At 55.2% G+C, this 554,273-nt stretch overlaps 20 protein-coding genes, 1 long non-coding RNA gene and 1 pseudogene across 46 annotated transcripts; 9 read left to right on the top strand and 13 right to left on the bottom strand.

Annotated features, from left to right (window-relative positions):
* Positions 1 to 9,034: 9,034 nt before the first annotated feature.
* FAM240A (family with sequence similarity 240 member A) lies at positions 9,035 to 10,657 on the top strand. The gene is made up of 2 exons (XM_045857469.1): positions 9,035 to 9,183; positions 10,455 to 10,657. The coding sequence occupies exons 1-2, from the start codon at positions 9,041 to 9,043 to the stop codon at positions 10,588 to 10,590; spliced, it is 279 nt and encodes a 92-aa protein (XP_045713425.1). The 5' UTR covers positions 9,035 to 9,040; the 3' UTR covers positions 10,591 to 10,657.
* An 11,303-nt stretch (positions 10,658 to 21,960) lies between these two features.
* On the bottom strand, positions 21,961 to 43,440 carry ALS2CL (ALS2 C-terminal like). 5 transcript variants are annotated; one of them, XM_045857367.1, is made up of 27 exons: positions 41,178 to 41,262; positions 40,677 to 40,747; positions 39,555 to 39,679; positions 38,618 to 38,810; positions 38,147 to 38,212; positions 37,541 to 37,706; positions 36,943 to 37,074; positions 36,195 to 36,314; positions 34,803 to 34,861; positions 34,593 to 34,659; positions 33,961 to 34,157; positions 32,635 to 32,700; positions 32,148 to 32,246; positions 31,877 to 32,038; positions 31,060 to 31,171; positions 29,855 to 29,932; positions 28,687 to 28,817; positions 27,397 to 27,570; positions 27,185 to 27,281; positions 26,822 to 26,979; positions 26,360 to 26,428; positions 25,319 to 25,492; positions 24,274 to 24,316; positions 23,464 to 23,525; positions 23,201 to 23,350; positions 22,814 to 22,910; positions 22,221 to 22,430 (listed from the first exon to the last, which is right to left on the bottom strand). In XM_045857367.1, exons 3-27 carry the CDS (start codon positions 39,655 to 39,657, stop codon positions 22,356 to 22,358), a joined length of 2,850 nt encoding a protein of 949 aa, XP_045713323.1. In that variant the 5' UTR covers positions 39,658 to 39,679; positions 40,677 to 40,747; positions 41,178 to 41,262; the 3' UTR covers positions 22,221 to 22,355. The 5 variants fall into 5 exon arrangements, 4 of the variants coding, with proteins under 4 accessions (XP_045713322.1, XP_045713321.1, XP_045713324.1 ...); XR_006787814.1 differs by having other exon boundaries at positions 22,406 to 22,430; positions 23,186 to 23,350; XM_045857366.1 differs by lacking the exons at positions 22,814 to 22,910; positions 41,178 to 41,262 and adding an exon at positions 43,371 to 43,440 and having other exon boundaries at positions 21,961 to 22,430.
* Positions 43,441 to 48,655: 5,215 nt separating this feature from the next.
* On the top strand, positions 48,656 to 55,760 carry TMIE (transmembrane inner ear). Its single transcript, XM_045857260.1, has 4 exons — positions 48,656 to 48,754; positions 51,709 to 51,826; positions 54,931 to 55,080; positions 55,362 to 55,760. Exons 1-4 carry the CDS (start codon positions 48,656 to 48,658, stop codon positions 55,451 to 55,453), a joined length of 459 nt encoding a protein of 152 aa, XP_045713216.1. The 3' UTR covers positions 55,454 to 55,760.
* Positions 55,761 to 57,746: 1,986 nt separating this feature from the next.
* On the bottom strand, positions 57,747 to 62,578 carry PRSS50 (serine protease 50). Its single transcript, XM_045857359.1, has 5 exons — positions 62,318 to 62,578; positions 60,992 to 61,154; positions 59,764 to 60,047; positions 58,424 to 58,590; positions 57,747 to 58,055 (listed from the first exon to the last, which is right to left on the bottom strand). The coding sequence occupies exons 1-5, from the start codon at positions 62,553 to 62,555 to the stop codon at positions 57,825 to 57,827; spliced, it is 1,083 nt and encodes a 360-aa protein (XP_045713315.1). The 5' UTR covers positions 62,556 to 62,578; the 3' UTR covers positions 57,747 to 57,824.
* A 131-nt stretch (positions 62,579 to 62,709) lies between these two features.
* LOC123830730 (serine protease 46-like) lies at positions 62,710 to 70,257 on the bottom strand. Its single transcript, XM_045857257.1, has 7 exons — positions 70,176 to 70,257; positions 69,329 to 69,506; positions 69,023 to 69,200; positions 68,037 to 68,252; positions 63,553 to 64,824; positions 63,107 to 63,184; positions 62,710 to 62,979 (listed from the first exon to the last, which is right to left on the bottom strand). The coding sequence occupies exons 1-5, from the start codon at positions 70,255 to 70,257 to the stop codon at positions 64,570 to 64,572; spliced, it is 909 nt and encodes a 302-aa protein (XP_045713213.1). The 3' UTR covers positions 62,710 to 62,979; positions 63,107 to 63,184; positions 63,553 to 64,569.
* An 8,461-nt stretch (positions 70,258 to 78,718) lies between these two features.
* Positions 78,719 to 88,347, bottom strand: LOC123830796 (putative serine protease 45). Its single transcript, XM_045857370.1, has 6 exons — positions 88,078 to 88,347; positions 85,060 to 85,086; positions 81,139 to 81,286; positions 80,458 to 80,732; positions 79,473 to 79,636; positions 78,719 to 79,137 (listed from the first exon to the last, which is right to left on the bottom strand). Exons 1-6 carry the CDS (start codon positions 88,163 to 88,165, stop codon positions 78,904 to 78,906), a joined length of 936 nt encoding a protein of 311 aa, XP_045713326.1. The 5' UTR covers positions 88,166 to 88,347; the 3' UTR covers positions 78,719 to 78,903.
* Positions 88,348 to 91,319: 2,972 nt separating this feature from the next.
* Positions 91,320 to 95,316, bottom strand: LOC123830729 (serine protease 44-like). Its single transcript, XM_045857256.1, has 5 exons — positions 94,983 to 95,316; positions 94,515 to 94,671; positions 93,603 to 93,868; positions 92,330 to 92,484; positions 91,320 to 91,556 (listed from the first exon to the last, which is right to left on the bottom strand). Exons 1-5 carry the CDS (start codon positions 95,314 to 95,316, stop codon positions 91,320 to 91,322), a joined length of 1,149 nt encoding a protein of 382 aa, XP_045713212.1.
* A 5,706-nt stretch (positions 95,317 to 101,022) lies between these two features.
* Positions 101,023 to 104,891, bottom strand: LOC123830728 (putative serine protease 42). The gene is made up of 5 exons (XM_045857255.1): positions 104,636 to 104,891; positions 104,177 to 104,333; positions 103,503 to 103,765; positions 102,518 to 102,678; positions 101,023 to 101,259 (listed from the first exon to the last, which is right to left on the bottom strand). Exons 1-5 carry the CDS (start codon positions 104,889 to 104,891, stop codon positions 101,023 to 101,025), a joined length of 1,074 nt encoding a protein of 357 aa, XP_045713211.1.
* Positions 104,892 to 121,346: 16,455 nt separating this feature from the next.
* MYL3 (myosin light chain 3) lies at positions 121,347 to 126,628 on the bottom strand. Its single transcript, XM_045856993.1, has 7 exons — positions 126,438 to 126,628; positions 124,073 to 124,100; positions 123,796 to 123,945; positions 122,939 to 123,112; positions 121,911 to 121,988; positions 121,761 to 121,802; positions 121,347 to 121,563 (listed from the first exon to the last, which is right to left on the bottom strand). Exons 1-6 carry the CDS (start codon positions 126,546 to 126,548, stop codon positions 121,774 to 121,776), a joined length of 570 nt encoding a protein of 189 aa, XP_045712949.1. The 5' UTR covers positions 126,549 to 126,628; the 3' UTR covers positions 121,347 to 121,563; positions 121,761 to 121,773.
* An 11,937-nt stretch (positions 126,629 to 138,565) lies between these two features.
* Positions 138,566 to 164,675, top strand: PTH1R (parathyroid hormone 1 receptor). Of its 6 annotated transcripts, XM_045857180.1 has the most exons (16): positions 138,566 to 138,715; positions 140,257 to 140,377; positions 142,447 to 142,615; positions 155,059 to 155,161; positions 157,117 to 157,251; positions 158,850 to 158,960; positions 159,075 to 159,193; positions 159,331 to 159,425; positions 159,624 to 159,819; positions 160,291 to 160,444; positions 161,881 to 161,941; positions 162,277 to 162,343; positions 162,629 to 162,723; positions 163,352 to 163,493; positions 163,633 to 163,674; positions 164,172 to 164,675. In XM_045857180.1, the coding sequence occupies exons 3-16, from the start codon at positions 142,559 to 142,561 to the stop codon at positions 164,544 to 164,546; spliced, it is 1,752 nt and encodes a 583-aa protein (XP_045713136.1). In that variant the 5' UTR covers positions 138,566 to 138,715; positions 140,257 to 140,377; positions 142,447 to 142,558; the 3' UTR covers positions 164,547 to 164,675. The 6 variants fall into 6 exon arrangements, with proteins under 6 accessions (XP_045713136.1, XP_045713135.1, XP_045713133.1 ...); XM_045857179.1 differs by lacking the exon at positions 138,566 to 138,715 and having other exon boundaries at positions 140,222 to 140,377; XM_045857177.1 differs by lacking the exons at positions 138,566 to 138,715; positions 140,257 to 140,377 and adding an exon at positions 144,943 to 145,065 and having other exon boundaries at positions 142,459 to 142,615.
* Positions 164,676 to 173,441: 8,766 nt separating this feature from the next.
* On the bottom strand, positions 173,442 to 207,661 carry CCDC12 (coiled-coil domain containing 12). The gene is made up of 7 exons (XM_045856848.1): positions 207,511 to 207,661; positions 185,547 to 185,620; positions 177,290 to 177,369; positions 175,917 to 175,978; positions 175,640 to 175,674; positions 174,729 to 174,805; positions 173,442 to 174,623 (listed from the first exon to the last, which is right to left on the bottom strand). The coding sequence occupies exons 1-7, from the start codon at positions 207,604 to 207,606 to the stop codon at positions 174,541 to 174,543; spliced, it is 507 nt and encodes a 168-aa protein (XP_045712804.1). The 5' UTR covers positions 207,607 to 207,661; the 3' UTR covers positions 173,442 to 174,540.
* A 2,093-nt stretch (positions 207,662 to 209,754) lies between these two features.
* On the top strand, positions 209,755 to 236,309 carry NBEAL2 (neurobeachin like 2). 3 transcript variants are annotated; one of them, XM_045856832.1, is made up of 54 exons: positions 209,755 to 210,008; positions 215,732 to 215,820; positions 215,904 to 216,032; positions 216,139 to 216,220; positions 216,312 to 216,436; positions 216,627 to 216,709; positions 218,192 to 218,277; positions 218,375 to 218,657; positions 218,821 to 218,927; positions 219,369 to 219,449; positions 220,859 to 220,942; positions 221,313 to 221,411; positions 221,895 to 222,496; positions 222,574 to 222,706; positions 222,793 to 222,912; positions 223,106 to 223,427; positions 223,631 to 223,713; positions 223,834 to 223,926; positions 224,332 to 224,506; positions 224,619 to 224,752; positions 225,071 to 225,230; positions 225,444 to 225,546; positions 225,721 to 225,874; positions 225,971 to 226,129; positions 226,319 to 226,478; positions 226,650 to 226,735; positions 226,908 to 227,441; positions 227,982 to 228,157; positions 228,251 to 228,410; positions 228,638 to 228,775; positions 228,864 to 229,217; positions 229,306 to 229,455; positions 229,553 to 229,710; positions 229,821 to 229,945; positions 230,031 to 230,166; positions 230,615 to 230,775; positions 230,875 to 231,191; positions 231,297 to 231,392; positions 231,696 to 231,820; positions 231,913 to 232,053; positions 232,240 to 232,370; positions 232,449 to 232,558; positions 232,649 to 232,766; positions 232,866 to 232,963; positions 233,038 to 233,154; positions 233,934 to 234,014; positions 234,095 to 234,192; positions 234,310 to 234,482; positions 234,592 to 234,686; positions 234,941 to 235,057; positions 235,155 to 235,313; positions 235,390 to 235,538; positions 235,849 to 235,984; positions 236,078 to 236,309. In XM_045856832.1, exons 1-54 carry the CDS (start codon positions 209,958 to 209,960, stop codon positions 236,177 to 236,179), a joined length of 8,238 nt encoding a protein of 2,745 aa, XP_045712788.1. In that variant the 5' UTR covers positions 209,755 to 209,957; the 3' UTR covers positions 236,180 to 236,309. The 3 variants fall into 3 exon arrangements, with proteins under 3 accessions (XP_045712788.1, XP_045712787.1, XP_045712789.1); XM_045856831.1 differs by having other exon boundaries at positions 227,979 to 228,157; XM_045856833.1 differs by lacking the exon at positions 219,369 to 219,449 and having other exon boundaries at positions 227,979 to 228,157.
* Positions 236,310 to 236,911: 602 nt separating this feature from the next.
* On the top strand, positions 236,912 to 240,640 carry LOC123830513 (death domain-containing membrane protein NRADD-like). Its single transcript, XM_045856845.1, has 5 exons — positions 236,912 to 237,018; positions 238,337 to 238,417; positions 239,490 to 239,679; positions 239,797 to 239,939; positions 240,036 to 240,640. Exons 2-5 carry the CDS (start codon positions 238,339 to 238,341, stop codon positions 240,353 to 240,355), a joined length of 732 nt encoding a protein of 243 aa, XP_045712801.1. The 5' UTR covers positions 236,912 to 237,018; positions 238,337 to 238,338; the 3' UTR covers positions 240,356 to 240,640.
* Positions 240,641 to 243,553: 2,913 nt separating this feature from the next.
* On the bottom strand, positions 243,554 to 339,807 carry SETD2 (SET domain containing 2, histone lysine methyltransferase). 4 transcript variants are annotated; one of them, XM_045856834.1, is made up of 21 exons: positions 339,539 to 339,807; positions 312,941 to 312,956; positions 307,490 to 311,841; positions 305,059 to 305,190; positions 302,906 to 303,034; positions 297,547 to 297,670; positions 296,347 to 296,424; positions 294,113 to 294,210; positions 292,142 to 292,268; positions 283,867 to 284,001; positions 282,911 to 283,030; positions 280,535 to 281,197; positions 263,695 to 263,743; positions 262,492 to 262,675; positions 258,336 to 259,005; positions 254,765 to 254,899; positions 253,342 to 253,481; positions 250,096 to 250,207; positions 246,396 to 246,476; positions 244,688 to 244,789; positions 243,554 to 244,362 (listed from the first exon to the last, which is right to left on the bottom strand). In XM_045856834.1, the coding sequence occupies exons 1-21, from the start codon at positions 339,805 to 339,807 to the stop codon at positions 244,201 to 244,203; spliced, it is 7,878 nt and encodes a 2,625-aa protein (XP_045712790.1). In that variant the 3' UTR covers positions 243,554 to 244,200. The 4 variants fall into 4 exon arrangements, 1 of the variants encoding a protein (XP_045712790.1); XR_006787781.1 differs by lacking the exons at positions 243,554 to 244,362; positions 244,688 to 244,789; positions 246,396 to 246,476; ... (2 more) ...; positions 254,765 to 254,899; positions 258,336 to 259,005 and adding an exon at positions 277,545 to 277,827 and having other exon boundaries at positions 262,590 to 262,675; XR_006787782.1 differs by lacking the exons at positions 243,554 to 244,362; positions 244,688 to 244,789; positions 246,396 to 246,476; ... (2 more) ...; positions 254,765 to 254,899; positions 258,336 to 259,005 and adding an exon at positions 277,660 to 277,827 and having other exon boundaries at positions 262,599 to 262,675.
* A 305-nt stretch (positions 339,808 to 340,112) lies between these two features.
* Positions 340,113 to 355,004, top strand: LOC123830518. 6 transcript variants are annotated; one of them, XR_006787788.1, is made up of 7 exons: positions 340,115 to 340,254; positions 340,632 to 340,733; positions 346,947 to 347,030; positions 347,111 to 347,372; positions 350,196 to 350,346; positions 352,927 to 353,121; positions 354,020 to 355,004. It is a non-coding gene; the product is annotated as an uncharacterized LOC123830518 (long non-coding RNA). The 6 variants fall into 6 exon arrangements; XR_006787789.1 differs by lacking the exon at positions 347,111 to 347,372 and having other exon boundaries at positions 340,113 to 340,254; positions 340,636 to 340,733; XR_006787785.1 differs by lacking the exon at positions 347,111 to 347,372.
* A 931-nt stretch (positions 355,005 to 355,935) lies between these two features.
* Positions 355,936 to 398,586, bottom strand: KIF9 (kinesin family member 9). 3 transcript variants are annotated; one of them, XM_045856839.1, is made up of 22 exons: positions 398,432 to 398,586; positions 397,199 to 397,441; positions 393,132 to 393,229; positions 391,081 to 391,246; positions 388,978 to 389,084; positions 386,659 to 386,883; positions 381,398 to 381,481; positions 381,190 to 381,282; positions 379,946 to 380,093; positions 378,843 to 378,907; positions 376,348 to 376,425; positions 370,075 to 370,143; positions 369,176 to 369,280; positions 367,946 to 368,001; positions 367,094 to 367,184; positions 366,473 to 366,606; positions 364,524 to 364,715; positions 362,958 to 363,172; positions 358,780 to 358,956; positions 358,362 to 358,477; positions 357,866 to 357,970; positions 355,936 to 356,613 (listed from the first exon to the last, which is right to left on the bottom strand). In XM_045856839.1, the coding sequence occupies exons 2-22, from the start codon at positions 397,383 to 397,385 to the stop codon at positions 356,563 to 356,565; spliced, it is 2,562 nt and encodes an 853-aa protein (XP_045712795.1). In that variant the 5' UTR covers positions 397,386 to 397,441; positions 398,432 to 398,586; the 3' UTR covers positions 355,936 to 356,562. The 3 variants fall into 3 exon arrangements, with proteins under 3 accessions (XP_045712795.1, XP_045712796.1, XP_045712797.1); XM_045856840.1 differs by lacking the exon at positions 397,199 to 397,441 and having other exon boundaries at positions 398,432 to 398,534; XM_045856841.1 differs by lacking the exons at positions 393,132 to 393,229; positions 398,432 to 398,586 and having other exon boundaries at positions 397,199 to 397,248.
* Positions 398,587 to 398,889: 303 nt separating this feature from the next.
* Positions 398,890 to 447,042, top strand: KLHL18 (kelch like family member 18). 3 transcript variants are annotated; one of them, XM_045856843.1, is made up of 10 exons: positions 398,890 to 399,030; positions 426,123 to 426,253; positions 429,291 to 429,431; positions 431,769 to 431,967; positions 434,243 to 434,403; positions 435,632 to 435,768; positions 438,219 to 438,441; positions 441,383 to 441,487; positions 443,083 to 443,194; positions 443,904 to 447,042. In XM_045856843.1, the coding sequence occupies exons 1-10, from the start codon at positions 398,902 to 398,904 to the stop codon at positions 444,288 to 444,290; spliced, it is 1,725 nt and encodes a 574-aa protein (XP_045712799.1). In that variant the 5' UTR covers positions 398,890 to 398,901; the 3' UTR covers positions 444,291 to 447,042. The 3 variants fall into 3 exon arrangements, with proteins under 3 accessions (XP_045712799.1, XP_045712798.1, XP_045712800.1); XM_045856842.1 differs by having other exon boundaries at positions 438,204 to 438,441; XM_045856844.1 differs by lacking the exon at positions 398,890 to 399,030 and adding an exon at positions 408,547 to 408,727 and having other exon boundaries at positions 438,204 to 438,441.
* Positions 423,257 to 423,915, top strand: LOC123830691 (annotated as a pseudogene).
* A 4,660-nt stretch (positions 447,043 to 451,702) lies between the features above and the next one.
* On the bottom strand, positions 451,703 to 454,651 carry LOC123830514 (15 kDa protein B-like). The gene is made up of 4 exons (XM_045856847.1): positions 454,478 to 454,651; positions 453,694 to 453,801; positions 452,935 to 453,027; positions 451,703 to 452,393 (listed from the first exon to the last, which is right to left on the bottom strand). The coding sequence occupies exons 1-4, from the start codon at positions 454,649 to 454,651 to the stop codon at positions 452,253 to 452,255; spliced, it is 516 nt and encodes a 171-aa protein (XP_045712803.1). The 3' UTR covers positions 451,703 to 452,252.
* Positions 454,652 to 466,354: 11,703 nt separating this feature from the next.
* On the top strand, positions 466,355 to 486,695 carry PTPN23 (protein tyrosine phosphatase non-receptor type 23). The gene is made up of 25 exons (XM_045856835.1): positions 466,355 to 466,523; positions 475,209 to 475,283; positions 478,126 to 478,253; positions 478,494 to 478,570; positions 479,171 to 479,220; positions 479,344 to 479,475; positions 479,749 to 479,829; positions 479,909 to 480,040; positions 480,131 to 480,178; positions 480,497 to 480,553; positions 480,679 to 480,737; positions 480,912 to 480,991; positions 481,104 to 481,218; positions 481,314 to 481,379; positions 481,733 to 481,878; positions 482,144 to 482,455; positions 482,535 to 482,689; positions 482,790 to 482,941; positions 483,029 to 483,208; positions 483,304 to 485,038; positions 485,114 to 485,298; positions 485,403 to 485,507; positions 485,587 to 485,725; positions 485,809 to 485,919; positions 485,991 to 486,695. Exons 1-25 carry the CDS (start codon positions 466,440 to 466,442, stop codon positions 486,474 to 486,476), a joined length of 4,890 nt encoding a protein of 1,629 aa, XP_045712791.1. The 5' UTR covers positions 466,355 to 466,439; the 3' UTR covers positions 486,477 to 486,695.
* A 277-nt stretch (positions 486,696 to 486,972) lies between these two features.
* On the bottom strand, positions 486,973 to 522,021 carry LOC123830510 (SREBF chaperone). 2 transcript variants are annotated; one of them, XM_045856838.1, is made up of 23 exons: positions 521,894 to 522,021; positions 507,610 to 507,828; positions 502,333 to 502,462; positions 499,153 to 499,310; positions 498,313 to 498,533; positions 498,041 to 498,146; positions 497,367 to 497,539; positions 496,871 to 496,997; positions 495,640 to 495,752; positions 494,577 to 494,671; positions 493,263 to 493,361; positions 492,876 to 493,094; positions 491,735 to 492,111; positions 491,179 to 491,367; positions 490,909 to 491,110; positions 490,685 to 490,800; positions 490,066 to 490,588; positions 489,885 to 489,970; positions 488,433 to 488,515; positions 488,191 to 488,348; positions 487,933 to 488,013; positions 487,388 to 487,594; positions 486,973 to 487,304 (listed from the first exon to the last, which is right to left on the bottom strand). In XM_045856838.1, exons 2-23 carry the CDS (start codon positions 507,729 to 507,731, stop codon positions 487,059 to 487,061), a joined length of 3,831 nt encoding a protein of 1,276 aa, XP_045712794.1. In that variant the 5' UTR covers positions 507,732 to 507,828; positions 521,894 to 522,021; the 3' UTR covers positions 486,973 to 487,058. The 2 variants fall into 2 exon arrangements, with proteins under 2 accessions (XP_045712794.1, XP_045712792.1); XM_045856836.1 differs by lacking the exon at positions 521,894 to 522,021 and adding an exon at positions 520,867 to 521,027.
* Positions 522,022 to 527,592: 5,571 nt separating this feature from the next.
* ELP6 (elongator acetyltransferase complex subunit 6) lies at positions 527,593 to 539,223 on the bottom strand. 2 transcript variants are annotated; one of them, XM_045857436.1, is made up of 7 exons: positions 539,036 to 539,223; positions 537,461 to 537,539; positions 536,343 to 536,413; positions 534,229 to 534,347; positions 532,638 to 532,839; positions 531,125 to 531,287; positions 527,593 to 529,949 (listed from the first exon to the last, which is right to left on the bottom strand). In XM_045857436.1, exons 1-7 carry the CDS (start codon positions 539,087 to 539,089, stop codon positions 529,555 to 529,557), a joined length of 1,083 nt encoding a protein of 360 aa, XP_045713392.1. In that variant the 5' UTR covers positions 539,090 to 539,223; the 3' UTR covers positions 527,593 to 529,554. The 2 variants fall into 2 exon arrangements, with proteins under 2 accessions (XP_045713392.1, XP_045713393.1); XM_045857437.1 differs by having other exon boundaries at positions 529,672 to 529,949; positions 531,141 to 531,287.
* Between the last annotated feature and the right edge of the window lie 15,050 nt (positions 539,224 to 554,273).

The raw sequence follows: 554,273 nt of genomic DNA, 5'->3' as shown, positions 1-554,273 counted from the left end.
AACACTGATCAGTACCCTCCTGCAGGTGCCCCAACTGGGGATTGAACCTGCAACCCAGGTATGTGCCCTGACCAGGACTTGAGCTCACAGCCTCTTGGTGTGCGGGACAATGCTCCAACCAACTGGGCCATCTAGCAAGGGCTGGCCATCGCTATTTCCTATGTAAACAGCAAAGATTTAACTTTGAATCCCCTGCTTCTTCCTTATTAAAATCATGGCCAGGGATGAGGACATCTCCGAGTCAAGGGTGGCTCAAATCACGCCATGTTCACCGTGGTTTATATGGATGTCTGCGGTTTACATTTCCTGTGCCTAACATGTGACGTCAAGAGCACTTGCCTGCTCTGAGTTCAGACTGACGTAAGTCCGAGCCTCAGCTCTGCCACTGGCAGCGCTGGGGCCGTGGGCGTGTCCTTGGGCCTTTTTCAGCCAGTTTTCTTTTTTTTTTTTTCAGCCACAGTTTTCGTATCACACAATAAACCCAGGCTACGGCTCTCAGTGAAGAACCACGATACGCCCTGGCTGGCGTAGCTCAGTGGATTGAGCTCAGGCTGCTTACCAAAGTGTCGCAAGTTCGATTCCCAGTCAGGGTACATGCCTAGGTTGCAGTCCATGACCCCCAGCAATCGCACATTGATGTTTCTCTCTCTCTCTCTTTCTCCCTCCCTTCCCTCTCTAAAAAATAAATAAATAAAATCGTTTTTAAAAAAAAGAACCACAATACAACACAAAATGCTTCACAATATAGCACACACAAATATTAATTTTATCTTCCCCTTCCCCCATCGGGTAGAAAACTAGTCTCCTATGCTTAAATTTAAACATTTTACCTTGTGACTAGGGGAATTTCCCACTCCTTCTGACCAGGAAGCAAAGGGATAGATAACTAGCATGTCCTGCGTATGCGAAACGTGGTGAGCTCTTGGAGGGAATGGAGCTCGTTGTTGGAAGGGAAGATTATCTTGCTAGTAGGAAGGCCCTGTGCTCCCGGCCCTGGGAAGACCTTCCCTGGACCAATCAGCTTTTCCCAGAAGAGCATCCAAGTGAAGGCTAGAAACGCTGTGAGACCTGCGTAAACACTCCAGGTGTCGCAAAACCAGCATCAGTAAGAGGCTGGAATGGGCTCCAGAAGCCCGTGGGCTCCCGGATTTCTGCCTCAAAGGAACCTGGAATTGCTTTTAAAAGGCCTAACATTGTTCGGGGTGGGGGGCAGTACTTGCCTTCTCAGCGGAGGAGCTGATTGAGAAGACCCCCCCCCAGGCATCCCTGCCTGTTCAATAAATTGTACACACAGAATGAAAATTTGGAAATTCAGAAGGTTGCTGATTCAAAATTCAGTCGTAATGGAAAAAGTCATAAATGTTTGTCCTCTGAAGTAACAGATTATGGAGCCTGTGAAATTCCACGCTAGGGGATTAGGGAGGGTTTTTTTTTTTTATCTCTCCTGAGCCCAGGGGAGAGTAGCCACACTTAAGAAGCTTAAGCTGGTAAGTTTTTCTTAAAGGACTTGCTAATAGCTTCGGGAAAGTTGGAGGACTCTCCTGTAACCAGAAGTCTTTCTCAACGTTTAGCATGTCAGTGAAAAAAAAAAAATCCTTCAAGATCACCTTTCACCTATTAAATATTCAATTCCCCTACGAATTTCTTTTCAAGAGGGAAACAGTATTTTCAAAACTTTTACGGCCGTTTTATCCTGTCCTCTCCGTTTGCATATTGCGTCAGCTAGAAAGACACTAAAGCAAAATGGGTGTTTTTACCTGAAAATATACTCCGGAGATAATCAGTGTTGCTCTGGGTATCGTTTCAAGCAGGTGGTGCGTGAGGGGCGGCCCCCAGCTCCGCCTCCCGGTCCTCCCCGTGAAAAAACCCTCCACTGCACAAGCCGCCTCTGCTCTCTCATAAGACGTGCACATTGGGAGGGAAAAGGCTTATTTTTAAAAGATTTTATTTATTTACTTTTAGAGAGGGAAAGGGAGGGGAAGGAGAGGGAGAGAAACATCAATGTGTGAGAGAAACATCTATCAGCTGCCTCCTGTACACGCCCCAGCCTGGGACCCCAATGCAACCCAAGCATTTGCTTTGACCAGGAATCGAACTGGTGACCCTTTGCTGTGCAGGGTGATGCTCCACCAACTGAACCCCATCGGTCAGGGCGGAAAAGGGCTTATTAAAACACCCCACCCAACCAAAATCAGCTATTGCACCTGCTCCATAGCCCTAGGCTTCCACAGGGGAGGTCTGAGCATTGGTAACCAGGGGTCGTGGCCCCGCAGGGTTTGGTGAAGAGCTGATGGTCCCAAGGGGCCATTCCAGTGTTAACCCAAGAGCATGGTGTGCGCGTGGGAATGGCTTGGATGCTGCTTTCAGCCCAGAAGCCCTTCTGGGTTTGAGGCCATTCCCTGGGAGACAGTCCCCAAGGCCAGTTCCCGCTCCTGCTGGGCAGCACCGCGCAGACTGTGAAAGTCTTCACCGCCCTACCCTCCAGGCAGGGATTAGCGGCTCCAGAGGACAACAGGCTTCTCTAAGTCATCCTGTAAAGTGACTCCGAAGTGTGACTTGTCACACCATCCCAGGCTCCTTTACCCCCAGGGGCAGGGGGTGGCTTTGCCTGAGGCACAGCAGGTTCGTGCTCCCCGATAATCCAGGGCCTGTTCCGCCCAATAACTGGTTCCAGCCAAGTCATGGCCCCTGCGGGGTCTGCCAGAGCAGAGCTCTCCGGCCCGGGGTGGGCAGGGGAGCACTCGGGCATGGGGGCTATTTTTCACCAGGAAGGAGGCCACCATGTCCCTGGAATGAGACCTCTGTGATCCCAATCCTAATTCTGTGCATGGAACCTTGAAAGCCTGGGGCGTTTCTGTAACCCCTCCACTCCGGATATAAAGGGCTGAGAGACCCTGCACCTCAGGACCGGCCCAGAGCTGTGGCTCCCGCGCCCCTTCACACCACCCAGACGGCAGCCGATTCATCTGTAAGGTAAAGGGGGTGTGCACTTGAGTGTGCCGGGGATGGAAGCTCACCTTGCACTTCTCGGGGGAAGTGAAGTGGACGCGGTCCTTGCAGACCTGTCTTTCCCAGCCCCTGAAACCCATCCTCGCCTCTGAACACCTTCCCTTTCGTCTGCTTGGGAGTGGGTTAGAAATCTCACAGGGCGGGGGGGGGGGGGGTCCTATCTAATGTATACATTTAGACGACGCCTTTCAGATGAGCTAAACTCGGTGCAGAAGCCAGAAGTCAGGGCCTGTGCTCACTTAACAAGGCTCCAGGGAGGTGAAGATTCTGTGAAGAAAAGCAGTGCGGTTTTGAGGGAAAGCTGCTAGCTCCCCCGAACCGGCGGCCTCAAGGAACTTTAAACAGGGGAGCGCCCCAGCAGGGGGCTGCGCAGAACACTGAGGCTTCAGAGGGTGAGCTAGGCGTGGGTCTGCCACTCCCGAGCAGGGCACCTTCACCTTGAACACGCCCGTGAGTCATCTGGGGATTAGTTTAAACGCAGGTTTTGACCCAGGCGTTGGTCCTGACGACTCCAGTGCTGCTGGTTTCGGGGGGCAATCGGCAGCAGGGTCCCGTGATACTTCCAGGACGGTGAATAACCTCTAGACTTTTCAGTGGTTGAATCTGACCAAATCAGCAAAAAGTCAAAATGGCCCTGATGGGTGTGGCTCACTGGGTCGGGCGGTGTCTCGCAAACCAAAGGGTTGCCAGTTCGATTCCCGGTCAGGGCACAGGCCTGGCTTGGGGGCTTTGTGCCCAGTGGGGGGCGTGAGACAGGCAATGTTTCTCTCCCTCTCTTTCTCCATCTCTTCTCCCTCTCTCCAAAAATAAATAAATAAATAAATAAAGCCTTTTTTAAAGAAAGTCAAAATACTGCTAAAAACGTTTCTGTTCTATTTTTAAATGTTTATTTTTGCATGCACACATGCATTATTATGTTTAAAAAACAGCTCGTGTGTGTGTGTGTGCTAAGCTTTATGAATTTATCACACTGACAACCCCGTGTAACCATGGCCACAGTCAGGAAACAGGACAGCTCCGTGGCGCCCCCCAACTCCCTCGTTCTCTGCCTTTGTAGCAAACTCTGCCCCACCTCTCACCCCAGGCACTTGGTAGGGTCCCTCTTTCCCAGGCTGTCCTATGAATGGAACGGTAGAGAGTGTGTGATCTATTGAGACCGGCTTCTTCCTCTCAGCTTGATGCCTTTGGGGTCCATCCAAGTTCCCGGATGTGTCAGGGGTGTGTTCTTCTTTATCGCCGCACGGCACTGCATCGTGTGGCTGCCGGATGGCTGGTCACCCGTCCACTCACTGAAGGACTATCAGGTTGTTTTCGCCCACTGGCCAGCACAGCTAGAGCTGCGTGAGGGGTACCGGCCTCTGTATATCTCTGGGCCACACACCTAGCAGCGGGGTGGCCGGGCTCTGCGGTGGGCGTATGTGTGATTCATGAGAAACTGCCGAACCGTTTTCTGGACTGATGCCTGCACCGTGCTGCATCTGCAGCAGCAACGTACAAGAGTTCCTCTCTCGCACTTGACATTGTGTGTGTGTGTGTGTGTGTGTGTGTGTGTGTGTGTGTGTACACACATATATGCACTTCTCACAGGAGCGGAGTGGCGTCTCTGGGTGGCTGTGTATCCTCTGGGGTGAAGAAGCGCTCTGCCCATCTCGTAGTTGGGTTGCTTGTTTGCTCTCACATTGTTGACTTTTGAGAGTTCTTCATACCCTCTGGGTGCAAATCCTCTGTCACGTATGTGGTTGGCAAATATTTTTCTAAGTTTGTTTCTTGTCTTTCATTCTAACAGTGTCTTTGCAGGGCACCCTTTTTCATTTGGACGTAGCCCAATGCGTTATTTTTATTCTTTTATGAACTGTGCTTTCGCTGTCACTTCTAAGAACTCTGCCTAACTCCCAAGCCACAGAAGTTTCTCCTGCGTGTTCTCCTGAAGGTTTTATGGTTCTACATTTTGAATTAGACCTGTGATCCATTCTGAGTTAATTTTTGTATAAGGTGTAGGGTTCGAGTCAGGGTCTTATGTATATGGGTGTGTGTGTGTGTGTGTGTCTTGGTGTCCTGTTGTTATAACACCATTTGTTGAGAATCAGCCTCCTTTCTCTATAAAAACATCCACCTTGGGTTTTAATTAGAGTTGCAGCAAATCTACAAATTAATTCTGGGGAAGCTGGTATCTCTGCTGTGCTGAGTCTTCCGACCATTAATACGATCGTGTCTCTCCATTTGTTGATCTTGTCGCTCACTTCATTCATCAGCATTTTGCAGTTTTCAGCACATTCTGCACAAAAGATTTATACTTAAGTATTTCATTTGGATAGTTATTGTAGATGGCAATCTGGTTTTTTTTCTTGATCCTCACCCGAGGATATGTTTATTGACTTTAGAGAGGAAGGGAGGGAGAGAGAAATATCGATCAGCTGCCTCCCCTGTACTCCCTGACCAGAGATGGGACCCACAACCTAGGTGTGTGCCCTGAGTGGGGATCGAACCTGCCACCTTTCAGTGCATGGGGCAATGCTCCAACCACCTGAGCCGCCCGGCCAGGGCAGTAGCATGTTTTTAATTTCAGTTTCCACTTGCTCGTGGCCAGCATATACTAATGTGTATTGATCTCATATCCTGCATCTTTGCTGAACTCACTTATTAGTCCTAGGAATTTCTTTGTGGTTTCCTTCACGTGCACGTGAAAGGAACCCGTGTTCTGCCACCGCTGGGTGGAGAGACCCGTAAGTTACACTTCAGTCTGGCTGGCCGAGGGTGTTGCTCGGGTGTTCTGTGCCTGTGAACATCCTCTCTCCACCAGTTTCACTGTTTGGGTCAGAACCACACCCTTGCAGCCCGCCCGGAAGCCAGCCTAGGCGCTCAGAAGCAATGTTCAAGGAGTTCCTTTCCAGAGGCCCACCCTCCTCTGTGGTCTCCCCGGTGATTTCCAATTCCCCGAACTCCCCTTGGCCGGCCCTTCGGCCAGAAACCTGGGGCTTGGGTGACCTGTTCTGCCATGCACCGTGCACTTCGGGTGGCCGCACTCATACCTGGGGTCACATGCCCAGGGGACTGAGAGAGGGACAGGGCAGCGTGGGTCCACTTCACAGGACCGGACACAGCTCCTCCTGCTGGAGCGAGGTTTACTGCCCTCGGGAGTCTCTGTCTGCAGGCCCTGCCACTCACTGGTCCGTCACTCCCACTGCCGCTGCCGAGCCTCCCTCGCCTTGGAATCTCCTGGAGACCCACCTGAGAGCCTGGGGAAAAGAACAGCGAGTGATTGCCCCCTCCTCCCCTGAGCAGTAGGAGTCTCCTTTCTCCCTAGAATTGGAGGGCTTCTTGGCGCTCCCTCTGCCCCTGTTCCTACTTGTGGGTTGCTGTGAGTCTAAACTGGGGAGAGCAGAGTAAGAAACAAAGAGAGAGAAAAAATTTAGCTCCATTCAGTAATAACTGGAATTCTGGTCTTCGATGCACCTGCTTCTGTCTGCATCCCGAGTCCCCGGTCGGCTGCCGCGCCCAGTCTGTCCGGGCTTCGGAGCTGCAGTGGGAGGAGACAAACCGTGTGACCTATTTCAAGCTGTCATGTTTCTGAGGCCTTTTACAATGCTGTGAAAAATAGCCGCAAAAGAGCTGCTCTTAAAAGGTGTCAGATATACGAGAAATATTACGGTGGCACGCACGGTCAGCTGGCGCCAAACGAGCTGCTCTAGAACGAGTGGCTCCTAAGAATGAGCAGTACAATCCAAATTCTTTAAAAAACAAAACAAACACCTTTTGCATTCCTCATTCTGACTGTAATACTCCCAGTAACCCGAGACGTGGAAAATCACGTGTTTGGCACAGCGTGAGGCCGCACGACGGACAAGTGTGCCTTTGTTTTACTCAGTGGCTTCGCCGAACACTGCGGGCCCCTGGGCTGCGGAGCTGCCTCACAGGAGCTGCAAGTTTAACCAAACTGACAGGAAGGGGTCACATGCTGCTGCTCTCTGCAGGCAAAACTGAACCCTGTCAAGTGCATGATGGTCCTTGAGGTGACTGCTTTCCCACGGCGGTGCTGATTGGCTGGGAGCCGCGGTCCCACCTCTTTCCGTGGACAGGTAGTCTGGCGGCTGCACTCCTGGCCGAGGAGCTACGGGTGAATCGAGCCATTTATGTATCAAGGACAATCCCCTGTGTTTCCAGAGGGCTCTCCGGTGATCGGCGATAGACGTTTCCCTCCTCACATCTCTGCAAAGTGGACTAGTGGCCTCATGTTAAAAGCCCGGAAACCAACACACGAATGCTCACAGAAACAGTGTTACACGCAAAGGAACGGGCTGAGACGACCCCTAACAACGAGGCCCTGCCCACACGGCCTCCCAGGAGCTTAGCTAGGGACCTGGGGGGAGCTGTAGTCCAAACACAGAGGAGGTTGTTTCTCTTACTGAGGCACAGCTGATGGGTAAGAGAATTCGCCCATTGCCCTGGCTGGTGTAGCTCAGTGGATTGAGCATGGGCCTGTGAACCAAAGGGTCGCTGGTTCAATTCCCAGTCAGGGCACATGCCTGGGTTGTGGGCCAGGTCCCCAATTGGAAACACTCAAGGGATAACCACACAATGATGTTTCTCTCCCTCTCTTTAAAAAAGAGAGAGAGAGGGAGAGAATTCGCCCATTTGATGAGTTTTGGCAATTGCATAATGCAGCTGTATCACCATCACTAGAAACAAGGTATAGGTTATTTTCATAACCTAAGGTCCCCTCCCCCATCCTAACCCCCGGGGCACCCCACCCGCTGCTTCCCTCTGCTCCACGGGGCTGTCACCGAGGCCTCGGCACAGCCTGCCTCCGCAGCTGGGTGCTCCTTCCCGCTCGTCCCCACTGTCCCCTCTCCTAGGAAGCACCCTGCACCCCTCAGGCCAAGTGGGTGACTCTCCGGTGCCCTCACCCCATCCGGCCTCCTGTCCCAGGAAATCCCGGTGCCTGTGACAGCTGCGGCCGGCTTACTCCCTGTTGCACCTGAAGTCCCCTTCATGGTCAAAGTTGACCTTCAAAGGCATTTTAAAGCCGAGACACTGAGGCTGGGAGGACGGACTGATAAGCAGAGGGGCATCGAGTCAACGCACGAACGGGGCAGAGTCGCCAGTGGGCTTCGAGCCCCGCTCCTCCCGGCAGCCCCACGGCCCCCCTCAGTCCCTGGAGGGGGCTGTGGTCCAGACCCCCACGTGTCTCCAAGCCCCTTCCCAAGTCCTTTCCCTTGGAGGTCAGGCTCCCAGGCAACTCACACTGTCCAGCAGCAGCTGGACGCTGCTCCCCAGGAGCCAGGCTCCGGTGTCCCCGCATCTTTGCACAGGCGCGGCCGCCGGAGGCTCCACCCCGCACCTTCCTTCACCACCGCACTGGCACCCCCAGAATACACTGTGACCCCGTCCACTTTTCATCATCCGTGCCGCTCCCACCCCAGGCACTGCTGTCCAGGGCGCTCTAACTCTGTCTCTCGCCCCCCAGTCCCCGCTTCTGACCCGTGCGCGGACCCACCGAGGTCTGGGAGTCGGGCAGAGGTTCTTCACGTAAAAGAACTGCGCGCTCTCCAGTGTCTGACGCGTATCAGTCCGCAGCGTGCGCCAGGCACTGGGGCCGTGTGCTGCGTCCGCCCCTGCAGCAAACGGCTCGGAAACCTCCCCAAGTCCAAGTCTGCGGTCCGCCTCCCGCCGGTTATGGCCGTGGGAGCACAGGCAAGCTCTGTGACCCGCAGGCGTCCCACCTGTGCGTGGGAACGCTGGGGTGGGTAGTTGTGCACACTGCCTGCACGCCCTGCTGTGGATGAAGAGCCGAGACGCCGTGCTCGGTGGGCGGGGGGAAGGAAGGACGGAGGTATCTGCCGCGAGCCCGGGACCTGCCAGACTTCTGCGTTCGGAGCACTGGATCCCGTGACTGTCGTTCCTCCCGCTGCCAAGGGCTGTCACCCCCCCCCCCCGGGGCCAGGGTGTCCCTCGGGCCAACGACGTGGGCGCCCTCCAGAGTCCGGGGGCGGGGGGTCCGCGCGGGTTCCGCTGACACTTTCTCTTCCAGGGGATGAACAATCAGTACGTGCGCCGGGAGGTCTTCTGCCGGAACACCTGTCACGAGCTCAAGCGCTTCTGGGAGCGGGAGATCGGCAAGCAGACCTACTACCGCGAGTCGGAGGAGCACCGCCTGGGGAGAAGCGCGCTGCGGAAGTACGTGCGTGGCTCGTCTGTCTCTTATTAGTTAGCTTTCAGAAAGGGACTTTATTTCTTAGGGCAGGTTCACAGCAAAATCCATGTGTGTCTATTTCTTTATGCATAATTGATTTTCCCAGAAGAATGCCAGATGGGCATCTCAGAGTATGAAATTATTTACATTTTCCACGTATATGTAGCTGCCACCACCTGTAGTTAACAACTGCGTACATATTTATCTTTACAAATGGGGGGAAAATCTCTCCTGTCGCTGGTTCTAGTGCATGAGGGGTACACCAAATTTGGGAGCATATATTTGGATATCGCTTTTTTTTTATTCCATTTGACAATCTTTGCACTTTAATTGGATTGTTTACATCATTGACATCCATTGGTTTGATTGGGTTTCAATCTACCACTTTGCCAGGCTTGCTATTTCTCTCGTCTCTTCTTTATTTCCTTTCTTTCCCTGGCTTCCTTCGGATCAAATGTTTTTATGATTCCATCTTATCTCCTTGATTGGCTTTTTCACGATATCTTTTTGTGCTACTTTAGTGGCTGGTGTAGGATTCAGACGCGCGCCCTGAACTCGCCACGCCGGCCTTCAAGGCCGCGTCGCGCCCCACGCGGTGTCAGAGCCCCGGGCGCTGCAGCCCCATTCCCCGCCCCCACCCCGCCCTGCCCCGCCTCCGCCTTCGTGCTATGGCACCCGGCGCATTTAGACTTCCACCTGTGCTACAAGCTCATGTTACAGTTAATAGTTTCGCTTTCAACCACCGATTATCTTTAAGAGAGGTTTAAATAGTAAGGAAAAGCTACTAATGTGCACCCACGCAGCCGCCTGGTCAGATGCTTTCATCCCGTGGGGACCCCACTTCCACGGGGTGCCACTGCCCTCTGCTTGAAGGGACGGCCTTGCACATGCGCCGTGGCAGTCTGCCGGTGATGAAGTCCCTGTTTTTACACACCTGAAGCCCTGTTTGTCAAAGACGGTCTTGTTGGGTAAACAATTCTAGATTGACAGAGTTTCCCCCCCACCCAATATGTTAAAAATATTGCACTTTCAAAGAAAAATTAAGAGGATTAAGATTAGAATACTTTGAACAGATATGAGAATTCAAATATGGATATAGTTTAAGTGGCAGGTCCTCTGCATTCCCTTTGCAACCTGCAAACACATACACACACACACCACCCCCCCTTCAAGGAAAAAAAGGAAGGCGGCTTCCCCCGAACCAACGGTCAGGGAGTGGGCCCGCCCTCTCTGTGGGTTCCGTTCCTTCTTTCAGGCTCAGAGAAGAATGGAAGCAGAGGCTGGAAACCAAGCTGAGGCTGCGGAACAATCAAGACGAGACCGAAAAGCAGGCGAACGTTGGCCGCGAGCTCCTGGCTTCGCTGACGCCGCCGGAGGGCGCCAAGCCCTGAGCCCGCGCTGCGGGGAGCAGGCAGCCCGCACGCACGGCCGAGTCCCTCCGCCGTGCCGCCGCACAGATCTCACGCCCCTGTCTCCCCCGCCCGGGAGGGCTGTGCCTGCAGCCCCTTCCCCAGTGCTCCGTGGAATTGTCAGCCAAATCAGCCCTCTCTGCCTGTCTCCAAAGATGAGCTTGTGCAGTGCCGAAGCTCCGTGTCTAGTATTGAAATCCAAATGTTTTCACTTCTAAGCGCACCGGGGGGGAGGAGCTTCGTGGCCACACCTGAGGCATTGCACGGTAGTGCCGCTCCACGTTTTTCTTCTAGGAAACAGTTTCCTGTCATCCTTTCTCTCGCTTCCTTTTTATGAGAAGAAAAATGCATCTGTCTGCAGAAATAAAAATGCTGTAAATAGTCGTCACAGTAAGGTTTTCAAACCAATCGATCTAATGCCAGTTTTTTCTTCATATGAAATTCATTTTGGCTTATTCAAAAACATGATTCTCTAGACCTATTCAATAAGATCAGGGTAATTTTAATAAAACTCGGTTGCCTGATGCCTCCCGGTGTGTGTTTTATTGCTTTATTTAAAATCGCCACTTGCACCCTGGCTGGCGTAGCTCAGTGGATTGAGCGCAGGCTGCGAATCAAAGCATCGCAGGTTCGATTCCCAGTCAGGGCACATGCCTAGGTGGCAGGCAACCAGCAACCGCACATCGATGTTTCTCTCTCTCTCTCCCTTCCTTCCCTCTCTAAAAAAAATAAATAAATAAGTAAAATCTTAAAGAAATAACAATAAAATTATTTTTTAAAAAATCGCCACTTGCTTGCACTGGTTAGTTCCCTGTCAGCTCAGCTAGTCTGTCCGGCCACCCCGACCCCATGTCTGCCACACAGATTCTGAACCATGCATTGTCAGCGCCATTCCCCATGACCTCCCTCGGGTCCCCAGTACAGGGATGCTGATTCCAACAGTGTAAACCGGAGCTGGGCCTGGGGCATCAGTTTCCAGCCAGGCCAAGGGAGCCAAGAGGTGCCTGCAGGAAAGCACGTGACGGCTGTAAGTCACACCTTCCACACACAGGGGCGATGTGACCGGGAGACACAGGCCAGGGGCAATTCGGGACAGTAGCAAGTGTGGCGTTCCAGTCCTCACAACGCCCTGACGTGCCACCAGCTGCTCCACCCACATCCCCAGGGAGCCAAGACAGCCTCCTCAAGGCAGCGGGAGCCAGCAGGAGGCCAGACGCTCTGGGGGAGCATTTGCCCAGGCCCCCCCCACGCCTGCAAACCGGGGCGCACGGGGCTCGGAGCCCTCCCACCTCACAGGGTCCCTCTTGCAGCCTGGGATTCAATTCAGCTAATAAACTGTGAATTCCAGCCAGGTTCACTTGGGGCCATTTTGATGAAAGAGCTTCTGTTGGGTGTAGGAGAAAAAAAATAGGAATGAAATAGAGGGTGAAGAGAAGACACGGCTTGTGGGCTGGAAGGATCTCTGAAGCAAAGGCCAGCCATCGTGAACGGCAAGACGCCGCTGCTGGAACCTCACGCAGAACAGTGAGGCAGGAAATGCGGATAAAGATTCTCTGTGTGTTTCCTGGTTCACTGCAGGCCAGGCACTGTGCCATAAACAACCAGAATCCAGCAGGGAAAACCAGAAGCACTGGCTCTGGGGGCCACAGTCTGGGGAAGGCGACAGCAAAGTCAAGGTCGTTAGCGGAGGGGACTTCAGCGCTGGGAGCCGCAGCAGGTAGCGGGTGCCCTGGCCTCTGGAGGCTCCGTAAGGACAGGCTGGTTAAGGTGAGGCTGGTGAAGCCCAAGTAGCTGCCATGCAGGTGAAGGTGAGCCGCAGGGCCCCCGGGGCCTGGGAGCTTTGAGAGGACGCAGTCAGAAAAGCTGAATGGGAGTGAGAAGAAGTGGTAGCGAGAGCGGAATCTGCAGAAACCTTCATGCACAGCTTGTTGGCACAAGAAGGTACTGTGGGGTGCTGGCCAGGGGGGTGCCACACGGCCATGGTCCTGGAGGGGTGTCCAGCACCAACAGGTGGGAGGACCGAGGTGGGAAGGCCCGCTGGGGGCGTCCGCAGATGCCTCCCTGGAGAGGGAAGAAGGCCCACACTCGGGCACTCGTGCGGCCCAGACGGGGAAGGAAAGGGAGAGAAGCGTGAGGGCCATCTTCTCACAGCACTGGAGGCCGGGAGTTCAAGGTCAAGTGCCAGCATGCTCCGCTTCCTGTCTTGTAGACGGCCACCTTCTCTCACCGTGTCCTGGCATGGCACAGGGGCGTGAGTGCTATCTGATGTCCCTTCTTGTAAAGGCGTGATTCCCACCACGTGGGTCCCGCCCCCTTGCCCTCACCTAAACCCAGCTGCCTCTCAAAGGCTTCAGTCTCCAAATACTATCATGTTGGGGGTTAGGGCATCAACCTGCGAATTTAGATGGCGGGGAGGGGGGGAGTACACAATTCAATCCAAAGCAGAATGGGAGACTTGAAATCTGTGTATCAAGTCCTGGACGCATCACATTTATAAAACCGACCAGGATCAACACAGCAAACCCTGCAATTCGTGGAACGCGGCCCAGGTTTCACACTGGCCTCTGGGCAGCCCACAGCAGCGCTGCCAAGGCTTTGACAAGTAATCAACACGTAAGACATAGCCCCCAAACACGGGCCAGGGCATGGCCTCTTCACATAAATAGATTGCCTGCCTGCTAAAATAGATATGTAAGACGGAGACAGAGTCTCATAACCTTGTACTCAAAATGTCCAGGGGACAGTCAACAATTTCCTATACTACCAGCCAAGGCGATCCCGACTCAAAGGAGAAAGGATAAGGAACAGACCGAGATGCTGGAATTAGCCACGAGGATATTCAAGCAGTTATACCGAAGCTCTGACAAGCAATCATAAGCACTCCTTAAGCAAGTTTAAAAAGCAAGAAAAGACCTCCAGCCAAGATGGAAGCGAGAGGAGGCAATACACTTTGCCTCCTCACACAACCAAAAGAACAACAAATTTAAAATAATAAAAACAACCAGAACTGCCAGAAAATCAAACTGTGTGGAAGCCCGACAACCAAGGAGTGCAAGAAGAAACATTCATCCAGACCGGTAGGAGGGGCGGGCACGGGCAGCTGGGGTGGAGGGGACTCACCGCAAGGCAGCTCCTGGAGGACGTAGAGGACTGGGGCGGGCAAGACAGTGGCTGGTGGACTGGGCGGTCCCACATTTGTTTGTGGGTAAAACAGGAGAAACAACTGGGGAGTGAGACAGACTCACTCTGGGAGTGAGTGAACCCAGGGTTCCAGCACTGGGAAATAAAGCCTCAAAATCTCTAAGTGAAGAAACCCATGGGGGTTGCAGCAGCCAGAGAAACTCCCAGCCTCATAGGAGACTTCACTGAAGAGATCCACAGGGTCCTAGAACGTACACAAACCCACCCACCCAGGAATCAGCACCAGAAGGGCCCAATTTGCTTGTGGGTAGCAGGGGAAGTGACTGAAAACTGGCCCAGAGCCCAGCAAGTGGCATGGTTCCCTCTCGGACCCCGTCCCCACAGACGGTGCCACGATGCATGGATGTGGGTTGCCCCTCCCTGGCAAATACCTAAGGCCCCGCCCCTTACTACATAACAGGCACACTGTGGGGGGAGGGCATATATATATATGGCCCAAATGAAAGAACAGATCAAAGCTCCAGAAAAAATACAACTAAGCAATGAAGAGATAGCCAACCTACTAGATGCACAGTTCAAAACACTGGTAATCAGGAGGCTCACAGAATTGGTTGAGTATGGTTGCAAAATAGAGAAAAAAGTGAAGGCTATGAAAAATGAAATAAAGTAAAATGCACAGGGAACCAACAGTGACAGGAAGGAAACCGGGACTCAAATCAATGGAGTGGACCAGAAGGAAGAAAGAAACATTCAACCAAAACAGAATGAAGAAACAAGAATTCAAAAATATGAGGAGAGGCTTAGGAACCTCCAGGACATCTTTAAACATTCCAACATCCGAATCATAGGGGTGCCAGAAGGAGAAGAGAAGAGCAAGACATTGAAAACTTATTTGAAAAAATAATGTACAACTTCCCCAATCCGGCAAAGGATATAAACTTCAGGAAGCTCAGAGAGTCCCAAAGAAATTGGACCCAAGGAAGAACACACCAAGGCACATCATAATTACATTACCCAAGATGAAAGATAAGGAGAGAATGTTAAAAGCAGAAAGAGAAAAAGGAGACGTTACCTACAAAGGAGTTCCCATAAGACCATCAGCTGATTTCTCCAAAGAAACCTTGCAGGCAAGAAGGGGCTGGAAAGAAGTATTCCAACTCATGAAAGGCAAGGACCTACATCCAAGATTGCTCTATCCAGCAAAGCTTTCATTTAGAATGGAAGGGCAGATAAAGTGCTTCTGAGATAAGGTCAAGTTCAAGGAGTTCATCATCACCAAGCCCTTACTATACGAAATGTTAAAGGGACTTATCTAAGGAAAAGAAGAAGATCAAAAACTATGAACAGTAAAACGACAACAAACTCACAACTACCAACAACCAAACCTAAAACAAAAACAAAAACAAACCAAGCAAACAACTAGAACAGGAACTGAATCAGAGAAATGGACATCACATGGAGGGTTATCAGCGGGGAGAGGGTGGGGGGAGACGGGTGAAAAGGTACAGAGAATAAGCAGCATAAATGGCAGGTACAAAATAGACAGGCAGAGATTAAGAATAGTATAGGAAACACAGAAGCCAAAGAACTTACATGTACGACCCACGGACGTGAACTAAGGGTGGGGAATGAGGGTGGGGGCGGGCGTGCAGGGTAAAGGGGAATAAAGGCGGGGGGAATGCGACAACGGTAATAGCATAATCAACAAAATATATTTTTAAAAAATTCAGCAGAGGCCCTGGCTGGCATAGCTCAGTGGATTGAGCTCGGGCTGTGAACCAAAGCATTGCAGGTTCGATTCCCAGTCAGGGCACATGCCTGGGTTGCAGGCCATGGCCCCCAGCAATCGCACATTGATGTTTCTCTCTCTTTCTCCCTCCCTTCCTTCTCTAAAAATAAATAAGTAAAATCTTTAAAAAAAATTCAGCAGAGAAATAAAAGTTATAAAGAACCAAATGGAAAGTTTAGAAAGATATAATAACCAAAGTAAACAAACCACAAAAATAACACTGGCTGAGCTCCACAGTAGACTGGGGAATACAGAGAAGGAACACCAGTGAACTTGCACAGAGGTAATAAAATCATCTAATGTGAACACCAGAGAGAAAACAGTTTTCTTTTTAAAGAAGGAACAGAGTGTCCGATCCATGGCAGGGTCGCCAAGCAGTGGCAGCCAGTGGGGTGGAGGCCAGCTTGCAGTGGGAGGGGGCGGAGGGAAGGTTCCAGCCGTGCGGGCCAGCGGTGGGCCGGGGAAGCTAAGATCCGGCAGGGCCAGGAAGACCCAGGCCCTGCGACCGACCAGGGCCCAGAGGCTGAACGTGAAGGCGGAACCCTCAGCTGCCGCAGCATCCAGTACAGCCCCGAGGCCTGGACCAGCATCCATAACAAGTCAGGAGACACAGAGCTTGTCTGTTGGGCGAATGAATGGGGGGTTTGCCGAGCACACAGGCGCACTGCTTTCCGAGGAACCCCGACATAATACCCCTTTGAAAGCAGGGCCCAGGACACTGAACGAGCGTCTGTCGAGGCTACTTCCTCCCGCTCCTGGCGGGGACCCTGCCCAGCCCGTCTGAGTCAGCCAACAGGAAACAGAATGATGTCACCTGCTATGCCTCAGAGGCTTCTCCTTTTTCCAAGGCCACTTCCTGACCAGGGGACTCTCGGTGTTTCACAGTCGTCCCGGCCTTTCCGTCCGGCCTAGGAAATGAAGGCCCCAGCAGGGTGTGGCGTTTCTGGAACCTCCCCAACAGCGTGCGCACTGCAGCCGTGTGCGCCGCGGCTTCTGTGCTTGCAGACTCCCCCCCCACCCCACCCCCCGCCAACACACACAGTTGTCCCTGGGCACGCTGGGAGGCTTTAGTGGCGATGGGCGGTCCCCGCCCCACGGTCAGCATCCTCCCAGCCCCAGCAGCTGTCTCGGAGGACAACTCCCAAGTCAACAAAGGACTTGAGACGGGAAGAGGGAGGGACACAAAACTGAGGGGAGTCACACCCACGGAGGAGAGGGGGGGCACCGTCTTCTGGAAAACTCCTTGCCCACAGCGCAGAAAAGCTCCCTCTTGGACTGCCCCACCCTGGCAGAGGCTAGCCAAAGCCTTGTGGTTGGTTCTCACAGCATCAAGCCAGCCGCAGAGGAGGCCGGCCTGCAGTGCAGACCTTAGCCACATCGCCCAGGCTCCCGGGCCCAACCAGCTGAGCGAGCCCCATCAACCCACCACCAGCGACTTCCGCCTTAGAAACCCAGGCCGCTTTCTCTTGGCCTGAAGGGTTGACCCAGGTGCGGCGGGAGGTCCTAGAAATTGCAGACCCCACCCTGGCGGACAAGGAGGAAGTCGGGGAGGCTGTGTCATCCTTAATAGCCCTGGCCAGCAAGCTGAGGCTGCTCCAAACGTCACCCAGAGCCCAGGGGGTGTCACTGATCACTTCTGCTAAAATCAGGGACAAGTTTCACACCATTTTTTTGTGGTTGCATGACTCCCATTACAGGGAAAATGCCCTCAGGGTCACATGGGTCTTCTGGGTAAACAAAGGCAGCCTCGTTTTGAGATCTTCGAAGTGTCTGAGGACCACAGGATCCACTGGCGGTCCCTATGACAACCACCCTCAGGTACAAGTCACCTACAGGCTTGATAGGATGCAGCCAGGTGTGTGAGGGGGAGGGCGGCGGTCTTGTGGGACTGAGCCCTTAATCTGTGGGACCCGACCCTATCTCCAGGTAGACAGCGCCAGAGCTGAGTTAAATTGTGGGACACCCAGCTGGTGTCTGAGAATTGCTTGGTGGTATCGTGGGGGACAGGGAGGGGATGTATCAGAATCGGTGACCAGAGCCTTAAGGAGAACCCACTCGTGTGTCTTTCCCAGCTTCCAGGGGCCTGACATTCCTGGGCTCCTGCCCCTCCCCCACCCTCAAGGTCAACAGCAGCCCTCCTCTCTGGCCAGTTCTCTGCAGTCCCCTCCCCCCCACCCTACTGTCTCCCTCTCCCACCCTCTCCCACTCTGACTGGGCCCGCCCAGGTAATCCAGGATACTGTGCCCACCACAGGGTCCCTAACTTCATCACACCTGCAAAGTCCCTTTGCCATGCAAGGTGACCCAGTCACGGGTCCTGCGGATTAGGCCATGGACACCTTAGGGGGACAATTATTCTGCCTTTGACCCCCAGCAACTTAAGACTGAAAAGGCAAAGCAAGACTTAAATAATCATAGGAAGCAGCTTCCTGTCCCTGGGGCTGAGGGGAGAAATTGGAAGAGGACAAAAATACTGAAACCCGACACTTGAAAGATGGGTCCCGCGGGGCAGGCCCAGAACCCTGAGAAAGGGGTGCATCTCGGCTGCCCACGAGGCTTGCGGGGGGAGGGGGCTCAGTGATGAGCAGGGTCTGCAAACGGGAGCTCGGGCAGGGCGCTCCTGAAGAGCCTTTGCGATACCAGCGTCGGGCGTCAGTGGCCAGCACTCACGCAGGCTGGAGCCGGTGGCAGGAGGGCGGCTGACACTCAGCCAAGGTGACGGCCGGTGTTTCGATTACAGCGATGGCCTGGCAGGCACCACTCGGCACACCCCAGCGGAGGGCCGCTTACCGGCCTGCAACTGGGCACTGGTGGACAGTGGGAGACCAGTTCCCCGGGTCTTGTCCCTCCCGGGGATCTCCATGGTGGATAAAGTGGGCCCTGCCCAGCAAGCCCATTGTTACATGGAAATGGCCCCAGAAAGGAGGAAACCAGCCATAGACGGACCATCCCACCTGCACGGAAGGGGGCCGGTCGCCCCCAGATGCAGCTATCCCAGAGGTGGGGGGCTGGGCCAGCACCCCCGGCTCCTCGTGAGCTGCAGTACGCTTTAGCCCACCAGGGTCCCGCTGCAGCTGGCCAGGCATGGGAAGGACTGGTTAAAGCCGTGTGTGAAGAAAAGACCCTGCCCCACGGACGGAGATGCGGACCGTGGCGCTTGTCCTGGGAAGCACCCCCAGAATGCACCTTGTTGCATTTCCCACGCTTGGAGCTGCTGGCCGATGCACTGTTGATGTCGTCCAGCACCTGCCAGTGGAACTGGATGATCGAGTCCCAACCCCTGCGGGCACAAACCCTGGGGCAGCAGCCTGCAGGGCCCCACACCCTCTGCTCATGATACCCACAGGGGCCCGTGGAAAAGGACACTCTGGCCGTGAGCATCAGTGGGACCAACAGGCTGGCTGGTTCTGCATCACCCAGGTAGGACCCCAGCCACCTGGAGGCGCCATCTCACGGGGCGTCAAGACGAAAATCAAAGCCAGGCGACGTCAGCACGTGGTGCCAAGGAAGCCGGGCTAATCCACCTGACTTCCCCACCATCGGTGACAAAGAGAACCCCAGGAGCCGGAGTCCAGTGCGCTGACCCTGCCGGTCCCGGCAAACGGACCCTACAAACCCCCTCCCAGGGTGGCACTGGGGGTTGACTACAGTGGGTGCCTTTTCTGGGTAGGACAGAGCTCCCACTTGCAGAGTGAACACCGGCCACGCCATCCAAGGACTCCTCACTGTCCAGCTACATGGTGAACTCCCTGGCCTCCCAGACAATGCCGCCACCCTGGTGGCCAAGAGCACCAGCAGTGGACAGCGATGTGGGCGTTCACGAGACATGTCAGGCCCCACAGCACCCACAGGCACAGGTGCCGTTAGAGATCAAAGGGCCCTGACCTGTGTGGCTCAGCGGGTTGGGTGTCGTTCCCGCCAACTGAAGGGTCGCTGGTTGGATTCCCGGTGGGGGCCCCTGGTTGAGGGTGTGCGAGAGGCAACTGATGGTTGTCTCTCTCCCTTTCTCCCTCCCTTTCCCTCTCTCTGAAAATAAAATCTTTTAAAAAGATAAAAGATAAAATGAACTCTTAAAAAAACTGGGGGGAAAAAAGTGGACCCAAATTGTGGTCATTTTGTGGTCAAATTGTGGCCCAGAAGTGCACCACCTGTTTAAACATGCTTCTTCATCACGTGACTGCAGCCACGTAAGGAGCCCTTCAGGAAACAGGCCCGGGGGACCCGTGGGGCAGTTACAGACGCCGGCGACCGTGATTGTGAGCGTGAGGTGCGAGATGCTCTAAAACGACACGTCATGATCACCTGGGCACAAGCCTAGGCGGTGGGTGTGTGCAGCAGGGCTGGGTCCTGCTGCCCGCGGCCGAGAGAGCGGAGCCGTCCGGCTGGCGGGGGAGGAGCGCCTCGGACTCTGGGGGGTCAGAGACGGCACCGTCAGCGTCTTCTGGCTTCCACGCGGGACGCCCGGCCCAGCCTGTCGTCTCAGAATGCCGTGATGCCTTGTCCCCGACAGTCGCCACTGCCCTCGCTCTGACTCCTGGTCCCCGGTCCTCTCAGACTCTCAGCGGAGGACCTGACTTGGGAGGCAGGATGGCGACCCGGGAGGAATTTCCTAGATCGGACTGCTCTCCTCCGGCCTCCCGGTATTGCTGCCCATGCCGGGGTCTCTCCCTGCCACCACAGCTACTGCTCTCCGCTGACTGCTGGGCCGCCGCCCCTCCGTGCCCCTCCCCTGCTCTCGGCCAGCTGTCCTTGGATTAATCCTAATCCCTAACTCAAGCCCTAACACTGACCTTGACCCTGACCTAACCTTAAGACATCCCTGTCCAAGGGGCAGTCCAGCCCCTCGATGACCCCACGGTGGGCAGCCATCCCTGCTGGAGAGGCGACCATGGAGGCCGTGCGGCCCTCACTTAGGTCCCTGCTCAGAGAACGTTCACCGTGGGCAAGGGCTGCGCTGCCCAGCACGGGCTCCCAGCACCCTTGGGGGCGATCTGGATAGACAGAGGCTTGGTCAGGACCAGGCCCCCCAAGACGCCGCCAGCTCCCGCTTACAGGAGCTACAGACCCATTTCTCCAGCCTCCTTCCTCTCTGCCCAGCAGGCGCCAGGGGTCTGCTGGCGCCTCTGGGGGCGAGGAAGCCAGCCCTTCTCACCTGGAGGGAGCTGGGACCTCGTTTGCTGTGTTCCAGACTGTCACCCATGCATGGCCCGGGGATGGCACCCAGCGGTTTGGACAGAGGCACCCTGGCCAGTCTGCTGAGGCTTGGTGACCGAGGGACGGAGGCAATCCCTGCAGGGGACCTCATGGGGCCGCCCTGTGCCCCTGCCCCTGTGAGGACACAGTCCCCACCAACCACAACTGGGTCGAAGGCTGTCACCTGGTCACCACGGGGCGTTTCCTCCAGCAGGAGCTCAGTGCCCTGCAGCACACCGGGGCCCGCAGATGTCACACCAGACCCGCATCGTGCGGTCAGCTGCGGGCAGGGCCCCGCACCCAGGCGAGGTCAACCTGGGCCCTGGAGCAGACAGGGAGGGCGGCTGCCTTGTTTCTCTCTCCTGGGGCTGGGACATCAACTTCCTGTGTATTTGCAGCCCAAGGCCGGCCCAGCCTCCGTCTCCCTGTGGGTCCCTGCCTGTCCCAGCTGTGCGCGAGGGGCTTCTGCTTGCACAGATGCGCCCTGGCCGGTCTTAAACACAGACCCGCCCGGGGGTCCAGGGCCCTTCACAGTCCGACCTTCCCCGAGTCGACCTGCTTCCACCCTCGTCTCCCACTGCTGAGGACACGGGCCCAGGGAGAGGCCGGGGAGCAGGCTCCCACCTGCCACGTATCAGTAACATGATGGGGATGCCACAAGGGTTTCTGGCAAAACCAGGGCCCACGACCCTTTGTTCTGGCTGCCACACAGGGGGACACCGGTTGGAGAAAGCTTCACCCCTCCCTTCCCGACGGTGGCAGCGCAGGGGGGCAGCCGGGTCTCTGGCCCACTGCCCCCCATCATCTCTGAGGGTCCGTGGGTGCCCGCCAGGTACCCCCAGCCCTGAGGCTCCCGGTGGGGACCCGGCCTTCAGCTCAGGTGTTTCTCGGAGCCTCCCTCAGCCCTCCCTCGCAGGCTGAGGTGTGTTCTTTGTTCACGAGAGGCGCACCTGGAGCCGGAGGTGGTGACCGCCTTGCTTCAGGATGAGGCGGAGCGGCGGGCTGGGCCGGCAGCTGCGTACACGCACCTCTCCCCACTCCTCGCCCCGGAGCAGGAGCGGGGTGGAAGGAGACAGGTCCCCAGGAGCTGCTCCCGGGGAGAAGGCTGGTAGGCCGAGGGGTCACTAGCAGCCTGGCGCCTCTGAGCAGGAATGCAGAAATGGAAACAGACATCAACAGCGACAGGAGAATCTCAGTGACAGCCCAGAAGGACTTCCAGGACTCCAGCAAGACGGTGAACGATCCTTTACAAACTGTCGAGCCCATTTTACAGACTGCCCCACTGAGGCTCAGAGACGTGGGAGCCAGGCTCCGGCAAGGGGAAGCCAGCGGCTCCTCGCCCCCAGCTCCAGAGCTGTTGCAGGTCAAGGTCATCTGAGACTGGTCCGGTGGCAGGGGAAGGAAAACCACCAGCTCTGGGGCCATCCCTGCCACCCCTCACCCTCACCCCGGTCGGGTCTGCCGCAGCATCTCCCTGCGAGAAACTCGTCTCCTCTGAGACCCGCCTGCGGGAGCCCGTCCCGCCTCGGCTGTTGGGCCGGGAGGGCCAGGTGGGGCCACACGTGCTGCACGGGACGTCCACGGCGGCCGCTCTCAGCTCCACGGTTCGTCCCGGAGAAGCCGAGCTACCAGGGCTCCCTGGAGTCCCAGCGGCTGGGCAGCCGATGCATGTCATCCCGCTGCAGGTGCTCGTAACAGGACTGGAGGGAGAGAGGCGGGCTGATGCCACGGCCCCGCCCGCTCCCGCCACCTGCACGGGCTTCTGGGGAGCGCCCCCAGCCCGGCCCAGACCCCCGTAACTGAGCTCCCACCACAGTCTGCAAGGCAACAAACAGGGCCTCCCCTCTCCCGCCGAGCTCAGGAGCAGGCTGGAGCACCCTCGGGGCCCCGCGGTCCCATCCCCAGGGCCGGCGGGCACTGCGGCGGTCCTCCAGCCCCTTCGACGAGGGCAGGGCCGGGGCGCAGTGGGGACCCCTCCCGTGGAGGCACACACATTGTGAACGTGAGTGAGCTCATCCCCACGACGGTGGCTGGTGGGGGGGGAGGTGTCTGTGCCAGTGGCCGGGACACTTCCGTCCCTCACCTCCAGGGCCGTGAGCAGGAAGTCGTACAGGCCCCCCGTGTGGACAGGGTCCATCATGTCACGGATCAGGTGGATCTCGGCTCCCAGGTGCTGGATGCTGGGGAGCAAGCGCCCCCGTGAGAGGAGAGTGGGGCCCTCGGGGCCAGGTACCGGGCGGCGGGGGAAGCAGCCCCAGCCTGGGGGGCTGGGCCTCTGCGGCTAGGTCCCCGCTCTGCTCCTGACACACCGCAGACCCTGGGGGGGCCTGGGAGCCCTCCACCCCGGGCCTTAGTGACCCCACCTGCACCGCAGAAAGCAGTGCCTGTGGGCAGGGGCCAGGCGGGCGCGGCTCCAGGTCCCAGCCCGGCGTCAGCTCACCGGGCACCAGCTCACCGGGCACCAGCTCACCGGGCACGCGACACCACGTAGATGAGCAGCGGCAGCAGGTCGTCCATGGGCAGCTTGTGCTCCCGGCCCAGCACCCGGGACACGGTGGCCTCGATCTCCCCGTACGTCCTCTCCAGCACCTCCAGCTTCTCCCGGGGGTCCACCGTGGTGCTGCAGCGGGGCGGCTGGCTCACATCAGTGCCCTCGGGCTGGGTCCCAGTGGTGGGGGAGGGGGCCCCAGCGCTCCTGCCCCCCGCCCCACCCCGCCCGGGCCGCGGACTCACATGACCTTCTGCAGACACTCGGTGGCTGACAGGAAGCACTTGTCCTTGACCAGGGAGTGCCTCTGTGCGGCAGGGGGGCAGGCGGGAGGGTGAGGCCACGGCCCCCCCAGCTCTGTCACGTTCTCCTCCTTCACCGCCCACCCCGTCCCCGTCAGCGGCCTCAGCTCAGCCCTGCCCGGCGGGGGAGTGGCCCAGGGCGTCCCAGCTGCACTGCAAGTCTCAGTTTACGCAGCTGTCAAGTGGGGCAAATGGTCGGCGGGAGGCTGGGGGCTTCATCAAAATGAACACAGAGGAGTCGTAACGGCCAAGGGCCCCTGGGTGCCCCCAGGTCTGACTGCCAACGTCAACGGCTCCCGAGCCAGAGAACGGGGCGAGACACCAGTCCCCAGTTGTCCTCGAGTTTCTGCCTCAGGAGGCCTGGGGTGGGTCCGAGAATCTGCTTCCCCGTCAGCCTCCTGGGGCCGCTGAGGCTGCTGGTGCGGCAGTGCCCCGGGGAGGGCCGCCCGCCCCCCCCAGCGGCCGTCCTGTGAGGGGCTCTTTCACAGATAAGGAAACTGAGGCATAGAGGCCAACCACCAGGCCCACTGTGGCAGGGCCAGTAAAGGGGTGGGGCCCGGGTTCGAGCCCGGTCACCTCGGGCCACCAGCTACACCCTTGGAAGCCTGGCGTCCCCTCTCTCACGCACCGCCACCCCTCCCTGGTCCTCTGCGGCCCCTGACCCACAACATGGAAGCTTGGGCGAACCTGGAGGTCCAGCTCAGGGCCCAGGCCTCCCCCTCCCTGGGGCAAGGGAAGAGCCCACCCTCTCACCTGATTGGTTGTCAGCGTGAGGTCCTTGAGGGGCCACAGGTGCCTGAAATTTAAAAAACAAGACAGGAAGCCTTGCCAAGAGGAAGGGACAGGGTCTGAGGTCAGAGGGCAAACCCCTTGTGCCACCATGCTCCCCAGAAGGGCTGAGCACAGGAAATGGGTCCATAATGGCACCCCAGGGTACGTGCGTGGAGCCCAAGGCAAAAGGGGCCGAGAGGGATTGCTGGAGGGGGTAGACCTCCATCCGACCCAAAGACATGGAGGCAACTTGTCAGCCAGAGGAGAGACACCTGGGAAGCCACCGGCCACCAGATCTCTAGGCTGGCGACTGGGCAGATGCAGAGAACAGTCATCACGATGGGAGGGGAAACGGGGTGCTGGGGGGCAGGTGGGAGGCACCATCGCTGACTGACAATGACCAGCTGTGGGAGCAGAGCATCCAGGTCACCCGCAGTATTAACAGAGCAGAGAGCCGCTGAGGAGCAACACTACTGCGGCAACTGCACGCAGACTGGAGGCCTGCCCTGCCCCGGGAACAGGCCTCGGTTTCCCCCCGGGGATCTCCCCTCCTCCACTCCCAGTCCAACAGCCAGGAACGGGTGACCTTGGCCCAGCCCCAGCGGCAGATACCGAGGCAGGCCTGGCCAGTCTGGGCAGCAGCCAGCAGTCAGGGCGCACTTAAACCCAAGCCAGGGAGGGACTTCGGGGCTGTGCTGGAGCTGCTGGGAAGGAGACACCAGCTCCCTGTGGAGACAGGGGGGCACTGAGCTGGGAGAATATAGACCTTGAGTGGCTGGTACCATGCTTGCCATCATGAGGGGGAGCTACAGACAGACCAACAGAGAGAAAGTTGCTTCCCTTTATCATGCCATTGAGCACCTAGATCCAGCCACACCTGAATGCAGCCACCAGCATAACCCTAGAACTTCATGAGTGCACGGCCAATTAATGCCCTCCTCTTTTGTTTGCTAAAGGACAACTTGAGTTGAGCTTTTATCCTCTGCTACAGAGCCCCGGTAAACACGGCAGTCGGGGGAAGGCTTACTTTTGCACGTCCAAGAACTCCAGAAGCTTGGTGTCAGGAAACAGGCTCAGGTTGGTGAGGCCCTGGCTGTAGAGACTGTCCTCTCTCTCGTGAAGAAGCAGGTAGAGAGTGAAGAGCTCCGAGTAGAAGCTGGGCAGTATGAGCGGCAGCACCAGTCCGTACACCCGCAGGTCCCTGCAAGACGGCAGCCAGGACAGGTTGGGGTCCGCAGGGAGGCGGGCTGGGGGTGGGGATCACTCCAAGGAGCCCCCATTGCTCCCTGCCCCACAGCGGTGTCCCCGCCTCCGGCCTCCTCTGCTCCCAAGAAAACCCTCCCAAGCCTGTTCTCGGTCCCGGCACAGCTGATGGCTCCTTGTGGCCACCTCCTTGTCTCACTTGACCTGGAGACCCCACCTGGCAGGTGGGGCAGGATTTTGATCCCAATGTGACTGAAAGCAAAACCAGGGCCCCGGATGGATGGACTCGGGACTGGCAGCGAAGCCCTCTCGGGGCAGTCCAACCGTGCATCTCAGTTTTCCGTGCTGCCTGGGGCTCAGGGGTGGGGGGAGTTCTCCCTAATGTCTGAGCCCCTCCTCAGGCTCCCTGCAGTGCGGTGACAGCAAGGTCTCTCTGGCCTTCGGTCTCCAGGCCCTGGCCACCCTGACAGCACCTCTAGGCCCGGAACCTGAAGGCAGCTATGCAGGTCTGATCCCGGGGGACCCGGGGCGAGAGTCAGTGACCAGTGTACGTCCTGCTGGGTGACCTCCGAGTCAGCCCCTGCCAGGCTCGCCCCTGGGCATGCAGACAAGGCTGCGCTAGCACGTTCCGAACAAAGAGACACATGATGCACCACTCCCCTCCCGCCCGCACCCCGGGAGCAGAGGTCGAGGATCATCCTGACCCTCGGATGCTCCAAAGACAAAGCTGGGCCAACAGCCTTAACTCCTAGCACTTCCCCAGAGGCGCCCCCCGCCCCCACCCCCTGAGGGGGGCCCAGGGAGCCAAGGTGCCCCGGGTGGAGGGGGAGGACCCCGCCGACCCCATGGGGCCCGGGGCAGCCACCTCGTCTCTGTGTCTTCCTCTTCCTCCAGGGCCTGGCCCTTCCGCTGCAAAGCAACCCGCAGCAGACCCCTGTAAGCCAAGCAGAAGGGGACAGTGTGGCCACCACCTCCCACAGAACTAGAGCCCCAGCTGCCTGTCACCAAGGGCAGGTGGCCCCACCCCCAGAACCGTGGGGACTGGAGATGCAGCCTGCGTCCAGGGTCAGGCTCAGCCTGTGCTGGGGTTCAAGCTCCCTTGGGGCCAGGGGTCCACCCAGGGCCAGGCTGCGTCTTGCCATCATCTCCCCACGCTCTGCTCCCTGGCTGCACGCTGACCAACCCACCCCCCACCAACACCCCCACCCTCTTCTTGGGAGGAGCACCATGCCTGCCCCGGGCTCCTGGGACGCAGATGCTGGGAAAGGGCGGAGCCCGCTCCCCGGGTCACAGGGCAGCGGCTGTTCCCGCGTGCCTCCCAGCTCACCGGTAGGCGGCCCAGAGCTCCCGGGCGTGCTGCTTCACCTCCTCCTGGGCCAGCCCCTGCAGGTGCTTGTTGGCCCCGATGCCCGCGTACGTGGCCTGGAAGGTCTGCATCAGCGTCCGGAGCAGCATCCCCAGGGGGTGCAGCGAGCTGCTCAGAGCCTGGCCGGCGCACAGGCAAGGAAGGGGCGATGCTCAGGGCAGGGGCTGGAGCCTGGCGGGCCCAGACGAGGCCCCCAGGACTGCTCCCACGGCACACACGGGAACCCCACCGCCCCCTGAGGAGAAGGGGCCCACGGCCTGTCCCCTGGGTCAGCGACAGGGGCAGTGAGGAGGACCCCCACAGGCGCCGCCCCAGGGCCCTCACCTTCGTGAGGTACGGCTGCAGGGCTGCAGGCTCCCGGTGCCGCAGCACCTCCTCCAGGATGTCCTCCATCCTGCCCGCACTGTCATCTGGTGGGGTCCTAAGGCAGCACGCACACACGTCTGTCAGCCACACCTGAGCCCAGGTCCGCCAGCTCCAGGAAGCCTTCTGGGTGTCCTCGTGGACACATGGGCACACACACCCCCACGCCTCACCTCTCGCAGCACAGGTACTCCTGCGACCTGCGCAGCTCCCTCGAGCTCTGCACGTGGAAGCCCAGCAGAGCCTCCTGCAGGTCCCCGGGGCAGCCGGCGCGCACGAAGTCTCGGAAGGGGCCGTAGACGCCCTGCCAGCGGCTCTCCACAGGGAAGGCGCCCAGGCCCAGCTGCCTGTGATGGAGGCGGTGGGGGAGAGGGGGTAGAAATGGGACCGTCCGGGGCAGGACCCTGCCCAGGCCCGCCCCGGGAGAGGTGGGGGTAGCCAGCATGGCCCAGAGTCAGGGCCCGGGGAGGGTGGATGGACTGGGGGTGTAGGTGGGGCTACCTCCCACACTCCAGGAAGAGAAAGGAGAGGCCGGGAAGGGACAGAGAGAATTCACCCTTTGGTGGAGAGTAAAGAGAGGGCGCACAGAGCCCTGGAAAGGTGACAGAAAGATCTGGAGAGTGGGAGGCGCAGCCCAGACAGTGCGGTTTGGGCCTAAGAGAGGCCAGTGCCCACAAGTCTGGAATTCCCCATCTGCGAAACCCTGCTCTCCCTCCCACCCCACCTGGGGCCTCACTGAGCTTGACCCCAGCAGGTCTGGGGGTCTGACTGTGTGTGTGTGTCCAATAGAGCACTGCCCTCCCCCGTCACACTCACAGATTTCCCCACCCCACACCCCACCGGGCTGGGCACCGCCCCTGAGGTATGCCACGGCACTCAGTCCCTCCTGCCGAGACCAGCAGTGTGCAGGGACCACGGGTCAGGCAGTCACCTGCACCCTTCCCCACGTCTGACGTGCTGGCCGGTTCTGCGCCCCGTTAGAAGCCCCACCCACAGAGATGCTCTCATCACTGCAAAACCAAGTCTTCCTCTTCCACTTAGCAAGTTTCCTTCTTCACCTGGCCTGCCAGGGAACTCAGAGCCAGACTAATGCTCAATCACACTCCTTATAAGGCCTATCTGCACCTCCTTTTTTTCTAAGCTCCACTCACATTTTTATTTTCTATTTTATTTTTGTTTGTTTTGGTTTTTTTAAGCTGTCTTGTACCCTTCCTAGGAAAAATGCAGGGTCTAAGCAAAGCCTACTAGGAATATTTCCCTCCAGTTTGTGGCATGCGGCATTATTGTCCCGTGGCCCTTGATTCCAAGAGTCTCCTGGGTGCCCGGCTCTCGGAACTCTCCCAAGAGCCAAGCGGACGCACAGGAAAGCCTCCCTGATGAGACCCGAGTCCTCGGGGTGGAAACGGACACGAAGACGCCCCAGGCGAGCTCCAGAAACCCTGGCCAGACCCCAGGGCTCTCACCTCTTGCAGGTGCTGCTTGGGTCGGGCGGGGGGGCAGCCGTGTCCAGCAGGCCCTGGGTGTGCAGTCCGCTCCCGGCCCCGCTGCCGAAGGAGCCCTCCAGGGTGAAGCCGTTGGGGAAGGTGACCTTGCCCTGGAGGCCGGGAGGAGGGCACAGGGATGTCTGTCTGTCCAGGTGCCCTTCCGTCCAATCGTGGCAGGTCTCATGCCTTTCCATCCCGGGTGACACGGGCTAGGGACAGGTGGGTGGCCTTCCCTCCTCCCATTTAATCTTCCCAACCCCGAGAGGGCTCCCCAAGCTCCCCCCACTGCAGGAGCTCCGCCCCCTGCACAAGCTCCCCCAGAAAGAGCTGTGCCCATCTCCCAGGGGATCATCCCTGAGGGAGGAGCCAGGGACAAAAATGGAGATTAAGCCCTGGCTGGCGTAGCTCAGTGGATTGAGCGCAGGCTGCGAACCAGGCATCGCAGGTTCAATTCCCAGTCAGAGCACATGCCTGGGTTGCAGGCCACGGCCTCCAGCAACCAACCACACATTGATGTCTCTCTCTCTCTCTTTCTCTCCCCCTTCCCTCTAAAAATAAATAAATCTTTTTTTTTCTTTTAAAGGAGATTAAGGGACTGGAAGCCCAGAGTGGGAGAACCACCACTGCACGGCTGGGGCGGGCACATCCAGAGGTAGGCAGGGCCCTGGCGAGGGCACAGGGCACTACCGGCCCCGGGGAAGGGATATTATTTGCTGCACGGGGCTGCCCCATTCCCAGCACTCCCGGTCTCCACCCAACCAATGCCAGTCATAACGGAACCAAAACAGCCCCCACATTTCCAAAGGCCCCACAGGGACTTGACCACCTGCTGCTGGGTCAGCCCAGGCAGAAAAGACACCTGCCCAAGGCACTGACGATGCGGGTGGAGCCCCAACGAGGGAACCTGTGGGGGGACACGGTCAGGGGGCCAACAGCACCCGCTGTGCCCAAAGTGAGCCCATCCCCTCTTCTCAACTCCCCCCAGGATCAAATCACACCTCTGCAGAGGGAGGGCCCTTGGGATGCGTGGAGATAGGGGAGGCCCTCCCTGCCTCCTCACCCGCTGCCCGCACCCTCGGCCCTGGGCCCCAGGGGCAGGCTACGGACGCCGGCCCCGGCCTTGGCAGGGGGCGGGGCTGGCCCTCACCTTCCCCAGGAGGACCAGGTCCCTGGTGAAGGTGCCCTCGTACAAGGAGTCGTCTTCAGAGAGGAGGACCCCTGGGCCCTAGGGAAGGAAGGCGGGCAGAGAAGTGGGTTCTGAAGGGCCAGGAGATGTGGGGGGAGGTGGGAGGGGGCGGGGGGAGAGGGGAGGGGGGCACTGACTCACAGGGAACAGGGTTCTGGGCCCCGTTGCACCTCCCAGGACTGTGCCAGGTGGCAGGCCAGTCCTTGGCCTGCTGCGCACCGAGCATGCGCCCCCAAGGACCTCATCCCTGGTCACCCTGAACGGCGCCCTGGAGCCCTGGCTCCTCCTCCCCAGGGGCCTCTCTCAGAAGCCCTCCCTTGGCCCCTGTGGCTCTGGAGGCACTGTGCTTCTCCTGAACCACCCGCACGGCCCCGTCACACCCCGGGAGGGGACAGCGGGGTGGATCCCACGCCCTTGCTGCGCTGGCTGGCAGGAAGCTCAGAGCCAAACAGGACATGATCTCTGTCCCACTTATTTCTGAATCTATTTTACGTGCCCGTCCTTGTCTTTCCTTCCCCCTTCAGTCCCTCCCAGAGCCCAGTGCAGGGCAGACAGACAGACAGACAGACAGGCCACCGCAGCAGGGACAGCCATCGGGCCAGGGCGCCACGAGGTTCTAAGGCCCCAGCAGGGTGCCGGCGGGGCAGGGGCTGAGGGCCCGGTGCCCGGGCTTGGGGGACCTGGGGCGGAGTCTCAGCTCGGCTGCCCATGAGAAGGTGACAGAGGACAGGCCGTCTGACCTCCCTGAGTCTCACACGTGTCATTCGTACATGAGGGACAATGACATGACCCGCAGGGCTACGGGGGCGACCCCACCAGGTCGAGCTGGGAGGCTGAGACCAGAGCTGGGCCTCCGGTGGGGGGTCCCCACGCACGGGCTGTGCCGGCTGCGGGGTCCCCACCACCGCACGCCTTGTCCCTGCCTGCAACCTCACTGAGTCCTTCCCACTGGTTGTCGGCCGGAGCTGCCGATGGCGCCGGGACTCGGCCGAGGCCAGGGTAGGCGGGCAGCAGAAGGTCCTGGCTCCGTCCAGCACCCAGGAACCCAGCCTCCCACCTCATCCACCCCTGGCCGGCCTCTGGAGTCCCTGGAGGGGCGGGCTCCGGAGTCCAGCCGGCGTGCAGGGACAGGGCAGCTCGGGACATGTGCGGGTCGCCCCACTCACCACCATCTTGTCTGCCTGGAAGTTCCCCTGGTAGCAGACTCCCGCCTGGGTGACCATGACCCCCGGGCCGTGGCGCTGGTCGGCCTGCCACATGCCAATGTAGCGCTCGCCCCTGGGCAGGAGGGAGAGCGGCCGGAGCTGAGTCAGAATTGTCCCCTTGCCCCTTCCGTGTGCTCTGCTGTCGTGTGTGTGCGTGTACGTGTGTGTGATGGGGGGCGAGCAGATAAGGACCAATGACATCACCTGACCCTACTTGACTCAGACAAGGGGCAGGTGAAGTCGGGACCCCCAAGAGAATGGAGGAGGGAGGGCGCGTGCCTGGGGGAGGACATCCTGGCAGGCTTCCTGGGGGAGGTGGCAGGAAGGACGGAGGGAGTGGGAGCGCCATTCACACCGTGCGGAGCCCCGGAGGCAGGAGTGTCCGACAGAGAGGCGGGGTTGTCAGTGGTCTAGAAGGCCGGAGGGGCGCACGGGCGTTCTGGCAGGAGCGGGGTCCAAGGAGCTGGCGAGGCCAACATCGCCAGACCAGGGCCCTGAGCTCCTCTCGTAGCCCAGAGTGCCCAGGAGGGCTGGCCCTCAGACGGGACCGGCTCAGGGGCCAGAAACGCCTCTCGGGCGGCATGAGGAGGAGTGGGGGGGGGGGCTGCCTGAGCCCGGACACAGCCAAGGGCAGCAAACAGGCTGGGCGGGGGGGGCGGGGACAAACGGAACGGGCTCCTGCCCACAGGGAGCCTGTGCTTCGGGGCTGTTGGGTCTGGAGGGTCTCCTCTGCCCCCTGCACCGACCCCGGGGGAGGGGGGTGCCGCGGGCTGCTCACCTGTCCCTGTCCTCCTGGACACCGTAGCCGCTCCTCTGGCCCCTCTCCCAGTGGCCCGTGTACTTGCAGGGCCCAGGGAGCTGCGGGGCACTCTCGAGGACCCCGAAGCCGTGCCGCAGGCCATCCCGGAAGTGGCCCTTGTACACCTGGTCGGTGCCGTGCCTGGGGAGAGTCGCCAGCGGCTGGCCCTGCCTCCCGGAGCTCGGCCCGGGGGACACGCCTGCACCCGGAGCCTCCCCCACCCCCCACCGCCAGGCCCAGGGTCACTTACTCACAGATGCCGTAGCCACACATGCTGCCTTCCCGCCAGTGGCACTTGTAACAGTCAAACTTGTCCTCAGAGGCCTGGGGCACCAGGCAGATGCCAAAGCTGTCCACGTGGGTGGGCGGGGAGGGGAGTCAGCAGCGGCCCCGGCGCTGGCCCGGGGGTGTCCCTGCCCCTGGGGGCTTTCTCAGACGGCGGGGAGAGACCCCCAGGTGCTCAACCCAGCTCTTCTCTCCGAGCGCCCCTCTCAGCACAGCCCCCTCCATCTCGCCCCCAAGCACCCTGGGAGCGCCTTCTGGCCCCGGACCACTCCCTCCATGGCCCGTCCTCTGCAGGGCCTCGGTTTCCCTTTTGTCCAAAGACAGGAGCTAGACCAGATGGCCTCTGAGTTCTGCTTGGGTTTGGGGATTGGGATGGGGCCAGGCTGGGGACGTTGGCAGGGATGAAACCACTCTCCTGCCCACACCCCCCGCCCCCATGGGCCCAGCCTTACCCATGCTCCAGGCCCTGGCAAAAACTGCCCACGTGATTCCGCCCATCCGGCCACTTCAGCGTCCCCCTGGAATACAGGTGAGGTCACGGGCATCAGGCCCACCAGACCCATCTTTACACGCAGGGGACCCCCGCCAGCATCTGCCACTGAGTCTCTCAGAGGCCAGGGCTCCCCTCAGGCTGGTCTCTGCCCACCAGCCCTCTTCCTGGCTCTAGGACCCCGAGGGGCTCTCAGCCCTCTGCCCTGACACGCGGGCCTGGCCGCCTTGAGGGGCCTGGTCCTCACACCCCATAGGGAGAGCTCTGGAAACATCTGGGTTCCTTTTTTTTAAGATTTTATTTATTTATTTTTAGAGAGAGAGGAGGGGAGGGAGAAAGAGAGGGGAGAAACATTAATGCATTTTTGCTTCTCACACACCCCCAACTGGGGACCTGGCCCGCAACCCAGGCATATGTCCTGACTGGGAATTGAACCAGTGACCTTCGGTTCACAGGCCGGCACTCAATCCACTGAGCCACACCAGCCAGGGCCAGGTTCCCTTTTTCGCTTGATGGACAGGAAGCTCAGCGCTAAACTTCAAGCCCAAGCCAGATGCTAATCACTGGGGCTCCTACCGCCCCCCTCTCTCCTTCTGACACGCCATTGTCTTATCTTCTTGTTCCTAAGCATCCTCACGCCCTTTCCGAAAGCAAGGAATCGGGACGTCAGAACCACTGGCGTGCTTGTGAGCGTAACCCTGGCGAGTCCCTTTTGCTTCCTGGGCCTCACGGTCTCGCCAGCTGGAGCGCAGGGTGGGGTCACGTGCTCTCCAGAAGCCCGCCTGCCTGTGGGGTCAGGGGGACCTGGAATTGCAGCCAGGCTCACCCCATACTCCGCCCCAAAGGCCTCGGGCATGTCACGCCAGTCTCAGGCCTGTCTCCGCACCGACAAAGCGGGGGACACGGTCTCCCCAGAGCATCCTCGCAAGGACCAGTGGAGGCAGGATGTCTGCAAACCCCTCCTCTGCTGCCGCGCGGTGCTGGGCAGACGTGAGGACGGCTCTGCCCCCTCCTGGGAACAGCCCGCGGGCCCTGCCCTGCGGGCCGGCCACCTGGCCCCGCCCCACGCCCCTGTGTCACGACATCGGGACTTTATCCGGCACACCCCTGCCGCAGGGCAGGCCTTGTCCCCGAGAACTGAAGAGAAACTCTGGGGGACACACGGAAGTGACCGAGTGACCACAGGAATGAGCGCCTTTGGCTCACACCCCGAGGCCCCGAGGCCCCGAGGCCCCCCGTGGGTCCTGCCTGGCCCCCGCCCCCCCCGGGGGGAGCCCCGGTCACTCACTTGCCATGGGGCCTGCCGCGGCACCACTCGCCCTCGTAGGTGGCCTGGCAGAGCCGACCCTCCGCCAGGAAGGTGTACGCCACGGAGCGGCAGGTGGGGGTCTCGGAGGGCTCCGGGCCTGCCCCCAGCACCGGGAAGTCTTTCTTCCCGCGGAGGGCCTGGCACACGGCCTGGGTGACCTTCCACCGCCAGACCGCCTGCCGGGGACAGGGCAAACACGGGACAGGTCACCGCTACGCCCCTCCAGGACGCCTTCTGGGGTGAGTCCAGATGACCCCCTCCACACCCCACCTCCAGCCCCACCCTGCCACTCGGAGGAAGCGCCACCCACTCCACACTGCTCCCCGGGGCCCTCCACCCACCCACACCTGAGCCCCTGGTCGCCGGTCGGGGGAGGGTGGCTGGCACCCCAGGCAGGGGCCACCACAGGCCCCAGGGCCGGCTCCGCAGAGAGAACCGCCTGCCTCCCTGTCGCTCTCACTCATGGCCTCAGGTTCCCTGACTCGCCCCAACCACGGTCCTGGAGGCCTGGCAGCCCCGTGGCGCCCCCGGAGTGGTACCCTGGAGCCCTCCCCTCCCTGCTCGCCCCCACCTTGGCCCCACACCCCAATTCCCAGTTCGCCCACACTCACCTGGTCCTGGGAGTTCTTGGAGGAGAAGAAGAACTCTTCCTCGGGCGTGAGGAGGTGGAGCGCGCACCTAGACAGACGGAAGTGACGAGTAGGCCCCCGCTCTGTCCAGGAGGGTGCTGAGGAGGGCCCGGGTCGAAGCCTTGGGGTGCGGGCGGTTTCGTGGGATCGAGGGAGGAGAGGCCCGGGGTGTCTCTGGAGGAGGTGGCTCACCCGTCCTGCTCGGGATCCACCCACACCAGCTTCAGGTCGAAGGTGTGGACGCTGTGGCCCTAGAGGACAACAGGGCACACGTGTCGCCCAGAGCCCAGACCGTCTAGACGCTCGCCGACTCTCCGGGCCGGGCAAGGTGTCCCCAGACTGCGCGGTCCGGCCTCCCCCCATCCTGCTCCATCACGGCCACCAGAGGGCTCTTCTGGAAACACAGCCAGGGTGTCAGCCCCTGCTGGAAACCCCTCTAGGGGCCCTGCTGCCCCAGGGCACAAAGGCCTCCCTGCAGAGCCCCCCACTGGAGGCCACAGAGCCTGCCCAGCTGACATGCCCCGCCCACCCGCCCTCCCCACGCTGCCACCTCACGGCCAGTCCACGCTGGCACCTGCTTGCACGTGCCCCACCCTCTCCTCCACCTGATGTTCCTTCTGCCTGGAATGCCACCCCTGCTCTGACAGCCAGCCTGCACGTCCCTTCCCCCCAAGACCTCCCACCCGGGCCGCCCAGGCCAGCCGACCCCTGCCCTGCCTCCACACGGGGGGAGAAGGGGCCAGGCCCGGGGCCGGGGGAGATAGGTGCGCCAGACACAGGCCAGGGACAAGAGGGGTCCGGCGGAGATGAGGGGACGTGCAAAGGTCCGGAGGCGGGGAAGGGCTCCGCGCACGTGAGTGACGGAACCTCTTCGGTGTACCTGGGGCTCCGAGTGTGCGGTCAGGAGCGGAGGGGAATCAGAGCAAACCCCCCAACCAGGCTCCGCCGGGGCGCGCAGGTTTGGGCGGGCCCAGTGGCATCTCCCCCTGTCTGCAGGAGAGTTCCAGACTGACCTTCCGGGGGGGCACAGAAGACAGTGCTGTGGCCGTCACACGGGCAATATGAGGTCAAGGGGACAGGGCACAGGCAGGTCACTGGCCACGTCGCAACCCCAAGTCCGGGCTTGGCTCTCCCCGGCGTCAGCACGCCGAGGGCCCGGGCCCTGCTGCTGCATGAGAGCCCTCTCTGGAAGCCTGCCCACACCCTGGGGGGGGGGGGTCCTCCAGCCCTCCTCAGCCTCCACGGACCACCCAGGACCCGCCGCCTGCGGCCCCTCTCCTGTCTGAGGAAGAGAACCAAGCTGTCTGGCACCTGGCCACAGTGACCCCATTTTCCAGATGAGAACCGGAGGGGACGACATTCGCAGGGGCCCCAGCAGCCCTTCCACACCACCCGGGCTCCGTCAGGGACACCCCCTCCCGCCCGCCCGCTGCCCCAACCAGCCCGGCCCTCTGCCCTCCCGCCGCGGCACCTCCCCCACGAGCCCAGGTGCTCACTCCCACCTGCGCGTCCCTTTCCCACCTTTCTCAGCCAGACCCCGGGCCCCCACCGCGGCCCCCAGACCTCCGGTCCGCCCCACCCAACCTGCAGAAGGACGAGGACGTCATCGAAGAGCAGCACGCGCTCTGCCCGCAGCGGGGCAACCGTCACGGGGATGTCCTGGCTGTCTTGCAAGAGCCGGCGAGCAGGGGTGCAGAGAGCATCCTGGTGAGGGGGTCGGGGGGGGGTGCGCGGGGCTCAGGCAGCTGTCCTGGGTGCAGCCCGCCGCCCCCCTGCCCGCCTCTGCCCCCGATGCGTGCCCCCAGGGCAGCGACGGACACCAATGGACGGGGCTGGGGCCCCAGGGTCTGGGGGGTCTCGGGGTGGCTGGGGTGGCCCCAGCCACCCCGACGGGGCACCATCACTGCGTCCTCCCCCACCCACCTCGAGCCTCGGCCCCACCCAAGGGCTCGACCCCTGTTAGCCGTCGCCTGCGGTTCCGCAATGCCCACCTCCCTCCGGCAATTCTTGTCCACGCCCGCCCCCCAACCTGTTCTCCCGATCCTCCACCCCGGGCCTGGAGCCTGTCATACCCCCTCAGGGCACAGGGATCTGTCTCCCCACCCCCTGCTGCAGGGACAGCAGGTGCCATGGCGGGCAGGGGCGCGGGGATGCAGCCACGTGGTGACATCCCAGGAGACAGGGCCAGTTCTGCTGACCGCTCCTGCCCAGGGCCAGCTCAGGAGGTGCTCAGCAAGTGGGCAAAGACGGCCAGACAGAGGGACCGTGTGGCCACCTGGTTCGGCGGCCACCCCGCTTCCAGACAAGGACCCTGCGGCCCGGCGGCACTCACCCGAGGCCGGCTGCTCAGGGTGCGCCAGAGGGCCTGCGTGGCCGTGGCCTGGTCCAGCGCCTGCCTCAGGAAGGACTGCAGGCCCCCGAAGAGCGAGGCTGTGCGCACCACCAGCTCCCGGGCGGGGTGGTGCTGTGGGGGGGCAGAGCAGCCAGGGCAGGGGGCTTATCAGGGCCTCCCCCCTACTCCATGAGGGCTGCCCCAGCTGTGTCTAAGCCCAAGTTCACCTGTTCTCCCCACCAGCTCCCCCCTTCAGGAAGCGGCCAGCATGCAGGTGCTTGCTGGGGAGTCGGGACCGTTCCACGGCCCCCCAGCTGGGCCTGTGCCCTGGACCCTCACACCCAGTATACGGTTCCCCATCAGCTCCCTGGGTCTCTGCCAGCCCCCCAGGGCCGGGCCAAGAGCCTTAGAACTCTCCGGGGCAAATACGTGTCCCTTAAAACCCCCCAGAACAGAGCCAGGTCCCCAAAGCCTGGCTAGATCCTTCTCAAACCAGGGTTCCTGAGGGCGGCAGGCATCCTGAGCCGGGGCCCTGTGTGCCCCCACCCCTGGCTTCCCCGCAGGCGACACGCCTGGCCAGCAGCGCCCGGCCACTCACATCTCCGACGGTGTCGCCCAGGCTCAGCAGGAGGAGCACGTACTGCTGCACGTGATGGGTGAGGGGCTGGCGCAGGGCCTGGACCAGCGCGGGGCCCACTGCGCGCTCGGAGCCCAGGCCCCACAGGAGCTGCCGCAGCGCCTTCCGCTGGGCCCGCCAGTACTCACTGAGCGGAGGAAGGGCCACACGCCGCCGTCACTCCCCCTCCTGCGTCCCTCCCCCTCCTGCGTCCCCGCGCCCACCGCCACCCTGCCCTGCCAGAGCCCAGACCTCACCCCCCCCTCGGGCCTGCGCACAGCCTGAGCGGCCCTCTTGGAGACTTGGTGGCAAGGCCTCAGGGTTTCCGTGGGTCAGTGACTACCACCGCCCGCCCCAAGCGGGAGTGCCGCCTCCCCCGCCCCAGGGTCACCCCGGGCTGGTGGATTCCGGGAGTGTGCTCTCAGCAGGTTTGCCGCCCTTTCCGGTGTGGATCAGGGAGGGATCCAGAGACGGGAAAGCTCAGGGTGAGTCACCCACGGGGCTGTGGCACTCAGGGCTCTGAGGCGGGCCTCCCCAGCCCCGCCCTACCAGACACCCCACCCACCCGGAGGCCCACCCCTCGCTCACCTCCTCCACTTCGCTGCCTTCTGAAAGGCCTGCACCACCACGCAGCTGGTGTAGGACTCGATGTACCTGCAGGCAACACAGGGGGCGCCCTGCAGGCCCAGCGCCCCACTCCGGACTCCGCCCTTGCCCTTCTAGGGTGCCCAGACCCCACTCATCGAGTGGCGCCAGCCCTGGCTTGTGGTACAGGTGCCCTCGGTCCTGCCTGACCCAGTGAGGCAGCTCTCACTCATGGACTCTTCCTTCCCTGCGGGACCCCGAGGCTCAGGCCTGGGGCGTCCCACCCGACACCAGGCTGACGCCCAAGCCCACGGAGGCCAAGCCCAGATGGGTCCCCTGCAAGGTGAGGCTGACCCCAGGTGAGCCCCACCCCAGGTGAGCCTCACCCCCAGCTCAGCCCAAAGCCCTGCCCAGCCCTGGCCCACGTGAGCCCGGTGCCGGGTGGCACTCTGACCGCCCTCCTTGCCGTCTTACTCCACGTGGACCCGCAGGACGTGGTCGGCGCAACACAGCAGCTGCACGGACTCCAGGCCGACGGTGTCCGGGTGGCGCAGCCGCTCCCGCAGCGAGTGCAGGCTCTTCTGCGTCGCCTCCCAGAGCTGCTGGGAGCTGCTCTGCAGCTGGAGCAGGAGTCGTCGGCACTCTTTGCCCTGGGGGTCCGAGGGCTCTGGGGCAGGGCCACAACCACACTGTGAGGGGCGCAGGGCTGCCCCACCTTCCAGGGAGCGCACACGGGCCCCAGGCGGTCACCTCAGGGCCAGCAGCACCCCACAGCCCGGAGCTGCAGGCAGGGTCCCGCATCCCTGGGGTCCTTGGGACGAGACTGGGAGCCCGTGTGCCCCCTGAGCGGGCAGGCCGGGGCGGTGAGCAGCCCCCTGAGGCATAAATACACACACTGTCCGCCTCCTACGGAACTGGGACAGCCCCAGTGACCTCGGGGCACCCAGCTCATTAGTGGCCCAAGTCGGCTTCCTGGGACCCAGAATGTGGAGTCCACGGGGCCCTGCAGTCCCTGCCACTCACAGGTGCGGGGCTCAGTGCCCTCCCCCCAACCCCAGAGGAAGGCACCTGCCCCGGGACTCTTCACAAGTGAGACCCAAGCTGGAGGTGACACGTGCCTTCCTGCCCTGCCCCGGGGGTCAGCAAGATAAGCACTTGGCCAGAGAACCCAGGCCTGTGCCTGGGAAGAGGTAGAATTTCATCTCCGGGCACAGCTAGGTCTGGACTAGGATGGGGTTCACGGCCTGGCCCCTCAGGGACCCCGGAGAAAGGAGCAGCCAGCCACTGGGGCCAGGACTGCAGTGGCGTCAGAAGCTGCAGCTCCGAGGGCCCAACAAGGTAAAAATCAGGCCCCTGGGACCATTCCCGAGCCCCCCTCCCCCGTTCTCGCCATCGGAGGCCCGAGACTCACCGGCCTCGAGCAGGGGCTGGAGGACCTGCCCGTTGATTCGGTCGAGGGTGGCCAAGAAGACCTCCTCCAGCTGCAGCAGGGCCTCCTCCTCGGGGCTGCACATGGCCGGGGGCCGGCCTCAGGGCCTGGGAACGCGCCCGGGTTGCAGCGAGACGGCACCGGGCTGCAGGCCCAGGGCCCGGCCTCTCGGGCACGTGCCAGAGTGAGGCCCGTGACCGCCCCCCGTCAGAACAGAGCAGTGAAGCCGGGTCACCTCAGAGAGGAGTCCCCACACTGGCCACTGCCCCCTGCCCACCCTCCGCCTGGGCCCGGCCGCAGGCAGCCCCAAGGAGTGGGGGGCAGGACTCAGAACCGCCCGCGAAGCACCCCTGGCCTGCTCGCTCCCGGGCTCAACCACCCGCCCTGGCTCCAGGGCTCAGAGCGACATCCGGAGGGGCTCTGAGCGAGCCCTCTCTCCGCTGAGTCTCTGGAAACCAGGACACGCTGTCCGCAGAGCCCAGCCTCTCTCCAGGCCGTGGTGCAGGCCCCCCTGTCCCCCAATAGGGCAGGGTAAGCAAGGCGATGTCTGGGGGGCTGGGGAGTTCCACTGGAGCCGTGGGGGGTAGGCAAGAAATAAAAAGGCAGAGAGGAGGACAAGGCATGTGGGGCGGGGGGACCATGAGAGCAGAGGCTCATGGGCATGAGGGCCCCAGCTCTGCAGGTGGCCCACCAAAAGCATCCTAAGTGGCCGACAGAGGAGCCATGGAGGACCTCAGAGCAAGGGACTAGTGTCAGTCAGACGTGAGGACAGCTGCACAGGAGACAGTGCTAAGCAGCGAGGGGGTGAGGTCAGGGTGTGTGGGGGCCCGACCCTCCATGCCCTCCAACCTGCCCGACCCTGCTGGCTGGGTTCTACTCAAGACGTGGGCACAGGCAGGTGGGCTCGAGCCTTTGCACTTCCTGCCCTGGAATGAGGGATCTTCCAAGCGGGCAGGGGGGTGACCTGACTGGTGACCCACCTGAATGCAGCCTCCCGACTGCAGGGAGGGACAGTGCGGGGCCTGGGCTCAAACTGGGCCCCACAGCCAGGCCACAGCCTGCCAGTGGACACAGCCCTCTCTCCCCAGACAATGGTGCCCTCACCTGGCCAAGGTCATCTGCCCAGCTCTGCCCTTCCCTGGCGCTGACGCTCTGAAGCTCTGGACTTAGATGACCTGGGTGGAGCAAGAGACACAATGCAGGCAGCCAGTGATGAGCAGGAGGAACGGAGTCCTGTCCCTCCGCATCCAGCCCCAAGGAGCCTACAACTCCCAGGACACTGATCTTAGGGCAGAGTGCGGCAGGCGCCTGGGAACTGTGGCGAAGGGGCGGGGCGGGGGGGGGGGCAGGCATTCCCACCCGCCGCTTTCCTGCTCCTGCTGCTTCGGGAGGGCGAGGCCTGGTGGGGAGGGGCAGGAAGAGGAAGTGGCTGGACGCCCAGCTGCAGGCTTCTCTCTCCGCAGGTCCCTGAAGCAGCCCCAAGAACCCCCACCCAGTCCCCAGAGGAGGGAGGCAGGTTGCTCCAGGTCAGCTCAGGCAGGCCAGCAGAGCCCAGCCAAGGGTCAGGGGTGCGGCAAATAGGGCCCAGGCCCAAGTGATCCTCACCCGTATCTCCAGAAACTGCTGGAATGGAAAGATCCTTTGGGTGGTGACCTGCCCGCCCTCAGCTGGCAGGTAGCTGGGGTCTGGGCTGAGAGATAAGGGCAGTGGCTAAAGGTGGCGGAAGGAGGGCGCAACCCGGATGGGGATGCGGACCGGGGACCAGATCAGGGTGAGCCGGGGACCTGCAGTAAACACCTCGCTGCTGGGAGCCTCGAACACCAGCACCCCCACGCTCACCTGGGGCCTGGCAGCAATCCCCCCACCCGCCCACCAATGCCACACTCAGGACACAGAGCCCTCTGCCCCCCTCGCTGTAGCTGGCAGCTGCCCCCCTACCCTGCAGCTGTGGCCCGTACCTCAGCTGCTCCCACAGGGCCGCCGGGCCCCTCCCCAGCAGTCCAGCCCAGCCATGCCCTCTCATCCGGGGCCCTGCTCCTCTCTGGCCCTCAGGCACCTCCTCTACAAAACGGGGGTCTGACTAGGTCAGAGCTCCTCGAATACTCAGATCTCCCTAAAAAGGATACACAGGGGAGGGGAGTGGCTCTGGGTTTGGGGACCTGGTCCTCAGCCTCCCTCACCTCTCAGAGCTGCCCGGGGCCCTTCAGGATGAGTCTCCCAGACCCGGTTTGCACACGCTACTCTGGGGCCCGTCCAGGTCTGTGTCCCGAAGGGGTCTCTAACCCTAGGGAACTGAGTCACACAGACCAGAGGAAAGGCCAGAGGTTAGGCATGGGTGGGGGCAGGCTGCCGTTGAGGCCGAGGGCCTGGGCCGGTGGCTCCCGGGTTAGCGAGCTTTGGGCTTCATCCCAGAGGTGAGGAGGGTGTGAGGCAGGGGTGAGGCCCCGCAGGAGTACTACGTATGAGCCTGTGAGTGTCTGCAGGGGAGGAGGAGGGGAGGTGCTGACCTTTAACAGGAGAGGGACCCAGCAGGAGTTGCCCCCTCTCTCACCCAGCCCCACTCCGATGGCCGGCTCACCCTCTCCCTCCATCCAGGTCTAAAGTTCCTTAGTGGCAGGCTGCCCGTGATGTACGTATGGGGAAACTGAGGCCCAGAAAGGAACAGGAGAGCCCAGAAACACCAGCTGTAGGCCTCTGGCTCCCAGTCCCACCAAGCTCACCTGAGCTAGGTAGTTCTGAGAAGCTGAGCAACTCACCTGAGGGCCCACAGCAAGGTCCTGGCGGAGCCCTGACTCCTACCTCCCCAGGCGGCCCTAGCACTCCCCAGGGGTGGAGTAAGCACAGAGCTGGCCAGTCCAGGCATGCCCAGGTGTGTCAGGCACCCGTCCCAGGTCAGTCTAACCAGCAGCGAGGTCTGCCCTCTCCCCTGCATTCCTGGCTTCTGGCCATAATGGGTCCCTCTCAGGCAAGGTCACTGGGGCCTCCCCTGCCCACTCGGAAGCCTGGCTCCTCTGACCCCTCAGCCACACCCTGTCAAGGCACCCATTCTGGTATTTCCTGGTCTGGACAGGCAAGGAAGTTCTGCTTGCTGTGGAGAATTTCTCCTGGGCTGCCCTGGGGTCCCCTTGATGAACCAGCAAGCCCAGCGGTAGACAGCTAGGCAGGGGCTGACCAAGGGGGTGGGGGCCTGGACACCCCCCCTACCATCCTCCCTCTCCCGCAGAACCCCTGCTCTGCCCCTTCGTGCTTCCCAGCTTCTAGTCCTAGAGGCTGTTCCACTCCCAGTCGGGTCACATACTTCACCACTTCCCCTCCTCTCCCGCCCAGGCACACGCAGACACTGGAGTTTCCCAAACATGGGCTCCTGTTCAGCTCCCGGGCACGAGCCCACGCGGTTCTCACCGCAGGCGACACCAGCCAGCGTCCCCTCCTCCGGGCAGTCTCTCGGGCTGGGAGAGGCAGAGCCCCTGCACCGCGGCCCAGGCCAAGCCCCAGGGCGACGCGCCCCCGTGCGGGGCCGGGCCCCGGGAGTGGGGGGCGGGCGGGAAGGGAAAGGGCTGCCCCTGCGCTGCACCTAAACCCGGCCAAGCCGGGTGACCACAGGGCAGGGAGGACGAAGCTTGAACTCCGCGGGGTCGGAGGGGACCTGCGGACAAACTCGTGTCGCCGGGACCGACGAGTCGTAGAGGGACTGCGACACCTCGGCCCGAGGGGGCGCAGAGGCGAAAGTCCCACTAGAGAGAGGAGAGCGCGGAGCAGAGGAGCCCGCCTACAGGCGCGCGCCTCCGCCGCTCTTACCTGCGTGGCGCCGTGACCGGTGCGGGGTGAGCCGGGCCGCGGTACGCTCGCCGCCGCCCGCACGCCGCGCCCGCCACGCCCCTCCGCGCCACGCCCTCGCCACGCCCCCTCCGCCATTCGCCACGCCCCCAGGAGTTCCTCTCACCCCCGGGAACAGCTCTGCATGCCGCGCCCACCTAGGAGGAGGTGGGAAGTGGCTTCCGTCTGCTGTGCGTCCTAGGTCTCTCTTGAGGTCTCCCTCCGGTGTCCTTCTGGGTCCGAAGGTTCCTGGGACCCAACGAGAGGGACAGAGAAAGGGAGGGGGTGAACTTGACCCTTCCGCCCCCCCCATACATGGCCACTGAAGCCACTCAAGCCCAAGCTCGCCTCACTTCCCGGGGCCAGGGCTCCGAGTAGAGCCGGAAGGGGCCTCGGTTTTCTCCTCCTAGCAGGGCCTTCCCGGTCCCCCCTCAGCCCCCTCCCCATCCTGATGCTCTGCTGGCCTAGGGTGCAGCCCATGGCCTTGACTCTCGCTGAGTCACAGAGGCCAGCACAAGCGGAGCACTGGGTGGGTTTTGTGAAACCTGTGGCCGTGAGTGGGGTAAACTGAGGCTGCCCCGCCACCCCTTGGACCAGGCGGCCATGGCCAGCCGCCACTCTTGTCTGTGACCTTGGGGAGTCCTCCTCCCCCTACTCCTGGGTCTCAACCTAGCCTGGTAGAGCATGAAGCCAGTGGTTGTCCACACCAGGGCCTGCGACCTTGAAAACGGTGGCGTAAGCCTAGTCCCGTGGACCTCCAGGAGGGGGAGGGACCAGGGTTGATGCCTGTAACAAAGGAGCCTGCTGTCTGACCCAGTCCCCCTCTGGCTGCTAGGCCAGCTTCCCATCACTTCCTGTAGCTTGCAGTTTCCAGGAGGTGACCAGACACACTGGGCCACCTCTGCCTCTTTCACTGCTGAGAACACCGAGGCGAAAAGGGCTGTCCAGAAGCAGGCAGTGCAAAAGGAAAAAGGGTGGCCCGCCAACCCGCTACTGAGGTCTGAGGCGGTGGCAGGCATGTCCCATCCCGCCGGGCTGAAGAGAGACCCTGGTGGAGGGGGTGCATGTCCAGTTCCGCGGGTTCCTTAGCAGATGGGCAGGGGCTCGGGAGGTCTGTGGGTCCCCTGGCACATGAGAGTAGACAGGCAAGGGGGTCTTTTGGGCTTGGGAGGAAGGGCCAAGGGCTGGAAAGTGTCCATGGCCACGTGGGGAGAGAGCAAGGTCATCCAGGAACCTGTGTTTGCACCACTGGCGACACACGGGGTAGGCAGGGCCCTAAGCAGGAGGAATCTCATCCTGTGCTGGGTGTCTCTGGGCCGGCCCGTCCCCTCTCTGGGCCTCAGTTTCCTCATCTGCACCTGTAGCCGAGGGAAGGCAGTGCCGCCGGGACTCGAGCAGGAAGGGAAGGGCCCCGGCGGCTTCCTCCCCAGAGCTCAGGCTTCCTGTTCGGCCACATCTGAGGGAATTGCAAGACTGGGGGCCAGTCTCCGCTCACCCGCTCCCCACTCACTGGGTGACCCCATGGGCATTGCCAAGTCCAGCTTTATTGTCTGCCAAATGGGTTATGACCGGCCCAGCCTCTCTCCCAGCTCATCCTCGGCTTGGGGCCAGGTAATTTGTAGTGGCCCGGGCAGTGCCCAAACGGCAAGCTCCTCTGGGTCCACCTACACTGGGCCACCTGCAGCACGGCCAATCCCACTCCAGCCCCACCCCCACCCCCACCCCCGCTTGCACGTCCTACACCACAGTAATGTGGTGGCGTGTGCACTCACTTGTGCCACACAGACCCATCTGCTATGGGACTCACTGGCAGGGCCTCAATGTTGCACAAGTCAGGGGCAGCCCTGCACACGGGCACAAGTGTGCAGACCATGTACACGTCCACGCGGACGCAGACGTACACACTGCTCCATGAAATGCATGCTGAGACTCACTCCCAGACACACAGAAGCAAGTGCACTTGAACTCCTGTGCACGCAAATGCCTTGGAACACAGGCTCGTGCTTATGCACACACACAGGTACCAGCCAGGCCCGGCCCAGCCCCAGAGCTATTCTGAGCCGGGCGTGGGGCCAGCAAGGTCAGAGATTGCCAGCTCCCAGCAGGCCCCGGCCGCTTGTCACAGGCCCAGGCTGCCCAGCCCCCACGCCCAGCCCAGGCTGAGTTCAAGATGCCCCAGAGCCCACCCTGACTCTGATGGGGGGGGGGGAGTCTTTGCTTCCTCTTCCTGTTCCCTCAGAGCCAAAGCTTAAGCCCTGGGGTTTCAGGCCCCAGGAGAGAACTCTCCACGGCGTCCCCTGCCCCTGCCCCTGCCGACTGACTCTGCTCATGGCTTCCAACCCAGAGGCGCTGGAAGCTGGACTGGGCTCCTGCAGGAAACCCACAAGAGCTAAAAATAGCACACGAGGGACAAGCAGGGTTCCGCAGGCCGGCTCTCATGCGACCATGCACAGAGGGGACACTGTCTTCCAGGGAAGCTAGGCTGGGGGGCTTGGGCGTCCAGAGCTCCACCACCCCGGACCTGTCGGGCCCAACTGGGGGCAGGGTGCAAGGGGACAGAGGAGCTCCGTGAGAAGTAGGAATAGTAGCGGACAGTGGGCTGAGCCGGGGCTTAGGGGCTGAGGACGAGTTTGGAGCCCCAGTTCCTGAGCGGCCGGAGGCGGGACACAACCCCCGCTCCGGGCCTCAATGTGTCGTGCGTGAACAGGGGAGAGGAGTAAAAGGATGAACAAGGCTTGAGCGTCCAGGGTGCTCCTCTCAGCACGGTGTTCGCTCTGGGAGAACCGGAAACAATGCAGAGGTTCGACAACGGGGTGGGGGGGGGGGTCTTCAGTGTCGTACGCCGTTGTGTTCAGTGGCAATGACAGCGAGGACCACAATGACTAGCATTTGCGGAAGGCCTGTGGTGTGCAGGTGCCATGATACCGCAGCCACACCCATTGTTACAGGTGACAGCTGAAGCTCCAGGAGGCGACGTAGCCCCCCAAGGACTCACAGCCGTCAATGGGAGTGTGCCCCAGAAGTCTTAGTTCTGAGCGTTAAAGCATCAGAGCCTTTAGAGGTTGTATAGCATGAAGCTACCGATTTACAAGAAACGTAATTTCCAAGTTTAATTACTTACATTCTCTGTTCATCTAGTGAATTTTGGATAATAACTTTTTTTTTCTTACCCGACGTTTGCCAAAGACATTTAAATAATGCAGCTTTCAAATGGTGTTTCTTGTAAATGTGTAGCTTTATACTTTGGAGGTTATTAAAGCTTAAAACTGCACCGAGACTGTCAGGACAGCCTGTGACTTTAAGTCAGTGTGACTTCACAGCCTGTGTGACAGTGTTTGACAGTGTTTGGGGTGCGGGTGGTGGGGGTGGGGGGGGAGCTAGGGTCCTTGTGCCGGGTACAAAGCCCCGGGGAAGTGTACGTGGTAAACAGCGCACAGTGAGGCCTCAGCTGTGTTCAGGAGCCTGCGGAGAAGTGGAGCCCCCTGGGAGCAGTGGCCGTTTCAGAGGACAGTGGGGACGTATGTGACTGTATTCCCCTTCAGGTTTCTTCACGGGGCTTGCCCTGCCTCTTGGAAGGAAAGATGGTGAACTTTATGAAGAAAGTGACAGCCCGCCCCTCCCAGGCTGAGCCATCCTGTCAAGGAGAGCCGGCACGCCCCGTAAAGGTGGCTCATACAACCCTCCCTCAGCCCTGGGAGGACAGTCCTGCCCTTGTCACCCCACAGGTGAGGACATGAAGTGCAGAGGAGTGATGTTATGCCCAAGGGCACTGTTAGTTAGGTCCACTAACCCCAGCCCAGTGCAGCCAGGTCTTCTCTGACCCTGTACCCCAAGGTGACCCCATGTCCCTGGCTGGTCAGTGTGGCCTTCCCTAGCCTGGCCCGTAACAGGGGGCGTGGGGAAGTGGGGCACGAGTGGAGAGCTGCAGCAAGTGGCTGGGGCTCCGGGGGACCCCTGTGTGCCTGGCAGCCTGGGGAGGATGGGATGGCCCGGCCCGCCCGGTCCCCTGGACGCAGCCACCTACTGGGGAGAGTCTCCTTGAGGGGGTCCCCTGGGCCGGCCGTGTCTGCCAGTGGCTCTCTCCTTTCCCTGCCTGCCCGTCATCTCCCAGTCGTGACACCTGCGCGTGTCTCAGGCTGGCCTGCCGCCCTCTGCTGCATCCGCCTTGGTCCTTGCCCATCTATGGCACCTCCCGGCAAGAGCCCCACGAGCCTCTGCATCCGTAGAGTACCCAGTTCTGAGGGTGGGGCCAAGGCCCAAAGCACCCCAGCCTGCTGGAGTTCAACACCTGAGCTGCCCCTCCAGCAAATGGCAGGCGGGAGATGAATGATATTGGGAGGAAGGAAGGAAGGAAAGGAGGGAGGGAGGGAGGGAGGAAGAGCGGGTGGGGAGAGGAAGGAAGATAAAGCAGAAGGGTCTCCCCACCCAGGCTGCCCACTCCTCTCCCACAGGCCTTTCCGGGTCCCACAGCCCTCAGGGCCTCCCTCCCTCCCCCCCTGCAACCCTGGGTTGTCAGGGCGCACCCTGGGCTCAGGACCACAGTGAGATGTGGGCCAGGTTCAGTGTGGGGTCAGGGTCAGGGCTCAGCTTTGGCAGAGGCTGAGGGTCAGCCGGAGTCCACTTTTCCCGGGGAGCCTACCCTGTCCTCCTAGCTGCAGATGCCGGCTCCCTCAGGAACCTTCCACAGCACCCACAGCCCGCAGCTCTGCCCGCGCTATGCCCTGCTCCCCATCCCCCACCCCAGCTCTGGTGTCCAGGGTGACCAGAGCCGCCTCTGGGCAGGAAGCCAGCCCAGAAAGCCCAGGACATCCCTGAGCGCCTGTCACCATGGCAACATGCCTGCCGTGCCCCCCTCCACCTAGGTCCAGGACAGTGTTTCAAATCCAGAACGTCAAAATGGGAAGGGCCTCCTAGATCAAGAGATTCCAGCCCCTCCCTTTACCCCAGATGAAGAAACTGAGGCCCACTGAGTGGGGAAGCGAGGGTGGGCCCTCCTCCGTCCAGGTGGTGGTGGGGGGGGTGGGTCTGGAGTCCAATCCTCCCGGCGGGGGCGGGGGCGGGCCCTTCCGCGGCTCCGCCGCTGTGGGGGCAGGCTGTAGGGGCAGACGGCACAGCAACCAGACACCAGCGATGAATAAATGATGCTCACTCGCAGCCTGCGACCACACCGCCACCGTCGAGCGCCAGCTGGCCAGGGGACCGTCTCCGGGCCTCCAAGCATCGCTGGGCTCCCGGACCTGCGGCCCTGATCAGCGGGCGGCGCGAAGATGGTGGCCGGGAGGCGGCCGGGCGCGGGGCCCCTCTGGGCGCTGGGAGGCGCTGCGCTGGGGGTGTGCCTCGCGGGGGTCGCCGGGCAACTGGTGGAGGTGAGACCTGGCGGGGGGCGGGGGCAGCTGGGCCGGGGGGCGGGGAGGGAGGCCGTCACCGTCCAGGCGGAGGATGGGGTGGAGGGCCTTTCTGACCGGGAGCTGCGTTTTCCTTCCCTCTCGCCCTGGGAGACCACCTGGCTTAGTGCAGTGACCTGCCCCAAACGCTTGCGGGCTGTGGGAAGACAGCCGCGAACCTGAGGGCCCCGGTGTGAGGGGAGGAGGGTTCAAGGACAAGCGTCTGATAGAGGACACTCACCCTGACCTGACCCTAAGCGTTCCCTGTCTGACTGGGGGGTGCGGCGTGCCGGCCTGATGGGGTCGCTCAGCACCTCTCCTCTAGCCTCAGGGTCTGACGAGGGCCCTGGGGAGAGGGGTGCACAGTCCTGTGGTCTGACAGGAAGACCTAGTTCCCGATCGGAGTGTCTGCTGAGGAAACCGCTTCTGCCCCCGAAGACTCTGCAGGGTCCCCATCCAGTGGGGCCGCCACAGCCTTGGGACGCCGGTGGGAGCACCCAGGCTGGAGGCCGGGGACGGGGGCCAGGAGACCCCTTGCAGAGCAGTCACCTGGTTTGAGTCGGACTGCTTGCCCAGCATTCTGCCCCCCAGGGGAGGGACAGGCAGGGCAGGACGCAGGGCCTTGGGCTCTGTCTTGGCCCTGATGATAACAGGGAGCTAGCAGAAGTTTCCGGAAGGGCAGAATCATGATGAGTCCCGGTTTGGACGGGAGAGAATGAATCAGAAAAGGGCACGTTGTTGGAAGAACAGGGAGAAGCTCCGAGAGCGCCCAGGAAGAGGGGAGGAAGATGGCTGGGCGGTTGGCGGGGAGCCTGGCTGGGGCCAGGAAGGGCTGAGAGGGGTGGGCTGGGGACCATCTGCAGCCTCCCTGGTCCCTCTGTACCCCATTGCTGCTGAGCCAGGAAGGGGGGCCGAAGAGGCAGACCAGACCCTGAATTGTGGAGAGTGAGGCCGAGGCAGGGCCAGGGAGGAGTGAGGGATGGAGCCCGGGGGGGTGGGGGAGGGTGCAGGGAGAGTGGGGAGGACTCAGGAGGGCCTGACGGGCGGGTGAGGGAGGCAGGATGGGAGCCTTATCTTGGGGGCCCGGGGGAACATAGCCCTGAACCCAAGGGTCCAAGGGACATGGGTGGGGACAGAGCCCTGTAGCTGGATGTGAGGCTACTGCTGCCATCGACCAGGGGGTGTGACCAGAGGGCTGGGCCAGAGTCAGATGTCAGCTCCAGTGTCCCTGTAAGGGGAGCCCGGCTGGCTTGAGCCCCATGGCATGTATTTGGGTCCCTCACTGGCTGCCCTGAGGCCTCAGGTGCAGAAGCCGAGCTGGCCTGGGTGCAGGAGGGCTGGGGGATGGGCAGGGGCTGAGTCAGTTCTGAGCCAAGGATTCTTCCCCAGCCCCCAGAAGCATGTCTTCTCCCAGCTCATTAAGGGAAATTGCATTGGGGGTCCACCTGCCTGCCATCATCCTACAGCCTGTGCCAGGGCCTGGCCCAGCCCAGGGGATCCAGGGAGGCACCAGAAAGATGGGCAGGGCTGGGGTCCGTGGCACCGCCCACCCCGGCCCTCCAGGCTTCAGCCCTCCAGGCTGTGAGGCGGCTCTGATGGAGGCCGGGACCTCCAAGCTCCAGAGTTCAGACCTCCAGCAGTGCCTGCCACAAGGAGATGCCAGCCTGCTACCCATTACCCTCTGCCCAAGCCCCTGCCACCACCCAGACGCTACTGACGCGTGCTGACCACACCCACAAACCTGTGCCTGACTGTGTGTGCCCCGCCCCCCATATGCACCTTAAACCACAGGTGTGCCTGACCCTGCATACTTGTGGTACCCGCCCCAGTTCACACTGGTTAAGAAAAAAGAGCCGGGAATCACGTACCAATCCTGGCACAAAGATCCTCTGGGTTACCAGGGACCGATCATCTCCAAGTGTCCCCAGCACATGCTGAAGGGTGTTTATTCAATGAGGAGGTGCCTGGCTTGTGGGAGGCACCCGGGCCTTGCTAACGGCCCAGGGGACACCCTGTGGGCTGCCTTTCCTTCCCAGAGAGCTGGAGAGACTCCCAGGTGTGTCCTAGTCTGCTTAACCAGGGGGCCTGTTGCAGAGATGTCTCAGGTTCCTCTCTCCTTCTAAGCACTAATTCCCATCCACGACCCCCTCAGCCAAACTTGGTGACAGAGGTCGTATCCCTGTCAGTCCCACGGATCAGGGACCACAGTCTCGATCAGACCCCTTCACCCGAACCCAGGGCAGGGCGTGTCCCACTGGGAAGGCAGAGGTGACTGGCACTGCTCTGCTCAGACTTGCTCCAGCCGTGCTTACATCTTCTGGCCTCCAGGTGTCGCTGCCGTACCGTGAACAAAAGATATGGTCATGCCTGGTAAAGACTGTGCTAGCCTTTGGTCAGAGGAAGTGACTCTGGCAGGGGAGGCAACTGTTGAGGTCACCTGCTGGGGGGCCTAGCCAGGTGGCAGAGTCCCAGGCCCGGACTGCAGCTCCACACCACGCCCCACACTGAGGGTACCTGACAGCAAAGTCCAGAGGGCAGCACAGGCCTTGAGTTGTCCCTGGCCTTGGTCCTGAGTCCCCATCTGCCTGTTGCCCCCCCACCCCCCCCGACTGCAGCAGCAGGAGAGACCCACAGGCTGCCTGAAAGGGCCTCGGACCTGGTGGGGGACAGGCTGTTCCCTTCTGTCCCCTTGGGCCTTGGTTTCCCCAAGCACCAACCACCCCTGCAGTCCAAGTCCTGGCTCCAGGGGGCTCTGCTCCCTTCTCTGGCTTTAAATTGGGACCTCCTCAAGGTCTAGGGCATTGGCCATGATTCCAGGAGGTTCTGAAATGCTTGCGCTGGGTCCTTGCTGAGACCCGGGTCTCTCCCAGCCCAGTCCCAGCCCAGTCCCGCCCCCGGCCTCTGCCCGGCTCACTGCCCTCTCTCCCTGTCCACAGCCCAGCACGGCTCCGCCCAAGCCCAAGCCGCCCCCGTTGACCAAGGAGACGGTGGTGTTCTGGGACATGCGCCTGTGGCACGTGGTGGGCATCTTCTCGCTCTTCGTGCTGTCCATCAGTGAGTAGCTGCCCCCCGCCCTCCCGACACACGCAGTGAGAGCTCAGCACCCCCGCCGCCAGCACCCCCCGCCCCCCCCGCCCCCCCACCAGGGGCTCAGGGCAGCAATTCCGGGCAGCGCGAGCAGGCCAGGCGCCCACAGGAGGCCTGCTGCGGCTTCTGGCACCTCCTGCTCCACACAAAGTCCCTGTGGAGGGCTGACAGGCCCGTGGTGACCCGAAGCATTCTCCCCAGCCGGGGATGCAGCCACATGGCAATTACGGTAATTACAGGGGACTCCAGGAACCAGGGCGAGGACGTGTCATTTTTCCCTATAGTGGGCCTCCTGATGCTTTTCCTGCCGTTTGGCCAGCTTAAAGGGCCCACACCCAGGGGCCCCAGCAAGGCCACCCTGGCCGCAGCTCAGCCCAGAGGCTCCCCAGATGCCCGGCAGCTGTGTCCCCCAGGCTGCAGACCCTGCCTTATCACATGCCACTGCCCCAAATGACTCACGCCCACCTCGGTTGACAGCAGGAGACCCCCTTGTCTCTCGGGACTGGGCACCCTGCTTTCAGTCCTCCTCCAGCCAGAGTCTGGATTTGGGCGGAGGGGGCAGAGAGATGCCAACTGCTGGGGCGGGGGGTGCACCATGGGACTGAGTCTGAGGAGTTTCCTACAGGCCAGAGGCAGTGGGGAGCAGCCCCAACAAGGGCTGCAGAGAGGAGGCGCCCCGGAGCTGCCTGTGGGGGAGTGTGGGAGGGGCTTCTGGGGGGCTGCCGGAAAGGTGCTCTGGACGGAAGGGATGGCGTGGGCATGGGTCTCGGCTAGCCCCTGCAGGATGGTGACAGGGGGCGCCCTAGGTCGGGGCTAAGGGCATTTCAGTCCCAGCGGAGCGGTCCTGGATGAGGTCCCCCGAGGGCAAGGCCCCCGCGGATGCAGGTGCAGGGCCCCAAGGGTGATGGGACACCTGATTTGCATGTGCTTCTCTTGGCACCAGAGGTGCCCTCCCTGTGAGAGAACGTCCACCCCCCCCAGCCCCCGCCACTGCTTCCCAGCCGGGTGGGACCAGGACCTGAGTGGGAGGCTGTGCTGTGCTCCCAGCCAAGGCTGAGGCCCGGTCAGGCTGCTGTGCAGGAGGGCCCCAGACAGACAGGCACAGTTCCGGTGTCAGGGCGGGGGCAGCATCTGCCCTGCTGGGCCCCGGGAGCAGTCGAGGGGGCAGGGGCAGGGGCTGCCCTGGGACGCCCCAGGGAGCAGGGGCGAGTGCACAGTGGGGCCTCGGAACACACAACGGCCTCTCTGGGGCTCTGCTCGGCCCCGCGTGGTGGAGGTGCCTGGGGCCCAGAGCGGCACTGGGACTTTAGTCACACAGGCCGCCCCGCATTTCCTAGAAAGGGTAAGGACGGCCCCGTAGGCCCCCAAGGCCCTCACTGGGTACCTGCTCGCAGGGCCCGAGGGAGCCGGGATGGCACAGCCTGTCTCCGGAGGAGGGGACAGCTTTCCTGCTCCCTGGTCCACTCCAGCCTGGGAGGTGCAGCTGCTGGAGGAGCGTCACCCCCAGGCCCGTGTGAAGAGGGGCTGGGCCTGGGTGGGGTGCCTCTGGGGGTCTCCTCAGCCTGGGGCCTTGTATCACAAGCCCCTGCCTGGCCCTGGAACTCAGTCCAAGGCGCTGCCCAGAGAGGGGCCAGGTTTGAGCCCTGTCTGCCCTGGCCTCCTGGGGCTGCCCTGGGACTCCCTGGACGCCCAGGCCTGCCGGGTCTGGAAGCCATGCTGGGGAGAGCCCCCGAGCCTGCGTGGGCCCGAGGAGGTGCCCCGTGGGTGGCTGGAAGAGGCGGCCCAAGCCAGTGGGGTTGGGGTTGGGAGAGCCACCTTGGGCATCGGGCATGCACACCGGGGTCTGGAGAAGGCCAGGACCCAGGGCTTCGGGTCAGAAAGGCCCGCTGTCTGCCCAGGTCTCCCCGCAGAGAGCAGAGTCCCCTCAGACCTGCTTGGGGGCTCACACAGCCCCTCTCCAGAGTGGTCCCGGATGCTACTGCCCACTCCAGACATCCATTCATTTGGGCGTCCGGTCTTGTCCTCAACAGCAAAGGCTTTGAGATGATCTTTCTCACCCATTCATTCATTTTTCCTCTTTCATGCTGTGAGTCTGGGTGAGACTCGGTGGGGCCGTAACGTGTGGCCAAAGTTGCACAAGATGCCTCCAGACGGTGCTCCAGCCCCAGCCACGTAGGTCTGACCCACCTTCCCCAAAACACGCCCGGCTTATCCTGCCTGGCCTTCCTGTCCCCAGGAGTCTGCCAAAAAGTCACGTCTGGTCATCTGATTTAGAATAGGAAGTAGCTCCGGCCCCTCTCCTGAGGCTGGGGTCAAGGTGGTCAGACTCAGAGTTGGGGGGTGGGGCTCAGAAAAATAAACTCGGTCCGACCAGGTCCTGGCAGCCCTCCCCTGCCCTGCCGTGCCCTTCACCAGACCGGCCAGCTCCTTGCCCTGGCCCAGCTAGCGTGGGCGCAGCCGCCCTCGGCAGGAAAACCGCTTCTGGAATAACTGTCTGAGGTGAACGCCCCAGGGCAGGACTGAGCCCGCTCCGCTGTCACAGCCAGGCGGAGCCCAGGCTGGGCCTCTGGGAAGCTGAGGAGGGTGCAGCTGTGTCCCCCGGGGTCTGAGGCCGCGCTGGCTCTGCTCTCAGGGGCCTGGGGAGGACAAACTGGGACGCACACGGAGCCCCCGGGCCCGGGCTGGAGGCACAGCGCAGCTGTCTGCCCTGCTCTCTGGGAGCTCTCAGTCCTGAGGGTCCAGGATCAGGGACGGGGCCGCGCCACACGGAAACGTGAGACCCCTGTTCAAGACTGGTGAGGATTTCACAACAGTGAGAGCAGAGCACTCACCCAAGCACCAGGCCCTCCTCAGCGTGGGCACTGCGTGAGTGCATGGAGCCAGCCCCGCTCAGGAGAGAGCTTTGCAATCCCGGGGACCACGGGGGGTTTGTCACAATGCAGAGCCTCCTGACCCGGCCTCTTGGGTGGGACACACCTAGCTAGATGAAGAGACGCGCCTGAAGCCTGGGGACCGTCCTGGGTGTCTGAGCTCCGGCCCCGGCCAAGCCCACTCTGTGCCCACCCCCCCAGTTATCACCCTGTGCTGCGTTTTCAACTGCCGCGTGCCGCGGACCCGGAAGGAGATCGAGGCCCGGTACCTGCAGCGCAAGGCAGCCAAGATGTACACCGACAAGCTGGAGACGGTGCCGCCCCTTGACGAGCTCACAGAAGTCCCTGGAGGTGAGCAGGCCAGGGCCCCTGCCCCCGCCTGACCCTGGCGAGCCAGCTGGTTCCTCAGACCTGCCGCCCAGTGGATTCAGGGAGGGGACCCAGCTCTGCCCCTGGACACCAGGGGATAGAAGCTGGTCAGAGGGAGGCAGGTAAAACGAGGAGGTACTGTGCAGTGAGGGAGAGGCATGAAAGAGAGAAGGAACCTTCCTATCTGTGGAGGGTTGGATGTGGGAGGCCGTGGCGCGGGCCTCAGGATGCCGACTCCGGCCACACGTCTCTTTGCCCCACAGGTGATAAGAAGAAAAAGAAAAAGGACACTGTGGACACAGTGGCCATCAAGGTAGAGGAGGACGAGAAGAACGAAGCCAAGAGCAAAGGATAGAAATGGGGACGGCCTCCTGGAGGCGGCAGCCGGGCCTGGCAGGCAGGCCTGGGGCTCGGGGCCTGGCCGGGGCCCGGGTGTCTTGGACCTGAGAGCTCATCCACAGGCCACAGAGGTTGTAGACCATCCTCTCTCTGCTCAGAGGGAGTTGCTGAGGCCCGTGGCCACGTCCTGATGGCCCATCAGGGGCAGGGACAAGACCGCAGGTGTCCTGCCCCCCAGCCTGGACTCCACTGCTTTCACACCATCCTCCTGGCCATGCGGCAACGTCGGTCTAGGGTCACCGCGCCTCTGCAGGTCCAGAGCAGCCTCCCAGTCACCGCCTCTCCCCTCTGGCAGAGGGGCAGAGCAGCTCCCTTTGGAGCCCCCGCCCCCAGACATGGCTCCGTCCCACCCTTTGGCCAGAAGCAGCAGTGGCTCCAAAGGGGCGATGGGAGGTGGGTTCGCTCCGGGAAAGACGGCTGGACCGGATGCACGCCGGAAGCTGTGGCAGCAGGAGGTTCTCAGACTTGGCTGGATAGCAGCCCTGGGGCTGAGGGGTCTGGCCCGAGCCTGGTGGGGGTCCTGGCCTGGTGGGGTGGGCAGAGGTGGCCAGAAGCAGGAGCACCCCCAGCCCAGCCAGCTGAGCTCCCGGCAAAGACAAGCACTTACTCTACACGTTGTCATGGAGCTGAGGCTGCTGGGAGGCCGAGAGGAGGGGCCGGGGCTGCCGGGTCGGGGGGCAGTCACGGACACAGAAGGCCGAGGCCAGCGGGGCAGGGGGAGACGGGAAGAAAGCTGGCACCTGGGCCCCATCCTAGGAATCCAGGGAACATTTGAGCAGTCTGGGGCGGGGGTGGCCCTCGGGCTGCTTGGGGACCCTTTCTCTGCTCAGCTGTGGCAGAAGGGCTCAGGGCCCTGCAGGACCCCCGAAGAGGGCAGCTAGGGGTGCAGGCGCCTCCTTCTTCTGTGGAGCATTCTCAGCAACAGTGCCTAGAAGGGGCACTGCTGACCGGAAGGCGCGAGGGCCCCGGGAGACTGGCCCCCCGGGAGGAGAGGTGCACAGAGGGGCTGCCAGGGCGGGGAGCAGTCGCTGCGGCCTCCCCAGACCTGGGACTGGAAACTGAGGAGAGACCAGGGGTTTCTGAGCCAGGGGAGCTGCTGGAAAAGCCCCCGCTGCCCTGCACCACCCCCCACAGGTTTGTAAATAAAGCTCAGTGCCTTTTCATACCCGAATGACCGGGCGTGACCCCTCAGGACACCCCATCCTGGGGCATGCATGTGAGGGCCGACGCATCTACTGGTGCCGGGTGCCAGAGGCGGGTCGAAAGTTCCCTCCCCTGACTTCCCTCCGAGCCAGAATTAGGATGAGCTGCAGGGAGAGGCGGTGACGGAGAGGCGGAGGGGCGGAGGGGCACCTCCCGCCAGCTGGGCCCAGCCGAGGTGGGGCCTCAGGGCCCCGGGGAGCAGCCGGCTCTCCCCTCCCCTCCCCTCCCCTTCTCCCCTTGGCTCCCAATGGGCCTCGGATGGCCTGAGCCCAGTGCCGGGGACACCCAAGAGTCAAACCAGGACCCTGACCAGGAGCAGTGAGGGGGCAGAGGGTTGTGGCAAAGGTCATTCTGTCCCTACAGACCAGAGCCCTCCTGAGTGTCTGGGCAGCAGATGCCCAGAGGGGCAGGGGCCACTTGAAGTCAGAGGAGCAGCTGGTAAAGCCTGGGGGGTCCAGGCCCAGGCTTCCTGACCTCTGACCTGGGCCCCTAGGAGCCCTTTACGGACGGGCAGGGCTGCGGATGGCCGGGGATAATTTCCGACCCCAGGGGGCGCCTGCCCGGTCTCCAGGGAGAGGGTGGCCCTGGAAGGTCCGAGTCCACTACGGGGCTTCAAGGCAACGACAGGGTGTGTTCTAGCCACCGGCCAGGAGCCGGGCTGAAGTCAAGCAGAGCCCGACTCCTACTAGAGTGTTCCCGACCGAACACGCTCAGCTCCCCGGCCCTCTCAGAGCGACGCCCTCGCCCAGCCTCACGCTGTGTTCTGGCAGCTCCATGCTCGGCCCGGGCAGCGTCACCGACCCCGACGTCACCCCTGCACGCACGCTCCCTCCCTCCGCCTTCCGCAGGAGCCGCCCCGACCTCAGGACAGAGGCGGTCCGGAGCCTGGGCACTCTGCAGTGCTGGAGCCCCCGCCCCCGCCCCGCCCCGTCTGGTCCAGCCAGCTCCCTCTGGAGCGGGCCCAGGGAGTGAGGGGCCTCCGAGGCCCAAGGAGGAGGAGGCGTGGGAAAGAGGACTGTTTAATTGAGCATCGAGCCCCTGCCCTGCCTTGTGGGGGATGGGAGAGCGGCGCCCGAGGCATTCTGGGTACAGAGGCGAAGGGGCCCCAGGGCCAGCCGAGCGGGTCAGCGGGCAGCCAGGAGGCTCAGGGGCAGCGGCAGTGCCAGGAGCAGGACCCCGGACGGGGCCGGCAGAGCCTGCCCGTTCATGCGCTCCCAGATCCAGTGTTTGTAGGAGGAGATTCGCAGGTAGATGGGCGGGGCCTCCTTCTGGCCGCAGCCTGGGCCCCAGCTCACCATTCCCGTCAAGTACCACGTGTTCTCCACAGGACAGGCCAGGGGCTCCCCGCTTATCTCCTGTGGGAGGGGCGAGAGGGTCGGGGAGGCGAGCTGTGGCCTGAGGGAGACGTGTCCCAGCTCCGGGGCCAGCAGGTGTCCCCACACCAGACCTGCCCCACAGTCCCCAAGTGTCACATGGCTGAGAGGGGCCCGGGAGAGCTTCCACAGAGGGCTCCGTCCCCTTCTTTAGCCCACCCTCCTCCATCTTCCACCGCCACACTACCCCCTCTCCCCCTAGACCCCCGTCTCCTCCCCCCACCCCCTCTCCTCTTCCCCATCTGCCTGCTTGTCACCCGGCTTGTCCCCTCCTCCCCCTCCTCCCCCACGCCCCAGCCCCCCCCCCCCCCAGGCGCCCCAGAGTCCGCGAGTGGAGGCGCAGGGCTCACGTAGCAGAAGTGCTCCCGGTCGGTGTCCTCCGCACACAGCATCTGGGTGTTGATGATGCGGACCACCAAGGAGATCCCGGAGAACTTGTGGTAGAAGCCATCACACTGGTTGCTGCTCAGGATGGTGACTTCCTTCTCCTGAATGGTCCGGGACTGGGGCCACTTGCCTGTGGGACAGGGGCCCCGCTCAGGCTCGGTGACCCCGCCGCTGCCCACCGCTGCCGGCCTTGTCGCCGGCCTCCCTCGGCCCCTCGTCACTCCCCCAGCCTCTTCCGCCTGCCACCCAGCAGCCCTGGAGGTCTCTCCAGGTTCAGCCCACCTGCCGTGCCCGCTGACTTTTCCCGAGCACCCCTGGGGATAGAGACCGCGGGGCGGGCCGCCCGCCATCCGGCCTTGCTGGGCCTCACCCCCTACAGAGCCCATTCCGGCCTCAGCATCTCAGCTTCGCCTTTCCTTCCACCCTGAGTGCCTGCCAAGCCCCCCCACCCCCGGTTCAAATCCCTTTCCTGCACACCCTCCTCACAGGCCTCTCCCCCCAGGGAGCTTGCCAGACGCCCCCGCCCCTCCCCCTGTCTGGGCCCCTAGCCTGAGCTAGGAGACAGGAGCCTTCCAGCCCCCCCCAAGCCATTCCCCGGACAGGCCATGACAGGCGAGACCAAAGAGCCGCCCTCTCCTCTGGGCTGGGACCCCTGTGGGGCGTTTTTAGGTGCGTTGGCTACGTGAACCTACAGGGAAGGGCGGCTTTCTAGGGGGGACAGACAGGGGGGTCCTGGAAGGGAGTCGACGCTGCTGGGGCTTGTGAGGAAACGGGCCCCGGATGACCGGGGACAACGCTCCCACTCCCTGGGCCTTGCTCCTCGGGTGGGGTCACAGGGGGCTGAGGGCCACTGGGGGCACCCAGAGGGACTCCCAACCTCTGGGTGCAGGCTGTGCTGGGCCGGCCATGGGGGCCCCCTCTGGGGAGCTTTTCACAGACACAGAACCCCGCCCCTCGCACTTCGGAGGACCTGCCTTGAGCCACAGCCGCCCCGGGACGGCGCGGGCAGCACAGCCTCCTCTGGGCCCCTTCCGCCCCAAGGACGTCCCGTTTCCAAGCCACAGCCCGGGCCCCCGTGTCCGCTGAGACCCCCTACGGCCTGAGTGACCGTGGCGTGCTCACGATGGGAACCCTCCAGGGGGAGGAGACGCTGGGTGCCAGGGCCCAAAGGAAGGGCAGGGCAGGGGGCTGGCGGGAGCCGCGTCTCGGACAGGTCTGTCCCTGCAGACCCCCCAGCCTGTGCCCGGGCCCTCTCCCGCACCCCCACCCCACCCACCACCGGTGCGGGGAAGCTGCGACTCACCGTTCACCCTAGGGAGTCCCCAGCCCGTCACAGTGCAGAGGGAGTTGGTCTTCACTATGTGCTCCATCTCGGGCAGGCAGATGGGCCAGACGTACTTGCTGAACGGGAGTTCCCACTGCAGCTGGAGGAGGGCGATGTTGTGGGCCTGGCCAACCCAGGACCACAGGCGATGGGTCCGGTAGCGGCTGTGCACGATGACCTGGTGCACGGGGACTTCGGTGGTGGTGGGAGCCACCTGGTCCATCTCGGGGCTCCCCACGAGGACTGAGTAGTTAACATCTTTCCTACGGAGACCACCCAGGGAGTCCGCCATCAGCTCCAGGCACCCCCGCCCGGCCTCCACCCCACTGCCGCCCTCTGGGAAGATCCAGGCAGGCCGCCCACCGGCTGCAAGCCCAGAGCCTCTCCTCACAGCGGGCGGGTCAGGGCCCTGCACGCACGGTGTGGTCATGTCCTCAGAACCACCCTTCATCTTGATGGAGGGGGAAACCGAGGCTCAGAGAAGCCCAGTGACCAGCTCAAAACCACACGCGGCTAGGAAGTGAGGGAGGCGGGAAGCGGACCCAGCTTCCTCTGGTTCCAAACTCGGGGTTCTGTCCAGTGGCCCCGGGCTGGGCCCCGAAAGTGACAGGGGCCCCATGCAAGCAGCCCAGGCTTCCCTTCCTAGGGTGCCCCTGCAGTCTCGGTGTCAACTGTTAGGCTTGGACGCTTTGGCCCCGATCAGTCCCCAAGGCCACTCCCCCGGCACCGGAGCGGTGCGTGCCTCCTCTCCTTTCCTGTCTGTCTCCCCAGCAACCCCGGGAGAAGCGACCTGTCCCCTCTCGGCCCCCCAGTGCCCAGGCCAGGGCCTGGCTCCCAGGGCGTGCCAGAGGCTGTTGGTTGAATGAAGGACGGAATGTGTAAGCGAAGCAAAGGGTGTGGGATGAAAGAGCTAGGCCCTTCTCCCTCTGGACCGAAGGGAGGAGGCCCAGACCACGGCTTCCAAGCCCCCATTTCCTGTCGGGAAGACTGCGCAGGACCGAGGGGCTGGGGGAAGGGGGCGAGCTCCTGCTCCCAGGAAAGCATCTGTAGAGCTCAGCCCCCTCCTGCTTGGACCTGGGGCGAGGCTGGGCTAGGGCTGCGGGGCTCTGCCAAGGGCACCGCTGTCACTGAGGGGCCAGCTGGAGGGAAGGCCGGGCCCCACGTGGCTCCAAATGCTGCTCCGCCCGCCCACCCGGCCCCGACTCACTGCATCATGCAGTGGGCCACGGTCAGCACCCACTGGGAGGCAATGAGGGTGCCCGCGCAGATGTGTGTGTCGTTGGCCCGCAAGCTGACCATCCACGGCCACCGCCGAGCCATGGCCTCTGGGTCCCTGAGGGTGGGGTCCTTCTCCTGGGACATGCCGCAGGCTGAGGAGGAAGGGGAGAGCTTGGTGAGGGAGAGGACCTCCCAGCCACATGCCACGGCACCCTCTCTTCCCCTGCCCTCGGCCCCACCCTCCGCCTCTCAGCCTCTGGCCGGAAACTGTCCCATGACTCTCCTTTCTACTGGGCATCACGAGACGGTGCGGTCTGTCCCCGTGTGCCCTGGGGTAACTGACCTCAGAATGGCCTCAGTGCTCCCCAGGTGTCCCTCTCCCTGTCCCCACTGCACCGGCCCCAGAGCATTCCCACTGGCCCCTCAGTCCTGGCCAGAGCCTTCACACACTCATCCCGGTTTCCACCTGGCCCCCCCTGCTTCAGCCAAGGAAGACCCCTCTCCCTCGCTGGACTCCCCGGAGCCCACTCCAGTCATTGGGAGAAAGGCAGGCAGATGACCTAACAGGAAAACCAGCGGGGTGCATGAACAGACACAGCCCAGGAGCACACCCCCGCAGCCACGGCCAACAGGGAGCCCCAGCAGCCCTCGGGAAGGGCGGGGCCGAATCACAGTGAGGCTCCTCCCACTCCACACGCCTGCTGGGCCAGACGAAAACGCCCCCGCTCCCGGTTGGTGATGGGGACTCTCGCCTCAGACCGCCCACTCTGCTGGAGGGGTGTCGGTGGGTGCAGACTCTTTGGAAAGGATTTTGAACCGCAAATACACACAGCCAACATCACGGAAGCCCCACTGCCAGGTGTGCTCCAAACGGAGCAGTGGCTTGTGGCACCGGGGTAGAGGGGCCACGAGCGGCGTTTGTAAATGCTAACCCAGGAGAACACCGGCAGAGCGAGCGCGGCTGCGTCCTGCGTGTGAGGCCGGGGGTGGCGGTTAAATGGTGTGAGCTGAGTTCCAGGACAAGGAGCGTTTCCCTCTGGGTCTCCGTTGCACACGCTTGAAAGCCACTGCTCAAGACAACGCTGGCGTGTGCGCCCAGGACACCCGCAGGAAGGCTCCCTGGGAGCTACGCTGGAGACCCTCCACCCCCGCAGTGCGTGTCTGGGAGCCAGGGGCACTTCCTGTGCCTTCTGCCTCACCGGATGGGAGGCCGGGCCCGTACGGATGCTCACTCAACACTTGTCCCCCGGGATCAAAGGTTCGGAAGACTCCTCCAAGCCCCCGCCCGGATGGAGTGAGTCCACACAGTACTCACTGAGTGGTACGACTTGAGAAACTTGAGAAACAGGGCTCTCCGTGGTCGGCAGGGTCATGGTCGGCAGGGTCGTGGTCGGCAGGGTGGTGGTTGGCGGGGTCAAGGTCGGCGGAGTCAAGGTCGGCGGGGTCAAGGGTGGCGACAGAGTGGTAGGGACCTGCCGTGGGAGGCGAGGCCCGCCTGAGGGACAGGTGGCACTGCGGGCACAGGGGGCGCCAGAGTCGCGGGGAACAGCCATGGACCCTGACCCCAGGGCTTCGCCTGTGCCCAAGCAACCTGTGGAAGGGTGTGCAGAGGGTCAGAAGTGGACAGCGACGCCCTGAAGTGAGCAAGGGGAGGGGGAGGGCGGGCTCACCCTCCGGCCTGAGCAGCAGCAGCAGCAACAGCAGCAGCAGCAGCAGCCCAGCCTGGGCCAGGGAGGGCGCAGATGTCTTGCGCCAGGGCTCCATCCCGGGTCTGCAGCAACTGCGCCTGCCCCGGAGTTCCTCTTGTGATGGCGCCCGCGCACTGGCCGCCGTCCACGGCTCCGGGTGTGTGGTGGATCCCGGCGTCCCTGGTCCTGGTGCACGCGGCGCCCCCCTGCGGCCTTCCGCGATGGTGCTCCCGGGGTTCCGCCCGCAAGGGCGCCCCCTAGTGACTGTCCTCCATCATACCTGCCAGACCTGGAGGGCGCGCCAGTTGCCTGGTTTCTGGTCCTGCCTGCCCCCCCCCCCCACCCGTTTCCTCGTACCACTTGGCCAAATAGTTTTCTGGAGCCCCTCAACTCCCCTCGCCAGTTCCTGTACTCACCGGCTCCTGCGGCCCACTGCCCTGGGCTAGTTTCGTGTCTCCATCCCTCCCCTGGAGAGATGGCCCAACCCCTGGTTACTGAAATTAAGCAGATTGAAAGTTTTCAGTAAAGATTTTTAAAGACTGCACAATTTTGCCCTGACCGGTATGCCTCAGTGGGCTGGGCATCATCCAGCAAAGTGAAAGGTGGCCGGTTTGATTCCCGGTCAGGGCCCATGTCTGGGCTGCAGTTTGGTGCCAGCACATGCAAGAGACAACCAACCGATGTTTCTCTCACACACTGATGTTTCTCTCCCTCTCTTTCTCCCTCCCTTCCCCTCTCTCTAAAAATAAATCCATAGATAAGTAAATGCATCTTTTTTAAAAAGATGACATACTTTTAAGCAGCGCACCACCCTCCCCAATCCAACCTCCATTCAGCAAAGACCCTTCCCTGACAAACCCACCCACGTGGGGACGGTGGCACGGGTGAGGCTCCTGTCCCCAGAGGAAGAGTGGCGGTGACCGTCAAGCCCTCCTGGGAGCGGAAGGCCACTGTGTGTGTTGGAATTCGGGGACCACTTTGATGGCGCAGGGACATAGATGGGTAATACAGTTAAAACGCCGTGTGGGAGAGAGCCTATGAGAAGCTTTGGTTCAAAGGCGTTGGAAAATTCTAGCCTGATAAAAAAATAAGGTCAAAGTTCAATCACACCAGGGCAGCCTAACTTTTGCCAGGGCCTGCTGTCCTGGGAGACACCCGGGCCAGCCATTCAGCGCTCCCGTCTCCGAGAAGACAGCGAACCTCACTCACTACCTCTCTGGGGCGCACGGGGCAAGGGCAGCCGCCCGCTCGGAACCCGAGGCCCGCCAGGTCTGAGGGACCCCATGCCCCCTCCACGTACACAGGGGCAGGACTCTGGCACCTCAGCCTGGCAGGCTTGGGCCAGCCTGTCCTCGCTCTCCAGCGTCCGATGGAGGTCCCCGAGGCAGCCCAGGGGCTCAGGGGGCAGTCGCCTCACGCGGCTCACTCAAGTGCGTGCTCTGCCTTGCCTTCCCCACCCGCACCAATGCCCATCCCTGCCAGGGAAGGAAGAGAAACCGGTTAGGGTCTGTAGACCCTTCGGGGGATATGAGGGGTCGGGAGAGGCCGCAAGTGCAGGTGTGGTCTTCGTGTCTTCATGAAGCAGGAATTCCTGAGGGCAGCTGTTGGTCAGAGACCCAGGGGTGGGTCCTGGGGGCCTGCGAGCGGGGCCATCTCTGTAGGGGCCCAGACAGAGTCAAGGAGAAAGACGATGCCTTCGGTGGCAAAAAGTACAAAAGCATCTTCATTGAACAACTGAAAAACCAGTGGCTCGGGGACCCTCCCCCAAGGGCACTCTGCCCCTTCGTCCCATCCCCGCACACCACCGCCAGCCTCCGCTTCTCCTGCGGGGGGAGGGGAGGGAGAAGCGGCCTCCAGAGCGGCCGCCTGGACACAGCGCTCACAGGAGCCACAGGGAGCCCAAGGAGACCAGCAGGAGGTAGCTGGTGCGGAAGACCGGGCTCGGCAGGGCAGAGCAGGCGCTGCTGATGAACCTCACGTCGGAGATCTGCCCCTGGATCCACTGGGTGAAGTGGGCGGTGCTGGTGTACACGTCGGGGAACTGGTGCCGCTTGCAGCTGAAGCTCCAGCTCTCCACCCCCACCTGAATCCAGGTCTTGTTCAACTGGCAGACCATGGAGCTGCCGGAGTTGCTCTGTGGGTGGGTGGGAGGAGGGCGCCATAAGGGAGGGAGCAGGAGGGTCGCACCCCAGCCCCTGGAGGAACTTGCCCCTTCCCGGGCGCAGCCTGAGCATGAGCTGCGCTCACCCTAACCATGATGATGCGAGCTGGCTATGAACAGGCTCTGGGACACAAGGACGCTGCCCTGGACGGTCCCCAAGCTGGGGACCATGCTGGCCCTTCCCTTTACCCTCTCTGACCTTCACTCCCCGGCCCCACCTGTGCCCTCCCCTTATATAAATAAGGTGGTGCCCTTGACTGTTTTCTTTCGGGCAATCCTGCTTGCAGAGTGAGCGATCTGAAATGCGATCCAGCCCCTGCTCTTTTTGTGCAACGCTGGTGCAAAGATAAGGATGATGCTCACCACGGCATAGCTCAGTCAAAAGGCAATTCTAAAGAAAAGGTGATGGCTATTCTTTCTGCTGATGGTGGGTTTATGGTCTTTTAAACACTGTCTTTATACTTTTCTGTATGGTTGGGGAGTAATAAACTAGAACACCAGAAAAATAGTTCTCTCTCTGTAGATAGAGGCACAGATGATATCGATTTTTTAAGGTAATGCAAACCAAGACTTACAGGACAGAATCTAATGAGCACGCATAAGACACTTAAGGGGGGAAATGACAAAACTAGACCTGAAGGCGCAAACAAAGACCTACGTGAACGCCCTAATACGCCCCTATCCGGGGGTGAGTCGGCTGAAAACAGCCTGCTGGTACCAACTCTCGGCACTGGGCTTCCCACAGTATGGAGGCCCCGCCCAACCTCGAGAAGGTAACTAAACATTTGCGAGGATCGTTTTAAATGCATAAGTGAGCTGGCAGGAAAAGAAAGATTCCTTGGAGTCCAAAACCCAAGAGAGGGCTGAAACACGGAGCCCCTGTTCTGTCTAAAACCAACTAGAGGTCGCCACTTAGCGCACCTAAGGAAACCCTGAATATTAAGCACAGAAAGAGAGTTGAGGGGAATCTAAGGGTTTCCTAGTCTGCATCACCCAGTTGCCAGCTCCCTGATAGTCTGGGGGTACAGGGACCCCATCCCCCAGGTGCACCAGAGGAAGGAGATTGGTGGGGCGCAGTGAGGTTTAAATCAAGTCCATTTTCAGACTGAGACTTACAATAGGACAGGGTGTTTCATGATTGACAGTGACTGGCAGTTATGGGCTCTGCCCATGATGATTTTTAAAAAATTTTTATTTATTTATTTTTAGAGAGGGAAGGGAGGGAAAAAGAGAGAGAGAAAAAAAAACATCAATGTGCAGTTGCTGGGGGCTGTGGCCTGCAACCCAGGCATGTGCCCTGACTGGGAATCAAACCTGCAACACTTTGGTTCGCAGCCTACGCTCAATCCACTGAGCTACGCCAGCCAGGGCTTCCCATGATGATTTGACATAGGGCCCATGTGGGCAATAACTTGAAAGAATGAGACCTCTTAGCATGGACTCCCTAACACACTGAGACATCTCAGCAAACAAACGCAGGAAAAGGAGACAGAGCACAGTATCATTTATGCCAATTGAAACACACAGATAGCAACACTACGTATTTCTCAAAGACATAAGCATCTTTAAAAACATGTATCAAACAGATTGGCGTGGAAGCCTTTCGCAGGGAGAAAAAAATGTAAGGTGAGGGGGAAACCAAGCTGGCGATGATCGTGTTGGGGGTGTTTCCCTGAGAGACAGAGTCGGCGGAGCCCAGCGAACTCAGAGAGAGAATGGGGGTAGAGGGCAGCGAGAGAGATTCTTCTTTGTGGGCATCCTCTCATCAAAGTAACATACAGCCAGGACCCAATAACAAAATGTGAACCACTGCGTCACAGGAAGACAGAAATAAACATTCAAAATGTTAAAGTAAAAACAAAATTAAAGTCCACCGTTAGGGTGTAGAAAGGTAAGAACACACTGTACCCTGGAGCCCATGGGCCGTGGGCCTGAGGTACACACGAGAGTCCTGGTCTAAATACTCTGAAGATCAAATGAGAGAGTTAATTATTTATCATCATCAATTCTTCATCACTGCACAGTCAGCGCAGGCCACTTGAAAAGGAACTCGTAAAGGCAAGAGGAAGACACTCACGCGCTGGAAAGCGGAACAGTCAGAGGCCTAAGAAATGAAACCGGTAGCTTGTCCTTAAAAAACAACAGAAGAGATAAGCACCTTGTACGTCTTACCAAGAAAAACAAAGAGAAGGAAAATGCAAGTAACATGTGGTGTGAGGAGAAGAGAGATGAGAACCACCTCCAGGGGGAATACATTTTTGCAGAATCTGAAGACTGTTTATAACTTCCTCTGTATGGGCTTAAATTCTGGAGTTCTGAGAAAGCGCAGACCCGAAAGTCCAACCCGCACAGGCGGGCGGCCCGAAACACGGCCCAGGAACTGCCCCGCAGAGGGAGGCGGGCCTGTGTGATTTCACCGGTGACTTCCGCGCAGAGTTCAAGGAGCAGATGGTTTACTTCAAACGTTCCAGAATGCGGTGCATTGGTGCGCCACAGGAAGCAGCAATCGTAATTCTGTGACTTAACAAAGGGCGCCTTCCTTCCTCAACACACCTGAAGATGGAGCCCAGCCTCACCAGGGGAGGAAACGGGACAGAGCACGAGGGCTGAGTGGACCGTGCTAAGTGGACTGTGCTGAGTGGACTGTGCTATGTGGACCATGTTGAGTTGATTGTGCTGTGTGGACCATACTGAGTGGACTGTGCTGAGTGGACCGTGCTAAGTGGACTGTGCTGAGTGGACTGTGCTGAGTAGACCATGTTGAGTTGATTGTGCTGAGTGGACCATGCTGAGTGGACCGTGCTGGATGGACCGTGCTGTGTGGACCATGCAGCGTGGACTGTGTTGAGTTGATTGTGCTGCCTGGACTGTGCCATGTGGACCTGCTGAGTGGACTCAAGAAGCAGAAGCATGTTTACTGAACGAGGCCATTTATGCAAAACGGGCTCTGCCAGCACCGGCTCAGACCCAGGCACGTGACGGACCACTGCTCAGACGTGTTCGAATGACCCGGGGAGCAGTGCCACTGTGACTGTCACTGTGGACAGGAGCAGAGGGTGGTGTCACCTCAGGATCGCAGCCCTGGGAGAAGCAGATTGGCACTCGGCCTCCCAGGACCCTGTGAAAAGAAAGGCATGGCCCCTCCCCGCCGGGCCCCTCCCCGCCCTGGGACCCTCCCTCCGCACCTGACACGAGTCCACACCCAGCTCTGAGCTGGCACACAGCATGTCCTTCCCCACGAACATCTTCTGGTCCTTCAGGAAGAGGAAATGGTACCGATCGTTGCAGATCCGGTTGCTGATGATCCTGACGGCCACCTCCTGAAGGCTGTAGGGGGCCGTCTGGTTCACTACAGAGAGAGAAGTCCTGCGTCGGCATCCCTTCAACGGTGTGGCACAGCTCTACCTCGGGGGGACCCACATTCCCGGATGGGGGGCGCAGGGCCATTTCCCCTGGGCGGTGACTTATAAAGGCCTGGCCCACGGCCTGACTTTGGAAAAAGTCCGAGCTCATTAACAAGACTAAGCAAAAGTCTCTCAAGAGGCTTAAGCGAGCGATGACCTGACCAGGCACTAAAATGAGGTCAAGGAGAGATTACCCCGGGAATTCAGGGTCCACAGTCACTGCTCCGTGGCTGCCTGGCAAGGGGACAAGACCCTGGAGCCCAGCGTGTGCTGCCCTCCACAGAGGCTCCTAGATTCTAGGACCCCAGAGTGACACCAGCAGGCGGCAGATCTCCAGAAATTGTTGGCGTCTCGAGGTAATCCGTGTTCGGCTGCCCAATGCCTCAGTGCCCCCGGGACGGGAACCCCCCTGCCCCCTGCAGACAGGGAAACCCATTACTAGGGGTTAATTTTCTACTGTGCTTCAAGGCAACAGCTTGGCATTGGATTTAACTTTGGGAGCCGAGGTCCACGAAGGTCAAGTGTCGGTGGGAAGGTCGGTGGGAAGACTCCCACCGACAGAGGTCAGGGGAGCGCGCGGCAAGGGCAGGGGCTCGGGGAATGTGTGTGGCGGAGGGAGCCAGGAACGGAAAAAAGGGGCGGAGCTGCATTCCCAAGACACAGGCGCCAGCCCGCCTCCACGCACCTAGCGTACTAGAGCGCCCCCACACGATCATCCAGCACAAGGTTCCCTTCGATAGCGTGAGTTTGGTGCTAGGTAGGCAGACAGGCTGGACCAGGGGCGACCAGACAATGGGGCTCTTGAGCTTCAGGAGGGCAATGTCATTGGATATGAAGTTCCTGAAATTCTCGTGAATCACAATGTGAGAGAGCGGAAGAAGAGTGCCGTTTTCCGGGAGGTGCTGGACCCCCACCATCACGGAGTACTGGCTAGGCTCCAAGGACCTGCAGAGCCACGGGTAGGCAGTGGGTCACCAGCAGGAAAGCCACTGCTTCCAGAACCCCAGGTTCACCAGGACCCCCAGGCCAGAAAGCAAACTCCCCGGGCCCGGCTGCCACCTGCCTGGACTGACCTCTGTAAGCAGTGCCCGGCCGTGAGGATCCACTGCTGGTGGATGAGGGAGCCGCTGCAGACATACACGCCCAGGAACAGGATGCTCACCTGCCAGGGCCACTTGCCCACGTCCACCACCTTCCCATTCACCACCCTGCAGGACACGTTGGTCTGACCACAGCCCCAGAACCAGGGCTCTGAGGAAAAAGAGAGAGAAGGGGCCAGGCCAGCCCCGTGCAGACTCTCAGGCGACAAAGCAGCCCTCAGAGCCCTGCCCACAGCAGACCGTGGAGGCGGAGGGCCGCCTTGCAGCCGACACAAGCAGCCGCTGCTGCACGCAGCGGACAGGTGACCCGAGCCAGGACTGCCCCACAAGAATACGTGGGGTCGCCCAGAGGCCTTCTGTCACCTGGGGCCCCAAACTTTTCACCCCCAAAGAGTCTACTGAAACCTGGTATTGGATCCTGGCTGCACGGGGCACTTATGTTCTCGGGCTTCTGATGGTGAGGTGGGGTGTCGCTAAAGCCCACCTCCCGGGCGTTGGGATGTGAGCCGTCTGAAGAGTGCTTTACGGAGGGTCGGCCGTCACCCACGCAGCACACGGCCACCGCCGGCCCCGGCTCTCCTGGGGCGAGCCTCGAAGCAGACGGGCTCAGCTGCTCCGTGGAGGTCAGCCTGTCCCTACGTTTCTAATGAGGCTCTTCCCTCGTGTTCACGTCGCCCCGCGCGCTGGCACAGCCCCGACACCGTCCGGGTCCCCAGGCTTCGCACGCCATGAGGTCCGGTGAGGAGGTGCCCGTCAGGCTCGAGGACAGCTGACACTGACCCCTCCTGCTCCTGTCCGTCCCGCGTCCCCAGAGCCCTACCTTGCACCAAGAGGGGATTCCCGAGTCTGCCGGGAGACAACGGCAGCGAGAGGCCCTGAAGATCTCCTGACCCGCACGCCATGGCAAGCTGCAGCTCGGCCACCCCGGGCCTCCTTCTGGGATGTGGGGCCGGGGCAGTGGCAGGGTGTCTCCAGTGTTCTAGAGCATTCTAGAACCCAGGGTTTGTTTATTCAGGGTAGCCGGGGGTGGGGGGGGGCTCACAGCTGGAACGGCATCAGGGTGCGACCTGGACAGGAGACAGTGTGGCCACGGTGAGGCCCCATCGGGGCACAATGTGAGGCTGCCACGGGGCACCTGCCTGGGATGGTGCTCCTGGGCTCAGCCTGGGTCTCAAAGGTATCGTGTTATGCCCAATCCCGGGGCTGTGACAGCACCAGGTGTCTGGCTTGGGACAGTCCCCAGTGCTGGGCCCAGGAGGCGCTCCTCGTGCCCAGCCTGAGCTCCTTTACGACACTTCTCCGAAGACCCCTGGAAGGATGGCGCCTGAGCAGCGCAAGGCTGGTTCTGGAGGTGGAGACTGAGCTGCAACCAGACTTTTCCTTTTTCCCCAATGGGCTTTGCCATTTCAGGGAACAGCTCTCAGGTAGAGGGAGGTCAGGAGCTCCGGGCCTGGGGAGGCAGTTTCCTGAACGGAAGCAGATCGCAGGCCTGGGTCTCCAAGAATCAGCAGAATACATGACATCTGGGACCCCTCCCCACCACTCCGCTGAGGTCCCCTCCCAAGGATCCCGTGCTCCTGATACTGTCCACGAGGACAGCAGGCGCCTGCCCCGCCCCATCACCGGTGTCGGCGAGGACGTGGGGTGATGAGGTGGTTCGCACACTGCCAGGGACACGGGCTGTGGCCACCGCTGTGGAGAGAGAGCTTCGGGATGGTGAGGAAAGCAGAAGCCGTGCCCGCCCCGGTCCCTCCGGCAGCTCCACTGCAGGCTGCACACCCCACACGCGGCCCGGGTGAGCCTCGGGGAGACACGGGGCGCTGCGGGGCAGGGCCCCAGCGGGAGCCACACGATCGCCATCAGGGACAGGGCGGGAGCCCAGAGTCCCCAACAGCAGTGACCACGGACACGTGAGCACACGGAGACTCTCATCGACATATTTCCCGGTGAGAGCAGCCAGACACACAAGGACGCGTATTGTAAGAAATTCAAAAACAGGCAAAACAAACTATTTTTAGGGATACATGGTAGAAAATCAAGGAAATGATTATCCCTACAATCGAATTTCCTCTAGGAGGGAGGGGGAGAAAGAAAATACTTTGTGGGGAACAAGCAATAAACCGAAGGCAGACAACTGAATAAAGACGCATCTCCATTATTATCACCAAGGTGAATACCAAAAAAAAAACCCTACTTTAAAAGCCAAAGATTCCTCTTACAGGTTTTGGGTAGAAAAAGAAATCTACTCACCTGCTACTTATTAAAGGCCCACCCAGAACAAAGGGACATTAGCAGCCAAAAGTAAAAAGATGGGCAAAAAATATTGAGTACATGTAAGCAAAGACAGAAATGACAATGTTAATCTCTAACAACGTGATTCAGCACGAAAGCTTTAAACAGAGAACGTTAATTTATGTTGGAAACAGATAAAAATTAACGACGACTGTGCAACATCATGAAGTTCTGCTCATAAATAACATCAAACGTGCAAAGCAAAATCAGCCAGTGATTCACGAGTGACTGGGAACCCTCCCTTGCAGTGGGAGAGTCTTCCACTCTGTGTCTTTGAGGAATGCAATATCTATAAAAATCAACCACACGCTAGACTACTAAGGAAACCACAATAACTTCCCTAAAAGTTGACCTAGTTTGGCCCATATTTTTTACCATGATGCAATGAAACAAGGATTTAATAATAAAAGAGTAAGCTAAATCAAGTTATTTGAAAAATTTTAAATAAACTTTCTTAACTTTTGAGGAAATAAAAATACCCTATAAACGATTTAGAAAATACCAATAATTAGAGTAATGAATAAAAAAAAACTTATTGGGGACTTCTGGCAAGATGGAGGCATAGGTGGACACACCATACCTCCATGTACAACCAAGATTGGAACAACAACAATTTAGAGGTAGAATAACACCCAGAACTGATAGAAAATTTATCTGAATGGAAGCCGGACAGCCAAGAAGTTGAAGTAGACCCGTTCATCCAGACCAGTAGGAGGGGCAGAGATAAGCAGCAGGGCGCGGGGCACAGCACAGGTTGTGGCACAGAGAACGGGGAGAGTTGGGTGCATAAGGCAACCGGGGGCGCGTAAGGCATCTGGGGCGCGCAAGATTGCAGCGGGTGGACCCTGAGTATGCAAGTGGCAGCTGGCGGACCCAGTGAGGCCACGATTGTGGATCAGGGCAGAGCGCGCAACCCAGGATCCCAGAGAAGGGACTGAGGTCCCACAGAAAAGGGAGCTACCGCCATTGTTCCCTCTCAACCCTGCCCTCACATACGTCACAATCTAGCGACTGGGGTGCCCAGCCCCAGTGAACACCTAAGGCTCCGCCCCTCACCATAACAGGAGTGACCAGACCCCCCAAAAAAAGAGAGAGAGAGAGAGAGAGAGAGATGGCTCAAGCAGAAGAACAAATCAGTGCCCCAAAACTTATCCTTTTGAGTGACCAAGAGATAGCTAACCTATCAGATGCACAGGTCAAAACACTGGTGATCAGGAAGCTCACAGAATTGGTTGATTTTGGCCACAAATTAGATGAACAAATGCAGGTTACCATAAAAGAAATGAAGGAAAATGCACAGGGAACCAATAGTGATGGGAAGGAAACTGGGACTCAAAACAGTAGAGTGGACCAGAAGGAAGAAAGAAACAACCAAACAGGAGAGAATGGAGAAATAAGAATTCAAAAAAACAAGGAGAAGCTTAGGAACCTCCAGGACATCTTTAAACATTCCAACATCCGAATTATAGGGATGCCAGAAGGGGAAGAGGTAGAGCAACATACTGAAAACGTATATGAACAAATAATAAAGGAGAACTTCCCTATTCTGGCAAAGGAAATAGACTTCCAGGAAGTCCAGAAAGCTCAGAGAGTCCCAAAGAAGTTGGACCCAAGAAGAAACACACCAAGGCACATCATAATTACATTAGCCAAGGTAAAAATGAAGGAGAGAATCCTAGAAGCAGCAAGAGATAAGGGGACAGTAACCTACAAAGGAGTTCCCATCAGACTGTCAGCTGATTTCTCAAAAGAGACCTTACAGGCAAGAAAGGGTTGGAAAGAAATATTCCAAGTCATGAAAGACAAGGACCTATATCCAAGATTACTCTATCCAGCAAAGCTTTCATTTAGAATGGAAGGGCAGATAAAGTGCTTCTCAGATAAGGTCAAGTTAAAGGAGTTCATCATCACCAAGCCCTTATTTTATGAAATGTTAAAGGGACTTATCTAAGAAAAGAAGATTTAAAAAAAAACATGTATAGTAAAAGGACAGCAAACTCACAATTATTAACAACCACACCTAAAGCAAAACCAAAATAAATTAAGCAAACAACTAGACCAGGAACAGAACCACAGAAATGGAGATCACATGGAGGGATAGCAATAGGGGAGTGGGAGGAGGAGAGAGGGGGAAAGGTACAGGGAATAAGTAGCATAGAATGTAGGTTGAAAATAGATAGGGGGAGGGTAAGAATAGTATGGGAAATGTAGAAGCTGAAGAACTTATAAGCATGACACATGGACATGAACTAAAGGAGGGGGAATGTGGGTGGAAGAGGGTGCACAGGGTGGAGGGGAGTGAAGGGGGAAATGGGACAACTGTAATAGCATAATCAATAAAATATATATTAAAAAAACTTATTGGATGTGTTCAAAGCAAATCCATAACCTTGAAGGTATTTATTATTGAATATCAAAAATGAAAGTCAATGAATGAAATGCTCAAATCAAGGAACTATAAAAGGTACAGAATAAACCCAGGAAAAATCTGCAGGAAACATGTACAAAATATAAAATTATACCCTAATCCATTTGAACAGCAGAACTAGAAATGAACTCTGAGATGAGCCAGATCTTTGAAAAAACATGTATTAAATAGGACAAAGGCATACGGTATGTTGATAGGGCATACCCCCCCCCAAGATGGTGCAGCAGGCATAAACTCTGCTCTCCTGATGGCACAGCTTTGAAACATAAAGCAAGAATTATTATCACTGCAAGAAGAAATAGACAAAGTTTTAATTCCTGTGGTAAACCTCGCAGAAGCCAGCGGATTACACAGACATAAAATATTGGAAGTGTTGAGAGGGTTCGGGTAACACAACCGACATGCCTGATCCTATCAGCTTGTAGCTAGGACTCCGTTTCACAACATGCAACACTTTTGTCTCAAACGCCCAGGTAATAGGCACAAATTAAACCTCAGTCAGCTCCAAAATGCAAAAATAATTAAGTCCATATTGTGATATGATCTTTAATAGAGAAAAAGGAGAAGCTTCTACCCTTCCCCCAAATTATCCATCAGGAAATTAAATAATACCCCTCTATTTAACTCTTGGGTTAAATAAGAAATATAGTATGGAATTAAAAAATATAAAAATGAAAGACAATGAGGTCAGTACACATCAAATCCTATGAAATATGGCCAAAGTAAGACTCAGAGGGAATTTTATGGGATTAAGTGAAAATATTAGAAACCAAAGAAGTCTATAATAATGAACTAAGCATACTCAAGAAGTTAGAAAAAGAACAATAAAATAAATCTCTCAAAAGTAAAAGCTTAGGCCCTGGCTGGTGTAGCTCGGTGGATTGAGCACAGGCCTGCAAAGGGTCACAGGTTCAATTCCCAGTCAGGGCTCATGCTCGGGGTGCAGGCCAGGTCTCCAGTAGGGGGTGCGAGAGGCAATCACACATTGATATGTCGCTCCCTCTCTTTCTCCTTCCCTTCCCCTCTCTCTAAAAATATATAAGTAAAATCTTTTTAAAAATATTTTTTAATAACCATTTCTTTTTTTTAAAGGTTTTATTTATTTATTTTTAGAGAGGGAAGGGAGGGGGAGAGAGAGAGAGAGAAACATCAATGTGCGGTTGCTGGGGGTCATGGCCTGCAACCCAGGCATGTACCCTGGCTGGGAATCGAAACTGGGACACTTTTTTTAAAGTATTTTTTAAAAATTAAAAGCTTGGAATTACTAAATCTAAATGATCTTTAATGAAATAAAATGAACAAACAGGAGCAGGTTTGATCACTAAAACCAGAAGTTAGTTTGTACCATTCAGGAGCGCCTAAGCAAGAGAAACTTCCACTCAAACAGGCCTCACTTTCTGTCTCTTCTCTTCAGTGGCGGCAGCTGCACTCTGACTTGGTCCCCTTGTTGAAAAATGTCTGCCAACAGCCCACCTGCTTCTGCCGCCTCCTTCACGTGCAGAGGGAGGGCCTGTGGCTCTGCTGCAGCCGTGCCTGACGCTGACTGGGACAACCCGCTGAGGTCAGGTGGCTGGGGGCTGGACCACGCCCTCTGCAGGAAGCCCGTGCACCGCCCCTCCCGGGAGCAGCCGTGCGATCGCTTCCGCTGCAGCACAGGAGCAGCACGGCAGCGGCGGCGGGCTGCTCACCAGAACCTGGGGTAACATGAGGGCAGGGTGGATGCCGAAAAGGTGACCGACAAAAGCACACCGGACGGTTTTTTGAAAACACCTGTGAAATAGACCAAAATCCGCTGATTCTGTCTTTAAGAAAAAAGAGCCCTAACCAGAGTGGCTCAGTCGGTTGGGTGTCATCTCACAACCCAAAGGGTCTCGGCCTCGATTCCCAGTCAAGGCCCAGGCCTGGACTACGGGTTCGGTTTCTGGTCGGGGCACATGCGAGAGACAGACGATAGATGTTCCTCTCTCACATCGATGTTTCTCTCCCTCTCTTTCTCCCTCCCTTCCCTTTTTCTCTGGAATCAATAAAAAAGAGGGAGAGAGTACACATAAAAATAATATTAGAAATAATAAAGGGGCCACAGGTTCAAATCTTATACTTCAGTTTGAAATTTTAAAATCTAAGAAAAATGAAGTGATTTTCTAGACTGAAATTAATGCAAAAAGAGGTAGGAGAACCCAGCTGGCCAATAACCATAGAAGATTTTTTTAAAAGATTTTATTTATTTATTTTTAGAGAGGGAAGGGAGGGAGATAGAGAGAGAGAAACATCAATGTGTGGTTGCTGGGGGTCATGGCCTGCAACCCAGGCATGTGCCCTGACTGGGAATCGAGCTTGCAACACTTTGGTTCGCAGCCCGTGCTCAATCCACTGAGCTACGCCAGCCAGGGCTGAAGATTTCTTTTTAACAGTCATAGGTTTTCAGAAAAGGCACTAGGCCCAGTGAGTTTTATGTGCACAACCTATCAAACCTAAAGTACCAACAATGCTGGTGTCATAGGCACTGCTCTAGGCCGTAGGAAGATACTAGAAGACATCTCAACATGTTTTAAGAGGCTAGCACGGCAATGACACCAAACCTGAACAAAGGGTGGAACAAAATGGAAAACTGTAGGCCAACCCAACACTGGGGCAAAAATTCTAAACAAAACGCCACAAACTGAATCCACAGCGTACCACAGGATTCTCCTGAGAAATCCGCTGAGATCCAGTAATGTATTATACTATGTGAATAAATAAGAAAAACCATATAATCATCTTAATAGTTCACTATTGAGTCACCAGGGCCCCAGACAGTGTCTGGCCCAGAGAAGACTCCCAGTAAATATCCGTGGGGTAAATGAAAGAATGAAGTCAGGACCCGCACACGAACTCCCAGAGTCATGGCCACCACTTCCCAGTGTGCCGGGTGTCTCCGGCGATGGGGTAACAAGTGAAATAGAAATGATATGCTTCCAAAAAGGACAAGATGTAGCAGTCACCATTTTAGGTAACTTGGTTACCCAGAAAACAAGCCAAGACAGTCCAGTGAAGAACTAATGCATGAAATAGGACAGTTTTGCAAGATGGCAGGAATCAAGATGACTATTTTTTTAAATCCATCAATGTTTTTTTAAAAACTTCACATGTAGAATTAGAAAAAAATGTATGGGGCCCTGGCTGGCGTAGCTCAGTGGATTGAGCACGGGCTGCAAACCAAAGTGTCGCAGGTTTGATTCCCAATCAGGGTACATGCCTGGGTTGCAGGCCACGGCCCCCAGCAACCGCATGTTGATGTTTCTCTCTCTCTCTCTTTCTTTCTCCCTCTCTTCCCTCTCTAAAAATAAAATAAATAAAATCTTTTTTTAAAAAAGAGAGAAAAGACTAATGTGACCAAAGACTCATGTGACTCTGCAATAATTTTTAAAGTCTTTATGGAAAAATTACCCATCCATTCCACGTATTTCTAAAAGACCAGTGGCTCACTGGAGAAAATATTCGTAAAATTGACAAAGGCTTAAGATTCAGAAAAGCTGAAGACCTCCCATCAAAAAGATAAGCAATCCAAATTTTAAAACGGGTAAAATATATGAAACAGAGGATTCACTGGAGAAAAGATACACGTGTTTTTCAATACACACGTGAGAAAACACTTTTCCAATCAAGAAAATGCAAACTCCAACAGCAATGGCATAACTCTCGGCCATTGGGTGGGCGTGAGCTTTAAAGATCAGTGACATGCACTTTTAGCAACAGGGGAAACTCATTCTCGTATACGATGGGTGTGAAGGTAAAGGGGTTCCGTGCTGGGGACACGTGAACTTGATAGTGTTCATCCGAAGTGATGAACTGTGTGTCTCCCTGGACTGCCCCCCTCCGCACCGTGCGCAGGCGGGAGAGAGTTCCGATGGCCGCTGTGCTGACAAGTCAGAAGCGGCCTGAGAGCGTGCAGGTTAAGTGACCTCTGACCCCTGGCACAGAACACAGGCAGTCGGCTCCAACTACGCACCACCTTCGGTACTGACGCAGGTTTTCAAGGCGTCTAATTTCCTTAAATGTGGGTCATTAATAAGACATACGTATAAACTCATTTACCTAAAATCATAAGGATAGGTTATTTAAGGATGCTTCCCATGATTACTTCTGGTCAGGGAACAGCATTGTGGTGGGGTGGGTAAGGGGAGGAAATCTTTACCTGTATGTCTGATTTTTTTTAAGTAAATCGCAGGAATGTATTCAGATATTGCTTATAATTTTTTTTAATGTAAAGAAAAAACTGTAGCCGTGAACACGTAATACTTTTGTAATCGGTATTTTTAAATGCCGTTGAAAAAGTCGAAGCTGAGCGGAGCACTGTACGTGGGTCCTCCCTGCTGTCCGCTGACAGCGAGTTTTCCGACGGCCTCCGCACAGCACGCCCACGCCACAGGTGGGGGGACTGAGGCCTCGAACCCTCCCCCTGCGCCCCAGCGCTGGTGATGGAGCAAAACCATCAGCCGCCGCTCTGGGGGACCACCTGGTAGAATTAATTTTCAGGAGGCCCTGCCCTCCCAGCCACCCCCAATCACCAGGGCCATCCAGAAAAGAGAACAGAACAAGCTCGCATTTGCACAAATTTAATCCCTGCTGCTCTGGGCCCCAGAGCCAGAGCCGTTCTGGGCCACGCCTCCCTTCTCCGGGCCTGCCAAGGCCTGGTCGTGCACCGCATCCCCCCCTGCTGGGACCGGGTGTCCCAGGGGTGGCTCTGTCCCCACCGTGACTCCTGTTGAATACCGACACGTGGCCTTGGTCTGACCTTGATCTGGCTCCACTCAGCAGAGGCAGAGCAGGAGGAAGGAGGGCGGGGAGGTCAGGGGCCCGTGGGGGGCTGCAGCAGCCAGGGCAGGAGGAGGAGCCCGACAGAGGTGCAGGGGCCCAAGGGAGCCCTGCTGCTCATGTGATTCCTGATCCATCTGCTGTATTTGGTGACGCGTGTGTACACCCCCGGATTCTGTGCTTTGGCGCAGGCCTTTTCCCAGGACAACACCCCGGCCAGAATCCATCGGTCCTCGACTTCGCAAGCCAGCGGGCCTCCCACGTCCCCCTAGGCAAAGACAGAGGAGTGATCGGGAGGCTGTGGGCCCCGCCGGGACCCAGGGGGCCCAGAATGCCCATGCTCTCCATTCCGCTTGGAAGACTGTTTCACCCCTTCAGGCTCTTGCTACCTGGGGTCCTCCTTCAGCTCCGTGGTTGGGGGCCCCACTGCAGAATACTAGGAACATCCAGGTCACAGGGGAGGGAAGACAGGAGCAGAGCACTCACTGCCCAGCGGTGGTGACAAGGAGCGAGGCCAGGCAGACCCCCCACCCCCGGGAACTTCCCCCCGCTTGGGCGTGGCTCCCAGCGGAAGGAGAGCTCCCGAACCTCCCTGAAACTCACATAGCACAGGTTTTCTCCGTAATTGGTGGCACAGATCATGTCCCCCAAGACAAGGGGGACAACGCGGGGGATGACGGACTTCTTGCGGTAAATCTGGTCACACCTCTTGTTGTCCATGATGAACACCTCGGCCTCCTGCAGCTCTGGGGTCAGCGTGGAGTTGGCTGTGGAGGAGCCCAGCGGGGTGGGAACTGGCCCTTCGCTCCGCTCAGCCCCGGCCTTTCCCCGTGTCCTGACGCCTGGACCCTGGAGACCCGGCCAGGCCCCGCCCCTTCACGCCTCCTTGCTCTCCTTCCTGGGCCCCTCCCACTGCCGCGAGAACCAGCTCTGACCAGCCCCTCACCCCCCAAGGCTGCGTTTCAGGGTCCCTTTCTCTGGGAAGCTTGGGCTTCTGAACCACGCAGGCCGCAATCCGACTGCCACTCCACTGCGGGCGCACCGGGATCCCGGCACACATCGCTGCGGCCCGGCCTGAGCGCCGCACTGGCCGTGCCCCGCGCCACCTGAACCAAACTCGCTGTCCCCACGGGCATCGCAGGCAGACCCTCTCTACCCAGAGCGCATCCCAGATCCCTCTCGGCTGCAGCCCAAGGTCGCCTGGTCAGAGCGTCTTTCCCTGCCAGCCTGTGCCCCCCACACACACACTCAGGGACGAGCTCCCGACAGGCAGGGCCTGTGTCCCCAGCGCCGAGGGTTCAGCCTGGGGCAGGTGCTGGAAGTTCAAGTGAGCACACGGGTGAGCGGGTCAATGTGTGGCTCCTTGGCTGTGAGCTCCCGTGAGGCGAACGACCCTGCCCAGCCCAGGCACGGCTGAGCCCGATGAGGTGCCCGCAGCCACGGACCGTGGTCCCCACGTGAGGGGTGGTCCTAACCCATCCCAGAACCAGGAGCCCCTCGAGCTTCCAAAGACGCACCGCGGTGGGAGGGGGCGTCCCTCAGGCAAGGCCCCAGAGGAACGAACCGCCCCCGCCCCCGCCCCGCTCACCTGAGAAGCGCTGCTTAGCCTGGCTCCAGCCGGTCACCCAGCACTGCGTCCCGATCTTCAGGTCGTAGGTGGGCTCGGGGAGACAGATGGGCTGCACGTGCTCGCTGAAGGCGGCGGGAGCGCGCAGCCGGAGAAGGGCAAGGTCGCCCATGGTGAAGGTCCGGCCCCAGTACTTGGGGTGCATGATGATGTCCCTCACGGGGATGGAGACGGCCTTCCAGGGACCCGGGGGGTTCAGCTGAGAGGTGCCGAGGACCACCGAGTACTCTTTGGTGCTACAGGGGACACAGAGCCCCACCTGGTAGATGCGGGGCCCCGAGCGGCACCACGCCCCAACCTCTGCCCAGGACCCTCTCCCTTAGGGACGACTGCCTGCCCGTTCATCACTCGAGTTGGTGCAAGGTGGTCTGTGTGTGGTGTATGTGGGTGCTGGTCTACACATATGCTCTCACGTGTGAGGGGTTAGAGGTTCTGTACTGAGTTTGTCTGTCGCCCTGTTTAGGATACGGGCTTTGTTGCTGGGAGCTCCCGGCCCCCTGTATCTCAAGAGCCCGCCTCCCCTGTTCTGAGCACCCCTTTCCACTCCCCACTCCCACGTTGCCTCACAGAGGAAACGAGGAAGCTGGGCGGGGCCCGTCGCAGCCCTGGGTCCCGGGCCCTGGAGACTCGGGCCCCACTCACCCTTGGATGCAGTGGGCTGCAGTCACCACCCACTCGCGGCCAATGAGGGCCCCTCCACACACGTGCTGACTTTCCAGCCGGAGACTCGCTTCCCAGGGCCAATGGCGGGTCACGGCCAAGTCCTTCGACCACCAGGGTTTGCCACAAGCTTCAGGGACAAGCGCACCAAGGAGACATAGTGACCGCACAGGAGGATGAGAATGACGAGACCAAGGTGCCCCTGGGGCAGCCTGCACGCGGCTGTGAACTGGGGCCTGTTCGCAGGTCAGTGATGGGGGAGAAGGGCAGGGGCCTTCTGCCAAAGGCACTGAGCTCGGCAGAAAATGACAGTGGAGGAGACAAGATGCATCAAGACAGAGACATCAAAGGAGGGAAGGAAAAGAGATACACCAGGCACAATCAGCACGGAACCTCAAAACAGACGAGACGCAGAGAAGCCCCAGGATGAGAAACGCCTTTTCTTGCGTCTAGTGCGAGCTCTCAGGCCACACTCCTGAACAGCTCTGATGCTGCTGCATCGCTCAGGTGCCCGCGCTGCTCAGACCGAAGACAAGCTCCAGAGAAGACAAGCTCCAGACTGTGATCCTACCCAGACCATTCAAGAAAGAACCCAGCCCGGGCCCCGGGCCCCGCCCACCCCCACAGCTCACACTCTCCGTGTGCACGCGGTTCCAACAGTCAAGTCGTACGACTCCATGAATGGATGCAGATGCACGTATTGTAAATAAAATACTAACCAACATCACATTTTTATAAAATCATGCACTATGATAGTGCAGAGATTGTCCCGGGAGTGCAAGGGGGGACCCGCAGTGGGGGAGCTCTCAGTGGATTCTCTGCAGAAAGATCCTGGGCTTTCCTCAATACACACAGAAAAGGGCACTGGAAAAGTTCAACACGTATTTACAACTAAACACACACACACACACCCCAACCTCTTACCTAGCAAACTAGGAAGAGAAAAGAAGTCACTAACTTGATAAAAGTTATGTGCCACAAAGCTGCCTCAGACATCACGTAACCCTGAGGCGGAAAGAACCTGCTTACACGCCGGACGCCGGGAACAATGGGACTCCTTGCGGGGAGGGCGCCGGGGGCCTCTGGGTGCTGCTCCTGCTCCGCTCACATGGCCGCCCAGGGCACAGGTGTGTGCGCTGTGTGACTACTTCTTGAGCTGGACACTTACACCGCGTGCGCTTTTGTGTGTGTGTGTGTATGTGTATATATATGTATATACATATATATTATATAATATATATTATAATAATATAATATAATGTAATGTAATGTAATAATATATAATTATATATAATTATATATAATATATAATTATATAATAATATGATATGATATGATATGATATATATTATATATTATATATGTGTGTATATATTATATATATACATATATTATATATATATATATATATAATACTTCCACAATGTGCTTTTCAAGTCAGTAATATTTCCTTAACCCGGCACAACCAACAGAAAAAAATATTCAAAATCGGGAAACATTTTCAATAGCAAAGATGTACAAAGCACCAAGGAATTAACTCACCTAACACAACGTGATATTTCTGCGGCAACACGTTTATAACTCGAATAAAAGGCTCTGAAAACGACTGGCATAAATGCAGAGACATCCATTGCTCTTAAACAGAACAACTAAATATTTCAGATGTAATATTGAGACAAGCTGAGCCTCTCTTAAGATGGATGGGGATGTTCTTCAGTTACCCTTTAAGCCTCTCCTAGATAAGATTAGTTTCTCGGCAGGCCCTCGCCAAACCAGGGTGCCTGCGCCTTCGCCGGTCTGCGCAGGCGCACACTGGGAACCATGCTGGGAGCCTGGAGAACAAAGAGGCCCGCTGTGCGCCTGCGTGAAGAAACGCAGCGCTGGGTCAGCCCAACCCCAGCAGCGATTCCGGTTCCGGAGCCGTGCTCCCTGTTGGAGGGCGGGGGGGGCCCTTGGTGCAAGGAGTTCCCGCCCTTCTTCCCTTCCCCTTGTTTCCGGTAAACCTCCTTTCAAATTGTTTTCATCTCTGCTCTTGATTTCTATCTTGGGGGAAAGGGCAAGACCCCCTTCACTGGTGACAATTTTCCCCAAATCAATTCTATAAAGTCACTTTCCAAGTTAGAATTGTTAAGAAATTGGATAAGCTTATTCGAAAATGGAAATAGAAAAGCAAGGTTTCCTGAGCAGCTCAGACTTTGAAAAAATAGATCCAAGAAGGGACACTTCTCCTAGGAGCTATTAAGACATCCATCAGAGCCATGCTTGCAAAAACAGCGTGGCACTGACCAGGACAGACTAATGCGCCAAAGGAAGAGAATAGGGAGCGTGAGAGATTGTTCTATGGACCACAGGGACTCATTATAAAGATAGGAGTCGCCGCCATTGGTGGGTGGAGGATGGCTCCCCGAGGATATGGTCCCAGGAAATCGGCTCACTCTAGAAGAAATAAGAAAAGCAAGACTGGATTCCTCCTCTCTACTGGCACTGGAAGGCCTCATCACAATCGGCCAAACTGGAGAGTTCACAGCAGCCCACGCCGCATGGGGCAGGGAGAGGACTCCTGAAACAAAACCTCGCAGCACACACCATAAAGCATTCAACTGAGGGTGACACAGAATAAAGGCTTTCTGACCCCACGAACGAGGTCAGCAGACAGGTGACAGGTGAGAAGGCAGCATTTGCGACGACCAAAATCAGCACGAGACTGTCATTAGGAATATACATGAAAATCGACAAGGAAAAAGAACAGACGAAATGAAAAACATAAAGACCAGCAATCTATTGCAGGAAGAAACTCGGTAGGCCAATAATGGCACATTGAGACGTGCTCACACTCATCAGCAGTGAGAAAAATGTCCATTAAATCAAGAAGTCCTTTTTTTTAAAACCTATTAGACTAGCAGAAAAGGGCACATGTGGACTGGATCAAAGGTCGGCAGACCCGCAGCAACACACACCCCCACAACCTGCTGGTGGGCGTGTGGGGGCGGACCATGCTGAAATTCGCACAGCAAACCAAAGTGTGGCACCAATGCCACTTTCTGAAGTTGCTCAGTGCACTGTGGCTACTTGAGAGAATATTCTCAGAAAATACCAACGTATTTAGAGAGAGAGAACCATGTTGTAGGTTCCCCGTAACTGATCCTGAAAAAATGTCTTGTGTATGTGTGTTCTTTGTACTGTTTGTATTTTCAGTGTTTTGTGAGCTTAAAATTATTGCCAAATAAACCGTTTTTATTTTTTAAACGGGGCTGAATGAAAAGAGTGGGAAACAGAAAGAGACCCAGAGCACACGCCATCTGTGTCTGTTAGAAACACATGCCCACAAAACTGTGGTATTTTTACAAAAACATACCAAGAGAAAGAGACTCACTGCGCATGTGAGAAAGGCTGGAGAGAGGGCAAAGAGAGGGACTGGCGGTGGGGTGGGGACATAAGCAGGGAGGACCAACTTAGACAATTCACAGCAAATCAGGGTGCACCCGTGACCACGTGACCATGGAGGCCCCTGAACAAGCAACACAAAGCCACCCTCCACCCTTGCGGTCTAAGGATAAAGACAGGAAGACCCAGAAGTGCCGGGCTCTGCAGGTGCTCCGTTTGCAAAGAAACAGTTTGGAGCCCAAAGGTCTCTGTGCAGAAAAGGGTCAGACCCCCTGATGGGACACAGCCTGGACTGAGTTCAAAGAGGCTGCACATCCCACGGGCGGCCCAGCTGCCCTCTCCCCCACGCTGCCGGGTCTGCACATCCTGGCAGCCACGGGCTGTCCTTCAGAAAGCAGACGCTTTACATGAAACCCCTGCTACCTGCAGACCCAGGAGCACCACCACCCAGGGGACCCTCTTCAGAGCACACCCTCCCAGGAACCGAGGGGACCTGCAGCAGGGACTCACCCTACCCACCTGGCTTGGCGTCCTCTTCTTCGTAACCTGGAGGAGAAAAGGGGGACCAGGATGAAGCGAGAGGTCACAACAGGATGACAGTGAAGAGGTGCACTGTCATCGATTAGCTCATTTATTCATTCACCAAATGTTTTCTTTTTTAATTTTTTAAAATTTATTTATTTATTTTTAGAGAGAGGGATGGGAGGGAGAAAGAGAGGGAGAGAAACATTAATGTGCGGTTGCCTCTTGCACACCCCTACTGGGGACCTGGTCTGCAACCCAGGCCTGTGCCCTGACTGGGAATTGAACCTGTGACCCTTTGGTTCAAAGGCTGGCGCTCAATCCACTGAGCCACACCAGCCAGGGCATCATTCACCGAATACTTTCTAATCTCCAGCTCCGTGCCCAGCCTGGAGCCCAGAGCTGGCGAGGACAGAGGTACCGGGCAGATGCATGCTGTGTGTGCCCTGGAGGAACGTGCGGGCCAGCAGGGGACACCGAAGCCAACGCAATCACCGGCATGAGATCAGTGCAGGGACGAGGCCACAGGGGTCAGGGGAGCAAAGAAGACACAGTGGAAATAGGGGTTATTGCGCCAGATCTACAAGGTGAGACGGCACAACAAAAACGAGATGTGACAGTGACATTCCTTACAAAAGAAACACCTCGGCGTCTGCCTGAGGCTTGCAGGATCAAGGGCAAGGCCTGTGATGGCGAGGAATGAAGCCAGGACAGCAGAGTCAGGGAGAGGGGCGGCCAGGGGACAGGGGACACGGTCAGGCTCGTGTCGTGAAGGCAGCAAGGAGAATAGACAGGAAGGTGACAAGACTGAGGACGGGGAGATCCCACAGGAGGCTCTGCAGACACCAGGCGAGAAACTCGGAGGTCTGCACGAGAAGCGGCAGGGAGACCAGACACAGCGAGCTGGCGGTGGGGCTTGGGGAGACAGCTAAGCCGAGGGTGTCCCTCCTCCCCATTTTCTTTTAACCCTCACCCAAGGACCTGTTTCCATTGCTTTTAGAGAGAAAGGAAGGGAGAGGGAGAAACATCCATGCAAGAGAGAAGCATCGATTGATTGCCTCCCGGATGCGCCTGGACCAAAGACAGAACCCACAACCTAGGAATGTGCCTGACCAGGAATCACACCCACAATCCTTTGGTCCTAGGACGGTGCTCTAACTAACCAACTAACCGAGCCACACAGGCCAGGCCCCGCCTCCCTGTTTCCGACCTTAGAGACAAGTGGCTGCTATCCACCGAGTCAGAGAACAGAGTGAGAAAACCAGTCTGTAGGGAGATGAGGGTCTCCCAAGCAGCTGAGATGCTTCTAGGTTGTCTGGGTGATGCCCGGTAGTGGATGCACATCCAGACCCATGGGGCAGCATCGTGTCAACGGCAGCTCACCCACCGCCCAGGGCATGTGAGCTCGCCCGGGGAGCAATGAGGAGGGAGCCCCAGTACGTCACAGGAGGGAGCACCAGTGCGTCAGGGAGGCACAGAGCTCGGCAGCTGGGAGGGCACAGGGGGGCAGGGGGGTTACCCTGCGGGAGAGGAGAACCGAGACAGGCGGAGCCTCTCTTAGGTGGATGACGGCAAGTTCCTTCCGTTACTTTTTGAGCCTCTCCTAGAAAAGATTCGAGTTTCTCTTTGGTGAAAAAGATGATGGGATTAAGAAGTAAAAATTGGCAGCTACAGAATAGTCACAGTGATGTGAAGCGCGGCATAGGGAAGACAGCCAATAATATCGTGATAACTAGCTCTAGGGCCAGGTGGGCACTGGACATACTGGGGGCGGGGGAACCACTCTGAAAAGGACCGGATTGTCTAACCACGTCTGAAACAAATACAGAATAATATTGAATGGAGACTGCAAATGAGAAATTAAAATTAGACTTTCTCTTCAGGCCCTCCCCAAACCGAGGTGTCTGCACCTGCGCCCGTCCATGCCAGTCCACAGCAGGAACCTGGAGAACAGAGAGACCCACTCTGCGCCTGCCCGGAGGGACCCAGCGCTGTGCCAGCCCGGCCCCAGAGCAGCTGGAACTGGCTGTTCGTGGGGCTCCCCTGGTGCACGGGGCTCCCCTGGTGTCAGAGCTCCCCCCCTCCCTCCTTTCCCTCCCTCCTGTTTTCAGTACACCTCCTTCTGAATCGGTTTCACCTCGCCCAGGAGGAAGTCCTAGAAAGGTCGGGACAGTAAGACAAGGCGCCTGCCAGGAATGGGGCTGAGGATCCGGTGAGGAGGCACCGGGAGGAAGCACGAAGCGAACACTGTAACGGCGAGAACTCCCGCAGTGAGGGAGAGAGACAGGGGACACACAGAGCAAACACCAAGGGAGCCGATAAAGGTCGGTAAGCGCCGCAGATGGAGGGAGCATGCGCAGGAGGGCCCACCTTGAGCAGGAGCCTGGTCTCTGGCTCCTAAAGAAACGGGTGAGGGTGGGGTTGAGTAGTCAGGGGCCCCTGGGGGCAGGCGGGTATTGGGGAGACAGCGACCGAAGGCCTGCGTCCACTGGTGAACCAGGCTGCGCTGGTGAGGCGCACCGGGCTGGAACGGAGGGGCTCGGTAGGAGATGCACTGTGGAATGGTCCTTAAGTAGATGGACACCACGAGCCCGTGCGGGCCAGACCGCGGGCCCGAGTGGGGTCTGCAGGGGAGCCCAGCTGCCTAGAAGATCTAGTCTGGGGAGGAGGGGTAGCATCCGAGGGGCCCAGGATGCTGTGAGGAGGTGGTTGGGGTCTTAGCCCCGGTGCCCATGCTGATAGCGGAAGAGGTGGCTGACTGGCTCGAAGAAAAATCAGGGGTCCCCGGGGGGCCACGGGGCTGAGGGAGGAGGCTAGAGAGGGCAGGAGCTCGGCGTTCCTGGAATCTTCCAGCGATGGTAGAGGAGAGAGGACTCTGGGGTAGGTCGGCCCCTGTTCCCGCCTCCACTGCGGGGGGGGAGGGGAGGGGGGGCGGAGGAGAGAGTGGAGTGGGGAGGGGAGGGAGGGGGGCGGAGGCTTGGGGAAGAAGGAGGGAAACAGCTGCTCTGGCCTCACCCAAGTTCAGCAGCGGCAGCAGCAGCAGCAGCAGCAGCAGGAAGAGGCTGCGGGTCAGGCCTCCAGGCCCGCACAGCGAGGACGCCATGAGGCCCAGGAGGCGCCACCCGGCAACCTCAAAGACGCGAAGGCGCTTGGATGCGTGAGGGCGCCACTAGCCACTAGCGCAGGATGGCGGCTCCAGCACGTCACCTACGGGTCTCCCGGCGCGAGACCGCCCGCCCGACTGGCCCGCCGTGTATAATGACGACGTGCGACGGCGCCCTGGAGCCCTGCAGGGGCCGTGAACTCTGCCCTGCGCCCCCTCCTTACGCTGGTTCCTGGAAGTTGATTGACCTCAGAGCCCTGGATCTGGGAGTGCCTCCCTGGCTCCGCTCCCCGTGAAAGCACCCCAAGCGCCTTAAACTGGTGACAGTGCCCCCAGAACCTAGACAGTGAGGGCACACGGAAATCCCTGGGCCGGTGATGGTGCCTCGGCACCCAGGCTCTGACCGCACCCTTGATGCTCTGGAGTTTTACAGTTTATACTGATTTGAAAATCTGGAAATCTGTGGGAAGCACAAGAGAACAGTAAGGCTAGGGCGTCAGGGACGATGTGTTTGAAAAAACACCATTTGAGCTGGACCTAAGATTGGGGCAGAGTCTTGGTGGGGGCGGGGGGCAATATTCCTCCTCTCCCACCGAACAGAGGGTGCAACTTAAAGACACGAAGGCCTTGGGCTTTCACAGGGTGATCTGTGAAGGGACGAGGTCTTGGAATCCGCTGGTGAGGCAGGGGTTGGGAGGTGACCACGGAGATTCCTGTCCTGTGCCTCTTGTCCAGCGTGAAGGGTCCAGCTCTGGGGACCACTTTCCCCAGCCTGGCATCTAAGGGGGTCGTGTGCATTCCCACCAGGAGGAGGTGCATGCAGGTGGTGTGTGCCACTTCTACACCGAGATGGCCGAGAGGAGGTGGCCTTCTGTGCCGTGTGACTGCAGGGCAGTGGTTCTCAGAGCATTGTCCTTGGAGGAGCAGCAGCAGCGGCAGTAACACTTGGCAACTCGTCAGACGTGAACCCTCTCAGGTCCCACGCACACCTCCGGGACTGGACACTCTGGGAGTGGAACTGGTGGTCTGCATTTTAACGAGCCCTCCAGGGACTGCCGATGCAGGCAAAGCATGCACACGGGGCTCAGTGGAGCCATAAGAAAGAGCAAAGCTACCTGCGGACCAAGTTATAGGAACAAGAATTGACTTTGTAAGCCCTGGCTGGCGTCGCTCAGTGGACTGAGTGCGGGCTGCAAACCAAAGTGTCGCAGGTTCTATTCCCAGTCAGGGTACATGCCTGGGTTGCAGGCCATAACCCCCAGCAGCCGCACATTGATGTCTCTCTCTCTCTCTCTTTCTCCCTCCCTTCCCTCTCTAAAAATAAATAAATAAAATCTTTAAAAAATAATAAAAAAAAAGAATTGACTTTTTTAACCCATGAATATTCAGCGGCTTCTTCAAGCAGCTGGTTGGATGCACATTAAGAGACTGGGTTCGATGCAAGCTCTCGGTCTCTCGACCCCAGCCTTCCTCGGGCAACAGGTGGGGCTGACACGGACTACCCTCTGAAGCCCCCAGATATCTGGGGGAAACCTTGACCCCCTGGGAGAGCACGGGACTGATGATTGGGGGGGCGGGGGGGAGTTGATCAGCAGCTAGACAGAGAGACTCTGGGACCCTGGGCCTGGGATGAGGATGAAGAACCGCATCCTACCACAGTGCCTCTCTTGCCCGGCTCCCCAGGGGAATGAATGCTGATCTTGGTAACAAAGTCGGGGGTGAGAAGAAAGTAGAAGCAGTGGGAAAGAAAGAATATTCCTGAGCCCTGGCTGGCGTAGCTCAGTGGATTGAGCGCGGGCTGGGAACCAAAGTGTCCCAGGTTCGATTCCCAGCTAGGGTACATTCCTGGGTTGCAGGCCATAACCCCCAGCAACCGCACATTGATGTTTCTCTCTCTCTATCTCTATCTCCCTCCCTTCCCTCTCTAAAAATAAATAAAATCTTAAAAAAAAAAAAATTCTAAAAAAAAAAGAAAGAATATTCCTCATGCCCCAGCGTTGCCCTTTACCCCAGGTCCAGTTTCTCTGGATGCTCTATTCTGAGCTGCAGAAGCTGTTAAATCAGGCTACAAAGCCCCCTGCAGACCCACGGATGACGACCACAGGGGCACAGGGAGCGTGGCCCAGCTGCCTGAAACCGTCCCTGGGACTCACATCTGAGCTGCCAGGGACTCACTGCTCCCTCTCATCGTGGGTGTCCAACCCGTGGCCCACGGGCCACACGCAGCCCAGGCTGGCTGTGAATGCACCCAGTACGAAGTCGTACCTTTACTTAAAACATTATGAGATGTTTTTGTGTGATGATTATGTCTTGCCATTTATTTAATGTGTGACCCAAGATGACAATTCTTCTTCCAGTGTGGTGCAGAGACACCAAAAGGTTGGACACTCCTGGGGCTTAAAAAGAACCCTATACGGTTCCTATGCTACATGGAAAACGGCCCACCACAGGCAACGTTATGTGCAACCCCACCACGTCCAGGGCAGCAGAGCTTCAGAACAGCCAAGCCAGTCTCCAAACATTTATTCAACTGACATCAGAAATCTCCGCGCTCCTTCACGCCTCAACACAACTCGGGCTGAGCCTACATGTGGCCGCCAGGACACTGAGGAACGGGGTTCCGGGGAAGGGGCTAACCCAGAAAGGCTGGCGTGGCAGAGCCTGGCCACTCACAGATGGATCTGCACTGGGGTGCAGGGAGCTTCCCCCCACCCCAGACACCCGAGTCCTGCAGAAACCACAGCACAGCAGGGACAGGGTGACACCTCCTTCACTCCCTCTGGACAGTCAGCAAGCCGACAGGCTGGACAAAGTGTCAGGTCTAAGGTGTCCACCGTGGATGACGTCTCTTCCTCGGCAGACGTGCTCCGAGACTCCTTGCAGCGCCTGCTCTGCCTGGCAGGTCAGCTGGCCCCGGAGCTGGGTGGGTTCACCCCTCCCTCCTGGCAGGGTGGGGGCGGGGCGGAGGCAGGGGCCTGGGGACCAGGCAGGGACGCTTTCAGGACCCCAGTCTTGCCCCTGCTCTCTGTTGTGTGGCTCTCCGCAGGGTCAGTGGGTCCCAACAGGGAAGTGAGGGGAGGGCGCTGAGGAGCGGGAGGAGAGGCCCCGGAGGAGCCTGGGAAACAGGAGGGGAGCGAGTGGCAGTGATGGGTGATCACGGGGTCGCCAGGAGGCCCAGGGGCAGCCCCAGACACAGGGGCAGGATGAGGAGTCCTGCTGAGTGAAGAGCAAAAGCCGGACTCATCTGATGAATGACCCAGTCCTTGTAGAAACTAACGTCTGTGTAAACTCCAGGGTATTTCTTGCGACCACAGCCGAAGCCCCAGCTCACGATCCCCACCTGGACCCACGAGTCTTTGAATTCACAGACCAGGGGGCCCCCGGAGTCTCCCTGGAGAAAGAGAAAGACACGGAGCAGTGGAAGAGGACCGACAACCAGAACAGGCTGAGTGTCCTGCGAGGCCCCGGGCAGACGGGCATGCGCAGGCCTTCCCCAGGCACCCACCTGGCCCAGGCTTCTGAGAAAGATTTAAAAGTTGAAAAAAAAAATGTTTTAAAAAGTTGACATTTTTTAACAAACAAAATTTGTATGTATACTCAAAAAGCTGCACAGCCCTGGCTGGTGTGGCTCAGTGGATTGAGCGCCAGCCTGTGAATCAAAGGGTCGCCGGTTCGATTCCCAGTCAGGGCAACATGCCCAGGCTGTGGGCCGGGTCCCCAGTAGGGGGCACACGAGAGGCAACCACACATGGATGTTTCTCTCCCTCTCTTTCTCCCTCCCTTCCCTTCTCTAAAAAATAAATAAAACCTCTTTAAAAAACTGCACAGAAAATATTGACTATAAGCAGAGAAAATGTACGCATTCTGTGATAACAATAATGAATAATGTTCTCTCGGTACATTCGGTACATTGCTAACCACAAAGGCGGGGTTCAAAGCATGTGACTCCATCACCGGTGTTTCCCGCCTGAACCTCCCCTCCACCCTGTCCCCTCCAGGCAACATCGGCTCCTCCCTCCTGAAAACGGGCCCCACTGAGTCCCCTTAATTTGAATGAAGGGTGAAGGGAGGGGCTGGCAGGTGATGCAGGCGCTTCTGCCTGTGGACGGAGAAGCTTTTCGGGGACAACCAAAATTCCGAGGCAGCAAAGGGCCAGGAACTGACCTGGCAGGAGTCCTTTCCTAGGTCGCTGTATGCACAGATGACCCCTTTCTTCAGTATGTCCGTCGACGTCTGTAACTGTTTCTTTAAAATTTCATTACATTCCTTATAGTGAATGATGCTTATCTCGGCCTCCTGCAGCAGTTCCGGAGCGTCCTCTTTGGAATCTGTGCAGGTGATGCAGGAGTAGGTAGATGTGTTCAGCGAGCCGGGACAGGAAGCCCTGGCCCCACCCTCGTGCGGTGTGTTCACATGCAGATACCCTATGAAGGCAGTGGGTATGGTCCCCACTTGACATTGGAGGAAATGAGACCCTGAGCTGACCTGGGGAGAGGAGGAGGTAAGAATCCAAACCAAGACGAGAGAAGGAAGAACCAATCAGGACAGGAAGAGGCGGGGCCTTATGAGCCTGGGAAATCAGAACTGAGGATCTGTCACTCTGAGTACCGTTAGTAATGGTGACAGGTGTCCTATATCAGTGAGTCATCTTTACTTTGGGGCACGATCACAGACTCTCAGACAGGAAGTGCCCTAAGGGCACGAAGTCCAGCCTCTCCCCAGGGATAGGAGGCCCTGCAGGTTCATCGTGAGGCATTCTCTGCTCGCTCGCTCTCTCTCTTTCTCTTTTTTTCCTCTTTTTTTTAAAGATTCTATTTATTTTTTTTTTTTAGAGAGGGAAGGGAAGGAGAAAGAGAGAGAGAGAGAAACATCAATGTGCAGTTGCTGGGGGTCATGGCCTGCAACCCAGGCATGTGCCCTGGCTGGGAATCGAACCTGTGACACTTTGGTTCGCAGCCTGCGCTCAATCCACTGAGCTACGCCAGCCAGGGCTTCTCTCTCTTTTTTTTGTTGGCCTCCAAACTTCTTATTTTTACTTTATTTTATTTTTTTTAAATGATGTTATTATTATTCGATTACAGTTGTCAGCATGGATGGAACTGGAGAGCATTATGCTAAGTGAAAGGGCCTCTTCTCACTCACAGAAAACTCCCTAAACACCAAGCCAAGGACTTCCAGTCTGAAGCAGCTCAGAGGAGCAGACAAATCAACACCACTGAGCTAAACCCCCCTTGCTCGTCACCTGAGCCCTGAGGTCCTGACATACTGATAGAGATCTGCAGCACCGTCAAACCACCCCCTCGCAGCATCTTCTCCACCCACCCCCACCTTGGCCACTTGCTAGAAGATGGCCTCCCTGTGTCTCCCTTTAGCTCGTAGGCTGAGCCCAGGGCACCAGGCAGCGCCTTCCCAGCCAGGCTCTGCATCCCAGTCTCACCTTTTTCGCGCAGCTTCCCCCATCCAGTCACCCAGCACTCCGTGCCAGTCTGCACCAGGAAAGCCATTTCGGGAAAGCACACGGGCTGGATGTACGAGGAGTAATTCACAGGGAACTCGAGCAGGGCCAGAGCAATGTCATTTTCGACTACTCCAAGGGAATTATAATCGTGGTGGATAACGATGTCTTGAACGGGGACCTCGACTGCCGTCGTGGAGGTTTCCCTCAGGTGTGTGTCTCCTATCTTCACCGTGTACTCCACATGGCTGCAGAGAGAGCCTGGAGGGTCTGCATCCCCCTTCCGCGTGTTCTAGGTCCTTCCCAGCCTGGTCCTACCTCCGCCGGTGCCGGCCATCAGCCGCTTCCCTCCGAACCACACCCCTTCCCCACACCCCGGGCCGCTCCACCCACTGGCTCCCCAAGTCTGGTTCTCAGATGAGCATCAGTATCCCATGGGAACTTGTCAGAAATGCCAATTCTCAGGACCCCTCCCGAGCTACTGAGTCAGAAACCCTAGGGGTTGGGGACAGGCACTCCGTGTTGTAACGAGCTCTGCGGGTGTTGTTAGAGTCTGAGACCACCGATCCAGCCAAACTGGTCTCCTACAGCCCACTCCCCTTGCGAGTCTCTACGCTCTCACTGTCCCCCACCGGCTTTGTCCCCACACTGTCGCTCCCCCTGCTTGCCACTTGGTGAAGGCTAGCCCACACTGGCTTCAAAGAAGTGGCTTTGAACCTGATTTCGGATCTTTCCAGCCTACCAAGGGCCGGAACATTACCTACAACCTGAAGAGGAGGGGCTGTGATCCCCCTTTTCAGACGAGAGAGAGAGAGCTCAGGGCAGAGGACGGGACTGGCCCCAGGGCCCACACAGCCGGACCCGGGGCCCAAGCCCGGGGACTGGAACACTCACCCGAACACGCAGTGGGCCGCGGTGAGCACCCACCGACTGCCGATGAGGGAGCCCCCGCACACGTGCTGGTGGTTGATGCGCAGGCTCACCTGCCAGGGCCACTTCTTCTCGGAAGCCGGCCTCCCGCCGATTATCCGCATAGTGCGCTGGCCACACACTGCCACCGGCCAAGGGAGAGAGGGGAGGGAGAAAGGAAAGCCACCGACGCGACCACCACCGGGGCCAGATAACCCCCAGAAATGTCAGAGCAAGGCCATGGCCCCTCCCACCCCAAGGCTGGTCTGTTTTTCCCCCCCGAGACCCTCCCGGAATGGCGCGGGCCGCTCAGGACTCGAGGGCAGGGTTGGGTCCACGCCAAACCTCGAGGGGAAAATCGTGGGCCCTGAGACCCTCCTCCCCGAAGGGCAGGGCCCATGGCCCTCGGACCTGGCCAGCTCCCCGTGGCCGGGCGGGGCCCAGGCACCTTACCTGTAGAAATGGTCAGTTTTCTTGCCGCTCCTGTGGCTGGGGGTGATGTCTGCGGAGCTGCCACAGCCACGTGGGAACCAGAGCTCCCCGGAGTAAACGCCACCCAATCGGGGGACTCTGAAGCCACAGGGGATTCCGGGGCCTCCGAGGGCCCCTGAACCCCTACGGGTGGCAGCTTCCACAGGCTCGCCCCGGGGTCCTGGCGGCTGCCCGAGGGGGTGGGAGAGCGTGAGGGCGGCGCAGTCCCGCCCTGCGCCCCCTCCCCAACCGCGCGGGCCTCCCAGAGCAGGGGCTGAAGGAGCAGGAGCCAGACCCGGAGGCCCAGGGATGCCATGGCACCGCCGGTGGCCTCGGCCCTCTTTGGTGGCGCCCCCTCGCGGCTGCTGCAGCCCCTGCCTGGGTGTTGGCGGGAAGCCGGGGTCTGTGCGCAATCAGGACCGCTGTCCCCCCACCCCCAGCGCCGCGAGGTCGTCCGGGGGTCAGGGCCTGGGCCGGCTGCGGAGTAGTGCGAGACTCAGGTGAGTCTTCTCTCTCTCCAGCTCGGCACGGACTCAGTAACGGGGTGCTTCCCCTGGCCCAGGTCCCTGGCCGCAGAGAGCGGCAGCCACCCCAGTGCCTGATGTTCACACGGATCCATCCGCAAGGCCCCGCTGAGCTTGGATTAGGCCCTTCTCAGCAGGTCCCTCTCCTACTTGTTACAATGAAAAATTTGAACTCAACAGAAACGTTGCCCTTGACTAACCACTGCGTTAGAAATAATAGTGCTCCCTTTTAAAAAAAATCAACACCCACATGAAAAGAGCCATCAGCAAAATGCACATCAAAACCCCAATGAGATATTATTGCACACCTAACAGACTGGCTAAAATTAAAAATAGTGACAATGCCGCACACTGACAAGGATACCGAGATATTGGATAATTCATACATTGTGGTAGGAATGTAAAATATTACAGCTTCTCTGGAAAACAGATTGGCGGTTTCTTAAAAAATAAAATATGCAATTACCATACGACCCAGTAATTGCACTCCTGGGCATTTATCCCAGAGAAATAAAGATTTATGTTCACACACAAAAATAACTGTTCAAATGTTTATAGTAGCTAAATTCATAATACAGTAGTTCCCCCTTATCCACGGTTTCACTTTCTGTGGTTTCAGTTACCCCTGGTCAACTGCAGTCCAAAAATATTAAATGGAAAATTCCAGAAATAAACAATTCGTAAGTTTTAAAGGTCCCTCCGTTCTGAGCAGGGTGATGAAATCTCACGCTGCCCCGCTCTGTGCTGCCAGGAACGTGGGTCATCCCTTTGTGCGGCACCTCCACGCTCTGTCCCCTGCCCACCCGCTAGTTACTCAGTGGCCGTCTGCGTCAGCGGGTTGGCTGTCTCGGTATCACAGTGCTTGTGTTCAAGGCACCCTTATTTTACCTAATAATGGCCTCGAAGCGCAAGAGCAGTGATAGAGACTGGCGATTTAGACGTGCCAACAAGAAACTGTACAGTGTTTCCCTTCAGTGAAAAGGTGAGCACACTATTAAGATATTTGGAGACCACATTCACATAACTTTTATTACATTATCTTGTTATAGTTGTTCTTTTTTATTACTAGTTATTGTTGTTTCTTGCTGGGCTTCATTTATAAATTGAACTTATTATAGGTATGTATGTATAGGAGAAAACACAGCACAATTTACCCTTGAACAACATGGGGGTTAGGGGTGCCAACACCCCTTGTGGTTGAAAAATTCACATATAGCCCTGGCTGGTGTGGCTCAGCGGATTAAGCACTGGGCTACAAACAGAAGGGTCACTGGTTCAATTCCCAGTCGGGGCATGTGCCTGGGTGGCAGGCGAGGTCTCCACTTCGGGGGGGGCGGTTAGGGTTAGGGTTAGGGCGAGGTCTCCACTTGGGGCGGCAGTGAGAAGCAACCAATCGATGTATCTCTCACACATTGATGTTTCTCTCCCTCTCTTTCTCCTTCCCTTCCCCTCTCTCTAAAAATAGCCCTTAAAATAGTACATGAATAGCCCTTGCTGGTGTGGCTCAGTGTGTAGCTCAGTGGAATGAGCACTGGACTGTGAACCAAAGAGTCACAGGTTCAGTTCCCAGTCAGGGCACATACCTGGGTTGCAGGCCAGGTCCCCAGTAGGAGGTGCATGAGAGGCAACCACACACTGACGTTTTTCTCCCTTTCTTTCTCCCTCCCTTCCCCTCTCTCTAAACGTAAATAAATAAAAAATCTTTAAAAAATAAATAAAAGAACATAAATAAAATCTTTCAAAATAAATAACAAAATTGAGAATTTTAAAAAAGAAAAATCCACATATAACTTTTGGATCCCCTAAAACTTAGCTACTAATAGCCCAGTGCTGACAGGTAGCCTTACCAATAACATAAGCAGTTGATTAACACATATTTTGTATATTGTATGTATTATAGGATGTATTCTTACAATAAACTAGAGGGAAGAAAACATTTTTTAAAAATTATAAGAGAAAATACATGTACTCTACTGCACACATTTATTGGAAAAAATCTGTAAGTGGACCTGTGCCATGCAAAGCCATGCTGTTCAAGGGTCAGCTGCATGTATGGGGTTCAGTGCTGTTCAAGGTTTTGGCATCCCCTGGGGGTCCTGAAATATATTCCCCGCAGATAAGGGGGGACTACTGTAGCCAGCATCTGGAAACAACCCTGTAGTAGACAGGATAATGGCCCCCCAAAGACATCCACGTTCTAATCCCTGGATCCTGTGAACATATTGCTTCACATGGCAAAAGGAATGTGATGAAATAAAACATCTCGAGGGGCGAGGTTGACCTGGATGACGTGCACAAAAGCGGCCCCAGTGCTTTGCAGCTCCCCCCATCAAGCGATGGAGTCGGGCGGTGGGACAAGCAGCCTTGTCACTTGGGGTATGTGACCTAACAAACCCTATGGTGCTCGAGTTTGCTGTGGGGAACGAAAATGCTGTCAGGTGTCTCTGCTATGTCCTGTTCAGAGAGTCACATTACAGTCGCCTATAGTTCTGGAGCAAGACCATGCTGTCTGCAGTGAAGAAACTGTGCCTTCTTTGGAAAGCAAGTCCTGACACACTACTGAACTAAATGCCAGACCGTGGGAACTCGAGTGGCTAAGAGATCAGGGCCTCCGATCATAAGGTGGATATTGAACCATGCGTCTATTCTGTGACCCACCAGTTCCTCTCCGAGGTCTATTCCTAAAGACGTGGGAGCAGATAGACACCCAAAGTCTTGTGCTGAAATGTTTGTTAGCCCCAAACTGGAAACAACCCACTGTCTGACAGGAGCAAAAACAAACTGTGGAAAAGTTCGTGCAATGATTATTATTCAACAATTAAAAGGAATGAACTAATGGTACATAACCACATGGGTGAATCTCAAAAACAGCCCTGGCTACTGTGGCTCAGTGGATTGAGTGCTGGCAGGCAAACCAGAAGGTCGCCAGTTCGATTCCCAGTCAGGGAACACATCTGGGTTGCTGGCCAGGTCCCCCTGTATTGGAGGCATGCCAGTTTGGGGCTTGCAAGAGGAAACTGGTCAATGTATCTCTTGCATAGATGTTTCTCTCCCTTCTCCTCTCTCTAAAAAGACATAAATAAAATCTTTAAAAAAAAAACAGTATGTGGAAGGTAAGCCAGACACAAAAGAGCAATTACTGTATAATTGCATTAATATGTGATTCAATTACATGCAATCTGATAGTGATCAGACCAGTGTGTGTCTCTGGGAGGGGATGGTTAAATAGGGACACAAGGGAATGTCCTGGATTGATGGAAATAGTATCTATTATAATTTGTGTGACATTAACGTGGAGGATACATTTGTTAAAACTCGTAAAATTATGCATTACAATGCGCATGTTCTACTAAATATAAATTACACCTTGATAAAGAAAATAATATAAAAATTCACTAAGAGATAATAGTCGTTCATTGACACTAAGCTTTTAACCTTCAATTTTTACAAAGTGAACACAGAAGAAAGCAATGGCATATAGTGAAGTAGAAATAAAAGGAATTTAGTCTTAATAATAAATGACTTTAAATGCTTATATTCAAAGCCACCCAGAAATAAACCCCAGAGAATACCAATTCAATCAGTCAGGATGAGGTTTTTCTAGGAATAACTGAGACTGATGATGACAGGGTCTTAATTAAAAGAGGTCGTAGCCCTGGCTGGCGTAGCTCAATGGATTGAGCGTGGGCTGCGAACCAGTGTCCCAGGTTTGATTCCCAGCCAGGGTACATGCCTGGGTTGCAGGCCATGACCCCCAGCAACCGCACATTGATGTTTCTCTCTCTCTATCTCTCTCTATCTCCCTCCCTTCCCTCTCTAAAAATAAAATAAAATCTTTAAAAATATAAAATAAAATAAAAGAGGTCATTTCTCTCTTGCATCAAGAGCTGTAATGGCAGCCCTACCAATTCCGGGGAGCCAACTTTCTCCTAAATTCCTGTCCCTTGCCCTAAGCGTGTCCCTCATATCCCAAGATGGCTGCTCAAGCTCCATCACCAAGTGCACATTCCAGCCAGGAGAGAAGAAAGTGATGAAGAAGGGCTTTTCCTCCCTCTAAGGATATTTCCCAAAATCCATACCCAACATTTGTTTGTGTTTCATTAGCCAGGACTTTAGTGCCACATGTAGATACATGGGAGGCTCGGAACAGCAGTCGTGACCCTGGGCGACACAAGCACCGATGGGGGAGGAAGGGTGCCAGGGGAGCCGGTCAGCAATCTCTGCCCCACCCACTTCTTCATCCACCTAAACATTCACATGCATCTTCCTCTCGTATGCAAAACTCACAGCATCCCCTGAAAGAAGGTGACCTCAAACTTGCAGGAACAGGAAAGGAAATGGGGGTGGTGAGGTGCTCTGCACCAGGACAAAGAGCTCCACTGGGGCCAAAGGGAGGGAGGGGAATGAGTCAGCACGGAGCCAGTGACCCGACCGATCCTCTCCCCGGGCTGCAGCCGTGTCTTGCGCAGCTTGCTCGAGGTGCTCTGGCGTTCAGGGCTCCGTACACCTCGACGGGGAGCTGCTGGGCCAGGCAGAGAACAGCGGCTGCAGACTGGATGTGCTGCCCGACTCCTCTTGCTCCCAGGCTCTCACTTCCTCCTCCCCAGATGCAACGGTAACTCGGCAACAGAGCTCCCTGCAGACACGCTGACAGCCGTGGAGCACCAGCGGGACTCACCTGTACACCCACCCGTAGACCTGCCTGTGGAGCACCCGTCAGGGTGGGCCAGGGCCTCCCCTCTCACTGCAGGGCTTAAAGAGCATCATAAACTTCTTCCCACAATGAATGTGAGCTAAGTTCACCCCAGGGCCCTCGAGCCCCAGACCAGCAAAGATGCAGAACACACGAGCCAGCCTCCAAACATTTATTCAACTGACATCAGAAGTCTCCGCGCTCCTTCACGCCTCAACACAACTCGGGCTGAGCCTACATGTGGCCGCCAGGACACTGAGGAAGGGGGTTCCGGGGAAGGGGCTGACCCAGAAAGGCTGGCGTGGCAGAGCCTGGCCACTCACAGATGGATCTGCACTGGGGTGCAGGGAGCTTCCCCCCGCCCCAGACACCCGAGTCCTGCAGAAACCACAGCACAGCAGGGACAGGGTGACACCTCCTTCACTCCCTCTGGACAGTCAGCAAGCCGACTGGCTGGGCGAAGTGTCAGGTCTAAGGTGTCCACTGTGGACGACGTCTCTTCCTCGGCAGACGTGCTCCGAGACGTCCTTGCAGCGCCTGCTCTGCCTGGCAGGTCAGTTGGCCCCGGAGCTGGGTGGGTTCACCCCTCCCTCCTGGCAGGGTGGGGGCGGGGCGGAGGCAGGGGCCTGGGGACCAGGCAGGGACGCTTTCAGGACCCCAGTCTTGCCCCTGCTCTCTGTTGTGTGGCTCTCCGCAGGGTCAGTGGGTCCCAACAGGGAAGTGAGGGGAGGGAACTGAGGAGCGGGAGGAGAGGCCCCGGAGGAGCCTGGGAAACAGGAGGGGAGCGAGTGGCAGTGATGGGTGATCACGGGGTCGCCAGGAGGCCCAGGGGCAGCCCCAGACACAGGGGCAGGATGAGGAGCACCACTGGGTACAAAACGGCAGCCTGGTTCACCACTGCGACGATCCACTTAGCATAGAATGCAACGTCTGTGTAAACTCCAGGCACGTCTTGACGACCACAGCCGAAGCCCCAGCTCACGATCCCCATCTGGACCCACGTGTCATTATATTCACAGACCAGGGGGCCCCCAGAATCTCCCTGGAGAAAGAGAAAGAAGCAAACTGCAGGCCTGGGAGGGCACCCGGGGCCGAGCAAACTGGTCGCACTGCGCGGCGGGCCTTCCCCAGGCTCCCGCCAGGCCGGGTCCCACGCACGTGAGAACTAAGAATTGAAAAGTTAATGGGAAAACTTTAATATCCTCCAAGGCTATTATGACTGGTTATTTCCCAAACCGCAGTGGTTGTAAAACACTCTGCCACCTCTGATGAGAGCCCCCAGATCCTTTCATCCGGCCCGGACTTTCTCTAGAGGTCCTAACCCAGAGAGCCCGCTGCCTCCACAGTGTGAGCTCCACTCCCAGGCGCCGGGTACACATGCCCCCCGGCTCCGGCAGAGCTCTTGGCCTTCCCCGAAGCTACCCTGGTGGCGCCCCCACTCACCTGCTCGGCCAGACACACTCAGCCTCCCCTCCCCCCCATCCTCACACGCAGGCAGTCAGGCAGGCACCAAGAATGACTAAACACACCTCTGTCCCTGCCCGCCCCCACTGACCCGGGCCCTGCTCAGGACTCGGCGTCTCTCCCTAGCCTACAGTCCTGCCTGGGCGGCATCTGGAAACTCGGTACGGCATTCCAGGCCACACCCATTCTCGTTCTAACCCCCTTCTCTGGCCACAGCTGCTACCTCACTGCTCCAGACCTGTAAAATGTTCCCTAAACGTGACATGTCCCTTCGGACCTCTGAGCCATTGTCTGTACTCTTCCCTCTCCCTAAAATGCTGTTCCCTTTACCAGAAATCCAAATACTCATCCTCTAAGACCTGGCTCAAACAGCCCCTCCCCAGGAGGGCAGCTTGGTGCACAGGGCAGACTATGGGCCGGGGGGGGGGTGGGGGGGGCTTGCAGGCTCTCGCGGGGTGGGGGGGACCTTGAACTAATGTCCTCGACCCTCATCACACCTGTAGGATAGGGATGAGCCCTACGGCTCCATGTGGTTGCCTGAGCCACCTACTGCAGGTAACGCTCACACCAGCACGGGAAGTGCCGCCTAGGAGGGGCTCAACGAAGGGAAGTCGCATTTTAGCATTCCCTGTCCCCATCCTCCCCACACCCCGGAGGGCCCCCAGGCAGTGGGGCAGCTCAGGGGGGGGGGGACCACCAGGGGGTTCTCCCCCTGCATCTCCTTAAGTAAGGGTGCGAGGAGGAGGGAGTAACTAGCCCAGGCCCCGCCACTCGGGAGCAAGGAAGCTCCGTGGTGACTGCCTGCATGCCGAGGCGGGAAAGGGTCCGGCGCTCACCTGGCAAGAATCCTTCCCCACGTCTTTGTAGCCGCAGATCATCCCCGGCAGCACCACGTCCCTGGTCTTCCACATGGCCTTCTTCACCATCTTGTTACACTTATCATAGTAGATGATGTACTGGTCGACCTTCTGGAGAGTAAATGAAGCCAGTTCGCCACCTACAAGTTAAGACACGCAGCAGTGGGAGGACCTGCGCAGGGGACAGCAAGCCCCCAAGCGCCCAAGACTCCACCCCGAAGAAGGCAGGCACAGTAGGCACTGTCCCCATGTGACACCAGAGGAAACTGAGGCCCCAAGTTGACACGGAGAGAAGAGAAGAAGGTGAGAGCCAAAACCCAGACAGGAGAAGGACAGGTCAGGACAGAAAAAGGCACAGCCTTACTGGTTGAGAAATGACAACCAAGTGCCTGTCACTCTGAGTGTCAGCGGTCAGAGAGACAGGTGTCCTGTGCACTAGGGAAGTGACTTTGCTGGGGAGCGGGATCACAGACTCCGGCGGAAAGTGGCCCAAGGGCACTAAATGCAGCCTCACCGCAGAGACAGGAGGCCCTGCAGCTTCCCCTGGCTCTGCCCAGACCGGCCGCCAGGAGCCCACCAGGACAGGCACTTCCCGGGAGGTTACAGGTCTGACCTGCAGACAGCGCGCCGCACCCCAGCGGAAATCCGCCCTGCACAGAACGCCACAGCCCCTGGCTCTGTCTCCAGGCAACCTAAAAGTGCCCCCAAAGCGGCCAAGCAGCACCATTTCCCCACAAATCTGCAGAAGGGAACTTCCCCCGGGGTATTTTTTCTCCTGAAAGCCACTCGGGTTCCCAGGACGGGTGCTTTTTCCAAGCGGCCCAATTTCTGGGCTCCAGGCGATCGGGAACCACATCCCCCGTGGCCCTCCGTGGCCCTGGCCCTCCCTGCGGCCTCCTGGCCTAGTCCACGGAAAAGGCTGCCTCTCCCCCGCCCCAGCTGGCACGCTGCCGCCCAGTCTCACCGATTTCTTGTTTTCTGCCCCATCCGGTCACCCAGCACCTGGTCCCAGCTGCCACTTTGAAAGTCACGTCAGGGATGCAAATGGGGAAGATGGTGAAGGTGAAATTCACTGGGTAGTTAAGCTGGAGAAGGGCCAGATCATGGTGAATGGTTCCAACCGTGGTGAACCGCGGGTGGACAGTGATGCTTTTGACCGGGACCACCACGCTGGTGATTTCCTGGAAGACACTCCGATCGCCCATCTTGACGCTGTAATCGCGTCGCCTGCGGGAGAGAGGGCAGGCCCCTCGCGGAGACCCTAGGACACACGCCCTTCCCGCCCGCCCGCGCCCCCACCTCCTCCCCTGGCCTCCCCCCGAGTTTCGGAGGTTTCCCAGGGCGGCCGCAGCCCCCCTCCCCTCGCCCCCCACCGCCCTCTCCCCAGGCCCCGCCTAATGACTCTCCAAGCTGGTCGGCTCGCCCAAATCTCCGCTTTGTCCGCAAAACTAGCGCCCCAAAGCACAAGGCCGCCGACGCAGAAGCCCTCCGGTCCCCCCACGTGGGCTTCTTCGGCTTCCGGCTCGGGCTTCACTTCCACTTCCGGTTGCCCCGCGCCGCCTCCCCTGGGCCGCAGACCCGGGTGGGCGGCGGGTGCCTGCGGAGGGCGGGCCCGGCGCCTCCGCCTACGCGCCTCACCTGAAGATGCAGTGGCCGGCCGTCAGCACCCACTGCTCTGTGATGAGGGTGCCCCCGCACACGTGCCTGCCGCTGATCCGCAGGCTCACCTGCCACGGCCACTCGCCTTCCTCCACCTCCTCGCCGCCCACGATCTTCGAGAGCACTTGGCCGCACGCTGCTGCGGCGAAGACAGTGTGGGCAGAAGGACCCCAGTAAACAGGGCCTGTCTCCCCGGGGCGCCCCCTCCCGCTGCACCCACGAAGGCCGCGTCCTCCGAGGCTCCGGGGACGTGCTTCGGAGTCCCCAGGCCGTGTCCCTCTGACCTCCCAAGGCCCAGCCGTGTCCCGCGCGGACTCCGCAGGCAGGACTGCGGTCACTCGGACCCCGAGGGCGGAGCCTGGTCCCCCGCCCCCAAGGAGCCCCGCGTCCCAGCCCCAGCCTCAGCCCTCGCTCGTGACTCCCAACACGAAGAGTCACCTGAGGTGAACTCCACCACCTTCAAGGGTCCCGCGGCCGCTTGGGAGGTGGGGGCCACCGAGGGTTGGGGAACCCCTGTGGGTGGCAGCTTCCCCGGGCTCGCCCCTGGGTCCTGGCGGCTGCCCCCCGAGGGCGAGGGTGTGGGAGAGCGTGAGGGCAGCGCAGTCCCGCCCTGCGCCCCCTCCCCACCCGCGGGGGCCTTCCAGAGCCAGGGCTGAAGGAGCAGAAGCCAGACCAGGAGGCCCAAGGACGCCATGGCACCGCCGATGGCCTCGGCCCTCCAGGAGCGCCCCCTCGTGGCCTGGCGGCAAACGGGGGGCCGCGGGGCCGTCCAAGGGGCAGAAACCACGAGGCCTCGCATCGCAAGATTCCTAGCGCGAGCAGGAAATGTCACACTCTGTTTCCCTGAGATCCGCGCTCCAGAGGGTGTCCAGCCGGAGCCCTGCCCAGTACCGAGGGGCTCGGGTACCTCTGGGAGAAACTGCCCTCCCAGTTTGGGGGGACACTTCCAAGGCGGGTGTCCCCTGACACCCCTGCCCTCTCCAGTGTGGTACCCGGCCTGGCGCTGGTGAGGAGAGGCCATCTGGGAATGAGATGAGGAACACCCAGCTCTCCAGTGTCCCGACTTGCTCCAACATGTGATCTAAGATGTCTGCTTTTCCGTGAAAAATTTGCAAGTCATGCAAAGAAACGGGAAAGCTGGACCAGCGCAGAGCAACAGAAGCTGTCTTTGAGGGGCCCCGTGTGCTGGACAGACTACACAAGCACGTCAAAAACAGCTATTTTAAATATAATATGTTCAAGAAAGTGAAAGGAATTATGCTCATAATCTATATGGCATACATATGTGTGCATCTACACATATATCTCAATTGATGAAAGAAAGCATTTGACAAGATTTAACACCCTTTCATGATAAAAAAAAATCAGTGAACTAGGAATAGAAATTTTCTCAATATCTTAAAGGCCATATATGAAAACCCACAGTGTACGTCATACTCACATGAAAGACTAAAAGCTTTTCCCTAAGAGCGGGAACAAAATAAAGATGCCTGTTTTCACCGCTTCTATGCAACATCTTACTGAAAGTTCTAGCCAGAGCAATTCGGCAGGAAAAAGAAATAAAGTCACCCAAATTGAAAAGGAAGAAGTCAGATTATCTCTGTTCACAGATAGCATGATCTTATATATAGAAAACCCTAAAGATTATACCAAAAAACCCTATTACAGATAATAACTTTTAAAAAGTTGCAAGATATAAAGACAACATGCAAATATCTGTTGTATTTCTGTACACTAACAGTGAACAATCAAAAAGGAAATTAATAAAAATCTCATTTACAATAGCATCAAAAAGAATAAAATACTTAGGAATAAATTTAACCAAGTTGGTGAAAGACCCATACATTAAAAACTATAAAACATTGCTTAAGTAAATTGAAGTAGACAAATAAATGGGAAAATGCCATATATTCATGGACTAGAAGGCTTTAATCTTGTTAAAATAATATTATCCAAGCAATCTGTAGATTCAATGCAATCCCTATCAAAATCTCACTGACTTCTTCTGCAGAAATCGAAAAGACCATTCTAAAATTCATATGGAATCTCAAGGATCTGAAATAGCCAAAATAGTCTTGAAAAAGAGAATAAAGTTGGAGGACTCATACTTTCTGATTCCAGAACTTACTACAAAGCCACAGTAATCAAAACATTGTGGTACTGGCATTATGACAGACATATAGACCAATGGAATAGAATAGAGAAACCAGGAAAAATCCTCATATATATGGTCAAATGATTTTAAACAAGAGTATCAAGAACATTCAATGAGGGCAGAACAGTATTTGCAACAAAGTGTGCCAGGAAGACTGGATATCCACATGCAAAAGAATAAAGTTGTACCCTTACCTTATACAATATACGAAAATTAACTCAAAATGGATCAAATACCTCAATGTAAAACATAAAACTATAAAACTCTTAGAAGAAAACAAAGCAGAATATAGGATTTGGCAGTGATTTCTTGGATATCACCCCAAAGTACAGACAAAAGAGAAAAAAATAGATAATCTGGACTTCACCAAAATTAATAACTCTTGTACTATAAAGGACATTATCCATAGAGTGAAAGAAAACCCACAGAATGGGAAACAATATTTGCAAATCTTACATCGAATGAAGGATTCATACCCGTAATATGTAAAGAACTCCCACAACTCAACAATAACAAAAAAATTTTAATGGACAAAGAAATTGAATAGACACCAAAGAAGATTCACTAATGGCCAATAAACACATGAAAAGATGACCAACATTTCTAATCATTAGGGAATACAAATCAAAATCACAATAAGATACCACTGCACACCAATTATGTTAGCCAAAAAACAAACAAAAACTCAACACTATAGAAAATAACAAATATTGGTGAAAAGGAGAAAAATTGGAACCCTGTGCATTGCTGGTGAGAATTTAAAATGGTACAACCACTGTGGAAAGCAGTGTGGCAATTCCTCAAGAAGTTAAACATAGAATTGCCGTATGATCCAGAAATTCCACTCCTTAGGTATGTACCCAAAAGAATTGAAAGCAGGGATTCAAACATATTTGTACACCCATGTCCGTATCCTCAAAACCTGCAAATATGTTACCTTACTTGGTAAAAGGGACTTTGCAGATGTAACTAACCTTAAGGACTTTGAATGGAGATATAATCCTGAACTATCTGGGTGAGGCCAGTATAATCACACGAATCCTTACAAGTGGAGAACTTTCCTCGACTGCAGTCAGAGAGATGCAACCGTGCTAACTTTGAAGGTGGGGAAAGAGGGGCCACAAGCCAAGGAATGAAGGTAACATCCAAAAGCTAGAAAATACAAGAAAACAGATTCCTCTCTAGGCCTTCAGAAGGAATGGGTGCTGCTGATACCGTGATTTTAGCCATCCATCTTCCTTCAGACTTCTGGAAAGCATACCATTAAGTGGACCATGCAAAATAAAAACCGATGTACATAGTATCATCCCATTTGGATAGCGGCAGATAGTTCCTGCTACGTTCATAGCTGTGTATCTACAAGTGGGAGCCAAATAAATGACAGCTGTCTTAAGGTGGTTGCTGCTCCAACAAAGATTCCCCTTCCCGGTAATTACCCATCATCACTGGGTACCCACAGGTCTCTGAGAGGTGAAATCACCCCATTGCCCAAACATAGAGCTCTTCACCATTATGCCATCTAAGGTCGTAACTGTTGGGTCCCGAATGGCAGGCGACCTGATGCCCGCCAGTAAGTTTCAGGAAAAGTTTTTGGGAACCTCAGACAAGGCCTCCTCATTCTTCTCAAGAATCTTCCACCAGCAACCCTGCTCCCATCCCCTGACAGTGAATGAAAACAGGTGGGCTCACTGGGCTGGTGCAGAGTGCCCTGCGAGGCCACGGGCATCAGCCTCTGAAAGCACTTGTCCTGAGGATGGCAGAGCACAGAGGAGAGACATAGAGACCGTGGGTGCACGCACTGAAGCCACCCGACCTGTGCATTCTCAAGGGACAGCCATCTGCTCGTCTTCTTCATGTTCAGAGCTGCTCAACGTCAGTGTTCTCTTCCTAGAGCACCATCTAACCAGCGCAGGCGTTCATTCGACTTCCCCTTTTGGGGTCTGTGTCTGCCCCTCCTGCTCTGCACATGCGCATCCAGGCCCAGTAGAGGATCAAGCCTTCTGCCCCTGCCCCATGGAGGTCAGCAAAAATTACACAGCAGAGACACTTCTCACTGAGACTCGTGAAAACTTAAACTCTCATCTTTATGAGGGGTTGGAAGGAAAGGGGAAAGAGAGAAGGGAGGGAAGGAGGGAGGGAGGGAGGGAAGGAAGAAACTGAGTTATATATGGGCAGGAAGATCTGCAATGCATCATTTGTGAAAGATGTAACTGCCTTTTAAAACAAATCCAAATGAACCAATTGAAAAATGAATAACACAATAAGAGAAAAAAAACTAAGAAGGCTGGGGAAAGGTCAATGCATAAAATCAATAGCTTTCTATTCCTTAGCCATAACAAATTTGAACATATAATAGGGAAAAAAGATATTCTATGAATGATAGCCACTCACATTTATACAAACACCTAGGAATTGGCACGGGACGTCATACCATGTGCCCAGGTTCCTGTGGCCCTTTCTCATTACTGTCCTCCTGACTCCCAGGGCCCCAGCCACATGAGCCTTCTGGATGTGCCTCACTGGCTGTCCCTCTGCCCCCAAATACCCACACGGCTCATTGCCTCCCCTCCTGGGTCTACACCAGGGTCAGCAGGCTTTTCCCGTAAAGGCCAGAGAGTAAATATCTCAGGTGGGCTGAGAGACAAAATCAGGACTATTATGCAGGTACTTATTATATATAATAAGAGAGAAAACAAATTTCCACAATTCTGTTTATTGATGAAATGTGAAATAAATTTTTAAAAAATAAGAACTGAGTACTGTTTTTTGTTTTTGTTTTGTTTTGGGGGGTTTGTTTATTTGTTTTTTTTTTGGGGGGGGGGTTGGTAACACAGGTCAACTAAGGACAAGAATGGAATTCTGTCCGGGGGATAACATCAAAGTTAATGTTCCCAACCACGGAATTGATTGCAAATGTCCTTCTCTAAAAATCATTCTCAGCGAAGAGATGGGGGGCCAGCTAAACTCCAATGTCACCTCCTCACTGAGGCTCTCCAGGACACGCTCTCAAAACTGTCCCACCACACAGCTCCGCCCTCTCAGTCCCGCCCACCCCGTGTACCGCACTCCGCAGCATTCCTCACGATCTGGCAGACTGTATCTTCTCCTCCTGTGTACATGCGCGGTCTTCCCCTTCCGTATGTAAACTTCATGCAGGCAGGGGTTTTGTCTGTCCTGTCTCTGCCGTATTCCCAGCATCTGGAACATGGCTGGCACATAGTAGGCTCTCAATAAATATCTGTTGAATGAGTGGATGGATGAATGGACTGAATGAATAGAACTGTAATGAGGAGAGAATGCGTTAATACCTGTAAGTCCTTGGAGCATTGCCTGGCACTGGCCGTGCTCGATCAGTGCTCATCACTGTTATTGTTACTTTCAGAAGGGGCCCCCAGCAGCCGGAAAGTGCAGGCTCCAGAGCTAACAGACAAAATCTTCCAGCCACTGGAGGTGTCCACCATCTGCCCACCTGCCCATCTCCTACCTCCCGAACCCTGCCCCAGGGCCCAGGGCCTGATCACTGCCTGGCCCTTCGGCTCCCCCGAAAGCCCCCACCTCCCGTCTTCTGGAAAGTCACTGTTCCCGGGGTCCGTCTGCTCCCCGGCACTGGCCCCCTCTTTAATCCCACCGCAGCACCATCCCGCGGGCAAGGAAACGAGAGGTGAGAGGCTAAGTTTTCCGGAATCATACGAGGCAGGGGCAGGGCTGGGGAGAAGGGGCCCGGGGCCCACAACACAGCAGACAGATGGATGGACAGCTTTCTGGATGAGCCAGCAGCTGGGCTGGGGCTGCAGACCAGAACCCCTCCTCCCTGCGGACTTCTCCGAGAGGAAGGCGAGGCGTCAGGGGCTCACTCGGGAGCCGGCTCCGCCCCCTGGCCCAGGGCCAGCCGTCATCCCCGTGAGGTCAGCCACGGGCCCGCGATTTCGGGGAAATACCAGCTCCTGATTAAAAACAGGCGGTGGTCAGGCCCCTGCTGCTTTCCCAGTAGAAACTAGGGTGTTTGTTCCGAGAGGAACAAGAGTGGGCAGGGCCTGGCCAGGGCCACGAAGGCGGGAGACTTGAGCGGCAGTACCTGGTTGGGGATCAGGGCGTCCGGGGGAACAGGGGATGGCGGGAAAGACCGGGCGGGGTTACCCAGACGTTCTGGCAAGGGCAACCTGCGTGGGGGACGGCCACACAGCACGCAGAACTGAGCCGACCAGGGAGGGGTCGAGGACTGTGGCCTGGAAGCCACGCGGGGACAGGCAGGGCAGCCTTCGCGGAGACTTACACCCAGCACCGCTAAGGCGGTGGGCGGGGCCTGAGGGAAAGCGGGCGGAGACTAGGTCCCTCCTTCCTGGGGGGGCAGCCCGCGCCCCCCCCAGCCCCCAGCCCCCAGCCCCCAGCCCCGTCCCTCCGGAGCTGCTCGCCCCGCCTCCCAGCGTCCCCGCGCAGCGCCCCGCAGGGGGCGACCGAGGGCCGTCAGCCGGCGCAGACCCGGGCTGCGGGGCCGCCCGGCATCTGGAGCGAGTTAGGCCGGGGCGGCCTGGCGGGCGGCGGCGTGAGCTCATCCCGGCCCGCCCCGCTGCGGTTTCCCGGCGCGGCGAGGGGAACGGAGCACAGAAGCGCCGCCGCGGGCCGGCCGGGGGCGCGCGGCGGGAGCAGCGACTCCTCCCGGGATGTGGGTGTGAGCGGGGAGGCAGCAGCGTGTGTGTCACTGGCGCGTCGCCCAGGGCCGGCTGAGCCCTGGGAGCCAGCCGCCAACATGTGTCGCTGTGTGTCACCGTGCGCCGTGGCTTGCGAGGGTGTGTATGTCCCCATGGGGGAAACACTGCGTGTAATAAGTTGCACACGTCCCAGCACATACTTCTCATTTTGCAGAAAAGAAAGCCGAGTGCAGAGGAGGACGGCCAGGGCGGTGGCACGAGGCTGGGGCTCTTGGCTGCCTAATCCCGAGCCTGCGTCCCCATGTGTGTGCAGACACTCGGAGCCAGCCCGCAGGTTCCAGGGTGCTGGGGTCGGCCTTGGGGGCCCACCTGCCCTCCCCCTATACACAAACCCAGCTCCCTGGTCACTGACCCCCACACCCACACCCACACCCATACCCTCCTTCCTCAGGACCTTGAGCACTTCTCCTTTAGAAGGGAAGAAAGGACCCCTTCACGCCAGGGTCATGGCTAACAGTGACACACACAGACCACATAGGAGGACACAGGCACACACCTGGATACAGATTCACACATGGAGATACACATATAAGGGGACGCTCTCCTATCAGCGGGACTCCGAGCCTGGAGGGCCAACAGGCGGGTCGCCAGGTGGTGGTAAGGCTTGGGGAGGCCTCTTGGTGAGAGGCCAGCACCCTTGCCAGGGGCGGGGAGCAGGAGGGGCTAGAGATCACTGACTCCCGTTATCTGCAAGGTTCTGGATCCCTGAAATAGACCCCGAGGGTGCTGCCCAGGGCATGAAGGGCCCCAGAGACCCCAGGACAACCAGGGCCAGGAGCCCAGGGTTGCGACATGGCATGGTGGGCATATCCAGGCTCAAAGTAGGGAGCTGGGGCTGGAGCAGGTGCCTCTGAGCACCTAGGGCTCCCCCCACCCATCAGGCCCACCCTTGCTTTGGGCCTTCACCTCAGGGACCCCCTGTCCCAGCTTCGGCAGCCACAGCTCCAGCTGTGCTGCAGACCTCGGAAGGTGACGCCGGCCCCTCAGAACCCGCCTGTCTTCCTGGCTGGGCTCACAATGGCATGCCCCCACGCTCCTCCCTTCACCCCGCAGCTGGGTGGTGGCTCCGACACAAGCAGCATGCCTGCAGGGTGTGGCACGCGGGTCATCACCCATCCTCACCAGCTCTTAACTGCCAGAGCCCAAAGCACACACTGGCAGAGCTTGCAAGGAATCTAGGCCTCTGTGTCCCCACGGTGTCCCCACCTGTGAGACGCAGAGGACAGCATTCCCTGGCTAGACCTCTCCAGGGAGTGTTAACTCCAAAAGGGTGTGCATCTGCCATAACCACCGGGATCCTCAGCTCCCTGGATACTGGGGCAAGCTGGGTGAGGAATTTTTCAACTGGAATAACTCTGGTTTACATAACCAGAGCCTCCAAATTACTTAGCAAAACAAGTTTGCTTTTTAATTAACATGTGCTTGAAAAACAATGGTTTTAATTAAAGTGGGTGGGGGAGAAAAGGGATGGTGGGGGAGAACAGTTCCAGGAGCTCCAAGAGGGGGCCCACACTTCCTAAAAATAAAGTGGGAGCCCAGCCCCAAGCCGGCAGAGGCTGGGAGGCCAGCACCCTTGGGGAGCCCTCAGAACAACCCCACTCGCTTCACCCCGCTCCAGCGCCCTCGAGGAGAATTTGCTGTTTTTTTTAAAAAAGATTTTACTTTATTTATTTATTTTTAGAGAGGGAAGGGAGGGAGAAAGAGGGAGAGAAACATCAATGTGTGGTTGTTGGGGGCCATGGCCTGCAACCCAGGCACGTGCCCTGACTGGGAATCGAACCTGCAATGCTTTGGTTCGCAGTCCGCACTCAATCCACTGACCTATGCCAGCCAGGGCTAGAATTTGCCCTTTTGCTGACAGTTTGACTACCCCTTTACCCACTGTTTCCTGGTCCCCTCTGGGAAAGGGTGGGCCTTTAGAAAGCAGTCTTTGGGATAAATGAGGGGGTCCCCCAAGCAGAGAAGAAAGAGGGAACAGCATGAGGGAAGACCTGAGAAGGGGGGGTCTTACTGGGGGAACATTAAGTTTACAGGGGAGGGAGATACAAAAGGTAGGGGGAAACGGCCAGTGAAAAGCCAGATACCCCAGATCTGTGGACTGAAGAGTAGGGCTGGGCCCAGATATCCAGTCCTCAGGGAGACAGTGGGGGGTGGGGCAGTTGAGCTGGGGCTGGAAACCCAGGGGTAAAAGGGAGGGATTGGCGGAGGGGCAGTGGAGGCTGGAGGCAGGAGGTACCCTGCGGTCCTGGGGGCTTACTGGCCAGAGGCTGTGGCCCAGAGCTGCAGGCCTGATCGCCCAGCAGGGGGCAGCGTTGGCCCCATCATCCCACAAGCAGGAGGCACCCACCCAGTGGGTGCTCAGCAAATGCTGGAGGAAGAGTGAGAATGAGGAGCTGCCCCTCCAAGTTAACCAGAGCTTCTCCTCTTTCTGGCCCTTTGGGGCCAGCACTGGGGTCAGAGGTCAGCACCCCCACCCCCTCACCCATACAGGCAGAGGGAGCTTGACAGGAAGCCTCAGGGGAGTAAGGGTACCCCGCGGCCGTTGAGTCAGACGGTTCCAAACCCCCAGCTCCCAGGGGCCCCACCCGGACCCTGTTTCTCATTAGGGGCCTTCTGGCCTCCCCCACCCTCCCTGAAACGTGCCTCCCCGTACTTAATTCATTACACCCCGCCTGGGTGGGAGGCCTGCGGGGGTTATTTTTCCCCTGAGCTCAGACATTCCTCGCTTTATTATTCTCCACATTTCAAAGCAGCTGTCCCCTCCCCCAACCACCCGGAGCCCCAAGCTCAGAGTCCAGAAGGCGCCTCTCCAGGGCTCAGAACACCAGCGGCTCCCACACCTGCTGCCCAGCACAGGAGGGAAACTGAGGCTGAGAGATAGCCTCCGGGCCCCTGCAGGGACCTGCTCTCACAGGCTGCACCTGAGCTTACCTCCCCGCAAGCTTGGCTCCTCCTATGCGCCCCATCACCCTCCCATAACACTGCTTTCCTTGCCCCTCTGGGCCACCTTCCACACAGGTGACCTCAGGGGTCCCCTCTGCCATGCACAGGGAGCCCATGTCTCCCCCCACCCCCACCCCGGCTGAAGCAGGTGTGCAGACAGTTCCCAGGCCCCCGGCCTGCTCGGGGCCCGAACAACCTGAGTCCCTCGCTGCGTCAGGGTTTTACAGAAGGCAAGGCCCGCCTAGAAACTAGGAGGGCTGGGGTCTGCCCAGCAGACCACCGAGGGGCCAGGCGCGGGGACGAACAGTTCTAAGGACCTAGGTCCAGAGTCTGGGGGACTCGAGAGGCCCTGGACAGAGTTTGGCCCGACATCAGAGAGCTGCCCCATCCAGCAAAACAGAGGGTGAGCTCCCCGTCGCTGGGGGTCTTCAAGCCAGTAGCAGCTCGTAAGATGCCGGCCTGGAAGAGAGGTCGGCCCAGGTGTCCGAGGCCCCTTCCTGCCCAACTCTGAGGTCGGACGGAGTCCAGGGCTGGGAGGCACAGCACCCACAGCCGATGAACGGGGTGAGGGAGCCCTCCTCACTTGCTCAGGAGCGGTGAGACGGGTCTGGGTGCACAGGCCAAAGCACGGGACAGCGGGCCTGGGAGCTGGCTCGAGGCCTGAGCGGAACCTGGCCCCAGTGTTTCCCTGGTCGGGTCACTGCAAGGCCCTGGCACCTGGTGAAGCGCTGGGGGCGCCGTAGACTCGAGATCTCTTCGGGCTGATGAGCTCCATGGGGACTGAGCCGGGTCCTACTTCGAGGGGCAGGGGTAGAAAGCAGCCTGCAGGAGTCAGGGCCTCCACCTCGGGGAGGGACTCTGACCACAGGGGAAACCGAGGCAGGAGCCCAGGTGGGGCAGGCAGCCTGGTGATTCTGGGAATTGAGTGTGGCAGTCACGCTTGACACCCTGTGGCCATCTTGCCCCTGCTGACCCCACAGCCAGGCATGTCCGCTCCGGGTGTGGGGCTTGACTGCTGGGTTCTCAGGTGCCCAGGAGGGTAGGCGGTGACCTGTGATGTGGCCCTGGAGGGTCCTCACCATCCACAGCAAACCCGGGGCCCAGGGCCTGCCACACCTCCAGGTCTACCCCCAGGGAGCCCCCTGAGCACAAGGCAGGCACCCTGTGAGATGTGGGTGCTCAGAGCCTGGGCTCCTGAGGGAGGGGCTGCTCCTAGGTGGCCCAAAGCTGTCTCGGCCGAGAGATGCGAATCCCGGTGCGTCACCCTCCTGGGGGCTTCCAGCCCAGGCCCCCACCCCTGCTCCAGCCAAGCCATGCAGAGGGCACCCCTGAGGCTCCCAGAATAGGCCCAGCTCCCTCTCCTGTCCCTCAGCCCTGAGCTCTGCTTCTCTTCCCAGACAGAAACCATGAAGGTTTGCCTTCCTGCCACAGCAGCGCCCCCCACCCCCTGTGCTGTCCCTAGACACTAGGAGACGCTGCCACTGGCTTCCCACCCCCCCGCTGCAGGCCCCAGAGGTGGGGACCCCCGGTACGGGCACCCTGGGGGTCGGGGACACTCAGAGTCTCAGGATCGCAGATACTCCAAAGGAGGGAGCTGAGGCACCTTCGCCTGTGTGCCCCACCCCCAGCCCTGACCTCGCCTGTAGCTGCCGGCCCCAGGGATGCACCGGCACCGCCCCTGCCACCCCCCAACACCATGGCAACAGACAGGGCGGGGCCTCTGTCAGTCAGCACAGACGGAGCACAGCTGGCACCTGACAATTGCACAAGGGCTGGGTGGGTGGATGGATGAACAGGCCGACGGACAGATGGACGGGTGGATAGACAGATGGATGGGTTGATTCAGATGGGTCTTGGGCCTGGAAAGGGTCTGCCCCATTCAAGGGTCTGTGTCCAGGGCTCTGGGAAGATGTTGACTGGAAAAAACGGACATTTCCTCAACACTTAAAAATTGACTTATAAGGTCTTATTTTGCCAAAAACGTGGAAAACAAGAGGCACCCGCTGCCCTCACCATTGTTTTGAAAACAAAAGGAAAACCTCAAGGCCAAAAAAAAAAAAATGGGCAGGACGTGATCTCAGAGGACTGGCAGTCCTCGACGGTGCGAACCAGCAAGCTCTGTGCAAGGCGCAACGTGGACCTCCCTTTCCTCTCGCGAACACCCCCAGGTTGGGCCCCGGGCCTCGGGGCGTCCCATGCCTCTGCTCCCTGCCAGAGCAAGGACCCATTCCGCAGCCCCCCCACTGGAATCGGCTCGCCTCTACCTGCACACCCCTCAGAACAGGGTCCTCGCTCCCTGTCCCAGTTCGCTGGGCGCTGGGGGTGTTATTCCAGAGCACCTTTAAGTGGCTTCCAAGCACGGTGGACAGGAGGGAAAGAGACCGGGAGGGGAGTGGGATGGAGCAGGGGCGAGAGAAAACAGACGCCTCCAGACCTGGGGCACAAGAATCACGGGGGCGGGGGTGTGGGGAGCAGTGACCGTGTTTGGCTGAACCAAAGTACAAAAATCAGGAAGTTGGCCAAAACCTGGGGTTTTTCAGGGGGCCCTGTCTCCCATCTCTGGAGTTCCAGAGTCCTCTAGCTCCCTTTCTCTCTAGAAAGCCCTGTGACACAGCCATTCTCACCAAGCCCTCAGTGGCTTTGAATGGTACTCGGACGCACAGGCCAAAGAAGAGAGCAAAGGCTGGAAGAGAATGGTGGGACCTCAGCATCCTCTGCCAGGCTGGGGAGGAGGGGCCGGGCAGGGGCCCTTCACAGCCCTGACCTCCTAGGCCCTGCCCTGTCCAGGGGGCCCCGGCCGCTGAGACCGGAGGGGCCCGGAGGGCGGCCGGCCCCGGAGGCCTCGCACACGCACACACACTCGCTCACACACACTCACATGCACTCCACATTCCAGCTGTGCTCTGTCAGCATCTGGGCAAACCAGGATTGTGTGGCTTTGGGAGGGCGGGAACAAATAACCCCCAAACCTGGGTGAGGGCAGGCCTGGGGCTTGTTGGAAGGGACTCGGGAGAACCCCAGGGAGCGGCTTCGGAGCTGGGTCAACAGGTTCCAGGTCTGGGGTTTTCCTGCTGTCGTCTGGGGTGCCCGGGTCAGCGTGCCCCGGGGTGTGGCTGGCCCTATACCCGGGCAGGCTCATCCCCGCCCCTCCCTATCCCTCCGCACCGCCCCAGGCCGCAGGACCAGCAGCAGAGCACTCTCCACCCCGGCACCCCAGCACCCGCTTATGCAACGGGAGGGCTGCCTGTCCCGGGTGGCCCGATTTCCTCTGCTCCTCCCCCGCCCCTCCCCCTTCCGCCTCCGCCGCACGACCACCCCCCCCCCGCCCCGATTTCACGCACCACAGTGCTTGGACCCTTCCGTTCTAACCCTGACTTCTCCTAAGACCTCCGGCAGCTTTCTGCCCGCCCCTCGGCAGCAGCGAGTTCGGGCCCCAGAGCCCACTTTCCTATCCCCGCAGTCCGATTTCTTTCCTTCCGGTGACCCGAGAAGGTTTTCGTCCGATTCTCCATTTCCTCAAGGCTCTGCCTGACTTCCTTCTATCTCGACCCGAGTTTCTGGCCATCTCAGCCCCCACTCGGTGCTCTCCGACCTACGACCCGGCGGGGACCCGGTGGCCCTGCGCACGGCGTCCAAAGAGAGGATGCGGGGCATGGCGGGCTGCCAAGAGCCCGGGGCACCCGTGCGGGGATGTCAGGCGGTTCTGAGGTCCTGAAGCGGAGCTCTGTCCCCGGTCCCCAGCCCCCTGGCTGCCCCACGGACCCCCTGGTTCGGGCCGTCCCAGGCCTGGAGAGGTGGGTTCTCCTGCCACCTTAGAGAGACCTCAGAGATCGGGCCTCGGGCCAGACGGGGGAAGCGGGACACAGAGGGACCCCAGACCAACCCCGACCTCGTGGGGCACGTGACACGGCATTTTTGGTATGGAGGGGACCAGGCTGATGGGGGGGACAAACCCCTTGACCCCTCCCATTGCTTTCCGCCAGCCCGCGGGGCCACAGGCTGGACCACCCTGCTTGAGGGGGAGGCCGGGACCAGTGTTTACGCAACTGTGGGGAGGCCACAGCCCGGCTGGCAGTGCCGCCCGCTCAGCGCCAGCGCTGACTCGGCAGAGTCCCCGGCGCACACACACACCAGACGTTCGCACAAACAGACCGACACAGACACACACGGCGAGATAACGCGCAGGCCAACGAGCACACGCACGCACACGCGTGCACACGCGGGCACTCACGCTCACAGGCACACTGCGGACGCGGCACGCTCACACACACAGAAACACAAAGAAATACACGCGCTCCACCAGCCGACGCGGGTGGGGGATGCGAGGGAGGAGGACCCCCAGCCCAGCAGCTGAGCCCCCTCTGGGTGCCTGTGCCCCCACCCGCTCTCACCTGGAGATGGCTGACAACAGGGGCGACCCTGCCCCCAGGACCCTAGCCCAGGACGTCCCCTGACAGAAGAAAAGCCTGGGACCTCTCAGTCCCCTGCAGCCCCCTGGGGACTTTTGAAGGGGAGCTTGGCGGTTCTGGGCTGGGGGTCCGGGAGCGAGGTGGGGCTGGGACGAGCAGGAGCTGGGGGCTGTGCAGAGTACTGGCCACACCAGGCGGCTCCCTGCCCTGATCAGGACCAAAGCAGAGGCCCTGCTCCCTCCGCAGGGGCCCTCCGCCGCTCTGGCCAGGGAAGGTAGCCAGGGTCCGGCAAGGCCACACGTGCGCATGGAGACACCCCCTCCAGCTGAGCCACCACAGTGAGGCCACAGGTGCCTCTGTTCCCTGCCCCACCGGTCAGCCGGGGTGGGGGGAGCCGCGTGAGAGGGCAGACCGCAGCCGCTCCCGCCCCTAAGCCGCATCTGGGGCCGGAGTGGACTACACGTAGGTAAGGAAAGGAACCGGGAAACCTCAAAATCTGCCTGAGATGCTGCTGAGAATGCTGTCTACAATGACCTGCAATCAGACCACTTCCTCCCATCTCCACGGGCCCAAGAGGCTGCTGCCTCTCTCCCGGGGAACTGCCGACTGGTCCCTGCTGGTGGCCCCAGCCCCCTCTCCACCCAGCAGCCAGAGGGAGGCTGATAAGCCACCTCCGAGGACACACCTCGAAGCCCTTCCCCCAGCCACGGGTCCTTTGTCACCTCCCTTCTTCCACCTCAGGACCCTCTTCCCTGGGAGGCCTCGGGTGGCACCCTGGAGTCGATGCTGAGAGTTCTAGCCTTCGTGTGGCCCTGCCCCGACCCTGTGTCAATGCGGGGGGCTCAGGAATCAGCGGTCTGGTCGCCTCATCCCTTGCTGGGACAACTCACCATCTCCCAGAGGTCCCCAGGGAGGCCGCGCCCCCACTGCCCACAGAGCCGTGGCTCCCACGCACCTGCAGGACCTCCTCCCCTCCGCAGCCACGCTCCCACACTCCCACACTCCCCAGTGTCACCTCCTCGGGGCGCTGCTTGCGTTCATGTCTCCATCTCAGCACCGCTCCTGGGGAGGCCCAGCCCAGGACATCCCCTCTCTCCTCTCCTTTTTCTCTTTTCTTTAACAAAACTCCCCCTTCCCCTCTCCGCAGCCCCTGGCAACCACCCTTCTGCTTTCCGTCTCAGACTTGGAGAACTTAACTACTCCAGGTCTCTCGAGTAAGTGGGATCACCCAGAGTATTTGTCCTTCTGCGGCTGGCTTAGTGCCCCTAGCATAAAACCCCAGAAGTTCCTCCGTGTCGCAGCGTGTGTCGGAACTGCCCTCCTCTCTAAAGCTGCCCGCTACCCGTTGCACGCACACCCCACACGGTGCCGGCCCGCTCGTCTGCGGACGGGCACCTGGGCGGTCTCCACCTCTCGGCGGCTGCGGGTGGTGCTGCCGTGAGCGAGGGCGAGTGGGCGCCTCTTCCAGGCCCTGCCTGCAGTTCCCCTGGGTGTGTGCTTAGAAGAGGGATTGCTGGGTCACGTGGCGACTGCGTTTTTCGCTTTTGAGGAGCTTCACACCGTTTCCATAGCAGCTGCACCATCTTGGAGCCGTGCCCAAGGGGCCCAATTTCTCTGCATTACAGTCAACACTTGCTGTTTTCTGGTTTTTTTTTTTTTGGATAATAATCATCCTAACGGGCATAATAGTTTTAATTTGCACTTTCCCAGGGATGAGTGTCGTTAAGCATCAGGTCACGTGCTTTTGGCTACGGGCACGTCTTCTACGGGGAAGGTCTGTTCAGATCCTCGGCCGGTTTTTTCATGGGGCTGTTCATTTGGTTGTTGTTGAATTGCAGGGGTGTTTTAAGAGAGGGGAAGGGAGGGAGAGAAACATGGGTGCGCGGGAGAAACATGGATCAGCAGCCTCTCGAACGCCCCAGACCAGGGACCTAGCCCGCAGCCCAGGCACGTGCCTTGACTGGGAGTCAAACCAGCAGCCTTTCAGTTTGCAGGACGATGCCCCACCCACTGAGTCACACGCCACACTGGGCAGGAATCCTTTATATATTCTGGATATTACATCATCTCCTTTAAATATTTACACAACTATTACCTTCTCAGATAATCACTAGCCTCAACACATCTAACATGCCGGCACCTCCCACCCACCTCACACATGCACACGCACCCACGCACACGCACGCACACACACGCAGCCCCTTCCCGACCCTGGGCTCCTCCTCAGCCTGCATCTCCAGTGTGCGGCCGCACACTTGGGGACTGCACGCTTGTCTTCTGCCGAGAAGCCCAGGGCTGAGGAGCTCGCCGGCAGACCCTGGGTGCCGCCCCAGCAAGGCCTCTCCTCTGGCGGAGAGCCACGGCTCAGGCAGAGTGCCTCGGTTTCCCCGTCTGAGTCAGGCAGGCGTCTCAGGCCTCTTCGGCCCTGACAGGCTGGGGACAGAGCTAGCCCCTGCCCCGTCCCCCACTCCCGCTGTGATTGGGGGGAGGCCAGCCTCCGCCCTGGACCTTATCTCCCCGCCTGTGTCACACAGGTAGCTCTGGGCCAATGCCCCACGGGCCCCTGGTTGCTGGTCGTGGGATGAGACCACTCAGCCAGTGCTCTCGGGCTCCCGGTGGCATCTCTGTATTAGGGCCCCCAGCCCGGCTGCCGCCTCAAGGGGAAGAGGGGCGAGCAGAGCACGGGGGACCCCCAGGCCTCGTCACATTCAGCCCTGTTCCTACCCCAGGGTCTTGGGGACCAGGCTCACAGGGTCGGCACACCAGGTGCGGCGGTTTCGATCGGGTGAGCAGCATCCCAAGGGGCCTTTGTTTTGTCCGGGGCTCCTTGGCCCATAGCGTCTACGGAAGTCAACCGACGGGCCGCGGAGAGGAGAGAAGAGTGGAAGGAAGGAGGGAAGGAGGAGGAGAGGAAGAGAGGCGAGGAGAAGAGGAAGGAAAGAAGGCGTTCATTTATTCACGGGGCCCACGGCTCGGGGACAGAGGGGCAGGCGCAGGCGCCCGCAGCCCGCGGGGGCGGGAGATGACAGCGCACAGAGCAGTCTGGGGGTGCGCGGAGGGAGCTGCTGCAGGTGCGCCCCTCCTTCCCGCCGCTCCGGGCCACTGATGTCAGCGTCCCCCACTATCCCCAGCGTGGCCTCCCGGGGATCCCTGAGAGCAAAGGGGTCACAGGTCACGGTCAGGGGGTCAGGTGAGGCAGCAGGAGGTCAACCGAGCAGCGCTGGAGTGGGTGAAGTTGGGGAGGTGGAAAGAGGGGTTCGGGTGACAGAGGCGGGGGCGGGGACAAGGTGGAAGTCAGCCCAGGTGGCAGCGGAGGCAGCAGGCTTGGGAGGGAGCGGGGGTCTCACCTGGGGCGGGGGTTCAGCTGGCCATGATGTGCTTCACGAACGCTGGGGAGAAGGGGCGAGTGAGTGGCGGGGTTCGGCGCTGCTGACCCGGCGCGGGAGCCTGGGTTCCCGAGCCCCGCCTCCCCAGGACTTCCTGCCCTCAGAGCCCACCTTCATAGTTGATGCAGCCATTGGGGTCCTCTTGCCCGGCCATCAGTTTGTCCACCTCCTCTTCTGTCATCCTCTCACCTGGCAGGGCGGGAGGCCGAGTCAGCACCGGCCGGAGGAGCGGAGGGACAGCCGCACGGGGCCCCCCCAGATGGCCGCCTCGCCTCTGCAGCAGCCCCTCACCCGGTGTTGGCACGGCCACCGTGGCTCACAGGGCCTTGGCCACAACCCTCCTTTCCCAGACCGGGAGAATCAGTGACAGGCCGGGGGTTGGGGGGCAGGGCCTGGGGTGCCCCCCAAGACCCTGGGCTCTGTCCTAACGGAGACACTCTGGCGTGCAAGTCAGCAGCGCACCTGTCCTCTGCCACAGCAGGCTGGTGGGGCCGAGCTAGGAACCAGGGGTCGGGGTGACTACGGAGGGGACCCCTGCTCCCCAGGCAAGGCGGGCACTCTCCTGTCTCCGTGTTTTTGGGTGTGAGCCATGCTGGACCTCCATGGGAAGGGCAACTGACCCCCACAACACACACACACACACGCACACACACACACACAACCCCAGGGACCAGCACAGGTCTGAGCTCACAGTAGGTGCTCGGTAAACACTCGATGTAGGAAGACGTCTCTTAGAGAAGGGGGCACCTGACAGTGGGGGTCAGGATGCCCAAGAGGCAGGCATGTGACCTACTCGGCCACTCAGGTGACAGGGCTCTGGACCTTGACCATGAGGCAGTGAACCCCAGGACTGAGCTGATCCCCCTGGAGGCGCTGATTCCCCCCACCCTGGGCCCAGGCTCCTCCTCTCTCGCTGCGGTTCCGTGAGCTGCGCCGACACACTTCCTCTGTTCGCCACCCCAGTTTCCAAATCCCCCGAGTTTCTGTCACCTGCCATAGGGGTGCCTTGGCTGTGTCGCCCTCCGTTTCAGATGAGACACAGGTCTCGGGGTGGCTGACAGAGTGGCTCCTCCCAGGATGCCCCACCCCCCACGGAGCAGCAGGCGGGGGGTGGGGGGAGGGGGGGAGACGGCCCTCACCCAGGGTGGCCAGGACGTGGCGGAGCTCGGCGCCCATGACCGTGCCGTTGCCCTCCTTGTCGAAGACCCGCAGGCCCTCCACGAAGTCCTCGAAGGTGCCCGTGTCCTTGCTCTTGGCAATGTGCTGGAGCATGGGCAGGAACGTGTTGAAGTCCATCATCTTCGTGTTGAGCTCTGTGGAGACAGGGTCCTGAGGCCCAGGCGGGCCTTTCCCCTTCACGCAGCTCCCGAAGCACCGCACCCCCGAGGGGCACTTCGCAGTCCCGCGAGGAGTGGGCTCTCACACAGCCTCTGCCGTTCTCGGGGAGAACGAGGGCTCCGCCCAGCATCCAGCACCTCCCCTCTCCCTTTGGGAAACAGTCCTTGCTAGCCTCCTCCTGTCATAGGCCCCGCCCTCCTGCCCCTTGTGATTGGTCCGGAGCTGCTGGCTGAGCCAATAGAGGCCTCCCCTGGGACTTTCGAATCTTCCCTTTCGAATTTTGAACCACACCCTCTCTGGCCAGTGTGGCGAGGGAGGCTGGCCCTGACCCACAGAGGGATACCGAGGGAGCAGGAAGGGGCAGTGGGGCCCCTGGCCCCCCCTCACACCAGCCACTGAAGCTAGTCTGCACTGTTGTCAGTCCCTCATGACCAGCAGGCCTGGTGCATTGTCACAGGCCGGGGGGGACAGCAAAGCAGCACTGCTCATCACCTCGTCAGCATCCCCTGACACCAGGCTCAGTGTCCTCATCCAGGCAATGGGAGGACAGTGCACAGCACGGAGGGTCCTGGGTTGTCCCACCGCAGATGGCAGCGCCCCCTGGTGGTCTCCTGGGGAACTGGCACTAGTGGGGAGCTCTCAGGTTAGATGTACCCACCTTCCGGCTTTGGCTTCCCCAGGACGCGGAGCACCTCGGCCTGTGTGGGGTTCTGGCCCAGTGCCCGCAGGACGTCCCCACACTGTCCATACGTGATCTTCATCTCACCGCCGGGCGTGCGGTCAAACAGCATGAAGGCTTCCTTGAACTCTGCCGGGGAAAGGGCGTGAGCTGTGGACACCCCCAGCGGGAGTACCCCACTCACCCACACTGCTGATGGACTCTCAGACTGGGGCCCAGGCCCAACCCTGCAGCCCCGAGGGTCACCCCCACTCACCTTCAATCTGATCCGGTGTAAACTCGATCTGAAAGGAGACCCCAAAGACGCTGAGTGCCTGGCTCAGAGGGTGGGGCTAGGCCCCCTCCTGGTCACTTGGAGGCCAGCCCAGTCCTCAACTCCTCAGCTGTCCCACCTGTGTCCATCGAGCACCCCAGCTTCCCTCACCCAGGACCTCCTGCCGTCCACCTTGACACCCTCCTGCCCCTCCCCTCTCCCTGCCCCTCCCCTCTCCCTGCCCACCTGCACTAGGGCCTTGGGTCTGACCGCACCCGAACCCTGACACCTAGTGGGAAGGCCTGGTGCCTGAGTCCACAGCTCAGGGTGGGCCTTACCTGAGGCCTCTGGTCCTGGACAGAGGTGCCGAGGCCACAGACCTGACCAGACTGGCTTGGCCACCCCACCTGGGGCCCAGTGGACAGGACTGGCCACATGAGTGAGAGGGGTGGGCTCATGTCGACAGGGTGTGTGTGTGCGATGTGCACATGTGTGTGCATGCGCACTCACAAACACGTGTGTGCACGTGTCCACCCTCACAGAGCCCTCGAGGCTGGGTGCTGTCACTCATGTGGCCCTGCCCACACCTGGGTCATGCACACTTCCATCCATGAGGTCAGGGAACCAGGGCAGCACTGCGGAGCCCACACCGGGGCCACCTGAGGTCAGGAGGCCTCCTGGGACCTGGTCTCCTCCTGGTCTCCCCCTGGTCTCCCCCTCCTCATCAGATACCAGATCTATTTTTATCACTCCAGTCACTTGCCCCAAGGTCAAGGTTGTAGGAGAGAAAGGAGCTTGGCACAGGGGGACAGGACTGGCACCTCTCCCGCTTCTGCTCCCTTGGGGTCCTGCCAACCTCCATAGTACACACCAGCAAGAGGGACACCCTGCCCTGCCGCCCTGCCCTGGAGGCCTCCCCTGGGCCCCAAGAGCTCGCCGCCCCCCCCAGCCAGGAAGCCTGCTGACACTAGGTTCCCCAGGCTCCTGGCAGAGCCTCCTGCCCTTCACCAGCCAGCCTGGGGGTTGGAAGGACAATGAGGGGCCTCACGGACCCCCCCCTCTTAGAAGGGAGTGTGTGCCAACCTCAGACCCAGTGAGACTGGACAATGCCACCATGAATCCGGGGAGGTCGGACCCTCATGGGGGGGGGGGCGGGGGGGGGCGCTGGTGGGACACAAGCCTGAGGCCTGAGCAGCAGCCGGAGTTCACGCAGCCAGCTCCAGGGAGCAGTAGATGGGATGGGAAAGTTTCCCAACAGCCTTCTAGGGGGGCTACCACCCCCTTCCACAGCTGAGAAAACCAAGCCTCAGAGCAGGGAAGGGATTCGAACCCGTGTCTTGAAGGACAAGGCAAGGGCCTCCAGGAAAGGCTCTCAAACAGGAGTTGGATCTGTGCAGAGGGGCTGCAGGTCCCACTGGGCCCGAGGGAGCCCTGAGGGGCTGGGAGGGCTCCGCCTCAGCGGGCAGCCGGCCACTGTGGCTGGGGGCCGGCCAAGAGCAGGGAACGGGCAGGATGCAGGGTGCGTGCTGCTATGCAGATGCCACAGGTGGGAGTCAGGGCCGGTCCTCCAAGTTCAGACAGCTGGGGAAGGGCTCCTGGGGCCACTGGCCACAGCTTAAGACCAGCTTCCTGCATGACCCATCCAGCTTGGGCCTCAATTATCCACCTTTTAAAAGTTAAGGCCGTCCCTGTTCTGGGGCTCAGGCACCTCGGCCGGGGTGAGTGTGACCCAGCCTGGGCAGGGGCCTCGCCTCCCGCCTCCCCGCTCTGTCTACCCTGGGGAACTTGGCATAGACTTGAGACCCCACAGCTGGACAAGGAGGCTTCCTGCCCAGCTGCAGGGCTGGGGCGGGTGGTTCCAGGAATCCCCAAGGACATGACTGAGTTCCCGGGAGAAGGCCAAGGGAAAGATGCCCTCTGGCTGGTGGACTGAGCAGCTGGCCTGTGAACCGCCTGCAAACCAAAAGGTCTCCAGTTCAATCCCCAGTCAGGGCACATGTCTAGGTTGTGGGCCAGGTCCCTAGTTGGGAGCGTGCAAGAGCAGGCAACTGATCAACGTTTCTCTTGCACATCGATGTTTCTCTCTCTTTTTCCCTCCCTTCCCCTTTCTGAAAATAAATGCAATCTTTAAAGAAAAAAAAAAAAGACATCCCCTTCAGCAGCACTGGGGAGCCCTGTGCTGCCCCCACCCATCCCGCTGCAGCGCCCCCTGCCCGTGCCTGGAGCCCCCAGAGCTGGTCTGGCCTCTGCACTGGAGGTCCGGGCCTCAGAGCCCACCGCTCCCCTGGAACCAGTGCACTCTGGGACCCAGGCACCGCCCTGCCCTCGCTGCAGAAACCCAGCCCGGAAGCGCGGTTCCCACGCCCACCTGGATCTTGGAGGCATCGAACACTTCCTCCTTGGGGACCGGAGGCTCAGGGGCAGGAGCTGGAGCCGGCTTGGGCTCTTCCTTCTTGGGTTCTGGCTTTTTGGGGGCCATGGGGGCTACAAGCACAGAAAAAGAGGTGGAGAGAAGGAAACAGAGAGCGGGGTAGGTGAGCCTCTCGACCTCGGCCTTTATCTGGGACACCTCTTGCCCCCGGCCCCACCCCCACAGTGCACAATAGGGACAGGGCCATAAAAGGGCATTGGCCGGGCTCAGGGGCTATTTCGGGGCCTGGGGAGGGCATTGTTCAGGCTCAGGAATGGGTGGGGGAGAGGGAGGGCAGTCCATTCCTCCCAATCACCTGTTGAGGAGGGGGAGGGGGAGGGGAGGACAGAGGCTCCCGCTCAGCTCCAAGCACGCCCTCAAACCCACAGGCACAGGGCCCTGCTGTCCCTGGGCAGGTCAGCCCACTCAGCAGGTGCCAAGGGCTGGACCAAGTGGGCGTCGGGGTGGGGCACAGGGACTTGCACCGCCCAGGGTGCCTCCTGAGCTAAACTTCCCACCTGTGCATTGAGTTCCCAGGGGTCTGTGTGGGTCTGTGCAGAGGGGCAGGGGCCATGAGTGTGCGTGCTCCGACCCGCCTGCTGTCTCTGTGTCTGGGGGTTCGTGTGGGGGCGGGCTCTGTGTGTCTTGGTGGGAGGGCATGTATATTTGCGTGTTCTCTGGGTGTCTCTTGGTGTGGGGGTCTGTGCGTGCCGCAGCTATGTGTGCGGGGGTGGGGGCTGTGGCCCGTGGGCTGTGGCGTGCGGGCCCTGTGTGTTTGTGTCAGGGCATCCGTGTGTGCTGGCGTGGGAGTGCCATGGCAACCAGGCCGCTGCAGCCCCAGCCCAGAGCCTGAGGGTCCCCGAGAACACCCCGAGAGGCAGCAGAACAGGTGCCTCGCCCTCAGGGGAGACCGTCCAGCCCCATTCGACAGTGAGTCCAGTTTCTGGGGTTCTCCTCACTCCTTAGTGCTTCTCTTCCACAGCCCCCCGGGGCCCGCGGTCCCCACACTCCTCGGGGTCTGCCCGCCGCAGACCCTTAGCACCCCGTGCCCGCTGCCAGAGTACCTGGCCCCTCCTCCGCTGGGTGCGTTCAAGGCTCAGCCGCCCTGCCCCCTCGGATGCCGCTCCTGGCGCCCCACATTTCCCTCCACCAACCTTCTTTTTTTGGGGGGCGGGTGTTGGGATGGTCTGCCTCTCTGAGGGATCCCAGGGGCTGGGTGGGGTTTGCCCGCTGGTGCCCAGCTCAGGATGCTCACCCCAGTTCTTACCCTGAGCGCCCACCCCAGAGTGCCCAGCCCTCAGCAGAAGGCAGTGGCCGCGTGAGGCCTCCCTGGGCCACCATCTGGGGAGGTGGGGGCGGGGCAGGGAGAGCTGAGGCAGCAGGAGGCCCTTCCAGGCACAGAGCTCTGAGGGCTGGGACATCTTGCAAACACATTGGGCTCCGATCCTTGCCCAGCGTCTGTGCCGGGGGGTGGGAGGGGGTGTTCTTTGTTATTTTTAAGTGCCTGGAGCCTTTGATAGAAACTTCAGAGGCAATGCCCCCCCTCCGCCCGGAATCCCCCCAGACCCCTGGGAATGTCCCGGGTGTGCAGCTGGGATGGAGCCTGAGAGGAGGACCCAACTGGCCTCGACCTGCTGGCTGGGCCCAGGCCTCTCATCCTGTCACTCAGTCTCGTGGTGAGGGGGACAGCAGTCCAGGGAGGGGGCCGGGCCCCTGCGAGCTGGACACGGGACACCCGTCCCCTCATCTGGAGGGCAGAACACCCCGCAGCAGGAAATCTAACAACATCCGGTGTTGGGGGAGGCGAGCTTTTCACTTTTCTGCCAGATGTCTGGCATGAGTATTGAGGAAGAAAGGGTGGGGAAGGGTCCTCGGAGACGAGCCAGAAATACCACAAGAGGGGGAGACAGCCAGAGGCGGACACACGGAGTGACGGCTCCTCGGCCCAGGCCTGCCGACCCACGGGCTGCAGCCACCCACGGGCACGGCCGGCAAGACACCGCCCGACCCCCTTCCATTCACCCTGGGGAAACTGAGGCCCCGGGCAGCGGACACACCCAGGGCTGCCCGGACTCCCCATCTCATTCCGTTCACACACAGCCGCCACCCATGGAAAGCACCCAATGGCAGCTGGAACGGCGGTGGGTGAGCGGCTCGGGCCTGCACCCCGGGGTGGGGGTGGGGGCAGCCAGCCAGAGCCACCCAGCGCCTGTCAGGGGGCTGGGGACCGGGGGACTGGGGTCCGGGTGTCTGGGTGCCTTCCCCTCGCGCACAGGGAAGACGTGGCCCGGCCAGGGGTCACAGCACGCACAGCGCCATCTTCCACCCGCCCCCCGCAGCCCACCCAGGGCTCAGATGGAGGCCGGGTTGGGCCTTTGAGCTCTGGCTCCTCCCGGGACCACTCTCAAACTCTCACCCACCCGCAGCCTGAGCAGCCCCAGGGCCCCCCCGGGCTGCCAGCAGGACGGGCTGCAGAGGCCTGGAGCGAGGAGGGTGCGGGCTTGACCGGCCTCACCCAGGCTTGGTTCCCGTCTCTCCCGGGCCCCGGCCCGAGCTCCACGTCCTTCCGGAGTGACAACCCAGCAGGCGCGGTGCTGGCAGGACCTGGCGGGGCCTAGAGGGCCGAGGGGCTCGGACAGGGGCCTGCGTCCTGCCCCTGGGGCTCTTCCAGCTCCAGCCTCCAGGTGGCTGCTCTGTCCGATGCAGGCTTACACGTGCCACATTCCAAAGCCCTGTCCGGGGCAGCCACCTGACACCCCCCCCCAGCCAAGGGGAATGCTGGGTAAGATGTGGGCCCGCTTTTGAGGGGTCCGTGAATGGAGGCAGGAGACCCTGGGCCTCACTGGCCCCCCTCAGCTTCCTCCCGGCCTCCCCGCCTTTGCACAGACCAGGTCCCACTCTGGCCCAGGCTTGCTGCGGGTCACCTGCTGGTCAGAGAGAGATGTCACCTCCTCCGAGAAGCCTCCTCAGACTACTCTGGGCCTGCTCCCTCTGTCCTGTCTTTGACCCTGAGTCCTCATCCTTGCACTCCCTCCAATGCACTTGTTTCTTTGTTATGCTCTTTCTTACATGTATCCCCCCACCCCCACGAGGACCAGCTGGCACAGGCCGAATTTTTATTCTTCCATCTCTGTATCCCCAAGTCCAGAACAGAGCCCAGTATACAGTAGACGCTCAGTACATGCTGGATGAGCAAGTGTTCCAAACATCTCAGTTTACCCACCTCCCGCAGGAGAACTAGGACCCCCTTGCCAATCCCCGTCCAGGGAGCGGAGGGACAGGTGACCGGGAGGGAGAGGGAGGACTGGCTGATTGACAAGGGCTCTGGTGGGGACACGGGCACCCTGGGACAGCAATGCGGCCGGTGGCTGCCCGTAAGCCCACCTGCCACTACTTCAGCTCAGGCCTGCCATTCCCATCCGCTGGCTGAAAGTCCAGCCAACAGGGGGAAGAGGAAGGGGTGACGCCCCCCAGCATGGTCCATGAGGCAACCATGATGACCAGCCAGCAGGGGGCGTAGGAGAGATAGGAACCGGCCTTCGGATCCTGAACCCAAACCCCAGAACCCAGGATCCTTACCCAGACTTCAGACTTGGAACCTGAAACCCCAAACCCAGACCCCAGACGCAGGCCCCAGGATCTGAACCCCAAGCTTAGAAATTGAACACAGCACCCCAGGACCAGACCCCAGTCAGGGGACCCAGGCTCCCAATCCCAGGGTGCCCGACCCAGACCCCAGACCCAGGAGCCAGGACGGGGCTGCTGTTCCCAGACGGGCCCAGCCCGCTGCTCTGCAGACACGGGTGGGGCAGGCTGGAGGGGCAAAGGCTGGGAACACAGCAGAGGCGAGCACTTAGCAGACCTTCCCGGTAACGCTCAGGGGGCACGAGCAACGCCCCTCATCCCGTCAGCCGACTTGGGCGGTTCGGATAGGTGGCCACGCTGAGGGGTGAGGCCTGGTGTGCCTCGGGCCCCGGAGCCAGCGGCAGGGAAGGAGGGTCTGGTTGCCCACGTGCCCTGGTCCCCCTGGCCACAGGCGCTGCAGGCCGCCCCGGCCGGCCCCGGCCCGCCCCTCCTGGCCCACGGCCTCTGGGCTGGGATGCAGGCCCACACTTCCCGGAGGAGTCGAGAACGCGGCCTGGGCCAGGCCCAGAGCCTTAGAAGTAGGTCAAATGTTGCTGTGCAGCAGGTCCTGGGGACCCGTCCGGGCACGGGCCGGCGCTCACCCACCAGGGCACACGTGTATCCACACAGACGTGCACCCAGCTCCTCGTGCCGGGTGCCATAGACACAGACCCCACGCGGGGCCCCCAGACCCCGCCCAGCGCACAGCTGGGGGACCTGAGGCCCCAACTCTGGCTTAGGCGGCACGAGGCAGCCACGAGGGCCCAGCGGAGAGGAGTGCCCGCACCATTCCCACACCCCTGGGGCCTTGGGCGAAAGTTTGACTCCAAGGAGGACTTCCCAGCAGGCCTGCTCTGCCACCAACAGGATGTGGCCCGCTTCCCGGAGGCACAGCCCAGGACTTGAAAGATGGGAAGGAGTGGCCAAGGGGGAGGCTGAGACTCCGTACGGTCTGGCGACCTGGGCTGGGGCTGGCTCCTCCTGGCCTCAGTGTCCCCATCTGTGCAATGGCTCCTGGGGGGGGGCGACAAGGCGATGCTGGCTCAGAGGACGGTCACTGCCCCGAGTCGCAGCCCCTCCATGCCACCCCCACGCCACACACAGACAACTCTGTCCTCTGCAAGCCAAGCACAGCCCTCAGGCCCCTCCCTCTGCCCACTGTGCTGACGGGGACCAGATGCTCCAACCTTGTGGTTCTGGGGTGGGGGTGGCCGGGCCCAGTGGGCTGGCAGGCAAGCCCTGGGTTTGGCCCGGGGACCTATAATCAGCTCCTGCCCCTCTGATCCCGGCCCAGGACTGACGCTTGGGGCTGTGGTGTCCTGGCCGGCTGTGGCCGTGGCCGCTATATTTGGGAGCCCAATGGAGCAGAAGGGAGGGGTGGACGAGCAGGGTCCTCCAGGGACCAGTGGCTCATGGGGGACAAGCTGGGGGACACTGCTAGCCAGGCTGGGTCCTTTACAGGGGGGGGAGACCATCGCCTGGACTGCAGGGGCCCGGTCTGAAGGGGGGCTCTGCTCTGAGACCGGCCCAGGGCTGTTGGCTGCCCTCAGGGGCCCGGCCCGGGGGGATGTCGGCCTGCCCTCGGTGGCTGGTCTAAGGAAGTGGACTGGAAATGTGTCTGGGGACACTGAGCCCCTCATTTAGCCCAAAGAGTCAGACTGCCAGTCGGAGCCAGGTGCCCTGAGTGCCTGGGGAAGGGGTGGGAGTCTGACAAGGGTGAGGGTGGGTGGGCAAAGGGCTCTCGGGGGTGAGGCTGGGGTCGGGGGTCTGAGAGGAAGGGGCGGACAAAGGTGTCAAGATACATGGACCTGAGACCCGGGTCAGAGGCCACGAGGAGAGGTGCAGCCCCAGCCCCGGCTCCTGCTCTGCCCCAGGGTCCGGCTTCCCGAGGGGGCCCAGGCCCCACCCCCCCAGCACGGCCTGCGGCCTCGCTGAACTGCCCGGGACATTCCCGCCGCTGGGCCAAACCCTGTCCTCTCCCACCAGCAGTCTCCCAAAGAGCAAATATTTATTGTCCTTGGAAGAAAAAAAAGAGTCCCCTTTTAGGACTGGGGTCTGGGAACAGCTATTAAGGCTTGCAGGGGCTCAGCGGTGGTGGCGGCCGGAGATGACCAGGGACCCCACCTAGACTGCTGAGGGTGGGGGGAGGAGGCTGCCCCGCGGGAGGGCGGGAGGGCAGGAGCAGAGGGGCGGGGCAGGAGCAGAGGGGCAGGGCCTCGGCCCTGCCTCCGTGTCCCCAGGCTTCCCCAGACAGGTCTGAGGGCACAGACACCGTGGCCAGGACACGAGGCGGGAATGTGTGTGCGTGACCACGTAGACCGGTGCCTTCTGTGCGTCACACGTGTCCCTGTGGGCACACGGGCGGTGACACGTGTGATCGTGGGGGCGTCTGTGTGTCTGGGAGCTCGCGCGCGCCGCACGCGACTGCGCCCACAGCGTGCACGAGCCCGGCTCTTCGTGCGTGTCCCTCTGTGAGCCCGGCCCGCGTCGGCCCGGGGCGGGGTGGGGGCATGTGGACACAACCTCTGTTGAATGGCCAATTCAGCCAAAAATGCAAGTAAATTTAGCAGAGGGAAAAAAAAACCCGGCCGTCAGATGAGGAGCCTGAATCGGGCGGTTGTTTGACTGGATGGACCGACTGTCTCAGGCGCACGGTTCACGCTGGCTGAGGGGGGGACCCCGCTGCAGCAGAGAGGGGCCACGGCGGCCGCCACAGGGACGGCCCGGACTCGGAGACCGGAGACAGGGTTGCTGCGGCGGGTCAGAGCCAGGGGGCGGGCCCAGGGCAGACGTCACTCACGGAGGGGACGTGCTCGCCCCGCCCCGAACCTCAGCTCCTCTCCAGCAGGAGGCAGACTCCTTCCCACCCTTCTCTCGCCCTCCTGGGCCCCTCAATGGACGGAGTGCAGGTCGCACTGGGAAGGGACAGTGACAGGAAGGAGGCAGCGTGGGGGTGGGGGCGGCGGGGGCAGACGTGCGGAAAGGAGGGTGACAAGAAGGCAATGAAGTGATGGCCACGGGAGAAGCAGCTCCTCCCTCTTTGACCCCTTCCAGAAGCCACCTACCTGTGGTGGCCCCAGCAGATCCAGGGCTGTCCCCACCCCACCCCACCCAGTACCAGCTGTGACCTTGTCTTCAATGGCCACACAATCACCCTCTGTGGCCCAGGGTGTGGAGCTGCATTAAAAATGGCCCCGGCCCCAGCCAGGAATAGCAAGGGTCAATTCCGGTGCCTTCCTGTGCGGGTATTTGTGTCTCTACCCACCCACCGGTGTGGCGGTGGCGATGTCCGAGACACACACACACACTCAGAGGACACCTCAGTCAGGCTGACCTTGCCCTGCTGTGTGTCTGTCTGTCGGGAGAGAGTCCCCGGTCCCCGGACACTCCGCATCCTACCTGGTCCCCTTCCACCAGCACTGGGGCCACCGGCACTCACACTGACGGGGGGGGAGGGGGTGCACACGCCCCCATGTCACCCTCACTCGGGACCCCGGGCCTCAGGGGCTTGGACCAGGGACAGACACACTCCTTCAAACACAAATCCTCATGCTATAGAGACGCCTTTGCACGGATGTGCATGCACCTGTGCACACGCACCCACGCACACTCACGTGCCTCACATACACACACAGCTACCACATCGCACTGTCGCGCTCTTGTGTAAAAAGCTCCGAGTGGGAGTCAGGAGCCCTGGGAGACCGGGGAGAGGCCAAAGGCCAGAGAAACCTGGGAACCTTAGCGGGCCTGCCCGGGGGGGGGGGGGGCGTCTAGATGGCTGCGTGAGTTTGTGTGCACGTGTGTGTGTGTGTGTGTGTGTGTGTGTGTGCGTGTGAGGGTCCACGTGTGCATCGGACGTTTGGGGCCTCGCCCCTGCTGCCTCCTCCGCCCCCACCCCGTTCGCAGAGGGGAGACAGAGGCCCGGGCCGAGCAGCCGGGCCAGCCTGGAAAGGTCCTCGCCCCCAAGTCCGGGGCTCCAGAGCCTCAGCATCTGTGTTGTTCTTGGCACAGCCGGGCCCGATAAGGACAGGGTCAGGGCCCAGCTCTCGTGGGAAAGGGCTCTCTGGAAGGCTCCCGACCCATTTCCTTCCCGGGTCCTGGGCCCCGGAGCAGGCGGAGGGAAAGCACGAGGGACTGAGCGATGACTGCGGGGCCGGCAAGTCCCTGGCAGGCTGGCCCTGGGGGCAGGGGGAGACCACAGCAGACCGAGAGGCTCACAGGCACCCAGGAATGCGGAGTGACCCCTCAAACCAGCCCCAAGGCCCCCAGATGTGGGGCCTGGAGCAGGTGGAGACAGGGTGGTCCCAGGCACCCAGCCCCTGCGGCATCCAGGGAGCCTTGTGGGCGTGGCCTCGGGGCTAAGGGTCAGGGACTGTCTCTGAGACGTCTCAGCCCAGCTGGTGGAGAGGCTGTTTGGGGGGATGGTCGAAATGTTGGGGGCACCAGAGCATCGTGCCCCATCCCAAGCAGATCAGGGCGCTGGTCCTGGGACCCATTATCAGAGCCAGCAGGGGACCCAGTCTGGGTCCTGGCCCCATCTCCGGCTCCAGAGGCCTCCTGCCCTCTGCAGCCCCCGTGTTCACGCCTGGCCCTACTGGGGCCTCGGGGGGCTCAGTAGGCACACTGCCCCCCCCCCGGCACAGTCACTCCGGGGCACGCTCGGACCTGAGCCTCCTCCTTGCACCAACCCTCGCCCCCAGGCTCGGTGCCCTGCAGAGGGCTGGGGCTGAGGGCTGGGAGCCCCGTGCCCAGGGGGGCCGGCGGCAGGGCTCTGCAGGGCTGCAGGGCCCACCCGAGGCTGCAGAGAAGCAGGGAGGGAGGAGGGCATTGCCTGTGGTAAGGGGCCCCTTCCTGCCCCACTGCCTTGCCTGACAGCAGAGGGTCCTGCCTGCAGGAGTCCTGGTCTGACGGGACCAGAGGGACCTCTGGGCACAGCAGCCTCTCCTTCAGCTGGCCCCCACCGAGCCGGCCCAGGGCCCCCACCAGTTGATAATCGCTATTGATACAGTTTGGGGTCAGGAACCACAAAAAGGAACGCTTTGTGGCTACAAGAAGCCCTTGCCACCTCTGGCCCCCCACCCTTGCCTGACCTTGGGGTCCAGAGAGAGAGAATGTGCTGGCCCCATCATTCCCCTCCCCCATGGTCCCACTGAGGACAGGGCCTCGGGGACGGCGGAACCGGCCTGGGCTGGGGGGCCGAGGTGTGCTCTCCCTGCAGCCCCTGGCCTCTCTGGCTCCAGGCCCTGCAGCTTGACCCTGGGCTGTTCCCCAGGGGAGCAAGAACTTTCCGTGGAATGGTTTGGTCACGCATGGCCCCCCTGGAGGAGGACTCTCTGACAGCAAGCGACTGGACCCGCCCAGAGGCCTCAGGAGGCTCCTCCTGAGATCTTGTGAGTCCTTCCCTCCTTGTGGGGAAACTGAGGCTCAGAAGATAAGGGCCCTCCCCATAGCAACTAAGAGGCGAGAGGGGATGGGGGGGCAGGATAATTAAGCCCAAAGCTGTAGCCAGTGACGCTCCCACCAGCGGAGATACTCCACAAGGCGGTGGGTGCTTCTACCAGGGCGGGCACAGCGAGACCTCGAAGGTAAGGCGGCGGCTGCCCTCAGGGCTCACGGAGTCCAGGATCGGGGGTGCTGGGGTCTCCCTCTGCCAGAGCGGGGCGGGTGGCAGATCCGGGAAGGGAAGCCCTTCCCTCTGCAGGGGCGGAGATGGGGGCCCGCTCGGGGTTCAGGAACCGAGAACCCCAGGACCGTGGGGCCCTCAGGGCTGTGGCCCTGGGAGGCGGGCCTGCCAGTCTCCCAGCCCAGCCCAGCCCACAGGGTTCTCGGTCAAAGAAGAAGTGACCTGTTCCGGGGCCAGAGGGGCCACGGGGAGGCCTCTGAGCAGAGCGGTGGCCTGGCCCGGGGCTGACCTGCCAGAACTCGTCTTGCCCCTCTGGGCTCGGCCATCACTCCCGCACCCCCTCGGCCCCCAAAGGGCCCTCTGCGGTCAGGTTGGAGTTGGGAAATTGATACGGAGCCCTGAATCGGAGGGGAGGGCTGGCTACCCTTCCATCTGGGCCCCAGTTCTGCTGGCCCAGTGGGACTGGCTGTTGGGGCAGGTGCTGCCGGTGGGGACGGGATGCACCGGACGGCCTTGAAGTCAGTGCTCCTGTTCTCCGCCTGCACCCCTGCAAGGCTGAGGAGGTCGGGAAGGAAAGGGGTGCTGTGGGGTACGGGAGCTTCGGCCATGGCCTCCCTATGGGGCTCATGGCTGAGTCTGGGGCTGTCGGGGCCTCTGCTTTCTGGGACCTGGGACACAGGTGTAAGCTTTTCACTCACTCCCGGGGAGGCAGCGGGCCCCGGAGGTGGGGCGGGGCCCCCAGGCAAACAGGAGCTGGGTGTGGGACTTTGGAGGGCACCCTGCCCTCCCTGTGCCCCCCGGCTGCCAGTGTCCCTGCAGCTCTGGGGGGCGTCTGAGCCATGCAGAGCCACTGTCCTGTTCTCCCCAGAACCTCGTCTACGGCGGCAACTCACCTGTCCCCAGCCAGGGCCCTTCGGCCTCGTCCCCAGCCGTCGGGAACCCCGGAGGCCCCCGGGTGCTGGGAAGGCTCGGGAACTCGGTCTGGATGGGCTGGGCGACCTCTGGCACACCATTGCCCCTCTCTGGATGTCGTGTTCCCACACACAGTTTTATAAACTTCCCCAAAGTGCTTCCCCTTTCTGGCCGGTTCAGCCAACGTCCACAGTGCCGCTGGGCCAGGCTCTGTGCCGGGTGCTGGACGGCCGGTAGACAGAGCCCCGGTCCCTGCCGACATGTTCCCAGTGTCGTTGCCAGCTCGTCGCTTCACCCGACTAGTGTCCCCTGAGGCATTCAGGGCGAAAGGAAACTGAGGCCCAGAGAGATGGCCCGGCCGGCCGTCCTCAAATGGCCCAGGGTGACCGAGGACCACCCACCTAGAAGGTCCCTCTGGGCCAAGCGGAGCCCAGTGTCAGGACGTAAGGATCCCCCGCCAAGGTCTCCCCAGCACAGCCCCCCAGCCAGGACCCGTGTCTAAGCTAACGCCCTCCCTGCTGCCTCCTCCTTCCCGGCCCCTCGTCCCTTCAAACCGCAGGGCCCAGCCGGCCTCTGGAACGCGTGCCCAGGACCTTGGTGATATTTTGAGTTTAAGAAAACTTTGCAGTCGGCAGGAGCTCTTAAAGGTTATAAATAGCAGCAGCAGGAGCCCACAGCCAGGAGCAGCGGAAACACGTGTCAAACAGACCTGGGAGGGGTGTTCGGAGGAGGCGCAGACCCCCGGGCCCCCTCCCCCTCCAGAGACCCACTGGCTACTGGGGATTTTATAGCCCCTGGAGCCGGAAGTCACACCCCACCCGAAGGCGGAAGGCGTCTGGAAAGTGAGGCTCCCTTCTGCGCCCCCTCCCCACCCTGCCCCCGCTGGGAGCGGTTGCCCAGGTTGCGGGGCGGGGGGGGGGCGGGGAGTGGTATGTGGGGCGCTGCTGGAAGCAGGTCTGGGGAGGCAGGTCTCGCTCCCACCATCTCCCTCCCCCCCGCAAGGTCTCCGCTCAGCTGCCCCTCACGGGAACCCCGGGACTGAGTGGGGTTTCCAAGCACATCCGCTCAAAGCCAGCCATCAGCAGCGAGGGGACAAGACCAGGGACAAGAGGGATTATTTCAGGGTCACTGGAGAGCTGGGCAGCACTGGGGCCCCAAGCCGTGGTTCTTCCGCCACATGCCACGGCTGCCGCCCCCTCCATTCTGAGGGCCCACGGGGCAACCCCTCACCCACCCCCGCCCCGCTGGAGGACTGCGTTGTGAGGAGCCCCCGGGGAGGCCCCAGGGCCCCCCCCAATCCCCACGTTTCTACTTCCGATGGAGATCTCAGTTGAACAGATGAGGAAGTGAGCCCTGGGGAAGGACGGGGGACTTCTGGGCCCCAGCAGGGTGCGAACCCACGCCCACCCGGCCAGGTGTCGCCCGCCCCGCCAGGGTGCCGACACGGAACGCCCGAGGCCGGGCCTGGGGTCTCCGCAAGGGAGTCAGCTCTGGGCTAGGCCACTGTGGTCCCGGGCTTGCCTTCACGGCCACGCGATTTGAGGACATGCTCTTGGGACTGAAGGGACACAGCCACCAAGGCCCCCTGCGTTTTCCCAGCGGCCCCCCGGTGAGCACGGGCAGGAACTGGCACTCCAAATGCCAAGGTTTGGAAGCGGAGGCACGGCTGAGGCCCCCACCTGCCATCCCCGGTCCTGCCTCATTTCCGCCCCACCTGCTGCCCGAGGTCCCCCAGCAGGTCTGGGGGCGGCAGCCAGGCCCGGCGTCCAGGCGCTCTGCACCCCAGGGAGCCCCAAAGGGTTTATGGGTTCCCAGTTGAATGGGCCTGTTGAGCTCAGAGGGGGCCAGGCCCGAGTAAACAGGACTGGGTCTGAGCTGCCATTCTCCCCCTGCCCCCTTCCCCAGGACCCAGGACCCTAACACAACTTCCAGTCCCTGGAGCCAAGGGCCAGACTCGCCCCCCAGAGCCCTGGGGTGGGGCCCACTGGAGGGACACAGCGTGGCCCGCGCAGGCGGCCCCGGAAGCTCGAAGACCTCGGGTTTTCAGAAGCCCTGCAAGCCTTGGACTGCCGGCCCGGTAATGACAGATCAGGACACTGAGGCCCCGGGCAGGATGGGACCCACAGGTCAGGGCAGAGCCCGCCCCAGCCTCCTCTTTCCCTGGCCAGGGGGGACGGGAACAGTGGGAAGACACAGGTGGCCACTGAACTGCGGAGCTGAAATCTGGCCCCCGGGGCCCTGGTCACAGAATGGCCTGCGTGCCCTGGGACGCCCCACGGGTCTCTTGGGAGCGGCCAGCCGCAGGGGCAGGAGCCTCGTGAGAGCTGTTTGTCAGTCTTGTGATGCTCACTTTCTAGGCCTCACCTTCCCCACCTGGGGGCCAGGGGTGGACCAGCCAGCCCCCTGCCTCCCTTTCCAGCTTGGGAACTGGAAAGCGCTGTGGATACTGTGAAGTGTGGTACCCTCCCTCAGAGCCTGGAAGACCTGGGGAGGGGTCACCTCTGGGGGTGGGGCGTCAGGCACACGCTCCAGCGGCTGGGGGCTGATGTTGGGGCCGGCCCCCTCCCTCGCGGGGCACTGGAGGCCGTGGCTGGAATGTGCTGAGCGGCAGCAGCCCCGTGAATCATTACACCTTGTCGGGCTGAGCTTGGGACTTCCCGACGCAAACCAGCTCAGGCTGGGCTCGGGCAGCAGGGCGGTCTCCACCCAGGGTCCCTGGCCCTGGGTATCCTGGGACTCCTTTCTGGCCATCGAGCCCCAGCGCTGCCACAGTTCACCCCTGCAGACCCTCTGGTGGGGGGGGCATTTTGCCCACAACCCCGGCCTCTGCGACCTGGAGCTGCATAAGCAAGTGTTGAGCCTGGGGGGCCCTGGAGGACACCTAGGGAGGGTGAACTGCGGGGGTGAACTATGACAGCGCCGGGGCTCGATGGCCGGGAAGGAGTCCCACGAGACCCAGGGCCAGAGACCCTGGGTGGAGGCTGCCCTGCTGCCCGAGCCCAGCCTGAGCTGGTTTCCTGGGTGGTTTCACACCAGGAGCCCAAGCTGCAGTGGGCAGCGACTCAGATGTGGGGTGGCTGTGGGGCTGCGGGGGTCAGGACAAGGGTAGCGTGGGGATTCCCATGTCCCTCCTGGCTGGCGGCCCCTGGCGACCCCGTGCCGGGAGGGCAGGCCTTCTCGCATCTCAGCTTTCCTGCCGGCGACCTGGGTAGGAACCACCGTCAGCCCCCCTCTGATTTCTTCGGGTGCCCAAAACTTGAAGGACGTCACCCATCGGGGCTGTGCCCGTGTGTCCTGGTGGCCTGAAATTTCTGAGATGTGTTCAGGCTGGAAGGGGTAGACGGGGACACAGGAGCGGCTCGGCAGGGCAAGGAGAGAACCACCGAGGCACACCCACCCACCAGAGGTGCTGGGCTGGCCTGGCGCCTGGCGGGCCGACCGTGGAGGGGGCGGGGAGGGCCCCGGCCAGGGCACCCGGGGACTGGTGTGCGAGGGCCCGCCTCCGCTCCCCCACCAGGGGTCTGGGACAAAGTCCTGGGCCGGTGCAGGGCTTGGTAAAAAAATCATTAATTTTCCTTTTCAAGCGAAAGCTCTGACTCAGGCCTTTGTCCCGAACAGCAACACCCTGGCTTAGGCCGGAAGCACAGAAGCTGCTCAGGGCCCCCCATGGCCGCCCGGTGGCCGACCTGACTCTGCTCCGAGGCTCGAGGCTCCACTCGGAAGGCCTTGCGGGCGCCAGGTGAGTAGGATCCAGGCAAGTCCAGAGGCTCGGGAGCAGCCGGACGGGGCCAGGAGGCCGTGCCCCTCTAGGTTGGTGCCCGAGGGTCCCTGGGCCCTGCCCAGGGCAGACAAGGCACACCAGCCTGCGTGGAGACATCTGTGGAGCTGACACTAGAGCAACAGGGGGCCTATGACCTTGTGATCAGTGGGGACAGGAAACCCACACCCCAGGTCCCTCTGGGAGTGCCCCCTGCCTTCAACAGGGCTTTCAGACCCCCTGCACCCCCAGCTCCGCCCCCCCACCGCCGTGTCCTTCCCGAGAGGTGAGAAGCCGGGCTTCTTGCTGCCAGGGGATGGGGCTGCCCGGCCAGCTGCTGTGGGAGCCTCCAGTGACTCCGCGGGGTGGGGGGTGGAATGGGGGGTGTTTATGAGCAGCCGAAATGGCTGTAAAAGTGGCACCTCGGTTCACTTACGGCCTGACCATCCACTCCCCTGCCGGCCCCGGGACTTGAAAAGCGTCCAGAGGGGCCTGGAACCTGAGAGAGATCTGGGATTAAGGCTTGGGTGGAGGCTTAGCTCTGGGGTCAGGGTTCAGCAGGGGGTAGAGGTCACGCTGGGATAAGGACCCAGCCTGGGGAAAAAGCCCAGGCCGGGGTCAGAGGTGGAGGCTGGGACTGAGGCTGACTCAGACTAAGCCTGGGTGACGAGGCGTCGAGGTTTGCCGGCCCTCGCCCCCAGGGTGGGGCAGTGGCTTTCCGGAGAGACCACGGCCGGGCTGCAGAGCTGAGGCCTGAGCTCCTGTCCTTCCTGTTTGCGTCTGGTGCCACCTGGGTCCCTGTACGTTGGCGAGAGCCTTACTGGTGCTAGCGGTTGGCAGGCGGCAGAGGCTTGTCACCCCAGGGCCACTGCACGGAGGCCAGTCCCGGCTCTAGTTCTAAGCTCCAGTGACCACCCCGGCTCCTCCTCCTAGGCCCCTGCCTGGAATCAGAGAGGGGAGTCCCCACAGGGACTAGCTCCCACTCCCCGCCCCCATCCAGGCCTTTCAAAATGCCATTGAAACTGACCTGAAACTGACCTGAAACTGACCCAGGGGCCCTGGGGCTTGTCTGTCAAAAAGAGCAGGCTGGCTCTCTACCAGTTAATGTGTGACACCCCACCCCCACAGTGGCACTGTAACCAGAGGCCTGGGTCTGAGTGAGGGGTTCAGTGGTCCCCACCCGCACTGGTGGAATGTCCAGAGGTGGGGCTCTGGGTTGAGACACATGAGTTATGGCCACAGGAACACCCTACGGAGGCCCAGAGCCCGGCAGATCCCTCTCTGCAGTCCCCTCCGCTGCCTAGCCTGGTCCTCCCAAGTGCACACACTGTTTCTTTCCAAATCTGGAGTTTTCTGATGTCGGATCTCAGAAGGACTCCCCCATCGGTCCCCAGTGTTACCTCTCAGTTCCCCCAATCCCTCCATGAAGGCCCTTTTCCTATCACCAAGGGGTGGGTGTGGTCACTGGTCACCAATCACAAAGCTTAGAACAGAATCACTTAGAGGCCTAAAGCTGAACCCGCCGAACCCATAACACAGAAGCACCACAGAGTCCTTTAGGTGCCCGCTGTGGGCTCCTAGGCCTCTGTTACTACAGGGGCCACACATCATAGGGGCAGCCCCCAAATCAGAGATTCCCCCCCCCCACCAGTAGTGCAGGGGATGGCGACCCAAGGACAGGCAGAGAAGGACCATCCCGACAAAGGAAACTACAAATGCAAAGGCAGGGGAGTGGACACGGGGAGAAGGCCATGGCCAGTCGCGCACAGTCACCCTTGGAGGAGGCGGCCTCAGACAGCACAGTCCTCAAACGCCAGGACAAGCAACTGGGGGGCAGTGGGGCATGGAGAGAGGTGTGGCTACAGGATGCACGGAGAAGACAGTTGTGGGTACACCCCAGGGGGATGGACGGGCTGGGGGCTGGAGAGGGGGCGGCTGCCAGGAAGAAGGTTGGCTGCGCCTCCAATCCGGGGCCCTTAAGACTTGGGCCAACGGACGTGTTCACATTGAGGGAGAAGACTGGGGGATTCAGAGGAGCTCAATTTCCACAGTGGAGCCTGGAGCCCCCAGAGCCCATGGGTCTGGACACCCGTCTTCTGAGGCCCTGAAACAGCAAAGTGAAAAGTGCCGTTCGCGTCAGCTGGTCCACCCCTCGTTTTACGGATGAGGAAACTGAGGCCCAGACGGCGGGAGAGTCCTCGTGGCCAGAACACACAATCGGTAAGTGGGCAAACCGGAGCTGTCGAGCTGTCGTTTAGTCTGAATGGTATTTCCCAGGGCCCTGACAGTCACATTCGCTTCCTCTTGACCATCCTTAAAGGTCCTCCCGTCCAGAAACTCCCAGGCTCCCCCGGGACCTCAGTTTCCCAGCCTGGTACTGAGAGGGGATAGACTTGGGGTCCGAAGCTCCCTCTCCTTGGCGCTCAGGCGTCTCCACGCAGCCCAGGCATGCAAGCCCCGCCCCTCCGGCCCCAGTCCCCAAAGACTCCTCCCTCCCTTCCCCTAGCTGTTGGTCCCCAGTGGACCTGAGCCCGCCAAGAGCGTTTGGGGGTGTGACCGGGTGGGAGAAGGAGGCGGAGCCCACGGGTTGGGGTCTGAGCTGAGCCCTCGGTCCTGCGGCCTCTAGCCGCCTGGGGTGGAGTCAGGGGCGGAGCTGGAGAGGCCGGGCGGACGCCAGGATGGGTCGAGACTGCGAGAGACCTGGAACCCCGGAGACACTGGGGAGGGAGTGGGAAGGGCCTGTGGCCAGAGACGCGGGCAGGGGCGGGGGTGGGTCTAGGGTACCAATGACCGGCCCCCTGGGGACGTTCCCGAGGCTGGGGGTCCAGGCGAGGACAGGGCGGGGCGGGGTGGGGCTGGAGGAGGTGGCGGCCAAGCCGGGCTCGGGGTCCCCGGGTCCAGCCCGAGAGGGAGTCCCGAGGGCGCACAGACAGAGCCGCGCCCGCGGTCGGGCGGGCACCTCTGGTGAAGAGGCCCTGCTTTGCGGCCGAGGGTACCTAGTCACGGGTTTCGGCCAGGCAATCAGAAAAGAAAAGAAAAAAAAAAATTCTGTGCCTCTCGGAGAAGAGAATGAAGCGGCAGCCGCGTCCCGGCCTCGTTCCCAGGTCCCGAAGTCAGGGCTGCCCGGCTCCGTCGCCCCCACACTCACATCCCGCCACCGTGCGACCCCGCGCCGAGGCCTGTGTAGCTATGTCCGGGGCAGGGGGCAGCCGGCTCCGCTCCGCCGCTCCACACACCGCGTCGGAGGCGACGGAGGGGGGCGGGGGCGGGAGAGGCCCAGGGAGGGCGCGGGGGAGGGAAGCGGCGCCCGGCCGCGGGGGAGGGGGAGCAGCAGACGCCGGAGCGAGGGACGCGCGCGGCGGGCGGCGGCTCCGAGCGGCGGTCGGCCCGGGGGTGCTGGAAGCCAAGCGGACCAGGGGGGATCCCGACAACTCCATGAAGTCCCCCCGGGGCCGCGGACAGGGCGCTGTCCTGGGGAGGCTGTCGGGGGGTCCCCGACATCCATGGCTAGGCGGGGGCCGCGGCGACGCGCTCGGAGTAAGTCGGGGTCGGGGACCGGCGCGGAGCTGAGGGGGCCGGAATTGGGTAGGGGCGACTCGGGACCCGACCGGGGCGGGCGGGCTGGCCTGTCTCGGTGTCAGTCGGCGGCGCCTTCTCGGAGCCCGGTGGAGCCGCCAGCCCCGAGCCTCTCGGCTCCGTGGCTTTTTTGGAAACTTGCAAATGTTTTCGTAGAGAGAGAGAAGAGGGAGGGGAGGGAGGGAGCGAGGGAGTGACCGAAACGGAGCTCGGGGCTGCTGGAAGAACGGAGGCCAAGGCCGGGGGAACTGGAGACAGACTGACAGACAGACGGACAGAGCGTCCTAGCCGCAGGCGCGCTCCAGCGGCGCGGGCGCAGGCGGGGCTCTGGCCGGGAACGGGGAGGGGGCGCCGGAGGCGGCTGCGGACGGGATGGGGATTGAGGGGGTTGAGGGGCTAGGAGCCGGCGGCCCGACCACCGAAGGTTTCAGTGTCGTTGCAAAGTTGGGATCTCGTCCGCCAGCAGCAGGCCCTGGCGGCTCAGAACGCGCCCCCCGCCCGCCCCGCCCCCTTTGCGCTCGCAGCGGAGCTAAAAATAACAGCCCCGTGCGCCCCCCGCAGACCGCGACCCCAACCCCTCCCCCGACCCCTCCCCCACTGGGCGTGGGGCGAAGCCACATCGCCCAGTTCCCCAAAAGAAAAAAAAAAAAAGAAAAGAAAAGGCGGCGCGGGGGGGGCCGGGGGGGCGGGCCGGGGGCGGGGGGCCCGGCCATATGGATGTGATTTCTCCGCTCCGAGGCAGACGGGCAGCTCCGCAGCGCTCGGCGCCCGCCCGCCGCCCGCCCGGCCCCCGGCTGCCTCCCTTCCTCCGCCCTCTCTCCTCTGCTCTCACTCTCTCGCTAACCCTCGGCGCATGGGCCCCGCGTCGGGCCCCGGGGCCTCGGGCCGCCGGGCCGCTGGGGTCTCCTAGGCCCGGACGTGGGCGGGGCAGCCCGGCCTGACGCAGCTCTGTACCCCACCACCATCACCAGGGCCGGCGACGGCGGCTGCCCCGAGGGACGGGGCCCTAGGCAGTGGCGATGGGGGCCGCCCGGATCGCGCCCGGCCTGGCGCTCCTGCTCTGCTGCCCGGTGCTGAGCTCCGCATACGCTCTGGTAAGTCTCCAGTCCGCGCTCCAGGACAGGCTGCGGGCTTGCTCTGGGGTCCCTGGGGGGCAGGAGGGGTGTCCAGGGCCCAGAATCTTGGGTTCCCCAAGTAACGTCAACTTTGGATGGCGGTCTCCTCTGACCTGGGATCCTCGGTGCCTGCTGTCTGGATTGCAGACACTCGTTGAGTGTCTGGATTCTCGGTTCCAGATGCCTAAGGTCTCGCTGTTTCTGAACCCTGGGTCTGGGGTCCCAGGTCCGAAAACCTGTGGTTGGGGATCCCCTATCTTCTGCTGCTCTGGCTGTGTCTCCCTCAAAGATGACAGTGTGATCTAGCAGAAGGCTGAGCTGTGTGGCCTGATGTGGCGGCCCACAAGCTGCCCGGGCTGCTGTTTGCTGCAGTTTTGTTTGCAATCCAGGACACAGGGCTGTGGGTCTGAGGTCAGAATCACGCAGGCAGGAGGTAGGATTCAGGGGATCCTGCAGCTCCCAGGATCCCGTGCATGCGCACACACATCCACTCGTGCCCGGCTTTACCCGGAGTGGAAGCTGCATGCCCAGGGAGGCGGCGTGGCGTGGCGTGGCGTGCCGGAGGGATGGAGTCCCCCAGAGGAGACTGACCTCACAGTAGGTTTCTACAGGAGAAGCACTCTGGAGGGGGACTTGGTGACTGAGGGGACCCCATCTGGACCCTCCTGAGAACAGAGGCCAAGAGGGGACTGGCAGGAGCAGGAGAGACAGAATGGGAGAGGAGGGGGGAGAGAGAGCAGAGAGACAAAGGGTGGTGGGGTGAGTGCTACCCAGGGCAGGAGGGGCGGACAGACGGAGGTTGCAAAGACAAACAGGGAGACACTGACAGAGGCCGGGAACCGAGTCACGGAGGGGCAGCGCCCTGCTCCTCTTGGGCCGGGGTCTGGGGCCTTTTCCAGGAAAGCCGGTCAGACCCCACTGCAGCCCTGCCCCAGGGGGCCAGCCATGGCCGAAGGGGCTGCCTGCCTGTGCATCGGACCTCAGGGCCCCTGCTGCCTCTCCTACCTCCCAGGCGAGGGCTTTTGCCTTCTAGAAAGACAGGCGGACAGGCAGCTGCCTCCTGCTCCTCCTGCCCAGCTCCCTGCCAGGCAGAGCCCCAAGGGGAAGGCAGTAAGTCGCTCTGGGATTCCTCCAGCTCAGTCTAATGCCTCTGCAACCTTGGGCTATCCTTCACACCTGAGTTTCCCCAATGTAACAAAACGGAGAGACAGAAACAGAAAGAAACAGTCGCCTAAGAGTCCCCTGAGCCCAGACCGTCCTCTCGGCTGCCGGCCTCGGCTTGCCCCATTTGCCAGCGCCACACACCCCTGACTCCGGCCTCTCCAGGCCGTCAGCGTCACCCGTGTGAGGACTTACAGGCAGAAAGCGGAGGTTCCTTGGAGGACCCTGGCGAGAGCCAGGGCCCAGAGCATTTCTTCACCCTCCCCGTGGGCCCCTCCAGGGCGCGTGAGCACAGTCGCCTGCAGAGCCAGCCAGCCAGCCAGCACGGCCCACGTGCGCAGGACTGTCGAGGGGTAGACAGGGTGACGGGCCAGGGCACCTCGGCAGTGCGTCTGTTCGAGCTCTTGGGGGCTCTGGACGTGGCGTCCTCTGGGTGTGTGTGAGCGCCCGAGTCCACGTGTGAGCTCACACGTGTCCGAAACCGTGGGTTGCACCTGACTTTCAGGGGCGTAGTCGTGCTTGCAGGTGTGTGCGTTTGTGGGCACGCGTGCACCCGGGTCTGCTGGTTTCTCGTTTCCGCGGAGGAGACGCTCTGCAGCGCTCCCCACCTGCCCGGGACCGATCTGAGCACTTACAGCGCTCACGGCGTTGCCTCTCCAGTGGCCCTCTGAGGGGACTTCTGTCACTGTCCCCACGGTTCAACTGACCCGAGTCACTCAACCGATGTGACCACTGCTTACGGCGCGCCGGCCAAGTGCCCAGCTGTGTGCCTCCGTGGGGGGAGGTGGGGGGAGGATGACAGGTCCCCACGGCCCTGCACTGGTTTCTGGAGAAACCGAGGCACACGCAGAGCATTCCCCTGGCTCGGTTGTGGCCCGGGGCTGAGCGTGGGGCAGGAGGAGCGGTGTCGGGGCTGGGTCTGCTCCGAGACCTTGTTGGTGCATCTGTGGCTGGACTCTCAGGCCGAGTGCACTGGACCTTCCCTGGCTTCAGGGCTGGAGGATATGGCCCAAGGGTCACCCAGCACCCTGTGGGTCCCTGGGCTCAGCGGGAGCCAGTGAGCCGCTGACAGCCTGCCGACTCCCTCTCCTGGGCCCAGCCCTGCCTCTCCCGACGCAGATTGGCACCGGTGCCCACCAAGGCCACGAGCCCCCGTGGAGAGCCTCCGTCACCGAACCTGTAGGCTGCCTGCCCAGCCAGCCCCAGACTGGGGGACGAAAAAGCAGCCAGTGGGGGAGCACACCGGCTGTGGCCAGACTCGGCTGGTCCGTCCCGGGCCTTACAGGGAGGAGTAACTGCGAGGCTGGGGGTCAGGTGGCGTGGGGTCTGGAGGGAGGGAGGGACCCCAGGGTTGTGAGTCGGGGCAGAGGGGTGGCCCTGTCCTTGGGGATGCCTCGTCCTGAGGACACATGAAGGAGAGACTGCCAGGGGAAAGGCTGAAGGTTGCTGCAGGGGGCTGGCCGTTGGTGTAGAGGTGTGACGTCAGAGTGTGACTCAGGAGGGGCTGGGGAGAGTGCCGGGGACCCCTCCCGGCCTGCTCCAGGGGCAGCTTGGCCACAGGGCTCACTTTTGAAGACAAGAAGGAACCACTGTGTACTGACCCGTGGCTGTGCCCGGATGCCGAGCTAGAAACCATCACGAGTGTTTTCTCACTCCGTCCATTTACTGCCCTCCCATTTTATTTCCCATAAAATGGGGGGGGGGGGGTTGAGTCTGCGGCAGAGGTGGGATTTGAACCCAGACCTTCAGGTGCCTGCACTGAGCTGCCTCCTGCAAAGCGGGGTGAGGATTGTGCTGGTAGCAGATCCCCGTGTCCCCTCGGGGTGTTCCTTCTCTTTTCTTTCTTTTTTTAAAAAAAACACTAAAATCCTATTCCTTGACTTCTATTTTCTTAGTTTTAGCTTGTCAACGGGCACTTGAAAATGTTCTTCCTTATACAAGAAGGGTCAAATAATACAGATTAAGCAAACGTCACCCTCGATGCCCCGCAAGCCCCATTCTGCCCTCCAGAGAAAGCCGGTGTTCACGGTCTGGGGTGAGGGCTGTGCCCCCGACGGTTTTCCATGCGTTTCCAAGGGGTGCCTTCTCGGGTGCCTCTGCCCAGGAGACAGCTTTGCTCTGTTGTTTTCGGGTTGTTTTTAGACGAATGTTACCAGTGCGTGGAACGGGTTCGGCCACGGGCATTGTTCTCCTTACAGGTGAGCTCCGGAGGCCTCTGCTCCGGAAAATGCCGTCGTTTTTTAATGCCGCCTAGTACTCCGGAAGCTGGGGTTTGTGCAGCAGTTCTAGGAGGGTGCGTTCAGGACGTTTCTGCCTCATTTTCGTGTGTGTGTGATTCCCGACGGTGGCAGGGAGGCCCCTGAAACGCCCTCGCGTGTCCCCGTGGGACCGTTTGTTTCCCTGGGGGGTGCTTCCAGACGCTGTCACCGCTGGGTCTGAGCACGCGCACAGTCCTGGTCCTCACGCACGTGGCCGCACTGCCCTCTAACAAGCGCTGCCAGTTCAGACTCCTCAGCCCCGAGGGAGTGGAGCGGGCGGGCCTCTCCCCCCACCCTCCGTCTCATAGGACGGCCCGAGGATTCTTTCCTGCGCCGTCGCCAATCTGATAGGAGAAAGTGGTGTCTCGTGTCATTTTAGGTTACCAATTGCCAGGGAGCTCTTGGACTTCCACGTTAGTTTATGGTCCGTCTTCTGAGAGCCTGCTCAGAGCCATTACCCGTCTTTCTGTGGGTTATTTGTCTTTTTCGTATTGATTTGTTGAAGCTTTTTATATCACCTGCCCTTTAAACCCCCCCGCCCCCTCCGCCCGCAGCTCTGGGGACTGCCTGTGGACAGAGGGGGGCGCGGCGCGGCCTCGGGAACTTGGGTTTTCTTCGGAATGTTTTAATGAGGCATCAGGCGGCCTCCCCCAGATTCCTGTTGTGGGCCTTCTGGGGACATTCCCTGGTCCGGCCACCACATCAGGAAGGCCAGCGAGAGACAGTCCCCGAGGAAAAAGAAGGGGTGTGGTGTGGCTTTTGCAGACGCCTTAAATTGTCCACGAAGCACAGTGTGCCTGGGAGAGGGTGCCGAGTTTTGCTCAGATTCGCAAAGACGTCAGCAACTTCCAAACCCTTAAGCATCCCAACTCCGGGACCCTCCTGGCGGGGAGGTAGGACCCGCTGGGACCCTACTCCACTGGCCAGGCAGGCCGTGGCTGGGTTGGGCCACGCCATCCTTCTGGCTTCGGTCCCCCAGCCCAGGTGGAGGCCGCTGGTGGGAATCCACCCTGTCCTCGCCACCACCTCCACCGTCCCGGGCTCCATCCCGCCGCCCGTCCCGGAGGTGTCCGCAGGCCAGGACGAGAGGCAGGCATCACAGTGCCTGTCCCCCAGCCCCTCCCAGCCCCCGAACACAGACAGCCTGTTCAGGAGGGCCTGGCGAGGGGGGAGAAAAGTCCGCACTTGTCAGTGGTGGCCGGCAGGAGTGTCCCCGGTGGGGAGCCCGTCCCAGCCTGCTCGGGCCAGCCGGACAGACGGAGGGCACCACCCCGAGGGGTGGGGAGCGGTCCCTAGCCAGCTGGCACGGAAGGCACCGAGGGGGGCCAGCACGGATCCCCAGAGTGGAAGTCGGAGCCCAGGTGCAGGCAGGCCAGGAGGTCATGAGGCGGTCCCCTGCTCACTGGGTGTTCTCCTTCTGGCCGTTCTGGAGGCACAGCCTCTCCTCTGCACTCAGAGCTGGGCGCAGGCTGCTGCCGCCGCCACCGCCACCGTCTGATCCCCTGCCTGTCTGCCTCCACCCCTGCCTGACCTCCCTGGAGGCTGCCATGGGTGCTCCGCAGAGAGGCGTTTGCTCGGCACAGCAAAACCCACGGTCCAGGAGGACTGTGCAAGGCTGGTACTGAGGCCAGCACCCCGGGGGGCTGGGTGCGTCCTCCTCCTTCCCCTTGCCCCGGGGCCGCAGCCCGTGTCCAGCAGACCTGCGCTGCGGTCCCTGCCCTCTGCGTTTCAGCCGTGACTCTCAGCCTCAGCGTCCCCATTTGAAAGATAAGGGGTGGTGGAAAGGGAAGGACGTGTGGCTAATGTCCGGGAGCCATGGCTGGCGCCCACAGGTACAGGGGCTCCTGTGGGGCGGGAAGAGACCGGCCACTCCGGGGGATGACCACCCGCTGACCTGCTTCCTCTGGAGGCGAGCAGGAAGCCAGCCGCCCACTTCCCCCCAGGGGACCAGACTGGACCCAGGCAGAGAGGGCTGAGTGAGATGACCCAGGAGGGCATCCCGGGGCTAACGCTGGGGGGAGGAAGAAGCGCCTTCCCCTGAGGCAGAGGCGGCAGCCGCCGAAGAAGGCCCCCTTGTATTTCCTCCGCAGCCCTGCCGAGACTCGAGGCCTGCCTGGGACCACAGACAGCAAACGTGTGGAATTTGGCAGTTAGGGGAGGCCCCGAGAGGCGTGGCTCTCGTTGGTCAGTGGCGTGGAACTGGCTCCCTCCACCACGGTGGTCACCGCCACGCCCCCATCCCCAGCACCGGCCTTGACGTCGCCGCCTCACGGTCCTCGCCGCCACCGCCACCATCCCATCCCGGCCTCGGGAGGGAGCGGGGCGAGGAGGCGCTGCGAGCTCCCGGCGGCGGCGGGAGGGGCCGTGAGCAGATGGCTTTTCTCTTCCACTCGCTTCTGAACTCAGGAAATGAGCGACGCGGCCGGCCGGGCCTCCCGACCACACACTACTCTCTCCCCGGGACCCGGGACGGGACGGGCCGGCACGGCAGCCCCCACGTTTGTAAATGACCTCCTGGCTCCCCGCCCCCAGCGGCGCCCTGCCTGGAGCCCCGCCGGCCCCCGCCCGCTCCGCGCTGCCCGTCTCCTCCTCCCCAGCTCAGGGCTAAGGTCAGGTTATCACCCCGCCCCTGCGTGTTCACAGGCTGCACGTCACGCCCACGTGCGCGCGCAGGAAGGCTCGGCGTTGGGGTGAACCAGGGGAGACCAGTGCGCTACAGCGCGGACCTTGAAGCCCAGCCTTAGGTCAGGGGAAGTCAGTCTTAACCCAGCACGGTGGGAGGGGCGTGGGGGAGGGGGTTTGGGGCTCCTGGCACCAGGGCTGGGCGGCCCCATCGGGGGTGGGGGTGGGGGTGGGGGTGGACCAGCGGAACCCCGCCGTCAGGCAGACCTGGGTTCTCAGTCTTGGCCCCAGACAGCCAGGACCCACTGACTCTCTGCATCTACAACGATGCACGTCCCGGTCCTGCGCAGCAGGTGCTGGGCCCGGAGGACCCAAACTCTGCAGGGGGAGGGCTGGCGGGGCGAGGAGTGGGTGCTGCAGACGGAGTCGCCAGGCCAGGGGGAGAACCAGCGCTGGCGGCGTTTCCCCCATGCCCCCAGGAGCCCAGGCCTCCTTGGTCAGAGCAGGGACAGAGGGGGGTCCTCTTACCGCACAGGCCCAGGCAGTGACGTGGAATCTTAGTGCGAGTCCAGGGCGGACCCAGAACTCTACAAGGAGTTCTTGGGACATTTTTCCGCCCCCCCCCCCAGAGGCTTGCGAGGCACACCCACCCAGAGAGCCCTCCTTGTCCCCTCTTCCCAGCCCCAGGGGTCCCACCTCCCGTCTGCCCCGCACGGTGGCCCTGCACTCAGACAGTGCGCCCAGATCATCTCCCCTGCCACTCTGGCCCCCCAGCCTGTGGGCACCCATGGCACCCAGCAGCACGGGCACCCATGGCACCCAGCAGCACGGGCGCCCACAGCCATGGCTCAGTGCGACTGCTGCTGAGAGGAGCCATCAGAACGATCGGCTTCTCCCAGGCCCCGCCTCTGCCCAGGCTCTCCACGCACTGCACTACGGCAGGTGCTCGGGCAGCATCGTTGTGACGTTGCTAAGATGCCGTCGGAACTGAACTCTCGTCCGTGTCCGTGGGCCTGTGGTGGCACTGGCTGCGTGACCTTCGCTCCTCTTCAGGTCTCAGAACCGACCGGAGATGTTGGGCGAGGACTCGCGGTGCCTCACGTACCCTCCCAGCAGCGCTGCCATCCCGGTTTTGCAGGCGGACACTGAGGCACAAGGGTCAAGCGGCTTTCCCAGACACACGAGGGCTGTCCCTGGCGGAGGCAGGATTCGGGGTCCGGTGCTGGTGGCAGAGGAGGAGAGGGCGCAGCTGGAGGGAGGAGCGAGGGTGTTCCGGCAGCGGGCTGCCCTGCTGGGCAAGAGGGAAAGTGCTTCCCGGACTCAGGCTGGGACTCCTCTTGCCGCAGGGGCAGTTCTGCCGTGACTGGGCGTCAGAGACAGGGAGGCCAGAGGCGGGGCCACCCTGTCCCTGTGGGTGAATGGAGGCGTTCGGGGGCTGTGGGGCGCTGGAAGCACGCACGTCCCCCTCTCCACGTGAAAGCGAGACTCCAGGAAAGAGGGTGCGCCTGCCTCCTCTTGGCCGTGGAGGGGGTGACGCCAAAGCAGACGCCCTGGGCCCGTTCCTGGTCCTCACCCAGTTAGCACCGCTGTCTGTCTGTCTGTCTGTCTGTCCACCACCCCAGCGGTCTCCAGCCCGTGCCCGGGTGCGATCCGTCCAGGCGTCAGCTCTGACCCTCGGTCTCACCGGTGCGCTCGCATGTCTGTTGAGCGGGCCGGCGGGCCTCAGTCCGTCAGCTGGAAGAATGCCGTGTGTTGCATGCTCGTCTTGAGAGATGGGTGGGCAGCGGAAAGGGGCGGTGAGTGAAGGAGTGAGGACAAGGCTGTGGCAAAGGTGGCAGTGACGGTGATTGGTGTTAGGGGGCCAGTGGCAATGTTGGTGAAGGCAGTGACGGTGCTGCCACTGTGGGTGGTAACGGTGCTGGCGGTGGTGATGGTGATGGTGTTCCACCGGCTGCTGGCGACAGTGGTGGTGGCGGTGGTTACACTGATGGTAATAGGGTTGGTGCTCAGGGTGCTGGTGCTTCCGGTGCTGCTGGTGCTGCCGGTGCTGCTGGTGCTGCCGGTGCTGCTGGTGCTGGTGGTGGGGGTGAAGGGGTGTGTGGTGATGTTGGTGCAGCTGGTCCAGGCGACGACGGCTGGTGGTGGGCACTGACCGCGGTGCGAGCTGCAACACCGGAAACGGTGGTGACGGGCGCTGTGATGGGAGCGGGGTGGGCAGGGCAACGACACAGGGACCAGACCCCTCCGCAGCCTGGATGCTCAATGCCAGAGGCGCAAAGAGAACTTCAAGGTAGTTTTGGGGCCCGCGGAGGGGCAGGCCTGGCTTGTACCCCGTTAAGCCCATCCCCCTGCAGCTAGGCCCCGCCCCCCAGCCGCCCGTCCTGGCCCCCCGCCCCTAGCAGGCAGGTGGGGGGCAGCAGCAAGCTGCGCCAGCCCTTTCTGGGGGCCGTGACCGTGGGTTCCACTGAGATCTCAATGTCCAACTCAGACTCCGGAGACACGCAGAAGCACAGACGCGCAGACGCACTTCCGAGCAGCCGTATCGCACGCTGCAGAGGCGCATGCGCGGTCCGTGGCCCAGAGCACATGCACGCATGCAAGTTCACAGACAGCTCAGGCTCACGTCCCGAGTGTGTGTGCTGGACAAGCCCCACGTGAGATCGCACAGAGACGGGCGCCCCCGGGGCCACTCGTGCACCCATGCGCAGTGGCGCCTCCACTAAGTGAAACCAGCAGAACCCGAGGCCGGCGGAGCCAACTGGAGACTCCCTGGCCCGGGAGGCCCTTGCTGCTGCCACCGAGAGACTCGGTCAATTAACTTCTCCCTGCAGCCCGGCTCCCTGACCCGCCCCAGCAGGCGGGCCAGCCCTGCCCGCCCACTTCCTCCCTGCCTCCTGCTGGTTCTCCTATCCCAGGAAGCTCCTTGCAGACTGAAGGGACCCGGCCGGGCCTCGGGATGTCTGAGGGGACACAGCCCTGCTCTGTGGGGTTGTGGGAGATACCCTTGTCCTGGGGGTCTCAGGGGATGCCTTCACTGCTCCGGGTTTCCCTCGGGGGCTTGGGCGCACTGCACTGTGCCCAGGGCAGGGTGCTGCATCCCTCCTCTGACCCCTTTCCAACGCAAAGTCTTGGGGACAGGCGCGGTTGTGGGTGAGGCCCCGCCCCCAAGGTTCTCCTGGTCCCTTCCTTAAAACCGTGCTGGTGAGACCGGGTGGGTGGACGGGGGTCCCGGCGGGAGCACAGGCCTGTCTGTGTGGTCAGGAGGGGGCTGCCTGCTTGGAGGGAACTTCCAGAGAAGAATCGGGGAGTGGGGTGTGGGTGACCCCCACCCTCAGCCTGCACAGGGGTGCCCTGCCCAGCCCGGTCCACCACGGCAGCCGGCACCATCTCTGTCCTCTCCCTCTTGGGGGTGCCAGGATGGGAGGGGCTGAGGCCCTCACCGCTCACTGGGGAGAGGGTCGGGATGGAAACCGGTGACTTCCAAGGCCCCCCAGGCGCTAGCACTTGAAGGAATCCAGGACCAGCTTCTCCCCCAGAGCTCAGCACTCCCTGCCCACCCCCACCCGCCCAGGCCCCCGAAGGTGACGGGGGCCCTTCCAGGATGCATCCTGGGACATTCCATCCCTTTCCCCCTGCCCCCCGGGGAGCAGGCTGGACAGAGGATATCCGTGGCTGCTGCGTGCAGGGTCACTGTTGGACAGACCGGGGACAGCCCCCTCCCCCGGTTGTCCTCTGGGAGGGCGGCCCTACCCCTTGGAGCCGCGGCTTCCCATCTGTAGAATGGGAGCGATGTAAGGCAGCATGCCCACATTCCAGAGCCAAGGGCCTTCGGAAAGGGGGGGCTCCCCCCTCGGGGAAGCGGGGGTGGTGGGGGGGCGCACTGCTGCAGCTCCGGGAAGGCCCGCCTGCAGTTGGACCTTCGCCTCGGCAGGTGGACGCGGACGACGTCATGACCAAAGAGGAGCAGATCCTGCTGCTGCACCGCGCCCAGGCCCGCTGCGAGAAGCGGCTGGAGGAAGTCCTGCAGAGGCCAGGTGGGGCGGGGCCGGGGGAGAGCGTGGGGGGCCTAGGGGGCGGGGCGTCAGGAGAGAGAGGGGGCAGGGGAAGGTGGGAGCCAGACTCCAGAACCAAGTGGCATCAGGGGAGGGTGGTTCAAAGAAAGGGGGGTCAGGCCAAAGTGAGGACCAGAAGCAGGGTGGGTCAGGCGAGAGCAAAGCCAGCAGGCTCAGAAACGGGCCGGGCCGCCCCTTCCCGGGTGGGGGTGAGGGCAGACGAATCACTTCCAAGCTGCTGAGATCTGGGAGGCGCACCTGGACCCCCCTGGGGTGGGCCGGGACAGCTTCCTGGACTGGGGTGTTCGAGGCAGGGCCAGGGGGTGCGCGTAGTAGGTCTTTGAAGGAGGCCACCTGGGCAGAGGGCAAGGCCGAAGTGTCCGGGGTCAGGAGACTCCAGGGCCCATGGGGCAGGGTGGGGAGGAGCCCCGAGGGCCAGGGACGAGCGTCTGTGAGTCCTTCAGTCAAGGTCACTCTTGGGGACAGTGACCCCCCAGGGGACCCCGCCACGGTGCATGTGGGAGGGGTCCTCACCTGGCTTTGCAGCTCCTGCCCCCATCTCCAGCTGGTTTGTATCTTTTTTTTTACTAGCTTACTTTTATTTTACTGTACTTTTCTCATTGCCATGTGTTCCCCTTACACCCTCTTCCCCCTTGGCCCACCGCTTCCCTGGTTTTTATCGTGAGTCCGTTTCCTGGAAGTGGAGATGGGGCCTCGCTAGCACCCAACCAGGCCTCTGACATTTGTCTTGGTTAATCTCCGCGGCCTGGCAGAGGCCCAGACCCAGAACGACTGGCGGACAGGAGCAGCTTCCTCCCCGAGCCGGCCCCACCCTCCCCGGGGTGGTGGGGGAGGGGCGGGAGCACACGCAGGACCAGGTCGCACGCGCTGGTGGCTCTGTGGCACACGGGCTTTTCTCGCACTCGCATCAGCCCCACCCCTCCAGCCCCGGCGGCTCCCTGGGCCTCTGCCCGTCACGCCAGGGCCTGGGGGGCCAGGCGGGCGGGCTCTCCTCACTCGGGGTCCTGCCCCCTCGTTGTGGAGGCCTGGAGGCACCTCCCTCTGCCCCCTCGGTTTATGGTCGAGCCCTCTCTTCCCGCGCCGCCACACCCTGCTCCCCCGGCTGACCGTGCCAGGGGTCAGTGCAGGCAGAAAATGGGCACAGGCGCCCAGGGACCCGTTGCAGGCCGGGTGTCTGCACTCAGGACCCCGACGTGGGGGGCCTGGGGCCCCAGCTTCGGCCGCAGCCTAACACGTGCAAGTCAGATAATGAGGGAGGTTTCTCGGCGAAGACGCCAGACCTGGAGCACTTCTCCCATGGAAAGGCCAGGCCCCACCCCAGACGGGTCCCCCGTGTGTCCCTTGCGCCTCCCTTCCTCGGGTGCCTGGGGCAGGGGACAGGACAGGTAGACGTGTCTGTCCACCCTTGACAGTGGCGTACTCCCGCTCTGGTCGTCTGCACCAGCCGCTTCTTGACCCGCTGGCGCTCCGGCCTGGCTTCATTTTCACGGTGTAACCTCAGCGTGGCCATCACCACTGCTGTCTGCCTCGGCCATGCGCCCCCTGGTGGGCCCCGTGCCTCCTGCACGGGCTCAGGCTCCCGCTGGGCCCCAGGACGGACACCACCTGTGCTCACGTCTTGCCCACGTTCACGGCCCAGCCCTCTGGTCGACCCCACACCACACGAGGCTGGCTTACACTTGAACCCCTCTTTGACGGCCTCCTTCCCTTTGACGACTTCTTCACCCGGCCGGCCGGCACTTTACAGTTTGCAAAGCACTTCCTCGTCTGTCACCCCAGCTCTCCCGACGGCGGGGGCGTCAGCAGGGAAGGGCCCCACCCCAGTGGTGCGCCTGGGGAGTCTGAGGAGGCAGGAGGGGGCCCTGGGTCTCCTGCGGTGGCGCAGGTGGCCGCCACAACTCTCCTGACCTCCCCAGCTGACCTACTGGAATCCGACAAAGGCTGGGCGTCTGCACCCACGTCGGGGAAGCCCAGGAAGGAGAAGGCAGCCGGGAAGCTCCACCCTGAGTCCGAGGAGGACAGAGAGGCACCCACTGGCAGCAGGCACCGAGGTACGTCCCCAGGTCCCTTCCAGACCGGCTCGGACTGCCCACCCCTATCCTGGCCCAGGGAGCTCATGCCCGTGGGATCCTGGGGAAGGGCAGAGGCCGCTGCCCCTCCCAGGAGAGCAGGGGAGGGGCTGGGAGGAGACAGAGCCAAGGGGGCAGCAGGTAGAGGCAGGCAGTCTGGATGGGCTCAGCCCCCTGGAGATGTGGGCGGAGAATTTGCCCTGCACCCCCTGGGGGCGAGGGGGACCCCCTCCATGGAGAGAGATGACAGAGAACCTGAGAGACAGAGGGGCAGAGACATGCAGAGGCTGGGAGAGACCCAGAGACAGAGAGAGAGACAGAGATGAAGAGAGGCAGGGAGACAGAGAGTGGTCCAGGAGGTTCAAAATGGGCCCGGGACTCGGTGTATCAGAGGAGGGTGCACCAAGACATGCCGTGAGGTGGGCCATAGAGACCGGCCATAGAGACCGGCGGGAGGGGCGGGTGGCTGCAGAGGGTGAGGCCGGAGACAGTGGGACCACGAGGGGAGGAGAGGGGAGGAAGGCAGGGGTGGGGCTGCGCTGTCCCTCAGGGAGGTGAGGAGAGACAAACGCAGAGCCCCGGCTGCAGCCACAGGGCCGGTTTGAACCGGCTGGGTGGGCAGGAGATTCCAGATGGGCCACATCTGGGAGGCTGTGGTCACCCTGTGGCTCCCCGGGGACCAGAGGGAATTGTGGGCCTGGCCAGGCGGGGCTGGGAATATGGTGCCCAGGACAGAGAGCCTTTCAGCAGGCCGGGGTGGGCCCGGCCTTCCAGGCCGCCTTCCAGGGCGACTGGAGAGCCCTGTGGTGGGAGCCCTGCAGGCGGACAGACAGGGGCTGGGGGGTGGAGCGTGGGAGACCGAGAAGCTGGGGACCCTCCGAGGTCACGCAGCATCCCTGCTGCGAGCCCGGAGCCCCTGAGGGGACGTGTCCCCCTGCCTGGAGTCCCACTGGGCACTCAGATGACCGCTCCCCCGTGAGCCTTCTTCTTCACTGGCACCACAGCAGGTGCTCGGGGCGGGCCCTGGACGGCGGTGGGAGTGAGGGCCAACATGGTTCCCTCCCAGCTCCCGGCGGCGCAGAACCTGAAGTGCACAGAGGGCGGACACCCGCGTGAGGCCAGCCGCTCTTTGGGAGTCTGGCTGGCACGGGAAATGAGACCTTCTGCCTCCTGTCCATGGAGCCCAGGCAAGGGGCGCGTAGGAAGCAGCATTGTCAGCCCAGGGGGTGTGGCCTGGAAGCCTGCGTTCTCCAGGGACCCCTGGAAGGTGGGACCAGGGGCCGAGCCCTCAAGGAGGGCGGGCCTTGGGCTGCGTGACCTCGGCAGCTGCCAGCCGCGGGGCCAGGGACAGCGCCTGCGTGCGGGGGCTGTGGTGAGTTCTGTGAGGCCCCGTGCGTGCGGCGCACGGCAAGCAGTAAGGGCTTGCGCAGTCTCTCCAGAAGCCTCCAGGCCCGAGTTCTCCAGTCCCGGGGCACAACTGTCCCTGAGGGGGCCAGCGACCGTCGTAGGTGTATGCATCCCTCGGGGTCTCACACCTGTGACCGGGGTCCCACCCCGTCCGTCTGTCTCCATGGACACAGGGCGCCCCTGCCTGCCGGAGTGGGACCACATCCTGTGCTGGCCGCTGGGGGCACCAGGCGAGGTGGTGGCTGTGCCCTGTCCCGACTATATTTATGACTTCAATCACAAAGGTGAGGCGAGCTGGAACAGGGTGGGGACCACGGGCTTACCAGGAGCCCCGGGGAGCTCAGGGCCTCAGTGGCTCCCGACCCCTCTCCTGCCCTGACCCTCCCACGGACCTGCAGGCCACGCCTACCGCCGCTGCGACCGCAATGGCAGCTGGGAGCTGGTGCCGGGGCACAACCGGACGTGGGCCAACTACAGCGAATGCGTCAAGTTCCTGACCAATGAGACTCGTGAACGGGTGAGAGCCTTCCCTCCCCAACCTGACCGGGATAAGGTCACTCCACACCATCGGTGACCCCTGACCTCGTCCTGGCTTCCTTAGCAACCTTAATCTGGCCTCTGACCTTTACCCTGGGTGTCTCCCCACCTGCACAGGAGGTGTTTGACCGCCTGGGCATGATCTACACCGTGGGCTACTCCGTCTCGCTGGCCTCCCTCACCGTGGCTGTGCTCATCCTCGCCTACTTTAGGTGGGCGGGGCAAGGGGCGGGGCAGAGGTGGGGTGGGCGTGGCATGCGGCAGGTGGGGCGGGGCCGGGTGTGGTGCCTCCCTCCCCCTCACTGCGCCCCGACCCCTGCTGGATGTCCCGACGGCCGCGCGAAGCCCGGTTTCCCGCCCACCCACCGCGCGTCCCGTGCCCTCACCCACGGTGATGTCGCGCCCCGCAGGCGGCTGCACTGCACGCGCAACTACATCCACATGCACCTGTTCCTGTCCTTCATGCTTCGCGCCGTGAGCATCTTCGTCAAGGACGCGGTGCTCTACTCGGGCTCCACCCTCGATGAAGCCGAGCGCCTCACCGAGGAAGAGCTGCGCGCCATCGCGCAGGCCCCGCCGCCGCCCGCCGCCGCCGCCGCCGGCTACGTGAGTGCGCCCCTCGGCCGCCCAGGCACCGGGCCCCTGGCCACCCCGGCTTCTCAGGAGCCCCACCCGACTGCGCCTGGCACTTGCATCTCCACCCTCGCCCCTTCCTGTCTCTTGCCACCACTGGCTGCAGGCTGCTCCCCTCACCTCACTGTGCCACTCACACCACTCAGGCCCTCTTCCAGCCCCTACTGACGAGGGCTGTGTGCGTGTCCCCCACGCACAGTCCCCCACTCCTGGCAGGGTCATTAGCACTCCTGCCTCAGCCCTGGACCCCACAACCGCCCACTTGTTCGCCTTGCCCTCCTGGCCCTGAAAACGTCCCCTGCCCCTCCCCTTGGTGGGAGACCTGGACGGAGCCTGCCCCTTCCTCGGGCTTGACCAGCCCGGGTGGTCCTGTCCCCGCTGCCGCCCCGCCCCCTTCCCCAGATGCAGGCCCCGCCCCCTGGCTAACACCCGCTGGTCTCCTAGGCCGGCTGCCGGGTGGCGGTGACCTTCTTCCTTTACTTCCTGGCCACCAACTACTACTGGATTCTGGTGGAGGGGCTGTACCTGCACAGCCTCATCTTCATGGCCTTCTTCTCCGAGAAGAAGTACCTGTGGGGCTTCACAGTCTTCGGCTGGGGTACGAGGTGCTGGGGGCTTGGACGGGCAGTGTGGGGCCGCGGGTGGCGGGGCCAGAGGGGACCACTGGGGGTAAGGCCTCCACACGTCATGTCCCGTCCCGGACGTGGGGCAGCAGGTGGGCACCCTGCCCACCCTTCTGTGACTGTGACCTCTTCCCAGGCTCTGGGAACGGAGCTCGGCTGGGTCGGGTTCACCTGGAGCGGGCTCAGCCCGGAGCTGGGGCTCAGCCCAGACCGAGGGAGCGGGGGCTCTCAGGTCAAGATTCAGCTCAGGATCAGAGTGGGGCCGTGGAGCCGAGGGGCCGAGGTCGGCCTGAAGCTGCAGTTGGGGTCTGGGACCCTCCCTGCCCCCCGAACCCCGTTTCCCCCACAATCCCTTCACCGTGCGGCTGCCCACGGGGCCCGTCCACGGCCGGCTCTCAGCTTTGGCAGCCTCTCTGCAGAATGGGTAGCCGGGGCTCCGCTCTCCTCCCCCGAGGGGGCTCCGAGATCAGGTTACTGATAATTGTCCATTATTGTTGGCAGCTCCAGGGCTTGGCTGGGCTCTGGGCACCTGGCCAGGCTGCAGAGGGGCAGGCCTGGTGGCTGGAGCCCTCCCAGCGCTCGCTCGGGACCCAGAGGCCCTCAGATCAACAGCCACAGCCTCCCTGCTCCTTGGCACACGCTCTGACCTTGACCTCACCCACGGCAGGCCCCACAGCGGGGGGAGATCTAGGCCCGGTCCCAAGAACTAAGGAAGGCTCTGGGGCTAGCGGGTGTCCAGGTGGGGGAAACACACCGATGTTGACGTCACAGCTCTTTTTGTCGTCACACACCCAGGTTGCTCCCCTCACCCCAGAGGCACTCGGGCCTGGAATGAAGGGGGAGGGGGTGGAGGGAGTGGACCGGGGCTCCCCTTCCAGAGGCAGGGCTCCCCCAGAGGTACCACGCGCTGCCTGAGCCGGCTCAGGCCGGGCACACTGGGGCCCCCGGGGCCCTTTACCCAGCTACGACGACAACCTTCCCTCCACCCGGCCTCATCCGCGGTGGCCAGGACCTTTTAAACTGGATGGGGAGGCGGGGCTGGGACAGAAAAAATGCTGGCAATAGGCTCTCTGCCCCACAGGAAAGTGGGTCCCAGAGCAGCGCTCTTTAGGGGGCAGAGGAGGAGGAGCCTGGGCAGGGATGTCGCTGACATGTTGTTGACCCGCAGTGTCTTGCTGACACTGACCGGCAGGCGAGACTGTGTGGGTATAGGAGACACAGAACCAAGACGAGGGCTCAGGGGAGGCCGAGGGGCAGCAGGGCGGCACACGCCGGGGCCTGGCTCTGCCTCCAAGCTGCCCAGGGTGAGGGGTCCAGGACTACAATGACAGGGTGAGTGGGGGGTCTCCAGGAGTGAGGGGAGTGGGCCTGGCAGGCCGAGGACAGACGCTGTCCCCCTCTGTGCACACAGGTCTGCCCGCTGTCTTCGTGGCCGTGTGGGTCAGTGTGAGGGCCACCCTGGCCAACACCGGGTAGGTCCAGGTGGAGGAGGGGCCGGGGTCACACGGGCCAGAAACACCCCTGGTGCCCTCTTCCTCCGTGACGCCTGCGGTGGGGCCTCCCATGCCCTGGCCCCGAGGGGCTCCAGCTCCCGGGATCTTCAGTCCGGCTTGGGGCCAGGTGCCGCCCTCACGGTCACAAGAGGCTGCCCCAAGAGGGGTCTCTGAGGGCGGCCTCACGCCCAGCAACACCCGAGACCCCCCGCCAGCCCTGTGTCCCCAGCAGCTCATTTCAGGGTAGACTGGCTCCGGGGCCTCTCTGTGGGCGGGACCGGGGGGCTCGGGGCTGACGCCTCTGCCTCCCGCAGGTGCTGGGACTTGAGCTCCGGGAACAAGAAGTGGATCATCCAGGTGCCCATCCTGGCCTCCATTGTGGTGAGCAGCGGCGGCCCCGAGGCTGGGTGGGGGCGTGGGTCGCAGAGCCCAGTGATCAGCTGCTGACCGGGACCTGCGGAAGCTTCCCTGGACTCCAGGGTCACGGCCACAAGGCCTGAGACACAGCCGATCCCCATTCTGGTCCAGAGGGGGACACTGAGGGCCCGGGGAGCCCCCCCGCGTGCACGAGAGGCAGAGCAGAGCTGGGCGGGGCCGTGGGCCTGTGTGCCTGCCCCCACCCCGTGGGACACGGCATGGAGACGCGGCCCTTCCTCACTCCCACAGCTCAACTTCATCCTCTTCATCAACATCGTGCGGGTGCTCGCCACCAAGCTGCGCGAGACCAACGCCGGCCGGTGTGACACGCGGCAGCAGTACCGGTGAGCCGCCCCGCGGGGCCCAGGCTCCTCCGAGTTCAGAGGTCGGCCCACACCAGTGCCACGAGGTCCCAAGCGTGAGCCTGTCTCAAGGGAAAGCTCCTGCCTCCCTGGCTGGCCCTGCCTTGAAGCGAGGGGATCTCACCCAGCCTCTGCAGGCCCTGGGGCCCCCCCAGAGCCAGCCCGGGTCCCCCAGGGCAGGCGCTGCACTGCCACTGCGGTGTGCCAGGGCGGGACAAACCCAGGCCTCTCCTCAAACAGCTGGTCACAGGGAGTCCGAGGGACAGGTGGGCAGTTGGCAGCCTCCAGGAGGCGAAAAGGTGCAGCTCGGCAGGAACCTGAGGAGTGGGCTGTGGGGCAATGAGATGAGGCCGTGGGCGAGTGGCAGATGCCAGCAGCGGGACCAGCGGGTACAAAGGGCCCTGGGACGGGGGACCGTGTGATGTACGGCCCACTCCAGGACGCCTCGGAACCAGGAGGCCCTAGGAACCCTTTGCTGAGACAACAAGGTGGCTCCACCTCCACGGGTGGCCAGAGCCTCGGGCCCCTTAGTGGCTGTGGGAGCCTGGGGCTGGCAGGTGGGGGTGGTGCAGAGCCCGCCGGCCCTGACCTGCCCGCCCCGCTGGCCCAGGAAGCTGCTCAAATCCACGCTGGTGCTCATGCCGCTCTTCGGCGTCCACTACATCGTCTTCATGGCCACGCCGTACACCGAGGTCTCAGGGACGCTCTGGCAAGTCCAGATGCACTACGAGATGCTCTTCAACTCCTTCCAGGTGCGCGGCGGGGCGGGCCTGGCGGGGGGCGGGGCCTGGGGCGGGGCCTGGAGGGGGCGGGGCTGCTGCTCCCCCGCTCCGGGGCGCGTGCGTGCGTGCGTGCGGCGCTGGGCCCTGACCCCCTCGCCTCTCTCCGCAGGGATTTTTTGTCGCCATCATATACTGTTTCTGCAACGGTGAGGTGAGCGAGTGGCGGGCACGGTGGGGCGAGGCGCGGGGGGCGCAGAGATGCCAGGGGCTCCCCTACCCCTGTCCCTCCGTTCTTCCGCCCAGTTCTTCCTTCGTTCCTCCGAAAACACCCCTGGAGACGTTCTGAAGGCAGAGAGGAGTCTTTCCAGATGGTCCAGGCTAGGACGTGCTAGGGCGTGGGCTCGTCGTCCGCCTCCGGCACAGCCCGGAGTCTCCGCAGCCCTGTGGCTGGGTTCCCCGTAACCCAGCGTGAGCGGCTCGGCCACCCTCGGGGCCGGGCGAGCCTCGCAGGTTCTGGGTGCACCGGACACCCCGCTCTGAGGGCACGGGTGCTACTTGGTTCGGCATTTCCCAGGAATAGCCCGTGTTCTGTCCCCTCCGCCCAGGGCCGAGTGTTGCAGGAGCACGGCCGGGTCACGGCCGGGTTGGGGTGGAGGGGCGGAGGGGTCGGGGCGCACCTAAAGGCCCGCCCTGCCCCTGCCGCCCCAGGTGCAGGCCGAGATCAAGAAGTCCTGGAGCCGCTGGACGCTGGCGCTGGACTTCAAGCGCAAAGCGCGCAGCGGGAGCAGCAGCTACAGCTACGGCCCGATGGTGTCTCACACGAGCGTGACCAACGTGGGCTCCCGCGCGGGGCTCGGCCTGCCCCTCAGCCCCCGCCTGCTGCCCGCCGCCACCGCCAACGGCCACCCGCAGCTGCCCGGCCACGCCAAGCCAGGGGCCCCGCCCCGCCAGGCCCCGGCCCCCGCCGTGGCCACTCCCAAGGACGGGTTCCTCAATGGCTCCTGCTCCGGGCTGGACGAGGAGGCCTCCGCGCCGGAGCGGCCGCCCGCCCTGTTGCAGGAGGAGTGGGAGACGGTCATGTGATCGGGGACCCCAGGGTTGGACCTATGGACACAAGGGCGGATGCACGGACCAAGAGACAGGCGGTTGGATGGTTGCCCACTCACGGCTGGGCTGGGAGGGCAAAACAGGAAAAGAAAAAGGGAAAAGGAAGCGGTGTGTGGCTTCCTGTGGTCGCAGCAGGGGACTCGAGTCTCCCCGGGAGGGAAGGGGCTGAGAGCCTTGCGGGGGAGGGCTGGACTCGCCCTCTGGAGGGGGTCGAGCAACCACGGCCGGGCGCTGGGGTCAGGGCGCTGTCCAGCAGAAAGGGCGCAGGCGAGAGGCTTGCCTGCTGCCCCCACGCTTGTCCCCAAGCCCCATCCAGACCCCCCCAGGCCCCCACTCACTGTCTCCCTGGGGCCCACAACAGACCCTTAAGGTGTCTGGCCACCAAGCCCGAGGCCCCGCTCCGGGCCCCTTCCTGCCAGTCTGCTGTGCCCCATGGGGGCTGGGACTCCCAGTCCCCAGCCTGGACCGGACAGAGGGCACAGGGCAGTGCCAGGGCCACCGAGTGAGGGGTTGGCTGGCCGGGGTCTCTGCTCTGGCCCGGAACTATCAGAAGGCCGGGGTCTGAGCCCAGAGGCTGGCTGGTGGGATTCTGTGAGAGGTGGCCCCTCACTGTGGACCTGAGATGGTCGCTGAGCATCCCCTCCCAACGCCTACCACCTTTCTTGGCCCCTGCTCGGCCCGGTCTTGGGCCCTAGAGTGGCCTTGGACTGTCCTCGGCCTGATCTCCGGGCCCTGACCCAACCTCGCCGGCACGTGCTCGGGCCAGACCTTTCCCGCCGGGACCCGGAGGTGACCCTGCCTCTGGGCCTGCGCACGCGCCGGCTCCCCAGCCTGGCCCATCCTTCCCCTCAGTTCCAGCCCAGACCAACCTGTCATCCACCTCGGGCTCAGCATCAGAGGGGTGCGCCCCACTGCCAACAGCACCCCCTTGTGGGGGCTGGGCAAGGGGTCACGAGGCCGGACCACAAACTCACATGGGCTGTGGGCACGCTGTGCGGCCCCGGGCTCGGCCCCGCCTGACCTTCCAGGTGGTGGGCGGGGCAAACCACTGCCAGGGCCGGCTCCAGCCGGGGCGGGCCTGCAGCTGCTGAGCCCAGCTGAGCTGAGTGTGGAGGACACGACACCCGTGCACGCGGGGGTCCTCGAGGGAGAGCGACACTGGGAAGAGCCCCTGCTCTAACGCAGAGGCCAGAGGGGGTCCCAGGGCCGGGGGCAGCAGGTAGCTGGCCAAGGAGGTGCTGGTGTCAGGAAGGACCCTGGATGGGGCACGGCTGGGGAGAGGAGGTGGGTGTAGGAGAGACCCCAAGCCCCCGCCCTGGGGAGGTGGGCGTCCAACACCTGCCTTTCTCCAAGGCTCAGCGCACAGCACCTGCAGACCACTGGGCCTTCAGGGCAGCCCCTCCTGCCACCCCAGGCCCCTCTGGAGGAGGTTTCTGGAAGAGTCCATGAGGCCCACTCACCCGGAAGGCTCCAACCAGGTCCCCCAGAACAGGTTAGCCCCTCCCCGCAGACTGGGAGCTTCCTGCGTGACAGGGCTGTGCTCGTCCCTTGAACTTGTGACCACCTTCCCTTCAGATGGACCCCGAAATGGAGCTATGCTTCTCCTTTGGGCTAAATGTTCCCAGGATGTGCTGTGCACCCCCACTCGGGTGTCCTCAGGCAGGGCCAGGCCTCCCCATCAGGCTGGGCACCACTGAACTGGACACCCAGGCCAGGCCCCCAGGCCAGGGCCAGCGCCGGCCTCCCCACTCAGGCCCTGTGCCTCGCCCAGGCCATCCAGGTGCTGGCAGAGGAGCGTGAGCCCTCAGCGGGCCTGGCGGGCAGTCAGGCCCCCGTTTGCCCTGAGCAGGGGCTGGAGCCAGGTGGTCACTTCTCCCTTCGTGGCCTCACAGCCCAGCCAAGCCACAGGGAACACGCCAGCACCCGCGAGCCCAGTGGCAGGCAGGCAGGCAGGCAGGGGGGCGCCGAGAGACCCTGACTCAGCCCCCCTGGCTGCAGTGTCCAGCCACCTCATGGGCCGCCCTGGACTCCCAGTTGGGCCAGGAAGGTGGCCTCCAGCTCCCACCTGTCTGGGGCGTGTGGACAGGCCCTCTTTGTCCTGTCTTGTACCGGCCCAGCCTGGGAGAGGGTCCTCCGGGGTCCCTCGAACGCAGGCTGGGCTCCAGGGCAGGCTGGGTAAGTCTACAACTCCCAGCTCAGAGTGGGGTCTGGGGGTCCAGGGTCCCTGAAGAACCAGCGCTGCCCACCCTCGGCCTGCAAGCGTTTGGAGAACAAAGCCTGAGTTGGGCCCACCCCGCCCCATGGTGGGCGGGCCAGCCCACACCTTCGCCCTCCCCAGGGGGGTGGTCAGAGGGGACAGGGGGGACTGGGTTCTCTGGGAGTTCAAAGGGGCAAGACCCCGCCCAAGGGTATGAGGACACAGCCCTGCTCTCAGGGTGTGCGAGGGGCCAGGGCCTGACCTGCCCTGGGCGGGGGCGGGGGGTGGGGAGGCCTGAGAGGGCCCTGCCTCTGCCTCGGTGGTTAGAAGACAGGCCTGGCCATGGGGACCCCAGGCAGGGGGTGTGGAGTGAGGTTTGCTGGGCACAGAGGCTGGGGTGGGGCCAGCTGCCTGTCCCTGACGCCTCCTCAGCCGGTGCCAGGGGACGGGTGCCAGTCCGAGGCTCCCGTGGCCAACCGAAACAAGCCTTGGCTGGGGTTGGGGGGGGGGGAAGGGCCGTGGGGGGTGACTCCAGAGCTGGGCAGGGGCCCCGGGCGCGGGCTGACTGGCTCTACGTGTGCTGTGTGGTCCTGGCCCGGCAGCCGTCCCTCTCTGAGCCTCTCAGCTCCGCCTCCCAGGTCAGCCCATCCCTCCCAGCCTGTGTGAGCTCAGTGCCCCACCCTGCTCCCTGGGGGCCCTCAGGACCCAAGGCCAGGGCATGCCCAAGTCACAGGTCCCCTCCTTCACTGGCCTCACAGTCGTGCAGGTGGCGGGGCCAAAAGGCGGTGGGCGTGGATTCTGTGCAGCTCCTCCCTCGCAAGGGCTGAGGGGGCGGGGGCAGAAGACTGGACTCCCGACCTCCAGCTGTCCCCTCTGGCCTCAGGCTTGCGTCTGTGGGGGTGGGAGCGGGGCCCCGTCATGTGCCGGTATTAATTATGCACCTATTGTTCGGGCACCGCACTCCTGGGGTCGGTGTCAGTGGGGGCGCAGAGGCGGGTCTGCACCCCCGGCCCCGCAGGTGTCCTGATCAGAAGGCCCTTTTGCAGTTCTCCGATGACAGGACCACTGTGGGGGGCGGGGGCGCCGCCAGCCCTGCGGCTCAGGTGGGCACTCAGCAGGTGAGCAGCCCCCACCCACGGGGGCTCCTGCTGGCTTTGCTCCCCGGTGGCGAGGCGGCGGCCAGGCTGGTTCTGGGCACGGGAGGGCGGGCTTGCGGCCACCCGAGCTCCCTTCCCACAGCTTTGGAACCTGGGGTCCACTCTCTGCCCGACCCTGGCCTGCCAGGCCCTTCGCCCACCTGCTCCTCTCCGCTGCCCACGCAGTCTCCGCAGTCCTGCCCCGCCGGCCGGTCCCTCCCGGGGGCCGTCCCCCCGGCACCCCTTCCTGCGGCGGCACGTGGGAGTCAGGACCGCCCCGGTGTGAACCCCGGTGCCCCGGCCCTGCCCCGTCGCCCGCGAGCTCAGCCGCACCAGCGAGGGAGAGAGGGCTGTGCGGTGCGGTGGCGTGTCTGTTCGCGTGTGCGCCTAGCTGCCCGGGTCTGTGGCGTCAGTCCGTGGTCCTGTTGTGTGTCTACCTGTGTCTGTCCCATGTGGGCACGTGTGCCTGCATGTCTGCTGGCGTCCCACTTGTGTGTGTGTGACTGCACTGTGTGTACCAGTGTCCAGTTCTGTTTGTTTGCACGTCTGTCTGTATGTGTGTCCGTGCCGACCCGTGGTCTGAGAACGCCGCCTGTGGGTGGAATTTGGCCCAGGGATGTGTTTGCTTTGGCTCTCACAGTATTTTCAACATCTTGAGCCAACATTTAAAAATCAGGATATTTCACATAAAAATTCAGCTTTCCAGTTTCTCTTAAAAATTCAGAAGCCCTGGCAGCCGCGGGCCCGCGCTCCCATGAGGCCACTCTCCCGCGGAGCCGCTCGGGGGCTGCCCCGCCGCCCGGCTCGCTCCCCAGCGCCTCGGGGACGGCGGGGTGTGTGTGACCCAGGGTGTGCCGGTGAGTGTGTGTGTGTCGGCGTGGCCTGAGTCCGCACGGGGGTGAGGCGTCTGTGGGGACCTATGCGAGTGCGAATGCTTGTGTGCGCCCGGCGTGTGCGTGGCTGCGTCCGTGACCACGTGGAGTGCGTGGGCCCCTGCGGCCTGGCACGCCCCGCACAGGGGCCTCTTCCGGCCTTCGAGGGGGGATCGGGTTCCCGGCTTCTGGCCGGGCTGCCTTGTGGGATTTATTTCTGTCTCGGTGCCCACAGGAGGCCTGAGTAATGGGAACGTTGAAAGAAAACCAGTAACTACGCAGAGAAGGGGCAGGCTGGCTGGGAAACTAGGCCCAACACCCCTGCCCAGCCCGCGGCCAGAGGCCTCAGGCCCCGAGGCCAGGCCTGAGCCGCAGAGGGAAGCGGCCGGAAGGCCCGGCACGCACACCCTCGCCACCCCAGGGGTCGCCCGCTTCTGTCCGCCCAGGCCTGTTCGGTGGGTGAGCGCCTCCGCCTGGACGGCCCCCAGGTCAGAAACAGGCATCTCGGGGCCCACACGTGCGCAGGCCTGGCCCACGAGCTAAGAGGGCCAGACCCTCCAGGCGGCCGCCTCCCCAGCCAGGCCACCGTGGGTGCACGTCCCGGACCACTCTGTCCACACACGCCTCACGCCCGTGTCCACGGGGGAGGACAGACGAGGCTGCCTGGGACCTGGCAGGGCCGGTGCTGTCCCCAGGCTTGGGAGGGCACCCAGACACCCCGCCAGGAGCGCCTGGTGCCCGAGGAAGGCCAGCGTGGGGTACGGCGGGGGGGGGGCTGCCGGTGCTGCCGCCCCCAGGGCCTGGCCCCCACTGTGCTGTGTGCTGTGCCTGGGCTCACGGAGTCCCACTCTTGGGATCAGCTCCGACACCAGCCACTCACATGACACGGGCCCCGTGGGAAAGGACGGGGGAACTTTCTCCGGCGGGTGATGTGCGTCGCACACGCCTCGCTTCAGCCGAGGGAAAGGCAGGCTGCGCTGACCCACACCTGCCTTCAGGGGCCCCGGGTCCGTGTCTCCTGCTGCCCCCCAGTGGCCGTGTGAGGGCAGCGGGGAACTACAGGCTGCACGGGGGTTCTGGTCCAGGCGGGCGGGCTGCGGGCACCCGCTGGGCCCCCTCGCGGGGCGGGGGGAGGGGGGCGCCCAGACCCCCACTACACGCTGTGCCACTGTAAGGCCCAGCCAGAAGGTTCTGGGGCGAGGTCTTCAGACGGGCCTGAGGGGGCGTCTTGGCTCCCCACGCAGATCCTGAGACCACCTGGAAGACCTGCTCACTCCCAGGGGCAGGGGTCATCGTCAGAGTCCCGGCTGCACCACAGCCCCTGGCACAGCGCCCACACAAGGCGGGCACTCGGGAAGCCGGGCGAATGCATGCCAGGGTCCCCAGCCGCTGCAGGGCGGGCAGTGCTGTGGCGGGCCCCGGACGCGGCGGCCCAGAAGCCCCTGGAGAGGCCACCCGGAAGGTGCGCGGGCATCGCTCACACCGGAACCTAGCAGGCGGCGAGCAGCAGGCAGCACCGGGCCCCAACAGGGGACTCGGCCGGGAAGATGTCTGGCGCCCGAGGGTGGACAGGCAGAGAGTGCAGGGGAGTAGATGTGCCCAGACTGGCCACCCCCACACGCCCGATACGCAGCCCGCTGGGCCGGACCCAGTTTTTCAGAGACTGTAGGGGCTGTGCCTCAGTCCAGCCCCAAGTCCGCCAGCCCTCGCTGTGGCGCCAGCCCTGCAGCCCTCTGGGTGCCCCCCTCTCGCCCAGAGCACCAAGCCTGCGCCGCTGGGCCGGCAGGCCCTGTCCGCACACCCTCTGCTGGGGAAGGGGCAGCCACACCGTGGCAGAACACGCCAGGCCTGACCCTCCCCCGAGATGACCCAGAGGCCAGACGCCTTCGAGGATTTCAAGCGGGAGGGACCTGGATGGAGTGTGGGAAGGCCGGGGCTGTCCTGGAGAGCTGCTGGGGCTCGCTGGGGAGCACTGGGCGCCCTAGGGCTCCACCCACAGAGCTGGGCGCCACCCCTCCCCGGCCTGCCTCCCCAGCCCTGGGACCGAGGGGCTGCGAGGGTCAGGGGGTCGTCCATCTGTCCCTCTAGCCAAGGCCAGGACTCACTGTGACCAATCAAAACTACCCCAATCCAATCTTCCGCAAGATCTCAGAAAGCTTGTCGTGTTTTTGAACACAGAAAGCATACTTAAAAGAAAAAAAATTACATTTTAGCCCTGGCTGTTGTGGCTCAGTGGATTGAGCGCCAGCCTGAGAACCGAAGGGCCGCTGGTTTGATTCCCAGTCAGGGCACATGCCGGGGTTATGGGCCAGGTCCCAAGTAGGGGGCGCATGTGAGAGGCAACCACACACTGACGTTTCTCTCCCTTTCTCCTTCCCTTCCCCTCTCTAAAAATAAATAAAATCGTTAAATATGAGATTCCATGGGGTGCTGTTCTAAGCTCAAAAAAAGAAACTGCCAACCTTATTTCCCCGAGTAACTACCCTTCAGTCTCAGCAACAATGTATGAGATTCCCAGCTCCTCCGGGTCCTCACCAGCACTTACCGTTTAAGCTGCTCTGGTGGGTGTGTAATTATCACCGTGGTTCTAGTTTGCATTTCCCTAATAGCTGCTGATGCTGAGTATCCTTCATGTGTCTGCCATGCACATCCTCTTTGATAAAATTACCTTCACATCTTTTGCTTATTTTCTAATTGAAGTTTCTTTTTCCTGTTGAGTTTTGAGAATATAATTCCTTGTTATGTTCTAGTTAGGAGTCCTTCATCAGATACGGCATTTGCAAATCTTTTCTCAGTCTGTAGCTTTTCTCTTCCTTCTCTGAAGACTATCAGGGCACAAGCTTTTCATTTTGGCCAAGTCAGATTTCTCCACTTATTTTTAAGGACTCTTTACCAGGCTCTGGGCGCTGTGGGTTTTCTAGAAGTTGTCAGCTGCACAGCTGACACTTAAATCTATGACCCACTTCAGGTTTTGTCTCAGGTCTGAGGTTCGGTGGGGGTTCCCTTCTCGGCCACTCCGGCACCATTGGCCGAGGACTCCGCTTCCCCCCCACCCAGCTCACCTGCACCTCTGTCAACAATCAGCGGGCCTCACCTGTGAGTGGCTCCCTTGGACTCCCCCCCCCCACCCCGTTCTCTTCCACTGGTCATGGTGCCTCTCTTTCCACCAACACTACCACCTTGATTCCTGTAGCTTCCTAAGTCTTGAGATGGTTGACGAGTCCTCCTCCTTTATTCTGGTTCAAATTTAAGATATGCTAGTTCTTTGGCTTTTCCTGATACATTTTAGAGTAACTTTGTGTATACATAAAGATCTTACTGGGATTTTGAGACGAAATACATGAAGTCCGTATATTAATTCTCCAGTAAAATCACTGGGCTTGGAGATTTCTTTTCTAGGGGGCTTTCAATGATGAGTTCGGCATCTTTAACAGTTACAGAGGGATGCAAATTTCACCCTGGGTGTACCGGGGCAGTCTGTGCTTTTCAAGCAATCAGTCAGCCTCATCACCTTGTCCCATTCACGTGGACAGCTCCTTGGGACATCCCCTTACTATCCTCTTGTCGGTAGTGACAGCCTCATTTCACTCCTGCTCTTTGTACCTTTTTTAAGCCCTGGTCTGGCTGGAGGTCAACCAGCATGATTTTGGCAATATTCACCTGGTTCCTTCGCTCACGGCTGCCTCCCGCCTCCCACGGCTGCACTGCCGGCTGCCTTCCCAGGATCCCCTCTGCTCTTCCTCCCTCACGGAGACTCCATCTGGACCACGGAGGCCCCGTGTCCCGGGGCATCTGCAGCCAGCGGCAGATCTGACTCGGGAATGGCCGACTGCGTGCGACGGCCAGCCTGGGGCCTGGGCGGGAAGCCGCGGGCTCTTCTGCCGGCTGTCCTCTGCCCTTGCCCCTCCTACCCACAGCTCACACCGTGGGGTGCGAAGGCTCCTAGGGGAGCGCAGGAGGGCAGCCTGGGAGACCCTGCACCGCTGGGGGCCTCGAGGAGCCACCGTACCCCTCAGACTGGACCCAAGTCCAGGAAACCCTCCTCGTTTAGGAGCCTGTTTGAGCGTCGGCAGACCACAGCCCTGCTTCCCACACCCTCCCCCTACACACACCCCCGCCCCCCGCCTTGCTGCAGAGCATCTCGGCAGGCCCCTCAGCGAGGACCGGAGCGCAGTCAGCAGCACGAGCCGTGCCAGTGTCCTCGAGGCCCGTGTTAGGACCGTCACGACCGAACAACAGAGCGGTGCTTGTGTCCTCCGCACTTGGGGGAAAGGTATCTCCTGCTTCCTTTCCCCTGTGAATGCAAAGCGAAACTCATTCATTCGTAGGTAAACTTTCTTCCCCCATGGAGCCTACACAATTTTTTTTTAATGTTCCAACTAGACTATTTCCAACCACGTGCCACAAGAATTTTAAAAACATGCAGCACCTGACTATTGGGGGGCACTGGCCTCTCTTCCCTTAGATGGTCAAATGAAAGAATGACCACACCCAAGGCAACAATGGCCGTCTGGGGTGAACGAATCAAAATTATACTTTTTTTTTTGGTCACAGAAGCTGAGTGGTTTGTGTGTGCCACGAGGTGACAAAGGCTGAAAATCACTGACCTACACCACTCCAGTGAGACTGCAGATACGGCCTTTTAAAAACACGCCACTGCACTTAGTTTAGGTTGTAAGTGCTGGAAATTTACTGTTTGAGCTGTGGGAAGCACAGCCTATGTACAGAAGGAAAAGTGTGTGAAATGAACGCATGGAGAGTGAGGTGGACCCCCATCACTGGAGCCAAGAAAAGGCCCGCCGGCAGCCCTGCAGGCCCCCCCCACTCCGCCCCAGAGCCACCGCACGCCCGACGTGGACGCCATCACCCCGCTTTCCTGCCGACGCCTCCATCGGGGCGCGTCTGTCCTCGGAGAGCCCACCGTCCTCCTCTGCCTGCTTCGGGGCATCGCACGAGCGGCTCACACTCTGTTTCTCTGTGACTTGCTTCTCTCGAGGTCTGTCCACTACACTGCACATGGGTCTGGCTCATCTCACGGCCACAGAGCATGACGCCAACAGCTGACTGACGACCACGCCTGTGCTGTGTGTGTGTGTGTGTGGTTCTGTAAGGCAGTGGGTTTCCTCACGTGTCTGTAACTTCTGTTTGCACACACTGTCCCTCCCCACGCTGTCCCACAGGATCCGGCAGGCCCAGCCCTGGGCACGTCTTACGAGAACTCTCTCCGACGCTGTGTCTGCCACTCAAGGGTTCCGAGATGATCACCAGTGACCCAAGCCTGGGCCCGGCGGGTCGGCCTCCGCATGCCCGGCCCCGATCAGGGCTTACTCGTTTGAGCATCACCCCACAGCACCCCGTCCGGGGGCCCGAACCCACGGCGCCCCGAGGACCCAGGAAACATCCGGCAGGTTTCTGCCACACACAGGGGTCTGCTGGCTTCTTTTTCCAGAACTAAAAAATAAAGTTCACGACACGTGATACATATTCACAGACAGCGCAGGCCCGTGGAACCGCTGCCGCCCCCTCAGGTGGTGGCTCTGCCCCCACTCAGGTGGTGGTGGCTCTGCCCCCACTCAGGTGGTGGGGACCCCTCGGCAGGCGAGGAGCGGACCGCACCCCAGGTGGGGTGGGTTTGGACTGACGGCGCCCAGAGCCGCACTCCACGGGCGAGCAGGAAGAAGAGACGGCAAGCTCAGCCCCGCCCGGTCCAAGAGCGTCCTCCTCCAGGGCGGGACAGGTGGGCGGGCGCGGGGGCAGGGCAGGCCTCAGTCGGAGTCGCAGGCCTCCTGCCCGGTGCTGGCCTCCACCGCAGAGGCCAGGCTGTCCTCCTGGCCTTTCAGCCTCTCACCTGGAGGGACGGCAGACAGCAGGGGTGGGTGGGGGGCCTGGGCCCGGGCTGCCACCCAGAGGGCCGGGACCCGCAAGGCCAGGCCAGGCCCGGCCCTGCACTTACGGATCAGCTCGGCGATGGCCCTCTGGGTCCGCTTCTCCAGTTTCTCCAGCTTCTTGGCAACGTCTCTCTTGAGGTCCCTACAGCAGGGAGGTGGCAGGAGGCCAGAGGCTGAGGCCCGCCCGGCCTGCGGCCCCTCGGGCACTAGGAACCACAGGGCTGTCTGAAGGGACAAGCTGTCCTGGGAGGGAGGCCAGGCTGCCTCTCTCTTCGTTCTGCACCCCCCAACCCGGCCCCCGTGAGGCCGGGACGAGCCCCGCAGACCCGCCCCATACAGGGGACCGAGTCCAGGTGTGCGAGCGTGGATGGTTTCTCGGGGGACCCCAGACACTGGCAGGGCATGGCCTGCCCGGCCCACTGCGGGCCTGCTCCCCCTCCAGCCACGGGTCGCTTGCCCACCAGGAGCTCCCCGACGTGCACACGCAGCCCGGCCTCCCAGCCCCGGGTTCCTAGGACACGGCCCCGAGCTTCCGTTCATCAAATCCGGACAGACTCACAGACAGAGGCACAGGGGCCCTACCTCTGGTCTGAGGCAAGGCCCAGGCCACAGGGCCCTCGCTCGCCCCTTCCCCAGCCCAGCCTCAGGGGCACTGGGGGAGGCCGAGCGCCCTCGGTTCAAAGGGGAAGCCGCGGTCTCGAGGGGCACGTGCAGGGCAGAAACCACCACTGCCCGACCCCGCGGCCCCTGGGGGCAAAGGTCGGCCTGCTCAGAGACGGGCAGGCCCTCCCCTTTCCTGAGGGCACCGCTGCCCCCACCCCCTCCCTGTCGCTCTCCCTTTCTGTCCTCCTCAGCACTCACTCCAGACAGCAGTGACCCGTGCGGCTGTGTGCCTCTGCTGCCGCCTCCCCGCTGCGGGGCGGGCAGGCCCGGCCCCAGGAGCACCCCACCACCGGCCCCACACAGCAACACTCACCAGTCAGGCTTCCGGGGTGCAAGGTTAGCCAGGTCCTGGGGGGGAGGGGACAGGTGTCGGTGAGAGGGGCCAGCCCCGAAGGAAGTCAGAAGACGGGGGCAGAGGTAGGGAAACGGGAGAAAGGGCAGGAGGCAGGAAGGGAGAGGGAACGCAGGGAGGTGGAAAGGGGAAAAGGACGTGGTGAGAAGGGCGGGAGGGGAGGGCAGGCCGGGAGGGAGAAGGGAGGGGCCACGGGAGGGAGGGAGCGGCGAGAGCGAGAGCGCCGCCAGGCACTCACCACTTCCTCGATGATGGGCTCCGGCTTGGCGGCCTCCAGCTGCTCCTTCACCTTCTCTTCCACTAGAGGGGGCGAGACAACCACGGAGGCCTGCTGGAGAGGCCCTGTCGCTCTCCCTGGGGCCTCTGCACACAGCAGCCACAGCAGGGAGGAAGGGGGTGCAGGCAGGCCCCCGGGAGACCCTGGGCTCTCCCCTCGTTCCCCAGCCGGCAGCAGGCCGCCAGCTGACTAGCCAGGGCCCAGACTCCCCAGCCCCGCAGCGGTGAGACGGTGATACGGTGAGATGAGACCTGCCTGGGTGCGTCCAAAGCGTGGTCCTGCGCAGGGCCTGGGGGACGGGCGCTGCCCACCACTGCCAGGGCACCCGGGCTCTGAGGGCGTCCTCGGGGCCCAAGACTGGCCGGGGCACAGCCACGTGGAGGCAGCCTGCCCTCAGGCCTGTCCCAGCCGCTGGCAGTACCGGTGGCAGCGGGAGGGCTGCCCCTGCAGGTACAGACCCTGGGAGCGCCAACGCCGAACCGGGTCTCCACGGCCCCTCCGGCCACGTCATCGCAGCCCACGCTCCCTCAGGGCCCCCTGGCCCTGCCTGGACCCCTGCAGCCCCGTGCTGACCCTGAGGCACAGTGCCCCTGCATCCACCCCGGTGGGGCCCCAAACGCCGGGGACAGGCACGGGAATTTCAGGGGCAAAGGAGATGAGGAAGCCGACCAGGGGGAGGCTGAATGGGCAACACTTCGCTGTTTTGCGATACAACTGTATCCGTGCACTTGTTCCTCACAGAATTAAAAACTGACAGCAGAGACAAAGAGGGGAAAGAGCCAGGGCTCTGAGGGATGAGAAGCGCCCCAGCATCTCCGAGAGGCCGCCCCTGGCCAGAGGGTCCTGGCGGCTGTGCTGCTCCCCACACTGCACGGACCCCCCACCCCCACCCGGGTCTGTGCGCTCTGGCACTGCCTCACCCCCACCCGGCAGGCGGCTGCCTGCCCACTGCTCTCTGAGCACCCAAACAACCCCTCGCTGGGGTCTCAGTCTGACCTGACAAGGGCCCCCGAGCCACTGCTACTTCTCAGCCCAGCGGGTCCCTCCGAGATGCGGCCTCTCCCCACCCGGCCCCTGGAGGCCTCCCGTCAGGCTGGGAGCCGCGCGGGGCAGCCACGACCCGCAGGCCTCTTTCTCAGCGCCCTGACTGCCTCCCGGTCACCCGGCACTGACTGCTTGCGCATCCGCCAGGAGACGGTGACAGAGGGCCCCCCAGGCCCAACGTCCAGCTGGGCACTGCCAGTCAGTTACTGTCCGAGAGAGGGTGAACCCTCGCACGGTGAGGCAGTTGACAGTGGCCACAGAGAAGAGGCGCAGAGGTTCCGCCGACCCACCTGCAACCGGCTTGGCCTGGGGCACCCTCCTCTTCTTCAGGGCCTCGTCCTCGGGGACGTAGTTCCGCAGCCGGAGCTCCCTGCGGACGCAGAGGACAAGCAGAGATGGAGCAAACATGTGGCACGGTCTTGGTCACCCGGCACATCCGAGGGTCACCTTGCGCAGGGTGGCTGGGGATGCCCCTGCTCAGTGAGGTGGGACAGAGCCACGGGGTCAGACCATCGAGGCCCTGGGGGCGGCAGCAGGGGCCCCCCACCGGCCAGGCCAGCCAGGTGAGATGGCAACGTGGGCCCTCCTCCCTCCCCACCACCTCTCCGGAGCCCTTCCGAGGGCAGGACTGCTGCCCCTCAGGAGTGCCGGGCCTCCAGGACAGGGGACGCCTTCCCCCCACGTCTCGTCCACCAAACCCTCTCTCTGCAGATGCCGGGCCACCAGAGGGCTGCTGCTTCTCCAGGGGGAGGCGGCAGGTGCCTGCGACCTCACAGCCACCAAGTGGCAGCCATCTGGACTTGGGGACTTCCCGATGTCAAGTTCAGGCCCCTGCTCACCAGCACCACCTGCCCCTTCCCCTTTGCCAGGGCCCCTGAGGCCACAGCCCTGAGGCCAGGCTGAACCTCTGTGCCCTGGGGTGGGGGGCACCCGCCTGGCCTGCAGAGGAGGCCTGCCGCCCCCTCTCAGGAGCAAGGACACCCATCCCGTGCCCCGGCCACCCACGCCTGCTCAGGCCCCAGGTCAACATCAGGCCACGGTGGGGCGTGATCTGCACCCAGACCTTCCTCAGGGTGGGGCGAAAAGCAGAAGGGAAACTGGGTGTGGGAAACTGCAGGGACGGGCGAGGGAGACGAACTGTCACTCTCAAACCGGCTCCGGGGTTCTGTGAGAACTCGGGATGGGAGGAGCCTCGACGGGAACTGCCCCCAGGACCATGAGCGACAGGTACCCACGCCCCAGCCCGCCCTGGGAGGGCACAGCACAGGGGCACAGGGAGACCCAGGCGCAGCTGGAGAGCCAGCCAGCAGCCAGCCAGCAGCCCCAGCAGCCCCGGGCTCACGGTCCCCTGCTCCCCACAGAGCTGAGCCCTGGTCAAGTGATCGGGAACACCGGGTCCCAGTCACCGTGGGTGGGCCTGTCCCATTCCGGGCCTCAGTTCCCACCTGTGTGTGGGTGTCAGGTCCGTCCGGCCCCGTCCAAGGCCTCCCCAGACTCACTCTGAGGGAGCCGAAGAAGAGACAGCCTCTCACCATCGCCCCCACTAACTCCGCCCACCCCGCGCCCAGCTCTGCGGAACGCCAAGGGGCATGTCTTCTGGGAAACGGCCTCTCCAAGGCAGGAGCATGGGGCCCCTCCGCCCTCCGCAAACGATTTAAACAAACCTGCCGGCAGAGCGGGGCGGGCGACAGCAGGTTCAGGGTTGTGAGCACGCCGAACACAGAGTTCACTCTTGCACTGCCACTCACTTACTGACTACTGTATCGTTTGTTTTTCTCTTATTATCGTTATAATTTCCTGCCCTTACTTGTGACTTATCCTTCAGGTAAGGATGGCTGGTGACCTAAGCCGGCGGCCCCCAACCTTTCCGGCACCAGGGGCCAGTTTCGCGGAAGACGCGGCGGGGGCTCCACTCACCCGCCGGCTGCCCGCCTCCTGCGGTGTGGGCCACTCCTAACAAGCCACAGGCCTCGGGGCCCGACTGAACCAAGGAGCACTGAGGGTGGATACTGAACCCCACTTTGGCCCACCTCTGTGTATTTTTCAAAAACCTACTTGCTGGCCCTGGAGAAGCACCACGGCAACAAGGATCCGAGGGGCGGCGTCACAGACAGAAGTCCGAGGCCGGCCTGACAGTGGACGACTCTCCCCCCTTACAGCCTCTGCTGACAAGCAGGGCCCCCAAAACACTGTGGCGCCGACGCGACAGAAGTCTGCTGGGGCAGCTGAGGAGCAGGGCCCCGGCCAACCCCCCGGTGTTCTGCGACACCAACCCCACCCCGTCCTAGCACAGGCCAAACACCACTTGGTGTCAGCGGCCGCCTCAACCGGAGGGGGCGGGTCAGGGCACCCCCAGCCCAGCTGCCGGCCAGAGGCTGCAATAAATTCTCTCTAGAGGAAACCAATGGTCCGGGACCTCCAGTTACCTCTAGAACCTCGCACGCCCAATATCCAGGGTTCGATCAAAGCCATGAGGAAAAACAAAGAACAGAAATGCACTCCTGGGAGACCCAGATGTTGCAATGATCAGAAACGAAAGGCAAAATAACTGGAATTAATGCCAGCTCAGGAAGGTAAACCACGAGATGGAGAACCTCCGCAGAGAACCTGAAACTGTAAAAATCAGACGGGACTGCTGCTGTGAGTGAGTGAACACAGGACCAACATGAGAGCTCAGCACGTGGGTTTAACAGCAGCCGGGACACAGAGGACGAGGGGACGAGGGGACCGGCGAACTGCCCCGCGGGCCGGGCCAGAGGAACGCCCAGACGGACGGGGGCGCGGGGGAAGACCAGTCGGGAGACACAGGCAAGGGCAGCAGACACGCGTGTGGCAAGACGAAGGGACCCAGCACGCGTGTAACTGGAGTCCCAGGGACAGAAGTCAAAGACACAACGACGGGGAACCTTTCTGTAAAGCCCACGAAAACCGTCCCGCCACAGGGTACAGCGGCACTGCAAACCCCCAGGAACGGCACACGCCTGGGCAGGTCGCCGTCTGGCCACCGAGCACAGAGACGGGGAGACTCGGACAGCGGACCGACTCCGCGCAGCCAGGCAGGAGCTGAGACAGACAGCTGGCTTCGCCACGGAAACGACGGAACCGTAAGTCTAGCTAAAAGGCCTTCGGTGGAAGACTTTCCAGATGCGGAAAGGTGGGAAAAAGGAACCGTCAGCGGGCCTGTTCTTCAAGAGCCACTGCAGGGAGCGCTCAGAGTCCGAAGGGGTGACCTCAGAGGGACGCCCAGTGGGCAGGACCCTGCCCCCTTTGCACCCAAGGCCCCGACCACCACGCGGGCAGCCGCTGCCTGAGGTGGGCCTGGCCGTCTCTCCCACAGACAGCAGCCACGGCAGCCACCTGGACACCTGCACTCCCTCTCCCTCGGATCCAGGGTCCCCAGTGTCCCCAAAGCAAGTCTGAACTCCTTAAGCCAGTCCTGGTATCACCCGTCACCAGTCCCCACAGCCTGCTTTCCGATCAAACGTGCCCCTGGGTCGCTGCCAGCCTTATCTGCACCCATCCTCCTGCCCTTCGCACGCCAAGAGCTAATCCAACCAGCTGTCACTGTGAGCCGCCCCCGCCCCCCAGGCACAGCTGACCGCTCCTCAGGGGCTGGGGGAGAGCTGGGGGAGGTGCTCCCGGCAGTCACAGACCTGGGGAAGTCAAGCCCAGGACGGGCCTGCAGGCTCAGGAGACCAGCTCAGGCCCGAGATGCCCGCCACTCTTGAGCTTCTGGTTTGGGCAGTCAGAGCAGACGTGGAAGCTCCTCCAGGAGCCCCCCGCCACCCCACCAGTGACCTGTGAGCTTTGGGCTCCACACACGGAGACACCCCTGTGTTCCCAACGTAAGCCATGAGGCCCTACTGGGCGCTGCCGGAGGCTCACACTGGAGGCCTGGGAGAATGAGGTGAGGCAACAGCCCCAGTGGGACCCACAGTGGCTCCCGAGTCCGACCCAGTCCTTCCTTCAAGACGCGTTAAAACGTTCGAACCTTTCTGAGGAGCCCAGTGCCCTCCCCACCCAAGACTATAGTTTCTATGGTCACTGCCCTGGACAGCCACTGGCTGTTCAGAGAAACGCTAACAAAACCCCAAATGCCCCTCGTACAAATGCCCCTGGTGGCACAGTGTGCAGCAGGCCCGGGCAGAGCCTCGGGCTCTGCGGCAGAGCACCCGAGGGCAGTACGGCCGAGGCCAGGCCGGGCGGGCACAGCACAGCCAGGACGGCGCAGCCACACCGCCTGGCTGCGCGGCAAGAACGCCTCCTCCCGGGTCCGGGACAAGGTGGGACGGGACACTGGAGACAGGCAGGCGACGGGGCCTTTCTGTGTGTCTGCTGGTCACTCAACGCTCTGACTCAGGACACCTGATAGCTGGCCTAACAGCCAAGGGACTTCTGAGGAGCCCAGTGCCCTCCCCGCCCGAGCACGTGACACTGTCCCCTAGCCGTCCCCCGGGAGGCGGCTCTGGCCTCACTCCGGGACAGGGGGCAGATACAGGGCAACAGAGGCCCCCTCCTATGCAGCCAGCCCCACCTCCACGCCGCCAGCCACCCCAGGCCTCCCGTCCTCACGCACGGGAAGAATGTGGGCTGGCCGGAGGACTCGGCACAAGGACTGACCACGTGCCGGACAGGGCCAGGCCACACGGCCGACCAACACCTCCTCGGCCGGCTCAGGGAAAGGGGTGGGGCTGCCCTGCCTCCGGCCCCGACTCGGGCCCCACCTGCAGGTGCAGGCAGCACCCAGTGGGAGAGCGCTTCCTGCCCAGCGGGGGTTGCCCCTTGGACGGCCCTTCAGTGCGAGGTGGTGCAGGCAACCCGCCTTTCCCAGCGGGGAGCCAGGCTTCGCAGGAAGGGCTGCGGCAGCCCTGAAGGGCATGACACATGCGCCCAAGGCCGGATTCCAGGCAGAGCGGCCCGCCGCCGCCCCACACGGGGAAGCGCCTGGCCCATCACACGGCGAGTCTGCTTCCCACTGCTTCCCATGACGCACCTCCCCACAGCCAGCGCCCTCCACTCCCCCACCCACGGTCGGGGCCCATTCCTGAGCAGCGGGATCAGGAAAAACAGGGCGACTGCGGGTGTCCACACTGCCGCGTCAGCACACACCCGGAGCTGGAGCCGCGCCGGAGCAGTCAGCTCAGCGGGGAGGGGTGGGATCCTGGAGTGGGCGCCCTTCCCTAGTCGAGCCGATGTCACGGGTCTGCAAGCACGCCCTGCCACCGACACCATCCTGGGCACCCAACCCGCCGCGGGGAGGAGGCCTGGCCTTCGCCCGCCCAGAGGGCTCGGGCACCGGGCCAGGGCCGGCCGGGACCACTCTCCGCAGGCAGTCGGGGAACCGGTTTTCCGCCCCAAAGAAGGCAGGCTAGCGGCCCCCTGTCTTCTGCGGAACATGACGCCCACCCCAGGGCGGATCACTGTTCCAGGGCGAATGGGGACCGCTCCAGCTGGGGGCAGGCGTGGACTCAAAGCCAGAGGGCGGCGGCTGCTGTGGGGGCTGAAGGTTTGGGGCTCGCTTGTTCAGGAACTTAACAAGACACGCTCCCCTGCCCTGTGCCCGCCAGAGTGTGCGGCACCCCTCTCCCCCCACCTGGCAGGGTGGCCGCGAGGGGCGACCACAAACCTACCCAGACACGCCTCCCAGGCACCCGGCCGCGGACCTGCCTGCCCTGCCCTGAGCGAGGAGGAAGTGACTGAGAGCTTCAGAGACACAAGCAGCTGACACCAGTGCCCCTGGCCGAGGCTGGCTTTCCAGGGCCCCAGACCACACTTGACTTAAAGGAGCCACAGGCCTGTGCTGGAGATGAGTCTGGGCACCCCCGCCGTCAGCCACCAGGGGGCAGGCAGACCCGGCCCAGCAGGGCCCCTCTGGGTGGGAACCCAGCTTCCCTTCCCACAGAGCTCTGCCTGGGCTGGCGGACCAGCAGGGGCCGACTCCCACCCGACGGGGATTTGGTTGTATGAGCATGGGAAAAGATTTATCACAAGAGAGCATAAAAACTTTAAAAACGGAATTTCAACCTAGAGAATTCAGGCAATTCCAAAAAAAATCCTAGCATGCTTTTAAAAGACATGAACAAGCTCATTCTACAGTTTATGAGGAAAGGCGAAGGGGCTGCAACAGCCCGGATTCTGAGCTCTCCTCGGGCGGATGGGCGGGGGCACAGGCGGAGAGGCGGGTGGGTGACGCCCCGCACACCTGCGGAGGGGTGCGGTCCCAGGACGCCTGCCTCTGACCCCGCGGGAGTCCCGAGTCCTCAGCCACCAACAGAGGAACACGTCTGGACAGACAGCGGAACCGGGCAGCTGATGCCCCTCACCTGCCACTTGCTGGAGGAGGCCACCTACTGCACCACGCGAGGGAAGCTCCCCAGCAGGGTCACGCTGTGTAAGTCTATACTCTCCTCCACCCGCCCTGCCGTTCACCCGGCTGCTGCCCCGGCTGCAAAGTCGGCGTGGGCCTTCTGCAGACGCTGGCCCTGCCTTTCCCAGGGGTGCCTGCAGGCCCGGCCGCTCTCTCAGGAACGCCCCCGAACCCGAAGCCCCAGCCCCAGCTGGGCACCCAGCGACGGCGTCGCTCCATCCCCCGGGGAAGAAGGTTTAGGTTCGCTCTTCTCCCTGTCTCTCGGCTGAAGACACTCTGGCGAGGGGGCGACGCGCCGCCCCGCCCCACCGCTCGGTCTCGGAGAGGCCGGACTGGGGAGACGCCGACGAGCAGGACAGGCCAGAGCAGACAGAACCCACCTCGGTGTCCAGCACGTCCGGTCCCTGCGCTGCTGGGAGCACAGGAACAGGCTGGGCGTGGGGCCTGGGGGGCTCGGCACGGTACTTCACGGGAGGGGGGGGGGGCGGGGCCAGCCCCATCCCCGGAGCCGGCAGGAGCGGGACCCCTTCCCCGGGGCTCAGTGACAGACGCCGGACACTGCGTCGCCCCTCCGCTCGCTCTTTCGGTTTTTACTGCAAAGTGTCTCGGGCGCACAGAACAGTTCAGAGAGCAATGCACGCACCTGCTCCCCAGGGCCCAGGACAGCAGCGCTTTCCCGTCTTGGACAGGTCTGTCCTCCTGTTCGCTGCCCCCTCCCTCCCTCCCCCACCCCCGCGCCCAGCACACGCCTCGGTGGGCTGAAGCCGTTTCCCAACCCCGCTTCTGTTTCCTCCCCGCAGCCCCTGCAGCTCCTGCTGGCTGGGAGCCCCCCCGCCCCCCCCGCCCCCCCGCCCCCCCCACCACCACCCGCCGGGCCTGGCGACACTCCTGCTGCTTCCACCCCACAGCCCCGACCTCTCACCACACGCTCGCTCGCTCGCCCGCCTGCCGGGTGAGCAGCCCTCCAGCTCCCCCGAGGGCACGTCAGCGCCTCGCGGGCGGGACTGGGTTTGTCCCCTGTCGCCCCCCCGGGGCCCAGCATGGTGCCCTGGACAAACCAGAAACCAGGCCGGTTCCCGTCGGCTGTGCGTCTGAACCCGAGTGATGTTCTTGCCCCGCACGTCGGGGCTCGCCGCTGCTGTGAAGCTGGGAAGGCGCCATTCCTCTGAGATGGGCCCTGAACAGGGCAGAGAGGAGGGGCCTGCGCCCAGTGCCGGCCCAGCTCCCCCAGGGAGCAGCCCCCCCACCCCTGCTGCGGCACCCCCTCAGCCAACAGCCCACAGAGGTCGGCTTTCTCAGGGCCAAGGTCTCACCCCCGCCCCCGCCCCCCACAAGTCAGCAGGAGCTGTGCGGGCCCTGTGCCCGAAGGCAACGGCTCAGGGCAAAGGACGCCGGGCCACCCGTCCGTGCAGACACGGAGTCCGGCCCCAAGCAGAGCGCCACGGCTACCCCGTGGCCAAGGCTCCCGGCTGGGCGCGGCGGTGCCGGCAGACACGAAGCTCCTTCCCGGAGCATGAGCACCGACCACGGAGCGCCCCTCCCGCCCCACACACGGCTTCTGAAACGTGTCCCGGGCATTTCTGATGCACGCACGGCAGCCTCTGTCTGTCGGCAAGGTTCCAGCCCTCACGGGCCTGCACGCTCGGGGGGCGGGGGGAGGGTGCGGGGTGCAGCACTGGCCCCGCAACCGAAGCTGACTCAGCCGGATGACGGGGTTTGGTGGAACGAGACACACACTCCGCAGAGACCCCTGTGGGGACGGGAAGATGGGCAAGGGAGAGGAGCGGGGGCCCGAGCTGGGCTCTACAGGGAGGCCGGCGTGTCCGGGGACAGGAGGACAGGAGTGCCAGGCCGGGACAGCCCAGAGCGGCGCTGTCGGGACAGGCTGCGCCCAACTCTGCAGGCACCGCTGAGCCCAGCCGCCGCGGGCTGCAGGGAGAGAGGAGACGGGACGGAGGGCGAGGACAGAAGGCTGGTGGCCGAGAGTCGGGAGGCTGGTGGGGAAAGGGGGCAGAGAAGGCCCCAGCCAGCGAGGAGGGCGGTACTTTCAGGTTCAAACGGGGCAGCCGGGGGCGGGGAGGAAGGAACGGGGACGCTGAAGGCAGAGGGGGGAGGACGTGAGAGCCACGGCGGTGGCAGCTGCAGGACCGTGCAGGGCGGGGGCTGCGTGTGGGCCTTACCTGTGCTTCTCGCCCTCCTCCACCTCCTCCTCTTCTCGGAGCTGCTTGGTCTTGGGCTCCCCATCTTCCTTGTCCTGCAAAGGAAGGAGGAGAACCGCCCGCTCAGGTTATCACCCCTCTTTCCAGCCCACGCTGCCCGGCCGCTCGGGAGGCCAAAGAGCGGCGAACGGGCAGAGCACAGACCCGGGGCCGGGAAGCGGGTCAGGGCTCCCCCCACAGAGGCCCCGACCCAGGCGCCCTCCCCAACCACGTGCCAGCAGAGGAGCGCGCATGCCGGGAATCGGCACGTTCAAATGAAAAGCTGCTTGCCGAGCCCTGGCTGGCGTAGCTCAGTGGATTGAGCGCAGGCTGCAAACCAAAGTGTCGCAGGTTCGATTCCCAGTCAGGGCACATGTCTGGGTTGCAGGCCACGGCCCCCAGCAACTGCACATTGATGTTTCTCTCTCTCTCTCTCCCTCCCTTCCCTCTCTAAAAATAATAAAATCTAAAAAAGAAAGTTGCTTGCCAACTGCCAGCCGGCAGACTCCACGGTGGCCAGAGGGACCTGCCACCCAGGGATGGCAGGAAGGGGTGATGGACGCCTCCCCCTGGTGAGTAAGGACGGAGATGAAAGAGGAAAAAAAGCTCGGCTGTCCCCCAGAGCGGGCAGGTGCGCAACCCCCCCCCCCCCCCCGCAGGAAGGCCCCTCTGCACGCGACCGCGCCAGCTGGCGGGAGGGGGCGGGGCCTGCGGAAACAGCCTTTGGGACGCACCGGACCATGCGCGAGTGCCACGCCCCTGCCCGGCCCCGGAGCGAGGGCCAACTCGGCGGCCACGGCTGCCGCCACCTGAAACCCAGAGACACTCGAGTGCCTCGGCAAAGGCCAGGTTATTCATTAACAGGCCGAGAAAACACCCGACTCCCTCAGGAACGTTGAAGAACAGCCGGCATCCGGGGGTGGGGCGCAGCACGAGCTCTGCGACCGGGGGAGGTCGGGGGACCCCGGCCTGGGTGCCGGGCACAGAGACCCCAGGCCTCCTGCGGAGCGGCGACGCCGACGGGACAGCGCGTGCGCGTCCACGAGGAGCAGGGGTCGCCGCAGCGCCACCACCTCCAGGCCCCTCGACTCCACGGGGGACCTGGCACGTGGCCGCAGGAAAAGGGGAGGGTCTGCCCCACGGTCACAGAGCCTGTCGGTGGGGGCTTAGGTCTGCACGCGAGGCCTCCTCACGCCCCGCCCCCGCCCTGCACTCTCGCCCGGAAGAGGGACAGTGCATCGGCGCGGCGATGGCTTCTGGGAGCTGCTCCGACCCTGGCCGCCTCTCACAGCTGCCTGTGTGCGCGCAGGCCCGGCGGACGCCCACGGGGTGGGGGGGCACTGGCCAGGCCCGAGGACCACAGAGCCCCGGGGCATCCAGAGACACCCCACCCACCCGAGACCCTTAAGTCTGACTACCTGCCTGCCTCCCCCTACACACCCCCCTCGAGAATCTGCCTGCCCCTCCCCTTCCTTCTCAGTCCTGCTCTCCAGTACGGCCCCCTCCTCTTCATCACCTCCACAGGTCCCCACCGCCCCCGCCCCCACCCCGCCCAGCCCGCCGGCCACCCCTCCACGTGGAGAACAGAGCCGCCTGTGGCACCTTCCTCCGCTTCCTAATCCGTGTCCTCCAAGCCCCTCTCCACCCTAACCCTCCACCACTGGCGACCCACCCTCCGCCCACGGCTCTCGGCTCTCGGCGGCTCCCCAGGACAACCCCCAGGCCCCACCACTCACCCTGCAGGCCCTTCACACCGGCCCCTTGGTCTCAAATCCCGAAATGTCCATTCTGATGACACCAAAGAAAACCCGCCCTTCACCCAGTTCTGGAGGCGAGCTCACAGGCGCCCTCCTCACGGCGCCTTCTGAGGTTCCCTGGTGTCGGGGCACAAACCTGTGGCCGTTTCTCTTCGTACCCAGGCCTCACTACCCCGTCCTCAGGTCCCTCACAGTATGGGGATCCCCCCGGCTCCGCTCCCGGCCCAGCCCAGGCCTGGACTAGACAGCCTCCAGCCCTTTGCCGAGGTAACGAGAACTCTCCACCAACTCCAGACGGCCCGACTCCCAGGAACACTGGTGGCCTGGACCAGCCCCCCCGCCCCCGCCCCGCGAGCCCTGCCGCCCGTTCCTGACCCAGCCCAGGGTCCACACCGAGGCCTTGCCCCCGCCCGCCCCTCCCGCACAGCCTGCAGGAGGAAGGGGCCCCCGGGGCAGGACTTCGGGGGCCCCCAGCCCCAGACAGAGCCCGCCCGCCTCACCCGTGTCAGTGTCTGAAACCCCTCTGCCAGGAAGGAAGCCTTCGCAAACAAAACTGGGGTGTCAGGGCTGGCGCTGCTCCTCTTTGAGCGTGTGACACCTCGGTGAGGCCGCCCCGGCCTGGAGTTCTCTCGGTTTTAGACGCAGGGCTCCAGACCGTGCACTCCAGCGCCGCCTGGCCACGCACGTGCAGGGCGGCCGACCTGCCCTGCAGTGCCCCGCGGTGCCCCCAGCTGGGCCTCTTGGGGAAGTCCCCGCTCTCCCCGCGAGGAGGCCCAGCTGAGACCACCTCTGCGCACGTCGCTCTTTGCCTGGGGGGGGGGGGCGGCAGGAGGAGGTGCAGCGCCCCCTGCTCCCACCCCTCCTCCGCATTTCTGGTGGCGGATGCAGCTGCCAGCGGCAGGCCCACATTCAGGCAGGACGGAGGCCCCGCTGTCCGCCCCCCCCCCACCCGGAGGCAGGTGTGAGAAGCCCTTTCACCGAGGAGTAGACACATCGGTGAAACACCACGTCTAGACACGGCCTAACATGATGAACCTCCAGAGGGTCTAACGGAGAGGAAAGACATGTGTCTTCCCCTTCAGTCGGTATCAGAGGGATGGAGCCACCACCACCGCACTCTGGCTCGGCCACCAGACACGCGGGGGAGCAGGGGGGCCGCACCTCCTCCCGCCACCCTCCCCCCCCAGGCCAAGGCGAGGGCCCCTCCTCCCCCAAAGCCCCCGTCTCCTCCATGTGCCGGGTCTGCCCGGGACCCACAGATGAAAGAGACAAGAACCCCTGACCTCAAGGATCTCGGGAGGGCACCAAGGAGCAAACTCAGACCACGCGACTCGGCCGGGAGAGCTGAGAACAGCTTCCTTACGTGCCTTGTATGCCCGGGGAACTGGCGAGAGCAGGCGCTGGCTGTCGGGGAAGAAGGGACCCCTGAATTCTGATCGTCCAGCGGGAGGCCACCAAGGGCCGTGGGAGGGCAGAACGCCCTGGCAGGCCCGGGACGGCCGGAGTCGGGGCAGAGGGGCCTCCCTCCAGCGCACGGCGGGCTCAGCCCGGCACTGGCCGGTGCTCCGAAGGGCCTCTGGCGGCCTCGAAGGCCAGTCGTGGACGGACACAAGGAGGCCAAGACCAGGTGAGATGCTCCACTGGCAGCCAGCCCAGAGCCGGCCCAGCTGCTGCGTGCGTGTGCGTGTGCGTGTGCTCGGGGGAGGGCGGCCGAGCTGCAGGAGGCCTGGGCACTGCCTTCCGGGCAGCCGTGCCGAAGCCCGGGCCCTCCCGGCAGACGAGGAGGCGGGAACAGGTTCACGGGGGCAGCTCCTGCATCTCACCCAGGCTTCGCTCGCCATTGGCCCCTGACGCTGGGGGCCGGACGGGAAGCGCAGGTGCAGAGACAACTTCCAGGGCCCAGGCAAGCAGCCTCAGAAGCCCGCGCAGCGGTCCGCGCCAGGGCTGTCCGTGGGGACAAGGCCCCAGCCCTGGCGCCCTCGGAACAGGCGGAACTGGCCCCGGGCTGGCTGAGCCTTTCCCGTTCTGACCTGGGCCCAGGGCGGGCAAGAGTCAGAGACAGATGGGACCGAGGGGTGAGGGGGTGGGCGGGAAGGGACTGAACACTGACAGTTTCACCCTGTTGCCGCGCCCAGAGCCAGGGCAGCCTCGTCACCCGGCGTCTGGCCCACCAGGGAGTCGCAGTGGGAAGACCTGCACTGAACTGCACAGCTCCCCGCCGCGGGCCGTGGGGCCCTGGCACACAGCCACAACGACTGGGCCCGTGTGCCCCCGTGTGCCCCCGGCAGCCGGAGCGCGCCCGGAGCACGGATGCTCGTCTGGCCCACCCGTGCCCAGGGGCCTCCCACTGCCTCCAGGGGGCGGCACACAGTGGGGCCCGTGGGCTCTGGGCCACAGCTCCACCAGCCAGCTGGCTCCGCTCTGCTGTGCTGTGCGGCCCGGGTGCCCGTCTGTGGGCCCGGGGACCGTCTGTGGGCCCGGGGACTGTCGGGCTGACGTCACTCACAAGAACGAGAGGACCGGGGGGCCAGGAGAGAAGCCCGCCGCTCGGGCGGGGAAGGCAGCGGCCCCGGAGGGCAGGGAGGGCAGGCCTGCCGGCAGAGGAGCCTCGGCTCAGCGGGACTGTGGGCGTCGGCAAAGGTCACGCTGGGCTTTCACTTTCGCCCTGCCCACCTGGTGCTCCCTGCAGCCCCAGGACAGACGGGCGGTGTCGGGACGTCAGAAGACACCGGGCGACCCGTGCCAAGGGGCAGACCCGGCCGCCCACTCCCTGCTCCTGCTTCCCCGAGACTGAGACCGGACCCGGTGCTGGGTGCGGGCGTCCCCTGAGGGCTCAGGGCACGGGGAGCGCCGGTGCCGGGAGCCACCCGGAGGCCAGGCCCTGGGCCCGGTGAGGAGGCTGGAGATGAGACTGCAGATACGAGCGGGAACTAGGTCAGTGGCGGCGGGCAGAACAAGGGGTGACTGACGGCTGAGGGACAGGGAGGAGTCGGAGACGATGGAGGTTGTGCCCATGATTCACTGGGAGAACGAAGGCGCCCAGGACAAAAGCGGTGGCGGCACTGGGGACAAAAAGACAGGGCGGGGCAGCGTTCAGGCAGACCAGGGCTGTGGCCTGGCCCTGGGGCCTGACGGAGGCCGGGTGTCCCGGCAGCGCACAGAGGGCCCACTTCTCGGCACCCCAGGCCCATCACAGGCCCGGCCCAGGCACCTGCCGCCGTCCTGCTGGTGGTGGGGAGGGTGGGGAGCCGACCCCACGCCAAGCCCGGGCCTATGCTTTTGCCACAAGTGCAACCGGGAGACCGGCGGCGCTCCGGACGGCACACCGCGGCCCCTGCAGCGCAGCACCGGTCACCAACTACTGCCCGGCTCCCTCGTGCGAGCTACCCCCGCCGGGTGCGCAAGAAAGATGGGCAAGTGGGCACCTCGCGCTCACAGGCCAGGGCGGGCACGGCCGGGGTTCCAGGCCCATCCACGCGCAGGCCCGCGGGGACAGGCTCATTTCTCTGGAGTAAGAGGCCACAGTTCTTCAGAGTCTCAAGGGGGTGGTGACGCAAAGGAGGAGAGGTGGCGACAGCATGGCGGTGGGCGGGGGCATGGGGGGGAACCTCCAGGTGGCACATGGGGTGTCTGGAGAGGCTCTCCAAGGCAAGTATCCCGTCCTGCACCCGCGAGGCTGAGTGGGAGCGTGGGCCGGGAGGGGCCGGGAAGGGCAGCAGGGGCGACAGCTGGCACCGCGTGTGCCCTGGCTTGAAAGGTCACGCCAAGGTCCTTCGCACACAGCCAGCCGGGACCAGTTCCTCCGGGCAGCCGGGCAAGGCTCCAAACTCCCATGGGGCCGTTCCCATGGCGGGGAAAGGGAGCACTGGTGTGGAGAAAGCTGGGCAGCACGCCTGGGCGGGGCAGGCAGGCAGCAGGTAGGTGCAACTCCACTGCTAGCCAGTGGCAGGAGCACGGGCCAACTGCAGACCCCGTGGAGGCCGGCTCCTCCCGCCAGCATGGGGCTGGGGGGGGGGTCAAACAAGCTCACCTGGGTCCAGCGCCTGGTGGAGAGCCCCACGCGACACCCACTTGGGGAAACAGTGGCACCCTGGGTGCTCCACGCCCTGATGCCCATCGGCAACGGGCCTAACTCGAGCCCTAACCCCTGACCCTTGCGGCAGCCTCCTAGAGGTGAGATGGCCCCTGTTTGCACCCCACCCCTGCCCGAAGCCCCCCAAAACCCCAGGCAGCAGACACCCTGCCGACTCGCAGGAAGCACAGTGGGATGCACAGGCAACGGAAGGCCCGTTACCGCTGGGCCACCCAGCAGAGAAAACAACCCAGACCCGACACGTGAGTGGGATGTATCACCCACTTCTGACAGCACTTTGTTATTTTTGTGCCAAGTTTTAAGGATGAGGCTCAAATCAAGAATGACCCGCCTGACACCCTCGGGGACGAGTGGCGGGAGGCCCCGGGCTGGGGGGCCGGGCTACAGGCGTCGGCAGCGTGTGGTCGGTCATCACGGAGATCCGGCAGGGCCAGCACGGCCTCCTCCCCCACAGGTGAGAAGGTCACAGGCGCGGCGAGGTGACCGCCCAGACTCACACGGCTCCGGGCTGGCAGGGCCCAGTGGGTGGGCGGCCTCGGGCCCGGACTGCTCCCCCGACCCAGCACTCTGCTCCGGCCCCATGCCCACCCCCTGCCCGAACACACGGGTGGTCTCACTGGTATTTTACAACGCCTCAGCATCACAGCCCAGGGCCGACACCTCCTACTGGTGACATTTCAGAGGGACGTGATCAAGCCACCAAGAGCCCAAACGTGGTCACTTCTGGGCCAAGATCGCCCATCCCAGAAAAGCATCACAAGGAGATAAAGGGCGGTGTGTGCAGAGGCGTCCCCAGCTGTCCCTCCTCGCCGGCAGAGCGGGCTCTCGGAGGGGGGGCAGGTGGGCTGCTCTGCAAGGGGCCAGGCGGCCGCTGCACCAGCAGGCTGACAGGCAGCGCCATGAAACTGCCGCCCAGGACCCCAGGGGCTCCCGCCACGCGGCTGCGGGAAGTCTCTTCCCACTTCCTCTAGTGCCGCAGTCAAACTGACAGAAAAACAAAAGCAACGAGCGGAACCCAGCTGCCTGGGACCCGGTGTCTCGATATTACACCCTGGGCAGACTCCCCCGCCCCTCGCCCGGCTCGGCGGGAAAGCAGGAAGCTTCCGCGGGGGGGCCCTCGCACCCGGCCCTGCCCAGGCGAGGCCCCGTGGCCTTTCTCAGGGTTAAAAACACACACACAAACCGAAAGCCCAGCACTGCGGGAGGGGAGGAGAGGGGAGGGCAGACAGACCTGCATACACCAGGCCCCTCTGCGGCCCCAGCGGGCCTGGCAGCTGAGCCAGAAGCTGCACTGCAGGCTGAGCGCCGCCCCCCATCAGGCCGAACACCCCCCAATTCAGGGAGAACATTTCAGTTAAGAAATTAACTGATGGAGAACACGAGGTCACCTCCCACCCGCTCGCCAGCCCCACCACTTCCCCTTTCTGGAGAGGGGAAAACGCTTCTTCCTCTGCCACAAAGCCAAACTCACAACCACTGCGCCAGGACTTCCTCTCCACGGGACGGTGGGAGGGGGAGAGGGAATCACAAAGGCGACAGTCTGGTGCGAGACCACCTTGTGGCACGCTGGGGCGGCGGCCCGCCAGCCCCTGCCCACCCAGCCCCTGCCCACCGCCTCGAAGGAGGCAGCTGGGGTCATCAGGCAGGGAGGCCCAGGCAGCCAGTTCTGGGGACTGGCCAGCCACCCAGGACCCCTGATCCTGAGGACACGCAGCTGCTGCCTGACCTCCTCCAGCTCTGCCGAGCTGGACAGCAAGCCAGCTCTCGTGCACATGACCCCCGGCCGGCGGGGGGGCTCGGAAGCTGAGCCACTGGGCCCTGGAGGCCTCTTTATTGTGGGTTCATCATCGCTGGGTCCATCCTGGGGAACAAGCGAGCCAGGGGGCCTGAACACCCCAGGGAGTGGCCCCTGAAAGCGATTCTCTTCCACACCCCGCCCCACACACAAGCCAGTTCACACCAATTCCGGGCTCCCCCCAGACGGTTCCGCGAGAGCTGCCGACCGGACCGCATCAGGCTCCTGCTGGCTGCAGCACGCCCCCGGCTTACTCAACGCCCGTGACCAGCTAAAGCGAGCAGCTCCTTCCCACGCGGGCAGCCGTCAAAGCACCCCCAGTCCACGTGCACATGACAGAGTCTGGAAACTTCATCGCCTCTTGTTTTAAGAGAGAGGGAGGGGCAAGGGAGAAAGGGAGGGGAGAAACACGGAGGTGTGAGAGGCATCCATCAGTTGCCTCTCACACGCCCCCAGCGGGGGACGTGGCCCGCCACCCAGGCATGTGCCCAGATTGGGAATCAAACCGGCGACCTTTCAGTTTGCGGGACCCTGCCCAACCATCTGAGCCACCCCTGCCAAAGTGTGATTGTCTTAGGAGACCTCCCACAGGGAAGTTCATGGCACTGGTGGGGCTGCAGCCAGCAGACTTCTGAGCCCAAGTCTGCTTTTCCCTGAGAAAAACCTCGGCCCAGCCAACGCCCCAAGCCGTGGGCCAGCCCAGTTTCCTCATTTCTTCCTTCAAATGTTTGCACGGCGTCTCTGAGCCCTGTCGCCTACCTGGCAGCCAGAAGGTGACTAAGCCCCGACGGCTGCCCTCAGGGAGCTCCGGGGCAGCAGGAAGAGGAAGCAGGCAGGTGAACGGACAGTCGGGTGGGCAGTCACACTCAGCCACAGTCCGACGTGGGTACCGTGACCCGAAGCGGAGACAAACCTGAGCTCACCCGGAGGGCGAGCAGCCTGGGCCTGTCCCTGCAGGGAAGCGGGACGCTCCCCTCGCCCTCTCCACTGCCCTGGAGTGCGAGGGCGGGTGGGCGGGCGGGGCAGGGCGCACCGGAGCGGCTGCTGGGAGGAGGGGACGGAGCCAGAGCCCTGCGTCCAGCCTGGGTGGGCGGGTGCGCTGGTGGTGCAGTGGGAAGGAGGGGAGGGCCAGCCGGGCCCCAGACTTTAGCTCCCCAGCACCGAGAAGCTGGCATCAAGTCGAAGGACGGGCAGGGAGGTGGCAACGACGTGACTGGTGTGTTTTTTATGAAGAGAACTCAGAAAGCACCAGAAATAGATGGAAAGTTAAAGGGCAAGGGTCGCTGGTCCAGGCCACTGAAAATAACGAGGTGGACAGGTGGTCAAGAGAGCCACCTTCCTACCTCAAGGACAGCAGCCGGCGGCTGCCTGTGAGTCCGTCCGGAGGGACAGTCCCCTCTGTCCTGCCGCGCGGTGCCCCGGCGTGCTCCCACGGCTGCACGCAGAACCTCCGGCCACACCGCTGCCGCGGGGCCAGGTGTTTTGGCCCGTCCGGACAACGTGGGTCAGAGCTAAGGGACTTGGCTGGCAGCGCACCACTCGTAAACGACGGGTCAGCATCTGGGCTGCGGTTCCTGATTGCGTCACGCTCCCAACCTCTCTCCCACACACGGCCCCAGGCCTGCCTGAGCCTTCTGCACGGCAGCAGAAGCGTGGCCCGGCCCAGTCTTACCCAATGGGAAAAGTAAGAAAACCGCAAATTGTCCGGGCTGCAGAGGCCTCACATACCAGCCAGTGGCCCTGGGAACACGCTATAAATAGCCCCACCCAGTCAGAATCTCCCAGGATAAGACCTGCCGACCCCAGCATTCCAGGAGCCCGCCCTCCTCTGGGGGGCCAACTGAGGAGCCCGTCAGACCCCACCCCGCTCCAGAAGCTGACAGGGTGGGGGGGTGGGCGGTGGTGTGACCTGTGTGAGGCCACACCAAGCTGCCTGGGCCCCCCCACCCCCCCCCCCCCCGTCGTCAGTAGGGGGCTCTGGCTGCAGAGCGATCTGCCACCCGACCTGCGCACGTCCCGGGGGCCGCAGGAGACCCCAGTGTGTGTGCGCGGCGTGAGACGGGCGAGAGCTTGCGCTGCGCTGCAGGTCCCCGGGCCTCAGGCCGACTGGTCTGCCCCTCCCCCGGGGCCTGCGGAGCAGCTGGAACCGGAGTTCCCAAGTCTCTTCTCTCTGGGCTGCCCAGGGCCGCGCCCCACCCTCACATCAGGCCTTCGAGCAGAAAGAGCCCATCCAACCCACAGGAGACCCTGGGGTGCCTGCCGGGCAGAGGCTCTGGTGCCCACTGCCCGAAGGGGGAGCTGGGTCAGAATGGGCATTCCGTGGACTGGGTCCCGGCACCCCAACCCCGCCCAGCCCGAGTCCTTCACAACGGCTGACCGCTGAAGCAAGCCGAGGAGCTCACCCGGCCTGGGGGCCCCCTTCCCCCGCCTTCCCTCCCAACACGAGCCCCAACACGGGCCCCAACACGGGCGCCCAAGCTGGGAAGCTGCATGCAAGCCCGCTCCCAGGCCGGCGGCCCCTCGGAGCGCCGCAGTCTGACGAGGTGTCCAGGTGAGACAGCGTCTCCTCTCCAGCGTGCCCCACGGGGACGGGACCCTAGTCAAAGCCGAATTTGAGCTCCAAAGCAGCACTGGCACCCTGATGTGTCGGGGAAACACTGCCTAAACAAGGTCTTTTAACCCTCGCCGACCCACGTTTCCTTTGGAAACACAGCCCGTGTTCCCGTTCTGGCCGCGCGCCGGGCAGATAGGTTGAGCAGGCGCCTTCCCGGACGGCAGAGGGTGTTGACACAGGGAGCCCACATGACGGGCGGCGAGTCCTCCCCGGGAGGCGTCAGCCACGTGGGCAGTGAGGACACTGGAGCCTGACGCTCCCCCTGCGCCCTCAGCGTGAGGCCCAGAACATTCCACTGCTCAGCGGATACCCCCTTCCCCACCCACCACCGAAAAGGGTCACGTAACACCCCTGCACAGATGACACTTCTCTTCCCTCAGCTCACCCACAGCTGCCACCAGTGTCACCCAGAGGAAGACCCAGCCCTTGCCCTTGAGCTGCCCTCAGTTCAGGCCCTACAGGCATGCAGAGACCACGAGTCCAAGTCAGAAAAGGCTAGCCCCAGGGTGTGGGGGGCCCCTGCGAGAGGGGGGTTCTTGGACGGTCCTCCCACACCCAGACCCCTCCACCCGGGCCTGCTCCGCGCCTGCCCCTCCTCCTGTCCCATTCCTCCGAGCGCCTGCCCCCCACCAGTTCCCCTCCACTCAGTCCCCCGGCACGTATTTCCCCGGCGCCTGGGGCACGGAGCCTAAATGGGGACGGGACCCCCGGGCCAACCAGTGGGATAGAGCCGGGCCGGTGCATTCCCACGGGGTGCCGAAGCTGCCTGCTCCGTGCGGCCGGCTGTGCAGAAGCGAGGCCTGCGCGGCTGCAGCCCCCCACCCAGGGCGCCCCTCCACACTGCACAGCAGTCCGCTCCATCACAGCAGGCGGGGCTCGGGAAGGGCCAGCGAGCTCACCCCAGGGCGCCCTGAGGGCCCAGCCCCCACTCCCACTCCCTGAGAAGACTCCTGCGCCCAGGCTGGGAAGTTCTGCTTGCACTGGCTGCCTTCCTCTCCCGGGTACCAAACAGGTGCTCTCTTTGGGGTTCGGATTACCTCGCAGGAATTCCAGTGGTACCGTGCCCTGAATATGGGGGGAGCAAGGGGGGCACTGTCCTTGAAAGGACAAATGTTTTCTGCTTCAGCCACAATTTCTCTAGACAGAGCAGCTCTTCAGAGCTCTGAATCAACCCAGCCCTGGAGTGTGGCGATTACTCCCCACCGGGCGTCGTTACCACAGCAACTGTATTCCTCCCGGGATTCTTTCAAGAGTACAAGCTGCAGCTTCCCTCCCAGCAACACGGAGAGGGGCCGAGCAGCTGGGAGCCGGGAGCCGGGATTGAGGGAAGGGCGCTCAGAGGAAGGCGGGCCACGGTGGGAGGCTCCGCCGGGGGCTGAAGCACGGAAAGAGCCTGCCGGCAGGTGAGTCAATCCCAGATGCACAGAAACGACAGACAGATAAGTCTTTTACTGAAAACGCTGCATGGTCCCTGGCTGGTGTAGCTCAGCAGACTGAGTGCTGGCCTGTGAACCGAAGGGTCGCCGGTTTGAGTCCCAGTCAGGGCACATGCTGGGATGCGGGCCAGGTCCCCAGAGGGGGGCACACTAAACATTGATGTTTCCCTCTTTCTTTCTCCCTCTGTTTTCCTCTAAAAATAAATAAAACCTTTAAAAATAATAAATATAAATGTTACACGCCTGGGGTGTGCCTGCCCACCATGACCTGCTGGTCAGGAACCTGTGATCAGGTCGCCCTGTGAGCTGCTGGCGGTACGACCACTTCTTCACCCACAACCGCCCCCGCCCCCGCCCCACACGCGTCCCTGAAAGGGCAGACCCAGCTCGCCTACCGCCTGCCCTGCCCAACCCCACACCGCCCCCACCTGGCTCTCCCGGCCCCACCGGCCCCCCACCCCCTGCGACTGTCCTGCAACGCCTCCTAAGAGCCTGCAAGGCCGAGAGGCAGGTCCCCGGGCATGGAGCATGCCTTCCCCTCAGCGGCCTCGGCTCTGCACCCCGGGACCTCGTGCAGGTCCAGGGCTCCAAATCTCGCCCCCGAGCCTCTCTCCGAGTCCAGACGCCCGCCTGCCGGCCCCTCTCCACTCTCCACGCAGAGGTCCAACCGTCGCCTCAGACTTACACAAGCAAAGCCAGACTCGGGACTTCCCCCTCCAAACTGCGCTGCCCTGTGCGTCCCACCTCAGAAACGGGCGCTGCCACCCAGCCTCCCTGCTCGCCCCCAGCCCACCCATCAGGCTGGACGGGACGCCCAGGAGCCCTGCGAGTGCCGCTGCCCCCCGCCCCCCACTCGGAGTCTGGGCAAGGCACCCCGTGCCCCTCGTGCAGTGAGGCCAGGCCTCAGTGGTCCACACTCAGTGGTCCGGCCTCCCAGGCCCTCCACTCTCAACCCGCCCTGCCCCCCCCTTCACTGCTCTAACCCTGCCACCGGGGATTCTTTCAGCCCCTCAAACAAGCCAAGTCCCTGCTCAGCAAGGAGTGCTCTTCCCTGGGTCTTGGCATCCCCTCTGCTACTTCCCAGCTGCCCCCCCCCCCGAGATCTCGCCATGCCAGGGCAGCTGCACTGCCCCCCAACACCCACAGACTCCCACCCCAGCCCCCAAGTTCCCGCTGTTACCTTCCCTGTTTCCACGCACGCTGTCCAGCCCCCCTCCTGCGGAAGCCCCTGAGGCAGGGAGGCGGCCTTGCCCGCCCAGGGCCTGGCACACAGCGGGCGCTCCACGGAGGCTCGCGCGGCGGCGGGCGCAGAGCCCCTGCAGCGGGGACAGGCGGCCAGCGCTCCCGGGAAAGGAGGTGCTCCACTTCCGGTGACAGAACGCAGGAGACCGACCAGAGATTTCCAGGAAAATGAGTCATCGGGGAACTTGAAAAATGCGAGGATTTCTAGGTTCTACACCAAGATCTACGCCCGAGACAGAAGGTCTGGGGCGGTGCGGGCAGAGTAGAGACGCAGACTGCATCCCCAGGCGGCCGGGAGGCACAGGCGGGCCCGAGGGCCGACTGACCGAACACCTGCAGGTCACGATGAACCAGCCCGGGCCCCGGAGGGTGCTCCAAGCAGAGTCCGACGCTGGCGGGTCCGCAGGTATCCACGCCGGGAGCCCCAGGCCCCACCCACGAGGCTCCCCGACTCGCGGGCTCCAAGGTCTCAGGGTCTGGGCAGGGCTGGGGACCGGACGGCCAGTCCTCGGAAGAACAGGGACCACACACCCCCCCCATCGCGGCTGCGGCTCTGCGAGTCCCCTTTCTCGGTAACCTAATACTCCACAGCGAGAGGAAGTTCCACCTCCCAGAATCAGGACCCCACTGAGTGAAGCCCGGGGCCAGGGGGGTGTCCTCTGTGCTCCCCGACAGCCGGCCGGCAGGGCGGGCCGAGGGACCACGCAGCCTGCCGCACTCACGGAAGGCCGCCGTGCACGGCCTCGAGCTGCACGCTTCCCGGCCGTCTCCTCCCGTTCTCCCAGCTCCTAGTGAGGTCACCAGCTCTGCTCTGACTTTTCAGACGAGAAGAGGGAGGCTCCAAGTTTTAGATCTGCCCCGAGTCCCCCAGGTCTGCCGCACTGTGCCGAGATGCAGGCCACGTCTGAGCGGCTCCAACGCCCCTGCGCCCCACGGTGCCACGCGGTTCCCCCCAGGCAACCTGCCCGCAGTTTCCGTCTCTGAGGGAGGGGCACCGAGCACCCCCCCCCCGGGGCCTGCCTGTCCTCAGGCACCTGGGGTGGGGGGGGGGGGGGGGGACCGAGGGCCGGGTTTTAGAGACCATCTAAAACACTGCCGTCAGCGATCCCTTCGGGCCCAGGGTCCCTGGTCTATTGAACGCCCACTCAAAGGGCTGCTTCTTGAGACCCCGTCACAATCACAAACTGCCATGTCAATGCTGTGACTGCCACCCCGCAAAACGCCCAGCGCAGGCGCTCCTCGGCTGACCCTGAGACCAGGCTGCCGGGCGTGGGGACGTGGCCACACAGGGTGGGAGACAAGGGCGACTTCCCGAGGGATGAGCCGGGCACAGGCACGTCCGGCCCCTCGTGCAGCACACTGGACTCTTCTCCACCCACCGCCCCCTCTCCCCCAACACCCAGCAGCCCCTCCCTCCAGCCCCCCCTTCTGCCCTCACCCCACGCTGGCCAGCGATGCTGCCCACGCACCCCAGGCAGGAGTGTCAGCGTGTTGCCTCCGACCCGTGCACGGCTCTCTCCCCACCCTGCTCGGTTCTCACGTGTGCAGGTCACGACCACACGACCCTGAACGGCCCGCATGTCACCCCACACACGGGACCAGCAGTGAGCAGCTGCTGGAGACACCGGCCATCGCACCGACGACAACTCCAGAGCCCTCTGCCCAGACTCCGGGCTCCTCCCTCGAGGCTCCTCTGATGCCGTCCGAGTTTCCTCCTAACCTCTCCCTCTCAGTGGGAGTTCAGGGAGGAACACGCCCCTTCAGGCCGGAGGGGGCGAGTGCTCCAGAGAGGCGCTGTCCGGTGAGGCAGCCGCAAGTCAGGTGTGGCTGTCTAAGTGTAAATGAACAAAAACGGCGTGAAATTGAAGTTACGATCATTAAAATGTCACGTTAGCCACATTTTAGGGGCTCCTGGGCTACGTGGCTCGCAGCCACGGTACCGAGACAGCGTGGGCACACTCGGAACACCGCTCCCACTGCCCCACGCGCGACGGGACAGCGCTGCTCTGCCGGGCCGGGCGGGAAACAGGAAGGAACTGCTCCCCGGCCCGGCGGCTCGGCTGTGAGAGCATCACCCCAGTACCTGGGCAGGGCACAGGCAACTATCACCCCGTGAATGCATAAATAGGTGCAACGACAAATGGATGTTTCTTCTCTCTCTCTCAAATCAATACCAAAAGAGAAGAATTTGCGTGAAAAGAAAAAACAGGAACTGCTGCTCAACCTACGGGCTGACAGCCAGACCTGGGCCCAGGGGTCACACCCAAGCCCTGGGGGCTGGCCTTCTGGCCAGCCAGGCCGCCTCTGTCTCAGGGCAGAAGGAGACAGCACAATTCAGGTCAAACGCTCGGGAAACCCAACAGCCAAGGACAAGTATTTGTGCCAAGTTCATTACCTTTCGGAGTCTCCATCTGGCTGCTGAGGACGAGGTCAGAGGAGAACGATGTGGCCTCACACTGCCCTAGTGGTCAGCGCCATAGAGAGGCGCCAGAGAGCTTCACCTACTCAGCCTTGACCTGTTCACCTCCTCGCCCAGCTCAGAACTTCCGGACGAACCCCAAGAAATGAGGTGCAAACACAACAGAGAAAAGTGTGCCTGTGCTGGCTGCCCTCCCGGCCGGAAGCCTGGGTTCCTGCAGAATTTGGCCTCCGACGCTCCCAGCAGCACTTGCAGGCCTCACCCCTGCCCCGGTCACCGCCAAGTGCCTGCTGCCCAACCTTCGGAGCATCCCCCGCTGTCTGTCCTCTGTGCCCGAGAATGCTGCCACCTCTGACCTGCTCCCCTGGAACCCTCCTTTCCAGCTACCTCATACCCCTTTCCGGTCCCACCCTCCACGGCCCAGCTCAAGTTCCCACGAAGCGTTCCCGGAAAACGAACCCCAGCGGCACGGCCTCACGTCGTATGTGGTCCTCTTGCCGGCCCAGCTGGCGGGCTGACCCACAGGACGCTGCTTTGGGTGTGTCACTCCCATGCAGAGTGCCCTGCCCCCGGGAGGGCTCCCCCAGGGAGGGCTGCATGGGCTGGAATCCACGGGGGTCGTTCTGCCTTGTGCCCTTCGCACCTCAGCGCCTCTGCCCCATCCTGTGACCCCTCCTAATTCAGTCCTGTCGGGGGCTAAAAGGAAGCGCTTTGGAGAACTGCTTAACTTTATGACTACAACCAAGTTTGTTGTTGTTTTTTTTTACCGAATATATGAAAAGCATATGACCCTAATTTTGTCTCCATTTGTTACAACCTCAGGATTGATTCCTCCAGAATATCACTAAATGATGAGTTCATATTCTGGTGGCAGGGAGAGGCAGGTAACAGCAAAAGGGAAATCACCCCCTGCCCGAATCCCGCCAGTAAAGCCCACCAAACGCCAGAGGCAGCGTTCCTCACAAGAGCCCAAAGGTGTCCATCAGTAGGTGAATGGGTAAACAGAATGTGGTACAGACACATCACAAAATATCCCTCAGCCTTAAACCAAGGGAAAGCTGTTCTGTTACATGCTAGACTGTGGGTGAACCTTGCAAACTTACGCTGAGTGGAATGAGCTCGTCACAAAAGGACAAGTACTGGATGAGTGCCCCTACACGAGGGACTTGGAACAGGCCAGGTCAGAGAGAGAAAGTAGATTCGAGGTTGGAAGAGGCTCAGGTAAGAGAGGAAGGGGGGCGGTACCACTCAATGGGTGCAGAGTTTTGGAAATCGGGGTGATGACTGTATAACACTGGGAATATACTTAATGCCACTGAGAAATGGTTAAAGGGCAAGTTTTATGTTGCCTGTATTTTACCGTAATTAAAATAGATACAAAAGGAATTGTGCTGTGGCCAGGTGGCTCAGCTGACTGGAGCATCACCCCCGTACATCAAAAAGTTGCAGGTTCGATTCCCAGTCAGGGCTCATGCCTAGGTTGCAGGTTTAGTCCCTGGCTGGGGTGCATGCAGGAGGCAGCCAATTGATGTTTCTCTCTCATATCAATGTTTATTTTTCTCTCTCTACAATCAATAAACATATCCCCAAGTGAGGATTTAAAGAAAAAAAAAAGCAACTGTGGCAAATAAAGCTACCCCTGTCCTTGCCGGGGGAAAGGGGGCTGGGAGTCTGGACCCCGAGGGCCTGAGGCACACACACAGGGGCAGCCTGGACTGGGGGTCTATACTCTTTTACCCCTGTTGTTGTTGTTTTTTCTTTTTACCACTGTTGTTTTTTTTTTTCTTTTTACCACTGTTGTTGTTGGTGGTGGTTTGTTTGTTTTTTTTTTTTTTTACCATTGTTGTTTTTCTGAAGAGGTAACTTACAAAACCGAAAGGGTATCAGAAAGTGTAAAGCGAAATTTCTCAGGCCACCTCCACCCAGCATCCGGGCAACCAGTCCCAGTCAGTGCACAAACAGGGCCGCCGCCCGGTCTCACGGTCCCTTCCAGCCCTAACACGCACCCGGGAGCCCTCTCGGCTCTGTGACCTCGGGCACGCCACTTTCATTGGTCTCGTGCTCTCACCTACACATTCACCCGCCTCCTTCCTCTTCATCCTTAGCCACGTCAGACCTGACACCACTGTCGTCTCCAATAAAGAACAGCAAACGGGGAGCGCCGCAGAGAAAACCGGGGGCACTGCGTAGCCCCATCTCGCCTTCCTCTTTCCTTTCCTCCGCAGCACCCTCCCCACCTACCTCTGGACGCATCTGCTAGATCACCCACCTTCTCTCCAGCTACGTGGACACCTGCTGGGGCAGCGACTTCTGCCTGCCTCGCTCACCTACTGCTAGACTTCCAGCGCCTGGATGACTGGCACGCAGTGGTGCCCAGTATAAATCTGCGCCAGAAGGGGACGACCAGCTCCGACGGCCCATTCTGAGCCAAGCCAAGCACTTGATCGCCTGCTACTAATCCACCACTGACACCGCAGCCTGGTGACCCAAGAGTCAACAACACATTCAAATGTCCCCTCCTCCGCAGGAAGGGGACCACATAGAGGGGAAGTTTAGGGGCCCCCCGGGAGAGAAAAGGCTCACCAGGTAAGGAAAAACCTTCCGATGGGGTCAAGAATGTGGCTTCCCATCAACTCTTGTGTCTTAGAAAGAATGGAAGGAAACTCCAAAGGCCGGCGGCCTCTCACTTCTAAGAGAGAAGCCACGTGATTTCCGAACGTACATGTTTCAGAAATGACTTCTCAGCCAAGAGCTTTCTGAAGCCAGAACTGTGAAGGTTAAACCCAATTAAAGTAGCGTCAGTATGCCAACAATGACAACAAAGAAAAGGAAAACTTCCTAGAAACACACAATGTACTGAAGCTGATTCAGAAAAGAAATTTAAAAATTGTAATAGCCCTGTAACTAATAAGGAGACTAAATACGTTATCAAAAACCTACCAACGAAGAAAAGCCTGGGGCTCACTGGCTTCACTGGTGAGTTCTACCAAACATTTAAAGAAGAACTAACACCAGTCCTTCCCAGACGCTTCAAAAACAGCGAAGAGGGAACACTTCCTAACCCATTTCGTGAGGTCAGCCTTACCCTGGTTCCAGAGACAAGATGCCACGAGGAAACTCAGACCTGCAACTCTCGTGAACACGGGGGCAAGACCCTCAGCACGATACCAGAAAACTGAATTCAGCAGAGTGAAAGGTTTACGCACCACGACCAAGTGGGGTTTACTCCTGGAATGCAAGGATGGTTCACCACACAACAGTCAATCAAGGTAACACAATAACAGAAAGAGAGATAAAAACTACCTGTTCATCTCCACTGATGAAGAAAAGTATTTGACACAACGCAACTCCCTTTCATTAAAAAAAAAAAAAAAAAAATTCAATGAACTAGAAATAGAAGGGAACTTCCTCAACATGGTAAAAGCCGTCTCTGAAAAACCCCCATGCGAACATCACACGCAACAGCGCTCCCCTGAGGGCGGAAACAGAAGGACGCCTGCTCTCACCACTGCTACTCCTCCACACGCTGCTGGAACTTCTGGCCAGAGCAATTAGGCAAGGAAAAGAAATAGAGGGCATCCAAATTGGAATAGAAAATTATTCTGTTCACAGATGACATGTTTTTATATGCAGAAAACCCAGAAAGTCCACAAAAACTGTTAGAACTAATAAACACATTCAGCCAAGTTCCAAGACACAAATCAACAGAAAAAAACAAATTGGTTGCATTTCTTTACACTAACAATGAACAATTTGAAAAGGAAATTAAGAAAATCCCATGTACAACAACACCAAAAAGAATAAAATACTCAGGAATAAATTTAACCACGGAGGCTAAAGACTTCCACAATGAAAACTGGAGAACACCATTGAAAGAAACTGAAGACTCAAGCAGACGAAAAGATAGCCCATGATCAGGGACGGGAAAGCCTAGATATTGTTAGGATAGCAAATAATACCCAGAATGAGCTACAAATTCAATGCAATGCCAATAAAAATTTCTTTTCTTGTCTTTTTTTTTTAAGATTTTGTTTGTTTTTTATTTTTAGAGAGAGAGGAAGGGAGGGAAAAAGAGAAGGGGAGACTCATTGGCCCGCAACCCAGGCATGTGCCCCGACTGGGAATTGAACCTTTGACCTTTCCATTAGCAGGCTGGCTCTCAATCCACTGAGTCACACCAGCCAGGGCCCAATCAAAATTTCAATAGTGTTTTCTGCACAAACAGAAAATTCATCCTAAAACTCATATGGAATCTCAAGGAATCCTAAAGACCCAAAACAATCTTGAAAGAAAACTAAGTTGGAGAACGAACACTTCTGATTTGAAAACTTACTACAAAACGACAGTAATCAAAACAGTGTGGTACCGGAATGAGGGAGGACGCACAGACCAACAGACTAGAACAGAGGGCCCTAAGAAAACTCTCACATACAGGGTCTGGCACAATCAACACCCCTTTTTTAATTAGAAAATCCTGAGCATGTAATTCTGTAACATAGCAATATCATATTCAAGCACAACATATGACATTTCAGGTGAAATGTTCAAATTAGAACTCTACGTTATTACACCCATATCATTACCCTACCAACCACACCCAAGCAGGTGTTACTTCTGCCAGACCCTGTATACGGTCCAATGATTCTCAGCAAGGGGGTCGAAACCCACTGAATAGGGCAAGGACAGTCTTTTCGACAGCCGATACTGGGAAAGCTAGATATTCAATGTGAAGGAACGTATTACACCCTCACATTACACCACACACAAAAGTTAACTTAGAATGGATCAAAGAACTAAACATAAGAGCAGAAAATACAGGGGAAAGACAATGATTCATTAGGTACAACACCAAGAGTAGGACCAACAAAAGAAAAAGACAAGATAAACTGGACTTCCCCCAAATTAAAACCTTTGTCCATCCAAGCACATTATCAGGAAAGTGAAAGGACAATCTTGGGAATGGGAGAAAATACTGGCGAATCACATATTTGATAAGGGATTAATGCAGAATATATTAAGAACTCCTACAATTCAACAACAAAACCCAACTGAAAAACGGGCAAAGGACCTGAAAAGACCTCTCTCCAAAGACACACAAATGACCACAGCTGCACGAGAAGGTGCTCACCACCACTAACCACTGTGGAAGTGGGAATCAAAACCTCAATGTGATACCATTTCACACCCATCTCATCTGGGTGGCTATCTTCAACAAAACAGAAAATTACAAGTGTGGACAACGATGTGGAGAAATTGGAATGTAAAATGGTGAGACCCTAAGGTTGTGGATGCCATCCTGTCCTTTGGACTGACCTCAAACCCAGTCCCAATAATCTGGGCCCTACACCCAAGCCAACCACACGGGTTGACTAGAGCCGCTGTTGAAAGGCTGAAGGCTGAGCTTCCCGAGGCCAGGTGTTTTGTGGGTATAATATCTGACAGCGCTAACAGGTTGCCAACCAAAGCAGATGCCAATCTGGCAAGCTTTCACTATTACTTCCCCCACTTCGCTTTCCCCAAGAACCTCGGCCAGCCATGCAGAAAGTAAACAAGGGCCAGCTGGACCAGCCGGACGAGCCGGATTTTTTTTAAATTTTGGCAAGTGGAGTCCCTGTTTCTCCTCATTCCTCACAGATCTAGATATTTAATGTCCTTTGCATGTTGTCGAGTTGAGAACAGAGGTTTTATCCATTCAACAGGAGCAGAACCAACCACCTCCACCCCTTGATAGTCCCTAGGGCGCTTTTATACAGATTATACTGTTAGATCTCAAGATAACCCGGTGAGGATGATTGTGTAGGGGTTGTTATCCTCTACCCCAGACATGAACACACCGGGGCTCACGGAGACGAAGCGGTTTGTCCCAAGTCCCACAGCCCCGAGTGAAAGGGCCAGGGCTTGCACATAAGTAGTGATGAGCGTTCTCCTTCCTCTTTAATTACTTCGGCAAGATCAACAGAATAGAAATGGAATCAGATCATTCTGGTGTCAAACAAAAGCAAGAAAAAAAAATGCGTGGAAGTATAGCAACTTACAGGCTTAGGAGGTCCATCCCAGGTAAGTAGGCAGGGAAAAAAAACCTAAGCGCCCTCCTGACCTCTTCCCCTGAGGTCCACCCTGACCTAAAAATGAACCTTTCATTTTGGATTCTTGTACTCAACCAAGAATGCATCTTTCATCCTAGATTCCTGCTGGGCGCCCAGAGCAGGATCTGCCAGACTCAAGGAATTTCACCAGGTTGGGTTACGGGGAAACGGAAGATTCAGAGCGTTCAGACGCGAACCAATTATGCCTAAACCAACCAGCGTCTAAAACGGCAAGTGGCTCTACAGACCCACGAGGAAAACATCCAGCAAGAATCAAGCGGTCACTAGCGCCCGACCACTGCCCGCCTGGCACCCACGTTCAGAAAAGCCCAGAGCCCGCCAGCACCAGGCTTGGTGGGCGGGCGCCGACTCCTCGCGCATGCTCCAGGCGCGCACGCATGCGCCTCTTCGGCAGTTGCCTTTTCTTAGTAGTCCCTACCCCCTCCTCCTTGTTGATCCGAACGCAGGCTACCTCAGCCACGGCTTTCACTGCGCATTACTCACCTTGCGCCCGGTTTTCTCTCGTAGGGCCTTCAGCCGTTCCTTTCGCCGCAACGCTTCTTCCTCTAGCCGGCCCATACCAGCCGCAGGAGCAGCCATCTTGCCCGCCGACCCCCTCCGCTTCGCTTGTATTCCACCACGCAGGCCCAATGAGTATATGACTCTCACAGCCAATCCAGAGACGAAAATGAGAGAGCAGGAAGTCCTGAAGGCCAATCAATGCTAAGTTGCTATAGGAGGGCCCGCCCCCTTCCTCCCATACAACTGGTCTAGCCAGTAGGAGGCGGGCAAAGCTGTAAGGCTTAATGCGTCCAACGCCAATCAGAGAGAAAGCAGCAAGTGGAACAGACCTAAATGAAGGAGGATAGAGCGCGTCGATCGCTCTGATTTTGCCTAAGCGCTGACCACAGCTCGCTCCGTGCCCGCCACTTGAAATGCACTGACCCAAACCTTGTTCACTTGTTCTGATTCTTCAAGGCTCGAACGCCCTCAAGAGCAGCCTTTTCTGACTTGCCACTCTGACCCCAGCCAAATAGGAGGTCTATCTCTCCCTTCGTGTCCACCTACTAGTGGCTCCTTGGATGTCCATGGGTCCCAAGGCCCTTCTGTATTCGCTCTCAGCTCAGACAAAGCCTGCGCAGTGCAGGGCTAGCCTGGATGGCCATTTCCCTTCGGGCTCATGGGTGATCCCCTACCACCTCCAACATCCCTGGAGTGGCAGAATACCCAGGGTCAGCCTACCTAACCTGTCGAAGAGCATTCCCCAATCTGGGCCCAGTGGGCCCCAAGAAACCTCTGGAGCTTAGTTCCTGAGAACTGGGCCCAGAGTTGGTTTGGCCTCAACCGCTCCAGATGGCCACCAGGTGCACTGCTCCCCAGCAGGAGCTGCCAGGGTCTTCTTTCCTGCATTAATCAGCATTCCCTGACAACCGAGAGACCCCTTTGGCTGAGGTCAAGATATCCTGACAGCACGTCGGGGTCCCCAAAGCCCCATCTCCTCCCAGCTGAGGAGACAAAGTCCCCTTTGCTGCACACCTTCATCTTGCTCCCCCCAAACGACGTTCTTAACCTGGGCCTTTTGGCACCCTATCCCCTGCATCAGGTGGGTGCCCTGCTAGGGCCTGGTATGAATGAAGGAAGCGGGTACTTAGGGAATGTCAGCTCTGGTAGGATGGATGGGGCGGGAGAAAAGGCCAGAGTGGAGGGGCTGCCTAAAAAGCCAGAAGGACAGAGCAGGATGGGGATGGGGGCAGGGTCTGTCTTCCCAACATCTAGGGGGGGCTCCAGACTGGTCAAGTCCTACATCTAGTCAAGCCCTACAACCTCTCTGAGCCCCCACAAACTTCTCCCCAGCCCCAACAAAGGGCCTGACCCCTGCCCAACACCAGGGGGCTCCCTCACCGCCCAGGCGGGCTGGAAAGGTGGATCCAGAGAAAGAAGCCCAGGGTGCATGGTGGCAGTGGCCCAGCAAAGGGGTAGTCAGGCTTCTGTCCCTGGCTGCACAGGTAGTCCTAATTTGGCCCATCTGGGAATCGGTTTCTCTTTCTGTAAAACAAAGGCATGAGGCACCCTCTTGCCTTTAACGTCTTAAGGTTAAAGAAAACAAAAGATGTGAAATAAGTGCTGAACCCTGGAGTGGAGGGTGTTTTCTCTAGAGCAACTAGGAAAGCTTCTTTCCTGAAGGGGAACACCACCAACGATTGGCTAAATCTCCCAGGGATCTGCCCGATAGATGGGGGGCACTGCTCCTCCCAGAGGTTATTTCAGGCTTGTTCTGCTGTTCAATGATCCCCATCCTGCTCCACAAACAGTAGATGCAAAAAGTGCCACTTCGGTCTTCCCACAAAGCGCTAAGAACAGCACCTGCCACGGGGTAAGCTCTACAAGTGGTCGTCATGGTTAGTGTTATCATCACTTGTTGAAGGGCCCTGGACACTGTCCACGGCCCGCCGCTCCTTCCCCTCACCCTGCGAGCCTTTCCCTTGCACGAAGGGTGGCAATTCTAGCCGGGCGGGCTAAATCTCAGGCGTATCTGGACCCAGGGCAAGTCTGGAATCTCTGACCCCGATCATCTTCAGGGCTCAGATTGGCCCTTTCCAAGGCACCGGTAGGGGCGGACTGCGGAGGGCGGGGCTATGGGGCGCCCTCCAGGGCCTCAGGCACCTCCTTCCGCCCAGCTCCCCGCCCTTTGCACGGTCCCAGGAGGGGCGGGGCGGCGGTGGCGGCAGCTAAGTGCAGGAAGCCGGGCGGCAGTCGGCGGGAGGAGGGGCGTGCAGATCTGGGTGGCTCAATGCGGCGGGGGCCAGTACTACTTACCCCAGTAGTACCTCGCCGCTCCGCCCCGGAGTGACGCCCTCCGCCCATGGGCCTGGCCGAGGGCAACCGGCGGGCGGCGCGGAGGAGGCGGCGGCGGCAGGTGGCGCGCAGCAGGGCCGGAGCCGGGCCGGGCCATGGCCGCCTCGGAGCGGCTCTACGAGTTGTGGCTGCTGTACTACACTCAGGTGAGGCTGCCCCGCCCCGCTCCCGCCGTGTCCCCGGCTCCGCGCGTCCCGCGCCTGCTGCACCTGCACCCCGCGCCGCCGGGGCCGCGTAGATTCGCGCGCGCTGGGCGTGTTCGGGCTCCGCACACTCGCGTGCGCCCCGGGCCCTCGGGTGCCACTGGCACTTACACCTGGGGAACTATCCTCGCGGGCGCGCACTTCATAAGAACCTCTTGGATGGGGACCGCGCGGCGTCAGTCTTGCCGGAGAAGGAGTTGGACCAAGACCGCCCGGCACTTTCCCTTTTTACAAACTGGGAAACTGAGGCCGGGAAGCAAAATGAAAGATTGGCGCGGGGTCGGCCGGAGCCGAGAGCCTTAGTTTGCATTTAGTCTTGCCCCTCCTGTGGGTGTGGCCCCGTTGGGTGATCAGGGCCCTAGAGTTTGAGTGAGCTAGGGGTTATGCAGCCGAGGCGTCCCTACTGCGAGTCGACTCCAGTCAACTCTGACACAACCCCTTCCCCAGGGAACCGGCAGTGACGAGCTCCTGCCTGACCCCTAGCAGCCCCGGGTCCAGGTCCAAGAAAAGATTTGCCTTAGATGCAGAGGGTGGCGGGAGCAGGGTGAGCTAGGAGGAATGTCGGAAAGGGATGGAGGGACGCCCTTTCCTCCTGAGCTCCGGGTCGTGTCTGAGAGGGTACCTCAGGTGGCCGCCGAAGGTGAAGACAGTGACTGACCTAGGCGTCTGTCAGAGTCGAGAACCTGGTGTCTCCCGAACTCTGTGTCTCATGCACAGGGGCCCCCACTTTTCTTCTGCATCTGCCACAGGGAGGAATCCCTGGGCAATGTCCCCTCCCCTTCACCCAGTACCAGCCTCCCTCCCTGCACCTGCTTGGCATCGTGCTCCTGGCTCAGGTGTGCCCTGGGCACAACGGACTATTGTGTGCCCCCGATCTTGTCACGGGGTGGGGGCGGGAGTTCATGCTCACAGTCAGCTGGCCCTCAGTGGAGAGGCTGCCCAGCTGTCTCCCAGGACTACAGGCCGTGTCTGGGGCCCCGGGGACCTGGAATCCAGGCCATAAGGGCCACGGCTTCTTGAGTCCACTCGGGTGGCCAGAGGTCCGGGCCCCTGGCAGGAGGTACTGTGTGGAGCAGAGTCCTTCTGTGGTGTGACCCCAGGCAAGCTCTTTCCTTCTCTGAGCTTCCCTGTCTGCAAGTTTGGCACAGCCCTGACCTCAGGAGTGGCCTGTGTGGCCGCTGCAGAGCGGTAGCCAATGTGGCTGGTCCGGGCCGGAGAAGGCTCCTGCGTCCCTGGCCCCACTGGGTCCCCTCGCCCCAGACTCGGTGTTCATCTCCAAGGGCTGGTCTTTGTAAAGGAGCGAAAGGCCCAGGAGGAAACCTGCCCCTGTGGCCGTGGGCAGGTTCACCTGTGACCGGGTGATGAGTCTGAGGGATGTTAATGACGGGTCATCAGGCTGGGTGGCATGCGGCTGAGGGAGGGTGCGTCCCGCTACCCCTTCCAGATGACCTCTGCAAATGGTCAGCCCCCCTATTCCTTCAGGAGGTGTTTAGCACTTCTCTGCGCCGACTCTCCACGCCCCCCAGCTCCTCACCTCAGGGGGCAGGTATGGGGCACAGACTGGCTGGTTGCAGTCTTGGGTGCCCGGACGGACAGGCAGGGGGTAGCCCGGGGCCGGGCAAACAAATCCAGGATGTGAGCGTGAACTGGGAGCCAGGCGGGGCCAGGCCGCCCGGGGAGAGGAAGCTCAGCACGGCCTTCCTGCCCACTCGGTGCTGCTCCTGCTCCCGGAACGCTGTCCCCACCCCTGCGCGCCGGCTCCCGGGGAGCTGCGGCTGTGCTGCTTGGGGCCCTGCTAGGGACCGAGTGTGTGTGTGTACTTGGGGGGAGGGGGGAGCTAAGGTAAAGGGTTGCACTGATAAAGGGTGTTAAGAGACCCCTGAGCTGGCCAGCTGCTCAGCCGGCCGGAAGGCTCCCCCAGCACCTGTGCCCCTCCCTTCCGAAGCCAGAGCTGACATCAGCTGGCAAACCTGTTTCCCCAGTTGTGGGTCCTGGCCCGCCCTAGGGAGTAACCCCCTCTCTGCCCTTCCTTTCCCCTCACAGATCCCAGACTTAGGCCCCCCACCCCCAGCCCCACCCCTGTGGGCCCCAGCGCGGGGAGGGGCTGTGGGTGTCTCCTGAAGGAGGGGAGAGTGCCACGTCCTTCTGTCTGAGTCCCTCGGGGTCCTCATGGGGAAACCAAGGCAGGGTCATATCAAGGTCATTAGACAAGTTTGGGGCAGAGCCCAGCAGAGGCCCTGCCCAGCCTCTGCCCTGCGCCCCTTTACCCAGGAAAGGTCTAGACCTGTGGGCAGGAAGCCTCGGGTGGGTCCACCCGGGCTGTTCTCTCCACGTGGAGCCTCCCCGCCCCTTCCCCAGACCAAGCCGAGCCTCAGCCCAGGGTGTGCCCCTTTTAACCCTTATTGTGTGGCTACTATGGGGGTGCAGCTCCCCAGCACCTCACATTGAGTAGGGCCCCCCCGGGCTCAGCTGAACGGCTGGACAGAGGAGAGACCCACAGCAGGGACCCATCGAGGAAGCCACGCCACAGGGGACAGGAGCAGCGGGAGCAAGAACATGACAGTGGAGTGAGGGGGAGGCCTGGGGACAGGTGGGGGCACATCCGGGGGTCGCCACCCACCAGGGCCTCTCCAGGGAGGGCATGGGAAAGGGGTGAGAGGGTGAGGGGGCTGGGGACGGCACCCCACAGGCTGGTATAGGGCAGCATGTAAAGATCATGCAAAGTAGCATTCAAATGAGTGGCCCCCTTTCTGCTGGGGCAGCAGTGTCCCTCAAACGCCCCCGGTGACAAGGAGCCGTGAGGGCACCGAGCCCAGGAGCACTCCAGATCGCAAAGGCCAGGCCAGGACGGACATTCGGGCTCCAGGTGGGGAGTCCAGGCTGAACTGTCCAGTTTGGCCATTGAGGACTCAGGGCTCCAGGGAGGCCGGGTCAGAGCTGGAGTTGACCTTGCTCTGCCCACCCTTCCCTGGTTCCTCACCCCTGGCGGGTGACCTCATGGAAACCCAGTCAGGCCCTCTGCTCCCTCGGGGACCTTAGCTGGGTCATATGCCTTCCTGTGCCCCAGTTCGCCTTCTTATAATGGGAAAAAGGACGGTGGAGTGGCTCGGCCCTCCATACCCCACTGGGGCAGCCCGGGTTTCCTCCTCCCTGCCCTCATTACCCAGGCAACTGCAGGGGGTGGGACTGGAGAGTTAGGGAGAGGAGCAGAGCTCAGGGTGGGGAGAGTTCAATCCCTGGGGTTGTTATGGCAACTGGGGAGCTGATGTGGAATTGTGGGGTCCCCATGGTAACAAGGTCTCTTACTCTGGGGACCCTCGAAGGAAATTACTTGTTTCCACAGTGATAGGACATGGGTATTATGGAGACCGGAAGGTCTATGCCTCCCAAGAACCCCTCCCCAAGTAAGAGGCAGAAACTGGCCCCGCCACCTGGGCCCTTGAACCACTGTCCTCAGGAGTCCTTGCCCTGGCAAAGTCTCCTTCGTCTTCCTGCCTCAGCCCTTGGTCTGAAGTCCTCCGAGTCTGACTTCCACTCCTGCTGTAGTCGAAAGCCGCCTTCCACGTCTCATTGCCATCCACCGCCCCCCCCCCCGCCCCCACGCTGTGGAGTGGGGAGGCCCCCGGGCATGGGACAGGTCATCCTGATCAGACCCCACCCTGTCCCGGATCTCCCTGCCTCTTCCGGGAGTGGAGGTGCGCATTCCCACCTGGGCAGCCGCGGTCTCCTCTCCCTGCCCCACCCCCAGCTCTCTGCTGGGGCCCCCGTGAGACTCCCATTGCATGTGCCTGGGACAGCGTGCTGGGGATTGCCCCCACCATCTGTCCCTCACGGAGATGGGGGGGGAGGCGCTGAGTGTTGCCCTGGAATGCCAGAGGCTTGGGAAGGCGGAGGAGCCCCTGGGTTTGGGGGTGAGCCCCCACTGGCCCGACCACGTGCTGGTGGGTGTAGTGGGAGGGTCTTGACCACTTAGGCAAACTGATGGGTTTTAAAGAGGCCCCTGCGGTGCAAAGAGAACATTCGTGTTCGGTGACACGCTAGCGAGTGTGAGAACCCAGTCCGGGCTCCAGAACCCGCGCCCTCAACCGCGTGTGTCAGGCGACCCCCGCCTCCGGAGCACCGGACGGGGGTGGGTCTGGGGAAAGGCGCTGCTTCTGGTGGGGGGCGCTTAGGCAGAGGAAACCTGGAGAGCAAAAAGCTCGTGCAGACCTCTGGGTGGGGCAGCGAGTGACAACCTCAGGCTGGGGCACCTGTGAACACGGGCACCCGAGCTGGCAAGGCGGAGGGCCCCGCCCATGCGGGCTTCGGTTGCAGGCAGGGGTGCTGTGGACTTGCCCTAAAGCTCGTGGCAGGGTGGGAGGCTGGCTGACGGGACAGCGGTGGTACCTGAGGGGTTTCGGAGATGCGCTCCACGCCGGGTACCATTGAAGCAGTTTCTGTGTACCGTCACTTGTAACCCCCCGCCCCCATGAGGAGGCTCGGGGGCGGGGATGAAGGGTTTGAGGCAAGGTGTGAGCCCTGAGATAAGGCACCGGGCGAGCCAGGGCTGTTGTCAGGCTTGGGGTAGAGCAAGCAGGTCTAGGAACCCCACAGCATCTGGCAGTTCGGTGGTCCCTGCCCCCCTGGCAGACAGCCCCAGCCACCCACCCGCGCCACCGCGGCCTGCCCCCAGCCCAGGTCAGGGAGCTCCCCGTGCATTCCGTGCCGGGCACAGTCGCGGCAGGGGTGAGAACCTGGGCCAGGGGTGAGAACCTGGGCCGGGACAGGCCTGCCCTCACCCTGGGCCCCATCTCCCGCCTGTAAAACTAGCCTCGGGTCCTTGAGCCCGCCGCAGAACAGTGCAACCCTGCCCCTGTGCACTCTGGGCGCCACCCCCGGTGCTGGGTCAGGCCCCTCACACAGCTTCTCTTGCTGGGCCTTGGGTGCCCCGGGCCCCCCCACATCCCTGCGGTCTGCCGGGAGGAAGCGGCCCTCCTCCCCCACCGTGACTCTGCGCTTCCTGCCCCGGCTGGGGCGGGAGGGGACGTTTCCCGTTCACACCCAATTTTCCCTGGCGGCACCCAGACTCGGGCTCAGCCTCTGCCCCTTTTGCCCATGGAACCAGCTCTGGGGCCTGGGGTCCAGGTAACCAGCCAGGGTGGGCGGAGCTTCCTGGGGTGTGGTAGGACATCCTTCCTGTGCGCGGGGGATGTGCCTGTGCATGGGTCTGCCTGGCCGACGGTGCGTCTGCGCCCTGGGGTCTACAGTCTAGGAGGCTGTCCTGCCCCGGTGGCTGCTGAGCTGGGAGGAGGAGGCAGGCGAGGGCCCAGCCCAAGGCTTTGGGTCGGGGCTGGATGGTGGGTGGAAGACCCTCAGCCCTGACACCGGCGTGTATGCACTTAATCCCCTCCCTCCCCTGTCTATGTCAGGCCTGCCCAGGGGGCCCCCAAGATTAGGGAGGTGGGAACCAGAGACTGGAAAGCAGATGGGGGGCCCCAGGAGAGCGGTCAGTACGTACAACAACCTCCTGATGCTGACCTTCCGACTTCCTGTCCTCCCTGGGCCCCCACCTGTACCTGTCACTCCCTTCTCCACCCCCACTGCTCCGCCCCCATTCCCTGTCCGCCCCGTGTCCCCCTCCACCCACTCTCCCCTCCCGCCCCCACCCCTGTCCCCCCAACCTGCAGAAGGACCTGGGTTACCTGCAGCAGTGGCTGAAGGCCTTTGTCGGCGCCTTCGAGAAGAGCATCTCCATCTCATCTCTGGAGCCACGCAGGTGAGGCTGGCGCTAGCTGCGTGGAGGGAGGGAAGGCCGAGGAGGGTCCTCCGCGCCCCAGTGACCTCTTCCGCCCCCCGCAGGCCAGAGGAGGCCGGTGCAGAGGTGCCACTGCTGCCGCTGGACCCGCTGCAGGTGCTGGCCGAGCAGCTGGACGAGGGGGACCTGGAGCAAACTCTGCTGCTGCTGAAGCTCTTCATTGTCCTCTGCAGGTGGGTGCCTGTTGTCCTCTCCAACCAAGGTGGGGGGAGCACGGACCTGTGGGCCAGAGGCGGCGCCGGCACATTCCTGTGACCTCTCCCATCCTCCGCTCCCCAGGAACCTGGACAATGTGGAGGCAGGCTGGGGCCGGGTGCTGGTGCCCCGCGTGCTGGCCTTACTGAGCCGGTTGGTGGCCAAGGTGAGGCGGGCTGTACCTGGGGGGGCGGCAGGGGGTAGTCAGTGCCCAGCTAACCTCCCCTTCCACTTCTCCCCACGCCCCCCTCCGACAGCTGAAAGGATCCCCGCCACTGCAGGAGGGCCAGGGCCCCAAGCTGGAGGAGGTAGCCCTGCATGCCCTCCTCCTCAGCGAGGGCCTCTTCGACCCCTACCAGACCTGGCGGCGCCAGCACAGCGGGTAAGAGCCGGCCTCCCTCCGGCAGAGGACCCCGAGGAGGCTGGGGAGAGGACGGCGGATGGGGGTGGCCGCTCTGGCGAAGGTGTGGAGGTGGGAGGGGCTGTGTGCAGGCTGGTGAGGGGAGGATGACTGGGGAAGGGCGAAGCGCCTGGCTTCACCCGGCCCCTGGCCTCCCCATCGCCACCCCCAGGGAAGTCATCAGTGCCAAGGAGAAGAGCAAGTACAAGTTCCCTCCCGCTGCCTTGCCCGCTGAATTCAGAGGCTTCTTTCCAGGTCAGGCCCCGCCCCTTCCCCACTAGGCCCCGCCCCCAAGCCAGAACCCCTTCCTGCAGTTTCTCATCCCTTACACAGGACCGGCTCAGTGGGCTTAGTGGTGGCTGCACCCGGGTCGGGGAGAACTCTGCCAGTTTGGGGGGGTGGGTTCAGGGGCAGAGGAGAGAAAGGGCATTACAATGAGTCATATCTGGGCTGTAGCGAGGCCTGCATCAGGTGGGGACATCAGTTTCCCTCCCCCCTTCCCTCCAATCTCCTGGGTCTCCCCCAAGCACCTGCACCCCACCCTGATCTGGACCATCTTAAAAGGCCCAGTGCAACCCCTTTGTGCCTGTAGCCCCCACCCCTCCTCACTGGTGTCGCCTCCACTTCCTACTCCCTCGTTCCTGGAGGGGCTGCAGCCCAGGGTGTCTCTGGCCCCTGTTCTTCCTGGGCACCCTTTTCTCCTGGGTCCCCTCTCTCCTACCAGTGGAAGGACACTGGCCAGGACCTCAGGTGGGCTCAGGGCTGGATGCTGCCTTGAGTGGGGCAGCTGGGCGGGGGAGGGCGGGGGCCGATTGGGACAGAAAGTGCTTCGCTGTCTCTGGATGTCTCGTGGAGCTGCCGGCCTGGGTCTGGGACACGGGCGGCAACAGCTCTAGGAGGGGCAGCCTCCTGGGAAGCTCCCAGCCTCCCCTGTCCCACTAGCTGAGCGCTGTTCCCGCCGCTGTCAATGGCAGTGGCCTGACACCCTCTGGATCAAACCCTGCCCCTCCCCCCATCCTTCCTTTCCAGCCCCACTTGCTCCCTGCACCCCGGCGGTGGCCCCGTCCTCTCATCCCTAGAATGCACAAGGTGACCCACCACCAGGCCTTGGCCACTGGGTCCCCCCCCCTTCACAGGCCAGCTGTGCTCCCAGGCCTCACCTCTAAAGCCCTGTCCCCCATTAGGCCTCCCAGCCCATCGCCCCTGAATCAGGCCAGCCCTGCCCTTACGCCTCCCCCCGCCACACCACCCATGTGACCTAGGACCGGTCCTTTCTGCTCTCTGGGTTTCAGTCTGCGGCCTGGCATCCTCTCCATCCTACAGATGACTCTGTGAAAGCCCCTAGAACTCCCCGGAAGGGGCACGGGTGGGGGTGGGGGGACAAATGTATGCTAGACACAAGCAGGGTCCCCAGAGCTCCAACCGTCACTAGGCAGGGGGACTGGGAGATTTGCATCTGAGAAACTAAAACCTGGGTTTCCATGGGGGGCAGAGTGGGGGTGGGATGTGCTCACCCCTGGGTCTCCACTGCGGGGCTTGAGGTCTAGGGAGCTAGCCAGGGTCTCAGGGCAAGGCCATGTTCCTTTTAAGCTCCCCAAAGAAGGGCTGTGCCCCCCTCAGGCCTCCCCGCCCCCACCCCCACCCCAAGGCTCCCACCTCTCGTGTAGACCCCTGGCGGATCCACAGCCCTGCAAGTTTGGTGACATTGTCCTGTCCCGCCCACCCCACCCTACCCAGAGAGCCTGCAGGATGCAGATCGCCTGCCTCCCACGCTGCTGCTGCGTCTCATCCACCTCTTTGGCGCCATCCTTGCCGGAGGGACGGTAGGCTGGGTGGAGCCTGTGGGCCGGAGGGCAGCGGTCTCAGGGTCTCTGCTGGGCGCGCCCCTCGCCCACTGGCCGTCTCTGTCCACACCTGCAGGAGAATGGGCAGGTGGCCGTGAGCGCCGGCTCCGTGCAGGGCCTGCTGGATGTGGTGCAGGGCTGCGGCCGTGGGCCGGCCCCGGACTCCCGCCAAGTGTCGCTGGCGCTGGAGGCGCTGGTGGGTGCGGCACACGTTCTGCACGCCAGCCGCACACCCCACCGAGTGCCAGAGCTCCGCACGCTGCTCGAGGGCTACTTCCGAGTCCTTAATGCCGACTGGCCGGCGGGGCCCAACCCAGGCCATGAAGAGGCCCTTGTCTCCCTCCGAGTCAGCATGCTCGGTGGGTGTGGACTCCCAGATTCTTGGGGAGGTGGCCCTGGGAGGGGACGGCCCAAGGGACGATGGGAAGGCTGGACTGGGCAGTACAGGGAGGAAGGTTTACGGCGGACTGCAGGTACTGTTGGGAGGGGATCAGGCAGGGCTGACCCTCAACCGCTCCACAGATGCCATCCCCATGATGCTGGCCTGCGAGGACAGGCCGGTGCTCCAGGCCACCTTCCTCAGCAACAATTGCTTTGAACATCTCATCCGCCTCATCCAGAACAGCAAGGTGGGCGGCGCTCGGGCTGCACCAGGCTGGGGGGCGTGGCTGGCGGGGGGGGGGGGCGCCGTGCAGAGCGGCGGGCGGGCCTGCGGCTGAGGACAGCTCTGAGCCCCCCAGGGAGGGGCTGCTGTGGAAGAACGAGAGCTGCCCTGGCCCCTTGTCTCCCCTTCCCTGCCCCGGCTCCAGGTGCGGGGGCAGCAGGACGGTTTAGCGGTCTGCGTGCAGTGCCTCCTACTGCCCACCTAGCCTCCCCTCCAAGCAGGGCACGACTAGCTCGGCTTTCTCCCCTTCAGGGCCCGGAGGGGCACTCAGCCTGGGGCTCGGGGCACACCCTCCCCTCTGGGGCAAGTCCAGGCAGCCACCCCAGGCCCTGCTCTAACCCTGTCCCTCCCTCATCTTCCTCCTCTCTCCTCCGCCTCCACCCTGTGCCCTCCCCCTCCCCCACAGCTATACCTGCAGGCCCGGGCGCCCCCTGAGGGGGACAGTGACCTGGCTACCCGGTTACTGACCGAGCCCGATGTCCAGAAGGTACCACCTTGGGGCCGACCGGCTCAGAAACTGACCTCCCTGGGCAGGCACCCCCCGCCAGGCTCCCTCCGTGAGCCTCCCCTGCACTACGCAGGGATGTGCAGGTGCCAGGCCCGGTGTGGCCTGGCCATGGGGCTGGGTGTCCCGGCTGCCGGAGGGAACCTGGCAGGAGCCATCTGTGTCCTGCCCAGTGTCGCTGCTGGGAGCTGGGTTCTGGCTGTGCCAAGCTGGAGGGAACCTTCGAAACTCAGCCGCCTGCACCCGTTTCATTGGAGGGAAACAGCCCAGATAGCTATGTAGGGATTGGACTGCGGTCGCTCCCGCAGACAGAGAGCCCCCTGCATGGGGGCCACTTCTCCCCACGGGCCCTCGCACCTGCCCTGCACAAGTCCCTGGGCCGCCCCACCCTCTCACCCCCCGCTCCTGAGGTGCTCCCTGCCTCACCTTCCACGGGGGCTAGGGAGTCTCAGGGTGCCGGGCTCAGCGGGGGGTGGGGGGGGCATCCTCTGGTGCCTCGACGCCTGGGCCGCCACCCCCAGAGCCCCGCCCTGGCCTCGTCCTCAGGAGGTGGCGGCCCCGTGTGTCTGTTGCACTTGGCCGTTTTCTGAGAGCCTGCGTGTCCGTGAATCTATGAGGCAGGCGAGGCCCCCGGGTTTTACAGATGGGGAAACTGAGGCCTGGAGAGGGTCGGAAGGTGGCCCAAGGTCACTTGGGGAGCCAGGTAGGGCTGGGGGTCCAGAGCACAGCCTAGCAGCAGCAGCTGACAAGAACTCTCCCAGCAGCCCTCCTGACCCCTCACGCCCTCGGGGTGGGGCGGGGCGCATGAGCCGCCTGCTTCTGGCAGTGGGGTTCAGCCAGGGTGAGCCTCAGTGTGTCCCCCCTGGGTCTAGTGGGCAAGGGGCAGGGTAGGACTCAAAGGTCTCGAAGGTTCTTCCAGTTGTGACATTCTGTGATTGATTATCCCTAAATTCCCCGACCCCCTGTCAATCATCACGGGTGATGGGGCACTTGCCGGCCGGCCTGCACGTGTGTGTGTGGGGGGGGGGCTTGGGTCGGGGTGGGGGCGCACAGAGGCCCAGAGCCCGTCAGACAGGCGTGGCGAGAGGGGCCGCTGTTGACCTGCCCCAGCGAGGCCCTTTGCAGCCCTGGCTCTTTCCTGGCCCCTCTGTCAGAGGGTCTTGCCAAGCTGCCCGGATGGAGGGCCCGAGGGTCAGGAGGAGGGGCCGCAGCTCAGGCAAGGAGTGGAGGGCCCAGTGCCCGGGCAGGAGCGCCTTGCTCCCAGGGCCCCCACCTGCTCGGCACCCTGCCCCCAGACGCCTGCTCCCGGCCCTGCGCTCCTTGGCTGCGGGGTGCTGCCGGCTGCGACGCCCCAGCCCCTGCCTCTGCTGACTGCCCCTCCCCACCCCAAGGTGCTGGACCAGGACACAGATGCCATCGCCGTCCACGTGGTCAGAGTGCTGACCTGCATCATGAGCGGCTCCCCCTCGGCCAAGGTGAGGCCGCCGCCGTCCGCCTGCCGTAGGGGGTCGGGTGGGGGTTACATTGAACACGCGGCCCCAGAACCAGCCTGGCTGGTGGCCAGTAGAGCAGGTGCAGCTCGGGCCACTGGGCGGCGGGCAGGGTCCTCAGTCAGCCCTGGAGCTGGATGTCCCAGGTCAGGGCTGGCACCTGCTGGCTGACCGCCACCTGCAGCATTTGAGGTGGCCCCCCGCCCCTGCATCCCTCCACAGCCCCCCGCCCCTGCCGGCACAGACCAAGCAAGGGAGCCCTGAAAGCTGCTGTCCCCCACCAGGGTTTCTGAGGGGCGTGAGTCTGCCCTGGGCCCCCATGACGTTCCCTCCCCGCCCACACGCCCCTGCACAGGAGGTGTTCAAGGAGCGCATTGGCTACCCACACCTGCACGAGGTCCTGCAGAGCCACGGCCCCCCCACCCATCGGCTGTTGCAAGAGCTGCTCAACATGGTGAGGGCGGGGACTGGCCTCAGGGCCCCGGAGGTAGCTGGGGCTGAGTCAGCGCCACCGGGGAGGGCCAGCACTGTACCTTGGGGACTGTGCCGACTCTGGCCGGTGCACACTATGACCTGTGGCTGACCGCGTGTGTCAGTGTCACTGGGGCGAGGAAGCTGGGCTGTGTGGGTCTGGAAGCTGCTGCATGTCAGCAAGTCCCAGGATTACCCTGGGGACGGGAAGTTGGGGTTTAAGGCCAACCCAGACCGACAGCCAGGGTCTGGGGGTTAGTGGGGCTGAAGGGCTATCATCAGCACTGACCATCATCCACGCGCCTCCGACACTCTGAGCCCCGGATGCTCCCTGTGAGCGGAGTGGGGAGCACGAGCTGCTTTCCGACGCTTTAGGCCCGGAAGCTGAGGGAAGAGGCCCCGTTGTCCGCGGGTGGCCTGCTCCACGCCAGCTGCCCGGGGACTGTCACACTCTCTCCACCCACAGGCTGTGGAGGGCGACCACAGCACGTGCCCACCAGCACCCATCCGCAACGAGCAGCCGGTGCTGGTGCTGATGCGGTGGCTGCCGGCGCTGCCCACGGCCGAGCTGAGACTCTTCCTAGCACAGCGCCTCCGGTGGCTCTGCGACAGCTGCCCCGCCAGCCGCGCCACGTGCGTGCAGGCCGGCCTGGTGGGCTGCCTGCTGGAGACGCTCAGCGTGGGGGAAGCCCTGGGGGCCCGCTGCCAGGAGCAGCTGCTGGCGCTGCTGCAAGCATTGGGCCGGGTGTCACTAAGGCCCTTGGAGTTGCGTCGCCTGCTTCGCCCCCCACCGGGGCTGGACTCGGGGCCAGGCGGAGCTGAGGCGGGGCAGGCCCGACACGCGGGCGCCATCATTCGAGCATTATCGGGCATGGCCCGGCACGAGGGCCCTGCGAGAGCCCTCCACTACTTTGACCTCACGCCCAGCATGGCGGGCATTATGGTGCCCCCGGTGCAGCGATGGCCAGGAACCGGCTTCACCTTCCATGCCTGGCTCTGTCTGCATCCCGCGGCTGCGGCCCCCACCCAGGCCCCCTCCCGGCCACTCCAGCGGAAGCAGCTGTACAGGTGGGTGAGTGCCAGGGGGCAGAGTGGCCGGGTGAGCGGGAGAACCGGCAGGCGTGACGGGCTTCTCCTGCCCCCAGCTTCTTCACCAGCAGCGGCTCGGGGTTTGAGGCCTTCTTCACGGCGGCTGGGGCCTTGGTGGTGGCCGTGTGCACGCGGAAGGAGTACTTCACCTTGAGCTTGCCTGATGTGACCTTCGCCGACTCTGCCTGGGTGAGCCTCCACCCTCACAGGGCCCGGGAGGGTGGAGGGGGCACCGAGCCTGAACCTACAGCCTGAGGCCGTGGCTTCCGTTCTAGCACTGCGTGACTGTCGTCCACGCGCCCGGGCGCCGGATTTTCAGCCAGAACCTGGCGCACGTCTACAAAGACGGCATTCTGGTCAAGACTGCATCCCTCCGCTGCCCCTCCCTCAGTGAGGTGCGCCGGGGAGGGGGCGGTGTTGGGGGGGGCTCTGGGTGGCTGGGTGGACTTGGGTAGGGTGGGGTCTGGAGCCCCAGTGTCTCCTCCTCCCCAGGCCTCAGACTTCGCCTCTGGGGGCTGTGCAGCCGTGGGGGTCACTGTGAGGAACCCCAGGCCTCACCGTGACCTGACTGCTCCCCCAACCCCGCAGCCTTTCTCCTCCTGCTGCATCGGCTCCGCTGGGCACCGCACCACGACCACCACCACGGGGCCGCCGGCACCGCCAGTCCCCACTGCCCTGGCTCACGCTCACCCCTCCCTCACCCGCTCCCAGTCCGTCCCGGCCACCACGGAGCTCGGCCGGGGGTCTGGGCTGACGGCCCCCCTGCAGGAGGGCAGCATCAGCTCCACCCTTGCAGGCACGCAGGACACGCGCTGGGGCAGCCCCACCTCCCTGGAGGGCGAGCTGGGGGCCGTGGCCATCTTCCATGAAGCCCTGCAGGCGGAGGAACTGAGGGTCCTGTGCACCCTGGGTATGCAGCCCCTGCCCCACCCCCGCCTGGCCTCAGCCCCTCCTCCAGTGTCCCAGAGTCCGGTGGCTGGGACTTCCAAAATGCCCAGGCTAGAAACTGGGGGTCTGGCACAAGAAGGCATCCCTGGGGGTCCTCTGATCAGGGCTCTGGACGGCGTTTGGCCGGAGGCTCAGCCAAGTCTGAAGGCCCCTGTCAACCCCCAGGGCCCAATGAGACAGCCCCCTTCAAGCCCGAGAGTCAACTGCATGAACTTGACACCAAGCTGCTCCTCCATTACTCACCTCAGGTACTGCGGGGGGGTGGGGGGGGCAGTGGGCTCAACACTGTTACCTCCCCCCGGCTCCCGCACTGTCTGCCGCCCCTTCCTCCAGCTGACCCTTGCCCCCTGCTCACCCCGTGCCCCCAGGCCTGTAAGAACAACATCTGCCTGGACCTGTCCCCTGGCCATGGGCTGGACGGCCGCCTGACAGGCCACACGGTGGAGGCCTGGGACGTGAAGGTGTGTGTATGTGTGTGGGTGGTGTGTGCAGGACGCGTGAGCATGGGCACGCGTGTACGGGGCGGGCTGGGGAGGGACACTGTGACCTGGGAGGTCTTTTTATGTATTTATTTTATTGGCGTTAGAGAGAGAAAGGGAGGTGGGAGGGAGAGAAACATCAATTTGTTGTTCCACTTATCATGCATTCACTGGTGCCCTGGCCGGAGATCTCACCCGCAACCTTGTGTATCGGGATGACACTCTGACCAACTGAGCTACCCGCCGGGGCCTGGGAAGTCTTAGGAGACCTGGGTTCAAGGGAGCAAAAGTCCCGGGACCCGAGTTCCCAGACCGGAGGGCGTCCTGGGTGGTGCGGGTCAGGAAATGGAGGAGAGCTGCCGTCTCACAGCCGGCCACCGACCCTAGGATGTGGTGAGCTGTGTGGGCGGCATGGGCGCCCTGCTGCCCCTGCTAGAGCGCGTGGCCACGCAGCCCCAAGCGGCCGAGGCAGGTCCAGCTGAAACACATGACCTTGTGGGGCCCGAACTGACCTCGGGCCACAACAGCCAGGGCCTGCTGCTCCCACTGGGCAAGTCCTCAGGTCAGTGTCCCTGCTGCCATGGCGGGGCGGAGGGTGTGCTGGCGTACCTGAGGTCTCTGTGGCCACTGGCGGGCCCCTGATGCACGTCTGTCCTCTTCCTGGTGGCCGGCAGAGGAGCGGATGGAGAGGAACGCAGTGGCGGCCTTCCTGCTGATGCTGCGGAACCTGCTGCAGGGCCACGCTGTGAACCAGCAGAGCCTGGTGCAGTGCCAGGGGCCCGCCATCGTCGGGGCCCTCCTGCGCAAGGTGAGCCTGCCGGGCGGGGCGGGGCGGGGCGGGGGTCTGCCCTGTCTGACGGGGGGAGGGGGGGACAGCTGGAGAGCCCCCTGGGAGAGGTGGCACCAGAGTGGGGCTTTGGAAGGCTGGGCAGGGTTCGGCTGAGCCCAGGCTGGGACAGGGCTCCGCACGGCAGGCTGGGGAGCTTGCACTTCGGGGACAGGACGGAGCCCCTGAGGGGTTCTGCGCAGGCAGGAGCCTGTGCCCCTCCGCCTGTGCCGGACGGGGCGGGGGCTCGGCAGCGGGTGGGCGGGGCCTGACGTCTCACCCCGGCTCCTTCCGCTCCAGGTGCCCAGCTGGGCCATGGACATGAATGTGCTCATGTCTGCCCAGCTGCTGATGGAGCAGGTGGCAGCTGAGGGCGGTGGACCCCTCCTGTACCTGCTCTACCAGCACTTGCTGTTCAACTTTCACCTCTGGGCCCTCAGCGACTTTGCTGTACGCCTTGGTAGGTGTGGGGACTCTGGTGAAGGGACAGTGCCCGGAAGGGTGGTGGTAGAGGTTCTAAGAAGTTACAACCCCGCTCTGAGTGATCCGAGGGGACATATTTGCTCTGGGGCGTCTGAGGGGAGCATGACCCTCCCTGGAGGCAGCTGGTAGGAGGATTGGAAAGGGCCCAGCTCGCGCTGGTGGCTTGAGCCCTCTGCTGATGCCCACTCAGGCCACATCCAGTACATGTCCAGCATAGTCCGCGAGCACAGGCAGAAGCTGCGGAAGAAGTACGGGGTTCAATTCATCCTCGATGCCCTACTCACCCACTACAGGTGAGGCTAGTGAGCGGGCAGAAGACCGAGGGGCTGCCCCAGCGGCCTCTGGCCTTGGGGACAGGGCAGTTAGGTCCGCCAGCTCACCTGCCCACTCTCCCTGTTCTGTCCTGTCTGTGCCTCTGTGTTCCCCTGACCCTGGGTGGTTGTGCGTGCTTGCTGGGACCCGTCCAGCCCGCAGCGGGAGCGCCCTCTAGCGGCCGACGACCTGCGCACAGTGCAGACTTCACTCCTGGGCCTGGCGCGGGAGTTCCTGGTACGAAGCCCTTCAGCTGATGACTTGCAGGTCGTGCTGAACTTTCTGGCAGCTTCAGGTGATGATGGCCAGGTAGGCTGGAGCTTGGTGACGGGGAGGCTTGGTGGACGGGTGGAGTGTGGACCACGTGGGGAGGCCCAGCCTAGTGTGAGCCCTCGTCTCCCCAAGGTGTTGGGCGTCCTGGACCTGCTGCTGGCACTGCTGCAGAGCTCGTCCACGCAGGAGTTCCTGGCTGCCTTCCTGCTGGGGCCGGGGAGCCTGGAGGTGCTGCTAGCGCTGCTAGTGCAGCCACGGTCCCTGCCCCTGCTGTCCGACCGCGTCTGCCAGGTACACCAGCCCACCCTGGCATCCCCTTGGCTGTGGCCCGTGCTTGAGGTCCAGGGAGACGCAGCAGGCCTTGGGCTGGCAGAGGAAGCCACCTTTGCAAGCCTTTCTTGGAACCGCACACCCGCGTGGTGACTGCGCCCCTCCGGTAACCTCTTCCCGGTGATGACACCGCCCACCATTCGCACACAGATCCTGCGCAGGCTGCAGCAGAACGAGCGCTTGTCTGAGCGGAGCCACCAGCAGCTCTGGCTGCGAGAGTGTGGCCTCCAGGGCCTTGTCGCCTGCCTGCCGGAGGCGGTGGTCTCCCTTCAGCTCTGCCAGAACCTCTACAAGCTGTTCCTGGGGACAGGTACGACCTGGTGGGGGCAAAAAGGCAGGCCAGGTAGAGGGGTGACGTGGACCCAGGAAGAGGGCAGGTGGGAATAGGGAAGGCGTTGGTACAGGGGCTGAGGCTGAGCCAGCAGGGGACTGCAGCCCCTGCTGGGGTCAGTCGCTCAGGCCCCATTGGCCATCCTCCCAGACTGCCCGAACCTCTCAGACCTGATGGCTGTGGTGCAGCTGTCCCTCCAGGCTGACCTCAGCGTCCGTCTGTACATCTGTCGCCAGGTGGGTGTGGGAAGCGAAAGCTCTGATGGGGGCGGGGGAAGCTACCCTGAGGACTCACTTTGTCTGCCATGGGTGAGAGGTCTCTGGAAGCGTCCCCTGCAGAGCCCCAGGGCCGGGGGTGGGGGGTGGATCTCTTGGACGCACCCCTCACTTGCTGTGCCCCCGCCCCCAGCTCTTCCACCTCATCCACAAACAGCCCGACGTCGTGCGGCTGCTGGCCCGGCAGGCCGGCTGGCAGGATGTCCTGACGAGGCTGTATGTGCTGGAGGCCGCCACAGCCGGCGGTCCCCTGCCCTTTCCCCCCGAGCAGCCCGCCTCCCCAGAGCCAGCCGTGCCCAAGCCGCCCTCGGAGTCACCCGACCCTTCAGATGTCTTCCTGCCCTCGGAGGCCCCCTGCCCTGACCCTGATGCCCTTTACCAAGCTCTGTCCCCGTTCTGCGCACCCTTTGACTTGGGCCTGGAACGGTCCAGTGTGGGCTCAGGCAGTACCACAGGTGGTGGCGGCGGCGGCGGTGGTGGCGGCAGCAGCAGCGGGACTCTTACTCCGGCCAGCCAGCCTGGCACACCTTCCCCGCTGGATGGGCCCCGGCCCTTCCCCGCTGCCCGAGGCCGCCACAGCTCCAGCCTGTCCAACGTGCTGGAGGATGGCAGCCTCCCCGAGCCCACCGTCGGCGGGGATGACATCTCTAATACCAGCAACCCACAGGTGAGACGGGCCCGCCCCCTGCCGCTGCGGGGTGCGAAGGGAGGACACCTCCGGGACCCGGGGCAGGCTGTGCAGCCTTCCTCCAGGTGCGGTCCTGTCTGACATCACAGCCGCAGCTGCCGGTGGGGTCCCGGGACGGGGCAGAGACTTTCCCGGGCCTGCGGACGGCTCCCGGGGTCCTACCTGGTGCTTATGAGTTTGGTGACGGGCTTCTGCTTATTCTGTGACGTTCTTCCAGAGGACTCCAGGACAGTTCTCGAGGCCTGTGAGGACTGAGGTGTAATTTCTGAACTGCCAGACCTTAGGAGTCTCTGAAGCCCCAGGATTCCCCCTGGGATCCAGGCAGTGGCCGAGGCCACACCGCCACTCACCCAGGCCTCAGAGCCAGGCCACCTGTGGGCGGAATGCTCTGTCTCCTGTTGCCCTTACTAGTGGTGGGCAGGGGGTGCTGAACGGGGGTCACGTGGGGTCAGCCGGGGTCAGCCTGATCCCCTGCGCCCCCAGCCCACCCCTCACACCTCCCGTCTGCGCCCACAGCAGACCCCTGAGGAGGAGCTGTGCAACCTGCTCACCAACGTGCTGTTCCTGGTGATGTGGCGGGGCGTGGAAGGCAGCGACGAGGCCGCGTGGCGGGAACGTGGCCAGGTCTTCTCAGTGCTCACCCAGCTGGGGGCCTCGGCCACACTCGTGCGCCCGCCGGACTGCATCAAGCGCAGGTGAGGAGGCGTCTCTGGAGGGCGGGGGCGGGCGGAAGCCTGAGGGTGAGGCAGTCGGTCAGGGAGACACCTGAGTCCCTCACCCATCCCCAGCCTCCTGGAGATGATGCTGGAGTCAGCCTTGACGGACATCAAAGAGGCCCCTCCTGGGGCCCTGGCCAGCCTCATCCAGCAGGTGCTTTGGCTGCTGCGCCTGCTGCAGGACTTCCTGTGCGCGGAGGGCCACGGCAACCAGGAGCTGTGGAGCGAGAAGGTGGGCCCGCTCAGAGGGGTGTGAGCCGTGTGCCCCCCGAGCCCGAGGGTCTGGGGGGATGCGTGTGTGCGTGCAGTCCCGGGGGGGCTGGCACAGGTGACTGTGCTCGAGGAGTTGCCTGTATGCACAAACCCGACCTGGCCCCCCACCCAGACCTTACCTTGCTCCCTCCCCCTGGGCGTCTGGCCTCTCCTGGTGACGGCTGCGGGGCACATGTCGTGTGGTAGCTCTTCGAAGGTGTGTGCAGCCTGCTTGATCGCCTGGGAGCCTGGCCCCACCTGGCCGGCGGCCCCTCGGACCTCCGAGAGATGGCGCAGATTGGGCTGCACCTCGTGCTTGGCTACATCCTGCTGGAGGACCCGCAGGTGAGCCCAGGGTGGTCGTGGGGGAGGGGCAGGTGCAGGGTGCTCCGGGAGCGGCTGGGCACCACCCGCACTTTCCTTCTGCCCCCAGCTGCACGCCCAGGCCCACGTGAGGCTGCACTCGCTGCTGCAGACCGCGGTGCCCATGCGCCGGGAGGAGGCCTGCTACGTGCTCTCCAAACTGGAGGCCGTGCTGTCGCGGGCGCTTCACGCCTGCGATGTGGCCGCCGAGGACCAGGAGACCCCCACCAGGGCTGCTGCATCTACGGAGCGCTGCTCCTGGCTGGTGCCGCTGGTGCGCACGCTGCTGGACCGCGCCTACGAACCGCTGGGGCTGCAGTGGGGGCTGCCTTCCCTGCCGCCCACCAACGGCAGCCCCACCTTCTTTGAGGACTTCCAGGACTTTTGTGCCACGCCCGAATGGCGTCACTTCATCGACAAGCAGGTGCCCGGAGGTGGGGGCACGAGGAAGAGAAGCGTGGGCTGGGAGCCCGCGTCGAGCACTGGCACTCTTTCCCTGCCCAACCCTCCAGGTGCAGCCCACCATGTCCCAGTTCGAGATGGACACCTACGCCAAGAGCCACGATCTCATGTCGGGCTTCTGGAACTCCTGCTACGACACACTCATGAGCAGCGGGCAGCGGCGCCAGCAGGAGCGGGCACATAGTCGTCGGGACTTCCAGGTGTGCTCCTGCGGTGGGGGACCCCTGACGGGCGGGGACCGGAAGAGGAAGCAGCCCCCTGGGATTCACCTATCGCTCTACTCTCCCCACCCCGCAGAAGCTGGTGCTGGAACCCGTGCAGCGGCGGGTGCGCCAGGAGGGGCTCCGCTATGCCTCGGTGCTGAAGCAGCAGGCAGCCCAGCACTCCACGGTCCTGCTGCACTGGGGGGCGCTGTGGCGTCAGCTCTCCTGCGCGTGCGGAGCCTGGGCCCTGAGGTGGGTGGAGCTTGGGGCAGGGGCGGGGCTTGGGAGCGAGAGAGGGACCAGGAGAGCCACACTGCCTTTGGGGTGAGGCCTCGGAGGAATCACCGGGGACGAATCTACAGGGACCCGCCCACATCCCGGTGGAAGATGTCCAGCGCTGAGACGTACTCGCGCATGCGTCTGAAGCTGGTGCCCAACCATCACTTCAATTCGCACCTGGAAGCCAGTGCCCTCCGCGACAACCTAGGTGAGAGGGTGTGCTGAGTTGGGTCCGCCCAACCTCAGATGCCGTTCTGCCTAGTTCTGGCTGAGCACCCTTGGCCCCATTGCAGGTGAGGCCCCCCTAACAGCCACCGAGGAGGCCTCGCTGCCTCTAGCAGTGACCAAAGAAGCCAAAGTCAGCACCCTCCCCGAGGAGCTGCAGGAAGACCAGCTGGGCGAAGATGAGCTGGCTTCGCTGGAGACTACGTGAGTGGGGGCGGGAGAGAGCCATCTGGGGCGGCAGGCCAGGGGTCGGCTCCGCGAGTGCGTGCGTGCATGCGTGCGTGCCCTGGAGTCGACTCCCGAGTCTGTTCCCTCGTCTGCTGTAGCGCTAAACACCCTGGAGAAGGGCCTGTCCCAAAGCAGGTGGGGGATGGGAGAGAGTTAACATAACAGAATCAATAGTTGCTCTTTCGTCCTAGGCCTCCCAGAGCTAGGATGGGGCCCGCGGGGGAGGCAGGGGCTGAGCGAGGGAATGCTGGGAACATGAGCTCGTGTCCTGGCGAGAAACCCAGGGGCAGGACCTGCGGCCAGTCCGGACCCTGTGCAGCTCCTTCCTCCCCTCTGACCTGATGGCACTCGGAGAATGTGCTCCTTGGGCATCTAGGGAAGGGGGTTCCAGAGCCTAGAGCCTGAAGCTGGTGCTGACCCCCAGGATGCAGGCAGCGGAACTGGATGAGCAGCATGAGAAGTTGGTGCTGTCCGCTGAATGCCAGCTGGTCACAATAGTGGCTGTGGTCCCCGGGCTGCTGGAAGTCACCACCCAGCACATATACTTCTACGACAGCAGCGCTGAGCACGTGGAGACCGAGGAGGGTGCGTTCTGAGGCAGCGGGTCGGAGGGATGGCAGGGGGTGGCTGTGGTCGGGCGGGGCTGGGTTGAGTGGTTCCCGCACCTGCTGTCCATCCCCGCAGGCATTGGCCACAACTTCCGGCGCCCGCTGGCCCAGCTCCGAGAGGTCCACCTACGGCGTTTCAACCTGCGCCGTTCCGCACTGGAGCTCTTCTTCATCGACCAGGCCAACTACTTCCTCAACTTCCCGTGCAAGGCAGGCGGGGCTGCGGCCTCGTCTCCTTGCCAGTCCCCCAGGCCTCAGCCTCACCCCATCCCACCCCACACCCAGATACGGAACCAGGTGTACAAGTGGCTGCTGCGCCTGCGACCCCCTGCCCAAGGCTACCTGAGCAGCCGCTCCCCCCAGGAGATGCTGCGAGCCTCCGGCCTCACCCAGGTGAGGGCCCTGGAGTGGGAGGGGCGGGTGAGGTCAGGGCCCTGCGGTTGCGGGGAGTGCTGGACAGCCCCAGCGGCTCACCTGCTGCCCGCCCCTGCCCCCCAGAAATGGGTACAGCGGGAGATATCCAACTTCGAGTACCTGATGCAGCTCAACACCATCGCGGGGCGGACCTACAACGATCTGTCTCAGTACCCTGTGGTAAGGGCCCGCTCCGTGCCCGCCCCGCCCCTCTGGTCCTCCAGCCCCAGTTCAGCCCAGCGCGGGCACTGATCGGGGCCCAGCCCTGAGCTCTGTCCGTGCTGCCTAAGGCTTGGCCGCTGTTCCCTGCCGCCCCGTGCCACACAGACACACCCAGCCCCACTCTTGTGCCCTCCTGTGGTCCCTCCTAGCGGGGGGTCCCCACCTGTGGGCTCTGCCCATCTTCCTGAGGGTGAGGGCGGGCAGAGTGGGCGGGTGGGCCCTCAGGATCCTCATGCAGCTCCTGCCCGGGTGGGCGGCCAGTTCCCCTGGGTCCTCCAGGACTACGTGTCCCCAACCCTGGACCTCAGCAACCCGGCTGTCTTCCGGGACCTGTCCAAGCCCATCGGTGTGGTGAACCCCAAGCATGCCCAGCTCGTGAGGGAGAAGTGAGCGGCGTGTGGGCGAGGCTGGGCGAGGCGGTTGGGTTGGGCCGGGCTGGGGGAGGACTGCTGCTGACCGCCCCTGACCGCGGCTCCAGGTACGAGAGCTTCGAGGACCCCGCGGGCACCATTGACAAGTTCCACTACGGCACCCACTACTCCAACGCAGCGGGGGTGATGCACTACCTCATCCGCGTGGAACCCTTCACCTCCCTGCACGTCCAGCTGCAGAGTGGCCGGTGCGGCCCCAGGGGTGGCGGGCAGATGGCGGCTGGCGGCGGGGGGTGGGCAGCAGACGAGGGGAAGAGGCAGGTCCTCCGGACACCCCGGGCCCTCTGCCTCTCTGCCGTTCTTTTCCCTGCCATGCCTTCTCCCTCCTGGTCCCCGTGCTCCCGCCTCACTTAGGCCCGTGCCCCTCCCCCCAGCTTTGACTGCTCTGACCGGCAGTTCCACTCGGTGGCGGCCGCCTGGCAGGCCCGCCTGGACAGCCTGGCCGACGTGAAGGAGCTCATCCCCGAGTTCTTCTACTTTCCCGACTTCCTGGAGAACCAGAACGGTGAGAGCTGGCGTGGGGGTGGGGACACGGGCCGGGGCGGCCAGAGAGCAGGTGGAGACAGCCGGTCCTCTGTTCCAGGCTTTGACCTGGGCTGCCTCCAGCTGACCAACGAGAAGGTGGGCGACGTGGTGCTGCCCCCGTGGGCCAGCTCTCCTGAGGACTTCATCCAGCAGCACCGGCAGGCTCTGGTGAGGACGTGAGCACGTAACGGACGGGCGGACAGCCAGGGTTAGGGGTCAGCTGTTGTCCCTGGACTGACCACCCCTCCCCGTCCGCAGGAGTCAGAGTACGTGTCTGCCCACCTGCACAAGTGGATTGACCTCATCTTCGGCTACAAGCAGCGGGGGCTGGCTGCGGAGGAGGCCCTCAATGTCTTCTATTACTGCACCTACGAGGGTGGGCAGTGCCCTGGGCACTGGTGGGGGCTGGGCACAGAGGAGGAGGGGTGAGTGCAGAGGTCACAGTGTTTCCTGACCGCTCTACCTGCCTGCGCAGGGGCTGTGGACCTGGACCACGTGGCAGATGAGCGGGAACGGAAGGCTCTGGAGGGCATTATCAGCAACTTTGGGCAGACTCCCTGCCAGCTGCTAAAAGTAAGTAAGGCCAGCTTGGAGAGTGGTGGTCAGGGAGGGCCACGCCGTGGTGCTAACTGGCCGCCTGCCCACAGGAGCCACATCCGGCTCGGCTCTCGGCTGAGGAAGCAGCCCAGCGCCTGGCGCGTCTGGACACCAACTCGCCCAGCATCTTCCAGCACCTGGACCAGCTCAAGGCCTTCTTCGCGGAGGTGAGAGGAGACGGGGCCCCAGCCTCCTGTGAAACGAGCTTCACCCCACTGTCCTCACCAACCTTTGGGGGCAGATGGGAAACCTACATCAAGGGCACTGCTATTAAGACATCTTGGAGAAAGAAGTGGAAGGGAGAGGACCCTGGGAGGGCGGCGGGGGTACTCCTTCGCTGGAGCGGGGACACGGTGCCGACTCACTGGGCCGTCTCTGGAAGCCGTAGCGAGACGGCAGGGCAGGGCATCTGGCTCGGACACTCCCTCCCCTTCCTGGCCACGGCTCAGAATGCCCCCAGGCTCTCCTCTGCTGCCAGCGTGCTGGGGGCACAGGCAGGAACGCGGTAGGCCGACCAAGGGTGAGACCAAGTGCGAGGTGAGGCTCGGGGAGGATCTTCCTCGTCCGTCCCAGCTTCTCACTCACTGTCTTTTTTTATTTATTGATTTGAGAGAAAGAATCATTGATTTGTTATTCCACTTACTTATGAATTCAGTTCCCGTATGTGCCCTGACCGGGGATCAAACCCTGAACTTGGGCACATTGGGATGATGCTGTAGCCAGCTGAGCTACCGGCCAGGGCTCTCACTTGCTCTCTGGGATGCCCTCTTGAAGACCCACTGGTCTCGTGCATGTTTCTCAGACGGACCTCAGCCTCTGTGACAACACCTAGCCTGTGACCCCCGGGGGCCGAGGGCAAAAGGAGCGGTGCCCCAGGGAGCAGGCGGTGCAGTGGGGGCCCTGGCCGGCCTCTCAGACACAGCCAGCCCCGCACCCTTCCCCACAGGTCATCAGTGATGGCGTCCCCCTGGTGCTGGCCGTGGTTCCCCACCGACAGCTCCACTCCTTCATGGCCCCAGACCTGCTGGTAGGTGCACTGGGCAGCACCCCGCCCAGCTCCCTCTCTGGCTGCACCCTAAACCTGCCTCTGCCCCCTCTTGCTCACAGGTGACCGTGAGTGCCAGTGGGCTGCTGGGCACCCACAGCTGGTTGCCTTATGACCGTAACATAAGCAACTACTTCAGCTTCATCAAAGACTCCAACAAGTAAGACAGAGGGCTACGGGCAGGGTTGGGCGCCCCTCCGAGTCGGAAGGCTGGCCAGCCGCTGGGTCTAGCCAAGGTCGCTGGGGGCCTCACCTGTCATCCCCCTCATTGGGTCAGGGTGCAGCGATTCCTGAGTGGCCCGTGGGTACAGGACAGTGGCGTGAGTGGACAAGCCCTGGCAGTGACCCCCGATGGAAAGCTGCTGTTCAGCGGTGGCCACTGGGATGGCAGCCTTCGAGTGACCGCACTAAACCGGGGGAAGCTGTTGAACCAGATCAGCCGCCACCTTGGTATGAGCGGCCTAGAAGCTGGGGGCGAGGCATGTCGGGGTGGGTTCTGAGGCTGGCCAGGGAAGGTGTGACTACTCTGTTCTACCTGGACCTTCCCCTCCCCACGCAGACATAGTGACCTGCCTTGCACTGGACACCTGTGGCATCTACCTCATCTCAGGCTCCCGGGATACCACGTGCATGGTGTGGCGGCTCCTGCAGAAGGTGTGCTGGCTGGGCAGCTCCGTGGGGCCCCCACAGTCCAGACTTGCAGCCCCCATGCCCCTCACTGGGCTTCCAGTGCCGCCCTTCTCTCTTCCCCTTCCATCTGCTGCTGTGAGCAAGTCTGGGGCTCCACAGCCCTCCAGCTCTCCGGCTTTGCACAATGCCCTCACTCTCCTGAGCCTCAGCCTCCTCGTTCGAGGGCCAGGATGATGGGACGACGCCCCCAGTCCTGACCCAGCCCTGGCTTCCCGCAGGATGGTGTCTCAGGGGGGCTGGCATCCAAGCCTATGCAGGTCCTGTATGGGCACGAGGCTGCAGTGAGCTGCGTGGCCATCAGCACTGAACTGGACATGGCTGTGTCTGGATCCGAGGTGTGTGTACGCCTGTGCTAGGGGAGGCCGAGTTTGCTGGGCGCCGTCCCTGGGACCCAGAGTGCCCTGCCCAGCGCCCTAAGCTGCCTTCCTACAGGACGGAACTGTGATCATCCACACTGTACGCCGTGGCCAGTTTGTGGCTGCACTACGGCCCCCGGGGGCCACGTTGCCTGGACCCGTGTCCCACCTGGCGCTGGGGTCTGAGGGCCAGATCGTGGTTCAGAGCTCAGCGCGGGAACGCCTGGGGGCTCAGGTATGGGAAAGGGGCACCCAGTCAAGACGGGGGTGGTTGGGAGTCTGTCCTTGCTGACACCTCCTGCTTCTTCCAGGTCACCTACTCCTTGCACCTGTACTCGGTGAATGGGAGGCTGCGGGCTTCACTGCCCCTGGTGGAGCAGCCCACAGCCCTGGCGGTGACAGAGGACTTCGTTCTGCTGGGCACAGCCCAGTGTGCCCTGCACATCCTCCACCTAAACAAGTGAGCCCTACTGTTCATGGGTCTGTGGTCCCTCAGGGTGGTGGTCACTGGCAGAGGATACTAGGAGGTCCCCCCTCCCGTGAGCCGCCACCCTCTTTGCACACCTGTGGGCACCTCCTGCAAGTCCTGCCACCTGACTCCTCATCCCCCAATGGGGAGATCTTGCCCTTGGCCTGTCTTAGCCACACTCCTGTGGGAGGTCACTTCCTGTATCAGGGTTTCAACGGAGCCATCCTTCAAATGAGGGCAGCTGGATGCCAGGCTGCCTTGTAGTTGCAAGTTCGTGTATCCCCTCCCTCCCCGCCTCCAGGCTGCTCCCGGCAGCGCCTCCCCTGCCCATGAAGGTGCCCATCCGCAGCCTGGCTGTGACGAAGGAGCGCAGCCACGTGCTTGTCGGTCTGGAGGACGGCAAGCTTATCGTGGTGGGCGCGGGGCAGCCCTCCGAGGTGAGGCTAAGGGCAAGGCGGGCTTCGACTGGGCCTCAATGGGGCGCGGAGCGGTGGTCCTGGCTGACCCCACTCCGCTCTTCCTCGCCCCAGGTGCGCAGCATCCAGTTCACACGGAAGCTGTGGCGGTCCTCCCGGCGCATCTCGCAGGTGTCCTCTGGAGAGACGGAGTACAAACCCGAAGAGGCGCGCTGACACCCGGCCCCGCCCCCACGCAGGCTCCGCCCCGGAGGCCTCGCCCCGGAGTCGGCGATTCGGTCCGCCGGCACCCCGGGGTGCGCGGAGCCCCACCCCCGGCAGCTCAGGGATCCGTGGGCGGTGTCACTCCCGGAAGTCCCGCCCCTCGCCGGCAGAGGGGCGGCCCGGAGTCCTGGCACTGGCCCAGGCGTCGTAAAGCACTTTTTGCACAGTCTGGGGGCGGGGAGCCTGGCCGCCCCCGTCCCCAGTTCCGGCAGAGCCCAGGGACCGGGCTTGTGGCCTTAACCCCTAAGGCGGCTCCCGCTCTCCCATTCTCGGCAATAAACTGGGCCTGGTTTTGTAGCTGCTCCGCCTCTGAGTCTGGTGTGTTGCGCGCCCGCGCGGCGTCTCCGCCTGCCCTGGTCCGGGGCCCTCCGGGGCGCCCCCTCCACGTGGCCTCGGCTTCCCCAGCCGCACCGCCCGGTCCCTCGAAGTCCCGTCGGTCGTTCTTCCTGGCTCGTGCTCGCACGCGGCCCTCCACGAGATCACCCCTGCACGCCACTCGCGCGCTCCTGCCGTCGGGGCCCGGCGTCTGGTGGGCGCGCGTGCGCGTTCCTTTGCAGGGCGGGGTGAGGTCGTGGCGGCCGCGCCCCTCCACTCCGCCCCCGCGGGCCCCTCACGCAGCGGCCCGGGCCCCAGAGTTCCCGGGGCCGCCCTGCCCGCCTGCTCAGTGCACATCCCTGCGCCACCTCTCTCGTCGCCAGAGGGCCGGAACCCGGCCTCCCCTGGGATTCCAAGCCGTCTCCCCAGCTGGCCCGAGGCTAGTCTCGAGTCTCAGAGGCCCCCGGCCCGCCAGGGTGAGCGGATCTTGGGGCCTGTGGAGGGTCGGCCGCCGCAGGTCCGGAGTGGGTTGGGGACAAAGCCCCGGGTCTCGGGCGGAGGGAATCGAGAGCTGCCTCTCTGCACCCCACCCCGAGACCCGCAATCCTGCTCGTGTTGTCTGTCATGGTGCAGCGCTTGTGTTGAGATGCGTGTGGGAAGCCAGGTTCGCGTGGGCGTGCGGGGTGTTGCGCGGTGTGCGCGTGTTTTGTGGGCCCGGAGCCGGGTGTGTGATGTGGGGCGGTAGAGGGCTCAACCCGGCAGCTCGGGGTGGGTCCGGCGGACAGGCCTGGCGCTCTCTGAGCAAGCTGGTCACAGGCTCACCCACCTCCCCTCCAGCATCCCAGAATGGCCCCTCATGCGATGACACAAACTTACATACCCGACACGTGGCAAGGGCCATGGCAGGCAGCCTCTGTCCCAGACCTGCTTGCTAACTGTGCGTTTCGCCATAAACATGGGCACACGGCCTTCCCCAGCAGGGAAGTGAGTTTGGAGTCCCTGGGGTAGACCGGCCCGCTACAGAGTGGTGGACAGTGGGGAGCTGGAGGGACTTCCCCCACGTCTCTGCATTCATCTTCCAGGCAAGATCCCTCCTCGGCCCAGAACTGGGTCCCTCCCTGCCAGGCCTCAGGAAGTGGGTCCCAGCAGGAACAACCCTATAGGTCCAGATGGGACCCGAACTGAGTGGTCCTGACCTTCAGCTTTCTGGCCTCTGGGCCCATATGCCCTCTGCCCTTGCTGACCCCAGGGTACCCTGCAGTCTAGTCTCAGAGCAGGAGGTGAGGGCTGGACACTGATTATGGAGGCGGGAGTGACAACGCAGTCACTCCAGGGAGGCTTAGGGTGTCGGGGTCCTGGGCTCATGCTGAGAAGTCTTGGGGAGTCTCCTACCAGCCAGCAAGTCTCTGGCTTTGCCCTGAGACTGGGGTGGGCATCTTCTGGTCCTTCCATCCTACCCCTGGACTTAGGTTTGCCAACCTGCCCTTCTTCCTCTCCAGCTGCATGCTGGTTCCTCCAGTCCAGCCAGCTGGGGCCAGCTCTGTCACTCCCACTCCATCTGCCACAAGAGGAACTGGTTCAGATTGATGAGTGGGAGTGGGAGGGGCACCCAGCCCTGGAGCTAATCAGGATGGAATGAGCTAGGAGAGGGGGGCAGACTGCTTCAAGGGACTCCTGACATCAGGCCTGAGGTGTGTCCCCCATGTCCCTACCTATAGCCCCTTCTGGACTTAGAGAAGTCTCCCAGCTCGCTGGCCTGGGCACTGCCCATGACTCTCCGACCCCTTTTCCAAGAGATGCAGCCCCTGGGAGTGCGACCAGCCGGCAGAGAGATGCTCCGCAACTCCAGCCTCAGGGAAGGCCTCGTGCATGTGGGTAAGCACCTCTCGGTCCAGATTTGGGGCACAGGGCAGGATGGGAGGTTTCCCGGGTGGGCAGGTCACGCACAAGTCCAGTCACAGGCAGGCCCTGGAGTTCCTGTCTACTGCGCCCAGCCTGCCCTGGACTGTGGGAACAGCCGGGCTGCAGGCAGAAAGAATTAAGCAGCAGCATTTACTTGCTTTCCAGTTTAGCTCTAATTCGTTAATTAATTAATTAATCAATGTATTTTTAGGGAGAGGGTAAGGCAGGGAGAAAGAGACACACTGAAGTGCAAGAGATACTTGCTTCTCACGAGGCCCCAACTGGGGACCTGGCCCCCAACCCAGGCATGTGCCCTGACTGGGAATTGAAACTGCGACCTTTTGGTTCACAGGCTGGCGCTCGATTTACTGAGCTACACCAGCCAGGGCTTAATTGATTTGGGGGGCGTGTGTGTGTGTGTGTAGAGGGGCATCGATTTGTTGTTCCACTTTTTATACATTCATTGGTTGATTCTTGTATGTGCCCTGACCAGGGATCAAACCTGCAACCTTGGCATATCTGGACAATGCCCTTACCAACTGAGCTACCCGGCCAGGGCCCAGTTTAGCTTTATTTTGCAAAATTGACAAGGTCTCCTGTGCACAGAGATCCCCACAGGGACCAACGTGAGTCAGGGAGCTCCTGCAGTCCAGACCTGGGAAGATAGGACACAGTGCAGTGCTGCAGCAGACAACAGGAGGCGGGATAGGGAGGGACGGGAGAGATCAAGGAAGCGTCTCAGAATAGGAGATTCCTGCCACTTGGACTGATGGCGAAGGTAGAACAGCAAGTGCCGACACCTGGAGGTCTGGGAGAGGGCACCTCTGGGAAGGGCTAGGGGTCCAAGAATGGGAAACGAAGGGGAAGCTGTGGGAGAGGAGCCCGGAAAACGGGCCAGTCGGCTCTCGATGCTGTGGTATGAGCTTTTGACTACAGAGTAGGCACCCTTGTTTCACATCTTTCGACCGCCAAGTCTCAGTGAGGCTGCCCAGAGACCCTAGCCTGGATTCCTTGCCCCTCACCCGGTCTTTCCTTTTCTCTGCAGATAAGACCCGGAAGGGGCAGGACAGGGACAGGGAAGGAGTGTGGTTAGGGGCAGGGGGAGCCCTGGCCCCCAATACCTCCTCCCCCTCCCCCTCCGAGCCTCCGGGGGCCTCAGGCAGCATCATCCCTGTCTACTGTGCTCTCCTGGCCACAGTGGTCCTTGGCCTGCTTGCCTACGTGGCCTTCAAGTGGTAGGTGGCTTGGGTACTGCCCTGCGGCACCCCCTTCTCGTCTGAACTCCCGGCCAGCTCCTTCTCTGTCGCAGTGGAGGTTGGAGCAGGTTGGCAGATCCCCCCTGCTCCCCACAGCTGGCGCTCACACAAGCAAAGACAGGAGCTGGCCAAAGCTCGGACTGCAGAGCTGGGGGCCCTCGACAGGGACCAGATGCACGGGGACAGCAGTGTCTTGCGGGACTCTTCCAGCGGTCGGGAGTGCTGTGGCCCCAGCCAGGGTGAGTCCCTTTCCCCAAGGTCCTTCAGACCCAGCTCTGCCCACCACCCAGCCCATCTAACCCTCATCTGCCCCACCCACATGTCTCCCACCCCAGGGCCACATCCTGAGCTCGGCTGCCAGCTCTACCTCCATCTCCCTCGGCAGCAGCAAGAGGAAGTGGAGCGGCTCCTGGGAGGGTCAGGAGAAGCGGACAAGGGCTGGCAGGGCCTGGCGGGCCGCCTGGGCTACCAGGCTGAAGCTGTGGAGATGATGGCCGGGAGCCAGGCGCCTGCCTCCGCTCTGCTGAGGGACTGGGCTGCCCGGGAAGGCAGCGGTGCTACCCTCAGGGTGCTAGAGGGCGCCCTGGCCGCCATGGGCCGTGAGGACGTGGTCCGGGCCCTCGGCCTCCCACCGGAGGGCTGCTCTGTGGTGTGAGCTGCGCCTCCGCAGCCTGGCCTCCCGGGGTGCGGGCCCTGGTGCTACCTACCCTGCCCACCTCACATGCCTTCCCTTCCGTGGGCTTCCTCGCATTGGTGGGCTCAGCCTGCTCCGTCTTCAGGGACACAGAGGGTCCAGCCACTCCACACCTCCCCTTGCCCTACCTTCCTTGGAGCCAGAGACCAGGATATGGGGGGGGTTGGCAGCAAGCCATGGCTGGTCTCCCTCCCCCTCCCCTTCCTTTGCCGTAACTGTTGCTCCTTCCTGTGTGTTCCGTATTAAAGGTGACTTTGGATTGCTGTGCTGGTTCTCTCTGGCTCCTTGGGCCTGTGGGGAAGTGGGTGGCTATGGGGCAGGGGCCCAGAAAAAGGACTGGGTCCCCAGGTCGTGGGAGGAGCACCCGGGCCAGCAGGCAGGGTGTTCCCAGAGGAGACGCATGGGCTCTGGCGGCAGAGCGCAGTTCACACCCTGCACCGCCATCCACCGGCTGGATCGTGCTAGGGAGCTATCTCGCCTCCTGGACCTTAGCTTCCTCAGCCGGGAAACAAGAGAAAGGCATGTTCAGTAGGTCCCCCTCGCCCCAGGCTCCCAGGGTGAGCCAATGTTCCCGACCGGTGACAGGCATGGAGGGGAGGCTGAGGCCTGCCCCTCGAGGCTGGAAGCAGGAGGCAGGAGGCAGACCGGTCCCGGGAGGCTGGTTCCGAGGGCCTCTGTTCACCTCTGCGTGAGAAAAGGGAAAAAAGGGCTCTCCTTCCAAGGCCCATACTCCAGATGCAGGAGAGGGCGGCAAACGTGCTTCCACGGCTGCTACTTATGTGATTTCCTCACAAGCCAAAGGCAGGCAGGTCATCCCACCCACCTGAGGGGCAACTGAGGCCGGGGGAGCTGCAGCGGAACCACCTGCACCCCACATGTCCTACGCCCACCCTGACGGGAGAGGCAGGCAGGCTGGTTAACGTGCTTTAGGAGAGGGCTGCTGCAGCACGGGCTCTGCCTAAGCAGGAACAACGCCCTCCTGGCATCTGCCACCCAAACTCAGGAGACGTGGGACCCAGTGGTCCAGCGGCCCAGCGTAGGCCCTGTCCCCTGGCTGATGGAGATGGGATGGACTGGCCGCTCCATGATCACCAAACTCCTCAGGCTGCTGGTGCTGCTGCTCCCCAGAGTTTACCAGGGCTGCTTAAACCCATCGGTCTTTCCCTGAGATGACCCTTGGGCAATGCTAACCCAGGGAAGAAAGCAGGAACGACTCGGCATTCCCTCAGCTGGCGGCAGACCGGCTCCGGAGAGATCACGCTGGCTTCAGCAGGGAGCTGGCCACGGCGCGGCCGAGCAGCGGCCTGCGGGTGAATGTGAAACCCTGCATGGAGCGGCACGAGTGGGTCTCGACTAGCTGCTAGCCCTTGTCACCAGAGGGGACTGGAGCCTGAAGGTGTCAAGGGGAGTGTGGAAAGGGGAAAGATTTTGGAAAAAAACAAAAACAAAAACAGGGAGGTAAAATAACAGAATTCCTTTTCAAAGGCGTCCTCCCTGAAATGCGGCAGGTCACACCACCCTTTAACAGAAGGCTGTCCGGGCTTCCTTGGAAAATCTGGAACCGGAGCCTCGGGTCAAAACCGTGAGCTGGCCCTGGTTGTAAGCAGCAGTGCACCCGGCCGCACCCTCGCACGCAAACCCACCCCAAAGAAAAATGCTCCCTCATGTGCTCAAGCAAGCTTGTCTAATGACTATGACTTTATAATAGATTTTTCCACTTTTCTGTCTGGCCGCAGCCATCAGGGATTCTCAAAGGCTCAGTTAAGTAGCTTTCAGAAAATATGTAGCAATGTAGCAGACTCATAAGACCTCAGTTCCTTTCCACTCAATAATCTTTTTTAAGATTTTTATTTCTTTGCTTTTTCGAGAGAGGGGAAAAGAACAGAGTGGGGAGAACCGCCACAGTGCAAGAGAGCCCTGGCTGGTGTGGACCAGTGGACTGATCCAGTACTGGCCTGTGAACCAAAGGGTCACCAGTTCAATTCCCGGTCAGGGCACATGCCTGGGTGGTGGGCCAGGTCCCCAGTAGGTGGCACACGAGGCAACCACACATTCATGCTTCTCTCCCACCCTTCCCCTCTAAAAATTAATGAAATCTTTAAAAAAGAAGTGCAAGAGATCCATCATTGGTTGCCCATCCGTTTACCTCGCACACGCCCCCAAGTGGGGAACCTCGCCCACAACCCAGGCCTGTGCCCTGACTGGGAATTGCACTGGCAACCTTTTGGTTCACAGGCCTCAAAAATCTTAAACCATTTATTTTTTGTGTAGAAAATGCTGCACTAATAAATGCCTGTTTACAATGAACACGAAACCGTGTCAGTTCTTGCACCTCAGGGCCGTGAGGCTAAAGTGATCACGACCCACCGCACTGTGAGTGCCCGGTGTGGTGCCCACGGGCAGTGAGCGCTGCGAACTGCTGCCCCCCCCCAAGACTCGGGGGGCCTCTGCCCCCACCCCAGGGGCATGGCTGCAGTGAGCACAACGAGCCCCGTGAGGAAGAGGTGGAGCCCCTCTCTGTGAAGATGGGCCCCAGGCTGGCCCGAGGCCTTTGGCTCTCCTCGTTGCCCAGACGAGGGGCGTGTGTGAGGGCGTCTCCCCACTGGGCCTTGCATCCTCCAGGTGGTGTCCGCTCTCATCACAACCTGTGCACTGTGCCCTTTAATGGGGGTGCTCCCCCGTCCTATGTCTAGTGTCCAAGTCCAGTGTCCGGCGACGCAGTGAAGGTCGGGGAACCAAAACGTCAGACGAGCATCCCAGGGGCCTCGGAGAACTCGGGTCTCCGAAGGGAGCGCTGGCCGTGCCTCTCCCCAGCCAGGCAGTACACGGGGGGAGACACACCCCTCTCTCGACTGACCTATCAGCAAAGAGCCCGGTGCCAGGCAAGACTCAGGTCCTTTCTTTGCTCTGGAATGCACCTGTGAGTCGGCCCCACCCCTGAGCGCGGCTACCAGATCCCAAGCTCACACGTGTCCGTGTTCCTGGCAGATTCTGCCTCAGCCCCGGCGGGACCTGTGGAGAACGAGGCCTGTGACAAGCCCCAATTCCAAGGGCAAATTTCGGACTTCACACACCTATAGCCACCATCTCTGCTTTCTCCGGTAACATCATTATACACAAACATGGTTTAACTAGCTCTTAGGGAACACACATGCCAAGTTCTTTAATTAATTTTATTTTTTACATAAAAAGTTCAGTAAAAATTGGATAAAGTAAAGTGATTTTAAGCAGTAAATCAATCTTATCAACATAGCACAAGGCTGGCCAAAACCACAAGGCAGCCTGCTTTGGAATATTTACATGATAACAAATTAAACCTTGCAGGAGAACTTCAACTATCCTTACAAAGTCTTCCTGTGATCCTAGCACATAAAGGCTAAAAGCAAAACAAAACAAACAAAAACCAGGAAAAAACAAATTATTTTCAATATATTCACATATACATTAAAATATAATACAGATCGTCAGGGTCAGAGGTCGCGGGTGGGGATGCGCATGGATCTGTGCGCCGACAGCACCACCAAGGAGGAGACCCAGGTGTGGGGGGGTCAGGCCTGGCCAGGGTCTCGGAGGAAGGGTCTTCCCTAGCCCTCGCCCCCGCTGATCTCTACCCTAACCCCAACAGCTCACGGCCGGGGATCACTCGTCGTAGACTGAACTCGTTTTGGGGCCTTCGGTTGAAACCTGCAGGTTTGATTCCCCAGGGTGACGTGTCATCAGTAGCACAGCTTTGACAGAAGGGCGGGGCAGGGAGAGCCCACGAGCTCTCTCCTCCCCAGTCTGTCCTCCCACCCTGGCCCCCTAAGTCACTCTAACTCAGTGTCCTCTTTGGGTTTGTAAACAGCCCCAAACTTCTGCATGTACTTCTTAATGTACTCCTTGGTTTTGTGTTTCACATTCTCATTGCACTCCAGGTCCTCGGGGTTCTTACAGTACTTCAGCTCCTTATTCATGACGCCGTGCGTCAGCTGTCCAGGACACAGAAGAGAGACCACAGCCACCGGTCAGAGGGGAAATGATTGGAGGGGGAAGCCCAGCCTGTTGCCTCAGGGCCCTCTACCCAAAACCGGGAGTTGAATAAAGAGATAGGTTGGGGCGGGCTGTGCTGGGATCACCAGAAAGGGAAGCTCAGTTCTGGAAGTTTCTTAGAGAATCACTACACCCAAGTAGGGTGCCCTCCCTCCTCTGGCCTGGGCACCCGGCAAGAAAAACCCACTTTCTAGGAAAGAGGCCTTTTCAGAAGGTACACAGTTTGCCCAGAACACGGTCAGAAGACCTCAGCGGGGAGAGTACCTTGCGAGCTAGGTGTTTGAAGTCTTCCGTTGTGGTGATCCTTCCCACCTTGCAGTCGGGTTTCCGGTACGGGTTCAGGCACTGCACGATGAACTGGGACATCTGCCGGCAGGGAGAGGACACGCCGCTCAGCACTGCAGCGGAGCAGCGACTGGGAGGGACGGCAAGGGGGGGCAGCTGGTCCTCGCCAACTCAGGTTGGCTGGCTTGCACGGCAGAGTGCGACCGTACCAGCGGGACACGAGACAAAGGTCCTGGGTCAGCCCTGAGAGGGAGGACTCCCCTGAAAGGACTGAGCAAGGCGGACTTACGTGGAGGGACCCCGCAGCCGAGACTGGAGAAAGCAGCTCCTCTCTGTGCTACCAGAATGGCTAACACTGTCCCATCTGTAGCACAGAGACCGGAGCTAAGTTCTCTGGCTCCTGGAGGTAAGCATTCCATTTCTTTTGGTTCACACGATAGGAGTGTGAAGCAAATGAAAGCTGGTGGGGAAAGACCAAGGGTAGGCCCCTTTTCAACGTACAACTTCCAGTGTCCTCCTGAGCTGTCTCCAGTTGTCTGTCCTACCCAGTGGCTCTCAAGAGACCCAGGCACAGGACCTCTGGAAGTATCTAGGGTGGTCAGTGACCACCACAGAGGAGGTCAGTGACAGCAACTTCCCCGGGGAGCACCCCGAGCAGGCCTGCCCATCCCTGAAACTCTAAGCCTTCGGGCGCTCCAGGAACAAGGGTACAGCACAAAGGAGGCACTAGCTGAAAGCTGCTAGCCGGCTGAGCGGAAATGCCCATAGTTTCACACAGGGACAGTGAGGAACTAAAGCTTAACTCTGTGGTCCCCTGGCCTCCATGTTCTCCCGCTACAATTCACTTTCCCAGATACAGTCAGGGGTCTGTCCCACGGTTCCCAGCTTAAAGTCCCGCAGTGTTTCCCTGTCACTCTCAGACACACAGGCCCTACACGAAGCAGCACAACACTGTTCAGCCTCATCTCCCAACGCCCCTCACACACCCTGTGCTGCAGCCCGGGGACCGCTTACGGTTCCCTGGAAGGGACGATGCTTTCTTTTGCCTCTGTCCTTTCTACTGCCTGAAGCTACGTCCTCCTAATCTATCCAGTCAATTCCTACCCCTGGTTCAGTAGCCCTTCCGGACACCCTGCACAGTGGCCACCAGCGCTGCCACAGTGCGCTCTTCACACAGATGCCGTCCCTTATCTACAGTCTATCTCCTCCAACAAACTACGAGCCCCTTCAGGGAATCAAGACTGGAGTTTAGAATCCAGGTGCTCTGAGGCAGACTAGAAGGTTAGTGTCCTGATAGCTGGAAATTCCAGTAGCACAAAAAAGGAGCAGTTTTCTCCAATCCCATAAGGACTAGGCAGCCACCAAATATCACAGCAAGAGAGCTGGACCTGGAGGCAGAAGGTTTGAGCTCAAGTCTTCTGTCTAAGCGTTCTTCCACCTGTGAACGAGGACCGACAACTCCTTCCTTGCCTACCGCACTGAACGATCAGATAATGGATATGAAACTGCTCACTACCCAGCTGTAAAGGGCCAGGCCAATGTGTCAGCACATACAACTCCACAGTCAGTTACGGACACGAGGGGACGCCCACAGCGCTCACTGCAAGCAGCTGTGCACACTCAGGACAAGAAAGGAAAGAGCTCTGGGTGAAGCCTGCAGAGCCGGGTAACATCCACCAAACTTTACCTCTTTTCTGAACACTTCTTTGCTTTTCTTAGCCAGCTCACTGGAGGTGTCTGCTTCTGCTGTCTTAGGCTTTTTTGAGGTCTAGAAATAAAAGAGAAAACACAACAACACTGGTGAGAGAGGTCAGGTTAGTGGTGCCCTGCTGTCCCAGAAGCCGCCTTTCTCTCCCCGAGCTGGGATGCCCGACTCTCGGTATGAAGGCACAAGGCCTGGAGTCAGCTTGGCTGCTGGTAACGCTCCCCCTCATGTTTTAATCCTGTCGTCTGGCTCCGACCTCATTCCTAGAAACCAGCGGTACCGACCCACGGCCTGTTAGGGACCAGGGCACACAGCAGCAGGCGAGCAGCGGGCAGGCAAGCAAACTGGTCTCTCATGCCAAAAAGGCTGGGGACCACTGCTATAAACCAGTTCTAATTCTCTACCCTAACTCAAAGTCACATCCTTGTTGTAGCTAAACAGCTCTAGTTGTTTCGGAGCCAACTCCTCTGCAGAGTGGAGTGTGCTGTGTGACTTGGACCCCTCAGATCCCTGCCTGAGCTGCAGTACCCCACACTGTCAGCAGCCCACACTGTCAAGGCCGAGGCTCAGTGAGCGCCCCCTTCCCTGGCTCTGACAGTCCCGGATTCCAGGACAAAGGCGGAACACTCCGAAGACCTTTTACCACACATTTGGAGGTTCCTGCCACAGCACAGTTCTCTTCCAAGGCCCTCCACTCCCCTTGGATACTCATCATTTTCCCTCCAAAGGCAGAGCTGGCCAAACTGTAGGAGACAGTCTCAGCATGCAAGAGAGGCTCCCTGGAGGTTGGTACCTTACGGTTCGGAAATGCAAACACTACAGAGGCACCAAGGATTTGGGAGGAAGGAGACAAGGGTTGTCTGACTCAGTGAACAGATGAGCAGACGATAAGACACAGAGGACACTGTGTCCGAGCTGGTGCGATGATGACAAACCTGGGAAGATTCCCTTCCGGCAGTGCCAAAAGGGAGGCTGCCAGGTTCCCCTAATCAGGAACTGCTGGGAGGTGAGGTGCCAGCAGCCACTGCATTCAGAGCACTCGCTATGCAAGGCCATGTCCTGTACCTTTGCCCACCACCAGTCACCAAGCCCCTTGCTAGAAAATGTACTTTTCCGTGGAAAAGATTATGAGCATTGCCCTGGCTGGGTGGCTCAGTTGGTTGGAGCATCGCCCTGTGCACCAGAGGTTGCAGGTTTGATCCCTGGTCAGGGCGTGTATGGGTGAAAACTGATTAATGTCTGACTCTCAAATCATTAACAAATATCCTCATATGAGGATTTTAAAAAGATTATGAGCATTTGTCTTTGAGTACAGTCATTTTCGAGGGATGGAGAAGCTGCAGTTGGTATTACAGGTACTCCATGTTTTTGCTGGCCACTTAGAGCAGAACATTTTTTCTACTCCTAACTTGCCCCCCAGCTCCGACTCCTCCATTCCCATCAACAGCATGAAGGCACTAATGACAGAGCTGCTCCACCCCCTGTCCTCGGGGCTGGCTCCAGAGAAAGGCGTCACTGCCTTGCTCCGGGCTGCTACAAATCCACTTTCTCTGATTTGTTATAACAGTTGTACATATTTTCCATTTTTTCACTTTCTTTCTGTGGCTGTGGAAGCAGGGTGGGGAGGGGAAGGGAAAAAGAACACACAGATCAACTTCTGTTTTCAGGATATAAAATAAAAAAACCTGACAAGTAATCTATTTTCAAATGCTTTGCTTTGGGATTTTTGTGGTTACTTCCCCCATACTAGAGAGTGCGGGTGTGCTTCACGGGAAGCCCTCAGGTAGCAGGGGATCAAGAACCGCCTGAACAAGCCAAGGGAACTTCCACACGCCCTCAAACGTTCCCCTGCAGACCTTCTGGGTGAGCGGCGGCAGCAACGAGCACAGAAAGCCCCCTGAGGCGTGACAGCCACCCCGAGGCTCCTGGCCCCGTGGCAGAGGCCGGGCTCCCGGCACAAGTGCTGTGTGCATGCACAGGAACGCTCTGCTTCCCTCTGAGTGAGGCATGTGCTCAGGAAGCTAAATAAATTCAGCACATTTTTAACGCTTTCCTCATTTAATCTCTGACTTGGTGAGGCTGGCAGGGCTTTAAAAACAGTTAACAGAGCACGATCCACTGAGCACTGAGAGATTTGTGGTCCTGTAGAGAAACATCAATTGGTTGCCTCCTGTATGCGCCCTGATCGGGGACTGAACCCGCAACCTAGGTACGTGTCCTGACCAGGAATCAAATCCTCAGCATTTCAGTGCATTGGCCAATGCTCCAAGATGCTCCAACCAACAGAGCCAAGGTCAATTAATAAATTTTTTTTTAATGCTCGGTGCTTACCAATTTTAGAGAGAGTTGAAGGGAGGGAAAAGAGAGGAAGAGAAACATCAACAGGGTTGCCTTTTGTACACACCCAGACTGGGGACTGAAACTGCAACCCAGGCAGGTGCCGTGACCAGGAATCAAACCTGTGGCGTTTCAGTTTGCGGGATGACACCTGACCCACTGAGCCACACCAGCGAGGGAAATTCATAAACTGTTAAAACCAAGTATTCTTAACTTTCCCAAATGCCTATTGCCAGGTGAAAGTCCTTTAGCACCATGAAGGACATCAGACTGGACCATGATCCCTAAAACATAACAGGCTACTTCATGGGTTCAGGAATGTCTGATCACACCACAAGTGGTCTGGCTGAGATTCTAGAAACCCACGGTGGTGGCAGTGGGGGGAGGGGGCGGGGGGTGTTCTTACACATAAAAAAGCAATGTGCTCCCAGGTCCTCAGTGGTCATCAGTTTGCCTTTTCTGTCTGTTGGCTCCCATGGGGCATCAGTCTACCATGATTCTATTTGTGTGTTTAAAATGAAAAAAGAAAAACATTTGTGTGTGTTTTTCCCAAAAGGTCCTGGAGGAACATATGACAAATTAAATTTCTGTAGTTCTTTGTTGTGGGGAGACTGTCCTGTGCATTATAAGATGTTTTAGTGGCTTCCCTGGCCTCTACCCATTAGAAACCAGTAGCATCCTGCCTGGCTGGTGTAGCTCACTAGACTGAGCGCGGGCTGCGAACCAAAGAATCGCTGGTTCAATTCCCAGTCAGGGCACATGCCTGGGTTGCAGGCCAGGTCCCGAATGGGGGACACGTGAGAGGCAACCACACATTTATGTTTCTCTCCTTCTCTTTCTCCTTCCCCTCTCCTCTCTCTAAAAAAAGAAATAAAATCTTTAAAAATAAAAAATAAAATGAAATCAATAAGCATGTCCTCCGGGGAGGATAAAAAATAAATAAATAAAACACCACGTTCATGTCTGGTTAAAAAAGAAAAAGAAACCAGTAGCATTCCTTTAACCATCACAACCAAAAATAACTCTAAATATTATCAAATGTCCTGAGAAGCAAAACTGCTCCTGGTTAAGAATCCCTGCACTAAAAGTAACTATCTCCAAAGAGGGAAGTATAATGAAAGGAGAGCAGCTGAATAGAAATTAAGGGCCTTTATTTTTTTGTTCTGCATACCATACTTCTGTGTTACTTGGATGTCTTAGCCGCCCCAGCCCCAACCCCAGCATGTATTACATGTGTAAGACTCCAGAACAATAGGGAAGATAGAATCCCAAGACCACGTGGCTACTGGCCCTACAAAACAGCAGACTCCCAAATGATCAGGAAACACTTGTAAGCCACACTCACCTTCATGGGGTTTTCATCATATGTTGGGGTTCCCAGATCCATCTCAGCTTCATGCTCAAGGCTGGCATCATCTCCTGGGCTTTCCCAAGTAGGAGGGTCCCACTGAGTCTGCCTAGAAGAAGGTAAGAACAGCCATGCTGTCATGGCCAGAAAACAGAGAACTCCGGCACAGGCCTCTCCGCTCACGTATACATAAAACAGAACATGCAACGAGACGCAGGACGAGGCGGCTCTGTGAGACAGAGCCGTTCTGTCGACACCTTCCCAGCAGCAATGACTCTAGCCCAGAGACGGACTGTTCAGCCCCCGTTTTCCTGTAGCCAGCGATGTGGCAACGTCTGCTGGGTGTCAGAGAGAGCAGTAAAGCCCGACAGCTTTGCCTCTCGCCTGGCTGTGTCCTGAAAATAAGGTCCAGCAAAGCCTAAAAAGGACATGGAGTGGGTGGCTGCCTAAGCCTAGGCCATTCCTATGCAGGTGAAGAGATCGATGGTGCTATACCCAGCACGTCCTTAGGGCAAACTCAAATAAATCACAATACACCCCTCACAATCCTTGAGCACGTGAGAAAGTTCTTCCTCGCTTTGGCCTTTTTGTTTGTAGTTGTGCCTTTGGACTAATGACTGACAGCACACAAAAGAAGTAGAGGTTAAAAACTTGTGCCCTCTGCTAAAAATAGTCTCAACTGACTGCAAAAAGAAGGGTTTAACCATGCTGATGGTATGTTTACAATTATTTTGAAAACAAGACAAAAAAATTTTTTTAAGCTAGATTTGCGAGGTAACAACTGGAAGTAAGGAAATTCAGGTTCAGGAGTCAAAAGTCAGCTCTCAGAGGCACGCTTTAAGGGTGACCATTTAATAAGTCTACAGCCTAAGAGAAGCTAGCAGCGTCCTGCCATCACAGTCTTCTGCTTTCACACCACAAAAGTCTTCAGTCGGCAATATTAAAAGTACTTGATCGGTTTTGCAGAAGACTATGAAAACAGGCTTACCTCTGACCAATGCAGTTAATTAAAAGAAAGGGGAGGGGCTCAAGATCCCTACTGTAATCACAGACCCACAAGCAGCTGTGGGTTTATTACAGGCAGTGAACAGAGAGGGAGGTGTGATGCTCTTAAGTGCTAGCGAAGGGAAATCTCGAAAGAAGATGAAAAGGCACACATATAAATAAGAAAAACATTTTGTTCTTTTTTTGGAAAAGTGATAGTACATCCAAAAGTTTGCTTTGGTATTGAAAAAACAAAGTTCTGATAAAATTTGCAAACAATGGTTGTTAAAATCACTATGCTTTCAGTTGGCAACATAATGAGGGTTTGTTTTATAAAGCTATTTTATAGAAGAAAGGCTTTTCTAAGCAGAAAACATAAAGGGAAAATATTTGACTGTATGAAAACTTTAAACTTTTTCATGTCACAAGACATTACAACAAAAAACACTTGCAACACTTCTTTTTAAAGATTTTATTTATTCATTTTTAGAGGGAAGGGAAGGGAAGCAGAAAGGTGGGGAGAGAAACATCAATGTGTGGTTGCCTTTTGTGTGCCCCATACCAGGGACCTAGCCTGCAACCCAGCCATGTGCCCTGACTGGGAATTGGACCAGCAACCGTTTGGTTCACATGCCAGCGCTCAATCCACTGAGCGCCAGCCTGTGAACCCAGAGGTCGCCAGTTCGATTCTCAGTTAGGGCACATGCCTGGGTTATAAGTCAGATCCCTAGTTGAGGGCAAGCAAGATGTAGACAATCCTGTGTATCCCTTGCACACTGATGTTTCTCTCCCTCATTCTCCCTCCCTTCCCCTCTCTCTAAAAGTAAATAAATCAGAGGAAAAAAAGAGAGAGAAGTATTTATTTAAATAAAAAATCTAACAATGCTGACAAAAATGGGTATATGCCCCAAACAATTCACAGAAGATAATAAACTGCAAATAATCTAATGAAAACATTCCATCTCAATAAGAATCATTAATAAAATTAAGATTTCACACCTATTAGACTTATATGATGAAAAAGGCACTTTTATTTACTTTTTGTGGGAGTCTAAATTGGTACAAGTAATTTTTTTTACTAGTAAACAGACATAAATTATCAATTTAAATAAACTTTGGAGGGGTGGGGAAAAAGGCAGAAAACTGTACTTAAACAACAATAAAAAAATGTTAAAAAAAACAACAACTTTGGTATAGCCACGTAAGAGAGCAAGGGTTGGCAAGCATTTTTCTCTCAAGAATCAGAGAATAAATATCTTTTGTCATGTGGGTCATATGGTCTCTGGCACAACTATTATACTCTGCCACTGTAGTATAAAAATAGCCACAGACAATTCCTAAATAAATGGGTGTGCATGTGTTCCCAAAAAACTTTATTTGCAAAAACAAGTGGTCCATGGGCATGTTTTACTGACCGCCCTCCCAACAAAGTACAAACAAGCATTAAAAATGTGGCTGTGCCCTGGCTGGTATGGCTCAGCGGACTGAACACCATCCTGCAAACCAAAGGTCACTGGTTCAGTTCCCAATCTGGGCACATGCCTGGGTTGCAGGCTAGGTCTCCAGTAGGGGGCATGCAAGAGGCAACCACACATTGATGTTTCTCTCCCTCTCTTCTCCCTCCCTTCACCTCTCTCCAAAAATAAATAATTTTTTAAAATGTAGTTGCAAATTATAAAACATGCACTCAAACAATTCACACAGGATTATATACTACTGATGAATACAGACAGACAAGACAGACACACAAACACAATTCATATAAAGCCTTCTGTTGAAAAGATATCTTTAAAAATTTAGAGCAAATCTGGCCCACTGCCTATTTTTGTAAATAAAGTTTTATTAGAACAGAGACATGCCCACTCATTTATGCAGAGTCTTGGCTTACACAACAATGGCAGAACTGTGTAGTCATAATTGAAGGCCAGCAATGCCTAAAATATTATCTGGCCTTTTATAGAAAGGTCTGCCCATGACCCCTCTCTGAATTCTATAATATTAGATGAAATCATTATCATTTTTTAAAAACTTCTTAGTTTTCTCCAAAAGAGCCTTACGGATTAAAAATATACTAAAACATATCTGAAAAGGACAAAGTCTAAGGTACGACATAACATTTAAGAGGTGATTCTGGAAACCTAGCAGCCCTCAAGCACAATGAACAGCCAATGACAAGCCACTGCATAGAACTCTCCTTAAATTGGCAGATTCTCTCCCCAACTGAAAACTGACCGGGGGATGCCACGCAGCCCTTCTTACCTTGTGATGACATGGTAGTAATAAATCTTCCCTTCCGGATCTCGGGCTGTCTTCCAGTTGGGAGGTAAGACAATAGTTTTTGGTTTTGGAGGAGAGGGGGGTGGCAGATCCAGTAGATTATTGGTCACAACCATTTCAGGCTAAAAAAACCACACATACACAAGAATAATTTTTCCAGCTTTATCTTTGCTTGAGCAGTTAAAGAGGATCCTAAAATCCCAGGCTAAGACAAAATGTGTCCACTTTTAAGCACTTACGGGTCTTTCAGATTGCTGCGTTTTGCATGTATACCCCTTCTGAATCTCTACTTTCCGTAGCTGCTTTTTGGGGGGCTTTGTGTATGTTTCACCTATTCCATCCCTGTAGTCCTCTATTTGCCCTCTTTTCTCTAAGCTTCAATGTAACTTAATATTTCACATCATTCAGAACTTAACTAAACTACTACCCATTTCCCCACCTCCAAATGACTCTGCCCCTCCCCTCCTCAAACTCTTCACCTGCACCTTTTCATGACATTAACCTCTGACTACTTTAAGTATAATTTGTGATCCTCAACTCTCAGGAAAGTGTCAACTTCTGATAAAAGGAATGCAATGTTATGGATGTATTAAAAATGCCTAGGAGGGCCCAACCCATAGCAAGCCCTGGGACTCCTGCTGAAAGAGCACAGCCTTCCTCCCAGCTGTTTCCCATGCAGTCTTTTTACTCCATCTCCACTTACTGCCCTGCCTGTCCACAGGCCATCACTCGCCAGAATGCTTGAAGAGCCTTCTTCAGAATTCTAAGTGTTCTAAGTTGCTATTCTGGATCATGCTATTCTCCTGTTTATTTTCTCAACTGCTTCCAAGACCAGCTTCCTATTGCCCATTTCATCCCCAAACAACACTTCATCAAAATTTCACCATACCCTCCTCCATATGGTGAATGCCGACAGCTTCCCTCAGTACACACCGCATGGCATGTGCAGTGAGGTGGAGCATTCAATCCTATGCTACACTAGTCCACGGAGTCCAGTATGGTACCATACAATATCATAAATAGTAACAGCTGGTCTAAAAACTTTTTCTTCAGAAATTCATTGCAAAGTATAAAAATACAAGGTCTGCTTAAATTACAAATAAAAAGGACCCTCAGAGCTAAACATGTGTCAATAACATAGCTGTAAATTCTGCAGAAGGTTGAGCAGCATTCCCTTAGGGTATACAGGGTATATAGGCACTTAATAAAATTGATGACTACAAAAATTAAAAACACAAAACAAAACAAAAACCACCCAGAGTGGGAAAAAAACACACACACAAACAAACAACAAAACCAAGCTAAACAATAACAACAACAAAAAAACCAAGCTAATACAAAAAGTAAACCTCTGAAGGTAAAGTTGGCAGCCAATGAGAATTTTATCAACCAAAAGATTTCTTACTGGCTGTAAGGGCTGAGGCTGCCCCGGTGCAACTATTGTCGTCACGGCTGCGGTCGGCTGCACCACCACTCCTGGTGGGTGAGCTGTGAAAATCTGTTGTCCCTGTATGTACTGAAGACTCGGCTGGGCATAACTCTAAAAGATAAAATGAAGACACTTAGTTATAATGTATACTTTTCTAGCTCTAATAAAGTCATAATTAATATCCAAGTTGGTATCATCTTTCACTTGGAGGTGTAGTGTTTGAAATTCAAACTGTCAAAAAGCAAAGGGAAAGTGAACGTTTTCAGAGTTCTGCAGTATCTATCCAAAACAGCTGACAATCACATGTCAATGCCAAAACCAACAGCAGCAACAAAAAGGGAAAACTGGTTTATATTCCCACTGAAATAATACGAAAGATGTACACACTTGTGAGACAGATCCAAATAGCATGTGTCTGTCAACTCTACATTTGCTGGGGATAATCTGTAGGAAACTGGCTCTCCCCTTTAAGCAACTTGAAATTACACAAAAGCTAACTTTGCAAACATAAATACTGTCTAGAAATGTCTTCAAAATGTGACCTGCAGTGGAATTACAAGAGAAAACTAAGGTCCAATATGTTGTAGAAGGGAAAACATAGTTGTTCGGCCCCCTCTTCTGGAGGGGAGGAAAATCACTATTACTTTATATCTGAGTCACTGGCTTACATTATAATGAGAAAAATTACAGTCTAACCACTCTTTTTTTGAAACTGATTTTAGAGAGAGGGAGGAAGCAGAAAGGGAGATGGAGAGAGAGAGAGGGAGAGACAGAGACACATCAATTTGCTGTTCCACTTACCTATGCATTCCTTGGTTGAATCTTGTATGTGCCCTGATCGGGGATCGTACCTGCAACCTTGATGTACTGGGATGCTGCTCTACTCAGCTGAGCTACCCGGCCAGCAGTCAGCACTCAATTTTTTGAGATGTGACTTATAGTATAACTTTGTAAGATCACTTACTAATGTCACAAGACCACTATAAATCATGTGACCTCAGTTAAAAGTTGAGCTTTTTGTCTAATAAGCTGCTGTGACAAAAAATGACATGGTCACCTTCTAACAACACATCTATTTCACATGTCAAAGAGACTGCATATGTACATACACACATTTATATCATATAATACTTCATTATCCAGGTTATAAACTCAGTAGCCCATCCTGTTATTGTTGATACTAGGCATGAATGACACAGACCTCAAGGCTTGCTCCTGGAGGTCAGGTCTTTAGGGTCAGAGAGAGATGACCCTGACTAGCTGCACTGCACAGCTCACTAATGTCAATACTCTCTATTATTATGTTTAAGTAATAATTAAAGTAATAATAATAAGTAAGTGTTTAAGTAAAACCCTTCAAGGTAACTGTGCTTTACGTCTATCATTATTAATATCCATTTCTCATGCAAACCTCAGCCACTCTGAGGCATTCTGCTCATGCTGCAGATGAGAAAATTAAAACTGAAGAAACTAAGTGCTTGTCTTCAGGACACACATTCGATGATGGGTTAGGACCTGACACACACACTAACACACTCTATGCTTCTCATCACCCACAGACCAACATCGTGTCCACTCAACTACCGTCACACGGAGGGAAGAACAGTCTGGGCCGTCCTAGCCCAGTCACCTACTGCTCGAGCACACACAGACTGGGTCAGAGTCAATAAATGACCTCTTGGTAGGAACAACTGGAAAACTGGAAACGAGTAAAACTGTGATGCTTGAGTCTCAAGGCTACACATCACCAACCCCTAGAGGAGTCTGCGGCTCACTGGGATGGACAAAAAGATTGTATTCTATAAGAACAACCGTATGTCCAGTGAGCTCTCTACTGAGGAGTCTCCAAGGGGTATCTTCCACTGTTGTTGCTTAGGCTCTAACATCTAGGTTAAGAACGTATTTCAGGAATATGAACGGGACAGGAGCAGGCTGTTTTTCTTTTATTAGTGATACACATTCTCAGGGAAAAACCCAAAAATAATGTCTTGGTCCAAGAAAGAATATGGCAGAATAGCAGCAGGAATTAGGACCTAAGAAATCTGTTTAAGATTCCTGAACATTCTGCAAAATCAATACCTAATAACCAATAACGAACATTTCTTTACTACCCTTATTTAGCACTATAACATTTATTTGAAGCCAAACATGGAAAAAAACCCACACAAACATAAAATGAAGTATAAAAATGTTCAGTGCAGTGCTATTTATGAAAAAGAACTTTCAACTTAAATGACTACTCCAGAAAAGTAGATAAAAAATGATGTTATAAGGAAGTAGGACATTATATAGCCATTAAAATGTACATGCATGTATGTATCTGTATGTATGTATACACACACAAAAACGCAGAATAATTTGGAAAAATGGTTAAGAACCCTGTTAGGTAGAAAAAGATGGGATAAAATTTTCAAGTCTTTAAGATTACAAATATATAATATATATAACTGTGGTTAAATAGATCATAAAAATGAAAGTAGTTAATACAGTTATGGTTTTAGGAATTAAAGCAGGACATTTTGTCCTGGCTTCTTGAACAAAATTTTGATACAGCTTTAGCGCAAAAATACTAACAGAGGTAAACATTACTGATCAACCCTGAGGAACGTGTGCAGGACACGTCTGCAGGGGTCTCTGCTGTCCACATTTCACCTTTAGGGGTGGTGAAGCGTGGTGGGGAAGACAGAAGCACAGGAATGTGGTGAGGATGATGCTTTCTTTACACCTTCTTCTTTTTCTTAAGCTTAAAATGTATCACTTTGTTTTATGGAAAAGAGGAACTTGATTAAAAAACAGAAAAAATACATTTTGAAACATAAAATCAGCACACTCTTAGCTTTTAAATTTAGCATTACTATTTCCTACCAGAGTAAAATCCTTAAGTTCAGTGCATCAGAGTCACTCTGGCAAACTTCATGATGATAAGCACGTAGGGTTATAAGAAATAATATGCAAGCTAACTAAGTCCAGAAGAAGAAAGGGCAAGCCATGTCCTAACTCAATTAACATGAGAGAGAGTTCTCCTTCGTAGGGATACAGAATAATAAATTTTATATAATTCACTGCCTACAAGCAAAAACGAAAGGAGTGATCCAAAAGTCATTCTCTCTCTCTCTCTTTTGCTTGGGGGAAGCCAGCTAGCATGCTGTAAGCAGCCCTATTGAGAGGCCCACGTGGAGGGAAGGAGCCCAGGCCTATTAACAACCGTGTAAGTGAGCTTGAAAGTGAAATCTTCCATCCCCTGTCTAGTCTTCGGATGACTACAGCTGTGGTTAATATAATTTCATGAAAGATTCTGAGCCGGAACCACCCGGCTGGAACCACCAGCCAAGCTGCTTCTGAATCCCTGACCCACGGCAACTATAAGACAGTAACTACTTGTTTGTTGTCTGAAGCTGCTAAGTTTTAGAGTAATTTGTTATACAACACACAACTTGTATTGATCAATACATAAAAGTGACAGAGGAGGACTTCCCGGTGCATCAGATTTAACATCCCGTAAATAAACTGAAGACAGACAGGAGAGGTTCCAAGATTACTTAGTTACCTGTACAATTGGTGGAGTTGTCTGTGAATACGGTGATGTCACACCATAGACGGTGGGACAAGTCTGTCCTTGATAATATATGGTCGCTTGAGACGGTGCAGGAGTAGAATACTGCTGCTGTACACTGACAGACTGTTGGTTTGAATCCCAGACACCATAATTCTGTCCCTGGACTGGGCCGGGGGCCGGCACTGGCAAGACGGTGACATTGGAGTCTTGGTGTACCACACTATCACTTTGGGCCACATACTGTGAACTGGAAACTTCCACAGGGGCTGTCACATGTGGCACCACTGGCACAGGTGGAGGGGCAGCAAGGGGTTCTGTAGAATGTCCCACCAAGGGCTGAGAATGATCATAAGGAGCAGGAGAACACACAGGGTCCATGCTGGGTGTGGGGAGGAGCACCTTTCCAGCATTAGGGTTGCTGGGATCCACATAGGCCTGCATGGGATAACCTGGTGGGTAGCCAGCAAAGGGGTGATGAGCGGCATTGTAGCCAAGAGAGTCGTAGGGCAGTGGAGATGTCATTCCCAGGTTCTGCATCTGCTGCTGCTGTTTCTGAGCCTCCCGCTGAGCCACCTCTTGCTCAAACAACTTGCGACGTTCCTCTGTAGAAAGTTTATTGCGGTCTTTTCGAACTTTCTTTTTAGAAGTTGGTGTATCATATCTAGAAATAAGATAATGAGAGCATCACAAAGAGCTGTTCCCTAAACTATAGACATAACCAAAGCACTAATAAGTGTTACATCGCTCAATGATAAATCACTATACCAACTCCAATTTGGCACTGGTTAAAAATCACACTCAAAATTGCTTAAAAAAGCCTTGCAGATGGAAGAGAAGTCCAAGGAAATAGATACCTAAATGAAAAGAATAATTTATTCTCAGATTCTAGCATTTCAAATTAAAGAAATATGTATCATCCTAAATAGATTCTTCTTTAAAGCTAGGGACAGATCTGGAACTACAAATTCTAAAATTAAAACAGAAACCAAAATATACTAATAAAACCTACAGAATCTGACATATGTCTGGCCACACACATTTATAACAAACACTAAACAAAGGATGAGCACACACACAGGAATGTATGGAAAATTAAATTCATACACTCTTCTCCATGCAACACCAAGTATAGTATCTTGCTGCTAAGCCTCATAGACAGTTTTGACAAGTATCCTCAGCAAGCCCACAATAAACCATCAGCTCCAACAATCTCTTAACAAGGAGAGAATTGAGGGCTTAAAAGATTCTGTTATGAAGTACTATAGTCTGAATCAAATTTCTGAGAAAGTGCTCTTAGTAAAACTTTTTAAAAATGACAATTTATTTCAAGATGTTTTGTTGCAAAGAACATCTACTGAAAGTTTTATGGATAAGGGCATAACTTTTTCCCAAGCAACAAAATATATATAGTTTAAAAACCTCTAAGCTGAACATTTCCTTTAAAGCACAGGTGGCAGACACAAGGTGACTCCACCTTGTCTTATCCGGCCCGGCACCTTGTTTCTACCCGGCCACAGCACCAAGCTCCTGCTTAACTGTTAGGGAGCAGTTGCATTTACACAGTCCTAACATTACATTCGGCCCTTTGAAGGCAGCCTCAAGGCTGATGAAGCCCCTGGTGAAAATGAGTCTGACACCCCTGCTTTAAAGTGTTAGGAGGACGGTAGTGTCCTTAGCTGCCTGGCAGAAACAAATGCAAAAAGTCTACGAAACAGAGTACCTTAAACCTGGGCCTCAATGGATCCCCACAGGTCAAGTTCTAATGGACATAATTTCATTAAAAAATAAAATTATGTAATATAAAATTATATACACATAAACAAATGTGAGGAAACAACCTACAAAGATTACTGATACTGGAGTTATCCAAAATAAAAGGAAATAAAAGCATGAGTAAAAAATCAATATCAAGATAAAAAATATACATATATTGGTGGCATTGCTAGCAAAATAATAAAAACAAGGTGTAAGGATTAAAAGGAAAAACAAATTCATATGATAAGGATTGTGACGGAGAGAAAAAAAGGGTACAAACCCTATACTCTCACCCCCACCCCAAAAAAACAGACTTTCATGTCTAAATCTCTGCTATGTATTTCTAGCAGGAGCTGACGCTGTCTGTGTAGCTGGAAAAGAGAGTCTGGCTGTCAGCAGGCCAGGCTAGAGAGGTACACTGGGGTGGCTCTCTCTGCCTTTGCTGCTGGTATAACCTCCTGCTTCTATTCATCTACAATGATCTTGCCTTCCAAGTCTCAGACATTAATGCTGGGGCCCATGGCAGCACAGAGGCAGCAGCAAAAAAAAAAAAACAAAAAACAACCCTATATTCTTGAAATAAGAGCTTTGTATGGTTACCAAATATAATAATATACAAAAGTCAAATGCATATCTAAACAATGGCAACAAAGTGAAAATCTAACAAAAATTAAGGTTCTCAGAAGTAAACAGACCACAAGACATATGTCTTTCTAGAGAAAACTATAAACCAAGAGATTAATGAAAACCTTCATCTTTGTTAAAAATATTGAAGACGACCTAACTAAACAGAGAATATTCAAATATTCAATTTGAATATCGGAATAGAAACACTGAAAATTTTTAAAGATGTCAAGTCTCCTCAAAAGCATCTCTTTGAGAGGGTGGAGGGTGGAGAAGGAATCTGACAAGCAGATCCTAAGGAGGAACAAACCTAAGACATGACCTCCAGAAGATCAAGTAGGGGTCTGCCCCACTAGCTATCCAGACAGTGTAAGCTAGAGTCACTACGAGCTCAGAAACATGTCCTCCCATACATGAAACCTGGAGAGAGGCTACACTGCAGATTAATGGAGAAAGGATGGGCTTCCAGGTACATGAAGCTGGGACAATTGGATATTCACTTAGAAAAAAAAATGAAACCAGATCCCTACTTTACAACACATACAAAAATTTTCAATGAATTAAGAACTCAAATCTCTCTCTTTTTAAAATCTCAGGCGTTTATTTCTTTAAGATTTTATTTATTTACTTTTAGAGAGACGGGAAGGGAGGGAGAAAGAGAGGGGAGAAACAATGATGTACAAGAGATACAGTGATTGCCTCTTGCATGCCCCCAACTGGGGACCTGGCCTGCAACCCAGGCATGAGTGCCCTGACTAGGAATGGAACTGGCGACCTTTCGGTTCGCAGGCCAGCACTCAGTCCGCTAAGCCACACCAGCCAGGGCTGAAATCTCTTAAAGAAAATAATATCATCACCACAAGTGTAGGAAAGAACTTCTTAAAACACAGCAAGTACTAACCATACAGGAAACACACAATACATATGATAGTCAATCAAACCTAATTAATAAATTCTGTATGTCAGCAGATACAGAATGAGTCAAAGCACAAGCCATAAACTAGAGAAAAAAAATACTTGCAAAAATTATCACCAAAACATAAATTTCTAGAATGTATATAAGAAACTCCTAAGACTCAAAAAGACAAATAATTTAATAACTGAACAACACATACAAAGATACTTCAGAGAAGAGGAAACAGAAATGGCCAATAAATATATGACAAGATATCTAATCTGTTTAGTAACTAGATGAATGCAAATTAAAATCACAATGAGTTACTGTTACATACTCAGCCCCAAACTAAATATTCTGACAACTACTATATGAATGTAAATTTAAAATTTAAAAAGAACTTCTGTGGAATAAATGTTTTCTAGTGCCTAATAGATGACTATGTGGCCCCCTTCCCTACTAGCATGACGAAGACAGGCTCTGACACAGGGACCAATCAGCATTTCGACTGCCATGGCACAAGAGTCACTAGAAAACAAAGTTCTGACTTTAGAAGAATTGCCATATCTTTGAAGGGTTATCTCCACCAACCTCCACACCCCATTAAAGAACAAATCTTTGGCTTCTCAAATAAATAGTGTTCATTAAACATTATCAAGTAGAAACCATTCCAGTACCAAAAATCTATTATTAGTCTTCACAGCTAATATTAATATCAAAAGAAACTGTCTCAGTATTTATTGGTAAAGTTTTATACTCACTCATCAAGAGAATACTTCCTCCAAAAGCCCGTGGTGTCCAAAGTCAGAAGTTCGTGCCTTGAGCACGCTCTGACTTGCTCAGGGAAGAGAGTAACTCACACAAGCCACTTACCTGTCATCTGGCCTTTTTGTCCCTCGCTCGTACGCAGAGGAAGGTGGTGAGAGGGAGCCCCTTCGTTTCCTCTTCTCTTTGTTTTGAGTTTGTTTGTCTGGGTCTCTCTCTCTGGACCTGTTAGGAGTCTTTGGGGTAGCTGTTTGTTCTCTGAAGCCAACAGCATCCCTTCCTCGTTCCGTTACTAAGGGAAAAGGGTTGTTTAAAAACATTTACTTGGTAAAATTTTCACCAACATGACATTTTCTACATCAACTGTTAATCAAATTTCTGTGCAACAAATGGATCTATGGACTCCTCCTCCCTTGTATTCCAGCCCTGAGTTTGGATGAGACACATCCAAAGGTCTCATGCTCCAAGGCCTTGAGTGTGAGTGTAATCCACTGCCTGAAAGCCTCTTCCACGAACGCTCTTTTCTAACCTTCCCTCAAGTGTCAGCCCAAGCCCTCAACATTTTACAAAAATTCTGTGCAACACAACATGCAAGACATTCCCATTCCCTCTAGCAAGGCAGTCTGCTTGGCAGTTCAAAATGTAAAAGTCTCATACTGCCCCTGTAGCTCTGCATATTTACAATTTGCGAGCTACTCATAGAAACCTCAACATGAAATGTCTCTTTAAATTAAAAAAAAAAATTAGACTTTTTTTTTTTAACTAATAAAAGACTCTTTTTATTTGCTTCGTTACTCAAGAAGGGAGAGCTTTTTGTCCTGGCTGGGTTGCTCAGTTGGTTAGAGTGTCAACACAGACACCAAAAGGCTGCAGGTTCAATCTCCAGTCAGGACACATATCTAGGTTGTGGGTTTGACCCCTGGTCAGGAGGGGTATATGGGAGGTAACTGATCAATGTTTCTCTTTCTCTCTCTCTCTCTCTCTAAAAGCAATAAATATATCCTTTAGGAGTGTAGGTTTTAGAATGTTTACTCTAGAGGAACAAGTGAATGGAAGAAAAGTTACTGAAGGCCATGACTTCAAGGAAACCAACAACAAAGACAGTATAAAGAGACACCTCCTTTGGTAAAAATTCTTTAAGAAAGCATAAAAATACAAGTTTTTGAACCTTTACACCAAATATTTCACTTACCTAATTATACGTTGTCTGGTTTCAAAAACAAAATAGCTCAAGTTCTTATCAGTTACCTCTGCATATTTCCAAAATTATATTTGTAAAGCTACATACATAGAGTATCACTGAATACCTACTTGTATTCTCCTTTTCAGTTTGACTTTTCTTTGGAATTCGATATACCTCCTGCAAAAAATAAACCAAAAGAACAAGGGTTGTTAGCATGGAGTGGAAGTGGTGATTGCTTTGAAGCTGAGCGATTTCACAAAGCAACAAAAAAATGAGAAGGAACAGGGTGGTATTTAATTCTTTTCCAAAATTTAAGTGGCATCTGGCTTTAAATAAGAATATATCCCAGTCCCTTAAAAACAAGTAAAAATATACAGCACAAGTAAAAACATCTTGACATCCACAAGGCTTGTATGATCTCATTAGTGAAGCAGCAGTCTAAGTAACTGGGCTATACATTTCTAACATGAATATACTTCCTGATAATTTGTGTATGCTTTCTGCACATAAAATTCAGTCATCTATAGTTCCTTTATCGAGATTATTCATAAGAACAACTCCAACATCTCACTCACTACCTCTCCATAAAGAGAAGAAAAGGTTAGTAGCAACTCAGCTATACAAAAAGATACTTCAGAAAAATTATGTGTGTGAAGACAATTCCTGCTAGCAGCACCTTTCTATAAATGTACAACCAACTTGGCTAACAGACAAACGTGGTATCTACTTTCATACTGCTGTCATTTTTTAAAAGGGAAGATAAACATTTGATCATTGTTGCTCTTGAAATAGCATCTAATACTGTACCAAAATTATTCCTGAGAAATGTAAAGTGTGTTTTAGGCCCTGGGGCACCTTTCTTGCTGCATAAATCTAAGGCCTAGAACCAGTTCTGTTCCCATGTAGTCCCTCACTGTCGTGGTCCTTCAAGTCGCTCTTGGGCACAACACTTCCTACCTTATTAAATGGACAAATGACAAACCCACACATTATCAATGGTACATCATGATACCTCCCTTTAGAGTAACCTCACAATATTGAGCATACCTGTATGACCTGGTAATCCCACTTTGAAAGGAACTGCACTCAAAAAATCAAAGAACTCCTCCTCCCACAGTCTTGTTGACTCTAGCAAATTCATAGAAAATAAGAAATAACCCATATGGCACACAAGTGGGACAGGGTCAAGATGTAATATTCAGTTGCCATTAAAAATGACAAATGTGGATCACAAAGAATTAGAATATATGAATGCTGTTTTTTTATTGTATTTTTTAAAGATTTTATTTATTTATTTTTAGAGAGGAGAAGGAAGAGAGAAACAGAGGGACAGAAACATCGATGTGTGAGAGAAACACAGATTGGTTTGCCTCTTACATGCCTGCAACCGGGGACCCAGCCCACAATCCAGGCATGTGCCTTGGCTGGGAAGTGAACCAGTGACCTTTCAGTTCACAGGCCAGCACTCAATCCACCGAGCCACACCAGGCAGGACTGAATGCAGATTTAAAAAAAAATAATCCTACAACATACAGAATGTGGTTAAAATCATTAACCTTGAAAGGAGCACCATTTGGGGGACTTACGTACAAATGTAGTAGCTTTGCCCGTCCCCTCCTAGGCTGTCTTTCCCCTGTACGACTTCCACTACAGTGGGGATTCTCAATTCTGGCTGCATAATTAGACCATTCCGGGGAACTTTTATTGAATCTAAAATTCTGAGCATGGGTCCTAGGCATCTGTATTTTTAAGAAACCCCCAGGTGACCCTGGATGCCCAGAGAAGACTGAGAACCACTGAAATACTGGCTTCTTTTAGCAGCCCTTACTCACTACTCACAAGGACAACCTGAGAGACAGAACTAGGCATATGCACGCCTGTCCTCAGCTCAGAGCACGGCGGGCCTCCTCTTGGGCTGCTTTCGAGTGGAGAGAGGGTGTATTCCAATCTGCCCCTCTGAGGGACGCCTGCAGTTGGCTAGCAGTCAGTGTCCACCTGTAAACTCAGGAATAAAGGCAGGAAGGACAGAGCTGGTACTCTTAGCTGTGTCTGGTTCCTCCTGTCTGCTTCTCAGAGGGGTTACCAAACTTAGGGAACAGTAATAAAGTGACTCACCAGCACCCACCCACACTACGGGAAGAAAACAGGTACTCTGCAAACTAGGCACTCCAAAAGATAACATGTTCATTCATGAAAGGTGAACAGAACAGATGGAACAAGGGATGTCTGTGTCGACTAAGAATTATACAATTTTAACCTGCCTAGCTTCTTTTGTATAAGGTCTTGGCATTATAAGTATTCATTACAAATACTTACAGTAATTTATTACACAGACTTCAAGTTGGGGACCCATTCTGTGGTGGCTGTTAAGTACCAGAGGAAATATTTCTCAAAGATGCATTCTTAATTCCATTCAAAAGTTCTGAACTACTGCTAAGTAGAAAATGTATTTTGATGTTCACAGAATGGATGACTAGTGGCCAAGAGCGACTGACTGTTAGTGTGTGCCTAACACCACGGAGAACGAATTCTATCAATATACACCTAAGCACTTAGAGCTACTAACTTGACCCTCCTCTACATATACTCGAAACCGCATACAAAACTTAAGCTGGAAACTCAGATTTACTTTGAAGCCCTGAAAATACAACTAAATGTTTCCAAAGTCCCACAATACTGAAAACTGAGAAGGAAGCAGCCATGTGAAGATTACTGTACCGCTTTTTAAGATCATTCCATCTTGTGAATAAGTAGCAAGAGTGTTAGCCTACATGATATGGAAGTCTGTTTGGAATAATGTCATTCCCACAGGCTGAGTTGGCTTAATTTACATTAACCCTTTACACGTAAAATCACTTTACTTAGTTAAAAATTCTACTCAGGAGACCGGCATATTATGAAAGAACACTGAACTGTGAGTCAGGGAACCTGGGTTCTAGGACTAATCCTGCCCTCTGAGGGTCCTAAAAGAATATGGTTTCCAACTCCAACTAGCATTCTATTTTATTAAAAAATTTATTTATATTTTTTAGAGAGGAAGGGAGGGAGGAAGTGAGAGAAACATCTATGTGCAAGAGATACATCAATTGGTTGCCTCTCGCACACCCCCAACTGGAGACCTGGCCCACAACCCAAGTATGTGCCCTGACTGGGAATCGAACCAGTGACCTTTCAGTTCACAGGCAGGCACTCAATTCACTGAGCCACACCAGCCAGGGCCAACTAATATTCTTTACACATCTCTCTGTTTTCTTTCTTTTGTGTCTAGGTGCCGCTACCAAATAACATACACACTCATACATTCAAGCCACAATTCTTCAGGGCCACGATTATCTCAGGCTTTACTATGTTTCTAGCACCAAGAATAGTGCTGGGCACATAACACTCAATTACTGTTGAATGGACCAACAAGTGAAATTCTACCTCCAATTTGTAGAAATCAACCATATATTGCTAAATAAACTCAAAGTACTATATACATCATGCTTTTTATCACTAACCCTATACTATCACCGTCTTTTATCCCTGGTTAAAAGCATTATTTACAGGCCTCACCACATAACCACAAACATTGCATATTTCTAGGCTCAGACAAATAAGTGTGCCTCTGCAACATTTTAAACTCTTTTCAATGCTTAGAACTGTCTACCCTTGGCCAATCAGTCTTCTTCAGCAGAAGGCTCAAAAACCAACCTTCAGATACTATCTGATAACAGTGAGTCATGGAGAAGCTCATGCACCATCAATGTACCCAATATTCCTTTAATAAAAATGTTTAAATGTAGGTGGTGATGTTATTTGTGGAACTATGATTTGCTCATTTATATAACCACTTGAGTAACAACTATGTGTGAAAAGCAGGTATGAAGGGCCTCCTATGTTTTGGACGCTGGAGATGCACTGTACCTCTTGCCAAGGGTTCACAGACGAGTAATAATCACGGATAACGCTTCCTATTGTGTGCCACATCCTGTAACTGCATTCTTATGTACTCTTGAACTGCTAAAAAGGGTATTACTGCTATATCTACAGTAATACAAAATAGGCTCAGAGGGGTTAACTATTCCAAGGTCATACATACTGTGACAAAGTGAGTTACATACTGCACCCAGAGTCCAAGCTTAGGTTTGCCTCTGTATAAAGCACAAACTCTTAACCACTATTACTATTACCTCAAGAGAAAGTAAACATACACTATCTTATGATAGGTATACATGAAATGTAAGTAAAAAACAGAGGGATATTAAAACTGGTTTGGGCCTTAAGAAAGAAGACTGGGAAAAGCATCCTGAAGGAAACAGACATCTGACTTGTCTTGAAGGACGACTAAGAGTTATACAAAGAGAGAAAGAGGTGGAAAATACAAACATGGAAGACTGAACACAAATGTTTATTCCAAGTTTATCCCTAAGTCCCAAAAAATGACAGAAGAATAAAAATGATATAAACTCGTCTATAGTATCTTTTCTTTCTAAGAATATTAATTATGTGGTACTAAGTGTGTATATATAAATATTTTATTCTATTCCATGCACCTTCTTGTTTTTTCTTGATGATTCATACACAGAAAAAAATCCCACATCCATGAAATAAGATGCTCTTAAAAAAAAAAAAGACACCAAGAAAAAGAATAAATTCTTGGTAAGTAAAACTATGACAGAAAAAAAAAGGGTTGAGTGTCTCCCAGAAAGCAAGGGGAAAAGAGTCAAGAAGGAAAATGGGGAATTACAAAAAAAGAATTAGAAGGTAAGTGCTAGAAGTGTACATGTAGCGGCAGCTATGCCAGAAAGCAAGGAGAGAAGAAACTGAGGAGAGAAATGATCAAAAAATAACACAAGAACATTTTTTAGAACTGAGAGATAAGAGCCACCACATGGAAAGGGCTCAAGTACCTACCACAGCAAAGGAACTGAAATGGCATCAGACTTTAGTCACAATTTAAGCTAGATAATGATACAATGATATCTTGAACACTTTAAAGGAAAATTTCTTTCTTAATGATAATTATAGGATCTGCCAAGCAAGCAAGAATAGAATAAAGGCATTTTTCAGATCCACAAGGTCTCAATTTTATCTACCAGAAGAGAATGCTGAAGACCAAGACTCAAGGGTCTCAGATTCGAGATTCTAAAGCCTGCCTCACACATCTCATAAACTGCCTGCAGTGTATATTGTGCCGTACTGGGTACTTAAGACCTAAAGGTTTCTGAAAGAGTGGTAGAAAAGCTTTGGAAAGTATTGTAAGTGAATTATCCAGCATTTAGAATATGATACAGGTTTATATTAATACATGTATGTATATAAATTCAACAACTGGGCACTCAATATAGATTGTGTACTGAATCTTTACTTTTGTGCAAATGACCAGAAGATAGTGGTTATTTTTGTAAAAAAACACCTGCAAAAAATATGAAAATATATCACTCAAACCCGTTACAATTTTGAAAAAAAGTTGTCTTCCAACAATACTGTGCCTAACAGGAAAGTTTAGTTATCTGGAAAAAAAAAAAAAGTTTTTGAGCAATTGCTATAATCAGCAATTTTTTACATTAAACGGGGTGGATGTTCTTAATATAATAAAGCTGTTAACAGAAATGTACATCTGAAGATGAAGAACCAGCTTGTAATAGAAAAATATTATGAGTTTGAAGGGCAAGTGGAAGAGAGAAACCACATAAAGTTAAAAACATAAATTTGAAATTTAGGAAATAAGCTAAGACAATAGATCCACCACTTGGGATAATCTTATTAGAAACAGTAACTTATGTTGTGACACTGTAAAGACTGGGAGGCTGTCAAGACAGAAAGTGTATAAAGAAAAAACAGGCCGATTTGAAAGAAAATGAAACACTTGTTAGCATTCCCACTTCTGGGTAAATATCCAAAGGAAATGAAAACAGGATATCAAAGAGACACCTGCGCTCTCAACTTCTTTCCAATATTACTTGCAATAGCCAAGATATGGGAGCAACCTGTCAACAGCTGAATGGCTAAAAAAGATGTGTTATATATATATATATATACAATGAAATATTATTTAATCATGAGAAAGGACAGCTTGCTATTTGTGACAACATGGATGGACCCTGAGAATATTAAGCTAAGTAAAATAAATCAAACAGAGAAAGACAAATACTCTATGATATCACTTACATATGGAATCTAAAAAAGCCAAACCGGTAGAAATAAGAAATAGTGGCTATTAGGGCGCTAGGAGGTAGGGTGGGGAAAGGTGAGGTGATAGTCAAAGAGTACAAATTTCAAGATGTAAGATGAGAAAGTTCTGAGAAACTAATATACAGCATGGTGAATAGTTAAAAATACTGTATTTATGTATTTTTATGTATGTATTATATAATTGACAGGTGCCAAGAGAACAGATCTTAAATGTTCTCTCCACAAAAAAAGAAACAATAATTATATGATATAATACAGATATTACTAACACTATGGTGGTAATTAGTTTGTAATATATAACTGTATCAATATCAAATCAACATATTGTATACCTTAAGCTTATGCAATATGTCAATTGTATCACAATAAAGCTGGGAAAATGTAGATACTAAAACAAAAAACTTTTAGTTCAAGAAATGTTATACAGCTACGATTCTGATGTTTTTGTCTTTATTATATATGAATCATAATTCCCCAAAGCAGTTAGATTGTGTTTAAAGTTATAGTAGCCCTGGGTGTTGTGGCTCAGTGTCAGGCTGTGAACCAAAAGGTCACCGGTTCGATTCCCAGTTAGGGCACAAGCCTGGGTTGTGAGTCAGATCCCCAGGTGGGGGCATGGGAGAGGCAACCGATTGGTGCATCTCTCATCAGTGCATCTCTCCCTCTCCCTCTAAAAATAAACAAACAAAATCTTAAAAAAAATAAAGTTATAGTAAACAGAATCTTCTATTAAAAAAGATTCTCTTTTAATTACAGTTTTAAAAATAATACCCATTTTTGGTTAAAAAGCACTTGAGCAAGTCACCTACTAGGTCATTAAGCAGGCCTAAACTGGAATGTTTTCATCCAACAGTCCCAAAAAGTGCTCATTGGAAGTTTGTTGGCAACGCATTGCAGCACATTTTTAACATGTCCCGAATGAACTGCTAGAAATAGGTTATAAAAATAGGATCAAACAAAATTACAAAACAGGATTTTATAAAAAATACTTTTTCTGAAAGGATAAAAATTTAACACTACGGTAGACTGCTCTTGAGCTAATGAGAGTGTAATTAATTTTTTACCTTTTATTATGTATATATCAGATTATCTATAATATGGTAACATTTACTTTTTAAAACTAAGTCTAGATTATTTCATTTTCCTTGTTGGCAAGTACAGATCAAACTGAGTATGTGCCAATCAAACCATTTCTCCTATTTCCCTAAAATGACAGCAAGACTAAGAACAAAAAAGACTGTGAGCGAGCTGCTACTTTCACATCTGGAAGAAGCAGAAGAGCAGGAGGGAACAGAAAGATAGAAAATTTGAAAGAAGAGTTATGAAATATGAAGACCAAAAGTTCAAGAGCCAACTTCAGGAAAAGGAGTCCTCAGAGAAAAGGAACTATTTTAAAAAATAACGAAGATGAGCTCAGTTGGTTAGAGAGCTGTCCAGATATGGCAAGGTTGCAGGTTTGACCTCTGATCCGGGCATGTACAAGAATCGACGAAGGATGTATAAATAAGTTGAACAACTAATCAATGTTTCTCTCTCTCTAATGAATAAAAAATTAAAAACAACAAAAAAAGAACTTTCCAGACCTAAAAAGATGTAAAAATACTTCTCATTAAACAGGCTAAGAGAGTCAAACAGAAAGCGAAGAAACTATGACCCAGCATGTCTGTAACTGGGATTATATGCACACCCCCGCCCCCCAAACTCTGCTATTGGCACACACAGGGAAGTGTAAAAAATGTTCATCACCACCATGTGTATTGTGGGAGAGAGTTAATGGCTATCTGAGTACCCATCACTAGGAAAAGGATGAATAAAATGTAGGTGCACACCACAAAATGAAACACAGAAATCAGACAAAAAAGGACTAGAAATAATACAAAACATAATAGATGCATCTTAAAAACAAAGTATTGAAATTTTTAAAAAAGCAATGAGATAACATAGTACCACTTAGATATGCTAAAAATACATGGAGGAAAAGTTATTTAACAAAATCCAACATACCTTAATGATAAAAATACTCAACAAACCAGGAATAGAAGGGAAGTTTCCCAACCTGATTAAGGGCATCTATGAAGAACCCACAACTAACATCACACTTCAGGACGAAAGTCTGAAAGCTTTCTCCCTCGACTCAGAGCAAGACACAGATGCCCCTTTCACTATTTCTGTTCAACACTGTATTGAAAGTGTTAGCCAGGGCAATGAGGCAAGAAAAGGAAATAAAGGACATCTGAATTGCAAAGAAAAAAGTAAAACTATCTCACTTTGCAACGGAAATGATCTTGTATGCAAAAAATCTTAAAGACCCCCCTCCCCAACACACACACACACAAACCCTATCGAAGAGCTCACCAAAACTGCAGGACACAAGACCAACAAACACACAAAATAATTTATGGATACTGGCAATGAACAAGTCAAAAATGAAATCGAGAAAATAATCACATTATTATGTTAGCATAAAAAGTTAAACACTGAGGAATAAAAGTTTTAACCAAGGAAGAGCAAGGCTAGGGCACTAAAAATCACAAAACACTGGTTCCAAGAAATTAAAGAAGCTTCCCCTGAGGAGACACTCTCCTAACTTCAGAGAGTTGGGCTCTCAAGAAACCAAAGGTAGTGAGAGTCAGTTTCAGTTTCAACCTTATTTGAGAAGGTTCTCGTATTTATGGACCTCTTGCCCCAGAAAGCCCCACAGTTTTGCATCTTTTCATGGGCTTCTGAAAACGCCCTGATGTTCAACCATGAATCATAGGTTGAAAGCTCTGCAGCACTAAGGGAAAAAAGGTACTTGAACAAAACATTAAAATGACAGTTTCTATCATTTCAGAATGAATTTGGATTTATTTATTATAGCTTTAAAATCAACAGCAGATTAAGATAAATCTGAAAAGTATTCACCATAATTCCATGATTTCCCTAACAATATAGAAATCACCATTTGTTGGATCAGAAAAAGGAGTGGAAAGAATATAGGATTTAAATCAAAAGACCTGAGTCCATTTTTATTTCTGTCACTTAAAAGCTAAATTACAACCTCATGAACTTGTTTGCATTCACAGCTGATGAAAACAGGACCCCAGTGCCCTAGGGAAGCTCAAATGACCAACAGAGAAGCAGTCTCTGCTTTTACGCAATGTACAATTATGAAATGTCTGCTGTAACTGGGAAGGATGTTATGGGAACAGACAGAAAAGGCAGAATACTTTGTCTTGGAGGACTGGAAAGGGCTTTCTTGGAGAAAGGAGAAGAGACATCTAAACAAACAAAACAGTGTTCTCAGGAATGAGTAGGTTTACGTGTGTGTATGAACATTAGTAGCGCAGCCCCACTGACAGGCCAGAAGGGCTTGAGGTAAGAAGACATAAATAAACGAGACCAGGCTACGTCATGACACGTACACCTGGTTAAGAAAAGACGAACTTAATTTTAATAGTGTAATGAGGAACCATTTAAAAGTTTTAAATAGGACAATGACAGGAACACACCTGCATCTTCCAAAAGACGACTCTGGCTACTAAGTATAGCACAGACCGTTGGGGGCACACAGTCATTCACTATAGTAGGTAACTTATTGTTATAACCATTACTGTGAAGATGAAATAATATAAAAGTAACTTATGGTCCATGCCCTTGAAGATCTCACGGGCCAGTGAGGGGAAACTAGAATTTACACAAGCAATTTAAGTAATCTGTTAAGATTACTTCCACTGTATAGAAACACAGAAAAGGACAGAGCACTAAAAAGGAGGAACTGCAACTGTAACTGAATAAAGGAATATTAAAAAAAGATAACAAAGAAAGGATATTCTAAGTAAAGAGAACAGCATATACAAGGACATGAAAAGGTTAACATACGGTAGAGCAAAAGTAGGTTTATGGTTGTTCGTAACAACCATAGAATAAATAGAAAAATAATAGAATAATAAATAATAATACAAGAATAAAGTGTTGTGCATACTCAGAACCATAAACCTACTTTTGCTCCACCCTCCATATAAATAAACAGCCTAATCTGACTCATGAACTTAGTGTTTAAATGAAATTATTGAACAAGAAGGTTAGATAAACATAGAAGTACCACCCCTACTTATTTAGCTCCTCATACACTTAAAGGCATTGTTATTTTAATAATGGTAGTCTGTGTGATGCCATTAAGAGATTCTGATTGTTGATCACATAAGTGTTTTTTAAAGATAACAATGTAGCATAACAAAACATAATATAAATGGGGAAAACAATGGGAGCAAGAAATACAAATAGGAGGCTGTTAAAATAGTCTAAGCAAGAAATGACAAGACCCTGAATTAAAGTGGCAAAATGGAGACCCATTTCGCAAGTAGAACAAAAGAAATCTCAGGTGCCCTAAGAAATGCCACCTTTTAAGGGATAGGCAGAATAGAACATTAATGAGAGTCATAGAAGGAAATTCAAGAAAGGGTGTGGTGTCACATTAACAGAAGGAAAAGGTAAGAGAAATGAGAGGGTAAGCACTTCATGAGTACACACGTTCATTCACATACATACAGAAATACTCATATGTATGTATTTTTTACAGTCTGCTGACAGCTCCTACAAGTGATGCCCTAGTAGCAATGACTTCATCTAAAGCCTGGATCTTGGTTTCTAAATGTTGTTTCCCACCACAAGGAACCAGAGCTTCTTAGAGAAATGGCTGATTTCAGGGCTGGGTAAGGGGAAGTATAAGATGAGCCTGAAAGAGCATATTAAAAAAATAATGGAGCTCTGGCTGGTGTGGCCCAATGAATTGAAACCAGCCTGTGAACCACAAGGTCACTGGTTTGATTCCCAGTCAGGGCATATGCCTGGGCTGCAGGCCAGGTGCAGGGCTGGGGGCATGCAAGAGGCAGTCAACTGATGTTTCCCTCTAATACGGATGTTTCCCTCCCTTTCTTTCTCCCTTCCTTCCCCTCTCTCTGAAATTAAAAATCTTTTAAAAAATACATACATACAATGTAGATGTCAAAAACAAATGGAAGGGATCTTATAGAATATCTCAATGCCCAAATAAGGGACAATTTCATGTAAGCACTGAATAATGGAATTAATGAATCATAATTCATTGAATAAAAACAATAATCCAGCCCTGGCTGGCGGTAGCTCAATGGATTGAGCGCGGGCTGTGAACCAAAGTGTCACAGGTTCGATTCCCAGTCAGGGCACATGCCTGGGTTGCAGACCATGACCCCCAGCAACCGCACATTGATGTTTCTCTCTCTCTATCTCCCTTCCTTCCCTCTCTAAAAATAAATAAAATTTAAAAAACAAAAACAAAAAACAATAATCCATGATTCTAAACTGATATAAATCAATGAATAAAAAACTAAATGGATAAGCAGGGAAAGCTCTTATTTATGAAAGAATGGCAGCCAAAAGACACAGAAGGAAAGGAATGATGGATTAGAAACCATCTGGCAACCATTATAGTTATGTGATTCAGGCAAATTCACTGTATGTTGAAACTAAGGGATAAATCTGATGGAAAAACAGGATACTTATGTATTTCCAAAAGTGCTTTTCCCTTTAGAAAGGGAAAAACAGTAACTTTACATTGGAGAAACCTGGTGGACACCACCTTAACTAAGTAATCAAAGTTGATGATGCCAAAAATGGAACAAATCAACATTATGTGAAGAATACCACTGTAATATTCCTAACCAAAACTGTATAACCTAAATCCAAATAAAAGAAAACCTGGTGAGCCAAAATTAAGAAATATTCTAAGAAATTCAAAAGTATTTAAAAATGTGAAGTTTATAAAAGCTAAGAAAGACTGAGGAACTATTCCAGATTAAAGGATTATTAAAGCAATACAATTCAAGGAAACTCTTGCTCTCAGGTTACAGTCTGGAATAGAAAAAAAATTTTTTGCCAGAGGGAACATTATATGCACAAATAGCAAAATTTGAATGAAATCTGTTGATTAAATAGTATTGTCACTGTAATTTATTGATTTTGATATATCTACTTAAGTCATGTGGAAGAAAGTCCTTGTTTTTATGAAATACCCTTGTATACACTGAAATACTAAGGTCAGCAGGCGTCTTATCTAACTTACTCTTTAAAAAAAAGTTTTAAAATTTTAGGAAAAATGATATGGCAAATTTGGTAAAATGTTTAAGTTGAGGGATCTGGGTCAAGTGCTTAAAAATATTTTAGACTGATTTTTTCTACATTTATCACTAAAATGTGTATTACTTGCAGAATACATACACAAGAGTATGCTTGCAGTTTTCTGGTATGTCTAAAATTATTTTAAAATTTTAAGAAGGATAATTTGTATTTTAAAATTGTGATTGCATATAAAACTACATTATGACAACTTATCTATATTAAAAAATTTCTCATTTCCAACTAACTTGATCATGGTCGTGAGAGAAAAACAAAATTCCTTCAAGGTCTCTTCTAGCCCAGTAATGTATATATTCTCCCACTTCTCTGATAGCCTTACATCCAAATAAAGTAATTTTCCCTAAATAGCCATTTAAAAAAAAAAAGCTAACTTCATGCCCTATAAAACCATGATCATTATGTCTTTAGGGAAACAGAGTTAAGAGGTCACCCAAAAGAACTATCAAAATGACTTAGCTCAGTATTAGAATGTTTAGATAAGCCAAACCCTGTACTTTACTGTTTAGATCAGGTGCTGGCCAACTTGCTCTGTAAAGGACAGGACAGCAGATATTTTAGGCCTTGTGGGTCATCCAGTCTCTGAAGCAATTACTCAACTCTACCGCTGCAGTACAAAAGCAGCTGTAGACAGTATGTAAATAAACAAATGTGGCTGTGTTAAAAAAAATTTATTTACAAAAATAAGCCGTGCTGCACATGTGGGCAACCCATGACTTATATTCAAGTATTTATCCAATGAGAACAAAAGGGACTACTAATAAGTTTAAGGCCACATTTGCCATTTACCAAGGACATAAAAAAACTTCAATGTTCTTGGGGAGTGATTCCAAATTTTAAAGAAAAGGATAACCAATATTGATCTTTATGGCACAGAATTCTCTCTAAGGATTTTGAAATTTATTACAGAAATCCAGGGGCCATAATTTCACATAAAATATGAGTTACAGATCACATTTCCAAGCAGTGATTCAAAACTCTTCAGTTAGGTCACTCAACACTTTATTTCTGTAGAGTTTAATGCTCAACTTTCTAAAAAAATAATGTTTGTTGCCTTAAAGATAATGTCTGGAGAGAAAGATAAGAATAAGAATGGTCATTAAGAAGAATCCAGCTTATTACATGTACAGAATGTTGTCCCTAAATCATCTAATTCAGGTGTAACTATAACTGCCTGGAATTCATTATAAAGAGAGATGCACATCCTATAACCTAAGTGTCTACAAGACAGGCTCTGGAATCACTAGCCATCACAATCTCTTGGGTGTTTAATTACAACTGAAACTGCGAAATTCACAGTGACCTTACCTCTTTCTCTCATGATCCAAATGAATGAAGATTTTCCAGTCAAGTATAATTAATCACCACTCATAACCAGCGGTTTTGCCCTGTTGAGGTCTAGGGTATATTTTCAGCATGAAGGGTGATGTACAACAATTCCTTTTCCAAACAGAAATATATGCACATGTCCCTGCTGAAAATGTAGCCCAGGAAATTTGCTTGTGAAAGTGAAGACATGCTCATGTGTAGCAATGTGCTAGGTGTTGTTTCTTGTTTTGGTCTGATTTATGAGTCAAAATGTGTAAGCCTTGTGGAGCCAAGGCAAGGCAGTGGTCCTGTGTGTAGAGGTATAGAAAAAGTAGCTCACTTAATCCTTTCTTGCCAGGAGTCGGGATTTTCCCAGAACGACATCCATTGTCGGCAATGGACGCACCAAAATAACGCCGGCGCCAGTGAGTTAACCACCTCTGTCCTCTTTTCACCTATTATATTTTTCATGCATCATCCAACTTCCCAACCATCTTCCTGTTTCTTCACAGAATGCACTCTAGGATCTTGTTTTTCTTCAGCACGGAGTTGAAAATGGAGTTGAGAAAAGGAGACACATGGTCAGCTGGTGATGTTAACAAGCTCCTTGCTGCCCTGAGAAGCTAGATGGAAATGGTTCAAGTTACAAGAGGGATCATCATCAGATCTGGGAGGACAAAGAGTAATTCATGAAGCTTCATTCCCTTCCCTCCCACCCTTTTTCATTTACTGATGATCCCCATAGTCTGCCTTCACAGCACAGTAAAGATTAAGGAATCTGAAGCAACCTCGTTCAGTCCTTCACTCCATCCAGTGTGCAGAAAGGCCAACTGGAACAAATGTCCAGCAACATTACAGTGGCCCCAAAAGGTCAGGGAAGCTTGGAGTGGCTAACATAACCACAATCTTAGATCAATGTTTTGGGTTTTTTTTTTTTTTTTCCTTCAGGGAGCTTTCATTTTGATCTCTGCATACAGAGGAGGCACAGTGATGACAAAATGACTTCCCAAGGTCAGATCAATGTTTTTTAGTATGATCTCAGAATTAACTTCAGCAACTAACAGTGCTTGGCAACAGGTGCTAAGATTGGGTGAATAAGACATTTTCTTTCCCCGCCAATGTTTACTTGAACTCATAGGTGGAAGTCAGACAGAAGTAGTTAACTCTTTCAATGCCGGATAGTATGGATACACTGTATAGTAATCACATCATGTCAATGTGTTTCTCTTTATAAAACGTTCAAATTATGGATTCCTAAATTCAGAGTTCTTGTTAGATGCTAGCTAAAGTATTTTTTTAAGGAAAACCATAATCATAGTTTTGAAATTAGAACCATTTAAATGTTAATAGAACAGATGAATTAAAAACCCCAGCACCAATGTGTAACAAAACATCACAGTTAAGCAAAAACATTTCTCAGTAATATAATTCTAGATGGGTAATGATTCCAGAGCAAAGTAAAGTTCGAAGAAAGAGGACTTTATTCAATGGCTTCCTTAATGCTAAGAATCAGGATAAACCCAAAGTATACAGAGTAAGAAGGATATATTTTAAGTATGAATAAAATTTTAAACTTCAAATCAAGAGGACCATCAAACTACATAGTACTGTGCAACTGCTTTAATCTTTCACACAGAAATAGGGAGGATAACAAGCAGGGGAAGAAATAATTTTGTAGGACTCAAGAATAATTCATTCCATTACAATTACAATAAAAAACTAGCACATAAACAAAAACATTCACTTTCTCCAGAGTTTAAAAAGAGACAGGGTTTTAAAGAATTATGATGATTGTCTTTTATTTTTTTTAATTATGTCAACCAGAGACTTCTCAGGTAAAAGTGAAACACTAGGTCTGTAACTCCACTCTCTCTATATAAAATTATAAGGGCTTTTCTAGTCCACCTGTGTACTTGTCTCCATTTCCACCTTCTGTAATGAGCCAACCACAGTACAGGATCTCCTAGCAGTCTCTAAACATGAGAGACTTCTTCCAGGGAAGAATAAGGCAGGCCTTAAATAAAGGTCCACCCAAGTGACTGACCCAGCATCTCTCTCCCTTAATTGCAATTCCAGGTCCTACAGTTCACATGTTGTGTCATAGGCAGATTTACTTTAAGTCCTTCCTTTTAGATTTATGAAAAGGTCAAACCTCACTAAGGCTTAGTAAGGCTGAGTTTAATGCTGAACTGTAAGTGATGAAAAAGCAGCACATGTAACAGCTCAAGTGGACAAATGAGTGAAACCACACCATACTTAAGAAGGGTCTCAACACAGCAAATTGCAAATGCCAAAAATAAGCACAGTGCACAAACAACCAACTACTCCTTTTGCTCAGTGTTAAGGCCAGTTCCACAGGGGTCAAATCACAGGGTTTAACAGGTGAACTTTGTAGTCATAATTGGGGATAGGAGTATTCAGGTATCCATCTTGCTGCAAATAAATCTGTACTGCTGGTTTATCTGGTTGATTCACTTCTGGCAGAAGAGAGGAGGAACAGAAAAATAGAAGCTAGAAATGTAACCTGTTCCCATAGGATCCTCAAGACCTGGATCCCAGATCCAGATCGCTTACAGCAGGAATGTGCCACATCTCTCCTAGGCTCATCCTGATACTCACTGCTGTGTTTATCCAAGAGCCAGGCGGGGTTTTCTGCAAAACAAACCCTGCACACCTGGCTACCTTCTTTAAGAAGCGACTATGTACACATTAGTCCTAAGGGTCCCACATCTCTCTATTTTCCCTCTAGATAGCATCTTTTGTGGAAAGAAATGGGCATTTAAAGATAGATCTATTTTGGACACAGTATTGGAACTGAATACCAACTACCTACATATAAAGTCGTTCTGCTGGAATAGAAATTTACATCAAATCATTTTTGCTGAAAAGATGCTACACTACCTTGATTTTCCAATTAGTTTTTTATTTTAAATTAATTTTCAGTTAATTCAATATATTAATTTCCAATTTAAACATTTATTTTTTTTCTTAGGTAGACTCTTACACAGAATCTCCAAATGGAGAATCATGCAACTGTTACACAAAGAATTTTTTGCTTTTGTTTTCAATGTAAAGAGCACTACAATAACTAAATTCCCTGTTGTGACACACTTTTCTAAATGAGGAAAAGGGACGTTTGCATATTAGTTTGGCTGGTATATCTCTTGCCAAGGTTTAAAGATGTTTGAGACATTTATAATTACCTGATAGTAAGATACTATTACGTTTTTCAATGTATAGCTAGAAAAGTAGATAATTCGACTTAAAGTTTATGCAACTCTAAACCTGAGTAATTCAGATTAAAGTGAAAAAAAAAAAATGTTTTCTTACCTTTAGGTCTTTCCAACTGTCCAGGAGCTTGGTGGCCAAATCACTTATATCTACTGTTTTATCTGTCGGTTCCTGGCTCCTCTCACTCTCCACATCTGACACACCCTCCTCTTCATCTTGGGATGGAGTTTCCTCGGCAATATGTTCTTCTAGTTTTGTGCCGTTGCTCGCTTTAGGCTCTATTTCAATGTCAGCCTCTGGTTCAGACGTGGGTGGCTTACTGGCCTCCACGGCAATTTCACTTTCAACTTTAGACTCAGGCAGCTGTTGTGTGAGTAGCTGTTGTGACTGTAACTCTTCCTCTTCTTCTACAGGGACGTTTTCTAACTGGTCAAGGTCCTCTTTGCCATCTTTGCCTTCTAGCTCACTGATAGCATCAGAGATTGCACTGTCCATGCTATTTTCATTTATAATTTTAAGTCTGCGAAACATGAGCTTCTTGGGGGTGTCTGTGTCACCTTCAGTGCTCAGCTTGGTGGAAGGATCAGGTGTGTTGAGTGGTGTGTGAGCCCGTGACGTATTCTCACTAGAATACCCATCTCCTTCACTCAATGGAGGAACAGCAGTCTTGGTCTGAGACCAACGTTGAATAATTGGAAGTACTTTGCTTTCCTCCAACATATTTTTAGTAGGAATAGGTAAGTGTTCCAAAGTCTTTATAATCTGATTAAACACAACAACAACAACAACAACAAAAAATCACTTTGTACAGATGACTTTTCAAACCTCTGGATGGGGGTAAAATCATTTCTGCAGGAGCAGTAGGGTTTGTGTTACTGTCTTATTACATTAAGACATAAGTTTCTATAACCCCAAAAGGATTTAAGTGTCATATTATTATTTTTCTATAGAAGAGAAAGAAAAATTTTAATAAGACTCAACAGCAAGAATAATAGGTTACTGCTCACAACATTATATAGGCAGGACTGATTAATATTAACATTCCCCACCAGTTTTCAAACCTGGGTAGATTTTTAAAAATATATATATTATTAGACCTTACCTAGGGGATCTTTTTCTAAAAAGTTTCCCAAGTGACTGTTACAGGCATGGGAACTATGCAACAACATATATTTAAATGATGTCTCACATACACACACAAAAATGCATATATTTACTTACCTCTTCGGACCCTTTCATAAATATCTGTCTAGCAAAGACTCTCTCTTTATTCAGAAATAATCAACCCTCCCACTCTAAAACCCAAGAATTTCTTCCAAAGTACACCCCGCAATGTAGTTCTACCAAAACCCCAGTGTTTTCCCAACTTCTGCCTATTGCCAAATCTCCTGGGAGAAAAATGAAGACAAGACAATTACTAATTTGCCCACTCCCATGTTTTGTTGTTTTTGTTTTTTAAGAGTACTATTAAACAACTTTGGGATTATATTAGAAATTATGATTAAAAGGAACTATGTTTAGCCCTGTCTGATGTGGCTCAGTTGGCTGAGAGCTGTCCTATAAACTGAAAGGTCATGGGTTCAATTCCCAGTCAGGGCACATGCCTAGGCTGTGGGTTTGGTTCCAGCCAGGGTGCACATGAGAGGCAACCAGTTAATGCTTTTCTTTTATATCAATGTCTATCCCCCCACTTCCAACCTTCCCCTTTCTTTAAGATCAGTGGGCATGTCCTTGAGTGAGGAATGAATGAATGAATGAATGAAGTAAAAACTACATTTAAACCAAGTTAGGAAATATTGTTTACTTCATGGGAAGGTATAAATCACAACTCCACTAAAAATCCTGCCATTGAACATTTACTTAGATCTTTTGATTTCTAAAAATGTTCTTGCTCTTGTCACTCACAATTCAGCTTCTCACAAATTTTTTTAGAACCCCAGAATTTAAGTTCCATGTGGTTTCCTATCTTTTAAAAACGATGGTTTTAGCAACATACTGGATCTTTTACTTAAGTAGGGTATTACATGTTTTCTCTTAGTTGCCAGCTATGTAGTACCAACATTAAAAAAATACTATCAGAAAAACTGGGCAAACTCACTACTAGCAAGGTGTATATAAAGGTTATAGTTGGGATGACACTGGGTATTAAAAATATTTAATACCAGCAGCAAATATAATGTTAAATTCATTATCTCTGATATTATCACATACCACCAACCTACACAGTAAGTATAGTGGTTTTAAAAAACAAGCAAGTTGGCCCTGGCTGGGTGGCTCAGTTGGTTGGAGCATCATCCCAGTACACCAAAAGGTTGTGGGTTCAATTCCTGGTCAGGGCACATACAGAGGCAACCAATCAATGTTTCTTCCTCTCTGTCCTTTCTTCTCTTTCTAAAATCAATAAATACATATATATCCTCAGGTGAAGGTTACAAAAAAGAAAGGAAGAAACAAGCAAGATGAATGCGAACTCACCTCTTCCTGAAGCTTCTGGTTACTTTCCCGGCCTTCACCTAGCTCTGCCATCCAGATCCACAACAAAGACAGCCCGTGGCGTTCCAGAAAGGACTTCAAGCAAGACTGTGAGTGTGTGTTCTTCCATGGTGAAAAGGAAGTAGGATACAGAGTATTTTGTGGGGGTTGGCGGTGGAGAGAAGAATGACAGAGAGAGCATTAAAGAGGAACCATGGAGAGAACTAAAGAGTTAGTGTATATGGGAAAAAAAAAGCCTAGAAACTACTTTAACTACAACTGTAACTAATAAATGCTTTAAAAGGTATTATAATCTTTTCTGATACCCACAAGTATTTTTTCTACTTCATTAAAGCAGAAAATTATATAAATATTAATGTCACTTACAATTAAATTCAATTCTATAGGACTAAGAAAAAATTACATCCACCATTTTCACTAAAAAAGCTGAAACTATATAAAAAATAGTCTTTAAATAACTTTTATTTCAGATGCTTGTTCAAAAGGCTTTTTTTCTCTTAGATTTTTTTAAAAAATCATCCCTTTTTAATTATCCATCTTCTTGTTGCATATCTAATAAACTGGAATAAATGAGATTACTGTTACAATTTCTTGCTTTGAGATCCTGTGGTAAAACTGGCTTTCTTATGCTAATAATCAAGGGGAAAAAATTAGGAAGTGTCATGAACTGTCGAACAAAAAAAAAAATCCCACCATGGTCTCTGACTACAGAGAGAAAGTAAATAAGACCTATTAATAAACCAAATGATAGTGAGCTCTTAAGCCACTTTTAAGAGTACAAGCCTTTAAAGTCATGTAGAATTTGCATATCTATTTCAAAAATAAGGTAATTATTCTCATTAGAATTATTCTTTCTCCACTCACTTATTCAAAATTGTAGTTTAAATGTCCCACCTCAAAATCAGAAATAAAAAATAAATTAATATCAAAGTGTTCACCTGTATGAGCTTGAGACAGGTAAGTTTCTGTTCCAAAGTTTCAATTCTAACCATTAGCCGGGATAAGCTGAGCACCTGATTTTTATCAGACAGACCCTCACCATTCTCCATCAGAGCTTCCAGCTCTCCATCCACCTACCACAGCAAAGAAAAACATCTGGTTATAAAACAACAACAACAAAAGCCTCACAATATCTAAGAATCAACCCGAAAATTTGCTCAACCTCACCAGTAATAAGGAAAATGCAATGAAGACCATAATGAGAAAGCATTTGTTATATGCCAAGTATAACTCTAAGGTACTCAAGACATGCAATAAACCCAAACAAAAATATCTGGCCTTGTCAGAAAAAAAAATCAAGCATTAGCTTGAAATATAAAATATTTGTATCCCTAATGCCTAGCAACTGCACTCCTAAGAGTAAGCCCTTCAGAGGTTCATAAGAATGCTCACTGAACAACCATTCATAATAGCAAAAAACTGCCAATGACCGAAATGTCTGTGGCTAGGAGGCATAAACTGGCATGTCCACACAATGGAATATTATACCACAGTGAAAGGAATCAAGTGCAGCCAAATGCAACAACATTTATCGATCTTACAATGTTACGTGAAAAAAAGCAAATTCCAGAAGATTACATATTGTATGAATCTATTTATATGCACCTCAAAACCAATTTTTTTATAGATACATATCTGAAAAATCTGCTTTAAAAAGGTAAAGACACAAAATTCAAAGACAGTGGTATCCTCTAGGGGCTAAGCAGGGAGAAGGAAACAGAAGTGCTCACAATGGTTTACGTTATAATTATGCTTTCTACCTTACATGTATTCTTTGGATGTTGCAGATACTATATTTCAATAGTGGGGGAAAATCAACCTATCAAAGGCAGTTTCTCAGCTCTAAGATAAAGAAGGAGAGGGTGAACAAGGTAGAGGGAAAAGCTTAAACAAAGGAAAATGGGAATTCATGATAGTGCACAACTCAGGCTGGCTGGAATGGATTACAGTATGGTGAGAAACTGAGATTTTCTCACCAAAAAGAAGGCTGGTATTAGATTAGAAGATCTGTCGTAATATAAAAGAATCTGGATTTTGATGCAATTAGGCAAGAGAGTTCTATTACTGAATCCAAAACAGGGGAGGAATATGATCAAATCAAAATGGACTTTGAGAATAATTAGTGTGGCAATAACAATGAAATCTAGATAAGATGGAGGCTGAAGGAAAAGAGATATAAAGACAGCATTAAATCAACTTGGCATGAAATAAGTCTAGAATGGCTGATAAAAAATTAGAGAAAAGCAAATACAAAACGAAAGAGTCTTAAGAAAATTTTCTGTTACTTAACTGGCTAACTATCATCTCAATACAAATGTACACAAGGCACTAAACATTTCATATAATACCTCAAAACTCACATTACGGTAAAGAACAAGTATATTTGTTCTTTATTCAAAAATATAAAATTCAAAAATATAAAATGCTCCTACCAGTAGTTGAAAATACGTAAACTCATTTTTTTCTTCTAAAATGTACATTTAAGGTTCACTCTTTTTCATTTCCAATAGAGTTTCTTAAATTTTGAACGGATTAAAGACATGAACAGAAAAGCCAATTTATAGTTAAATTTTAATCCAAGACAGACAATTTCCTCAAAGATGTTTTTCCCTTACATATCCTAAATGTAAAACTTCCTGTATCCCAAATTCTAGAGGACTAATACAGTAAAGTCCAAGGACTTTAAATTCACTTTCCCCGCCAAAAGCAACAGCCAGAATCCTTCTTTAGACAGTTTTGAGATGCAAATGTTTCACTGAGTTAAGGGTTAAGAGCCGGGTTATCATCATTTGTAATTAGGCATGTACCGGATTCTATAACTCTGAAAACTTGAGATAAAACTTTCATTCATTCGATAAACATATATGGAATAGATATTACTATAATTAAGGTACTCCTGGAATATTATAAAACAGTAATCTTGTCTTTTTTCTAAAGATAAGGAAATAAACAGTAAAAATGCAGAAACTGAAATATAAATAAAATTCTGTAAACAAAATATAGAGGCGAACAACTTTTGAGCATTCCTACTATAATGATAAGCTTAATGATTGTACTGATCTCTGTAACAGTAAGTATGGCAATCTCAATGGTGATATACAGCTTCCATAATTTTGGATAAAGGTGACAATCAATTGTGGAATTAATAACTTTTAGTGGAATTAATAACTTTTAGGATACATGGTGGGGGCAAGGGACGACTGAGTTTAACTGCTTTCATTAATTTACATTTACTAAAAAGTATTATTCTCTTTTTCTTTTTTTGTCTTTATTTTTTTCTTTATTGTATTTTTCCCCATTACCATAGTCCCCTAATACCCTCTCTCCTCAGAGCAATCACGACACTGTTGTCCGTGTCCGTGTGTCCTTTTTGCTCCACCCCTCCACCCCATCCTCTCCCCACCAGAGCTGTCATCCTGCTCTCCATCCTGCTCCCCATTTTCCTTGTTAGTTCAGTTTGTTCATTCGATTCCACATATTATTTTCATCTATGGGTCACCACCTTCCAAAAAGGATTTGAATTAAATAACTAAAAGTTAACATATAAGAAGAATTAGGATGTATTTTAATAAATTATTGATAACTGGAACTTTATATGTACATTTATGCACAATTCTATAGCACTTAAAAATTTATTCTGTTAAGTATTTAATCAGTCCAGAAAATTACTTACTCTCAAAACTCAACAATACAGAACAAGTTGATTTAAAAATGGGCCAAAGATCTTAATAGACAACTTGCCGAAGAAAATATACGGATGTCAAATAAGCATATGAAAAGACGTTATTAAAAAAAGAAATTAAAAAATCATTCTTTTTTTAATACTTAAGTATTTTTTTAACTATGAACTGTCTTTAATGGGTCTAAGCCTCATTTTTAATATCTTCAGATAAAACATAGTGTACAGTCCTGGCTGGTGTGGCTCAGTGGATTGAGTGTTGCCCTGTGAACCAATTGGTCACCAATTCGATTCCCAGTCGGGGCACATGCCTGGGTTGCGGGCCAGGTCCCCAGTAAGGGGTATGCAAGAGGCAACCACACATTGATGTTTCTCTCCCCCTCTTTGTCCTTCCCTTCCCTTTTCTAAAAATGAATAAACAAAAAATCTTTTTAAAAATTAAAAAAAAAACCCGTAAGAGCAAGAAATTAAAAATGTGCCACCCAAGGGTTAATATGGGGAATGATGAAGATTAGTATCATTAACACATTCTTATTAATAGTTCAAACATGCAAAACTGTATTTTAAACTGCTGCTATACTGTCATCTCCATGACCAAACCAAAAGAAGTCCTAAGACTCATTCTTGGGAATTCAAGAGGTGCTACTTATGTGATTCTACTCAACTATACCTAATCAGAACTCAGAACCTAGACATGCAGCCCTGGCTGGGTATGGGTGAGTGGACAGAGTGCCAGCCTGAGAACCAAAGGGTTGCCAGTTAGACTAGGGCACATGCCTGGGTTGCAGGACAGGTCCCCAGTAGCAGGTGTGCGAGAGCAACCAATCAATGTATCTCTCACTCAACAATATTTCTCTTTCTCCTTCCATTCCCCTCTCTCTAAAGACAAATAAAATCTTAAAAAGAACCACCTAGACATGCAGAAGGGGATTTCATAGGAGACAATCCAAGTAAAACTAAACTAGAGTTATACTCTTCATTAGAGTCAAGGACAACTGACCCTTCTAGGAACCTTGATTTATACTAAGTCATTCCTCTACCTGGGTAAAGTTTCATCCAAAATATTCTTTTTTATTTTAAAATATATTTTATTGATTTTACTATTACAGTTGTCCCATTTCCCTCCCTTCATTCCCCTCCACCCTGCACACCCTCTCCCACCCACATTCCCCCCCTTTAGTTCATGTCCATGTGTCATAGTTTCTTTGGCTTCTACATTTCCCATACTATTCTTGCCCTCCTCCTGTCTATTTTCTACCGACCACCTATGCTACTTATTCTCTGTACCTTTTCCTCCTCTCTCCCCCTCCCACTCCCCTGTTGATAACCCTCCATGTGATCTCCATTTCTGTGGTTCTGCTCCTGTTCTAGTTGTTTGCTTAGTTTGTTTTTGTTTTTGTTTTAGGTGTAGCTATTAATAATTGTGAGGTTGCTGTCATTTTACTATACTTGTTTTTTATCTTCTTTTCCTTAGATAAGTCCCTTTAACATTTCATAAAATAAGGGCTTGGTGATGATGAACCTTAACTCGACCGTATCTGAGAAGCACTTTATCTGCCCTTCCATTCCAAAGGAAAGCTTTGCTGGATAGAGCAATCTGGGATGTAGGTCCTTGCCTTTCATGACTTCTAATACTTCTTTCCAGCCCCTTCTTGCCTGCAAGGACTCTTTTGAGAAATCAGCTGACAGCTGACAGCTGATGAGAACTCCTTTGTAGGTTACTGTCTCCTTATCTCTTGCTGCTTCTAGGATTCTCTCCTTCATTTTTATCTTGGCTAATGTAATTATGATGTGCCTTGGTGTGTTTCTTCTTGGGTCCAACTTCTTTGGGACTCTCTGAACTTCCTGGACTTCCTGGAAGTCTATTTCCTTTGCCAGAATGGGGAAGTTCTCCTTTATTATTTGTTCAAATACGTTTTCAATCTGTTGCTCTTCCTCTTCCCCTTCTGGTACCCCTATTATTCAGATGTTGGAACGTTTAAAGATGTCCTGGAGATCCCTAAGCCTCTCCTCATTTTTTCGAATCCGTGTTTCTTCATTCTTTTCTGTTTGGTTGTTTCTGTCTTCCTTCTGGTCCACTCCATTGAGTCCCAGTTTTCTTCCCACCACTATTGGTTCCCTATGCATTTTCCTTCATTTCACTTAGCATAGCCTTCATTTTTTTCATCTGTTTTGCAACTAAAAAAACCCAATTCTGAGAGCATCCTGATCACCAGTGCTTTGAACTGTGCATCTGATAGGTTGGCTATCTCTTGGTTGCTTAGTTGTGTTTGCTATGGAGCTTTGATCTGTTCTTCCACTTGGGCCATTTTTTTTTCGGTCTTGTCATCATGCCTGTTGCATATGAAGGGTGGAGCCTTAGGTGTTCACCAGGGCAGGGCAACCCAGGCGCTGGGTTATGAAGCTGTATATGGGTGCGGGGTCTGACAAAGAACAATGGTGCTTACTCCACTCTCTGTTGGCTTTCAGTTCCTTCCGTTGCTTCTCTCAAGCAAACTGGGCCTTTCTGGTGCTGATTCCTGTGTGGGTGAGCTTGTGTACATTCTAGAACCCCGTGGGTCTCTCCAACAAACTCTCCTGTGAGGCTTGGGGTCTCTCCTGGCACCTCAACCCCCACAGGTGTTTTCAATCTGTGTTTCAAGGCCTTATTTCCTGGTGCTGGGACTCTGGGTCGTGTGGTCTATCTCGCTCCCCAGTTTCGCCTGGTTTATCTGCACATGAATGTGGGACCGCCTGGTCAGCCTTGCGCGTAGTGCCTCGCTTCACAATTGCCGCCTCACTGGGTCTGCCCATTGCCACCCCGCACCTGGGGTCTGCCAGCTGCTGCCTGTGCGCCCAGGGTCTGCCTATTACTATCTTGCACGTCCAGGGTGCTTTGTGCGCCTGGTGCCACCGTTTTTTTGTGCTGACCCTCTCTGCCTGGCCATCCGACTCTGCCCCACTTACTGGTCTGGGTGAATGTGTCTATTTTAACTCCTTGGTTGTTCAGACTTCCATGCAGTTCAATTTTTTGTCAGTTCTGGTTGTTATTTTGGTTCTAAATTGTTGTTGTCCTCATTTTGGTTGTACAAGGAGGCACAGTGTGTCTACCTACACCTCCATTTTGGCCAGAAGTCTCATCCAAAATATTGTGATTCCAAAATAACTTCACATCTAGAACCCATGACTTCAACCCACCAAACAACTGGATTCACGCTACACCTAATTCAGTCTATAATACCAATACCAAGGCCTACACTGATATTGACACACTGTTACCAGAATTAAAAAAAAATACAAGAACACCTACACTTTTGTTCCTTGGGGCCGTTCTTTAATCTTATCAGGAAAACAGAAAGCCATCGGATATTGGTACAATGGAGGTATAAACACCACCCAGGAAACCACCATATTATAAGGACACTTCCTATCAATAATGTGGTTTTTAAAAGTGTGTTTATTATATAAGTTTTGAAAACAGGAAATAGCCAAAGGGAAGTTTTTATGAAGAGTTTAGTTTAGGTCAATATGTTTAATGACTGTTTTGTAGTTGTTCTGGTAAACTATCAATTGCATGAAATAAGACTTAAAAATAAATGCAACCTAATGGAGTTTAAAGAAAAATTTCCTGTAAATAGTCAAGTCAAAAAGGCTAATAGGCTATGACCCAGTGACCACTTCCATGGATACACCCTTGAAGAAACATGTACAGAAGAGACATGTATAAAGTTATTAACTTTTGATATTAGGACCAAAGAGCTGGAAACACAAGTGTCCATTAGTAGGAATATATGTAAGTAAACTGTTGTATAATGAAAAACTTTACAGCAGTTAAAAATGTTTATTCACTTATACATGTATATAAACATGGATCATTTTAAAATGAGTTAAAAATAAATTGCAGATATATACATACATAGTAAACCATTTCTAAAACTCCACTCAATATATTCTAAAATGCAGAAAAATTGGCTGTTATAACCAAAGCTGTCGGAGTCGGGAGGGGAGGGGTCTGCTCCTACAGTTTGACGGCAGTGCAACAGTGGTTAGGAGCAAAGACAAGAACTAGATGAGCTCATTTCCATCCGCCATCTACTAGGTGACCTTGCAACCTCTCTGAGCCTTTGTGTTCTTGTCTGTAAAAGAGGGAAAGTCCTTGTGCCTGATTTAAGGAAAGGCTTATTGTGACAATTAAATGAGTTAAGATGTCAAGTGCTTAGAAGGGTGCTTGGCACACAGTTACACTATACATGTTCTCTACAGAGGGAGCTGAAGCACACATAATACTCGAGAGAGCTTTTTTCATATTGGGTAGTAGAAACATGGGTGTTTGTTATAAACTCTCCTTTTTCACATCTTTTAAATGGCCCTTTTCAATACTTTTTGATACTTGTGTATTGTTACAGAATTCAGGTTCTACGCAATTAATTCTGTACAATTAATTTGGGCTTAATGACATCATCTTTCAACCATTATCTGCTCCCCTCATTATGTCTTCTATCTCCTCATCTAAACAGTAAGATCAATGTTATTTATAATTCTTAACACTATTTTTTCCTAAAAAAGTCCAGGAATGAGCTAACTACAAAAGATCTCAGTGGAATAGCTCCTTCTCCTAGCCCTCCACTAAGATTTACAGGTCTGGAGATGGTCTCAGAAATGTGCATTTTCATTACGGACCTTGCCAGGTGGTTACATAAGGTTAAAAAGGAATTTTCATAAAAAGGGAAGAGAAATATGCAAAACACACATACACAAAGTCCTTGTCCCAGTTAAGAGTCCTTTCAGTAACAAGATGCATCCCATCTCCAGAAGTAACTCAGGTGAGCTGGAGTAGAAAGAGGCTTCAACTACTGTTCTCATGTATTAAATGAAAAGACCATCTGAGACTATTCCTTTCTCACTCTGGGGTTGCCTGTTACCTCTCAAAATTCACTTTACACTCTAAATAGGGTTTTCAGAGATTTTAAGAATACCTGCAAACTTTAGAGTTCCAAACAAAAGTCAGACCAGTATTAAAAGATTAAGAATACAGATCAACCTTAAGTGAGCTAACAGAAAACATTTTATTATACTTAGAATTAGGAGTTTTACAAGTTCTGAAAAACTATTAGCCCATGTGTTTTCAGGATGACTTCAGCCCTGGCTGGTGTAGCTCAGTGGATTGAGCGCCAGACTGCAAACTGAAGGGTAGCCAGTTCGATTCCCAACCAGGGCACATGCCTGGGTTGTGGGCCAGGTCCCTGGTGGGGGGAGCATGAGAGGCAACCATACACTGATGTTTCTTTTCCTCTCTTTCCCTCTCTCTCTTCCCCTCTAAAAATAAATAAAATCTTTCTTTAAAAAGACTTTATTAGTTCTCAAATGTATCTAATTCTAATCTCTGTGAACCTGAAATAAAAACAGCAACCATCCACCCTTCTTTTCAATGATTACTTCACCTGATCCTGAATGTCTCTGGCTGTAGTTTTGACTTTTCAAACATCCATCAGAAAAGCTCCCTCCCCTTCTTAAAATGCACGTGGTGAAATTTTAAAGACAAATGGAACACTTACTGAATCTTTCTTACGAGATCGTTCCTTCTTCATCTTCCCACCTGCTGCTCTGATGCTGACTCTGTTCTCTCCTCCCAGGTAACCTCGGCAGTTAGCTGACCCGCAGAAACATTTCTGAGCTTCTTTTCTGTTCAAGAAGCATAGGAAAGATGTCAGTATGTGAAAGTGAACCATATAAAAATGTTGACAATATAACAACTACAAGAGACAAGTCAATCCAACTTAAAAAAAAGAAAAACAATTATTTTGAGACTTCAAAAAACCTTACACTATCCAATGCAGATGCCTGAAAATTGCTCTTAAAAATATTCATTCTTTTTCTAACCTTTACTTTATTGGCCAGACAAAACTAGCCAAGAAGGTAATGAATAATTTCTTTATTTTATAGAAGTACCTACTAATACATGAAAATAAGAGCTCATATACACATTTGGATTAAGAACAAAATTGCTTAAATAGTTCAACATCTATTGCTTATATGTAAACATTTAACTGGTACAAAGAACAATCAAATGTATTATTATAAACAGATATACACAGATATAAAATACATTATAGTACAGGATACTTAAAAGAAAATACATGATTATGACAAAAGTTATCATCATATATGGATGAGACACTAATAATAAATACAGTTAATAAATAAATGTAACTACAGAGTCAAGGGAAAATGGTGGAAAGAACATGGGCCTAACTATATAAGCCTGGGTACAGACTACTTCTGCCACTGGTTCACTGTGGGACCTGAGAGGGCTACCTGAGGAAAACTGTTCCAAAGCAAACTGAAAGATTTAGTATGACAGTAGCAATCAGAGGCACAAAAATAAATTATTCAAAAAATAGAGCAGGAAATCACAAATAGCACTTGATTTCCAGTTTTCCGTCCTTCAAAGAGGACAGTACAAACCCGAGAGAAAAACTGTGGAGGCCTACACAGAGTCCAGTCTACACTCATCCCTGACAATCGACAGGTGCCAGATTCACCAGCTCAGGAGGTAACACTAAATGTGGTAGCGCTGTACTGCATTTATTAGCTGAAACAACCTAGATGAAGAACTTCCTCTCACTAGCTTTTAGTTACACCTGAAGTAAAAATCACTCAGAAAAAGCAGGATACATGCTTTATTTTTTTCCTTTTTGAATTTATAAAGTTAGTTTTTAAAATCATGAATTGGTTCTCATCAATTATGATGAATGCAATTTTATTTTTAAAACACCACTAAAACTCAAGGACTTTATATAATGTGTTTCAAACTGCTTCAGTTATTATTATCCTTGCTGATACTGAAGTGTTAATAGGAGCTCTTCCACTTATGCTAAGTGAGAGCGCCTATTCATTCAAGCCAGCTCCTGAGTCCTTTCCACATGACCCTCCTAATATTTTACAACTGGTTCTCTGATATGACAAGATAACCCAGGATCACCTTCTTCAATTCCTGTCTCAAACTTGGAACCAGGTACTGCCCCAAGCCTCTTTAGTGGGATTTTGTAAAACCACAGTATATTTTAACAGATGCTAAGTGTATTCATTGCTACTGTATTACTTATAATTTTGGTAAACAAAACTAGGTAACAAATTATTTTTCAAAGTATAATATGGTATACACGACAAAAGATTAATCATCAGTTGATAACTGATAGATGAATACAGATTTATTGTGCTATTCTTTTTACACACACAGTTGACATTTCTATAATTGAAAAATGTTTAAAATATTGGAAACATAATCACACAAATATGACAGTATGAAGTTCTGAGGAAAATAATGTAGTTCACATACAATAACCCTTAATGGCCCAAAGTGCCACAGAGTATTAAAAACACACACAACGGGAAACAGTACACACAGATAAGAGCCAGTAGTATGTAGAACTTCTTAGTAATTCACATCAAAGTTTTATATCTCTGTATCTGAACAGTCTATTTCCCCATCAGAAGCAGCAAAAGAGAACAGAAACAATACTCACCCGTATCTTTGGAACTGATAGTCAAATGTTAACTCTGAGCCTGAAGGAACCAGTTTGGTGGTAAAAAACCCAACCCTTAGCTGTCCATTCACAGTCCACTGAGATGTTGTTTTTAAAAGAAAAGAAATTAGTAAGTGATTAATCCATGTGTTTTTTAAATATCATTATCAACCTTAATGATACATGTGCCTCTTTAGAAAATAAAGATTTTTCCAAATAGGTAAATGGGGAACTTTTTCCTTTAAAAAAATATATTTAAGTAGTACTTTTATCTCATAAACTAGCAGATTAAATATCATCTATAATTTGTCTCTAACAAAAAGTAACTGCTACTTTAACTAATTTAATACATATTTCCACGTAGTAAAGATTAACTTGTACTAAAAATAAGCAAATAGGGAATGCTTGGTGTCATTGAATATCACAGGCAAACTTGTATCACCTTATACCATGTCTACAGTAACTGTGTTCTTAGATGAGATGGGGCATGGAAGCAGGGGAGAATGATGCCAGAAGTTTAATTTCATGACACAGTGGTCATACGGCTCAGGGTAGTGAAAGGGAAGGGAAACATCAGAACACATGTATAAAAAACTCCAGAATTAAATACACGGGAGTGAGACCTTGGAGGTCCAGAACATCTGACTGCAGAGCTCCTCTCCAGACCATGTGAACATGTTACTGATGAAAAAACCCAGACTTATAAGATGAAGGGGCACAGCACAGGTGGAGTCTCACAGCCAGACATGTGGCCACCAGCTACAGCAAAGCTAGAACCAGAACTTAGGTGAAGTAATTTCAGACTGGTTTCTCCAATTCATTACATGAGTCAGCTCTTAGAAAAAAATCATATCTAAGATTAGCACATAAATCAGAGGTAAAAAATATCCAGGACTCGAAAGCACTATCTTGATATAAGGGATCACTGATAATATACTTTTGTAGGGAACGGGTCCAGTTTTCTTAACCTGAAAAAGAACCTAAGTTCTACTGTATATATTTTTCTAAAATATAAGCTCAAAACACAAATGAGAGGTACTCAAAATGACAAATCCATTGACGAATGGACTTATCAAGGGTCGACGATGTGCCAGGCACAGCAACGTAAAGAAAAGCAAGACCCAAAGCCTGGCCTTGTTGAGGAGGAGCCGTGTACCCACATGCACATCACATATAATCCCTCTTATCTGTGCCCATGTGGCCCCTTACTGTCATTAAAATAGTCAAATTTGGAACCTGGATGGGAGCTGATAAAAATGTATATGCCACACACACACATTGGACTTCAAAATCAAAGTTTAGTTTTGTATTTGGCACCTTTGAAATAATATCTAAAATTTATGGGCAAAGAGAGATGACAGTTAAATGCAACAGAAGTTTCCTAGACTGGATCCTAGACCAAAATAATGAAATTGGCACGCGGGCTGGTGTGGTCAATGGATTGAGCATTGGCCTGTGAACCAAAAGGTCACTAGTTCCATTCCCTGTTAGGGGACATGCCTGGGTTGTGGGCCAAATCCCCAGCTGGGGGCGTGCGACAGGCAACCAACTGATGTTTCTCTTGCACATTGATGTTTCTCCCTCTTCCTCCCTCTCTCCCCACTCTCCAAAAATAAAACCTTTTTTAAAAATTGTTTTTAAAAATTAGATGACAAAATCTGAATAGGTCTTTAGATTATCTAACAGTTAATAGTATATCCTGGATTGAGTAATTACATTATAGCTATGTATGATGTTTACACTTGGGGAATCTAAGTAAAGAATAGTATGAAAATCTGTACTATTTCAGCACTATTATTTCACAGTCTAAACTTACCTGAAAATAAAATTTTTAACAATAAAGTAGAGTAGAAGAACGGGACTTAAAAATTAAAGCCACAGGCCCTGGCCGGGTTGCTAGTTGGTTGGAGCATCAATCCCTACACTAACAAAAGTTTCGGGTTCAATTTCCCGGTCAGGGCACATACCTAGGTTGTGGGTTTGATCCCTAGATGGGGCATGAACAGGAGGCAACTGACTGATGTTTCTCTCTCACATCTACCTCAAAATCTATGTTGTTTCTCTCTCTCTCTCCCCCTCTAAAATCAATAAGCATATCCTTGGGTGAGGATCAAGAAAATAATAAGTTTAAAAAATAATTTAAAAAGCTATGGGTACCTTGGATATAGAATCTAAAATGGTCAGAACAGCAATCTTAAACCAATACCCCAAACTCTAAATCTATCTCAACTTACTTTTTGAGTCTCACAGTTCGGTTCACAGCTGTGATTCATGAAACGAGAGCAATTTCCTTTCTGAGTGGCATCTATTATCTAGGGAAAAGGATAATTTAAGAGTTAAAAATGAAATCTTAAAATATACTTGCACTTTGCAAAGGGAGGGCATTCAGCAGGTTTAAAATCCCAACCCTAACCTGCTTTCCTCTAGAGAACGCTCCCATACAATGTTCCACATCAACGTGATGACCGCTTCCTCCAGAAAATCTGCTAACGATAAATTATCTCCATATCTATCACCTTCTAGCTATTTCTTACACCCTACTATATTCCAATCTCACTTTGTGTGTGCATAACTTCATTTTAAAGTGCATGCTATGTCACAGTGTGGTAGCTCTCAAACCTGTGTTTCTGAATCCCCTGGGCCGCTTTTTACAACTCCTGCTGGGCCTACCTCCAGAGTTATAACTCAGCAGGTCCTGGGGTCCACCCCTAGGATTTGCATTTCCAGGCTGAATATAGAGACAAATATGAGAATCTAGCTAAGTTCTATTAAGCCAGATATCAAAGAGATTTGTAAAAATGTAAAACAATGGCACTCCTCACTAAAAATTTTTTTAAAATAATTTTCATAACTATTTGTGTCAATATATAATGGGCTTACTACTTTGAAATGATTTAATAATTATTTTTCAATTTCTCATCTTTAATTTTTAATATGCTAAATACTGACAATATAACCCACATAAACAAAAGCTCTTGGGGAAGGTCATCAATAATTTTTAAGAATTATAACAGGAGGCTCTGGCTGGCATAGCTCAGTGGATTGAGCGCAGGCTGTGAACCAAAGCATCGCAGGTTCGATTCCCAGTCAGGGCACATGCCTGGGTTGCAGGCCACAGCCCCCAGCAACTGCACATTGATGTTTCTCTCTTTCCCTCTCTTTCTCCCTCTCCCTCCCTTTCTCCCTCCCTTCCCTCTCTAAAAATACATACATAAAATCTTAAAAAAAATTATAACAGGAAGCATGTATGTCTACATTTATGTATGTAAAGCACCCCCTCCTCCCATCCTTTTTCAAAACACAAACAAATTATATACACACTGTTCTGCCCCTCATTTTTTGCCAATTACTCCAGAGATCAGTGCAGACCAATTAATCTTTCAATTCAACAGCTTCCAGATCTGTTTCAAAGCAAACACATCCATGCTGCTCACCTCATCATTCTTTAGGGCCATGAAATAGTAGTGGATGTTCTTATTTCGTGCATACTCCTTTACCCGGGCTTTAAACTCTTTATGATCAAGTACTTCTCCACAATATTCCAGGACAAAGGTGTTTCTGGCAAAACAAAAAGGAAACAATAACACTTCCTGCATAGGAGCACTTTCCTATACGGAAAACACATATACCTAAGCAAAAGTAAGGAGTGTAAAGAAATATTCTAGCCCTGGCTGCTGTGGCTCAGTGGATTGAACGCCAGCCTGTGAACCAGGGGGTCGCCAGTTCGATTCCCGGTACAGGGTATATGCCTGGGCTGCAGGTCAGGTCCCCAGTAGGGGACATGCAAGAGGCAACCACACACTGATGTTTCTCCCTCTCTTTCTCCCTTCTCCTCTCTCTAAAAATAAATTAAAAAATATATATTCCAAAGTGGATAAAACTGATATTACACAAGACATAATAAGTAAATAGATATAAAGTACCTAGCATCTAATCGAGGTCAATTTTCTCCTTCCTAATAGTTTTAAGAATATTGATTCTAAGAAGCTTTTATAATTTATACACAGTGCCAAGATGCACATACTTTTCCTAACTAGATATTAAAAAAACTTGCAAGTTTGGTTTACATCATCATGAAAAAAGTGATTCCGAGTTGAGAAACAACTCTTATGAAAAAAGGAGGCACTGAAGAATCAGAGGCTTTCTATCTTTTAGAAAATTAGGAGGCAACTTAAACTAATATAGCAGCCCTTCTACTGGCTTTACTCTCAAAGGCTTCCAATGACGTTAAAGGTCAAATATGACCTAAAAGGTCATTCCTCTCACTGCATTCTCTTTTGAGTTTTCTCTAGCATTTATCAATAATTATTATGAATCTCTTTCCTTGGCTTCTTTCAGTTACTTTCCACCCTTGATTGTTCTTTCCTTGGTTATTTACCTATTTTTTTCCTCTACTGAAGATATGCCCTGACTCTAACCAGAGATTTTTAAAATGTAAATCATTTGTATTTATTTACAACATGTTGATATAATCAATGCACTTACTAAAGAAGGAATTAACTAGCCAATTGAAAAAAATTAAACCCTCTTAGCTTAGAAAATAAAGCCATTAAAAACAAATGAGGAAAAAAGAAACAAAAAAGTAACCCCCCCAAACAATATTATAATGTATATACATGCATTTGTGCAGCAGTCCAATCACAAACAAATTTAAGTCTCGATAATCAAAACATTACTCACAGATAATCCTAAAAATTACTATTTTCATAAACAGTACTTGAATTTTCCTTTCTAACCTCAGAAGCTTATTGTTTGGTAAGAAATGTACTAGAATGGTCACAAAATCTGGGCTCCTCTAATGTTGGACTCTCTACTTCTTGGATCAGTCCCCTCTCTTGAAAAAAAGGAAAATATGACACATCATAGGCTGCCACATAGATTAAATGTGATATTGACTAACTACAAAACACATACAGAATTTGGTACCTCATAAGTAAAAAATATGTCCATTTCCTCCCCTAGTTCTCATTTAAAGTTTACTGAAGCCTAACCAGTGAGGCTCCGTGGGTTGGGTATCATCTTGTAAGTGAAAGGTCCCAGGTTCAATTCCTGGTCAAGGCACGTGCCTGGGTTGCTGGCTGACTCCCTGGTGGGGGCATGTATGAAAGGCAACCTATCAAAGCTTCTCTCTCATGCTGATGTTTCTTCCCTCTCCTTCTACCTCCCTTCCTCACTGGAAGGAAGGAAAGGAGGGAGGGAGGGAGCCATGCAAATAAAGTTCATTGCATAAGGTCACAAAGCTAGGTGTATAGCCCGGGATTCAAACTTCACCTGAATGACTGCTTGCCCCATTGTATCATAAAGTCACTCTTTGCAATTACACTGAAATACTCAATTCTCATGATACTGCTCTCAAATCACCTCTACAACCTGACCAAGCATTAAATCTGAGTAGACTTCATACCATCAGGAATTCTGAAGGACATGTCACTACCAATGGATACAACAGCTTGGGCTTGATGATGCAGCTGAGAGATGAGTCTCAAAGTCCTCAGTAACCTAGGAAATGTAAGAAGAGTCACTAGACCCTTCAGCTGCCTAACCTACAAAAAAACTAAATGAAGCCAATGAGAAAGCCTACCATGCAGTGCTTAAAACTGGCTAGAAAAGCTATGTCTCAATTAAAAACAACCAAAAGAAAAAAAAAAAAGAGTAACACCAAACTGCCTGACACAGAGAAGGACTGAAGCCCCTGATGGTGGAGGCAATAATTCTTATGATTCTTAGTTCATCTTGTCTTAGTCTGATATTGCTCCTGGTTTAATAAGATCTCTCTTCACTCAACTCCTTCAAGTCTGTGAAAAGCAACAGTGCTGCACTGTGGCAGGCCGAAGATGGAAAGGGGCAGTGTTATCACTGCAAAGCTATATGGCTCCAGCTCAGGAAGATTTAGGGGTTAAAGGTAATGCCTGCAATTCCCCCTTAAAATTCATCAAAAAGATGGATAAAGAGATGAGCACATGGAGAATATATAATAAAGCAAATATAGCAAAATGCCAACAATTTAGAACATATCTGGCAATTATATAAGTATGAAATGTATAGGTCTTTAACTTTTCAATGTTTTCATAAAACATTATGGGGGAAAATGGCTTTTTAAAAAGTCCCATTTTGGCCCTAACCAGCGTCTCAGTTGGTTGGGCGTCATCCTGCAAAAGTGAAAGGTCCCCAGTTTGACTCATGGTCAGGGCACACGCCTGGGTTGAAGGCCTGGTCCCCGGTTCGGGTGGGTGTGAGAGACAACAGATCAATGTTTCTCTCACACATTAATGTTTCTCTCTCTCCCTTCCCATCTCTCTAAAATACAAGTAAAATCTTCAAAAGAAAAAAAAAGTCCCATTTGTCCAAATGATCATCAGCTGATGAATGGTTAAACAAAATGCAGCATATTCACATTAAAAAAGTGTTGATATATGCTGTAACAGAGGTGAAACTTCAAAAACAGAATTCCACCTATGTTAAAGAAGCCAGACACAAAATGCCACATGCATGATTTCATTTATGTGAAATATCTAGAATGGGTAAATCCACAGAGACAGAAAGGAGATCAGAGATTGCCACGTGCTGAAAGGAGGGGGCAATGAGGAGATTCTCCTCAACGTGTAGTTTCCTTTTAGGGTAATGAAAATGTTTTGGAACTAGAAAGAGGTGATAGCTGAACAAAACTGTGAATGTACTATAAACGCCACTGAATTATGCATTTTACAACGGTTATTTTATCATGTGAATTTTACTCAATTTTTTTTTCAAAGCCCCATTTGGTATCCAAAACAGCAAGTCAACCGGAACAGCACTGCCTTCCATTCATTCCTACAGCCTAAAACTAAAAGATTCTGGTAGGGATTTGCTTGGGGTTCTTTGATGGAGTCTGCAATACTTTAACACTAAACAGTAACTTAGCCCCAAATGCTTCCTGATCCTGTGCCTAGCTGACAATATGTCCTTGTTCACTGGTAGAGTATTCCAATTTAACATCTAAATAGTTCTACACTAAAAATTGATGACACTGGTATTACCATCAGCATATGGAAGTTACATGAATAGGAAGGTGTGGGAAACCTTAAGTCCCAGTGTATTTTACCAAAGCAGGGCTCTCTGTGAGTAGCTGAGCAAAGCTGAAGAGCTGGAGAAATTTTTAACCTGCTATGTGAACCACTAATACATTCTCTCCTCCCTCACCCAAAAGACATGGATTCCTGAGCCACAAAGTCTATGTTGCATACAGCAGGAATTTACATCAGGTTTTAGTGAAACTCTGCTAAGAGGCAGTGTTCAGACTATTCCTAGAATTTAAAAAAAAAAAAGACTCCTCTCAAATAGAAAACCCGGCTGGCTTGCTGGCTTGGGTAGAATAAAAGTGTCCCTGAAAACCTGCAGCTAGACCAGAGTTAGTGATTTCAGAAATGCACTGGACTAACCTGGGAAGTTCTAAGTTCAATATCATTAATAGTGTTTAAAAGGACAATTAGCCTATTATTTGTTTAAACTATTATAGAGGATCCAATGAATTGGATATGGAATATAATGAGATAATTCTGTAAAGAAGAAAATATATGAGGTTCTAACTATCCACTTTTTATATCACAGAACATGTTTTTTTTTTTCCTGGTTAGTTCCTAAAAGAATGGACTGATACAAACATTTCCTATTTTCACAAGAAAAACAGAACAATTTGACTTTTAAAAAATATATGACATTCCTGTCAGAAAACTAAATTACCTGGTGGTGGTAGCAGTGGTGATTATTAGATTATCTGTTCCCTGTGGGGATACCTTTGAATCCCCACAATAAACAGACTAAAAACCCTCAACCCATTCCAAATCCCATCTAAGTGTAGCCATATGCTTAGAGGATTTTGAAAGATTAGCTATGCCTGAGTCCCTAGAACTCAGCAAATTTTTTATTGCACAGGTGGCAAACACAAGGCCCAAGGGCCAAATCCGGCCCTCCACCTTGTTTAATCCGGCCGGGAGCCGTGTTTCTACCCAGCAGCAGTGCCAGGCTCTAGCTCTTGCTTAACTACAAGGAATAGTTACATGTACACAGCCCTAAAATTACATTCAGCCCTTTGAAGACACCTGCAAAGCTGATGTGGCCCCTGGTGAAAATGAGTTTGACACCCATTTTATTGTCTTACTTTATTCCTTTTATGTATTCAAAATATTTAAAAATCATAAACACAGGTAACCTGTATATATTTAACTTTAAAATAAGGCATAAAAATACTTTAATATGTGATATATAAGCAAATTGTATTTGAAGGAAATACTGAATATGGCAGAAAATAAAATGAAACTTCTATTGCATTACATATAAAAGGTTTACATGAGTTAGGTGGAGGGCAACACTTACTCATTCAACAAATGTTCAGAGTGCCTATCAAGTATGCTTTAATTCTCTACCTCGATATCCTCAGATATTCTCTTCTTTTCTGATCCCAACTCAGTTTTATACACATTAACACATCCAGTCCCAACTCCTTTTTATAGAGTTTCATTGAGGATCTACAACATTCAATAATTGCTTGGAATTAAGAGAAACATAACTATTAGGCAAAAATGGACCTGCCTAGTTCAAATGTCACAAGTGACAAAATGTCCATATAGATATATATATATATATGAATTTTTTCATAAAAGTGGATTTTTTTTAACGTACTAGTTACCAAGTGGTCATTCTGTACCATAATCATTATTAAACCTCAGTATAATAGATAAATTCTTTTCCTACAGAGTATCTAATCAACGTCACCAACACAAAAAGGAAGTGAAAGGTGACTAAAAGGTAGCTTACGAAGGAAGGTCTCTGGCAGCTCTCAAGCCCCAGCCTTTCTTTTCCGTGAGGATGACCTCCACGTCCGCATGCTGCTTTCTCTGGAACCGTCTGTTGGAGCAATAATCCCCATTGGGACACCGAGAAGAACTGAAATAAGAAATGGAGAAAATTAACTCTTCGAAGCAGCAAAAGAACCAAAGTATGTTTGCTAGAGCACATAGTATGTCCATATCTTTGTGGTATAATCAGCATATATGTGGTACACCTTTAAGTGAGCCTCCCTCAATAATTCCTTCCCCCATGAAGGGATTTCTCAGAACAGTGTCTACACTGTTGCTTAATCAGAAGATGCCCACAATACAATCTAGTCGTCTAATCATTAACCACTCCCTGTGTGTCTAGAGTACATTTCCAGGCTGCACAGAAGGGAAGTCCGCAGTATTCCTGACAACTCTGCAGGGCTAACTTATTTTCTGCCAGTGCACCTTCTGTTATATTCCACTCCAGTCGTCATTAATTTAACCTTCTGAGTGCAGCTAAACTGACCTCCATTTAAGAGAAACCATAGTCACCATTAAACATATCCTTGTTCAGAGCAAACACAGTATGAAGTGGCCAGCCTTTTCCCCATGTATACTGGAATAAAAGTAATAAAATCAAACATTCACTAAATTCTCAATATTCCAAAACTGGCAGAAACAAACTTTTTAAATACTGAGTAAGGTTAAAATATTAATAGAGACTGCTCATCATTTCCAATACATTATTATTTATTGCCAAACTAGTAGTAAGTAACATTTTTACAGACGCTCAAAGGACGAAGGACTCACTTCACAGTGAGGTAGCGAAGGAAAGCCGTCAGGAGGGAGCAGAATTTAGCACCAGCTCTACCTAAGGACACACACGCGGGGTGCGGAGAGTCGGGAAAGCAAGAGCCGCAGCGGCATGCCTGCCTGTGCGCAGAAACAGGAGACGAGGCCCGCTTGAAGGGACGGACTAGCACTGCCCAGGACAGCGGCAGAGAGGATCGGCTGCTGGAATGTGGGACAGCAGGCTGCTGCTTTACGATGAAGGGCTCTGAATATCGGGCTCCATCTGAACCCAATCCTGAAAACTACTGCAAGTTTCAGCAAGGGGATAACAAGAAGAAAGAAGTTCTGTACTTCCTAGCTGCTTAGCAAGGTTGCAAGAAAGAGCCAGAAGACTGCAGAGACTAGGGCAACAACATTACACCAGGAGAAGAGCACTACCTCTGCGTCTCCTCCTCTTCCATGCATACTATCACCTCTCTTCAGTTTAGGTAAAGGAATACCAAACATGCTCTCTCTCTTGTACTTTCTGAGGTAAATGTTTTATTTTTATAACACTATAATATGAGCAAAAGCAAAAACTGAGCTTTGAAAGAAAACACTTCATTGACACTAAAAATAAGGTACCTACACTATAAATCACCTTAATTTTTTTTATGTTAAAAAATTTATCACATATTTTTAAAGGTAAAGATGTTTAGCATTTGTAAGAAAATTATGAAAGCAAATGTCTATCAATAGGAGATTAATACTTAGGGGTTGGCTGTGAATAGAAGACATAATGCAGCTAATGGGACGATTTAGGTAGGCCTCTGTGTCTAGCTCTGAACAGGTCTTCAGAACATACTTATTAAGCATGTGTAGAGGGGGAAGGGCAGGGAGAACAAAGTTTTTAAAACTACATACAGTAAGATTTCATTTCAATTCATAAAGAGTAAATATGTACCTATGTTGGCACAGACCAAAAAAATATCTGGAAAGGCTACAAACAGATTGAGATTTGGGAGAGGAAGACATTTTGTTTTATGAGTTTTTGAAATGTTAGGTTTTATCTCATTTCACAGTGAAAGCTAAAAAATACCACCACTTACCTCTCAGGACATGAACATTACAAGACATAAAAGGAGATTGGGTAAAAATTAATATTACTTTGTTAGCATTTTAGGGCTACTTTACAGAGCATTTACAACCTATACTGTAACCTAATGCACAATGCCAGGGAAAGACATTTTACTGCTTATAAACACTCAACAATAAGTAGAAGGAAAAAGGTTAAATTTTATTCTCCACTAATAATTCTTTTTAATATTTCAAGACATTTAGTAGAAGCTGAACAAAAGCAGAACACTCTCATTTACTCACCATTCAATCATGAGGAGACGGTTCAGACAGTCTTCCCCACACGCTATTTCACCTTGAGCTCTCTCATCTTTAGAAAGAGGTGCGCACTCACACTGCATTCGCTTAATGTCCCGATGGGATTTATTCTTCTTTCTATTGGGTAAAGTTTTATATGCACCGGTTAAATAAATCTCTTGGCAACAATACAACACATACAATCAAGTAATTTGCTAAATCTCATTAGTTTCACTTGTAAGGATTCTGGTTAAGTCATTCAAAAGGAAGAAAAAAATCTAATCACTAGAATTTATGGGACTAAAAACACTACAAATTGTGTTGCAAAAAGATGAAAGAGGCAACCCTAGCCCTCGCAAACAGGAGAACAGGGTGAGTTCAAGTCTATCATCTTGTACTCAGCCCTTATTTCCTAGTCCAGATCTACTAAGCCTAGAATTTTTAGCAATCTCAAATATTAATACTCATATTTGGTTCAGGAGAAAAACAGGAAAACTTATGAGTATCCAGTAGTGGCATGGCTGATTAGCCAAAGTTACGTTTAAAAATCAGTCCTCATGGATGAACAAATAGTAGTTGAAATGCAAGGCTAAGAAAGAGTTGCTAAAAAGGTTTTTAATTAAGAGTTTAACTCAATCAAATCTTTCAGAGACTTTTTCAGTAACCTCACATTTGTACAAATACTATTTAAAAGAAAAACGAATAATTAAAAAAGAATGAAGTATAATTATAAAATAATCAGGTAAGGCTTCAGAGGGCTAAACTTTCTTAATGCAGGCAAACTATTAGGGGAGAAGGGGGAGTGTTCAAAACTGACTGGGTTCATGAAAACCTATGCCAGAATTTGCAAAGCAAAAGTGAAAATGTGACTATTTATTGGCCTTTTTGTTGAACTCTTATTTTTGCACCCTTGTCAAAGAGGGGGAAAAGGAAACAAGCAAGGATGGCCAACTAAGATCTCCTTTTTAAAATCAGGGAATCATGCCTTACTCTTCAACTCTCAGATGGTAGACAGCACAGAGCTCTAAGTAGCTATCTTCCTTAATCTCCTCATTGGCTCTCATCTTCAACTATGTTCTATGCCAGTCCTAGTTTTATAATGTACCTAAAGAGTGTCGTGATAGTTTTGACTAAGTTTGAGCAACAAGAATAATTCTTTTTGAGTAACAACAATAAATCAACTGAAGATATAATTCATTAATGAGTTATTGCTTAGTCTGAAGATGACTAAAGTTAAACAAAATATCTATTTACAAGTACTTAGGAGCTATAACTTTGAAGAATCAGCAGTAGCTTTATTATGTATTGCCCCAGAAGGCCAAAATAGGACTAATGGGAACGATTTTTTTTTTTTCAGGTCAGTCTATTTTCATTAGGCATATGAAAAATTTTTTTTCCACTACAATCATACTATTTTACAATATGTATCTTCTTGGTGGCTCCTAAATGCCCATAGCAAGAAGCATATAGCAAGCATCCAGCAAGAGGCACTTAAAAATAATGAATATGTAAAAATGTTTCCCACTCCAAAACGGCTCTACCAACCAAATCTATATGCAGTCTTATCTCCAATACACTAGAGACAAAACCCAAGGCACTGAACCAATTAGCTTCATTTCTATTTTTTACAAAGACTCAGTAAGTTGCATCGGTCTACTCATTCAATTCCTAAAAAGTAATATTTAAAATATTTGATATTTTTAACTTAAATGTTAGATATTTTTAATTCAATATTTAATGTAATTTTACCTTAAAAAAGATGTAAATGAATATAACTCTAAGAGGCTTTATATATTAAAAAAAAGGAGCTTTTTTTAAATTTGGAAATATTTCTGATGGAACCTAACTTTAAAATAAAGTCTTTTACCTTATCTATAGTAAAACACTACCTCATCAAAAAAAATTCTGGCCCTGAATGGTGTGGCTCAGTGTGTTGAGTGTCATCCTGCAAAGCCAAAGGTTGCCAGTTTGATTCCTGGGTCAGGGCACATGCCTGGGTGTCTGGACTGTTGGCCTGGTTCCCAAGTGTAGTGAGTGCAAGAGACAACAATCAATGTTTCTCTTACAAATCGATGTTTCTCTGTGTCTCTTTCTCCCTTCCTTTCTCTATCTCTAAAATAAATAAAATCTTTTTAAAAAAATTAGCCCTGGCTGGTGTGGCTCAGTGGACTGAGTGCTGGCCTGCAAGCCAAAGGGTTGCTGGTTCGATTCCCAGTCAGGGCACATGCCTAGGTTATAGGCCAGATCCCCAGTAAGGGGGTGCATGAGAGGCAACTACACATTGATGTTTCTCTCTCTCTTTCTCTCTCCCTTTCCCTCTCTTTAAAAACAAATAAAATCTTTAAAAAGTAAAATAAAAATAAAATGTCTATCTCTGCTAAGCAGTCTTTTTTTAATGTGAAAGATTAAAATTTGTTAGGTTATTAATTACACTTACCTCTCTGTTAAATAAACATTTTCTTCAATCAGATCAAAGTAACAAGGCATCTTCCCTTGCTTGGCACATTCCTTCCATCGCTGTGGGTCCCTGAAGTCCTCCATAACACAGGAAGGCCCAACCAGTGCTGATGCTGGGGGCACTGCAGTCTCACACTGCTGTACCTCCATTCTAACTTTCTTTCTGTCCTGAAGCTCGCCATCGCTTTCAGTATCACTCTCCAATTCCTGCCTCCTTTTTTTAGGAGGCCCTCTATCTTTCAGATCATTTTTTTCTAAGTTTTTTGAAAGATCTTTCTTTTCATTTACACCTAATGAGTCCTTAATGGAATTGCTGCTTATTTCAGGTGCTTGCACTGACCCCTTGTCCTTCTGAAGGGATAGAAAAAATTTACTGGACTGGCTTGAAAACTGAGATTCTCCTCGCTGATCCCAATTCTCTTCTTCTTCACGATCATCTGTTAAGGAATCTGGTACTTGACCCTGAATTCGATCATATACAACCCCAGATCCTGGAGGTCTACCCGCTGATCTTGGATCCCAGTAGCCATTGCCTTGCCAGTAATTACGTGTCCCACCATACTGTTCTGCACTTTGCTGATACTTGTGTCCACCACAGGCTCCATAGCTGCTATCAGGTTGCTGATACGTGGTAGTAGGCTTTTCTTGTTGCGAGAAGTCCCACCCTATGTTTCTGAGCTCTTCTGATGAATGAAAACCATCCACTCGGGAGATCTCACAAGAGGAAGAAAAATTCAACTCTGTTCTCCCCAGTCTACTATCTGGCCTATTAGGGAAAGCGGTCTGTTGCCGACACTTATTCGGGATATCTTCAAAATCATCAGAAGGATAAACTGGCAGCTCTTCTTGCCTAAACGCTATTTTGGCTTTCAGTGTTTCCTCAAAGTTCAGATGACCTAGAGGGTCCGATTTCACATCAGTATGACTTGTACTATCAACCCCATCATTCTGGGGATGAGCAATTTCAATCAGGTGGTTATCTATTTGTTTTCTGCTAGTCTGGGGAAAACAAATTTCTAGATTTTTTTCTGTTCCTTTATGAAGGAAGAACTTCTCAGTTTGAGAACAGGCTTTACTTGCTATACTCTCAAATTTTTCCTCATATGAATGTCTCCTGGACTCAAATCTCTCATCTTCCCAGTGGTCAGAATAGTGTCTGTAACTCTGACTGCTCCGGGAAGAACAAGGACTCGTTTCTTCCATGGGTAGAGTAGAATTCTTTGGCACAACCACCACAGACTGAAGACGGTTTCTTGGAACACTGCTATCATCAGATTCTGTATCTTCTGAATCGCTTTCATCACTTGAACTTTCAGAGGAAGCAGAGTAGTCCTCGTGAACAGTAGACACGATCTCTGAAGCATGGCCACTGCTGTCACATTTTAAGCTGTATGTCACACAGTCACTGTCTCCCATGGTTAAATTCAAATCGCAGGAAGAAAGTACAACTTCTGAATCATCGGAAGTATGTTCGTGTCCTCTTCCACCTTCTTCATCTACAGAGATTTCTGGTCTTCCTCTTTTATCAGGCAGTGTAGAATTCCCATCCTCTTGAGCCTCGTGCACACATTTCCCAGATAACCCGTTATTATGCCTGTTTCCCCAAGAAGCAAACCCCCTTCCTGAATCAGGAAGGCCACTACCCACTTCTATTATTTCTTGGTCTTCATGCTTCAAATACTCTGTGCTTTTACTCTTCGGTACAGCATCCAAAACTGGAGGTGTGTTCCCTCCACACTGCAAGAGAGCTAAATTGTCCACTTTTATTCCTGGTGGAAGATTCTGAAGAGATGAAGCAATGCCTGAACTCCCTATAGGTGGACATAAACCATCAAAATGGTTAACAGAAGCTGAACTAGTGCTACCAACACTCTGCTTATATTCTTCACATGCAAATTTTGAGTGCTGATCTGTCAGATTTCTATTATCACATATAACTGTTTTTGATTTCAAATGTACATTCATAAAGCTATTTGAAGAAATCTTTGTAACTGAAGGCTCAGTATCTTCAGCTGAGGAATGACACAAAGAAGGGTTGTTGTCATCTGAAGTACAGTATATGTCCAAATCTTTGGTTTTACAGCTAGACACACTCGTATCAACTGGTTCTTTAACTACTGTTTTAGAGTAATCTATAGTCATAACTGGCAAAGATATGAGTTTATCTTGGTGTGGTGACACTGGAGGATCTGTTTCTCTAAATGGGCTTTCTGGCTTACTACACCGCATGCAAGTATCATCCAAGTCTTTTTCTTTACATCTGTCAATATTTTGAAATCCATTTGAAGAAAGCTTACGTGCTTTGACCAAAGGGGATACCTCCAATCCGGTCACACTATCATCAGAAGACATCAAGACCGTGTCAGTTTTAGAAGTGCAAAATGTTACCAAGTCAGATTCTACCCCAGGAGATCCATTTATATTTAATTCTATGGGACAATAACTTCTTAATTGATCATTCTTCACTTTAGATAAAGAGTCTAATTCCTTAATACTATCACGGCTATCATGTCCTATAAATTCAGACTTAAAAATAGGTGATTCTTCTAGCTTTTTAAAAGTAGGTGAATCATTTAATCGATTTGATAGAGATGGAGACCCAGTCTTTTCTCTTTCAGGAATTTTACTAGTCATTCTTACTTCACTACCTTTTGAATAAGGAGTCTGTAAACTAAAAGAATGAGACTGTTTGACTTCCTCAGTTAATTCTGCACAACAGAAAGAATTTTTAAATTTATCAGACTTGGGTGTAGATTTTGAAGAAGCAGATTTGTAACGAGCACTGCTTTCATGCTTGGAATATGATGATCCCCTTCGGAATCCTAGTTCATTAGGGGGGGAACAATTTCTTTTCATTGCTTCATTTTCTGAAGTCCTTTTGGATTCTCTTTCTAGTTTTGAAGAATACTTTCCTCTTTTCTCTATCTCTAAGTAAGAGGACTCAGTTTTGCAGTCTCGATCAGATTTAGAATAGGATGATGATGTCCTCAGATCTCTGTAAGAGGAGGAATGAGATGAGGTACGCCTTGAGTATGTCTTCTTATATTCGTCTTCAGAGTCAGAACTCTCTCGTGCCCTGTTATCTGTATAGGGCCGAGAATAGCGTGTCCTCTCTCGATACGGGGAGCTCCTATGGTAGCGACGGTCAGAGTCATAATAATGGGATCGTTCTGACCGGGAATAAGATAAGCTAGTTCTAGAGCCTCTGTCAGATCTAGAACGAGATCTGCTTCGTTTTCGTTCTCTCTCTGATCTACATCGAGAGGATATATAACGAGTATCTCTTTCAAGTTTCGAGTAGCTAAAATATTTATCATCTCTTTCTGTTTTAGATCGTGAAGATTTCCCTAAATCTTCACTTTTTAAAGGTGCAAAGTTCTTTTTTGAATCTCGTTCCTTTTCAATGCTTGCTGAAAATTTTAAATCATGTGATCTCTGACTTGAGGAAGTCCGTATAGAATCTTCATCAGATTCTGAACCAAGAAAGGTGCCTTCAGATTGTGAGGATTTCTTCTTAGAACCTGTTTTTTTAGAGCCCAGACTATTCTTAGAACTATCTGGAATTTCTTCTTCCTTCCCAATATGGGAATCTTCTTTTTGTGAGGGAATATCTGCTTGCTCATTCAAATTTTGAGCTATGTGTTCTTCTGAACTGATAGATACAGAGTCCTGTTTAGTGTCTACTTCTGAAGATTCTGGTACAACTGTAACTGGTGGTTCCTTCAAGGCTCTAACCGCTACATCTACTGGTGCTGTCATCAGAACTGTAATTTGTGTGTGTGGCAAGGCCACTGGCTCTGTTACTGGTGTTGGTGGTGAGGGTATTGTGGCTTGGGGTGGTGGAGGTGGTGGAGGAGGTGGAGATGAGGGTGGCGAGTCTACAGTCGTTGATTCTGCTAAGACTGCTGGTACTATGGGGGGAGGTGATGCCAATGCTGTGGACGTAGCTAGCAGTGGCCTGGATGTTACATGAAGCAGATGTTTCTTAAAATGAATTTTGCCCAATTCTACCCTTGATTTTGGTGGGGAAGATTCTTCTGCAGTAGATACGGTATCCCCAATGTCCATTTTAATTTTAGGAGTCAAGTCTACTTGAAGAGGTACAGCTGGAGAGTTTGGAGTATCATTTTGTTTGTCATTGCCAAGTGCAGTCAGAAACCTGTTTTGCAAAGTTTTCTTTGTAAGGCTGAAGCTGAATGACACCTTCTGTCGTCCCTGCTCCTCCAAATTAACTTTTGTCTTGGTGCCTTTGGGCAAAAACCGACTAGAAGCAACACCTTTGAACATTGGTCCTTTGATGAAACTTGTTTTCTGCACATTTTCAATCTTTGCCTATAAATAAACAAAGGAAGCTGTTACTACTGTAATAAAGTTTTACTTTCAAATGCCTAGTAGCATAGTTTAAAATGTCAGGGAAATGAAAGCCCTTTTTTAATGACAAACAATATAAATTTCAATAAGTACATAAACATTTAAAATAATTGTTTATTATTAAAATTTTCAAACATATTCCAATATTTGGAGAATAAAGCCCTACCTAAGTACCCACCCGAGTTTCCATAACCCAAGCCTCCCATCTCATTCATTTGACAGATGAGGTTAACCAAATGAGGCCTTTCTGACTTCTGGGAAGCTACTCTGCCCTGGCATACCACCACTGTCTCTGCCTAGGCCCCACACACCCAGGCCATGCTGATTTACACAGTCTGATCCTACTGTATTAGCGACAACTACAAAGTATAATCTAAAAAGACGACATCTCCCTCCATTATCTGCCAAACCACCAAAGGAAATGGTGGGCTTTAGAAGTAAAATGCATAACCCAGGGCACAGGTGGCAAACACAAGGCCCTTCACCTTGTTTTATCGGACCCGGCACCTTGTTTCTACCCAGTGGCAGCACCAAGCTCCTTGCCCCTGGTTAAGGAGTAGTTACATGTATACAGTCCTAAAATTACACTCGGCCCTTTGAAGACAACCACAAGGCTGATATGGCCCCTGGTGAAAATGAGTTTGACACCCCTGTGCTAGAGTGCAGGCCAGAACTTCAAAAACATCTACAACAAACTCAAGTCTAAATTAGAGATGGTACACTTGCCATCTGAAACATTCTTCTAATTGATGTTCTTTAATCAACTCTGGCTATTTAAAAGAATAGTTTTCCCCCCAACATGGTAAAATCTAAAATCAGTTTTCAAAATTATATAGTAACCATCTTGCCTAAATCTGCATCTTGCCTAAAACTCTAGAAGCACCAAACTTTAAAAACACATTTTCTTGATGTATATAATATCCCCCTCTGGAGTAAGTTACTGTAGATCCAAAACCAAAATTAAACAAGAACTATTACTTCATATCACATTCCAAATGACAGCAAAATTTTAAATATTTTCAATCCCATAATGACCAAATAGTTAAATTATTATACTTACCTCATTTTCTTCTTCTCTATTACCATCCAGCCAAGAAAGCATGCAAAGAAATAAAAAGAAATCATAAATTGAAATGAAAGTTGTTTTTTTAAACTTAGGATACCTACAAACTACAGGTATATTCTACATGGACTGTCCATTCCCCCATATCCTCAGGTACATTCAGTATAGCAAATATTTATTGAAGGTAGTGCCATGTACTATGCCAGGTCCTGAAGATAAAAAGAAAATAAAACTGAGTCCACAGCCCTTAAAAAGCTTATAGTTACATATCCAAAATGTAATTTTGCTATAAAAGTAACTCCAACATAATGGAGTAAATACAAGGATAGACATATATACAGCGTAACAGCAAACAGTAGGATAAGTAACTCAGTTCAGTGGAAGGGAAGAGATACAAAGAACCCTTCCTGAAAGAAAAGCACTGTACTTTACCGTGTCTAATGATTATATACCGTGGGTAGAATCATCCCGTGTATACTGCACACAGAAACGTGGCTGTGCAGTATACACAGGAGCTCATTACGCACGGCAAAATCTGGTAGTTTTTGAAGAATATATCTGTAGGAAGACCTCGGCAAAGGCACAGAGATTAAAACATAAAACTGTATGTGCAAAGAAACTATAAACAATTCAACATTACCCAAGTATACAGTGTAAGGCAGAACGAAGCCAACAGGTGAAGTAGGAAGCAGTGGCTAGATCCACAGGCCATGTTTCTCCTGAAGAGAAACATATTTTATCTTATAGATGAGTGGTTCTCAATCTTTTCTGGTATACATTCAGCAATATCTTTGATGAATGCAGGGTACATACCCTCTGCTCCACATCACAGCACACCTCTCTCTGAGCTCCTAGTTACGTTCTAACAAAGGTAGCCACAATGACTCTGAAGAATCCAAAGCCAAAAAGTCTGGTATGCACAAGTGCACCTGGGCGTGAGGGGGAAAAGGAAGCTACAAAAGGGCTTTAGACTATGACACACAGGTTTGTATTTCAAGGAGGTAACTCTATAGGATATGTTGCAAGACTGGGGTACAATATAATCTGTTTCAAACGCTCCTTAAAAGAAATGTATAAAAACCCTTTCCCCAAATGTAGGCCTGTTGCCACCATAATTCAGCCAATTCACTAGTATGTGTGGCAGCCATACAAAAACCAAGTAAAAAGGGAAAGGAATTGACAATACATGAATGACAGCTAAAGTAGTGCTTAGGTGAAATGCTCGTGTCTTACAACATACTGCATACTAGATTTGATTTAAATTAGTACCATGTGCAATTTTTTCCAAGAACAGAAAGTTACCTGGAGACGTCCCAGCACTTGGAGTGCCATTCCTATCTGTACTCCTCTTTCAGTGGACATTTAAGAGCATTTGTGCTCATCTGCATGGTATCCCTACATATGAAGTGCTAAAAATACTGAGGTGACAGAGCCCTTTCCGAGGCCTCAACCATTCTACTGTAAACAAGCAAATGAAAAGAAAATCCTGACAAACTGTGATGAAAGTCATTACATGGTCAAATGGTTGAAGAACACATAATGTTCTTATAATGAAAAAACATTATAAATATAATATTGGTGAGGAGGAGGGGACAAGGGGAGAAAAAGGTCCATTTCAGAAATCAGAGAACTGCTAGACAGAGATGGCAAGACATATCCCACAACTTGACAATAAAATAATGTCTGTAATAAATGTCTGTAATAAATGTCTGTAATAAAAAGGATATAAGCACATACAGAAAATTTGGAGAAAATATCAAATTTTCATCGCAAGAGCATTTCATGTTAACAGAAAAAAATAAATTACAAACAACAACAAAAGAGTTTATAATTCAACCCATCCAGAGACAAGTGCTATTAAAGCTTCGGTCTATACTCTTCTGACACTACGTGTACTTGTGTGTAGGACTTAAACAGAGATCTCTCCTTTTTAGGTATAGTAATCACAGCATGCAAGCCATTCTGTATCTTGCTCCCCTCCTTCATCATAAATAGAGCAGGTGAGCAAATAAGGTGTTTACATCACAGAAAAAGTATGGAACCACAACAGACTGAGGGAATGATCTTGAGAGAAAGGGATATAAATTAGTGAAGGCATAGTTAATTTTCAAAATAAAACAACCATGTCCTCTTTTAGACTCTATTTCTCTCTGATAATAATTAGTTGAAAGCTGGGGGAAGAGACAGGGTAAAAGACCTAAAGAAAATTCAAGGATGGGAAACAAATGAAAGTGAACTGTAAATCTTCAGTGTTGCTGCCCAATGTTGAACATTACTAATTTATAATCAAGCTCATCAGCACACTTATTCTACTTCTGCTGGCAGCATTAAGCTGCCTAGGAGCAACTAGAGGAAACAACTGATGAGTCACTCCAGCAAGCTGGGTGGGACAAGAAGGGCAGAAGGCAAGGGGCTGAGAAAATTGAGGGTATTCCCAAGAACGCTGAAGTGACTGACCTAGAGATCCATAGACACTAGATAAGGGAGTAAAGTCTGAAGGATGCTGACAAACTGCAGGACCAGTAGGGACAAGATATCAGCGCCTACAAAGAGTAAATTTGATGGAAACCGAAAAGAAAGGCAGAAGAGTAAGGTGAAAGAATTAAAAAGCATGGTCAGATATTAAAATACGGCCAATATTTTACAGTTGCGGTACACTTCCAAGAGATTACAGTATCTAAGTGTGGGAGCAGGCTGCCACAGCAATAAGAGGATGAGAACTTTTTGAAGAAATTAATGAATTACAAGGCCTCAATTAATAGCAAGAAACAGCCACAAGTGTTTTTAACAAAAGACTTGCTTTAGTAAATAATACAACGTCGACAGCAAAGAACAGGGTGTGGAAGCCAGGGCTAGAAGTACCGGGCTTTCCCGGTGCCCCTGCCAAGAAAACTAAGGAGACATGCAAAACAGGCACTTAACTCTCTGGCATGACATCATGCTTGAATGGCCTTATTTGTTCTTTTGAAAAGAAATTACAGAAGAAAAATCAGAGGAATATTGCAGCAAGGTGACTCAAAACGTACAGGTGCCCATCTGCAGCTTGCTGAAGAACTATATTTAAAGAATGTTGATTAATCCATGTCAACACAAAGATAATCATGACTAGGTCAGAGAGTGCATGTGGAAAAAGACTTAAAAGAGTTTTAGTCTTAGCAAGGTCAAAGAACCAAAGAATGACATGATTATTAATGTCAACCAACCAATCTCTCAGGCTAGGACACAAGTAACGTTTCCAAAGGAAGGCCTGGTATGAGACACCTGCCCACACGAAGGACATTCATAAATCATTATAAACAGGTTGGATAGTAAGAAAAGCTATTCTAGATACTATGGCACACAAGAAATGGTTACAGTTAATTGGAAGTATTTTAGTTACTCTAGAAAAAAGATGACTTACATAAGACCATAGTGATTTCAAAATATCAGAAAACTCAGAAGATAAAATAATCTTTTTGCACAATTCCAAAAAGTTGGACCTGTGACCAACAGAAATACAGAATGATGGATTTCAGCTCATTTAATTAGAACATTTTAAATTTATTTGAAAAATATATGCATCCAGGGGAAATTTTTTATAATACAAAGAGATATACAACTAAAATTAGCTCTCTCTCTCCCCAGTGGCAACTATTGTTAAGCTTTATACATCCTTCCAAAAACTGTGTGCATATGAGAGCACATACATCTCTTTCTAGGAGAACACACACAAATGGAAACTTTCTGCACCTCGTTTGCTCTCCACTTACAGCCTTGGTTATCATTACACATCAATGTGTATAGACACAGCTTCAGCTGTTGTTCTACCAACCTAACAGCTTTTCTTCCTTCTTTTTATATTGTTTTTTTAATCCTCGGGTGAGGATATGTTGATTGATTTTAGAGAGAGGAAGGGAGACAGAAAAACACTGATGTGAGAGAGGAACATCATTGTTTGCCTCTTGTACGCATCCAGACTAGGATTGGAACCCGCTTTCTTTCTGTCCCTCAGACAGTCCAAGCTAATTCCTGGCCTTTTCATCTAAAGGTTCCTTCTTAGAATTCAGTACTACTCCTCATGGATATTTCACAGACTGCCCCTTAAAAATAGTAAGATGATAACACGAATGTTACTTCCTCTGATATAAGAATAGCATCTTATTTTATTCCTAGTACCTAACAGTACGAGGTATTTCTGTTTTAACGTAGTGCCTGTGTCCCCCACTACAACACCAACTCCTTTAGGGCGGAGATTTTAGTTCGCCACATTCGCAGCTGCACTGACGTACCAAAAGCACCATTTGGAACACAGGAAGTCCCTCGTAAATATTTGACTCACGTCATTCCCACCTCCCTATCTAACTAAGCTCACTTCACACTACTCCCCAGGAGAAATTTCAAAGATCTAACATATATAAATCAGCCTTGACTTCAAATAAGTTTTCATACTGCTCTTCATTCTACCGTCTTCCTCCCTCTCTCCCAGCACGCACAGGTATCTTCGCCACGCCTATCTTAATCCTCTCAGCCATTCCCATCTTGCTTTAATTCACTTGACAATTATGAGTGATTACTATGAACTCTGTACTGTACTGGCTTTTCCTATCCCTTTCTTTACCATTCTAGACACTACTACTAAACTCAACTCCTACACCATATACTTTGCAGAATGATAATCACATATAACCTTGACTTGCATTTATTATTCCTGCCTTCCCAACTTGAGTTTAAGTTACAAAGAGACAAAGGTGCCATCTTGCCCTTATTGTATAATCTCCCCCAGGTTTATCGTTCCCACTCCTAGCATAATTCTCATAACATTTTGAATTTAAAAACTTCCCTTAACAACAGAACCAAGTTTAGCTTTCCCACAATGTCATACACATTAACTATCCTTATAACCCCAAATAGTTGTAGCTTTATTTTAATATGACAAGTAAAGACAACTTATAAACAAACTTTATAAACAAACACAGCTGATCTGAAATGTATCATTGTAGAGTTACACAGTAAGTGAGGAAAGGTAAGAATATCATCACAAGTATTAACTGTATGTGTACCTGAAATCTGTCTACCTGAAATTAGGAAATTTAATTCTTAAATTTGTCTTCCAAATTAGTTTGCACAAACACTTGTATAAAGTGAATTATGTTCTCCTGTTAAAGCAATCTGCTTTTTCCAAAATCCATGAATTGAGCTATATGATGACCCACCCAATTTGAACATTTTAGGGCATATGTAAATGAGCTTCACTGCTTGTATTTATTATTTTTTGGCATTCATTATTTTGAATTAAATGTCTTAAATTATCTATTTTATTTTCATTATTAGCAAAATGTGGGAGAGGGGACACCCATTACCAAATAATTTTCAAAAGGTAGAAATGCGTAAGTACTGAAATTCATTTTTAGTATTAGCCAATGAGTCACAACAGAAAGAACTGAGGGTAAGTTCTTAGTGACCTGATCACATTATACTACTGTCTTATAGCCCCCATCACTAGCCCGTCATCACCATTATAAGCAGCCAACAGACTGTTTTCCATTTTTCAGGTACTGGGTTAAATGCTCTACAAACTTGAGCTCATTTGACCCTCAGATCTATGGAAGGTATAGTATTTGTATTCCCATTCTACAAATGAAGAAACAGATAGTTATATAGCTAGAGAAGCAGCAGAGCCAAGTATCCATAGGCCATTTGACTGCACAGCCCTTGCTCTTTACATCAAATATTTACTGATCTGGGACAGATCTGGGAGCAAAGGGTAGAAAGTTTCAGGAAAACATATTTTGATTCCATGTACTAGTAAATGTTATTTGCCTAGCAACAGAAGAGGCTGTAAAGTGAAGTGGAAAGTAACAGAAGTGTTTACACTGGAGTCCTGATGATCATGTCTGTATTAGAGAGGAAACTCCTAAACTGGCTGTTAAAAAAAAAAAAAGAAAAGAAAAATTAACTGTTTCTTTTTTTCCAATTTAGGAATAGATTCTTCTATGAAATAGAAACTACACTGAAAGCAGTATAGAATACTGGCTCCCAAGAGTCTGAGAGATGGCTTATTACAGACAGACTGCAGGATATGTAAGATTACCTAGTTAATGTTTAATAAGCTGCACCTACCCTGTATTTTACCAGACAGTACTTAATGCCAACCTTCCAGTTCCACTCTTGCTTAACCACATTAAACAGAAGCATAAAAATACATAGTGGTCAGTTCCTTCATGTGGCTATAGACTTTCATGCAAATTAGCTCTTTAATATCCACCTTCAAAATAAAAACAACGAAGGGAAAACATGTGACATGATTAAACCAAAACACATGAGAAAGATGAGGTTTCTCTTTTTAAACACAAAGATGATAGAGAATTCAGGATCTCTTTCCTTCGTAAGTACCTGCTTACTTTGATGTTAATATTAAAAATACTTCTGAAAACAATTTTATTCTTTCATGTTTCACATTTTTCTGTTTTAAGTATCAATATTAAAAATATACACGGGTCATGTTTTATTTTGGTAGCACAATTAATACAGAAAATCAGGAAATTTCTAGCCTAATAAATTATCAGCAGACAAAAATCAAAATACAACCAAAAGGAATGAAACTCAGTTTTGTTAAAGAACAAAAGCTTAGCTCTGCCTGGTGTAGCTCAGTGAACTGAGCACTGGCTTCAAACCAGAGGGTCTCTGGTTCGATTCCCAGTCTGGGCACATGCCTGAGTTGCAGGCCAAGTCCTCATGGGGAGCAAGAGGCAACCACACACTGATGTTTCTCTCCCTCTCTTTCTCCTTCCCTTCCCATCTCTAAAAATAAATAAATAAAATCTTTAAAAAAACAACAAAAGCTTAAATGCAATTTTTAAAATAGTCATTATTTGCCCTAGCTGGTGCAGCTTTGTGGATTGAGTGCCAGCCTGTGAACCAAAAGGGCACCCATTCGATTCCCTGTCAGTGCACAAGCCTGGATTGCAGGCTGAGTCCCCAGTAGGGGGCAGACAAGAGGCAACCACACATTGATGTTCCTCTCCCTCTCTTTCTCCCTCCCTTACCTCTCTAAAGATAAATTTAAAATCTTTAAAAAATATATTTAAAAAATAGTCATCATTTATTTTCTGGTAGTTATGAAGAGTTTAAGCACTTTCCAAAAATACAGCAAATCAATGTCTGAGGTGTGGAAGAGAAGGTTTCAAGTAAGTACACGTTAAAAAAAAAAAAAAGCAAACTCTCAAACAATTATTCTTAAAATGCCAAGCCAACGATAACATAGGATCATTGTGAATTACAATGCACTGAATACAGCACCCCTCACCGCTTCATACATGGAAAACAAAATGCAAAGGTTATCCATATGGTAGCAAAACACGAAATGGTCTAAATGTTCATCAGTAAAGTGGCTAATAACAACACTGGCACATCCATCCATTTAATGTAGTAGTATGTAGCATTACAAAGTAAGGATGAAAATCTCTGCTTTGGAATGATTTCAAGAGTTTATTGGGGGGGAGCAAGATACAGAACTGTATGTTTAGTATACTTTTATTTTCAAAAAGGGAAATGGAAGACTCAACCAAAATGAAATATAATGATTGCATATTAAAGGAAATGGTAAGGAGAGACCAGGGATGAAAGCTATACCTCTTTGAACATTCTTTTATTGCAGTAACTTTGGAATAATGTAAAATGCTGTAATTTTAAAATTGGAAAGTAAAAAATGATTTCTATAAATTCCAAAAATAAGAACTGTATTAAACTGGCGATGATAAAAATACATTAACTAAGTTAAACTGCATATGCCTTACTAGAATATAACCTAGGAGTAAAAAAAAAATAAAAAAGAAATCTCAAACTATACTTAGTAGTCTTACTGTTATAATAATATCAGTACTACTGAACTGTCATATATAAATAGACAAAGCAATGAAGTCATTCCACTTAATGTCATCAGGAACCAATATTTTCAACATAAAAATTTTTTACTTCATGTTATTTTTTTATCCTCACCTGAGGACACTTTTTCATTGCTTTCAGAGAGAGGAAGGGAGAAAGAGAAACATCAATACAGGACAGAAGCATTGATTGCTTGCCTTGTATGCACCTGGACCAGGGATCGAACCCACAACCTAGGTATGTGCCTTGCTCAGGAATCAAACCTACAATCCTTCAGCTACAGGATAACACTCCAACCGCCTGAGCCACACCAGCCAAGGCAGCATAAAAGTTTTGTAATAAATAAAACCTCTTAAATATGATTTGGAAAGATCAGTATGAACTGAAAAGTTTTTATTTTCTAAAAAGTATAACTATCCTAACTGTCCAATAAGAGGGCCTGCACACTGACACCCAGCAGCCATGGGTAGCAAGACTAGTGTCTAGACTGTGGTGTCTAAATACCATTTTCACTAAAGAGAGAAAAGGCTCAAAGAAGAAACATTTGATTTCAGGACTAAGGCAGGTGGTATATAAATGAGCTAGGACCAAGGAAGTTATTAAACACTACCAGGATTATGCAAAAGGACATTGAAGCCAATTTGAAAAGGCTTGCTGGTCAAAGATGAGGCAATTTGTGCAACAGTAAGAACAAAAAGTGCGTGTGATGACGTATTGAAGCCCAGCGCAAATATATAAAGTAAGACCACCCGATTATGTGTCCCCTGATATGATAAAATAGGTAACTGATAAACTGCTGAGGTGGGGACGGTGGGGGGAGTATGATGTAACTACCAGCCTCCTAAGAACACAGGAAACAGAAAAACATGTCAGGACACCATAAGGATACATACAGCCGATAACCATAAGGAGACTATTATAGACTGAGACCTGAAAGTTGGTAATCATACGGTTATTTGAATACTGATTTAAAAAATGTTTAAGGACTGTGTATTAAGTAACATTAAGAATTACTACATCCTGACCAGTGTGGCTCAGTTGGTTAGGCATTGTCTCGCAAAGCAAAAAGTCGCTAGTTTGGTTCCTGGTCAGGGCACATGCCTGGGTCTCAGGTTCAGTCCCTGACCGGGGCATGTGAGAGAGACAACCAATTGATGTCTCTCTCCCACATCAATGTTTCTCTTCCTCTTTCTCCCCCCTTATCCCTTTCTATTAAGTATATAAATGAATGAATGAACAAACAAAATCTTAAAAAAAAGAATTATTGCCAGTTGTGCTGGGTATAATGGTATTGTGGGTTTTTAAAAAAATCTTCACCAGAGGATATGTTTATTGATTTTTTAAAAAGAGAGGAACAAGAGGCAGGGATGGGGGGGGGGAGAAACATTGATGTATTGCATCTCAACCTGGGTGCAACCTATAAATATATGACTTGACCAATAATCAAACCCAAAACCTTTTGGTGCAAGGGACAACACTCCAATCAACTGAGCCACCCAGCTACAGCATGGTTACATTTTTTTTAAAGCCTTCATCTCTTAGAAATATAAATACAGAATAACAGAAAATCTGGGTAACTCTTAAAATATTCTAGTAACAACAAAAAGAGTAGGGTATAGATGAAACCAGAATGGCAAAATGTTAGAAATAGCTGAAGCTAGATGAGTATACTGGGCAGGGGGGGGGTTCATTATATTATTCTCTCTTGTATGAATGTTTAAAGTTTTTCAGAATAAAAAAGTGTTTTGAAGTTTAACTGTAATATGAAAGAGGACAACAAATCCCCAAATAAACATGAGACCATGTGTGCACACGTAGTAGCAGAGAGGGCTGGTGCTTAGAAGTGTTTTGGCAGAGTATGTGTTCCTGGTACCATGCAACCACCCACCTATCCCCAATCAGGGCCCATTTACCAGGCTGCAGCACAGCATGAATCTCTTGACCCAAGCGGTAGTGATCAGCAGGGTTCAAGGGTTCACCCATGTGATTTAGACTTTATTTCTATGGTTGCAAGAATTTCACTCCCCAACAATAAATTAAAAAAATCATAAACATGTAACCAAAGCAAACATTATGTTATGATGGAAAATATTTTCTATAAATTATCTTTTGTCAAATAGAACCAGCACAATTCTACTTTAGGGTCATTTAATTTGAAAAGATGGTGTGAGAAATTTTTAAAAGACTCAAGGTGAAAATTTTTCAACAGTAGATATAGAACTATTCTGAATACTTAAGTCTAATCTTTTAGGATAAGACACCACAGTGCTAAATTTTCATTTCCTGTGAACATTATCTTTTGAGTTCTCAAGGTAAACATAAAAACAATAGAGTATTTTACATATAATTTTGCAAATTAGAAATCTAGATGCAATTTTCACTTCCAGATGTGTACATAATACTACAGCATATATTAATAATGTATAATAATAAAGCTAGTTAATCTATAAGACAGAATTCTATCACTTCTATACAATGGGTTGTTTGCTTTATGACTAAAATATCAAATTATACTATAACCAGAATTACAGACAATGCAGTTGGTTCACAGCCCTAGCTATCAAGTCCCTAGCCACTTTAAAATATTCCAATAATCACAGAGGAATGTTAAGTATCATCGATAGCTCATTAGAAGAGATCAAATCTTATGCTCTACAAGAAATATTGTAAACTAACAAGGCAGATGCACTCCTCGTAGAAACAAAAAGTAAAATAACAGAAGGACTGTGACTTGGAAGTAACAACAGTAGTTAAATATCATACCCAAAAGTCAAACTAGGCAGCTGGTTTTCGTGCCTACAGTAAGAGCACTGAAAATCAGAGCTGACGCTCTCACACACCCCAACTAGCATGATGAAAAAGAACTACACAGTTGAATCTAAATTTTCTGTTCTAGGGCCTTTTTAGTGGCTTCTGTCCTCAAGTCATGTTCCAATTCCTCCTCTTCTCCACTATATATTTCCAAAATTTCAGATGGGGAGGCATTACCATATCATATACAGGTTAAGAGCAAAAGTTTGAAAGTCAGTCAATGTGAATTTGAATACAATTTCCAATACTTTACCACTTTTTAACATAATTAACCAAGAGAAATGATGGCCAAAGAGATTACCTATAAAACTAAAATAGTAATAATGTATTCACTTCAAAGAGAGGACGGAAGGGAGGGGAGGGGAGAAAATGTCTAAGCCTTTGCAGAGAGTGACCTTGATTTACTGCTTCAACAGTGCTTGGACAGAACTAATGCTCGACCCCCATCCCAGCCACTCAAACCAGCCTTCTGCTACCTCTTCACAGCGCCCTTAGACACCCCAAGCCCCCCACCACCACTCCAGCACTGCACAGCCACCTCTCCTCAGCCTCTAGCCATCACAACCCACGTCCACATCACAGATGTGCCAGAACTACCACCAGGACTCGAAGGCAGCTATCAACCCCAAGATCAACCTGGAGCTCATGTCTACCTACCTGTCCATGTCTTACTACTTTGACCATGTGGCTTTAAAGAACTTTGCCAAATATTTTCCTCACCAATCTCATGAGAGAACATGCTGAGAAGCCGATTAAGCTGCAGAGCCAACAAGGTGGACCAATCTTCCTTCAGGATGTCGAGAAACCAGACCAGACCACTGGGAGAATAGGCTGAATGCAACAGAATGTGCATTACACTTGGAAAAAAATATGAATCAGTCATTAGAATTGCACAAACTGGCCACTGACAAAATGACCCTCATTTGTGTGACTTCACCGAGACTCACTCTGGGAGACAATGATGAGAGCTAATTAAATAATTAAACCTCAGGCTGGCTTCCCATTGCCAGAGAGGTGACTTCCCTGATTATCAAAGCAGTGCATGCATGCTGGAGTTACCTTTACCCTTACTATTTTCTATAACTTGCACCAAATCACCCACTTACGGTCTTTCATTTGTACTATTCCTTCATATAAATACTTTGGTACCCCTCCCCCCAAAAGGAAAAAATGTCTATTTAAAATCCTCTGTATAGTGCCTGGCACACAGTTATTGCTCAATAAATGGGGAATATAGTTAACAATCTGAATTACATATTTATAAGATTCTTTTTTAAAAAGATCTCATTTATTTACTTTTAGAGAGGGGAAGGGAGGGAGAAAGAGAGGGAGAGAAACATCAATGTGTGGTTGCCTCTTGCTTGCCCTGCACTGAGAACCTGGCCCACAACCAAGGCATGTGCCCTGACAGGGAATTGAAGGGGCACCCCCTTGGTTCACAGGCCAGCACTCAATCCACTGAGCCACACCAGCCAGGGTTTTATAAGATTCTTTGACTAACAAGTCTCCACTATTAGAAAATAAGCAAAAATAGTAAAGGCCCTGCTCATTATTTTTTTAATCCCCAGGTTTACTGGGATTGATAAACCTGGGGCTGAAAAAATTTTGCATTGATAGGGTGCACAGTAAATAATTTTGATCAAATGAAGAGTCGAGAAGTGGAGGTGAGAGATGAAAGGTAGAGAGAGACTGAACATAACAAAAATATGGAGGCATCACAGAGGGAAAAGGGTTTATTAACACTTAACTGTAGTCTTCAGGCCAGTGCCAGTTGGCTGTTTTGTTATATATCCATAAGCACATAAACTGAGACTGAAGTTTAGAAACTTTTACAGCAATCTGACCTTGACCAGTGGTCAATAGGCTTATGTGTTTTTAAGCTTTTTATTTTGAAATAATTACAGATTGACAGAAGTTGCAAAAATAGTACAGAGTCCCCTGTACTCTTTACCCAGCCTCCTTCAAAAGGGATATCTTATATAGCCACAGACCACTATTAAAACAAGGAAACGGAAATTGGGTACATTACTGTTAATCACACTGGACCTTATTCAGTTTCCACCACACTTTTTAACCTGCATTCATATTCATTTGTGTGTGCATGTGTATAGTTCTATGCAATTTCATTACATAGAGATTCATGTAACCACCACAACAATCAAGATACTGACTTCCATCAGTGGCACTGTACTCTGTCTAAATTTTTCTAGGAATTCATTCTTATTGTATGTTTTAAAAGTATCTGTCCATAATAATCTGAAAAAAAAAAAAGAAAGAAAAAGAAAAGAAAAAAAGCCCTGGTCTTCCACCATAGATAGTTCAAGCAACACTAACCTAAAACATCCACAAATTGGCTTTACCCTATTTGTAACCCCTTATCCCTAAACAATTGATCATTAGACTTATTTTCTCCTATGGGTTAGTAGACAACCTTAGGTTGAAGCATATTCAGAAAATCCCAACTTTTTGTATGCTAGGGATTTATTTCTACCTTATAAAGTTCTATTCTTCACTCCACAGTCTTTTACTCCTAATCTGTCCAACAGACCAAGGTAAACGAAGGCCAGGATTTCATGTTTAAGCCTCGGAGGGAAGAGTACAACATGTGGGGAATAAATAGACAACATGGCAGAAGAAGGAAGGAGGAGGAAGGAGACGGAAGAAGGAAAAGAACAAAAGGCCTCCAGAAACTTCACGATGTTCATCCAAAAATCTTCTTTCAAATTTCTTTTTTACCTTCTCAGATTCCTGAAAATACACTAGAATCATTTACCTGGAGCTCTGAGAAATTTTCAAAATGTTTAGACTACATGTCATTTATTAAGAAATTTTCCTTCAGCTCCTAGTCCACACTTCCTACACTCTTGTTTGTGCAAGTATGATCAGAACCCTGTAAACTACATTTCTCCTTTGGACACTAAGAGCACGTGCTACACAGAGGAACACTCAAAGGCTGGAAGAACAGGAGGGAATCTGCTCCCTCCTGTTGGTCACAGGCCCGATGTGTACGTATAAATCATCAACGCATTTTACCCTGGTGTTGATTCCAGTTTCTACATTTCCCCCTACAATTCCAAACTAGGCTGACTGCAACTCCTCACAAACACCAGCACGAGTAGTTCAACACCCAACTTCCTCAGAGATCCAGTTCTGCAGGGCCCTCCCCTGAGCTTCTAGGTTCTGGAAACCATGACCTCTTCCCTTTTTTCTCCCAGCCCTAGGGTGGCTATAAATTACTTTCTGCCTTTCTCCATTACCTGTGTCCCCTTTTCATTTTCTCAGTTCTCAAAAAAACCCTTTTAACCAATTCCTTACATTATTTTCCTGACTGATAAAGATTAAAACAACCTGAGAGCTTAAAGCTCTTTTCTTAAAAGGTTATACTAAAGGAGAAACACAAAATAGAAATAATTATTCTAATAATTGTGACATTCATCACTCTAATGCTAAATTGTGGTAAAGTAAGCTTTTTATCAAATCACTCTATAAAGCATATAATCAGGATGAGCCATGCTTTCCTGAAAACTTGTACTCTTTCCATTTAACTATTTTAAAAATATACACTTATTCTTAGTTGACAGGCTGTACTAAAATATACAGGCAGGCTGGATTTGGCTCATTGGCCTGTTTGCAAACCCGTTATAAAGTGTGCCTTTTTTATTTAATTAATTTGTTTGTTTTAGCGAGGGAAGGGAAGGGAGGGAGAGGGAGAGGGAGAGGGAGAGGGAGAGGGAGAGGGAGGGAGAGGGAGAGGGAGAGGGAGAGGGAGAGGGAGAGGGAGAGGGAGAGGGAGAGGGAGAGGGAGAGGGAGAGGGAGAAACATCAATGTGCAGTTACTGGGGGCCATGGCCTGCAACCCAGGCATGTGCCCTGACTGGGAATCGAACCTGCGATGCCTGGTTCGCAGCCTGCGCTCAATCCACTGAGCTACGCCAACCAGGGCCTAAATTGTGCCTTTTACAAAATCAAAATAATATATTCATTGATGACCTCAAAAAAATAACTTTAGTAAACTTAGGCTTAAACTATAACCTGCCCTGACCAGTATGGCTCAGTTGGTTGGACGTTGTTCTGCAAAGCAAAGGGTTGCCAGCTTGATTCCCAGTCAGGGTACACTCCCGGGTTGTGGATTCTGTCCCTGGTGGCGGTGTGTACAAGAGGCAAGTAACAGAGGCAACCGATGAATGTTTCACTCCCTCCCTTCCTCTCTCTCTAAAAAATAAAGAAATAAAATCTGTAAAAAAAGAAAAACTATATAACTAACCTGAAATTTCACTGAAACAGAATAGTGTCACTTACCTTCCTCAAACTTTTTTTAAATGAGGACATAAGAAAGTTTACTAACAGGGAAATTTCAAAGTACAATATGACCTAAGCTTGTACACCTTCCTTCTACCTCTATAGTACCACAAAAGAAGCAGTGATTTTTAAATTAACTGAATAATGCAAATTTCTGAATATGAGACGCATTAAGTTAGGGTCTTAATAATATACAACTTAAGTTAGGGTAATAATGGTCCGATTTTCCAAACAATTCTTCAAGTAGAGAAAATATGTATAGACATCTAATCAAGTTACATGGAAATTTCTTGCTTCAAAGTACCCATAATTACATAGCCTCTCCTGTTAGCCTACAACTACTTTGATTCCCTCATATCAGCAATGAGGAATGAATCTCTTTGACATCTAATGCTCCCACAAATATGTTCATTATTGCTATGTGTGAGCTCTGTCCATTTGTCCAAAACCGTAAGTTCAAGTTCTAAGAGCACCCACAGACTAGATTACCTCACCACCTGGACACAGCTCGCACTGATAGCAAGACAAAAGTAGCACCAGCACCAGCACAGGAGTATGTGTGGCATGAGAAAGGCATAAAATAAACATGACCCCTCTCAACAAAAGGCAAATTATCTATAGTAAACAGATAAATTCTGTTGAGGTACAATAAAATATTGTTACAAATGTGAAAATGTACTCCTGAAGTTTCCCCCAACGTAACTATAATAGGTATACTCTTTAAACTTAAGTTTATCATGTCCATTAAAAAATAAAAACAGCCCTGACTGGTGTGGCTCAGTGGGCTGAGTGTGTCCACAAAGCAAAGGTCACCAGTTCGATCCCTGGTCAGAGCACATGCCTGGGCTGTGGGTTCAGTCTGGGTCAGGGGGGCGAACAGAAAGACAGCCGATTGATGTTTCTCTCCCTCTCTTTCTCCCTCCCTTTCCTTCTCTCTAGAAATAAATGAATAAAATCTTTAATAAAAATAAAAACCTTTTATTGTATAATTATTCAGGAAACCAATTATCACAATTATGGAAAGTATAGTATAGTCTTTTTGGCAGATTAACAGCAATCTGTGCAAGGAAGTAATGTTAATAGCTGAATATCAACACTGAAACAATGGCAGCTGACAATAAAACCAGTATTTCCCCAATTACAGTATTGCTTGCATGCTCGGAGAAGCAATGAGACTACCAAGAAATATTGGCTTGGCCAAAAAGTCCATTCAGTTTTTCTCCATAAAATAAAAAGACATTTTTCATTTTCACCAATAACTTTATTGATCTGGATATTTTTAATGTGTCAGCCATCTCCCACATGATATAATGTTGATTGTTCTCAATGTCTTGATTTGATCACTATCAACTTCAACTGGTTTAGCCAACTGTGGAGCATCACCCAGCAAGAAATCTCTCCAGCACGAAACTGTGCAAACCACTTTTGACACATTCAATCAGTCACAGCACCTTCTCCCTACACGGTACAATTCTTTTTTTGCATCTCAGTTTTGCATTTTTACCTCTTTTTTTCTTAGATTTTATTTATTTACTTTCAGAAACAGGAAAGGGAGGGAGAAACAGAGGGAGAGAAACACTGATGTGCAAGAGCCACAGCGACTGGTTGTCTCTTGCACGCCCCCCAACTGGGAACCGGACCATAACCCAGGCATGTGCCCTGACTGGGAACTGAACTGACCTTTTAGTTCACAGGCCGGCACTCAATCCACTGAGCCACACCAGCCAGGACAGCATTTTTACCTTTCTTGAAATAATAAAGCATAATATGCTGAAAATGTTGCATATCTTCTTCCATCTTCAGTATTAAAATGGCTACACAAAAATTCACCAATTTTGGTAAGTTTTTTTTAATGTACAATGATATGAGAGCTGTCACAATACAACCTAACAAAATTGTTTTCAATGAATTTAAAGACAACTAAGTGCTGCTACAAGCCATCTTACATAAAAAAACAAGCATACTTTTCAGCCGACCCAATACTTGGTGTTCACCTTTCCTTGACTACTTTTCTTCATTATTAGAGGAGATAATAATAGTGTCAGAGAATATGAAATTGGGGCATGAGTTGGAACCTGGCCGTGATAGGATATATTTTTCAGTTTACCTTATGCTAGCTGCAAATTTGTTATTTATGTGCTTTTGTGAAACACCGTCATTGCTTATACTACTATTTTCCATATAAAAACTTCAAAAAATGTGTTTACAGCCCTGGCCAGATAGCTCAGTTGGTTAGAGTGTTGACCCAAAACACCAAGATTGCAGGTTCGATTCCCAGTCTGGACACATACAAAAATCAACCAATGAATTAATGAAAGAGTGAAACAAGTCAATGTTTCTCTCTCATTCCCTCTCTCGGTCTAAAATCAATCAATCAATCAATCAATTAATCAATAAACAAGATGTGTTTATATGCATGTGCATTGTAATAATTCTCCAACTTTTCAGACACTTTAGGTAGTTATACAAAGCATAAAGAAAAGCTAACATTTTATTGGAGCCTAAGCATTCATCCATTCCTTTGCACAGTTTAGACTTGTGTGGTTCTGTTGCTAGTACCTAAGAAATTTTGTAGTCCCATGTACTAGAAAATCCAAACACCATGATGAACATGCTGTGTACTTACTATCCTTTAAAATGGAGGAATCCCAGGAGTTAGAAGCTGAGTATATAGTAGTGCGTGCTTAGTAAATGTTGCAGTTGACTTGATTCTTCCTAACTATCATTTTCACCACAGAAGCAGCACCATAAAATATGTAGCTTACGTTACACAGTTGATATAGATACTCTGGTCTACAATTGATAATTAATGGAAGAGTTGTACATTTTTTAAAGATTTCTTTATTTTTAGAGAGAAGGGAAGGGAGGGAGAAAAAGAGGGAGAGAAACACTGATGTGTGGTTGCCTCTCTCACACCCCCCACAGGGGACCCAGCCCGCAACCCAGGCATGTGCCCTAACTGGGAATCGAACCAGCGACCCTTTGGTTTATAGGCCAGCACACCATCCACTGAGCTACAATCCACTGAGACAGAGTTGTATTTTTTAACCAGGAAATTTTAGAAAGTCTTTGTGTGTGGCTCAGGATCAGGATAAATGGATTTTGATACAAAGGGTTTTTGCAGCCATCTATATAATTTATAAAAAAATATTAGCTCTACTTTTCATTATCACAAAATTCATAAAATTTTTTAAACCTGGCATGCATCATCTGCCAACTAAGTAGAGAGCATGCAATTAATAACTATTCACCAAGAGGCCAAATATCAGACTAAAAGCTCAAAATACAAGTTAATCCATAGGTCTCCAAAGAGCTAATCATGAAGCAAATACTGGTGATTACTATACAACCTCCCCAAAGGGAAGCTCTAACTGCACTTGGCAGGAAGTGGCGAGCAGGAAGAACTATAGGCAGAAACCAGACTTGCTTCAAGTCCTTGCAAGCCCACAGCAGGCTCCCAGTACACAGACCTCCCAGCAGCCTGCCAGCATGGTCAAACTCCTTCCTACCAACACCCACACACCACCCGCCAAGGACCTCTTCACTTGTAAGATGTTAGAATCTGACAGAAAAAGCATTCTAAAATAAAAAGCATCTATAGTAATTCAGACCAATTTTAAACCTCCATCGAATGACCAATATATTGTCTGCTCAGTTGGAAAAGACATTGAAGTAAATGTCAGCTTGATTTCTTTTTTAAAAAAGGCTACCAAATTAAACAAAAGTATGTTATACATGAATTCCAAAACTAAAGGACCCAAATACAACATTTTATGATCAAACGATAACCAAAAATTACACAAGGTCAACTGCCTCTCATTTAAACCTGTGAAAGTAGACGTCCAACTAGAATCCCATTATGAAAAACAAGCCTATCGAATTTTCAGTTGGCCAGCTTCAAGCCAACTATTTTCAAGAGACTGCACTTAAATGCCTTGAGTTTTGCTTTTAAAATAACCAAGCAACTAACCAACGTAAAGCAGGAATAAAGCTCTTTTACCCATCAGCATCAGGTAAGCAAGGACAGTAAAATAATTTTTTAAAAAAGAAAAAAGCACAGGAGTCAAACTCTAAATAAAATAATAAAAACACTATCATAAATACCAGATATACTCACCCCGTGGGGAAACATTTGAAAGGAGACACAGTCCACGTAGTACAACACGTCATTGGGCCCTTTTTAAACTGCTTAACGTGATACTCAGATACCTTAAGAAAATACAACACTACAGTATATCCATAGTATAGAATATTGCCTGTTTAAAAAAAAATGAGCACATCTTTTATGTAAATGCAAACATGCAGATGATACAATATGCAGAAGAAAGGGTTATGTGTGGTGGTATGACTCCCTCTATGTAAAAACAAAAATCAAACAAAAGCAATGGAAAGGTGGAGCAGGGAAGAGATGTTAAGGGTGGACTTTCACTTTTTCCTCTATAAACATCTATATTATTTTACCCTTTTGCAACAAGCATTTATTGTTCCAGTCATTTAAAAAAAGAAACCATTTTAAACATACTACTAGACACTGTTATTGTTTCTAAAATACCACGTTTACTGTTAGTACAAAGAGATCATCTTAGTAAAGTACCTCCAAAGGTTGAATTTAAAGCTCTGTCCTCAGACATTAAAGAAGAAAAGAAGACTAAGTCATGGCAATTAAATGAAATGTATAACCCTAGACTGAAAAAGACAACACTACTGGAACAACTGGCAAAATTTAAATATGAACTGTTTGTAAAGTAACAGTATTGTTGTGTTAAATTGCTTGAATTTGATTGCTGTGTATTAGTTACTTAAGAGAATGATTGTGCTTAGGTAATCCTATAAAATATTCAGGGGTGAAGGATCATAATGTTTACAACTTACTCTTAAATGCTTTAGCTGAAAAGAAAACACATGTATATGTTTCTATATATAAAGATAAAGCAAACACAGCAAAATTTCAATTACTCATAAATCTACACAGACAGAAAGTATATGCGAATGAATTCATTATACCATTCTTGCAAATTTCCTGAAAGTTTGAAATTTTTTCAAAATAAAAGTGTAAGGAGTCCCCATCCCCCCAGGAGTGGATCTCAGAAAGAAAAAGGATTCTAAACCCAATTTTCAGTGACTTTAGGTATAAATGGTTCAATGCCCAATATAAATTGTCTCTCAATGTCTTAATAATAATTGCCCTTAATGCATTACAAAATAACGTACTCAATAGTACTCTGAAAGAATTGACAGAAATAATAAACTGGGCAACTTTTCATTCTGTAACCCAGACTAGTCATATTTTGCCATCCAGAATATGACTATTCTAGCTTCTCTGCAAAAACTGACAATGTCCGTAGAAAACTGAATATCAGGATCAAGAAAAATTACCATAATATCTGTTAAAGAGTAACTCATAATGAATTTCCACTTTTAAAAGGGAAATAGATTAAATCAATTAGTCACTACAATGAAAAGTGGCAGGAAAGATTTGGGAATACCAAAATTCCACTAAGGAAATTAGGAAAGTATGATTGATAATCTTGTATGTACAAAGTGTCTGAGTCATTTGAGCATTTCCTAGGAAAACACAACTGTATCAACAGTTGCTTGATACCTTGCTAAAGACATAATGTATCAACAGAATGGCCAGTCTAAAATCCAGAAAAGGCAAGAGCAAACAGGGACATGAATGCTGGAGAAGTTTACTCTAAGTATTAGGAGAGCTCATGAGGCTTTCTGTACTTACCAGAAAACCCTTCAAGTAGTATTTTGGCCTCCCATGTACCTTAGTAGCTGGAAGAGGGTACTCTGCCTGTAGAATACCTCAATCACTACAAAACTAGTTCTTATAAAATAACAAAAATTTTAATTCATGTACTGAATGCAAAGCTACTAAATGTCTAAACCATATATGGAATCTGATGATTACATTATGAGACTTTCTCTTAGTTGGCTTCCTATGGCATCTCTATCTCCAGTGTGGCTAAGGTGTCTTATGAGAATTTTGAGAGTTTATCCTCACAGCTTTATATTTTATTTAAAGATGCTGAGCCCTGACTGATGTGGTTCCATGGAATGACCGCTGGCCTGTGAACTAAAGGGTAGGCGGTTTGATTCCCACTCTGAGCACACGCCTGGGTTGCGGGCGGGGTCCCCAGTTGGGGGAGTGCGAAAAGCAACTACACCTTGATGTTTCTCTCCCTCTCTCCCATTCTTTCCCCCTTCTCTAAAAATAAATAAATAGCCCTGGCTGGCATAGCTCAGTGGATTGAGGACAGGCTGCAAACCAAAGTGTCACAGGTTCGATTCCCAGTCAGGGTACATGCCTGGGTTGCAGGCCATGGCCCCCAGCAACCGCACATTGATGTTTCTCTCTCTTTCTCCCTCCCTTCCCTCTCTAAAAAAAAAATAAACAAAATCGTTTAAAATAAATAAATAAGTAAAATCTAAAAAAAATAAATAAAAATAAAGATGCTGAAATATTTTTCCCAGTTAGTAAACTTTAGTATTGCCAAATTCACCACCCTTTTCATATCATGGTACTTTGTAAAATACTGTTCTTTCTCACTGCATCTTTCTATTCATTATTAATCCTAATTTTCAAATCCTCATAAAACCCTTTACAGAAAACGCTATTATGATCCCCTCTTTATAAATAAGGGCACCAAAGCATAGAGTCATAACAAAACTTGCCCAGGTTAATACTGCTATTAAGTAGAAGAGATAAGATTCCAAACCAGGAGTTATGGCTCCAGAGCATAGAGGTTTAACTTTTGGGGGGCCTAAGGCCACTCTGGCAGTCTGATGAAGCTTGTGGATACATTCTCAGCTTAATATATTTTTGTAATACATAAAATAAAATACATATGATTACAAGAGACCAGTTACACTGGGGACAAAAACCCCAAATGTGTGAAAATAGCAGTATGCCCCTTAACAATCTAGTGGTGGATCTCATATCTACTGTAATTTCAATGTAATGATGAACATAAAATAACATTTTGAGATATCTATAATATTCACAATGTATTATAAAAACATCTGTGATTTATACTAGTAATAAAAACACAGGTACTGTTAATAGTACTGTAGTTTGCTGTTTACATTAGTAATTAAAAGAAACGCTAACTACTAGTTAGGTTAGCGAAGAGGTAATTTCCCCCCTAAGTTTATGGATGTCATCCACAGTAAGACTCCTTCCTACATTGCACACTGTAACAATCCTCTCAACACTGCAGTCTGAAAGGACCCATCTTGGGTCCTTCTCTCTTTCTTCGCTGGCTCCCTGGATGACCTCATCCAATCCCAGGTTCTAAATACTACCTAAGTTGACAACTACAAAATTTTTCTCTCGTCCAGACCTTTCCCCTAAATTCCAGGCTTGAATATCAATAACCCAAATACCTAACAGGCACCTCAAACTCATCATGCCAAAAAGTGAACTGCCAATCTGTTCTCCAAACTTGCTCTTCTTACAGTTGTCCCTATGCTTGTTGACAGCAACTCAATCTTTCTAACTGCTCAGACCAAAAACCTTGGAATCATCCCTGGCCCCTCTCGCATGCATCTGATGTAACAAGTCATATTGGTTTGATCTTCAAAGTATACCCAGAATTCAACCACTTCTCACCGTTTCCTGTTACCTAACACCTCTGTACAAGCTACCAGCATCTCTCTCCTAGATTACCAACTTCCTTACAAGTCTTCCTGCTTCTACTATTATTCCCCCTTGCAAATTGAGTGATCCTTCTGAAGGTGAAAGTGAATCATGTCACTTCTCTGTTGAAAGCTCTGAGAAGTCCTTATACTAACAGGTCCACAGAGACCTGTGAAATCTGCACCCACCCCAACCCAATCTACTATTACACTTTTTTGTTAATTCCATTCTAGTCATACTGGACCAGAACTCACTAGGTCTGCCTCAGTGCCAAATAAATATTTATTCTCCCTTCTTGGAATGCTTTCCCACCATGTATTAACATGACTAACTCCCTCCCCTTTAAGTCTCTGCCTATATAGCACTCTCAAAAAGGCTCACCCAGTCCAGCTCATTTTATAGTTGTTGGTTTTTTATCCTCGCCTGAGGATATGTTCACTGATTTTAGAGGAAGGAAGGGCGGGGGGCAAGAGAGAGAAACATCAATGGGTTGCCTCCCATGTACGCCCCAAGTGGGGATCGAACCCACAACCTAGGTATGTGCCCAGATTGGGAATGGAACCCACTACCTTTTGGTGAACAGGACAATGCTCCAACCAAACCACTCAGCCAGGGCCCCAGCACAGCTCATTTTGGATTACAACATCTTCCCCAGAAATTTTGGAGCCCCCTTGCATTGCTCCATTTTTCAAAGCACTTACCTTTGAACATCCTATATTATTTATTGTTTACCACACTAGTGGATGCCTAGCAAGTAAAAAATCAAAAGTCTGTTTTCTATAACCCTTAGTGTGCCTAAGATTGGCACAAAATAGACATGCACATGTTCAAAGAACAGCACTTTTATCACTGCAAAGTACTTGCCTGTCACTAGAAGAGTTCCTTAAAGACTCTGGCCCTAATTTGCAGTGTCCTCAACACCTGGCCCTGGGCCTACCCAACAGCAGGCACTTAAAGCACAGACACTAAGGTGATTACAGCCATTTTCACCTGAAACACAATCCTATATGCCACAGAAAAAAGCCAGGTCTTACAGCTGTGCCCAATTAAAGAGTGGGTCCAAGACAAAATCCTAACACCAGGTTCCAACAATTACTTCAAACTGAATTTACCTGTTTTGTGCCTCCATTTTTTTTTTCACGTAAGAATCGTTGTCAAACTAGTCTAAAAAGGGCACTTGGTCATTCTTTCCCGCCGCCATGTCACCCCCCTCTCAGGCCCAGCTACTCTTTTCATGCTTGACTTCAAATCCTAACTCTTAAGTTTCCCCTGAGGGTCCCTGAGGACCCCAGCTAGAAGCAATTACACATGCCACACTCTGTGCCAAGTGCTTTTCACACATTTTGCTCATTCAATCCTCCCAGCAGCCCTATGAGTTTGCTTATATACCTATTTCAAAAATGAGAAATCCAGGCTTAGAGAGATGAAGTCACTCGTCCAAGGTTCAACTAGTGTTCAAATTCAGGTCTGACTCCGTAATCCTGTATCTTTAACCCTACACTGGAGTGCTTTCTCTCTCCCCAACGGTGCAGATGCTAACTATCTTATACATACCCCCTCACAGAGTTTGCTGTCACTTCACTTTTCTAGGCTTCAGTTTCTGCATCTGTAGAACAGGTGATAAAGTTCAGGATGTCTACCAAGGTCCCTTCCAGTTCTCATAGTATAATGACAGAAAACATTCTGTAATTCTCTAAACAGTCCAGACAGGTCAACACACACACACACACACACACACTCTTCCATGCACACACGCACACTCTTCCATACACACATGCACACTCTTCCATGCACACACACACTCTTCCTTGCACACATGCACACTCTTCCATGCACGCACATGCACACACACACTCTTCCATGCACACACGCACACTCTTCCATACACACATGCACACTCTTCCATGCACACACACACACTCTTCCATGCACACACACACACACTCTCTCTCTCTCTTCCAAACTTAAGTCACTCTCAGCAATCCAAAGCGGTAGAGACAGAAAAGTAGAGAAAAACCTCCAAAACCTTGTGTAAAATAATAAAACATTCTCGAGTTCTCCCCACTCAGGTCTATCAAGGTGCACTTGAGTCCATTTTCCCACAGAATATGAAAATGTATGTTTTCCCCAAAGAAATGTTAAGGATGTGATCCTTAAAGCTTCCGGACTTTGCCAAGCCACCTGGAAAGGAACTGAAAGCAGGCACCTCGCCCATTCAGGGGCTACCCTGTTATTCTGTAAAGGACAAGTGCTCAGTAAGAGTTTATTGGACCATGACAGTTTTTTTTTTCTTCCAGGTCTTCCAAGCCCCAAACTAAAAGCCTATAACATCAGCTTTGTCATTTGACCAATGACAGTATAGTAAATCAAAGCAACCTAATTAAGGCCACCATTAACCCACAAGCAAGAACCCATGAAAGGAAAACGCCACGTTGACACAACTCATTGCAAGGAAGGGCTGGGTTTTGTCTCAGCAAGGCAGAATAATATTTCTTTGTGCAGCGACAGCCTCGGACACCCCAGCGGAATCCTCCCCCCGTTTTGCTCTCCAAACTAAGAACTACCAAGATCCATCGCTTTTCCGCCTCTGGGCCGCCAGCACGGGCAGCACTCCTAAGATCCAGACACTTCCAGGCCCAGGTGAAAAGCTTTTTGGCCCAGGGCTCAACACCGAGGGCCACCGCAGAACCACCGTGAAACGGGTCCCGAGAGCAAACCTACTGGCAGCCTTCTGGTCACACCAAAGTGACAGTTTCGTCTGAGCTCCCTAGCAGCGCTACGGCAGGTCTAGACTTCCACCAACGCCAGCGAACGGAGTTGAGCGAGCGCTCCGCAGAACAACAGTCCTGCGAGTCCGCAGAGAAAGGAGCGAATCCAGGCAGCGAGCGGAGCGGAAGCTCCCCGAGGTATCGCGGACAGGAGCAGACGTCGCCCTTAACAAAACGTAAAAATGTCCTAGGATGGAAAAAACAAAAAACAAAAAACGAACACTGTTGGGCAAACCTGCATTTCGGTTTTGGTTTTTTTTTTTTTTTTTTTTTTTAGCATACTGTCTCTTTAGGGGACTCCGCACACACGACTCCCGGTTTTTAAGCAAGTCTTCGCAGGGAGCGGAAAGTCATCCTTTTAGGGTGAGAGGCTGCTGTTACCGAGGAGGCAGAGTGTCCTTTCCCAAGTGTGCGGCTCTCTTAATCTGGAAGAGAATGTGTGTCCCCTCTGAAGGCTTTCACTTTCGGGCGGAAAACAAGCCCGGTGTCACCCCAACGCCGGGGCTGCTGCACCAGCCTCGCCACCATTACAAACCCCAAGGACCAAAGGTGCGGAATCTGTAGCCGGAAGCGCTCCGAGGCCAGGATCCAGTTCCAGGAGGAAAAAAAAAAACCAAAAATCAAACGCCAAAGTGCAGCGCGGGCCCCCTCCGCTGCCCCGGTCCCAGCGACGCGCGCTAGGCCCTTCCGGTCCGCGGCGCCGTGGCCAGGAGGCCGGGTGACGGGTCGGGCTTCCACCCGAGCCCGGGGATTCGCGGCCTACCCTCGCCAGGACCGTCGCGCCGAGTCGGGCCCCGGCAGCTCCTCCGCCTCGGCCCCCTGTGCCTGCAGCGCGGCCTCGGCCGGCCGCGGGGGGCCGAGGAGGCCGAGGAGGCCGAGGAGCCTCGGGCCGGCCCGGTCCGAGTGGACGCGGCGGCCGGCCGGCCGCGGAGGCCGTGGCCGCCCATCCCCCACCGACCCGGCCCAACCGCCGCTGCGACGCGAGGAGCGGCGCCAACGCCGGGCCCAGCCGCCGACCCGCGGCGGCCCGGGCGAGGCGGCGGTGGGGGCCCGCTCCCCAGGCCGCCCGCGCGGGTCCACCGCAGGCCCGTTACTCCTCGCGCCGGCCCGCGCCGGCCCGCGCCGCCGCCCGTCAGGACGCGCCAGCCCGGGCCCGGGCTCGGGCTGAGGCGGCCGACGGCAGCGGGAGGCCGCGGAGCTGATACTTACTCAGGGGTCGGGTGCTCAGGGTCGTAGAAATCCCCCATCTTCGGAGACGGCTGTGGCGGCAGCTGCTTCATCTGGAGCGGCTGGAGGCGGCGACGCGAGCCCCCTCCCCGCGGCAAAGCGACGCGAGGGAGGGGAGGGGTGGGGAGGAGGCCGCTGGTCCGACCGCGGCGGCGGCGGCGGCGGCGGCGGCAGGGGCGGCCCGCGTCGCTCGTAGGCTCCCTCCCTCCCTCCGGCGCCCTCCCGCCCGCCGCTGTCTCCCCCACACTCATCGGGGAGCGACGCGCTCCCCGCCCGCCCCTCGGCGGCTCAGGCCCGGCCCCTTAAAGGGACACGCACCGTCCGCGCCTGTCAGCGCGCCTGCAGCTGCGAGTCGGCCCCAGGCCGGCGCAGGCGGGGCCGGGCGCAGGCAGCCGGCCGGCCGACCGGCCGGACCCGGGGTGCGGCTTCCCAGAACCACAATCCGGGGCCGGAGCGCTGCAGGCCGGACCTGGGCCGGGAGCCGCGGCGCCGCGCCCTCTCCCTCCAGCCTTGCAAGACGGCCCGGGGCTGCGGAATGAGCTGGCAGCCTCAGGCTTGGTGGCAGACGACGTCGGGACAACAGCCGGACCCCACCGACACCGGAGCCTTCCTGCCTCGCCACCCTCGAAGACCTGCCCTCCCCGGAGCACCTTGAGTCCATAGCGGCGCCGAGGGCCGCGGTCTCCTCGGGCTCTGAGGTAGGCCGGCCTCCCCGGCCCCTCTTCCCCCTCGCCCCTCGCCCCTCGCCATTGTTTCTTCTCGCTTCTTCTCCCCCTGGCCTCTCCATCTCGTCTCCTCAGCAAGGACGGAGACGGAGCTAAACCCCGGGTTCGCCCTCGGCCGAGCTCCCGGGACGCCCCCTCCTCCTCCCCCCCCCCGTCCCCCGCCCCACCCTGGCGCCGTCTCCTGCCCTCACCCCAAATCGGGAAGGCTGCAGCCGCTCCCGTCTTCGCGGTTCGGAAGGCCTTAGAGGAAATGTCCTTAAGTTGTTAATCACCTGCCTGCAAAAACGACAAGGTGAGATTGAGTAGGATTACTTGAAAGAGCGGCGGGCTTTTTTTTTTTATTTTCGGAGGAAGGAGCAAGAATGCATACAGCCGTTCGCTGGAACCCTCGGGACCTGGAAGAGTTCATGGCAGTTGAAATTGGGGCAGGAGTTCCTAGGATGAACTTTTTGGTAGGTTTTCTTTTGCCCACTGAAATTGTCGGTCGGGTTTTAGCAGCGAGACCGTTGAGTGGAAGTGTGTGTGCGTTACGGACGGAAAGCCGGGGTAGCACGCCCGCCCGATCTGCGCGTTAATACCCCAGTTCCGAAGATGGGGGGCGGGGTGGGGGGGGGCGGATGAGGTCTGGAGCCGGGAGCCCTAGCGGGTGGGGATTTGCGTCGCTTAGGGGACCCCCCCCCGCCCCGCGCCCCGACCTCTCTCAGCGTCTGCCGCGCGAGGACGCTGGGAGGGAAGGGGCAGAAGAAGGCTCTCACCAGAGTGCGGCCATGCTGGCACCTTGACCTTGGCCTTTCGGCCTCCAGAACTGGGGGAAAAAATATAAATGTCTTTTGTTTACAGTGACCCAGTCTATAGTGTTCTGTTACAACAGCCTGAACTAAAACAGTGTGTCGTGATTACTGAAATGGGATCTAAGAGAATAAATATCTTTTACTAGCTCTTTATTTATATTCTCAGATACGCGTGTATGTATACATGTAAATATAATTATATATGTGTGCTGTGTCTATTACTGTTTGATCAACATTATGTCTTACTTGGGGATGACGTTGGCATTTTCTAAAGACTTTATTTATTTATTTTTAGACAGGGGAAGGGTGGAATAAAGAGAGGGAGAGAAACACCAATGTGTGGTTGCCTCTTGCACACCCCCTACTGGGGACTTGGCCTGCAACCCAGGCATGTGCCCTGACTGGGAATCGAACCCGGGGACCCTTTGGTTAACAGGCCAGTGCTCAATCCACTCAGCCACACTATCCAGGGCCCTTGGCATTTTTTTCTGGTACCTTTAGGCATAGCATCCAGGTCCAGCGACCACAGAGCTCCCTAGACAGGTCACCCATGGCCACTTTTCTACAGACCATAAATGTTACCTAATTTCTCTGTGCTTTTTCTCATTGTGAGATGAGAGTATGAATGTGGCCAGGCCCTCTCGCACTGTTCCTAGTATTCAATGGGATAGTATTTGTAAAGCCTGGAAGCCTCAGTAAATGTTGGCACTTATTCAGATGTAGTGCACTGATTAAGAGCTAGCACTACCTAGCCTTGGGCCCCAGCACTTCCTAGCTATGCGGCATTGGGCATGGTTACTTTTCATGCTCCTAGTGCCTTATCCGTAAGATAGCGTTATTACCCACAGCACAGAGTATTGTGATTATTAAACTAACAGGCATGCTTGTGCGATGCCTGTTATTGAGAAAGTGTCCAGTAAGTGTTACCTTTGAGGCTTTGGCTCGGGCCCTGTGCCTCAGGTGCCACATAGGCTTTTGGGAGCCACTTGATACTGGAGAGAATAATAAAAGGCTATTTTAATTTTAGGTGGAAGTGGCTGAAACCACATAAGTATGAAGTTGATATGGATCTAAACTGATGTGAATGAGAAAAAAGCAGTCAAGTACAGGTTTCCTGTTCTTTTTTAAATGCTTTTTTAAAAAGATTTTATTGACTTATTTTAGAGATGGGAAGGGAGGGAGAGAGGGAGAGATACCATGTGCAGTTGCCTCTCATGCACCCCATACTGGAGACCTGGCTCGCAACCTAGGCATGTGCCCTAGACTTTTTAATCAAACCTGCGACCCTTTGGTTTGCGGGCCAGCCCTCAATCCACTGAGCCACATCAGCCAGAGCAGTTTCTTATCATCTTACAAAGGAAACAGTTCACTTGCAGGAGGTGGTGCAGCTGGGGCTTTGTAATACCTGGTCTGAAGATAGCATTAGTCTGGTTATGGAACCCAGTGCAGTAAGCATATAACCCTGGGGGTCAGTGGAAAATACTAAGGCACAAACATAAGTAAATGAACTAAATTTTTACAGGCAAGACGGCTGGAAGATTGAGTACTACTAAAAGCCCTTATCTATTACTGTGCTAGGGGCTCTTCGTACACACATTTTAAAATTGGAGAGAATGAAGCCTCAGAACACACACTCGGGCCTGTTCTCTCCATCAAAGCTGTGGAATAATTTGGTCTTCAGCCTATAATTATTATTAGATACTGGCAGTCTCCTACTTTCTTATATAAAGCCTTCTGCGAAAGTGTGTCGATGTAAGAACGTTCAAACCAGTAGAGAATTTTTATGAGTTCATTTGAGCCAAACTGACAATTGCCAGGAAAGAAGATCGCCAATGCTCCAGAGAATAACAGTTTTGTAGCTATTTTTTTAATGCATTGGAAATTAAGGAGGGAATGTAAGGTTACAGGAGAGTGGGAGGAAGCAAGGTGGGGAGTAGATTACAGGACAGTTAACAAGATTATGAGTATTTCAAAGATGTGTTAACCTAGACTCACAGAAACAATGAACAGACCTTGCTTAAGGCCCAGATAAATTGTTTTACTTATAAGCTACATGCCTGTGGAGTGACTACCTACCATGTCCTGCCCAGTTAGGAATTTATGATTGGATCACCTTGTGAGGTTACTTTCCATAGAACCCCTTTTTCCTCCACATGTGTTTGAAGGGAAAATGTCAACTCAAAGTGAAACCTAAGAGGCATCCCCTTCCTAGAATATTAAAAACCATAATTGCTCCTGTCATTATTGCCTCCTGTTAGCCCTCCCATCCCAGGGGACCACAGGGTAGCCAGTAATAGTGGAACAAAGTTGATTTGGGCATCTTTTGCCTTAAGGGAGACAGAGGGCAGAAAGTTGGACATTGCCCGCCGTTAGGCTCCAGGTACTTGGTAAAGGGATGAATTTAAAAAATGCAGTTGTGCGGGGGGAGCACCAGTTGATTCCCCGACCACATTCTCCAGAACTACTATTTGTAAACAAAAGTTCTGAGGTGATAGGTTAAGAGACAGTTCTTAGGACTGACACAACACAGAAGCAATACAACGAAGACACCGAGGCCCTCTGAGGTGCCCCTGTTCAGTGTGCTCAGGCCGTAACTCTGTTGCGTCATTCGGGAACCTGGCTAAGTCTCTAAGAGAGAGAAAAGATGGTTTCGTCTTGAACCGCAGCTGAAAGTGAGTGAGTGAGTGAGTGGAAGCCACCCCTACTCACTCCCTCTTGCTTCTTCCCATCCCACTCTTTCCTCACCAAATCCTCCCCCCAAGGGAGGATTGTCCAAGTGTTGTTGGCTGTGCTCCTCAAGCATTGCCAACTTGAGAGGGGAAAGCAAGCTACAGGCCTAGACTCCTCCGAGTTCCTTTGCCAAGTGGGTGGTGGGGAAGCAAGGCTGACAGTGCCAACTAGGCCACTGTGGGCAGTGGGAACCAGGCAGCTTAGAGAACCAGTTTCTACCCACGCGCACCCTTGCTTTTCAGAGTCAGGCCCATTCCTTTATACATTTACATAGATATGTGCAGTGCAACAAAATGGAAAGTCATTTTAGGCTTAATCAGCATACAAAAGAAAGGTACCACGATTTCTTTTTTTTTTTTAATATTTATTTTTAGAGAGGGGAAGGGAAGGAGAAAGAGATGGGGAGAAACATCCATCTGTGGTTGCCTCTCATGCACCCCGTGGGGACTTGGCCCGAAACCCAGGCGTGTGCCCTGGACTGGGAATCGAACTGGCGACCCTTTGGTTCACAGGCTGGCACTCAGTCCACTGAGCCACACCAGCCAGGGCAGAAAGGCACCATAATTTAGATGGATGTTTAACTGTTCTATACAAAGCTGTCACGTTCTTTGGCCCTGGAATTTCTTGGCAGGGCAGGGGGTGGTGGGGTGTGTGGTGTGGAGGGATCACAGCTTACTTTTATTTGTTTCATCTACACATCTCAACACAAGAGGAATCTAAAAACAATACATGATCTACATTGAGCCCTACCACATACACTGTTTGCATTAAGTCAGCAGCTCCCTTAGTGCTTTGTTAACTGAATCTCATTGCATAATACTGTATAAGTCTGTCTTCCCAACTCTTACAAGTTGGCTGTAGGCAGAAGCATTCATTATTGTCTCTCCTTAATGACTTAGAGTGTTTCACTCAGTACATGTCAAGTGTTTATTTGCTATTTTTTTTGAAAGCCTTACTTTTTTTACTCTTTTTCTTTTAGAAATCCTTAAAGTGTTCACAATGGATTTTTCTGTCAACACTGGATTGTTGAGCAGCTAACAAGCTGTTTTAACAACCAGTCTTGTTTCATAAGCTGTTTCATTTGGGCTTCAAGGTGCCGACCTGAGTGTACAGGAATATTGTTATTCGTTTTTTGGGGGGGCGGTGCTTTTGGGGGCCAGTATCTTTATTGAATTTTATTAAGGAATAGTTGTAGTCTGCAGAATTTGGTAAATTTTTTTAAAGATGAAGTTGGGCAAGATGCACAGAAGATCTTCACTTACTATATAAGGTACTTGGGTACTTCCCATCCTTCAGTAAGCTGAGAGTTTTCATTTCGTGGTAGTTGCCCCAATTTATCAAAGCAAAAATGTGTAAAATAGAGGCCACTTCTGACAACACTAAAATCTTCCTTGTTGTTTTTAATGGCGCAAGATTCTTCTACTTTATGATCCTCTTCCAGCATCACGTTGGATGGCTAAGGCAAAAAGTTAAAGGAAGTCTTTTCCACATCATTTTTCTGCTGTTCCTCAAATCTTTTTACTGAATTTGATACAAATTCCCATTTCTTGATGGTATTACTTTGAAATAACATTGTTCATAAATAGAATCTATAATAAAGGTCCACATAACTTAGTGCTGTTTACCAAATTGGTAGAGTCAGAATGTTCAATTTTCATTACATTTTCTTACAATGTTATGTGTTAAGGAATATAAGCACCTATTAAACATTGATGAAGATCATAAAATTCAACTATTGACTCTCACTTTTGGTGCCAGAATGTCATATGTGTTAAAAGACATGCAACTATTTTGAAGATGACATATTCACTGAGCTTCTGTTTGTTTGTTTTTCAAAGATTTTATTTATGTATTTTTTTTTAGAGAAGAGGGAGAGAAACATCGATCAGCTGCTGCCTCTAGCACACCCCCAACTGTGGACCGGGCCTGTAATCCGGGCCTGTAATCCAGGCACGAGCCGGAATGGGAATTGAACTGGCCACCTTTTAGCTTGTAGGACAATGCCCAACCCATTGAGCCACACCTGCCAGGGCTGAGCTTCTGTTTTGTTGCGGGGCTAGGTATTCAGACCTAAAATTTAAATTGAGTTTTCATCCCTTCCAACATAGACAATTTCAAAAGATACCATCGTGTAGTTCAAAAGGGACTAACAGACGGAACCAAAAATAGTATTCAAACAATGGTGTCCCATCAAAAGTTAAACAGACTGTTAATGACTATAGAATCTAGAATACTTTCAATTCTTCTGTGTTTGGGAATTTTTTCATAATGACATATAGAGGAAAAATATGTCATGAAAAAAGATCAGACTTTGAATCCTGAAAAGGTAATTTACCAACTGCTTTCAGGGATCTTTACAAATTCTAAAAGGAAAACTACCTAAACCAAAATTATTTATACAGTTTTTTTAAAAAATCCCTAACATTGTAAATAAACATACTTATAAATCTTGCTAGAGAAGCTGTCCATATGTAACTAAAGCCAAATGGAAACATTCGGTGTGTTTTCCCTAGAGCTTTGCAATGCACCTTTACCTTGGAAACCATTTCAAAGTAAAAGAACTTTAAAATGAATCCCCAATCTTAATCAAGCAATTAACTATTTCTCTTTGCATCCCTTGGATCCTCAAGTCCCCCAACTCTACATTCTAGGACCACCAGCTTCAGACCAAAAAACAAAACACAAAAAACAAAAACAGGTCTACACCCAAATCTAAGTACCCAATATGTCCTAAAGCACAACTGTAACAGTACTGTAGCAACTTCAGCTGGGCTGCAAAGAATGAAATCAGGTGACTCTAAAAAGTCTACAAACAGCTGCAACAGTCTGAAATAACCCTAAAAACCTGGCCCCAGACAGGGTAATGGGAGGTGCGAATCTAGTCCAGATACAGATCCCAGAAAAGAGAAGAGGCTGGAGCAGAGGCCTACCCACCTTCCACCTTGGCGGGGCAGTGGAAGGGTGGGGGGGTTGTTTTTTCTTTTTTTCAGTATGTGTTCATCGTCTTCCCTACAAGATCCTCAAACACTCAGGGATCTGATTATAGTGCTTGCTCACTTGTTTGTTTAGCCCTTCTTGTTTTGGATCTTAGCACCCTTCCAGAGAACTCGTCCCCAGAGCTTCTTCTTGTCTCTTTCCTTCCAGCCTTGTCTCTCCCAGCAGAGGATGAGACTGCTCAAGATTACCTCAGTTTTGTGGATGAATAAACCGAAGATCCTAGAGGTTGAGGTACTTTTCTAAGGTCACGTTAGCCTGGTTATCTGATTGAAGACACTTTGTTGTTTAAAGATTTTATTTATTTATTTTAGAGAGAAGGGTAAAGAAGGAGAAAGAGACAGAGAAGGAAACAGATTGGTTGCCTCTCGCACACCCGCAACTGAGGACCAGGTCTGGAATCCAGGAAGGCCCCCTGATGGCATTCAACCTGAAACCTTTCTGTCCACTGGCCCACACTCAGTCCACCGAGCCTCAGCAACCAGGGTTGATTCAAGATGTTTTCAGACAAATCTGGAGTTTATATCAACAGAAAATAATCCCTGATACAGGAAGGAATGAGGAACAAAGAAATCGGTACATAAGTGGTTAAAACAAAAAAGTATTTACCATAAAAAGTAATAATAATACATAATTGATGTGGTTAATAAAGCAAGATTGGACTGATATCCTGGACAACACGGTCATTGGAAAGTAGGATGGTCAGGGCAACAGGACTGGAGTTGAAGTCTTCCAAGGCCCTTGTATTGCTTGGGAAGAGGGTAAAAGTATCGATTAAGCTTTAGTCTTTGAAATATACAAGTTAAAATATCTCAGGTAACTACTAAAACATCAGATAATTTCCAAATTAGTAGAGGGAGAAATAGAATTTAAAAACAAAAAACACAAGACATAAAGATAGAAAAAAGAAGTAGTGAAACAAATAGAAATCACACAAAAAATATGGTAGAAAATTAATACAGACATTTCAGTAATTATAGTAAATGCAAATGGAATAAACTCTCTGGTTTAAAAAAAAAAAAGAAGAATGTAGTGGACAAAATAAAATCCAGCCCTGGCTGGTGTGGCTCAGTGGATTGAGCACCCGCCTGTGAACCAAAGGGTCTCTTGTTCCATTCCCAGTCAAGGCACATGCCTAGGTTTTGGGCCAGGTCCCTAGTAGGGGGTGTGCAAGAGGCAACCACACATTGGTGTTTCTCTCCCTCTCTTTCTTGCTCCTTTCCCCTCTCTAAAAAGAAATAAATAAAATCTTTAAAAATAAAAATAAATAAAATCCAACCATATGCTCTTTTTGATACATTCTTAAAACAAAGAAGGCCCTGAATGGGTAGCTAAGTTGGTTGGAGCATCGTCCCAAATTGCAAAGTTACAAGTTTGATCTCTGGTCAGGGCACATATGAGAAAGAGCTAGTGAATGCATAAGTGGAATAACAAATCGATGTTTCTCTCCCTTTTTTCTTTCCCTTTCTCTCACTCTCTAAAATCAATAAATAAAAATAAATTTTAAAAAGACCAGGAATACAGAAAATTGTAAAAGGATGGGAAAAGATGTCATGCTTATATAACAGTAGAAAGCTGGTAGAACTATGTTAACATCAGACAAACTAAAAATAAATGAAGGTTACTAAATGATGATTAAAAGTTCAGGAACCTAGGACTTCAGAATTCTAAACATAAATGCACCTAATTACATATCCTTAAAATATAAAAAGCAAAATTTAACAGAACTAGAAGGAAAGTAGATAAATTTACCATTATAGTGTAGATTGGGTTTTGTGTTTTTTTTTTAATTTATTGATGAGAGAGAGAAATATCAATTTGTTGCTCCACTTATTTGATTCTTGTACGTGTCCTGACCTGGGATCAAACCTACAATCTTGGCGTATAGGGATGACACTCAAACCAACTGAGCTATCTGGGTAGGGCACTCGTTTATAATTTTATAAGACCGCTGTGTATATGGTCTGTCATTGACTGAAATGTTATTATGCAGTGCATGACTGTATTTTAAAAGGAATCTTTTTTTTTTCTGATCAGTACATCTCAACAGTGGGCTTAAAATATTCACCAAACCATGTTGTAAACAGATGTGATTTTACCCAGGCTTTGTTGTCCCATTTATAGAGCACAGACAGAGCAGATTCAGCATAATTCTTAAGGACCCTAGGGTTTTTGGAATGGCAGATGAACACTGGCTTCAGCTTAAAGTCACCAGCTACATTAGCTCCTAACGAGAGAGTCAGCCTGTTCTTTGAAGCTTTGAATCCAGGCGTTGACCTCTCCTCCCTGTGAAAATCCTAGACAGCATCTTCCAATATAAGGCTGTTTCATCTTCAGTGAAAATCTGTTGTTCAGTGTAGCCGCCTTCGCTAATTATCTTAGCTTGGTCTTCTGAATAACCTGCTGCAGCTTCTATCACGTCAGCACCTGCTGCTTCACTTTGCATTTCTATACGATAAAGATGGCTTCTCTCCGTAACCCTCGTGAAGCAACCTCTGCTCCCTTCAGACTTCTGCAGGTCCCTCCGCTCTCGGCCTTCACAGCGTTGAAGACAGTTAGAGCCTTGCTCTGGATTAGGCTTTGTTGAGGGAATGTGATGGCTAGGGAATGTTCTACCAGACCACTAAAACTTTCTTCACATCAGCAGTAAGGCTGCTGCACTTTCTTTTTTCTTTTTTTTTTTTAAGATTGTATTTATTTATTTATTTATTTATTTACTTATTTATTAGAGAGGGGAAGGGAGGGAGAAAGAAAGAGTAATATCAATGTGTGGTTGCTTCTTATGTGGCCTCCACTGGGGACCTGGCCTGCAACCCAGGCATGTGCCCTGACTGGGAATCGAACCTGCGATGCTTTGGTTCGCAGCCCATGCTTAATCCACTGAGCTATGCCAGACAGGGCTTTGTTGCACTTTATCATTCATTATCATTCGTCTGTTCTCTGGAATAGCACGTTTAATTTCCTTCAAGAACTTTTCCTTTGTGTTCACAGCGTGGCTGTTCGGGGCGAGAGGACTGTCTGCCTTTTGGCCTGTCTTGGCCTTTGACATCTTCCTCACCCAGCTCAATCATTTCATCTTTTGATTTGAAGTGTGAGACTCACGACTGTTCTTTTCACTTGAACACTTAGAGGCCACTGCAAGGTTATAAAATGGCAATTTTAATATTACTGCCTCGGGGAATAGGGAGGCCTGAGTAGAGGGAGAGACACAGGGAAACGGCAAGTTCATGGAACAGTCAGACCACACACATTTATCAGTTAAGTTCGTTGTCTTATGTGACCATGCTTCATGGCGTCCCAAAACAATTACAATAGTAACATCAAAGATCAGTGATCACAGATCGCCATGGCAGATCCAATAATAATGAAAAAGCTTGAAATATTATAAATATTTCACAGATATACTTCGTGTAACAGAGACAGCAAGTGAGCAAATGCTGGAAAATGGCGCCAATGGACCTGCTTGGTGCACAGTTGCCACAAACCTTCAATTTGTAAAAAAACACAGTGTATCTGCAAGGCACAATAAAGCAAGGTGCAATAAAACTAGGTATGTATATAATAATCTTAAAATAATGGTAATTAAAATTTGCATTTGAACAAAATGTGTTTATGGTCTACTCCTTGTATATACAATTACGATTTTAAAAGGTATTGCCACATTTTTATCCAAAAAATGTGTACTAATGTATAAAGTATATATCAATATATGTCTTTTTGAGGCTCTGGAGATACATTGCCTAACTCTCCAGAAAACATCGAGTCAGTTGATTCTCCAGCACTACAGAAGAATATCCATTTATCTGTTGTTCAAGATTTTTTTCAAAGAAATTATAACTATGATGGATATACAGCCATAAAATTAATGTGTCAAAGATTGTATTTAACTCAGTTAATGAGGGCATTAGTGAGGGCAACCAGTTCAACCGAATTTGAACTGACATAGATCAGGAATGCTGACATTAATTTACAAATAGGTATAAAACTGGCTTTTCATTCAGAGGGAATTGTTAGGGGGGGACATAATTTGCATGTCTATGGACAATTAATTTGCATTTCTATCATTATCTATCATCTACAGGGCAGTAAAATAGACCAAAGACAATGGAAAGTCAGAACCCATTACCAGGAAGGGGTCAGTCAGCTAGACAGCGCTGGTCCCTGAATACACTCAGTAATCTTTTGGTTCATTCAAAGTCGTTCTCAGTTTTTCCCCACACTGTGGGCACACCGCACTGGATACTTTTTTTCTACAAATACCTGATGTATGAAGCAGTTGGAAGGATAGAAAAGGGCTGAGTTTGAAATTTCAGACATTGATATCAAACTCCAAAGTAAAACTGAATTCTAAAGTCTGACCTAGGAAAAAGTAGAACTGGTAAATAACTGACATAAAATAAAACTGTTGATGGCTGAGACGGCACATGGTAAACTGTTACTGACTGGAAATCGACAAAAGAACCAAATCTTCGTCACAACGTTAAGATAGAAAAATGTAATTTGAAAACTGACTTCAATAGAGATAAAGACCACAAAATAAAATTCACATTAACAAAAGTCATAATCAGGTATGTTTGGTACAAAAAAAAATTGCAATGATTCAACTATTTTCTAAGTAAAATGTACTAGTAAAAATAACCTCAGTAAAAGAATTTAAAATATTTTTGTTCTTTTTTTCAAATTACTATTTTTCTCTTCACATGCCAGAGCAGCAGCTCTGGAACTTTTTAACACTTGACCAAGTGTGAAAACTCTCAAATTCTTTCTTTTCCCTGGCTCTAACTCAAACAGAAGAGATTCTTACCTAATACGATTTTTTTTCTGCCATCCTGAGGGAACAGGAATAATAATGTATACTTACAGAAGCCTTTAGACCTTGCAGAGTTTCCATAGACATTATCTCGCAGGACCTTTTTAGCATCGTGTCATGGGGTAGGAAATAACAGTTTCTGCCCTGTCCTACACGTGCAGAGATTGAGTCTCAGAGAAGTAAGGGCACCCAAGGTCATGACTCTGAATGGTGGCACTCGGACTTGTGTGGGGTTCCCACATCCTGTATTCCTTTTTCATGTAGCCAGCGACATACACTGGCCACATTCTCTATGCTCTTGGCCTTTTTGGGAGCCTTACAGGACCCTGCTTCAGCCCCTCTCGGCTTCTACAGGAGAAGGCGAGGACGCAGCCCTATGGGCAAAGAGGGTTTCTTCTGCCCTTGCCACCATTCCCCAATTTCAGAACAGAGTATTGTCTGTTCCACACGATTCAACTTCAGCTTCCTAGTGCTCTTTACAGCTTTTTCTCTGGACAGAGCAGATTACCCATCCCGGGGATTGTAACAAGGTTCAGGAATTGGTTTCTGACAAGCCAGTTAGTTATTGAAACACAAATCATGGCTGGCTCTTGAGGTGAGCCCCTTCCCTGCATGCAAGACGCCCTCTTTTTCCTTCCGGCCTCCAGGGGTACTTTCTGACAGTGAGGTACCTCTCCTTTTGTGGTTGGAAACCAGAGCTGGTAGAAGTGTCCTCTGCTCATAGATAGGTTGTTTTTCTTAATGCATGTATTCTTTCTGAATTAAATATTATTTTTGCTAATAAAAGCAATTCTTTTTTTAAGATTTTATTTATTTTTAGAGAGAGTGGGAGAGAAACATTGTTCAGTTGCCTTTCGCATGTCCCCAACCTGGGACATGACCCACATCCCAGGCATGTCCTCTGACCGTGAATTGAATCGATGACCTTTTGGTTCTCAGACCAGAGCTCAATCCACTGAGCCACACCAGCCAGGGCAAAAAGCAATTCATATGAAGGAAAAAATAATGTGTGAATATCTATATATGTGATGTAATTTTCAGCTGATATGTTAAATGACTTTCCCACAACTGCTTTTATAGAACCACAGGATTTAGATTTAGATTTAAAAGGAACCTAGAGGCCTCCAAGACCTTTCTAGCTGGTCTGAAGGTTTCTCTCACATGGACCTTGACTGGGGCTGCCCAGGCAATGCCTGCATCCTCCAGGGATCTGGAGGCCGGTTTGCGTCAAGACCGTCCATTACAGGGCAGAAAACACTTGTCCCATTTTTTCTTCCCCAAATGACAGAAACTATACCCCCTTTATATTTTACTTTTCAGATCGGACTGTCCCTAGTTTCTCTGATTATTCCTTGACTGAGTTTTCAGAGCCTCTTGTGATGCTGCCAGTCACACTCCCCTGGGGAATTTGTCCACGTAAAACACCGCCTCCAGCCCTGGCCGGCTGGCTCACTTGGAGCTGGTTGGAGCATCGTTCCATACACCAAAAGGTCGCAGGTTCAATTCCTGGTCAAGGTATGTACCTATATTACGGGTTTGATTCCTGTTTGGGGCACATACAAAAATCAACCAATGAGTGCATAAATATGTGGAACAACAAATTGATCTTTCTCTCTTTTTCCCCTCCCTCCCTCTCTCTTGGGCAGCTGGGCTGAGATGAAGGAGGCTGCGGGTGGAATATGTTTGGGGAGGGGGGCAATTAGGCACTTAGTTCTAAACATGTTGACTTGCATATGTCGTAAGAGATCGTTCAAGCGGAGATGCCAAGTGAACCGCTCGCTATACAGGATCAGAGGTCAGAAGGGCAGTCTAGGCTAGAGACATAAAACTGAGAGCTGGCATGTGGATGATGTCTAAAGCACAAGCCCGGATGAGACCACCATGATGGCGACTTCCCTGTGAACTCCTCTGGATCTGTGATTGGATGGACCCTGGGTGTTCTTGGATCTACGCTTTCCATTTTCACCCTCTTCATCCCTCTATGCTACAGTCCCCAGCAATTTCTTCAGACCCAACAACTGGGTCATGAATTCTGTTTCTAGTCCATCATTTTACCTTTCAGAACTATATTTTCTTCATTCCTAGAAATTCTGCTTTTTTATAAAAATCTGCAATACATATTGATACCCTTTATCATACTTTTATTCCTTTTTTCTTTAAAATACATATACATATTATATAGTCTTTATTCAGTAACTTATCTGAAGTTCTTGTAAGTCTGATCCTACTTACATTGTGCCTCCAGAAGTTGTTTCTGCACACGTGTGCCCATGCACACACGTGCCTGCGTGTGTGTGTGTGTGTGTGTGTGTAATCTTCAGAGCTCATGTTTACTAGGGCTTTGTGGGAATGCTGTGTTGCTGGGTAAAAGGCATGTACAGATTTATTTATTTTTTTTTTTATTTTTTACTAGGTGTCTCAGCTTTGGGCTAATTTTTCTGCTGATTCCTCAGCCTGGTAGTTCCTGGACCACACCGTGTAAATTTGAATCACAAACCTGTGCATGGTTACAAATTCTCACAGGATCTGTGCTCCCTCACCCCTGGGGAAAGTCTCCTTGTTACTTGTCCATGCCAGCGGGGAAACGTTCTAATTCATCTCTTTATCAAGGATGGAGGCTTCAGGGTGCCAGCTCTCTGCAGGCGGGGGATCCCATTTCCAACTTCCTCTGGGGTGTGGGTCAGAGTCTTAAGATTTCTCGTACTTATGTGCACTTTAAGGCTTAAGAGCAACGCTCCACTCACTCACCTTCCCACCCCCAGCTGCCACAGCAGGTTCATATGCAGGCCACGCCAGTTCTCAGCTCTCCAGCTGCTGTCAGTTCCCTTTCTTCCCTGCAAAGTTCGCTTTGCATTTAAAAGAGTGTTATGCTTTAACCAGCATCTCGAACAGCTGGCTTATTTGAGTGGACACATGCCCCCTAGCTCCCCGGAATGTTGGAAGTATCTGCTCCTGTGAAGAGTTTGTGTACAGCATGATCTCCCAAGCACCATTCTGGCTTATTCCCCTGGCAGCGCCCACACAGGTGATTACTTGTTTCAGTTTGTGCCAGAACTGACCAAAGAGGCCTGTGTGGTGACAAGTGAGCTAGAGTCAAATGTGACCAACAGCCACTGCCAGCAGGCCTTGGGACTGGCTGTCCAGGAATTCTGTGGAGGGATGTCCAGCATGCCAGGTGTCGTTCCATCCAGGGTCGGGGAACGAAGGGAAGAGGTATTAGTAAAACCACAGATGGCTGCTTCCTGTGGCCCCCAACAAGATGACGAATCCTGCCCTGACTGATGTAGCTCAGTGGATTGAGCACGGGCCTGCGAACCAAAGGATCGTGGTTCGATTCCCAGTCAGGGTACATGCCTGGGTTGTGGGCCAGTTCCCAGTGCGGGGTGCACGAGAGGCAACCACACATTGATATTTCTCTCCCTCTCTCCTTCCCTTCCCCTCTAAAGATAAATAAATAAAAAATAAAAAGATGACAAATCCTGTTTGCTGCGTCCTGTTTCCTGATATGCTCCCAAAGACCTGGGAACCCCAAACAAGGCCCGGGAAGGGCCTGGGCAGTCAGGAAGGGCAAGAATCAGAACTCTCTGCCCAAGGCCTCAAATAGCTGGGAGGGTGAGCAGACCTGCCTCTTTGGCTACAATCAAAAGAAATATGTAAGAACTGACCAATAGGGCTGTGTGCACACCTTAGTGTTGGTCAGTGACCTGTGTATCACCTAGGGGAAGCCTTGGGATAGAAGGAGTCTCTAAAAGTTGTTTCAAGACCATTATGTATCAGTCAGCTAAAGAGAAAGAGGCCAGTACATCTGAAACTAACACAAAATAATATTGCCCTGACCAGTGCAGCTCGGTTGGGCATCATCCCACAGAATGAGGGGTTGCAGGTTCGATTCCCTGTCAGAGCACATGCCTGGGTTGCAGGTTCAGTCCCTGGTCAGGGTGCATATGAGAGGTAACCAATCAGTGTTTGTCTCCCTCTCTTTCTCCCTCCCTTCCCCTCTAAAAATAAATGAATAAAATCTTTTTAAAAATAATATTGACTGTAAAATGTAATTGACAGATAAAAAATGTTTTAAAAGAGAGAGAAAAGAGCTGGACAGGAGCGAGGGGAGAGACCTCAAGGAAAGCCTCTCTGCTTCCTCTTTACAACGAAACTCCCATCCACCTGCTCGTTGCTGGCCTGAAGAACAGAATCCCGGGGTCTTTGACTGGGCAGATGCCACACAGTTCAAACTTTCATCTGGTACAGGTGCCGCATGCTCCTCGCCAGGCAGCCTCCCGGTGTGGGGCTCTGGCTGCTAACTTCATGGTAAGACTACGCTCATTTTAAGGCTCCTCTTGTTTTGAGATAAAAATCTGCCTTTAGCCATTTTTCCTAGACCCAGTCCTATCTGACTGATGGGGAAGGAGGGTCCCCCGCCTTCACTGGCTCAGGAATACACCGAGGATGCTCTGAAAACCTAGTATGAGACCGGGAGCGGTGAGAACCAGGGCTCCCGAGACCCCACTGGCCCCCAGGAGGTCCATGCAGGGAAGGAGAGAGGCTGACCAGTGGGACAAAGGCTTGCTGGGAGGAGCCTGGCTGAGCTACGTTTGCACTTTCTCACTGAAGATCCCGTTTTGACCTCACCTGTGCGTAGGAAAGACATCCTCCCAGACAGAGAATAAAATAAGGACTTGGACAAGCACTTCAAGTCCAGACTACAAAGTTCTTTTATCTTGTCCCTGCATACAAGACAGTGAATTCAAACCCCAAGTGTTCTGTGAAGACAGACAACGGTGCCCTAGGAAGGATGTTCCTCCTCCCGGCAGGCAGGCAGGCCGCTGTGTCCTCTCCGAGCTGGGCCCCAGCCTCGGAGCACACCGGCTGGAACTCGGGGCGGGTGGTTCGGCAGCCCCACCAGAGCGGGCGGGAGTTGCTAGGGTTCTTGTCCTTCAAGGCGCTGGCGGTGAGTCCCTATTTCCTGTGTGCCTGCTGGAGGCCCATCATGGTTTTCAAGTAGTTGTGCTGGACACAGAGAAGGGGAGAGAACAGAGGTTGAGGAGGAGGCGCAGACCCGACAAGGGCTCAGGGGCCATGCCACTTAACACCTGCCCCTTCGTTTGTCCTGCAAATACCGGTCTGGGGGCAAGGATTCCCTCTGACTTAGCCCCAGTTCTGTGAGAAATAAAGTTCTAGTCTTAATCTTAAAGAAGGTATGTAAAACTTTTTAAATGGTATGTCAGGCATGTTTCAAAGGAGACATGCATGTTTCAAGGGCCCACTTGAAAGTTTCCGGCAAGAATTAAGTTCAGGAAGAAAAGAGGTGGGGGTCCATGTACTCGGAAGGGCCCTTCCCCTGCAGAGCAGCTAGATGTTCACGAATCCTGCCCTCTCAACGCACTGCCAGGCTCCCAGAGAGTGGGGGGGGAACGTGAGCTGAAACAGGGACAGTGGGCCGCGAGCAGGCAAACACTAAAACCAATCTGGAATATGTAGATGCATCCTAGACTCCCCACAAGGTTGGGGAACTGAAGCCGAAGCTCTCACATTGACTGGACTTCTCTCCCCGCCACACACAATTTTTTATTGTACTAAAACACACCATCTTCACAATCTTCCAGGATACAGTTGAGTGGTGTGAAGCGCGTTCACAGTGTTGTGCAACCGTCTCCACCGTCCATCCCCATAACTCTTTCATCTTGGAAACGTAAAACTGTCCCATTAAATGATGTGATGGTACAGTAGCCCCCCCCTTAACTGCAGGTGATACATTTTAAGACCCCCAGTAGATACCCGAAATTGAAGATTTTACACACACACACACACACACACTTTACGACTTTTCTTTGGCATATCCGTATTGCTAACATCGCAACTCTTATTCTTTGGGGCCATTATTAAGTAAAATAAGGGTGACGTGCACACGAGCACGGCAATACCATTGACAGCTGATGTGATCCTGGGATGGCTACTAAGTGACTAATGGGTGGGTAGCCTCTGCAGTGTGGATACACCGGACAAAGGGATGATTCACATGGGCGGCCTTGGCACTCATCAGCCATGTCTGGGCCTGGCACGGTCTGTGGGACCCCTAATGGGCTCAGCCCAGCCCCTGGACTCTGGGGCTGGTGGAAGGTATCCACTGACTCCAGGTGACTGGATCTCCCTGAGTGACATTCCTCCTCTACCTCTCTAAAGTGAGGAATGTGGTCCTGGGCGTCCTGGTAATGAGGTCCCTGGGGCCCTCCTTCCTGGAGATGTGAACTTCCCGAGTTACCTTTTGTTCTGTCTTGACTTTGGCATTGTAGAAGGAGATGGATTCGGGGCCATCAGGCAGCATCACCTGCTGCAGCTGGCTGAACTTGTCCTGGTCATCTTCTCCCTAGGAGAGGCCCGACTCAGGATAGTCCCTTACACCTGGCACCGTTGAGGATTCAGCCTGACGAGGCCTGCGGTGGGCATCAGGGCGGCCCCTCGCTGGGTTTGCAAATCCCCACCCATGGCAGCTCACAGTCTCTCAGGCCCATGTTTGCCAGCGTCATCACTGGCACCTGGACAGGATGAGCCACCCAGAAGGGTGGCCACCATAACTGGTGTTATCTGTGACCCCACCCTTGATAACTAGGTAGAGACCTGTAGCTTCCCACCTGCCTGGACAGCCATGGGAGAGGCTAGGAGTGGCCCACGCACTGCCACGTTTGTGGGGAGCACAGAGGACGAGGGGCACTGCCCACTGCTCACCTGTCATCTCACCCCGACCCTGTGGCGCTCACCAGAGACACAATCCTGCTGACAGGCACCATGCCCGGCCGGATGCTGCTGCCCGGCTTCAGTGCCACCTGCACGTCCTCGGGGATGAAGAAGGACTCGTTGTACCAGATATCAAATTCTGCAAGGAGGAGGGGAGACAGCTCTGTGAGGTGTGGGGGAGTGCCTGAGGAAGCAGGTAAAGGCTCTGTGTGCTTGTCCCAGGGTCACCCTCTGTCACTTTCTGCTCTAGGGTCTCACCCTTTCCCATCTCTGTCTCCTGCCCGAGAGGTCCTGGAAACAAACATCTGAATCTCCTGCCCGGCCCCTGCCCCTTCCCCTGCCAGAGAGAAGCTTTGAAGCTGCTTCTGGACCCCACGAGGGGGCCCTGCCCTGTGCACCCCGGAACCTCCGACGGTCAGCCAGCCTTCCCAAATGGTGCACCTGTGAGCAGGCGGTGGCGACACTGATCCACAAGGTGCTCGCAGTACTGGATCTCAGCCCTGAGGTCACGCAGGTCCTGATACTCGGAACGGTACTGCTTCTTGAGGTCTTTGAGCTTCAGGATCAGCAGGAATTCCTCCTCGTCGATGATAATCAGCCCCTTGTTTTCATACTCACCTGTAGGAGGAGGATGGAGATCAGGGAATGAAGTGCCCACCTGCGCTGAGGGGAGGAAGGCGGTCCAGAAAGAGAGGAGCGTGCTGGCAACGCACAACACAGGACACGAGAGGAAAGGCTAGGGCACCGCATGGGGCGGGCAAAGCTGAGGGAGGCCAGGCTACCAGGACGTGCCTCACGGGGGGAGGGAGCTCAGGTCAGAGGGCCACACTGCCATTTCTAGGACCAAGAGGAGGGGTGGGCAGGGGCAAGGACAGAGATGGGCCATGCTTCACACGTATTTTCATCTTAAACCCCATCAGTCAAATATACTCAGTAGGTTCTTCTATTATACGGATGTTTACCTTTTTTTGTAAATTATATACATGAACTGCCATCACTGGCTAGTTCCACAAGGCACGCGGGCAAGGTTCATTATTATTATTATTATTTCATTCTTATTTTTAAGATTTTTATTTTTAGAGCATAAAGGAGGGAGAAATAGAGGGACAGAAACATCAATGTGTGGTTGCCTCTCATGCGCCCCACAACCCACGCGTATGGTCTGACAGGGAATTGAACCGGCGGCCCTTTGGTTCGCTGGTCGGCACTCAACCCACTGAGTCACACCAGCCAGGGCAGGTTCCTTATTATTAACAGTACATGTAAACCCACATTTCAGATAGTCTTTTTTTTTTAAATTTATTGATATGAGAGAGAGACAGAAACATCAGTTTTGTTGTTCCACTTATTTATGCATTCCTTGGTTGATTCTTGTATGTGCCTTGACTGGGATCAAACCTGCCACCTTAGTGTGTGGAGATGATGCTGTAGCCAACTAGGCTACCTAGCCAAGGCCAGACTGTCTTCTTGATGATTGGAATGTCCATCAGCTACCTTCCTGTTAGAGACAATCAAATGTCCGAGTCACACTGAGTAGCTGTCAGAGGCTCCAGGAGGACAGGAGTCGATTGCGCTATTCGTCATATGCTGCACTTGTGGCCTCTTTGCATGGACCTTTTTTAAGGTCACTTCAGTGAGGACTGTTGGGTTAAGACAAAATAACGTGGTCTGTGCAGCCACTCACCCAGCTATCCGCTGCCCACAGCACCTTGAAAGCTCAGCAAGCGTGTCATGTCAACCACCCGGGGTGCAGGACTTCCACCCCAGGACCCCTGGAAAGCGAGTCTGGCATGTGTGGCTGGGGTGCATGCGGCAGTCCCCAGATGTCGGAGGAAAATACTAGCACTTCGAATGAAGTTTGCAAAGGAGAAGTAGGACGTGTTAAGTGTCGCTGACACTATTAATGGAGAGGCAAAGGTCCCCATTCAGGGTACCTGGCGTGGGGCAGCAGTCCAGAGTCACCTCACCAGGTCCCTTGCTTTCAGGGCAGAGCGGCTGTGCGCTGTGGGATGTCCCGATCAGGTCACTTTGACAGACACAAATCCTTTACAGAGTCTTTACAGGACTCTGTGAGGTGGGGATGTCTCTGACCACTATTACCACCCAGGGTTCTCTGGGTATCATCAAGGAAAAAACTTCAAAGACTTGAACTTAAGATGATTTTTCATTTTTCTTTCACAAAAGACTCATTATAAATGTTCTAAATTCCTGACCTTTCTGGGCTGATAAGTAGCTGCCAATCAAGGTGCCCAGCAGGGAGTTTTTAAAATGAATTTACTTGATCTGTTCTTTCAAGATAAAGGTTATTTTATTTGATAGTTCAACAACCAATGGGAGCCCTGGCTGGTGTGGCTCAGTGGATTGAGCGCCAGCCTGCATATTAAAAGGTGGCCAGTTTGATCCCCAGTCAGGGCACAGGCCTGGGTTGTGGGCTGGGTCCCCAGTTAGGGGCGTGCAAGAGGCAACAAATTGATGCTTCTCTTGCACAATGATGTTTCTCTCCCTCTTTTTCTCCCTCCTTTCCCCTCTCTCTAAAAATAAATAAAATTAAATTAAAAAAAAAAAAGAAAAAAGCCCTGGCTGGCGTAGCTCAGTGGATTGAGCGTGGGCTGCGAACCAAAGTGTCGCAGGTTCGATTCCCATCCAGGGTACATGCCTGGGTTGCAGGCCGTAACCCCCAGCAACCGCACACTGATGTTTCTCTCTCTCTATCTCCCTTCCTTCCCTCTCTAAAAAATAAATAAAATCTTAAAAAAAAAAAAAGAAATCCTATCTCAAAAAAAAAAAAGAAAGAAAGAAAAAAGAAAAAAAAACAACCATTGGGAAAATAACAAAATAACTACTTTGGAGGGAAAAGAGCAAAAATGTTTTTTGATGCTGACAGATAAAATTTCAAGTATTTTAAAATATTTCTTCTTCAGCCCTGGCTGCTATGGCTCAGTGGATTGAACACCACACTGCCAACCAAAGGGTCCCTGGTTCTATACCTTGGTCAGGGCACATGCCTGGGTTGCGGGGCCACGTCCCCAGTGGGGTGGTGTTCACAAGGCAACCACACATTGATGGTGATTGCCTCTATTTCTCCCTCCCTTCCCCTCTCTAAAAATAAATAAATAAGACCTTTTAAAAATAAATAAAATATTATTTCTTCTTCATCTCATCCTTTAAAAATACCCATTTTCAGCCCTGGCCAGGTCGCTCAGTTGGTTAAAGCATCGTCCCAATAATAAGTAAAAAATTTTAAATATCCATTTTCAGGTATGTTTAGGGATGAAAGCTATGTCAGCATACCATTCATATACATTGTTTAAAACAAGTAAACACGTAATAAGGGTGGCATATTCAAAGAAGATGTGTGCAGAGGGACAAAGAAGTGTTTGCTGGTTCTGTAAGAACTTCACCCTGAATGTTCTGGGTGGGGGCATGTCTGGTGCCACCATCACCCACCTTCCCCTGTTTCCCAGACCCACGAAGGTCTGTGCCCTCTGCAATGGTATATCACGGTTGGTCAGTAGGGTATGAGCACAGTAGCACCAAGAACTTGGAAATAAAGTTGCTGAGAAGTAAATGAATCAAATGTAACCTCCTGTGAGTCAGATGATCCACCTGACATGACAAATAAACCAAGTGACATCTGGAGACGTCCCAGGTCATCAGTGAGATCGTTCATAAAGACCAGTCTGGAATGCCACTGCGATTTGGCAGGAGAGAGCCCAGTGACCTGTGGCGTGCCCTGTCTGGAAAAAGACCAGCGGAACAAGCCAGGGATGTGAATAAGAGTGGGGCCTCTAGACCGCCAGCCTCAGAGTTGGAATGGGCCCTCATTAAAATGCAGGTTCTGGGCCCTGCTCCAGATCTACTGAGTCAGAACCACTGGTGGAGGCCTGGGAATCTGCACTTGACCAGCCCTTCCAGGTGAGTCCTCTGCACACTCAAGCTTGAGGGTCCTTGGCCCACAGTACAGGCATGGGCGGTGTCTGCCACTGGGACAAGAGCACCAGGTCAGGGTCACCAGGTGAGCGCCCTCCCCATGTGTGGGTCCTGGCTCTCTCAGCCTGATGGCTCCCACACCACCTGCCTTAGGAGATGAGTCTTTGCCAAGCCAGCATGGGTGCTGGGGGTCTGGCATGAGGAGTGGTACTAGTGACAGTGAGTCCCTTGGCCCTCTGGCATGTACATTCTCATTGCTCTCCTGGATTCTCATGTCTTGACCAGCATTCCCACCCCAGCCAGACCACTGTGAGCAGTGAAGAGACCACACCAGGACCCAGGGACCTTGTGGGGGTCCCCAGCCAACCCTCTCCCTGGAGAAGTCCCTATAAGACCAAAAGCATGTTTCTCCATAGGGAGGCAGCAGCAACCCTGTAGACGGAAGGCTAGCCCCTGGATCTGAGATAAAGCAATAATGGGGGACCCACAGGAAGAGGCGGGCTGGCAGGGAAGGACCCTGTGGCTCCCCAGGGCTGACTACAGCCCAGTGATGGCCCAGGGATGAAGGCTACATCCTAACACCCCAGGTGGGCCCTCCCATCCCCGTCCTCCAGTGCCCAGGTGGCCGTATTCTAAGCAGGATGCCTTCGATCCCCCAGGCCCCAGCCGCCCCGTCCCATCACATTTACCTTGCTTTTCCCGCAGTGACTTCTGGAAATCTAACGCCGCCTTGGTCACGTCAATCTCCTGCTTGATGGCATTGATGCGCTGTGTGATCTCGCTGGCCCTTTTCCTCCGCTCGTTCAGGATGGACTTGTTTTCTTTGAAGATGCGGTTGATCTCACTCCCTCGCTCGTTCTTAAAATCCTCAAAGGCCACAGGCTTGGAGGGTGGGGTGCTAGGCCTGAAGAGGGAGTGGGGTTGCGGGGCAAGGTGGGGAGACAGCTATCTTAGAGCCACAGGGCACTTCACCTTTCTGCCCTGGGGCTTTGGGAGCGGGAGGCCAGCATTCCTGGGCACCACCCCCCGCCGCCACCAGACAGGAGCTGGACTGCAGGAATCACTCCCCCGTCTCTGTGTTACTCAGCACACAAGGGCACATGAGCCCTGAGGAAAGTGAGGACAGCAAGGGAATCAGTGTGTGACACACAGAAGGCAAAACGACCACTCACTACCTATTGACAGCCACACTTCAGTGTATCTCCTCCAGGGATTTCTCTGATAGGTTTTTAAATGTTTGGGATCATGTGGTATATAAAACTTTACATCTTTCTCCTCAGAAGCACTCTTTCATGCTATGACAATCCCTTTGAGCACTCCAGTTCATGAGATGTAAGACGGGGCGCTGGGGCCGGGGAAGGGCCTTGTCTGCACCCTACTGTGAAGCGCACGGATGGAGGAAAGGAGAGAAAGACGGACACATGATGAAAGAAGTATGGTAACACGTTGGCTGCAAAATCAAGGGGCTGTTCGCTGTACAGTTCTTTCAGATTCTCTGAATGTTTGGCAGTGTGCTCACAGGCTAGAGGAAAAAAATTCTTCATGTTCATCCATGTATATTTTAAGGGAGGAGATAATAATTCACTCAGAGCCCTTTCTCTAATGTTGGCTATTAAGGTGTTTTTACAAAATGGCTTGTTTGCCTTTTAAATTAATGATGCAATGAACTTTTTTTTGCATAAATCTTTTTCCACATCTCTCTTAATTATTTCCTCAGGATAGATTCCTAAACACGTAATTACTCACTCACTAGAGTAATTGTAGCTGGAAGAAAAGGGTCTAATATCTTGAAAAAATTTTAAGTACATTACTTATTCCAAAAGTATGTAAATTCAATTATTAAAATAATGGCTGTCTGGAGGGTCTAAATGATTCCATGTGTAATTGCGTGCCCTCCCCTGACCGGTGTGGCTCAGCTGGTTGGGAGTCAACCTGCAAGGAAAAGGTGGCCAGTCCAGTCCTCAGTCCGGGTGCGTGCAAGAGGCCACAAGCAGATCGACGCTTCTCATGTCGATGTTTCTCTCCTCTTTCTCCCTCCCTTCACCCCTCCCTAAAACTAATTAATCAATTAATAATTGTATATCCTGGATGACTCCTGATGTGGGACCATCTTGCATGTGTACAGCCACCATGTTTCTTGCTTTTGAACCATGCTCCTAGTCTTTGCCTGTTTTATCTGCAGGTGCTCTTTACGTGTTGTGGATCACGCTCTGGTTTTGGATGACCTGGTGCAGGAGCTAGTGTCAGACGGTCACCTGGGTGGGCGCTGTTCCTCCTTGGGCGACTCGGAGGGAAGGGTCTCGAAGTTGGAGGTCTCCCGGTCCCGCGAAAGCATGTCTTTCACATCTCCATCTTTGGAGGATGCGGTCAGCTGGGTCTTGGAGGTGGAAATGTCCACGTCCTTGCCGCTCACAGGGCTGCCGGCCCCATCCTTCCTTGCCGCGGAGCTGGAAGGGGAAGGCAGGGAGACCCCAGGGCTCCGTCAGGCGCAGGGAGGTGTCTCCCACGCTCACGGAGTGACCTTTCTCAGCACTTACACACCAGAAGTGCCATCCTGCTCAGCCCCTGTCTTGGCCACATGCCTAGGCCAGAGGGCAAAGAGTATGACCTTGAGCCACCACGCAGCTGAAGAGAAAGAGGAGAGCCTTCTCCTTTTTATGAGGATAAGGAACTGTCCCTTCAGCAGTCTCAGCAGGAGACAGCTGGGAAGAGTAGGACATCCATCCCCAGGTGTGAAAGCACAGGAACCTGGAGGGTGGCTGCAGGCTGCTCACAGGACCAGCTGGCTGCTGAGGTACTAGTCACACAGGAATCTCTGGGAAAGAGCTGCAGAGCCGCCATCCAGGCTGGGTCTGCCTGTGGACCAGTGGGAAAGCAGGACAGGTCTGCTCTGACTGTCCAGGACCTGCACTCCCTCCCAGCCTACATCAGTGACCACCCCAGCCCCCAGGAAAGTGGCCACCTGCCCTCTCCAAGTGATGACACACGGGTCCTCCCCGCAGAGAGGCACATCTGAGCAGGCCTGAGCTGACAGGAGGATGGATGCCCGCAGTTCTTTCTGCTGTTTCCTCCTCTTTTCATTTTCTTGTAACAGATGTGCTTTGGTGGGGGAGGGAGCAAGCATCGATCCCCCTATTATTGCACCGATTACCTGGCGGCCGAACAGAGAGTGCTAGGGTGTAACTGCCCTTCCTGGAGAGCAGGAGGCAGCCAGGGGCGTCAGCAATCCCTGCTACCCAACTCTGCACCCGGCTGTACAGTAACGACAGACTCCCATTTCCTTTCCTGGTACAGGGACTGCATTTGCTCACTCACCCTCACAACAACCCCAGGGACTCTGATGCTATTATTATTCCCACTTTATGTTTTAAATTTTAACTTACTGATTTCAGAGAGAGAGAGAGAGAGGAAGGAAGGGAGAGAGAGAGAGAAACATCAATTTGTCATTCTATTTATTTATGCATTTACTGGTTGATTCTTGAGTGTGCCCTAACTGGGGATCGAACCCGAAATCTTGGGGTATCAGGACAATGCTCTGACCAACTGACCTACCCCACCAGGCTTATTATTCCCATTTTAGAGATGAGAAATCAAGGCACAGAGAGGCTCTCATGCCTTAAACAAGGTGACCCCATGGGTGAAGAACGTAGAGTAAGGAGGTGAACACAGGCATCGCCTCCAGAACCCGTGCTCCAGAACCTGTCCACCACTGTACACGTGATGCACAACGTGGCTTAATAAGAGTGGCTCATTGAGTGAACCCTGACCCTCTTCCCACCTTGCACACACAAAGGGTCTCGCCTGAAAGGTCAGCTGGAGCTTTAGGGTGGTGTGAGTGCCCCAGAAGGACCCTGTTGGGAGGTGGGGTTTCCACGTGAGATACTGGAGAACAAATGCTGGCGCGGCTTCTCACTTCAGCTTGACTACCAGCAGCAGTGTGACCTTGAAAGTGATTTCCCCTTTCTGAGCCTCGATTTCCTCATCAGTAAAATGAACTCCCAACTCATGGGGTTGCTGTGCAGATGAGAAGTGGCCAGACCCGCCTGGGCCCCGCAGACGTTACTGGTATTGGCAGCAGTGACATGCACTGTGACCATATAGTTGCTAAGACATCAGGGGGGAAAAGGACGATAGTTTGTCCTCCCTTTCACCAGCCAAGGAGGGCCAGGTACCGACCAAGCAGAGCAGCAGGAAGGTCACTTACCCGAGCTGCTCTTTCAATGTCTTCTTGGACTTGGCTTTCTTCCCGGATTTGGCAGAAAAAGGGGCAACCCCAACTCCGAAGCCTTGTCCGTCAGGCTCGCCAACCAGGTGACCATCAGCATCTATAAGCCCTGCCTGGATAGAGGCCAGCCACAGGGCCCAGGGTTAGATGAAGAGCAGGGGCCCCTCGGGCACCCAAGTGTGTATGGGCCCAAGGCTGAGATGGGCATGTTTAGCCCACGCCAAGATGTGGTGGCTGCTGCTGCTGTTAGCTTCAGGCTGTCCCCAGAAATCTGTCTCTGACCACCCCATCAAAGGTCCACTTTCCACATTAACTCCTCTCACTGATCTGGTGTTTGACTCCACACCCTGAGGATCCTAAGGGCTGTTCCCACCCAACTTCAGGAATTGGTCCTGCTTGTTACTAGCCTTGTCTCCAGTTCTGGAGATCATTTTGAACCATACGTGGTTTACTCTTGCACAGGTCACCCCACACTCATCCTGGTGTCACCTTTACCTGTTCCCAGACTGGCTTTAGTGCAGGACACTTGCGGCCTCTGGAAAGGACTGGGGATAGGAAAACCTGACACGAATGCTGTCAGCAAAAGGCAACTGTGCTTACCTTCTGGACAGCAGAAATGGCTGCAAAGTCATTCTTGTCTATGAGTGTGTACTTCCGGCGCAGACTGGACTCTACTTCCTGTTCTTGTTGGCTTGGGGGAGAGAGTGAAAGAAAACTTCACACTGGGGGCCATGCTGAGCCATGTACTCGAGTTAGAAGTCATTTGGGCATGGCCCCTTGCACAGGAGCCAGGCCTCTACTACGAACCAGAACAGGCCAAAGCAGCTCACTCTATGCCCTGAATCCCCACTGCACATAATGCCCATCGTCAAGCCCGTAAATCTGCAGCGCCCACCCGACGTGCCAGGCTCAACTGCTCCAAGACGACTTGAACAGGACTGTAAGCCTGCACTGGGACCCCACTTCCCCACCTGGGCTCTGTCTCGAGCAGCCCTTTGGAACCATGTGATCAGCGTCTGTGATACTACCCAACACCCAACATAAGCCACTCAGGCCACAGGGATATATGTACCCAAAGAAACCACAAGTGCCTCCTGAGGCGGGGCTTGGGGAGCAGAGATTAATCACGATGCCCTGCTCTGGCCACGCTCAGGGGGTCCTGGGCAGTGGATGAACTCAGGAAACATCCACTAGGGGCTGCCTCCTCTCCAAGTAGCCCTTGAGTGGAGGGCTGTCGTCCAGGCTTCCCCCGGGGAAGGGAAGGGTGGGAGGATCTGAGCGCGCAGGGGCAGAGCCTTTCGGGGCACCAGGGGCCTGGGCACATCCCGAAGACTCCCATCTGGCTCCTTACGCCTGAGAGAGACATGTGTGTGCTCGGAGACACGTCCAAACCACAGGAAGTGAAGACAGCAGTCCGACGGAGGGGCTGGGTGGGTCGGGAGGGTCCCTTACCTCAGAACCACCCGGAACTGGTTGAACACCTCCCGGATCTGTCTGAGGTTAATGATCTGCAGAGAAGAGAGCTAGGCAGACGTTAGATCCTGGCACCATGGGGCCCAGGCTGCGTCTCCGTTCTCGGAGAAGCCGGGAGCCCTGGGCTAGGCACTGACCATCTGTCTCAAGAACAGGGCATCTGCAAACAGCCTTTCGACAAGAGTGGCAGCACAAGCCTTCTCAAGAACGGGGAACACCTGATTAGTAGTTTTCAACCTAAGTATCCACTAGGGCTACAAAAACCACCTTTTCTAAGTGGAGATCTCTGTAAAGTCAAAACGACTCTAGTTCTTGAAAATACCAAGGAAAATTTAAATAAAATTTGTTGTCCCCAGCTCTTGCTGACTTTCACGAGGTTCCCTTACAAACCTTTCTATGTGGGTACAGACACACACAGGCTTGTGGCTGGAGGAAGGCCATCCGTCTCCCTCTTGGCCCCACAACCCACGAGCATTACCCTTGACCCAGGGTCAGTCTGGGGCAGCTCTTACAGGGCAGGCAAGAAGAGCCCACCCCTCGGTTGTCCCAGCTGCCCACGGTAACAGGATGGGGGGTCTGCCCGTGCAGCTCCCCGATGAAGAGTTTGCTGGCCTGCACTGTAAAACCACGATGTATCTTCCCCTCTCAGGGCCCTTTCCTATGTGGCTGTCTCCCTCCTTGGCCCACTCCAACGTGGGTCTTACGGGTCTGTCTTATAGACAACCAGCATGATCATCATCCTTTAGTGGCCTTATTCCACCTGCTACAGCCAGCACCGGAGGTGCTACAGCTCGCTTCATCCCAGCTCGGTTCCATTCCCCACTCTATAGGTGGGGCTCCCAAAATACACAGGGTGGGCATTTCACTGAGGTCACTCAGCAAGGAGACAGCTTAGCTGGTATTCGATCCAGGGCAGCCCGGCGCCAGGACCCGCTTGTGTCCCGGGGTGGACTGCCTCCTGTGTGTACAGCTGTTCAGGCTGCTAGCCATTCCGTGGGGTACCCACAGCCTCGTAACCCTATACATGGACGCTGAGACCTTGGTGGGCTGAAGGGGCTCTGAGGCCAGGGGTCCACCACCACCCACCCTACACCCATTGCACCCACTCAGTGTCAGGTTCCATGGCCAGCACAGCACATGTTGGGGTGTGCCCAGGTCTGAGATGCCCTGGTTGGTTGGACATGGGGGTCCCGAGGAGGGGCTCCTTACGTCAATCTCGTCCAGCGTCCCCTCCAGGTACCTCCGCACCTGGGAGTTGATCTCGGCAATCTGAATTTCATCCAGGGCATCGTAGTTCACCAGGGAGCGGTTGGCCTTGGAGGAGGATGACATACATGTCCATGAACTTGAAGCACCTAAGCCCACGCAGGGGCAGCGGGGGACATTCTGAGAACTGTGGTGGGGAGGATGGGCACAGGCCCTGGCCACCGAGCCTGCTCCACCCCCTTCACCACCAGGTCCTGGTGGAGAGAGCCTGACTCACAGAGGGCCAGGTGTGCCTGCCAGTCAGCAAGGGACAGCGGAGTCGGTGAGGGAAGCAAAGGCTCCCCAGCGTGGGCCTGCTCCTCCAAGCCAAGGGGGTGCTGCTGGCAGATTCTGAGACGAGGGCCGTGGGAGAGCGGTGGCTGCACCTGCCTTGAGGCCCCTCTGGGCCGTGAGCAGCAACCCAGGCAGGCTGCCGGAGGACTCCAACCCCAGCCCCGGCACTCCCGGCTCCTTGCAGCCACCCCGCCACACCCCCAGCCTGCCCCACCTCCCCTGATCCTGACCCATCATGTTGTCGGCCCCGCACCCTAACCCGACAGGCCTCTAGCCCCCTTCCCCTTTTCCTCCTGCCCACTGCCTGCCTCTGTTCCCTGACCACCCAACGCCTCTGTCCACCAGGCAGCACTGGTCCCCTAGCCTCTCCCCCACAGTCTTTGTCCCTCCAGCCTCCCTGCCTATGTGGCCCCCTTACCCATCTGGCCCCCAGTCCACCCAGACCTTCTGCCCATCCAGCCTCCCTGCCCTGACCCTCTTGCCCCCTCCCCACCTAGTACTTCTGCCCCCCGACCTGACTCAGTCCCTCGAATATTGTAGTCACCCCAGCCCCACCTCCAGCCCCTTACCAGGCTGTCATGGATGGCTAACTCCTGCTTGAGCAGTGCCAGCTCCTTCTCCAGGTTCTTGACCATTCGCTGCCAGGGAAGCATAGTTGGTGGGGACGGGGAAGACAGTCAGAGTGGCCACCCTGCGTCTTCCACTTCAAGCCCACGGTTCCCCACCCTCTGCTCGGATTCTCTAGCCCTGCCCGGTGGTCCACGGGCTGTGATCTCAGCATCTGGACGACTCCCTCGCCACTGGCGACCGTTCCCAACTAGGGTGGGTTTAGGGTCTGAAGGCCTCAGCAGCCCCTGGCCTCTGCCTCTCACAGTGGAGGAGACTAAGAACAGTGAGCACAGCCACCCCCGGGGCCACGTCAAAACCCAGCTCCCGGGAGCGCCCGGGATATTCCCAGCGTACGGGGGTGGGTGACGGCCCTCGCAGGGCAGCCCACGCCTCCAGGATGCCTTCCGGGCACGCCCTACCTCTCACCTTCACCCTGCCCGATCACTGCACAAAGGCGTCCCCATTCCCACCGACGATCGTGTCACCTCCAACTTTTGCTGCTACCGACAGTGCCGTGCGAACCTTTTTGTACTCTTATCTCTGGGCCCGGATAGGTGTCGGCAGGGTAACAGCGATCTCTAGGGCTCTGCATGACCAGCCCCCCATCGCAGCGTCCGTGCTGCCCTCCCCACCCCCACTGAATGGGCGCACGGCCGCCTCTGCCCTGCCAGTCTGCTCTGCCTGGGACGCCCTTCTCCCAGGCATCCCCACGGCTCACTTCTTCGCCTCCCTCAAGGTTTGGTTCAAAAGCTTCCAAATTAGGCACACCTCGATTACCCGAACTGCCCCCAAAGCCCACACCACTCTTTTTTAAAACTCTTGCTCTAGTTTTTTCAAGGCACATGCCTACCAGCAACACACTCTAGAGCACGCTGTCTAGTAGAACTTTCTACAATGATGGAAATGTTCTGTATCTGCGCCATGAGCCACTTACAGCGGTTAAATACATGGAATGTGATGAATGTGACTAAGGAAGTAAATTTTAATATTTTTAATAACTTTTTTTTCAGATTTTATTTATTTATTTTTAGAGAGGGAAGGGAGGGAGAGACAGAGAGAGAGAAACATCAATGTGCGGTTGCTGGGGGTTATGGCCTGCAACCCAGGCATGTGCCCTGGCTGGGAATCGAACCTGGACACTTTGGTTCCCAGCCCTCGCTCAATCCACTGAGCTACGCCAGCCAGGGCAAATTTTAATATTTAAAAAATTTTAACTACTTTAAGTAGCCACATGTGTGTACTGGCTACCATATTGTGAAACATTAAAATGTACCCTATTTGGTTTTTAAATGTTTGCGAACTGAAAGGTCGCCGGCTCCATTCCCTGTCAGGGCACACGCCTGGGTTGCAGGCCAGGTCCCGGTTGGGGCCGCGTGAAAGGCAGCTGCTCAATGTTTCTCTCTCTCTCTCTTTCTCCCTCCCTTCCCCTCTCTCTGAAAATAAATAAATAAAATCTTTTTAAAAAAATAAATTGTATGTATTTCAGGTGTGCAACATGTTTTGATATACCACATTTTGCCATGTATAAGGCGCACTTTTTTTGTCCATATTTTTGAGGGAAAAATAAGGATGCACATTATACATGGGTATAATGATTACATTCCATGGGTATTCTAATCCCATGTTTAATGCGCACAAAAATGTGAATGTGCATTATACACGGCAAAGTACAGTGTACACATAGTGAAATTATGACTACAGCCAAGCTAATTAGCATAACCATCTCCTTACCTAGTCACCATTTCTCTGTGTGTTAAGAGTATCTGAGCCCTGGCTGGCGTAGCTCAGTGGATTGAGTGTGGGCTGCGAACCAAAGCATTGCAGGTTCGATTCCCAGTCAGGGCACATGCCTGGGCTGCAGGCCACGGCCCCCCAGCAACCGCACATTGATGTCTCTCTCTCTCTCTCTCTCTCTTCCTCCCTCCCTCCCTCCCTCCCTTCCCTCTCTAAAAATAAATAAATAAAAACCTAAAAATATATTTTTTAAAAAAAGAGTATCTGAGATTCACTTTCTTAGCAAGTTTTCGGTATATGACACAGTATTATTTACTATAATCACTATACTGGGCATTAGATCCTCAATACTTGTAACTGAGAAATTGTACCCTGGGACCAACATCCCCCCATCCCTCCACCTCAGCCAGCACTCCCGGTAACCACCCCTCCACTTTCTCCTCTATGAATTTGACTTTTTCTAGGTCCTACATACAAATTGGATCATGCAATATTTTTCTCACTGTGTCTGACTTATTTCACTTGGCATAATGTCCTCCAGGTTCATCCATGTTTTTGCAGACAGCAGGATCTAGAATTGACCTGTTTCTTATGTTTATTGTATCTGTCTCTCCCAATGCCAGCAGACTGTCAGTTCTTCAAGGACAGAGATTTGTGTTTTTATTTGTACACTAATGTATCCCAAGTGCTTTAAAAAGTGCCGGGCACATAGTAAACGCTCCATAAACTCCAGGTGAATAGGTAAATGATACAGTTCCAGAAACAGTTTTACATTTGACAGATACTGTCTGAGTGCCTTTCATGTAAGAGACGAAAGGGACTTTACGCCGAGAACCTTCACTATAAAAAACAGGGCTCCCTTTAGTTGTCAAAAAATGGCCACTGGAGGGAGTCCCTGACAGTGGGATCCTGGGACCAAAGCTGTGACCAGTCCACAGCAAGGGGTGGCAAAACCCTGGAGTCCCGGTGGCTCTGTGGCAATTCAGGGCACAAAGCCTGGTAGTTGAGGCACAGGACCGGTGTCCATCCTGGCTCTGCCCCTCTGGGCAGCACCAAGATTGTCTCCTTCGGGTGGGCTTCCTACGAGGTGAACAGGAGAGGCCTGTCAGCCAGGCCCTGCTCACCCCATCCCCGCTCCAGGCTGAGGGGTCTCAGCTCTAGAAAATGCCTCATGCCATAGCTAGGCAAAGTGTGGCTGAACTGTCGGGGGTCTCCAGCTAGATGACTCTGTCCAGTGTGGTGCAGGGAGCGCGGCTTAGCCCTTTGGGCCAATCAGGTGATGTGGGGCAATGGGCCATCTGCTCCCATGGGTCACCAGCCTCCATGTCACATCCCGAGAGCATGCAAGCCACTTCCCCTGATGCCTGGCATGTTCAGTGGCCTCCTCCTGCCCTCTTCTACCGATCAGAGAAAAAGTGCTCGGAAACACAGGGCTGGAACAGCAGACCCCACGGAACATGGTCCGGCAGCACCTCCTGGCTGACCATGAGGGTTTTATAAGGGGGTTCCCTTATAAAAATTAGGAGCATTTTCTGGGTGGAATTAATGCCTTGGAAAAAACACAGACTCATACAAGTTCCCCGATGGGCAGGTGCTTTCATCATAAACGTAATGGAAAATTCACAGAGTTCTGCTTAAGTGCAGCACCAGGCTAGAAGCAGCTCGCAGCCTGCAAAGTTTCCCCACTGCAACCCCACTGCATCCTGCAGGAGCACATCCCCCGAGTCTCCCTCTGCTGTCTGCTCATGCCGAGACTCACAGCCTTTATACCACAGAATCACAGCCTTTATCCTCACAGAATCACAGCCCATGGAGTGGCAGGCTCATTAGAGGTCGTCAGTCCAACCTCCCTAGTTCGCAGATGAATACTCTGATGCTCAGAAGCTGAGCAGCTCACCACATGGAGCTGGTAACAGAGGTGAATCAGGAACCTGGTCCCCTGCCTTACGGCCAGGCCCACCAGCCAAGGAAATTCTGCAGAAGCTATTGCACCCTCTTGAAAACAGGTGCCAGTACTGAAGACGGTCCTGGGAACAACCTGGGAGTACCGCCGCTCCAGTCCAGGAAGGGCAGCGACCCAAACAGTTTTCCATGTCTCTCTCAAGGACTCATGCATATAGAGGAAAACGCTCATCATAAGGATTGTAAGCACATTCACATTTGAGGACATGGAAGTCTGGCTGTCCAGGACCAAGAGTGCAGGTTTCAGAGCAGAGATCGCATTAAAGAGCAGGCAAGCCCTCGCTGGCAGGCACAGCACCCACCCAGCCAGGCTCACAGGTGGTAGTGTGAGTGTCCTGAGCTAAGAGAACACCAAGTGAGAAAATAAGAAAAATAAGTAAACATATCAACTTCAAACTACAGAAAAGCACAGAAAACAATACCGTGAAAATTAGACCACCCCAAAATCTGAATTTAATGGCATGCTGCCAATTGGCTTTTTTTTTTTTAAAGAAATAAAATATTTCAGCCCTGGCTGGTGTGGCTCAGTGGGTTGGGCGTCGTTCAGTGAAGCAGAAGTTTGCCAGTTCGATCCCCAGTCAGGGCACCTGCCTGGCTTGTGGGTTCGGTCTTTGGTCAGGGCACATATGAGAGGCAACCGATTGATGTTTCTCTCTCACATTGATGTTTCTCTCCCTCCCTTCCCTTCTCTCTAAAAATAAATAAAATCCTTCTTACAAAAAGAAATAAAACATTGCAGATAAACATGAAGTTCCTGTGTGCCCCAGTCCAAGTCCATTTCCCCGGACCTCCCAGAGGGAGCCTCCAGCCTCATTTCTGTGTTTTCACTATCATGTGCTTTTTCCCCACTCATATGCATATACAGATGGTACCCTGTTCGACTTAAGACTCTTTGACTTTATAATGGCGCAAAAGTGATATGTGTTCAGTAGAAACCAGCTAGGCTAAATGATATTTGGTAGGTTAAATGCATTTCAACTTACAGTATTTTCAACTCAGGATGGGTTTATCAGGCACAACCCCATCGTCAGTCGAGGAGCATCTGTGTCCATAAATAATCATCAGTGCTGCTTTGCATGTTTTTATGTTTGGTGTAGATGTGAGATGCTACTGTTCGGGCCCCTTCAGGCCCCACTCGAGATCCTCCGAGCTCACTGCCCTAGCTCTAGCTCCCTCCCTGCACAACCCCTTGAACTACTCTCCCCTCAAAGGCTGGTGGTCATGTTCCTAACTTTTCACCGTTACAATAAGCTGTGTGAGCACTGCACGCTGTCAATCCCTTTACACACATACCTGGGAATGTCTCTAGATTATATAAGCAGAACTGGCAGGCAGATCTGTAGAAGTGAGGAGAGTGCTAGGTAACATTTACTGAGCACTTACGACCTGACAGCATGGTGCTGAGAGGTTTCCACCCATCATCTTAATTCTTTCTAACATCTTTTGAGAGTGTGTTCCGTTACTGCCCAAGTTCACAAAGGAAGAAACTGAGGCTTAGAAAGAGCATCTTGCTGATGAAGAGGCCGAGGCTCTTCACGACGGAGCCAGTGGTTCTCCAAGCGTGGCCTCGGAACAGCCCCAGCAGCAGCAGCAGCAGCAGCAGCACTGGAGGACTGCTAGAAATGAGAATCCCCAGGCTCCGTCCCAGACTGACGCAAGCAGGAACCACGGGGACGGGCCCAGGGACCTGTGACTAGACAAGCCCACAGGGTGAGTGATTCTCACGCCTGCTCCAGTCAGAGAACCAGCTCCAAGCTCTGCTCCCTCCTCCACCGCCAGACTGGGCATCAGTCCCGCGGAGCCACCAGCACTGCCCTTTCCCTTCAGGATTCAGAATCTGGGGAGCTCAACTGGTCTGTCATTAGCTTAAGGCATGCAGAGGCTCCTATTTGCAGGAAATACGATGCCATAAGAATTTTCAAGGAAAGTCAAATGATCGGTAAATGCGTGCTTACTTTACTAGAAGCTGCCAGAAACGCTCTCCGAAGGGGTTGCAGCTGACCAGAAACAGAGAGGTGTTCCCGTTTCAGGATGTCTTATCATCATTTTGCACTATCAGAAAACCTCTAGTTTTTGCTAGTCTGGGGGTGAAATTCCACTGAGGTTTTAATTTGTGTTTCCCCAATCAGTGCAAGTGCTGAACATTCCCTCTGGTCGGATCCTGAGGGATCCTCAGGCTGGGAGCAAAGAGGTTCCGCAGTGACACCCGCAGAGGAGTCTGGGAGATGGTCCACACTGGTTCACCTCTGAGACAGCTTTAAGGAACTTCCACACCGAAGCCCAGGGCACTCAGTGGCCCCGATGCCCTACATGTGCCTGGATGGAGGCCCTGACCTAGCCCTTTCACCTTGGTGGCAGCTCCCAAGGGGGTGTCCAGGGACTCGGAAGACTCGGGCCTGCCCCAGAATGGAAAGGGAGTGACCCAGGGCTGCATCTTTGGTCAAGGCAGAAAGCGAAGCCAGGCTCGTGTGACCCAGGCAGCAGACCCACACACCTCCTGCACAGCGAAAGGCTTGCCCGCAAGTCCCCCTTAGTACCTCAGCATTATACTTCTCGTTGATGACAGGCTCAGTGGTGACCAGCTTCATCCTGCTTGCGAACCGCAGTGAGGACAGCTAAAAATAGATCAGACAGACCTCTGTGTTCGTGGGCAATTACTGATGAGCAGAGACATTTGCAAGACAGGCGAAAGGAGCCCACCAGCAGTAACAAATCCCCGCTTAAAGACACATTCCAAACTGGACTGCAGTGTCCCCTGGGCCCGTGAAATCATGTCGGGGAGGTCTTGCCCGGGTCCCTCTGCAGGGGCAGCGAGCCAGGGTTAATTATGGCGGGGGCCCACGAGGCAGACACACAAGCAGGTGCTAGGGAAAGGGCGCCAACACTGCCCCACTGCCCTGATGTCACCTGAGGGGTGGAAGGCTGCCACCCCAGCAGTGGGAGCAGCCAGGGGCGGCACAAGGCCGGCCTGAGATCTCAGCCTCATACCATGCTGGGCTGACTCAGAGCCCTGAAATAGGGAAGCAGACAGCAGACTTGGTGGAGGGGGGAAGCGGGTCAGATGACCCAGAAGTGGCCCAAAGGAAGGACGGAAAGGGCTCTTCCCTTGGCAGTCCGGCTGGGTCAGAGCTCTGGCACTGACCAACCATGCAACCTCGGACAGGTCTTGCAACTTCTCTGTAGAATCGGGGAGACCGGCCTCACAAGGTCACAGCAGACAAAGTGCCGAGGCGTGTGCTGTGCTCCGGGCAGCACTGAGCCTGCAGGAGGACCCCATGTCATCACAGTCGGAGCTGCTTCTGTGTGGGGTGGAGTCGGACTCCTGCTCCAAGCACAGCAGCGAGTGTGGCTGCTGCTCTCCCACTGCGGTTCCTGCCCCTCGCACAGACGGAGTGTTGACACATAAGGCAACGTGACCCCATGAGGAGCCGTTTTAAAGTTTTAAAACAGTCGGAGAAGAGAATCACTAGCTCCCACACCCTCAGTATGTCTTTGTCCCAAGCCCTGAAACTACCCCTCTCCCCACACTGCTCCTCGGGACTCTGTGGGCTCAGTTCTGGGCGCAGACCTTGAGCAGTGTGGGTGCAAGCTTCTGGGTGTAGCAGGTACCAGGAGAGTTGCTCCCTGGGCAGCCACTGTCTCTGGGGTGGGGATACAGGGACAGAGGCCTTCCACTGTCTCGAGGGGCATCTTCCTCAACCAGGCAGCCAGGAGGCCCAGTGTTCACATGGCTCCTCTTGGGATGCAGCCATGCTTTGCGATGCCATGATACAGCGGGTTCCTGAAAGCTCCCTCGGGGGGTGCTGCCTGCACGGCAGAGGGAGCTCCCTTCCCTGGCCTCCCTGGTCCCAGGACACTCAGCAGGAAAGCTTCCCCTGGAAGCTGGGAGGCCCCGCAGGAACGCACTGCTCTGCGGTGTCCCTGGAATGACCTCAGCGGATCATCCAGACTGACTGAAGCTTGCCCTAAACATCCGCACTAGAAAAGCAAAATGTCTAAGGAGCGCTTTCCAAACCTTATTACGACGGGCGGCCCTTCAGAGGAAAGAGGGAGCCCCAGGCTGTGTACCCAGCTGTGTGGGCTCACCTGTGTCACTGTCTCAGCCTGTATTAAGGCCTCTGGTTCTCATACACTTGTCCCCTCCCCACGTCACTCGTGTCTTGCTGCTGGGGGAATCTCCCTGAGTTACAACTCTAGCCACAGCCCTTTCCGACTCAAACCCCACGACAGCCCAGCCACCTGCAGAGCAGCCAAGGCCTCCACCGGACTACCAGGGCCCCATCCAGCGCCTGCGGTTTCTTCTTCCTCGCCTTCCTGAGCCCTACCCTGCAGTGGCTGGACGTTCCTGGCATGGACCACACCTTCAGGCCCACCGACTCCTCTGTCAGGAACATCGCTACTTTCCTGACCACCGAGCCAGCTCAGCACCCATCTTCCTCACCCCAGCTTCAGGAAAAAGGCCCCCTTCATGCCCCCCCCCCAACACACACACACCGCCTCTGAAGGACTCCTCCATCTGGGCCTCACATTCCTCAGGGCCATGGTTGGAAACACAGGCCCAAGGCCACGTATGACGCATGTCTACCGAGCTGCTCCCCGCCAGCCACTTTGCATGAGGCAGGTGCTTCAGACCTATCAGCTCCTACCAGACTCATAACCGTGGCCTGGAACTCAGGGTTGCTTTCAAGATGTTTAAACACGTCTGACTGTGAAGAGCAAGGCATCAGCGGTCCTTGACAGCAGCTCATAGGAGCTGGCTCTCGGCCTCCACTCCTTGCCTAGGCCCCCGTGCCCCGCCTGCCTCCCGCTTTGCCTCTTCCTTGACACAGCTTGTGGCCCTTGGTGCTTGGTGTTTGGGTCCTGGCTGAGCCTCCCTCAGCAGTTGTGGCTGAGACTCATTTCCTGGATCCCTCCACTCTTGACAATGTGTGTGGCTAGCGTGTCAGCTGGGCCAGCGTGGAGCCAGCCCTATCCCACCCAGGCACCCCCGAGGAGGGACTCCAACCTGGTGGCGTTGGCTGTCTTTACGTACCGTCTCTTCTAACTGGGCAGCTTCTCCGTAGATATTTGTCACAAGGACCATATTGCAATTTCCCCCTGCAGAAGGCAGGACACAGAAGGGCCGTGAACCACGTGGGTTTTCTGCCAAGAGACCCTTCTGAGGCTGGCAGGGGTCTGTTGTGAACCGAATGTTCGTGTGCCTCCCAAATTCACATGTCAGAGTCCTAACTGCCAAAGCGATAGTGTTTGGAGGCGGGGCCTTCGGAAGGTGGCTAGGTTTAGATGCGGCCACGAGGGTGGGCTGCCCAGATGGGATTCGTGCCCTTACAAGAGGACAGAGACCAGGGCGCTGTCTCTCTTTCTAGCCTCTTTCTCTTTTCTTTCTCTGTCTGCCACGTGAAGGCGCAGCGAGAAAGCAGCCATCCATAAGTCAGGAAGAGAGTCCTAGCGAGAAGCCATCCCTGCCAGACCTTGCTCCGGGACTTCTGGGCTCCAGAAGGGTGAGAAATAAATGTTACTGCAGCTGCCCAGTCTGCGGTGTTTTGTTGTAGCAGCCCCAGCTGACTAAGGCAGAGTCAGAGAGGACACACCTGCATGTCCGAGGCTGGGAGGCGGGAGGAAGAGGGAGGAAAGGGGGAGAGGCTGCCGGAGGAACCCCAAAGAGGAAGCAGGGGAACGGCAGAGGAGACGCGGCATGAGACCGGGAAGGGCAGGGCCCAGTTCTGCTGACGGCAGCACTTGATTAATAACCAGACTCCAAGGACAGTGTCATCAGGCCCAACACAAAAACCTGGGGACACGAGGATGACAAGACACAGCCTCCACTCCCCTGGCAGGGAGGCTGCAGGGGAAGGAAACATGTTATGGGGGAGGCCTTCCATCTGGGTCTTCAGAGTGACAAAGGGTTCTGTCCACTGGCTTAGGGATGCGAGGAAACAGGAAGGCATCCCCAGTAGGGGCAAAAGCTTAGACAGAGGTGCTGAGGAGTGAACAGCAGGGCAGGCTGTAGGTGCAAAGGCCGCACGTTAAGTCCGCGCCACCAGGAAAGAGCAAGTCCACCACCACCACCACCAGCAGCGGCGGCAGATATGCCCAGGCCTGTCCCCCCTCCTTGTGCACCGATCACCCCCTCACCTAACGAGTCCTTCAGGGCGTGGGTGAGCTTGCACTGCCGGAAGGGGATGTGCTCCCGCTTCTGGTCCCCAAGGGCAATGATGGCCTGCTCCAGGAATGACAGCGACCTGTTGATGTAGGTGGCTTCCTTCAGGACTCGGCCCTCAGACTGCAAACCAAAGGTCAGTTCGGCTTCGGACCAAGTGGAGAGGCGGCCCCCCTAAGAACACTGCTGAGCCTCCTTCCCGGAACCCCAGGGTCTTCTCGCAGTGCCACAGGGCTGTATTCCGTCTGGGGCTAATAATGCTCACAGGGACCCTCATGCACCCACTCACGGATGCTCGTGTGAATGTGAATACCACATGAATATTCATATAAATACTCACTTAAGATTCACGCTAATATGAATATTTTTGCAGATGCTTGGGCAGATAATCCTGTATTTATTTATGCAAATATAAACACACACGAATGCACAAAGAGTGCCCATGTGTTTTTCCACTTGGGTATTTTAACTTATCTTTTAAAGTTGCATATGCTAATTTACAATGTTTGGAATTGGAATTTTAATGAGTCCAATCATAATACTGCTTTATACCTAAAAGTCAAAAAGACTTTAATATACATTACCTTGTTAATTACCATAATTCTAAGTTTTAAATAGGAGGATAACTTATTATCCAAACAACAACCAGAGAGGTTAAAAGATTGATTCTAACCTATAATAGGGCTAAAATTAGAAAACACACCTTACTGCCCCTAGTCTAAGGAACTCTTTTTTTTTTTTAATTTGTCAATTACAGTTGATATCCAATATTATTATATACTAGCTTCAGGTATATACTCTTATAAATACTTATACTAATACTCACACTCACATGAATATTTACTTGAGATGAAATACTTATACAAATACTCCTGGGAACACTCACACTCGTATACAGAGAAATGCTGACCACCAGCATGGAGCATTTACTGAGCACTTCCTGAGTGCCAGGCACCTTGCTAAGAATTTAGGGGCCATGATCCCATTTATACTTTTGTACAAAAGTCGTGGTCTCTGCTAATTCCGTCCGTCTGGTTCCTCAGGGTCAAGCCCACAAGCTCCACCGTGCCTAGCTCAGGACGGCGCTCACAAAGACGGACAGCCCCAGGGAGGGACAGGCCCACGTGCCTGGGCCACGATGCCAGAGGCAGGGCCGTGGCTTGTTGAGAAGGAACCCCTCGCTCCATCCAACCCCCCCCACACACACACACACACTTACCCCAGACTTCCCCAGCCTCTCCGAGCCTGCTAGGTCCACCAAGTTAATTTTGGAAGTGATGTACTTCTCATCTGATAAGGTCCGTGAGTGGGCCTGTGAAACGTCCAAACAGAGATTACGCCGAAGCTTCACAGGAAGAAGCTTCTGACTGAGCAGGCCCCTCGGAGCGGACCGCCGTGCCTGGGCTGTTCAAAAAGCTCGCACTGACCTCCACATAGATGGTGAAAATGCAGTGCGACCTGGATGAGTTCTTGTTCATCGTGTGGGAAGCTATAATCCTGTTGGTTTCTCCCTGAAGAGGAGGAAAAATGCGGACAACACGTTGAAAAATTTAAATAACAGTTAGGCAGTTGGGTCATTTTAACTATACTGACTACACCAATGATCTCGTTATCCTTTCGGTCAGCTGGGCCTTCCAGGAAAATCTCATTTGTAAACCAGTAGGAGACAAACTGGAGTCCAGACCTGTACTTACACCCACTGCTAGGGATGTGTGAATTTGAATAGCTTCCTGAAAAGCGAAATGGCAAGAAAAATTAAGTGGCTTCAAAACGTTCACATACATTGAATCGTAACCAACCTGCATACCCAACCAGCAGGGATGACCCATCTGCACAGTGGAGTGCTATGTAGGCAGGAGAATGTCGGCAGGTGGTTTTTAATCCCCGAGAGGCGGAATCCAAAATCACAGAGCAAACTGACGTGGACACCACATTAAAAGGATCATATACCACGACCCAGTGGGACTTACCCCTAGCACGCAAGGACGGGTTAACATCAGCACGTTGATCAAGGTAACACGCCACGTCCTAGGGCAACACCCGATGACAGCACAGTGTGAGGACGGCAAAAGCACTCGCAGGGGGAAGAATAAACAGATTCTGCCACCGAGATGTTCCTGACAGCCACTTGGCTGGGGTTTATAGGTCATTTTTTCTTTTTTACACAGGTCTGTGCTTTCATTTTACTTTTTTACAGTGAACATATACTACTTTCAAAATTTGGGGGGAAAAATCAGTAATTTGTAGTTTTAAAGGGACAGCAGGTCCTTGCCTCTAATTCACAGGATTGGGTCCTGTGATCAGAATACATTTAAAAGGAGGTGTGGGGGAAACAGCTGTTCTTAGAGGGAAAAAAGGCCCCTCAGTAAGGCTATGGATAAGCCCGAAGCGGTGATGCCACAGCCCCCCAGAGAGCGTGGGCACCCAAGGAGGAGGGGAAGTCCCGGGCCCCAGGCTGAGGAGCAGGCCTGGCCGGCCCCCGGGGGCTGTATCTCTACAGGATGCTCTCTGTAAACCTGTCCCACAAATACAGTGACATTCACAGAGTGTGTAAGGTGTCACTTCCCCTTCATCGTTTGGTCCCCTCTTTCTGAACTGTCCCCTCCCAGTCCTTCTGGTATCTACTACACGACCTCTGAAAGCCTGAGAAGCGCCCTTTCCTCCATGAGGAGTTCTTTGCCGACCGCGCCCACCCTGCCCCATCCATCCAGGAGCCTGTCACCCCAGGAGCACAGATCCCACCGTGTGTCCTGGTCGCCACAGGTTCTCCCTCTCCCTTCTCCACCCCATAGTGAGCTTCTTTTTTTAAATATTTGTTTTCAATTTTATTTATTTTTAGAGAGGGGAAGGGAGGGAGAAAGAAAGGGAGAGAAACATCAGTGTGTGGTTGCCTCTCACATGCCCGCTACTGGGGACCTGGGCTGCAACCCAGGCATGTGTCCTGACTGGGAATCGAACCAACGACTCTTTGCTTCGCAGGCTGACACTCAATCCACTGAGCCACACCAGCCAAGGATCATAGTCAGCTTCTTTAGGCCTCAAAATTGTCCTTCTACCATCAGAGCTCAGCAAAGATTCAACCCTAGAAGGCATCTAGGTTTGAGGAATTACTGCTGCTGACAAAATGCCTGGTTCAGTTCTAAACACGAGCGCTGGAGAAACACCAAAAACCACGCTGCTGAACGACATCCACTGAGCGCTGGCTGCGCGCAGGGCCCCGCGGTGGACGCTCGAGATGCCTGGCCTCGGACCAGCGAGGCTGCCACGGAAACCAGTACGGAGGCTCCCCCGAAAGTGAAAGCTAGAACCATCACGTGACCCAGCAATTCCACCTCCGGGTATTTATAACATAAAAAAGCCACAAGACATACAGTACAGCAATGGTGACTACAGTCAATAATACCGTATTGCATATTTGCAAGTTGCTAAGAGAGCAGATTTTAAAAGTTCTCATCACAAGAAAAGAAGCTGCAACTATGTGTGGGGACAGATGTTAACTAGACTTACTGTGGTTGTCATTCTGCAGTATGTATAAGCATCAGATTCTTACGCTGCACACCTAAACCATTTAATGCTATATGCCTGTTATACCTCAATGTAAAAAAAAAAGAAAAGAAACAATGCCTGATCCCATTCGGGTCTCGTAGCAACCTTCTGGGGAAAAGTACTATCCGTGTCTCCACTTTTATGGAAGAGCAAGTGGGGGTGTGACGAGGTTAGTGACTTGCTCAAGAGGAAGTCTTCAGTGTTTGAAAAAAATCCTGTTCTACATCCCACACCTTTTGTGCTGTATCTCAGCAACAATACAGTGGGCTAAGTATCCAGAAATCCTGCTGTAGCAAAACACCTACAGATAGAATATTTAAAATTTCCTTTTGTTTTTTTTTTTTGTTTTTAGAGAGAGAGGGGGAAAGGGAGGGAGAGAGGGAAAGAGGAGAGAAGCATCGACGTGAGAGAGAAACCTAGACTGACTGCCTCTCATACATGCCTCAGCCACGGCCCGAACCTGCAACCTAATAAGCATGTGTCCCAACTGGGAATTGAACCAGCGACCGTTCGCTTTGTGGGGTGATGCCCAGCCAACTCTGAAGTCACGGCTGAGACTATGAGGAAGCAGGGGAAGTACCCAGCGGCCAGCCACAAAGCAGGAGGCGGAATCCACAAACTGTAAGCAAGAACCAAAGCTCTAGCCGCACTGAGGACACCTGCAGACTGCCGTGTGGCGGCGGTCCGTGCTGGATTTCTTGGTGTTCCTCTGAGCAATGAAATTAAGTTATAAAGGTAACAGAGCAAGAGAACATCTCCTTTTTCTAGCAGAGTAATCTGCTCTTCCCATTCCAAGGGTGGTAGACCCAGAGCCACTGTGTCCTCCGCTGACTCCTTCCTCCCCCCCATCCCCCCACCACAAGCCATCTGTTCCCTTTCAAAGGGCGATAAAAATCTTTCTTTCTCCTGCAGAGCCAAATGCTTACATTCCAGGGTAGAGACCTTTCCCAGGAGAGGATCTGCTTACGTTTCAAAACAAAAGCAATGCTGCTCTCATTCTCCCTACCTGCCCACCCCACTCCCACCCCACCCCCAAATCTCTCTCTAGGCACACAGAGGGGAAGAAGACTTAAGTACCAGCTCCTACATGAGCTCTGAGATTCATAACTCTGGAATTCCCTCCCAGTAACGCAGACACCCTCCCCATCTCGCCCCCTCTGTAAACACACGTGACGTGTGCCCTCACTGTCTTGCTCTGCGACAGACTGGGGTGTAGGAAGCTGTGCTACATTGCTGGAGCCACTATTACCCCTGTGAGGCTCTGAGGACCGCAGCCCTGATTTCCGATGCACGGGCCTGGTGTGTGTGTGTGTGTGTGTGTACACACACATACTTGTGGGAGAGACCCTTCACGGTTTGGGACTCAGCACCTTGTAGTCCGGTGAGCAAGCCGGTGAAGTCAGAAAAAGCTTTGGGTCTACCCAGGGAGGTGTCTGTTAACCTCCGCCCCCGAGTCTGTGCCCTTTGGCCGCAGGGAAACGGAGGGAACCTGCTGCAGAGAGTGGGGAGCAAGGGACTGTGTCAGCACAGGAACTGCCTGGGAATGGAAGGGGTGAAATAACATCTCCACGCACTCACAGTCACAGCCTCTGCTGAGAGTGAGATTGGGCCGAAGTATGTACTCCATCTTATAGGTTCCGATAGCCTCAAAATAAACATTCGACTTAAAAAGGCCCCGGATGGGAAAAGAAAAATAAAACCAAAAATAAAGTATAAACAAACAAACAAACAAACAGGCCCTGGATTGGTAATGATCCTTAGGCTCCTAAAGGAATAAAAAAGCTTCTCGGAAGTAAAATATTCTCAGCCCAAGCCACAAAGCAGACACACCAATAAAGCTCCAAGGAAGTGGAGCTCACAATCAAATCACAAAACACACAGAGGAACGAGGTGCCGTCGGCGAGAGTCAGTAGAACAACTACCCGCAGAACCGCAAAACTGCCCCTGGAGATGGTAAAACAGTGGAATTGTTAAATAAAGAACAGAAAACAAGTGTGCTTAAAAGTTTTAAAGAAATAAAAGGGAATGAAAAACATGAGGAATGAATAGAATTCTATAAAAATAACTAAGATTAAAAGAGGGCAAAATAGAACTTTTGGAAATAGAAAATACAATACTTGAAATGAAAGAAACGGCCCTGGCTGGTGTGGCTCAGTGGATTGAGCGCCAGCCTGCGAACCAAAGGGTCGCTGGTTCAATTCCCAGTCACGGCACATGCCTGGGTTGTGGGCCAGGTCCCCAGTTGGGGGCATGCAAGAGGCAACCAGACATTGATGTTTCTCTCCCTCTCTTTCTCCCTCCCTTCCCCTCTCTCTAAAAAATAAATAAAATCTTTTAAAAAAAGAAATTAAAAGAGATGATTAGATACTAATCTGCAGAAGAAAGAATTAGAAAAGTAGAAAATAAATCTAAAGATATTATTGTCCCAGTTTCTGGTTCCACATGTGAGAAGCGTGGGAGTCACTACTTCATCTTAACAACAAGTGAAAAGCTGAGCACACTGAACGATCCACAGCTTTTCTCAAACCTGTAAGAGAAGTGAGGTCATAGGAAATCACAACTGGAGAGGCAGGAAGATACACTTTGATTTTTGGTGGATGGATTTCTAGGAGTAGAATCACTAGGTCCTATAGAGAAAATTAATGTTTAACTTTTCAGTAAACTGCCAAAGTGGCTGCACCATTTTACACTTCACCAGCAATGTACGAAAGTTCCAACCAATACAACTTTTAAAAGAGAATAACATACACTGTGGAATCTTTCAATTAATTCGCAAAAACTTTTATATACTGAGAACATTAATCCTTATTTTCTCTCCCACAAAGGCCCACGATTTCATGTTAAATGGGTGGGGAGGGCAATTTCGACTATGTAAAGAAAAAACTTCACAGGGAAAAGGACTAGAAGGAAATAAACCAAAATACACATGATTGCCATATACAGAAAGCAAATAAATGAATTTTTTATTCCTTTTTTTAGTACTAAGCTAAAATTGCTAAATGAGTATATATTAACTTGCATTCTGATTATCAAAATAAAAAAACTAAGAAGGGAGGAGGAAAACGAAAGAAAGGGAGGGAGGACGGAAAGGAGGGAGGAGAGGCGGGAGGAAAGAAAAAGCCCTTAGACTTGCTCATCTCACCTCGAAGAGGAGGCTGAACGCATCCTCCTCCTGATTCGTGAGGTGCACCGACAGGCCTTTAATGAAGACCCCTTGAGGGTTTTCCACGATGGTCACTGGCGTGACTGAAGGTCCAACGTAGGGCAGGGTGGACAGGAGGTCAAACAGGCTCTCGTTGTAGATTTCCAGGTAAGAGACCCGCACCGTGACGGCATGTGTGGGGCGCTCCTCGATCATCCTGAAAACCTAGGCGAGAGGTTGGGGACAGCGGTCAGTCACCGAGCGCAGGACTGCGATGCCCAGCCAGTGTTAGGGGAGTTCCGACCTCAGGAGGGGACACGGAGAGGTACGCCCCTTGTCCTAAAAGAATGTACAGTCCAGCTGGTGTGATGGTCATCGGCGACAGTCATTAAAACGTTTAGTCCGTTGGGTGACGTGTATCATCATTTTGATTCTGTGAGGCCTGACTTACAGGCTGGCTCACACCTGTACAATTCCGAGAAGCAGAGGCGTGATGAATAGAAAAAACTCTGGAGTGACGACCTCTTATCTTATGGGGTCTCCCCAGGCTCTTTCACAGCCTTCATTTTTAAGGCTTTATTTATTGTTTTTAGAGAGAGGGGAAAGGAGGAAGACAGGGAGAGAAACATCGATGTGAGAGAGATACATGGATCAGTTGCCTCTTGCTAGCCCCAACTGGGGACGTGGCCTACGACCCAGGCATGTGCCCTGACCGGTGACCTTTCCGTTCACAAGCCAGTGCTCAGCCCACGGACCCACACCAGTGAGGGCTCACATGCGGGACTTCATTCCGTCTTCTTAGTCCCCTGTGGCTGAAGCGGGGCAGGGCAATGCCCGTCTGTGGGAAGCTCCATGCAGTGACATGATTTGTCTCGTGGTCACTCAGATGGTGAGGGTTCGAGAAGCAAAGCCAGAACTCAGCGTTCTCAACTCCTGATTCTCTCCCTGGCACTCATCAGCAGGTGACTTTGAACTGGCCCTTTCCCCTCTCTGGACCTTAATTTCCTTATCTGTCCAGTGGGGAGTTGGGCTCGTTGATCCCTGAAGGCTGGTTCTCCCCTAACAGCCGCGGTCCGTGCCGTCCAACAGGGCAGACACCAGCCCACGGTGGCTGCCGAGCCCTCGCAATGCGGCCAGTGCAAATGAGGAGGTGAATTTCACATTCAATTTCAACGAACTGACATTGAAGCCTTAAAAACTGATGCTAAAGTCAGTTATTGATAAACCTTTAAGTAGGCTGGGGACAACTTGGGTTTGTAAGTCTACTTTTTCGATTGTGAATTTTATGAACTCTAAACACAGATCAAGTATTTCTGATGAGTATTTAGTGTCTAAAATTGAAATGTGCTGTGAGTGTAAAATACACGCCAGATTTCAAAGACTCGGTATGAGAAAAAGAATGTAAAGTAATCTCAATAACTTTCATACTGGTTACATGTAGAAATGATATTTTGGATATCCTGAGTTAAATAAAATACATTATTAAAGTTAATTTCACCTGTTTTACTTTTTTAAAATGTGGCTACTGGAAAACTCAAAATCGCATGTGCGGCTCACATTACATTTCCGTTGGGCAGCACTGGGCTAGACTACTGACATCGAAGGTCCTGAGACACTGAAGCTCTGACAGTGGATTGTTAAGGACATTGCTTCGAAATTCGGAGCATGGATGGCTTATATACTAGAGGGACATCTACACTTCTTACAGGACAGGGGATTAAAAAGCTCAAGATGCTTTTGGGGAAAAGTCCTTTGCCTCCCATCCTCAGGGGGTCCTCATAGAACCCAGGCTAGCAAACCCCAAAGGAAGACCCTTCCATCCTGTCTTTAGTCACACTTCCCAGACCCCCGGGGCAGACTCAGTCCAGACAGCTCACGTCCTGCTCTGTTGCCTCTCTTGGCTCTTTCGGGGGCCGTGGTGGAGGATGCCAGAGCCGGCCAGTGAGGAAGCTGGGCAAGGTCCACATCCCTCATTAAAACCAGGAAGGACCACGATTCAGACCTTCCAAATCCTCAGCGAGAGGCTCACAGACCATCGGAGAGGCAAGAAGCCAGTCAGCGTGCCCCACGCCCTCTCACAGATGAGGAAACAGGCTCCGTGTGGGTGTGGGCCAGAGTCTGAAACCTGAACTCCCGGTTTCCTGAGGCCTCTGACACACTGACCCCCACACAACCCCCCGCCGTGTGCATCCTGTCGACCTTGAAGGCTGCAACGGCTTCGCAGCTTGACCCCCACTGTCTCCAGTGGCTGGCGTGTGGTCAGCCGCATCTGGACAGAGGGGGCTTGTACGACATCCCACCCACGGGCCCCCTCTCTACCTGCTGCAGGGCACGAGGGAGGATCCCCCGGTGCTGGTAGTTCTCCGTCGCCCCCGTCATGGTGTAGGTCTTGCCAGCTCCCGTCTGCCCGTAACACATGATGGTGCCTGCGAACATTTCAGAACGTGACTTGGTGACGTCCAGGAAAAGAGCTGTCACGGACAGCTCTCCCATCCCCGGGCACGCCCAGTGCCAGCCAGGATCCTGGCGCGAAGGGAACCATCGGGGGCAACCAAAGATAACAGGAATTCCTGCCACGGAGGGTGGGCGGGCAGGGAAACAGGGACATAAACTGTCAAAACACAGACAGCGGCCCTGAATCCACGGTCCATACACTGCTCTCCTGTTCCCTCCGCCAAGAAGGAGCAGATCTGACCCCAGCGCTTCTGAGGACGGCGGGGAATCCCAGGGAACGGAGGACTGGGGAGCTTTCCTGGGAAGGTGAGGAAAGAGGTAAGAGCACCGAACTCCGGCCCTTCTTTAGTAAGGTCATGAACTGCCAGGGCTCAGGGCCAGGCCGTCCTGCAGGGCTGGCCCGCAGGAGGCAAGACGGGCTTTCAGCACGGGCTGCAAACCAAAGTGTCGCAGGTTTGATTCCCAGCCAGGGTACATGCCTGGGTTGCAGGCCATGACCCCCAGCAACTGCACACTGATGTTTCTCTCTCTATCTCCCTCCCTTCTCTCTCTAAAAATAAATACATTAAAAAAAAATAAAGAAAGAAGGGCTTTCGAAACCCTCCTGGAGAGATGGAAGCAGGAAGGGCATTTCCTGTGCACGGTGAGAATTCTCTGTAGACTGCGAGTCCCCACAGGACCAGACAGGCTTGCTTGTAGGTCCCATGCCACTTGCAGAAACAGACCACCGTGGCCAGGCCCCGATCTGGTGCGCCGCCCTCTCTGGGAAGACGCGCACTGGCGCCTCTCAGGTCCGTTCGGTCTACCATCACCACCAGGCTCCGGGGCACAAACCACGCAGCCACCCTGGGCTTCGGTTCCCATCCGCTCTTCCTCCCGGTGTGCGCAGCCCAAGCCGACCCCATCCCAAAGGCTGCTCTCAGTCGTTGACACAGCAGACCTGCCAGGCAATGCTGCACCATGGAAATCAGTGTTCGCCCTTGCCACATGGACGATCTAGTTCTGGGACTGGTAGGGGCTTTAATTCAGAGTTTGAGCTGGAAATCAGGAGTATCCATTAACCCAACAAAAAAAGTACAGAGAGGAGTGAGTCACTTCAGCTGGGCCTCAGAACCCATGTGTGGTTCCCCGGCATCCAGGGCCCAAGGCTTTTAACCTCTGTGGGCTCTTAGCTCCTCTGTCTCTACTCCTTAGGCAGATAGCCCGTCAGGGTCAACGAGGGCCACACCTCTGTTATCACAGGGAGCAATCACCACATTTGAGCATCTCCTCTCAAGGGGCTTTTAAAGAGACCTGAAAGTAGCAAACAGTAACATTCTAGTCAGCAGCCACCATGAGGGCAAAGTCAACAAACTGTGATACATTCTGCGGATTTTAAAATCTTTAAAAACATAATAGAGGGAAAGGAGCGGGGCGGGAGGTAAAGGAAGGTCAAGGGTAAAGAGAAAAAGATTTTATAAAACAATCTTACACTGAACAAGTCTGCAAAAATTTCCTAATAAAGGTGCTTTTAATTTACTAAGAAATCAAACTCTGTTCACGTTTCCACTGGTATTGTTTACACAGAACCCTGCACTAGAACAGGAACAGCAGATCATGCCGGTAGGGTGGATGGAAATGACTCCGAGCTGGTAGCCCAGAGAAAAATGTTTGGACGCCATCAGATTCACCGTAAGGGCAGCATATTCGACCCAAACATTTGAGACATTTGACACAGGATAGCAGAAGAATCCCCGTGACTGCTAGAGAGCCAGGGTCATTCTCACGAAGGCAGGGTCCAGGACGCTGGGTCAAGCCATGTCCACAATGTCCCCAAGCAAATTATCAAGAACATGGAGACAAATAAACAAACAGAAGTTAGTTAAGTGCAGTTACAATTTATTTTATTCACCGTGTAATACTTGTTATCTCTTCGTCCACGAGGGCTACCACAGGTTCTTAAGAAAAATAGTTGACGAACTAAATTACCGTTATAGCCGTCGAGGGCCTGAGAAACCACATCCTTCGCGACCGTCTCATAAACCAAGTCCTGGGAGGCGTCGTGGAGAACTCCGTCCAGCCTGAACGACCAGTCTGTCTGCTGGTTATTGACAACGCCTCTCCGAGTGTCTTTTTTAAAGTGAATATCAATGGTCTGTAGAGGAAAAGAGAGGGAGATGAGTTACTGTTTGTTACGAAACGCGTAGAAAAACCACCGCTGGCTGAGGCCTGGTCTGGAGGAGACGGAGGCGGTGAGCTTTAGGGAGAACAGGGATGGGCTGGCATCCCGGGTGATTTCTCTGCGACGGGAGGGGGAAGCTCCCGGGGGGGGGGGGGGGAGGCCACGCAACCCTTAAGCTGGGAGGGTTGGGAGTCGGGAGCACTTCAGTTTTGGTACACCTCCCCCGAGTTCACAGGACGATTACCCCACCGATGACGTGGGGTCAGGCACACTCATCACGTTTTCACTGACTCGGCCTTAGACACATTCAGTCAGCACAGGGAGGCCTCGCATCAGGCCAGAGAGAACAGCGGGCTTGTGACAGAGTCCGGGCTCGCACTCCGGCTCTCTCCCTGCCTGCTCCCACCCACATGCCGTGGCCCGTCTGAGTAACGATGGAGTACCAGCAACACAGCAGGCTCTGGTCTGGTCAGACGGAGTTACTCACCGGTACCAGAGTAAACCAGGGGTGGCTACCTACTTGTAATCAGCTGATTTTTAGATGAAAAGATTTCTTTAAAAAAATTTGTTTTTAGATTTTTAGATCCCTCCATAGCAAGCCGCTGTGGCAGCGGCTGGGTTAAGGACACCTTGGGTTAGGTCAGTGGTAGACTCCTATCTTTGCAACGGACACTGCAGATGCAAACAGACTCTCGTCAGAATCTCACACTGGCTGCCCTCATCCAGGAGCCGCGACGTGGCCACACACAGAAAAACTAAGAACTAGAGAGGCTCGGTCCAGTCGCGCATGAGACTGCCCTGTGCTTCTGTGTTCACTGAAACTGTATCCAGCGGGGTGCAGCTCACAGGCCACACGTGAACTTTCTTCCGTCTGCTAGGACTTTTGAAGGGTGGGCCATTTGCTCCTGAATTCTCCCCTTAAAGACTGTCTTGATGTTGCCCGCAGTAGATCCACAAATGTTTGCTGAATGAAAACAGCCAACACACACACTGTCCTGAGCCTGTCACAGTCTTTAGAAAGATTCTCAGGACAGTGGTGAGGATGTGAGGTTGGATAAGAATAAATCTTTCCAGTTCTCTCGATACGAGTTTCTCCTGCTGCTTTGGTAAGTTCAACGGTCATCACCCTGACACATTCTTATGGTGCCCTTTCGGGAGGTGATATAACAAAAGATCTGATCACAAATGTCAGTTTTTCTGTGTCAGACACAAGAATAAACTCATTCATCAAAAGACAATCAAAAACAGGGATTTCAGGAGCTTCCTCATCAACAGCACTGCAGGGGAATGGTTTGGAGTTGACGGACTCCAGAGCCCACCTGGACTTTTAGCAATGCTGCCTTCGTCCTTAAAAGATTGTGTGGGCCCTGGCTGGTGTGGCTCAGTAGATTGAGCACTGGCCTGCAAACTGACAGGTCGTGGATTCCATTCCCAATAAGGGCACTGCCTGGGTTACGGGCTGTCTCTGGCTCCGGGTGTGTGGGAGGCAACTGATGGATGTTTCCCTCTTTCTCCCTCCCTTTCCCTCTCTCTGAAAATAAAGAAATAAAATATTCATTCATTCATTTATTAGAGAGGGGAAGGGAGAAAGAGAGAGGGAAAGAAAGATCAATGTGTGGTTGCCTCTCACGTGCCCCCTACTAGCGACCTGGCCTGCAACCCAGGCATGTGCTTTAGACCAGGAATCGAACGAGCGACCCTTTGGTTCGCAGGCCCGTGCTCAATCCACTGAGCCATACCAGCCAGGGCAACTAAATAAAACCTTAAAAAAAAAAAAAAGGTTGTCTGGAGATGGTCACACTCCAGCGAGGCAGGGGAGAGCGGCCCGGGTGGGGGAAGCCAAACACACTGCACTTACTTTGTTGTCATCTCCGTATCTGATCATTTCGTGAGCGAAGTCATCAGTGGGTTTGACGCGGACAAACGCATGCACTTTTTTTTTGGTATTCATTCTAGCTAAAAAGAAGAAAACCAGAAAACTCTCAGTAGTCATCATCAAACAACAGCGAGAGGGGAGGCATCGTCCGTTAAGCAGATGAGAGAGGAGTGAGGCACAGTCCCTGACTTCCTGTCCCACTGGGAGCCGGTCTTCCTCTGCACCGCTCAGCATTCCGGCCGCTGCTCTGCCCACAGGACGCCGCCCAACGGGTACGTGTGCTTCCCACGTTACAGCCTGCCTCACTGTCTTCCACCAGTGAGCCCCCCATCCACGAGACTGAAATACAGGGCAAAGAGCGCTCCCTTTTGTAGCCTAATCTTAGCCGGGGTTTCGAGAAATGTTCTGTAATCGAGTCCACGTATGCTTTGCCTCATTCATTACATGTTCCTTGAAAATACAATACTTACGTTGAAGAGCCTTAAAACTAATGCTTTTTCCATCCTGGCTGGTGTGGCTCAGTGGATTGAGTACAGGCTGCAAACCAAAGGGTCACTGGTTCAATTCCCAGTCAGGGCACATGCCTGGGCTGTGGGACAGGTCCCCAGTGGGGGTCACATGAGAGGCAACCACACATTGATATTTCTCTCCCCCTTTCTCCCTCTCTTCCCCCTCTCTAAAAATAAATAAATATAAAGTCTTAAAAAACAAAAACCAACTAATTCTTTTCTTCATTAACATACCTTACTTCCCATGCAGCACCTCCTACTCTACCTCCATCAGACAAACTTTGGTGAGAAAACAGATTTCCTACAAGTGTATTTAATCTACCCCATCATCAAATATGCTTTCTTCTCTGGCCCTCCATTGAGAGAAAAATCACTGACAGTCCCCTCCTTCCTCTTCCTCTCCTAAAACCTAACTATGTTCTCATCATTTTATTTCAGGCAGAAACATATATATGTGTATTTTTTCATTTATACAATCACAAATAATTACCATGGGTAATAAAATGCTAAAATAAACATTTGATGTAGTTTCATGAAAAAGGATGAATGATGCTTATTCAAGTGACAGGGAGGCGACTTAGGTAAATGACCTTCCATTATGTAGAGCTGTCTTATAACGGAAAAGACTTTTTCAAGGTAAGGACCATAAACACCACAAACAGTAAAACAAACTCAGGAGATAGTACAAAAGGGGAATGTTAACCTTTAACGATCTTGAAGACCTTGTCCACACAAAGCATTACCATTTAAAAAAGCTGAACTGAGCCCTGACTGGCGTAGCTCAGTGGATTGAGCACAGGCTGCGAACCAGGCATCGCAGGTTCGATTCCCAGTCAGGGCACGTGCCTAGGTTGCAGGCCACAGCCCCTAGCAACCACACATTGATGTCTCTCTCTCTCTCTCTCCTTCCCTTCCCTCTCTAAAAATAAATAAGTAAAATCTTTAAAAAAAAAAAAAGATATTACAAACCAAATCAAGGGAAAAAAAAAAAAAAAAAGGCTGAACTATACCACCCACAACAGTAACTGAGAAATCTCATCCTCATCTCACTGTCAGGCTATACTAGGCCCTCTCCTGGCAGTGTCTGTGAAAAGTATTTAATGCTGACTAGACAGTAAGTTTGGGTTCTAGCCTTGACAGAGTGGAGAAGCAAGACACTAAGTAGAATAATTGCATGATTTTAATTGCTTTAAGCGGAACTTGAAACAATCAGCTTTTTAGGTGCCTCTTATACGTGGATGACAAAGGATTAACTATTGAGAGCTCTATGGAAAGCTGAGTAAAAACCGATCTGAAGGGGACTAAATTGTAATGGAAAAAATATAATAAATTCCCAGTCAGGGCACATGCCTGGGTTGCAGGCCACGGCCCCTAGCAACAGCACACTGATGTTTCTCTCTCTCTCTTTCTTTCTCCCTCCCTTCCCTCTCTAGAAATGAATAAATAAAATCTTTAAAAAATAAATAAATAAAAATAAAAAATAAAACTTAAAAAATATATATATAATGAAGATTATATTTTTAAAAAGCCGATCTGTAATTTTCAATTGTATTAAATCTGGTTAAGTCATACTAGAAAAGATACAGGTGTAGGAAAATGCACAAAATAATCTCATTGTTCAAAATTATTGGGAAAACTAACAGAATGTAATTTTTAATTATTCCAAGATTTCAGAAAATGTTCCAAAATTTCTAATTTTATGTACACATTTTTCTAAGACCGATCTAATGCTTTTTCCTTCCTTCTTTTTTCTTTTTAAAAATTATTTGAGCCCTGGACAGTGTAAGTCAGTGGATTGAGCACGGGTCTGTGAATCAAAGGGTCACTGGTTTGATTCCCAGTCAGGGCACATGCCTGGGTTGCAGGCCAGGTCCCCAGCAGGGGACACGCGAGAGGCAACTACACATTGATGTTTCTCTCCCTCTTTTTCCTTTCTCCTCTCTCTAAAAATAAATAAACATCTTTAAAAAAATTATTTGAGCCCTGACCTGTGTGGCTCAGATACCTGAGCATCATCCCACAAAGCCAATGGTCACTGGTTAGATCTCCGGTTAGGGCACAGGCCTGGGTTTCGGGCCAGGTCCCAGGTTGGGGGCGTGCAGGAGGCAACCTGTTGATGTCTCTCTCACACTTGGATGTTTCTCCCTCTTTCTCCCTCCTTTCCCCATCTCTAAAAAAATTATATATTTTTTAATTTTAAAAAGAATGTTAACAATTTATATGTATTATCTAAGTTCAGTGAGTGTTAGTGAATAAAAATGACTTCATGTTTTAAAAATACGATTATTCCTTCACATTTCTAGACACAACTTGTGGCGACCACTTGATTTCCTCTAGCAATTATGTTAACTCTCATCAAGGGGCATTGCCTATCTACAGAAGCAAGTTGCACAGAGACAGGCCCTACCCTTTCCTTGTAGCATCAGTGATGCGGACGTAAAGCTCTAACCCTATTACAAGCCCCTCCGATGTCAAATCAAACAAGCAAGCATGTTACTTTCACATCTGCCTGTCATAGAGTATGTGTCCACCTCCTACATTCCTCAAGTGATGATTTCATGGAAGTCTTTCCCACCTTGGGATCACTCAGACCTTTTGATTTTTAGAAAATGAATACAAAAGGTATTCGGGTGAGCAAAAGATAATGGCTTGTCCAATTTTAGTCCTGAAATCTTTGTCTGCAAAATTGATCTTTAGAAACAAAAAGCCACAAATAGCTCTAACATGAATCCCAGATTGAGGAAACTGAGGAGCACGTCTCATCTCCAAGTTCCCTTTCATCGAGGCCCGCAGTTTTCAATCGTTTTCACCTCGTGGCATATAAACTAATTACTAAAATGCTGCAGCAGACTAAAAATATATTTTTTGCTGATCTGACAAAAAAAAATGGGTATAACTTTTATTTCATTCACACCAGACGGCTATTGTTGTGTTGGCTGTTGTCATTTTTTAATTTGACAATCTAAGGGAAAAGAGGTCAGCACCCCTGACTAAACAGGTGTTCCACGTTTTAAGAACTCTCGAGGTGCACTGGCTGCAAGCCACTGCTCTAGACCACTGGGAAGTTGAGAGTGGAGGGGGGTGTGTTTCGACTCAAGCAAACACCCTCAATCTCTAAAGCTCTGGGAACCATTCCCCATGCCAATCTGAGGGCCCATCCTCCTACTCAGGGGACCCTCTGAAAAGTACCATGCAGTAGGACAGCCTGTGGGGGCAGGTGCCCAGGCCTCCCTCCTGGCAGTCCCCCCCGACTGACAGCACGAGGGCAGCACAGGTCAGCTCCAAGCATCACCTTCCCCTCAGAGCCCGCCCCTCCACCGCCTTGCTATCTGCGAACATGCACATGCACATGCAGTCAACCTATCCATGCTTCCCAAGGCCCTCCCCAGGCTCACACCCATGGCTCTAGGTATGCCAGGAGCCACGCCCCCCAGAGGCAAGCCTTGTTTATTAACTACACCCCTCCCCTCCTGTGTGTCTGCTACTCAGCAGCCCCTCAACACCCAGACATCTGGGGACCCCATGCCATCTTGCACTTACTGAAATAATTCTTGTTACTGTTCTTACGCCGCATCATTTGAGTGGGTTTCAGCTCCCAAATTAAGTTACAAACTGCTTGAGGGATAGGACTGTGCCTTTTATTTCTTTTGAATCCCCCCTCAATGTCCAGAACAGTGCCCAGCACAGAGCAGAAGCTCATGAAATGGTGGTTGGTGGTGATGGTCATGGTTGGAAGTCAGAGAGTGGCTGAATCTCCATATGTGGGTCCATCTTCGGTCACTACTGAGAGAGTCCCAAGGGGCATATAATGTCAGTCCTCTCCCAACATCAACCCATAAGCCCACGACCCTTCTAGGAGGACACTTGGTTTCCAAGCACCACTTTCAAGAAGCCATGTTCAGCGCCCCCACCACGCCCTCCTTTTTAGTAGGGACCTGGGGATCTGGTGGGGAATGCCACTCTCACAGGTACTACCCTTAGTTATTTCTGGTGTAAATAAGTAAACCTCTGGCCACCAGAAAAACTCCCTGCTGTAGAGGCTCACACTTTTCTTGTTTGTTTTAGGGGTGGGAATGCCCAAAATTGCCACCAAGCACGTGAAGACTCAATCAAAGGAGAGGGAGCATATACTGGGACAGTAGGCACCAGGTGGGTCCCCATCTTCCAGCACTCCTGTCCAGACCAGAGGCTCTCATGGGAAACTCTCATAGCCACCAGAGTGGCAGCAGCATCTGAACAGCTCCAAAACAGGAGCCAAACGCACCCAGCCTTGGACTAAACTAAAGACTCCGATCCAGGCAGAACTGGCCTTTCTTCTTTTTCTCACCCAACATGCCAGACCCCTCTTGTCGAGTCTGAGAGGTCCTGGGCGGTAGGACCATTCCTGTCCTCCTCTAGAGTAGTCCCTTCATCTGTAAAGCAAAGGGCTCAGACTGTCGATCCTAAAAGCCCCTGCAGTTTTAAAACCGTTACGTGCACGAAAGCCCAGAAAATCTCTGGTCCCCGGCCTCACTCCCTCTGAACCTCAGGCACGACATAGGACCCTCGTGAGGCCAGGGAACCTTAGGTCCGGAGACCCCAAACTTTCAGCAAGGCAGAAGGGGCCCCTGCGAAGCAGCTTCCTGCACTGCCGGGTTTTCAAATCAGGGAACCAAGCTGGTGGACTCCTGGGTGGACCGGTGTTTGGGTCCCAGGCGCTGTCCGCTGCCCGGGAACACACCCCCTCTCGGACCCCCCTTTATCTCACCCCGACAGCGCGTGGGCCCTGCTCACCGCGACGGAGGTAGCAGCCTTGCGGCAGCGCGACCGCTGCAACTGCTGCGAGCTAAAACCAGTGAGCGCGACAGCCCAGCTGTGTACACGGCCTCCATGGCAACGGGCCGCTTCCGGAGGTTCCGGAAGTAGTGGAGTGGTGGCGGAAATGAAGTCTGCGGCCCTCTGTTGAGATACGAGTAAGGTCAGGGCAGAATCGGAAAAACGGGAGATGGGACTGTTGATTTTAGGAAGAATGCGGCAGCTGCAGTCGCGAGACGAGGGTCGGGATAAGGGCACGGAGGCTGCTCAGGAACCGGGAAGCGGGGCCGCAGGGCTTCCGGCGCGGAGCAACTTCTAACTACGGCGGCCGCGCAGGCCAGTCTAATCCCAGGGCCGCGCCGGAGCCGTCGTCGGCGCGTGTCCGCGCCCCGCCCTGATTAGTTTAGAGCCGGCCGGCCAGGCCTGCGCAGTCGCGGCGGCCGGGGAAGATGGTGGAGGACGGCGCGGAGGAGCTGGAAGATTTGGTGCACTTCTCCGTGTCCGAGTTGCCTAGTCGCGGCTACGGCGTCATGGAGGAGATCCGGCGGCAGGGCAAGCTGTGCGATGTGACGCTCAAGGTACCGATGGCTGGCCGGCTTGTAGCTGAGGGAAAAGGGACCGTGTGGGGAGGAAAGAGGGGCGGGGCCGATAGGGGAAGCGAGGTTTAGCGGGCAGACGGGTGGGGAAAGGAGGTTTGAGGGAGACTGTAGGGGAGAGAGGGAGAGGAGGCTTGGGGCTGCGTGGGTTGATGGACTGACTCGGCGTCTGAGCTCTGAGAAGGAAAGGCTGAGAGGCGCGCCTCTGAGGCCCTCGGAGTGGGAGACATTGGGGTGCCCGCCTTCCTTTTCTGTCACAGACAAGAGAAAATTGACTTGAAGCCCCCCCGTAGAGGAAGGGGTGGTGGCCATCTCTACATTCTAATAGGCAGTTCCGAAGCACCTTCTCTTGTCACTGTGGACATTCTTTGTGCCCTCGAAGTTAGCTGTGTTGTAGAGACCCAGGCTTTTCCTTAGAAGTCATTGCTTGCCCCTGATTGTTAGATTAACACCTTGTCTCCTTAAAAGAGGATCTGGAAATCTTTTGATGTGGGCAGCCACTGTGCCCCACCCTGGGATACCTCCCAGCACCACCACCCAGTCCACGGAAAGTGGACGGATGGGCTGCGTGGAGCGGGATGTCGTAACCACTTGTTCCCTGCCGGTATTCTGGGCGCCAGGGCCAGCCGTCCTCCTGAGCTCTGCCTCTGTTCCTGCTGGAGAGGCTGCTGGGCTGCTGCTGGGCCAGCTGCTGAGTCGTGCGGAGCCCCCCCGGGTGGGGAGATGCTGCTGGAAGCCTGTTCCCTGCTGGGCTTTGGCGGCACAGCCCTCAGCGTCTGGAGGACCCCGTTTAAAAAGGAAGTAGTACTATACAGAGCTCTTTTTGCTCTTATTTTCTCCAAGCATAAGGCTACTTTTTCTTCCAGGTGTTTGAGTCAAACCTCCAGAGACGGTAGAGTAGAATGGCTATAGCGTGTCTTTGGAGATTTAGGGATTTGGATTAAAAACCAAGTTGTAACCTTGAGCAAGTTAATTTCTCTAAGCATCCGTTTTCCAAATGCAAAAATAGCGATGATTCCTAATTCTCAGTATTGGTGTGAGGATTAAATGAGAACATTTGTGGCATTTTCTGATAATGCCTGGCATAAGGGTTTTTTTGTTTTGTTTTGTTTTTTAGTTTAACCTTTACTGGCATAAGTTTTTCATCACTCTAAAATGTTACAGAACAGAGCGTTCATTCACTGGCTCTAGCAGAGCCAAACACTAAACACCGAGAATTACAGTGGAGACATATTAGCTATTTTATTAATGAATAGCACCATCCAGGAGAACTGGAAGCTAATGCTCAAATGCCCGGACTCATCCATAGCATGTAGGTTACAGATTATACAGGGCAGACTCACAAGGCACCTCGGGTTAGGGGTTGGTATCGTGCTGGGAGCTGATTGGTCAGAGGTGACATAAGGGGAACGAATCGTTTCTTCAGGGCCTGTTCCCATGCCCCTCTGTCTGGTTTCATGGGAAGGTAGCGGGGGGTCCTTCCACCTTAGGGCTCAGGAACTGAACCATGACTTAGCTCATAATGTTTTCTTTAGCCTGCCAGAGGTCTGGCCTGTGGCAATTGGTCAGGCTGGGGGTACTGTCTTCTGGTTATTGAAGGGGAGAGGGGAGAGAAAGAGAGAGAGAGAGGGAGGGAGAGAGAGGGAGAGAATGAATGATTTCTAGAGCTAGGATTTAGAAATAAATTATTTCATCAAAGTCCTAAGGGCCCTTGGTTTCATAAACCCCTCCCGAAGGAGATTCGTATTCCAGTGGAGGAGCGAGGTGGCCTGAGAGGGGGAAGGGTCTGTAGTGGGAACCAAGGGGGCTGGGAAAAATGAGCTGGACTAAAGGAGGCAGAAGAAGGAAATAGAAATGAGATATTTTTGATAGCGAGGTTTTTGAGGGATTTGTAAGCAGAGGAATGATCTGGTTGTGGCAGTCACACTTGGGGTGAGTTAGAGACTAGTGAAAAGCAGTAATAGGGGAATTTTTTTTTTGGATTAAGATTTAGCCTGAAAGGGTGAGCCAGGGAGAGCCTGTACGATACAGCGAAGCAAAAAAGGCGTGATCGAGATAAAGCAGTGCATTTCACCTCTGCGTCTAATGCAGATGCAGAATGTAGCAACCCTTTAGCATAAAAAAATGCTTTTATGATTTTTTTTCCATTCAAATGCTTTTTGTGCATTCAAAGAGACAAGAGTTACTTCCAAGCAAGGGAATTATCAGAGGTAGTTCCCATCAAGAGTGTCAGTTTGAATCGCTGCATTAGTTTCAAGGATCTGGGACATAGAGACCAGTATAGAGGCACAGGCGAGAGCTGGTCTGGACCGAAGGAAGCATCTGCTTCACTGGTTTTCCAGCTCTTCCCAAGAGCCCGAGACGGAGCTCAGTGGCAGTGCGATGGTGGGGGCTGGGGGCAGCCAAGCAAACCAGGCCCTGCCTTGCTTCCCTCCCGTTCGCTAGAAATCTGTTTTGGTCTCTCTCTTTCAGCATAGCACCTTTTCTGAGACTTCTGGTGATTCCAGACTGTCTTTCAAATAAGCCGGTTGGAAGCTTTTGGGGGTGGGATGGGTTTGCTGACAGGTGGGCCACCCCATAGGGCAGTGGTTCTCAAACTTCAGTGGGCATTAGACTCTCCTGGTGGCCTTATTCACTAGTTGCTGGGCCTCACTTCTGAATTTCTTATTCAGTAGGTCTGATGTGGGCTTGAGAATTTGCACATCTGACAAATTCTTCAGTGATGGTACTCCTGGTCTGAGGCCACATTCTGAGAGCGTCAGCTGCGGGGTGATGGGCCTGTCCCTTTCAGTGAAATGTGCGCAGAATCCATGGAGCTTCTTCAGGCTCCGGATGAGGTGGCATCAGCCTGGCTGCTATTCCAGGAACCTTGTGGTGGGAGAGAACGGGGCGCTCTCGCTTCTGCGTGCAGACTTCCGCTGATTCCCCAGAGCGGTGCCGCCTCCTCGTCCTCAGTGGTGCCCTGGTCACCTGAGTCCGGAGGCTCTCATTTGTCCTGTTCAGAGAATAAACTCCAGTTTGCTGCTGGGACAGAGATGGAGCAGGGCCCTGCCTGGGATGGGGACTAGTCCTGCCTGTTTTCAGCCTTCCTTCATGCTCACCCCCGGAGAGAAGACCTGCACGTCCCCAGCGGCTGCGTTTGGGACGGGTCTGCAGTAGCTGGCCATCCGCAAGGCTCAGTGCTCTCCATCTGAGTCCGTTGCTGCTCAGCTGTCTGCTTCGCATCTTCCAAACTTTGGTGACATTTCTAATCTCTCTCTCTCCTTCAGCCTTTTTCTTTGGGCGCTCTGCTGTTCCTTGACTGTCGGTCTGAGAGGCCGTGCGCAGAGCCCAGACTCAGGCCTGCCTGGCCTTGAATCCTGCTGCGCCCCTTCCCAGCTGTGAGAGCTTGGGCAGGTTCCTTAGGTGCTGGCGATTCAGGTCCTTCATCTGTGAAGTGGGGATCATTTCCTACCTGACGAAAGTGTTCAGGTTTCCACTAGTCAGTACAGTTAAAACAATTGTGTGGTCAAGGAATGCTCAGTGAGTGCAGATATTTAAGAATAACTCCTGGGGTTTCTAGAGGAGTGGAGATAAATGTGTGTGTTCAGCCTGCCATTTTGAGTGTGTCTTAACTTCTGGTGAATTCTAAATGATTTTATCTAAATAGAATTGTATTGCCTTAAGAGAGTTTGCATACCACGCCTGCGTGTCAGTGGCCTGCCTTTTACAGCTGAGGACCCAGGCACAGCAGGAGAAGGGACTTGTCCGGCGTCACAGAGCAGCAGCAGGCGGAGCCAGGGCTGGAGACCAGACTCCTCGTCTCCCCACGCCGGGTCCTGTGTTTGTTCATGCTCTCCCGCTGCGTCGCCCGTGGCTGACGGTGACCCAGCTGGTCCCAGCTGCTCCCATGGGAATCAGTCTACGTCAGGTCATTTGTAATCATTCTTTTTTTAAAAAATATATATTTTTTATTTTTTAATTAAGATTTTATATATGTATTTTTTAGAGAGAAGGGAAGGGAGAGAGAAGTAGGGAAAGAAACAAGTTAGCTTCCTCTCGCACGCCCACCATGGGGGCATGTGGTCTGCAACCCAGGCATGTAACCGTGGCTGGGATTCGAACCAGCAAACCTGTGGTTCACAGTCCAGCTCTCAGCCCACTAAGCCACACCAGGCAGGGCTGGAATCAATCTTAATATGTCATTTTTGTTGTCCTGCTGAGCGTTAAGGAGAGTGTGAGAGTCAGCATTAGCAGGCATGCGACATTCTCAAAATTCGCCACCAACTTTTGAACCTTGCTCAGTTTTCTTTTCGGAAATATTTGAAATTTAAATTCCTTGGGTGTCTGTTGGATAATTAAGTAGAGGCGTGATAAAAAAGAGTAATATATTAGATTTTTTAAAAATCATATTCTGTGTCTGTGATGCCTTGAACCTCTTTGAAAATGAAAGCAGTGAACCCAGAAAAATACAGATACTTACGTATGTGCAAAATTTTACAGTCAGTCTTGAGAACCGTTCCCCCGAGGCCCATCTTCGGATCTTGAGTTACGAATCCCACTGAGTCAGATTCTAGCAGATAAAGCCCGTGGTCCGTCTCCCTGGCAAATCATTTTATCTTAAAGGTTAGGAGGATAGTAATGCACAGCTTCCTGGCAACCTATAGCATAGGCTTGGGCTGGGCACCCACAGAGGCTGGCATCTCCCCCTCCCGGCAGTGGGGTTCGGCTCCTTTCCTGTGGGCCCCTGGGAGCCCAGGGCTCAGGCCACGCCTCTCTGGTGCATCTAGGGTGAGCAAGAGGGACAGGCTCCCCAGAGTCAGTGAGTGTTCTCCACAACTTCTTACTCATGAGGCCTAGACCCACCAAATTTATTCTTTCTAGTCTCCCCTCACCTCACTCGCTTCTTTCTTTTTCTTTATTTGTGAGAGCAAAATGGGGTCACCAAACCTGCATACTGTTTGCTGACCCATAAGCTTAAGAGAGAGGAGCCGCCTACACACACACACACACACACACTCTTGTTTTGCAACCACTAATAAGTAGCTCCTCAAAGATCTGCTGCTATTGGTCTTCCCAGCGTTTTCCCAAGGCCCCTGCTGAGGTTTTGATCCCAGATCTGAGAATTTAACCCGCAGAAGGAAATGTCTTTTTCATGGGCGAAAGGCCCAGTGTTAGCATATTGCCTTGTGGCTCTGGCCAGGTAGCAGCTCAGGTGGCCAGAGCATCATGTGACGTGCTGGGATTGCAGTTCGTTCTCCGACCGGGGCGCATACGGGAGGCAACCCAGGGGTGGGTGGACGAATGGAGCGACGGGTCGGTCTCTCTCTCTCTCTCTCTCTCTCTCTCAAATCAATTTTTAAAAATATTTTAGAATACTGCCTTTTGACCCACTAAACCCAGGTACACAATTGTCACTGAAACTGGCTTCAAGTGTCACACGTGTGTGCCTGGAATCTTGTCTAGTGTGTCACACTGATTTTGTGATGAAAGAGTAGGTGGAGAAGGATTTCACAGAGCGAAGTAGGGCTTGTTGATGCATGCCACTGGCATGTCATGTGTCGGGCAGCGAGCTACCCAGGTGTAATTACGGAGAGCTAGAATACAGGTATTAAAAGGAGCCCTGGAGTTCCTGTGTCAAAGCCATTCATTTTACAGAGGAACAGACCCTGAGGCATGGTGATACTAAGGGGTTGCCCAAGGCGAAAAGCTCTATTATCTGAGCGCCAGCCCAGCTGTTGGTTGGTGGACGTGATGCCGTTGCGGCCCCTGTGGGATTACTCACCTGGCCTGCTGATGGCGTGACGCAGAGCAGGGAGCGCACGCCATCTGCAGTGTCACCCTTGAGCACGGAGGGCAGGGGTGTGTACGTCCAGGTGCAACACCCCTCGTCTCAGGAGGGGAGAGAGAGGCAGGCTTTTTCTGCTAGTCATCCGGGCGCAGGGATTCTTGATTCTCTTGATTTTGAAGTGACACTGTGTGGGCAAACTTGTGCTTCTGAATGAATATTCTTCGTTCCCTGGATTTTCTGCTGACTTCTTTCAGATCATGGTGTTCATTTTCAGCCTTACCTCTCCATGAGCAGTTAGAACTGAGAGGAAGAACGTGCTTTTTGAGAGGACATGTGCACTTGTGATAGGAATTCATACTCATCAAGAAATCAGTTTTGCCCTCTTTCCTCTTCAGGTTACATTGTGGGTAACGCTGTTGAATTTGGACATCGATTAGATGGACGAGAGAGTTTGACGCTGCCTGACATGTGGTTGGGGAGAGAGAGCTGGAGGAATCTTGGAAAATCAGTTATCAAAAAAGCAACCTTCATGGGGTTCACCCTGAGACTTGTGGAGTTTGGCCGGCCGGCCGGCCAGCTGGGTATCTTAAGAAGCCTGTCTGGAGATGCTTCTTATTGGATGCAGGAGGTTCCTTTATTATTTTGTATGAGACTCTAATGTTTGCCCCTTGGCCACTCCTGGTCATCGTGTAGGCTGGCTGATGGAAAGTGAGACCACCGTGTTTTTCTAAAGGTGTGTCCTGAGCCCCTCCTAAAATGCAGGCGTGGCATCCACTTTCCTACTTCCGATTTGTTAGTGTTGCCACCCCGTTGTGTGGTTCCAGCCAGCTTCCCGACAGTTTAGTAAGGCCTTTTCCACCCAAACAGCTGATCACATCACCACTTGTTTCCACTTGGGGAGAAGGAACCAGTATGTGTGACCTACGAGTTGGCAAGCATTTTCCATCAAGAGCCAGATAGTAAATATTTTAGGATTTGTTGGTCATACAGTTTCAGTTGCAGTTACTCAACTCTGGTGTTGTAGCACCAAAGCAGCTGTACATAACACATACGCAAATGGATTTGGCTGTGTTCCGGTAACACTTTATGTATACTTTATGTATAAAACAGGCATGGGCCAGATCCACTGGTTGTAGTTACCTGACCCCTGTCATATACTGAGATGGCCTTTGTAAAGTTTAAGGCCTTTGGAGGAGGGAACACTTGCGTTATTGTCCCAGCGTATACTTCTTCAGTTTCAACACAGTATCTAGAAATTGGAAACATCTCTTGTTAAAACAAGAGTACAAATGAACCAGAAGTGAAGAATTTTTTGTTTTTCCAGCTCACTGTAGGTGATCCTGGGACTGTCCTGGTTGATGACTGAATAACGGATGGAGGAAAAGTTACTGTTAAAATATTCTGATCTTTAAAGTCTCGCAGCTCTGCTAGAGCTTGAGGCAGACTATTCCCAAAGCATTAAGTAAAGACATGCTCCCTTCCTCAGTGAAGCTGAGGATGCTTAGCTGTTTGCAGAACAGCAGGCCATAGGAGGCCATGACGGCCCCTGTGTTCCGGTGGATCTGACCAGCTGTGTTCAAGGCTGTGAGGCTAAGGGCCAGAGTTTGGGTTTTTGGCAGGCGAAGTGGATCAGTTCAGATGTGGCCCAGTCCATGACTGGTGTGGCTCAGTGCGTTAGGCTCTGTCCTGGGAGTTGAAAGGTCACCAGTTCAGTTCCTGGTCAGGGCACACGCCTGGGTTTCAGGCTGGGTTCCCAGTTGGGGTGTGTGAAAAGCAGCTTGCACATCGATGATTATCTCCCTCTCTCCCTCCTTTCCCGTCTCTCTAAAAATAAATAAATAAAAGCTTAAAAAAACAAAAACAGTCCTGGCTGCTGTGGCTCAGTGGACTGAGCACAGGCCTGTGAATCAAAAGGTCACCAGTTCGATTCCCAGTCAGGGCATATGCCTGGGTTGCAGGCCAGGTCCCTGGCTAAGGGTGTGGAGAGGCAATTGGTCAATGTATCCCTCACACATCAATGTTTCTCTCCCTCTCTTTCTCCCTCCCTTCCCCACTCTCTAAAAATAAAGTCTTTAAAAATAAAATAAATAAAAAACAAAACAAATATGGCCCAATATGTCCGTGCAGAGAGTGCTGCATATCTGATCAGAATACAAAAATGCTTTCAAAAAATAAGCCCGGGAACAGATATTTGTCCACCGTGGTCATAGCAGCATTATTCACAGTAGCCAAAAGGTGGAAGCAGCCCAAGCATGCACCGATGGCTGAATGCATAAACAAAATGTGGCACATTTTGTTCCATACGCACAATAGCATATTATTCGGCTTTAAAAAGGAAGGAAATTCTGACACACGCTACAACGTGGAAGAACCTAAAAGGCGTTATGCTAAGTGAAATATGCCAGTTACAAATGACAACTCCTGTGTGACTCCACTTGAGAGGAGTAGTAACTGGAGTAGTCAGGTATTTAGGAAGAAAGTGTCCTGGTCACTGCTCAGGGGTTGCGGGGGCTGGGGATGGAAAAATGAGTGTTCAACGGGGACAGAGTTTCAGCTGGGGAAGATGGAAAAGTCCTAGAGATGGGTGGTGGCGCTGGTGCACAGCCGTGCGAGTGTACTTAGTGCCACTGAACTGTGCCCTTAAGTGTGGTTAAAATGGTGAATTCTATGTTATGCGTCTTTGACCGCAGTTAAAAAGAGAGAGAGCTAATACACTCTGGAAGAGCTGTCGCCAGGTGGCAAGTGAGATCGCTTGCAGTGCTTTTTGACTGTGGGGATGCTGAAAACGATCTGTTTCTGTATCCAAACCCTCTGATAGAAACATTTGGTACCAGTGAGTAATCTTTCCCACTCTCTAGTTTTTGTAGTGTGCCGCCGCAGCTGTGAGGAGCAGGTTTTATTATTATTATTAGCTCAGCCCAGTAGCTGCACTTCAGATGGTCGCCTAAAAGGAATCGACTTACGGGAGATGCATATTTAAGTGATGCACACAAGTTGTAAGCTTGTTTTTCCTGTGTCAGTTTGTAAAATCTCAACGTCACATGACCTTCCCAGAACTATCCTGAGGATCAGCAAATAACACTGGGCTCACACGTCTTCCAAGTAAAGGCTTGTTGGCATAGTCGACAAATTACAAATGGCTTTCAGATCCGTATTTCTGTCCTTATTTTGCTCCTAAATACTAGACCTACCCTTCCATTTGTCCCATTGACCCTCACACTCATTGTGTCTGCGATGAAACTCCTTTCCCTTTTGCTCCCTTTGTGTGTGGATGGCACGCCATCCTTCTAGTTACATAAGACCGAAATTCTGGCCTTGGCCTTGGCTCGCCCTCTCTCCTTCATGTGTATTTTGTGGCATTTATCACAACAGCAATTATATAATCATGTACAGTATTGTAGCTCCGTGAGAGCAGGGGCTGTGACTGCATTTTTACTGAGGTATTTGCATAATAGGTGCTCAGTAACCCCCCCGTCCTAATTTAGGCACTCTTCGCCTTTCACCTGCGCCAGGGTCTGGTTTGGTTTTGATTTGCTTTTTAAACTTCACTGACATGCTGCGAGATTTCCTCCCCTTCGGGGGGTGGATGACCCTTGTTCAGCTAAGGGATTGTCTTCCTTCCGTCTCAGCTCTGATTGTGTCGTCCTGCTCCGAGCGGCTTCCCATTTCATTCTCATTCGGCGTGCTCAGCAGCTGTGTCGGTGCCAGACGCTGTTCCGCGTGTGGGGACACAGCAGTGGGCAGGGGAGGCAAGGCCTCTCTTGAGGAGCGTGAGCTTACATTCTAGTGGGGGCGGTCGGCAGACAATAAAAATAAATTGAGGTTAAGTGCCCAGTGGCGGTAAGTGCCGCGAAGAACAGTAAGGGGCCTGAGAATGCCTTTTTGTTGGAGGGACCAGAGCCAGCTCCCGTGAGTAAATCAGAGTGAAGCGCGGGCGTGGTCCACGCGCATACCGGAGGACGAGCATTCTGGAGCGCTGAGGCAGGAGTGCATTTGGCGTTTTTGGGGAAACGGCAAGCCGCTGGGGTACTCAGAGTGGAGTGACCTAGCAGGAAAGGGAAGGGACCTCTGGGGTTGGAGAGGGAGCCCCCCAAGCGCAGCACAGTTCCTGGTATGACTCAGTAAATGCTTGTTGGAAGAGTGAGGACATGAAGGAAGGTAGACAGTAATCGTTCCTGTATTTATTTACGGATGTAGGTCAAGGCAGGGTGTTAGGGGTGTGCCTAAGAGAGGTAGGATGCATTTTCCGGAGGTCATGAAGAGAGCACGGGGTTTCACCTGCACCTTCCCCTGCTCCTCCCTTTTGGGAGAGACTGATTTTGGCTCGTTCTTGAAGGAGTTCGATTCTTGTGCATCACAGGGAACGTTAGAGGCTGGGAGCTTGTCAGCAGAGCGGGAGGTGGAGCAGAGGTCCTGAGCGCTCGGTGGTTCTGACAGGTGCTCCTGTCCGTGGTGGGTAAAGCTCGCCTTCTGTCCCCACGTCCACACCGCAGGCTGCCACTCTGAGCCAGCAAGATGTCTGCGGAGAGCCCTGGAGGAGTGGGGGATGCAGGAGCGGCAGGTGGCGCCTGGTTTTCAGTAGGATTAAGGGGAGGACTGCTGATTTAACTGAATCTCTGATTATTCTAAGCTGCTCACAGAGATTCGTCACTGCCCTCTGTGAGACGGAAGAGGCAGAAGCTTAAGGATGTCCTGCTGCTGCTGACCGCCACTCCCAGTCGACTTTTCTAGGGCTGCCAGCTGTGTTCTGGATGTTCGAGGACCTCCAGACTCGGCCCCCTCTCCCCGCCCCGCCCCGGGTTGCCCACGGTCTCCCCCTGCTGGCTGTCCCCTCGTGACCTGTGTTCTCCAACTTTGGGGCCTTTGCTCTGGTATTGCTTTGGCTCGGCGCCCCCGCCCACATCTGCCGGCAGAGTCCCTAGCCATGCCTGTAGACCCCCTGCACACTTCCTTTTCTCAGGGGGAGAGGAGCGGCCAGACACTCCTCCCCCCGTTCTCCTCGGGCACTCTGCCTTTGTGTCTGTGCAGCGCCGTCTCCCTGCCAGCCTGTGTGGTTCTGTTAGGCAGAGGCCTGGGCCAGCTTTCTTCTCTTGCCCTGCCCTGTCGCCCTGGGGTTCTCTTGGGTGAACCCCTGTCCCTCTGAAGACCGTCTCCTCACGCCCCTCCGGTGCAGCCGCTCTCCCCCTTTTCTGTGGCTCCTCTGCCCCTCATCACTTGGAGTGCTGTCGTTGTACCTGCAGCGTCAGCGTCGCCTGAGAGCCTGTGAGGAACGCGGACTCTCGGCGCCCCCCAGACCCGCGGGACTGCAGTCTGGCGATGCGTCCACCCGTGCGCAGGGAGGTCTGAGAAGCACTGCGGTGACGCTGCGCCCCTGCCGCCCCTGCCGCCCCTGCCGTACTGGGCAGAGTGTGGAGGTGCCTGAGTGTTTTCCCCGCTCCGTGTTGAGTTCCTGAAGCATGAGAAATACCTATCGGGCGCAGTTCTTGTCACGTGTCCAGGGCTGAGGAGTGTTTGCTGAGTTACCCTACGGGCCCCTGGCGTTACGTTTGAGGTGCTCCTTCGGTCAGCGTGTGACCGACGTGCGTTGACCTGTGCCTGCCGCTTCGCCAGGTGCACGAGGGAGTGGCATGATCGGGAGAGGCAGTCCCGTCTTTGGCGCTTACAGATCGGTGGGGGAGAGATGCCCATCAGTTCGTTAGGAGACAAAGCAGAGTGTGCCCAGTTCTGTACCTGCACAGGTATCCCCAGAGGCCCACAGGAACACCGAAGGCATGGCAGTTATTTCTCGCTCAGAGGATCTGGGGTGGTTTCATCCTCATAAAGGTGAATAGGACTTGGACAGACAGACGCTGTGGGAAGAGGTATCCCAGGCCGGAAGAGCCTGTTCTAGGGCCCGGGCACGAAAGTTCACATACCGGGTGTTTCTTGAGCAAGCGGCACTGGAGGAGCAAGGGGGAGGGTGTACTGGGGAGGGGGGTGGGTGCAGACTGGACTTCAGTTCTCGTGGAGAAGAGTCTGGACTGGTAAGAAGCATCTGCAGATCACGTGCTATCGCTGCATTTCGGTATTTGGTGGTGTCTGTGGGCTCTGCCCTCCTGTTTCCCCGCCCTCTCCCATTCTACCTTGCTGGACATGGGTGGGAGGCAGGGGAGGGTTTGGAAGAGGTGGGACAGGCCTGAATATTGTAGCTGGCTCTTTATATGGGACCATAGCCCCAGGTCTTGTCTTTTTAGTGCTAGGTGGTCAGCCACTTCCTCACCCGCTTTCGGAGTCACTTTACCCATTGGGGCCCCCTAAAGCAGAAAGACCCAAGATGCATCACTAAAGGGTTTCAGACAGTGTGCTTTAAAATGCCATCAAAGCCCCAAACGGAACCCAGTATGCTTTACTATGCTTGCCGTCTGTCTGTCTTCCAACTCCACAAGTTTGTGAGGACTGGTGATTTCTGCTTATGGCGGGATGCACAAGCGTCCGTCCAGCATTCAAGATAAAGGACAAACCTCTTCCTCCATTTCCTTACCTTCTACCTTGTTAGAAACATACCCAAATAAGGCAGCTGTGGGTGGCTTACTTCTTCTAGGGGTAGGAGTGCACTGTTACGTTAGCCTGGAAGTCCAGCCCTCCACTAACCGCCCTAAGCCTTGCCATGTTTTTCTTGAGCTTTTTATTTCAGCTATTTCGGATAAGGTTAGAGAGTAACCCTCTCTATACTTTATTTATTTACTTTTTTTAAAGAAGGATGAAAGGAAGGAGAAAGAAAGGGAGAGAAACATCAGTGTGCAAGAGATAAGCATCGATTGGTTCCCTCTTGCACACTCCCAACTGGGGACCCGGCCCGCAACCCATAGGCACGTGCCCTGACTGGGAATCGAACAGGCAACCCTTCAGTTCGCAAGCCAACACTCAGTCCACTGAGCCACACCGGCCAGGGCTGAGTTCTTGATGTATATTTTGGAGATCAAACCCTTGTCCAAGGTGTCACTGACAAACATGTTTCCCCATGCTGTTCGTTCCCTTTCCATTTTGTTGGTGTTTTCTTTAACCGTGCAGAAGCTTTGTAGTTTGATGTAGTCCCATTTGTTTATGCTTTTTTAATTTTTAAAATATTTTGTCTATTTGTTCTTAGAGGGGCAGGGAGAGAGAAAGAGAGGGAGAGACGCATTGATATAGGAGAGAAACCTCGATCCATTGCCTCTTGTGCGCCCCCAGCCAGGAACCTGGCCCACAACCCAGGCATGTAGCCTGACCAGGAGTCGAACCCGCAACCCTTTGGTTTGCAGAATGACATGCAGCTCACTGAGCCATACCAGTCAGGACTGTTCCTGGTGTTTTGAGAGTGTTTATGATGGATCACTGTTGAATTTTGTCCAATGCTATTTCTACATCAATTGAAAAAATCGTGTGGCTTTTCTTTATTTAGCTTGTTAATGTGGTAGATTATATTGATTGATTTTTTTAAACATTGAGTCTGCCTTGGATCTCCAGAATAAACTATACGTGGTTACCATATATAGCCCTTTTTATATGTTGCTGAATTTTATTTGCTGGTACTTTGTTAAAGATTTCTGCATCTATATTCATGAGGAGTATTGCTCTGCCTTTTTCTTTGTGCTATCTTTGTCTAGTTTTGCTATTAGGCCAATACTAGCCTCATAAAGTGAACTGATTGTCTCCTCCTCTTCTCTTTTCTGCAAGAGACTGTTTAGCATTGGTATTAACATCATCAGGGTGTCATTGTGGTGACAGAAAAGGAAGGTGCAGCATCTCTGCTGTCCACACGCACAGAGGAGGAGCTGAGAGGCCCTTGTTCCTGTTTTTCTGACCTCGGGCAGGTCCCATACCTCAGAATTATGGGGATTCAGATGATGGGCGTGGTTATCTCTATCCAAAATAGTAACTTTTCCAAGAAAGTAAACTGTGGAATTCAACATGTGAATCGTCCATGCAGGGGATATCTGTTGACCATCTCTGTGTATCTCAGCGTTCCCAGTCGATAAAACACCATTCTTGCCAAATGCCTTTGACACCGGTAATGGGTGCTGTCACCAAAGCTATCAATGCGGTCCTGTAACATCTCTGACTGGTGAGCAGAATGGGGGCCTCCAGGCACCACAAGGGCCCATCAGAGCTGAAAGAAGCCACCCTTCGTTTTAACCCGTTGATTAAGGCCAAGAAGGAGGATTCCCCTTTTCCGGATCCCCCCAGGGGTTTGTCTGAAGGGCAGTGCTCAGGCCTCTGGCTGAAATGGCAGCCCTGCCTCAGTGAGACCAGTCACTCACCGGTTCATGGAGTCAAACTGGGGAAAAGACAGGGTCGGTGGTGGGCCTGGGCGCCTGGAGCCCTGCCACGACTCTCTTTCCTTGCTCTGCACCCTCCTCCCCTGCAGACCGGTCTATCATGCGTGGAGGGGTGGTGCATCTGAGAGCTCTCTGCTGCCCTGGAGGATCCACCCCCTTTCAAATCCTTCTGGTGAAACGCCCCGCAGAAGGGTCTGACTGGGAGTGCGTAGGTCACGTGTCGGGTCCTGTGGTTGCAGCGAAGTGAGAAGTGCCCGGAAGGTCGGGAACCCTGGACAGAACTGCCATGAGACCAAGTCTGCAGCCGGTCATATGTTTTTGGGAGGTTTCTAGTGGCATGTGTGGAAGCCACAAGTGTTTTTCTGTTACCTTCAAGTACCATATTTTGCCATGTATAATGCGCACTTTTTTGCCTACATTTTTGAGGGGAAAATAAGGATGCGCATTATACATGGGTAGTAATAATTCCATAGCTATATAAATGTTTTTAATTCTTTTATTTATGCTTGTGTGTTAAAAAGGTAACTCTAGGAAGCAATAACGATATCCATATGCAAAATAATACCCTGGGATATGATGATCAGTCCTGTTTCTAAATATAAATGAATAAACATACCATTAAATTTAAAAATTAAAACAAAATATTTTTCCCTAAAAGTTTGGGCCAAAAATGTGGGTACACATTATACACAGCAGAATACAGGTAACCTAAAATAGCTTATTTTATAGCATCATTATAACATTATAGATCATTGATAGTTAATATATTATAATATTAATATATAGTTAATATCTATGTTATATAGCTATATATGGTTACTAATTAGTAAATAATAATACATTATTGTTGTACTAGCCCTCAACTGTTATGTGTGTTTGAAGATTACTGTACCTATTTATATATGTAAGAAAAATTTGAAAGAAGGAAGTAGAAAATCAAAATGCCTCCTGCTCAGTTTCTGATATTCTTTTCTAAATTTATTTGTTTTCTTTTCTAAATTTAACCAAGAGAACCTGTAGTTCATTTTGACTACAATCTTTAGTGAAACTGCCACTTTTTTCTCTGATGTTAATTTATTTCATAGGAAATTGTTGCTTTTCTGGGCCGCTATTAAGGATAGAGTTGATATTTTTATTTCAATGAATATCTACTGAGCTATTTAAAGGGTATTTGAGGGTAATACCAAGATCCTGCTGCCCTCAAGGAGTTTGAAGTCCACTGGAGCAGGTAAACACAGGACATCACCACCCCCGAGCCCGAGGCTGCACGTCTCAGACACAGAACAGCCTCGCCCATCTGACATCCGAGGAGGATTCCGGTTGGGGGTGGAGAGCCGGGCCGATCTGGCCTTGTGCGTGCAGGTTGCCGAGTCCGGTGCAGAGGGTCGGTGGGTCCCTGGGGCAGGAAGGTGGGCGCTTCGGTGCGTCTCCATGCAGCCCGCCCCCTACATTTCTGACGGACAAGGCCGCGTCATTTGCCGAGGCTGATCATGGCATTTAAACTCCACGGGGGGTGGAGAAAGAGAATAGGTGTGTAACTGTGATTAAGAAAGTGAAATTAAAAAAAAAAAAAAAAGGCACATTGGTGGTGGCAGGCCCATACAGGCCATTAAAGGCCCCGCCGTGAATGCCCTGTTGCCGGTGTAGCTCACTTTCTCTTCAAAAGGAGCGAGCACTTTGTAAAAACACTGTTTATCTCAGCGTTGAGTCCCACAAGGGCTGGCTGTTCAGACTGGTTCCGCAGAGGGAGTCTGTGAACACCAGCAGAAAACCAGGTATGGGTTGGGCTGGGGTGCGGTGGGGTGGGGGCTCTTAAATAAGGGATCAGCATCTTCTCCGTTCTAGAAAATGCGTTCATGCCACTCTTTACAACACTTGTTCCCTGTGACTCTAGAGCAGATATCAGCAAATCTTTCTATCAAGGGGCAGATGGGAAATGTTTTTGTCTTTGTGGGTTCTTGGTCAGTGTCCTGCTACTCCACTTTGCCATTGTAAGTTCTAAGTTTGAGCACATTTTATTTAACAAGCAATTGTCTAACACTTAATATGTGCGGTGCACTGTTTCAAATGCCTTAAACATGTTAGCTAATTGCATCCTCAGAATAACCGCATGAGGGAGGTACTATTTTACCTAATTTTGCGAAGGTGTAAATTGAGGCACACAGAGGGTAAGTAACTAGCCCAGGGTCACAGCTAGTGACTGGCAGAAGCTGGGTCTGAGCCCAGGTAATTTAGTTCCACAGTACCTGTTCTTACTACCCATGAAACGCTCTTTAAAAAATTATAATTATTGACTTTCTAGCCTAAAGGAATTTTAGAGATTAACTCATCCCTAATACATCTTCATTATAGGCTCATTTTTACACACCAGCTTCATAGCCTTTATGATTCCAAGTTGTGCTCAGTAAAATTATGGATTACTACTTATTATGCACTTTCAGCATCTCTTGTGACTGCCTAAAAGCTTAGTCTTAAACCGCGCTGATCCCAAGGGTAATCCTTCTGCACAGGCTGGGCACTTAACTGTTCACTCACTGTTTTATTTATGTTCATTGTGAGCTTGAAGGTAGGAGCAATAGTATCAAAATGTTTTCCATCAAAAAGAAATCTATTCTGGGCATCTCGTGCTTGCCTTGGGAATGCCTGTCTCGGATTACCCCCAGCTCAGATTTGCCCTGCTGCTTTTCCTGCTTGAATGAGCAGCTGGTTAAATCTTGAGCCCCACCTGCCTGCGAGAGGGACCAGAATTTGTGGTGTCATGCTGCACTGTCCCTGGTGATCCACAGATACCACCAGGGCAGGGCTAGGAATGGAACGTTTCCCAGTCTTTCCAAGGAAGAATGGGTGTGCGTGTGTGTGTGTGTGTGTGTGTGTGTGTGTGTGCGTAAAAACAAGCCAGAACTCAGATGACACGGCGCTCAGGGTGCCTGGCTCCTTTTGCTTAGCCACAGTCTTAGACTGCCCTCACGAGAGAGCCTCTGGTGCGGGGATTTGCGTGCCACGGGGGCTCTGCACGGTTACTCGAGGGGCCCTCAGGTCCACGTGCGCACCAGCCTGTCGGCCAGGTAAAGGGTACCTTTACGTGTGGGTACCGCTGCTTTTCGAATGTGTGCAGGTGTTACAATGACCGAAAGGGAAAGCTCTGCTGAATTTGTGTTAGGCTGCCATGACTAACACAACTACTACCTGCTGAGTAAGCACATCCAGGTCAAGCCCCTTATTTACAGATGAAGAAACTGAGACTCGGGGTGAAGGGCAAGAGGTTTGCCTGGGTCAGGTAAGGGGGAACGGCTGGCCTGGAAGCTGGCCCAGTTCGTACGTGCCCTGTCGCTCGTGCTGTGTCTCCCCTGGGGTGGGCGCAGGGGAAGAGACTGGCGTGCGTTTGGCCTGTCATGCTGTGCTGTGCTTTCTAATATTGTCTAATAGAGTGATTTGCTACAGTGACATTTACCAGTATTTGTAACACTTCTCTTGAGAATCTCATTTATTTATTTAGTTAGTTTATTATATAGTCCTTGCCCTGCCCCCATAAGTAAAATCCTGTATTCCAACCTGGGAACCTGAAGCGTGGTAAAATTGGGCACCTTGCTTGTATCTGTATTATAACCGGCCCTGAAACTCTGAGTTTTCATCTCTGGACCAGGGTTCTGTTAATCAGACTGAACTTGTGAGGATTTCAGTTACTTATATCGACATCTTTTACGGCTGCCGCTCTCAGCTGGGTGCAAAAAAACTCTGTTAAATCTCTGCCAAATGCCTGATGCTGTGCTAGGCGTGTTCACATGTATTATATATCACTTAATTTAATGAGGCCAACCAGGCCACTCTGAGGGCTCTCTCAGAAAAAGCCAAGTATTCCAGTCTGTTCCAGATCCCATCTGCACCATCATTTATATTCCTCTAATCCCCATTACGGGGCGTCTCTGCCAGGCGTACGGATGTGCCCTTGAGTGTGGTCCCATTGGTGGCCAGGTGGGGACGGGCCAGCACAGACCCTCCCCTCCGAACAAGACCCACACGTGGCGGCAGCGTCACCTTGAGCTGCACAGGACAGCACTTTTGTCCCCACCGAAACCAGGAATTTAGAGTGACCCTGGTGCTTTGGTCAAAGGACGTTCCTTTCAGCCATTCTTGTACACCTTTATGTTTGACCTTCAAAACTCTTGAGAAGTCGGATGAATGGGAATGATCTCGCTTTGTAAGTTGGGAAGGCCCATCTGAAGAACACAGCCAGTGCGGGCCTCCTGACTCTCCAGTGTTCACGCACCCCCCCGCCCCCCTGCCTGCCCAGTGGCACGTATCAGCAGCACTGCCCCCTTCTCCACCTCCAGGCGCCTGTCGCCTGCCTCTCGTTTCCTCTCCTCCTTTCTGTTCTCTCCTTCTCTGTCTCCTTTGCAGATGCATCCTCTGCTGGGTGATCTTTAAATGTTGGACTTCCTCGAACCTGCATTACACCTTCTTTGTACTCTGAGCTGCCCCGTAGTGACCGACCCCTTCCTTGTCTCCACACTGATGACTCGTCTCCGTGTTCCAGACTTGCTCGTCCGCTTCTCACTCAGAGTCTCTGTCTGGATGTCTCCCAGGTGCTCTGTGTCACCCCTGCAGTCCAAAGCCTGACTTGATCTTCCACTCGCAACCTGGCCCTTCCCTGTCATCCCTGATCCAAGTGACTGGCACTTGCCGTTCCTGCTCTACCTGCAGAGTGGCCCGATGAGCTCCAAGATCCTTCTTCGGTGCTGTCCTCTGGTTTCCTGGCGCTCTTAAAGGAAAACGTAGAATTCTTCAGTGCCCCGTCTCCTCTTCCAGCTTCATCGCATTACTTTCCTTTTCGTATCCGTGCTTGAATTATGGGGCCGCTTTGATTTTTGACAGTCGTCAAAGGACTGCTGTGTTCACGATCTTTAAAAGTGCAGGATAGCCCTGGCTGGCCATAGCTCAGTGGATTGAGTGCGGGCTGCAACCCAAAGGGTTGCTGGTTCGATTCCCAGTCAGGCAGGGCACAGGCCTGGGTTGGGGGCCAGGTCCCAAGTGGGGCCACGTAAGAGGAAACCACATGTTGATATTTCTCTCTCTCTTTCTCCCTCTCTTCCCCTCTCTAAAAATAAGTAAATAAAATCTTTTTTAAATAAATAAATAAGTACAGGATAATGAAGTTGCAACACATGTGTATTTAAGGTGCCCTTGATTTTTAGGATCTTATCTTCCTCCCCTTCAATTACTGTCTTAGCTATTTTTTTCCAGACAAAGCTGTTTTACTTTTTACCCCCAGTTTCACTTCTATTCTCTCATGTATTTGTGTGTTTATTCTCTATAATTTGATCATGTATGTAAGATTCTTATCTTTAATTTGAAAATTTTCTGTTGGCTGAGAACTTGAGCTGGGAGGAGGGGTGTTATTTACTGGGTCCCTCTCACACTCCCGCAGTAAGCAACTTAAACATAATTTCTTCTCCCTCCCCCCACATAATAGTATTTAATTTTTTAAAAATTGTACGCTCTGTCCAGAAAGTATCCAGCCATGCATTATGAAAAGTAGAGAAATTTATTGAAAATGATACAGGATACAAGAAACATTGTACATAGGACAGTGACCCCTCGGTCCCCTTCAACATAGGTACCTCACACAGTGAGGACCTCACACAGTTCTGTGTTGCCATCAGCTGCCCCCATCGTGTTTTTCTGAATTTCATCGATGGTCTGAAATCACTTCCCTTTCAAAGGTGATTTTAGATTAGGGAAAAGCCAGAAGTCCCAGGGTGCTGAATCTGGGTTGGGGGAAGGGGGTGCTGAGTCACATGATTTGATGTTTCGCCAAAATTATTCTGCATGAGATATGATGCATGAGCAGGTGCATTGTCATGATGAAGCTGCCAATCACCAGTTGCCCATAGCTGTGGCTTTTTGAATCATCCAAATAGTTTCCGTGGATGGGTGTTCCAGCTTAATGCAAAATTTGATGCAGATTCATTGCTTTACTTGCTCACTCATTTTGAATACGACAGCCTCACAGTACACATGCCCAATCAACAGAGCCTACCACCCCCACTGACTAGTACAGTGAAGTTGTCACTGTTCACGCATGTGCATTCCAGTCCACTCTCCCTGGCTGCCAGGTTGCATCGATGTCGTGCAAACTGTTCTCATTATGTTAACAATGGCTGGAGTTTTTCTGGACAGGCCTCATATGTGTATATACATATTTAGAGAGAGAGAGTGACAGACATCAGTTTGTTGTTGCACTTATTTATGCCTTCATTGGCTGCTGCTTGTATGTGCCTTGATCAGGGATAGACCTGCTCCTTTGGCGTGTCAGGATGACACTCTAACCAACTGAGCTACCCAGCCAGGGTCGCTGTTTCACTTTGGGACAAGTTGCCTAACTTGTAAATCTTGGTTTACTCATCTACAGAACAGAAGTCAGAGTAGCTATTTAATGCAGAGGACTAAAATGAGAAAATATGTATAATGGGTACTTAGCAAAAGGAACTCAATAAATTATCTCATTTTTTTAAGTGACATTTTAAAAACTGAGATTACAAATGAGAGTATCTGGGGTTTTTTAAGCTTTTCACAAAAGTATAGGACCCCAGGATGATACAATGGAGGATCCCTTAAAAGTTTTAGAACCAGTAAATGACTCCTGTAAGCACTCCCAGTTTTAAAAATAAAATCTGTGCCCTGGCTGGTGTGGCTCAGTGAACCGAGCATCAGCCTGCAAATGGAAGGGTCGCTGGTGTGATGCCTGCTCAGGGCGCATGCCTGGGTTGCAGGCCGGGTTGCCGGTTGGGGACAGGCAAGAGGCAACCGGTCAATGTATCTCTGGCACATTGATGTTTCTCTCCCTCTCTTTCTCAAACTCCCTCACCTCTCTCTAAAAATAAATACAATCTTTTTTAAAAATCAGCTTTCCTGTAACTTCTCGACCTGCCCTCATCCACGTGATAGGCCTTCTAGGATTTGAGACAACTGTCATATGCCCCCTGAATTATCTTTCTCAAATTAATTACTCTGACCTGCTCCTCACAAGATGAATAGCTTTCCCTTCCTTACCTTGGTCTCTCCCTCTTCTGGATAAAGACAGATTTGTCGTTGCCCTGAACCGAATGCAGGATTCAGATGTAATCTGGCTGGCATATCCCAAGTTAGGTCTGTCTTCTTTATAGCTGAGCTTTTTTTGGAAACCAGGTCACCCAGTTTGTGCACATACAGCTTGTTCTTTTGTATTTTTTTTTCTTACTTTCTGGATGAAAAATAAAATGCACAGCTGTTGAACACAGCAAATTGAACACATTTTAGCATCCATTTCTTCTTGTAATGCCATTACAGTGATAGTAAGGGGAGAACAGATACCAGCAAATGAGCCGTCAGTTGCCTGTCGAAAGCCACGTGTGGTGGTGCGGCGGGCGGAGGAACTGGAGGAACTGAAAGCGCCTGCCGGGGCGGAAACTAAGAAGAAAGAGAATTTGTAATGCGGAACCCTGGAACAGCTCCAGAACTGAAGACCAAGTACCGAAAACAGGAAGATTAGTTGAAAGTCTGTGTGAAAAGCACTCAGAAGCCTACAGTCCCTCCCCCACTCTCTCAGGAGGCAGGAGTTTTAGTCTCAGTTTTACCGAACCAGAGGCACACAAAGCATTAGAAGAAGGGGTGGGATGTGGAGCCAAACTGAGAATAAACCTTGAAGACACAAGTTCTAAATAGTGGAAGGTAGGACCATCTCCCTCTCCTACTCCGTTTCCAGAATATCTCCATGCAGTCCCTCCCTTGCCAGAGACTGGAAGATCCTTTTGATAAAATTAGCCCCAGAAAGAACATTCTAAAGATAACAACTACTTCTAGGGCTCCTCTGAAAGCGGCAGATTCTTGCCTGGTCACCCTGACGTGAAGTGCACCCGTTGACAAGCCAAGCCCCGCACAGAGAGCTTTCAGACAGCCTAGAAGTGTGAGCACATTTCATTTCACATGAGCACGTCAAGTGTGACCACAAGACATTTCAAGAAAGCCTCTAACATGAAAGACAGAGACCAAAACAAAAGGAGATAAGAACTGAGGAAACAGTAAAAGCAAGGAGGAGGAGAAAAAAAAATTTTTTTAAGATTTATTTTTAGAGAGGGGAAGGGAGGGGGAAAGAGTGGGAGAGAAACACTGATGCAAGAGAAACTTAGGGGAACTGACCCCGTAACCCAGGCATGTGCCCCAACCGGAATGCCCAACCGAGCCACACCTGTCAGAGCTGAACAAGCTTGCCTTTTTTTTTTTAAGTAAATGTTTTGTTGTTGTTGTTGTTGTTTTTAAGAAATTAGGACAGGCTTTTTAAAATTTTATTTATTTTTAGAGAGTGAAGGGAGGGAGAGAGAGAAACATCAATGTGCGGTTGCTGGGGGCCATGGCCTCCAACCCAGGCATGAGCCCTGACTGGGAATTGAACCTGCAACACTTTGGTTCGCAGCCCGCGCTCAATCCACTGAGCTATGCCAGCCAGGGCTTCTTCTTCTTTTTTTTTTTTTTAAAGAAGGGAACCTTCAGAAAATAAGAAAGACCTCTTAAAAATTAAAAATGTGCCCTGGCTGGCATAGCTCAGTGGATTGAGCACAGGCTGCGAACCAAGGTGTCGCAGGTTCGATTCCCAGTCAGGGTACATGCCTGGATTGCAGGCCATGATCCCCAGCAACCACACATTGATGTTTCTCTCTCTCTCTATCTCCCTCCCTTCCCTCTCTAAAAATAAATAAATAAAATCTTAAAAAAAAGATAGGAACAATGATCAAATATTTTTAAAAAATTAAAAATGTGATAGCCAGTATAAAAAGTTACAACACAGAAAAGTGGAAAGTAAATTGGAAGAACATTCTTGGAACATAGAACATTCACGGACCCAATGAGAAAGAAAAATAGGGAAGAACTGATTAAAAAACAAAAAAAAATTAGAGGATCATCTCAAGAGGTCTAGCACCTGACCAATGAAAATTTAGGAACAGACAAAAAGAAACAGACAATAGAGAGGAAGAAATTATCAAAGAAATGATATGAAAAGACATTCCCAGAACTAAATAATGATTAAGTATACTCAGTGGAAGGAAACCAATACCAAGATACAGCCCGTGTCAGATTTCAGAACTCCAAGAATAAAGAGAAAGTCCTAAAAGCTTCTAGAAAGAACAGTCACACATTTAGAATTCAAAGGGGCACAACAAGAAGACAATGGAACAATATCCTCAAAATAAAAAATATTTATTCCCAACTTAGAATTTTATAGACAGCTAAACTATCACCGGAGCTGAAGGGTAGTAGACATTTTCAGACATACTGTGCACGTGTCCTTTGATACTGTGATGTAAGAAATAAATATTTGGTCTTTGTCTCTCGTTACTAGTCCAGAGCTCCTAAAACTCTTGTAACTTCCTGAGTGGCAGGGATAATCAGGGCATCTTTTGTTAATGTTTGGTCTTCGTTCTGAGTGACAGGGGTGAGGGGAACAGTCCACCAGAGCTGAGTTTATGCTAATGAGCTAACTGTGGGCAGCTGCACAGCTTCAGGGTGGGTGGGGGCTGGTTGCCAGGGAAACCAACGGAGGGATTAGAGGGTTGAAACTTTCAGCCCAGCAACCCCTCTGCCTCTTGAGGGTAAGGGAGAGGCAGGAGATTGAGCTAAGTACTAGTGACCATTGACTTAATCAGTCATGCCTAAGTAATGGAACCTCCACAAACCTTCTAAACAGTGCGGTTCACAGGGCTTCCAGGTTGGTGGACACGCAAGGAAGCAGCGCACCCCAGTTCCCCAGGGACAGAGGCTCCTGCGCTCGGGACCTTCCAGACCCTGCCCTGTCTGTCGGGCCCTTCCAGACCCTGCCCTGTCTGCCTCTTCATCTGGCTGTTCTTTTGTCTCCTTTACAAGAAACCGGTAACAACGAGTAAACTGTTTTCCCTGAGTTCTGTGAGCCATTCCAGCAAATGATTAAACCTGAGGAGTGGGTTGTGGGCAACCCCACCACCAACTTTACAGCCGATCGGTCGGAAGTATGAATGGCCCAGACTTGCAGTTGGCGTCTGGAGCAGGGGCATTCCTGCGGGACAGAGCCCTTACCCTGCGGGGTCTCCGCTAACACTGGGCAGTCAGCGTCGGGTTTGAATTAAATCGTAGGATGCCAGTTGGTGTCTGGAGGTTGAGAATTAGTGTGTGTGAGGGGGAAGAAAAAACCCCACACATTCGGGTCCAGAAATGGTGTGAGTAAAAACACCTTATAGTACACTCCTTCTTAGGACCCTCTGCCAGGAGACCCACCGGGATAACCGAGGAGGAGGACAAATGGGGTCCAAGAAATGGGTTCCAGTGTAGGGGAGGCGAAGGAACCCCCAGAAGGACAGAGTTCCAGTGGGGCTTCTCGAGAACAAAGAGGGTGCCTGATTAAACACTTTAGAGGGAGTTGCAGGAAGCTGCCCCTTGTCGGGGGTCCCAGTGGGCAGCAAGACGGCGTCTGCCAGCAGGCCGTTCGGGCGGTCGAGCCACACGCTCCCCGAGGGAGGCTCCCTGACCGAGGAGACCGCCCGAAACCCCGCGTGTCCGAAGGTCTGAGAGAGCCGGGCTGCCGCCTCAGAGTCTTCTTCAGTGTCAGGGCAGTTTAAGGGAAGTGGGTCGCCGGCGCCACCAGACGCTGCAGAAATAGTGAACACGTGACCGCGGAAATACAGAAGGAAACCCGTGTCTCAAGAAGAAACCGCATGTATCCAACGCGGAGGTCCGCGGGAATCACTGGCGCTGGCTGCCGGCTGTCATCAGACAGAAGAACAGTCCTTACCATGAAGGACTCCCAGAACGACGAACGAGAAAGTGTGCACTGAACAACTTTAATAAATAGTCTGTAAACAAGAGAACTGTATAGAAAATTTAGATGGACACTTAGATCTCATAATTTATGTGTCTTGGTCAGCTTCTCCACAAGCTTACCTAGTTGTGGAGAATAAGTTTAAAATGTGCACTTTACTAAAGTATACTTTTTAAAATGTTAAAAAAGTACAGGGAGTTGTAAACTGTTTTATCATCTCCAGGGAAAATAAATATTACACAAGAAATGAAATGTTACCATAGCATAACATCATGGCTTGGCTACAAATAATATTTACGTAAACCTAAGAATGTAACTCTTAATATTAATTTAACCAAAATTTGACATAATTATATTGAAAGATAAAGTGGAAGAGGAAAAAATTCTGACCCTCCATTATAAGAGTTAAGTAGGTGATGTAATAGTTATTTTATCTTTTGCTTCGTAACAAATTACCCCCAAAACTTAGTGACTTAAAATAACAAGTATGTATTCTTACCTCAGTTTCTGTGGGTCAGGAATTCGGAAGCAGTGTAGAGGTCGCAGCTGGTTGTGGTCCAGCATCCAGGCTTTGGGCTAAGGTCATCTGATGGCCTGCCGGTGCGGAGCTCCGTCCCCCTCACCCAGGTGGCTGCAGGAGGAGGCCTCAGTCCCCTTTCTCGTGGGCCTCGCCGCAGGAGGGTGCTGGTGCCTGGCTTTCCCGGGAGCAGGTGATACAGGAGAGACCATCAGAGGAATGCACGGTGCCTTCCAAGACCTGGCCTTGAATGTGACATACCGTCACCAGTGCTACGCTCCATCAGTCGCACAGACCCACCCTGAGACTTTGTGGGAGGGGACTGCACAAGGGTGTGAACACCAGGAGGCCGCTGGGTCACTGGGGGCTGTGTGGAGACCCACTATCACAAGTAACAACTAGAAGTGAAAACTTGAGAAGTGATACTATAGGCACATCGCTTAGAAAGGTTTTAGATAGGTAGAAGTAAATACCAGAAGAGGTTGCCCTGGGATCAGGAAACGGAACCAGAAACCGCTGGTTTTCATTATAATAAGCCTCATGGAACAACTTTAAGAAACACTCGTATGTGTTACTGTGATTTTATTCATTGTGAAGAACCCCCCAAGCACCCAGTAGTTTAATGACCCCAGCATCAGTAGTCGGGGGGCACGCGGATGGCGGGTGGTTCCAGGTGCTCGTGTAATCTGAGTCTGGGGAGGGTCCGTCGGAAGACTGGGTCTGTTTGGAAGATTGTGTGTGTGATTTTGAGACGATCATCAGGCAGTGAGACGGTGGTATTTGGTGAAAGAGGGGTAAAAAAAAGACAGTTATGCTTTTTCTGAAGAATAGACAGTTCTTAAGTGAAAATGTTTATTATGCATCTTGGAACTATCAGTGGCAAAGCTTATAAAGGGAATATCCTTTTGACAGTTGGAAAGGACTTTGTAGACCTCCTAAGGCTAAGGACGCGTCGGTGAGGGTGTGGCGCGGGTTGGAGAGTTTGTCTCCGACCCTGAGAGGGTCGTGGGCCTGCGCCCTGTGGGCCTTGCAGAGCACAGCCAGGCCCCGGCACCACCCCCAGCCAGCTGCTGCTGCTGCTGCCGGCATCTTCCTAAGAGGAACTCTGGGCTCCTTGGGGTCTGCCACAGCCCGGTTGGCACCCAGGGGCCCCCCAATTTCTGTGCCCACTATGCCAGCCCTGTCCTTGATCCCCACGTGTGCCCTTCTTCAAGTTTGGTCTCGTCTCTCCTCATCTTTTTCAGTCACTGTGTATTTACTCTTCTTGAGGAACCAACTATCAGGGGCCTCAAGGTTCCCGGCCAGTTTGTCTGTTTCATCTGCTTTCTAGTAGAACTGGGGTCGGGGTTCAGTGTTAGAGAAATCAGGTCCTGGAGCTGGCAGGGGAGTCGGGAGGGGTGCAGTGGAGACCGCCATGTAAGTAAAAACTGCCACTCACAACATTCAGGCTTACGTTTTTTAACCACTTGAAAATGTGTTGTTTGCCTTCTACTGTAGCTGAGTACATGGAATCAAACAGACTCGAGGGACCTCATGAGAAACCTCAGCTGTCACGCAGTGGGATGTCTTTGGTGCCACTCCAGGGCGGGTGGGTCCCACTGTGGGAGGGGCAGGGTGGATCTTCGTGTTTGCATTTCTCAGTATCTTTGTCTTTTACTTTGCCCACAGATCGGCGACCACAAGTTCAGTGCTCACCGGATCGTCTTAGCAGCCTCCATCCCGTACTTCCACGCGATGTTTACAAATGACATGATGGAGTGCAAGCAGGATGAGATCGTAATGCAAGGAATGGACCCCAGGTACAGACTCCTCCGTTAGGCTTACTGGCTGCTTCCAGGCCCGCGCTCTGCCTCGCGTCTGCTGCCCCTCGGGTCCCGCGGCAGGACGCGGCGTCTGTAGCACAGCCCCACACACGTGATGGATGAACCAGCGGAGCCTCGGCTGGCGGCCCGAGTCAGGGTTGAAATGAAATGAGGAGAGTTTGGTTATGTGCGCATTTAGTCAGAACTGAGTTCAGGATGTGATTCTTAGCTAAGACAGGTACAAGGGTGATGGCATATCAATCTCTGCAGTTTTCCGTGCTGGCCGTTTCAGCTGGCAAAATCTTTTCACTTTTTTTTTCTTTTAATCCTCGTCCGGGGATATGTTTACTGATTTTAGAGAGAGAAACATCAATCGGTTGTTCCCCATCTGCCCCCTGACCAGGGATCAAACCCACAACCTAGGTATGTGCCCTGACCAGGAATCACACCACCAGCTTTTTGGTGCACGGGAAGACGCTTCAACCAACTGAGCACTTGGCCAGGGAAAAGTCTGTTTTCAAATAAGCGTCTTCTCGTCAGTCCAGAGCAGAGTCTAATGCGTCCATTGGAATGCTGTGTAGTGACGGAAGTGTTCTCCTCCTGCTCCCCAGAATGGCGGCCACTAGTCCGCATGTCACCGTGAACGCTTGAGATGTGACCGGTGGGGCTGAGGAACTGAATTCTAAATTGTATTTCAGTTCAGTTCCCTTAAATGTTATTTTAAATAGCTAATGGCTGTTGTATGGGGCCACACGGGTCTAGAAGGGAGCAAAAACCATGCTTATTTGATGAATAAGAATACTGGAGCCCTTGCCCTGGCTGGTGTAGCTCAGTGAATTGAGTGTGGGCCTGCAAACCAAGGGGTTGCTGGTTCAATTCCCAGTCAGGGCACGTGCCTGGGTTGCAGGCCAGGCCCCCATGGCACATGAGAGGCAACCAAACATTGGTGTTTCCCTCCCTCTCTTTCTCCTTCTCTTCCCTTCTCTCTAAAAATAAAATCTTAAAAAAAAAAAAAAGAATACTGAAGCCCAAGGAGGTCAGGCTCAAAGACTATCCCAGCCAACTGTCTTTCATCCAAGACAGCCCTCCATAACAAAGAACAGCGTTGGCCTACATGTTGAAAATGCCAAGGTTGAGGGGTTCCTTCCTAGAGTAATTTTCAGGGCAGGAGGCAGTACCATAACCCCTGAAATCGCATCATTTAGGTGCCTGTTTGAAGTTGTTCTTATATCTAGAGTCACTTAGTCCTAGACACTCTTTGTGAAAATACCTTCCTGATTTCTATCTAACGACTTCATAGAAACATTCCATAGTATGCGTTTTTGGGTCTTAAGAGGAAAAAGACATGTTTATGTCAATCACTTAAAAGATTTTGCTGTAGCCCTGGATGGTGTTGCTCAGTGGACTGAGTGCCAGACAAAGGGTCGCTGGTTCGATTCCCAGTCAGGGCACACGCCTGGGTTGTGGGCCAGGTCAAGTGAGAGGCAACCACACATTGATGTTTTTCTCCCTCTCTTTCTTCCTCCCTTCCCCTGTGTCTAAAAATAAGTCAAATCATTAAAAAAAAAAAAAAGATTTTGCTGCAAATCTATGAATTAGGCTCTATGTTTATAATCTAGTCTGTATCAGGAGTTCCCTGCATACCTGCTCTGTGCCTAACAGTGTTCTGGGGTCTGGGAATGCAACAGCAAACATGACACAAGGTGACGCAGGGCAGTGACATTCTCGTCAGTGGAGAGGCAATAGACGAACCAGTGACTCTAAAACACCGGCCAGTGACCTCATCTGTTGCCTAATCTCACAGGGGTGAAACCCCCGGGAAAGGAGCTGGGAAGGTGACGCCCCAGTACGCGGAGGGGAGGTGCAGAACCCGCTGGAGGCCCAAGTCTCGGGCCAGGAAGCTGTAAGGACAGACACGGAAGGGCCTCAAGGGCAGTGCACACTGTCCTCTCCGAGGCCTGCGTCTGAGGGGGCCGTGCTAGTCCCCGTGCACACTGCAGGTGCCTCCTTTGACGGAGGCTGACCCAGCCCCCGTGATGGGTGCCGAGGCTGGCCCCGAGGTGTAGCACCTCTGTTAGCAGTGGGGGCCTGGCAGTAAACAGATACACCCATGCCCCTATGTCTGGGCAGGGAAAGTGGTGTCCGAAAAGGAAAGCAGAGTAAAGGCTAGCGAGTGATGGTGGCGGTCTGTGCCATGTCAGGGTGATCGGGGAGGCCTCTGTGATGAGGGGACTTTTGGGGCAAGACCTTCATTGGAGTGAGGGAGTGAGCCGTCTGGGGGAAGAGCCCCCCAAACAGAGGGAGCAGCCAGTGCAAAGGCCCTGAGGTGAGAGCGTGTTCGGCACGCTGGACTCGAGTCCAGAGTGAGGGCGGACAGAGTGGCAGTGGTCAGGACAGAGGACGGAGAGGAGCCAGCCGCGCACCGCCCTGCGGGCGGAACTTAGACTTCGTTCTCAGCGCCGTGGGAGGGAGAAAACACATTGGGAAGCCTATTCTGGAAATTTATCCCAAAGAAATAGTCATCCAAAACCAGTGTTTATCATGGCAGCAAGAAGGTAATAGCTGTTATGCCTAGCGATAAAGGAAATAAATACAGTATTTCAGCATATTTACATGTAGCCACCACTAAAACCAGTAAACGTGAAGGCAGTGTAGCAGTGGGGTAAAGGGCCTCATCGGTATCGTATACATAGTTGTACAGTTTATGCCTGCAGGCAAATAGGGGCTGAAAATGCACCTAGAAAAATGACCGCCATGGACCTGCTCAGTAGTGGTAGTGTGGGTAATTGCTTTTTCTTTTTAGAATTTTCTCCTAAGAGATAATTTGGGCAGTAAAGACAAGAAGTGGAGCGGGTCTGGCCACGGTGAAGTGGCTGTTCCATTCAGACGGGTCTGAAAGGGCATGGGGGTTTGAAACACATGGTCTGGAGTGGGGCCCGTGCACTCCCAGGGAGGAATGTCAGCTCACCTAGGGCCCCAGCCTCCGTGGCCAGCACCCACCTCTAAAGAGCGTCGTCTTCCCTCTTCCATCCAGTGCCCTGGAGGCTCTGATCAACTTCGCCTACAACGGCCACCTTGCCATCGATCAGCAGAACGTGCAGTCGCTGCTGATGGGGGCGAGCTTCCTGCAGCTGCAGAGCATCAAAGACGCCTGCTGCACGTTCCTCCGCGAACGGTGAGGAGCTGCGGGGCCCGGCCTGTGACGAGGGGGGGACCTGACCAGTTCATCTCTGGGGTCCCCGCCAGCTCGCTGAGCCCTGAGAGCACGCAGAGTTTCATGGAGGGTGGGAGCTGGGAAGGTACTCTGCAGAAATGACCTTTTTTTTTTTCTTTTCTTTTTTTAAATTGTTGTTCAAGTACAGTTTTCTGCCTTTTACTCCCATCCCAGCCCAGCCCCCCAGCCCTCCCCACCTCCCTCCCGTTTCCACCCCTCCCTTGTTTTTGTCCATGTGTCCTTTATACTTGTTCCTGCAAACCCTTCCCCTTTCCCCCTGAAATTCCCTCCCCTCTCCCCTCTGGTCACTGTCAGCTCGTTCTCTGTTTCAGAAATGACCTTTCCTGAAATCAGAGTCAGGCAGCGCTCGGTCGTTGGGGTGGGACCTCTAAGGAATGTGCCTTACGAAGCCCTGCCCAAGTTCTCCCTTGGCCTGCCCCGCCCGTCCCTCTTCCTCCGGTCCTCCGGTCCTCCGGTCCTCCGTCCAGGCTGACCAGCCGCTGGTTTAGCTGGCTGTTCTCACCGAGCTGATTTAGTCGGTGCTCCCTCAATGCCCCGCGGACATCTCTTCTTTGTTTAGATCCTTCGCCCTCCTCGTATTTCTTGATCTTTGTTTTCCCTTCAGCTCTTTAAGAGCCCACCCAAATTTTACCTCCTGGAATTCTCTGTCCCCCCGAGCTCCCTGGGAGCAGCCATGGCGTGCTCTTTTAGGGTCAGGACCACGGGTTTATCCCTACCTACATCCAGCTCTTGACAATGACCGTTTGACGACTGAGCAGATAAGAAGGACCTTCCTCCCCTTCAAGAGGCAAGCACAGCTCTTAGTCCTGAGGGAAAGGCTGCCTTTTCACCACTAGAGACCCGGACACGGACACGAGGGTCAGTGCTGCGCTGCGCACAGGCAGGGAGAAACCAGCACAGCGGGCGCACCAGCGTCTGTGCTCTCCCGGGCCTGGTCTCCACCCCAGTGGTCCGACCGCCAGGTCCCTCACCGGAAGACCGGCGTTCCTCTCGCCTCAGATCTGCCCTCCTGAGCCTCATCCCCTCTTAGAGCCGCCAACCTCTCCCCGTCTCACTGCACCAGTCCAGTTCACTTAGCAGCTCTGTGAGCCCTGCCTGCTGTCCACATCCTGCCCGAATGCAGCTCGTGGGCATCACTGGGCACCTCTGTGCGTGCAGCCAGTCTTAGTAGCCGTGGTAATGACGCCTGGCATGTGGGCGGGGGCGGGCTTCTGCTGGGTGCATGCTGAGTGGTTTCATCGTGAGGTAGGTGGTCCTGTTCCAGATTCTGCAAGTAGAATAGTCCCACAACCTGGCCTGACCGTGCCCTGGGATGCCGTCGGGTGCAGCTGGAGGGATGCACCTGGGAGTGTGGGGCGGACAGGGCCTCACCTACTCATTTGTGAGCTTCTTGGGACACAGACTGGGCTGGTCCACTCTGTGTTCCCTGGAGTTTGAAGAATGATGGAGCAAGGATTAAGTTGGCCACTCGCACAGGGGACAATAGCTCCACCTAGGGGCGTTGGAGGTCATCACTGTCAACACTGGATCCAGGCTCTGTTACAAAGTCGTGTCACCTCTAAGGTGCTTGGAAAAGGATGTTTAGACCAGTGCAGTTTTGTCATGCCCTAACCATACAGCCTTCTTAGCTGCTCCGAGCCTCACTTTTCCGTCCGAAAATGAGAGCAGTTGCTACTTGACAGTGTTGTTCCAGAGATCCCGGAGAGTGTGTGTAAAAGGCTGGCGACGTGCTCGACGCACTGAGGGAAAGAAATAAGTGATGGCTGCCTGGATGTTGTTTTGGGTGCTTCAGCCACCCGGAGAGCCTCCTCCTGTGTGGGAACAGAGCGCAGTGTAAGGGTCCCAGTGTTAGAGAAGTCGTTCTCCTCCGGGAGTAAGCGCTCGTTCTACAGCTTCGGCACCTTCCTGGTGACCGGAGGTGGACGCTCAACCGAGAACGTCAGCAGCCGAGGGACAGCAGACAGGCTTTCAGTGCGTGTTCTGCTTGTCTTCCCTCCCGAGAGCTGCCCCACCCAGCCGCACAGGACACCAGCCCAGGAGGCGGAGCCTCTGAGGGTCGTCTGTCTTCATTTAAATAATACCCTTGCAAGTGAGGTCCGAAAGACGCACCTCATTTACACTGGGAGTTTCTCCAAAGTTGAGGACAAAGTTTGTGTGTGTTTGCGGGGGGGGTTGTTGTTGTTCTGTGGCTTCACCCAGAGCCAGCCTGACCACGATTTGAAGATGACCTTTTTTCTTACTCTGAGGTTTTCTTTGCGTTCCTTCCTTATGCAAAAGGCTTCACCCCAAAAACTGCCTGGGCGTGCGGCAGTTCGCCGAGACGATGATGTGCGCCGTGCTGTACGACGCGGCCAACAGCTTCATCCACCAGCACTTCGTGGAGGTGTCCGTGTCGGAGGAGTTCCTGGCCCTGCCGTCGGAGGACGTGCTGGAGCTGGTGTCCCGGGACGAGCTGAACGTCAGGTCCGAGGAGCAGGTCTGTGGGGCGCGGGGCCGGGCCGCCGGTGACACGGGGCCTGCGGCTCTTTCCAGTGTTCCCTTTCTCTTCTCTCCATTGTTTTTTAACGAAACGAAGAGCATGACGTGCACGTAGTTGATGTTTATTGTTCCGGGTTTGTTTTATCATAGCAGGGGCGTTTTTCATGAAAACTTGATATGTTTTATTGTCTAAATATTATTCCATCGATTTTATCGACCCTGCTTTCTTCATTCTTGGGGGTGTGGCTTGTTTCCAGCATTTACCGTTAGAAATTACGTTGCATTAACCTAGAAATCAATACAGATAGCTTTTGGAAGAGTGTTTTTCTCAAGGAGAGCAGAGCCTTGGGGCAGTTGCCAGTGGGGAATGTGAAGTCAGGAGGGGCTTGTTTTGTTAAGATGAGAGAAATTACAGTGCAGTGTGGCTGCCGGTGGGAGTTTTCCGGAAGAGAGGGAAGAGTTGCTAACGTAGGAGAAAAGGGAGCAGCTTGGCTGGACGGATGTCCTGGGGGAGGACTAAGGGCCCATCTCGGGCGCCAGGGGAACGATTTGATAGGCACGCAGGGGGCGGGGAGGGAGCAGGGGGCGGGGAGGGAGATTCTGGTGGATTCCACTCACATTCTCGTCTGATTCGCGTCAGCTGAGGGTGAGGATGAGGGAGCGTTAGGGATTGAGGAGAGAGGACCAGGTGTGAACTGGGCCCCCGGGGGAGGGGAGAGCACTCGGATGAAGCCCCGGAAACGGAGGGCGCTGGAGAGGATGCAGGGCCCGATGAGGGGAGCCGTCGCAGAGTTGAAGCCGGGGGTCTGCCCGCTGCACGTTTTCTGTCGGCCACCTGGAGTGGGGCGGGTGCGGAGTAGGGGCGAGTGAGGTTACGGGAGGAAGACTTCCCCAGAAGAGGGACTGTTTTTACCAGCAAGTGTGAGGAAGGGAGATGAGGGCATGGCGTGGGAATTGAGGGCACCTGCCTTATACCCCACGTGGCCCATGGAGGGGAGACAGGTGAGCGCAGAGGCTAGGAGGGGGGGTATCTGGAGGGGAGGCTGGAGCGGGGAGCCATGTCCAAGGCTGACTGGCATCCATCACTGAGCTGTAAGGATTGGAGGTGGTGGTCAGGTGCTAGCACACTTAGAATTATGGAGGAGGCGAAGCTGTTGGCAAAGCCAGATGGGAGCGAGCACAGGGCCCGCTGAGGACAGAGAGAACATCTTCTCGGGTGGTCAGGAGAAGCTTAAGCAAGAGTGTAGCAGAGAGGCCCGGAGGGCGATCCTTTCTCTCCGACAAAGACGTGGTGTGGGCTGTCCGAAGAGAGCGGCGAATCCTTTGAGCGGAGAGCGGCGAGGGCTGGGCACGGAAGGGCGCCGGGTGCAGGGGTGAAAATGCGGGCGTGGCCCCGCAGGCACCGGAAGCGGCACCGGGAGCGCCCCCGCGGCAAGGCCTGCACCCAGGCGGTCCGCTGGGAAGTCTGACCAGAGCCTGTGGCAGAGCAGCTCGGGGCATTTGAGATCAGTCGCCCCGGCCTGTCCCGAAGCTGCGCCTCAGCGGGAGGAGCCCCAGGAGGCAAGCCGGCGGCATGTTAGTCCCAACTCAGCTCCTCGCCTTAGTGTCTGAAGAGCCGTCACCCCTGGACGAGAGCAGGCAGTGGAAAAGTGGACCATGAGCTCCGCTGCGTGGGCTCCCTTTCACCTTGCTCGCTCTCCCTGAGCGCAAGGAATGGGGCCCGGGCAGCTGGCGTCCATCAGAGTGATGCATCCGTAAGGGCTGGAGGGTTTTGGAGAGAGGTGTTCCTGTGACGAGAGCCGCTGAGGAAGGCTCCTTGGAGAACATGGATCTCGAGCCAGATCTTAAAGAAAGGGGGTGGGTTTCGATGAAGAGGCGATGAGGGGACATTCTAGGTGAAGGGGACAGTGTAAGCAGAGGAATGAGCCAGGCTGGTGGAGGGTAGTAGAGGGACTTTAGGAGTAGGGCACGGAAGCAGCAGAGAGGAAGGCAAACAGGGTTTTGGTTGTGAAGCAGAAAGGAATAAGGTGCCATTAACAGGGGTCGTAATGAGCTGTTACAGTCACCTGGGCTTGTGTTTCGAGATTGGGCCAAAGGGGGTAGCTGGGGGAGTGGAGAGAAAAGCATGGATTCAGGAGACGAAAGAGAAGGACGGGGTGACCCAGGGACTGCCTCGAGAGAGGGGGTGGGCGGGCTTTGGGTGGAGGGGCTTGGGGTTGTGGCCTCTGACTGGGGGGCGTTGCCGCCAGCGTGTCCACTCTTTGCCGCGGCAGGTCTTCGAAGCCGTGCTGGCCTGGGTCAGGTACGACCGGGAGCAGAGAGGGCCCTGCCTGCCCGAGCTGCTGTCCAACATCCGTCTGCCCCTCTGCCGGCCCCAGTTCCTGTCGGACCGGGTGCAGCAGGACGACCTGGTACGCTGCTGCCACAAATGCAGGTGAGCAGGGCTAGGCCCGCGCAGGATGCGGCCGCGGGTCTGGGCGGAGGAGAGAACCTGGCTGCTCGGGACGGGCAGGAGTGGAGGGTCCGTCTTAACTCACAGCACGCGGGTCGGTCTGCCTTCCAGCGAGAGCCCGGAGGAGCCCGGGTCTCAGACTTTGGGGAGAGAAATGTGCAATATGGGGGTACCGAGGCAGAACAGGCTCTCTCCCCTAAGCTATTTGAGGGTTTTGTGGCATCTCCATCCATTAAGCTGTTCATGAACACGCTGATGTCTGTGCTGGCTGCCCTGCCCCTGCCGACCCCAGCCGCTGACTTAGCGGTGACTTCCTGGGGCTCCTCACCCTCCCCCGTGAACGTTAGTCAGTGCCCAGTGCTCGGCCGGGTGCGGGCCAGCCACGGCAGTGATGGGCGGGCAGGGGGGCGTGGGCACCTGCACATGAAACTCAAACCCCACGTTGTCACTCAGTGACGACGTGGCCAGACAGCTCCCAAGATGGTAGCCCTACAGAGGGGTCATTGTAAAAGCAGAGCAGCAGAGAAAAGTGTTTATCCCCCTTCAAATGACTTGTCTCATGCACGGCCGGTTCCGGAGGCAGTCAGTGGCTCGGTGCAAGCAGAATGAAGGCGTGTGTCCGGTCAGGTGAGGTGTGGCGAGTTAGCTGGGACCCGTGGCACACAGCCTCACGGGTGCAGTGGAGGAGTTTGAACTTCCTTCTGTAGATGCCGGCTAGCCATCAAAGGCTCTTGCAGACAGGGCCTGGACTGTCTGTCGTGCGGAAGGTGGAGTGGAGGGCTGGGGCCGGGGGCAGGAAAATCTGCCAGCAGCAGTTGGCTTCTGGCACCATGGTCCTGGTGAGAGGTGGTTCGTGGCAGGGTGTGAGCCGCAGGGATAGAAAGGAAGAGGGGCGAAAGGACCCAGGCTCCTCCCCAGAGCCCACTGTTTCAGCCTCCTGCCGGCTCTGTGCCTGTTGGAAGGCAGCCACTCTGATTACACGTGCCAGGGCGGGCTCAGCTTGTCTTGCTCCCCTAGTTTTGAGTGTGTCTCAAGAGCTGTGTACGCTTTCTCCTGGGTTCAGCTGGGTTCTTTGAGACCAAACCTTCTGGAAGGCTTCTCTTCCCAGGCTCCCCCTGCAGTTGGAGGTGGGGGGGCCAGGCTTGGAACTGTAAGTGTGGCCCACGTGGGGAGGATACCTCCTGTCCTAGCATCTTGCCCCCTACTCCAGGGACCTGGTAGACGAAGCGAAGGACTATCACCTCATGCCGGAGCGCCGGCCCCACCTGCCGGCGTTCCGCACTCGGCCGCGCTGCTGCACGTCCATCGCCGGGCTCATCTACGCTGTGGGAGGCCTCAACTCCGCAGGTACCTTGCACTCCGCCCTCACAGAGCGCCGTCCTGGGCTCTGTGGGAGAGGAAGCCCCAGACCCCTAGCCTGGCCCTTCGTGTCCTCTCCTTGCGTGTCACCTCCCCGTCTCACATTTATGTCATTGTCCTGCAGTTAGAGCATGTCGGTGTTAATACCATCGAATCAGCATGGGAGCTAAAGAGGCCTTTAGAAACCCTTGTGGTCCAGCTCCCTTCCCTTACAGAAATCGGGGCCCAGAGAACTTCCTCCCTGCTCAGCAGGGTGGAGTTCGTTTTGGTTTTGGCAGAGCAAGGACTCCTGAGCCAGCACTCTTTAGTTTATTTACTTACTTTATAGAGAGAGGGAAGGGAGGGAGAAAGAGAAGGAGCGAAACATGGCTATGAGAGAGATACATCGATCAGTTGCTTCTCACACACCCCCAACTGGGACCTGGCCTGCAACCCAGCCTGGCACCCTGAGTAGGAATTGAACCAGTGACCTTTTGGTTCACAGGCCGGTGCTCAGTCCGCTGAGCCGCAGCAGCCAGGGCCAACACAGTTTCCCTGACATCACCTTGACTATCGGATGGGCTCCGCCCTGGATAGGATATAGTCAGAGACCCCGTTCTGTTACCAGGCAGATCACATTTGAACCTAAAGATTCCTGAGAGTTAGACTGAGAGAATGTCACCGTAAGAAGGATAATTCCCCAGCCCTGGCTGGTGTGGCTCAGTGGATTGAGTGCTGGACTGGGAGGCAAAGGGTTGCCAGTTCCATTCCCAGGCAGGGCCAGGTCCCCAGTAGGGGGCGTGTGAGAGGCAGCCACACCTGGATGATTCTCTCCCACTGTTTCTCCTTTCCCTTCTCTATGAAAATAAATAAAATCTTTTTTTTAAGAAGGATAATTCTCCAAACAGTGTCTGCCCCTGCCAGCAATACTTGTTACTCTTTACCTCCTAGCGCCCGTGATACACACACGAGTTAGAAGTCTGTGCGCTGTTGGCAGCTCTTGTATCACACGGTCAAGTTTTTGGGAAAGCTCCACGGGGCCCCGGCCGCCCTCCTCGCCAGGCACCACTGCAGGCCAGCAGAGACTTAGCAGAGAGGGCAGTGTGGACGCCTGAATCCCGGCAGTGCAGTGACTCCAGGAGTCATCACGTCCATTGTGGAGGCCAAGCCCTTCCACAGCGTCAGTTCAGCTGTTCGTGGGCGGTGGGGAATAGATGGGTGGCCGTGGCAGTCCTTTTGTTGTTGTTGTTGTTTTTAAGATTTTCTAAAATTTATTTTTAGGAAGAGGGAAAGTGGGGAGAAGGAAAGAGAGAGAAACATCAATGTGAGAACATTGACGTGGGACAGAAACATCAAAGGGTTGCCTCTTGCACGCGCCCCGACTGGGGACTGAACCCACAACCCAGGCATGTGCCCTGACCGGGAATTGAACTGGCAACTTTTCACTCTGTGGGACAGCACCCAACCAACCGAGCCACACTGGTCAGGGCGGCAGTTGTGTCTTTACTCGAAAGCTAACAAGAGGTGGGTACTAGTCTCCGCTGCTCATTAACCTAATGACCTGAGTCCTCGGCTAGTAACCTGTAGTGGGGCAGGTGCTAAGTGCCCCTGAGTGGAATCAAACAGGGAGGGGAAGTCTTTTTGATCCTCACAAGAACCTGATGAAAAGGTAGGGTGGAAATTATCATTCCTTGTTGCTATGACTACCGTTTACTGAACATTTAGTCTATTCGAGAACTGTGCTGGGTGATTTATGTAATGTATCGCTTAATCCTCATGGCAACTCTGCATAGAGATTATCTTCATTTCACCCCTAAGAGCAGAGGCTGGGGATACAAAGCAACTTCCTCAAAGTTGAGGGCCACCAAGTGAAAGTGGGCATTGGCACGCACACCCTGCCCTCTGGGCGTGCCTCCTGTGTTGGGGAAATAGTGTATCCACCTGCCTTGATCTTTGGCTTTAAACAGATGGAGACCCTCATTGCAACTTAAAATTGCCCTCTCTAGAAAGTAAATGTCACCCATCTGATTGTGATTTCACTTAAAGACTTAGGTTTAGAGCCCTGGCCTTTGTGGCTCAGTTAGTTGGAGTGTCATCCCACACGCGAAAGGCTGTGGGTTCAATCCCCAGTCCAGGTGCCGGCCGGTGCGATTCCCACTCCTGCTGCACAGGGGAGGTAACCAGTCAATGCTACTCTGTCTCTCACATCGATGTTTTCCTTTCTCCCTTCCTTCCTCGCGAAAAAAAGCAATGAAAAATAATGCCCTCAGGTGAGGGGTGGGGGAAAGCATTAGGTTCGAGGTTATTATGGCTGCAGTTTCTTAGTGGGCCCTTCCGACTTGAGGTCCTGTGGGAAGAGCTGTAGACTAGTTAAACTTTCCATATAATCAGTACCCAGCAGCTGTGATCTAAACGAGTGGTCTCATTTGTTTAAATTTGAGTAGCAAATTTTTATGCAGGTGACTCCCTGAACGTGGTGGAGGTGTTCGACCCCGTCGCCAATCGCTGGGAGAAGTGCCGGCCCATGACGACGGCCCGCAGCCGCGTCGGCGTGGCTGTGGTGAATGGGCTCCTCTACGCCATCGGGGGCTACGACGGCCAGCTGCGGCTGAGCACCGTGGAGGTCTACAACCCGGAGACGGACACTTGGACCAGAGTGGGGAGCATGAACAGCAAGAGAAGGTATTCTGGGAGCCCTTTGCGCAGTCCAGGGAGCGCACCCTGGGCATCTGGGGGTGCCGTCCCCGACCGGCAGGGGCGCGTAATAGAGTAAGACACGAGCTCTGCCCGGGAACCCCCTGCAGCCAGGCCAGCCACTGCTGGGCCCCCGGCTGGGAGCGAGCCCACGCCTGCTCACAGTGAAACTCCGGCCTTGTCCCGTGAGGAGCTCGGGGAGACAGGTCGTGGGCGGGTGGGGGTTGCGTTGTCATCGAAGCCCTGGGTATGGCTGAAAGTGTGCATGTGGAAGGTTCGATGGGGGAGAGGAGCTAGGCTGGACCCTCTGGGGGGCTGCAGAGAAGAGGGGGGTTAACGTTGGAACTCAAGAGTAAGCAGTGGTACGAGGAAATCCGAGGTGTATTTCTCTTCATACTTCATTTCGCCCCGGATCACTGCCAGGCACGTGCTTTCACTACCTGGGAGCATAGCACCATGGCAGTGTTCCTCACCGCAGGCCCATGCCGCGTTCCCCCACATGAGCACACGGGTGTTGGCGAGGTGGCCCTCCGTCACGGGTCTCTCACCGCATCCCTCCATCACAGCTTGCCTGCCCACGTGTCGTCAGTCAGGATTTCAGGACATCCCAGTGGTGCCCCATTTAACATTTTCAGTGCCGACGCGCCCGGCGGCATCTCTCCTGCTGTCAGACGTGTGTGGGGTCTTTACGCCGTGGGGCAGAGGGAGGCTTGGAGCCGGGGGGATGGGAGTGGACAGTGCTCCACGCCTCCACCCTCACGAGGCCGCACTAGATGAATCAGTGGTTTGACCTGGAACCCGGCGGTTCTCCTCTAGGGCTGGCGGAGGAGAGGGAGGCAGCCCGACCGCTTTTACATGCTGGGCGTCCCTGACCTGTGCCCACCCGTAGGGGGAAAGTGCCGTGAATTTTTTCCCCGAAAGGGGCAGTTTGAAAACTGCCAGACAGGTCGCCCTTTAAGGGCCCTGCTCAGTGTCTGCCTCGCCGACCTCTTTGGCCGCGCTGCGGGTCCTCCGCTTGTGAGGTCGTGTGACCACACAGAAAGGGGCGTGACTGCGGGCATGGCAAGGAGGAGGAGGAGGCGTGGGTGTGCAAGGCCTCGGCCGTGTAAGAGTGTCACGGCCGTGACACCCGTGTCCCACCTTCATGGGTGCCGGCACACGGCCTCCAGCCGGGAGGAAGTGCCTTTGTGCCCTGAGAGCAGGTCCACGGGGGCCGAGCTGGCTGGTGCGGGGGGAGGGGACGGCGTGTGTGAGACCGCCCGTCCCGCAGCGGCAGGCTGATGCTCTCACGCTCCTGGCCCCTCCGTCGCCACCCCGGGGCTCCCCCGCTGTGCTCCTCGGGGTGCTCTGCAGCTCTCCGGGGCCTCAGCCCACTTGCCGCTCCGGTGGCTGCCTTTTTTGCTCTGACTGCATCAGTCCTTCCTTGCCGGTCTGCTGTGGGCGCCGTCCTCGCTGTCGTGTCACGGGGTGCGGAGAGTCCTCTGGGAAGCGAGTCCTCCGGCGCTCGTCTCCCTCGCCCTGGTCAGCGCCCTGTTATTAGCAGCGCGGGCCCAGCTGCCTCTCATCCCGTTTAAATTGCAGGCTGCCCTAAAATGTTCTCGGTCGCTTCCCTCCCGACATCCCACACAGCTCTCTGTCCTGCCAGCTGGTGACAGGCTGCTCTCTGCCGCCGTTCCTTTCCTCTCCACCCTCCAGGAGGCTTCCAGGGAGCTTCTCCCCCCGCCCGCCCCCCCCCCCGCGGGTGACCCCGGTCCCCGCCGGCCAGCATGCCCCTCCCCTCCTCACCCTCGTCTTCACGGCTCAGTTGGTAGTTCATCGCCCACAGTTTTGTGGCACCTCGTAGTTTTCTCTCACATTTTTGTTGAACTTCCGTGTTGTTACTTGTGCCCACTTCTGGAATGATAGTCACAGGTCTAGGGACTCGGTGTCCTTCCCACCGTCCTTGCCTAGGGCAAGTCCTTCCTCCTCAGGGCGTCTGTCACCCTGTCACTCAAAGGGACATTGTGTGGATCAGGTTCACTCACCACATCCATTTGAGAGGTGGTAGTAAGGCTGGCACAGTGCGTTTTCCCGTTCGTCACACACCCAGATCGATTTACAATTCCTTCTCCAGCATTAGGTTTGAAAACTGAATCAGGCAGCGTGGCGTTCGTGTTTAACTTCCCCTGGGGCTGTGTGTGGAGCAGAAGGTTACAGGTTGCGCCAGACCCCTGGGTCTTGGGCATGAGGAGAGCTCAGTGGGGCTGGGCTCGTTGCAGCCTGAGCGCCTGTCTCGGGGCAGCCGGGGAGAGCAGCCCCGCCTCCCCGAGCCACCCGTCGTAGGCTGGTGCTGGTGGCGAGCAGCAGGCGTAGGGCGTCCGACACGTGCAGTACGCGCACAGCAGGAAGAGCTGTCCTGTCGCCCACTGCGGCAGGCTGGGCCACGCGGGGCCGTGTGTATGACAACAACACACTTGATCTTTGTAGCGGATCGAAGGGGCAAGCCACAGTAACACAGCAGCGTGTGTTGAGGGCCTGTACGTACAGAGCGTCACGCAGCACTCCCGGGATCACACTGAGGAGGTGTGGGGTCAGCAGAGGGTCGCTCTTGCTGGGGGATCAGGTGGCTCTTTGAGGAGAGGGGAGTTGGACCAGGGCCTGACAGGTGAGTTAGACCGTGAGCTCAGCAAGGCGGAGCAGAGGCACGTGAGACAGTAAGGACTGAGAAGACTGGTGTCGGGGGGAGACCCCAGTCGGGGTGGGTGGGAGACAAGGGGAATCCAGGGCAGCGCCTGTGGCTCCGTTGTACACCTGTACGTAGCCACACACCTGGGACTCAGGTCTGTTGTAGAGAGAGGCAGTGGGGTGGGCAGGTTCATTTCTCAGGGAGCGTGCCGGCAGCCGCAGGAGGCCTGAGGCCCGTCTAGGGTGACGGCTCTGTCTGTTTCAGCGCCATGGGGACGGTCGTGCTGGACGGGCAGATCTACGTCTGCGGGGGCTACGACGGCAACTCTTCCCTCAACTCTGTGGAGACCTACTCACCCGAGACGGACAAGTAAGGACTTGGGTCTCCCCTGGGCACTTGGGGCTCGCTGAGCAGAGGACAAAAAGTCAGAGCTGCAGGCTTTGAATGAGGCTTCCCAGTTGAGGACAGAGCGTATCTTAGCCCCAATGGAATCTTGCATGTAATAGGCGTTCATTTGGTAATACTAGGTAAAGACCATAATAGGTTATTACCTTTGGTTAAGTGAATGAGCGGTTAAGTACATTTTAGAAACACATGGTCTGTATAGACCGTGGGAACATCAATGTAACGCGCTGCACCTCTGAGCTAAATCAGCCCAGTGTAATGGAAGTGCAGGCGGAGGAGGATAAGGAATAGGTGAGCGGCACTTTCTGAAGTGGGTAGGGTCTGATTTGGGGAAAAAAAAAATTTTAAAGTTCCGTGGTCCAGTAAGTCGGAAGCACTGATGTTCGTGCCACCAGAGTCCTTGTCTTTCCAGTAACGCACGGCCGAAAATCCTGCGGTAGGGGCCTGTTCGACCTCCTCCCGTGTAACCCTGGCGTCAGCTTACGGGGTGATTTTGTAGACCATTCTGGGAAAACACTGGCAAAGTTAGCCCAGATTTTTAGTTTCAATATTTGAATTTTCACATTTTATGTAACAGAATATAAGCACATTAGTAGAATGAATTCATCAGAATATTTTTAAGCCAATATTCCATTCATTTAACCAATTTCTTACATATCAGGCAGCAAGCAGAGTGTCTAAGAGCGTTCAGTAGCAACCAGTCTGCTGGGCCACAGATGCAGCACAATTGTCCAACCCCCAGGGGGGGCCTGTGTCTGGTGCTCGGGGGCGCAGCCTGATGAAGGCCGTCGTCTTCCCCACGGGGAGAGGGGAGGCGAGGTTAGGCCCATCGTGGGTAGCAGGCAGTGCTCATTCAGGCAGGGAGACAGCAAGAGGAGAGCCTTGGAGATCAGACAGTGCCGGTGTGACTGCAGAGCAGGCGCGGGTGGCTGTGGGGCAGAGCTGGCAAGTCGACCAGGACCAAGCAGTAAAGAACCGCGTTAGGGAACTTGGACCCCACCTTAGAGGGCGCAGTGAGGAGCCCCCCGGGGGACGTGCTGCTCAGGGTCCAGTGGAGAGTTGTCCGAATGCCAGGCCATGCGTAAGGGGGCTGCTGCAGTGGTCCAGACGAGAGGCCAGAGCCGGCGGGTGGGGACGAGCACTGACTAGGAAGCAAACCAGCGGGGAGCTGGTGACCACAGGAATGTCGAGGTTGACGGGGAAGAAGTCCTAAAAATGCTGAGTTTACAAGTATGGCAGGTAGGCAGCTGGTGGGCCCAATGAATAAGACTGGGGAGCACAGGGGAGGAGCAGATCTGTGAGAGCCGTTGTTCGGGGCATGCGGACTTGGGAGCCTCAGAGATGAGCAGAGAAGACCAGCCGCAGGTCTGAAAGTTGGGCGCAAGGCAGCGGCTGGAGAAAGCCACAGGCAGGTGCTGGGACTGGTGACCACGAGGCCAGGGGGCTGCCCGGGGCCAGAGGAAGGGCAGGACAGTGCTCCCGAGCCTTTCTGAGCTGTCTCGGGAGGACAGGGACACCGGGTCTCATGGCTCCCCTCCTCCTGTGGCTCTTTCCTGAAGGTGGACGGTGGTGACCCCGATGAGCTCGAACCGCAGTGCCGCTGGCGTCACAGTCTTTGAGGGCAGGATATACGTGTCGGGCGGCCACGACGGTCTGCAGATCTTCAACAGCGTGAGTCGGGGCTGCCCCTGGGCTGAGGGCCCCTCCTCCCGTCTCTGAGAGCTGCTTGGAACGGCAGCTCTCTGGGGAGAGCGTCCGCCTGCCCTTTGCTGGGGTTTGGGCACCGTCTAGTGAGGTTTGGGCCATCACCTGCGGGCTCAGGAATGCTGAGAACGGGAACCAGTGTGGCCGCCCCGCCCCGCCCCGCCCCGCCCTGTGTAGTTCTCCATCACATGCTGCGTGAGAGCTGAGAGTTCTGCCCACAGTAGGGTCAGTGATACACAGAGTGTGACTTTGCAGACAGGTGTAGCCTTCTGCATGATTTGTTTGAAATAAAACCTCAACAGCCATTTGCTGGTGGTTGGTTCCCGAGGGTCCCTCAGTGCTGCGGGGGAATGAACACACTCTGGACAGGTGCCGGGAGACCCGCCTTCCCCTGGCTCTGTCCCTGCACAGCAGGGCAGCTTTGGGCTAGTCCTTCCTTTGGTGTCTGGGATGTAACCAGGCGGGCTCAGAGTAGGCGCTCTCTCGCCTGTCCGCGTAAGCCCAAGAGCAACCGAGGAAGCAGCGTCACAGCGGCAGCCTGTGCTGGCAGAGCTCCTCGTCCCTGGGCGGCCCCCTGGGCTCCAACACCATGTGGGCCGCTGTGCCCCACGGGGCCACCCGTGCACTGAGCCTCAGCTCTGACTGTCCTGTGCCTGTGCTTCTGTCCCTGCTGCAGGTGGAGCACTACAACCACCACACGGCCACCTGGCACCCCGCGGCCGGCATGCTCAACAAGCGCTGCCGGCACGGAGCCGCCTCTCTGGGCAGCAAGATGTTTGTCTGCGGGGGCTACGACGGCTCCGGCTTCCTCAGCATCGCCGAGATGTACAGCTCTGCGGCCGACCAGTGGTGCCTGATCGTCCCCATGCACACGCGCCGGAGCCGCGTCTCCCTGGTGGCCAGCTGTGGGCGCCTGTACGCCGTGGGGGGCTATGACGGACAGTCGAACCTCAGCTCGGTGGAGATGTATGACCCAGAGACGGACCGCTGGACATTCATGGCCCCCATGGCGTGCCATGAGGGAGGGGTTGGCGTGGGCTGCATTCCTCTCCTCACCATCTAAGGCAGAGGCCGGCATGCGGTGGGGAGGGATCTGGTACAAACGCAGGCACTCCCTTCGGGGGGCGGTCCTTCTCGGGAGGGGCGTGGGCCAGAAGACCCGGTGAAACGTGCGCTCGCCAGAGGTACAGTTTTTCCAGGTGCTTAAGTCAGCCCTCACTGTGTTGCCCTGTGACCTTCAGGTCTAGGTCATCAGGGTGCACACAGCATGGGACAGAAGCCCGCCTGGGCCCCACAGCTGGTGGCACGTGACTGCGTTGATGGTCCACACGTACCCAGGCTCCGTCCAAGCCCAGGTCCCACCTGCCACGGCTCTGAGCCGCCCCCAGGCAGACGGCCTTCCATCCGACACTCCTCCTCCGCTGCTGTCCTCCAGCCTTTGGTGGCCAATTTGTGACGGGGAGGCTGCAGCAGCCGAGCCCGTCGGAAGTCCGGTGTGGCAGGGAGAGGACGACACACTCCACGTGTTCTCACTGCCTGCGGTGACACAGCCGCAGCAAGGCGCTGGGTCGCACTCCAGCACCCCCTGTGGTCCCGAGCACAGGCTGCTGTCTCGGTGGTGGGTGAGCAGGGAGAAGAGGGAGAAGCTTCTCCTGTGTCTGACGCTGGGGTTTCAGTGAGGTCTTCATCTTATTCAGGAGAAACAGAAGGAAAAGAGATACTTGAAAGAAACTGAAGGAGATTTGAAGAAACACTTGAAAGAAAAATACTTTTTTTAAAGTGAACATTTTTTGCAAGAAGAAAACATTTTTTAAAAAAGACACTAAAGGGAAATAATGGGTTTTAAACAGAGGACCACCCAACATGACAAGGGCGGTGACCACTCCCACATTCGGGTCGCAGGGTCCTGAGGCCTCGCGCGGCACTTGGGGTGCCCTCTGAGCCCCAGTGCGTCTGGAATCGGTGCCCTCGACTGGTCCTGTAGCAAGGTGCTCTCGGGCTTGTCTTCACACCCAGCATCAGAGGACGTTTTTAATCATAGGCTTAGCGACTCAGCTGGATTACTGCCGCTGTTTGGGGGGGGGGCTCCCAGTCGGTTTCTGGGAGCTTCAGGTACCCTGGGGGTACCTCCCACTGCCACCAAGGCTTCATTCAGGCTCCCCGCCCCCACTTTCACGTCTTTCTTGCTCGACCAGCAGGGAACAGCTGGTCTGGCCGGACCCTCACTTGCTCGTCTGTCACTCCTAGTCAGCTGTTCTCATCGTGACGCTTCCGGGCAGGTCACATTCGCACCTCTGGAGCCCAGCCGGGGACTTGGGCCTCCCACCCGCCACCGGCGGGCGTGTCCGGTAACCTCGTCTACCTGCCGGTCCACTGCTCCTCCGCCCACCTGTCGGTTCCAGGGGCCGGGCCTCCCTGCAGCCCCGGCAGGCGGTCAGCGAGCTGGACCTTGACACTCGAGCACAGCAGGCTCCGCGCTAGAAGTGAAGGCCCGAGGAATCTCCTGCTGCCGTAAAGAACAGACTTCGTGTTTCTTCTTCTGATCCTAGCGAATGACCTCTGAAGGCACTCCGAGCTCCTTCCCTCTCCCTGGGTGGGACCTCCACACAGCACAGCAGGACCAGGACGGGAGGACGCCTCGTGTGACCGGTGCCCTGGGCAGCGGGGCTGTCCTTCGACCGCTGCTGCCAAACCTGGTGTTCCCCAGCGCTTCCAGGAGGAGGAGACGGGGTGCAGCTGTTCCATTGCGAGACTGGGTCTTAGGGTCCCCGTCTGCCCCGGGTGGTCTGTCCGTTGCCACCTGCCGGCGTAGGCGGGAGGCCTGTTCGGAAAGGCCCGGCGTGGGGCCTCGATGTCTTCCACCCCAGGACCGCGAGGGCTGCAGGGTGTGCCATTGCCACGTACCCAGAGGGAAGCACCTCTGTTACCCGCCACTTGGGCACTGGGCCTCTGCTGTAAGCACTTGAAAACGATGTCTGTCTTTTGTTTTTAACGACTGGACACTCGGACAGAGTTGAGCCTGAGCTCCTGGAGGGGCTCTGACATTCCTCACCCCCTCTCAGTTCGCCTGCAGAGGTGGGCTCAGCAGAGGCTGGCCTCTGCGTTCCCCGCAGAGGGCGGTGCGCCGGGGCTCGCCTCATTGCAGTTCCCCGTCTTCTGTGAACCTGAGGCCGCACGGACTGGGCCCAGACTGGGAAGGTGTGAGTGGGCCTCACCGGGCCCCTGGGGTGCTGGCCCAGATTCTGCCAGCGGGGTGGTGGGTCCTTGTCCCGTGACCTGCCGCTCCTGGGGCGGCCTTCCGAAGCCCACTCCCGCCCCGAGGTGTGCAAGTCACGCCGCTGCACCCGAGAGCGTTTCCGAGGGCGATGAAGCCGGCGCCTGGCCTGGGCTCTGAGCACAAGCGCACAGACGGCACTCGCACACTCGCCACCGTCAGTGCTCAGGCTGGTGGCCGTTTGCAGACGGCCGGCGTGGCCCTTGGGTGTCGCAGCCTGTCCTGTAGCGCCATGAGAAGGAGACACGTCACCCGTGGATGCTGTGAGAGGGTATATGACGAGGAGGCGGGATGATGCTACGGTGGGCTCTGGCCTAGCCCAGCTCTGAGAGAGGACTGTGACCTCCTCTGTCCTTAGGTAACGCATGGGTTCATCTGAGCTCGAGCCAAGGTGGAGCTGAAGACCAGCCCTTTGCCTTGGCCGCAGAGATGTGAGTAGGTAGAACTTCCGCTCCTTCCCCCGTCTGTTTCCCAGAAGATCTTACTTCCTTTAATTTATAGAACGCATGTCTTTTGTGTTAAGAAACCAAAGAGAAATAAAGAGAACACTTATAATATCTCCTTGCCCTTTCCTGATTTATTTTTTAAGTACCTGTTAGAAGTAAACCATATTCGCATTGTAATTTGGTGGAGAAAACACAGTGGACGCAGCGAGGACGTGCCTGTGAGGACAAGGGGAGAGCCAGGGACAGCGGAAGCCGTCCTCGGCAGCATGCGTGTGAGTTCCAGGAACTCACGGGCTCCGGCGAGGAGCATGCGGGAGACTTCAGCAGCGCGGGGCGCGTGCGCTCCCGTCCAGGCCCCGCTTCTCCTGGGTGTGCCCTTTCTTTCTTCACTCTGCCATCAAACGCCGCAGCCCCCCCACCCCCCCACCCCCCCGCCGTGCCCTGTGGCTGCTGCCTGCTGGAGGCGGAACCTGGCCCAGCTCCTCTCACTCCAGACCAGAGGTGCTCAGCTTCAGTGCACAGAAGTCACTAGGACTTCTTCTTTTTTTGTTTTTAATTTAATTTGTATTGAATTTATTGGGGTGATGTTGGGTAATGAAATTATATGGGTGTCAGGGGTACAGGTCTGTAACACATGGTCTGTACATTGTGTGTCCACCACCTGAAGTCAAGCCTCCTTCCATCACCCCGAGTTCCCCCTTTACCCTCCCCTGCCTCACTGGGGAACCCTTCAACCACGGACTCGTTGGAGACGCGTCCCCCGAGCCGATCCCCTGGGGCCGAGGAGCAGCTTGGGGACGCTGGTGTGGGCAAGCGTCTGTGAGAACCAGGCTCCTGGGTTTTGTCTCCACTTCTCCAAATACGGCCGCAGTCCAGACCTGCCTTCCTGGGGTCACATCCTGGTCACTGGGTTATGGGTATTACCAAACGCTTCATTCGAGTTGCATTTGGGGACTTCCGGCCAACATGGAGGCATAGGTAGACACACTGTGCCTCCACGCACAACCAAGATAGGGACAACAATTTAGAAACAATAACAACCAGAACTAACAGAAATTGAACTGTATGGAAGTCGGACAACCAAGAAGTTAAAATAGACACGTTCATCCAGACCAGGAGGAGTGGTGGGGAGGGGTCACAGTGCACAAAGAGCGTAGGGACTGGGTGTATAAAACCGCAGCGAGCAGACCATGGGCGCACAAGCGGCGGCTGGCAAACCCCAGCCGAGGGGTGGCAACCAGCAGACCCAGCGAGGCGGCGATTGTGAAGCAAGGCACTGTGCGCAACCCAGGATCCCAGCGCTGGGAAATAGAGCCTCGGGGCACTGATTGAAAACACCTGTGGTGGTTGAGGTGCAGGGAGAGACTCCCAGCCTCACAGGAGAGGTCGTTGAAAAGGCCCACGGGGTGCACAAACCCACCCACATGGGAATCGGCACCAGAAAGGTCCAGTTTGCTTGGGGGAAGAGGCAGAAGGGACTGAAATCAGCAGAGAGCAGAGCAAGTGCCATGGTTCCCTCTCGGACCCCGTCCCCACATACAGCGTCACAACCCAGCGACTGGGTTGCCCCACCCTGGAGAACACCTAAGGCTCCGCCCCTCATACGTAACAGGCGCGACCCAACCAAAGAGAGAGAGAGAGAGAGATGGCTCAAACAGAAGAACAAATGAAAGCCCCAAAACCCATCTTTTTAAATGACCGAGAGATAGCCAACCTATCAGATGCACAGTTCAAAGCACTGGTGATCAGGATGCTCACAGAATTGGTTGATTGCACAGTTCAAAGCACTGGTGATCAGGATGCTCACAGAATTGGTTGATTTTGGTCACAAATTAGATTAAAAAATGAAGGCTACAATAACTGAAATGAAGAAAAATGCACAGGGAACCAGTAGTGATGGAAAGAAAGCTGGGTCTCACATCAATGGAGTGGACCAGAAGGAAGAAAGAAACAAGCACACAGAAAAGAATGAAAAAATAAGAATTCATGCCCTGGCTGGCGTGGCTCAGTGGATTGAGCATGGGCTGCGAGCCAAAGCATCGCAGGTTCAATTCCCAGTCAGGGTACATGCCTGGGTTGCAGGCCACGGCCCCCAGCAACCACACATTGATGTTTCTCTCTCTCTCCCTCCCTCCCTTCCCTAAAAATAAATAAATAAATCTTTTAAAAAAAAAGAATTCAAAAAAAAAATGAAGAGAGGCTTAGGAACCTCCGGGACATCTTTAAATGTTCCAGCATCCGAATTACAGGGGTACCAGAAGGGGAAGAGGAAGAGCAACAAGTGGAAAAGTTATTTGAACAAAGAATAAAGGAGAACTTCCCCATCCTGGCAAAGGAAATAGACTTCCAGGAAGTCCAGGAAGCTCAGAGAGTCCCAAAGAAGTTGGACCCAAGGAACCACACACCAAGGCACATCATAATTACATTAGCCAAGGTAAAAATGAAGGAGAGAATCCTAGAAGCAGCAAGAGATAAAGAGACAGTAATCTACAAAGGAGTTCTCATCAGACTGTCAGCTGATTTCTCAAAAGAGACCTTACAGGCAAGAAAGGGCTGGAAAGAAGTATTCCAAGTCATGAAAGGCAAGGACCTACATCCAAGATTGCTCTATCCTGCAAAGCTTTCATTTAGCATGGAAGGGCAGATAAAGTGCTTCTCAGATAAGGTCAAGTTAAAGCCCTTAATTATATGAAATGTTAAAGGGACTCACCTAAGAAAAAGAAGATAAAAAACATGTATAGTAAAATGACAGCAAACTCACAATTATTAACAACCACACCTAAACCAAAAACAAACTAAGCAAACGACTAGAGCAGGAACAGAATCACAGAAATGGAGATCACATGGAGGGTTAGTAACAGGGAGTGGGAGGAGGAGAGAGGGGGAAAAGGTACAGAGAATAAGTAGCATAGAGTGGTAGGTAGAAGATAGACAGGGGGAGGGCAAGAGTAGTATGGGAAAGGTAGAAGCCAAAGAAATTATGATACATGGACATGAACTAGAGGGGGGAATGTGGGTGGGGGAGGGTGTGCAGGGTGGAGGGGGATGGAGAGGGGTAATGGGACAGCTGTAATAGCATATTCAATAAAATATATTTAAAAAAAAAACACTTTTCCCCAAGTTAGCCTATGGTCAGGTTCATCCGTTTGGGTAATGATCACATTTGGATGGCAACTTTCTTTGATCAGTTTTGGGAAGGGCATGATAGTCCTACATCGTCCCCACCTGCACATGTTTGACACACAAACCCGACTGTCACCTGCTCTTCTCAGGAGTCCCCTGAGTCCCCTGTCTCAGCGCAGGCAGCACGGCTCACGTTAACGTAAAGAAATCGCCTCAGGAGGACTAACTGACCTGGCTCAACTTTCTGGTAGTGCTGTCCAGAGGTGAGACCAGATCTCCACGCTGTCAAGTTCACCTGAGGGGAGCAGTGTCTTTGACCTTGGACGCAGCTGATCATCCAGCCTGCACGCCTCGTGTGTGGAGGTCTGCTGCCCGGCACTGCGACGGACTCGGGAGAAGCAGCCCGGGCAGCGCGGGGCAGAGACGACACCACGTGCAGGTCACAGAAGCGGGCACTTCTGTGCCGAAGCCAGCAGCCGGGTCATCTTTGGGCTCGACTGTGGGAGAAAGGACAGGTGCCTACAAAGCAGTAACAGCTCTTTTTATTTTATTTTATTTTATTTTTCCAGAGAAAACAGCTGTTTCCTTCCTTACAGGGCCCTCATTTGCCCTTGCTCTCCCATCTGGGCACGCTCACCTCTCCTTGTCCCAAAATTCATCTCCGTCACTCTGGTATGCCCCCTGCTCCTCCTCCTAACTTCCAACCACGAGCGGCCTCGGCGCTCAGTGCTGAGCTCTGACTGCAGCCCACGCCCCTCCCTAGCGGGTGCTCCCTCCGCCGCAGGCGGGCAGGGCCTGCGGACCGAGTCTTACCTCTGCTCCGGCACAGACAGACGCGCACGGCCACCCGGGTGCGTCCCAGTACGACCGGGTCCAGCGTGGAAGCCCGAACACGGCCACCCCCCAGCTTGGCCCACCCTCGCAGCGCACCTCTTCTGTCTTCCCAGTCGCTCACTCAGGACCCCGGGGGCCAGTTTGGGAGGAGGAAAGGGACGAGAGCCGTTCATCCTCATCTTCTTCGTCGGGCCGGCCATGACCTGCTCGTGTTGATTCTACTTCTGGTCCAGTTCTGTCCTCTGCTTCTGCACCGGCGCACACCCACAGCACATCCCTGCGTGCCTGGACCCCCCCACCCCCACCCCCAGCCTCCTGATGGTCTCCCGAGTCCGCCTGCGCACACCCTGCAGCCCACGGTCTGCGGGTCAGCAGACGTGAGAGTCCAAGGCTGTCAATCAGGCCCCTCCAGAGGCTCCCCAGGGCCTCGGGCCCTAGTCTGTTGGGGTGGTTTAGGGGGCACTTCAGACACAGGCCCCCGAAGAGATGAGTAAGATGTGTGGTGCCCAGTGATGGAGGGCCTGGGGCAGGTAGCCCCTCCCTCCCAAGCAGAGCTCTCCTTGGTTCTTTTTTTTTTTTTTTTTGGATTTTATTTATTTATTTTTAGAGGGGAAGGGGAGAGAGGGAGGGAGGAAGAAAGGGAGAGAAACATCAATGTGTGGTTTCCTCTCATTCACCCCCAACTGAGGACCTGGCCCGCAACCCAGGCATGCGCCCTGACTGGGAATCGAACCTGCAGTCTTCTGGTTTGCAGGCTGGCGCTCAAACCACTGAGCCACACCAGCCAGGGCTCACATAATCACTTATTTCAGAAATATTTTATTGAGCCTCTCCCCAAGGATGGGCTGACCCCCTTGGATGCAGGACCCCCTGCAGATGTGAAGGGACATTTATTGTCTCCGTGAAGGGGCAGGGAGCAGGGGTACTCAGGGTCCTGCACACAAGAAACGCCCCTCCCAGGAGCACCTCACTGATAAACTCCTTCCACTGCCACCCGCAGCTGGCTCTGGAGGGCACAGCTGGGAGAACACACAGTGCCGTCTGGCCACGTGGTTTGAGGATCCTGAATGCTCTGATAAGGGGTGAACACTTTTGCCTAGGGGAGAGCAGGGGGGGCTTCCTGGAGGAGGTGACTTTGGACCTGTGCCTCGAAGGATGAGTAGGATTTACAGACCCAGGATAGGCCAGAAGCCCAGGTGGAGGGAAGCAGGTGTGCAGAAGCAGAAAAATGTGGATGGGCTCAGCCCATGCAGGAAAGGGGGTGCTGCGGGTGGCAGAGGATGTGAGCAGGGAGGAAGAGGAGGTTGTGGTGGGGATGCAGGGCCTCCCCTTCCTTCTCCAGCCAGCCCTAGAAATTCCTCAGGATGTTGGTGATGATGTCGTACTTGGCTTTATCATACATGTCCCTGACCGCAGGAGGCAGCTTGGAGCGGTCAAAATCCGGGGTGGCTGCCCCAGGGGACTCGGCAGACCGCTTCCTCCGGGAGACCTGCAGAAGTCACGCCGGGCAGTCGCTCCCGTCACCCTCACTGATCCGTCACACCCCTCCCCGGTCCTGCCCGCGGCCCCTCTCTCCAGGCCGGGGTGAAGAAGAGACTGAGGCCCGGGCAGTGACGATGGGGCTGGGGCTGGGGCTGGAGGTGGCCCCCCGTCGGGCCCACCCCCTCGGAGCCCAGAGGCTCCGACAGGCCTGGACTCTGGGACTCACTTCCCCACTGGCTGTTCCACCCTCTGGCCAGGAGGCCTCCTTCCACCTCTGCTTTCCGTTTTCCCAAACGTGGGATGGGAGGAGGATCAGTTGCCAAGGAGTCTTGTGCCTCAGAGCAGAGCCAGTGTCCTGCCTGAGACGGCAGAGGGCCCCTCCCAGCCCCCCCCCGCCCCCACTGCCAGTCTTTCCCCGCCTCCCCTCCTGCCAAACCACCCGCCATTCCTCAGAATCCCTCCTGACAACCTGTACTGAGGAGGGCTTGATTGGCCCCATTCCTCCGATGAGGAAACTGAGGCCCCACACGTCCAAGCCAATGGCTCACCTCCTCCTGGCGCCTTTCGACCGGAGTGCAGTCGACCGTGAGGATGCGGAAGCGCCTCAGCCTGAAGAAGGAGCCGCTGCAGTCCCTCTCCTCCTGCGGGGCAGGGAGCACAGGAGCTGGAAGAGGCCCGGCTGACCCCGCCTAGCGCCCCCCGCCCCCCGCCGGCACATCCCCCACCCTCCCGAAGCAGAGCTGCAAGCTGAGGTTACCCCAGGGCCAGGGAAAGGCACCGCCCGCTGGAGGGGCACAGTTCTTGTCAGTTACTCGGTGGGAATAAACATCCTTAAATTTGCCGCCCCCCGGGAGCCCTGCTTGCTTAAAACGGGTGTGCACCTCAAAGGACACAGAAGAGGCCTGACACACCCACGGATGGTGACGGATGGGGACCGTCCCTGGGCAGTTGGGGTGGTGGGGCGGTGGGAGATGTTTACCTTGTTTCATTTTGCTTCTTCGGGATTTGTCCATTTGCTACCATACAATGTTATTTTTTTTTCTCATTTTATAAAAGCAGTTATCTCACGTGCATGCTAGTCCCACTTTCGTTCTGTTTCTATTTAGTACTTTTTAGCATGTGTGGCTTTTTATAATCAGGACCGAGAATAATTTATAGCAAGAGACAGCCATAAGGGAAAGACTGCTTTGGGAAAAGGCCGCTAGAGTGAAACCTCTCCCGGCCGGGTGAGGCGCGTGCGGGCCAACACGCAGCCCCCTTGAGGTGCGGAGACCAGAGGCCCCCGGCCCCCAGGCTGCGGGACTCACCCCGCCTTCCCTGAAGGTGCACTCCTGCGGCGGCCGTCTCTGCCTTCGCCGCGAGACGCACACCGTCTCTTTAACCCTGAAGCTGAGCAGCGTCAAGGTGGTGGAGTTCTGCAGGAGCGAGAGAAAACTGGTCATCTCCCTTTTACAGACAAGAGGGCACAGGCTAGAGAGGTCACAGTTACGGGCTGGAAGGGGCTGAGCCGAGGTCGGCGCTTTCCACCAAAACCGGGGGAGGGGGGAGGTCGGGGCAGGGGGGTGCTCGAGTGGCCTCAGCAGAGACTCCAGGGGCTCGGAAACCAGCCGAGGGATGCCACTTCATCTCTGTCGACCTGGAGGAGCCGCCACTGCTTGTCTTTGCCCCTCCGTGTCCCCTTTGTGAAGCAAGCACGAGAATGCCGGCCTTGCCTGCTCAGCTTGCTGCCAGAGAGGTGACTGGGCCGGAAGGGGCACGGGAACCCCTGCGGAGGCTCAGGTGAGACCAGCACCCTCCGTAACGGGGCTGCGCACACCTTCAACCCGGGGCCTGCGTGCAGGCCAGATGCCCCGACTCCACGCTTCACACCCGGGAGGAGCCCCCAGTGTCCCGGCCAGCCAGCGGCCGGGCCTGAGATGACGCTCTTTCCCTACCTTCCGGTGGGAGCAACATTACAACAATAACAACAACAAGAGCTGGAGTTACCCAAGCACCTGGGGCCACGCCCGGCATTCTGTCCTGCCTGCCACCCCGCAGGCTGCTGCAGGCAGGTGCTCCCAGCTCCCCCGGCCTGGGGTGGGGGACACTCACCGTGCCAGGCTGCGGGTTGACTGCCAGCAAGCCGAACAGGGGTTTACCTAGTCGTCCGTAGTTGAAGACCTGCAAGGCCTGGGTGACAATCTCCTCATAGCTCTGGCGCTGGGCCGCACAGACCATCACTGCCACACCCGCCATCAGCAGGAGTGCCCTCCAGGCCCCTGCCATGGTCCCTCCTCTGACCCACAGCCACTTGCTGTCCCTTTTAGGTGCTGCTTGGACCGCCTTGCCCAAGGGCTTCTGGCGACATATGGGGCTGGTGCCTTCCTGAAAGGGGCCTCTCCTCTCCTTTCCTTTCCTTTGCCTGGCATACACTGTTGGCCAATGTTCCGAAATGCTATTGGCTAAAAAGCAAGCAGGTTTGGGCAACAGGTCAGGGCCTAGGAGTGAGGGGGGAGTCCTGAGCTGCTGGGGCAGGAGGCCTGCGTGGTGCCAGGTATCTTCCTTCTGGGCCTCGGTGTCCCCACCTGTACCGCCTCCAGCTCTGACAGTCCTGAACACTGTGCCGTCTCTGGCTGGCTGTTCTGGTTTGATCCCAAACCTTCCAGAATATGAGTTCCGTAGGTAACAATTCCTCCGCTGAGTGCACAATCTGGGTGGGGCCTGTGTCCGGGTGGGCACCCATGGTGGTACCTCCACTCTAAACAGAGAGGGGAGAAGGGAGGGAGGGAAAGGGAGAGAAACTTCCGCCAGTTACCTCTCGCACACGCCCAACTGGGGACCTGGCCGGGAATTGAACCAGCGACCTGGTTCACAGGCCAGCACTCAGTCCACTGAGCCACACCTGCCAGGTTACTTACCTGTTACACACGTTTTAAAAAATTGGTCGTCAACCTTTAAAACTCCGGATGCCTGACTTGGAAATACATCCTAAGGCCCGACAAGCCGCAGCGCACAGCCCCTCACAGCTGTGACGGCAGCGCCCCTCCCGGGAGCACCGCACTGCCCCTGTGGCACTGCTACCTGCAGACAGGGCAGTCCCCGGCAGGCTGGGGTTCGGGTCCCAGCTTCTGGGACGGGCAGCCCCAGCAGCAGCTTGGAAGGGGCTCTTCCAACAGCCAGCATAGCCCTCGGCTCCCTCACTTCTGGGGTTCTGTCTGTTGACCTCCCAGCCCGCCCTTGGCCTTGGGGCCCCTGTTCGGGTGGAGAAGACTCAGAAGCTGGGGAGGAGGAGAGGGTGTTCCCGGTGAAGCCCACCGGTGGGGTCCACTTAGGATACGTCTCACAACTTTTGGTGGGAATGCCAGGCATTTTCTTCCCTCCTGGAAGTGACCAAGGAAGCGTGACCGAGGCAACAAAGAGCACGTCTTGGGGTGTGACCCGGGCCCCTTAGAGCACCACGGAAGGCAGAGAGGAGAGAGCAAGAGATGCTCACGACGTCACTGAGCCGCTGGGTCACCCCTTGGCCGCAGGTGGGGACGTCTGGAGGTTACGTTTAAGCCAGTTTGAGTAGACTTTTCTGTTACTTGCAAATGATGTTGCAACCACCGTAGGGTTCAGACCTCCAATGGGAAACGGTGGGGACAGACCATGTGGTCTCTGTGATCCCATCAAACCATCAGACTGGACGACATGTCCGAAGTTTGTCCGCAGTTTGGGGTCGTAGTCTGGCCTGAGGGCTTCTGAAGTTGCAGAAAGTGAGGTGGGTGGCTCTATTTTTAAGCAATTCTTTTTTTAAAAAGATTTTATTTATTTATTTTCAGAGGGGAAGGGGGGAGGAGAAGGGAGGGAGAAAGAGAGGGAGAGAAACATCAGTGTGTGGTTGCCTCTCACGCGCCCCCTACTGGGGACCTGGCCCACAACCCAGGCGTGTGCCCTCACTGGGAATTAAACCGGCGACCGTTTGGCTCACAGTCTGGCACTCAATCCACTGAGCCACACCAGCCAGGGCTGTTTTATTTTGGATAGGTAGGCCTTACAGAGTACGAGTTCAAAAGGTCAAGCTCTATTATGGCTGCACAAAAATCCTCCAACAAGTCGTGCTTGATCATTGACCCAACGCAGCTTCAGGGTACAATGGAGAGCCCTGCCTCAGTGGAATGATCCCATAGACCCAGGTTCAAATCCTGCCTCTGCCACTGCCCAGCTGGCTCTCAGTCAGCCTCTCTGGGGTGGGATTCAGTGTGCTCACCTGTAAAGCAGAGATAACAACTCCGACCTGGTCACGGAGGGGAGCATTACAGCCAGTGCGCGTGGAGGACCTGGGCCAGCACGCGGGGCAGAGGAAGCCCCAGGTGTGGTGACTTTTAGGGCAGTGAGGCGCAGGGTGCAGCTGAGACCGTTAGCAAGCTCGGAGTGCGTGCCCCTCCGGGCTCCGAGCAGGGGCCGGCCACCAACCCGGTTTTGCAGACGAGGGCACTCAGGCACTGGGAGGTCAAGAACTGGGCCTGGCACAGGGCTGGTTCAGTGCAGGGGCTGGGAGGGGCCGGGAGGGGCCGGGCTACCAGCCGAGGGTAGTGGCACTCCCCACGCGGCTCTGCCATCAGTGGGGGGGGCCTGCGGGTTTTGCCCCGCTCTGCAGGTGCTGAGGAGCTGAGCTGTGGAGGCCGAGGGCAGGGTTCCTGGAGTGGGTTTCTCCAGGATACACCTTGAATGTGACTTGACCCTGTGGCCTGCGGTAGGGGCCGGGGGGCAGGGGCAGGGGGAGGCTCTAGAGGACAGCCGGAGGACACAGGGAGCAGGAAGTGGACACTGGGGAAAAGCCTCCACGTGCCAGAGGCCAGAGCTCCTCTTCGGGTGAGCAGCTCCACCCCACCACACCGCGCTCAGCCAGCAGCACCGGCAGCCGAGACCCGAGGCTCCTCCGGAACATCCCCAAACCTCCCGCGCCTCTCTGAGAGGGCGTATGAGGCAAAACGCTTTCACAAGGGCCAGAGGATTGTGAAGAAAGAAGCCCGGCAGGGCCTTGGGCAAGCCTCTGCCCTCCTTGGCCTTCAGCTCAGCTCTTGCTCTAACGGGGTGGTCAGCAGGCGGGCAGAGATACTGGCACGCTGAGCCCTTGCCCAAGTGGGGTGGAGAAAGGGGTTGTGTCCCCATCGGTCCCATGGGGACACACACCTAATGTTCCAGAACCAGCAACGTGACACAGGTTGCCCCACAGACACGTTGGCTAAGAAGGCCCTGGCATCTGAGAGTCACAGGTGACCCCAGCCTGCCCTGGGCAGGTTTGGCGCCCATGGGTGGGGGGGGCACCCGTCTCTAGGCTCTCATTGCAGAGGCCAGGATGTCTCAAAGTTTCACCCTGCTTGGCTGTGCTTCTGCTCATGGACAGGAGGGTGTGCTTGGGCAATCCCGAAGGCTCCGTCCGCCCGCCCGAGAGGCGCTCCCTTTCAGCAGCCTGAACTAGGCGGTCTGTCCCAGGCAGGGGAGAGAGAAAACCTCCGCTGCTTCCCGTCCGTTCACGCACACTGGTGCAGGAGGGCCCCTCGCCCAACAGTTGAGCCTGATCCCAAACAACGACAACTTAATGTCAAATCTACTGGGCTTTTGTGCAGCCAGGGGGCCCCCAGGCTGTGGCTTTGGCGGCCTTTGCTGGCCAAGTGACATCCTAGAGCTGGGAGGGGTTCTGTTTCACCGTGGGGCCTCAGAGGCCCCTCACCTTCCTGCATATTTGCAAAACCTGTCCTGCTGGAGCCTTTTCCAGGGAGAAAAGTGACCGATGCTCCCCAGGTTCTTGGAGGGCCCGGGATGCTCTGGAGGAGGAGGAGCGATGTATCACTGAGCAGCTTCTCCTTTGCTGCTCTCACAGGAGCCTCTTTCTGGGCAAAGGGAAGGGGGGGTCCCCTCAGAATCCCCTCCCCAAGCTCCAGGTGCCCGGTGGTGGCTGGGAGGGAAGGGGCACAAGGGGGACTTCTCAGCTCTGGCTACCAGTCTGCCAGGTGAGACCAGGAGAGTTTTCTCCCCTCCCCTCCTCGCTTTCCCTTTCTCCTGCCCCCTTCCTCTGCCCATGTGGTGTTTTAAGCAGTCCCTTTCCATCTCCATGCCTTAGTCTCCCCACCTGCATTTCCATGATTCTGGGTTGTCCTCCAAGGAAGGTGGCGGCAGAGGAGGCTCCCAGGTTCCTGTTCAGGTGGCTGTGACTGCCTGGAGCTGTGGGTAGTCTTTCCAGGGTCTACAGACACCCAGCACTGGGCTTGCTCGTGCCCAGCAGTGGGGCACAAGGGCCATGAGGTGTCAGCCCGTCTAGACAATGCCAAACCGTTTTCCAAAGTGGTGGCACCGCCCACAGCCCCGTCTGCCATGGACCAGCGCTCCCATTGCTCCGCACACTTGCCACCAACAGTCTGGCCGACGCACCAACTCACTCGCCCGATGAGAATGAAGCAGACTTTCGTCGTGGGCTGGGCTTGCCTTTTCCCTGCTTCCTGGTGAGGCCAGGCATCTTTCCCCGGCATTCCGGCCATTCCTGTGCAGGGCGTGCGCAAATTTTCTCTTCTCTTCTCTTCTCTTCTCTTCTTTCTCTTCTTTCTTTCTTTCTTTCTTTCTTTCTTTCTTTCTTTCTTCTTTCTTTCTTCTTTCTTTCTCTTGAGAACTCATCATGGTTCTTTGCATATTCTAGATGGTAATCCTTTGTTGGTTATGTCTCGCAAATATTTTCTCCCAATTTGATCTTGTCTTTCCACTTTCTTTGTAATACCCTGGTTTTCTTCTAACTTTTTATTTTGATATTTCAGACTTACTGAGAAACGTTGCAAAAGTAGTACAAAGAATTCCTTCATTCCCTTTGCCCAAATTCCCCAGATGTTAACATCACACCAGATTTGCATCCTCTTCTGTGTGTGTGTGTACACACACACACACACACACACACACACACAGAACATCCCTCCGCCTCAGCCACCCTGCCTCCGTGCTGCTCTCCAGGCCGCCAGGCAGCCTCGGCGCCAGCCTTTGCCCGCGCTGCTCTCTCTCTCGAACACTCTTCCCCTCGCTAGGACCCTGGTTTGCTCCTCCACTTCCCTCAGTCTCTGCTTAAAAATGTCTTCTTAGTAAAGCCTTCCATGATGGCTGCCCAATATCAAAGACACAAAATTGCAAATGTCCCCTTCCTCACATTCCCACCCTCCTTTAAAAAAATATGTTATTTATTTAAAGAGAGGGAGAGAAACATCAATGTATGGTTGTCTCTCACAGGGACCCCACTGGGGACCTGGCCTGTGCCCTGAGTGGGAATCGAACCCGTGACCCTTTGGTTCACAGCCCGAGCTCAGTCCACTGAGCCACACCAGCCAGGGCCCCACCCTCCTTTTTCTTCTTACTGTATATTCCTTACTGTGCGAAGTCTGTCTCCCCTCACTGACTGTGACCTCACGAGGGCAGAGATCTTTGCCTGTTCTGTACAGCAGCGCCGAGAACAGTGCGTAGCGCACAGCTGAATAAATACGTGTTGAATAAATGGACTGGGAGGGAGAGGACCCGGTCCCAACCCGGACTCCTCCATTCACTTGCAGGGAGACCTGCGTGGCCCGCTCCCTAGTCCAGTGCTCAGTCTCCACATCCGTGACGCGGGGGAGGGTGTCTGTGTGCCTCTGAGGCCCTCCCAGCTCACCGGGTGTGAGGGGCAGGCCACGTTAAGAAAGAGAGGAACCGAACGGGTGAATGGGTGTTTGCTGCCCCCTTGTGGTGGTGTCTATGCTCACCCAGTCTTCTGCGTCCCCAAACCCTCAACTCGGCCCATCTCCGGGTAAATGTGAGCACCAGGACAGCACCCTTTACCCTGGACTACTTTCTGCTGTCTGTCTCCCCTCCGCCAGCCCATCCCCACCCCACTGCCTAGCATTCAAGGACCCCCCCTCACAGGGCCTCCTGGTCTTTGATGCTTCTCTCACCAATTGCCCTTCATGTCACTGTGACCCGTGTTTTGGGCTGAATTGTGTACCTCCCCCACCCCACCCCCCGCCCCGCCCATTCCGTCATATCTCCTATCCGGTTGGACAAAAAGTCTGTTACATTTTTTTCCCCTGCAAAATAGAAAACACATTTTTCATTTTCACCAATAACTTTATTGAGTTGGATATTTTTAGTATTTTGGCTATCTTGAGCTATTGGCTTCAAGTGGGTAGAGGCCAGGGGTGCTGCGAAACATCTTTCAGTGCATGAGACAGCCCCGAAGAGAATTATTTGGCCAAAATGTCAGTAGTACCTAGAAACCTCACAAACCACTTCTGGCACATTCCATCAGTCACAGCATTTTCTCCACACACTGCACAAATCGTTTTTTGTATTTCAGTTGTGTTTTTACCTTTCTTGAAATAACAAGGTGTAATGTGATAAAAGTGTTGCATATTTTCTTCCAACTTCAATATGAAAATGGCTGTGCAGGAATTCAGCAATTTTGATGTTTTATTTATTTATTTATTTATTTAGATTTTATTTATTTACTTTTAGAGAGGGAAGGGAGGGAGACAGAGAGAGAGAAACATCAATGTGCGGTTGCTGGGGGTCATGGCCTGCAACCCAGGCATGTACCCTGACTGGGAATCGAACCTGCGACACTTTGGTTCGCAGCCCACGCTCAATCCACTGAGCTATGCCAGCTAGGGCTTGATGTTTTATTTTTAATGCATGCTGAAATGACAGCTGTCACAATACATTCTAACAAAATTGTTTCTAATGAAATTAAAGATAACAAACACTACTAGAGCCACTGTATGGAGTAAACATAACGGACTTTTTGACCATCCCAATAAATTCCTATGTAGAAGTCCTAACAATCAGTACCTTAGCAGGCGACTGGATCTGCAGATAAACTCTCTCCATAACTTTAGAGAGAGGCAGAGAGACAGAGACATCGATTTTTTGTTCCACTTTTTATGTGTCATTGGTTGCTTCTTGCATGTGCCCCGACCAGGGATCGAACCTGCAACCATGGCGTATCAGGATGATGCTCCAACCAACTGACCTACCTGGCCAGGGCTAGAGAGCCCCTTAAAGAGGTGCTTAAGTGAACAGGAAGTCATGAGGGCGGGCCCTAACCCGGTGTGACTGGTGTCCTTACAAAGAAAGATTGGAACACTGCCCTGCACAGAAGGAAAGCCATGTGGAGACACAGGGAAAAGACATACGTCTACAAACCAGAGTCAGGCCCCAAGAAACCAGTTTGGTGACCCCTCGACCTGACTGGTGGTCTCCAGAGTGGTGAGGAGACTAATTTGTTGTTTAAGCCATTCTGCTGCGATATTTTGTTACAGCAGCTCTGGCAGATTAACCTAGCATGGCACTGGGAGCGGATATGTTTGCTGTAGGTCAACCCCAGGAGCACCACGGGGGGCTGAGGTGGTCCCTGTCTGTAAAAGCCAGCCAGGCTCGGAGAAGGACAGTTGCTCTAAGAAGCCCGGGGGTAGGGACCCATCTGTTGGGCTCCTTTGGGTCCTGAAGACTGGCCGGAACCCCACTTCACATCTGTGGTTTCCCCCCACCCGGAATGCCTGCCTCTCTAGGTCCTCCCTGTCTTGCAAGGCCCAGCTAGGACTTCCCAGCCCTCCTCTGCCCCTTCCCTCCTGACCGTTCCAGCCCACACCGACCTGCAGCTGTTTGCTCCTGATCTCTTGCAGCCTCATGTTTGGGGCCTGGGCCCTCTGTGTCCTGGGCCCAAACTGCCTGCTGTGGCTGGCTGCCTGCTTCCCTGGCCCCATGTCCCAGATCTTGCCTTTCCTTGCTCAGCAATGCTGTGCTATAGTCTCCCACCCCGCAGCCCGCTCCAGTCCCAGCTGCTGTGCCTAGGTCTAGCAGCTGCCTACAGCTGGCCACTACCTCACCATCGGAGAACCCCAGGATGGGCTGCTTCATGCTTCTTCTGCATTGTGTCCGCTATCGGTTGTTGGGGCAACTTCTCTTCATCATGGTTGGATTTTTTAGGGCATGGGCATATACTCAATTCCTCCACCACTGACCAGGTAACCCCAAGATGGTCCTCCAGAAAAAAAAAACCAAACTCTTAAGATGCTGGTAAACATTTTGCTTTCCTTAAATACACATATATACAAAACCTGCCCAGAAAGTATCCAGCCATGTACTATGAAAAATAGAGGCATTTACTGAAGACGATACAAGAAACATTGTACACAAGACAATGATGCCTCAGTCCCCTTCAAAGTAGGCACCAAGTAGGCACCTTGGGACCTCATATAGTTTTCCCAGCGTCATTAGCAACTGCTGCATGATGTTCCTTCCACTCTGGTAGTGGAAGCATGGAACAAATTTTGCCACAACAGATTTCATGCCAAGATCCTGCATCAAAATCTCAGACCCAGTAGTTTTAGGAATCCCCAGATCAGCTTCTAGTTCTCACACTGTCAGTGGCTGATCTTTGTTGACTGCTGTCTGGCCACGTTCAATATTCACAGGTGTTCTGCTCGTCGCAGGCCTTCCAGAACGTGGATCCCTTTCAGCAGACTCTCAACCATCTTTGAAGTGTTTGTGCCACACTTTTATTTGCACTGCACTCACTGCATCGTCCCCAAAAGCATTCTCAATCATCAGAATAGTTTCCGTGGAGAAACGTTCAAGCTTAATGCAAAATTTAATGCAGGTTCATTGCCCTAGTTGCTCAGTCATTTGTAATGCAATGGTCACACATTGCACATGCTCACTCAATGGCATCTACCACCCCCACTGACTAGTACAGTGAAGGCGTCATTGTTCATGCATGTGCATTCCAGTCCACTTTCCTTGGCTGCCAGGTTACATCGATGTTGCACAAACTGTTCTCATTATATTAACAGTGGCTGGGCTTTTTTCCAGACAGACCTTGTTTTACACACACACACACACACACCTGCAAGGTCTTGCAGTTTCTTTTTTTAAAATATTTTTATCTGGTAAAATACACCTAACACAAAGTTTACCATTTTAACCATTTAAAAAATTTAACAATTCCCTGGCTGGCGTAGCTCAATCAGTGGATTGAGCTTGGGCTGCGAATCAAAGCATCGCAGGTTGGATTCCCAGTCAGGGCACATGCCTGGGTTGCAGGCCACGTCCCCAGTGGGGGCCACGTGAGAGGCAACCACACACTGATATTTCTCTCTCTCTTTCTCCCTCCCTTCCCCTCTCTAAAAATAAATAAATAAAATCTTTTTAAAAAATAACAATTGATTTGAGAGAGACAGACAGCCAGACAGACATCAATTTCTTGTCCCGCCCATTGATGCATTCACTGGCTGATTCCTGTATGTGCCCTGACCAGGGGTTGAACCTGCAACCTTGGTGTATTGGGACGGTGCTCCAACCAACTGAACTACCTGGCCAGGGCCCATTTTAACCATTTTAACTACATAGTTCCATGGCATTAAGTACATTTGAATGTTGTACAATCACCACCACCGTCCATCTTTACAACTTTTTCATCACCCCACACTGAAAGTCTACACTCATTAAATACTAACTCCCCATCTCCCCTCCCCCAGCCCTTGCAATCACTGGTCCGCTTTCAGCCTCTGTGAACCTGAACACACTGGGTAACTCGTACACGTGGAATCATACTATATTTGTCCTTTTGTGTCTGGCTTATTTCACTGTGCATAATGTCTTCAAGGTTCATTTATTTATTTATTTAAGAATTGTGCTATTATTTTTTTATTTTTTAAAAGATTTTTTTCTATTTGCTAGCCAGTAATTTTTTAAAATATTTTATTTATTTATTTTTAGAGAGGGAAGGGAGGGAGAAAGAGAGAGAGAGAAACATCAATGTGCGGTTGCTGGGGGTCATGGGCTGCAACCCAGGCATGTATCCTGACTGGGAATCGAACCTGCGACACTTTGGTTCGCAGCCCATGCTCAATCCACTGAGCTATGCCAGCCAGGGCGTATTTTTTTTTAAAGATTTTATTTATTTTAGAGAGATGGGGAAGAGAGGGAGTGAAACATCAGTGTGTGGTTGTCTCTAGCACACCCCATACTGGGGATATGGCCTGCAACCCAGGCATGTGCCCTGACTGGGGATCAAACCGGCAATGCTTTGGTTTGCAAGCCTGTGCTCAACCCACTGAGCTCCACCAGCCAGGGCAAGGTTCATCCATGTTGCAGCATGTGTTAGAACTTCTGTCCTTTCTAAGGCTGAGTGCCAGTCCACTGCGTGTATAGAGGACATTCTGTTCATCCATCCACCCATTGGAGGGCATTCACCTTGTTCCCTCTCTCTGGCTGTGGCGAACGATGCTGCTCTGATTGTTGGTGTACTGGCACTTTCCTCTGCTCTTAGTTGAACGGTTTTGGGGTCTCGTTGCAAAAGGGACCTGGGCCCTATCTCGTAGGTGAAACCTCTCTTCTGAGCTTGGATCCCACATCCCATGGTCTCTTCTGCCTTTCTTGAAAAACTCAAAGACACCTCTATCCAGCTCGCTGCACACCTGAACCTCCGCTCTTCCCCTCCAGACGTGTTCCTTCCTGGTTTCCTGTGTCAGCCCTGCAGCCACCCAGCTGTACCGCCTGGAAACTTGGAAATCATCTTTGACATTCTCTTCCCTTCACCCCAAGTTCTGATACTTTTGTTCTCCAAAACATTTTTCAAATATGCAGACCGTTCACCTGTCTCTTGGAAAACTACAAAAGCAGCTTCATGGGATTTCCCTGCTTCTACTTTTGCCCTGTTTCCAAACCATTTTCCATTTTATTTCTAAAGATGGGCAATACAAACATGATCTTAAAAATTCCGGCTCCACCCTGGCTGGTGTGGCTCAGTGGATTGAGTGCCGGTCTGCGAACCCAAGGGTCCAGGGGGGATTCCCAGTCAGGGCACACGCCTGGGTTGTGGGCCAGGTCCCCAGTAGGGGGCGCGCGAGAGGCAACCACACCTGGATGTTTCCCTCCCTCCCTTTCCCTCTCTCTAAATAAATAAAATCTTTTTTTACATGTTATTTATTTTTATTAAACTTTCACTTTTATATTTAAATAATTGTGGATTCACATACGATGATAAAAAACTAATACAGAGGGATTCATTCCATTGTGCCCTTTACCCAGTTTCCTCTAATGGTACATCTTGCAAAACTATAGAACACTCCACAACCAAGGTACTGACACCGATAGTCTTTCCCTAGTCATCAGGATCCCCATAAATAAATAAAATCTTAAAATACAATTCCTGCTCTACAGGTCACCTCTCCGCAGTAAGCAGCTAGACGGCCCGGGCATCCTAGGTACTCAAGCGACCCAACACCGTCACGCCCGCCCCATCCGCCCACAGGGATCCGGGCCTCGTTTTTTCTCTTTCCGCTCTAACCAGCTGTTCTTTCCCGTCATCACCAGTGGACGCCTCCTTCTCTTAGGCAGAGATGGGCCTTCCAGGCTGGACAAATGCACCAGCCTCCAACCAGTGACCTTTGGCCAAAGGTCCACAGTTGGGACAAAACCCCTTGCTCTAGGCAACTCCTCAGGGCTGTTTTTTTTCCCCCTTGAGACAAAGCCCTCACGATATCCTCCATTTATCTCAACAGCTGTTCTCCCAACCTCCACTTATTTCTCACTTTGACTTAGGGCTCCGTGTTCAAGTCATCTTTCCGGGCGACCCGCCCGTCACGTTCTCTCTACTATAGCAGTTGCCCTCCCACCCCCCGAGACACTATTTGGGACTACAAGTTTATGGGTGCGTTCTCTAAAACTGCTCTCTTGAGAGACCTGCGCCAGGCCCAAAAGGCAGGGCCCAGGAGAAGAAAACCCGCCTACGCTGTGCTCTGCAGCTAAATGAGAAAAGACTACTACTCCCAGAAACCCATTCGCCTCCAGCTGGAGCTGCGCCGTCCACGCTCTCGCCTCGGAGGAGACGAACTGCGCATGCGCGAAAGGCTACGCAGGCGGGGCGGGGACTGCATCTCCCGGCAGGCCTTGCGGACATTCTTCATCCCTGCGTGACTAGTGCCTTCCGGCGCGGAGGGGCGGGGCAGGGCGCGGGGCTGAGCCAGCCGCTGGAGCAGCTGAGGGGAGCGGCCCGGTGGCGGGCGGGCGGGCGCTATCCGTCATGGAGGCCGTGCCCCGTATGCCCATGATCTGGCTGGACCTGAAAGAGGCCGGTGACTTCCATTTCCAGGCGGCTGTGAAGAAGGTGAGTGCGCCTCCTCCCACCACCACTTCTTCCGCGTATCTCCGTCGTCGGCCAGCGCGTGACGCCCCCTGCGCGTCCATCGGAGCCTCAGGCCCTGTGGGGTGCGGCCTTCCCTGGTTTTCCTCAGCCAGGCCCACCCCCCGCCCCCCCATTCCTCAGCACGTCCGCAGACCGTTCGCTCCCTCCTCGGCCGCTCGCGGCTAGCACCGCAGTCTCGTCGGAGGCTGGTTTTTAACTTCTGTCCTGGGCCATCCGCGGGTCCCACCGTGGCACCGCACTTCCTCGGTGTGACGCTCTGGACCTAGTTCTGCTCCGCCTTTCTTCACGCCAGAACCCGCCCCGCGGGGAGCGGGGGGCGGCCCCGACCATCTGGGTGGTACGGCTGTGCGGGGCCCCAGGTGCGCCGTCATTCCACGGCTGGACTGGGCCGGACCGGGACGGGCGCCGGGGCTGGCTCAGGATGTGTGTTTTAAGACGGGGCCCCGGTGACCCAGAAGAATGCCAGACCTCTCGGCCCTTGGCGCAAGAAGAAGAACCCTACTCGGGAGCACTTTGGACCCAAAGATACTGTTCCATGTCGTTTTGGGGAGGGTGGTTGCTTTTCACAACTGCCCAGAGGAGACGGACAGTGCTGTAGGTCCCGAAGCGACCTTAGCACTCCTTGCGTTCGATCTTCAGTCGGATGGAGGAGACAGGCGGGCTTGGCGTTGATGGAGGCAAGGGACCTCCGTGGCGAGATCTGGTGTGGCTGGCAGCGTGTTGGTCGGTCATCAGGTGCCCTCCGAGGCATCTGCTGCCTTGGGAAGGGCCACTTGGTAGCATCGAGGGTCAGAGCAGAAGTGATAAGGAAGGAGCAGGAGGTTGTTGCAGGTTGACATCCTCCTAGTCACCACGCGGGTAGAAAAGCAGCGGCCACAGTAAGTCCCAGACAACCTAGCTGGTCAGGGCGCTTGAGAAGAGAAATGGAGAAAGCAGATGGCTTCGGGAGCAGTCTCCCGGGAAGCCGGCCCGGGGCCTCTCTCCACACCCCACTGCGGTAGTTCAGACACCAGCAGTTGGAGTTCTGTTGAGTCCAGCATTTAAACTCTTTGGACCTCTTTTCCCTCGTTTATAAAACCAGGGGATTAGATTAATCTAAAATTACAAGCTTTCGTTACATCTTTCCCAGGCTTCGTTCACTTATCTGCCCTTTTTTTTTTTAAAGATTTTTATTTATTTATTTTTAGAGAGGGAAGGGAAAGAGAAAGAGAGAGAAATGTGCGGTTGCTGGGGGCCACGGCCTGCAACCCAGGCATGTGCCCTGACTGGGAATCGAACCTGCGATGCCTGGGTCGCAGCCAGCATTCAATCCACTGAGCTACGCCAGCCAGGGCACTTAGCTGCCCTTTGATACAACTGCAGTTCTTTCCCTTTTCTGAGCCCCTAACTCTCTTCACCCTTTTCCTAGCCAGTTGTCTGGCTGTGTTTTAACCCCCTATTCAGTTGTAAGTGACCTGAAAGACATCGCCGTGCCTTTTTTTTTTTTTAAGATTTTATTTATCCTTTTTTTAAAAACATAAAAACAAAGAATACATTGTTTTTCAAACAATAGAAACATGGATATAGCCAAAAAATACAAACAAAAAAAGTCTTTAACATTAATGAATCAGAATCTTTAATAGCTGGTTTTGCAAAAACAAAAACGTTTGTAATGATTTATCTTTAGAGAGGGGAAGGGAGGGAGAGAAACATCAATGTGGTTGCTTCTCACGCATCTCCCACTGGGGATCTGGCCCGCAGCCCAGGTGTGTGCCCCGACTGGGAATCGAACTGGAAACCCTTGGGTTCACAACCTGTGCTCAATCCACTGAGCCACACCAGCTAGCATGCCTCCACCCTCCTCACAGCCTAGTAGGATCCCCTCTACATAGTTGGCACTCAGAAAATATGTCTTAAGTGACCATTGGGAGGGAATTTACAGATGGTGGCTATAACTTTATGGAAATCCAGTGGGTAAAGTCTTAGCTAAGAAGCTCCCAGGAGATGATTTTGCTTGAACTTAGCCTCCGACGCTCTCTCTGGTAGCGCACACCGAGACCACAAGGTATCGTGTGAGCGACGACTTCCCTGGGAGAACCTGGGCCTCCTCCTCGTCAGCCATTTGCCTGAGGTGGTATCAGCTGCTGAAGCACCAATTTCCTCCACATCAGCTCTTTTTCTTAGTTTCCTCTTGTTTGGAATTGGGAAAGGTACCACCACTGATTTGATAAGATGGTGGCATGGGCTTGCAGGAACCCGCCGTCTGGGGGTAGGCCGGGCTGGAGAATGGCCAGCTCCTTCCGGGCACTCGGGAGCTCCCCTCCTGCAGCCGCCACAGCCTGGGGACTCGCCCCATCCTCACTCCTGTCCCCGATCCTAGCGCCCCCGTGCCGCCTCTGACACTGGAGCCCTTGTTCTTCCTCCCCTTGCTCTGGGCTGCGGGACATTCACCAGTGGCTTGGAGCTGAGGGGCAGAATTTAATTTAGGGCAGAAGGGTAAAAATTCGTTCTCTTAAGGTCAGCCTCTTGTGCACCATGCTGAGCCATGATGGCACAGGTGAATAAGAAACAACACTTTTTTTTTTAATGGAATCATAGTCCAGTAAAGAACATTTTTAAGTTAGATGGTAACATTAGTGGAAGGTAGAAATAAGGTCCATCAGGGAAGGCTGGTCAAGGAGGTGAGTTTTGAAGGATGAATAGGAGTTTTCCAGGTAGATGAAGGGTTTGTTTTTGTGTGTGTGAGAGGTGGACATTCAACAAACTTTCATAGTGGTCAGTACTGATTTTCACTCCTAATGGATGTGCCTTCAGTTATGGGACAATTGAAGTCATTACTGGGAGGAAAGCAAGCTGGCTTTAACTTGGAATGCGGAGCTGTGGGCAGGGACGCCTGGACCCGCACAGCGTCTCCGCAGGGAAGTGCGCTGGCCCTGCGGGCCCCCTCCCCCCGGGCTTTGGAGCCCAGAGTGCCGACTGCACTCACCAGACACTGATGGAGCACGAGCCCCGTGCTCCTCATCCACGAGGGGTTTGGCCACAGGTGTTAACAACTGAAGTTCTTTCCTCCTCTGATCCCAGACATCTGCCCGCTGCCCTTGACTAACTGCACTTGAGCTCAGGTGAGGCTCCCTGGGACTGCAGTGTTAACATTCACCCCTGAGTCACTCACTGAACAAGTCGTTACTGAGTGACTGTTCTGTGCTCGCCCAGGGAATGCAGGGCTGTGTGTGGGGACAAAAATTCCTGCCCTCGCGGAGCTTACCTTGTGCTGGTCCATACAGTAACCCATCCACGAGGACTGATGTGCCCGGTGGTAGCCAACAACTGGCTCCTGGCCTTTTCCCTCCTCCACACTGCTAGATTGATCTGTTTTTTAAAAAATATTTTATTTATTTATTTTTAGAGAGGGGAAGGGAGGGAGAAAGAGGGAGAGGGAAAAAAAAATCAATGTGTAGTAGCCTCTCAAGCAATTTACTGGGAACCTGGCCCACAACCCAGGCATGTGCCCTGACTGGGAATCGAACCAGCAACCCTATGGTTCACAGGCCATCACTCAGTCCACTGAGCCACACCAGCCAGGGCTGGGTTGGGCCCTCTGATTCTCCATTTTCCCACTAGGTTCCTCCAGGGGCCCTGCCTGCTGTTCAAAGCCTGCCACAAAGACCTCTCTTACAGGAGGGCTCACATCTGGTCATTGTTCTGGTCGCTACTGGAATTCCTCTTCTCCCATCCGTCACCCGGATTGAACCGTACCTCCTCAGGGTCCCTTCCGCTGCCTGGCGGCCGCTGCACCCCCCAGACTCAGAGTGGTCTTCCTGCCCCTATTCCTCAGTCCACCTGCACCGTGGAGTGCTCACTCCTCTGCCTCTCTTCACTGTTCGTCTCTCTCACGTGTAGGTAGAGCCTGGTTTTCAGGTTTGTGGAATTGTTTTCCCTTCCAGCTGTCCCACGGGACAGCTGACTCCTTTGAAAAACTTGCCACACTCACAGAAAGGGAGCTGAGACGCCTGGAGGCCTGCAAGGGCCCTGGCCCCCCAGCGGCGCCAGTGACCTGTGGTGGTTTCTCCTGTTTCCTGCTGCAGGTTCGGAGTCGCCGGGCAGGTCTGGCCGAGCCTGCCTGCTCCCTTGTGCTGTGCAGCAGCACTGCCCCGGGGGGCCCGGATGGCCTGGCCTGTCCTGGCCGTCCTCTGATGTCAGTCTCACGCTCCAAGGACCTGCGTCCATTGCACACTGGAGTCTTTCCTTTGCTTGCGAAGTGATAAATACCTGCGTGTAAGGAGTGCTTAACGAGTCTTGGTTGAATGACCTAGTCTAGGTCCAGCCCCTCTGGGAGATGAAACCTGAGGGGTGTTTTCTGGTGGTGTTCAGACTGGCTGGAGGACCACTCCGAAGAGGCGTGGGTCAGAGGCCTTGAGTGTTGGTTGGGGGAGACCAGGCGAGGACGAAGGTCTGATCTTACCCCCGGTGGTCTTGGCCTATAATTCGGTTTTAGGCTTGCTGGCTGCAGGGGGCTGTAGATTTCCATGGCAGTGATACGCCTTTCTCCGAATAAAATGCGTCTCCTCTGTAGCAGAGCACACATTGAATGAATTTACCATCTACGTGTGGGACTCAGTTCTGTGCGTCCGTGGAACCGCCCAAGGAACACCCCGTATTGAGTCGCCGCTGCAGGTGGAGGAAAAAATGTGTGTGGTGAACAAAGGTAGTTACTGACGGGTGTGCTGTCTTTTCTTCTTGGATTATCGCTTTAATTAGCACTGTGAAATCCCAAGATGTTAGACCAAATTAAGAGCAAAAGCTAGACACCTCTGCCCCCCAGAAAAATAAAAATGTACACAACAAGAGTGGGAACGTGCTAGTACGAGGGAGAGTGACAACCGAGGCGCCTCCCTGGGCCGGGAGTCAGGAAATTTCATTAATAGTTCTAGCGCTACGGCTGCACATTTCTGGCTCGCGTTTTCCTAATCTGTAGAAGGATGGCAGGACCCAAGATGGGTGTTTCTGGTGATCTCTGCTGCCTACAAAATTTTGTGCTGTTTGTTGCTCAGTGAAAGAGAGAGCAACGTCATGGACGTAGCAAAGATGCTGGAATCAAACAGACCTGGGGTTAAGTCCCAGCTCCTCCACTTGCCAACTGTTAACTGTCAGCCGTGGGAGTGGCCGCATCTCTAATCCGGCCCTCACTCTCCTCCCCTGTAACACTGAGCTAGCGGCACACTTTCTGAGCCCGTGAGAATCGAGAGTCATGCATGTGAGTCCCCAGTGCAGGTCCTGGCATGCTGCAAACAGTGTTTTTAGCCCACCGTCCTCTTTCTCAATTTAGGAAGTAGTTCAGGGCCTTCTAGGAGCTCTGAGTCCGACACATCAGGTCATGTTAACCCCATTTTACAGATGGAAAAACCAAGGCCACATCTCACAGCAACCCAGGGCCACAGCGAGGGCTTAATACTCTGTGTTGGTATTCCCTCTGGAAATGGCCTTCCCGTGCTGTGTTACTGTTTTTTCCTCTCAGCTCCTTTCTTTCCTCCTCCCCTCCCCCCCAGCGGCTCTGACCCCTGAGCATGCTCTCAGGTAACACAGGCCTGTCTGCAGGTCTTACTGTTCCTTCAGAAAAGGATCCCCAACTGCTCCAAAGCCTGGCTAGGCTTTGGAGGTTCTCTGTTAGCTGTGTCGGGCACCGGGGTTCTGTCAGTGCCTTCAGGGCTCTTACCCGGTCTGTGGTGCAGGGTCCCAGGTCTGCGTGCTGCCGGGCCTTCCCGGGCTCTCTCGGGAGCTTTGGGTCCTAACCAGACCGTGTTCTGGGCTCTGCGGAGTTCTGGGCCACCACGGTGAGGCGGCCCCTCCTTCCACTCCAGACCCTGCAGGCAGCCTCTCCCCTCCGTTCAGTCGGGGGGGGGGGGGCGGTGAGCGGCGGTCACAGAGGACTTTCTCAGAGTTTAGGAGGTAACCTGTGTGTACAGTCATTTGTGGCGGCATCACTCCAGTCTTTCTTTTAAAGATTTTATTTATTTATTTTTAGAGAGGGGGGAAAGGAGGGAGAAAGAGGGAGAAGAACATTGGTTGCCTCTCACACACTCCCAGCTGGGGACCTGACCCACAACTCAGGCATCTACCCTGACCTGGGAATCGAACCAGTGACCTTTCAGTTTGCAAGTGGATGCTCAGACCACTGTGCCACATCAGCCACAGCTCAACTTACATTTTTTTGAGTTTACGATGATGCAAAAACAATACACATTCAATAGAAGCCATACTTCAGATTTGGAATTATGCTGTCTTCCTGGGCCAGTGATACGGTGTATGATGATAATCTTGTGAGCTCGCACTGCTGGGCAGCACCGTGGTGACCCACCCCCACAGCCAGCCCTCTGATCACGAAGGTAACAGCCAGTGCTCTGCGCTGTCGTGTTAAATGCATTTTCAGCTTACAGTGGGCTTATCAGGATGTGACCCCATCGTAAGTCGAGGAGCATCTCCAAATGCTCACACACGTGTGTGTGTAATACATCTCACGAACCTTGGAAAGTAAGCTGCGTGCATCTCAGCACATCCTAAAAATAAGGACATTCTCCTGCATAACCACAATAGTATCACCACACCTGAGAAAATCCACAAGATATTCCTACTGTGATTTGTTTTTGAATTCCACCTGTAGTCCCTAAAACATCTTTTATGACTTACTCTTTTCCAAACTCAAATCCAGTCGGGAGCCCCATTTGTATTTCGTTGTTTCTTCTACTCCACAATAGAACAGTCTCCTGCCCTCCCCCTTCCTTAACGACATTGGTTGTTTTCAAAGCAAATGGGTTAATTGCTGGGTAAAATGCCTCGCCTTCTGAGTTTTTCTCGGTGTTTCCTTTCAGTGTTTTTCAATTTGTCTACCCCCTGCACTTTCTGTAAAGGCAGCCGTTTGCTGAGAATCCAGCACACCTAGTAAGGCCCCTGCCATTCCCGACGCTCTGAAGTTGGGCCGGAGGCACACAGTGGGGTGGAGGCGGGTGAGGCGTGTGGGGGCAGCAGCCGGCAGCGGTGGAGGTGGCGGCGTTCCTTGGGTCTTAGCAGAGGAGGTGGGAGCAGCACAGGACCAGCACCGAGACCTGGCGGCAGCGATTCCGATTCCGAGTTGCTCTGGCTGGGCGCTGCCAGGAGGTGCCGGAGGACCGGAGGACCGTCTGGGAAGGCCACGGGAGCAGACAGTGAGGGGCCCAGAGCTCTGGGCCGAGGAGATTAGATCCGGCCCCGGGGCTTTGGGGAGCCACTGTTGTGCCGTCTTTTCAGGTGACAGTTTTTCTCCTTAGATCACGCATTTCCCGGAATCTCGCTGTCCTGAGAAAAGCACGTTCTGGTTTACTTTGTCCCCAGGGCTGTGTGTGTCGGAAGGATGTAAGGCTAGGAGTGGTGGCTGGAGCTGTGTGAGACAGTCCTGGGCACCGGGAGGGGGCGGGTCGCACAGGCCAGAGGTGGCGGGAGGACAGGGAAGAAAGCTCATGGGCACTCAGGAGGACTTTCGGGAGGTAAAACGGACAGAGGAGGGGTCGGGGCCAGAGGTCTGAGCACGTGCTGGGTGGTTCTGTGCTGAGCTCCGCAGGAGCCTCCCTTCTCCCTGCCCCTCCTCTCACTTTCCCGGCCAGGGCAGGGGGGAGCTGGTGGCCTTCCACGTTCCCTGGTGGCCGGTTCCCTAGACATAGGTCCTGGGAAGGGACCCCGAGAGGTGGGTGGGCCACGGGGGGGGGGTGTGAGTGTGCTGCTGGACCGAGCGGGCCACGCCCTCTCAGCCTTCGCAGGTGCCCCCTCTGCTCACAGACCTTGGCCAGGGCCTTCAAGAACCTTGGGAGTCGGCCATTGGTGTCCTCGGTCTGTGTGGAGTGAGTGACCTGGCCCTCAGATCGCCTGCCCAGGCCCCAGGCAGCCGCTCCTGCAGCAGGGGCAGTCCCAGCCGCCTCCATCTGGGGTTTTGGCGAGCAAGGGGCCCGCTGGTGCTGACCGTGCCTCTGGGCTGGTGAGCGTGCTTACTGTCCGGGCCGGTGAGGCCGGTGATGGGCAGGTGTGCCAGTTCCCTTGCTGGTGTGGGCACCCCCCGCCCCTGCTGTCTGGGTCACCCCTGTGACTCCCCCGCGGGAAAGACCCTCACAGAAGAGGACACTGCAGATGGCTTCTGTCTGTGCCGTCCTTTCCCACCTGGGAGGGCGGGCTGATGAGGAGGACGTGCGGTCACACTCGCGTCAGTGCTTTCGCCTGCACTTGCTCTGGGGTCCGCACTGTGATTTTGACCCCAGAACACAGCAGGGGCGGTCCTTGGGGGAAGCTTGAACCTGTGGCCTGTTTGAGAGGGCTCCGGAGGACCCCATTGCAGCTCCCCAAGTTCCCCGGTCTCCTGGGCCGGCAGAGCCCTGGCCTCCCGGAGAGGGCTGTGGGCTGGTGGGGACCAGCCCGGGGTTCAGGTCCAGGCGGCCAGGCTTACGTTCCCCTTGGCTCAGAGGAGGCAGCTCTGTGGTCAGCACCTTGGTGCTCCCCAGTTACCGAGCATCTGGTGGTCCAACAGGTGAGCTCGTGGGCGGGGCCTGGACTCGGTCCCGCGCCCTCACTGCTGATTGTGCTGACTTGGAGGGCGGGAGAGGGGGTCTCCTCCACCCCCGGTGCACGGTCTCTCTCCTCTCTCTCCAGTTCGTCCTGAAGAACTACGGCGAGAACCCGGAGGCCTACAACGAGGAGCTGAAGAAGCTGGAGGTGCTCAGACAGGTGGGAGTGACTGGGACTGATGGGGAGTTAGAGAAACCACCTGCAGCCGTGTTCTTACTGTAACTCAGTGTGTTTCCTCTGTAAAAACAAAATAATGATAGAAAACTGGGAAATACCAAAAAGCAAAAAAAATAAATAAAAGGAAAGACAATCCTAAAAATCATTTTCACAATTTTTATATATATATTTAAAGTTTTTATTTACACTTAATATGTATACCGTACACAGCCAGCCACAGGAGGTTGTAGCTCCAATTACAAACAGGCGCTGAGACGCCGGGGGCTGGGGCTTCGGTGTGTGCACTCGGTGGGGGGGCAAGGTCCTGCCCTGACACCGGGTGTGTAGGGCTCATTCCTGGGCTCTGTCTTGTGTTCTGTTGGTCCGTATGTCTGTCTTCATGCCAGTGCCACACCATTTTGATTATTGCAGCTTTGTAACAAGTTTTGAAATCAGGAACTGTGAAATCTCCAACTTTATCCTTCTTTTTCAAGATTGGTTTGGTTACTTTATCCTTCTTTTTCAAGATTGGTTATTTGATGTTTCATATGAATTTTAAAATGGATTTTTGTATTTCTGCAGAAAAATACTGTTAAGATTTTGATATGGATTGAATTCCTAAAAAGTAAAACCTAAAAATGTAGATCACTTAGGGGACTTTGGCTGCCTTAACAATAATAAGTCTTCTACTGCATGAATACAGGTTATTTTAAAATTTATATAATGTCTTTAGTGAAAATAAAAAGACATTTACTGTCTAATTTCAGAAACATTTTATAATTTCAGGGTATAAACCTTTTGTCTTTGGTTAAGTTCATTTTTAGTAATTTATTTTTTGTTGTACTGCAAATGTATTTATTGATCCATGCATTTATTGACATTCTCACCCAAGGGCATGTTTATTGGTGTTAGAAAGGGCGAGGGGGGCAGAGAGGAAAACATGGGTGTGAGAGAGAAACGTGGATGGGTTGCCTCCTGCGTGCGCCCCAGCCTGGAACTGGACGCGCAGCCCTGGCGTGAGTCCTGACTGGGAACTGCACCTGTAACCCTTCATTGCATGGGATGGCACCCAGCCCGCTGAGCCACACCAGTCAGGGCCCCTTTCTTCCTTTCTCGTGCCTGATGGCTCCGGTGGGCCCTCCAGCCCTGCGTTAACCCGGGTGGTGAAATCGGGCATCCTTACCTTGTTCTTGGCCTTGGAAAGCTTTCGGTTTTTACTATTTGGTGTGATGTTAGCATAGGGCTTTTCATATACGGCCTTTATGATGTCGAAGCAAACACGCTGATCTATTTTTTAAATATGTTTTATTGATTATGCTATTGCAGTTGTCCCCGTGTTTCCCCCTTCGCCCCCCTCCACCCAGTACCCCCATTCCCTCCAGGAGTCCCCTCCTTGGTTCATGTCCGTGAGTCATGCATGTAAGCTCTCTGGCTTCTCCATTTCCTACACTGTTCTTTGCATCCCCCTGTCTACTTCACACCTGTGGATTTGTACTTCGTAATCCCTGGACCTCCTCCTCACGCTCTCCCTTCCCTCACCCAGCCGATAACTCCATGTCCGTGATTCTGTTCCTGGTCTGCTCGTTTGCTTAGTTTGTTTTTTAGATGAAGTTGTTGATAGTTGTGAATTCGTTGCCATTTTAATGTTCATAGTTTTGATCTTCCTTTTCTTAAGTCCTTTTAACATTTCGTATAGTAAGGGCTGGGTGATAATGAACTCCTTTAACTTGACCTTATCTGGGAAGCACTTTATCTGCCCTCCCATTCTAAAGGACAGCTTTGCTGGATAGAGCAATCTGGGATGTAGGTCCTGGCCTTTCATGACTTGGAATACTTCTTTCCAGCCCCTTCTTGCCCACAAGGGTTCTTTTGAGAAATCAGCTGACAGTCTTACGGGAACTCCTTTGTAGGCAACTCCCTCCTTTTCTCTTGCTGCTTCTAAGATCCTCTCCTTCTCCTCCGTCTTGGGTAACGTGATGATGACGTGCCTGGGTGTGTGCTTCCTCGGGTCCGGCTTCTTCAGGACTCTCTGAGCTTCCTGGACTCCATTGTGCTGCTTCAATGTTTATATTCATGTCTTTCATCAAATTTGGGGAGTTTTCGGCTATCATTTCTTCGAATATTCTCTCTCTCCTCCTTTTGAGACTTCAGCCGTGCGCATGTTGGTCTGCTGAATGCGTCCCGCAGGTCCCCGAGGCTCTGTCCTTGTGTTCCAGTGACACTCAGTATTTCGTGTTAGTTTCAGGGTACAGCACGGTGGTCAGGTGACCGTGTATCCCACAGAACGTGCCCGCCGACACCCCGTTGCCCGGCGCCACCACACCCAGTTCCCACGGCGTTGCTGTGTCCCCGGTGCCGCTCTTCCCAGCCCCCCAGACTGCGCCGTGGCCGCCGGTCTGCACTGGCCTGTTCACCCTCTCGCCCGCGCCCACCCCTGGACACCGTGGTCTGTTCTCTGTGTCTGCGAGTCTGCTCCAGTTTTGTTCAGACAGCCCTTTTTAACGGACATTTTGTTGGCATTGGTATCTGGCCCTGTTAATAATGCCGTGATGAGTCTCTTACTGCATATTTTTAGACGCTGAGCCCTGGGTCAGAATGGAGTGTGTTAAAAATCCGAATGCGTGTTGTGAACTGCCTCCAGAAAGGGGGAGCCGAGTCCGTCCCCCGCCCCAGCCCCTGGGGCGATGGGCTGAACGACCGACCCCAGGGGCAGCGGTGGGCTCTCTCTGGGCTCCCGGGGCGTGCAGCGGCTCCCGCTCCGAAGCGTGTTTCCCGGGTACTTGGGGCCGACAGGCCTACCTGTCCTCCTCCCCGAGTGACGACAGCGTCCTCATCTGCCCCCCAGAACGCAGTGCGGGTCCCACGGGACTTCGAGGGCTGCAGTGTCCTCCGCAAGTACCTCGGCCAGCTCCACTACCTGCAGAGTCGGGTCCCCATGGGCTCGGGCCAGGAGGCCGCTGTCCCTGTCACCTGGTGAGAGCCGGCGGGGGAGCCTGGAGGGTGCCTGGGACAACCCCGGGGTGTCCGGGGGCTAGGGGATGCCCCCCCACCTCCCTTTCCCTCCCCTGGCCGTCTGGGGTGGGGAGCAGCTCGGTGTGGTCTCCCAGGGCCTGCCTCCCTCCAACCCTGCACAGGGGTGGCCGGTCCCCGCACCCGGCCTCGGGGCTCTGGCCAGCTCCTCCCCTCGAGATGACTGGTGTGGCGTGTCTGCAGGACTGAGATCTTCTCTGGCAAGTCTGTGGCCCACGAGGACATCAAGTATGAGCAGGCCTGCATTCTCTACAACCTTGGTGAGCAGCCTGAACCCCTCCCCGGGGCCCTGCCTCCCAGCCCTGCAGCCCTGGGCCTCAGCTGAGCGCCCGGCCACAGGGCAGTGGACGGCCGGAGTCCCCACTGCCTTGCCCACATCTCTGCCAATGCCTCTTTTTTGGGCCACGGGGAGCCACCCTGCTGGGAGAGGCTCTTCTGGTTCTGGCTGCCACACGGTGTGTCTCAGGGGGAGAGGTGGCCCACAGGGCCTCTCTGTTTCAGCTGGACCGCTCCTGACCTGGCTTCCAACTCTGGCCACTGCAGGCAGCAGGAAACGAGGTCGGCCTCCGGCGACCCCGCTGTTGGCCTGGGTGGCTCGGCCCATCTTGGCTCAGGGGCAAGCTTGGGGATCCAGCCCTAGGGTCCTGTGTGGGGAAGCTTCCAGACTGGACCGCTGGCCTGGGGTCTGTGGACAGGAGCCCTTCCTTTGTCCACTTGCACCCCCGCTTGGTGCACAGCAGGAGACAGGGGCGGGGGGCTTGGCTGGGCTTCTGAGTTTCCCCATTTGCCCAGCGTTGCTGGGTCCTCAGACCCCGTTTTCCTGAACATGGGTGACAGTGCTGTGTCCTCTGCCTCCCCAGGTGCACTGCACTCCATGCTGGGCGCCATGGACAAGCGGGTGTCCGAAGAGGTGAGAAGGGGAGGGGCAGTGTAGTGGGCCGTGGGCGGTAGCCAGGGCAGGCTGCGGAGTGTTCTCAGACTGCAGAGTCCGCTGAGCCCTGCCCCTTGGCCATCCTCCCTCTCCCCCTCCCAGGGCATGAAGGTCTCCTGCACTCACTTCCAGTGCGCGGCAGGTGCCTTTGCCTACCTGCGCGAGCACTTCCCGCAGGCCTACAGCGTCGACATGAGCCGCCAGGTCCTCACTCTCAATGTCAACCTCATGCTGGTGAGGCGGCACTCTTGTTGGAACTGGGTGGGATTCGGGGAGTGGGGAGTTGGGGTGGACCCACGGCCAGGCCCCATGCGGGTGCAGTGCAAGACAAGCAGGGCCTCGGCTCTGCTCTGAGAGCTCCTGGCGCAGGCCAGGAGCGGGGCTGGGCCTCTTCGGGTGGGGGAGGCTGTCGGAGAGAGGACAAGAAGAGGGGAGCCCTGGGGTCTGCCCGCGGGGAAGGGCGTGGCCTGAGGTGCTGTGGGCGTACCCCTGCACTTGTGGTCGCAGGGCCAGGCCCAGGAGTGCCTTCTGGAGAAGTCCATGCTGGACAACAGGAAGAGCTTTCTGGTGGCCCGCATCAGCGCACAGGTAGGGACCCGGCGGCGGTGGGGGCGGGCCTTCGGTTTCCTGCTGACGCCCCCTGATGCCACTCCCCCCCGGCTCCCAGGTGGTGGATTACTACAAGGAGGCCTGCCGGGCCTTGGAGAACCCCGACACCGCCTCGCTGCTGGGCCGCATCCAGAAGGACTGGAAGAAGCTGGTGCAAATGAAGATCTACTACTTTGCGGCCGTGGCTCATGTGAGGGCACTGGGGCCCCGGCGCTGGGCTGGGCCGGGCCGGGCCGCCACAGCTCCGGGAATCGGTAGTGACGCCTCCTCTCTTTCCCAGCTGCACATGGGGAAGCAGGCCGAGGAGCAGCAGAAGTTCGGGGAGCAGGTGAGTGAGTGGTGGCGAGGAGAGCACCCCGGACTGTTCCCAGCCTTGTTAGTGGGATGCCTGGTGTGTCCCGTCTCTCCCGGGGACGAGGAGGCACCGCCGACTCCTGCAGAGGCCTGGCTGGCTGGGTGCTAAGCTGTGGGTGCGGCGCAGTGTGATGCTGACCACTGTGGTCTCGGCTTGGCTGGCGCCCGGCTGCCGCCTCAGCTTCTCTCCTTCCCTGAGTCATCCGATGGCCAGGCAGGGCTCAGCGGGGTGGCAGGGGGAGGAGAGTCCACGCAGGGGAGGGCTGACCGGGCCTGCCTGCCGTTCCTGCAGGTCGCGTACTTCCAGAGCGCCCTGGACAAGCTCAATGAAGCCATCAAGCTGGCCAAGGTAGGATTGAGGAAGGGCCTGGCTGCCCCTTGGAGCCCGGAGAGGACGGGGAGCGAGCCTGGCGGGCTGAGGGGGGTCCTGGCACTGGCCTCGGGGCGCTGAGGCCCCACATCCCTACCCTGCAGGGCCAGCCTGACACTGTGCAAGATGCGCTTCGCTTCACTATGGACGTCATCGGAGGAAAGTGAGTCCGTGGGGCTGGGGTGGCCTGGCTCCTGCCAGCGGGAAGGGTCTTGGCCCTCCGCCTGCATCCGTGGGAGAAGCACCAGTGCCAGGGCTCAGTGGCCCACACGGGAGGCTAGCCCCCACGTCCCTGCTGAGTGTCCAAGACCCTCGGCTCATTGCCCTTGACCCCCAGGTACAATTCTGCCAAGAAGGACAATGACTTCATCTACCACGAGGCTGTCCCAGCGCTGGACACCCTCCAGCCCGTGAAAGGTCCGCAGCTGTGGGGAGGCCAAGGAGCAGGGCGGGGCTGCGGTGGTGGGCGGCAGAGGCAGACTCGAGGTGTGCGTGGGCCTGGTCTCCACGACTTTCCGCTCCCTCCCAGGTGCCCCCTTGGTGAAGCCCCTGCCAGTGAACCCTACAGACCCAGCTGTCACGGGGCCCGACATCTTTGCCAAACTGGTACCTATGGCCGCCCACGAAGCCTCGTCGCTGTACAGGTGGGTGGGGGGGCTGGCCCTGCCCTCCGCACTGGTGGGGTTGGGATGTCTCAAGACGCAGGCGTCCGGCAACCGCTCTGTCCCTTCCCCCGCAGTGAGGAGAAAGCCAAGCTGCTTCGAGAGATGATGGCCAAGATCGAGGACAAGAATGAGGTCTTGGAGTGAGTGTGGGGCTGGGGGTGGGGGCCTGGGGCTTACAAACCAGACCTCGGTGGGCCGCTAGTGCGGCCCGCAACTGGGAAAGGAGCGGCGAAGCGTTTCCCAGCTCTGCCCTCCCCACCCAAGGCCTGTTGTGCTGGCTGTGTGAGGCAAGGGAGAGTCACAGCCCTGGGCGGGTGAGCCCTTCTGCTCCAGTGTTCTCAGCGGTGCCCCGGGCAGGAGTCAGTGCTGATCTGCAGTCTGCTCGGGCCTCGGGGCCACCTTCACTTGTGCGGGGCTCCCCCTCATGCGCGCCTTTCCTGTGCACGGGCTCGGGTCGGCCCCCAGCACCCACGTGGTCCCGGTGCCCCCGCAGCCAGTTCATGGACTCCATGCAGCTGGACCCTGAGACAGTGGACAACCTTGACACGTACAGCCACATCCCGCCCCAGCTCATGGAGAAGTGCGCGGCTCTCAGCGTGCGGCCCGACACGGTCCGGAACCTCGTCCAGTCCATGCAAGGTGCGGGGTGGGGGAGGCAGCGGAGGGTGGGAACGACGTGATGACGTACGTCATCTGCGGTGGCATTCTCCGTGTCCCCTGTTCACCCAGGATGGAGGTCACCTCTCCACGCCCCTGGCACAGGCACCCTCCCCCTTGCTGAGCACTGCATCTGGTGCTCAGGGACTGTCGGACTGTCACAACCCCTGACTGAGGGGACAGGCCACAGTGGGTGCCCGGTCTGCCTGCCTCAGAAGCTGTTCCCCGCTTCCCCACACACCCTCAGTGCTGTCCGGCGTGTTCACCGACGTGGAGGCCTCTCTGAAGGACATTGGGGACCTGCTGGAGGAGGACGAGCTGCTCGACCAGAAGTTGCAGGAGGCAGTGGGCCAGGCAGGGGCCGGCACGGCAGTCTCCAAGGCCGAGCTGGTGGAGGTGCGGCGAGAGTGGTCCAAGTACATGGAGGTGCACGAGAAGGCCTCCTTCACCAACAGTGAGCTGCACCGCGCCATGAACCTGCACGTCGGCAACCTCCGCCTGCTGAGCGGGCCGCTGGACCAGGTCCGGGCTGCCCTGCCTGTGCCGGCACTCTCCCCAGGTGAGTGCCGCCTGTCCTGTGCCCGTGGGCTGAGACATCCAGGGGCTTCTCTGTCCTCACTGACCACTGCTGCCCCCAGAGGACAAGGCCGTGCTGCAGAACCTGAAGCGCATCCTGGCCAAGGTGCAGGAGATGCGGGACCAGCGCGTGTCCCTGGAGCAGCAGCTGCGGGAGCTCATCCAGAAGGACGACATCACCGCCTCGCTGGTTACCACGGACCACTCGGAGATGAAGGTGGGCGAGAGTGGGGAGCAGGGTGGGGGGGCCCGCCCTTGGGGCTCCACCCTTAGGTGGCAAAGCCTTGAGTGTCCTGCACCACCCAATACTCCCTCAGAAGCTGTTCGAGGAGCAGCTGAAGAAGTACGACCAGCTGCGGGTGTACCTGGAGCAGAACCTGGCTGCCCAGGACAACGTGCTCCGGGCGCTGACAGAGGCCAACGTGCAGTACGCGGCCGTGCGGCGGGTGCTCAACGAGCTGGACCAGAAGTGAGTGCCCGGCCCGGTGCTCTCGCCCGAGTCCTGCCCAGAGCTCAGCTCCAGCTGCTCACCTGCTGCCGGCTCTTCTGCCCCCAGATGGAACTCCACCCTGCAGACCCTGGTGGCCTCCTACGAAGCCTACGAGGACCTGATGAAGAAGTCCCAGGAGGGCAAGGACTTCTACGCAGACCTGGAGAGCAAGGTGGCGGCCCTCCTGGAGCGGGCGCAGTCTGTCTGCCGGGGCCGCGAGGCCGCCCGCCAGCAGCTCCTGGACAGGTGGGTGCGGCCCCGGGACCATGGCACAGCTGCCGCCCAGATCCAGCCTGGGCTGGCGGGGGGCTGGCTCCCCTGCTTACCTCGTCGTCCCACAGGGAGCTGAAGAAGAAGCCGCCCCCACGGCCCACGGCCCCCAAGCCACTCCTGCCCCGCAGGGAGGAGGGCGAGGCTGGGGAGACAGGAGACCCCCCCGAGGAGCTGCGCAGCCTGCCCCCCGATGCCTTCCTGGGAGCTGGTGCTGCGCTCCGCTTCGCCCCCAGCCGTTTCCCCGGCTCCGTGGCCCCCGGAGCCCACTACCTCTCAGGCCCCTTACCCCTGGGCAGCTACTCGGGCCCCACACAGGTACTGCAGCCCCGGGCCCCCCAGGCCCCGGGGCCCCCCGCATTGGCCATGGCACCGGGACCTGTTTACCCGGCCCCAGCCTACACACCGGAGCTGGGCCTCGTGCCCCGCTCCTCCCCCCAGCACAGCGTGGTGAGTAGTCCCTACGGGGCAGTGGGGCCTCACCCCCCAGTCGCAGGGCTGCCCTCTGCCCCGCCTCCCCAGTTCTCGGGCCCAGAGTTGGCTATGGGAGTTCGGCCAGCCACCACCACAGTAGACAGTGTCCAGGCTCCCATCTCCAGCCACACCGCACCCCGGCCGAACCCCACCCCCGTCCCTCCCCAGCCCTGCTTCCCGGTACCGCCAGCCCAGTCCCAGCTCATACTCTACCCCTATCCTCCGAGGCCCAAGCAGCCCCTCACAGCGCCCCCAGCCCAGCACTTTCCTCCTGGGATCCCCACAGGTTTCCCAGCCCCGAGGGTTGGGCCCCAGCCCCCTCTTCACCCCGCACGAGTGGCATTCGGGCCCCAGCCGCCCCAGCAGCCCCTTCCACTGCAGCATCCCCACCTCTTCCCGCCCCAGGCTCCGGGACTTGTGGCCTCCCAGCCACCCTACCCCTTCGCTCCTCAGCCTGGTGTCCTGGGGCAGCCTCCCCCACCCCTGCACAGCCAGCTCTATCCCGCTCCCTCTCAGGACCCCCTGCCCCCCCACTCGGGGGCTCTGCCTTTCTCCAGCCCTGGGCCCCCTCAGCCTCCTCATCCCACTCTGGCGTATGGGCCTGCCCCTTCCCCCAGGCCCCTGGGCCCCCAAGCAGCCCCCCTCTCCATTCAAGGCCCCTCACCTGCCAGCCAGTCCACCCCTAGTCCTCACCTGGTGCCTTCACCTGCCCCATCACCAGCACCCGGCCCAGTACCTCCCCGGGCCCCTGCAGCAGAGCCACCCGCAAGCGTGCGCCGGGGTGCTGCAGCTGCAGACCTGCTCTCCTCCAGCCCGGAGAGCCAGCATGGCGGCACCCAGCCTCCTGGGGGCGGGCAGCCCCTGCTGCAGCCCACCAAGGTGGACGCAGCCGAGGGCTGGCGGCCACAGGCCCTGCGGCTGATCGAGCGGGACCCTTACGAGCGCCCTGAGAGGCTGCAGCAGCTGCAGCAGGAGCTGGAGGCCTTCCGGGGCCAGCTGGGCGACACGGGGGCCCTGGATGCGGTCTGGCGGGAGCTGCAGGATGCGCAGGAGCAGGACGCCCGCGGCCGCTCTATCGCCATCGCCCGCTGCTACTCACTGAAGAACCGGCACCAGGACATCATGCCCTATGACAGCAACCGCGTGGTGCTGCGCTCGGGCAAGGACGACTACATCAACGCCAGCCGCGTGGAGGGGCTCTCGCCGTACTGCCCGCCCTTGGTGGCTACCCAGGCCCCTCTGCCCGGCACAGCCGCCGACTTCTGGCTCATGGTGCACGAGCAGAAAGTGTCGGTCATTGTCATGCTGGTGTCTGAGGCCGAGATGGAGAAGGTGAGGCGGAGGTGGGATGGGTGCCCAGGAGGGGTCCTGGGAAAGGAGCCCTAACTGTCCTCTTCCGCCCCTCAGCAAAAGGTGGCCCGCTACTTCCCCACCGAGAGAGGCCAGCCCATGGTGCATGGCGCCCTGAGCCTGGCTCTGAGCAGCGTCCGCACCACCGAGACCCACGTGGAGCGGGTGCTGAGCCTGCAGTTCCGTGACCAGAGCCTGAAGCGCTCGCTCGTGCACCTGCACTTCCCCACCTGGCCTGAGCTGTGCGTCGGTGGCCCCAGGGGCTGGGAGTCCTGGGGGCGGGGGGGGGGGTGTGGAGTGGTGAGGCCCTCAGGTCGGGCCTGACTCTCAGACCCCACCCCCGCAGAGGCCTGCCCGACAGCCCCAGCAACCTGCTGCGTTTCATCCAGGAGGTCCATGCACATTACCTGCACCAGCGGCCCCTGCACACCCCCATCGTTGTGCACTGCAGGTAGGTGGGTAGGTTATTAGGCTGCGGGGAAGGGGCGGCTGCCAGAGGCTGTTGGCCTCAACGCCCCTTCCTGCCGCAGCTCTGGCGTGGGCCGCACGGGAGCCTTCGCGCTGCTCTATGCGGCCGTGCAGGAGGTGGAGGCGGGCAACAGGCTCCCTGAGCTGCCCCAGCTGGTGCGGCGAATGCGGCAGCAGAGGAAGCACATGCTGCAGGAGAAGGTGAGGGTCCTGGGTGCGGGGACGGGCACCTGCCCTCGGGCGACGGGCCCCCCCAGCTCACCAGGCCACGTGTGCCCCTGCAGCTGCACCTCCGGTTCTGCCACGAGGCGGTGGTGAGGCACGTGGAGCAGGTCCTGCAGCGCCACGGCGTGCCCCCGCCGTGCAGGCCCTCAGGCACCAGCATCAGCCAGAAGGTGAGGAGGGAACGGTGGCTGGGCAGCCCCAGCCTGTGCGACCCCGTGTTCACCCACTTTGATCTTTCCAGAACCACCTTCCTCAGGACTCCCAGGACCTGGTCCTTGGTGGGGACGTGCCCATCAGCTCCATCCAGGCCACCATTGCCAAGCTCAGCATCCGGCCCGCTGCGGGCCTGGACTCCCCGGCCGCCTGCCTGCTGGGCCCTATAGAGCCCCCAGGCCTGGGCCCGCTGCCAGCCAGCCTCCCGGAGTCCACCCAGCCCCCCTCCTCCTCCCCACCCCCGCTCTCTTCACCCTTGCCTGAGGCCCCCCAGCCCGAAGAGGAGCAGCCAGTTCCCGAGGCCCCCAGCGTGGGGCCCCCCTCCTCCTCCCTGGAGCTGCTGGCCTCCCTGACCCCTGAGGCCTTCTCCCTGGACAGCTCCTTGCGGGGAAAGCAGCGGATGAGCAAGCAGAACTTCCTGCAGGCCCACAATGGGCAGGGGCTGCGGGCTGCCCGGCCCACGGACGACCCCCTCAGCCTCCTGGACCCACTCTGGACACTCAACAAGACCTGAGCGGGCTCAGCCCGCTGCACCCTCACACTACGTTGTCTCGCTGGCCCGCCTGTGTGCAGCAGGGCCTCGAGGTGGGCCTGTCCCCGCCCCCCACAGCCGGTCCAGCCCACACCCCTGTGGGGTGGAGCCAGTTCACAGGCCTTGGGTCGAGTTCTGCTCCTTTGTGGGACCTGACGTGTTTTCAGCTCTTCGCTGTTGAATAAACTGAACTGTTCTGTGGCCAGTGTCTGCCCCATGCTGCCTCAGAGGAGGAGCCTGAACCCCACTAACCACCTTGAAACATGGCATCTTGAGTGAGCTTGGGGCCACCCTTGGCTGCCACATCTCTGAAGTGGTTAAGAACCCCGCCCCCCGCCCCACCGCCCCGTCACTGGCCCCTTGCACTTACACAGCTCCAGCCTGCAGTGGCTGAGCTGCGCAGGGTCTGACCGAGTGAGTGCTGGAGGGGGCGCTCTCGTGGAGGAGACGCAGTGGCTCACGAGGTCCCTGGCGGGTGTGGTTTTTTAAAAAAGTTTAATATTACAGTCTCCAGGGAGGACGGCTGTCCCCAGGGAGGACGGCTCAGAGAGCCCCCGCCCGCCCTCAGTCCAGCTTCTCCAGCACGGAGGGCACGTACACCAGGCTGAGCTCGCTGCCAAAGTTGCAGACGATGGCGGCGTTGTCCAGCACCAGGATCTGGCGGGCGGGCTGGGCCTCACTCTCCTTACCCAGGTAGACGGTCTGTAACAGGTCCCCATAGTTTAGGTCCCAAAAGGAGACACAGCCTTGGCCACCGGTCACCAGCAGGTTGTCTGAGATGACACCCAAGCTTGCGCCACAGCCCAGGTCCTAGAGGCAAGGATGGGACGGGCTCAGGGTCGCAGCCCTTCCCTCCCCGATGCAGCGTGAGCGCACCGCCCCCACCTGCCTACCTGCTGAATGGAGTAGAGCTTGATGTTCGTGCTGCGGTCCCAGATGCTGATGAGGTCGTCCAGGCCGCTGCTGATGACGCAGGAGGTGGTGCAGGTGAGGGAGGTGACGTCCCCGCGGTGAGCGAACGTGTGGCTGACACGGCTGCCGGTCAGCACGTCCCAGAGGCAGATGGCGCCGTCTTGTCCTCCGCTGGCCAGCACCATGGTCTAGAGTGGGGGTGTTGACTCATGTCAGCCCCGCGGTCGCCTTCAAAGGGCTGAGTGTAACTTCAGGGCTGTGTACGTGTAACTGACCCCGGACAGTTAAGCGGGAGCTCAGTGCTGCCGCTGAGTGGAAACGAGGTGCCGGGCCGGGTGAAACGAGGTGGAGTGAGCCCGTGGGCCTTGTGCTTGCCCCCCGTTCCCAGAGGAACACGGTCAGGAGTGGGGTCACCGTGGCAGGGACCTGTCTCTACTGCGGGGTCCCAGTGTCCTTGGGGCCCTTGCTCTGCTTCCCAGGAGTCAGGAGCGAGGGCCCCGGCCCGCATGCACGTGCAGCCCCTCACCTGGTCCATGTACACGGCCGTGATGGCCCCCGAGTGGCCCTGCAGGGTGAAGAGGCAGCACGAGTCCTCCAGACGGAACACCTGGGGCAGGGGTGGGCGTCACATTCTGGTCTCCACTTTGCTGAACCACACTCTGGCCGGGAGGTCCCTTCCACGGCTCGCCCAGGAGACCACCAGCCTCTCCCTCACTGACCCCCGGCCCACCCACCCACCCAGTGCTGTTCGCTCCAGTGTCCAGGAGCCGGGGCCGGCACTCACCCTCAGCGTGTGGTCTTGGCTCCCAGTCACCAGGCGCCCAGCAGCGGCCTTCAGGGCTGTGATGGGTTTCTGGTGCGCGCAGGGCACTGTGTGGGTCAGGCGGCAGCACACCGTGTCATTGCTGCTGTACACGGGGGTCGTGGGAGAGCTGCCCTGTCCTGGGGACAACGGGCCGAGTGAGGGGTCTCTGAGAGGTACCCCAGCCCCAGGCGCAGGAACCTGCCCAGCCCAGCCCCTCTGACCTCGGAACTGCAGGGGGCTGAAGGCAGTGTGGGTCTCCAGGGAGAAGAAATCCAGGGACCCGTTGAGCCGGGCAGCCACAATCCTGAAAGAAAGAAGCACGGCCATGTGGCTCGCCCACAGAGCCCCCACCACGGGGCTGAGCCCCACACGGGCGGCACAGGCTCGGCTCTGCAGGGAGACGGGAGGGCCTGCAGCCAGCAGGGAGGCACAGGCGCTGGGGAAGAGGTGCTGGAGGGGCCCGGCTGCCATTCCATGATCCTCTGCCTCAGTTTCTTCATCTGGGGAATGGGGCCAACAGAACCCACCTCACAGGGTGGTCGCGAGGAGGAAAGTTAGTGTGGGTGAAGTGGCCCCTGGGGAGTGTCGTGTAAGGTTGTAAATGGAAAACAAGCCCGTGGAGGGTCCCCCTCCACAGCCTGGGGAGCTCTGAGGACAGGAATGCGCCCGAAGTCGGGCTGCGGCCTGCACCACCCCCCAGCGGTTCAAACAAGCACCACCCCTTCCGCCTGCTTTTCCACAAAGAAACCGGGATTTTCGTCGCTGCCGGGGAACGCCCGGCCCGAGCTGACAGGGAGACACGGGGGTGTTTGCCCCGCGGCCCTAAAGCCTGGGAGTGAGAAGGATTCAAAACCTTCCTGCAGCAGACGGCAACGCACATCTCTGACCTCTGCCCCTACATTTGTGGGCGCACCACAGAACCGGGGGAGACGTGGTGCAGGGGAAAGAGGGGGACGAGGAGAAGACTGTGGACACCAGGAACTCCAAACGTTGGACCAAGACGTGGGCTGTCCCTAAAACTTAAAAAAATAAATTTGCAGGCGAGAGTTTCCAAGAGTCAGGAAAACCGATGGACTTGGCCAGGCCTGAGAGCAGGGCATCGGCGGACGAGGCCTGTGCGAGAAGCGTGGTGAAGGCAAGCACAGCAGCAGCCAGAATGAGAGTGAGAGGCAAGAGGTACCTCTCCCGCCCCCAGAAAACGGGGGAGCCCTCTCGAGTGTGCGAACGGAGCCCCAGGAGCACCCCCGGCCAGAGTACGCTGAGGAGGGGGGCGAGAGCAGTGGCCAGTGTCAATGGAAAAGAAACATTTTTAACAAGAAGCTTCTGAAAACACCTTTTTTCTGTGACTGAAAATGCAGCCAGGAAACTCAGGAATGTCAGCACCAACAGGCTACATAGGGAACTCTGACTTCAAAGAGGTAAAAGGAGGAACACAGTACATTCGCTCGCCCCCCACCCAGCCCCAAGGTGCCGGTGAGTGGATCAGTGTCCTGGGAACTCGGTGCCAGGCCCGGTTCTACATGCTTCACACCTGCCACCCAGCCCTCCCATCCAGGTGGACCGCCCGCTGGTCACAGGCGTGGGGCTGGGCACCGGGAAGGGCGGTCAGGAGTGCGCCCTGGCCAGGAAGGGCTGGGGTGTCGGGGCTGAAGCAGGCAGCCTGGAACTCCCACCTTTTGTCCAGGAACACGAGGTCCGTGATTCCCGAGGGGACCTCCTCGCTGCTGCAGCGCAGCGTGCCCTCGATGGCGTCCCACACCTGCAAGCCAGGCAGCCGTGAGCGCCCGCGGGCTGGGGCGGCCCACAGCCCCGCCCCCTCCAGTGTCCCCGCCCCCCTCCAGCGCCCCCGCCCACCTCCAGCCGGCCGCTGCTGCGGCCCACCACGATGAGGCTGCCTTGCAGCTCCAGGCTCCAGATGGAGCCGTCCGCACTGGGGGCCCAGGCGAGGGCCGGGGAGCTCTTCTCGGGAGGACAGCCCCCCTCGTCCTCAGGGGCCAGCGGCAGCGTGGGCCTGGGGGAGGGTGGGCGCAGGACGGGTGCGTGGACCGGGGCGAGCCCCTCCTGCTGGTACACGCGCTGCACCAGGCGGCTGAAATCGTAGCCTGGGTTGTCCCGGACGCGGCCGCAGCCCGCCCGGTGCCGGGGCTCAGGCCGAGGGGGCTCTGAGAGCGGCGTCCGAACGGAGAAGTTGGTGTCGATCAAGCAGGTGAGGTCCGGCTGGTCCCCGAAGAGGGACGGCGGTGTGGGGCCCTGGGGCTGGTGCCGCAGCGGAGGGCTGTCCCCTGGCTCCTCTGGGCCGCTCTTGCCGCCGTCGGACAGCCGCTCCCAGCTCTCCTGGACCTCAAACACGCCGCCGCTGCCGCTGTCCCGGCGCTGCCTGCGGGAGGCCAGGAGGGTGGGGTGAGGACAGCGGGGTGCAGGGGCTGGGGGGCTGGCGGGGCTGGGGGGAGGGCGGACGGGGCCGCACACCTACCTGGGGCGCGGGATGCGCGTGAGGCAGTCTCCGGTCTGCGCGTCCCACACGCACACGCGGCCCGCCAGGCAGCAGCTCACCAGCAGCATGCCGTCGCTGGCCAGACACTCGATATCCTGCGGGGGTGGGGCAGGGCCGTGGGCTCCAGCACTGGTGCGGGGGCAGGGCGGGAGGGGCAGGGGGGGCGGGGCGGGAGGGGCGGGCCCAGCCCCCGCTGCACTCACCATGAGGTGCCCGCGCAGCACCAGGGGCACAATCTCCGTCTCGGGAGGCGTGTAGCCGTAGTCATCACAGGGCAAGTCTCCGCGGCGCCGCCGGCCAGGCCCACCCCCCGGCTGCCCGTAGTTGCGTGGGCAGAGCACGCGGTAGAGGCAGAGCAGCAGCAACACGAGGACGATGCCCGAGGCCAGGCCGAGCGCCGCCACCCTGGGCAGAGGGCTGTGGTCAGGCGCGCCCAGGCCCGTCCCGCCGGCCGCCCCCCTCCCGGGCCTTACTTGTACAGGGTGACGTCTCCATGGGCCTGCGCCACGCCCGGCCCCTTGGGGCCGGCCTCCCAGAGCCCGCCAGGGCCGGGCTGCGGCGGCGGCCAGGCGCTTTGGCTGTCCTGAGGGTGCCGCCCCTCCAGGGCCTCCCTTGGGTTCAGGTGGAGCGTGACTGGGATGACAGGCAGCAGGCTGATGTACCTGGGGCCGGGCAGCGGGTGGGCAGCCTCAGCCAGGAGACCCCCGGAAGAGTCCCCCTGCTGCTGCCCACCCCCACGCCCCTCCCTACTCTGCACAGGACTTGGCTCAAACTGCCAAACTCCAAGACCACCCTCCGAGGGCAGCTCCCCACGGGGTGGGGGGGAGCAAGGAGGCCCCTCCCTAGCCGGCTCTGACACCGTGACCTTGCTCTGTCACAGGCACCGGCCCCCAGCCACAGCTGTAGTGCAGGCCAGGACACACGGGAGTCCAACCAGGGGCTTCCCCACCCGAGGGGGCAAAGGGATGCTCTGGGGACGGCGAGCTGACGCCAGCAGGTGGGGGTGGCGCCTGGCAGGGCCCCACTGACCTCTTGGCCAGAGTGATGTTGTAGTAGCTGAACAGCGTCGGCCAGTGGCGGAAGGACAACTTCCTCCAAAGTTCCTCATCCTCAGGCCCCCAGGTGACCTCTGGGACAGGGCTGTCCTGGATGCTCTCTACCGGAGCCCCGGACTCAGGCATCTCCCCTGGCAACGTGTGGTTCTCCGGGAACTTAGGGGCGTCCGGTGGGAAGATGGAGAAGGCGGGGTCCGGGTGGCTGGCCGGCAGCACGCCCCCAGGCACAGGCATGGGGGTCAGGGTGCCCTCACCCAGGGGGCTCTGCTCCGTCACCTGGGCAGCGAGGTAGGTGCGCAGCCCTGCCGGGTCCGTGTACACCAGGATGCCGATCCAGACAACCGTGCCGGCCTGCGGAGGGGAGGCGGGGGCTCAGCGGGGCCTCTGGGACAGAGGGGCGGCCCCAACATCCCCTGCCCGCACGCTCGGCCCTCGTGCCCAGAGGTGGCAGCACAGGGACCTCAGGCATGAGGAGAAAGGAGCTGGGCCCCAATCTGTCTGTCCCCCCCCTGCCCCCTCAAGTCCCCTGCACCACCTGGGGTCAACTGCCACTGGAGGGACCCAGTTCCCCTCCCATGGTCAGGGCTTGGGTCTCCTGACCTGGAAACGGACGCCCTTAGGTGGGACAGTGCATCTCCCCACCCCCAGCCCCCCTCTCGGCTGGGACCAGAAGCCTGCCACCGTTCCCACGGTCTGTACAGCAAGCGGGCCCAGCCCCCTGACCTGCTCCAGAGACACCCCCGGGGCCGGCCCCTCCTCACCACTTCGGCTGCCCAGGAAAGGCCCCTAGGGCCCCCCCCACCCCTGTGCGGGAGTCACTCCACCCAGCCCTGCCCGATGCCTGTGCGCCACTAGCGGCCAATGAGCCCTGGCTCGGGAGCGTGGCTGGTTCATGCCGAGCGCCACGTCCAGGAAGCTCCTGTCCTGAGCCACTCGGGGGGACACTGACCCTTCCACCTGGTGACCCGGGGCTGCTTGCCCCAGAGATGGACCTCGCCGCGGGAGTCTGGGCTGGAGCGGTGCCCCTGCCACCACCTCTAAGGCCAAGTGCAGAGCGCAGGAGGGCCGCAAGCGCCGGCCCTCGGGGCGGGGGGGGGGGGGGGGTGTGCAGGTACCATGATGAGGCGCTGAGCCAGGCGGGTGCGCGCCAGGAAGTAGATGACACGCAGCCTCTTGGGGAGCCGCAGGTTCCGGAAGGAGGACGGCTGCAGTGTGATGGTGTGAGGCGTGGCTGGCCGCGTGGCCAGCTGCCGCTCGAAGCGCACTGGACGCCCCACTGGCTTCGCGGGGGGCAGGCAGGCTTCGGGGGGGGGCCGCCTGTTCAGGTCCGCCAGCTGCTGGGGCACAGCAGTCAGGGCCTGAGGGTGCTGCCCCGACGCCACCCACAGGGGCGGTGGCCCCGCCAGGGTCTGTGCCGCTCGCCCCGAGGCCCGGGGGAGCGCAGCCAGGGCTGAGGAGGAGGAGGGCGGGGCGGGGCGGGGCGGGGCTCGACCGGCTCGCACCTCCATCCGGCGGATGTCGATGGACAGGACGGTGGTGAAGAAGAGCATCTGAAGGAAGAAGTCAGACACCAGGCCCACGACGGCAAAAAGACAGAACTCCTGGAGTCAGGACAGACACAGGGACACCATGACCTCCCAGACCAGCGGCGCCTTAGAGAAGCCGGTCCCTGCCCACAGGGGCCTGAGCACCTGCTCAGCGGCCGGCAGTTTGGGGGATCTGGGCATGGCCAAGGAGGGGCAGGGCCAGCAGCTCCCTCCCTGCCCGCCAGGGGGCAGCAAGGACCTCTCAAATCCTTACCAGGATGAGGCTGAAGGATGGGCGCTCTCCCTGAACCCTCTGACCGACCCCCCCCCACCCCCCAGAGGAGAGTCTGAGGCGAGCTGGGAGCTCTGAGTCCCACCAGCCTGCAGAGAGCCCCTGGCCAGACTCCCGGGTGTGGACCTGCCCACAGCTCTGGCTGACAGCTGCGCTGGGCCCCTGGAGGGAGGGAGGGAGGGAGGCTGGAAGGACCTAATTCTGTCCTGAGACTGCACGAGGGTGGTCCCTCTGCTGCCCAGGCTCTGTCCGGGGGCGGAATTTTCTCAGGTTTAAGTCTTCCTCCCGTGCTCTTGTTTGATTGTTTGAGACCTCTGGCGCATCACCGAGGCTCAAGCCTGCAAGGATCCAGCACGTGCGGCCACGCCAGCTCTCGAGTCCCCAGGCTGCCCCGTGCGTGCCCTGCAGACGCCCTGGGGGCCACCTAGGGGACGGGCCTGCCAGTCCCGGCACAGCGCCGGACAGGACGCGTCCCTCCCTGCCTGCCGCTCCTCCGCCGCCGCCCACAGCCCCACCGCCCACAGCCCCACCGCTGAGCGAGGACACTGCCGAGAGCGGGCGCCACTCTGGGCAGTGGTGGCGACCCCCCTGTGGGCGTGGGTAGGACAGGTGCCTACGGCCTGCGGGTGGGGGTCAGGGAAGGCAGGAGGGGACTGGTTCAGGGACCCCCCCCCAGTTCTGCCTGAGAAACAGGTAACCAGGCCTGATGGAGACTGGGGTCGGCCACCAGCCCTCGTGTGCCCACCGAGTGCCCTCCTTCCCTGGGGCCGAGTGGCGGAGAGTAAGGGGTCGAGGTCAGACGTGGAGCCAGCTCCTCACGGAGCATGACCCCACAGCCCAGCCGTGGCGCACTGAGGACTTCTCCCAAACTGGCCCGCCAGGGGCGCCCTGTGCACACTGGCCGCCGCCTTGGCGCAAAGGGGCCCCCCTCAGAGGTGAGGCGCTGTGCTGGGGGGGGGGCACCCACACTCGGCCCGGAGGCGGGCCTGCGGGCTCACCTGGATGGCGGGCACGAGTGTGAAGTAGCCGATGAGGATGATGCCCAGCTCCGTGGCCATGTTCTTCATTATGGACCAGCTCTCGCAGCTGAGGCCTGCGGGGACGACGGGGCCGGGGCCGCGCGCGGTCGCTGTCTGCTCCGTGTCCGCACTCGCCCCGGGGGCCTCGGACGCCAGAGGCGTGGGCGGGCGCCCAGCCTCCCGGGGCGGCCGTCCCCCGGCGCGCCAGCCCACAGGAGGCCTCGCGCCTGGGCCCCACGGCGGCCATCACTGCGCAGCTGCTCAGGGAGCGGCTCGCGGGGCCCAGGGAGGGAGAAGCAGATGCTGGGGCAAGCGAACGCAGCGCTGCCCACCCCCGCACACCCAGCCCCCACATGCCATCTGCTTGGCTTGGGCGTGGGGAGAGCGTGCCCCCACCGGGTGGCAGAATGACTCCAGGGATGTAAGAGCCGGCTCTGCTCCTCCCCCAGCCCCTCCCCAGGGGGGGCGCAGTGCAGGGCTCTGAGCACCCAGGGCAGGAGCCACCTCCCGGGTCGCCCAGGAACGCCACACCTGGTGCGGGCCGGCCTCTCGCAGCAGCTCAGGGGTCTGCGGACCCAACGGCCGCCGCAGCCCTATTCCCACAGACACAGGTGGGAAAAGGGGGAGCCGGCACTCAGACTGGACCCCCAGGCCCAGGCTCTCCTCCAGCTTCCCCAGAACCCAGGTCCCCAGCTTCTGCGCCCAAGGCCACAGCTGTGGAGACAGCCCCTCTGAAGTGACTGGCCCCCGGCTACCGTGGGGCACGGAGGCAGGAAGGGAAGTCACCGGCCCAGACGAGAGGCCGCCAGACACAGCAGCCCCGCAGCACAGTCTGGCCTGCTCTCTTCCCGACACGGGAACCAGGACAAAGGCCCCTCCGGACACGCGCTAACAAGCTGCCAGGACCTGGTGGCCCACCCACGTTACACAGGCGGGGATGGGGGGGCCAGAGCAGGGGAGGTGTCTGCACCCCCGTTTCCTCAGCAGGAGGCAGCGCCACACAGCCCCTCACCCTGGGGCACCCCACTCCCCCCTGCGTTACCTTGGGCGATGCGCAGCTTCACCTCCAGGTCCACGGGCGTCGAGACCACCGACTTGGTGAGCACCAGCACGTTCTCCAGCCCGATGACCACCACGAGGTAGGGGAAAATCTCGCTGGGGGCAGAGGGGGAGAGAAGGTGAGGGCAGCGCTGAGCGCCCCCGACACAGCCAGCTCTCAGCAGGTCTGACCTCGGGGGGGTTGGGGGGACTGTGGGGTTTGCAGCCTGCAGGAGGGGCTGCCCAGTGACCCCTACAAGCACAGGGCGGAAGCCCCACCCTCCGCACCGACCCCCCACAGGGCCCTGACCATGCGGCGCTCCCCTTGCAGGCAGGTGGCCAGCCCCAGCCCCAGCCCCAGCCCCAGCGCAGTGGAGGGAGGGCTGCGAGCACACCAGCCTCTCCCGGCCCGAGGAGGTGGCTGTGGCCGAACGCAAGCCGCGCTCCGGGCCGGGCCATGAGGACGGAACCTCAGGGGAGTGGCCTGCAGGCCCGCTCCCCTCTGTGGAGAGGCTGGCCTCGGAGAGGCGTCCTATGAACACGAGCGGCTCCCGGGCCCACCGCACGCACCCGTGGGGAGGGGCGCCAGCACCCGCGGGTCAGGAGAGGAAGCAGGCCTTCCAGAGCAGGGAGGGAAGCGGGAAACACAGCGTCGTGGTGTCTGCGGCCAGCCCGACAGGCCGAGGCAGGACCCGCTGGTCACACGCGCCGGCGGCCGGGCCACGCAGACCGAGGCTGGAGCACAGGCCCGGGGCCTCCAGCCCAGACTCGGAGAGCAATGGCGGGGGGAGCAGTTACCAAGGAAAGGGGACAGCTTACAGAGCGTGCCCGTAACTTTTTAAAAGGTGAGACTAAAATGACCTGTTAGGCATCTAAGTGTTTTAATAGTAAAAAAGGAAGAAACACACACTTGTCTCTCACAGCACCTGTGGCTCAAGCCATGGAGCAGCACGCTGTGCACATGGGTACGAAGACAGAAACACGCATGCCCACATTCACACGCTATGCACACACATGCAAGGCAGAACCACAGGTGCCCATGCAGAAACACGCACGTGTGCAGACCCTGCACACACAAACATGCATGTTACGCATGTGCATATACTGATACACCACACATACACACACACACACACACACACGAACACAAACCAGGTAACTTAGGGAGCAAACGTGCTTCTTGCCAGACGTCAGAGTGACAATGCGCCCCGGCGGGGCCCACCCCGAGGACCTACCCGCCGTTGAGGGTGGGCGTCAGGCCGAAGAGCGTGCAGAGCCCCACAGACATGAGCAGCGAGCTGAGCACGGTGACCACAGCGGCCAGCGCCAGCCCCCACTTGGACTTGACCATGTCGATCTTGCCTGCACAGCAGAGGGCACGTCAGGGCGGCGCCCTCCCAGCCCCACACCCGGGGCCCTGAGCTGAGCTGCCCGGAGCAGGGTGCGCCTGACGACGCGGAGGGAGGGAGGGTCCCTGGTGCGACCCGAGGAAGGGGCAGCCGTGCCCACCTCCCGCCCGGCCTCAGGGACAGTGTGTCTCTGGAAGCCCCCGCCCGGGAAGGCTCTTTTCCTCAGAAGCAGAGGAGCCCCGGGCCCGTGACTCTCCTGGGGCACGAAGCCCTGGCTTTGGTGACCACGGGGCGTGTCCTGCATCTCTGCCCAACCCTTCCTCCCCCCGCCCCCGGGGCAGGGGAGCCCAGCCGCCTCGCCGCGAGCCTCGCCGCGACCTACGCGTGGAGAAGTAGATATAGGCGAACAAGATGATGTAGGTGGTCACGAGGGGGATGAGCTCGGCGACGCCGATCTCCTCCTTGAAGTGCACGTGCACCAGGCTCTCGGCCCGCAGGCTGCAGTTGGGGCTGGGGTGCAGCAGCATCAGGCGGGCCCGCAGGCTGCCCAGGAACCTGGCCACGGAGCAGCGGGGGGAGGGGCTGTCCCTCTTGGTCCAGGGGACACGGGCAGCCCCAGGAAAGGGGCCCCCAAAGCCTCCCTCCTGCCCGGGCTGGCGAGGGCTCCTCCGCAGAGGGTGCCGGCAGCCCCTGCCCGACCAGCCTGCCGCTCAGAAGGCCGAGGGCCCTGCAGAGCAGATCGGAGGCACGTCTGGGGCCCCGCCCTCGCCGGGAGCCGCCTGCAGCGCTCTGCCAGGCAGGACTCTCGGGCCACAGGGGCTCAAGGGCAAGCAGCTGGTGAGCACTGCCCACCAGAGACGAGCAGGGCACCAGGACACTACTTGCCAGCCCTGCCTCTGTCCCTCACGCCGGACCCCACGCCTTCAGTCTGAGGGACAGAGACACTCCAGCAGGAAGCCTGGACACTGCACGGTCCCAGGGACACTCTGGGCACCCCAAGCGGAACAGGGGCTGCCACCCACAGCCCAGGCCAGAGCGCCGCCCTGCAGGCCTCACTTGGCATGGTAGCGCCGGAAGACCAGGGTGATGGTGTAGGAGGCCATCCTTTTCCGGGTGAACAGGCCCACGCCGCTGTACTTCCCGGGGACGCCGAACAGCAGGTCTGCGGGCAGAAAGCAGCCGGCGCTGGGCAGCCGCCAGGAGCCCCTCCCCACCGCCGCCCTCAGGCACGAGGGGTCACCCCCTGATCCGCCAGAGCACCCATCGGAGAGGGCTGGGCCCCCGACAGGCACCCGCACGGGCCCTCGGGACGCCGGCCCCGAGGGTACCTTTGAGCGTGGCCGAGGTCTGCAGGGTCTTGGGCTCGTGCTGGTGGATGGTCCTGATGATGTCGGGGTCGGCCTGGAAGTGCTCGCGGTCGTTCTGCCAGAAGTTGGCCGGGGACAGCAGCAGGCATCCATGCTCAGGGAGCAGGTTCCGGAGCTTCCTGAGGCCGGGCAGCAGGTCGGTCACCTGCAGGCACACCTCCTCCAGGCTCCTGGTCCCCGAGCTGTGTGGAGACAGCCCGCGGCCTCTGCTGTGTCTGCCAACGCAGGGCAGCCCGCCGTGGGGACGGGCCGCCGGTGTCATCAAGTCCCCAGAGCCTGGGGGTCAGGGCAGCCACCCTGCGGCTGTCGGGCCTTCCAAGTTCACCTGGAGCCGGGAGGCTGACGGCTCTAGAGAGAGGCCTGCCTGGGAGCATGCGCAGCCCCACCCGCAGAGACGCCCGGACCAACTCCACGGGCAGCAGGGCTGCTGTGGAGATCGGGGGGCTCCGCTCCACCCACCAGGCCTGTCCACGCCCTTCGCTAACTACCACCCCAGCAAGCAGCCTGCAAGGCCAGCCCGCTCCAGGGATCCCTGAGCTGGGGCCTCAGAAGCGTACCCCCAGGGAGAGCTTGCTTCTCGACAGCATGGCCATCACGTGTCATAACCCCCCCGCCACAGGGAGCATCTGAGACACAAGGCCACCGGCTCTCCGTCAGCTCACCCCAGGCCAGCCCAGGGGGCCCCCTCCCGGTCCGACACCGGGCTCCAGCTGTGCCACCTGCACAGGTGCAGGGGCCTCAGCCACAGGGCGCTCGCGCGTGCTCAGAAGTGCAGGGCGGGCTGGGTCCCTCGGTGGGTACCTGTCCCGCAGCACGTGGTTCCGGATTTCCTCCACCAGCTGGAAGGCCCGGGACAGAGGGGAGCGGAACACGTCCACAGCCAGGAGGTTCCTGTGCCAGGGGGACACCGAGGACTTCACGAAGATCTGCTGGATGTAGGCCACCGGGGCTCCCACGTACTGCGGGGGGACGGGGCAGAGAGGCCGGCTCGCTCGGGGCGGGGACACGGGTCCACGTCCAGACCGAGCGGCCACCGTGGGGCCCGAGGGGCAGGCCTGCCACTGCGAGGGCACCCCCAGGGGCACTCGGTTCCCTGGCGAACCCCTCTCCCACCCACTGCCCAGCAGCCTGGGGTCCGCAGGCTGCGGCCCGCAGGCTGACGACCCCACGCCCGCTGGCCTGACCGAGTGTCACTGGGACACTGCCATGCCCGCCGCTCCGCCCACGGCCGCGGTCTGGGCCCGAGCGGGCACTCACGCCAGGGTCCATGTGACCCACGAAGCCTGAGACAGCGCCATCTGGCCCCTCACGGACAACGCCTGCCGACCCCGCAGCGCCAAGATGCAGACACGCCGCACACACACTGCCCGCACACACCACCCACTGTACACACCACACCCCCCACTGACACCACACACCCCCAATATACACCTCCACACCCCACTGACACACCTGCACAGCAGCAGCGCGTGCAGAGGGCGAGCGTTAGGAAAACGCCAGCAGCAGACGCTGCGCAGCCCCCGAGGCTGCCCCGTGAGCAGCAAGGTGCCTGCCTGCCTGCCTGGGTGTCAGCTCGAGCGCCACGGCCCGAGGTGGCAGGGGGACGCACACCCAGTCGTCCTCACCGCTGCGCCTCGCCCCCCACCCCCATGAGGACCTGCCAGCTGCCCTTGAAGAAGCACCGGCAGGCACTGCAGTGGCCACGGTGCTCCCACGAGTGAGAGGCGTGGGCTGACTCCCAGTGGAGGACAGGACCCAGAGCCCCCCAGGGAGGGGCTGGATTCACCCAGGCAGGGTCACGGCCAGAGGCGCTGCAGCTGCGTGGAGCCCTGAGGCAGGGGAGGCCTGGCGGGGGGCGGGGCGGGGCGGGGCCTCTGAGGAGCAAGGGCCCGGGGGCGGGGGGGGGGAGGAGGGGGGGACGCCCAGCCTGGGCAGGCAGGGCACTGCCTTTCACGACCACGCTGAGGCCCTGGGGAGCCCCGGGGAGCCCCAGGGACTCCGGCCAGCAGTGTTCACGGGATGAGGCCCTGCCCAGGGCTCCTCGGAAACCCCACATCCAGGCCCCCCGGCCACACAGACGCTGGAGGGCAGCCCTCTGTGGATCTCCAGGCCGGGCCTGGTGTGAGGTCCTGGTTTCACCGTGACCTGCTCTCGGGGGCCAGGCCGGTGCAGGGGACCTCGGGCCTGTGTGCTGTCTGGGTTGGTCTGTTCCTAAAAACACAATCCTTCCTTCACGTTCACACGAGCTCCGGGCATTTACTCCTTTCCCTGGACACACTCATGATCCAGAGGACCCGTTCCTCAGCGCTTCTGAGAAACGGGCCTCCGGGGCCTGGGCAGGCAGCGGGGTGGGGAGGTGGGAGGGGCGGGCTCGGGGCACCCAGCTGGGGGCGCCCACCCGGGCTCAGCCTCTGGCCCCAGCCCCACCGTGCGCCCTGGACTCAGGTCTCCCCGTTCTCCAGGCCTCGGGCCCTCCCTCACGCAAACGCTCACTCCCCTCACTGGGGGGAGTGGGCCTGGGGTCCCAGGGCGCGCGGGGCCACTGCCAGGACCAACGAGGCCACACGCAGAGCCTCCCAGCAGAGCGGCGGCCACCGGACGGCGGCTCCATCTACAGCTGCTCCGAGCTCAACCCCTCCTTCCCTCTCACCCCCCCGCCCCTGGCCGGGACGTCTCGGTGTCCGAGTGCCTCCGGGTTCAGTGAGAACCACGGCCACGTGTCACTGCCTCAACGGGGACGGCTTCCCACCGCCTGCGGACTGAAGTCTCGACCCCACGGCCCAGGATCCGCCCGGTCCCACCTGCCTCATCACCCGCCCTGCCGCAAGGAGACACCTCGCTTCCGACTCCCTGGCTCCTGAGCGAGCTGTGCTGGCTCTTTGCGCCGCGAGAAAGCTCTCCCGAGCCTCCACTGCGTGCAGAACACCAGACTGTCCAGGTGTGAGTGCAACATGGCTTCCACGGGGCCGCGCTGCGGAGCCAGAGCAGCCGCCCAGGAGGGTCGAGGGAGCGGTGCGTGCCGGTGTGCAGCCCCCCTCCCCGTGCCGCCAGGCAGAGCCCACACCGTGGCCCCGGCCTCTCGGCCCCGGCCAAGCCTGACCCAGGACGGCGGCGGCGGCAGTGGCGATGGCCACGCTCGTGCGTCCATGCGAGTGGCAGGCCGGAGGCGTGCTGCCCCGAACCTCCGCGTCCTCCCCCTCCGCCCTCTGACAACACGTAACGCGGGCGTGAGCAGAACTGCTTTCCCCGTTTCACGAAGGCGGAAATCAAGGCACAACGGTGTTCATTAACACGCCCTGGGCCACACGCCCGAGAAACGCCAAGTTCTGCTTTGCTCTTCTCTTCCTCTTGTGAAACACCGTCTCCCCAGAGGGAGCCACGCCCCCAAACCCGCAAGGCCCTGGTCGCAGCGACTGCAACCCAGGGCGGGCCTGCCGGGAGCACCAGGGCCCCGCAGAGCCGGCCGGGTGAGTCCTCTGGGCAGCACCCTCGGGGGCCCGCAGGGCCGGCCGCCACCCACTGGGGGACGCGAGGCCTCGGCAAAGGGAGAAGGGGAGCCCCACAGACAGAATGACGGCTCGCAAGAGATCAGAACAGCCCGATTCAAGGCGACGGGCGCTTCGACACACGCGTCGCAGAGGAAGACACCTGGACACAGGGAACCTCCCGTGGGCTGCTGGGAAAGGGGACCAAGACCACGGGGACCTCCCCACCATGCATCAGAAAGGCTCCTCAGAGACCGGACAGTCCCGCCAAGGCCACAGAACAGACCGGACTCGAGCGCAGGGAAACCCACAGAACCGTGTGGGCGACGGGTGGGCGCGGCAAGGATGACCCTTCGCCCCATCGTCTCCCCCCCCCACAGGGCCCCGCCCCCGGCCAATCGAGAGAGACGGACACCCCCCTCGAGGGGCCCTGGACAGGAGGGGCACCACACACCGAGGAAGGGCGGGGCCCCGCGCAGACGCGCCCAGCACCTACCCAGTCCGGCTGCTCGCTGGGCTCCCCTGGTCGGCGGTCGGCGGCCACGGGTGGGGGCGCGTAGTCCTTCACGGGGGTGGCGAGCTCCACAGGCCCCGTCCCGGGCAGGGGCAGCTTCAGCAGGGGGTAGCTGGGGGCGGGCGAGAGGAGAGGAGAGGGGGGTTCGGGCACGGTGGGAGGGAGACGGGGCCGCTGCGGCGGCACCAGGAGCTCCCCGCCCGTGGAGCGGGAGAGCAGGAGGGTGCAGCACCTCGGAGGGAGCCCCGACGCCCCAGTGCGGGAAGTGGGGAGGGGGGTTTTCACAGAACGCATCCTGTCCTGCTGTGTCTCACGGACTTCCTAAAGCCATCTGGTGATGCCACGGCCACCAGCTCTCTCCTGGTGACGGCTTCCCATCCCTCTCCTTGGGACCTCTGGGTGTTCCCGTGTCTGGGGGCCCCCGTGGACGGCACGTCCGTGCGTCTGTCACTGTCACCGGCTGATCTCCGTCCTTGCAGGAGAGAGTCCGGCCACTCCTGTGTGGTGAGGTCATGGGGGCCGCCCCGCTGTTTCTGTGAGCCTCGCACGAGTCGTGCGCTCACGTCCCCCACGGCTGCCTCTGTGTGTGTGTGTGTGTGCGTGTGTGTGTGTGTGCGTGCGGCTGATCTGGCCGTCGCTGGTGTCACTCTCCTTCCTCTTTCCCTTTCCCACGCAGCCAGCGGTGCCTCAGCGCGTGTCCTGAACTCACCCCAGGACTCGTGGCGAGTGCTCGGCCGACGGGGCGCCCCCTCCTGCGGGGCGGGGCGCCCCCTCCTGCGGGGCGGTGCTGTGGCTCATGCGAGTTTTGGGAAGCGCGCCGAGTCCGAGCAAGCACCAAGCGATTTTTTTTCTCATCAAAACGTGACGAGTGTGGCGTATTTCTGCATTTTAACAGTTACTGTCTTACTAGTTACCTTGCAGATCACAAACACTGTCAACGAGCTACAACGGCCCAGACCGAATGGTGGTGCCACGGAGCGCTTCGACAGCAGAGCCGAGAGGCGGAAGGAAAGGCTGGCGACCTCACCAACGAGACGATGGAACGATCCAGTCTGGGGAGCGCGGTTTCAGTAGCATACAAGCACCATTTCTATCTTTGTTTCTCTTCATAATTTATGTTATTACTGTCACAGACTACACTTTATATATTGTATGTCCATGAACACAGGTTTAATGCATTTTGCCTTAAAAAAAGATTTTATTTGCTTTTAGAAAGGGGACAGGAAGGAGAAAGGGAGAGAAATATCAATGTGTGGTTGCCTCTTGCACGCCCCCTACTGGGGACCTTGGCCCACAACCCAGGAATCTGCCCTGACTGGGAATCGAACTGGTGGCCCTTTGGTTCACAGGCCAGTGCTCAATCCACTCAGCCACATGAGCCAGGGCACATTTTGCCTTTCAAATCACACAAAACAAAGATGGCAGAAACCCAAACAAAATTGCAGTAATACTGGTTACCTGTATTAGTGTCCTTTATTTTTTTTCTTATGGTTTCAAATTACTAACCAGTATCCTTTAGTTTCAGCCTAAAAGACTTCCTCTAGCATTTCTTGTGGGCTGGTCCGCTGGTAACAAATTCCCTCAGCTTTCATTTATCTGGAAACATCCTAAGTTTTCCTTCACTGCTGAAGAATGGCATCACAGAATGCAGAAGTCTTGCTTGAGGTTTGTTTTTCTCATTCGGGGCTTCACGCGCTCCCACTGCCTTCTGGCCTCCGCGGTTGCTAAGGGGCAACCGGCAGTGCCCGCGTTGACAGGAACCCCTTATACGTGAAGACTGGCTTCTCTGGAGGGCCCAAGTCCGCTGTCTGGAGGCAGCAGGCGTCAAGGGCTGTCTCTGGACGTGGCCAGGGCCCCTCTGGGGAAGGCCCCACGCGGCGTGGGGGCGGGCCCTGGGCTCCGGCTGTGGGGAGGCAGCGAGGGGCCGGGGCCCAGGCTGCGGGGGGCCGGCCCCGCGGCAGGAGGAAGGCAGGCGGCACGGATCACTCATCCACACTCACTGTGCACACAGCAGCCGCTCAAAACGCGCGGGCTCCACTAAAGGCAGCCCGTCTCTCCAGACGTGAAACACTAAAAACGTCTTCGACTTCCAGGAGCCTACACACTCCAGCAGGAGAGAAAGAAGGGCAGCACCCTCCAGAGCATCCGCTTTCTGAGGGTCACGTCTCTTAGGAAGAAGTCCACAGGCCCTGAGACGCTTGAACCGGCTCAGTCGCTCCCCCAACACGCACAGCCTGTCTCCTCCCACCCCACCCCCGGTCAGGACGGAGCCCGCTTCTGCCCCGCTGCAGGGTCCGTCCGATCCTCCCGGAGGAAGGGGCCCTGGCGGCCCAGGGGTCCGGAGGGCGGCACGGGCTGCTGCTCAGGCGGCTGCTGGTCGGCACAGGGTGTCAGGGCAGCGGGCCTGGGCTCACACTGAGCGAGCCTCATTCCAGAGTGACAAAATAAGCCACTAAACGGGACCCGAGTGTCCCATAAAGCGAGTAAGAGCGGTCTGTTACCCACACCGCGTTTTCCGCAGGCAGCCGGGGCCCCGGCGGAAGGGCGGGAGAGCTTCCCGGGCAGAAGAGAGCAAGGCTTGGGGCCGGGGTCCACACAGTCCCTGGTCTCCCGGCCATGAAGGCCCACGGTCTGAGGGTTCTCTGACGCGACCTTTGTCGTCTTGGGGGGCCGAGAGACTTCATCTAGCCTCGGGAGTGTCTTCCTGCACCAATCAGGTTTTAAGAAAAGGTTTTTAAGGACCCCTTTGAGACCCCGTGACGGCAACTCCGGTCGGGAGAACGAGCACCGGCACTGAGAGCGTGACGGCACAGGCTGGTTCTCCTCCACGAGGGAGAGAGAGTGACTGCAGAGACCAGAGGCAGCAGAGCCACCGGTGGCAGGAGCACAGGGGACCCAGGGTGCTCGGGGGCGTGACCCCACCCTCTGGTGGGGGCGGCGAGTGGCATGGCCGAGGCCCCGCACAGGGGCCCCTCCTGCAGAGCTCCCCAGGCACCCTCCCTCCCCCGGGAGGCCTCCCTGACAGCGTTCCCTCTGCGCCAAGGCCAGGCCACGTCTGCCAGGCGCGTGTCCGATGGTGCTGCCGCTGTGTCTCAGGCCGCGGTCTGCACCCTGCCCGGCACGTGTCACACACAGCCATCCTCACTGAGGCGGCAGGTGGCAACGACGCAGACTCAGCTGAGCCGCCCAGACCTGCTGGCTGCAGCGCCTCCGCCCACGGGCTGGCCACGCCGGTTTTGTCACCTGTCCAAGACCAGGGAGTGACAAGCACCTGCAAGGACGGGCGGCAGCCACGTGGGACACCGTGCGTGGATGCCCCTCAGGGCCGACGGGACCGGCGGTCGGCCCGGTCCCGCCCAGGGCCTCGCCCGCTGTCCTCGAACTGGCGTCTGGCCAAGCGCGCCGCGGGAGAGTGGGCAGGCGCGGCCGCAGCTGGGCTCACGGACCGTCCGACACGCTGGGGCCGCCGCGGCCACCTCCCCCCCAGCCCTCCCCCATCCTCAGTCTCCCTGACACGAGGCCGTGTCCTCGTTCCCAAGGCCTTGGCCGTCTCACAGACTCTCCGTACCGGAGGCCTCCGCGTCACAGGTCCGAGGACAGTCTGTTATGAAACTCGTGTGTGATATCAAACTATTCGCTCAGAGATAAGGCCCAAGTGCGCCCAGGCAGCTGCCCCATGCAGCCTGCCCCCCCCCCCAGGAAGCTGCCCAGTCCCAGCTGCCAGCTGGGGACACGCAGCCCCCATAAGACAAGTGGCAAAGCGCAAACACCCCCCCCTTCCTGCCGCCCGAGCTGCCTCTGTGGCAGGGGAGTCACCGTGCCCAAGTCCTCGACTTGAACTGCCTGCAGAGAACACACGTTCAACTCCAGGCACTGTCCCCCGCACGCCCCCCACCCCCACGGGCGAGCGCTCACACAAAGCAGCCACCGGGACCCGAGGGCTGAGTGGAGCAGAGCTGGACCCCACCCGACTGCAGGCGGTGATTAGGGGGATGACAGCCCTGCAGCCACTGCACCCCGCTGCTCCAGAAATTAGAGCAGCAGAGAAGACACCTTTAACGAACGTGGTGGAATGTCAGAGACTTTCTCAAGAAAGACACAGCCTCACGGTTTCCAGGACGTGGCCCCCAGGCCTGAGGACTTGTCAGAGATGCAACCCGTGGGCCTCTCCCAGATCTTATCTCTTACAACACAGTTTAACTGAGGCCGAACCTCAGCACAAACGGAGTCAGCCAGGGTGAGGGGGTCGGGGTGGCAGAGTGCCCGGGGCAGGTGCCCGCGTCCCCAGGCCTGGACTTGAACCCATTCCCCTGCTCAGTGCCTGTGCAGACCACCCAAGTCTGCAGCCCCGCCCCCCACCCCAGGGTTATCACACTGACGGACGAGACGGCTCACAGACACCGAGGCACCGGCAGGACACTCTGGCTGAGCGATGTGCACTCTCTTCAGCCCTGGCTGGGGAAGAACCGGGGACCCTTCACAACAGCGCTGGACCCCGAGTTCAGCCCCGAGCACCCCCCCTCCAGCGCCGAAGACGCCTACGGACGCCCGACGGGTCTGGGAACCACGATCCTTCCCAGATGCCGGCACCCTGGGGTGGGCGGCTCTCTCCACGCCCGCCAGTGTTCCGGAGCCCAAGGGCCACCAGGGACCCGGCACCACGCCTTTGCTGCGCGCACTGTTGTCCTTCTAGGGGCCCTGCCACAGGAAGACCGGCGTGGCCCAGGGCCACTGCGGCTCTCTCAGCAGCCCCTGGGGCACGCGCAGCCCCGGGGGTCCCCCAGAGGTCAGGAGGCGGCTCCGCGAGACACAGAAGACGAGGGGGAGCAGAGCACCCAGTCTCTGGGGGTCGTCCTCAGGCCTGCAGGAGGGACCCAGGGGGCCGTTCAATCGGACTCCGCCTTGCAGCGCTGGAAGGCCCCTGCTGTTAGCCGGGGACCACAAGCGCACGCACTGCTGAGGAGGGCACTCAGCAACCTCGCCTTCCAGTTACCTCCCAGTTTCCTCGGAGCCTCTGGACATTATTTGGAAATCGATTACCAGAGACATGAACGAAGCTCATGACTCGGTCACTCAGGGCCGGCTTGGACCGCTTCAGTTCAGTGGCCAGACACCCCAGGGCCGGAGCTCTCCCACTCGGCAGCCCCAGAGCACCCCAAGTCCCACCGTGCAGGAAGCCTCCGCAGCCTACGGGCTGCAGGGCGGCAGCGCGGGGAGACCTGCCCCCAGGACAGCGGTGGGCACAGGCAGGCGGCGTACCAGCAGGCTAGGATGCAGAGCCCCGTGAAGAGGATGATGGGGATGGGGTAGGACGCGCAGAGCAGCCCATGGTGGTAGAAGGCCTGAGAGATCTTCTCGCGCAGCCTGTCAGTCAGGGTCATCCTCGGCTGGCGTCACCTTGCTGCCATCCCGGAAAGCGACCATGGATCAGCCTGGCACACGCGGACCGGCGGGGTCGGCGGACACCATCTGCGGCACCTGGCAAGGAGGGAGGAAAGCCAGTTAGGCACGGCGTCCGGCTCTGCACACGGGGCTGCCGGGCGGGGGCGGGGGGTGCTTCCGGAGGCCGACACGCGGGCACGGAGTCATCAACCTCCCCACCCCACCCCAAGCCCTGCTGGACTCTCAGGGGCGGTGGGCAGCTTCTCTGCCAGTGTGACCGCAGAGGCCAAACCCGTCTTTCCCACTCCGGTGCCGACCCCCTCGCCACTCCCACACTGGGCATTTGCACAAGGCCACTCCCAGCCGGCCTTCCTCTCACACGAGGCGCAGGAGAGCATGAGCGTGGCAGGCCTCCCCGTCGGCTGCCCGCTGCCGAGGGGTGCTGCAGACCCCCCCCCACTGCACCTAGGTCAGATGGAGAGAAATCCTTGGGGAAGACCGTTGAACGAGGCCGAGCCCTCCAAATTCACGTCTGCGGACAGAGAAGGAGAGAGTGACTCACTGACAAAGAATGTTCGGGGGCTCAGCCCTCGACACAGAAACACCAAGAAGCCGAGGCCCCTGACCGGAAACAAAGCTCACTCCAAAGGCTCTGCTCCTGGCCCACCAGTGCCCCCGGGAGCCCGCGGGCAAAGGGCCCCGCTGCTCCTGTCCCTCTCCTCGAGTAACAGCGGCCAGTGTGGCTCAGGGGGACCCCTTCTCCCCAGGACCCGGCCTGGGTGGACCCCCGAGAGCCAGGCGCCCCTCCCTCCCTGAACCCCGCCAGGCTGGTTTGGCCTTGCCTCTCTCCCTGGACTTGGACTTCCGAGCAGAGAGAAGCAGAAACTGGATGTGGGTCCTCATTCAACCCCGAGAGGTCCCTGCCCCCGAGACGGCAGCTGCTCTGGCTCCAGTCCTTCCTGTGGTCGCCTCGGCCTGTCTTTCCAGTTCGGGCGCCACCTCGGGTCCTCCCAACAAACCCTCTCTCTGCCGGGGTGAGCCCAAGCTAATTCCTGCTGCTTCCCGGCGGAGGGCCGTAGGCCAGTAAAGCCAGGAAGAAAACTCCAGGGTTCCCTTTCTGACTGTGCTCTCCCACGGAGCCCAAGCTGAAGCCCGCCTCTGCGTCACGTCCCCGTGTCGTGGAACACGGAGTCCGCTCAGACACGCATCTTGGCTTGATCGGTCTCCCAGATGGAAACCCAGGCCAAGACGCGGCTCCTCCGAAGCGCCAAAGGCAGAAAGGAGAAGCAAACGGAGTCACACCCAGGCGACTCACGAGAAGGAATGGCCCCCCGGCCCCCACCCCCTGGAAGCACAAGCCTCGGGTGCACACGCAGGGTCCCGGCCGGCACCCTCTGAGGGAAACACGAAGAACTGCCTGTGGGTCAACTCAACGCGCAAGGGACGGAGTGGCCAGGGGACAGCTGCCGGCCCCAGGAGCAGGGGTGTTCACGAGGCTCGCCTGCGGACAGGTCTCCCACAGCGGCTGCGCGGCGGTGGGGGGGGGGGGGATGCGCTGGGGAAGCCGAGCGCCTGCGCCTGCGCCCGCGCCCAGCAGGGTGCACACGCGCTTCCGCGACGTGCAACGTGCGCCTGCGCAGAGGCTCCCTGCGGACCGGACCGGACCAAGCCTGCCAACCAGCCGCAGCTTTCCCACCCTGGGTCCTCCGACCAGCCCCCGGCCGCTGCCCCTCAGTGTCCCGGAATCGAGCCCACAGGTCCAGGTTTCTTCGGATCAGACTCCCCAGTGCTGCTTCCTGGATGTCAAGAGATGACGGGTGGAAAGGATGGGGGCGCTGGAGGCCTGCCTGCGCCGCGCGGCGTATGACCGTCCTGCAGCGTGGACCGTCCTGCCGCCTTCCCTGCGGAAGAACCCCCTCCCCGGGACCGGCCTGGACGGACCCGCAAACGCCGGGTCGCACACGCAGACGCCGCTGTGAACCACGGAACACCATCTGAACCAGGGGAACGTTTTAAGCATTGCTGGAGTCCCAGAAGAAGAGGGGGGAGGAGGGTTTGGAGCTTATCTGAAGAAAAAATGGCCAAGACCAACCAAAATCTAGGGAGAGATCTGGACAAAGAGTCAAGCCAAAAATATCTTCTCCAAGATAAATTCTAATAGAACGATCTACAATCTCCCTGGCTGCTGAGGCTCAGGGGGTTGGCGTCACCCCACAAACAGAAAGGTCTTCGGTTCGATTCCCAGTCTGGGCACGTGGGGCGAGCGAACAATGCTCCTGTCTCACACCGACGTTTCCCTCCCTCTTTCTCCCTGCTTCCCCCTCTCTAAAGGTAAATACATACATCTTTAAAAGACACTATCTAAAATCAAAATCTCAAAAGCAGCAGGAGGAAAGCACTCCTCACACACGAAGGAATCCCCGGGAGGCTACGGCGGGGTTTCCCAGCAGCCTCTGCGGCCAGAAAGGGGGGGTGGGGGGTGACGTGTTCTGCGGGAAAGCAACTGCCAAGCAAGAATCCCGTCCCCAGCAACGCTGGCCATCGGAGTCGGAGACCCTCCCAGACACAAGCTTACCGAGTTCATTACCCCTGGACCCGCCTCACAAGAAAGGCTGGAGGGAGTTCTTCGAGCGGAAAGGACACTGATCAGCGACGTGGAAACATCAAACAGGCCGGTGAAGGTGCGGATGCAGGGGGCTCAGTACACCCTGGTGCAGCTCTGCATGGGGGCCGACGAGCACGTGTTCCGAGGAACCTACCTCTCCCCACTGGGCGATGTCCTCACCGTGTAAACATCGGCCTGCACTTACGCAAACCCAGCTGGCGCGGCCTGCCACACTCGTGGGCGATACGCTATATATAGCTCATTGCTCCTGGGCCGCAAACCTGTGCAGCAGGTTGCTGCACCGAGCACTGCGGTTGGACGTAACACAACAAGTATCTGTGTGTCCAAAAAACCTACCCAAACACAGAGAAGATACAGCAAAATTATGGTGCACAAGACAGTGTGTGTGTGTCTGTGTGTGTCTCACACTCCCTGGGCAAGGGTGGGCTCCTGGGCCCCCTTCTCAAAGCCCTCCCCCCTCACTCCCTCGCCAGTCCCAGGCCCCACCTGGGTGGCTGCAGGGTGGGCGAACAGCACGCTGAGCTCATCTGCACACACCGCCCAGAGCTGGCGGCAAACCCAGCACCGCAGTCAGGCCCAGCCTCCTCTTGCAACACCCGACCTTCCGCTCACGCTCCACTGCAACCCTCCGAGCACAGCGCTGTGCATGCGTGCGGCCCGCCATCACCCCATGGCAGGCCCTTACGTGGCACATGGCTGTGCCGTGACATGGAGGCGTGTCAGTCACTGAACTCCAATATGAAAGTCAAAGGAGAAAAGTATCAAAAGTCACTACAGCTACACTAATTTGTTAACAGCTTACACGATATAAAAAGGTGTACATTGTTTACATCAAAAACATAAAATAGGAGGTGGACAAAAGCACGAAGTTTTTGTACGTTATCGAAATTCAGCTGTTATTAGCCTAAAACAGGCTGTTGCAACTACAGACGTTTGTGTAGCTCACGGTGAACACGCAACAAAAAACACAGCAGATGCTCAGAGATAGAGAGAGGGGAACCAAAACACACCACTGAAGTCATCAATTTGGAAAGGCAGCAAAAGAGGAAGAAAGGAATAAAGAAACTCGCAAAGCAGCCAGCAGAACACAAGCTGGCATTGGTAAGGCCTTCACTGCCAATAACTACTTCAGGTCACTCTAACTTGGCACACACTGCCCCTCTCATCAGAGGGCACGGGCAGCTGGACGGAGGGGACCGCAGGACAGCCGCACGCTGCCCACAGACACTCACCCCTGTGCACCCTCCCCGGGCCGAGCCCCCGTCTCTAATGACCACCACAGAGTCCCTCCACCTGCCCACTGCCCACCAAGAACCACACGGCTGCGCCAGCCCCCGGCGCTTTTTCTCTCCATCTCGGTGTCTTCATCCAACTGCCCCTCGCGCCAGGCGTCCTGACGGCCGGGGTTATGGTGACCTGTGCCTCTTCCGTCCCCCCCCAGCTTCTCCCCGCTATTTCCAGTCACTGCCGCCCACTCCCCTGCTCACGGGGCAGCAGGGAAGCACTTGGGGGACGGAGTTAGACCGTCTACAGTCCCGCACAGCCGCGTCCAGGCCTTGACATTCACTCCCACTCACTCCCTGACTCGCCCAGGCAGCCCGCGGTCCTGCCAGCTCCATTCACGGCAGGCGCCCTGTCCAGGTGCCCACCCCCCATGCCAGACCATTACCAGAACTTTCCTAGGGTCAGATGCGCTCAGATGCACAGATACTTAAACGCTGTGTTACAACTGCCTATAGCACCCGGTGCACTAGCAGCTGTACAGGTTTGCAGCCGAGGAGCAGTCGACTCGACCACACAGCCTGAGTGTGAGCAGGCTGCACCATCAAGGTTTGTGTAAGTGCACGCTGCATGAGCCAGCGACCCTATCACCTAGTGACGCACGTCTCAGAACAGACTGGTGGGGACGCACGGCGATGCGCGTCTGCGTGTGCGTGTGAGACACGGACTTCCACTACACAGTGTCATCCTTCTCAACCCGAAGCTACAAGCCGGCCCGGGGGACCTGTTAGGAGACTCTCCCCTGCAGGCAGAGGCCGGACGAGGCTCTGGACTTCCCCATCACCACTTCCTGCCGTCGCAGGGCGCCGACCAGCACGGCTCGGCCGCAGAGGACACAGGCACACAACCGGGGGGAAAAAAGGCGCAATCGTCGTCACCTGCAGATGATGTCACATACCTAGAGAATCGACCAAAAATGTGTACAGCTGACAAAAGAATCAGGTGAGGTGCTACAAGTTAGAAGCAGGAATCAGTGCTGTCACAACGTCATCAGTGAGCAGGCAGAAGACACCCGCGGGAACGCCACGACAAGCACGCACGCGCGCGCGCACACACACACACACACACACACACACACAGACCTGCGCACACACTCAGAAGAAATGCCCAGAACTCTCTCCAACGGAGAGACTCAAACGGAGAGAAAGGCTTGCGTCCCCCTTCGTGGGGAAGACTCATGACCACACCTCACTCTTCCTGCGTTAGTCTAAAAATGTAACAGTCCCAGTAGAAACAAACAGGACTTCATTCAATACCTGAAAAAAAGGGAAATTCTGAAAACTGCGGGTAATAAATGAGAATGTACCAAACACCAAAACATGCTTTGAAGCGAGAACAATTGAAACAACATGCTAGTAACACGTAAACACACAGATCAGCGTGCAGACCAGATGGTACGGAAACAGACCCAAACGCTGCAGGACACGCGGCTGAGTGTCCCACACAGCGAACGCTGCAGGACACTTAGACAAGCGGGACAAAATGAACTGTCCAGTAAAAGGTGTCACAGCAAATGGGTGGCCTTTTGTGAAAATAATTAGTTGGTCCCCAAAACAAAATAAACCAAATGGACAGATTTAAAGGTACAAAGTACTCGGAAAAACCACAGGATAATTCTTCGTGCTTTCCTGACTGGGGAAGATCTTTTAGGCAGAACAGGGGACCCAGAAGCCTGTTAAAAAAGGACAATAGGTATGACCCAATTAAGAACCAAAAATTTTTTATGGTAAAACCATCCTAAGCGAAAAAAATGTGTGTGTGTCAATCTGAACAAACTCAAGGGCAGTTCAGACCAACAACAAAGCAGCACATTTCTTCACATACGAACAACCTACAAAACGAACTTTGAAAACCAGGGCAACGGAACACGGCAAAGGACTCGGCCGGCTTTCCCACAGGACAGACCATGGCGACAGCCCTGCCCCCTCGCAGCAGCCAGAGGGACCCGGCGAAACGGCCTGCGTCGTGGGTGCGCATTCCACTGCACTTGCAACGCTTCCCCGGCGGGAACTAAGAAATCCCAGGGGGGAGAATAGAAGCTGTTTTCACCTACGACACATCCTCCAGGAGACTGTGTGAGGTCTCCAGGCTGGCGAGAGCCACAAGATGGCAAAAGCACGTGCTCACCCACCTGGCGCTCCGCCTCTGGCAGGTGACCAGACAGGTGTGCCTGGCGGGGCTGGACTGCGTCCTGGGGAAGGGACTCGGTGTTTCCTGCACGTGTGGAACTTAAAGCGCCCCCTGGGCCCATTGGCAGAGCTCTGGCTGAATGGAGTAAGGCAACCCTGAGAAGGCAAGGTTGTCAAGGACGACGGGAAGGTCTTAGGTGTTGGCCACAAACTAGGACAAAGCAGCAGAGCACAAGCGAGGGCTGCCGTGCTCGGCCTTCACGTGCGAGCACGGGCTCTGGGTGTCTGTGGGGGCTCCGCACCGAACGCCCCGGCCCGGACGCCCAAGCACTGGCACCACGGCTGCCTGGGGGTGGGGACTGGGTGGCCAAGGGCCAGGCAGAAGGGCCACTGCCCCGTGCACGCTCTGCTGAGCCTTCTGAATTCCGTGCCTTGTGAACGCATCGCTGCCACTGCCGCACTGAAGAGCCGGCATCCCAGCACCGAAGCAACGAGATCACAGCTTCCCTGCGGAGGCAGCGGCCTCCTCCCGGAGCTGTAACCGTACCTCCGCCCTGCCCCGGGTCCCCTCGGGCTCGCTCGGCCTCCCCTGACCGGCCCTCCCGGGAGAAGGTCAGAGCCAAAGCACCTTTGTGGTCCCTGGAGCACCCAGCACCCCACTGGGTGCCAAGCGGAAAGTCACTGCGAGTCCGCTCACTGTGCTGAACTTGAACTTGTTGTCTGGTGCAGACGCGCCATCCCCAGGGGAGAAGGGGACCGACAATCAGGACAGAAAATTCTGCTTCTCTCTAAGCATCAACATTAGCCAAGTACACTGGAGGAATTTCCAACCTAACAGTACTAAAAAACGGAAAGACATTTCAGTTCACGACTGAAAGCCGATTTCCGAGAATCTGAACCCCGAGGACACGGGGACTGATCAGAGTAGTTGCTGGGACGACGCAGCAACGCCCAGACAGCAGGAAGGCCGTCACACAGAACCACGCACGTGACCGGCGGCAGAGACTACAGATTTCTTCCCGCGACGCCGGCCACCTGCATTCTCTCCCCGCCTCGACCTGGTCGGGAATGACTAACAGAGGGCTGAGCTGCCCATGGTGACGAACATGTGCAAACAATCTGTTTTAAAGCCGGAGACTGACCCAGAGCCCAGTGGGGCAACCCCGGTCATTTCACAAGACAGGACCTTTGGCCCCGGGGAGGGAGCCCTCAGCGGTGGCCCCGCAGGTGCAGGCGGCGCTTGGGCAGGGCCGGCCCCCTGCTCCCAGACACACACAGGCACATCCAGGCTGCACGGGACGAAGGCCTCTTGCCTGGTTTCCTGGCGGAGTGTGGTCTGCTGGAGAGCACCAGGGTGGTTCTTTTTTAACCCTCCCCCAAGGATATGTATTTACTGATTTCTAGAGAGAGAGGAAGGAAGAGAGAGGAAGAAACTTCAACATGAGAAAAACAAGGTCCGCCGCCTGCCGTACGCACCCTGACCAGGAATCGAACCCGCAACCTTCCGGTGAACGAGACAATGCTCCAACCAACTGAGCCAGCCAGGGCTCTTGACACTTCACGCAAAAGTGGCGGTGAGATGAGTCTCTGTTTTATCACTATCTCAGAAGTTTCCACTATAAATGCCGCGGGAAGACGGTTCCGTCCAAACCCAAGTGTGCAGGAGCTGTTTCTGAGGGGAGAGTGGCGCAGCAGAGCCGGCCGATGCAGCTCCCCGGGGCCGGGAAACCGGGTGGCCGCACGCCAGCACTCAGGCCGGACCCTCCCCGCACAGCACAGACGGACACGGACTCACAATGGATCGAAGTCTGCAAACGATAAAACTCTTCAAAGAAAACAGGGAAATCTTCGTGACACCGGATTTGGTGAGGATTTCTTGAGCATGATGCCAAAAGCACAGGTAATGACAAAAAAACCACTGATGGGACGTCATAAAAACTAGTGATTCCTGTGCATCGACGGGAACTGTGCACAGACAGAGGGACGGCCCGAGGCTCGGGGGGAGACATCTGGGCATCGGGGGTGTCCTTCCTCGCGCTCAGGCCTGGGCTGGCTCTCAGGAGGTCAGGATGCGAGACCCCCAACCTTACAAGGGTATAGCCTGCGCCCCTCCCTGTCGTCTGCCGCAGGCAGGCCCTCACGTTTCTGACAGTCACTGTCACTGGGTGACAGGTGTGAGCACATGCCAAACCGCACCGGGACTCAGGCCGAGAGAAGGGCCCTCTCATCGCCCTCGGAGCCACGCAGGGACGTGAGCCAGGCCCGCTGGGGGCAGGGTGCAGGCGGAGCCCCCGGAGGCCGCTGACGGGACGGGACGGGACGGTGGTCCGCCCGAAGGGGCAACCGAGCCCACAGCCAACCACGGCAAGGGGCTGGGCTGCTCGTGGGAGAAAGTTGTTGGACAGGTAAAAACAAAGGAGATACTCTGTTTTAAGAGAACAAAAACGTTACAGCGTAGCTTTCCATGAAAAGAGGCTCGCACAGTAACCCAGAAAACGGACACAAAGGGGGAAAACGCAACAGGACGGGCACGGGAGAGGCCTGAGAAGGGAGAAGCCGGCTGGGCAGCCACCCGGGTCCAGGGAACCTAACTGCACGGTGTGTCTGCCTATTCGCCGTCCTGCGCCCGGTGACCTGCACTCAGCAAAACAACTCAGATCCCTCAGGGAATCCAGAAAGCTGGGGCTGATGGGGAAAGAGCAGAATTCGCACAATAGTGGAAAACGCAATCTTAGTTATGACGTCATCTAAACGTGAGGCAATCCCTGGTTAGAACAATCACCAGTCACGACCTGGCAACGCAACGCCGCAGACGCCCTGACGCCGCCGTGGGGCCCGGGGTGAGGGGCGTGAGCACGGCCCTCGCGCTCTGCTCTCCAGCGCATCTGCGTGGACCCCGGCTCTCAGACTGCGGCTCCCCGGGCCAGCAGCAGCGGCGCCTGGTAGTTCACTGGACTGGCCAAAAAGTCCACGGGGTTTTTTTCATAAAAAACATTCTTCGCCCTGGCTGGCGTAGCTCAGTGGATTGAGCGTGGGCTACGAACCAAAGCATCGCAGGTTCGATTCCCAGTCAGGGCACATGCCTGGGTTGCAGGCCAGGTCCCCAGCAACCACACATTGATGTTTCTCTCTCTCTCTGCCCCCCTCCCTTCCCTCTCTAAAAATAAATAAATAAAATATTTTTTTTTAGAAAGACATTTTTCATTTGCACCAGTAACTTCATTGATCTGGATATTTTGAGTGTGTCGGCTATCTCCCGCTATTGGCTTCTAGGGGGCAGAGGCCAAGGGCGCTGCTGAACATCTTCCAACGCATCAGACAGCCCCGCAGCAAAGGATCATTTGGCCAAAATGTCAGCAGTACAAGAAACTCCACAAACCACTCTGGACACGCTCGATCAGTCACAGCGCCTTCTCCACACACTGCACAAATCTTTGGTGTTTCTACCTTTCTTGTGTTTTTACCCTTCTTGAAATAATAAAGCACAATATGCTGAGAATGTTGCCTATCTTCATCTTCAATATAAAATGGCTGCACAAAAATTCACCAGTTTCGATAAGCGTTTTTTAAAATGCATGCTAAGCCCTGGCTGGTGTGGCTCAACGGCCTGAGTGCTGGCCTGCAAATGGAAAGGTCGCCAGTTCGATTCCTGGTCAGGGCACACGCCTGGGTTCTAAGCCAGGTCCCCAGTTGGGGGTGTGCCAGAGGCAGCCGGCTGATGTATCTCCGATCCATCTCTCACAGTTGATGTTTCTCCCCCTCCCTCCCCCTTTCTCTAAAAATAAATAAAATCTTTCTAAAAAATAAAATAAAAAGCAGGCTGATATGACGACTGTCACAATACAACAACACAATCTAACGAAATTGTTTGGAATGAAGTTAAAGACAATTAAGTGCTACTACAGCCATTGTATGGAAAAAGCTAAACAAACTTTTTGGCCAACCCAACATAAGTACCAATGCCTCCCCTAGATAAAAACAGCTTGTCTAGTAAGTAAACTGTATTTCTTGCTCAAAACTCTTTGTTATTGTAACCTAAACCCTGAAGAAATACAAATCTAGTTAATTATGACATGATCAGCTAGAAGATGATAAAGACATTTTTCTAAATTAGGTAGAATTTTAAAAAATTCTGGTCATTTTGAAATAATCCAACCACTACAGTGGAATCAACTGAAGAAAACCAATGCGGTTTGTAAAAAGGGATGGGGAATCAATGTATTTGTAATTTCAACATTAAGATGATTTTAAAACACTCAGGGGTCGGGGAAGGGCAGGAACGTGACTGTCACAAACGCCACAGCCCGGTGGACCGGTCCCTGCGGTCTGGCTGGCTTCTGAGTGGGACCAACACGCGGGACGCACTCGAGGCCCCGCCGCACCCCAGCTTCCGCGGGGCTTGTCGGTCCCGCAGCCTTGCGCTCACGGTCGGCGCCCTACCCAAGACGTCAGGGTTCCCGAGAGACCCGGCCCTCACTCGTGCTCACGCCTGCAGTTTCAAAGTAACTCATAACTGGTTATTGATAGTAGGAAATGCCATTCTCTCCGATTATGTGGAATTACCCGGAAGTTCACTAGACTCCAGTTCAGAAACAAACAGTTGGCATACGGTCCTGCATAATTTATGCACTTAGAAAATGCCACACATCAAATAAACCGGTGATGTCCAAAGGTTTTTGGTTATGAATCCCCAACAACAAAAACAGCAGAATACACCCCTAACATCTGCTCATTTATATATGTTACACAAGCACTATTGTGATGCTACATGTACATTATAAAACACATAATACAAACTCAGGCTGACACAAACGAAGACTGTTTTTAATCTTTCTCCTTAGACCACGTGCACTCTCTAACACACACACACACTCACACGCCCTGCTCTGGACTCCACGGGGGAGCTCGCACGTGGCCTAGCAACGCTGCGGCATTCTCAGGCCGGGGCCCTCACCACTCAAATGGAAAATGGAAAATGCAGCAGCCAAACTGCTGTCTCTTTCCTGCTCCGTCCCACCATCTCTGACTCAGGTGACACTGCCTCTCCCCCGTCACCTCATCACCTCCTGCTCCCTCTCACCCGCCAACAGACAGCCGAGAAGACTAAGAAGCCAGCAGGTGCAAACAGCGGGACAGAATCGGCTCTGTTGTCAGACAAACCTGGATCTAGGCCTCTAACTCACCAGGTGACCCAGGCCAGACAGGTAACGTCTCTAAAAGTCATCGGTAAAGGGGGTGATAACAGGATCGCTCTCACCTGGTTATTACGAGTGAGATAAGCTATCACTGGAGCACCCAGCACGGTACCGAGACAACACACGTGGCCAATTAATATTTTACCCAAAATTATTTCAGGTGCCTGAAGAAGTCACCTGGACCTCGTCTCACGGGCCAGCTCTGGACGGAAGCAGGTTGGAGGGGAAGGCGCTCAGGGGGTGGAGCCCCGCAGACCCGGTTTGGAGGCCCGGGCCACCACGCACCAGCGGGGTGCCTCTGGGAACCCCGTTTCTGAGGGGCAGCTTTTCACCTGTTCGATGACCGTGATGACGCAAACCGCATGAGAAGTACCTGTCGGAGCCGGGAAACCTGACACCAGGGGCCAGCAAATGGCCACCACCGGTGAGGGGACGCAAACAGCACACAACCCTAGGTGTCATCCGGGGCCTCTGGGCCACGTTCCCAGGCACGGCTGCACACTCGGAGAGGAAGGCTCCCGAGAGCCGGCCCCACACGGGGAGACACACCTGCGTGCGGAACCCACAGGTAAGGACCGTTTCCAAGCCGGACGATTCACTGGCTCACATGGGACCTCCGGCAACTCACAGCGTTCATGCCTCCATGTTCTAGTCACAGACCAGGAGCAGGCGTTTAGCCCACCTTCCAACCATAAACTAGATGATGGGGGGAGGCTCCCAAGCCAGGGACTACAGAGAGGCGCTGTTTTTGCCCCCCCCAAAAAAGGTGCTCTCAAACATCCGAGTACTTCCACAGACCTAATTCTTTCTGTTTCAGTCTATGACCAAAAGAATGAATACGGAATACAGAGATGTATTTGTACAGATGTGTTTTCTACATCGTGGGCCCAGTAGGAATGCTGCAAATGTGTAAAACATTTAAAACCTAAGCTGTGTTAACATTCACTTAAAACAAAAACATACAGGTCATCAAGTAGGCATCACTCAGAAACGCCTAAAACGTATCCAGCGCTAACGAGACAGCCTGACCGCGACTCCCTTCCAAAAACTTCCTCTTCAGCACAGTATCCTGAGGCGGCAGGACATCAGAACGAACGCCATGTAACCGAACTCCACGAAACGTTTGTCTGGAGGAACATCATCCAAGACACCGTTTTATGTCCCCTTTACAAAATCTGAAAGAGTTCAGTCACGCAGCACTGACTGTCCCCATAGAAGGTGGGGCAGTAGTTGGCCCGAACTAGGGGCAACTCCTGCCATGGCCCCCGCAGGGGCTCGCTGCCCCGTCAGCCAAGAGCATTCCCACCTGCACGACTTTCTGTATTTCTACCGGTCTGGACCCAGGGCTCCCTGCAACTAATACTACCGTGACATTGTACTCCTGTTTGATACACAGAGGTAATAAATCCACCGAGAAGTAAACAGAGGCAACCTTAGTGAGCCAAGTTTGGGTTCGCGTGAAACAGAAAACTAGAACCCAAGCAAAAGCCACCAAAGGAACTACTCTCTCAATCAGGTCTTCCAAAAGAGGTGGGAGTGAACGGCGCGCTCTCCCCCGCACTCCGGGAAACCCCGGCAGCCCCAAAGCAGGTTCCAGAACCGACAGCTCCCCGGGGGACAGCGGGGCCAAGGGCGCAAAGACGCGACCCCCTCTCCCGGTAGTGGCTATCTGGAGACGAGGGTGGGGTGGCGGCGCGCGGCTCGCTCGGCGGGGGCCGGAGAAGGGGGGGACGCGGCAGCCCGGCCCGCTCTCCCGGCTGTGGTCTCCCAGCCCCGGCAGCACAGCTGCTGGACAGCGCCCGCGCGCCCGCGCCGGAGGCGGCCCCCATCCCGGAACTCCCGGGGCCACGCGGCGGGAGGCCGGGGCCCACGAGAAGCGCTCTGAGGGCGCGCGCGGTGGTACCTGTGGCGGCAGCGGCTCCCGGGCGGCGGCGGCAAGGGCGCGGCGCGGCGTGCGCGCTCCCGGCCCGCGGTCCGGTGCGTTGCGTCCGCCTCTCTCTCTCCGGGCCGCCGGGGCCCGCGCAGCTCTCCGCCCCTTCACCTCTCACCTCCTACCTTTCCCCCTCCCGCCCCATCGCCCTCCGCACGTGTTCCCAGCGGCGCGAGCATGCGCAGTCGAGCTCCGCCCGCAGCTCCCGCCCGCCCCCTGGCGGACGCAGGCCGCCCAAACCGGCGGGGCGGGAGTGCAGCTGAGGATCCCATCAGGCTTCCGACAGCTTCCGGAGAGTAATCGACAAGCACAAGATGCCCATCAGCCGTGTTTTTTAACAGCGGGGAATTAGAAAAGCTACCGAGATACACAACAAATGCAGATGGGTCGAATACATTATGTCCATAAAGCGAGTTTCCATACAGCCTTTTAAAATAATGTTTTGTGAATACTGATGTTGAAAGATGTTCTTGAAAGATGCTCTTGAAAGATATTCTGGATGATTCAAAATGAGCTATAGAGTATGCTCTCATTTTTGTTAAAAAAAAACAGTTCAAGGGCAATGGTCTGGGGTGATATTGCTGTGTGGTCAGCGGATGTCTCGGGTGGAGGATTACAGTTACTGTTTTGCTTTTGCTGACGGACACAACGATTTTCTACACAAAACGTGCATTTGTTGTCATAGTTACATCCACAGAGCGTGTCCTCTGTCAGGTGCTGAGCGGAGCGCTTCGCACACGTGCTCAGCTTTGCCTTCCTGAACCCTCCCCCTGACCCAGATAGGTCCTGTTTCTGGGTCTCACACAAGGCAAACGGCAGGTTTTGTCCGTTCTGGGGGCGCTGGCTCACCCCAGGATGCTGCCCGTTGCGGCTGCCTGTGGGCCCACATGGACACCTTGATGACACCACCCTCACCTTCGCCAGGTGTCAGTTTTCAAGTGTCAGAGCTCAGCCCTGCTGTTCCAGGCACCCAACCCAGGGCTACCAGGATACAACCTACCTATACTAGTGCATGTTCAAACCTGCTCCTGCTCTAAGGACGCAGCGCTGGGGCAGCAGGAAGTGCAGGTATGCAAAGGGAAAGCCACAGGCGACCCTTCCGGCAGCTCCAGCTGCCGGGTCTGTCCTCTTCCTCGCAGGCGTTCCTCGGAGCCACACACCCTCCCCCACCCTGTGCCCACTGGACTCTGGACGAGCTCTCCAAGGCCGCCAGTCTCGCCTCCCGCCCTGCCCACCACACTGTCGTCACAGTGAAATTAAACAACAGTGGGGATGATTGGCCTAGGCCCAAAATGACCTTTAAGATTATGCCCTGTATTCAGGGTCGGCTTTGGGCTTTAGATGAGAACCTTAGAGAAAGATTCCTTTTTGTGTCTTATTTTTGAGAGGCAACAGAAGAGAGAAATGGGTAGAGCCTTATCTACACCCCTTAGCCATCTCCTATCACTCTCTGTCCTTGACCCCTTGAAACGCAGCCACCTGACCCCTCAGAGACCTTGGGCAAAGGAGACTCACTTCTGTCACCAGCTCCTCCCTCTCTCCACTGCCTGCCCCTTTTGGCAAGTATAAAATCTACCCAGTTTTTTTTGTTTTCTGAGCAGCTCCGCAGGACTGAATACCCTCTTTTTTACTGTAGAGCTTCTACAAAGAATGCAGTTTTAAGCCTACCTCAAAGCTGAATCACCAGGGGAAATCCAGTGAGTCAGAGCCTTCCTGAGCCCCATCCTAGGCCCAGCGAACCAAAGCCTTCTCTCTCAGAACAGGCCCGTCTTTTCCCAACTCCCCCAGCAGGGACTTGGCCAGACCATCTTCCGAGCTCTGCTGTCACCGGTACCTCACCACCCCTGCCCTCCCAACCACTCCACCCACCTGTGTTTGCAGGGCACCAACCCCCCGCAAGATCTGGCCACTTTCCTCCCCAAACACAAGAGCCTCTGCGCCCTGCGGCATAGCTGAGAGTCCTCCACCCTGCAGGAGGAGACAGACAGAGGCCCTGGTCGGGGGTGGGGGTGGGAGAACCGAGGCTCATGGGCCCTGGTGAGGACCCACGCTACAGAGTGCTGCCCGTGAGTAGAATGGAGTGGTCGTGATCTTGGGGCTTCTCCCCAACATTTTATTATGAAATCACAGGGAGCAGTTGAAAGAACCATATCGTTAACTATACATCCTAGATTCTACACCTGTTAATGTTTGGCTTAGTATGTTATTACCTATTGTTAAAAAAAGTCTCTCTTCACCCTGGCTGGCGTAGCTCAGTGGATTGAGCGTGGGCTTCGAACCAAAGTGTCGCAGGTTCGATTCCCAGTCAGGGCACATGCCTGGGTTGCAGGCCATGACCCCCAGCAACCGCACATTGATGTTTTTCTCTCTCTCTCTCCCTCTTTCTCTTTCCCTTCCCTCTCTAAAAAATAAATAAATAAAATCTTTTTTAAAAAGCTTATTTAAAAAAAAGTCTCTCCATCCACCTATGAATACATTTTATTTGTTATGCATTCCAGGTAAGCTGCAAATACTTGATCTTAGTTCTTAAATATAATCAGGTGGAACAGCTCCATGTAGCCCTAACCAGAGTTAAACCAAAGACATTCACGGCTGCAAGTTTTTCTGAGAGGAGTTACAGACCCATGTGCTAGCCAGAAAAGGACCAGACCCTGGGGATTAACCACTGGGGCTTAGACGTCAGGGCTAGATGAGGAAGGCCAGGTGTCCGTAGTCTGGCATTGATGGACTCTTTCATGCAGACAACCTGGGAAAGAAAAGTTGTTTTGGAAGAGTTCACGGATAAAGGGGTGGGGGAATGGAAGCCAGGCTAGCTCTGGGGTAGGTGCAGAGTCCCCGAGGAAGTGTCTGCTCATTAGGATGGGCTGTGGGCAACCTGCAAACAGACAGTCTGGAAAGTTCACGTGTCAGCAGGAACCAGAGGGGCCCGGTGGTCGGGGGGCCTGGCCTGTCTCTCTAGATAACTGGGGACAGTCCCCTGGAAGTCAACTCCACCCGCTCCCAGGAGTGCAAACAGCCTGCTGCTGCGCCCTCCGGTCGGTCGTTAACTGATCGACCTCTCGTCTCTTCCTTGCACTCTCCAGCCTGCTGTCATTTAGGACGTCTCGGAATTTCTTTCTTACCATCAGTAAAGCTCAACCTTACTGCAAATTCCTCGCCATGGGAGTGATACTCAAAAATTGTAAAAACTAAATGGAGCTTAAAGGTTGTCAAGAAATGGCAATTCCCTACACTGAGCCAGTCCTCATGAAAATCTTGAAAGATCGGGGCTGGATGTGTCTCGCAGACGGAGAAGCCTTCCTCGAGAGGGGAGATTTGCCCAAGGTCCCTCTAAAGCTGACGAGGTGGCCACATTCTGGGACACACGACTCTGGGCTCCACCCCGCTGCACAGGCACCTGGGTCGGGCCGGGGCATGGAGGACACCCGGGTCTGGCTTTGCCGTCGCTTGCACCGATGGTCACGCTCACCGTGAATTAAGCTCCGGTGCGGCAGCTGGCAACGTGGACTGGCAAGTGCGGCTCCGGCGCAGCCCCCTCCGAGCGGAACCCTGGCTGACGCACCTCGGCAGGAGCTGCTCTGTGGCCAGGAAACTCACCCCAACCCCAGGGAGCCTTGACTTGAGAGTCAGGCGCCAAGATGCGACCAAGAACACAGACCTCTGTGATTTTGGGGGAAAAAAACACTAAATCCATGTGAACACGTGTAAAAAAGCCTAGATCCCAATAAACAGGGAAATGACCATGGCACAGTCACTAAAAATATTGAAAATCTCCAAGTTGTATCGATAGCCATTCAATGCCTTTATGATCTACCAAGTTCCTACCACGCGTCAAGAGACCAAGGATATATGAATTCGTTCCCTGCACTAGAGAAGCTGTCAGTGCACACCTTTACACAACACCTCACGAGTTATTACAGGTCACACCAGCAGCCACTGATAATGAACTGTTGACTGTCGGCTCCTTGCTGGAGACTGGCTCTGTAACCCATACAGTCCTCACGATGGCCTTCAGAGGCAAGATAAACCCCACTTTAAAGGTGCAAAACTGCAGAGCCCTGGCTGCTGTGGCTCAGCAGACTGAGTGCCACTCTGTGAACTGAGAAGTTGCCAATTTGATTCCCCATCAGGGCACCTGCCTGGGTTGTGGGCCAGGTCCCCAGTGCGGGGCGCATCACAGGCAACCACTCGTTGATATTTCCCTCCTTCTCTTTCGTCTTCCCTTCCACTCTCTCTAAAAATAAATAGAAATCTGCCTTGGCTGGCGTAGCTCAGTGGATTGAGCACAGGCTGTGAACCAAAGTGTCGCAGGTTCGATCCCCTGTAAGGGCACATGCCTGGGTTGCAGGCCATGACCCCCAGCAACCGCACATTGATGTTTCTTTCTCTCTCTCTGTCTCCCTTCCCTCTCTAAAAATAAATAAATAAAAATCTTTTTACAAATAAATAAATATCAGTAACAGGCCCTGGCTGGGTAGCTCAGTTGGTTGGAGTGTCAACCAGATCCTTTGAGTTTACAGGAATCGGCCTTATGAATGCATAAGAAGTGGGACAACAAACTGTTGTTTCTCTCTCCCTCCTGCTTCCTCTCTCTCCAATCAACGATAATAATAATACCAATAACAAAGACAACATCCCACACAGTTACCTGACCTGGACCGCTGCGAGCCCCCACTCGGAGTGAGAAGCACCAAGGCCTTGGAAGCACGCCCCCTGCCCGGGGCTGCCCGTGCGGCCTGTATCCCTCTCACGCTCAAGCAGACGAGGCCAGCACAGACGGAAACCCACAGGCATCTCTGCTCTCAAAAGGAGGTGGTGTACTCTCGTAATAAATAGATCTCCATGATATTAATTGTAAAGCCTTAACCAGCCTGACACAAGCGGCAGGCTACAGGACATGTGACAGACACCAGTGGGGCGAAACTGTAGGAGGAACTCAGGGCCCGTAACAAGAGAGAGGAGGAGGCGGGGGGAGTCCCCGGAACGCGGTGATTCCCATGCGACTCTCACAGAGGACACACGGGAGCCAGAGGAGCGCTCCTTCTCCTGGCCTCCTCTGTGCTTGTGTTTTTTTTTAACTGACTTAATAATATATATTTAAAAATTAAGAACTATTATATGAAAATGCTTCTTATTCCCTTAGAAACAGAAATTAGACCAAAAAAAAAGAAGAAGGTTGGTATCATTATTTGCAGATGTTAACAGTATCTTTAGAAAGGGAAAAAAATCTTAAATCTCAAAAATCTCAATCAGAAAGTTGTTAGAAGCAATCTTCAGAAAACTACAGGATGTTGTAACTTTTTCAAAGTCAACTGCATGCCTGTGTCAGAGGCACCGGGAAAAAAGCAGGCGAGTCCTTTGTCCAGTGACGAACAGCATTTGAGAGGGCGTGAAATTAACTTCTCCATTAGCTTTAATAAAACGATACAACTATGGCTTTAAGAAATGAGAGGAAAAGTCCCTGAAGAACACTTTACAGAGCGTGATCAAATGCAGGTGAAACTCATCTGGACAAGTGCACACAATGCTTTTTTAAGAGAGCAGACACCCACTAACCTTTCAATACCTATAAAGACAAATTTCAGAGAGGCTCAATTTTTTAAAACTTTTCATATAAATAAGTCAGAACTGCATAAAGAACAAGGACTAGTATTTTTCAGTACACGCTGTTGGGCCACTGAGTTCTCAGCATGGAGACAAAGTACGATACGGTAACAAATTCTAAATGAGTCAACACCGAAGGTGTGTTTTAAAAATTATTGTAAGCTGGGACAAAACAACCAAGAACAGCCCCTTCCTCCAGTAGGAAGAGAAGGACCTTCTGAACCCTGAAGAACACGGTGCCACCAGAGATAAAGCAGGAGCAGCCCAAGGTCTCCTTCCAGCGGTGTTGCTTCCCTGAGTCACACATTCTCCCGATTCTCTGCTCCTCCCACTTAAACAAAATGTGAGGGGGAAACAATTGCTCTTTCCTGTGACCTGAAGTGTTCTGAGGGGACAGTGCCCTGTCCCCTCTCCACCAGCACCCTGAGCTCCTGCTTCCCCCTCCCCTCTCCACCAGCACCCTGGGCTCCTGCTCTCCCCCCTCCCCCGCTCCACCAGCACCCTGGGCTCCTGCTCTCCCCCCTCCACCGTGCCACGGCAGCAGGTGCCTTGCAGAATGTCTTCATCTTTACAGCCCCTGCTGTGAGACAGGTGTTCTACAAACATGTCTTTAACTAATCCGTATTTTTTTTAACTTTCTGGAGATAAAATAATTTTAAAAAGCCAGAATGCAGAAAAATATACACAATGATAACACTTGACTTTCCGAACCATTACAAGGAATTAATAAGGTTGACACCAGATTCTAACTGGTAAGTGATTGAGCATGAAGAACAGGTTCTGTGCACATGGGAAAGCAGAGGAAGTTGTATCCTGGCTATCAACTGTCCGTTTTCACAGAACACTGCACTACTTTAAAACCTGTAAAAACTGCCCTGGCTGGTGTGGCTCAGTGGATTGCGTGTGGGCTGCGAAGCAGAGGGTTGCCAGTTTGATTCCCAGTCAGGGCACATGCCTGGGTTGCAGGCCAGGTCTCCAGTTTGGGGCCTGTGAGAAGCAACCACACATTGATTTTTCTCTCCTCTCTCTAAAAATGAATAAACAAAATCTTTTTTTTAAAAAAGCATTTTAAAATCTGTAAAAACTCAACACAGGTGGAGGCAAACCTGCTGCTCACTGTCCCCCGGTTCCCTTGTTCCGAAGAGCACCTGCTAACAGGTGAGGCCACCACACGTGACCTCAGGGGTCCCACTCCAGGGAGCAGGCTCTGAATTCATCGTTCCTCACCGGTCATAGATCAGGTCCCCTCCCTGCTTTATTATTTTTTTAAAGACTTTATTTTTAGAGAGAAGTGAAGGGAGGGAGAAAGAGGGAGAGAAACAGCAATTGGTTACCTCTTACGCATCCCCACGTGGGGACCTGGCCCACAACCCAGGGACATGCCCTGACTGGGAATTTAACTGGTGACCCTTCGGTTCACAGGCTGATGCTCACTCCACTGAGCCACAGCAGCCATGGCTCCCCGCTTTATTTGCAGCGCTCCTCCCTAAGTCTACATGCTAATTCTCAATTGTGTAGTCTCTGACCCCTCCACGGGAACGTCCCCTCCAGGGGGCAGGCCCCTGTTTCTGTCACTGTCCCGCCCTCGGTGCCCACAGCAGTCTGCCACCGAAGGTGCTGAGAGTTTGATGAGTGATGGAAGGTCCTGAGAAAACACGTACTTGCCCCCACTCCCAAGCTAAACTGAGGCATGGCACATAAAGTTCACAACAGCATCCTTTATGACCACAAAAGCCAGAACCTGTATGCCCAGAGAATCACAAATACGATATGATGACAGCATAAATGCCAAGCAGCCCTTCGACATTGAAAACTCAGTCCCAACATGTGTAGGCGGAGGGAAGAAACACAACAGCAACGTTCGCACCGTGGACGACGCTGTGAGGTGCCTTGTCCACTCAGAACGGGAGCGTGCGTGAAGCTTCTATAAACGCTGAAGCATTAATGAGAATCATCAGATCCCTGGACGGCTACTTTCTCTCAAGTCGCTCACACGCGTAGCTTTCGGAGGTCCTGCCGGGTCTGCGGTGCTTGGAAGAGAAGGGCAGCCGCTGCCTCGGTGCGGAAACCGACGCAACAGCCTGATGCGGGGCAGGGGTGACAGGCCGTCCCTTTCACAAGGACTGGAGTGCAAGGAGTTAATGTTAAAGAACCACCGAGAGTCCCCTAGTCACTGCAAAGCAGTGTTTTGTTTTTTTCACTTTATTTTATAAGTCAAATCCACTGTGACAAATTGACATACACTTTTAAGGCAGCGGTGTCCGACCTGCGGCCCGTGGGCCACGTGCAGCCCAGGGCGGCTGTGAATGCAGCCCAACACAGAATTGAAAATTTACTTAAACCTTTACATTTTTTGGTGATTACGTGTTGCAGTTTATTTAACGTGTGGCCCAAGACAACCCTCCTTCTTCCGGTGTGGCCCAGAGGCCAGAAGGCTGGACGCCCCTGGCGCCCACTCCGAGGAGACCCTGGCTGAGGGGTGAGTGTGGCCAGCTGGTCCCTCCCAGGTGACCAGGCAGCAGCGTACCTCCTGGGGTCTTCACGGGTGGGGGGGGCCAGCTCCTCCCCAAGGCCCCACCCTGCCTGGTGGCAGGAACACTGCTTATTCTCTTCCCGAGGCCAGCAAACCCGGGCCCCACATGGGGCCTCAGGTGGCCACCGCCAGGGTGCCAGGCCCTTGGTGGCCAGGACCCACGGAGCCAGGAGGAGCGGAAGCTGAGAACTGGGTGGAGGCCTGCCTCCCGTCCCCATGAGGGTCAGCCAGCCGGTGTTGACTCAGAGCCAGGCCCCCGACCTGCAGCCTTGAGCGTCCACACCCGTCCAAGCCTCCCTCCCCACTGGACCGAGGGGGAAACACCTTCACAAGATGAAGGTGAAAGTTCAATGAGACGGTTCACGGAAGCCACCAAGTGGACACTCACTTTACTCCAGCCACGGCTACCCCGCCTGACCCCTAGGACGCCTGCCGCCCGGGATGGCCCCCGGCTGGCACGGTCACACCCGCCCTGGCTCCGGGGCACAGCCACCAGCGACAGGCAGCAACGGGCAGCGACGGGCTCAGGCACGTGTACGGGGAGGGCTCCGAGGGGCCCCTCGCCCGGTCTGACGCCCCTCTCGGCAGAGGTGCGGCTGCGGGTTCCTCGTGTGCTCCTGGACAAGGCCCGCGACGGAGGCGCTTGTCACAGCACCGCCCGGCCACCCCTGGGTGACAGGCCGTCCCAAAATGCAGACACGGAGGCGAAAACACGCATTCCTGCTCGGCTGCTCCATCCTCTGCATCCGGCGCAGCCCACGGCAGCACGGCCTGCCCCGCGGTCCGCTCACAGGACGGCCGGAGACAGGCCTCTGGCGAAGAAGGACACGCTCTTGTCCTGTATCTTGTACTGGAAAGTGAGGCTCCGGTCCCGCCGGGCGGCGGTGGGCGGCGACGGTCTCCGCCACAGGATCCTCAGCTGCGGGGACAGGGGGAGGGTGAGGGGGGCCCCCACCGGCTCCAGCGCCCGCTCCACTGCGAGCGCTCGCTGACTGCTGCGTGACCTCCACTCCACTGGGGGCCCTCCCGAGGTTGCGGCTGCCCACGCCAGGCAGCGATGGGACAGACTTCCGAAACAAAGCCATTACAGCCAACTGACAATACAGGCAGGCTCCCCTCTGCTACGACAGGGATGTCACTGCAGTGACAGAGTGAGCCGTGGCATTATTTCACCGCAGCAGAGGGAGAAAAGCCTCGCCAGAGGAAATCGTCGGGGAAGTTTGCGTGTCCTCCTGTGGTCCTGTCCCCACACTCGTGGCCCAGCCCTCGCTGGCGACACTGGCTTTGGAAATCAGCGCCTCAGAATTTGCACATCCAGTTCAGAGCCCAGGGAGGCCGGGCATCTGGGGGACATCTCGGCTGACCAGGACGCTCTGGGGAGCCACGTGGCCTCAGCGCCAGGCCACTAGCACCCCCATTCTCTCGTGCCGTGCCTCGAGCACCCCCACAGCACCTCTGCGTTGCTTTATTTCTGCACTGGCCCCTGAATGACTCTGGGCCCAATCCCCTCCACTCTTAACGGGTCAAGAATGGTTCACGTGAAGTTCACCTGGAAGCTGTGGAGGGGCTTTGGGATGACTGCAAAAGAGAGGTTTCCGGAAGCAGAGAGCCACGGCAGCCCTCGGCAGGGGGACAACCTGACCTCCGCGCCAGGGCAGGCCAAGCTGCACCTGCGCACGCACTCCCAACACTGTGGAGGGCACCGGCGGGGTGGCGGCAACCCTAGGTCTCGGTCTGGAAAGGAGCAGGTCGCCCTGAACAGACAAGGCCCGCCGCCCTCCTGCCAGGGAGTCCTGCTGCTCAACGGTGGGGCCCCTGCACCCCCTGCACCCCGCCCTGGACAGCTGTCCCCACCTGGTCACACCTGGGCCCGCTGTGGAAGGCCCGCACGGGTGCACGGGGCTGGGCAGCCTCCAGGCCGGCTCCGACTCGCACTCCCATGACTTCTGCGCCTTCGGTCCCCACAGGAGGGACTCCCCATGCGGATGAGCCCTCGGCCCGGCCCTGCCCCGGGACGCCCTGCGTGAGGTCGGGACTCGGGCACCGGCACGAGCGGCCTGTTGCCCAGCGGGACCCAGCCCCACCCCCACGCACCTGCCCATGCACGCACCTGCCCGTGCACGTCCCTGCAGAAGCCGGTGGCCAGGCCCTCGGCCCGCAGGATCAGGTGGCTCTGGTGGCTGAGGCCATTCAACAGCACGTCACTCTCCTCGTCCTCGGCATCTCCGCTGTCGTGCACGAGGGCCACGATGCTTCCCTGTGGCAGAGACACGGGACGGAGCCAGCTCCTGACTGGGACGCAGGACCGGGGCACCACTGGACACCCACCGCCCACACACCTGACCTGGACTTCCAGCTCAAGCCTCCTGAGGCCAAGCTCGGCCCGTGCTCCCCTGAAGGTTACTGAGAAGTGCGCCCATTCTGTGGGCGCCGGCTCGCCCCCCCGACAGGGGACGCCATGAGTTAGAAGTCCTTTTGTGAGGCTCCTGCCCAGTTGCTAAGGAGAACGGAGGGGGTCTCTGTGGTCTGTTACGGGGCAACAGCCACCAAAACGGACTGCGTGTCAGGCAATGAAAAGTCCCGCCCACACAGCTGACGGCAGGTCGCCCGTGCCGTGCAGCGAACCGCAGGGACCCATCACACCCGCGGGCACGGTCACAGCTGCACAGTCTTTACATTGCTTCCTTCTCCTCTTGTTTTTAAAACTGCTCCAAGTTTTACCATGTCAACTAAAAGAAGTATCTTCCCAAAAAGAGGATGGTCGTGGGCCACAGGGCAAGCTGAGCTCAGGCGGCCCCTTCACCCCCGCCCCGCCCCGGTGTTGAACTTGCCCTCCAGGCCCCTCCGTGCTGGCCACAGCACCTGGTTCCCGGCCCTGTGACCACAGCCAGGACGGCCTCAGAAGCTCCCCAGACAGAGTCCGGGGGCACCTGCCTCTCATGCCGCAGGAGCTCAGCACGCACTGCCGGGTGAACGCACCCGGCTGACTCGGCTCCTCTCCCCGCTCCGCACCCTCAGCCGGACCACACCAGGCCGACCGCCGTCTGTGGCCGCCACCTGCCGCCCTGTCGCTGGGGAGCAGCCACGGTGGCCAGACGCTGCAGGCATCGCCAGCCTCATCTCACTTACCTCTCGCGGTCGGGTTTCTGGGAGGCAGACACCGCAGCCATTTCTGCGTAGGCTGGCCCACGCTCACAGCTGAAATCTCTACTGCGGACAACCTCTATTTCTGCCCGATGATTTGACAATAAGGTTACAACCTATACTGACACTACATCTCATTATCTCGCCTGATCTTTTACACACGCCAGAGGGACAGTGGCTTGCCCCAGAGGACGCAGGCCACGTGGCAGGGCTGGGGCCGTGTGGCCGCCCATGTGACCGGCCCATCAGAGGTGGTGTTTGCCATCCCTTCCATCCTGAGGGCGTGACTGTTTAGCAACAGCAAGTAGTGGGGGGCACGGTGGGGAGACCGACAGAGTTCAGGGCTGCCAGAGCAGAACTCACACCCCACACACGCAAACCCAGAGACCACCGCACGCCAGCGAGGCCCGGACCCGCCGGGCCGGGGGTCCCAGGCGGGGGCCCGAGCGCCGCGCCTCAGTACCTGCAGCGAGCAGCACACGGTGGCCCGGCAGTAGTGGATGAAGTCCAGCACGGCCACCGCCCCCACGCCCAGGCCCAGCAGCACACTGAGGTCATCCACCAGCAGCACCGGGCTCCTCCAGGCGGCCTCCCCGCGGTCCACGGGCTCCAGGGCCTCCCGCACAAACTCGTACAGCGGCTGCAGGTTCCCGGCGCTGGTCTCCCTGGGACACACACAGGGCGCAAGTCAGCAGACAGTTCCCTCCCCACAGACGCTTCTCTCGGACGGCGCGGCACCACAGGGAAGGGCTTGGGGGAGGCAAAGAGCTGCATCGCAGCCCCCGGCCCCACGGAGTTCCCGCCGGCTGGCCGGGAAAGGCAGGCGCACGCACGTGAGCTGCACCGCAATTTGAGTGCTCCCTGTGGCCCGGCGGGCGCCCAGCGCTGTCCCACACACCGGGACTCGAGAGTAAACAGCTTCCCAGGCCCATGAGGGACAGCCTCTCAGGCGAAGAGAGTTACGTACCTGGGAGATCGATGCGGAGAGGCAGGTGGGAGAAGCCTTCCCCGGAGGGCACCAGGAGGCATTAAAAGCTAAACAGCGACCCAGGTGTCCAGGGGTGAGAGGCCTGGTGTGAGGGCCACTGGCGTGCGCGACAGATGCGGCTTGTGTCTGAACACGCCGGTCCACCTGCCTCCGTGCCCCCGGTGCCGGCCGCTGGTAGCTGCTCCCCAGAAATGGACAGAGGCTCCAAAGGCCCCTGCCCCACCGCCCCAGGGCCCAGGGTTGAGCCCTCTAACAGCAAGGATGACGACCGCCTGCCCACACTGGGGGTCAGGTGTCACTCAGACAAGGACAGCAGACGCAGAGACTCGAAGAGCTGTGGGCACCGGGCCAGGGCCCACGACCCTCTGGCTCCTCACAGCCGCTCGGCCACCTCGGCCACTGCACAGAGCCGCGTCTGGTAGGGGGCGCAGGGGCGGCTGCTGCACACACCCCTCTGGGCGGAGGAGGCCAGCAGCCAGGCGGGGAGTTTGCTCAGAGCGGCGTCTGCGGCTCAGCTCGAAAAGGACGAGAGGCGGAAGCCCGACCTCAGAACGGCAGACCCGCCGGCAGCGCACGTTTTGTTAAAGGGCCGACGGCGAGGACAGTGTCTCAGGCTGGTGGGGCCCGTGCTCTCTGCCTCAACAGCCCAACTCTGCTGTCACAGTGCAAAACAGCCAGGGACGATACGCGAACAGGTGAACGTGGCCATTCCGATAAAACTCTACCTGTAAAAGCAGGCGGCCGGCCCCTGGCCTGCAGTTCGCCAACCCCGTGTCACGCTGAGAACAGAAGGGAGGAGCGCCCCGGGGCTCCAGGCCGGGGTGGGGACACCGGCCGGCAGAGTGTGCCGCTCCACCACGTTCTCGGCAGGTGACGCCCCCTACGGCTCTGGGACAGCTGTCCGTCCACCCCCTGGCCCGTGGTCAGAGCCAAGGGCTGCCCAGGAATGCTGCAACCCCAGACGGGCCTGACCCAGAGTCCAGCTCCGCCCTCCCTCCTACACGGCGACCCCCGCTGGCCCACCTGCCCCGTGAGCACCCCGGGGCCGGGCTGCAGGCTGACTGACCTGAGGAAGCCCAGCGGGTGCGGCTCCGCCTCGGCCCGGAGGACGACGTCCACCGACGACTTGAGACCCTCCAGGAAGACGAGCTGCCCGCGCTCCCGGGCCGCGGTCAGGCTGACACCCTAGACACAGCGGGGAGGGCGGTGAGTTACCGCCCCTGCAGGGAGCCCACCAGAGGCTGGACTCCAGCTCAGAGGGTGCAGCATGCACTCCAACCCCCGAGAGTGTGCCCCGGGCCCCCTCCCTGCAGGGCGGCGCTGTGTCTTCTCTGCCGGGGCGTCCCTGGCCCACAATCCCTGTTCTGTTTCAGATGTGCATTTGCATTTGACTATCTTTTCTTCATATGTTTATTTTGTAATTACCTAGTACAGATTTTAACTTACAATAGTAATATAGTTCCCTTTTCAAGTGCATGTATTTTTTTCTTCAGAGAGAGAAACACGTGGCTCCTCTTATCTGTGCACTCACTGGCTAATTCTTACATGCGCCCCAACTGGGGACCACCCCTGCAGCCCTGGTGTCTCAGGGTGGCGCTCCATCCAACTGAGCTACCTGGCCAGAGCCTAAATGCTGGTGCTTATAAAACTAAGCACACATTTAGAAACAGGAAGGAAATAATAATACGAGGGTAGGAGAATGACAGTCTCTGTTGCAACCACTCGACTCTACTGTTGGAGAGGGAAAGTGGCCACAGACAGTTTATACACAAATGGGTGTGGTTATGTTCCAATAAAACTTTATTTACGAGACACAGGGGGTGCAAGCTGTAGTGTGTCAACCCTTGCTCTAACCAGAGCTTCTCAACTATAGTTCTTCGTAAACCACACAACTAAAAATCTCTTGGGACACCTGATTAAAATGCAGATCCCTGAGTCCACTCCAGACCTCCAGAACGGGAAATCTGGGGGTGAGCCCAAGAGTCTTCGTCTCAGCAAACACCCAGGGACGGTGACACAGTCGGAGTGTGCAGCCACCGCTCCATCTGCGCCCCAGACCAGGGCTCCCCTGCTCTCCTTCCCACCAGCACCCGCCACGATGCAGCACCAGCAGCTCCAGCAGCCGCGCCTGGCCGAGGGAGAGACTCCCGATCATCACCTCCGCTCGTGGTTATTGCCATTCTGCTCACGTAAGCACCATAAGTCACGGAGAGTGCATGGAAGCGCACGGAGCACGACGCTCACTCCAGTACTCTGTGCACCCCGTACTGCACACCCCACCCCCGCGCGTGGAGGATGATTGCAAGGGAATAGGAGAGAAGCAGCCAATCTGGTCGTGAGAGCACACAGCTCTCTCATCCGGACACACCAGTGCTAAGGCCACAGAGGGACATGCTTCACAGACCTGGAAGACAGCTTGTGTTCCCGACACGACTGCCCTCCCTGCGCTCACACCGACCCCAACACGGGAACTTCCTCCTTGTCTGCAGGCAAGGAGAAAGAGCCCGCCCTTCTCTCACCCTCCCACTGGTGTCTCTGCATCACAAAAGAGGCAGCGGCTTGGCCCAACAGTAGGACTGGCATTTCAGAGGTCACTGCTGATGGGCGACCAGGTGCCCTCCCTCGCTGAGGCGACGGCCCAGGCGAGGCCAGGAGTTTCACTAGCCTCTTGGCCGTCACATGCTGCCCGCCCTTCTCTGATGAGATGAGGTGAAGGTGGCGAAAGTACCTCTCCCCACATCTGGGTCCCAAGCCCTAGACTGAGGGAGAGACGGAGAGACAGGGGAGCCACTCGGTGCCAGCCCAAACTGGGATCTCCAACCCAGCAGGACCAAGGTCAAAGCCATGAGGAGAACGAGAAAACCTTAACTGGCCCAGAACCAGTAGAGACGGGTTTGATTAATTAACAACAAAGCTGGTTCTGTAAGTTCTCAATGAACAGAACATGAGGAGACGCTGCCTGACCCCTTCAGATGAAGAGCTCAGGATCCCACGGTTTCCTCCGTCCCTCCCTCGCTAAGTTCTCCACGGCCCAAGCAGGGGAGCCCAGCCTGCGTGCACACCAGCGCGTGCACGGCACACTCACTCACTTGGAGGGAGCCCAGCCTGCGTGCACACCAGCGCGTGCACGGCACACTCACTCACTCACCGGACCTCCAAGCAGGGGTCTGAGGTACTCACCAGCTTCTGTCCCACGACGTTATAGTGACTGAAGGACTGGACGAGCGCCACAAAGCAGACTTTACAATTAGCTGGAAAACAGAACAAACTGATTTGGATGATCCCTCTGTTTACAATCCGTCTCGTGTATTTCATAGCCCTGGAAACAAGAGCAATGTGGCCCAGAGGTCTTACCACCCAGTATACCCGACTAGATTCTAAGATGCAATTTTGTGTTTTTGTTTGTTTGTTTTTAAGATTTTTATTTATTCTGAGATGGAAAGGAAGGGAGGAAGAGGGAGAGGAACATTGATGTGTGAGAGCTACATCAACTGGTTGCCCCTCACACGCCCCCAACTGGGGACTGGCCTGTAACCCAGGCACGTGCCCTGACTGGGAATCGACCTGGTGACACCACCCCCATCCCTGTTCAAAGGCCGGCACTCAACCCACTGAGCCACACCAGCCAGGGTTACAGTTAATTTTTAAAACTGGCCCTATATCCAAGAGAATACAAAGAAAACACAAAGAAACTCTAACTACCTAACTAAACATAATTAATTCTAATAATTTATCTGTAGATTCTCCTGCTCTTTCTATGCTAATAATAACATCATCTACAAAACAAGATAACTTTCCAAGTTGTAAGTTACTGTGACTAACTGTGGCAAAGGTCACCCTCTGTCCTGGCCTGGCTCAGCTGGGCCTCAGGGAGCATCAACTGATACATGAGTCTTTTAGTTTTTCTTTTCCTTTAGCAGTGTTCTTCTCCTGAGCTATTTCCATAGGTAAACTACAGTGACCATGCAGTCTTCTCCCCTGCGTTCTTCAGGAAGCACCTCCTGCAGGGGTCAAGTGTCAACAGGTAGAGATCTCGAGATACCCAAGGGGGGCCGAGGAGGATCAAGCAAACCGAAAGCCCCCAGAGGCCCGCAGAGCAGAGCGGCAGAACCGGCTCAGTGGGGGGAGGGGGGAGGCAGGACAGGGAGCACACGCCGCTCCTCCGCAGGACTGGGCAGTTACCTAATAAACCCCAAACCCCCGACTGGTTCATGCTCTCCCCATCACTTCCTAACACAGGCTTTTTTTCTCTCCCTTGCCTTAGGTTTCTTTCACTGCAGCATCAACCAGTCCCGTACCTTTGAGGTAGAAGGAGAGAAAGTGGTGCACGAGGAAACTGCCATCTGTCCCAGCGTCACACAGTAGGGTCAGTGTCCCCTGAAAGCCAAGAGGAACACGAACGGGTGAGTCAGACTCCCTGGAGAGAGGTCAGCTGACTGGGTAAACCTGGTTAACTGTGTCCAGCCTGATGTTTCAACACCTGAAGAGTATGTATTTTTGTATATGTGTGTACATCCATGTACACACACACACACAAATACACTAAGACCACTAAAAAAGAAGCCAAAATTAGAGAAAGCCCAACAATTAAAGTGATCAGTATTAAACCGCTCATTATGGGCCAACATCTGATCCAGCCTCCTCCCTATTTCCAATTCCGACGTCAGTTCAGCCCCACAGGGTGGGAATGAGCAAGTGGCTGCTGACAGCGACTTGCAGGAACCAAGTCCCCCGCCCCCCCACAATGGCCCTTCAGGCAGAGCGCTGATCGCTCTGATCACGGAGATCCCTGGAACGCCCTCTAAAAATGGTTTGTGCATGTCTGGCTGCCCTGATCTAGCCACCTCCAGTTTCAGGTCAGTGAACGGGGAAGATCAAGATCAAGCGGTATTCTGTGCTGTTGTGATTGCTTTCACTGATAAAACATGAAAGATCACACTATCAGACCTTGAGGGTTACTCCCCCTGACGTCATTTCCTGGTGCCCACTTTGATCCTCCTTTCCCTCACTCCAGCCCTGGGCTGAGGGTTTCGGTGGTGCCAGCAGTTAATTGGCAAGGTCGCTAGCGCCACCTGCAGGCTTGGGCAGGCAAGAACTGCTGGGCAACTATAAAATCCACAGGCATCTATTGAAAGCTACAATTTTCCTGGCACTACGGGCTTTTGGACGTGATGTCTTGGCTGCCTGGAGGAGTTTATCATTTCATTAGGAAGACAATCTGGTTTATTATGGAATAAACCAGATACGTTCCTGGGGGGAGGTAAATCGTGGGCTGAAATGTGAAAAATTTCGAGGTGCCCCAGAGTGCGGGAAGAAGAATGGAGAAAATAGAGGGTGCCAAAGGTGAACTTGGCACAAGGCAACGTTGGCTGAGAGCGGCTTGGAAAAGCACTATTAGACACCGTGAGGAGGAAGAGTCAGAGGAGCACTGGCGTTCACCGCGACCTGCCGCGTGCTCGCGGGCCAGGGGGGCACGCAGGACGGTAAAGAAGCGGTGAAGGGTGGAAAATCAAACTCTCCTCTCCTCTCAGGCAACCTCCTCTGGGGGCCGGAACCCCCACTGCAGTGAGCACGCACAGGGCTCCCGGGGACACATTTGTGAGCGGAAACCCACCCACACCTCTGGCATGGTTCCTAGGAACTTCCAAGGGCACACACGGCCTTCGAGAAGACGTGAGATGGCCCAGAAGCCCACCTTCCGCAGGTCCTAGTGTCCAGCCCAAGCCCCGGGTCTTCCCTCCCTGGACCACAACTCCCAGCCACAGTCATGCCCACTGACGTCACGTCTTTCCGACAGCAACAGGTCCGCGTGCACTTCCTTCGCAACGTGTTCCTCCGCCAAGCTCCTGTGACCCGCCCGCGGGACTAATTACCTGCTCCACTCTGTCAGGGCTGGTATTGAGAAGGTTATTGAGTTCCGGGAACATTCCGAGCACCGGGGACGAGCGTTCTGGACAAGGAACTAAAGCCGCTGCGGAGACGAGGCAGTACGGAGAGTAACACACAACACTCAGGTTCACGGGGAAGGAACGCGCGCGCTCGCAACTTCGCTTCGGAGCGCCCCCGCAGCCAATCAGGAGGACGCCTCGGCCTGGCCGTACCGGCGCACGCGCGATGACGCGTTTCCGGCCGCTGTTCTTCGGGGCGCTCGGTCGGGCGGCTCCCTACCGCTGCAAAAAGTTTGGTTCCTGCGCTGTTGCGTCTGCAGCGTTTGAGCCCTCGCGATGGCACCCCTCGAGGTCCCATGCAGTCTTATCTTTCCTTCGTTCTCGAGAGTTCGCTCCCCCCAGCCAGACGGCAGTCCTGTCCGTTCCTCCACACGTACCTGTCGCTCATGCTGTGTGTCCCACAGTTACAGAACGAGAGGGGCCAAGATGCCCGCCCTTGCACAAAGCACAAAACAAACATGATAAAACAGGGAAATACATGTTGAAAAGTTCAATGGAGTAGGAGTAGGATTCAGGATTAAAGAGGTTGTCAAGGAGACTCACTAAGAAAATGTGACCGAAGCGCACCCTGTGTGCCCTTCCTTGCACTAACCGTTCCCCCTTTCTGGAAAGCTCCATTTCCCGGATACTTAGCTGGTGGAAAACCCCTCACATCCTTCAGGTCTTTGCTTAGATGTCGCTATCAGTGAAGGCTTCCCTGAGCATCTTACTTAAACCACAGACCTCTTCCTCAATACTTTTTTTTATTTTTGTTATTTATTATTACATATTATTTATTTTCTCCCCAACACTTCTTTTCCCGTTTTTATTTTTCCCATGGGGTTTTTTATCTAGTAGACCAAAGATGTCAAACTAGGGGCGAGGAGCTTGGCGCTGCCTCAGGGTAGAAACGAGGTGCTGCCGGATAAAACAAGGTGGAGGGCCGGATTTGGCCTGCGGGGGCCTTGTGTTTGCCACCTGTGTAGTAAACCATACGTGTAGTTTCGTTCTAGCCCAGTCAGTCTTAGATCCTTTCTCTCTAAAGTCGGGTTTTTTTTTTTTAATGTAGAATAATGACTATGATTCAAAAAAGGAAGTCTGCGGAGTATCTTTTGATGAACCGAAATTTAACAAACTTTTCCTCTATTCTTTGAGCTCACTGAGTCTTCTTTCAGAAAGTTGTCATTACCCCAAAGGTCATACAGATAGCCTAGATTTTCTCCAAATGTTGTGAGATTTTCCTTTTCACAAGTAAGCCTTTAATCCATCTGTGATTGATTTTCATGTATGAACTAAGGGGTACAGATCAATGTATCCCTTTTTGGAACTAGCATATTTCATTTAACCTGGCTATAACTTAATTGGTATTGTATTGACTCTTTAGATTGAGGAGGATAGGTACCCTTTAATATAAAATATTGACTCTTTCTCTATGTATCCATTTTCCTGCCAATGGTGACGGGTTAGTTTGAGTTTTGTCCTACCACAGAGGACGTCCCCGTCAGCACACACAGCCAGGCCGTTCAGCACAGATGTGCAAGAGGTTCTCTAGGTGTGTATCTGGAGTGGAATTGTGGGGTCCTAGGCAAAGACAAATTTGCCATGAGGCTAATAAAGCTATTTTTTTATTTATAGCATTGTATTACTTCCCTTAAAGGGTATTCCTCTTTGACTTTGTATAAGCCTCAGATCCCCAAATACCTGAATTTTGCTCTCATCCTAAAACAGTCCAGTGCAGACAGAGAAAAATCAAACAGAGAGGGATTTGATGCAGGAAATTGGGTCAAAGGGTGTCGGAAGGACTGGAAGAACAAAAGGGAGAAGGCGATATTACAGAGCAGTTAGAAAGCAGGGACTCGGGGCTGTAAGCCTGCAAAGTATGACGGCCAGACTGCTCTCCCGCAGGCTTCCCGCTATTTTCCGCCAGGGAGACACTGGCAGCAGATTGGAAGGCAGGAAGAAGGAAGAAACCATTCTGGCTCTGCTTCCGGCAGCGTCCGCATCCGTGGGTGGCTGGGCTGCGGATGTGCTGGGGAGTTTCAGAAGCAGAAGCGCGGGAATGCAGGCTCCAACGGCAGCACCAATGCTTCCAGGGTCTGCACGCCTCCCAGCGTCCACGCTGTGTCCAGTCTTCTCACACCCTCCCCCCACCGGACCGCCAGCTCCTTTCCGTTCTCTTTCCAGGAGTTGGGCCTTCCAGTTCCATTTCCTTCCCTCCCCAGCAGGAACTGTGCCCTGGCACTCAGAGCTGGCTGGCAAGCTGCTGTGTCTTCACCCCGTTCTCCTCCTGGAAACAGCACTGTCTCTAACGCACCCTCCCGGCCCCAACGCACTCTTCAGCCCCGCTTCCCTGCTTCCGGTGCTGGTGTCCCTGGCTGCTCGCAGACCTCACAGGGCCCCGCACCAGACTCTGTTGCATCGTAGTTTCCCTTTGCCTTCCTGTCTCGAACTTGATTGACTTTCCTACAACTGCTGCCCGATACCTCCACCATCTGTGACAAGAGAGGTCTATAGTAGCCCCAAGTTGAAGGCGAATCCACAGAACCCCAAGACCCCAGCAAAAAGGCTGAAAGCAGCTTTGGGTAATCTCCAGCATGTCCACCAGAGGGCAGCAGGCACCAGCGAACGCTGCCCGGTTAACCCGCCCCCGGTGTTCATTAAACTCTGGCACGGCAGTATTTGGCCAGGGTCCCGCTGGCTGACGGCCCTGAGCTCCCCTCTCTGGAAGCCCAGCAGTGGACTCCCCATGGGCTCTCCTGTTCCCGAGTCTGCCTCCCTCAGGAATGTTGCCAGCGCCCTCCCCGCTCCACGGCCCCCTCCCGCTCAGAGTAAAAGCTGGAGTCCTCCCGTGGCCTCAGCAATCTGGCCCGCTACTGCTCTCCTGCTCAGCCCCCCTCAGCCCCTGCGGGCCCCTCGCTGCTCCTCGAGGCCTCAGTTGCAACCACGCTTTGCAGGTCGTAAGACGCTCCCTCCGCATGTCTGCAGGACTCGCTCCCTTGAACTCCTCCAACGCTTTGCTCTGTGAGACCTTCCCTGAGCACGTCCCACGTGGTGGACAGAGTCGCACCACCCAGGTCCCCTTCCTAGAGGGTCTGAAGGAAGAGCAACCGCCAGACAACCTCCAGCTCTCAGTCCCCCCAGGGCCCCCCTCGCTGCCCAGAGCCTTCCCTGAGGTCACACGCCCAAGGGCATCTGGTGGCTGAGTAGAGCAGGCACCTCCACCTGCAACCTGTGACCTGCCTCTCCGCCCAAGTTCTGCCCCTGCCCCACCTCACTTCCTCCCCCTTCCTTTCACAGGCCTTGACCCTGAACTCTACCCCGGCCTGTGCTTCCAGAGGACCTAACCTACTATCCCTACCATTGCCCTCCGGCTTCATTTTTCTCTGCAGAATCATCAACACCTAACGCACACTCCAGTTTGCTGTTCCCTTGCCTCTCCTCACCAGCATGTGAGCCAGGCGAGGGTGGGGATTGTGCCTCTTTTCCTCGTAAATGTAAGCCCAGCACCTAGGGGAGTGCCTGCGGTACGGCAGGCGCTAAGTAAATGTGATGGACGAATGAGAGCGACGCATGAGAGGGCGAGTAGGGCAAGGACGGTGGGGAGTTCGGTGCAGCTGGAGAAAGACGTGCTTTCCAGAGGCTGGAACGGATGAGGGAGGAGCGTCCATAGCCTGGCCCCCGCAAACGCTGAGCCAAGATGAGGTCACACACCCGGGAAGAGAACCCCGGAGCACAGTGGGAGACGGAGGAGGTGGGCGAGGCCTGGGCGCCTGGGCTGGGGCGAGCTGTCCAGGGGCAGGAGTGTGCGGAGCCAGGACAGCTGTGCCGAGGGCCGTCCGGAACAGCGCTCCTGCAGGATCCGAGACTGGGGCACTCTTCTGTGGGCAGGAAGCCCACCACTGGCCCAGGGTCACCACTGGCCCACCACTGGCCCAGGGTCAGCGGGAGTGCGGACCGCCTGCGCCCCCGAGTGTGTGCTGAGCCTGCGCACTGGACGGCGGAGGAGGCTCTGCTCGGCCGCGAGGCTGGGAGCACAGAGGGGGTGGAAGCTGGGGAGTCTGCGCGGTGCCGTGACTGCGGGGGCGGGGGGAGCATGCGGGCGAGGAGGCGGGAATGACGCCATCAGCCTGAGGTGTAGACAGGCCGTGGGGGCCACAGCACTGGCCGCACCAGAAAGGGCGGGGCAGGCGGCCCGAAGGGGCTGAGCCAGGCCTGGCAGTGGGGCGGGGGGAGAGGAGAGATCTCTCAAAGCCACGTGGGCTGGAGACTCTGGGGCGGGTGCAGGGCTAAGAGTGGGAGGGAGGCACCCACACCAACACGGGAGGGGGCAGGGGGTCAGGCTGGGTCCGCACGGGATGTGTTTGAGGCTCCAGGGGACATCATGGCGGACGTGTCCTGTGGCCCCGCGTGGGACGGAAACCAGGTGGGCATCGGTCGCTGCTCTGACCGAGAGGGAGGAGGGGCCGTCGGCCTAGGGCTCCCCTGGGTCCCGGAGGAGCCTCGCAGGCCCCCTGCAGCCCCAGGAGGCTGGCTGAGCTCAGACGTGACTCCACAGAGGTGGTTTACAGGAAGGTTCACTCCTGGCGTACGTTCCAGAGGTTTCGACAAATGTGTAACGACAGGGATCCGCCACGACAGCATCGTAACAGAACCGTTTCCCTGCCCTAACAGTCCTCTGTGCTCCGTCTATGGAGCCCTCCCTTTCTCCTGGCCCTCGGCCACCACTGGTCTTCAAGCCGCTGGTTCCACAGAGTGGCTTTCCCAGAATGTCACATGGTTGGGCTCACACGGTGTGGAGCCTTTCCAGACTGGCTTCTTCCACTTAGTGACACGCAGCACAGGTTCTCCCGTGTCTTTTCATGGTGTGATAGCTCGTGTGTTTTTATCGCCGAGTCACATGCCATCGTCTGGAGGTGCCACCGTTTATGTACCCACTCACCCACTAAAGGACGTCTCAGTGGCTTCCGAGTGTCAGCTCTTATGAACGAAGCTGCTACAAACATCTGCGTGCAGGTTTGGGTGTGGGCACAGGTTTCTCTCTCCTCTGGGTAAACGCCCTGCAACCCAGTTGCTGGGTTGAAGGGATGGAGTTTGGTTGGCCTGGTCGGAACTCACCAAGCTGTATCCGAGGCAGCTGTGCCATTTCGTATTTCCGCCAGCAATGAATGAGAGTCAAGGGAATCACTTTTTATTTTATTTTCAGAGAGTTCCTCGCTAGTGCATAGACATACAACTGGTTTTTGTCTTTGGACCTCCTGTCTGGCACCCTCGCTCAGCTCATGTTTTGCTCTGTTTTGCGTGTACTCCGTGGGGTTTTCCAGGTGCCAGCACAGGTCCTCTGTGAGCGTGGTTGTAGTGCTTCCTGTCTGACCTGGGTGCTTCTCGCTTTCTTCTCTGGCCTAGTCGCCCTGGCTAGAACTCCCGGTGAAGTGCAGCGTCGGCACGTCCATGCCCAGCCCACACCTCCGTCAGCTGGCTGCTTGCCTAACCGGCGTCTCCTCCCAGGTCGCGGCCACCGCCCCACACCGCCCCTTCCGAAGCCGTCCCCGGTCCTATCGTCCTTCCCGTGTTAGGTCAAGTCACCCTCCGCTTCTCACTCCCGCTCATCCCGCCGGCGAAACCGGCTGTCTCAGCCTTCAAGATGCACGGAGAATCCGGCCGGTGGCCCCGCCAGCTCCTCAGCCGTCAGTCCATCCCGTGCCCCCAGCGCTGGAGGCCCGGGTCAGCGAGGAGGCTCCTGGCCGGTCGTCCTGCCCCGGCCTCAGCCCAGCGGCCCTGTCAGAACTGAGTCGGACAGCGCTCCCCCACCCCCCCCAAGACCCCTCCCACGGCCCCGCCATGCTCCGAGAAAAGCCAGGCCCTTACGGTTTCCCGCCTTATTCTCTGTGCTTTCCACAATAAAACATCTTGATAGAAATGACTTGTACACAGAAGTTCAAAACAGCTTCCTTTGTAACAGGTGAAAAGTGGAACAAATCAACTGCCCACGCCCTGGTGGGCAGATAAACTGGAGTACTCATCAATTAAAAGACCAAAGTACCGATGCGTTCGACATTCAAAACCATTATACTGAGCAAAGGAAGTCTTATCCCAAAGCGTTCAGACTGGGATTTCATTGATAAGACATCCTGGAGCAGGCAAACGCGACCAGCGGTGGGGCGACCTCAGCCTCTGCACCCTCTTGGAGCATGAGGCCCGTCTTCCAGGCTGGGCGGGCAGCCTCCCGGCCTCGGCGAGTGGCCCCTGGGAGGTCATGGCCTCTCTCTGAGCCTCAGCTGCCCCCAGGGCAAATTCCCACGGAGGGAGGCACGGTGGCTGTGTGCTCCCTCCCATCCTGACAGCCCAGGACCTGTGCACTCCCCCCCGCCGCCCCGTGTGAGCCGCAGCCACCTCGGGGATCCTGTGCCAGCCTCTGCCAGTGGCTCAGGCCTCCGTGGCAGGGGCGGGTGGGGCAGACCCCTGGGCCCTGGAGCTGGGGCATCAGGCAGACCTGCATGGGGCTGGGTGCTAAGCACCAACCAGAGGTGGGCGGGGGACCCCTGTGGTCCCCCAAAGCATGGGGCGTGGAGGGTGAGGGGTCCGGCGGGCCCTCCTCACCGTTGGTTCCCGTCCCTGGGGCTCTGCGAGCCGGTGAACGCGCAGCCCTGAGAATAAAAGCCCCTTGTCCGGAGTTCTAAGCCCTAATCCTCTTACATGTCCCCGGCGGAAAGCGGAGCGGTGCCAGCCAGGCTGCTCTGATTTCCCTGCCAGCCGTCCCCTGTCCCACACTCCGGTGCCAACCCTGTCCCATCGCACATCGCACAGGGCTGGGGCCCGGCCAACGCACTGCGCAACTGAATGTCATCGCCACTCAGGGCTCTGACGACCAAGGGGTCCGGCTGTGCGCTCTGCACCAGGCTGGCCACCCCAGGGAGGTCTGAGCGCCCCCTGGAGACCTACCGGTGGTTCAGAGTCCCAACGAGGCCCAGTGCAGCCGGGCCCCAGGGACTGACCCCCCTCCCCCAGGAGCCCAGACTGCTCCTCAATCGATAAGGGGCCTCGCCCAGGTGCTGACAGGGTCTCCCTGGGCTCAGCCACCCCCCCCCCACCCAGGAAGCACACACACAGAGGGAGCCCCAGCTCTCAGCAGCGCCTGACGGGGTCCTGGTGGGACTCCCGGGCAGGGTCTCCCCGTCTGAGGCGCGGAGGGCCAGACGCCAGACCCTCCAGCCGGGCAGGAAGCAGCCCAGCGCTGGGCCAGAGGGCTGGGGCCCTGGAGAGTGAGGGGAGGTGCGCAGGTGCCTGGGGCCGGAGGAGCGGGCAGGCCCTTTCAGGGGGAAGGGGCGGCAGCCGGGAGCGGACAGGAGCGGAGCTCCGAGGCTCCGGGGAAAGCGGGTGGCCGTGCACGGCTCTGAAACGCAAACCGCAGGGCAGGCCTGGGCGCCCCCCTGGGGGTACACGTGCCCCAGGGGGACAGGACTTCAGGAAGCCGGGCGACAGACGGGGCATCATTTTCCTCGAATGTGTAGTTGGGGGGGAGGTTAAAAATTCCCCATGTGAGCACTGTAAAACCCACCCTTTACCGTGAAAACACACAGCCAGGGAGTCTCGTCCAATTTGAAAGAGGAAACGAGACTTCCAAGAACCGAGAGTGTGGGAGACACTTCCCTCTCGGCTGGCCACCCCGAGGCCCGGGCAGGGCGGGGCAGGATGGGGGCTGCGTTTGGGCGGGCTGTGGAGGCCAACCCAGCCCACCAGACCAGGCCTCCTGCCGCCAAGGCTGTGTGGGGAGCCCGGTGACGGGCACAAATCCGCAAGCAGGTGTTTGCCCGAGCTACAGTGAGGCTGGAGTCAGAACGCTGTGCGTCCTCCTCGGTCCGAGACAAAGGGTGGGGGCACGCCGTGTGTGTGTGTGTGTGTGTGTGTGTGTGTGTGTGTGTGTGCTGCGAGCCCAGTGGGGAGGGGGCCCCACAGAGGGCTGCAGTCTGTGGGCAGGGGAGCTGGGAGCCGAGCCGAAGGCGGGAGAACCACGCAGCAAACCAGAAGGCAGCCGAGTGGCGGTGAGGGCGGGGGAGGCCAAACGCCAAGACGGGCAGGCACGCAGGGCATGGACCCCGGCCTGCTGCACGGTGTCCAGTGCTGCCGACTGCCCTGGGGCGGCTGGGACAGGCGTGCAGGCGGGGCCCCTCCTGACTGGGGGTGGCAGGTCCACCCTCGTCGGGTCCCAGAGCCAACTGGACCCAGGCAGTCCACGTGGGAGAAGCAAGGCCAGGTGCCGGCCCAACACCGGTGCCCCACAAGCTCCAAAGGGAAAAACCCAGGCAGGCGGGCCGCCTCCCCTCTCCCTCTCTCCTGAGCCGTTCCCCCCCCACCACCACCACCACTGCCCCGGACCCACCCAGTGGGGACCTGCACGTCTCTGGGCCACCACCAGGCCGCACACCCTCAGCTGAGCCCCAGCAGCCCTTTCCCCAGCGCTCCCCAGGTGCCTCCTCCCAGGGTCCTTTGCAGGTTCCTCCCCTGCCCCCAGGCCTGGGGGCCCACAGGGTTCTGCTGCCGGTGTCCCGGGCCCTCACAGCCGGGCCCCTGCAGGGACCCTGCCCGGCACCCCCCCACAACTCCGAGCTCCTGGCGGGCAGGGCTCCAGGGTCTCAGCCCAACACGCGGCGACTCCCCACTGTGCCCCACACTCGCCCTCCCCAGCCCGGCTCCCACGTTCGTTCATTCATTCCTTCCTTCCTTCATTCATTCATTCCTCCACCGCTCCGTCGACCCACACGGCGGCACTTCTCCTGGGCCCGTGGGAAACACACGAGGAAGGCGGGCACTTTGCCATGAAAAAACGGAAAAGAGCGTGACACCCAAAGGATACATTTCTAAAACAGAAATTTCAAAGTAATGTCCCCTGAAGGATGAATAAAAGCGTAAAGATTCTGCCTCAGTGAAGATACTGAACGGAGAGATAAGAAGGTTGAGAGGTAAGAAATAGTCTGGGGAAAAAACGGTGGAAATACCCTATTAAATAGTGCACGACCCTCGCACCATACACTCTGTTAAAAAAGTAAAACACACAAAAAGAAAATCACAAACGGATGAGTGACATTGTTGTAATTGTGTACCTGAGAGTAATGTCACTTAGGTTTTTTTCTTAAGAAAAAAAATGTACTTTTTTTTTTTTTTTTTGCTCTGGCTGGTGTGGCTCAGTGGATTGATTGCCAGCCTGTGAACCAAAGGGTCACCTGTTCGATTCCCAGTCAGGGCACATGCCTGGGTTGTGGACCAGGTCTCCAGTAGGGGGCGCATGAGAAGCAACCACACACTGATGTTTCTCTCCCTCTCTTTCTCCCTCCCTCCCTCCCCCTCTCTAAAAATAAGTAAATAAAATCTTTTAAAAAAAATTTTTTTAAAAGAAAGAAAAATGTACTTTTTATGAACCCGATTAGCTCCGAGAGCGGGGGCAGGTAAAAAGGAACGCCGGTCGGGGGTCGGGGGTGAGGTCCGGCCTGGCGGCTCTGGGAGGCCGCGTCCCGACAGCCCGCCCTTGGCCACGTCTCCGCGCTTCAGGCCCCTCCTGCCGAGAAGCAGGAGCCGGAACGACACGCACCTGAGAGAGGCCCTGAGCCTCAGGTGAGAGGATGCCATGGGCACGGAGCAGAGTACCTGGCCCAGGGGCAGCTGTTGTTCGGTTCATTGATAAAGCCTTGCAGAATCGGGGGTGCCCAGGAAGGAGCATCCTGCTCACCCGAGGGTGCAGCAGAAGCCTCCCAAGCGTCCCCACCGAGCCCAAGGCCCCGCACGCTCCCGTCTGCAAAGGTGGCGGACAGAGAAGGCGCCGTGTGCTTCGGGCTCAGCGGCAGCCTCAGTCGACCCCACGGGGCTGTCTGAAGCGAAAACGGTCCGTCCCGGGCACCTGGCGTTGGGCCCAGGCAACCAGGTGCTTTTCCCCCCTCCATGGACCAGCCATGGGAGGGAGGCCACCTGGGGAAGGGTGACCTCAGGCGAGGCGGCTCTGGGAGGCCGGAGCAGTGCTCGAGGGGCCGACGGGGCTGATGGCTGTAGACCACTTGCTCCTTCCTTGGGGGGATGTGGGCAGTGGTCCCAGCACACCACACAGGTGGGCACCGTGCTGGAGGTGGGCTGGGAGGACTGCCTGGGCCAGGCCTTGTGGAGAGGAGGGCGAGATGACAGGCAGGGGGCTGGGGGCAGGGGGGGGGGTGCGGGGGGAAGATGGAGAAGCTGGGCCAGCCAGGCTGGAGCGTGGTTGGGGGGTGGGGCCGTGTGAGCCCTGCGTCAGCCTGGAGCGCTGCTGCTGGCTCGGAGAGTCACCCAGCACCCAGGAAGCAGCGGCAGAGCCCCTTTCGCTAACTAGGACGAAATGCCGCCCGCCCATCGGCAGCTGGCTGCCGGCACCGCTAGCCCTGCATGCTGGGACCCGCGCAGCCGGATAGATGCCAGGTGACAGCCAGGCTCCGGGCCGAGGGCTGCCTTCTAAGGGGCACACTCAGCAAACGCACAGATGACACAGACACGGACAGTTAGCGCCCGTGGGTCCTGGAGGACGGAGCTGGGGCTCGGAATGAACTTGGCAGGTTGGAAACACGGAACTCCGCTCTCACGAGGGCCGGGTGCAGCACGCAGGCCCCGATCCCAATGAACCGCTGGCGCTGTTACGCCCCCCAGGGAAGCGGCCCAGGGGCCATGTGGCTGTCGGCTCTGGGCGACTCGACAGACGGGTGCAGGGCCTGGGTCCTGGGGACACGGCAAAGCAGCGAGGCCCCCGGACCCAGGCACGAGGGGAACTCAGGGCCGAGGGACGTGCCTGCCGAGAGCCCGTCTCCCCTTCCAGGCCAGGCGTGGGCCCCTCAGCCCCTTTCCCAAATGGCCCCAAACCCGCCTCCCCAGCCCTCTTCCCTGCGCATAGGGTCTCAGAGGCCACAGGGCGTGAATCGAGCTGGGACACGGGGACCCAGATGCCGCCGCCCCCCACCCCCCCGCGCATTCCTGAAGCACCTCCCGCACTTTGAACGTGGAGCGGGGCGTGAAAGGAAAGGGGGCCAGGCTGCAGGGCTGCCCCCCAGCCCCACGGAATTCTGGGGCACAGCCCTGAGTCCGAGCATTCTGCAGGCAAGCCCAGCCTTCCACGCCACGGGGAGGCCTGCGGGTCCAAGGAGGGGTGTGATTGCTGAGTGGTTGGCGCGAATCGTAACTTGCAAACATTCATTCCTGGCCCTGAGGATGCTGGGAGGACGGGCCTGGGGCAGTGGCCCCTCGGGGTCACACCCAGAGTACAGAGACCCCTTCTGGGGCCACCCAGGGTGTGCTGAGTAGAGCCCCCAGGACACTGAGCTGTCGTGGGAGGGGCAGCTGAAAGGCCCGAGGGCCTCCAGCTGCGGAAGTGAGTGGAGGGTGGGAAACAGCATCCGGGGTGTCTCTGGTCCCCAAGGACCACCAGACTGAAAAGGGGACAGAACGATATCCACTCCGAGTGCTCAGCGGGTAGAACGCAGACCGGGAGTGACTCGGGAGGGGGAGGCGCAACAGAGAAACGGCCATCTGACACGACGGCGGGGGAGGCGGCGAAGAATAGAAGAGGAAAGAACAGACCTGCTGAAAAATGTCCCCGGTACGAGGCTCGTGGTCTCCGGGGGTCCGGTAGCAGTGACTGAGGCCCCAGCTGGGGGGCCCGGAGCAGCTGGGGATCACATCCTTCCCGGCCGTGGGGGTCGCCCCAGGGTCGCCCTGGGTTGCCTCTCCCAGACAAGGCCCCCCTCCTGGCCTTGCCATCAAGCATCTGAAAACCCTTCCCATTCTCCAGGAAGGGTAAACTGAGGCAGTGAGCTGGGAAGTCAGGGCATCCTTGGCAATCCAGCTCAGCCACCTCGGCGAGCCACGCTCGCCTCGGATTTTCGGATCTTCGTGGCTTTGCTAGGGTCTCTGGGGGTGTCTGACAACTCTCGCGTGGACCCGAGCGTGCGCCCGAGCCGGGGCCTGTGCCTGGCGCTCGGCAGGGCGCGGGCAGCCACGGGAGACGGACGGAGGCCTTTTTCCTGTGGGAACTCACTCCCGTCGCCAGCGCAGTGAGGAACAGAGCTGTGTCACTTGGCTCTCTGCGGGTCACTCCTGGCAACTCTGCTGGCCTCGCAGTGACACCGGGCAGGGACCCAGTCTCCCCGCGGGTTTCTGTTCCTCCGTCTGCAGAACAAGGGTGAGCTCCTGGCCCGGGGGGCGGCCGACCAGGAAGCCTGCTGTGCCCCTTGAGAGGGCGACGCGGCAGGCAGCCGGAGTAAAGAGGAGCGGAGGAGCGGGGCCGCCGCCTCCCGCAGGACCGGCCCAATTAGGGCGCCGGCAGTTCCCACAGGCGGCGGCTCTGGCCGGCCCTCAAAGCCAGCGCGCGGGCAGGCAGCCGCAGGCTGTGTGGGTTGACGAGGGCGGCGCGGGGGCCGCGGGGCCTGGCCTCGGAAGCTCTAAGTGAGTGCACGCAGTGCCAAGGAGGGGGGTGCAGGCCAGCGCCCCGCTCTTCTGAGCGGCAGGCGTGGCGGGGTGCCGGCGCTGGAGCAGCGCAGGGCAACACGGGGGCGGAGCCAAAGACAGGGCCACGCCTTTGAGGCCTCCTGGAACCTCTGCCCAGGCTCTCCCCCACCACCCCAAAGATGGGGTGTCACTGGCGATCCAGATGTGGGTTCACTCCACAGGCTCCCCAAAATATACCCCGAAGACGACTCAGCCCTATTCTAGGCCCAGGGCCACGGACACAAACAAGAAACTGCCTTGTTCTCAGAGAACTAGAGTCTTCCTTCTGTCCATCCATCCATCCATCCATCCTTCCTTCCATCCTTCCATCCATCCATCCATGCATCCATCCATCCAACAAAAACTGCCACCTACCTGCTGTGCCCAGGGGCCACGGTTGTGAATATGACGGGACCTCTGCTCTCAAAAACCTATATTCTAAGGAGGTCGGACAGAAAGCAAGAGACCCAGTCACGAAAAACCAGAGGCAACAGCGTGGCATCAGCCTGGACTGGGTTCAAATCCCAGCTCTGACTCTGCTGCTGATCAGGAGGAGCCTTTCCGGCCTCTGGGCCTCGGCTTCCTTCTCCGGAAAGTGGGGGTAACGCGAGTACCACGGTATTACTAGAGAAGTACAAAGAGAGGAAAACTACAGATCAATCTCTCTCGTGAACATAGATGCAAAACCCTCAACAAAATGTCAGCGAAGTGAATCCAACAATGTGTTAAAGAATTATATACCACGACCGAGTGGTATTTACCCAGGTGTGCAGAGCTGGGTCAGCATTCAAAAATCAGTTACCATAATCCACCATATCAACTGACAATCACACTAATACAGAAAAAACCCTTGACAAAATCCAGTACCCATTCGTGATTAAAAAAAAAAAAACCTCTCAGTTAACTACGAATAAAGAACGTTCTCAACTTAGCAAAGATGATCTACAAAAAAAACAAAATGAGACTACAGCTAACACCTCACGTCATGCAGAGAAACTTGAAGCTTTCCCGTGAAGACCAGGAACAAGGCCAGGAGGTCCTCTCCTGCTTTTTTTTTCCTTTTTCTTTTTTTTAAAGATTTTATTTATTTATTTTCAGAGAGGTAAGGGAGGGAGAAAGAGAGAGAAACATCAATGTGCAGTTGCTGGGGGTCATGGCCTGCAACCCAGGCATGTGCCCTGACTGGGAATCGAACCTGCGACACTTGGGTTCGCAGCCCGTGCTCAATCCACTGAGCTATGCCAACCAGGGCTCTCCTGCTTTTCCATGACAGCATTGTACTGGGAGTCCCTGCTGATTCAACAGGGCGAGAAAATAGAGTACAAGGCACACAGATCAGGAAGGAAAGCATGACACTGTCTTTGTTGGCGGAGGTCACGACCAGCTATCGATGTAGAAAACCTGAACGGTTCAACAACTATAACAACAGCAGCCAACCCAGCGACTAATGGGCGATGACAGCAAGGCTGCAGAGCGCAAGGCTAGCACGCCAAAGTTGACTGCTTTCCTGCGTGTTAACAGGGGACAAGTAGAATTTGAACTCAAAAACAAAATGATATTTACACCAGCACCCAAAGGGGAAGAAGACTCAGGTATAAATCTCACCACGTGTGCACAGGAGCTGCATGAGGACAACTACGAAGTCCTACTGTGAGCGATCAGAGGGGAGCAAGTACACGGAGAGACGGTCCACGCCCACGGTCGGGAAGATCCGATGCTGCCCAGGCGGCAGTTCTCCCCGGTGTGTTCTGCAGAGTCCCTGCGATCCCAGCAGCAGGTAGTTTATAGATCTCGACAAACCCACCCCAGCGCTCACACAGAGAGGCCGAAAACCCGGAGCGGCTAACACCGCACTGCTGAAGTGCGGATTCGGAGGGCAGACTTTGTACAACTTCCAGACTTACGATAAAGCTGCAGGAATCCAGATGCTGTGGTCTGGCCAAAGCAAAGGAGATAAATAGAAAACCCGGAAAAACCCACAAAAATAAAGTTAACTGAGCTCTGATAGAGGAAAAAGGGCAGCACAAGGGAGCAAAGATAGCTTCTTCCACAGGCGGTGCTGGGACAACCGCACAGCCACATGTGGAAAAAAAAGAATCTAGACACGGATCCTACATGCTCCTCAGACGTTAAGTTAAAGTGGGTCATCGCAGACCTAAACGTAAAATGCAGAGTTATACAATTCCTAGAAGTTACTGTAAGTGGAAACCTGGACGGCCCTGGGCAGGCGGTGCCCTTCAGACGGAGCCTGCAGACGCGTCTGCGGAAGAGGAAAGGGACCGGCCGGCCACAGCCCACCACCGTGGAGAACTTCTGCTTGGCACCGGGTCTGGAAGAGAGACTGAGAAGACAAGCCACAGGGTGGAAGGGACTATTTGCAAAAGACACACCCGATGAAGGACTGTTACCCAAAATATACCAAACACTCTTAAAACTCAACAATAAAATTCTTTTTCCCTGGCTGGTGTGGCTCAGTGGACAGAGTGCCGGCCTGTGAACCGAAAGGTCGCTGGTTCAATTCCCAGTCAGGACACAGAACTGGGTTGCGGGCCTGGTGCCGTCCCCAGCCAGGGGTGCGCGAGAGGCAACCAACTGATGTTTCTCTGGCACATTAATGGTTTTCTCTCTCTCTCCTTCTTGTCCCCTCTCTGAAAATAAATAGAAGATCTTTTTAAAAAATAAGAGACCAAGTAAG

The sequence above is a fragment of the Phyllostomus hastatus genome, unplaced genomic scaffold (genome assembly GCF_019186645.2).
Source record: "Phyllostomus hastatus isolate PE091 unplaced genomic scaffold, TTU_PhHast_1.1 phas_scaffold_129, whole genome shotgun sequence".
Classification (NCBI taxonomy): domain Eukaryota; kingdom Metazoa; phylum Chordata; class Mammalia; order Chiroptera; family Phyllostomidae; genus Phyllostomus; species Phyllostomus hastatus.
This window is presented reverse-complemented; position numbering and strand designations above follow the sequence as displayed.

What these genes read in the sequence shown, in the direction of transcription:
- FAM240A (XM_045857469.1), top strand. Translation starts at nt 9,041, where the DNA reads ATGAACAATCAGTACGTGCGCCGGGAGGTCTTCTGCCGGAACACCTGT. An exon ending in GGGAGAAGCGCGCTGCGGAA is followed by an intron (nt 9,184 to 10,454) that starts GTACGTGCGTGG and finishes TCCTTCTTTCAG; the next exon opens with GCTCAGAGAAGAATGGAAGC.
- ALS2CL (XM_045857366.1), bottom strand. Translation starts at nt 39,657, where the DNA reads ATGTGCAGCCCCGAGGAGGAGGCCCTGCTGCAGCTGGAGGAGGTCTTC. An exon ending in CGCGGCAGGCCCCATGGCAA is followed by an intron (nt 32,701 to 33,960) that starts GTGAGTGACCGG and finishes CCTGTATTCCAG; the next exon opens with GGGGACGCTGAAGTGGCCGG. An exon ending in GAGCTCTGGGCCGCCTACCG is followed by an intron (nt 26,429 to 26,821) that starts GTGAGCTGGGAG and finishes CTTGGCTTACAG; the next exon opens with GGGTCTGCTGCGGGTTGCTT.
- TMIE (XM_045857260.1), top strand. Translation starts at nt 48,656, where the DNA reads ATGGTGGCCGGGAGGCGGCCGGGCGCGGGGCCCCTCTGGGCGCTGGGA. An exon ending in GCTCTTCGTGCTGTCCATCA is followed by an intron (nt 51,827 to 54,930) that starts GTGAGTAGCTGC and finishes CCACCCCCCCAG; the next exon opens with TTATCACCCTGTGCTGCGTT. An exon ending in GCTCACAGAAGTCCCTGGAG is followed by an intron (nt 55,081 to 55,361) that starts GTGAGCAGGCCA and finishes TTTGCCCCACAG; the next exon opens with GTGATAAGAAGAAAAAGAAA.
- PRSS50 (XM_045857359.1), bottom strand. Translation starts at nt 62,555, where the DNA reads ATGGCTGTTCCCCGCGACTCTGGCGCCCCCTGTGCCCGCAGTGCCACC. An exon ending in GTGGCCCACTGCATGATGCA is followed by an intron (nt 60,048 to 60,991) that starts GTGAGTCGGGGC and finishes TGGTCTCCGTAG; the next exon opens with GAAAGATGTTAACTACTCAG. An exon ending in ACCGGGAGCACTTCTGCTAC is followed by an intron (nt 58,056 to 58,423) that starts GTGAGCCCTGCG and finishes CCCCTCCCACAG; the next exon opens with GAGATAAGCGGGGAGCCCCT.
- LOC123830730 (XM_045857257.1), bottom strand. Translation starts at nt 70,257, where the DNA reads ATGGCGTGCGGGTCAGGAGATCTTCAGGGCCTCTCGCTGCCGTTGTCT. An exon ending in GCCGGGCACTGCTTACAGAG is followed by an intron (nt 69,201 to 69,328) that starts GTCAGTCCAGGC and finishes GTGGCTCTGCAG; the next exon opens with GTCCTTGGAGCCTAGCCAGT. An exon ending in TGGGTGTGGACTCGTGTCAG is followed by an intron (nt 64,825 to 68,036) that starts GTGCGGAGGGAG and finishes ACCCACCCACAG; the next exon opens with AGCAACTCCGGCAGCTCCAT.
- LOC123830796 (XM_045857370.1), bottom strand. Translation starts at nt 88,165, where the DNA reads ATGGCGTCCTCGCTGTGCGGGCCTGGAGGCCTGACCCGCAGCCTCTTC. An exon ending in GGCTAAGCAGCGCTTCTCAG is followed by an intron (nt 79,637 to 80,457) that starts GTGAGCGGGGCG and finishes GCTCCTCCACAG; the next exon opens with CCAACTCCACGCTGACCCCA. An exon ending in ACGGAGAAAACCTGTGCTAT is followed by an intron (nt 79,138 to 79,472) that starts GTGAGTTTCAGG and finishes GTCTTTGCCTAG; the next exon opens with GGGGACGTGGGAGGCCCGCT.
- LOC123830729 (XM_045857256.1), bottom strand. Translation starts at nt 95,316, where the DNA reads ATGGCATCCCTGGGCCTCCGGGTCTGGCTCCTGCTCCTTCAGCCCCTG. An exon ending in GCGGCCCACTGCGTGTTCGG is followed by an intron (nt 93,869 to 94,514) that starts GTGAGTGTTCCA and finishes CTCTCTCTGCAG; the next exon opens with CCATGTGGAGTACACGGTGA. An exon ending in TAGGAAAGGACTCCTGCCAG is followed by an intron (nt 91,557 to 92,329) that starts GTCAGTTCCTGG and finishes CTCTTTCTCCAG; the next exon opens with GGAGACTCCGGGGGCCCCCT.
- LOC123830728 (XM_045857255.1), bottom strand. Translation starts at nt 104,891, where the DNA reads ATGGCGTCCTTGGGCCTCCTGGTCTGGCTTCTGCTCCTTCAGCCCTGG. An exon ending in GCCGGCCACTGCATCTTCAG is followed by an intron (nt 103,766 to 104,176) that starts GTGAGGCGCGTA and finishes TCTCTCCCGCAG; the next exon opens with GCGACGCGATTACAGCGTCA. An exon ending in TGGGGAAGGATTCTTGCCAG is followed by an intron (nt 101,260 to 102,517) that starts GTGAGCGCCGGA and finishes CTCTTTCTCCAG; the next exon opens with GGAGATTCTGGGGGCCCCCT.
- MYL3 (XM_045856993.1), bottom strand. Translation starts at nt 126,548, where the DNA reads ATGGCCCCCAAAAAGCCAGAACCCAAGAAGGAAGAGCCCAAGCCGGCT. An exon ending in CCACGTCCTGGCCACCCTGG is followed by an intron (nt 121,989 to 122,938) that starts GTGAGGGCCGTC and finishes CCGCCCTGCCAG; the next exon opens with GTGAGAGGATGACAGAAGAG. An exon ending in TGGCTGCATCAACTATGAAG is followed by an intron (nt 121,803 to 121,910) that starts GTGGGCTCTGAG and finishes CCTTCTCCCCAG; the next exon opens with CGTTCGTGAAGCACATCATG.
- PTH1R (XM_045857176.1), top strand. Translation starts at nt 143,899, where the DNA reads ATGGCTAGGCGGGGGCCGCGGCGACGCGCTCGGA. An exon ending in GGAAGTCCTGCAGAGGCCAG is followed by an intron (nt 155,162 to 157,116) that starts GTGGGGCGGGGC and finishes TGACCTCCCCAG; the next exon opens with CTGACCTACTGGAATCCGAC. An exon ending in CCAATGAGACTCGTGAACGG is followed by an intron (nt 159,194 to 159,330) that starts GTGAGAGCCTTC and finishes CCACCTGCACAG; the next exon opens with GAGGTGTTTGACCGCCTGGG.
- CCDC12 (XM_045856848.1), bottom strand. Translation starts at nt 207,606, where the DNA reads ATGGCTGCTCCTGCGGCTGGTATGGGCCGGCTAGAGGAAGAAGCGTTG. An exon ending in GAGAGAAAACCGGGCGCAAG is followed by an intron (nt 185,621 to 207,510) that starts GTGAGTAATGCG and finishes CTTCCTTTGCAG; the next exon opens with GACAAGGAAGATGGGGAGCC. An exon ending in GAGGAGGGCGAGAAGCACAG is followed by an intron (nt 177,370 to 185,546) that starts GTAAGGCCCACA and finishes CTGCGTCCGCAG; the next exon opens with GGAGCTCCGGCTGCGGAACT.
- NBEAL2 (XM_045856831.1), top strand. Translation starts at nt 209,958, where the DNA reads ATGGCCGCCTCGGAGCGGCTCTACGAGTTGTGGCTGCTGTACTACACT. An exon ending in TCATCTCTGGAGCCACGCAG is followed by an intron (nt 215,821 to 215,903) that starts GTGAGGCTGGCG and finishes CGCCCCCCGCAG; the next exon opens with GCCAGAGGAGGCCGGTGCAG. An exon ending in TTCATCAAAGACTCCAACAA is followed by an intron (nt 234,193 to 234,309) that starts GTAAGACAGAGG and finishes TCATTGGGTCAG; the next exon opens with GGTGCAGCGATTCCTGAGTG.
- LOC123830513 (XM_045856845.1), top strand. Translation starts at nt 238,339, where the DNA reads ATGCAGCCCCTGGGAGTGCGACCAGCCGGCAGAGAGATGCTCCGCAAC. An exon ending in GGAAGGCCTCGTGCATGTGG is followed by an intron (nt 238,418 to 239,489) that starts GTAAGCACCTCT and finishes TTTTCTCTGCAG; the next exon opens with ATAAGACCCGGAAGGGGCAG. An exon ending in GCCTACGTGGCCTTCAAGTG is followed by an intron (nt 239,680 to 239,796) that starts GTAGGTGGCTTG and finishes TGCTCCCCACAG; the next exon opens with CTGGCGCTCACACAAGCAAA.
- SETD2 (XM_045856834.1), bottom strand. Translation starts at nt 339,807, where the DNA reads ATGAGTGTGGGGGAGACAGCGGCGGGCGGGAGGGCGCCGGAGGGAGGG. An exon ending in AATGTTTATTTAACAGAGAG is followed by an intron (nt 305,191 to 307,489) that starts GTAAGTGTAATT and finishes TTTACCCAATAG; the next exon opens with AAAGAAGAATAAATCCCATC. An exon ending in CGTCTCCTCATGATTGAATG is followed by an intron (nt 303,035 to 305,058) that starts GTGAGTAAATGA and finishes TTCTTATTTCAG; the next exon opens with TTCTTCTCGGTGTCCCAATG.
- KIF9 (XM_045856839.1), bottom strand. Translation starts at nt 397,385, where the DNA reads ATGACCATCACCACCAACCACCATTTCATGAGCTTCTGCTCTGTGCTG. An exon ending in TTTTCACCATCTATGTGGAG is followed by an intron (nt 381,283 to 381,397) that starts GTCAGTGCGAGC and finishes GACGTTTCACAG; the next exon opens with GCCCACTCACGGACCTTATC. An exon ending in GAGGAACAGCGCCCACCCAG is followed by an intron (nt 363,173 to 364,523) that starts GTGACCGTCTGA and finishes CTCCCTCTTCAG; the next exon opens with GCCTAGCACCCCACCCTCCA.
- KLHL18 (XM_045856842.1), top strand. Translation starts at nt 398,902, where the DNA reads ATGGTGGAGGACGGCGCGGAGGAGCTGGAAGATTTGGTGCACTTCTCC. An exon ending in ACGTCAGGTCCGAGGAGCAG is followed by an intron (nt 431,968 to 434,242) that starts GTCTGTGGGGCG and finishes TTGCCGCGGCAG; the next exon opens with GTCTTCGAAGCCGTGCTGGC. An exon ending in AGCATGAACAGCAAGAGAAG is followed by an intron (nt 438,442 to 441,382) that starts GTATTCTGGGAG and finishes TGTCTGTTTCAG; the next exon opens with CGCCATGGGGACGGTCGTGC.
- LOC123830514 (XM_045856847.1), bottom strand. Translation starts at nt 454,651, where the DNA reads ATGGCAGGGGCCTGGAGGGCACTCCTGCTGATGGCGGGTGTGGCAGTG. An exon ending in TCAACCCGCAGCCTGGCACG is followed by an intron (nt 453,802 to 454,477) that starts GTGAGTGTCCCC and finishes TCGCTCCTGCAG; the next exon opens with AACTCCACCACCTTGACGCT. An exon ending in GCACCTTCAGGGAAGGCGGG is followed by an intron (nt 453,028 to 453,693) that starts GTGAGTCCCGCA and finishes CCTGCCCCGCAG; the next exon opens with GAGGAGAGGGACTGCAGCGG.
- PTPN23 (XM_045856835.1), top strand. Translation starts at nt 466,440, where the DNA reads ATGGAGGCCGTGCCCCGTATGCCCATGATCTGGCTGGACCTGAAAGAG. An exon ending in TTCCCCACCTGGCCTGAGCT is followed by an intron (nt 485,299 to 485,402) that starts GTGCGTCGGTGG and finishes CCACCCCCGCAG; the next exon opens with AGGCCTGCCCGACAGCCCCA. An exon ending in CCCATCGTTGTGCACTGCAG is followed by an intron (nt 485,508 to 485,586) that starts GTAGGTGGGTAG and finishes TTCCTGCCGCAG; the next exon opens with CTCTGGCGTGGGCCGCACGG.
- LOC123830510 (XM_045856838.1), bottom strand. Translation starts at nt 507,731, where the DNA reads ATGACCCTGACTGACAGGCTGCGCGAGAAGATCTCTCAGGCCTTCTAC. An exon ending in CACTCGTGCCCGCCATCCAG is followed by an intron (nt 493,362 to 494,576) that starts GTGAGCCCGCAG and finishes TCCTGACTCCAG; the next exon opens with GAGTTCTGTCTTTTTGCCGT. An exon ending in GCCAAGACCACACGCTGAGG is followed by an intron (nt 488,014 to 488,190) that starts GTGAGTGCCGGC and finishes CCCCTGCCCCAG; the next exon opens with GTGTTCCGTCTGGAGGACTC.
- ELP6 (XM_045857436.1), bottom strand. Translation starts at nt 539,089, where the DNA reads ATGTTCCCGGAACTCAATAACCTTCTCAATACCAGCCCTGACAGAGTG. An exon ending in CCGTGTGCTGCTCGCTGCAG is followed by an intron (nt 531,288 to 532,637) that starts GTACTGAGGCGC and finishes TCTCTGCCACAG; the next exon opens with GGAAGCATCGTGGCCCTCGT. An exon ending in GCAGGTGCGTGCATGGGCAG is followed by an intron (nt 529,950 to 531,124) that starts GTGCGTGGGGGT and finishes CTGTCCCCGCAG; the next exon opens with CTGAGGATCCTGTGGCGGAG.